The sequence below is a fragment of the Diabrotica undecimpunctata genome, chromosome 4 (assembly GCF_040954645.1).
Source record: "Diabrotica undecimpunctata isolate CICGRU chromosome 4, icDiaUnde3, whole genome shotgun sequence".
NCBI classification, from domain to species: Eukaryota; Metazoa; Arthropoda; class Insecta; order Coleoptera; family Chrysomelidae; genus Diabrotica; species Diabrotica undecimpunctata.
Window position 1 is genome coordinate 133,323,125 of NC_092806.1, and position 482,851 is coordinate 133,805,975.

General features: G+C 32.9%; 5 protein-coding genes and 1 long non-coding RNA gene across 10 annotated transcripts; 3 read left to right on the plus strand and 3 right to left on the minus strand.

Annotated features, from left to right (window-relative positions):
* Positions 1-28,718: 28,718 nt before the first annotated feature.
* Positions 28,719-39,750, minus strand: LOC140440057 (uncharacterized). 3 transcript variants are annotated; one of them, XM_072530309.1, is made up of 4 exons: positions 39,499-39,750; positions 39,254-39,379; positions 37,932-38,195; positions 28,719-29,024 (listed from the first exon to the last, which is right to left on the minus strand). In XM_072530309.1, exons 1-4 carry the CDS (start codon positions 39,617-39,619, stop codon positions 28,978-28,980), a joined length of 558 nt encoding a protein of 185 aa, XP_072386410.1. In that variant the 5' UTR covers positions 39,620-39,750; the 3' UTR covers positions 28,719-28,977. The 3 variants fall into 3 exon arrangements, with proteins under 3 accessions (XP_072386410.1, XP_072386408.1, XP_072386409.1); XM_072530307.1 differs by having other exon boundaries at positions 28,719-34,446; XM_072530308.1 differs by lacking the exon at positions 37,932-38,195 and having other exon boundaries at positions 28,719-34,446.
* A 10,387-nt stretch (positions 39,751-50,137) lies between these two features.
* LOC140440058 (uncharacterized) lies at positions 50,138-52,319 on the plus strand. Its single transcript, XM_072530310.1, has 2 exons — positions 50,138-50,274; positions 51,119-52,319. The coding sequence occupies exons 1-2, from the start codon at positions 50,206-50,208 to the stop codon at positions 51,740-51,742; spliced, it is 693 nt and encodes a 230-aa protein (XP_072386411.1). The 5' UTR covers positions 50,138-50,205; the 3' UTR covers positions 51,743-52,319.
* Positions 52,320-54,701: 2,382 nt separating this feature from the next.
* Positions 54,702-77,428, plus strand: LOC140440059 (calpain-7-like). Its single transcript, XM_072530311.1, has 12 exons — positions 54,702-55,102; positions 55,164-55,447; positions 57,446-57,627; positions 57,864-58,104; positions 58,216-58,434; positions 59,282-59,546; positions 60,136-60,363; positions 62,858-63,099; positions 63,708-63,913; positions 69,342-69,550; positions 76,359-76,591; positions 76,729-77,428. Exons 2-12 carry the CDS (start codon positions 55,173-55,175, stop codon positions 76,868-76,870), a joined length of 2,442 nt encoding a protein of 813 aa, XP_072386412.1. The 5' UTR covers positions 54,702-55,102; positions 55,164-55,172; the 3' UTR covers positions 76,871-77,428.
* Positions 77,429-93,896: 16,468 nt separating this feature from the next.
* LOC140440062 (scavenger receptor class B member 1-like) lies at positions 93,897-408,397 on the plus strand. 3 transcript variants are annotated; one of them, XM_072530318.1, is made up of 10 exons: positions 255,378-255,539; positions 261,052-261,330; positions 319,811-319,902; positions 322,037-322,200; positions 322,282-322,426; positions 364,434-364,634; positions 379,301-379,528; positions 385,046-385,330; positions 387,985-388,110; positions 393,929-408,396. In XM_072530318.1, the coding sequence occupies exons 2-10, from the start codon at positions 261,213-261,215 to the stop codon at positions 394,310-394,312; spliced, it is 1,743 nt and encodes a 580-aa protein (XP_072386419.1). In that variant the 5' UTR covers positions 255,378-255,539; positions 261,052-261,212; the 3' UTR covers positions 394,313-408,396. The 3 variants fall into 3 exon arrangements, with proteins under 3 accessions (XP_072386420.1, XP_072386419.1, XP_072386421.1); XM_072530319.1 differs by lacking the exons at positions 255,378-255,539; positions 261,052-261,330 and adding an exon at positions 93,897-94,022 and having other exon boundaries at positions 393,929-408,397; XM_072530320.1 differs by lacking the exons at positions 255,378-255,539; positions 261,052-261,330 and adding an exon at positions 299,181-299,283 and having other exon boundaries at positions 393,929-408,397.
* LOC140438411 (probable citrate synthase 1, mitochondrial) lies at positions 245,770-247,499 on the minus strand. The gene has a single exon (XM_072528093.1). The coding sequence runs from the start codon at positions 247,389-247,391 to the stop codon at positions 246,012-246,014; it is 1,380 nt and encodes a 459-aa protein (XP_072384194.1). The 5' UTR covers positions 247,392-247,499; the 3' UTR covers positions 245,770-246,011.
* Positions 408,398-418,215: 9,818 nt separating the features above from the next.
* Positions 418,216-425,819, minus strand: LOC140438413 (uncharacterized). The gene is made up of 3 exons (XR_011950523.1): positions 425,733-425,819; positions 421,785-421,937; positions 418,216-418,918 (listed from the first exon to the last, which is right to left on the minus strand). It is a non-coding gene; the product is annotated as an uncharacterized lncRNA (long non-coding RNA).
* Positions 425,820-482,851: the final 57,032 nt, after the last annotated feature.

The window sequence follows — 482,851 nt, forward strand, 5'->3', positions numbered from 1 at the left end:
ACATTTTATCGTGGTATTATGTATACGCAAAGTCAAACTGTGCACTTTTTTTTCGTTTCTGTATTTTAATTATCCTCTTCCGAAAAGATTATTCAAAAATGATAACAATTCATGTTGTATACACATCAATCTTCTTGCCGATCGAGGTGTGCCGCATTTAACGATGTAATGATTGCTGAAAAATGTTTTTTTTTTTCGGTTTTGTCAACCATTCTATGTAGGTAAATAAACTTCTTGATTTCATTCGCGCTATATTCTTGAAGAATAAATGATTCATTTCCAAACTGTTACGTGCTTTGAAGCAAGATCAAATCTGCTGCGTTGTAATATGATTTTATGCAAACATTTATTTTATGTCACTAATCAGTTTGAAGCCTCCATTTGAAAGAGTTTTGTGAAACTGCAAACATTGAATACCAGGAAATTCTTGGTTATGGGAAAACTCGCTTTTTGGAAATGTTCACATGCGTGCAATCAATTTTACGAGTTTATGATGGATTAAAGGCGTATTTTCTGGAAACTTCAAACAGTCCAAAATTACTGTAGCAGAAAGATTCCTCGTTAGAGAACTTCAACAAATCAGAGTGACTGAAACAATGAAAGAAAAAGCTAGGAGAAAGTTCGCGGAGATAGGGAACCACTTCAGCCACATACTGCGAGTGATAATGAGGTACGACGCTTTCCACAGATGGAAGCACGAAAGAGAGAAAACACTTCAAAAAACAACAACAACGCACAATGAAGATAGTTCGTAGCTTATAACACTCGTGGACAATCGCAACGTACAGCGTGGACCCAGTTAAGTAAGTAGATAATTTATTATATTAGTATGCACTAATTCTGATTTTATGTTTCAGTCATCCTACAATAAAAATCCAAAAAACAACAAAAAACGGCTTCGGCCACCAAAAAAAAATTAAAAAACTACTAACAAAACCGGCGCAAGCCACAAAAAAAATAATAACAAAAACCATTAAAAACCCGGGCATGTAGGGCTCAACCCCTTAAGCACCAAGTCGCCGAACTGAGCCCAGCTCAGAGCGGAGACTTGAGGCGCAAGTAAGCAATTATAGTTCGCGGATAAGCCACATTAAGATAACAGGAATATAGCGACAATGCGCTGTCCTGAGTTTTGAATTCGGTTAGGAAACTATGTTGGGGTTCTATTACCCAGGATCTCCACACGAAAAGCATTTGGCTGATAGTTGTGCCCCTATCGCGCATCAGAGTGCTATAGGGGGGAAAGGGATGGTCTGGAGCATTGGAGCGCGGTGGAGTGACTCCTGTTTTTACTAGAGTTAATACACCTCGCTCCAGTGACTTGTTACACCCGAACGTAATTCTTAGGGGTGAACATTTCTCACAGGTTGGGTTTAATTAAATTGCTTGCTTGCTTGCCAAAATTATTGAAGGATTTTTTCAAGAACCCATGTTCGAAAGTTTGGTTATTGTTCATTTTTGATCAGGTAAAAGCAGCTTTACATCTTCGAGTCCCATGCTATGCAAGTCTGTCTTGCATGGCATATCTCTTGCCTAGCTTGTTTACATCAGAGCTATTTCTGTGCAATTTTTGATACCACTTTCATTGTTGCCAACAAATAACTGTTGTTAACTTAAGATATTTCATCTGGAAATTTCAGTCCAGCATTAAATATATTAAAATATAAATCACAAATTATTACATTATATAAATAATATTATAAACTTACACAATAATATGTGTTAATGTTTAGTTTTCTTCTAAACTATAAATTTTATGATACTGGCAACATGAATTTTGATAGCAACTTGCAGCAAAATAGTATGAAAAATTGAACACGTTTTAATTTTCCCTATAGCACATGAATTGCATGAAAATAGCGCGTGGGCATGCGCTGTTGTATAATCTGTCTTACTTCGCCCTTGCCCAGCATGAAAATTGCATAATGTAAAACCATCTCAAGAAACGTGTTCAAAAATTACTTTTAATCACTTTATGACTTGAATATTTGAATCTAACCTGAATCGCAACTGTTTTTTTTCTATAGGCTAAGATTTTCAATCGGACAGTCTTAAGAATTGAAGGTGAAGAAGTAGCTGCGATTGAAATGACACAGGCTTTGGACGATATCCTGCAGTCGTTCAAAACAAGAATGGATTCACAGTTCCTGTCGCCAGCTGTATTGAACGAAGTAAACAAAGCAGACGCGGACCTGGGTATTGAAACAGTGTTACAAACAGCCTTCCATTTTATCAAACTTGCATCGATTATCTGGAGCAGTGGAAATCACAGTTTGAAGATGTACTCATATTTGAATGGGCTACACTCGCTACCGAGCCGAAATTTGTGACCAGTGATAAAATTACAGGTTGGAACATCACACAAAAAAAAATTGTTTAATTCACACAAAACCACATCAACGCTGGGTCGAAAGCTTCCAACACTTCAAAAAGAATCACGTTCCGTACAAACGCTTTACACGAGTTATTGAATTCATCTTTTGTTTATCAGCTACTTCTGCGAAAGTCAAGCGTGTTTATTCATTGATTACAAAAATATGGGCAGCCGAAAAATCGCAACTTGGCATTAAAACCTTAAAAAATATATTGTTCGTAGAATTTAATTTGAAATATAAATGTGTTGATTTTTATATGTTTTTAAAAGAGTCGCCGTCATTGTTAAAGGCATCGTAAAGTCGATGTAAAATGTCATCGCAAGACAAATATGACTTTAAAAAATAATAAACTGCAAATAATTGATATATTTTGTTCGTTGAGGTCAATTTAAAATATGAATGGATTGATTTTTAAATGTTTTGAAGCTGTTTTTTTGTAGCATGTTTAACAATTATATTTTTTATGGGATTATGTCACAATTTGTTGTAATGATAATTACATTCTTATGTTAACCTAAGGTTACATTAACATGGAAATCCAACATCAGTTGATTTTCTAATTTTTCCTTTTTTGAGAATGATTTCCGGATTGGAAGTAGAAACGTCAAAAACTAACAAAAATATATATTATAACCAATAATGGCTTAATCCTATGAAAAATATTGTCAACATAAAAATGTTAAAGAATCAATAAAATGATGGTATTACAGTCCTTGTTTAAAAAAATAAAAAATGGTCCGATTTTCATTGAAAAGTCCCGGATTTCAGGTATTTTTTTAGCCTTGTCTCGAATTCGATTAAATTGGAGTTGGTTACACTATGCATAACGCATAATCATGGACCTCATGAACGTATACGACCTTCAAGGTCAACAAAGACGAAAACATAAACAAACCCTGTAGAAAACGAACGAATCAATAAAATTATTAGAAAAAGCTGAAGGAAACTGGATGTCAACAAAATGCCTAGAAATTGAACAACTTTAGGAAAGATACGATACATTTAAGGTTTATAAAAAAGTGAAAGAAATGACAGGTGGGCATAGAAGTAGACAAGAAACAATATTAAGAAATAATAATATTGTCATTTGGATCGTCAACCTTCGAAAGGAGACGGCGTAATAAGAAGAAGATTCTTATTAGCAGGAGAATTATTCCGAATAGCAGAAGATCTTATGCTAGAACAGCTGGAAGTGAAAATAACAAAATACTAGATATACAACATGATCGATAATATTGATCACATGCCTCTGACTGACTAAATGAACTAAATTATTCTTCTTTAGGTATCGTATTTAATGGAATTACCATTTTTATTGGGAACGAACCACAATTTAAGTTTATTTTTTAAGTTTCGATTTCCACTTCGGAAATTGTTCTCAAAATACAAAACATTAATTAATTAAACAAATTTTGTTTATCAACAAAAAACCATCTAAAGCTTTCTGTATTTCCTAAAATCTAAATTTGCGTCACTTTCTTAAAACATAGGTATAATTTAAGCAAACTTAGAGCACGTATTTAATACCTCAGATTAAAGTTAAAATTAAAACTGCCTTAACTTTGGTTCTCGACCACCTAAAGACTTCCTTAAACGCTTAAAATTCAGGTTTTGTTGTCTATTTTAATAGTTTGTTGAGACTTAATATTGCAGAATACTCAAACAGATGAGAGGAATCATTAACGACCTCATGTGTTGGCTTACTTAAGAAAAAAAAGCTCAATTTTTAGGCGGTCAAAAAATAGTTAAAGATCCGAGCCAAGAAATTTAATAATTGAATATTATTATATACCTATACATTTTATCTAAATTTTTATGCAATTTGAGATTATCAGGAAAAAGTACTACTATTAGTTTACGAATGATAAAAAAAAATGAGATTTTCGAAAAACTTACTATTTTTAAACAGCTGTATCTCCGAATCTACTAAATAGATTTTAATTTACTATAAAAAAAACGGTCGTTTGAAAGGTATTTTAAAATTATTTAATTTACCGTTTTTACAGTTTTTTTTCTTATTTGGTTAAATTTTGACAATTAATTGAAAATCTTTAAATTTAGTAAGTTTTCTTTTCGTTCTTCTTGACGTATAAAATAAAATATATTTTTTGCGGTTTTGTAAATTATTTCTTCAAAAATTTGACATTGTAACAAAAAAAAATGGGACTTTGTGAGTTAAAATTGGTCAGCTGGACTCAGAGATATAGCAAATATATGGTAAAAGGGCTCAAGCTCAATTTGTAGGCGATAAAAAAATAGTCGGGGACCCGGGACAAGAAATTCGATAAATAGACATTGTTGTATACATATAGAACTACCATCCCCTAAATTTTTATGCAATTTGAGATTGTCAAGAAAAAGTACTATCAGTTTACAAATAAAAAAAATGCGATTTTCGAAACACTTGCTATGTTTAAAAGGTTGTATCATATCTGCTACATGGATTGTAATTTACCAATGCTCGTTTAAAAGGTATTTAAACGTCCTTTAATTTACCTGTTTCTACAGTTTTTTTCCTTGTTTGGGTATATTTTAACAATTAATTGAAAGTCATAAAATTTTTGCTTTTCGTTCTTCTTGACCTATAAAATAAAACTTATCTTTATTTTTACTTTATTCTTCATGAATAAAAAGAAAGTATACGAAAAGGTAAACATTATTTTTTATATAGTCAGTAATTAGAACGAAATAATAAAAATTGTATAATAGAACCAAAACATTTAGAAAATTAAAAAATATTCAAATTATAGTACATTTTTAAAATCCAGGTAAAATGGTCATTACAATCATGTCTAGAAATCTTTGAATGGCATTTCCGGGAATATTAAGAATAGATAAACGTTCCATTAGTTAATTACATCTTTTGTATTTATAAGCCGTATTGTAAGTATTGTTAGCGAAAGAAAACAATTATGCGGTTAGATTTATATGGGACAATTTTGGAAATTACGATCATTACGGTTTGAAATATAATTTTGTTTTTTAGATTCAGATAACAACTTTCTTTTAAAAAACATTTGTTATCAAGTCCCATTAGTATAAATATCTAGTCATTGAAGAACAGGTAATTACAAAAATAAATTGTGGTACTTGAAGTTAATTTATAAAAACATGATTAACTAATATCTAGACATTATTTTAATATATAAAATAAAAACTAATAAATATTTGTTGAAATAGAAGCCGAAACTTATTCTTTGAAATTCTTTCTATAATGGTTCCATTATGATAAGTTGTGTAGAACGTGTATATTGTACGTGTACGACCTAATTTTTGTATAAAATGTTTGCCGATCTATTTTCATAAAATAATTATACACCAGTCTATCTGGGGAAAATCATTGATTTTACGCAAAAACCTTATAGATATATTTGAAGGTTTTAAAAGGTAGATGGGGGGTAGCTGATAAAAAATCCGCGAAGACGTACAGCTTTTTTGCTTTGTTTTTTGTTTTAAACAATCTTATAAAGTGAAAGTCATTTGTTTGTCTATAAAACGTTTCTTATGTAGTTTACAGAAAAATGGTTCTAATAAAAATTTTAGATCTTAAAATCTTCTTCAATTTGACAGTTTCTAACATAAATTACATAAAGAAGATAGTGGCAAAAAACCTTTAATTTTGCAGTAATTTATAAATCTCAATAAATTTGTTTTTTGCATAATGGCATATATTATAACTTCTTAAGGCCGTTCCTCGCGATTCTGGGCATAGCTAAATTCCAATGTAAAAGTTTATATCAAATAACGCAAAAACTATGGCAGATATTGAGATGATTCTTTTTTTATATGAAAGGTCTTAAAAAGTACTAGTGCATTATTTGGTTGTAAATTATTAAATTATTTAAACAATATTTTTTTTTTCAAATATTTTTGGTTAAAATAAACGTAAAATTTTTTTTTTGAAATAGGGCACTACAGAATTTGACCCACTTTCCGAATCTGTTTTTATTTTTAACATAAAGTGTAACAGAAAGCAGCTATTTGATATAAACTTTTTAAAAAATCTCAAAGTTCTGCTAAATGTTACTCTCTCTCGGTCAGTCTTTGTCGATAGCTTCTGGATTCTCGCCGACAGGTAGGTAAGAAATATACACTCACTCATAAATAATGTTGAATAACATTATTAGGGCTTATTAAAGAGTAATACCCAAATATTTTGCAGTATTTGAATATGGAATTTGATTATTTATAGTTATTGGAATATTTATTTTAAACGTTTTTGTTAGTAAAGTTTACATAATATATGAAGTTTGTTTCGTCACTTGCTTGTCCAGTCATATTAGTCCAGGGTAATAAGGATTTTCTCGTGACACTCAATAATCCAGGTTATTCCAGTTATTGTAGACCTATAAGAAGAAAACCTATCTGTTTCCTGCCTAAAGTTCGGAGCCGTTTTTTAATGATTAACAATTTAATGCAAAAAACGCGATTTTTTCTATTTTTTGCACTCCACTAGAAAGCTAAATAATTGACATAAAATTACAAAATTTTATTTTTTAGAATATTGACAAAGCTTCAAAATGCCGATTTTTGAAAGTTGAAAAGTCAATTTGTTGCTTCACAAACTACAAAAAAAGTGACAATTGATATTTGTTAAAAACTTTTAGTAAACTTAAACTTTAAACTTTAGAGTCCCACCGAAAGTTGGGTATTGGGGTACTTAACAAACCCTTAAAATTTGGGACGGATATATTAATTAGTAAAAGTTATTGTATTTGTTTATCTCAGAGACCTTTTTTTTTACAATAACAACAGAGATAGAAAATAATAAAGATAGGATAATTCTGTGGTTGACAGATGAAAGCAAAAGACTTATACTATCAATATGCATTAAAAAAAATAAAAGAATAATTTATTATAGTCAAAAATCCTGATGTCAAATTTTTGAAATTATGTAGTTTATAAACATTTAGAATAACTTTAAAAACATTGTCCCTAGAAAAAATCTTTTTTTACATTCGAAAAGCTAGTATTTTCACCCAAATTTTCAAATAAAAAAATTTGGCCTAGGTTAATTTGGGCCAAAGTTAGCCATGTTTTTTTGTTAATTCACAGCTAATTTGATTATAATAATTAAGGAACCTTATTGACGCCATGTTAAAGAATGGGATTTGTATTTTTTGTTAAAAAATTTGCACAAACATTGTACCTTTACAGGACCCTCTACGCATTTTCAAAAATGTAGTGACTAGGAAGAACCCACAAATCCATGGCGTTTAAATACCGAACAAACAATTTTAAACTAATAAAATTTTCTATATCTCCGGATCTACTCAATGGATTTTGATCACTCTTTTTTTAATTTGTATGTAATTTCTACGTACATTACAAATATTTAGTATATAAAAATGTCGCTAACATATTTCAAAAAAATATTAATACAAAAATGCTATAATCTAATAAATGGTTCTCTGAAAATTTAATATAATTTTGAAAAAGTTTCTTAACATAAAAACAATTGAATTTATAAATAAATTTGAATAATGACAATTACAATTAAGCCTCAATGTCATAAATACCAACTTAAAATTTTTATTTTTGACAATTATATTTAAAATTTTGTATAAAAATTCTTTTTTGTTTAGTAAAAAAAAAGAAGAAGATTTATTCACCATTGATAGATGCCTGAAAAAATGTAAAAAATACATGGAAAATTAAATCAAAATGTGATAGTTTGCTGGTTTCATATATAAACTACATAGAAATAATATTATAATTATAAATTTTGCTTAGATTTTGAATTTCTGACCTTTTGTTTAAATTATGGAATCTAGTCTTTCACCCATTCTAAGTAGCTATGTCATGGATGATGTTATCAGTGATTGTATCAACAGTTGCACTTTTTTCATTCCTTTTATTAAAAGATATGTAGATGATTTAGTTTTGGCACTTCCTACTTATTCCACTGGAATAAGCTTGACCGTTCAACTGGGCCCGGACTACCTCCTTCTAATTCTTTAAACTCCTGTTTTGAAATTAATAATTTCAAAATAATACTCATTATTTTGTCTAATTACTTATTTAGTTGTCAAAACAGATACATTATTACCTAAAGAAGTGAAAGTGGTTCAATTTAGAAATTATATAGTAAATAATAAATATTTGAAAACTGATGCACATATTCCTCCCGCGATTTGGGCTTCAAGTACTAATTTTATAAATCGCACTATTAATAGACGTAAATCCTTTCATTTTAATTTCATGAATGTTTTTATTCGCCACATCTCAACATTTTCCATTTCAGAATATTTATCATCAAACTGTAATTCTACGTTAAAAGCCAATTTGCCAGTAAAAAAGTAACAAAAAAAAAACAAAAGAAAATATAAGACATAAAAAACGAATTCGGCAATACTGTGACCTAAAAATATCTTGTTATACATACCTGTATGTACCTTTGCTAAGTTGTGAATTAATTATTTAATAAATAATATTACTCTGGTATACTCCTATTATTCTAATTACACCATAACCGCACTGAATAGAAGACCTCCAGCTCGCTTTATTGTATAGACCCAAGACTTTTCACTACAGGGGGTGGGTGTCCGGTTGTAAGTAGGTAAAAAGCCCAACTTTAGTACAAGATGACGTTTAGACTATTCTTCGTGAATAGATTTTGGTTTTGTAAAGAAAGATATTTTTGAAATAGATATCGCACCGAATTTTACCGTTAGGATTTTCAAGGATAAGCCTTAAGATTGTTTTAGTTAATCAGTTATTAAAGTGTGCTAAATTTTAAATGGATCGACCGAATAGTTCTTAAGTTATTCAATTTTGTTTATCCCGGAGAGATATTTTAAACCACTGTTCTTGCTCAGACACTTACTCTAGAGGTATTTTGTAAATCCAAATCGATTTTATTAGGGTACATTTTTAAGGTATATTAAAAAAACTGCAACATTTAATTAAAGTTATTAAAAAACATTTTGAAAAAGGACTGACTTTTTGGGTTATAAACAATTATAATTTATTTTAATTTTTTATTTCACATGCTTGCTAGTAGGCTCAATGAAAAGCCTTTAAAAAAGCACACATTCTATGCCGAATAAGATAGCATTTTTTTTTCTAAAAATCATATTTCCATTATTTATTAACATTAAGAGCTGAATATTGAACAAAATATAAATGAAGATCTAAATTTTATTATCCATTTTATAGATGGTATATACCGAGAAGAAGTAAAAAGTTATAATCCGTTAAAATGATGGTGCTCGTAAAATACCACTACGAAAAGTGGTGAACTACAAAAATATTAGTTAAACTTACGCTTTATCTTTCTTAAATGCACTTTTAATAAAATAAATTATTTTGTTGAAAGAACAAACTAAAAAAAATGTATTTTAATAATTTATAATTATTTTTATATACTTATATAAATAATACAAAGTTATCAATAAAATTTTAATATACGAAATAATAGTTAAGTTTAATAAATTTTTCATGAAAAAATTTAATTAATTTATTTTCCCGTGATTTTCCGAGAGGTGAAAATACTAAAATTCTTATTATTTTGGTGAGCAACTCCAGTTTAAAAGAAGGAGGGTTCTACTTGTGATAGAAACGAAGATATTGCAAATTTTACCAGCGCACTTCAATTTGAGGTTACAATCTAAAAAAACGGAGCTCACCAGTTTTTCCCTTCACTTTTCCTAGGAGAGAAAGTACTTCTTCACTATATATATATATATATATATATATATATATATATATATATATATATATATATATATATATATATATATATATATATATATACCCGGTATTTAGGCGGCACACGCCCTTCCGGTAGGGATCTATGGAGGAGTATCACCAAGCCGCAAGCCCCTATCTCTTGCCGTTCCCTCTCCACCATAGGCCGATCCGATACCAGCATATTCTAGACTAAGCCGTAGATTCATTTAGAATTTTAAACTGCTGCGTTAACCTTTTTTTCTGTACACCGAGCTGGGGATTAAACTGACATCTCTCGCAGTGAAGCGAAGGAGAAGCCAGCCGCCCAGCCCGCTTGGCTATCCGATCGACATCTATACTTCTTCACTATGCCATCTATAATTTGGATTACAAAATTTAGATCTTCATTTCAGCTCGTAATGTTCATAAACAATGGAAGTATGATTTGATATTGGTTTCTATTGGTTATAGAAAGTTCTGTTTTTTTTTTTGGAAAGTGAGTTTTTTTACCAGCTTTTGATTGAGCCTACATATAAGCGTGTGGTATAAACAATATCAAAGTTATTATAAGCGTTTATACGCTAAAAACTTAGCCCTTTGTCAAACTGTTGTTTAATAAAAAATTTAACAGAATGTTTAAGTTAAACCCTAAAACTGAAGCTTCAAAGTATTGATTGCGTTTTATAAAATACCTCTAGAGTGCCTGTTTGGACAAGCACAGTTGTCTAAATAATTGCTCTCCAGTATAAACAAATTGAATAAATATTTGGCTGATCTATTTGAAATTTGGGATACTTGAATAATTCATTAACTGCCACAATTTTAAGTAGTGTGTTTATGCAAAAAGAAAGTTATTAACATTTATAAATGACTACAAAATTAAGTGTGTTTTATAATTATCCCGGTAATTTTTTTATGTATTTTATTTTGTAAACTCTCAAAATAAAGAACTTTTTATGGTCTACAACTGTTATTTAAAAAATATTTCTCTAGAATGTATAGTAAACTTTTTAAAGACAAAAAACTATGTTTTTCACTTTTTAAGATTGAAAAAAAAAACAAAATGAGCTATACTTCTTCACGGATGTTTCATCAGCTATCGTTCATAATCTTTTAGAACCTTCAAATATCTGTATAGAGATTTTGTATTAAGCATATATTATGGTTTCCAGTTAGTCTAGATAGCTTATTTGTTTTTTCTTTGTTGTTCAATAGGTAATGTTTTTATTGTTTTTATAAGCAAGTGTATTTAAACATTTTTCCGATTTGTTCTATATTTATAAATATTAGGAAAGGATATAGGCGTGTGGTATAAACAATATCAAAGTTATTATAAGCGTTTATAAGCTAAAAAGTTAGGCCTTTGTCAAACTGTTTTTTAATAAAAAAAAAATCGGTTGCCTGTAAAGTCGGTTTTACGGGCGAAGATTTTACGTGACAACGTCTTTTTCTCGGTAGAATATTTATTGATATGAATATTATTAAATTGCACAATAGGAACAAGGAATTGAATGAAAATAAGAATTGCACAAATTTTAACTATAGAAATATATTTTGTTTACTAAAACATTGTACATGTAAACTTAAACTTAACTAATTTCTATTTGAGTGATTTTGTTGAGGATAGGACGATGATAGGAGAAATATGAAATGAAAGGAAGTGTTTCTGCTGTAATGTGTCTTGAACGCCAAGAACGCTCGAGAAAGACAGAGACACAAGCACGGAAGCACGCACCGATTCAACGCGCCTAATTCTCTAGTGCTGCGCGCGCAGCGGACCGATCATGTTTGAGTGGGAGAGAGACGCAAGGCATTCGCCGGTCCGGCGGGCCTCTCTCTCGTTCGGTGACTCACTGTAACAGACGTGAGCGGGCGTTACACTTTTTCATGAATGACTCCGAGCCACAACCTAATTTAAGACGTTGTCACGTCAAAATTTAACAAAATGTTAAAGTTAAACCCTAAAATTGAAGCTTCAAAGAATTGATTGCGTTTTATAAAATACCTCTAGAGTGCCTGTTTGGGCAAGCACAGTTGTCTAAATAATTGCTCTCCGGTATAAACAAATTGAATAAATATTTGGCCGATCTATTTGAAATTTGGGATACTTGAATAATTCATTAACTGCCACAATTTTAAGTAGTGTGTTTATGCAAAAAAGAAAGTTATTAACATTTATAAATGACTACAAAATTAAGTGTTTTTTATAATTATCTCGATAAATTTTTTTATGTATTTTATTTTGTAAACTCTCAAAATAAAGAACTTTTTATGTTTATGTTTTTCAGTTTTTAAGATTGTTTAAAAAAAAAACAAAACAAAATCAGCTATACGTTTTCACGGATTTTTCATCAGCTATCATTCATATACCTTTTAGAACCTTCAAATATCTGTATAAGAATATTTCAGCTTTTTTTCTTCATTGGCAGGGGTATTAAGCATATACATATTTTGGTTTTCACTTAATCTAGATAGTTTGTTTTTTCTTTGTTGTACAATAATGTCTTTATTGTTGTCCAAAACAAGTGTATTTACAATTTTTCCAGTTTGTTCTATATTTATAAATAATAGGAAAGGAAAGATCCACTTGGCAGAGTAGTGGGCCCCGAATATATGATACTAATCAGATCGAGCAAGTGATCGTGTGCAATATTCCACGTATTCTGTGGGACTAGAAACCTCTAATTATTTTAGTGGTGACAACTTTAGCATGGTTCTGATTAATATTCGTTCTATAAGATATAAAACAGATGAATTATTTTTGTTTTTAGGGGAATTAGAATTTCCCCCAGTAGTTGCGGTTACAGAGCACTGGCTTGAAAGTAACGAGCCTTTTTTTTGTAGAAAAATATACCACAATTGCTAGGTATAATGGTCCAAGTTCAGCTCATAGTGGCACACTAATTCTTTCTACAAATAATATTTATAACAAAAATCTTAATCTATACATTCTTTGCATTTATAGATCACCTAATTCTTCCACGGAACTATTTTCAAAACCTGCTTAATTTGTTAGACATGCCCAATAAAAGAGAAAAGCATGTTAGACATGCCCAGAAAAATTCTATGCAGTGACTTAAACATTAATTACGCTGTTACTTGTGCTACTCAATTGTCCTTGGTCAATATATTCGAATCGTACGGTTTCACAATGCACGTTAACTTTCGTAAATTCCAAAATTTGTGTTTGACTTCTGGGTGGCATTTTCCCTCTGTGAACGTGGACTATAATTTTAGTGATTTTATAGATAGGCTTGACTGTATTTTCAATAAGGCATTTCCTTTAATTACAATTAAGTCAAAACATCACAAACCCTGGACTCGCAATGGTATCCGCATATCAGCCAAGAATATGTGTTCGCTACTGTACATCAAGTAATTTACTACCAACGTCTGTGTCACTGAATACCTATATTTTCAAGTACATAGGAAGATATCTAAAACTTATTAAAACAGCTAAAAAAATGCACTATCAAAATCGTCTGGGAAGCTCTTAAAATGTTGCAAAACAAACTTGGTCCATAATAAACGATCTTCGCAATAAAACTAACACAGCTCAAACATTTTCTCTTCCAAACCCTGAAAATCTAAATGAATACTTCGTTAATGTGAGTAACAAAAATCAACTATTTTGCCACAACAAGATCCTATTTCCTATATCTCCGATTCAAACAAGTTCTCGAATTCATTTTTTATAAAACCAGTTGATAAATCTGAACTGATCCAAATAATCAGTAGTATCAAAAACAAATCTTCCTGTAGTACTGATGGACTATCCATAAAAATTTTCTTAAATCTCCCAAAAAATGTTTTGGAAGTCCTGGTGTCACTAATTAATGATTCCTGTGAAAAATCTCTATTTTCAGAGTGCCTAAAGACTGCCATTATTATTCCTCTTCATAAGGGTGATGAAAAATCTAATGTCTGCAACTATAGACCTATTGCCTTACTACCGGTCCTATCCAAAATTATTCAGAGACTTATAGAAGCCCGACTTATGTCCTTTCTCGTTGAAAACAACATTTTATCACAAAGTCAGTTCGGCTTTTTATCTAATAAATGTACCAGTGATTTTCTGTACTACATGAGGTCTATCAAGCACTAAACAATAGTCTTTACATTGCCACTGTTTTTGCGACTTTACGTCAAAGCTTTTGATTGTGTAAATCACGACATTTTGATAACAAAACTAAATTTCTAAGGATTTCAAGGTATTTCTTTGTATTGGTTCCAATCTTACTCGAGGAATAGGAAACAACTAGTTTAAAGATGTGACAGATCGAAATTAATAATAGTATCTTATATTATAGGACAGTTTACTCTATTGGGATAAAGGCAAAGAGAATGACATAAAAACAAGTTGGTTCAAGATTCGTTCATTTAATATTTTCAACATTAAATCTGCGACTTACTTTTTATTAATGTCAATTAAGAAATTGCTATATTATTGGTTTTTTTATCTTTGTGTTATATATCGGATGTAAACTAAACAATGAAATCATATTTTTACAGTACGCTATAAACTTATTTTATTAGTTTTCTGTTTAGTTAGTGTTTCCAATACGCAATAAATTACTGTTGAAGGTAATGCATTTGAAATGTGTTTCTTTTTAAAATTGTAATTGAAACCTATTGTTCAATTCCAAACAATATACACACAACCAAACTTATATGGAATCACCCAGTATTTCCGATTTTGTAAAGTATTACTATTTTTTTTTAATGGAAAATGAACTACATTTTATACTAAACCAGTTTACATACTATCAAAAAAAAAACAATCAAAAAATGTTACAAATGCTTGAAATTAACAAAAACGCAAAAAAACACAAAAAAATTAAAACATTGCAATGGTTGACTAAAGAAAGATACAGTCTTGTGGTTTATTTTAATAGTCAGTGTTGCCACCTCTAGCTCTAATACAAGCTTTAATCCGACGGGGAATGCTTCTAATCAAATCATCAACTTGTTCTTGACGTAAGTTTGCCCATTCTTCTAGAGCGGCTTGAATGAACTGATCCGCATTAGCTGGATTTTCCCTTCGGGCTCTAATCCTTCTTTTAATGTGGTTCCACGCATGCTCAATGGAATTAATATCAGGTGAGCATTCAGGTCAGCTCAGAACAGTGACATCTTCAGTTTCCAGACAGTCTGTGACAACTCTGCTGGTATGTGGATGGGCATTATCGTGCATGAAAATGAAAATATTTCCCACTGCACAACTATGGATTCTAGTACCACATCGACAGCTTGTCTGCCTCGACATCTTAAAACCCGAATCCGACGGTCATCTGATCTCAGGTCAATTCTGGTTTCATCTGAAAAAAGGATATTTTGCCAATCTTCATTTGTCCAGTTCTGGTGTTCCAGACACCAATTCATCCGATCAATTTTGTTCTGTCTGGATAACTCGGGAACCCTCAACTGCCTCCTGCTAAATAAATTTTGGGAACGAAGTCTCTTTCGTACTATTTCAACTGAAATGTCAATACCTGTAGTCTGCAAAAGTTGCCCTTGGAGCTCCGGATGAGAAGAGGTTGGATTTCTTCTAGCTATTTGACCTAAAAACCGGTCTTGTCGATCACTAGTTACTCTACGACGACTTTCTCTAGGCCTGTTCTTGAGTGTACCCGATTCTAAAAATCTTGCACATGTTTTTGAAACAACGCTCTGCGAGACGTGTAGCGTAGCTGAAATTTGCCTTTGTGACATTCTCTGCTCAAAAAGAGCAACAATTCTTCCCCTCTGAACATCTGACAAACCTACGTAGGGCATATTACCTTTTTTTAAACACAAACTTAACTTTACTCTGACGTCTCGGTTTTACAACTTGACACAAATAATAAAATTTTTCAATGTGTACTTGATCGAATTTTATCAATTATGAATCGTATTTCCAACAAAAACCTTTATCTCTTATCTGCAAAAAAAGTTGCCACACCTTTCTTATTATTAGTAAGAAATACTGGGTGATTCCATATAAGTTTGGTTGTGTGTATCCTATTTCCTCGTGCAAATATTTGATACATTTTATTAATGTAAATAACATAAAAATAAAATTCTTCTTCTTCTTCTAATGGCGCTACAACCCTTTGTGAGTCTTGGCCTGCTTAACAATGTTCTTCCATTCTGCCCTGTCGGATACTTTCCTTCGCCACTGCCTGATGTTCATGGTTTTAAGATCCCTCTCTACGTCGTCTATCCATCTTTTACGGGGCCTTCCTCTTGTTCTGTTTTCTTGGGGCTTCCATCTCTGGACTACTTTTACAGCTCGATTATCTGGCATTCTTTCTAGGTGACCAAGCCAGTTTAGTCTTTGTGACTTTACAAATCTGACAATATCTGCGCTCTGCATTAGTTCATCCAGCTCGTGGTTCATTTTAATTCTCCACGAACTATCGCTGCATTGGGTTGGTCCAAATATCTTCCTTAGTATTTTGCGCTCAAATATTCTCAGTTGATTTTCATCAGTGGTTGAGAGGGTCCACGTTTCACATCCATATGTGACCACTGGTCTAATTACTGTTTTGTAGATTCTCAGCTTAGACTCACGATTCAGTAACTTACTTTTCATTAAGTCTTTGTATGCATAAAAGCACTTATTACTGCTGAGAATCCGTGCTTGTATTTCTTGACTGATGTTGTTGTTGTCATTTTTTATTGAGCCTAGGTAGGGAAAAGTGGAGTCCATATATTTTGTTTTGCTTTCATTTATATATAGACCAAACGTAGCAGCTTCTCGTTTCAGTTCTATAACTTTTTCGCTTAATACCCTTTTGTTGCGGCTTATTATGGCAACATCATCCGCATATGCGCATATTTGCATAGATCTTGTATTAATACAGCCGTTTATATCCAGTTTTCTAACAAACAGCTTCTAAAGTTAGATTAAAAAGTGTTGTTGATAAGGCATCCCCCTGTCTAACTCCATTTTCAATATCAAAGGCCTGCGTCATATCTCCATCTATTCTAACCATAGCTTTGGAACCCTCCAGAGTCATTCGTATAAGTTTAACCAACTTATTGGGTATCCCTAACATAGATAGTTGCTTTAACATCTTTTGTCGATCTACTCCATCAAACGCCTGTTTGAAATCGATATACAAGTTGTAAATAGGTATGTTATATTCAACACATTTTTCATGGATACCTCTTAACATATGTATTTGGTCTATAGTTGACCTCTTTGGTCTGAAGCCACATTGGTATTCACCAATAATCTCCTCCGAAAACGATTCCAGGCGGCTATATATAATTTCTGATAATATCTTGTAGATGACATTTAAAACTGTTATGCCCCTATAATTTTTGCAGAGTCGTTTGTCTCCCCCTTTGTACATAGGAAGTATGATTCCCACTTTCCAATCTTCTGGGATGACTTCTAGTGTCCATATGCGGTCGATTAGTTTATGGATACGCCTCCATAGCGCATGTCCACCATTCTTTATCAGTTCTGCAGTTATTCCATCTGTGCCAGGTGCTTTGTTATTTTTTAGATGTTTTATGACGTTTATCGTTTCTTCCAATGTTGGTTGCTCAACTAGTTGTTCTGCTGTGTGGTGAATTATCTCTTCATCTTCGTTTTGTTCTTTTTCTGGGTTTAACAGCTCTTGAAAATGCTCCTTCCACCTTTTCATTATTTCCTCTGTCTCGCTGGTAATTGCCTCATTTTTGTCCTTGCAAACTGTTGATCTTGTTATGTATCCTTGGGTGCATTGCTTGATTTCCTTGTAAAATTTTCTAGCCTCTCTTCTGTTATTATAATCTGTAATTTGTTGTATTTTTCTATTCAACATTTCTCTCTTTTTCCTTCTGCATATTTTCTTTGCATCTTTTCTGAGTTCTTCATATGCCTTTCTATTCGATCGGGAATCCCTTTGTAGACATTTCTGTCTAGCTATATTTTTGCTATTTATTACTTGTTGGCAATCTTGGTCAAACCATTCCTCGTTTCTTTGGCTTGAGGTTTCACCTAATGTTTCCTTTGACATATTTGTAATTGTCGTTTTGATGATATTCCATTCTTCTTCAATGTTGTTTTGTTCTCCTCTTTCATTTAATATTACTTTTATTTTCTGCTGGTACTCATTCTTCTTTTTAGGATTTTTAAACATATATGTATTCCATTTTCTTTGTTTGGCGCCTTTCTCTTTTCTTACCATTGATATTCTTTGTTTTATCTTCGATATAACCAAGAAATGGTCCGAATCGCAATCTAACATCTGTTACGGAGGTTGCCCACCGCTTAGATATTAATATGTGATCAATTTGATTAAATTTATTAGTACCAGGTATCATCCAGGTTCCTTTATGAATATTTTTATGAGGAAAACACGTACTAACAACTCTTAGGTTGTTTGCCATTGCCAACTGTGCCACTCTCATACCGTTATTGCTGGTAATATCATGTAAACTATGCTTACCAAAGGATTCTGCATATATTTTCTCTTTTCCCAGCTTCGCGTTCATATCACCCAGAACTATAACTGCATCTCTCTTCTGTGCGTTTTCACATTCTACTTGTAGTTGGTCGAAGAATTGGTCGGTTACTAGTTCATCTGCTGCTTCTGTTGGGGCATGGATATTAATAATTGTAACATTATGAAATTTTCCCCTTAGATGTATTTTGCATAAAAATAAAATAATTAATAAAAAAAAACATCAAATATAACATACTGGTGATTAACGTAGCACAGTTATAGATGGGTGTAACTGTAGTAGTAGATGGATATTGTTACGATAATAAATGTCATGGCCTATAAAACTGTAAATATATTATGACTAATTCTTTTCTGTTCCAGTTGTTTTGGCGCCCAGTTGAAAGACCTGTTCACCTGAATTATGATGAGTCACCCGCGACTCGAAATTTCCAGGCAGGCCGAATAAAACCAGCATGGGTAACTTTCTCGGCGCATCGATTCATCGCCAGAACTTCGAAGAATAACGGCATTTTATATTTAATGAAGGAATTCTGTTGTAAAAGGACAGTTAGTTTTTGAAAATCGCGCCGCGATTTAAAATGTAACGCACGTATTATAAATGTAGATAAATTATATAATTATTAAGTGTAAAATAAATTAGTAGTAATAAAGACTTTAATAAATTGGTGAGTGTTATAAATAGAACCTTTAATAAATAAATAAAAACAATAAATTAGATTAATAAAAACATTACAATATAATTTTGATAATACCGACAGAATACACAGGGTGAGTTTTTAGTACGACATCAATAATTCCATTATGGTACAGAATATTCAAAGAAGTTTTTAAATAGGACATCCTGTATATTTTCTCATATTTACATTTCTCTCATAATCCCTGTTCTTATAATAAGAAGTTTCACACTACTATACAGGGTATTTAACGAGTTATGGCCATTTTTATTTAGAAATAGCTATGAAACAAACACTCTGTATATAAAGAAGAAATACAAGAAATAATCATTTAATTGATATAAGTAATGTACAACTCAATATTTTTTTGTATAAGATTACTTTTTCATTTTTATGCAGCATTTTCTATACCTAAACCTATTACTTTCAGAGATATTTTTAGTTTTCTTTAAATTTCGAAAACACCTTCAATTTGTTTAAGCAGAAATAACCCAGTCTTGTGTAATAATATAACAAAATTAGTAATAGAATAGAAAAGTAATAATAAATAGAAAAGTAAATGTTCAAAATGTGAAGCTCTAACGTCTTAGAGTTGTTACACATGTAAGTTGGATACACGTAAACTAATCACCAGTTAGCATAAATACCCTCGTACATAGTACAAACTCATCACCGCCATAAAACTAGGGATTTTAAAATAGACCCCGAGAGATTGGTAAACCCATCACTGGTCTACTTGCACCCACCCCGTGGCCGGTATACACCATAAACCCATTGCCAGCCGCTAAGATTTGATAATTTGATAGAATAAATCTAAAATAGAAGTTTAAATGCAAACGCAATTCATTGATTTTTATTTTGGAATTCCACAAAATTCTATTGATAGCTACCTAAAACTATGCGAAAAGAAAAATTTCTTTTCATTTGCCGTGGTTCCTTTAACATGGATAGTGAATTGCTCATTGATAAGGTTTTGAGCCAACACGAACGAAAAACAATAGTTATCAATAATTTCAAATTTCAATTGCTAAAGACTCTAAAATGGAATTGCCTTTTGTAGACTTCTGCAACAAAAGGGAGTAAGGCTAAATGTCATACAACTGGTGAGTAGACTTTCTACTGTTTTTTTTTTAGTTGTTTCGCCCTGGTGACGGATCATTTTGATCAAACAGAAAAAGAAATCAGCTTAATTAAGTTCTTTAAGTCAACTGTAAAAGATGTTTTTTGTAGACAAGGCATAATATTACTTTGTTGCTTTAAGTAAATTATCCTTTCAGATACTAAATTTTTAGATTTCTAAGTAAACTGTTAAGGTTACATTGTCACAGTTTTAGACTCATGATACTATAACATAACAAGATAAGTCAACACGCATGTTCTTGCATCTCTCTCGCACACCTGTGACGTAAGCCCGAGACAACTTTAATGATGCCAAGTTAAATCTGTTGCTATCCAGTGTGCTTCAAAACGTAGTGGATGAGATTTTTATTTATTCATTGATATAGTAAAGACTTTGTATATTATATTGTTATATAAATTTTGTGGTGAAAACATTCATTTTACTGTGTTAATATCACCTAATTTATTTATCGTAGGCAACTTCCTCTCGACTACCTGTAGCTACTTTAAAAAGAAGACTAATCATTTGGTTGCCATAATGTATTGTGCAGTGGTGGGTTGTTTAAACAATTAAAATAAAAAAAGTAAATCTTTTTCGAAGTGTCGTTTTTTTTGTGTTTTCTAGAGACAAACAAATGCGTAAAGTATGGGTCTTCAAGTGTTTTCAGCGAGACAAATTTAAGGTAGAAACCGCGAGAATATGATCAAAACATTTTACAGAAGCTGACTATTAGCCCAGGGAAATAAGTATTTTATCATGACACTCGTCGGGCCAGGCAAATGACAAAAGTAGTATGAACCTCTGTAACAAAAACCTATATGTTTCCTGCAGTCGATTTTTTGGACTTAATTAGTTATTAACAAATTAGAAGAAACTTATAAGTCATTTAAAAACCTTTAAAATGGCGTTTTCTAAAAGTTTCTATCCTTATTTGTTTCTTGGAAAGTTGCAAAATAAGTCAAAAATTTCGGATATTTATAAATGTTAATAACTTTTTTGAAAATAAACTTATAACATCTATATTTCATGGAATGCTGTGTCTTGTAGTGCTTAAAATATGGTCAAAATTTCAAAGTGATCGATCTAATAGTTTAAAAGTTATTTTATTCGTTTATCCCAAATTAATTTTTTTTTGCAATAATATAAGTCAGAAAATTACATAGATTTGTAATACTGTAAACTTATAAATAAATATATTTATATAAATTAGAACCGCTCGTTTTATTTAATCTCGCTACAGTGGTGTCCGGTGTAAGATTTAAAAATAAATTCAGCAGTGACTTTTGAAATTTTGAAAAGTATTGTTCGTCGGGAACATCCGCGTAATTCGGTAGAGATCTTTGTAAAAAAAAAGAACATTTAAAAAATACGTGTGTGCCTGACCAAAGATGATGCTAGTACAACTTTCAGTAAAACAGTTGCATGAGAAACTAGAAGAACGCGATGAAGACTGCAGCGAGTCCAAGAAGATCCTCCAAGAACGACTGACGAATGTTCTTAACAAGAATGGAGATGACCCAGAGACATTCCAGTTTCAATCAGCAGAAGAAACAGTTTTAACAAAAATGAATGAGAAATTTGAAAATGTCTCGCAAATGATTGAAGAAATTTCTAGAAAGAATGATGAAAGATTCGATGAAACTCAAATTATTAAAGAAGCAGCTAGACAAAATGACGAGAAATTCGAAAATGTGTTTAGAATATTCGACGAGACTTCTCAAATAATTAAAGAAGTATGATTTCAGAACAATGAGAAATTTGAAGAAGTTTCTAGAACATTCGATAAGATACAGAAAAATGTAAACGACGTAGAAGAGAAGATCAAACAATTAGAGACCATGATAACCAATACAAAAGTACTACCACCAGTTAATGCAATAGTTTTAGATCCGGTAGTGGAAGAAGAATCATCAAGAGATGAAACGACACATCATATGATATTCAAATTGCCACCATTTGATGGAAAGTCTTCTTGGTCCATATACCTAAGACAATTTGAAGCTATTGCGACAGCCAATCATTGGACAGAACAAGAAAAAGTTGTTTCCTTGACTGCTGCTTTACGAGGTGATGCTGCGGATATCCTAAGATCAATTCCAAAGGGTCAAGAAAAATGTTACCAGACCTTGTTCACTCGACTAGACAAACGTTCCGGAGATGCCCATGTACAACAAGTCTACAAGGCGCAACTAAGAAGTAGAATTCAACGAGCAAGTGAAAATTTGCAAGAGTTTGAAGCAGATGTTGCTCGTACCAGACAACATTTTGGAAGAAATTGCTGTAGATATCTTCGTCAAGGAGTTAAAAGACAATGAATTACAGAAAGCTTTACGACTTGCAAGACCGGAAGTTCTAGATGAAGCGCTCGCTATTGCCTTGGAACATGAAACAGCTAGTCAAACTTCACTTAACCATCGAGTAAGAACCATTGCAGAAGGCGACGAACCAAACGATGAACGTCTGGAATAAATCTGGTACGAAAGGTACGAATCTGGTACGAAAAGTAGTTCATAACACGATGCCGAAGAGACGCGAGCCCAGATGTTGGAATTGTGGTGACGTAGGTCACATTCGCCGTAATTGCAAGAAAATGATACAACAGTCGGAACACTAGAACGGGTCGACACCAAAGGGCAACTGCTGACCTCGAGAAACACATAGTAACTGTGTTTACCCCCATAGTAACTGTGAACATTACGTCCTCCGATTGGGATTGGATTTACTATTGAATGTCAAAGGTGGAGTTCTCGAGATCAGTGGTGAAAAGTTGCATATTTATGAAGACAAAGAAGATGTTATCAGCTTAATAACTACTTGTGACGTAACAATATCCGGTAATAGTGAGAAACGTTTGATGACCAGACTTGATGGTTACTGCCGAGAGGGAAGTTTAAGGATGGCCGAAGATGTGAACAATGCCGAGTTCCTAACGGCAAAAGCTTTGGTCAGAATTCGAGATGTTATATCTGTAAGAGTTATGACTTTAAAGGGAACTGCTATTAAGTTAAGTAAAAGAACTTTGATCGGACAGTGTGTTCCCGTGACTTCGACTTGTTCTATAGAAACTAATAAGAAATCATCGAAATCTAAGTGTCCAAAGGAGCTTGTTGATATGGTGATTAAAACTTGCCATGATCTTGATGATGAACGAACTAAAAAAGTGAAGTCTATGCTGATAGATTTTCAAGATGTTTTTGCCATTGATACACCTCAAACCTAGATGACTTCCATTTGCGAAAAGAGATGAAGTCGAAGACATCTTTAAAGGTATGAACAAACAAGGGGTAATTGAACCATCAAACAATCCATGGACATCACCAGTAGTGCTAGTAAAGAAGAAAGATGGTTTAACGCGTTTTTGTATTGACTACCGACAGCTCAATGCGCTAACTAAAAAAGATAGGTATCCTTTGCCCATAATAGACGATACTTTGGATACTCTTTCTGGTTCTCGTTGGTTCCCCACACTCGATCTAAAAAGTGGATATTGGCAAGTGGACATGGAGCCAGCTGATGGGGAAAAAACCGCATTATTGAGAGGATCAGGGCTTTGGCAGTTTACAGTTATGCCCTTTGGTTTATGTAATGCCCCTGCCACATTTGAAAGATTAATGGAGGCAGTTTTAAGAGGTCCAACATGGAAAACATGCCTGGTTTATTTGTATTATGTAATTGTGGTTGGAAGATCCTTCGATGAACATGCCAACAATCTGAAAGAAGTCTTTCAATGATTGCGGGCAGCGAATTTGAAGTTAAGTCCGAAGAAATGTCACATGTTTTGACGGGAAGTGAAGTACTTGGGACATATTGTAGCAAGTAATGGGGTAACAGCTGATCCTGAAAAACTTGTAGCAATTAAGGATTGGCCAGTACCAAGACATAAACACGAAATTAGAAGTTTTCTTGGTCTATGTACATATTACCAACGTCTTGTCAAAGGATTTGCCAACATCTCCAAGCCCTTAACAAAGTTGACAGAAGAAGGCAAAGAATATACATAGGGCGAAGAGTGTCAAAAAGCTTTCGAACAATTACAAATGACTCTGATCAGTGCAGATTTTAAGCTACCCTAGACAGGCAGAAAAATTTGTGTTGGACACCGATGCCAGCAACAGTGCAATAGGAGCTGTTCTCTCCTAAATCCAAGATGGGCGGGAGAAAGTCATCGCTTACTTTAGCAAAGTCTTGTCGAAACCAGAAAGAAACTATTGCGTTACCAGGAGATCATTTCTAGGCATAGTGAAGGCTTGCTAGCATTTACATAAATACTTGTATGGCAGAAAGTTTCTTCTTCGCATGGACCACGCCGCCCTAAAATGGCTCCTACAATTCCGTAATCCAGAGGGCCAGACGGCAAAATGGTTAAAACGATTACAAGAATATGATTACGAGATCGAACACAGGGCTGGAAGAGTTCATGTAAATGCTGATGCCCTCTCGAGACGTCCGTGCAGTGCAAATTGTAATCACTGTCTTAAACTAGAAGAACGACTTTGCCCCGTGAGACGAAGGATCAATGGCAGCCTCAACAGCTACAAGACGCTCAACCAGATGATCCATGTATAAAAAGAGTATTGGATTGGATGCATCGAAGTGAAAGACCTTCTTGGCAAGACATTATTGCATGTAGTCCAGAAGTCAAGTGTTACTGGAGCCAATGGAATTGCCTAGTGCTAAAAGATGATCTTCTGTATAGAACCTTTGAGAACGATGATGGTACATAATCTAAGCTTCAGTTGATTGTACCTAAAAGTAAAGTGTCGAAAGTATTGCGTCAGTTGCATGATGGTGCATCAGGTGGACACTTTGGTATTACGAATATACTCTTCAAAAGGTTCGAGAACGGTTCTATTGGAACCATCAAGAATGATGAAATAAATATATCCTGGTAGCCGTGGATTATTTTACGAAATTTACTGAGGCCTATGCGATACCAAATCAAAAAGCTGCTACCGTTGCAGAGGTACTTGTTAGAGAATTCTTTAGCCGATTTGGTGTTCCCTTGGAGATTCACTCCGAGCAAGGGCGAAACTTAGAGTCAACCCTTTTCCAAAACGTTTGTAAATTGATTGGTGTCAATAAGACCAGAACGACACCCCTGCATCCTCAATCAGATGGAATGGTCGAGAGGATGAACCGAACGATGGGTATACACCTGTCCAAACTTGTATCAGAACATCAAAGAGATTGGGACCAGCACATTCATTTATTCTTAATGGCCAACCGCTCGGCCGTGAATGAAACTACAGACCAGACTCCAACCTGCCTGATGTTAGGTCGTGAAGTTCGTTTGCCCTGCGACCTAGAGTTTGGCTGCAGACCTTCCGAAGAACATGCTGCAAGCCACGATTATGTCGACCGCCTGAAGTTAAGAATAAACAACATTCATGAACTTGCCTCACAACACATCAGGTTAGCCAGTAACAGAATGAAGGTTCAATATGACTCTCGGCGCATGAAGGAAAACTATAAAGTAGGTGATCTGGTTTGGCTTTATAATCCACAACGTCGTCGTGGCTTGTCTCCTAAACTGCTAAGACAATGGGAGGGTCCGTATGAAATTAAAAAGAGAATAAATGACGTAATATAGCTAATTAAGAAGTTGCCGAAAAGTGAACCAAAAGTAGTTCACATAAAAAGTGTTGCACCTTATGCTGGCTCAAATGAAACAGCAACTTCAACATGAGATCACATATGACCGACGACCAAGCTTTAATGAATTTATGTCAAATTACGCAGAGAAAAAGAGTGGTGGATTCGGCGTGACTACAGAAGTTCAGCAGAATCTTTTTAGTGTTCCGCATAACGTCTCTCTAGCCCACTGTGTTGCCCAAAATCTTGAGACGACTAAAGGAATCTCATCCGTATTTTATAAGAAGTTAGGTCGTTTGAACGAGTTAAAAAATCAGCAGCCTAAAGTTGGAAAAGTACTGAGATTAGAAGATGGTCCTCGATCTTTGCTGTATATGGTGACCAGGAAGTCGTATACAGACAGGGCAACCTACAAGGATATATGGCGTGCTCTAATTTGCTTAAACTAATTTAAAGAAAATCGTGTGCAATTATTACATCAGGAATTTGGCCTTACCCAAGATAGGCCATGCACTAGAAAATCTCGATTGGAAGATTGTCGGAAGCATGCTTGAAGTGATCTTCCGAGAAACCGGCGTACGAATTACTGTATGTTGCATTAACCCGAAGAGATCGTGTCCTTCAAAGTCTGTAGACTGTTATTTCTTCTTGAGGGGTTCATGCAGAGCTGGAGAGTTCTGTAGATTCCGCCATCCTGGGCCTACATCTGGAGTTGCTGATCGGGACACTCAGATCTAAGAGGGGAGCAGTGTAACGAAATAGCCCATCTCCGTTGCTGGGTACGTGTCACAATTCTTAGAAAGATGATTCTCGAATATACAATCGATGGTATTTTCAAATAGCGCCTGCCTTCGAGGCGTTTCCAACTGAAGTCTAAAGATGGACTAATCCAGATGAGTCTAGAATAATACTTTTGGTATTAATATGAACACTGTTATGAGTTGAATTAGTTGATAAGATATTTTCGTGCTGTAAACTTATAAATAAATATATTTAAATAAATTAGAACCGCTAGTTTTATTTAATCTCGCTACAATATTTTGCCTTTGTGCTCTCGAAATATGTCATTCATCACTTTAGAAAAAGTACTAGGAGCGTTTTTAAGCCCAAACGGCATTCTAGTAAATTCAAAGTGTCCATTTTCTGTGGCAAAAGCTGTTTTTTCGATATCTTCAGACTTCATGGGAATTTGGTGAAAATCCGATGCTAGATCGATTGTCGAAAAAAAATTTAGATTTATTGAGAAGGTCGAAAACATCACTAATATTCGGGATAGGAAATCTATCGTCAACCGTGGTGAGATTAAGTTTTCTAAAATCAATTACTATCCTCCATTTTTGAACATTATTTCCGTCAAGTTTTTTGGGCACAACAAAAGACGGCGAATTCCAGGGACTGACAGAGTCGCGAATTATTCTCTGCTCTAATAATTTTGTTATTTGTTTATTGACCTCTTTTTTGTGAACGTGAGGGTGCCGATAATTTCGAGTATAAATCGGACTGGCATTTTCAGGGTTAGTACCTGTTGGTTAGAGAATATATTTTGGAACTTCACGAGAATATCTTTTATCTTTGTTTGTAATCTTTTATCGAGACGGTCTAATTTTAGTTTATTACAATAGTAACAATTTTTTCAGTTAAGTCGATAACATTATTACTTCGGACTTGATGTTCGGGTATATTATTTAGACTAAATATATTATGTTCCCGATCAGATCGAAAACATGGGATTTCCTCACGATTAGTAAATAAAGTATTCAAACCAAAGTCAATAACACATTTATTCTTTTCTAAAAAATCATAATTAAGCATTCCATCAAAAGGAGAATTTATGTCTACTATATAGAATTTTTGAACACTCGAAAATAACCTAAAGTTTACGCTCTTTGTAACTTGAATTGGTTCGTTATTAATACCAAATATCTCACAACGAGGAACTTAAAGAAAAATGGACATGATTATGGATTTAAAATTTGGAACCTGGAATGTGCGAACCCTCTTAAAGGTAGGAGCTATGGAGCATATAACTAATATGACATTTTTTCTTCTATATAGATCTAAAAATATACTAACCTCAGCCGTTTTCTCACATTTCTCTGGATGTGTGACTCTTTTTCTACACAAGTACTTTGAAACATATATTCTCCATTTATGAATAATATTGCTAGTTTTTGTAATTTGCACTCATAAATTGTGTTATTTCTTCTGCATACTTCTGCACACAATTTGCGCATTTTTTCTCAGTGCAGCTTCACATCTAGTAAGAATATGTCCTGCATTGGTAATTATCAGTTCTTGCAACAACAGAAGGTAATAATGCTTGTAATGTAAAGCCTAAACATCATTTATTCCCAGAGTATATGTTAAATTCTGAGAATTTGCTAGAATCATCTCGAGGAAATGCATAAAAAGTTTTTAGGCCAGTGAATCTTCTTTCACATAAATAATAAACCATTTGGTACAGTCGACCTGTACCTGCCCTTCACGTAGATTTTACTAGCAGATTTGAAGATGGTTTGACCATGAAAATACCAGTGAATTATCAACCAATATTGTGAAATTTCAGAAATGAATGTTTCATGAATGAATTACAAGAATAACTGATTGTAATTAGCCTAACGAAGAACTATGTTCTTCAGGTGTTCACAATGGGGCATCAACATTTCTGGCTTCAGAAAGCTATACTTTTTTCTTAACCTGCATAGGACTGTCGTAAAAAAATTTTTGATAGCTTGAATTCACAAATTGAAATATTGGCATCGGAGAATTATCCCTCTCATTAGGTAAGAGCGAACATTAATTGTGTATTAATTCATCTTTCTATGAATTTTCAATAAAATACAAATTAAACTTACATATTTTTATTTTTCAATTATTGCTCACATAACAAAGTAAATAAATAAAACATCAGATTGTAAAACAATGTATCATCTAACAAAAATATATTTCGAGGTGGTTATTAAGTTTTTTATTAAATAGAATAGCGCATCGAATAGATTTCAAAAAAATTGCTCTACACTCCACTGCTCTACATGGAAACCCCTTCGTTAAGTTTTATATTGCTGATTACTGTCTCTTAATTTTTATTTTTTTGCCACTAAACTTCACAAAGAGCGTCCAAAAATGTTCCATACAGACAAATCTCTGGCTCCTGTGAATAAGCACATAAGTCAAAAAATTATCAAAACTGGGATATTATGTACTTAACGTTAAAATGTAATTCCCCAGCCTGTGAATAAACAAATAAGTCCAATATTTTTAAATTTAAAGAATTATGAGCATGTGAAAATTCAAACATCTCGAAAATTACAAAACGTAACAGAATAACTAGTGTTATAGGGTTTCAATAAATTTTTGCGAATTGGAAACAAGCCGATAAGTACAGTTATTTGCTTATTCACCACGCGATTTAACGGACTGGGTTCACTTGAAACTTCTATAGTAGGCATTTTATCTATGTTGTAACATGTAAATGTTATTCTTTTTCATTCTTTTCTCACGCCATGCATCGTCACTACCTCTTAGATGTTTATGACGCCGTAAGCCATAAAAATATGGAACTTAGTATCTTTGAAATTTAATCGGTTTAGTTTATGTCTATCTATAACAGTTGGAATAATTATATTGTGTTACTTCGTAAATACCTAAATCAGTTTGTTTTTATAATTATTGGAATAATGAACAATAGAACAGCATTTATTTTGAGCCTGTGTAATAATCAAAACCATCAATTTGGTAAGTAACACTGATAAATATTAATATTTTTGTTTATTTGCAATTAGAACATTTCAGAAAATGAGAAAAATATTATTCATCATCTTTGTTAGTTTTTTAAGCCAAAATTTTTTATTTTGTCATTTGAAATCTTCGTCATGTTGTGTAAAAATTTTTTAAAAAGTTTATTTAAAAATTCTCATAACGTTTCTTTTTAGGAAATATTGATAATGATGAAAACCAATGTATACCTCTACCGAGTTCTTCAGATATAGAGGAAACACCTTTGTCCAGAACCTATTCATGGATTGAGAAGCATAGCCTAGTCCAGATTGGATGTAGCCAGAAAGAGAATGTTCCGTGTCAAAAGGATCTACAAAATATTCAGGTAGTGCATGATTTAGAGCATGATTTAAATGCAGATTTCCAGTTTAATCAGAATGAATTAAGTAGAGACATTTTGTCAGAAAATACTCAATTCCACGTAATGGAAAATTGGTCGGACGTACAGAATAATGGCAATATAACTCATTATTCTGCTGCACAACCAATACAAAATAATGACATTTCGTATCAATCACGGAGCATGCTGGAAGATTATTTTTTAGAAAATACTAAAGAGTTGACAAACCCTGTAACAGATACGGGCGAAAATCACAAACGACAGTTAATAACAATTTTGAAAACAGAGTCGAAAATGAAACCGAATTAAATCTTAGTGATAACAGTATAGATGATCCGAACTTTACCTGCCATTCAGATTTAAATAGCAACGTAGAAAGCGATGGCGAAACAACAGCAGTTCGAAGGAAAAAGAATAAAGACGTTCCTACTCCTTTAGCTAAATGTAGAGGCAATGAAAAAACAAGTCGATCCAAAAAACAGAGAAAACTAGCTAAAGTATTACGAAATACAGGCAAGTCATATTTAACAGAAAAGGGGAAAACAATAGCAGCAAGAACAATGAACCCGTTAAACGACTGCCGCCTTAAGTGTAAAATAAGGTTTTCTGATGACACAAGACGTTCACTTTTTAATGAATACTGGCAACTTGGAGACCGTAATAGAAGAGCAAATTTTATATCCTCTTTAATTTGTATAGTGGATAAAAAAACTGTTCGAGTACGAAGTAATTCTGACAGAGTACGAAAATTTTCATGTAAATATGAAGTTTGTGTTAATGGGAAGCGAGAAAAAATTTGCAAGAAATGTTTAATTGCTACGTTTGGTGAAACAAATGCCTTCATAAACCAAATTATAGTAAACAGACACTCGTCGGTGTCTGCGATAATTATAGACGATCAAAGAGGTCTGATTTCACCGAAAAATAAATGGTCAGAACAAGTTTTAAATGAAGTTGTTGCACATATCGGAAGCTTTCCTGCATACGAGAGTCATTATTGTAGACAAACAACATCTAAATTATACTTACAATCTGATTTGACTATCGCCAAAATGTATCGCCTTTATAAAGAGAACACTGAAATAAAAAATTGTGTTTCAATGACAATCTACTCTGCAAAATTCCATGAACTAGGGCTCAAATTTAAAAAGCCCCAAAAAGATACGTGTTCTAAATGCGATAGTTTAGCAATTAAAATATCATATGCAGAAGAAACTGAAAAGGAAAACTTAATCTTAGAGCAGAAAAAGCATCACGTAGCAGCTCAAGAAGCGTATAACGCAAAGTCAAGTGATAAAACTTAAGCCATAAATGATCCGACAACTGCAGTATTTGCTTTTGATTTGCAACAATGTTTGCCAACTCCGTATTTAAAAACATCCATTTCATTTTACAAACGGCAACTCTGGACCTACAATCTAACTGTCCACAATTTAGTTACTGGTATAGCTACTTGCTATATTTGGAATGAGTCTGTTTCAGCCAGAGGAGGAAATCAAATTGCCTCATGTTTGTACCGACATCTTATGGATCTTCCATCAACCGTAAAAAGAGTATGTTTATATTCGGATACATGCCAGGGCCAGAATAAAAACAGTCACGTGTCAGCAATGTTTATGAGCGTTTTGAAAAACAAAAGTACAATAGAGTATATTGATCACAAGTTTCTTGTAAGTGGTCATACACATATGGAATGTGATGCAGATCATTCTGTTATTGAAAAGGAGAAGAAGAAAACTACAATGAAAATTAAGCATCCGTATGATTAGGTACAACTTATAAGAATCTGTAAACAAAAGAATTCTTTTATAGTAAAAGTAATGGAATCCAACGATTTTCACAATTTTGCAGCATTATTGAAAACTGATTTGATGCAAAAAAAAGTAACTGAGAGTGGGGAAAAGTTTCTTTGGAAAGATCTGCAGTGGGCACGTTATTCTGCAGATAATTTTACAACTCTGTATTTCAAGTCGTCACTTAATAATGAAGAAGAATTTAAGTCTGTCAACTACAGAAGAAGAGGAAAACAATCAACCCAGCTTCAACTACTAAAGCTGCATGATGGGCCAGTTCCGATAAGCAAAGAGAAGAAGAAAAACCTTATGGAACTTTTGCCTTTCATAGATAAACAATTTTGGCCATTTCATCAAGAGTTCTTGGTAGCTGATGTTCCTGACATCGACCCCGATTTAGTGGAAGTCGATCCTGATGATATTTAGATATTTTTTGTGCTACTTTGGTTTATAATAAAATATTTTGATTAAAATTTTGTGTAATTATTTTAGATGTAAGCAAATAAATCACACCTAAATGTGCCTAATACATATAACTATTTAAGATATCTTGAGATACCTCAAATTCACACCTATAGTACAACCGTGAATATACGGATAAGTCATTTAATCTCTTCTAAAACTTAATTTAATGTAACTCGTTATATTTTTATCCAATAATAGTCTCTTGTTCTCGCCAAAAAAGTGCTTTTGAATGTTTAAACGTTATTCTGCGATTTTCCACGATCCCGTAAACATTGTTTCGACTCTCCTGAAAAATTTACCAAAATTGACTTATGTGCTTATTCACAGGAGCCAGAAAAATAGTCCTTGGTTGCCAAACATTCATAGCAATAATACTCTTGAACTCAACGAATTTGTGAAGCAGAATTCGCTAAACTTTGGACTGTTGCTCACATAAAGGGACAGAGTGTGGATTAGACTTTAATGCTCATATAAACAGAAAGTAGAAAAAGCATAGTTGCTATCCTACTGGATGCATAATTGGATTACATCGCCTCCTGGCAATGTTACTCGTAGAACTATAATACATCTTAATTACTGTTGGAGAGGACTGGTGAATCTATATTATTTAACTTATAATGTATCTCTGTTATTAATTACATGCCCCCAATGTTTTCCAATTCAAAACAATTTTAATTAGAACAATAGTATTTATGATAAGAATATTTATGAATTCTAATATCTTAATACCTCACCACACAAGTACAAGAGGAATAGGTGGTTCAAAAATTCTTATTTTTTTTAAACTTTCATTAATTAAAGCTTTTTCCTAGTGTGCACTCTCAAATGTGTTTTCAAATGATGTGCTTGGCGAAACTGCTTAAAACAAATTTCACACTTGTAAGGTTTTTCTTCAGTGTGCACTCTCAAATGTCTTTGCAAATTACTTGTTTCAGAAAACTGCTTACAACAAATTTCACACTTATAAGGTTTTTCTTCAGTGTGCACTCTTAAATGTCTTTGCAAATTACTTTTTTCAGAAAATTGCTTAAAACAGATTTCACACTTGTAAGGTTTTTCTTCAGTGTGCACTCTCGAATGTTTTTTCAAATGACTTGCTTGGCTAAACTGTTTCAAACAAATTTCACACTTATAAGGTTTTTCTTCAGTGTGCACTCTCAAATGTACTTGCAAATTACATTTTTCAGAAAATTGCTTAAAACAAATTTCACACGTGTAAGGTTTTTCTTCAGTGTGCACTTTCAAATGTGTTTTCAAATTACTTGTTTGAGAAAACTGCTTAAAACAAATGTCACACGTGTACGGTTTTTCCTCAGTGTGCACTCTCGAATGTGTTTTCAAATGATTTGCTTGGCTAAACTGTTTCAAACAAATTTTACACTTGTACGGCTTTTCTTCAGTGTGCAACATCAGATGTATTTTCAAAGTGTTTGCGTGAGAAAACTGCTGAAAACAAATTTGACACTTATAAGGTTTTTCCCCAGTGTGCAGTCTCAAATGTGTCTTCAAATGATGTGGTTGGCGAAACTGTTTAAAACAAATTTCACACTTGTAAAGCTTTTCTACAGTGTGCACTCTCAAATGTGTTTTCAAATTAAATGCTTTATTAAATTTTTTAAAACAAATTTCGCACTTGTAAGGTTTTTCTTCAGTGTGCACTCTCAAATGTACTTGCAAATTACTTTTTTCAGAAAATTGCTTAAAACAAATTTCACACTTGTAAGGTTTTTCTTCAGTGTGCACTTTCAAATGTGTTTTCAAATTACTTGTTTGAGAAAAGTGCTTAAAACAAATGTCACACTTGTATGGTTTTTCCCCAGTGTGCAGTCTCAAATGTGTCTTCAAATGATGTGCTTGGCGAAACTGTTTAAAACAAATTTCACACTTGTAAAGCTTTTCTACAGTGTGCACTCTCAAATGTGTTTTCAAATTAAATGCTTTATTAAATTTTTTAAAACAAATTTCACACTCAAAATGTTTTTCTTCAGTGTGTGTTATCAAATGTCTTTTCAAATTACTTTTCCGAGAAAAATGGTTACAACAAATTTCACAATTGTAAGGTCCCTGTCTAATCTGAACTTTTAAATTTTTATTTACAGTTTTCCCTTCAACGTGTTGACTCGTATAGTGTCCTTTATAGGATGAATGTTCAAAAATAGTCTCCATAATTTTCCTTTTGTTTTCCTCCTGAGTAAACCCTAAAATACAAACCATTTTTTACGAGAGAAAAATGAATTCAGACACAAAGTAATAAACGTAAAGTAGAATACACAAAATGCTTTTGCAGGCAGCAAAATTCTACCCAATAATATACTAAATATGTTTTAGGCAACTGCGTTTCCGTCTTGTAAATGCATAAGTCACACCTCTGCTTAAGCAAGTCTTTGGAAATCAGTAAAATATATGATAAGTCAGTCACAGCTATCAAATGACACAAAATACCACATTTAACTTCCATTATCACATCAACATCATTGTTGCTGCGGCAGAAGTTGTACCTTGATATTATTAAGCTAACTCCTCCATTCCATTCTATTCCTTATAGCTTGATGTCAGTTGGTAAAACATTACTTGTAGCATTCTCATCTGCACCAACCTAATGGTCTAGTCCTCTCAGATTTTATCACTAGAGGTACAACTTTTATTAAATCTAGAAAATATTAGCATATACAGATGACATGGATCTTGTAGTATTTTCTTCTTTTTCTTTCTCAGCGTTTCGCTTTTCAGGAGTCACTGTTCCTTACTCTTTCTCGCCTTTCCTTTCTGTCCATCGGGTCTTCTTCGCCTAAATTTTTCCATCTTAAAGTCTCTGCTACACAGTCCTTCCACCTTCTCCTCGGTTTTCGGCTAAAAGTGTCAAGCCAAAGTGGCTAACCTTTGGATTGTTTGCTCGCATACAGGAACAAAGACTGTGTATTTGACTTTTATGCTCAGTTTAAGACGAATCCCTGGTTCAAACATTCTGATTTTTTTTAAACTTTCTTTAATTAAAATTTATGCCTGGTGTGCACTCTCAAATGTGTTTCAAACTATTTCTATGGGAAAATTGCTTAAAACAAATTTTACACTTTAAGGTTTTTTGCCAGTGTGCACTTTTAAATGTGTTTTTAAATTACTTATTTGAGAAAACTGCTTAAAACAAATTTCACACTTAAAAGGTTTTTCTTCAGTGTGCGTTATCAAATGTCTTTTCAAATTACATATTTGAGAAAACTGTGTAAAACAACTTTTACACTTGTAAGATTTTTCCTCAGTGTGCACTGTCAAAGGTTGTTTCTAATTACATATTTGAGAAAACTGCTTAAAACAAATTTTACACTTGTAAGGTTTTTCCTAAGTGTGCACTCCCACATGTATCTTCAATGTACTTGTTTGAGAAAACAGCTTAAAACAAATTTTACACTTATAAGGTTTTTCTTCAGTGTGTTATCAAATGTCTTTTCAAATTACTTATTTGAGAAAACTGCTTAAAACAAATTTTACACTTGTAAGATTTTTCCTCAGTGTGTACTGTCAAATGTCTTTTCAACGTACCAGTTTCAGAAAACTGTTTAAAACATATCGTCGCCTTAAAGTGTTAACCTGTTAAGTCCACATTTTAGGCAAAATGAGTTATTACCATCTTCATAATAGTATTAATTTAGTCTATCGATTAGTTAAACATTCTTGTCACATTTTTATCTAAAACCTAAAATATTGTATGATGTGAATACCAGCTAACTCCGATTGCTCTGATTTTCCCGTGTAAATAGAGCTAAGTCCTTGACAGCCATGTATTTGCATAGTAAAACGTACACGCTTTGCACCGGTGTTAGTTTTTCCTACTGTTTATAATTATTTGAGCGATTTGAACGAATGTGAAGGGGGTCTTGGTTCTGAAGAATTTGCCAGTATTTGGATGTATTTAATAGAACAGAATAAATTTTACCCAGTGTCCCTCATTGTGTTAGAAAGGACTGATGAAAGAAGCACCATTATAATGTATTTAGATGGTTGTGGGTACCAAAATAGAAACGCTGTTATGGCCAATGTTCTGTTGAATCTAGCAATTACTCATAATGTAATAATAAAGCAAAAATATCTTGAACCTGGCCATACGCAGATGGAAGTTGATTCGGTTCAACTCAAAGATAAAGTCATTAACCTACCAGCGGATTACGTACCTATCTGTCTAAAAACAAAAAAAAAGCCTGCTCCCTACCAAGTAAAATATTTAACACATGAATTTTTCAAAAATCTTGATTTAATTCAGCGCTATAAAACAATTAGACCAGGAAGAGGTAAAGGTGATTTAAAAGTTACAGATATTCGTGCTTTGAGGTATACCAGAAGGTGAAATTTATTGTAAAGCCAGCTTTGATGATCAATGGAAACCAATTCCTCGACGTAAGAACAACAAAATTAATTCACATTCCTGGGACCAATTGAAGTGACTATATCTAGACGTAAAATAACCGCCAAAAACTATGAAGACCTTCAGGCAATCAAGAAGACATTGTCGGTAGACTACCACAAATTTTATGAAGATCTTCCCTATGAGTAGCGTTATTATATCCTTTTTGGGCTTAGAATAAAGTTTCGTTGCTTATAGAATACGTGTGTTTGATTGCATTAAACTGTCAAGTCCATTATTAGCGCAATTTGAAAAACTGGCAACCAGCTATCTCCCAAAAAATACTAAAAACGAAAATTATCAGTATAATTTTTTTTAATTTCAATGACACAACAATTATTATACTAATTTTAAGCACTATTTTATTGTTTGTCATTCATTTTTATAAAAAGAAATGCTGCGAAATCGTTTTTTGCCTCTCCTGTAAAATTGGGTAAAATGGATTTAGCAGATTAACACTTTAAGGCGACGATATTTTACACTTTTAAGGCTTTTCCTGAGTGTGCACTCTCAAATGTCTTTTCAGAGTACTGGTTTTAGAAAACTGCTTACAACAAATTTCACACTTATGAGGTTTTTCCCCAGTGTGCATTCTCAAATGTATTTTCAGATTACTTGTTTCAGAAAACTGCTTACAACAAATTTCACACTTATAAGGTTTTTCCCCAGTGTGCACTCTGAAATGTGTTTTCAAAGTACTTGTTTGAGAAAACTGCTTACAACAAATTTCACACTTATAAGGTTTTTCCCCAGTGTGCACTCTCAAATGTCTTTTCAGAGTACTTGTTTTAGAAAACTGCTTACAACAAATTTCACACTTATTAGGTTTTTCCTCAGTGTGCACTCTCAAATGACTTTTCAAATTACCTGTTTGAGAAAACTGCTTAAAACAAATTTCACACTTGTGAGGTTTTTCCCCAGTGTGCACTCTCAAATGTATTTTCAGAGTACTTGTTTCAGAAAACTGCTTACAACAAATTTCACACTTATAAGGTTTTTCCCCAGTGTGCACTCTGAAATGTGTTTTCAAAGTACTTATTTGAGAAAACTGCTTACAACAAATTTTACACTTGTAAGGTTTTTCCTCAGTGTGCACTCTCAAATGTATTTTCAGAGCACTTGTTTTAGAAAACTGCTTACAACAAATTTCACACTTATGAGGTTTTTCCCCAGTGTGGACTCTCAAATGTATTTTCAGAGTACTTGTTTCAGAAAACTGCTTACAACAAATTTCACACTTATAAGGTTTTTCCTCAGTGTGCACTCTCAAATGACTTTTCAAATTACCTGTTTGAGAAAACTGCTTAAAACAAATTTCACACTTAAAAGGTTTTTCTTCAGTGTGTGTTATCAAATGTCTTTTCAAATTACTTTTCCGAGAAAAATGGTTACAACAAATTTCACAATTGTAAGGTCCCTGTGTAGTCTGAACTTTTACATTTTTATTCATGGTTTTCCCTTTAATGTGTTGACTCATATAGTGTCCTTTATAGGATGAATGTTCAAAAAAAGTCTCCATAATTTTCGTTTTGTTCTGCTCCTGAGTAAAACCTAAAATAAAAACCATTCTTTAGAATGGAAAAATGAATTCAGACACGAAGTAAAGCAGAATACATAAAACGTTTTTTGCAGGCAGCTAAATTCTACCCAATAATACACTAAATATGCTTTAGGTACCTGCGTTTCTGTCTTGTAGATGCATAAGTTGCACATTTGTTTTCAACAAGTGTTTAGAAATCCGTAAAAATATGATAAGTCATTTAAAGCTACCAAATGATACAATATACCATATTTAACATCAATATTTACATTAGCATCATTGTTGCTAAGGCAGAAGTTGTACCCGGATATTATTAGGCTTACTCCTCCATTCCATTCTATTCCTTATAGCTTGATGTCAGTTGGTAAAACCTTGTATAATTCTCATCTGCACCAACGATTAGTATAGCTATTGGTCTAGTTCTCTCTAATTTGTAAGTCTTATTGATTTTATCAATAGAGTTACAAGTTGTAATAATAAGTTGGTATCTACCCCAATATTAGCATATGTAGATGACATGGGTCTTGTCACATGTATGACTTATAAATCCAGAGAGATGTGCACTGCACTTTGCAAAGCAGCCGGAGAGATGGGTTTAGTCATTATATAATATGATAATAGCATCCTTATAATTATAATTTAAAAGCTATTATTACAGAAAACACTATTACATGATCATTAAATATTCAGCTTTATACAGAAATATACTAGTGATCCTAGTTTGTGAGGCCAAATTCTAGATTCTCGATCCAGATCCTAGATTGTTTGTGTTATAATCTATTTCTGATAGTTTTTTGGAAATATGTATTTTTAACATTTTATCTGCATCCCTATAATGGGATTTAACCCAATCATTTATTGACATTTCAGGTTCCTAAAACTCATATCCTTGTACTTGTACTGAATATAACCTAAAGTGTCATGAAAGTAACCAATAAACATCATACAGTAGTAAAAGCTTATAAAAGTAGTAAAAGAATATAGACGCTTCTATATTCTTTGGTAAAAGTTCAGTGAATATATTGAATACATGAAAGCTTTACTTTCATACTTTAATCATTTATCTTACCAGAGTTATAGTCATCTGATTCAATCTTCATGTCTTCCAGATCAAGTGATGTAGATAACTGATTCTCTAGATATCTTGGGTCACTTTCAACAAACTCTTGCTTAATGCCAGTTTTTACTGCAACAGCTAATAAAAAATAGGAATTACATCACACTGTTTGGTGAATTAGTGGATTTAGTATTTGCAAAGAATATAGAGAAGCATATACATCTACATTCTTTGGTATTCGTTTTCATTTGACTTACCCCAGTTATTTTCTAGTTCATTCTTTAATTGCTTAAGATCTGTTGATGTGGATAGTTGCCTATGTATATCTCTTTCGTCAGATTCAACAGACTCTTGCTTAATTTCAATATTAAATTCCATTGCAAACAAATTTACCCCCTTATTACACTGATGTGAAAAATATAAATTTATTAAAATTTAGGGTTGAGTCGTTGAGTCATGCTACAGAGGTTGAGTTGAGTTTACCGCATAGTATATACCCCCCCTAGTAAGGTAAGTGCCGGAGAAAAAGTGGGGAGAGAGTTTCTAGCGCCAAATAAGTTCGGAATCGGGAACTAAAAATTTAGCGGCAAATTCAAAATGTAGGTTCTGAATTTAAGGCGGGAAATTCAAAAAGGATATACTAAATTTTAGGCGGGAAATTCAAAAAATAAATTTCTGAATTTTAGGCGGGAAATTCAAAATGTTCCGAATATTATATAGAAAACAAATATAGTCATAAAATAATAAATAAAAACTTATTCTATGCCAAAATATATTCTCTGTCCAAAAATGTATACACTTATGCAATTTTGTACACCATAAATGTATAACATATCAGATAGAGACATATGTTTTGGCACAGGAAAAGTTTTTATTTATTATTTTGTGACTATATCTGTTTTCCATTACATTAAAACATCAACATAAAAAACAGATATTCTTAAAAATTTATTTATTTCTGTAATTTATAAAATTTGAGGAATCACAGAGATATAATAAATTATAAAGATCGTCATCACTGCCATTGTGGTGGTCTTCACCTGTATCCACGAAACTAGGCTCCATTCTGAACTTAACCATCTATTCACTGCAACCTGCAAAATGATATATGGAATTACACACAAGCAGCAACTGAAATAAGTAAGCCCTACCTGCGGAGACTTGCATACCCATATGGACATTCAGGCATACAATTCATTGAGGTGAGAAAGATTGGTCCTAGTAAATTAGGGACCACTCCTTCGAGCCCCAATGCTCCCCAGGCTTTCCTCACCCTCCCCCCCATACCACGCTGATGTGCTATGGGAGGCTAGTTTCATCTATATATTTACTGAATAGTGCAGAGCAGCATGAGGCTCTTTAGTCTTGCTATACTATTTGTATGTTTGTGTATATATATATATATATATATATATATATATATATATATATATATGTGTGTGTGTGTGTGTGTGTGTGTGTGTATATGTTAGAGATTTATTATGTATCTAATGTATTTTACACACAAACATATATAAATAAAAAATAAACTATGTTTATGAGTAAAATATGTGCCCATGTATAAATGTATAATTAAAGTAAAATATGTACCTATGTACTACAATGGCGAGTGAAATATCTCATTCATTTACAATTAAAATGTTTTGAAAACCTTTGTAAACAAAGAGTAAGTAACATTCTTTCCAGAACTTACATCAAAGGAGAATTTTTAAATACACAGTGTTCACAAATTATATGCAATTTCTTTGAATTTCATGAATTTGTAACTAAGTATAATTAAAGTAAAATATGTAACTATGTATAATAAAAGGAAAATATGTGATTATGTATAATTAAAGTAAAATATGTAACTATGTACTACAATGGGGAGCGAGACAAGGACATAGCATTTCTCCCAAACTGTTCACCCTTGTTCTATAAGACAAGGTAGATACAGATGAAAGCAATTGTGAAAGACCTAGATTCAGGAGCAGATGGAAAATGTTTGATGATGAAGATATATGTAAAACAATAAAAAGAATTTTAAAGATTCCATATGAGTCCAGTAAATAGAAAACACAATTTTATTTGTTTACAACAAAATGGAAATATGAAACTGTAAACAAGAATGAATAACATACAAATTGTACAGTTTTATACTGGAAATAATTTAATTACACTTATGACCTGTACTTACAAAATTGTTTTCTCCTACTTTCATATTTTCTGTGAGCTACTAATTTCATAGGATCTATCATAGTGTAGTTTGGTTTATTTTTAAGTAAGTTAATAAACTTCTGGTCTCTGCCATTTACAATTGCATTTACACTTTTACACCACATATACAGAGAAAGTCTAACAATAAATTTACATATATTTATACCTGTATTTGAATGGATTTTACAGTTGAATGGTGAAAAATTTAAACAATTCAATTTCAATGAAATCTGTATCCTCTTTCTTTACTCTAAATAACATATTATATTTACATTGCTCACAGGAAACCTTCAATACTTTCTTTGCTACATATCCTGCAACATAGGTTACAGTACACCTTCCCACCTGAGTTCTCATAACATTTGAAACTGAAAGAGGAAGTGAAACATTCACTTCAGGTGCCAAAGGTTTACAACCTGGTAATACCTCACCTGTTAAAAAAAACCTAATGCATCTAATGCTCCCTCACTAACATCATTTTCACAATTGCTTTCAGGTGAATGAAAAGATATAAAATTATTTATAAGCAAAGCTTTGAAAGTGGTTATAGCATCTGGCACACTTACTGAATGAAAAATGTAAAGACATATTTTTATAATATATTACCAAAGAATATAGAATATTTGATATTACCATGTACGTCAATAAACCTTATAGTTTGAGTTTCTTCTTCTTCAATATCTGCTGCATTCTGAGAGCCTGAAATTTAAATACAATATTTTAACAGAACATAACCAATAAATAAATCTGTTGGACTAATAAATAAACAAGTACAATTTTAGATATCTTGATCTTTATCATCATCAGAAATGAACCCAAATAATATGTTGCCCAGAAGGCCCATCAAAATTTATAATAATTAACTACAATTAATATTCATAATACTTATATTAAAAATCAAAGTCATATTTGCGGAATACAATTAAGTACAATTAGATTTATAAGTTTTGATGATTTTAAAATATATAAGTAAGATTCATATGATAGGATTAACATTAATTTAAACAATAACAGTTTAAACATACAAAATATTATTTAATTTAAGTTTGCTAACAAACATTTGCTATGAGGTACAGTGCTTACCTAAAGCTGGTAAAAATCCACTTTATCTTCGTCTGTAAAATGTCTAGAGCAAACACGAAATTTATTGTAAACAGTAAGAGGTGTATAATTGTTTAATACTCCTCTCTTAATTACTTTCAACCATTCCAACGTGTCCATTTCATTTTTCGGATTTGGAAAACGAAATCTACTGCTTGTGTGGTCCTTACAACCAGGAACACAACATGGTTGGCTTTTTCTTTTCTTTTATTTTGTTCCATTTTAACGATCAACAACGATCAACAATCATCAACAATCAATAAGATGATTACAACAAAGACAAAACAAAACAAAATTCAACTTGCAATATTTCAATGGCGTACAATACAAATAATACAATACCAACAGACCAACACAACACCAACCTTCATTCTTCAACTTCAATTCTTCCACGGCACATGCGTCTCATACCCCCACCTAGAGTGACTGTAGCGCCGCCGCCATTACGTACGACTGGAATCGTCCAAACAAACTTCCCCGCTACCCTATCTCTCTTGCACTACTATTTCTTTTTATGTACTATGGTTTACCGAAAGTATAAGCTGAATATAGCCGCAAATGTCAAAATATTTCGATTTGGCAGTGTTGGCATGTTTTTAAAATGCATATGTTATATGCTTCAAATATAAAGAGATAAAGTTAAAAAAACATTTGATTATACTATTTTATGAATTCTGTAATTCTTAATTTATATAAAGAAATAACGAGTAAATATTTGTCTCTTTCGAGATTAATTGCAAAGATTCTGTTGTAATCTGGCAACTGCTGATTTAACGATTGCCAAATCTATCCCGTAATCTATCAAAGGGTAATTCCAAAAAAAAAATTTCTAACAATTAACTGCAATTAATCTACAAAGAAACAAATATTTACTCATTGTTGTTTTACATAAATCAAAAATTGCAGAATTCATAACAATATAAACAAAATGTACTTTTCTAAAGCTTTATCTTTTTATATTTGAAGCATACAGCATCTACATCTACATTATAGTTCCATGTTTGACATTTGCGGCTATATATCAGAACAGGGAGCACGCAAAATAGAATTCTATTCTAGTGACGTCACGTTGCCTAGCAACCAGTACGCCTCGTTTTGAAACGATAATTTGGTAGCATGCCGTATCGAAATTACCTTTACCGCTCCCCGTAACAACCTTGTAAAATCGTTTCGATTCTTTATGTCAATACCAATAGTTTAAGGTTAAGTAAGACGTTTATTGGATATTTTGTGCTTTGTGCTCCCAATCCCAAACAAACCAAAATATTCATTTTCAATAGACATGAGGGTAAATGCAGACCATTGGGCAATTTTGTTGGATTTTGCTGAAAAAAATCCATCAATTATTACAAATAGATTTCCAGGATGTAACGGCAAAGAAAAGGTGACAGAACTGTGGAAGCAACTTTCAAATAAACTAAATGCACTTGGATATGGTGAAAAAACTACAGCTGAATGGAAAAAGGTAATAATTGCTTTTGAAGAAAACAAAACATTACCAAAAAATATATTTTATTTCAGACGCTAATTGATTGTGTTGTGAATTTATTAAAAGGTTCAATATTTATAACACTTACGGATTTAATTTATTTCTTTATTTATATTAACTTATCTGACAATAATTTATTATATCCGTACGTACAAATTCGCGAGCGCGGGTCTTGAGTATTAACTGTCTCTCCATATAAAAATGTTGTATTTATATACGAAATCCTGATATACTGGAATAGTCGAGAACATCAAGTTGGAGAATTCACCATAATTTGAATCTAGACTTCCACCGAAATTTCTACAATAAAACAGAATAATTAGTCATAAAAGTTAGGCCAGTATATTTATCGTAACATTGCCCCCCTCTTAAAAGATGGTTCCTCCTGGAACCTTGTCGGGACTGGAACCGGAACTGTATGCTGGTATCGGCAACTGGACCCTCTTTTACAACTTCCAGTTGTATAAAAATGACAAGGGACGGTTTTCTCTCCGCACCAGTAACTATGCGGATTGCAACAGACTAACACCTGGACTTCGGTGTCTTTAAAGATCTCCTCCACCATATTTCGGATAACCCTCCAATCTAATTGGCGGCACTCCAACTTTGGCATGGCTAACTTTTGCACGTCGGACTCTAGTACGTGCTCTCTCAATTGAAGTAAGGCTTCCCATACATCTCGGTAGGTAGGTCGGTCACGGGCAGTGTCTTTTGTTACCAGGTAGAAAAGGTAACGTGATGCATCTTGGAGTTTCAAGGTTTTACCGGGAGCTGGCACCTGGCATTGAAGTTCTGCAACTCGACCAAACTTCCTTCGAAAGACGGATGCCAACCCTGGTGCGTCTTTGATACTGGCCGGGATGGTAAGGGCCAGCGAGTAGTCATCGGGGAGCGCGAGTAGATCTTGCTTTTCTTCAGTGGTAACACCATGTCTTGCTTTACCGGTACCTCCATAGGCACCCATGAATTCCTCAAACGTGAGGTCAAACACATCTTGGACTTGGTTTACTTCCACTTCTTCATCTACGTCGTGGTCACCTTCGAAAGATGCCAACCGGTTATGGTGTACTATCATCGGCTTTCCCCTCGGAATCTTGCTTATTCGGTAGATGACATCGTTGATCTTCTCCATGATGAGGTATGGACCTTCCCAAAACTGCTGCAGTTTGGGAGAACAACCTATTCGCTTCTTGGGATTATACAGCCATACTTTGTCGTTCTTCTTAAAGCAACCCTTTTCGGCTTGTGTATCGTACCGTTTCTTCATTCGGTCGCTAGCGATCTGAAGGTGGGAACGGACCAACTCATGTACATCGTCCATTCTTCTTCGTAATTCGATCACATAATCTTCACCTGCTACATCTTCTCCAGGTCGACACCCAAATTCTAGATCACAAGGTAGTCGCATTTCGCGTCCGAATAGGACTTTGGCTGGTGTCTGGCCTGTTGATTCGTTAACAGCAGATCTGTAGGCCATTGTGAAGAACGGAAGGTATTGGTCCCAGTCTCGCTGATGATCGGACACCATCTTTGTCAAATACTTGCCAACTGTCCTATTCATTCGTTCTACCATACCATCCGATTGCGGATGATACGCGGTAGTTCTTGTTTTCTTCATGCCTAGTCTATCACATATTCCTTGGAATAGATCACTTTCGAAGTTCCTGCCTTGATCACTATGGATCTCCAAAGGCACTCCAAATCGGCTGATATATTCTTGGATCAACTTATCTGCAACGGTGGCGGCCTTCTGGTCTGGAAGTGCGTAAATCTCGACCCACTTAGTGAAGTAATCCATTACTACCAACATGTACTTGCCCCCATTTTCACTTTCTGGAAATGGCCCTGCAATGTCCAAAGCTATTCTTTCAAACGGGCTTCCAACATTATATTGTCTCATAGGAGCTCTCCTTTTCCGGTGAGGCCCGTTACTCGTAGCACAAATAGTACATTTCTTACACCAGTCTTTTACGTCGTCGGAACTGTTCATCCAATAAAACCGTTCCCGAATTCGCTGAAGGGTTTTCCTTACACCAAAATGCCCTCCCGATGGACTGTCGTGTAACTGACGAAGTACTTCGGCTATTCTGCTCTTTGGGATCACCAACTGTCTTCTCTTCTCTGAACCGTCATCATTTTCCAGGACTCGTTTAAGCAAGCCATATTCGATGATAAATGAGTCCCACTGGGCCCAATACGTCTTAACTACTGAGCATAGGTTTGATATTTCCTGCCAAGGTGGTCGACGGTTTTCCTCTTTCCATTTTCGGATTTTCTGTATAACTGGATCTCTCTCTTGTTCTTCCCTTATCTTAGTAGGCGTCCAGTCGTCGTTGACAATCGTCGTTCTTAGCACTGCTGCTTCCTTGGATTCCGTTTTGTTGCAGTGGGGACACTCTGCTGGGCATGGCCTTCTGGAAAGAGAATCAGCGTTTCTGTGGCTAACTCCGGCTCGGTGCTCAATCTTAAAATCGTATTCTTGGAGTCGTTCGATCCACCTGGCTATCTGACCCTCTGGATTCTTAAACTGCATCAACCACTTAAGGGCGGCATGGTCGGTTCGGATTAGAAACTTTCTGCCATAGAGGTATTGATAGAAGTGCTCTACTGATTTAACTACTGCTAGAAGTTCTCTCCTCGTGACGCAATAATTCCGCTCAGGTTTTGAAAGAACTTTACTAAAATATCCGAGGACTCGTTCCTGTCCTCCTTGAATCTGAGACAGCACTCCTCCAATTCCCACATTACTTGCATCTGTATCTAAGATGAACTCTCCTTCTGGCAGTGGATACCCTAAAATTGGTGCTGTTATTAAATGCTTTTTCAAGGTCTCAAAGGCATTTTGGCAGTCTGTATCCCAGCGGTAATCTCTTGCTTCCTCCGTAAGTCGCGTTAATGGCTTAGCGATATCTGCAAACTTCTTAATAAACCTCCGGTAGTAAGTACATAGTCCAGCACTTGATGTTTGTCAGTTGGTTTTGGCCATTCCTTAATGGAATCGATTTTTCCTTTATCCTTCTTTACTGACTATATGACCCAGATAATTGACTTTACCTTGAAATAGCTGGCACTTCTTGGGGTTTAGCATCAATTGGGCAGCTTTAAGTCGATTAAAAACGTTTTCTAAATTCCTCAAATGATCTTCGAATGTCTCCCCCAAGACGATTATGTCATCTAAATAAACCAGGCATGTTTTCCAAGATAACCCTCTCAACACATTTTCCATAAGCCTCTCAAATGTCGCAGGAGCATTACAGAGTCCAAATGGCATAACGTTGAATTGCCACAATCCAGATCCTGTGGTGAAGGCTGTCTTTTCTTTATCTACTGGGTCCATTTCTACCTGCCAGTATCCAGACTTCAAATCCAAAGTAGAAAACAATTTACTTCCAGCCAATGTGTCCAATGTGTCATCGATCCGAGGCAGAGGATAACTATCCTTCTTGGTAACGTTGTTCAGCAAACGGTAATCCACACAGAACCTCGTCGTTCCGTCTTTCTTCTTAACCAGGACCACCGGAGAGACCCATGGACTCGTAGAAGGTTCTATCACCCCGTCTTTCTTCATTTCCTGAACAATCGTTTCAGCTTCCTCTCTTTTTGCCTGTGGTAATCGTCGAGCTGTTTGACGAATTGGCTTAGCATTACCAGTATCAATTTTATGCTTAACAACGGTAGTTCTTCCCGTTTTTCCTCCTTTCGGTACGAAAATATCACGATACTGCCGAAGAAATTCCCTTAATTTCCTTTTCTCCATCTGGTTTAGAGACTGTCCTGCAACTGCAACCATTTGGTCGAATTTGTCGTTGGAATTATCAGATGTTGTCGCCTGACGGATTATGGATGTCACAGGTACACAAGTTCCTACTTTTGTCTCTTTCTTTATGGTCACTGGGTAGTCGTTGACATTGATAAGTCTCACAGGAATTTCCTTAGCCGAAGTCACCAATTCCTTTCCAATTATGATTCCACGGCCAACCTCATCGTCGTGGTTCCAAGGCTCCATCATAACAGGTCTCCCTTCGTCCACAAGTCCCTGTAGCCGCGCTACTATGATCGTTTCGCTTCTCGCAGGCACGACTGTATCTTCTGTAATGGCTGCTTGCACAGTGTTGTCATTATGTGGATGGAGAAATACCTCCTCGTTGCCAACTTTGATTACCTTATTCTTAAAATCCAATTGGAATCCATGCATATTCATTACGTCCATTCCTAATATAACATCCTCTTCGATGTCAGCAACTATAACAGTATGGACGAACTTTTCTGCTCCAATTCCCAATTGTACCTGGATTTCTCCATGAATGTTGGCATTTTCACCTGTAGCGGTCCGAAGTCGCAACCTCGTTGGTAACAGTTTCTTTCGGCTGTTTAGAACTGTCGGGCGTATAATGGTTCTGGTCGCTCCGGTATCCACCAACAACGTATGCTTTTTACCATTTATGTCTCCATCTACATATACACTATCTTCACGACATTTCAAAGAAGCTATTAGTATAAGAGGGTCTTTGGAAGAGTTCCGGGTCGAAGCTGCCTCCCTAGGGTTGACTCGTTCTGGTTTTCCTGATGGTGAGTTTCTTGATTTTATGGTCTTCTTTTTCTTGCATGTCATGCTTTTCATCAAATTAAAGAGCTGGTCAAGTTTATCTTCATCTCCTTCCTCTTTTACAGTCCTAACTTTACTGTACCCGCCAGAGGCCTGCGTAGCTGACTCGTATTCGAGGGCGGCGGATAAGACATCAACCAGCGTCTTGTGACGAGCTAATCGTAGTGTTCTCTGCATTTCATGATCACGAAGACCATCAATAAACGTTTGAACGGCCAATTTTTCCATCATGTCTTCGGGAGCTGTTGGATAAGCATATCGTACTAATCTGGCAATATCTACCTCATATTCTTGAAGAGCCTCATCTTTCTTCTGTCTACGATTTTTAAGCTGTGACTGATATACATGCTCCAAATGTTCGTGGCCATATCGCATATTTAACCTCTTCTTCAGTTGTTCGAAATCATCGGTCTCCTCTACGGCTATGGTCTGAAGCACATCTAAGGCATCTCCTCGAAGAGCGATAGTCAGGTTTACAGCCTTTTCTTTTTCAGACCATCCATTTGCTCTTGCGGCTGATTCGAACTGTTTCATGTAGTTGTTCCATGATGATTTTCCGTCGAAAGTTGGGACTTTAACATGAATAGAACCTCCACTTCCTTCAAATTTCGGCCGTGTCTCCAACTTAAATTTCGTCTCGTCTTCTTTTATCTCCACTGTAATCGGATTGTTACCTCTCTCTGCTGTCCCTGTTTCTTCCATCTTCCTTTCCATCTCTTTAATCTTTTCTTCGAAGGCTAACATATCGGCAGCAACTTGGTTTTTTAACGAAGATATTCTATCGTCCAGGGCAGACATCTCAGAAGTGACTTTGCTTTCTAAAGAAGCGATGTCGCCGGAAACTTTCGAAATATCGCCAGAGACTTTGTTCTCTAATTTCGAAATCGACGAGATGACAGCATCATGTTTGTCTTCAAATATATAAGTCTCTGGATCTAGTCCTTCTTCTAGCAAAGCGTTCTTTAGTCGTTGGACTAACTCAGCCTTTTTTCCGGTAGAAGCTAATTCTCTGTCTTCTAGATGTCTTCTTAAAGTAGTCACTGTCAGCTCATAAATCGTCGTCATTTTCACAATTTATTTTATATTCACTTGTATTATTATTATAAGTCTAATTTATGTTCGATCCCACTTCTGACACCATTTGTTGTGAATTTATTAAAAGGTTCAATATTTATAACACTTACGGATTTAATTTATTTCTTTATTTATATTAACTTATCTGACAATAATTTATTATATCCGTACGTACAAATTCGCGAGCGCGGGTCTTGAGTATTAACTGTCTCTCCATATAAAAATGTTGTATTTATATACGAAATCCTGATATACTGGAATAGTCGAGAACATCAAGTTGGAGAATTCACCATAATTTGAATCTAGACTTCCACCGAAATTTCTACAATAAAACAGAATAATTAGTCATAAAAGTTAGGCCAGTATATTTATCGTAACAATTGGAAGTCCAAAGTAAAAGGAAAAGCTGCTGGTATAAAAACGTATGAAAGCAAGACTGGAGGTGGACCATCATGTAGTCAACAGTTGTCCTCATATGAACTTAGATTGCTAAGCATAATGGGAAATTCTTCATATGAGGGGAATCCTAAAAATGAGGAAGTGGGTTTGAAAAAAAGAAAATTGTATGTAAGTAGGAATGTTAAAAATACAGTATACTCCCTCTATAACGAACACGGTTATTACGAGGTTTCGCTTATAACGAGGTACATTAGATGTCCCGTAAAATTTCTATTGACCTATAACCCTCTATAGCGAGGGAGCTAAATTTGGTTATAACGAGAGAAAATAAAATTGAAAAACGTGTTTTTTTACGTTTTTGGCCCGGACGTAGCTATAAATAAATACCTTTTTAAACGGCCCCGCAGTACATATAACTGCCGCCCGCAATAAACTTCTTTACAATAAATACAACTGTTTCACATATTTAGAAAATATGATAGAATAATACTGAACAATTTAAAGCAGGCAAAAATGACAGAATTCTTCCAATTGCAGAAGCAATAGTTTATGTTATCCGTGAAAATGGGCTTTATACATTATGTAGTTGGGAAAAATGCAAGTACAGATTTTTTGTTTTAACCTATATCTTTATTTATTTTTATTTCTTTATTTATTATATTATTTATTATATTTATATTATTTATTATATTTATATCATTGACAATAAAAAAAACTCTTTTTTGTTTTAATGCCATTTCAGTTCTCGTTATAGAGGGAGTCTACTGTAGTTTAGTAAAAGTATTTAAGTAAATACAAAATGCAAATACATTGTTACTTTATTATTTAAAATAGAACTACAAAATAATTTTTAACAAAAGTATTTACATATACTTAAGATGCAAAATACATATTTTCAAAATAGGTTTTCCAAATAAAATACCTTATTACTTATTTAACTCATTTTAATACTAGTATTTGTTTTATGTAAGTAAGCTTTATTTCTGTAATAAGTGTAGATATTTTGTTTTAGGAAGATGTAAGCCTTGGACACAATACAAATACTAAACCTAAGTTGATCCTTCTTGATCCTAATAAAACCAAGCCGTATATTCCTTCAACTCATCTCCCTGCTACCATTGTCCCCCCTTCAACTCATCTCCCTGCTACCATTGTCTCCCCTTCAACTCATTTCCCTGATACCATTGTTCGCCCTCCAACTCATCTCCCTGCTACCCTTGTTCACCCTATTAATTCTGAATCTTTTGATACTGTACCCCAATTACCCAAGGATTTACATTCAATAGCCAGTGTGAGCCGTCCTTCTCTGGGCAATCAAATACTGAAAAGTATTAATTTTCCAGTTACTGAACTTCCCAGTATAATATCCTCTAACTCTACACCAGATACCTTTCTCCCATCTAAATTAAAAACCCAGCAATGTTTTCCAAACCCGACTAATTCCAATGTTCCAAAAGAAAATCAAATAGCTGAACAATCTACTTCACGGCCATCCACAACCAAACAGAAAAGGATACAAAATAACACAATGATTAATATGCATAAAGAACTTTTAGAAGTGCTTAAGGATATAAACACCAACATAAGTTCCTTAGCTTCAAGTGGTAGTCAAATAGTTGAGGTGTTGAAAAAGTAATGTTTATTATTGTAAATAAATGTATCTATCTATCTAAACAGCCCTAAACATCCATCCTTCGATATAGGCCTCCTCCTCCTCCTTCCATGCCTCTCTCTCTTGGGCAATTTGTATCCATTTTGACCCGGCGTGTTTCTTTAGATCATCTGATCATCGCATTTGTTTTCGTTTTTGATTCGTCTTGTGATTCCACAGTCTCTAATGTATAATTGTCTTAGTCCATCTTTCTGCCTTAGGGTGTGTCCAACAAACTTTCATTTAAGCTTTGCTACTTGGGTTTCTTTTTCTGTCTGATAGTTTAATGTTCAGCATTTGTCTTTCCATGGATCTTTCTGTCTTTTCTTTATTTAATTTAATGATTTGTCCTACAGATATATATACTCTTTTACTTTCTATTCTTGTTTGTGCCACTGTAATTATTAGTTCTTCTTGTTGATTGGTTATGGTTTTTGTTTTACTGTAATTCATATTCAGTCCAATTTTTTCCCACCATTTTTTAGCATTTATACAGTTATCTCGTTCTTACTGATTTCTGGTTGTAAGTCGAAATTAACATTTTTTATTTTTATTTGTAGTTACTTAAGGATTTATTGTGTTGGTTTCTGTTTGGTATTGTAAATAAATGTATACATATTATTTTTTGTAATTATTTGTCCTGTTTAATAATTATGAAATAAAGTGATTGGACATTGTATGTATTTCTAAAAATACTTTTCTCATATGAAATTTCATAATTATCTCTTTTTGCCATGTTCAAAACTTTAACACAAATTTAATTTTTAATGGATGATGGATAGTGTAATTTATTCATACAAAAATATAAGCAACCCACATGTATTTTATTATGTCATTTAAAAATCAAAAGAGGTCAAAACTTATCTCACGAGGTGCAAAAATTTAAATATACAAAACCATAATAAGACCAGAGATTGTATATGGAAGGGAAACATGGACGCTGACAAAAAAAGAAGTAAATACATTGCAGATGTGGGAACGTAGAATCCTTCGAATAATATATGGTCTCTGCAGAGATAATGTGACAAACACATGGAGGCACAGACACAACGAGTTAGATTCTCTTCGGAAAGGAAAATTTAGTGAGATATATAAAGGCCAGTAGATTAAGATGGACGTGTTACGAAACAACGACAATGGCCTTATAAACAGCGTGTTTTGGGAAAGACTAGATGGGAGATCAATGGGTCGGTCTAGAAAAAGGTGGAAAGATGCAGTCAGAAATGAACTGGAGAAAATGGGAAATAGTAGCACAGGACAGATATAACGCCATCGATGATGATTTAAACTTTGGTGATTAAATATAAAAAACTCAAGCAGATCTATTTATGAACAAACTGTATTGATTTTGATCTTGACTAATTTTGTATTCATTTCAATCAATAATAATAAAAATAAAAAAAAACAAAACTTTAACTAATCACTATGATACTTCTAACAGTTCTAATTGAAATATCTTTCTATTAAAAGTTGTCTGGTTCTTGTGCCCGAGTCTTCTTCATTTACCCTAATTTCAATTTCCTCAGGTCCCTGGTTATCGGGAAAATCTTCATGGAGATCATTTTCATCCAATCTTCCTTTGACGCAAATATTGTGTAAAACACAACAAGCTACAACAATGGTTCCTACTTTTTCTGGATCATATCTTAACTTCCGTTCACCCAATAAACAACGGAATCTATTTTTCAGAACCCCATTACATCGTTCAATAACATTCCTTGCAGATGCATGGCGGAAGTTGTATCTTCTTTCTGGAGTTCCATCTGCAGCATTTTGAACAGGTGTCATGAGCCAAGGCTCTAAGGGATAACCAGAATCACCCAATAACCAGGAATTAGTGTCACCAGCCTCATAACAGTTTTGTAGCTCTTGTCGGATTGCAGACCTCCTCCAAATATATGCATCATGAGTGGCTCCAGCATATCTCGGGTTTACATTCAAAATAACCAACTTACTGTTGCATATCTAAAAAATATTTTAAATCAAATTCTATGTCATTAATTTATTTTAAAGTCTTACCAGCTGGACATTCTTTGAATGATATCCTTTACGGTTAAGATAATTATGTTCCTCTATTCGAGGAGCTACTATTGCTACATGTGTGCAATCGATTGCCCCAATTACACCAGGAAATTGTCTTGTCTCCATGAAACCTGTTTTGATTGCAAGCTTTGCTTCTGGTGTGACGGGAAATTCAATCCAGGTATTTGACAGATTATGTACAATTAAGTCAGAAACTTCCTTGATACATTTGCTTACGGTAGTCTGTCCCATACATACTGCATGACTATGACCAATAACCCGTTGATATGACCCATTGGCAAAAAAAAATAAGGCGGCAAATATTCTTATGCTGGGGTCAACTGCAATGGGGTGTAATGAATTATTCATATGGGGCAACAGCTGTTCTATTAAATAGTGAACCATATCTTTAGTTAAGCGATACAAGGATATGAAATGATTATCGCTAAAAGAAAATGGGTCACTTTCGTTACGCATTATCCTTCTTTCTATATTCTGTTCTAGAATTTCATGCTGTCTATTTTCCTCCTCGATTTCCGCAAACATAAGTTGGTATAATGGAAGCATCTGGTAAATAAAACCTATATAATATAATAACTATACTTAATTATTTATATACCTTTGCTTTGAATCCCGCAGTTTTAGTTTAGAAAATAAAAATATTTTCAGTTTTCCTGTCACTGTCAATTTATTTTAATAATCTTGGATAGAACATCAACATTTCCTACAATATTTTCAAGATGAATAGTATATTCACGATGTTTACCGAATGACGGTTTCTACTATCGTATTCTATTTTTGGCGTGCTTCAAAAATGATTTCCACAACGAAACTTTTACGTGACGTCACTAAAATAGAATTCTATTTTGCATGCTCCCACTACAGCTTTTACTTTCGGTAAACTCAACCAAGGTAAAGGTAAAGGTAAGGTGGGATCCTAGATCCTTGTTCTAGAAGTGCAGAAGTCCACTGTCCACTCAAATTTTAATAATTTTAGACGATCCCACGCGCAGATATTTTCAAGGTCACTTGACACATGTCAAAAAATTAAAACAGGGTTAGTTGTATTGTCAAAAATAACAGGTTCTAAACACCAAACACCACACCTTTTAAATAATACATTAATAAACAAAACAATATTTAATCAGGTGAAATAATAATTCGATCATGAAATACAGAAGAGAAATATTATCCCAATAAATGTGCATGGTTAATAGATCATTGTTTTAATTTCTTTCTACCTACCATAAAGCTGTGATAATTGAATGTATCTATTATACTTTTTTATATTAAATATTGAACTATACTTCTTGAATTAATGTGGTAAGTTATTTACATGGCAATAAAATGTAAAAAAGTGTTACCAATGTAATTAAATTTTTAGTGTGGCAAAATGGATAATAGTGATGCCTTGCTAGATAATGCTATAGAAGCCGCCAAGAAAGCTGTGCAATTTGACCAAGAAGGTGAGCAAAGAATTGCTGCATACTATTATGAAGCAGCAGCACGTTTTTTGGGACAACTTGTGGTTTCAATAGCCACAGATGATCCTGAAAAAGCACAATCACTGCAAGAAAAATCCAACCAGTATAAATCAAGGGCAAATGAATTAAGAAATAATGTACCTCAGGAACATAAAACAATAGATGAAGATGGGAGTAAGTCACGGTTAGTGATAAATATCTTTCTTTTTAGGAAATGTTTTTAGAAATATTTAAATTTGTTTTAAAATATCTTCAAATCCAGCTATTCAAAGTCTAAAGGATAATTTCAGCTGCTAACCTGATAATATTCCTTCTCATTTTCTCATAATATGTGGTTATACTTTGATTAAACCGCTTTGCATGTTGTTTAATCAGAACACATAAAAAACAGTTTTATCACACCAGTACATGATGGTGTACTGGTGTACAGTACATATAGGTATATTGCGATCAAAGCTATTCTTTTCTTTTCTATAAGCTTTTCTCCTACGCAATTTGTACTGCAGCCAATCAGCTTCTTTTACATATTTCATTAATTAGTATGTAAGTCCTTGAGTTAATTACTATTTAAATGGGAATAAGCCACAATTAAAGGTTAAAATAGGTTTATTGACGTTTCAATTTCCACTTCGGAAATCGTTCTCAAAATACAAACATTAGTAAATTAAACAAATTTTGTATTTTGTTACTTAGTGAAAAAATTCTTCTAACAATTTAATTTTATCTGACTCATCTATATTGACAATTCAGACATACCTTATACATTTTAAAGTAGACAACTTTAAAATGATATTGCCAATATTGTTGAGTTGCGTTCCTGGGACGACTTTACTTATAAGATAGTTCATTCGATTACATGAAATCAACTTTAACTTGAGAATATCCGTCAGAAAAGATCATAACATGTAATTCGTCTTTAAAAAGACAAATACATGCCATGATGACAGTAAAATTCTCCTGTTAGTGATTCCATAGTAAATTCCATATAAATAAAATAAAATATTAAGTCCTTGAGATTTTGGCAGATCTGCTGTATATAGCTTGATTGCTTTAGAGGAGATATTGGTGGATACCAACATATAAGGGATATTTTAGGCTCTAGGCTAACAGTCTACTGGTATGCATAACAGTCAATTCTGCAAATGCTGCCTTACGTGATGAAAGTTCAACTTTGTGACCTTGATGGGGGCATTCAAACTTATTTACATCCGTCATATTGTGATAAATATACATAAGAATTTCCCTATTCGTCATTGGGATGCCCACTGTCAGGGATAAGAACTTCTTCCAGTCTTCCTGCATGGAGTCATACTCAGTTTAGTGCTCTCCCACACAGTCCCAGACTGGAGCAGAAGTTGTTGGGGTGTGTAGGCAAACAATGTCCCAGGATCATGACTTCATTATTCCATTGTAAAGACATTTTCTTCTTGGCTCAACAACTCTAAATGCGTCTTGTCCACATTTACTATTTTTCTTCACTCTTGCTGGTCTTGTGCAGCCATCTCTCATTGTTGCACCCCATCTTATGTAGATCACTTGTTACTGCCTATTTACATTTTTTTCTTAGGCGACCAACTGATTTTCTGCCATCAGGCTTTTCCCAGAAGGTATTATTTTCATCATTGGATCTCAGTACATGTCCTGCCCATCTTATCTGATTTGTTTTCTTATCTGTAAAGTGCTTGGGAGTTCCTGGTTATGTTTTCATCTCCACTCTCCTGTTATCTTGTCTCTACAAGATAACAGGATCTCTACAAGATTGTCCAGAGGATCTTCTGTTGTATAACTAATAATTTTGTTGTTTCATGCTGATTCAGTGTATAAGTCTCAACTCCATACATTATTTTGGGGTGAATTACAGTTTTATATAACTTTTTTGATTTATGTAGCGTCACTAGGGAATAATATGCTCTATTTCCTGCCATGATTCTAGCTGCTACATTTATTTTCATAACTATTTTTGACCCTTATCACTGCTCCCAGTATTTGAATGCTTTGGCAACTTCAAAATTGTATTCATGTATTGAAAAAAGATATATTTATTTTTTTATCTGGATGGGTGTTACAAATTTTAGTTTCCATAAGCCATACAAAACCTTGTATAATATGTACTTTAGCTACTATTTAATAGCTACTGTTACTAGTTAAGTACCTACTGTTTACCTTCTTGTTTTTTCATCAGGTTAAAAGAATGTTACTTTTTATTAAACCAAGCCATAGATGAAGATGAAGGGGGAGATAAAGAAGATGCAGTGGAGCTATATGCCAAAGCTATTGAATATATTACTCAATATCCTGATTTAATGCAGGGAGAATTAAAAGCTCTTATTATGCAGGCTTTGGAAAGAGCTGAAGAACTAAAAGGTAATTATTGAAGATTTGTTATTTTACTGATGCTTCTTTTGTATTTAAATCTACTATTTACTTTTCAACTCCTTGTAGTAAACAAAGATACACTCTTATCTCTGTCATTTGATACTTAAAATCTAGACTAGAACAAAAGTCTAAAAGGTACATGGCGAAGAATCTTGTTCAGGAATGCAGTAAACAGTATACTTAATATTGTTTTTATTATTCACTGTTTGATCTGTTTGCTTTAGGAATAAAAAGAGAATCTCCACCTACTTCAAGTACAGAACCATCCCCTACTAATAGTAAACCATTTAATCCTGTTCAGCAAAGGCCAGTTATTACTCCCAAATCTCAACCAAGAGCTGTTAGGCCAGTGACAGCTTCTGATGGTAGTGGATATACAGAAGAAGAAAAAAGGGTACTCTTGCATACCTCAAATATTAATGGAAGGAATTATGTTCCTTTTATGAACATAGATTTGTCAGAAAGGTAATGTTGATATGTCTCATTCTTTTATATATGAGTTACTACCATAATTATAGCCTACTAAAGGACAATTTCATGTAAGACTATATAAAAAAACTTATTTTTTATAAACAGGTTTCAATATTCAATACCTTTCTCGGATAAAGATGGCCATTTACAGTTGTCCCCCAAGCAAAGAAGAGATTTTTACAAATTTGTAAGGCCAGAGGAAATATGCTCAGATCCTTGCATTGTCTATGGGTCAGCTCCAAATTATTTAAGTATAAAACAAACTGTGATATCTGATTGTTCGTTTGTGGCCAGTTTGGCAGTTAGTGCTTTGTATGAAAAAAGGTAAGACCTATTTAGATCTCAATGTTAGTATTTAAATAAAATGTGTAATGTGTGAATAAAATATTTATCAAAATAACTTCTAAAGTATGGCTTAACTTTCATTTTTTCATCACATTCTATTGAAAATATTGCCTGTTTCTTAAATTATAATATAGACATTTTTATTCTTCTTCTTTTTCTTCTTTATAAGCAATTCTGCTTGTTAATTGGCAGATTAATACCTCTATGGAAGGTTGTCACTCCATCTTTTGTGTGGTTATCCAATACTTCTTCTGCCAATTGGTGACTTATCTCTTGCTATTTTTACGACATGGGTCTCCTCATTTCTGCTCGTGGTTATTCCATTCTTTTTTTTTCTATTTTGTGTCCATTCATTTACACACTGTACTCTCACTCTGCAGTTTCTAGTAGCCTTTGCGTTGGGTCTTATTTCTGAGGCATATGTCATTATTGTTCTTAAACTGGCTTTATAAATTCTTGACTTCATCTCAGTGTTAATGTGCCTGTTTCACCATTTAGTGTTATTAAGGCATCCTGCCAATCTATTTGCTTTTTGTACTTGATTTTTATTTTTTATTAGTTCTTGCAAAATGAATATTGGGACAATTGTGTCCCTTACTTTTAAATATTTTAATCTATTCTATGTAACATATAATGTTGAATATAAAATATGTGGCATAATATATTGCATCATTACCTGTTGCCACAGACAATCTGTGGCTTTGTGGCATGGTGTTTAAAAAAAATGTAAACATTATGTATTTATTGTATATATAAAAACATTTTTTCACAAATAAACATTAAGTATACCATTTTTAAACCATCTACACAATAGTTTACTCTTTAGGTTTGGTCGAAAACTAGTTACAGCTATTATCTACCCCCAAACGAAAGATAATAAACCCATATATAATCCATTTGGAAAGTATATGATCAAATTACATATCAATGGAATCCCAAGGAAGGTGATAATAGATGACAGTTTACCTATAGATAGATATGGCAGGTTGTTATGTTCATATTCAGCAAATAAAAATGAATTTTGGATATCACTTTTAGAGAAAGCTTATATGAAAGTTATGGGAGGATATGATTTTCCAGGAAGCAACAGTGTAAGTATTTTACTTTATTTACATACTAAAGAAAGAAACAAGTATTGAAACAAAGGTAAAGAAGAATCTATACACCTATATAATAAAGGAATCTATAAATTTTAGTTTTACATTTAATTTAGTTAGACAAATAGACGCAGCACACTGGCAACAGTTGGCAATGGATAGAACTGACTGGCGTAATAGACTTGGGAAGGTCGAGGCTCTTTTATAGGGCTGTAGCACCAATGATGATGATGATAAATTTTAGTAAATATGGACCATATTCTATGTTTGTGCATTAACGAGGAGTGAAATAGTTATGTATCAGCTCCTCTGCACTACATCCTAACATTTTTTATGCATAACTCATTTATGTCTTGGTTAGGCTGTGTGTTAGGTAAATACATTGTTGCTATGTAAAGTTGGTTTCATTGTGTATACATAGTTACTTGCTGTATGGCAGATTATACATTTTTCAATTAACTGAAGAATTCATGTTTTTCTAATTCTAATTTTACTTTGTTTAAATATGTTGACACCTGATTTTCCATTTGAAGCCTAGCTTATAGTGTTTGTTTTCTTTTTTTGTAGTTGTTATTATTTCCAGAACATTGACCTTCATGCTTTAACTGGCTGGATCCCAGAGAGAGCTGCAATAAAGAACTGTCCAGATTTTAACAAGGATGCAGTGTTTCAGAAAATCGAATCACGCATGGCAAAAGGGGATGTTTTGGTGTCTGTAGCTACAGGAGAACTTTCTGATGCGCAAGCTGAAAGAACTGGGCTTGTTGCTACTCATGCTTATGCTGTAATGGATGTGCAGACTGTTAATGGGGTAAGTCTTTGGTTATTATGTTAATAATTTATAAAGTTGAGTTGCTTTCCTTATAGTTAATATACCATTTTCTTGTATATTTGTAATGTTTTCCAGCCACTACTGCTAGACCTTTATTGGTACATTTACATCTATCTTTCTCAGCAATTTTAATTGATTGTGTTATTGTTTCATTAAGCTTATAGTATTGTCAGAATCTAATATGAAGGTGGTTTAAAATTAATCTAGTTTAAGTAAGGAAACATTCCACTTGCTTCATTTTTTCATTTTATTTTTCAATGTAGATTACTTTTCTCTTAATACAGTTTCCGCAGATAAGTCGCTTTTTGTAACTTTCTATGCGTATCCACCGGATTGGATTATATATAATTGGATTGGATATAATTCTCATTACAATTATATGAAGTTTAAACCCATATAAAATAATATATAACTTAAACATGCCACAGGAAACCAGTTTCAGAATATTTTTACTTATTTTTGCTACCAAAAATATACCCCTAACCAAACTTTATATTGACAATATCAAATTATAATTCAGCACATTGAATTTGTCTGATGGTTGATAGAATTAGTGGTAGATCTATGTGTTTTTCACAACGTTTCTTTAGTAGGATTCAATGATATCTGTATTTCGAAGGTAAACCCTTTTAAGGCTGTAGCAGTTAAACCTGTTTACTTTCTTGTGTATGGGGCATATTATTACTGAATTCAATTTTCAGGTAAAGTGCGTCCGTTGCATGGCTGTGTCAGTAGCTTACGAAAGAGTTACAAATGTTTGACCATTTAAATATTTCCGCTGATAGGTTGCCTGGTAAAAGTGCCTTTTTTTGTCTAGAAACTATTTTATTTATTTATTTCTTCCATGGTTGGTAGTTCAGTTTACTTTAATTTTTCTTATCTTTACCTCCATATTCTCCATTAATTAGCATACTCATGTGTTTCTGCCACATTTTTAATACTTCTACTCTCTCAGTCAAAACAGCTCTATTTTGAGCCTTACCCTGGTTTGTGTGTGTCTTGAACGCTTTCTTTTGTGTGTCGTTTGAAAAACTTTCTGGTCTTGTATTCTGTTTAATTTCTTCAAAATCTTTATTGATTTGGATGGTACATATGTTGGTCGATTGTTTACTGAACCAGTGAACTTGAATTTATCATCCAAACTGCTAATAGTTCTCTTGATAGGACTATTGTGACGAACATTGTCCGAACAGAATACTCATTTTGATAAAACAGTTTTATCATTTTCACGTTTTGTACTGACTGAATAAAGCTTCAAAAATATAGCTGCTATACTTTATTTCATGTTAGGATTAGGAACGGAACGTTTGCCTTATGCAGATCACTGCTGCCAAAACTCTCAGGCACGTGTTCTACTAGACACGAGTGATTCTAATTAGAGTCGTATTCAACACTGTGTAGATGTAGATAACTTAATTTCTCTAATAAGCGGATATGTATAGTTGGATACAGAATAATGTATTATAAATACTTGTTTCTTTAAGACAGATATAGGTATGTATTTATTATAGGTCTGATAAAAATAGTTTAATTTTACTATTGTAAAAAGCTATTCATCGCATCCTAAGCTATTCACCGCTTTGTTGCAGAGTGCTACGAGAAACAGTAATTGGGAGAATATTGGAGTCAACATAAATGGAGAATTTCTGAACAACTTGAGATTTGCAGACGACATAGTTCTTATTGCAGACCGGGTAGATCATGCCTGCCAGCTTCTTCAAATCCTTCAGAGCTCGTGTACACGAGTTGGACTTAAAATTAATTCCTCCATAGCACAATATATGACCAACCTAGTACTAGCTAAAAACATCTCAACTAACGATATTGATCAATGTGTACTCCCAGTTCTAACGTATGGAGCAGAAACATTGACTCTTACCAGAAAAGTAATCAATAAAATACAAGTGGCACAGAGAGCGATGGAGAGGTCAATGCTGAATATATCCCTCAGAGACAGAGTATCAAATACAATAATTAGGAGAAAAACTGGTGTTACTGACGCAGTTCAAAGGATTACAACATTGAAATGGAACTGGGCGGGGCATGTTGCCAGATTAAAAGATGGAAGGTGGACGAAGAAAATTCTGGAATGGAGACCTAGACACGATGCTTATCGTAATCGAGGACGTCCTCCAACAAGGTGGTCAGATGACATCAAGCACATTCAGCACAACTGGATTCAGGGTGCTCAAGATAGAATGCATTGGAATTATTTACGGGAGGCCTATGTCCAACAGTGGGCTCAAAACGTCAAAAATGAGAACAATTCGTTTTCACATAATGCCATATATTGAATGCTAAATTAATGTCAAATCAACCACGTGTTTATGTATGGTTCTTTTCAAACCCTTCTTTTAGTCACAAAGAAATGGTTCTTTCTAATACATGGGCTGTGTCTTTCTAAAATGTGGGAAACAAACTTATCTCAAACATTTTTAATGTTATCAACTATATATTGTGTTTGAATTTTTAGGTGCGATTATTTAAGCTCAAAAATCCCTGGTCCCATCTTAGATGGCGAGGAAACTACTCCGAACTGGATACTAGACGTTGGACACCCGAGTTACAGAGGATACTCAATTTTGATCCGAACAGTGCAGCTCAGTTCGACAACGGTGTATTTTGGATAGATTATGACAGCCTTTGCAATTTCTTTGATGTATTCTATATGAACTGGAACCCAGAACTGTTTAAGCATACATACTGCATCCATCAGTAAGTATAATCTGTCCGTTAAATCTTTGCAGAAGTGTGACACTATTACTGAAGTATTTTTTACTCACAAAACATCTTTCGAGTGCCTTGTCCTCTAAAAATATTAGCGACCAATCGCATTATCTTTACTTTGACAGCAGCGGTATGGCTTTGGTCAATTATAACGAATTAAACTAACGAGGAGAAAAGTTTGACTGCTTGAAAACCTCCTCTAGGGCCAATGTGAATAACTTCGGAGAAATCGTACACCTTATTTCACTCCCTCTGAATTTGTATTTTGTTAGGTTTTGTGTTTGTATCAATTTTTATTTTTAATGTAGCATTTTCGTATATATGTTTTAGCAGGTTCTTAAATCTCGAATCTATCCGCGCGTTATCTATTGTTTCAAATACGGCACATAGTTCCACAATAAAATTGAAACAAAATTAGTGGAAATCTGCATGTTTTGGAGGTTGATAGCTGTCGAATTTATTAGATAGCCTGTTAGTAATAATTTTTGTGACAACTTTGTATGATATTTGCATGTATATTTCCGTTATTACTATAAATATTTAAATAATTGAGCACTTTTGGCATTTTACATATGTAAACATTTACGATTTTGTAGATCTTGGAATGCCGGAACTGGTCCTGTTAAAGATCTTTACACCATCTCCGCAAATCCTCAGTTTTCGTTGGACGTACAAGGAGACTCGTCAGGCGCTGTATGGCTTCTACTTTCCAGACATATTACAGATATCGAAGATTTCAGGGACAACAAGGAGTACATTACTCTTTTCGTTTACCAAGGAGGAAGAAAAATTTACTATCCCTGTAAGTTAGATTTTTATCACTAATAGTATAAAATCAGTATGATAATTAAAATAATACAATAAACAAGGCCATAAGCAACATACAGCTGTCAGTAAATGAGATTACCGTTATCCTTAATATGCAGGGCAGACAGATATTAAACTATTTTCTTTTCCTCTTTACTCTTGTCTTCTCACCCTATACAATAATTTTCTTTTCTCTCTCCCTCTCCCTCTTTCTTTCTCTCCCTCTCTCTCCCCCTCTTTCTCTCTTTCTCTCTCCCTCTCTCTCCCTATCTCTCTCTCTTAAGGAAGTACAAGACTGAGATACTTATGTCAAGGGATAAGAGGGATTAGGTGAGAAGAAAACCAAGCAGAGACTCGAAGTGGAGGTTTTCGCTTACAGAAGGCACAATGAAAAGAAAACTCAGTAACGGAGATGGAACAGTAAACCAGAATTTTAACGACAAAGATTGAACGTGTTACAGCAAAGATCCAGCCAAGTTGCGCTGATTTCTATAGATCGTGGAACAAAGATCAGTCATAGCAGCAACAACGCTTCGGAGATTCAAATGCTTGAAAAATCACTTGAAAGTTTTGCCAAATTCAGTTCCAGACAGGAACAACAACAGCTCTGAGTGAACTCTGATTCACTTCAGTTTCAGATTTTAGATTATGGGACTTCAATCGATCACCGCAATCACACTTGATTCTACACTCCACTATTAATAATACATATTAGTTTTAATACTTTACTTTACTTAATCAGTAGACCCATTTGTACCTTTCGGTGTTGGGCCGTTTAAAATACAATTCATTACATTACACTATTTGACGGTCTTCTGAGGTGTCCTAGCTCTTAACGAACTTTCTCCATTCCTTCCTATTGGATGCCATCTGTGTTGCTTCCTGCCAAGTCTTACCCTTACTCTGTAGTATCTGCGAGATGTCACTGTTCCATTCTTTAATGGGTCTTCCTCTTCTGTTCTTCCCTATTGGTTTGGCGTCCCACACTCTTTTAACTTGTCTATTATTGTCCATCCGGGTTAGATGTCCGAACCATGCCAATTTTTTCTCTTTGATTGACTCGAGTATCGGTTTGATTTTGAGTCTTTCTCTTATTTCTTCATTTCTGATTCTATCAGTTCTTTTTACTCCTATCGTTCTTCTGAGGTATTTCATCTCTGCTGCCTGAATTCTGCTCTGATGTCTTTTGTTTAATATCAAATTTTCTGCTCCATATGTCACTGTAGGTCTATATATTGTTTTGTATATTGTCATCTTGGTCTTTGTTGATATTTCTTTGTTATTAAGGAATCCTCTATTTAGTGCTTGGAATAGTTTTCCTGTGTTTTCCATTCTGTTGTTAAGATCATCCTCGATGTCTCCTTTGTTGTTGATTACTGTTCCTAAGTATTTGTATGAATTTGTCTGTATTATTTTTTGTTGGTCTATCATTACTTCTATTTGATCTTCCGTCCCTTGTTTCCTTGATATTTTCATTATTTGAGTCTTCTCTTTGTTTACGTTTAAGTTGTATTTGCTTGCTTCTAGGTTTCATTTCTCTAAGTTGTATTTCAGTTTTTCTGCAGTTTCCGCAATTAATACTATGTCGTCTGCAAATATACACATCTCAGCATTTATCATTTGCATTCTGTTCCAACCGATGCAGTATTTCTTGAATGTTTTCTTACATTCTTTCACTATCTCTATCTATTACTTATAAATAACGGTTACGGATCTCGACAAGCGCCGCGCCTACCTCTACAGTTAAATCTTAGCAATTATTCTCGATCCTAATCAGTTTCGACTTCTACCACTTGTAAATACAAAAATACAATAAATATCAAAACAGCAAATAAATTCAGCCTTTATAATTCTGTATAGTTTTACCGAAACCTGAATAACAGACCTATTGTTTTTGTTGATAATTATTATTGTTTATCGTTCTTAATCACCCGTCCAGCGTAAAAAGCTCAACTCGTTTCGACCACTCAGAAGTTTCACTTTTATCCGTAGGGCAATTAAAACTAACTATCAATTTAATACAGTTCAAAATCAGATAACTGATTATTTACTTACATAAAGGTCCCTTTCAAACACACTTTACACTAACTTGCATGCAGATTACACTCGAAACCACCCAAAATTGGAATTTAATTTCGGAGCGACACTACACACGTCCTACTAGTCTGACCGCCAATCAATCAATCTAGTTTTAATAAAGATCCCCTAAATAAATCGCCAAACGTACTACAAAGTATTAACAACTTGACAACCAAGGCCACACAGGTATCTCTTCTGACAAATCCGAGAACGCAATTTCTCAAGAAGTTGGAAAGAAACGCAGTTATTGAAACGAAACCTGATGATTTTGTGCTATCCAGTCTACCAGGAGCTACAAACAGCCTTTTAAGGAGTAAACAAAGAACATCTCTGGAGAAGTCGCTACCTCTTTCGAAGAATATAATAGCGATAAGAAAATTATTAAGATAATTGTGGGTAGCGGGTAGGAACTCCTTTGCAGTCCTTTGGATTCTATTGGATAGTCATATCAGGGAAAGTGAATCAATCCCTGCCCTCAGATTCCAGTAGCTTCTTGACCCGGGAAGCTAGCACCTGCTAAGGGTCCCTTGTCCAGGGTCACGGATGAAGTCCAGAAAGGCATCCAAGGCGTCGAAGAATATTTTCGGTATGGCGGAGTTGGCAACCCTTGATTTTAGGGATAGTATAAGATCACAACCCGCGGGGTCTGATCCAGAGTGGGCGGCCGTAAACAGCGTCGGACCCAGAATAGGCGGCTGAAACAAACACTCACCGACACGTCTAGCCAGCGTGGTGTCTAAAAGCTAAATACCCCTCACGAAAATGTCAGTTGAAAACACGCAAATACCACACGTAAGTAGGAAATTATTTCCAGAATCTTGCACTGATAAATTATCAGTCTGTCCTATGGATTTTGGAGGGAACAAAAAATTGACAAAGATAGGAAAAAGTTACCCGAATAAGACGACACTTTATATAGGAACATATAATGCCCGTTCCCTACTATCTGATGAAAGATTTACTGAACTTAAGTGCGAACTAGAAAACATAAAGTGGGGCATAGTCGGTCTCAGCGAAGTCAGAAGACCTGGCGAACACTTAAACTAAAATCAGGACATAGTTTTTACCACGTAGGTGACGACAATAATTCCTTGGGAAGAACCGGCTTCATTATATACAAGCGTCTCCAAACAAGTATAGTATCACTAAAGAAATTTTCCACAAGAGTGATTTGTCTTACTCTCAAATTGAATACAAGGTATAATATGAAAATAATACAGGTTTATGCACCAACAACAGACCATGATGAAGAAGAAGTGGATCATTTTACTTTTATATGTGGTGATTTTAACGCCAAAAAGCCAACACAAAGCAAATACCAGAGAAGATCAAGTACCAGAAATATTAACAAAGAAATAGGGCATTGTCAACCAAGGATCAGAACTACTACCGGAAATCACTAAAACTAGCCCTAAGAAAAGCTAAGAATAACAAATCTCCAGGCGAAGATTGTGTAGTTACTGATGCAATCAAAATCGGAGACACCTGCCTACTTAAGCAAATAAAGAACCTTTTTAACATTAACCTTTTGGACAGTAATATACCCGACAAACGGCACAATGCTGAGATAATTCTATTGTACAAAAAAGGAGATCCCCATGAATGAGAAAACTACAGACCTATGTCTTCTTAGTCACACATACAAACTCCTTACAAGAATAGTAACGAATCGCCTTGAGAAAAAACTTGATTTTTACCAGCCAATAGAACAAGCGGGATTTCATACCGGATTTGGAACAAATGATCACCTACAGAGCATTAAAACGGTAATAGAAAAGACTATCGCATACAAACGACCACTCGTTCTAGCTTTTGTAGATTTACATAACACCTTTGGCACGGTAGAATTTGACAAAATCCTGAAAGCACTACAAGCATGCAGCATTGACTTCTGATATACAAGGTTAATTTACAATACATACAAGAACGCAACTATGTCGGTAAAACTACATGAAAACACGGATTATATCCCAATCGGCAGAGGAGTCCGACAGGGTGATACTTTATCGCCAAAACTGTTTACCGCAGTACTAGAATACGCTTGTAAAAAACTTAACTGGGAAGAGAAAAGCCTGAACATTGACGGTAGAAGATTAACAAATTTGAAATTCGCAGACGACATAGTTTTGTTCTCGGACAACTTCAAGGATATATGTACAATGCTACATGAACTTCAGTTAGTGTGTGCCAGTGTGGGTCTTAAAATAAACATCCCCTAAACAAAATTCATGGCAAACCTAGTACCTAGCGGAAATATCAATATTGGAGACAACGAAGTAGAGCTGGTGGAAAAATACATATATCTTGGACACGAATTAAAGATCACAAGAGACGACCAAACATGCGAACTACGAAGAAGAATAAATCTAGCATTGGTAGCCTATGGAAAACTCAAAGACATCTTTTTTTGTCTATAATTTCTTTAAAATATAAAACATTTGACCAATGTGTGTTGCTTAGGATGACCTATGGTGCCGCAACTTTGACATTGACAGCTACAAGTTCTAAAACGCTGCAATTAGCTCAGAGGAAAATGGAAAGGTCATATCCTTCGTGACCAAGTTAAAAATGAAGACTTAACACGAAGAACAGGAGTTGCGGATGTAATTTCCCGAATTGCCACACTGAAATAGAACTGGGCCGGATACGTCGCCCGAATCGGTGATAAAAGGTGGACGAAGAGATTGCTTGAAAAGAGGCCGAGGTTAGACAAAAGAAGTAAAGGAAGACTCCCTACTCGTTGGACTGACGATCTCAAGAAAATGTCAAGAAATTGAATGAAAAGGGCTCAAGATAGAGCACAATGGACAAAAATGAGGGAGGCCTGTGTCCAGTAGTGGACGCAAAGAGCTGGGTGATGAAGAAAATTATTGTGTAGGATGAGACAAGAGTAAAAAGGAAAATAAAATATTTTAATATATGTCTGCCCTGCATATTAAAGGATAACGGTAATCCCATTTACTGACATCTGTATGTTGCTTATGGTCTTGTTTATTATATTAGATTTTTATATTTTACATAGAATTTCTCTGTGTATAGTCATGTGCTTGTTTTGTGCTTGCGAAAGACAATTTTTAAGTTTTGTCATTTCAAACAGTAGTCAAATTACTTAGTATTTATTTTTCTGATGTTTATGCAAAATGTTCTATTCAATTTATGCCATTTTCAGTCATAGAGTAGCTTTTTTTATCGCTAGTTTTTTTTTGCCATATATCATTTTTCTTCATTCATTTATTGACCAAAAACTTTATTTTATTTCATTCATTTATTAATTACTGTGGACCGATTAACAACTTTTTATCAATCTACTAACTGTTTTAATAAAATCGATATTTAATTTCTAGTTGATCCTCCACCTTACATTGATGGAGTTAAAATCAACAGTCCGCACTATCTTTGCAAAATATTGTTGAGTCCTGGATCTAGTAGGAAGTTTACAGTTGTTGTTTCCCAATATGAGAAGTCTACAACCATTTACTATACGTTAAGAGCGTATGCCACTTTACCATTTACGTTGACGAAAATAGTTGATCCGTACAAATACGAAGATCAAGTAAGTAAATAACAGGGGTATTACATGGATTTTTTAATATAATCCTTGAATCTGGAATATCGGTATTTATTTATTGAGATTCAATACACGCTAGAGCACCAGAATGTAGCGCTGTAAAATTTATGTGTATTTATGAGTCCTTAAATGTGGATATAGGTTAAGTATTAAAAACTAAGTTTAATGTGGATTATAATTAAAGACTTATTTACAAAAACAACATAACCCACATTTTTACTAAATTTGAGCTAATGCTCAAACCAACTCTTGTTTTTTAAGGTACATCGGATAGTGTAAAAGATATTTTACAAAATCGACACTGGCCGCTAAAAATAAACGACGAAAATATCGACATTTTACAAAAACTACGTATCTGTTTTTAGCAAAAACTGCATATCTTTGAACAGTTTTTGTGAAAACTGTATTGGCGAGGAACCGCAAAGTGGGCGACGCCTGGTGGTAGATTTCAAAAGCATCCAGTTCGGGAAAACATTGAAATTGTCATTAATTTGTATACATATTAGCGACCGGTTTATATTGTAATTAACAATGACTTTGACTTCAAAAAACTATTGCAGTGTTCCTCAATGTGCATCCTATTATAATTCACAAAATAATTCCACACATAAGTTTCCGCTGGACGAGAATATGAGAAAAAATTGGCAATGCATTTTGCGAATTGGCAGACCTATAACCAAGTATATAACTGTGCAGTTTACATTTTACTGAGAACGATTACTTTCCAAATAAGTAATGATTAAAATGTTATATGTATATATTTTGATATATTTAGTTCTAATTTACTTTATAGTAACACCTGAAACTAAATTGAGAAGACTGAAAAATGCTGTTCCATCAGCTAAATTGCCAGAAAGGTCTCATGAAGTTATTAGTAGAAAACGTAAGGCGTAGTTTACAAAATATAACGTGGCCAGCTCCAAAAACTGCCTCACCCTCAACTAAAGATCTCTGCCGATCTTGCAACCACAAAAATAATTGAGATAATGTAAATTTTACTTTCCGTGTTTCAGACATACTGTAACAAAACAAACATTTTTTTTATTTTTATTCAGGTTTGGGAGTCAATTACCGCATGTATAAACTCGAATCACAAACAAATAAACTTTGAAGAACGTACTCCAACTTTTACTTTGGCAAAACACACGTGTAAATGATTTATATTAAACGTTTTATAGCTTCGAGATCAAATGACAAAATGATTTGTTTTCCCGAAGTTATCGTCCATCTTTGAAATCTTGAGAGCCCCCTGTCGGAATCGGCTATCGCGAATCTACAGTCGGTGTCAAGCTGTCAAGTAATATAACCTAACTCCAAAATTCAGTATAAGTTTATAACTTTATACATTTATATGTTTTTGATTAAATAAGTGACTCCGGACTAAATAAAAAACGAAAATATAAAGAGAAAAGGGAGCAGCTTTGCAGCTCGCAAAGTAGGACTAGATTGTAGGTAAGTACCTATAGGTATCTGTTACTAATACTAGTGTTGGTTTTTTAAACTACCTTTTCTCCTTTAACTACATACAATATATTGTTTCAGATGCAAGCTATATAAATGTTATGAAACAATTTCCTTGAAACAACGTCAAAATATATTGACACATTTCAATGATTTGGGAGTAAAAAACGACCAGGATGCCTATTTAATGAGCTTTATTTCGTCATCCTACCCAAAAAGACGTTCAACAAAAACAAATAAAAAATTTCAAATGGTCACTTATTCCTATAAGATTTGTATAGATGTAAATGAACAGCTTGTATGCCTTACTGGCTTTTGTAATATACATGGTTTTGTCAAAGATCGCGTTAGAAGTCTTGAAGATCTCATTTCTTGTAATATATTGACCCCTAAAGACAAGAAAGGCAGTCACAAGACAAACCGCTACAAGAAAACACCTTTTGAAGTTAATCCGCTGTCATATTGAGCCTTTTAATACAAGACATTCACATTATTCTTAAAAAAAACCCCAACTGTAGAAATTTTTCTGAGGATTCTTCAGTAAATAAAATGTGTAAGTTATTTTTACAAATGTATCAAATACAGGTTTCGTATATAGTGTATTGGTCAGTTTACAAGAATGAGTACAATCGTACAATCTCAAGTTTGGTCTCCTACGAACTGTTACAAAATGTGCCATATGTGATAGTTATAAACTAAAAATTCAGTTGACAAATTTAGAAGAAGCAAACGTAATTAAAACTGAGCACAAACTACACTTGATGAAGATCGAAAAGTTTACTGAAATTAAAAGAAAACTAAAGCAAGATGCCCAACAAACGTAAGATGTTCCTCACATTTGATTATATGCAAAACATACCTTTGCCACACATACGTACATGTTTTTTATTGTCGCCAGCTGTGGATGTTTGGATTCATGATGTTGAGAAAAATAATGTCGTTTTAAACAGTTATTTAGAAACAGGGCAAGAAAGGCCAAAATTATGCCACAACATTATTACTCAGATATCTAAATCACAATGAAATATATTCTAGAAATTTAGTATTGATAAGAGACAGATGCTCAGGACAAAACAAAAATTATGTTATGGTTTTTTTTCTGTACTGCTTGGTACATTCTATCAGTCTGTTTGACTACATTAAATATGTGTTTCCTATTAGGGGTCATACCTATTTACCCTATGACCAAGATTTTAGTCTAATTGGTACCAAGAAAAATAAGTGTTCCGCAGACATTCCAGAAGATTGGAACACTATAATAAAAACTGTTCGGGTACACCCCTCTCCATACAAAGTTGTCAAAATTACACATGATGTCTTCTTAAATATAAAGGAAGACTTTGAGAAGTATTTTTTACGTCAAAGTAAACCAGCAATGAAATTAAAAGAAGTTAGAATGATTAAAATGAGTAAAGAATTTACATATGTATTAGTTAGATATACATTTACATGTCCATGGTACAGGATCAACGTACGAAACCAACGGAAGTTGCCCAAAAAATTGGAACTAAAACAACTACCTATATGAGTCCTCATTGGCACTAAATCCTTCTAAAGCTTAGTATTTGCAGAAGTTAAAGAAGTATGTATCAAATCTAGTTAGTCAGGAATTTTACGATTCTTTGAATTCAAATTCAGCAGTCCAAGAAATAATAATCTGTTAATGATATCGACAGCGAGGACAACAGTAGTGACACAGAAGATTAAATTTTAATAACTTTACTTTAATTACTTTAATTAATTGTACATTTCATGAAGAAATATATTTTAAATTTATTAATAACGTTTTGTTTGAGATTTTTCACAAAAACAACACACTACTCAACAATTGAAGTGGATAATTTTAAAATTCCTAAAATTAACATATAAAACTATTTTTAAAATAATTGCCTGTACTATACTCTATATGCTATCTTTATTGCCAATATTTTTTGCATGTGGTTTTTTCTCCCTATTCTTATCGGCCCTTATCTCGTACAAAGAGAGACATGTTGTTCCAAACCAATATATCATTCGTATAAAAGTGCTTGTATTGGCTTTACCAGTTGTCAAGAAGTCAAGAAATCTATTTATCACAAAAACATTATGCCGCAAAAACGTTTAGAACTAGTGCAGCTCGAGCAATTAGTTCGTTGGATCCAACAAGGCATAACTCAACAAGAGGTTGCTATGAGACTAAATGTGTCGCAAAGTGTGATAAGTCGTGCATGGAATCGATATGTAGCAACTGGATCTGCAACCTACAGGCATGGAGGAGGAAGAGAACGATCTACAACTCGTCGGCAAGACCGTTTTGTAGTTCAACATCAAGAAGAAACCCAACATTCACGGCTTCCAGAATTAACAGTATCTTCAGTCATGCTACTGGACGAGCGATTTCCAGTCAAACTGTCAGAAGCTACCCATCCACGACTAAATAGGAAGCAGCGTGCATGCAGATATCGCTGGATATCATGGACGATGGAACACTATCAGTGGAATTTCGAAAATTGGAGGAATTGTCTCTTTACTGACGAGTCCAGATTTCGTTTGTATACGAATGATGGCCGAATATTGGTGTGGAGGGAAAGAGGACAGCGTTACAATGAAAATCTCAGAGTCCCAACCACTCTTTTTGGAGGTGGATCTGTTTGCGTGTGGGGAGGCATATGTTTTGACGGTCGCACGGACTTAGTCGTCTTAATTAATGAGACAATGACTGCTACACGATATCGAGACAGAGTCATAGTACCAATAGTTGTTCCATTTTTTGGTGCAATAGGCGAACAATTTGTTCTGATTGATGATAATGCTCGCCCTCACCGTGCGAGAATTGTCAACGAGTGTATAGAAGCTCATGGCATTACAAGAATGGAGTGGCCACCGTGTTCACCTGATATGAATTGCGTTAAACATGTTTGGGCCGAAATGTCTAGGCAACAAAACAGGCTCCTTCAACCGCCCCAAACCTTAAATCAGTTGGCCAATACATTACGCGCGATTTGGGAACGTATACCGCAGCAGTTCATCAATAATTTAATAAGAGGTCTTTCAAATAGAGTTAGAGCACTAAGGCGACACAGAGGTGGACCCACACACTATTAATTTTTCTTTTCGGGATAATAGAAAATTTTCTATTTTTTTTTCTTAAAGAATTTCTTTCTTTCGGTTCATCTGTATGAAAATACGAAGTAAAAATAAATCTTTATTTATATCACTCCATTTTTCTATTTGACCTTATGAACAAAAAATAAAATACACATTTTCATAATATCCACTTCAATTGTTGAGAAGTGTATATCCTCTTACACAACCTATTAGTTTAGCACAAAAACTACATAAATGTCAATATAAGATTTCTGTTTATTTTTCTAAAAACAATGGAAATTAACCTACACATTCAAACAAATGCACATTATTCTAGAATATCTATAAATAATATCATTAAAATTTAAAATTTGATGTGAAATGAAAAAAAAAAAATGTGTAGCAAACCCATCAGCAGAATGTAGCAGGCTTGCAGAATGTAGCAGGCTTTGGTTGCCAATACTTAAAGAAGTTAACAACAAGAATATACCAACAATAGCGGATTAAGAAACTCTGAGACACTCGTCTTCAATCATACACAATACATATGCAACATACAACACACATACACAATACACGAACAATTCCATAGAGCAAAAATACACCCTCATATCTTTTCAAACAAAGCATGGCTGTTGTCTATAACACCGTGGCCAAGTGTGTCAATCTTAAATTTTGTTAAATGACATAAACCTTTAAACAACTTTGGCGATTATACATTTTTTTCAGCAAAATGCTAAACACTCTTTTTTGAAAACGAGATTCGGAGTGCAAATCGAAACGTCAAATTTTTGTAGTTAAAAATGTAACTATCATTACAATCAATTGTGGCTTCATCCCATATAAATACAATATTTAATTTAGACATGCCACAAGAAAACATTGACATAACCTTATTATTTTATAGAAAAGACAGTTACAATTTGATTTCATGTATAGTGCCTCTACCATTTTCTTATACGTATTTCTTCTTAGTCAGACTCATCAGAGCGACTGGTGTAGAAGCCGTAAGGGTTTCTCTCAGAGGAACTTCCAACACAGCTGGTTCGATGATCCTTTGTGTTGCTCTAACCTATTGGCTGATAACTCTGTAAGTGTAATGGTCTCCATTCCACGGATCGTCATCATCATGCGACCTCTTCTGTCCACTGCTGGACATAGGTCTCCCCCATTTTTCGCCACTCTTCACGGTTCTGTGCTTCTTGTTGCCATTTCTTGGATATTCGTCTAATGTCGTCACAGCGATCAGCACATGTCGTTTCTGCTCCGTATGTCATAATAGGAAGAACGCACGGATCGTACCTGGTAGCATATAACTATTGAATACTCTTTTTAGTATATTTTTGTTTTCAACATAACACTCTGTGTTCCTACCGCTTTTCACATCGTTCGGATTCTTCTAGTGATCTCTACCGTTCGATTCTGTTTTCCCAGTTTGATCGTATGACCTAAGTATATTTATTCTTCAACACTTTCGATATCACTTCTATCTAATTCTATTGTGATATTTTGATTTGTCATCACTTTTGTATTACTTAAATTCATTTTTAAGCCGATTTTCCCAGATTTTCGTTGAAGTTCCTTTAGCATGTAGAGTAATTCCTCCTTATTGTTGCTGTGCCATCGACAAATCTTGAATGACTTAAAAATCTGCATAAATATGTGCAGTAGCAGTCAAAAATCCGAAGCGTCGCAAATCCGGATCGTGGCCAGAACAAAATATTTTCATTTTTTGTGTACACTTTCTTGAGAGGGATGATGAAAGTGTAGTGAAATTTGTAAAAAACCTTAATCTGAAGGACTCGATTTACATGCTAGCTGATGCATGGGAGACTCTTACTGAAAACGCGTGAAAAAAAGTTGTGACCGAACCCTTCTTGTTACTTCGTATAGATGCCTCTGCTAGCGTACCAGTCTGTTATTTTAATTATAATGTCCAAATACTAGACTGCATTTCATTTCAGTTTGAACTTCCACAAGTGTTCCTGATGATGAGTTGAATAACTCGAAACACGTGTAGAGCAATGGTGGAGTTCCAATTGAAATGTAATAATCTTTTACTCAAATATATATATATATATATATATATATATATATATATATATATATATATATATATATAATGTATGTCGAATACATCCAAAGCTAGCAATCTAGTAAAAATTAGGAAGAAGTCGATATTTTACGGGATTTTAATGTTACCGATGTTAATATCATTGCTATATACAAAAATGAAAAAATGTTACAATCCATTTATTTATTCTAGATGACTGGCGAATGGCGAGGAATCACCGCAGGAGGCTGTCCAAATCATCAAGCATCTTATCCAAATAATCCACGATTTATATTAGACCTTGATTCAATTTCAGATAACAACCATATTTTAATAGAATTAAAAGGACCTAAACAATACCAATTGGGATTTGAAGTAATGATACAGCAGATTAAAAATGAATCTACTACTGCACCGTTTAGAGCAAAATCTTCTGGATCATACAGGTATGATTCACTGAGAAGAACAACATTTACACTTTGAATGTCCTAACACGAGGAAGTTATACTTATAAATACAAGAATGGAGAACTGAAATGTTGCTCTCCTTTTAGAAAATTATAGTAATCCATTTTATTTTTTAGGTCTGGATACGTCGTTATGGATTTACCAGGTATCCCAGCTGGTACACTGCGTATAACTCCATCAACATTTTATCCAAATCAAGAAGGCCCCTTCATCATTAACGTGAAATCATCTGCACCGTTTAAACTTCTTAAAGCTTAAAGCTTTTTTATTATGTTTTACTTAAAATTGATTAAAAATAACACATTGACGAAAAATGGATAATATACGAAATAAAGTAAGCGAGAAACACTGTTATGTCACTGACAATTGAATGGTGACCAATTAAGAGAATAGCTTAAAAGCAAGCTTGGAACAACCTTGATTTGACATGGATTTAACAGTGTTTATGTCATAAGCATACTGCTATAAAATAATGATATAGTAAATATCGTTAATAGATGTGATAACTGTTTTCTAATTTCTGATTATCGGTGATCTCGTATGAGTTCTCACTGGTATTTGGCTGTATTATAATTTTTGTACCACGCAGATGATAGATGGCAATTTTAGTTAAATCTCATGTTGATAAACTTACCTTTCGTCAGTGTGTTCAATAAAAATAAACATAAATTGCTCTCAATGCAAAAGTAACTTTATTTACACTGCTTATGTAAGTTTGTTGAATTTTATGAGTCTATTAGTATACGAGTACTGTTTTTATATATTTAAAATGCTATTTTCTTATTGTAAAAAACATGAATAAAACTCTTTGAATTTTGTGAAGAATTATTAAAGTTTGATATGTTATATCCTTACTTTTATTTACTACATTTCTGTCAACAAAACGTAAAGAATAAAAAAATTGGTAACATGACTAGTGAGGTCTATCTGGTATGACTTAAAATAAACTAAATGTTAACAATGCTTTACAAGAAAACAAAACCTGATACGCAAACCAAGAATAAGATTAGTCTTGAAACGATCTTCATCACATAGGTAACTATTATAACCATTGAAGGACTTAAAGAAAAATAAAAAACATAAATAAAAATATAGAAATCTTCAGTTAAAATAGATCCAAGTGCAGTTGGCTCATTTATTCCAAGATAACTTCAATATACTGTAACTTGTATATCGCATATAATAGCTATTGCTGTGGTGGGCAGAATCAAAATAAAAGTATTGCAAAACTGTTTATGTTATTGGTTAAATGTACTCATATTTAAGTTACCAGACGTTTTTGGAACCAGGCCATACATTTATGGAATGCGACAGAGATTTTGACAATCGAAAAAGTTAAGCTTAATAATCCACAGGTATTTGTTCCAGAGCACTAGACCAACTCAATCAACTTGTAAAAAGTTTAATGTAGACCGAAAAAGTCAAGAAAATTTTTACAGTTTTGACAATATATAGTGTGACAAGTGACCCTAAAATAGAGAAAAAACGTATTCTTTTTGAATGCAGACAAATATGGTACTTTTTTTAGATGAAAAATCATCGGAAACATTTTCTTTTTGTTTTAAGAAAACAATAAATGATGAGTTTTTATTTTTTACATGTATATGTGATGTGTACAAGGAGGAGCTGGATTTCCTACTGTTACCAAGGAAAACATTAAACAAATCGTTAAGTTCAGCTGATGATAAAGTTGAAATGAGATAATACTCAAAAACTTCTTGATTTTATTACACCGTTTTACCAGAACTACAAGAATTTCTACAAGAACCTTCGACATGAACACAAAAATAAATACGGTCAACTAAAGACATATTAAAAAATTTTTGAACAGGTGGGAACAATACTAAACCTTATCGCAGTCGTGACCAAATTAACAAAATGATTAAGTTGCTTAAAATGCTAGCAAAACATGCAATAGAAGTAAAAACCTTTATTATAAACCATAATATGGATATCCTGCGTGTTTCTGAAGCTCATTTTTCACATCGAAGCTATTTTAAACTTTCGAATTACACAAGCTACTACAGAAATCATCTAGATAGCGCGGCACAAGGAGGAACCGCAATTATTAGATCGACAAGTCTTCTTAAAGTTCCATCTCCTATCGGAGATTGGATATCATAACGGCTATGGTCACTTTGTTGGCTGCTGCTCTGAAAAGTTGTAGTGAACTACAGTTAAACCATTCTCTAAGGTTCCTCAGCCAGGAGATGCGTCTTCTTCCTATGCTTCTTCTTCCTTGGATCCTTCCTTGCATAATAATTCTCAGCAGCTCATATTTTTCTCCTCTGGTTATGTGACCCAAATACTCTAGTTTTCTTCTTTTTATGCTGTTCATAATTTCTAACTCCTTATTTAGACGTCGTAGTACCTCAGCATTGGTAATCCTTTGAACCCACTGAATTTTTAATATTCTTCTGTAACACCACATTTCGAACGCTTCTATTTTTCTTATGTGTTGTTTCTTCAATGTCCAAGCTTCCATTCCGTATAGTAATATAGAAAATATGTAACATCTTAGAGCCCTCAATCTGAGATGCAACTGAAGGTCTCTGTTGGTAAGCATTGTCTTCATTTTCACAAATGCTTGCCTTGCAGTTTCAATTCGGACTTTGATTTCTTTGCTTTGGTCATTTTTGTATCAACCCAGGTTCCCAGATATTTGTATGTCTCTACTTTTTCTATTTGGGTTTGCTCTATCATTAATATTTTATTTCCATGTTGCGTTTTTGAGACAATCATAAATTTAGTTTCTCTCTTATTTATTTTTAGTCCGTATCTAATGCAATAATCTGACAGCTGTTCGTTAACACGTACTTTTGCTCGCTGTTTATAGTATAAATTTGATATGATCCTGAGGTCGTTGTAGTCGAACAGCTGTCAGAAGAAATTGAAATTAGATGTGGAGTAAGACAGGGATGCGTATTGTCGCCAATTCTTTTCAACGCCTACTCCGAAGAGGTCCTGAAAAAAGCTCTTGAGGGTGAAACAGCTGGAATAAAGGTAAATGGAGTTCCCATTAACAACATTAGATATGCGGACGACACTGTGATTTTAGCCGAAAACATTGAAGATCTTCAGAGACTGGTGACCAGAATAGCAGAGTATAGAAAAGAGTATGGTCTAACAATGAATGTCAAGAAGACGAAATTTATGAGAATATCGAAAACTCAAAGAAATAACGAGAATCTTCTAATAAACGAAACAAACGTTGAACAAGTGGACAAATATGCATACCTGGGAACAATGATTAACTCCACAAATGATTACAATCAGGAGATAAAAATAAGAATAGAAAAGGCTAGAGCAAATTTCAACAAAATGAGAAGAGTTCTATGTACCAGGGATTTAAAACTGGAACTAAGAGTTAGGTTGGCGAGGTGCTATGTTTTTTCGACCTTATTTTATGGAATGGAATCTTGGACCTTGAATGCTACATAAATGAAAAAACTGGAATCATTTGAGCTGTGGGTGTACAGAAGAATTCTGAAAATATCATGGACAGAACACGTCACAAACAAAGAGGTTCTGAGAAGGATGAACAAAGAAATGGAAATTTTAAATTCAATAAAAACAAAAAAATTGGAATATCTCGGACATATTACACGTGGAGAGAAATACACCTTGCTCCAACTGATCATGCAGGGAAAGATCCAAGGAAAGAGAAGCATAGGGAGGCGTAGAATGTCATGGCTGCGCAACCTGAGAGAGTGGTACGGATGTACATCAAATGAACTTTTCAGAGCAGCCGTCTCAAAAGTTCGAATAGCTATGATGATTGCCGACCTCCGCCGCGGAGATGGCACTTGAAGAAGAATGCAATAATCGTTAATTCTATTTACCAATTCTTGTAGCGCTTCAAGGGTGTCTAACGATGTCATGGTCAACGATGGTTTAAGAAAACCTCAACGGAGGTTTTCTTGGTTTTCTCAAACCATGTCAACGATGGTTTAAGAAAACCTCAACGGAGCTGTTTCGAGCCGCAGCGAGCAAGGTCATGATTGCCAATATGATTTCCAACATCCGAAACGGATAGGAACCAGAAGAAGAAGAAGAACGATGTCATCAGCGAATCTTATGTTATTTACTATTCTTCCGTTTACAGAGATTCCATCACCCAGATCCGCTATCGCTTCCTGGAATATGGCTTCACTGTACACGTTAAACAGTAATGGTGACAGAACACAGCCCTGTCTTACTCCTCTCTTTATATCTATATTTTCGGAATTTTTTTCTTCTATCTTTATATTGGCCTTTTGATTCCAATACAGATTGATAATGATTCGTAAGTCTCGTCTGTCTCTATCTTTGTTTCTCAGTACTTCTATTAGTTTTTCATGTCGGACCCTGTCGAATGCCTTCTCGAAGTCGATGAAACAGGAATAAATATCTAGGTTCATATCTAAGCATCTTTGAGAGAGGACATTAAAAGCAAACAATGCCTCTCTCGTTCTCAGTCCCTTGCGGAACCCAAACTGATTATCATCCATATCATCTTCTAGTTTTCTATATAATCTTCCATGAATCACCTTTAGAAATATTTTGAGGGTATGGCTTATTAGTGATATTGTCCTATAGTCTGAACAATCTTTGGCATATACTGTTTTTGGTATTGCTACAAAGGTGGACACCAACCATTCCTGTGGGATTTTTCCAGTTTTATATACTTCACTAAATAGGTCCAGAAGTACAGGTAGAGTTTCGTCGTCTAGACATTTCAGTAGTTCCGCAGGTATTTCGTCTGGACCTACAGTTTTTCCGTTTTTTGCGTTTCGTATTGCTTGTTCGATTTCCTCTATTATGATCTCTGGCCCCGTTTCACTGTCGATTTCTTCCGGTTCTTTTCGATTACCCCTTAAACAGATCTGTTATGTATGTCTTCCATTTTTTTAATATTTCTCTTTAATTTCTATAATGATTTTTACATTTGCGTCTTTCAGAAGGGCATCTTTCTTTTTTCTCAGTGTATTTGTCATTTCCTTTATTTTCTTATGCATGTGAAAGCTATCATACTGTTTAGCATATGCCTCTATTTCACTGCATTGATTAGCAAGGCAGGTGGATTTGGCCTCTTTTATTTTCTTTCCTATCAATCTCGGTAGTTCCTTGTATCTCCTGTTCCTAGACAATCAAGTATCAATATTCAAAAGATCACATACAAGCATTCAAAATAAGCATAAAGGACCGACATGGCAGCAGTATCTGCCAGATATATGTAGTAACTGTCTGTTCGCTAGTTATTGAGTGCTAAGGCACTGATAAGAAGTCAGCAATCTTAGACTTTTGGCCAAGAAACACATAAGCGCCCAATACTCCACAAGGAGGCATCGAACTAGAGAGAGAAAAAAAACTCCAAGGAGGATGAACTAGCTGAACTTAAATTCACAACTTGTCATATTATTCTGGAAAATGGTCACTTTCAAGTTTATTTACCGTTGAAGTCCTCTTCCGAGAATCTTAATCTAGGCAATTCATTTTATGTAGCAAAGTCATAAACATGTACCTTTGTCTCTACACAACTCTCACTCTCTTAATAAATACATCTTACCCTATCACTGCGTTCTAAAGGATTTTTCTATTACCAAACTCCGCGTAGTTTTCGAAGGCACCGCTAAATCTACTTCAAGGCCTCTACTCCTAATGACATTTTACTCACTGTATATTAAGTACAACCTGATTTGATATTATTTGTAGTTTTCGACAATTCAAATTTGTTTTTATCGCAGATATCGAGAAAATGTACCGACAAATTAATGTCAACTCCGAACAAACATTTCTCCAAAATATTCTCTGGAGAGACAACCGAAATGAATTAAAATGCATCGAACTTACTTCTGTTACTCATCCAGTTTCTTAGCAACTGGTTGTTTAAACGAGATTGAAAATTTATATAAAGGGACATACCCACTCGGTGCTGACGCTCACTTTTCAAACCTATGTTGATAATGTTGTCCATGAATGATTTTTTTACTCTAAAAACCGCACACCATGGACTTAATGAAATGTTAAATCGTCATATCATAGCGTCATGTTATAGCGTCACTTAAGGGACGCTATATATGCAACGGTGTGAAAGAGGTCATTGGTGACTACGAGCGAAAAAAGAAGAACGAATGGATGACAGATGAAATATTACACCTTATGGACAGAAGGAGGGAAAATAAGAATAATCCCGAACAATATAAAGAACTGGATAGAACTGTCAGCAGAAAGATAAAAGAATCCAAAGAGAAATGGTTACAAGAAAAATGTCAAGAGATAGAAGAGCTAGAACGAAGACACGATAGTTTTAATATGCATAAAAAAATCAAGGAGTTTACTTATATTTACAAGAAAAAACAGTTTGGTAGGTTAATAGACGAGAACAACAATCTTATTGTAGATAAAGAAGAACAGTTGCAGACTTGGACAAATTACATAAAAGATTTGTTTACGGATTATCGTCATATTTCTACGAACACTCTTGATCTGAATGGACCAAAAATATTGAGTGAGGTGACAAAATATTGAATAATAAGTGAGGTGATAAAAGCTATAGATCAAACGAAAGATGAGAAAGCAACAGGATGCGATGAAATACCAGTCGAATTTTTAAAAGTTTTTATCGAGAACTACCTGAATGTAGTATTGGAACTGTTAGAGGAAATAAGATATACGATACTGGTCAAATTCCATCGGACTGGTTGAAATCTACATTTGTACCTCTTCCCAAGAAATCGAATTCTAAGACGTGTAGTGAATATCGCCTTATAAGTTTATTGAGTCACACCCTTAAAGTATTCTTGCGTATTATCCATTCCAGAATACGAGCAAAATCAGAATACAGCATAAGTAAAACACAGTTCGGTTTTAGATGCGGTTTTGGAACTCGAGAGCCGCTCCTTGCAATACAAGTCTTGATTCAAAAATGTCTGGATCAACAGAAAGATGTTTACGAATGTTTTATCGACTATGAGAAAGCATTCGAAACTATCCAACATGACAAACTCATAGAACTATTACATCTTACAGGACTTGAGACTAAGGACATCCAGATTATCCAGATTATCTATATTGGAATCAAACAGCCCACATGAAGAATGGACATATGGTGAGTGAAAACGTAACCATTTCGAGAGGGGTTAGACAGGACTGTATTCTTTCGCCACTGCTTTTCAACCTGTACACGGAACAAACATTTCTAGAGGCACTGGAAGAGTACAATGAGGGCATCAAGATTAATGGCGTACCGATAAGTAATTTTCGATATGCAGATGATACTGTTATACTGGCCGATAACATCGAAGATTTACAGATGATGCTAAATAGAGTAAATATAACTGGCAACCAATTTGGACTGAAGATCAATAGAAAGAAAACTAAATTTATGGTGATCAGTAAAAAGAACATTCAACATATCGACCTGAATATTGAAGCCGAACGTAATGAAAGAGTACACCGATTTAAATATCTGGGATATACAGTAAATGATAAGTGGGACACAGACGTAGAGATTAAGATCCGAATTGAAATAGCAAGATCCAAATTCATCAAAATGAAAAAGCTCTTAAGCAACCGCCACCTAAGCGTTAACCTCCGATGGCGCGCCACGAAATGCTACGTACTCTCTACGCTACTTTACGAAGTTGAAGGGTGGACGTTAACAGTAGCAACTATAAAGAAGTTAGCGGCTCTAGAAATGTGGCTGTATCGACGCATACTGAAAATACCTTGGACAGACAAAATGACCAACACAGAGGTATTAAGACGAATGGGTAAAGAGGTGGAATTGTTAACAACTGTTAAAGGAGGAAAGCGTCATACCTGGGCCATGTGTTCCGTAATGATAAGTACAGTGTGCTACAGCTTACCGTGGAAGGCAAGATTGAAGGTAGAAGAGGTTTGGGCAGAAAGAAGAAATCCTGGCTGAGAAACTTGAGAAAATAGTTTCAAATACCAGAAGCTGCGAACATAATACATGCGGCACAAAACAGAGAAACCTATCGTTTGATGGTCGCCAACCTTCGGTAGAAGACGGCACATAAAGAAGAAGAAATCGTCATGGAATTCATCTCCACAAAAGGGTCTGCAACTCTTCAGAATTTTCAGCAAAATATATAAGTTACCCGTCGCCAAACTACAAGCTTAATCATTTCTGTCTCTATTTCTTCAGAACACAATACTCTATACACTAAAGGAACGGCTCTATCATTTTTGTCGAAAATGTTTGACCTCATTGGCCTACGTGGCGCATTTAAAATCACTGACAAATATTTATACAAAAATTATGGCTCCAAAAACTCAATTGGGACGATTCTTTACCCATAACCCTCAATAATGAATAGAAAAATTTCGACTCTGATATTACATTAACAATTTCTTGCAAAATACCCCGTTATTTACTTCAAAATAAAAAAATCACAACAATATAAATCCACGGGTTCTCTGATGCTTCATTCAGAGTCCAGCCGCCGTGTTATACTTTCGTACTGCATACGAAGATAACACTGTACGTTGTACATTTATTACTTCAAAATCTCACTCCCTTAAAAACTATATCCGATCCTAAGTTGGAATTATCTACAATGCTATTGTCTATGTTAACTTAGAAAATAGTTTCTGTATATGAAAATCTGTAAATTTACTTTTCTCTGTTTTCATTTGTAAATTTATGAACTGATTCTCGGATTGCCATATGATGGATTAATTCCTGCTTGCTCCTTGAGTTTTGAAAATACCTTTCGCACGTCTTTTGTAAAATAAACCAGTGTTGCCTTGTAAGACAGAATTAAATAGCAACGGTGACAAGGTGTCTTGTTGTCTGAGTCCTGATGCTGTACTAAATGGCGCTGATGTTCTATTTCCTATATTTTACGGAACTTTTACTTTTTACGGAACCATATGCTTGATGGATATCGACAAAGATTTGGGGTACATCCTGGTTGAATTCACAGTTTTTTACGAATATTTACCGGAACGTAAATATTTGATCTCTCGTTGCCTTATTGGTCAACGAGAACCGTACTGGTAGCCATCTGTCATATATTTCACATAAAGGGTGGGCCTCTTTAGCAAGATAACTGCTAGGACTTTAGATACGGTGCTAATAGGTCTCTATAGTATGATGCTTCCATTCCACTCCCTAGGAAATTTGGGTTGCGATGGTGTGTTTAACCCGCTACACCCTTACATTTTATTAATGATAGAATAAATAAAACTTGAACATATGAGACTGTAAATATTATTTCAAATTATAAATCGACGGAGTGGAATTTTTTCGCATGAGTAGAAACAGTGGCTAGAGTTGGTGACCATGATACTATAATATCCTTTTATTATTTATTATTATTATTTTATAAATTCTTAACAAATTCATTGTAACAAATATCAAAATTCGAATATGTTGATAAACAACTTTACAAAATAGTGGGCGGGCCAGACTCACTTTGGTTGACAGCACAAAATTCTTCCTTTTGATTGGCCAGACGCAACAAGTAACGCACTGTAAAAGATGAAAGTTGGTCAACTCTTCCGTTGCAGTTCGTTTCACTTATGTCCCGTCATGTGTTTACGTTCATTTATAAATAAGAGTACACAAAATTCTATGTTGATCTTTTTCCAGTGCGTCTACGTTTACAGTGCGTCAAACTATAAATCCAGCTTAACGTGACCGGAAGTGGAACCGGAAGTCGATATTTGAACTCTTCGTGGAACTTTGCGCCCCGGAAGTATATATTTGTTCTCGTCTTGCTATGGTGTATCAAATAAAATGTCGCTTGTACTATTTCTGCGACTTTAAAACAGTACTTTCGATTGCAACTCTGGAGCCGAAAGTTTGAGGTTAAATTTTCCATCTTTAATACCATTTTTGGTTCTAAACTCTCATTTGTTACTTCATTTGTCATTATATCTATTTTAATAACGGAGGAGTTGTGTTCACGGACGGACATACAGACGGACGGACAGACATGGATGATTCAATGTTTTCAAAGTTGTAAAATGGGTCAATACAATATTTAGAGACAAATTTTATTCAATTAAATATTACAGATTTAGAAGTTAAGAATAATGTTATTGTATGCATGTTTCACCCGGACAGAGACGGGGGGAGATTGGTTTTTTGCGGTTTCCTAATCTCACTACTCAATGATACCGGTCCGTCCCTGAAAAAATAGCCGTAACTATTTTCTCACCTTAGCCGGCAAACGCTGGAACCGTCTATAGAACTTCGACGAGCCCCGACCGTTAGCGAAAGCGACCAATAACAAGAATGATAGTGCAATACACTAGTTCTGAAGTTGGTCGCAAACGCATAAACGGATTGCAGTAACAATGGTCACTAGAGAACACGGTTTTTTGCCTTTGCCGACTCAGACTCGCACACATTCACACTCAAACATATTCACACAATTCACACTTACACCAACCCTACAGTGAAAGGGGTCCTATTTCTGCTACTGAAGCATCCTCGTAACCGGGACCCCCGGCCGACCGCAGACCCCGTTACTTAACACGGAGTCTGGGGTCGGACGGGAAAAATATAGGTGACTGACGGAGCCAAGTAACATCGAAATGGTAGCGTCCATCACTGTTGGGTTAACACACATACACACACATACACACACACATTCACACTGGGAAAACTACGACAAGTCGCCCCTCTAAAATTGAGGGCCTGGCCGTTGGCGAACACACCCGGCGACAAAATTACAGTGCAATACACTGGTCTTGAAGTCGGCTGTGGACACAAAAACGGCTCATTAACAATAGCATCTAGAGACTCGACTCCGTCGCATCTAGCTCGAAAAACATACACATTCTTTCTGGAAAGAACACCTCATCCAGAGAAGCCTTTCGCCTCTGATTCGAATAGTGACTCCATCTCGACAGATTCCTTGATGCTCTACCAGAAGAACACCACTACCCCAGCGGGTTTTCGGACTGTTTTTACTTTTCGTACCACCACAAAACATTCAACTCTAGCCTGAAGAGGATCCAATGATCCTAAACGGGTACTTTAAGTTAATTTCTTTTCGAAATAAAGCATTACCTAACTCTTTTCTTCAAATGAACATTGAAGAAGATGCATGTTTCAAGTTATTTTATTTGCGGCTGTTATGCTGCCTAACGTTAGAGCCACCTTTGTTATCTGGTATTCTGTATATTCTAGATGGATATAGCAGAAATGTAATTGCACCAAGTTAACAACAAAAACATTACGTATCAGTCATTGATTTTGTAAAAGAATATTTTAATATTGAGTAATAAGGCTAAGTTATCATGTCAAGTGTACATTATCTATATTTTAAAACGTAACTTAAACTTTTATTTAAAATTTTGATACAAACAAATCACAATGAGGTCAACAATGAAGATACCATTTCTTGAGAATATTATTAAACTTAAAAGATATGCTTAACTGTTATACATATGTTGCCATTAGCCAATATCCATATGCTGTCACTAATTGCAGATTTATACTATAGGGCTAATGGACCTTAATGATAGTTCTCTGCCTACGCTTTATTATCCAAATGTTTAGGTATTGCTAGAGTTTAGGTATTGGTTAATTAATACCAGTACTAGTATAAACATAGATTAGGAAACATTATTGGAAAAACCCGCAACGTGAATGCACAAGAAAATAGATAAAATAAAATGTGGAAGGCAACCGTAACAGTGCATTGCAGTCAAGTTGGAATAAAAGAAAAATTACATTGGGAAAGGATCACTAAAGGAGCAATGGAACCATTATGTGATAAAAATGTCAGAAGTGACAGATTTCCAGATAAAAACTAACACATCCATGAAGGAAGCAGTTACCTGGGAAAAGGAAGGCCGAAGAAAATTTATAATAAAAAGAAAAAGGTCAATTACTGCGAGTAAATAGTACAAAAAGAGGCAATGAGTAATAGCACAGCTAGCAGCAACAATACAAAAAAAAACGAAAAAGGCATAAAAAGTAGAAGGTAACTGTAAATAAGTATTTCCAGCACATTACGGAAATTTTCGAGAACGAATTCCGAAGTGGAAATCAAAACTTCAAAATAAACTTATTTTAAATTAAAATTAAGGCTTATTCTCAGTAAAAATAGTAAATCCTAATTTTATTTCAGAATTTTTGAAAACGATTTCCTGATTGGAAATAGAACTGTCAAAGCAAATATAAAATGCAATTCTTATTAAAATTAATTGTGGCTTAATCTCATATAAAAATACCCATGCGAAAATTTAATCTATAGATATTATAAACTTTTTGACTTTTTGTAAAATTCTAGAATAATTGTCACAAAACACTTTTGTTGTGAATATGTCGGCTAAGATACTATATACTCATCAAAAAGCTTAATACCATTAATTTTATTACTCATAATCAAATGAATGAACGATATGACCTTCTTTGACTTTAACCGTTGTGACGGTTTTGTTCAGATTATTCTGCTTAGACACAATTTAAGGGTTATCTACAAAAATTTTTAAAAATAAATGTAAAGCTCAGCCATCGTGTAAAATATACCGAGTGATTGCTATTATCAAGTTTATTTGAACACCACTAAATGCAACGTGAAATGTGTATAAAACAAATTAATGTATGTCTTGAGCATAAAACTAATAAAAATGATATTACTGCTGATTAGCATTATTACTAAGGACTCGACAGGTCCTATGGTGTATCAAATAAAATATCGCTTGTACTATTTCTGCGACTTTAAAACAGTACTTTCGATTGCAACTTTGGAGCCGAAAGTTTGAGGTTAAATTTTCCATCTTTAATACCATTTTTGGTTATAAACTCTCATTTGTTACTTCATTTGTCATTATATCTATTTTAATAACGGGAGTTATGTTCACGGACGGATATACAGACGGACGGACAGACATGGATAATTCAATGTTTTTAAAGTTGTCAAATGGGTCAATACAATATTTAGAGTCCTTTTTGAAATCGTGTCGTTGGCTATCTGTTGGTCTGTACGATAAATCTTAAAGGAACAATCTTAAAGTCTTGAAACTTTGTACATAAGGTTTTCTTGATTTACGGAAGAATGCTATTAAATTAGGTAGGTCAATAGGTCTTCTTTTTAGTCTTTCCATGATTTTTGTAAACATTCCAAGTATCTTGACACTTAATACACTGATTTTTCTTGGTGTTAAGAATTGTATTAAATTTAAAGTCACTATTTTTTTCTTTTTGCCATATTCTTATGCATTTTGTATTATTTGCAGTAAAACTTGATGTTATTTTCGCGGTCATCTATTACATGTAGTGCCTCAGTATACTGGTTGTTGAAGCTTTTTCGTAATGTCTGCCCATTGCTGTGGAGATCTCCCGCATTGGCGTTGATTCTGAGACTTTCCTTGAATCACCAACCGCTCCATTTTGTAATAACTTCATTGGATATGATCAGAGAACTTTAAAATTTTAGAGTAAAAAGTACTAGAGAGACGTTTATTGGGTTTAATTTTATCTAGAACCACGACATTCTTAAGTCAAGCCCTCCATGGAATTTCAAGCAATCATCACCTTGTCCACATTTCAATGATCTGATTCTGTCCATGTCTCGCACGCATAGTAAAATATAGAAAAGACCAGAGTTGCAACGAGTCTCTTCTTTTTTGTCACAGTAATGTGACGATCACGCCATACCCCGTTTAGTTCGGCCATTGCTGCTCTTGCTAGTTGTATGTGTCTTCCAATTTCGGGTTCACAACTGCCTGTGTTGTTAACCAGAGCTCCAAAATATATTATAGAGGAGACCACCTCGCGTCCCGCAATAGTTCGTGTTTCAGGCAACTGTTGTTGGCGATAAACAACCATGATTTTGGTTTTATTGTAGTAAACCATGAGTCCAAACTTAGCATTTTCTAACTCGAGTATTTTTAATAAGTTACTAATTTCTTCAGGAGTAGAGGCTAGAAGGTTAGTTCGTCTGACACTACCCTTAGATATCTAGGTTAGATATCGAACTCGCTAGGCCTAACCCAACCCTCTTATCTACGCTAGAGTCGACTGAAGCGAAGCAAAAGCAAGATACTATGATTAACCTATTGGTTATAGTATCATGGACAAGAAAGAAGCGAATAAATAGAGTGTAGGTTGACTGGCGTGGGCAGTAATGAAGGTGGGACAGGAAGGGGAGGTGCGCTCTTTATGTGTATCAGCCACTGAATCAAACTCTACTATTAATTAAGAGGCATGCCATATAAGTGGAATTTGTGTCCTGAGGCCATTGTGGCAGTAAAACGTCATACTTACTGACCGCTTTGCTTATTTTGCTAAGATGTTACTTAAGAATCACTTAAGAAATAGTCTGAAGTCCATTTTATGACCTTCTTTTGTTTATTCCTAGACCAATTCACATTTATAGGTATTTTTATCAATTTAATTGGTCTATCCCGATATTGTGTCATAGTTCAAACATACTAATTTTGTTTGGATTTAAGATGATTTTGACGAATAAATTAAATAAATACTAAAATTCTAGTTTGGCATTTAGTTAATAAAAATTCTAACGTCCACCTTGTCAATTTTCTAGTTAAATTTTTAGTTTGCAAAAGCGTTTATAGCTCAAAATTTAGTTTCTGTTTCTGCTTAGTTTGGTCAATTCTCTAGTTTTTTTAGTTTGAAAATTATACCTGAATATTTAGTTTCCATTTCTGCTTAGTTTAGTCAATTCAAGTTTAGTCAAGTTGTTTTTAATTAGTTGTATTTAGTTAATATTTAGTGGTACGTAATGTAGCCGACAAAGTAGCAGCTGTGTTAATAATTGGTGAATGTGGAAATAATTTCCATGCAGCGGAACGTCTTTTTAATGAGAGGTACCCCGATCGCCCTACATCGAGAGCTTATGTGGGAAAGCTTCTTCGAAAGCTTAAACAAACAGGTAGTCTTGAAGATGTCAAACAATCTGGTCGACCAACAATTAGTAATGACAAAAAAATTAAGATAATTTCAGAAATGGTAGTGACCCCTACTTCTTCTACAGCCCAAGTTGCATCTATCTATGGAATTAGTCAAAAGACAGTACACTGAGTGTTGGATGAAAACAAATTTCATCCATACAAATTAAAAATTGTACACCAACTTTCAGATGATGACCCCGACCGAAGACTATAATTCTGTGAAAAATTAACCAACAGCCCGATTACATAAAAACAATTTGTTTTAGTGACCAAAGTACTTTTTCTCTCAATGGAAATCTTAACACACACAATGTGAGGTATTGGAGTGACACAAATCCTCACTTCTTTCGTGAAACACACACTCAATTTCCAAAAAAAAAATAAATGTTTGGGCAGGTATTTTGGAAAACCACATAGTTGGGCCTGTTTTTCTCGATACTAATTTAAGCCATAAAGTGTATCTGAAGATGTTACAAAATGCAATTGAACCGTTAATACTTGAAATTCTGGAGGATAATCCAGATGAATTCGGCAACTTGGAAATAACATTTCAATAAGATGGTGCTCCTGTACACCATTACGGTGCATTAAGACGTTACCTAGATGAGGAATATCGTGGTGGATGGATTGGACGACGAGGTACGATAGAATGGCCAGCTCGGTGACCGGACTTCACACTATTAGATTTTTTTCTTTGGGGATACTTGAAATTTAAAGTTTACGCTACAGCGCCCGACAATATTGACATTTTGAAACAACGAATTGTTGAAGAACATAGGGCAATTTCCCCCGACACATTTGAACGAGTACGGCAAGAGTTTAGAAATAGGATGCATTACTGTCAGGAGGTAGATGGAGCATATTTTGTACACTGACTATAAGAACTGGTTGTTAAATATTTATTAATTAAATGAGAAGCTACAATTTTAGTATTTATTTAATTTATTCATCAAAATGAGCTTAAACTCAAACAAAATTATTATGACCAAATAGGATTTTTAATACCTTTCAATCGAGGTATCACATCTATTCATAAAAGGTTTACTAGTCCAATAATCATTGACATTCGATTTTTTCGTCTGATGCATCAACAGATTGATTGCTAAAAAGCTGTACATTTAATTTATATTAACTGATTTCCATCGTTGTAGACGTGAATTCGCATCAAACTGTTGTCTACTTTCCTGTACATAGTATCGGTTTGTCTCATCTGCAATTTTCTTCATTATTTCAGGCGTTTCAAAAAAATCTACAGCCTATGGCGTATCTGATAAACTATCAATTTTACATCCAGAATTAGTATTATCAAAAAGGTGTATGACCGGTAAAAACGTTTCATCTTTCCAAACAAATGCCACAGCTTCCATAGTTGTTGTTAATCGTTCGGCTTGTGTGTTGTTCAATTCATCTCCAGTTTCATTTTCTGCATCATCTTCAGCCTCGTTTTCAGCAACATTTTGTAATTTTTCCACGAGCATTGATGCTAGAATGAAAGAAATATCATATCATAGCTTATATAAAATCAACACAAACACAAAAATATACAATACACGTTTTGAGATCAATGTGCAGTACAAAAAGCTTAATAAATATATATTTAGTTTACCTCTGCATCTTCTTCATCACTTTTTGGCCATCTATCGTCACTCTCATAATCGTTCATAAAATCATCTTCAAAATCACTTTCTTCTAGCATACGCGCGAGATCTGCATCAGTAAGATATTTCCGACTTTTTGTATAGTACCTTATGCGAGTTAACTCGTCTAGAGCAGTCTGAGCGTATGTACTGTCGGTGTGCGCGGACAGAGACGGAACGCAAGATTCGACATCTATGAGTAGGTGACGTCATATATCGAATAACAAAGCTCTACTGGATATTGAAACAGTTCTTATGATTTACGCGAGTTTACTCGTCAAGAGCAGTGAAAGGGTTAATGGCGTTTGCCAACAATTATCTTAGAGTTACAGATATTATGTTTTCCGCTTTCTCTCCATTTTCGCAGGATCTGCATGTTGGTGTATCCACTTTGTTTTTTCTAAACAGGGGATTTCTGAGAGGACAGTGTCCACTACAAAGAACCTTGATTAGTCTGAGTTAAGTTTTCTTAAAGTCTTAAAGTATTTTTGTGTTCATTACTAATGTACCTACTTTCGTTATATGAGATATTTTACATGTATCGCTGAAGTAACTTTCTTTTAATATGTTTTAGCATTTTCGCACTGAACTGAAATAAAAGATATGGTTGTGAACAAGTTTAAGCTTCATCACTCTGTATAAAACCATAGAAATGAAATAGGATTAACAATATTTTTCAACACAAAATCTATTCTTAAACATAGATAACAGTTTTTGAAGCCGTGTTGATTCTGCAAAGCTTAATAAATATAGCTTTTCATATTTTACTCGGAACATTGATTTTTGAACGTTTTTTTAAAAAATGTTATATTCTAAACATTTTATTATAGTTTGTAGTGCTTTTGTGTCTACTTCTGTTAAAGCTTTAGAGGGATTGATAAAGTTTAGGGGTAAGTAGGATACGCATGATTTGTTCAGAATATTGGACGAGATCGAAAGGTGTTACCTAAACAGTTCTAAACAAGAAAGTTACAATATTTAATTTCGATTTTCAACTTAAAAATTATTATTAATAACATCCTAAAACCAATGTAAGAACATTTATGCTGCTTTAAAAAATTTGTAAAACATGAAACACACAGTTTTGTGTTTATATAAACAATTTCCTAAACTGTAAACTTTTAAACTCACTCATTTATGTTTAAAGCAATTTTTATTATTTATTCCAGATAAATTAGACATTTTCAATGCTCTAGTACAGTGTTTTCCACCTTTTTATTATACCATGCCCCACCTTAGGCTTTCTAAAATTCTTATGCCCTCCTATGTAACATATAATATATTTTGTAATATTAAAAAATTGAATTGGTTATTTAAGCAACTTAAATTTTAGGACGAAATCACTAGGATTTTGTTAACGAAATACAATCGGTAAATGTTCAAAACTTATAATGAAAAATTGAAATTTAAATTCAAAATTATTTTAATAAAGATTTTTCGATATTAATTTATTATTTTAATGTAGCGAGATCCTTGCGCTTGAAGTTTGCTGTACAGAGATTTTATAGTAGATTTCAATTTGATTAGCTTCATTCTCAAGTCTCCACGTTGTGTTATATCCAGCCGATTTGTTTTTGAAGCGAAGCTTTTATACTGGCGTTATATTACTTTTTTTTCTCTAGAGCAAAATGCTTAGGCGAGCGTCACGGATCCAGCGCCACGAGAAGGCGTCCTCACGGGCAGCGTAAAGTAATAGCGGTTCTTGACATCGATTCACTACTCTCGATCAATTCGTTTCTTGTCGTCATATATATATATATATATATATATATATATATATATATATATATATATATATATATATATATATACAGCTATATATACGATAAAAAATTAAAATTATTTCAAATGTATGTTTGAATGTATATTTGAATATTTATAAATTTTGTTCAATATGTTACAATATATGTTACTTAACTGTCCAGTGTCCGTTTTATAATTTAAAGTGTTTTTATTTTTGTTATTGTAATACATCTCAAGAAATAATCTACTTTTGTAGTTATGAGTCTGTGCCAAAATGTGCGTCTAGCATATGACCAGTGTTTTCATAGTGCTCAACCACTGCGCAAGTATTTTTTCCCAAGCGGCAATCACTTTGATGTTGTGTGATGCGTTGTTTTAGCCATTGTGATGTTTGACCAATGTAGCTATTTTGACATCCTAAACACAGTATTTCATAAACGACATTACTTTTATATAAGGTTGGTACTGGGTCTTTGATTTTTGAAAATAGTTGTTTGCTGTTCATGGTATTATATTTAGCTATACTAATATTAGGAACATTTTTGAGTTTTATTAATATTTTAGGATAATGTCCATTGTTGATGACAACTTTTTACAAAAAAATCTGGATATAATATACAAAATTTTTCGTAACAACGGATATCCTAAACAAATTAAAAAAAAAACTGATTTACAGCACTATTTTCAATGACGGTCCCGTCTATGATTCTAACAACAAATCAATCAAATATAAAAAACTTCCCTTTATTAATGGTCTAACTCATTCTGTCATATCCATATTCAAAAATGTTCCTAATATCAGTATAGCTAAATATAATACCAAGAACAGCAAACAACTATTTTCAAAAATCAAAGACCCAGTACCAACCTTATATAAAAGTAATGTCGTTTATGAAATACCGTGTTTAGGATGTCAAAATAGCTACATTGGTTTCAAGTGAGTTAACGTATAGATGGTCATTAATAGATGCTATAGTCACCCGTATCTTAATAAAAAAAAATGGATAAGACCAGTTTTGGAACGTAGCCCCTCATTTGTTAATTTCAGAGACATTATCTCGTAATACGACCTTTAGAAAATTCATTGCAAAAAATTTATAAATACTAAGGTAGTATTTTTTATCAATTACAATTGTTTTGTTTATACATAAAAATTAAAATCTACGTTCGAGTTAAATTATTATGGAAATTTATTACACAAAAAATTAAATTACTACTGTTCTGTTTAGATATTCTACAATATATTTGAGTAAGGTCATTTAATTAAAACAACAAACATTGTCTACTACTGATAATTTCTCAATGTGGTTGTTATTATTCTTGATCTACGACGTATTACCACATACAGGATAGTACTGTTCTAAACAACGATTAAAACTAAGACAACCTTTTTACAATGATTTTCGATAAGGTGTAGAATATATTAAATAACAGAGATGTAATCACTTAGCGATTTAGGGATATAGCTATGTGATTAAGTCATTTTAAGCATTAGTTATATGACTGTAATTTGAAACTTGTCAAGCAACGCCAACGGTCCATTGCATGTCTATATGCGCTCTCCTATTATGTGAGAGTTCCGATCATTTTTTCCGTCTAATTACCAGTCGTTTGTGTGTTCTAGATTACACATCCTTACCAGAGACCCCTCTTACAGCATCTGTTTCACTTCCATTTGGTACGAACGTCAAGATCAGAGAGAGAGAGAGAGAGAGAGAGAGAGTTTTTCTGTTTGCTAAATATTTTAAAATTATCTGTATAGGGGTGGGGTTAAATTGAGAGTAGGAAATATTACTAAGGCTTGGACTAGGGTAATGGACGGAGGCATATATGATAGGCGTATGACTCTGTACCAAGGCCAGAACTATGGGAGGCAATGTACAAATTAGAAATACAGACGGAACTCATATAAGCTACAAAAGCTCTGTATAAATAAAATAAAGTGTCCATTAAAATGGGAACAAGAATCATAGGAGACTTCTTCTTCTTCTTCTTCTTCAGTGCCTTATCCGGTCCGGATGTTGGCGATCATCAAGGCTATCATGGTTTTGTTGACTGCTCTGCGAAACAGCTCCGCTGATATTTTTCTTCGTTCCGCATCACGTAGCCGAGGTACTCAAGCTTACGTTGTTTAATTAAATTAAGCACTTCTTTTTCTTTTGTCATGCGCTGTAGGACCTCAACGTTGGTGACATGGTCCACATAAGATATTTTTAGTATCCTTCTGTATATCCACATCTCGAAGGCTTCGATTCGTTTTTCAGTGGCTTGCGTCAGTGTCCAGGCTTCAACTCCATATAGTAATACTGGAAGAACGTAGCACCTCACTATCCGCATCTTGGTTCCCAAACTGAGATCACTGCAGCACAGCAAGGATCTCAACTTAATAAATAAATGTAGACTAGGAGACTTCACTACAACAAAAAGGCTCCTGCAGGGTTGTTCCACATCTCCAACCCTATTTAACATATACTTAGAGAAAGTCTTGACTACATGGAAAAGAAAATGCGAAGGCATGGGAGTACCAGTACGAAACGAATACCTATATACGTTAAGCTTTGCAGACGATTAAGTAGTGATTGCACAAAACCAAGAAGACCTCAGTTACATGATGAAGACACTACAAGAAGAATATACCAAGGCTGGCCTAGATATTAACCTTAATACCCTAGGTATTAAAACAGAGTACCTATCTACAAAAGTGAAGAAGACATAGAAGATCTACAGATTAACGACAACGTAACAATCAAAGGAGAGGATAAATTCAAATACTTGGGGTTTATAATCACGAAAAAGGCAACAACAGAGGAAGAAATTAAGCAAAGATTAGGACAAACAAGTACAGTAATCCGACAACCTAACTCAGTGTGGTGGGATAGACACCTAAATATGAAGAGAAAAACACAGGTTTATAAAACATTAGTGCAAAGTATTATGGCATATGGGGTTAAAAATTAGATTATAAACAAGAAAAACAAAAGTAAGATAGTAGCAACAGAGATGGAATGCCTGCGAAGATGCTGCAAAGTAACAAGAATGGATAGGAGAAGTAATGACGAAATAAAGCAAAGAACATCAATAGAAATAGACATACTAACATATATAGAACAAAAAAGACTAAAGTGGTATGGACATGTAAGAAGAACTAGCGACAGCAGATGGATAAAGAAAATAACCTAACGGAGCCCCATAGGAAGAAGGAAAAGACGACGACCCCGAAGATCCTGGAGGAACGAAGCAGACGACGCTATGAGTAAGAGAGGCCTAAATGATGGACAATGGGACAGAGAGAGATGGAAGCGGTTGAGCGAGGGGAATTACTACAGCGAACAATATAACATGGTTTTCACATGTGAAAAATTGAACACTCAATGTCCCCAACTTCAGAGTCATTAGGCATAAAACTGTGTCCTGATACTAGAAAGCGCATTGTTTTATATTTTTAAGAAGATACAAGCTCAAGCGCATATTTTAAAAGAATCATAATTTTGATATTGCAGTTTTGCCTCCGCAACTGTCAGACCATAATGTCAATTTAGTTATTTCAGGTGTTAAGTTCTTTTGCAAATATTTTAATGAAATTGAACCTACCTCTTATGCTCCTTTTGCTGATGTGCAGTTACAAAGCCACAGCTGCTTTTTGTAAAATACAATGTTGATTGGAATGCGTGGTAGGGGCAGGGTTTTTACATTAGTAGGTAATCGAAAGTCAGTACATCCAGATTTTCTTTACTTTTTGCTTTTTGGAGATCTGAATTCATGCGACTTCTAGCCGCTTTTGCTTCATCTTGGTGAGTATCTCTCAGTCTTTCAAATTCTTCTCTTGCTCAGATGTAGAACTTTGGATTTTAACTGCAAAGTTAACGCATAAATTGCAAGTCTCCTTTTTTTTTGAAAATTAAAATTGTCATAAAATATGTGTTTTTAGGAAAAAAAATAAACAAAAACAAACATTATCCTGATGTTATTTTTTATACAAGATAAACATTATGACTACGGTTTCAAAAAAATCGTTCACTTTAGTTTCTACAGTAATGCGACCTTTATTTTGTAAATTTGCCGATGTGATCAATAATTCTTTGTTTTTGATTTTCAGGCATTGTTTGATGGGTAGCTGTCTTTTCTCCTCTATAATCTTTAATAACCTCTCCTAAACTGATTTTTTTAAATAAACATTTTTGAACATACCACCAGCTAGGTAGTATATTCTCGTGTGGGTTATTTTAGTCGATATTTTAACTCTTCTTTTTATAGGCACAAGCATAACTGAAGATGATACACAAAGGCATTTAGCTTGATACTTACTTATTCTCAAAAATCTGTTAAATGCTTGTTACCTTTCTTCTAAACTTATTTTATCGCAACATATGTCTTTGCAGCGATAATCTCTAAACTTTCTACCTTCTATGGATTTGCTCTTTTGACTTACATATCGTTTATTGGTTTCACATAAAAGTTTTCCAGATTACCGAGATTGAGTTTCGACTTGTCTCTTGCGACCATTTCTTAGTTTTCATTTTCTAGATCCTTCCATTTTTTTTGTTCCTAATATATTGGCATTGTCTTTATTTTCATGTTCCTCCAAATTTTGATGCTCTCTAGCAGATTCTGTATGACCTTCCCCATTAGATTCTTCTGAGGATTCTTCATTATTTTCGTGTGTTGTTAAATGGTCTTTTTTTAACCCAAAGGCATTCTCATTTGTTAGTCCGGTATTTCTTGCTTTTGCTGAAGACTTATGCCATTATCATATTTACTACTTTTCACATTTTGTTGTAAGTTGAACTGGAAATTTTCGGCTATAGCTTGCTCGGACCTGGTAACGTTTTTGCTATTTTTCATATCAATACTCAAACTTCTGTCTCCATGCAACACATCAAACTAATGCGGACTTATTAATGTTTTGAGACATACAGGCTCGAGGAGGGGATACTCACGTTCTTCTTCTTTAACTTCCATCTTCTATCGAAGATTGGAAATCATCATGGCTATGCGGACTCTGTTGACTGCTACTCTAAAAAGTTCTGCACTACTGCATTCAAACCATTTCCTTAAGTTCTTAAGCCAGGATATTCTTCGTCTTTCCACTTTTCGCTTTCCTCGGATTTTGCCTTGCATAATAAGTTGCAATACTCACGTTAGAATAAGATATTTCTAATAATACTTCTTCAGGTAATTTCTACTTTCCCGTAAGACTGACTTCAAGAGGGCAGGTACTGTCATTTAGTGACGAGTTTATTGATGTGCTCATTAGAAACTCACTTGTCTCGTATGCTTTTTGCCACTAAAAAATACCTAAAGCACCTAAACTGACAGTTTACGAAGGTAATATTAAATGGACCCACTGTATATAAATGTTATTATATACAATACCTACCTCCGGCTCTGGTAATAGATTTTCATTCTTTTCTAAGGAAAAAGAGATTGCACTTTTTTCTACAGCTGTACGTATAACTTTGTAACTACTAGAACTTTTATTTATTAGGTTTAGATCATTTATTTTGATGAAATAAAAAATAAATCTGACCTAATTTTATTATGCAGGTGTAACTTGACAAAAAATGACAGCACTCTGATCGCTTGTTGCTTGATGGTCCATTAGAGCTTTGTTTTCAAATAATGAATTACCCGTCAAACGATGCCGTTTAATTTGATCTCTAAAATTTAGAAAACTGTTGTTAGTACGACTATTCGTGGCGCTTAATTCATTATTATTAATGGATTATATACTATTATTGACACTTCATTTGATATTCCAATTTTTGTTGAGTTCTTAATTTTTTAAAATCAACTTGCTCTTAATATTCGATATAACCAATCTTAATGTGAGAGTTTTCTTAATAAAATGACAAATATCATTTAATACTGGTTTTTAAAAACCGCTTTATTTTTGTACTTGTTTACAAAAAAACATATTTTTATAAATAGATTTGCACCCTAGCTGCTAGATGTCACTATTATCTGGATTTTGAATTTTTGGCGCTTAATCCGTTATTACATAACGAGGTCCAAAACATATACTTTAAATCAACTGTTCTCATTTCTCATCAAGACTCATTATGACCACGTAGTGCAAGACCGCATTTTCCGCACAACTTTAAAATATTGATAATTTTTGACAGAACTTAACGGTTTTTGCTATCATTTCGTTATGCATACGAATGTTTTCAGAATATACACTAGTAAAACCAGAAGAGATATTAGTTGTGTCCAATAGTTGAAACCTTACAATATTGTTTATATGTTTTGCCGAAATTTCGTGTTATTTTATCTTTTCGTCCAGATTTTTCAAATCACGTCTTTTGTCCAGTTATCATTTTCACCAAATAACAAACAAAACAAAATGACGCAACGTTTTCTTCATATCCGCACAACTATAACGTCTTGCCGTAGACACTTAAGCTAAACTTCCACGTAAACCACGCTTAATTTTTAAGCTCAAAGAACTAAAGTTGTTTTATTAATTTACTCACCCTCATTGTCAGTGATTAAGATTTACCTTTATCAATACAAAAGTATTATGTGGTATGGATCTAGGCGTAATACTTAACCAATTGAATGTTAAGTTTTATCTCGGGGCTGTTTTCTTAACGCCCATATCATCGCCTTAGCCCGTATCTGTGGAGCGATGTGTTTAGAAAAAAATCATATTTACTGCATGTCGTTTCCATGGTGACCGTATGCCTTTATCGGGCGTTATAAGATCAGCCCCGAATATAGTTAAAACAAATATAAATTATTGTAAAATTTAGTTTGGTTAGGTAAATATATTTAAATGGAATAAAATTTTAACAGAAAAGCGAATAAAGTTACAACAGGAAAGTATGAATATAAATTATACAAATATAAGATACAATTAATTGTTTGTATACAATTTTACGAATAGCTATGATGATTGCCGACCTCCGCCGCGGAGATGGCACTTGAAGAAGAAGATACAATTTTTCTAGCGAAGGCAGTGTTCCGTAGCCCTCTCTCACTAGCCACTACTGGTTTCTAAGCTAGTATGAATAGTTTTTAACGATTATCAAAGATTTCTTTAATGTTTAATTATCTATTGTATTAAATAAATCCCGAAAATATTTTAATTACTTATTGATATTTGATCTAATAGTTCTGTTCCGATTTGCTAGTTTAATATTTAACAGTTGTAGAATTTCGCGCTTAAGATAGATAATAATTGATTAGAAGTAAATAAGGTTACTTCGTATCTTCGTAATCATCAAATAATTACAATCAAATAAATATATCAGCCAAGACACCTTCTCAATATTATTTCGCACGCAGCATAAACAATCTTCTGATATGAAATACCATAATGAGTGAAAGCAGATGCAGTTGTGTGTCAATAACAACCGGAAAATGCCAATAATCAAAAGTTCGTTGACATATTCTGGTCAATGTAAGCAACTTGCACGGACATTTTTTAACCATTACTTTTTGTATTTTACTAGTAAGTTAATTTATTTTGTCTTCCGTGGTTAAGTATTTTTGTTTATTGCAATGTCACAAAACAATCTTATACAAAAAGAATAAGCTAAACATAAATTATCCGATGTTACCTTTTAGCTTTTTCCACTTATCGCATAGCGACAATATACCTTTAAGGTCGAGTGGAAGGTGGTTAAACGCCCAATCAAATTGAACCTAACCACTTATCTCACCTGAGCGAACCTGTCTCGCAAGCGCCCCTAACACGTTTTAATGACCACTCATATTATAGCCAGGACCGATCGGTTTACGGCAAAATAAAAATACTTTGAAGAGAAATGCAAAGAGATCGAAGACCATCAAAATAAATATGATCTGTTTAACCTGCACAAGAAAGTTAAAGAACTGGCAGGACTAAGAAAACAAAATCCAACTGGTGCAATTCTGGATAGACACGGGACTACTATAACACATACGGACGAGAAAATACAAAGATGGGCAGAATACATCGACGAATTGTTCGATGATGAAAAAGGAAATCTGGAGCACATAGAACTTACGTCAGAAGAAATAGGTCATATATTACAAAAGAAGAAATATTACACGAATTAAAAACAATGAAGAGTGGGAAAAGCCCTGGACCTGACATGCTTCCTATAGAAATCCTAAAAGTTCTAGATGAGAAGCACATTGATGTTTTAGTGACACTCTTGAACCAAATTTATAGTTCAGGCGTATTACCCAAAGAGTGGTTAACGTCGATTTTTATTTGTCTCCCCAAAAAGAAAAACGCAAGAGAATGCAGCGATTACCGCACCATTAGCTTTATGTCTCATGTGCTAAAGTTACTACTAAAAATCATCCATAACCGAATATATCATAAACTGGACATAGACGTTAATGAAACACAATTTAGTTTTCGCAAAGGCCTAGGAACGCGTGAAGCTCTTTTTTCACTTAATATAGTGATACAAAGATGCCTGGACGTCAATCAAGATATATACGTATGTTTGATTGACTATAATAAAGCATTCGGTAAAGTACGACATAAACAATTAATGAATGTCCTGAAATCAAAGAAGATTGACTACAACGACCTCAGGATCATATCAAATTTATACTACAAACAGCGAGCAAAAGTACGTGTTAACGAACAGCTGTCAGAAGAAATTGAAATAAAATGTGGAGTGAGACAGGGATGCGTATTGTCGCCAATTCTTTTTAATACCTACTCCGAAGAGATCCTGAAAAACGCTCTTGAGGGTGAAACAGCTGGAATAAAGGTAAATGGAGTTCCCATTAACAACATTAGACATATGACGATACTGTGATCTTAGCCGAAAATATTGAAGATCTTCAGAGACTGGTGACCAGAATAGCGGAGTATGGAAAAGAGTATGGTCTAACAATGAATGCCAAGAAGATGAAATTTATGAGAATATCGAAAACTCAAAGAAATAACGAGAATCTTCTAATAAACGGAACCAACGTCGAACAAGTGGACAAATATGCATATCTGGGAACAATGATTACTCCACAAATGCTTATACTCAGGAGATCATAATCAGAATAGAAAAGGCTAGAGCAAATTTTAACAAAATGAGAATAGTGCTATGTACAAGAGATTTAAAATTAGAACTAAGCGTTAGGTTGGCGAGGTGCTATGCTTTTTCGACTTTATTTTATGGAATGGAATCTTGGACATTGAATGCGACATCAATGAAAAAACTGGAATCATTCGAGCTGTGGGTGTATAGAAGAATTCTGAAAATATCGTGGACAGAACACATCACAAACAAAGAGGTTCTGAGAAGGATGAATAAAGAAATAGAAGTTTTAAATATAATTAAAAGAAGAAAATTGGAATATCTCGAACATATTACACGTGGAGAGAAATACACCTTGCTCCAACTGATTATACAGGGAAAGATCCAAGGAAAGAGAAGCATAGGGAGGCGTAGAATGTCATGGCTGCACAACCTGAGAGAGTGGTACCGATGTACATCAAATGAACTTTTCAGAGCAGCCGTCTCAAAAGTCCGAATAGCTGTGATGATTGCCGACCTCCGCCGCGGAGATGGCACCTGAAGAAGAAGAAGCACGCTTGTGGCACATTTAAATTGTCAGTGCCGGAAATTGAGCCCGCTTGTTAAGCCAGTAACATAGCCACTGAGCTACGGCTGTCACCAAAAATATCGTGTCGTATATATAGATATACAAGACTCAGAATTACCCTAAACTTGTGAAGGTTGTGGAGTCTCCGCTACAGAACAGGATATCTCTCTACAAGGAAGTGTAATCTCTCCAGTTTTATTCAATATATTCTGTGTATACAAATGACCGGACAATAACAAAAATAGACACTACCTATAGGATGACAATGATTACTTTGACCATGACTACTTTATACTCTTCTTTTTTCGTGGGTTGGTAAATATTGAGATATTTTCTCCACTGAGCTAATTATATCTAATTTTAGAATAGATGGATAAGTAACAGCAAAACATTTGCTGTTACTCATCAATCTATTCCAAAATTAGATATAATTAGCTCAGTGAAGAAAATATGTAAATTTGTGAGTGAGTTTAATTTATTTTTGACCGAGATTGATGTTGTTGCTGAGTACGAGGTTGGTCATCATTTTGGTTTTGCTGTCAAAATTAATTTAATAAATTTTCAATCCCATTTTTCCGCAACAAGTTCTTCCAGCATGTCCTTAGCTTCTTTTAAATCATTCCTTATCAACACTATGTCATCCGCAAAGCGAAGATTATTTAAGAGTTCCCCAGTAATGATTATTTATTTGTCCTCCACTAAAGATAAGGCCATAGGCCTAGAGAAAAACAGATGTTGGAATCCAAAGCAACAGGTAGTAAATTACATCATACCCCAAGCGTAGTTAGCCCAGTCGGCAGAAATCGATATTATAAAATAATTCTGTGAATGCAAGCGGCAAAAAATTGAACTGCAAGTCGGACTTCATAAATAAATAAACGAAAAAAGGATCTCTTACAATTAATTAATTAAAAACGAACAGTGAACGACTTACCACAAAATTGTGAGTTTCTCAATCGTTACTAAACTACAAATATGCACGTCTGAATGCATATTGATACAAATAATAACTGGCAACTGAGAACTAGAAGCGGATAGTGGCTTTTTTTAAATTAGGCCTAAGTTAATTTTTGGGAAGGGGATGTGTAGTTTGGTTCGAAATATTTGTTCCCATGAGAAAATAGTTACGCTTTTACTAAAAACCAATAAGGTTTTAACAGACATTAGGCGTGATTAATACTTAAATGAAGTGGTTTAAAAGAAAACATATTCGTTTATGAAATATTATAGCCCCAAACATAATTTATCACGAAAAAGGTCTTTTAAGAACAATAATCTTTTAAACACTTATACGTATTCGAAGCGATAAAAATTAATAATTGTTCAAAAAGGGCTGTACATATGTGAAATTATGAATATAATTTCAGTGTATGAGGACTGTATTACATACAGCTGGTTCAAATAAATTAGGATATGTAGTAAAGGGTTATACAGACAATAGCAAATCAAGTTTATAAAAAGTCTTACCAATACTGCTGCTACACACACACTTGCGGTATTTGTAGGCATTCACTCTCGGTTGTTTTTCGTACAGGGCAGCTGTTTTTACCGGCTTCTCAACACGTATCTCGCGGTACTAACACTGCGATCACGAGATATATCACAATCTGTATAAGATTTAAAAGAGGATTCGCGATATTTTTCGCGTAACTATAAGCGAGAGACAGAGAGAATGTCTGTTGCTAGTTGCAGTCAACAGTATAGAGAATACGTCTGTTGCTAACGATAGTTAACATGCAAGAGAGCGAACGTCTGTTGCTAACGATAGTCAACAGGAGAGAGAGAAGACGTCTGTCGCTAGCGATAGTCAACAGGGAAGAGAGAAGACGTTTGTCGCTAGCGATAGTCAATAGGGAAGAGAGCGTCTTTTTCGTTTGCTAACTTACAACTGTCTGTATTTCTAACGAAGTGGGGTTAAAGTGGGAATAGGAAGGGTTGGAGTAGAGTAATGATTGTAAAATTGTGGTAGAATGATAGTAATTTAATTTTTTTACGCACAGGCGGTACGTTTTTTAACAGGCCGTTAAGGCCTAGGGCATTTTTTTAAAACATAATCCTAATATTAACTAATTATAATTATTTTAAACAAAACTTTAACTTAAATATTTATATACAACATTTTTAACTGCTCTGAAGGACGTGGTGGATAATATTTCTCCATTTGCTTTTGTTTTGTGCTTTTCTTTTCCAGTTCCTCACCTTCACGTGTTTAAGGTCTTCCTCCATTTTACTAATCCACCTCGTTCTGGGTGTACCTCTTCTTTTGGGGCCGATTAGTTTTCTGGTTATTACTAGTTTAGGCATTCTGTTTGCTGCCATTCTTTCCACATGTCCCAACCATCTGATTCTTTGTAACTTGACGAACTTAGTAATGGTAGGTTCTTTGTATAAACCCATTAATTCATTGTTGGTTCTTCTCTTCCAACCATCTTCTGTCTTCCGTCCTCCGAATATGCCACTCAATATTTTCCTTTCCCATCTTTCCAGAGTATTCTCTTCCTTCTTATTTAATGTCCATGTCTCACCGGCATGTTTCTGCGGGTCGAATTACTGTTTTATATATTCTGAGTTTACCTTGTCTAGAAACGTATTTTGAGTTCAGTAGGGCTCTTAAACTACCTAATTTTTTATTCCCTTTTGCTATTCTGGCTTCGAGCTCCCATTTCTCTTTTCCATTTTCATCGAAAACTACAACCAAGTATTCAAATTTGTCCACCCTTTTAAAACTATAGCTTTTACCCCTTACAGATCTCACACTAAAGTCTTCTTTTTTCCCTTCTGTCCCTCCCATGATCATATATTTGGCGTTGTCTTCATTTAGTTCCAATCTGAATTTCTGTGCTTCTTCAATGATTTTCTTCACAACTCGTCTTAATTTTTTCTCGGTTTTTGATAGGATCGTTAGATCGTCAGCAAATGCCAAAAACTGGTGCTCATTTTTCATGATCGTTTCTTCCACCTTCATGCTACATTTTCTGATTACAGTTTCTAACACTAAGTTGAATAATGTAGTAAGTAAAGGATCTCCCTGTCTCAAGCCTTTTGCAACCGTAAATTGATCTGATATGTGACCCTGCCAAGCAATTTCACACGTAGAGTTATTTAGTGTCATTTTAACTAGCCGGATCAGTTTCTGTATTATACCCAAATGTTCCATTGCTCGATACATTTTGACTCTATCGACTCTATCATATGCTTGTCTAAAATCCACAAACAAAACATACAGGGGAACTTTACCTTCATAACAAGTCGTTTGTATCTCCTTTAATGAGAAGATTTGGTCTACAGTAGATCTGTCCTTTCTAAAGCCGACCTGATACTCATGTAGGATTGGTTTCGTATAGCAATTTAGTTTATATCTCAATATTCTTGTCAAGATTTTGTACACCGTGTCTAGTAAGGCTATACCTCTATAGTTGTCACACTTTAGTTTGTCTTCTTTTTTATGCAGAGGGCAGATGCGGGCCTCATACCACTCCGATGGCAGAATGATAGTAATTAATACAGCGAAAAAATGACATGATTTTTGGCATGTTAAAAATTAAACAATAATCTTAAGACATAGTTGAAAAAAATACAGGCACGTAATAAAGAAATTCAACCTGCTACAATATTAGATCGTTTTTTCAGTTAAGGTCCTGAGACATCTCAGGTGATAATTTGTACTATACTCTGAGCGAAATCCTGCCCGTTCTTGAGATTGATAGAAATACTGTAGATGAGTATGCGCCTATATAATTTATAGAGATTATTTAATAAGCTAGTGGGTCGCTACTTCTTAAGGTCAGTTGGGTTTCCCTTTTGAGCAGGATAATTATCACGACGTCATTCAATTTTTCAAGGTTTTCTTTCTAGTTCATCTGTTGTTATGCCAGGAATTATTTCTGATACTTGATTTATTATTTTTGTTGATACACAGTTTTCGTCATTTTCTATCGTACTAATTTGCATATACGTTTTTATAAAATTAGTCAACTAGAAATACTCAATTCTAAATTATTGCTACTCAATTCTTTACTATAACTAACGAATTCTTCCAACTTGGAAACCTTCACTTCTAAATGAGAATTACCCAATATCTTTCTCTCTCCCTCTTTGTCAAACGTTTTCCATCCACTCCTGAATGTAGGTCTCTCCCAATTACTTCCATCTTTCTATATCTTGCGCCAATCTAATCCACTGTTTGCCTGCCACTGCTCTTATGTCATCTACCCATCTTATTTAAGGTCTTGCCATGCTTCTTGTTGTCATCCTTGGTCTCCATTCTAGAATTCTCCGTGTCCACCTGTTGTCATTATATCGGGCTACGTGACCTGCCCAGCGCCATTTCATTTTTGTAATTTCTTCCACAATATCCCTAATCTTCGTTCTACGTCTTATCTCGGTGTTTCTAATCTGTCTCTCAGTGATATTCCAAGCATAATTCGTTCCAGTGCTCTTTGCGTTGTTTCTAATTTTTTAGCAGATTTTTTGGTAAGGGCTACTGTCTCCAAGCCCAAGCGTAGGTACAAACTGGTACTATGCATGTGTTATACACCTTTTTCTTTAAGTTAACAGGAATGGAGGTGTTTTTCAAGATATATGCTAGTTTGCCGAAAGCGCCCCATGCCAGTTGTATTCTTCTTTTAATTTCAGCATCTTTATTTGGTTTTCCTAGTTTGATAACATGACCTAGATATACATAATGTTCAACATTTTCTATGGTATGATTTTGTATTGATATATTTGTCTGGTCTCGGCTTAGTATTTTTGTTTTGATGTAGTTCATTTTTAAGCCTACCGCTCCTGAAACTGCATTAAATTGTTGTAACATATCATTTAGTTCTTGGATATTATCGGCTATTAAAACTATGTCATCTGAGAATTTCAAGTGGTTTATGTATGATCCGTCGACGTTGATACCCTTGTTGTTCCATTCTAGTTTCTTAAAAATGTCTTCTAAAGTAAGGGTAAATAGTTTGGGAGAGATGGTGTCTCCTTGTCTTACTCCCCGTTGTAGTATTATGGGATTAGTTTTTGTACTTTCGTCCAGCTTTATCTGCATGGTGGCATTTTCATATATGTTTTTAATTATGTTAGTGTATCTTGAATCTATACGTGCATTTTCTAGAGATTCAAGCACTGCCCCTAATTCGATGAATTGGAACATTATACTAGGTGCATTTTTCTATCAGTGTTCTTACGGTATGCAAATGGTCTATAAAATGTTTTCTGAATCCAGGCTGCTCGATAGGTTGATAGAAATCGAGCTTATATGTTAGGCGGTTGGTTATGAACCAATATAATATACAGTAATGACAGCCAATTCCTAGGAATAAAGTTATATTATAGGGAGCAAAAATATTATAGGGTAGTATATATACTGAATACAAAACTTCGACATACAGACCTTAAGGCATTTAAATCACGTGTAAATAGTACACGTGATATTACATTGTATAATAACTATTCCGCATAGAGATATGCAAATAATGCGTTAATCGATTTTTCTGCATAATTAATTGAAAGCTTTTAAAATGCAAAGTGATTTTTGGTGTTTCAATATTATTATACAGTATTTAGTCGAATTTCAGTATGAAAATGAGGGTACAAGGATTTCCTCATCGTAAGAAAAAGTAATTGAAGGACTACTTGTGAACCCTATAATAATATTCATTACTCTGTTCTATGTGTTTAGCTGTAAGTGGTCATTAATCATCTATGCATAATCAAATTTGCACTTGGTTAAAAGTCTGCTTTAGTTGCATATAGTCTGTGTTCTTGCGTCATTTGCGTTAAAATTTAAGCTTATATATATTACTATATTTCTTTGCTTCCATTATCTTTGATTCCGAAATAATTTTGTTTTCACCGACAATTGAAGGGGTGGCTGCAATAACCAGGTAGCTCCATATTTTAAAATTTGTGGGAAATCGAAAAAAACCTCCTAAAAATTCAAAATTAGTTTATTTTTAATTTTTTTTTATCCTGCGGTGAAATCATGTAAAGAAAAAGTTTATAAGTAGTTTTTGTAAATATTATAAATATCATATTTTAATAAAATAAAAAAACATTGGATCTGCTTTGCCAAAAATATACAAAAAAAATAGTTTGAAGTATTATGTTATTTGGATACAAAAAGTAAAGAAACTAAATAAAATGTCCTTGTTGGGAATTTATCTTTATAGTACACCCAGCAATTGACGGATTTGTAGCTTACTGTTTTTATTTGCGAAAAAACAACTCAAATTTCTACAATATATAAAATTAACAATATAAAAAACTAATTAATTCCCATTACTTACTGTTCTCTTGCTGTCTGCTAAATTATTTAAATTTTTCCCCAATCGGTGACAGTTTGTTTTCTGACGTTTTGATACTATATTTGACATAGTCTATAGAACAGTAGCAACGGGAAATTTTGGGTAACATGATAGAACTACAAATTAACTAAATACATTGTATACAAATAATACATATTCGTAACAGTCCTTATTACATTATTATCAAAATACAAACTAATTAGTGGAATATAAAAGCATAAAAAACAGGTAATATTCTTCTTAGTTGTTGGTAGTGCCACATTTCAGCCTCGCCAACATACTGTCTGGCCAATTTCATGACATTTAATAGCTTATCCCTTTTCAAAGGCAACGGGGCATTATAAACCTTATTGTGTACTTGTGGAAAAATCGGTACACAAGATTTCTTTAGAAGAACGATATCCTCAGTCACAAAACTATTCGCTGACTCTGAGCACGTAACAGTCTCTCTATGTGTATCACTAAATTCGATAACTATAATATTTCGATAGGGTAAATTTTGCACCAGAACTATTTTTAATATTGCTTTTCTTAAAAAATGGCTCAAGAACTTCTTTATAGTTTAGAATCATATCTTGTTTAACAGTTTTTATAATACACTTCTTACTGGTATTTGCTATCATGGGACTCCATTCCTCTGGCAGATAAACTCTTTCTTTCTTTCTTTTTTCTTTTTCCACCAGAGTAAACGACATATCGCAGGACAAAAAACTATGCCCAGGTTCGAGATAACGATGTCTTATTCTCTTGAATCTTCCATGCAATAGAAGAGATTGCCAAAAGTGAACAAGAACGGAGTTTTCCTCCGTTGTCACTATAAACGTAAAGGGTTTTTTTAACTGCGGATCAATGTAGTTATTAATAAAATCGTGTAAGCAACTTATCACTTCATTTGGAAATTTCCGACCCGTTATTTCATCGAAAACACAAAAGTAGCTCTTCGAAACGCTGCTCTTATGGATGCAAAATGGATAAAACCACAAATGGCGCTTGTAGAACACGTCACTAGAAGGAACATGTGGCAGGGGCATGTTTTGTTCAAAATCAAATGACATGACTTCAACTCTGGGATATTTCTTAGCCAAAGTAGTTTTTTCTGTTAAATCTATATAGAAAGTATCAGCTTTAGTCATGTGCACTTTTTTTCTAACTTCAATGTGTTTTGAGTTTCATTATTTTTTGGCACATTTTATCTTATTGTCAAGGATGTCGCAAGTTTTGTGAGTATCTGTTCTAGAGTGGCCAAAGGTTAAATTAAAATTTTCCACAAATTCACGCCGATAATATTTGTATGAAACTTTTGGCTTAAACTCTGGTGAGTCTAATAGATTGTGCTGTTTTGGTTCATATTTTTTTAAATACAATCTGTGCATAAGCCTTAAATTTAGTTTGGATGAAAGATATCTTCTGTTTGGGTTATCATTTCTGCTATAATGGCTTTTTCTTCTTGAAAAGCTATTTGCATGATCCTCAATGGACTTGATAATATGATCTGGGATTTTATTTGGTCTAGTTTCATGGCGCCCTCGCATGTCCTTCGGACCCACTATCTGTGAAGCCATATGAGTCGCTATATAGAGAGTATAGTCGCCATATAATCTCCAGAAGCTGCCCGGTTCTTGCTACAAACCGAAAGCAAGGTAGCTCCAAATATTGTTGTCAGTTATGTGCCGTTATTAAGAGATACCCGTTTGTTGCAGGGAACGATCGGCCGATTTTTGTTAAGAGTAAGTCACTGAAAATCTCATTTTCGTAAAACAGTGGAGTTGCCTGGTTATTGCAGCAACCCCTTCAATTCTCGGAAATATATTTTTTAAAAACTAATGTACATACATGTGCTTTATGTCTTATATATTACACGAACATAAAGCACATGCGTATTGGTTCTTAAGGAGTTCGCCTATTTCCGTATTAATTTAGCTCTAGATACCAATAATATAGCATCTATATCAGCGTTTCCCAACCATTTTTAGCTTGAAGCACACTAACTTAAAACTCGTTCAGCCACGGCACACTTGGGTAAATAATCTCTATAATGAGTATAATCGTAATGTATTGTCATGTAACTTTTTTACTATGTTACTTTCTTTAAAAATTTAATTTAAAACATAATTGATTGAGTTATTGCTGTGCTCATTATGGAAACTAATTAGGAAAATTAAGAAAACAAAATTTTAATGCCCTTAAAAACCAATATTTTGTGTTAAAAGAGACGAGTTGATAATAAAAACTAATGAAGTATAAAACAGAATGTGCGTCTAATTAAAAATAGTGACACCATATTTAATGCGATATTTGTGCTTAGTGACCCTTCATTACTAAATCCTTTCTAGGACGTATTTTAGACAAGCACACCCTCAATACGTCCTCTAAAGATTTTAGCTGTGAACGATTTTGTTCTTAATGGCGTTCATCGACGAGAAAACAGATTCAGATAGAAGAACTTGACAATGGTAATATTGCATTCATAGCTTTCTTTGTGACTAGTGAATATTCATTGAAAAGGGGAATCCAAAATGATGCAACAATTTTCGTTAACTTTGATTGTCTTCAATTTTGACTGAGCCTCTGCTTTTTCAACTAGTTTACTATGCTTAAGTTTAAGTCCACGATCGTTTGTCCACGATATCTATCAGTTCACCCTCTTCATCAGTAGTGAACAAGACCGTGTCATAAGCCGACTTGATGTATGAATTTCGCATCCAGTCCATTGATGACGTATCGAGGGAGAGAGAATACTTTTTGATATTGTCATTCAGCGTATTGAGACTTTTCAAAAAAAGGTCTGAAAGATTTGGTTCTACATTGCAATTGTTTGTTAACTGAAACATGTTTCACGTGGCTTGATTTTCAACTTTCTTTATCCACAGTAACAGCTTTTGCTGAAAGGAACTGATTTTATCAGTAAAGGTAAGGATGTTTTCTTGCTTTCCCTGCATGACCTTATTTAAACATTCTTTACCAAACATAATTTTAACAATTTCACAGCATGCTGGTAAAATAGTCATTTCGGCAGTTGTATGGGATTTATTATTTTTGCAATTAACTCAGCCACAGCGTAACTGGCTTCTTGTACTTTCTCGGACACAGATGAAAGTTTTTTAAAAGTGGAAGCTTGAGTAGACTGATTTGACAAGAGCCTTTTAAAATATTAAATAGGTTTTTCAGCCGAAAATGAATGCTTGGTGAGTAGATGTCTTTTTAATTTACTCAACATATGACATATAAAGTATCGAAGTTTAGGCTGTTTACTACTAGATGACGTGAAACCGAACGATAAATAGTTTTCATGGTACTGACGAATAATTACCTTTACATTTACACAATCACTAATGGCAATCCCTTTGCGTCTCGCAGGTATACACTCCGAAATGTTTTCATCATCAGTCAGATGTTCATTGCATTCACTTGAACTGGTACTCTCACTAGCACTAGGTAATTCACTTCTTATTAGAAATCGATCCATTTTAAAAGCAAGCAGTAGCCTAACTCTGACTACAACGTGCAAAAAAATTTAATCATACGGGACTTCATAGTTTGACGTTTGACAGACGACTATCTGTGTGAGATGTGAGTAGAGATGAGCATCGTTAGTTTTACAATCAATAGTAGCGATCAACAGTGACAGTGTGCAACAAAAGTTACCTAAACTGCGATCATAACCCTGTATTAGAGAAATTTATAACTAAAGGAATTTTAATAAAGGAATAAATAAACCATTTTATTTGTTTTTGCGAGGTTAGGTCCAAGAAATTTTGACATTGTAAAAATAATAATAGTTTGACATAATTTTAATTCTATTTTCTGTTGTATCAGACAAGCGCAGAACATAAGTTTTATTCAACGAAGAATTTCGGTAAAAGTTATTATCACGGCGAATTGTAAAATTTCGCGGCACATCTACAGGAGGCGTAGTGTAAGAGAACACATTTTACAATTTCCTGTTGAACAGTCGCATTACCGGCGTGAAAAGACCAATAAAAATTATCTAGGGTCACATTTAAATATTTCCAAAATGTATGACCTCACCTATAAAATGTATGAAGCAACAATGTGAGGAACAGAATATATCATTGGCAAATATAGCCAAGCCATGGCTTTATAATAAAATATTTAAAACAGAGTTCAACTATTCCTTTAAATCGCCGATTAATGACACATGCGACACTTGTGACGGTTTCCAAATTAAGCTGCGAGATTTGTCAACTCTAGAAGAAAGGAAAAGTCTACAGGATGAGTATGATAGACATCTGGTAGAGGCATCTTACCGATAAAATCTAAAAAAAGTTGATAAGAAGAGGTCTTCCACAATTCCTAGCCTTAAAGATATAATGGCTGATCTTGAAAAGTGCCTGCCTACTGTCTTAAAAAATGCACAGAGTTTCTATAGTCTAAAACTGTGGACATTTAACTACACCATCCACGATGCAAGTAACAAAAATATATATTGCTGTATGTGGGACGAGTCAATCGCTGGAAGGGAAGTCAACGAAATAGCCTCTTGCTTCCTGAAATGGATATTGTTCTTAAACATATCACCTACTATTCAAGATTTAATAATTTAATTCGATAATTGCCCATCGCAAAATAGAAACCTCGTTTTGGTTATGTGCTACTTTTATATCCTCCAAATTTGTCCCAATTTTAAAAGTATAAGTCATAAAGTTTTATTGAGAGGACATATATATCTAGACATGGATTCATCATGCGCGAATAGAAAAAGAATAAAAAAAAACCAGCCACAGTTTCATATTATGACATCTTGGGATTGGCAACAGATCGCCAGAATGTGTAACAAAAAAAAAACATATGAAGTGGTAGCAAAGGAAACGAATTATTTTAAGAACTTTAAAAGTATGTACACATCTCAACAGTCGCCTTATCTAGCACGTAAGAAATCGACAAATGGAGAACAGTTTTTAATATCTAAGGCCGTTCAATTGCAGGTGAGAGCAGATGTACCTGGTTATTTATTTTATCAAACAGTAATTTTTAAAAGTGACTTTTATGAACTGGATCTCAATAGACTAGGAGAAATTCAAAACTAGGTGACATTAATTTGCCTCTTATCTGTGAAGGACTGAATCCACTACCCTCTACTAAATACCAACATTTGCAGAATTTATTAAAATAGGTTCCCAAGGTGTTCCATAGTTTTTATAATAATTTACCACATTCTAATAATTTATCAAATGAAACTATCGATGACGATTACGATTAAGTATACTGTAAAATGTTTATATTTTTGTATAAGTTACGAAATAAAAATTGGTCAACCACTACTTCTTTACTTCTATTACTTTCACTTACATATAATTTTGATTGTTGGTATACTAAATAGTACGTGAGTCGAAATGTTGGAGAATATTGAAGCTAGGTATTAATGAACATCTGTTTCGCAAAAAAAACCCAAGGAATAGTTGATCTCAAGGAATAGTTGAAAACACCTTTATTACTTCAGTATTAAGTCATATTTTTTTACTTTACTACTTAACAACAATAGTGCTGTAAAGATAGCTAACAACTTCAATCGTCATTTTCTCAATAATTAATTTTTGTGACTTTACCTCTGAGGTGCTCAAATATATATATATATATATATATATATATATATATATATGAGTAAGAAAAAAGAAATATATATAAAAATTTATAAACAAATTTTTGGTAGTCCTATGGGATCTAGTCTTTCACCCATTCTACGTAGCTATGTCATGGATGATGTTATCATTGATTGTATCAACAATTGCACTTTTTCATTCCTTTTATTAAAAGATATGTAAATGATTTAGTTTTGGCACTTCCTAAACACAAAATTCATGAAACAGTCAACATTTTCAACAATCATAATCAACATATACAATTTACAGTTGAGGAAGAGGTAGATAATTCTCTACCATTCCTTGACATGAGAATTGTAAGAAATACAGACAATATGTTGAAAACCAGATGGTTCAGAAAACCCATATGTAGTAATAGATTTATAAGCTATTACTCTCATCATCCAAATAAGATGGAAATAAACCTTATAACAGGATTATAATAACGTTTTTTAAAGCTGTCTCATCCAGATTCTCTACAAGAAGATCTTCAATTGTTAAAAAATATTTTAATTGAAAACTCTTATCCTCCAGATATACTACATAGGATGCTTTTTTCTAATATTGTTAATATAAATAACTTAACACCATTTTTTGCTAAATCTCAAAACATTGTATCTAACAATCAGAATATCTATTATCATTCACTACCTTTTATACCATCATTAACACCTAAATTAATACAAACACTAAAGGTTATTGACAATATAAAAATAGCAACAAAGAACATCAAAACTATTTCATCTTTATATTTCAAAACTAAATATCCTATAGACAAATTTGAAAAACGAATGTAGTATACAGCATTAGTTGTACTCAGTGTGAAGCTGAGTATTTTGCTGAGACCGGAAGAAATCTTTCAAATCACATTATTCGCATTAGTGATTGCAGAATTAAAAAACCATCTTGTGCTTTGGCAGAGTATGTAATCGATAAAGACCATATTATGGATTTTGATAACATTAAAATTTGATGTAGTGAAAGTAATAAATTCAAAAGGACTTTTTTGGAAATGGTTTGTATTAGCAAAAGTGATCATAATTTAAACAAAAGATCAGAAATTCAAAATCTAAGCAAAATTTATAATTATATTATTTTTTTATAATTTATATATGAAACTTGTAAAATATCACATTTTGATTTATTTTCCATATATCTGTTACATTTTTTTAGACATCTATCAATGGTGAATAAATCTTCTTATTTTTTGTTACTAAACAAAAAGGAATTTTTAAATAAAATTTTATTTTTGGCAATATAATTGCCAAAAATAAAAATTTTAAGTTGGCATTTATGACATTGAGGCTTATTTGTAATTGGTCGCTATTTTAACTTATTTACAAATTCAATTGTTTTTGTATTAAGAAAATGTTTTCAAAATTATATTAAAATTTCAGAGAAGCATTTATTAGATAAGGACATTTTTGTATTGATTCTTTTTGAGATGTATTAGCAGCAATTTTATTAACCAAACTAATTTTACTTGGTGAGTTAACAAAAAATTTTTTTCTTTCTAGTTCAACTTTGTAAGATATTTTGTCTTTTTTAGCAGCTCTTGATAATAATTGTAAACACAATTGAAAGCTCGAGATAATAAATAGTTAACCAATAGCCCCTTTTATTGACTCCAACCCATCCAAAACATATATATATATATATATATATATATATATATATATATATATCCGTATCAGTTTATTACAGGGTATAGTGTTAAACATTTCTTTCGTAATACAAATGGTTAAAGTTTTATAAATATAAAATGACCATGTTCTTATAATAACAGCGTTTCAGCCCTTGATCTTATATTATATTGATTTTATATTATGTAAATTATAAAAATGTTTACTATTTTTAGCACTGATTATTATTTTTCCTGAACGTTTGTTTATAAACAAATTGTAAGAGATAAAAATACTTATCACTAATTATTATAATAATAGTATCAATAAAAATTTCGTAAAGTAAATCTGTTCTTTTTTTTAAAAATTATTTTTTTAAAAGAACTTTGATCTACTTATTACTGGAAAACGCAATATTTTTATTAATTTTTATTACCTACTGAGATTTATTACTAATTTAAAAGACAAAAGAGGGAAATGACATACTTGCAGTTAAACAAATATCCGTGTGATATTTATTTAATATGATTTAGGATGATATTATGATGCTATATGATTATGTGGTATATTTTTATACGAATTAAAAACATCAAATTTCTTGGTATACAATTAAAATTGTGAAATTGGATATTTGAGTAATATTCGAATTTTGCCAAACATAAAAAAAAACAATATGAATCAACGTAAATAAACCTGAAATGGTAAATCCCCTAAAAAATAAATATATTTGCATGTAGTGATGAGGATTATAACTCATTTTGTTTCTCTAAACAAATAAGTAGTAATAGAATAACAATTAATTTTATGTTAAGAATGTTCACAAATATAGTGTCTTCATTATCCTAACGACCTATTAAAAATGATGTACTTCTTCTTCTTCTTTTTATGTAGGCATCTTACAACAGTAAAAGACGTACTATTATCTTCTTCATTAAAATACCACCAAGAGCACTGTTTCCTGACAGTATACCAAATCGTCACATGCACACTACAACACTGGACGATAACGTATGGCTTCTCTAAACCAGCAAAGTGAGTTGTTTGGCATTTCAGTACGTTTAGAAAGAAATATGGATCCTCTAGCTAGACTGTGGCTAAATATCTTCTTCTTTTTATATAGACATAACTCTGTCTGTTTTTCAATGTGCCTCTAGTAAGTTGTCGTTCCATCGTTTTCGTGGTCTTCCTAATGATCGTTTTCCTATTGGGGAACCGTCTCTTGCCGTCTTTACTACTCTATTTGTTGTCATTCGGCTTATATGATCGTTCCATTCTACTCTTCTATTTCTTACAAATCTCTTCAATGTAACCAACATATCACAAAACATGATCTTGCAGGATGTTTTAAACGTAATAATCACCAGTCATCCGTCCAATCACTTCCACAAGTGCGATACGTATCTCCCAACTAATACCTTCCCAAAGAATTATGCTATCAACTCCAAAACTAACGGTCTGGGCGAGACTGCAGCTGGCGAATCGTTCTCCAACTCTTCTGTAGACGTAGTTTTGACCATTTGGTTTCCATAATAGGATTCTGGTCTCATCAGTGAAAAGAACGTTTTTCCAGCTGTCGATATTCCACTAAATATGTGTTCTTGCTAATTCCAAATGACGATCTTAATGATTTTGCAGAGGACGTGGAACTTTGGCGGGGCGTCTGGGCTTTAAGTTTGCTTCTTTTGATCTTCGTCTAACTGTTTGTGAACTCACATTAACTTGTCTAACATATAATAGCTCATTTCTGAGGTGCATCGATGTCAATTAACGATTTCGTGTAGAATTAAGAACCAAAAAACGATCATCAATTGCGGTTATGCACCTTGGGCGTCCTTGACCAGGCCTTCGTTCAAAATTTCCTGCTTCGCGGTACCTTTTTAGAGTATTTGAAACTATAGATTCAGTTCTGCTGAGACGTCGTGCGATACCTTTTTGTGCATATCCTTCCTTGTACAACATTACAATATGTGTTACTTGGACTTCATCTCAGTGCCGAATTGGTGGGATACTTGTTTTAAACTTAGTTAAATCAAAACAATGTTTAATTAAACTTAATAAATTAAACTAAAAATAATCGAATTAGTATGATTTTTCCTTTACGTAAAGAAGGATTTATATGATAAAATGTACGAATGACACTAACCACTGAAAAAACGTCAAAATAAACATCAAAATATTTCAGACCATTTGAGTACATCAGCCTACTATATGAGTATTATCAGTAATCTAAAATTATTTTGAAATAATAGTGACTACAAAAAAAAATTCGAATATTCCAAAATATTCGATATTTTTGTCCATGAGTGTATATTGATGGCACGCTACATACATTATATGTATTATACGTCTCACGTCGTTTGATTTGACGTATTATATGCTAGTATTAGGCTAGTTGTTGTTTATTTTGTAATCAGACATAGGCACTTTTCACTTTCACTTTCACTTTGTATATAAAGCAAATAGGTCTATTATCATCCATTGTGTCATATAATTAATCGCTGTACGTTCAATAATAACGTAGACGATGTATAGTGCCCTGTTAGTAGTCTATTTGTTTTTTTTTTAACTAAATATATTAGTTATATCCTCCCCTTTTATTTGCTACGTCGCATGTTAGGATTCGATCAGTGGTCTACTTGGTACTTAGCCTGAGGCCTTCCGTAAGTCAATAAATTAAAATATGTCTTATGGTAAATCTATTTTTACCTATGGTGCCCTATGATATCTCCTATGTCGCTATATATTCATTATTAATAAAGATACTGTGTAGTACCCTTTTAGTAGTTGCCTTGTTCGTTTTTTGCCATGTTAGGATTCGATTATTTGTTTATTTTGTATACAGCCAGAGGCCTTCTTTAAGTCACTAAATCAAAATTTGTCTTAAAGTAAATCTATTTTTATCTATAATGCCCTATGATATCTCGTATGTTGCTATACATTCATCAATAATAAAGATACTGTCTAGTGCCATTTTGGTAGTCGCTTTGTTTATTTTTTCTATCTCAATATATTCGTTATATCCTCCCCTTTCATTTGCTATGTTGAATGTTAGGATTTGTTCAGTTGTTTATTTTGTACGCAGCCAGAGGCCTTCTTTAAGTCAATAAATCAAAATTTGTCTTTTAGTTAAACTATTTTTATGCATGGTGCCCTATAACATCTCGTATGTAACTATACGTTCCTTAACAATGAAGACACTGTGTAGTGCCCTTTTAATAGTCGCTTTGTTTGTATTTTCTATCTTAATATATTTGTGATATACTTTCCTTTCATTTAACGTATTACACGCTATAATCGGACCAAACACAAAGGAGATATGATATAATGCCCTCTTAGCAATGCCGTAGTGTATGTTTTTTCTGTCTCAACATATTCACTACCGCCTCCCATTTCCAATGATGTATCATACGTCACGATCCAACGAACTATTGTACCCCCACCACAAAACTCTCAAAAAATTAGTTAATTCTACATAATTTTGTTTAACTTAATTAAATTTTATTTAATTATATTTACCTTTATTTAATTTTATTTAATCTTTAGTTTTTATTTTATTTTGGTAGCGTTGACGTTTTGTAAACCTTATTTTATTTTTATAGTAAGTGTATGTTTATCTTACCCAGTGGCATATAATAAATATAATAAATATTATACGTCATTGCTCTTACCTTACAATTACAGTAACCTATACTTTTAGCAATTTTCGAAAAAAATTAATTAATTCAGATTCTTTGTTCAGATGGCGTTAGGATTTTATATCTAAACTAACACAAAGTTTTGAAATGTTTTTTATTAATTTTTACCTTAAAAATTTTATTAAAATTAATTATTAATTATATTAATATGTTATTAATACAGGACTACTAATTAAACGTATCGTTTCAAGAACAAAATGTGATTGAAATATTGTAGTTCATATTTCTTTTCTAGACGGCGTTGTTAGTTTACTGGAAAATGGTGTGACCTGCCATCATAGTCTTTTATATAGATAGATATTTCATAATATTTGATTATTTCTATGTGGTTTTTCATTTCATAAAAAATGTACTTACTTGGACTGTGATTGAGGTGAAAAGTATTATTTTTATCTACCATATATTTATAAATCTCTGATATTTTAAATTCTATAATTTATTTTTTTATGATATTGACGTCATTGATGGAATTTTTGAAGAAATACTGTTCTGCTGGAGAATATAACGATCGACGGCAAACAATGATTAATGATTCTTTGCCTGAGCAATAACAATTATTTACCGTTCGATTATATTTCAACAAACGTATTAGCAAACTGTAGGTAGCAGACTTATTTAAAATGCACCAGGATCAAACTACATTGTATTAAAATGAATGACTAGCAGCTTGATACATTGCTGATTGAAGTGAAACAAAGTACATTTTCATATGCAAATGTAAAATATCTCTTGTCGGTCGATAAGCAATTTTAGTTTTAAATGGATCCTAAAAAGTTATGTTTTATATTAAATATGATCGATATAAGAGAATTAATAATAGCCTTTCATGCCCCTGGCTTACATCACCGATGATTTCTTACAACATAATAAGAAAGAGACTAAATGCTGCTAATTTTCGATCCAGAAGAGCTTTAAGAGTACCTTAATAGACATAAAGTACATCCGACACTTGCAAAGAACATATAAACACTGAAAATGGCATCTTTTTTTAGTGGCAAATTTACTTTTTTCAGCCACACTGTTTGGTGTCGCTGATTTCGCGCGCCTAACTGACATTTAAAATAGCCGGTCGCTTCAAGCGTTATTTCTAAGCGAATGGTTCGTTCTACAGACAAAGTACCAACAGACAGAGATTCTTGGTAAATCGATGTATTCCGTTTTCCTACCATACGCGGAGGGAAAGCCCGAAGAAAGTCCCAAAATTGACATATTCAGAAAAATTCAGCTGGTTTGTTTCAGATTTAGAGATCAAATCTCTGATGACTGGACAGAGATATTTTATTCTTCTGTATATTTATTATACTATCCTTAGACTCCATCCATTTGCTATGTTAAACAAAAAATAAATTTTTTCAATCACAAAAATTAAATAATTATATTCCTTTTTAAAATAACCTGTTTTAATTAGGTATATCGATATCCAGTTTGGGAAATATCATTAAGCATTGATACGTCTTAGCAGTTAATGGTTTTCTTCACGTAGTTGTAGAATTCCACGTCTATTTTTAATGCGAAGGAACATCTGCCATTTTAAATAGCATTATGATAAATTTCGTCATTTTTAACATATTACTACAAAAATTGTAAATGAAGCGGATCTTTCAACTTACTTTAAATAAATAAATAAAATAAATAAATGAATAATTTATTTTCTTTTAGACAAACGTAGTTTGTGTAGAATTGGTCAGTTAATGAAATTAAACAAACAAGTAAACAAACACATTTTTAACAAACTAACAGCAAAAAGAGAATATTTAAAATAAAAGATATTCTTCAATTAAATAGAAAATGTGTGCAGTCAAATATTCCTTTAAATTTTGTCATGCTCTTACACGTCGCATTGTCTCGATGGTCGTTGCTGTGGGTTGGTTTTCCTTGTTTCACGATTTCTTGTCCTGGTATAGGTTTTGCACCTCTTCAGGACGTGGTCTGTTTGTTTCTTTGGTTGATGGGTTTCTTTTTCTGGCTGTGTTGGTTGGCTTTGTGGACTTGTCGGCGGAGGAGCGTCCTGGACAATCAGAGGTGAAAGGGTTGTTGAATTAAACGGTCCTTTTCAGAAATATTGACGTGACAACGTCTTAAATTAGGTTGTGGCTCGGAATCATTTAAGAAAAAGTGTAACGCCCGCTCACGTCATGATCGGTCCGCTGCGCGTGCAGCACTAGAGAATTAGGCGCGTTGAATCGGTGCGTGCTTGTGTCTCTGTCTTTCTCGAGCGTGCAATTTAATAATATTCATATCAATAAATATTCTACCGAGAAAAAGACGTTGTCACGTAAAATCTTCGCCCGTAAAACCGACTTTACAGGCAACCGATTTTTTTGCTACAAAATATGTTTATGAATTGAATAAATTTATATGCATACAATTTATTAATTAGTGAATGTAGTGAATCGGGTGATCGCGGCAGCTGTGGCTGTATCCTCTAGAATAGACAGGTATCATTGTGTAATGGGATCGGAAACCACAGAAAACCGATCTCCCCCTGTCTAGGCAAGCTCGAAGTGATCATTTACTGATTGATGCGACGGTAGTAGAAGGGCGTTGCCTCCAGGATGTCAATGTATTCATCAGGGAGTTCGTTGCTGGCAAGGGCCAGTAATATTGTGGGTGGGAAGCGGAGTTTGGGTTTAGGTTTTCTTTTGAATACATTGTCGATGGATGAGCAGGTAGTTTTTAGTATATTTTGGGCTCTGAACTTTTGGCCACGGATTGTGTAACTCCTACTCAGAGAGGAGAGCCTCTCATTGATGGGCTGGATATTCGACAGGTGATGAATAAGGGCGGAGGGGTAGTCGCGTCGTTTGTTGTTTTTTTTGTGTGGGGTGGCGGCGCATCACAATATAGATGTTGGTCTATACTCGATCACCTTCCTAATAAATGTTTTGTATGCGTGTATAAGTGTACTTGCGTGTGTCCTTCCGAACTTACCACAAAGAGCATTGAGTAGACCGACTCTGCTCCTAGCCTTATTACAGGCTATGTCCATATTAGACTTCCAGTTTAGTGTTTGTGTAAACACCACACCAAGGTACTCAATCTGGTCGCGGAGCTGTAGGCGGTCTCCCCAGAGTCTAAGGTCGTTTCTTCCGGCTATGATGGGTGTGATGAATCTGCTGCAACTGGGGTATCTGAAGGAAGAGAATCATTTGTGTTTTACTTGGGTTAAGTGTTATTCTCCATCTCCTGCGCCACCTGTCGACCAGGTCAAGGTGATTTTGAGCACACCTAAGTACTGTGTTTACGTCTCATTGATGTTGTTACTAGAACGGTATCGTCTGCGTAAAGCAAAGTGGTTGTTTTGGTGTATCGTGAGTTGGGAAGTCACTGTTGTATATTGTGTATAATATGGGTGCCAACACTGAACCTTGTGGTACTCCTGTTGTGGGAGTCGCTCTTACACAATTTTATATGTATTGGTAGTCTTTGTCCCATTATACTAGGAGATCTGAAATATATATTTCCCCTGCATATTGGTACACGGAAGGTATCTTTGTATCTAGTATTTAAGTTATGATCTTGCGCATTGGTTTTAAAATTTTCGAGGTTATTAAATACAAATATACAAGTCTCCAGGATATATAGACAGGCCACGGACAGCATTTTGAATTTTTGAAAATATTGTCTGCAACTAGTATTATTATACCAGCCATAGACCGTCTTATTCTTTTTTGTGCAATAAAGATTTCATTAATATGGCTACTTGTTCGACAAAAACAAATCCCGTATCTTAGATGGGATTCGGCCTGGGCATAATAAAGCACTATTAATTGTTTCTTCCTTAAAACTTGTTTTAAATTTCGAAACAAAAAAGTAACTGAGTTTAATTTTACGGCAAGTGCATTACAATGTTTTCTCCAATTAAGACATTCATCTATTTAAAGTCCTAGAAACTTTACTGATGCAACAAAATTCTGAATATTTACTAGCACAAAACTCTTGAACATTGATTTCGTTTGATTTGATTCCATCTCTAATCCATATTTCTACGCCTATGCGTATTAAAGAATGGCACGTTGATCAGATGTGTATTTTCCTTTTCGTGTATTCAATATAGCAGGGGTCACCAATTATATTCCCGGAGGGTCCATTTAAAAAAAACTACTACACTTCCGCGGTCCGGACACTCAGCACTAAACCAGTCAGTCGCGTAACCGGAGGGGAGGGTTACCCAAAACCCTCCAGTACTTGTAACCCCCCTCAGATCATCCTGGTTACATAGTTAAAACCAGGCAACTAGGCCACCTCGTTTAGGGAGGGGTATAATATAAACTCAAGGAAAAAGATTATTATAAAACTATTATATTGTTTTTTCTCCCGTCTTCGTTTAATACATTTTTGCAGCGTAATTTGAAATATTTGCAGCGTTTGTTTACTTTACTGTACCAGCTTCGATGGTCCGTACACCATTAGGCTTGAGTGAAATACTGTTGCTTAACAGTTCATTAATAAAACGTGAGAACTAAGTAACATCAATATCTTTATTACTATCACAAACGGATTGAGAGGAAAGTTCAAAAGTTCTACCTTAATATCCTCAGAAAAAAGTTCAACCTTTTTAGAAAATCTTCTAATATCCGACAAAAGTTCACAAACAAGTTTTCCTTTGCATTGTAGTTTTAAACTCAAGAAGTTCAGATGTCGAAGATATCCGCTAAAAATGCGATAGTTGCAACGTTTTCTGTGTCCAAGAGGAAGTCCAAATGGTCATTTGCAGCTTCATTATTAATAGCGGACAGACAATCTTTTATGTTGTCAAGTATTGCAAAGAATCTTTCAAGCACTAAACCTTGAATTGACGATGTCTCAAAGATGATTTTGCACGTAAAAAGTTCACTATCTTCATGACGGTTTGCATTTTACTGTGAAGAATTAGATTTTTATTGCACATAGAATCGCTACTTAGTTGCTGAACCAAAACTTTTCTACATCCAACCATCGCTGCGTCGCCGTCCGTAGTAATCGAAATAACTTTTTTTAAATCCAAACCATCCTTGCCAAAATAGTCCACCACAGCCTTGCGTAAATCCTCTCCTGTAGTAGTTCCTGATATTGGCAAAATAGTCAAAAGTTCTTCAACAAACTCTTCACTGGTTCTGTCCAGATACCCCCCAAAAAATTACAAGCTGTGCTGTATTTGTAATGGCGCATGACTCATTTAATGCCAAAGCAAAAATATTTAGTGACAGCCAAGATTTGTTTTAACGTTTTGTATGTTTCATCTGCCAATACTTGTGTATTCCTTGTGCTTGAAGTAGTAGATATTGGAATACGCTGAATAGTATCGACAACATCCTTTTTATTTTCATATAATGAATTTCCTGATTCCAGAAAACACTCTTTTACGATAGCCGCTTCAATAAATGGAATATGTTTGCGCCATTAAGCGCCCTGGAAATGCGTAAAGAAGCCTCAGAACATTTTTCTTGATCGGTCATTGATCGCTTAATAATTCCGTAGATGTAGCGTAATTTGAAAGTAAACTCTCAAGTTTACCTCTACGAATTAGAGTTCCTATTCTGTATTTTTCGTCAAATATTTTATGTTTTGTTTCGTAATGCCGTTTAATTGGAACTTTTAATTATTAACACAGTCCGATGGCATATCAAACAAACAGGTACAACTCGGTTTAGCAAAGTGAAACAATATAAAGCTGTCCATTCAGGTTGAAACTGCATGTTTTCTGATTCAATTTTTCTTTTCTTATTAATATTAATATCAATGTAAAATGTAAACAACGCTAGAATTATACACTAATACACTGTGTGTCAGCTAAATGGAATAAATTGGCTAATAAATAAATTAGGGAGTATTCGAAAAAACGGTCGAACACGTCGATTAGTATTTATAGTTGCGCATTTTTTTCCATAATAACTTTTTATACGGGCTGTATCAGATAACGGTGGCCAATACCAACTTGCTTATTTTAAATAGAACACCCTGTATATTAATTAATTTTTAGATTCCTCAAATCATTTTAGACATTTTTTGAATGCAATGTATATATATATCCTAGAAACAGGATAAAAATAATAAAAATGTAAGCAACACTCAGAATGACGGCTGATCCAAGACTGCTATGCGAGTGATGCGACAAGCCAAACTGAGACTGAGACTAGGTGAATGAGCTGTAAATTCTATAAGAAAAACACTCACTCATCTTCTTCTTCTACGGCACTACAGCCCAAAATGAGCCTTGGCCTCCTTTATTTTTTGCCTGCACCCTTGTCTGTCTGTGGCTGCTCTTCTCCATACACGGACTCCTAAAAGTGCTTGTGCGTCGCTGCTTACTGTGTCTTCCCAGCGCTTTCTTGGCTTTCCAACTGGTCTCTTTCCCTGCATTCTGGCGTTCAGTGCTCGTTTTGGTAGCCTATCCTCTCCCATTCGTATCACATGTCCGGCCCATTGCAATCTTTGTATTCTAATGAAGTCTGACAGGGGTGTTTCCTTATACAGTTGATAGAGCTCGTTGTTATATCGAATTCTGAAGATTCCGTTTTCCCTCACAGGTCCTAGTATTCTCCTCAGTACTTTTCTTTCGAATGTGTCGAGTTTGTTTTTGGATGTTTCTTTCAGGACCCATGCTTCGCTGCCATAACATGCTATTGGCCGAATTAAAGTTTTATAGATTCTCATCTTTGTATTTCGGTGGACACTTTTGGACCGAAATATATGGGAGAGGGCAAAATAAGCTTTGTTTGCCTGTGTTATCCTTTTTCGTATTTCTCCATCCTCTGCTCCATCGGCATATATTTCTACTCCCAGGTATGTAAACTTTCCAACCGTTTCAATGTCATCTTCATGCATAATGTTTTGTGGGATTATATTTCTTCTCGTCTGTACCATTATTTTTGTTTTTTCTGTGTTAATTTCCAGACCTAGCCTTTTCGTTTGTGTTTTTAACTCTGCGTATGCTTCCTGTGCTCCTGTTGATGTTCTACTCATAATATTAATATCATCGGCGTAGGCAGCCAGTTGAACCGTTTTATTGGTCAGTAGGTTTTCTCGTCCAGTTTGCATTTGCCTAACCGCATACTCCAGTGCCAGGTTAAACAATGTTGGTGCCAGCCCATCTCCCTGCTTTAGTCCCTGCGAGATTTTGAAAAAGTCTGTCCTCACTCACTCATAATATTGTTTATTTAGGTGCTGGCATAATTTTAATATGAAAATAAGTTATATGTAAATTTATCAATTAATATAAATACTGTGTGTGTATGCAATCAAATTACGGTACCTGTGATGTTGATGTATATTTCTTCTTCTTCCTCAGTGCACTGGGTTGACTCGGGAACAGAATCTTCTCAAAAGGTCACGTGGTCAGGTTACACAAAAAATACTGGAGTGTTTCGCGCGCTGATTTATACAAGACTATGTCTAAACTAAGATTGAAGTGCGTAGCGTGTCGTGGCCCTGCTCCCTGCTCCCTCAAGACTTTAAGGGGCGGACTGTACAGGTCCGTATTAATTCACGATTGACAAGACATACACACACGTTAATTAAAGAATTAAATATAAAAATAAAATAATAAAATTATTAATAAAAAACTAAGAACATATGTGGAGGGACGTAACACTAGGGATGCGCAATATGCATCGATGATTCATAAACATCGTACTCCTTGGCTCAATGGTCGATGTTTTGCCATCGATATTTAGGTATTCGATAACATCGATGCTAAATCGATGTTAAATGAAAATATCATCGAGTTAGAATCTAACTCGATGGAAAATATCCAACATCAACCTCAGTTAGTAATCTTTAGTTTTATTAAATACAATAGAATTATTATAAAATTGTTATAATTATAAAAATGTTATTCTAAAATACAAAAGAATTTCAAAATTTGAAATACAAAAGAAATTCATTTTAATATGGTTCTATTACCTGAAAAATTGGAAAAAACATTTTAGTTTTATTATAGGCTAGTTACTAGGTACGTCATAAATACGCAAATTAAAATAATTTTAGTGTTCAGGCAGCTTCCCTTTATAATTTGCTAAAAGATTATTTTTAGGTAGGTATGTCCTGAAATTTTGAAAAACCCTTTACTTGAAACATATTGTTTAGATTACTAATATGTTTTATACAGTCTTTTTATATACTATTAGTACTGTGCATTTTAAAAATGTAAAGATATTTATATATTTAGATTTTATTATAATTTTAAAATATAATTTTATTACTATATTTTGAATTTAACGGCGGTCCGCAAAAAACAAGCTCACGGTCCGGATGCGGACCGCGGTCCGCCATTTGGTGACCACTGCACTATGTAATATTGTTTGAAAAGTAAAGATAAGACAACACGAAGCAGTTTAAAACATATTTAACTAAATTGATCAAAATGCGTAAAAATACGAAGAAAAATATTACCACCAATTTTGATATTAAACCACTTTTTAAAATTTTCAAAAGTTAGTATATATCAAAATATTCCTTTTTTAAAGGTTCTATTGTTTACCAATGTTCAAAAAAAGTAATATGAGTTTTTGATCTATAATAAATTTTTAATTGCCACTTTAAACTTTTAACATCCTGTATCTCAATAACGACAAAACTTATAGACGATACATATTTATAATAATTTTTAGTCTTATAATTAAATGACTAATCACCCACAAATATATTTAATATAACTTTGGAAGCCCCTAATATATTGGTGATTGTAACGTGACTATAAAATACAAGAATGACAGAGAAGGCTCATTTAATAAGAGAAGAATCCGATATGTTTATATTGGAAAAATAATCTTTGATAACAATCTCTAGGAGGACACTTTAACGTATTTAATTTACTGTGATTTATTGTATTGTACTTCTTACTTTAGTCGATACAATATGCGTCTTTGGCAAGATTCTTACATCTTTAGTACCAAGATTTATAGTTTTTTATTATATTTTAATTAAAATGTGTTGTAATTAAATAAGGCCATAAATTTAACTAATTAATTAGCCATACAAAATTATTGACAAAATCAATTTTTTATTTTTATATTTAGCTGATAATTAATTTGAGAAATGAATTAATTGTTTGAATTCAAGGTGAACATAAAGTTCATGTATAATAATTACATAATAGCGCAGATATTAGTTTAACTATGGTAAATACAAATTGACTAGAATAATATGAAGCTTTTAGATGAAACTTTTAAAAGGATATCATGACTGATTCTATGCAGAATCCACATTAATTGTCCACATTCCATAAAAAATTCAAACAAACACTTCTTCTTCTAGTGCCTATCCGTTTCGGATGTTGGCGACCACCAACGACGGGGTCGGTATATGATGTCTTAAGAATTCGACGATAAAACCACATTTCAAAAGACTTAATTTTATTGCAGGTAGCATCTGTGAGAGTCCACGACTCAACTCCGTACAACAGTATATTAAAGATGTAACATCGTATTAACTTGAATTTTATGGGTACTGATAAATCATGGCATTTGTATAGCTTAGCCATTTTTTGAAATGCAAATCTTGCTTTCTCTATCCTACATTTTATTTCTAGGAAAAGGTCCCCATTTTCATTGACTTACAAAGGTAAGTGTATATTTTTACTCTTTCTATTGTTTGACCATCCACACTGATTCTTTTAATTTGCTGTTCCATTCTGGAGATCATAGTTCATTTTGTTTTCTTAACATTCAGTGAAAGTCCATATCTCTGACTCACTTCTGTGATTCTATTCATTAACTCCTAGAGGGCTTTATAACTGTCACCGAATACCACCGTGTCATCCGCGTATCTGATGTTATTGCTACATTCTCCGTTAATTCGAATTCCGGCTTTAACATCTTCTACTGCTTCTTGAAAGATTTCCTTAGAGTATATGTTGAACAAAAATCACAAATGACAACAAATTAGAGCGAGAAGTTGAAACGAGAATAATGGCAGGAAACAGATCTTTCTTTGAAATGCAACATCTAATGAACTCAAAACTTCTTTCACAAGGTACAAAAATCCGGATATATAAGACCATAATATGACCAGCAGTCGCGTATGGAAGCGAAACAGGGACGCTAACTGTAAGGGTAAATCGCTTGTTTTGATACCTCGCTTGCGTAAAACTGATACACTAGTAGACTTTATTTTTATTAAAAGAAACTTACAAAAATCTCATTACAAAACTTATTTTTACGCTCAAAATTAAATCTATTTCTAACTTCATGGTCTTCTTCTTTTTTCATCTGCTGTCACTTCTCAACTAAAGATGTGGACAACTGCACCCACTCTCACCGCAACTGCACTTATGTTTTAATTCTCCGTAACACTAACAAAAAGAGAAATAAATAAATTGCTGGTGTGGCAACGTAAAATTCTTCGAATGATATATGGCCCTTGCAGAGACAGCGTGACAAACGAATGGAGGGGCAGATACAATAACGAGCTAGAGTCTCTATTCGGAAAAAAAAATCTAGTCAGATATATAAAGGCCAATAGACTCAGATGGGCAGGGCATGTACAATCGCCTTATAAACAATGTGTTCTGGGAAAGGCCAGAGGGAAAAAGGTCTGTAGGGCGGCCTAGAAAAAGGTGGAAAGATGCAGTTAAAGAAGATCTAGAGAAAATGGGAGTGCGACAATGGGAATTACTGGCACAGGACCGACAAACATGGAAGGCAATAGTAAACGCGGCAAAGACTCGCGAAGAGTTGTAGCGCCATTGATGATGATGATATATGTTGAACATCAAGGGTGATAGTATACATCCCTGTCGGACCCCCCGTTTGATCTTGATATCGTCGGATTCTCCTGCCTCTGTACGGATAGACGATGTTTCATTCCAGTAAATCCAGTAAAGATTGCTAATAATTCTTAGACCACAGGTGTTTATTGCAATATTTGTTAATATCTCCATCAGCTTGTCGTGCTTTACTGTATCGAACGCTTTATAGTAATCAATGAAGCATGCATAAATATTGCAATTCACATCTCTATATTGTTAAAATAGCACTTGTATGCTGCAACTAAGGAGAGCCACTCTCGTACCCACTGCGTACGGCTGATTTTTTCTTCTATATATCCTTTGATGTACGATTTTTAGAAATAACTTTAAAATGTGGTTTATTAAGCTGATGGTCCGAAAATCATTGCAGGATACTGATTTTATTTTTTTTGGTAGAGAAATAAACGTTGACTTCAGCCATGATCTTGGTATTACTCCGTTTAAATATATGTTATTGAATATGTTTGCTAGTAGTTAAGCACCGTCGGTATTAAATAGCTTTATAAGTTCAGCATGTGCATGGCCAGGTCCAAGAACCAGAAACAAACACTAAACAAATAAAGAAAACTCTTTACTAATTAATATTCTAAGCACAACGGGATTATACAACAAACATATCTAATTTCACTTTGACACTCACTGTACTTTGCACAGAATACACGCGGCACAAGTTAGCGTGTACAGAAAATTCAGTCACAGCGCACGCTAAATAATGACGTCATTGGCTTGATGATGTTCCGTTCGCGTGTACCTATTCTTCCGATTTGCGTACAAGTTAGCGTGTACCCAGACACAGCGTTTAAAAAATCGTCGATTACGTCATTAGGCCAACACTGATGACGTAATATCCTACACATATATCTGTCGTTCATTGTAATAGTGGTGTAACTTCCTATTTTGTTATTTACTGTTTTATTTTATCATTCAACTACATTTAGTTAGTTTTGATCGAGAGCTTAAACTGTAAATATGTCATTATAAATGTGAAGTAAGTCATAAGTCGCAATAATAATGAAGTACGTCCAAGTTACTTTTGGGTCAGGCGGCCGACGCTCATTCGCTTCACTTTCGAATGGTTAAGTGGATGTGCGTTCAAACCCTGGCTCGGTGTATAGAAAAATAAAAAAAGCAGCAGTTTAAAATTCTAAAACGAATCTGCGGCTTAGACTAGAATATGCTGGTGTCTCGTCGGCCTATGGTGGAGCAGTACGGCAAGAGATAAGGGCTTGCGGCTCGGTGATACTCTTCCATAGATCCCTACCGGAAGGGCGTGGCGCCTAATATACCGGCGTATATATATATATATATATATATATATATATATATATATATATATATATATATATATATATATATATATATATACAATATTGAAAACACTGTGTAGTGCCCTTTTGGTAAACGCCTTGTTTTTTTTTTATTTTAATATATTCGTGATATCCTTCCCTTTCATTTAAGGTATCACACGCTCCAATCGGTCCAATAAGTCGGAGATGTGGGGTAATGAAATTTCATATCTGCTTAGTACTGAATTGTTAATATTTTTTGGTCTATTATAATAATACCACACATTTAAGTTTTTTAAAGTTTGAAAAATCCTAATTTTTCCTTTGAAAATTTTGTTTAATGATTTTAGTAATTTTTAAAATTTGTTAAATATAAATTAAATATAAAATAGAATTTATTCATCATTTACATTTTCATTATTATTTTGTATTTATGTTTAATTACTTCATTTTGATTATTATTATATTTTATTAAATTGGTTTTAAAAAATCCAAAAGTGATATATGTTGTATTTCTGGGAGAAAAAGCATCGCTTTCTTATTGTCTATTTTATTTTATTATATTTTATACAGATATTTATACAAATATTTTTAAATCAAAATTACCCAAGTCAATCCGGTATTTCTCGAGTTGTTATAAAAAGTTTAAAAAAAATTAAACGACGTCTTATGAAATCGCTATAAGTACAAAAACCAGCATGTACCTTCTTGCATATACACCAAATAAATATAAACTAACATAAAGCCTTCAATTATTTTGCAAAATACATTTTATCTTTAAATTAGAGCAACCAAAATTTTTGTCAATTTTGCGAAAAAAAATATCCGTATTATTAATTATATTTGTAATTAATATTGTTAGTATTATTAATTAGGTTGCTAGGTTTTAAATCTAAACTAACATAAAGCTTTAAATTATTTTGTATTAAATTTTACCATAAAAATATTATTAAAATTAATTATTAATTATATTAATATATAATTAATACAGTATTATTAATTAAACGTATGGTTTCAAGAACAAAATATGATTGAAATATGGTAGTTCATATTTCTTTCCTAGATGGCGCTGTTACTCTACTGGACAAACGGTGTGACCTGTTATCATATTTTTTATGTAGATAGATATTTGGCAAACCAGATTAAGATAGATTGGAGCTATCAAAAATGTAAATTGTACTTCAATATTTTATTGTAAACTTTTTCTGAATATTATAAAAATTTCCTTTCGTGCCTAATCAAAATATATCATGTTTGATTTATATTTTATAAACTTATTCGTACACTGTCTATGCTGGTTAAAAACAAATTACAAACTCTCAATTCGTGTACATACGAAGGATATAATTTTTCAAGAATACCAACCCATTTATTCAGATTTACCCGTAGTATTATTCTTGTTAATTGTAGAGTAGAGGACGGTCTTCAACCCGCAAAATAAAGGAAATGCACTAAATTACTGCTCTACTTACTTGCAAACACAGTTTATTATTTTGAATATAAAAGTGGTCGACCCTCAGATTACATTGAACTTTACAATAACAGCCATAGGCGCTTCTGTCCGCTTCGGCCAGGGTTAAATTTCACAACACTTGTATTTATACAATGCACAATATGTTGTAATAAATTTAAGATGCCCAAAATCTATTTTAATTAAAAACATTTTTTATTTGTTTTTAGCTTTGACTATTATGTAAATTGTTGTGTGTCATTATTGTGTGTGTTGTGTGTGTTTTTCAGTGTCATTATTTTCATATAATCCATATACTTTAACTTATTATTAAAGTTTTTCCAATGACTGGGCACTACCAAGATATTAAATAAATGGAGAAAATGCCAATCTCAAAAAAAAAATGGTTAGGGAGATCTTTTAAAGCCGCCATGTTGGTGTCATCGATATTTTGAGTAAAGTTATGAAGTTTTTTAAAAGCTGTATTTTACAAATAAATAACAGGATGTTTGTAGCAAGTTACATCCACAAAGATAGTGCCTTGACTTATGCGTACTTTTGGTAAATAAGTGGTAAACCCACCAATAAACACAGAGGAGGCTTAAGAAGAAAATACTGTAAAAAGGGCCGTACTAAGCCCATGGAACTCGCGAAGCATTATTTGCCTTTAACATCTTGACACAGAGGTGTTTGGATGTGAATCAAGATGTATTTGCTTGTTTCATTGATTACAACAAGGCATTTGATAACGTCAAGCATGAGCAACTTTTAGAGATCTTGGAAGCTAAACAGTTAGACACTCGCGATATAAGAATAATATGTACTCTGTATTATAATCAGAAGGCAGTCGCACGCATCGAAAATAGCACAACAAATGAAATTTAAATTAAAAAAGAGTTAGACAAGGATGTGTGCTGTCACCAATACTATTTAATCTCTATTCGGAAGAAATTATGAAGAAAGCATTGGAGGAAGAAGAGATTGGGATAAAAATTAACGGCCAACCAATTAATAATATTAGATACGCAGATGATACGGTTTTAATGGCGGAGACAGTAGAAGACCTGCAAGCCATTTTAAACAAGGTAGTCACAGCTAGTGAAGAAAAAGGGTTAACAATGAACGCCAAGAAGACGAAATTCATAATTATTTCAAAAAAACAAAGATTGAATGCAAACCTGTACATTCACAATAACGAAATCGAACGGGTGCACAAATATAAATATTTGGGAACAAGCGTTAATAACAACAATGAGATCACAGAAGAAATAAAAACTAGAATTGGAAAGGCTCGAGCTGCTTTTGTTAATATGAAGGACATTCTGAGACATCATGACATTAACTTAAACCTGAAAATGAGATTGGTTAGATGCTACATCTTCTCGATACTGCTGTACGGAGTAAAGACTTGGCCTTTAAACAAGAGCAATACCGATAAACTAGAGGCCTTCGAAATGTGGATATACAGAAGAATTTTGAAAATACCTTGGACAGACAAAGTAACAAATAGTGTAGTTCTTCGAAGAATAAACAAAGAACGGGAGCTGTTGATCACCATCAAGAGAAGAAAGTTAGGGATAAAGTACCGATTGCTCCAGTTAATTAGGAATATGCTCCATAAGGAAACTAAGTTCCTGTAGCTGGCTGTATACCATGTATCACAAAAAATTTATTAAAATCCTTTATAAAAGGTATATAATTAAAAAACCCAATCGGGTTATATCATAAAGACAAAACGTTTTCGGAATCCATATTCCATCATCAGTGTCCTAAAAAGTATATAACCACTTTAGGTAAAAAGAACGTGAAATTTATATTTTGACCAAGATTAATACAAAATGTGGTTAATACTTACTAGGTATACATGTTTAAAGCCACTAAATATCTGGGTAAAAACCCGTTAAAAGTTCTAGGTTAAAATTAAGTTTACATTATTTGATCTTATGTATTAAGATTTTAAAGTTACCAGTGGATTTGATAACATGGCAACGTACGACTATACATACTGTTGCTGGTCCTGAGACAAAGTGTCTACGAGGACTTGATGATAGAAAATTAGAGTTTTAACAGGTTAAGTACCATGAAAGGCCAACACAAACTCACAAATAAAAGTTATATACGGGCCGCGTGATGCCGACGTGGACTCACGCGCTAGGTCGTCAGAAAATGGTGTGTAGCTTTGTAATGTACCTACCTACTCACATGTAAGATAATTAAAGTATCTATGTATTTCTATATAGTTTTTAGTCACCTGGTATATGTTATTTACAATTATGAAAAGTTCTCATGTATAATCACTAATAATTATTTGCTGTTAGAAATCAGAATCAATACTCTTCATAAATATTTTCCTATTTAGAATAAATAAGTTTCGCTAGTTTATTCACCTAATACTTCGTATCTATGGAATAATAATAATTTATTTCTCTTATTTCTTTGTTCGATAAGCTATCCGTATTTGCTATTTTAATATTAATATTTGAGTCCAATCTCTTGTACTCAAATCCATCCAGAAACATCGTTAAATAATTGTAGATAACAGAACTTATATATTCATAGTTTTAAGAAATAACAAGGAGAGTGTAATTTTCATCCTCTAATATAATAAATTTATACATGTCAATATATTCTGTTTAATTCCAAAACAAAGAGTTAGTCCGGAGAAGAAATAAACGCATAGTATTCCATAACAAAATTTGGTGTCAGAACGTGGGATATTAGTAGCAGAGTTCCTCTGATTGCTGATAGAAGGAGAGCTGAGGAATTTTTTGAATTGACTTGTTTCCTTCGAGGAATCATTCAAAAAAAAACTGTCAGTGTGGAAAAATCGCCACTACAACTAATTACATTGGGGTCCAGTACATCCAGTTCGAAATCCAGTTCCAGTCATAACCCAATTGTAGTTCCATCGGAAGTAGAGGTGAACCCGTGGAATAATAGACTATGCGACCAACAACAATATTCTACTTGTAAGTACATTCTATCTTAAATTCTGTCTCATATTTTAAAAATCTTGTAAACGTATGTCTACTTTATATCCTGATATAAGTAACTTATTTGACGAACAAATACCTTCTCCCGACTCAAATTCTCTTTCAAATTCTTCTACTTCTAATTCAAATAAAATGTCAGTATCAATTGAAATAGCTGAAAAACTTCTCATTCGATTTGATGGTACAAAATCAAAATTATACGAATTCATAGACAATTGTGATAAAGCATACAATTTAGTAAATCCGCAATCCAAACCCATCTTATTAGCCATTATAGAAACTAAATTAACCGATAAAGCTAGGGCCATAACTAGAAACAGAACATTTGACGAATGGAAAGATTTAAAAGACTTCTTATTAGATGCTTATTCTGAACGCCGAACTGAAGGTCAGTGGCAATTGGAATTACATTCCTTACGTCAGATGCCCAGTGAAAATGTAATGTCATTTGCAAATAAAGTTGAAAATTGCTATATAAAATTAATAAATACACTTGATCCAGACTTATCTCCAGATGCAAGAAATGCATGTACTAAACTCTTAAAAACTCAAGCACTAAATGTCTTTATTAGAGGATTAAACAAAGACCTCTCTATTTTAATCAAAGCCCGAAATCCAGATTCCTTAGAAAGAGCTGTTGCTATAGCAATTGCCGAAGAACAAGAACAGTTATCAAGACAAGAAATTTTCAGACCATTCTGTAATATTTGCAAACGAAATAACCATTCCTCAAATAACTGTCGATATAAAAACAATTCAGATAGAAATGTTAGACATCTTCAAAATTCTAGTTTTCAAAACCCAAAATATCCTAATTCAAATCTTCAAAGGTCAAATTCTCAAAATCAAAATTATAAACCTTCAAATTCAAATTCCAATTCTGATTTTCCTCCAAACTTAAGAAAAGAAAATACCAACACTTCCCAACGTTTTTGCAGATACTGCAAAAAACCAGGTCACGTTATAGAAGAATGTAGAAAACGCGAATTTAACAATAAAAACAAAAATCCAACAAATTCTTTAAACTTCCAGAATCCTCGACAACCAACGGTCGATTCTCGAGGAGTTCGTTCAGTTCAGGCCGTATCACAACCATCAACTTCTCAGTCACTTCCTATGTAGATTTACCCTTAGTAAATAATTCTAATCCATCCTCTTGCAAGTTTCTAATCGATACAGGCGCAGATATTTCTTTAATTAAATATTCAAAAATACTAAACATTCCAAAAATTTATTCTAAGTCTATTACTCTACGAGGCATTGATAAAAATGTCTTAAATCCAAATAAAACTATATGTAGTTGTAACGTAAATTTCAAGATAAAAGATTTTGTCCAAACTCATGTTTTCTATGTCGTAGAAGACGATTTTCCTCTTCATTTCGACGGTATATTAGGTAGCGATTTTTTTGAAATAAATAAATGCCAAATTGATTATAAAGAAAATAAATTAAACTTTAAAAATTGTTCTATTTCAATCGAATATATAAAATCTCCATTAAACAATGACAATGACGAATTTCTGAGAGATCAAAATATCGAGACAAGTTCTAATATCGATGAAATATTTCCTTATGATGCTAAATCCATAGAGGATCATTCTTATTTAGAAACCAATGATATCCAAATAACCTTAAGTAGTGAAGAACTACTATCCAATCCAATTCAATCTAAATCTAACTCTAAATCCAAAGAAAATTCAAGTCCAAAATGTGTAAAATCCACTGAGATATGCACAAATAAAACTTGTAACTCTTCACGAAATCATAAATCAAAATCCTGTTCAGAAGAAAAATCCTGTTCAGACGATCTTATACTAAATCAAAACTCTAATTCTAACTCAAGAAGTAATAAAACTATTCTATCCGCAAGAACTGAAACAATTGTTCAAATTAAAGTAATAAATAATGAATTAAGCGAAGGATTATGTCCCGAACGCGAAATCTTTAAAGGTGTATTTTTATGTCCTAGTGTTGTTAAAGTAAAAAATGATTTCTTTTTAACCTCAATCGTAAACACTACTGAAACGGATGTTGAATTAAACGATATTCAAGTAGCAATAGAAAAAATTCCAAATTTACAAAACAATGCAAATATACGAAAAATGTCTTCTTATAAAGATAATACGAATTCTAACAGAATTGCTAAATTAAAAAATGCCTTGAGAACAGATCATTTAAATAGTGAAGAAAAATCATCTTTAATTTCTATTTGCAAGGAGTACAATCATATCTTTTATCTGGAAGGAGATCAACTTACCAGTACAAATGCCATAACTTGCAAAATTCCTTTAAATTCTAATGTACCTATTAGCACTAAATCATACAGGTATCCTGAAGTACACAAACATGAAGTCGAAACTCAAATAAAAGGTATGCTAGATCAAGGTATTATCGAAGAATCAACTTCGCCATGGAATTCGCCCCTTTGGGTTGTGCCAAAAAAGGCCGATGCTTCAGCAAAGAAGAAATGGCGAATTGTTATAGACTATCGACGACTAAATGATATTACTATAGGAGATTCATTTCCACTTCCGAATATAGTCGATATATTAGACCAATTGGGTCATTCAAAATATTTTTCAACAATAGATTTAACATCAGGATTTCACCAGATCAAAATGGATCCTGAGGATTCTCCAAAGACTGCTTTCTCAACTCCGTCTGGACATTATCAATATTCACGAATGCCATTTGGATTAAAAAATGCTCCCAGTATTTTTCAAAGGCTAATGAATACTGTCCTCTCAGGAATACAAAATTACAGATGTTTTGTCTATCTCGACGATATAGTCATTCATGCCGATACATTAGAAAATCATAATAAAAGATTAAAAGAAGTATTCGAAAAATTGTCTACATTCAACTTAAAAATACAACCAGATAAGTGCGAATTTTTTCGTCGCGAAGTAATGTATTTAGGACATTTAATAACTGAATTTGGTGTCAAACCGGACGAAAAAAAGGTATGTGCTGTTACAGATTTTCCTATACCCAGAACACAAAAAGATATTAAGAGCTTTTTGGGTCTCACTGGTTATTATAGACGCTTTATAAAAAATTTCAGTGCTTTAACACAACCTTTAACAAAACTGCTGAGGAAAAATGTTGAATTTAATTGGACAAGCATTCAACAACAGTCATTTGAGAACCTGAAATCAATACTTTGTTCAGAACCAATACTTCAGTATCCAGATTTTACCAAACCCTTTGTCTTAACAACGGATGCTAGTAATTATGCAATAGGGTCCATACTTTCTCAAGGTAAAGTACCAGATGATTTACCTATTGCTTATGCTAGTCGTACCTTGAACAAAGCGGAATCAAACTATAGCACAACAGAAAAAGAATTACTTGCAATTGTATGGAGTGTTAAACACTTTAGACCATATTTGTACGGAAATAAATTTTTCATTTATACGGATCATAAACCACTCACATGGCTATTTAATGTAAAAGATCCCGGATCAAGACTCGTTAGGTGGAGATTAGCATTAGAAGAATATAGCTATGAAATTATTTATAAACCAGGTAAATTAAATCAAAATGCTGATTGTTTAAGTCGTCCTCCTTTAACCATATCTGAAACAAATATTTGCGAAGAAAACAAAAACCCGGCAACAATCACCTTACAAATAAACAAAATGAGTAAAGAAAATAATGACACTTATTCACAGTTCTTATCTAAATCCGAAACTATATTAATAACAAATGATAATATAAAAGAAACAAATGAAAAGATTACATCATTTTCACAAAATTTAGCATTGTTTGTTTCCGTAGATTTAAATTTTAATGAGATCGTTCAGAAACAAATAAATAAACAATTCAGTCATATAGAAAAATTGAAAGCCAAAAATCCAAGACTAAATGACATTATATATATTTCTGATCAAAATAAAAACTTTTATTACATATTTATAAAAAATAATTATTGGGACAATACCTCTTATGAAGATATATTTAATTCCCTAATAAAATTAAGAGACTGGTTATTAAACGATAAAATATTAAAAATTTGCCTACCCAGAATAACTTTTAGCTACGATAAATTAAGTTGGGGAAAAATTAGATCTATGATTAGATTTATTTTTAGAAAAACTGATATATCTATTATCATTTATCATGATATACTAACAAATCCTGAACCTGAGGAAATAACTACAATATTACAAGAGAATCACACTAGTCCTACGGCTGGACACTCTGGTTTTCATCGGACATACAATCGTATAAAAAAACATTTCAAATGGAATAATATGAAAAATGATATTAAAAACTTTATAAAAACCTGTGAATCTTGTCAGAAAAATAAACTCGTTAGAAAAAAATTCGTAAAGCCCATGGAGATAACAACAACAAACTCAAATCCAAAAGAAAGTAATTTTCAGTCTATCATTCCAGATTTATCCCTTCCAGAAGTCTGTTGTGATGATATTAAGATAAATAATGAATCCAAATTACACCTTGTTCCCTTACAATTAAATAATCTCGATCGAGATGCATTAAATTTAGCAAGCCATAAACTAGATAATTTAGAGAAAATGACCTCAGAAACAAATATTAATTTTTCAGACACAATAAAAAATAGTTCTTATTTCACTTATGCAATCTTATTTTTGATAAAATGTATGTTACTTTATATTTTATACAGGATAATTAAATATTTTTACCGACGATTTCGTAGAAATCCGTCACATAGTTGTCAACAAATTACAAATTGTTTAACACTAAATATATGTCAAAGTAAACGAAAACATGTACATGAGACAGATTTAAGTATAGATTGTAAACATAATAAAGACAATAATTATAGTGAATCCAAAAAGTGTGAAGAGACTAGTTTCACAGAGACTACACCGATAAGACGAAGTGAAAGACTATCGAGACTAAAAGAAACTATTTAAATGTGTTAAAATAAAATAATAATGTATACAAATGTTTTATACCATTTAAATGAAAATTCATTTTACAATTATTTTCATTCTTACAAAAGGAGGTGTAATGTACCTACCTACTCACATGTAAGATAATTAAAGTATCTATGTATTTCTATATAGTTTTTAGTCACCTGGTATATGTTATTTACAATTATGAAAAGTTCTCATGTATAATCACTAATAATTATTTGCTGTTAGAAATCAGAATCAATACTCTTCATAAATATTTTCCTATTTAGAATAAATAAGTTTCGCTAGTTTATTCACCTAATACTTCGTATCTATGGAATAATAATAATTTATTTCTCTTATTTCTTTGTTCGATAAGCTATCCGTATTTGCTATTTTAATATTAATATTTGAGTCCAATCTCTTGTACTCAAATCCATCCAGAAACATCGTTAAATAATTGTAGATAACAGAACTTATATATTCATAGTTTTAAGAAATAACAAGGAGAGTGTAATTTTCATCCTCTAATATAATAAATTTATACATGTCAATATATTCTGTTTAATTCCAAAACAAAGAGTTAGTCCGGAGAAGAAATAAACGCATAGTATTCCATAACAGCTTAAAGATGCATCCACATTATGCCATGCCTTGCCGATCGGCAAAGCCACATGTAGTACGGACGCAATTGCGGCTTGGGTTCGGGGCCGAAAGCCGAACCGATTCCAAACCCGATTGATGGCGGTCTCGATGAAAGAGAACCGTACCAACCGTACCGATCAGTGTAGTGTGTACGTTTGTATGTAGGCAATCCTCGTCGGCATTCAATGAGGAATCAGTGCTATTGAGCTCAATCACGAAGACATCTCGTGGCCTGTCGATTCACAATAATTGCGTACTTTATTGTTATTCGGGAAATGGAGTGGAATAAAGAAAATACACAAAACCTACTTGAAATAAATCATGAGCGCCCCGTTCTGTGGAACAGCCGATTGGCAGATTATAAAGACCGGAACAAACGTCGCGATGCATTGTTGGAATCTTTTGGAGTGGAGAAAGAGGAAATTAAAAAAAGATTAGATATCTCTTAAGTCATTTTGCACGAAAAGTAAAAAAAGAGAAAGATTCAGAAAAAAGTGGTAATGGAACCGAAGAAACTTACAAAAGTAAATGGTTTGCGTATAAGTTGATGAAATTTCTGAAGGATAAGAATAAACCTATTGTAACGCAAGATTCAGAGGTATGTATATCATATTTACACTGTAGTAGATACTTTATTCATTCTTAATAATTGAATTCATATTTATACATAAATTTGAAAATATTGATGTAATCATATTGGTATATCGTATTTCATTTATCATATTGAAAAGGCAATGCTCCTTCTTGAGAAATGAAGAATTCGGCCAATTTGTTTCTCACATTTTGTGCCGCAACTCCACTCCTTCTTGCTCTTCTGTGAAATTAAGCAATTCATTAGAGGAAGCATTTCGTTTTCAAAGCCCAGGATTAACTGCTCCAGTATCCCAACATTCTACATCAATCATTCCAGGTGGAGTGTAAAGATTTCTTGAAGTGTTTTTTCGCAAGAAATTGTGTAGGTGAAGTAAGGCCAAAACTACGTTCGTTGCAGTTTCTGGTTCCAACAACATGGGCATACGAAGCACTCGGAAAACAGCACTTAAAATGCCAAAAGCATTTTCTGACACTCTTCGTGCGCGTCTCAATCGATAGTTGAATATTCTATTATTTTAACCTTTTTCCTGATGTCCTGCGAATGGCTTCATTATGTTTGTTGATAGTGGGAATGCGTGATCCGCCACAAAAACAAATGGAACATTAGTGCTTCGTCCTAGTTATGAACAAGCAGGTGGAAGGTTTAAAGTATTTTCTTCAAGGCACTCTTTGAAATATGAATCGTTGAATACGCCCCCGTCCGATATTCGTCCTTGACATACCACGTTTGCATATAAAAAATTATAATTTGCGTCTACAACAGCGAACAACACAATGCTAAAGAAGCTCTTGTAGTTGAAAAAATCGGTTCCTGAATTTATAGGAGCTTGTAGGGATATATGTTTGCCGTCCATAGCTTCGACACAATTTGGAAAATTCCATTTGTCGTTGAACTGCTTGGCTACAAAGTACCAACTTTCGTTAGTTTTAGTCATCTGAAAATAAAAATTACATACCATAAACAGACGAACGAACTATAAATTGCAAAGCAAAAAAGTGGATTAATTTAGAAATTAATATTTTGTTTCAGGGTAAACGAAAACGAAAGGAAGAAGACTCACAAGAAGTAGAATCAGACGATGGAGAAGAGTCGCTACAAGTACTGGAACAGAGCATTAATGGTTCCGAAAATGAGGTTGGAACAACAGCTCAATCACAATCTAAATCAAACTCAATTAACATTGTGGAGTCGCCAAAAAAGCCCGTGGTCGAAAAAGTATGTCTACTAATTTACCAATTGTAAACGAGGTAGTGAATCTTATGCGATCCATTACTACTGAAAGGGCTAAAAAGGAGGAATTTTCATTGTTTGGTGAACAAGTTGCAATGAAGCTTCGAAAAATTGTGTCGCCATTTGCTAGATTTTCCGTTCAGAATATAATTAATAATGTTCTATTTGAAGCAAAAATGGGCAAATACGATAATCCTCATTTCATAACTCATTCTCATCCATCTATTCCACATGCATATCCACTGCAATCATTCAATGTTGCACATAATTTAATACCCTCTCCAGGACATTACCCCAATACATTAAGTGGTCGGAGTTCGACATCAACTTCTACTATTAATCAAGATGAGGACATTCAAACTCTCTTATTGGAATGTAATTTCTTATATTTTTAAATATATAACAAACTACGATGAATAGTTATTTTTTCTTACCTTTACATAATCTTGAAGAGCATCTATGAACGCTTTGCACACTTCTGCAACACATTTTGAAATAGTTTGCTATTTTGAAGATATACATGAGAGAATTGTAGGAATCTCCACTGGCAAAAAAAGTAGCTTAACTGCAAGTCATTCAGAGGCAGGAATTGCTGTTCTAAATAACGTTTTTTTTTTTTTGAAATAACAGGTCCAATCAAATCTAGCAATGTTTGGTAATCTGTTTTGGTCATTAAAAAAAAATTTCTGAATCCTGCGTCACATCTATATTCCAAATTTAATTTATCTGCGTCGTCAGAAATCAAATTTTTCATAAGATCTGTGGCTCTGTACCTATTACGACTTCTGATGCTTGGGCGAACCCAAAATCTCTTGGGACATTTATATAAAGTAGAGGCAATTATTACAACAGCTGCAGACGCAAGAATCATATCATCCTCTTCTGAACTCATTATTGACACGCAACATTGTACAACTGCTACGTACACACTACAAATATTGTGTGGACACCAGCGACAACAATCAGTTTTGCCGGTCGGCACGGCATGGCATAATGTGGGATGCACCTTAGCATCTAGATGCAGCTAGATGGTCTAGAAAGCATACTTGGCCTGTGTTCCTGAGATGTCAACGAGGACTCACATTGCTTAGAATATTTATAAGTAACAATTGCGTAAATATATATATTTTAGGTATATATTCATAGTAAGAACACATTTTAGGCAAAATAAGCTTAATTTTCATAAAACAATGTATGACAAAAAAACAGCCAAGACAATAGAATTTTTTACGGCCATCACATGTCAATGAGGTGTTGATTGCTTTCCTTTGTGCTACTTGCCTTCCTTCCTCTTCTATTGCGTAACACGTACATAATGAGTGGTGTGACAATAAAATCTCTTAATAGGCCCCGAATTACCTCTTCCTTGAATTTGGTAATAGTCATGCTTTCATTGGCAATGCTTTGACACACGTTTTTTTTATTATGTTCCGGAGTAGTCGATTCATTTTCACTGTCACTATAATCAGTTGGTTGGTACTCGTCCGAAAGATACGTGTCGCGCCAAACTCATCCGATTCTTCATCTGACAGAATTTCATGCCAATATTTTTCAAGTTTTTGTTGCTCTTTCTCGTACGACTGCATTTTACCACTGTAATCTAAGTACTGACAAGAAAAACGCAAGCCACGGCGCCGGTTAGATTTGCTGACACGTAATCAACAAGAATAGACAAGTCAAGGCGTGATGCCACGTTGGACTCTCATAGGTATTTGGTGATAAAAATGTTGCTGATGGCCGCGAAACATCAACGTGGACTCACATTTTGAAAAATGAAATTTTAAACAAAATTCGCGTTTTAGAGTGTTAGATTTTGATTTGAAACTTAAAGAAAGTAATAGAAATACTTTTAAAAAAAGTGAAAAAAGAATAAAATGATGAATAAATTCCATAATATATTCAACAAATATTAAACAAAATTTTTGAAGAAAAACAAATTCCAAAACCAAGTAAATCTCAGTTTATTTTGTTTGATGATAAATGGTGTTAAAAGGAGCTGTTAAGTCAATATAAGTTCTATAGTTTCTGCAGTCTGTACATAGATGACCTGACATAATGGTCACAGAGTAATTAAAAATATAATAGAAGGAGAAACAACAACATAGAATAGAAGGAGTTTATTAATTTGGCTTAGAATTGTTTCAAACTCGAAAAATCCGTACTTTTATTAAAAATGTTTTTTAAATTTTAAAAATAACAAACGACAAACAAAGATATTAATCAGTAGACTTCAAAATCACAACATATTTCTACTTTTAATGTCCCACGTATATTAAGCTTCAATACCAAAATTATTTATGATATTATTATACAGTAGGAGAGCTGGTAGACATTTTTGGGTAGCTATTTTAGACATTCTGAAAATTTTTTTAGATAATATTCCAACACAGAAATGCAGATTTAGCTGGAGTGTAGTGGTCATTTAACAACCCCTAAATTAAAATATATGCAAAAATTTTTATCAAAAAAAAATATCCTTAACAGGTTGACTGCCAGCCTCTTTTTCGTTGCATTGCCAAATAGTCATTTGAGTACCACAATATGGTACTCAAGTTCAAATATTGTGCGCCATATATGGTACTCAGTATAACTTACAAAGCCGCATGCCACGTACCTAAGCAGTCACTCGGTTTGTACATTTTATATGGAGAAATTAAAGTTTTGGCCTCAGAAATCCGTTCCATGATTTTAGCCCGTAGCTAAATGGTATTATACTTTTTTTTACAAAGACCGTTTATCAAAGTGTATTAAAAACGCTTTTTTAGGTTAAATATTTATTTAACAGGTAGCGTAACTCTAAAAAATAGTCGACAACTTAACAGAAATGCTAATAAAGAAAAATTACTGTAGTTTGGCAGCATGCACTTTAAACAAGCAGTCAAAACACAAATATTTCGCGCAAGTAAAACACTTTGTCCACACACTTGGTGTCTCTTTTTGTGCTGTTTGTCTTCCATGCTTGGTAGCAATATCCCTATAGCATTGTCTGCAGCAGTTTTTTAGACATTTTACTAAATTGTGTAAATTATTAGCAGGCATTACACAATCGCGTTTAATAAGCAATGTTTGATAATTTCCTCTCTAAATTGTGTTATTTTTATTGATTTATTTCTCACTTTAGAATAAAGTGACAAGGCATTTACAACGGCAACATTTAGTAAAATATCAAAGGCAACTTTTCGCTGTTTAAGTTTGTCTTCTCTCCTTAGTATCGCATTTACCACAGAAGGCATATGCTTGTAACTTATTGCAAGCACATCTCGCCGATCCTTCTACTTTAAAACCATTACACCATTATCATTTAGCCTTGCAACAATATCACCTTTATTAGTTTTATTTTAGTAATATCAATTGAATTGCGTTTCCTATTGGCTCGAAGTGTCCCTACTAAAAAGGTTTGTCTATCCAGTAATTTTTCTGTCAAAGTGACACTATTATACCAGTTGTCCGCATATAGTGTTCTACCAAGATCTAAATATGGCTCCATTAATTCCATAACCACTTTGGAGGATACAGATATACCAGGCTGAGGTTCCTTTCCTGCATACACTTTATATTGCAAAGTGTAAAAAGGGCACAACCTAAAAAGGTTTAACCCCATACCGATGCCTTTTGTTTTGCAGGTACTGCCTAAAACTTAGCCTACCTTGAAATGGCACCATCGACTCACCTATACACAGTGACATTTCGGGAATTACACTGTGATTAAACTTATCCATTAGTAAGTCAATAAGGGGCTGAACCTTGTGAAGCCGATCTCCGGGAATCTGTGTTGAGTTGTCCAAAATATAAAACATGTTGAAAATAAATATATGTTTTAGTAATTAAAACCCAATATAAGATGTTGTAATAGTACCTTAAAATCAACTCAAATCGGTCTCTGGCCATGTAGTCTGTCAGTTTGCTATTATATAACTGTGTGTTTTTCCAATAATGAGCCAGAGAGGGCATATATACTAAACTCATCCACATAAGTATGCCTAAAAATGTATGCATTTATTGTCGATTTGCTTTTTATTCTTACACTTTTCTTTATATTGAATCCTCTAGGACCTTGTTGAGCATAATTGTTTGTTTGATTTACTAACAGGGATACTACTTCTTTATCAGAAAACAAACAAAAGAAATCAAAAGGGCTGGCATCTTGCATTGTATCTATTAGATCGGAGTTTAGGCCTACTTTTTCGGAATTCATATTATAATTTATATTTTTAATCCTTTGCTGATCAGGTATTTGCCAATCCTCAGATATGGGAACATTTTCAAGTGCTGGTTATTGGTCATTATTTAACTCTTCATTTCTCAAAACTCCATTTTCACTAATTTCATCACTGTCAAAATCTTCACTGTATAGTGCATACTCTGGGTCCGCTGGGTCACTGTCATGAAACTCCGAAATCGGTGATGAAGATGGTAATGGTGATGGTGACGATGATCTGCTTCGTATTTCTACAGTCTCAAACAAATGCAGTAATCTCTTCTCTTCTTTGGAATCCATTATTACAATTTACAATCGCGACTGTATCGGAAAGCAACAACAGACAACTAAACTACCTGCTAGAGCTTACAAAAAGCTGTTTCTATATTTGCCACTACTAATAGGATAGACATCTATCGTTAGCAATCTCTAATATTCTCAATTTTAGTTTACAGAAATCTGCAGGTCGATAAATACTAGAATAAAGTATTCTATTTTGAGTGCCAGAGGTGGCGCTCTTGGCCTCCTGATTAAAACATCACTAGTGGGGACATAAGCACTAACATAGGTACTCAGGACACTCAGGTTAAAAATGGCGTGAAATACTTAAAAATACATTAATTAATCCTTAAAAGATTTTTAGAAAAGCCTAAATTAAATAAATAAAAATAAAAATCGTCGTGGCCTCATGTGTCAACAAACATACTCTAGAAGAGCTGTAGCATAAATGGCAAGTTAACTGAGTACCACATGTGGTACTTATAGCTGTCAACCTGTTAAGGACCTACTTGCCAGCCAGGCGATTTGCGGGGGATTTTAACTCTGCAAGATGCTTGCAAAACAATTTTGCAAATAAATACAAAAAATATGGTTAAGGCAAGTTGCTAATTTGATAGGATAGTTTTTTAATATTAAAAATAAATATTAAAAAAAAAACAGAGGTCGTTTTGGTGAGATTTTCTACCTACCAGGTGTTCAAAAAATTACGCGTGCGCTTGAGGTAATATGTAGTGTAAGAGAGAGCGTACATCGACAGCTGTTTGCGTGCTCGATCGGATAGATTTCATTGGATCGAGAAAAATCACGTGACCTAACGATACTCACGCTGTTGTGGCCCAGAATTTTTGAGTAATCTCAGATGTAAAATACTGCCATTAATTTGTCCTACGTTTTATGAAAAAAAAAGCTTATAGTGTCGTTTAATAAAGGAGTGTGTGTTATTGCTGTTAAACATGATATAAAAATATTTATTTTGTTAAAAAACTTTGATAAAAAGCCATGAAGTGTTGCGAATACGAAAAAAACATGGAAAGATATTGTATTAACTGGATGTAAAGATTTTTAACAAAATAAATATTTTTTCCACCGTGTTTTGCATAAATAACACACACCTTGATTAAAGGACATTATAAGTTTTTTTTCCATAAAACGTGGGACAATGGCACAACAGCATGGGTATCGCCAGGTTTCGTGATTTTGCTTAAGCCAATGGAATCGCTGCGATCGCGGACGCAAACATCTGTCGATATACGCTCTCTCTCACACTGCAGTTTACCTATAGCGCTTTTCACTCACACGAACAGGTAATTTTTTTTATCACCTGGCAGGTAGAAAATCTCACCAAATTAACCTATCTTTTTTTTGAATATTTATTTTTAACATTAAAAAATACCCTGTCAAAATAGCAACTCGCCTCAAAAATATTTTTTTTATTTCAAAATAGTTTGGCAAGCATCTTGCAGAGTCAAAATCGCTCGCCTATTTTTTTTTTGAACATTTAAATTAGCTTTAAAAAAAAAATAAAAGTTGTCTCAAAGATATTTTTTGTAATAAAATTTTTTAATAAGTGGTAAATTTTTAATTAAGGGGTTGTTAAATGATTGCTACCCTCCAGCCAGGTCTGCATTTCTGTATTAGGATATTATTGAAGAGCTATCTGAAAAAATTTCAGAATGCCTCAAATACCTATCCAAAAATGTCTACCAGCTCTCGGACTAATACAGTTTTTAAAAAATTTTGAAATATGTATTCAAATTAATATCGAATGTCTGTCACAAAAAGGTTCTCTAATGCCATCTGTTCTTTTGAACAGACAAACACGCACATTAAATTTAAGTATCAAAGTTATTGGCTACGTCGCTGTCGTTGCTTTTTATTTTATAATAATTTTACAAAATGCAAAAAAAATAAATAAATTTATTTCTTCTTCTTTTGATGTAAACCGTTGGTCATGGGGCAACAATCACAAATAAAATAAAAACCAAACAGACAAAACTAGGTCATTAGCTTCTCGTCTATGTGCCCGTCAGAAGATTTCTTACCAGTGGCGCACCCAGAATTTGTCTTAGGGGGGGGGGGGTTTTGAAATTTTTTTATGCTACCTCTATTTTGAGTCCCTAAAATTTGGGTTTTAGTTTAATTTAAAGTAGTAAAGATAGCGGTGCCAAAGATTCAGGTATCTATTATCCTGCCTACCAACTAAAACCACCCTCTCTTACTTGTGATCAGTTGACTGTCGCACGTACCGTACTCCGAAAGTGGGGTGGTCACTGTAAGGCTGACGACATTTTTGGAACACTCCCTTCTCGTATCTAGATCTTATCTATTGTTCTGAAGCTATTTTCTTGTGGCATTTTAAAGTAATCACTATTTTAATGGGAATAAGCCACAATTAAAGGTTAAAATCAGGTTATTGACGTTTGACATTAATCCAACTTATAAATACAATACATTTTGGAGACAGCTATCGCCGTTTCTCCTCCGCCAATCCTCCCGGTCCAAGGCATGCTTCTCCTCCAAACCTCTCGATTCCATCGCTCTTCTAATTCTTTCATTCCATGAGCGTCGAGGTCTACCTCTTTTTCTTCTTCCAGGGGGCTTCCATTTGTGAAGTTTTTGGGGCCAACGTTCGTCAGGCATTCTCAATAGATGTCCAAACCATTTTGAACCTCTTCTTTCTATTCCGCCTATGACCGTTTCTGTAGCATTCATGTTATTTCTTATAGATTCTTTGGTCTTCCTTTTCTGCCTTTATTTTCTAGAACTTCTTCTCAAATCATCCATTTCAACTGCCAACAATCTTCTCTTCAGGTCTGCATTAATTGTCCATACTTCAGAGCCGTAACAAAGAACTGATTTAACTATGGTTTGTCCTATTCTTTTTTTGTTCCTTTTGGAAATGTTGTGATCCCACCATAAGGAGTTCAGACATCGTAGAATTTTACGTCCCTGATTAATTCGTGTTTAATTTCGGTTTCTTCCAAGCCGTTCTTAGCAATGAGTGGACCTAAATATTTAAAATTTTTCACTTGTTTGATTGCCACGTCCTCGTCTATCAACACTTCAAACCTTGCATCTAAATTGATAACTAAGTAAATATTCTGTTTTCTTCATGCTGACTTGTAACTCCCATTTTAAATATTCTCTCTATAGACGCTTTATCATAAATTCTAGATCATAAGAATCTTGAGCTAGGATGTCTTGGTCATACGCAAAGTTCAGGGAGAACAGCACGTCATTTTCTATGGGGATTCCCATTCCCTGGCAGGGGCTTTTCCAATTTTGGAGGGCTGCCTCAATATCTAAATTAAACAGTAAGGGTGACATACTGCATCCTTGTTTTAGTCCTTTAGTTACTTTTATTGAGTCTATATCCGATTTTTAGGTAAGTAGTGTTATCCCTGTATACTTCTGTGATTATTCCTAAAAGGTATGGATTAATCTTGAGTTGTTGTTAAGCTTGCCACAACTTAAGTCTTGGAACTGTATCATACGCCTTTTCTAGGTCGATAAAGGCTAGATGTACTTCGGTACCAGCCGCTATTCTTTTTTCTATTAATTGTTGGAGTATAAACAAATTATCAGTGCAAGATCAAAGATCAAAAATTCAAACAAACAATTCAAATCAAACTTAACAGTCAATAAACTTATTTTAACCTTCAATTGCGACTTATTCCGATTAAAATAGTAATTGGATCTTATCTCTGTCATTAGCTCGGTTGGTGTTTCTCTTCTTCTTCTTTCTTTTTAATGACTGCTCGAATGTAATTGTGAACACTATTCCATTCCTCCGTATTTCCCGTCATCTTCACGATCATCTCTCTTACAGTCACAGGGTTCATACCTATTTCTTTATACATTCTGTTTCTCTCTACTATTACACTCCAGCATTGTGTGAGTAACAATGTCGGAATATTCGCAGTATAGGCATTTATCTGTATCTGTCTTTCTGAACCTATGAAGATACGCCCTAAAACAAACAACCTACCCAGTCCCTTAGGCTCGGGATCAGCATCTTTGTCCACTGAGCAGCATCTTCCTTGTTGTTCCATTCTTCTTGCCATCTTTCCATTGATCTTTCCCTTTCTTTTTTTTATAGCTGTTGTCAAATGCTTCCTTCTCCCATAGAGATGTCTCTTTTCTACTGCTAACACATGCAGAGGAACACAACCCGTGATAGTCCACAAGGCCGCCGCAAATACAGTCCTGTAGGCGCATGCTACTCGCAACAGACTCGTTCTGTTTACTTTTTAATAATTATTGTGTATTTATACAATGATACAAAAATTATTGTGTTCTACATATTTAAAGTGGTAATTCAATTATTCAATCAGCGTTTTGGATTTTTTTGTATTATGTGTGAAAGACAAGTTACGTTTTCCTACTATTCTTTATATATTGTTTACTTTATATGCCCTCCGGGGGGGAGGGTTTAACCCCCAAAACCCTCTCCTGGGTGCGCCACAGTTTCTTACACAACAAACAAAAATTAGGTAAAAAATAGGAAGCCTATTTAATAAATATCTGTCTTTACTTGAATTTTTTTTACTGTTTTTACAATATTATATTTTTGTTAATATTGAAGTCGAATCCACTTTGAAACAATATTTTAACATTATCACCGTCCATATAAAAAGATTATTATAATATTTTACACGCCCTTGCTTCCAACTATATAATAATAAATAACACACACAATAAAAATTGTAAAGAGCGGCATCTTAAGCAATAAACACCTTTTATAAATTATTTCTTTTGATATCTCCTTACGATATGTAGATTAAAGTGTTGATAATGTTAAACTTCAAGTACTTGCGATATGTTATTAACAATAAATACAAAACGAGTTTTACTTTAGACATTTTTAGACAGTATTTTAATGAAATGAGTAAGTAATCATTATTTATATATTTTTTTATTATAACTAGAGAATCGATTATATATGCAAAATGCATACGCATAAATATGCTGCATATTTCTCATGCTTTTCATAAATGTACATGTCTAGCAATATTTGGATATTTAAATTGCTTATTTTCATATACAGGGTGTTTCACGACGAGCTTACACTATCTACATATGTATATATGAGAAACCAGTAGCGGCCGGCCAGGGTCGGCAAGGTCGGCAGTGCCGACCCACACATTTATAGATATTATAAATTTTTTTATCGTCGATCGGATAGCCAAGCGGGCTGGGCGGCTGGCTTCTCCTTCGCTTCACTGCGAGAGATGTCAGTTCAATCCCCAGCTCGGTGTACAAACAACAAAAAGGCTAACGCAGCAGTTTAAAATTCTAAATGAATCTGCGGCTTAGTCTAGAATATGCTGGTATCTGATCGGCCTATGGTGGAGCAGTACGGCAAGAGATAAGGGCTTGCGGCTTGGTGATACTCCTCCATAGATCCCTACCGAAAGGGTGTGTGCCGCCTAAATACCGGGTATATATATATATATATATATAAATTTTTTTATTAAATAATTTAATCAGTATTTTAATAATTAATTATCGCGGGTTATACGTTGATGTCATTTGTTTCTTTGAAATAAAAAAAATATCTGTGAGATAATACAGACTAAATTTTATTCATGGTTTTTAAAAGAATTCGATCAATTCTGCGCATCAAGACACTTGTCTCAAATTAATGACCGAGATCCGAGTCATGTATCCGACTGGTGAATTCTTATACAGACCCGTTTCGGTAAGTCGATCCCAAGCTTGACGATTTACTTGTAAAAATCAAGGGAATATTAGTCGATAGGCAACCAAATATACATTTCTCTCTGTACGCATTTAAACGGTAGGTACGGCAGAATTGAATTTGCCAATGCTTCATTGGTATTCACCGCAAATGAAATGTTATTTCGGGATAAGTACATTATAGTGCACTGACTGGCTTTCCTGAGAGCGAATCGATCTATTCATTTTTTATTGATTTGTTTTAATGTTTTACTACTTTATTTTTATAAGTAATACTGTGATAAGTTATCGTTTCCGTAAACAATTTAAGGGTCTTTTGATATATTTGAAGTTTTTTCTTTTTTAAAATTAAAGTGTAAACAATTTCAGGTAAATTAACCTTAAAATGCAAGATATAGGAGAAACTGTAGGCACTGATAAATCTGATATTGTAAATTATATGTTGCAAAATGTATTTTCATCGATTTCATAAAAAGAACAAATTGATATTAAAACTAAGGGGCATCCTTTGTCTACAATGTTCCGGCTTATAAATATTAGTGCGGGGGTAAGGAAAGTAATAGATCATTTTCGGATAATTGGTACAGCAAGTACTCATGGCTTACCGGGAGTGAAATAAAAAAAAAACTTTTCTGTTGGCCCTGCACCTTATTTTCAACAAATAGGGCAAATATCAAAATTCGTGGTGGGAATCTTGTTACGATAATTTAAAGGAATTATTTAGGACTTTACACAAACATAATATTTCGAAAGGTCATACATATAACCAGATTAAATTAGATTTATTTGGAAAACAACGTGACGTGAGTAATAGCCATAAGGCAGAATATATTTTTGATATCAAAAATAAATTGACAGGGCAAACTTATGATGGGGCTACCGTGTTGTACGGTGAATTGAATGGTCTTTAGGCAAAAGTTAAAACTATTGCACAGCAAGCTTTATTTACCCATTGTCATGCGCATATAATAGTTTAGTTTTACCGGATACGTGTAAAAACATTAATTTTCGTAATGATAGTAATTTTCAATATATATGAAGTGACGTTTTGCATTCACTTGATATTTCCGAATACCACAAAAAAAAACAAAGGCATGACATAGACACAGATCTCGAAAAACGAATGCATTTTGAAATTTTGGATACTATTATTATGCAAATAGATACAAATTTTTGATCTCTTTAACGATTCAAAATTTAAAAGTTACGCCAAAGAATTTCCAAGATATATATTAGGAAAGTTAATTAAAAATTATCATTTTTTAATAAAATAAAATTAGAAAATGAATTAAAAGTTTTATATGTTGATGCAAATATTTTAGAAAGGTGGGATAAGTTACAAGATATGTATAATTTTATATACTGCAATTCATCATAACAAACTGTTATCGAAATCAATAAATTATTTTCATTAATTCTCTCATTATCATCAACTTGTGCTTTAAATGAAGGGGATTCCTTTAGTTTGTTTAGGTCTAAATGTTTAGGTTCTAAATTTATAGGAAAAAAAACAAAAAAAAACAAAAACTCTCGTATGATGATTGAGCCTTTTTATTAGACGGCATACCTATCTTAAGAGACAAAAAAACCTTGCAGACCCTGTCTCTAAAGCCACGAGATGCCACTGTCAGAAACTACTACTAACACGATGATCAAAAGGTGGTAGATGTGAGCACATATTCATGAATGTTAGGGAAAAAGGTCTTATAGTCAAACAGGTATTTATTAAGACAAAGCTTGGGAGACCGGTTTCGCTGTGGACAAGTTTTACAGCTTCATCAGGCCCTCAAGAAACTAAAGGCTAAAATAGATGGTATACAGATTGAACCAATTTAAAACGGAACATACAATTTAATATATGTCTGTTTGAACTGCATTTGAAATAGTGGACCAATATAAAACTTGGACAAAAATAAATCCACACCCGGTGATAGACATTGTATAAAATATCGTTCAACTATCTGTCTCCTTTAAAGGAAAGAGGAGCTTGCCTAATAGTCGGAGAGATAGAGCCGAAATTTTGAACTGATCAGTAATATGACATTTCTCTATTGGAATATATTCATTGTAACTGGGTTAAGACTTTGCCTTACAGGCGGACGCCCCTCGTGGTACAGGGTGTGGCTATACAGGGATGAAGTTGTCATTTTTTTCGGAAAAATTAACGATCGATAATATGGCTGAACATTTGCCCAGAGTAAGATCTTGGTATAACTAGACGAAATCCCAAAGGGCGGACGCGAGAGTGGATATATAAGGTGTGGCGGACAGGGGTGAGGTTGCAATTTTTTGGGGAAAAATTAACGATAAGTAATATGTCCGCCATTTTCATGGCTCATTATTTAGCCCCTAAAAACTCTAAATATAAAAGGGCGGACAGCTGGGTTGGTACAGAGAGCCATAAAACGGGGTCAAATGTACCACTTGCCTGCGCATTTTAGGTCTCGGTAACAATTTTCAAACTGATTTTATTATGATATTTTTCCGATAAGAAAAAAAAATTTAGAAAAACTTTAAAAATTTCGTCATTTTTCTCACTCTCATTGATGTCATCACATTCATCATCTTCGTCACTTTCACTTTCAATAATATGACATTCATTATCTGCTTCATTTTCAATCACTACTTCTCGAACTGATTCTGGCATCTGAGGTCCACTAAATCATTTGAATTTATATGTTTAATCTTCAAACTCCCAACCATGTTCTTCAACAATCAATTCTGTTGGTACTTTTTTATGAGCATTTGTCCAAATATTTGAAATATAATGAGCTCGCAGTAGATGTTGGTGTAATTCATCTTGACATGGTGGTAAGTTTGAAGCATCGAAATTTTTTTTTAAGGCTCGTTCACATCATGCAACTTATACTGCCGGTTAAATAGTGAAACTCTGACATCGTTTACTTTTCTTTTTGGAATTGTTCTCGTCAGTCCTGTTCCATATAAGTGACATATGAAAGTTTCTAAGGTTTCAAAAACTTCATTACAATCGAAGTCAGTTTCACCAAGTTGAATAAAAGCATCTTGATACTTATTACATTTAGCGCATGCGTCTAGAATTACTGATCTAAATGAACGCGCATCATTATTATTTTAATATTTTAAAATAATAATGATGCAAAATTAATGTCCAAACAGAATTTGTAAAATTATAATTAACTAATGAAAAAAAATTCAATCAATTTGAAAGTTAGAAAAAATATTGAAAATATCTACAAAGTAAATTTCAAAACTTAAAAAATTGATAATTCCACTATTAAATTGATTTTTATTAATAATTATTTGTAAAATGTTAAAGGAATTCTACAAATTGAATTTTACCTATTGATAAATAGAAATAATATATTTTGTTATTGATTATTAATGTAATAATAAATCAAATTTTTCTTATATCTGAACAATCATTATTTATGCAATATAAATTTTAAAACCTTTTTATTGTAATAAAAAATAAGTAAAATTACTATTTGTTATACCAAAAATACTTAATAGTTAACATTATAAAATTACTTTAATTTAATAAAATATCAAATATCAAGCATTTATTCAATTAAAAATTAATTCGTAAAATATTTATATTTAAGAAAAAAATGTGATTTGTAAAGTAAATATGAAAATTTTGAGGAAAACTCTACTTGACGCTTCTCAGAATAGTAACAGAAGTGAGCATACAAATTTTCAAATCAATCGGTATAAAAATATCATAATAAAATCAGTTTGAAAATTGTTACCGAGACCTAAAATGCGCAGGCAAGTGGTACATTTGACCCCGTTTTGTGGCTCTCTGTACCAATCCAGCTATCCGCCCTTTTGGATTTAAAGTTTTTAGGGGTTAAATAATGAGCCATGAAAATGGCGAACATATTACTTATCGTTAATTTTTCCCCAAAAAATTGCAATTTCACCCTTGTCCGCCACACCTTATGTATCCACTCTCGCGTCCGCCCTTTGGGATTTCGTCTAGTTATACCAAGATCTTACTCTGGGCAAATTTTCAGCCATATTATTGACCGTTAATTTTTCCGAAAAAAATGACAACTTCATCCCTGTATAGCCACCCCCTATACCACGAGGGGCGTCCGCCTGTAAGGCAAAGTCTTAACCCAGTTACAATGAATATATTCCAATAGAGAAATGTCATATTACTGATCAGTTCAAAATTTCGGCTCTATCTCTTGGACTATAAGCAAGCGATAAGTGGTTTGACAGCATAATAACTGCTTGTTTAGTCTAGTTCTTTCAGTGATTCTAGGCAACCTATTTGGGTGGAGTTTTGACTTGTTCTTGAATGAGTTCCGAATCCAGCAGCCCGCTGAAGTATTGGATTTTTATAATATAATTATTTGACAACCTTTTGTTGGCCAACCACCTAGAGCGGAGTTGAGCCGAAATACATTGATTTCGTATGTTCCGTTTTAAATTCGTTCAATCTGTATGTAAGCCAATATGTATACATCTAAAAATTCATTTAAAGTGGTACAAAGAATATAATAGGACGTAGTTAATAGTTAGTTATATAAAAGTATAGAAATATAAAAATATAAAAGGTAGTCAGCAATATACAATATCAATTGACACAAAGGGACTATAAAAGTGTAAAAATAGTAAAAAATTAATACAACAGTAGTTAGCTATATAACGTGAAGTACGTTTAAAGAACCAGCTTCAGTCTGCTGTGAACTGGTGTATATGTTGCATAGTTGTTTTATGTGTAATACAAAACATATATAATGGCACTTACATACCTTCTTCTTTTTCTTTTTATGTAGACATTACTCTGCCTATTTTTCAATGTGCCTCCAGTAAGTAGTCGTTCCATCGATTTCGTGGACTTCCTACTGATCGTCTTCCTATTGGGGAACCGTCTCTTGCCGTCTTTACTACTCTATTTGTTGTGATTGGGCTTATACGATCGCTCCATTCTACTCTTTCTTTTCCTTACCCAGATCTTGATGTTCTCCGCCTTGCATCGTCGTATATCTGTACTTCTAGCTCTGCCCCATAGTGTCTTACCATCAATTTTTCATCTCTGCTGTTTCTAACATCCTTTTTGTTCTCTCTGTGTCAGGTCGTGTTTTTGCCTCGTATGGTCATCATTATTTTGTAAATTCTGAATTTTTTTCCCGATATTTTTATTTCTCCATATTGTTTCATTCAGGCAACGTGCGGCTCTGTTCTCTATTCACTTAATCTTCTACTTCAGTTTAGAGCTTTAAGTAGCTAGATAATGTAATGCCTAGATATTTAAACTCCATAACTTGTTCACATTTTGTCTTTTTTGGAGAGATTATCATGTTTAATTTTCTGGCGGTTATATTGAATTGGTGCAGCATACGTTGTAAATCATCTTCACTTTGGGTAGAATAGTCTTGCATCATCTGAATAACAGATTATTTTAAGCTGTTTTTCTCCCATTTGGTATCCTTTATTAGTTCTTACTTTTTTTATTATTTCATCCATAATCAGGTTGAACAATAGAGAACTAAGGGAAACTTCCTGTCTTATTACATTACCAGCTTTACTAGGGTCGGTTAGTTCTTCTTTTACTTTTACTCTTATTGTGTTGTTTTGGTAGATATTTTCGACCGCTTTGATTATTCCTAGAGATATCTTTCTTGCGGACAGTGTGGATAACGTTCTTTAATTTAACCAGGTCAAATGCCTTCTTAATGTCCATGAAACATAGATATGCCGGTTTGTTACATTCTAATGATTTTTTTGCATTTGACTCATTGATTTGCACTTGATCTCCATTCACGAGGAATTCAGTTTTGTTCTATTATTTTTTGGATTAGTTTTAATAGTTGTTTGGACAGATCTGGTCCTCTGGAGGACCACTTAGATATCAGTACAGGAAATTATTTCAGTGTGTCATCAGTTGGATAACATTTATATTTATTTCACAGCACACCTATGAGTTCAGGCTACTTGGACTGAGCTAATGTAATTAACGTCAGCTGTTTGTTGGTTATTAGCATAGTCCAAGTAGCCTAAACGAATGGGTGCGCTCCGAAATAAATTAAAATATCCAACTGATCAAACACTGAGATAATTCCTTGTACTGATATGTAAGTGGAATTATATATTTTTGTATTACAATTATGCAACATGTACACCAGTTAACACTAGAGTGAACCTGGTTCTTTTGAAACACACTTCAGGTTATATAGCTAACTACTGTTGTATCAATTTTATACTATTTTTAGACTTTTATACTATAGACCAGGGAAATAAGCGATAAAAGTACCCTGTTTCTGATACTGAACCGGCCAGGCAAACGACAGTTGTTTTAAGTAGTATGAATCTCTGTAACAAAAATCTATATGTTTCCTGCAGTCGATTTTTTGGACTTAATTAATTACTGACCAGTTAAGTTAAAAAAAAACGGTAAATCTTCGCTTTTTTAGCCAATCACCAAAAAGTAAAGCATTTATAACCAATTTGAGAATAAGAAACCTATAAGTCATATAAAAACCTTTAAAATGGGGTTCTTAAATTTTCCTATCCTTATTTGTTGCTTACAAAGTTGCAAAATAATTCAAAAATTTTGGTTTCTTATAAATGTTAATATTTTTTTTTTTTTAATTAAACTTATAACCTAAATATTACATAAAATGTTGGGTCTTGTGGTACTTAAAATATGATCAAAATTTAAACTCTATTGGCCAAACAGTTTAAAAGTTATTTAATTTGTTTTTCAAATTTTTTTTTATTGCAAGAATACAAATCAGAAAATTATGAAGTTATATTAATTATACAGGTAGCTTCTAAACGAAGAAGATTTATTCTATTATTATTATTAAAAAAAAATTAGGAAAAATAATTTTAAATATTGCAAAATAATTTTGCAAAAACATGTCGATTTTTTTGCTTATAACTTTTGCTTCGAATAACTTTTTAACCATTAACTACAAAAAACTGATTTTTTCATATTTAGACAGCTTGAATTTTTGTACAAATTTAAAAGAAAAAAAAAGTTGACCTAGAACACTTTGGACCAAATTAAGTGCCTTTTTTTATAAATCGATAGTAGCATTGTGTCCAAAGTGTCCTAGGTCTACTTTTTGTCTTTTAAATTTGTAAAAATATTCAGGTTGTCTAAATATGAAAAAATCAGTTTTTTGTAGTCAATGGTTAAAAAGTAATTCTAATCATAAGCAAAGTTTATAAGCAAAAAATCGACATGTTTTTGCCAAATTATTTTGCAATATTTAAAACTATTTTTTATAATTTTTTTTGAATAATAATAATATAATAATTCTTCTTTCAGAAGCTACTCGTATAATTAATATAACTATACACGGTTCACAATTTGTCGATAGCTCACTACAAGTTTAACCCTAATTAGAGAGCTGAAATACAGAGAGGATAGGTAATACGTTATAATAGTAAAAACCAACCTGAAACTGACGGTTTAAGATGTTTTCGACTAACCCACCTTGTATCTGAAGGAATACAATACCTTATAATCCTATGACGAGGGTATTTTGAATGGTTACATATGTGTTACACCAGTGTCGTAGAGTATATGATTGAAACATTTTTTTGAACTAAATAAATATATTTTTTAAATTGTACTTATGTAAATTGTATTTTTTAATAAAACTTCTTTATTTTATTCAAAAATAAAAAGTTTCTTGCCATTTGTAAAAGATACATTTATCTAATTAAGGGGAAAGGCGCCAAATGTCGGCTGGCATAATTTCCAATGTGTTTTAAATGTATCCATTATTTTCGAACCGTAGAAAACTAATAAATATTTTTGAAAAATTTAAACGCAGAATGAAAGATTACATTATTACTGAGGGCAGAAAATATTTTATTCTGCCTTTAAATTTTTCAAAAATGCTGTTTAGTTTTCTCAGGATATAAAAAAAAAATGGATACATTTAAAACACATTGAACATTTTGACAGGCGACATTTTGCGCCTTTTCCCTTTAATACCTTACGATTACAACTATTATTACTTACCTTATATAATTACGATTAGAAAACTATTCAAATTCAAAATAAATAGGATCAACTTCGGAATCCGAGTCATATTGAGGGTTAATAATTAGCGGTTGTGTCTCTACGGTCGCATCAATTATGTTATCAAGATCCCACATTTTTTGTTCTTCTTCTATTACATGCCTTACTGCATCTTTCCAGTTTTGTTCTGTAATATGTTGTAAAGACTCGTATAACAATTCACGTACAGCTTGTATTTTATATAACGTATTTTTTCTAGGCACATAACTTTTCATTTGTGCCGAAATGAGTTCAATTGGATTTATTTCGAAGTGGTAGGGTGGAAGTCTAAGGACTGTAATGTTTCGCCTTTGCGCCATTTTGTCAACTACGTATTCCTTGAACTTAGATTTTTGTTGCCGGGCAATTTTTAGAAGTTCTGCTTTTACCATTCCATCTTCGTAAGGCAGATACTTTTTCCGCAGCCAGTCAAGAATATCCTGTTTCTTCCACACAGTCGTTGGAAGTCTTTCTACTAGTCGTGAATGATAAGGTGCATTATCTAATACTATAATTGAATTTGGTGGTATGTGTTCAATCATCTGCTCAAAATACTCTTCGAAAACATCAGCTGTCATCTCCTCGTGATAGTCTTTTGTGCTTTTGGACTGAAATTCCAACAAACCATGCTTAACAAATCCTTTTTCACTGCCAATGTGAGAAATTATTAATCTACTGCCTTTACCAGAAGGTGGGGAGATACCAGTAGACCAACCTTCCATAAAGGCTTGCCTGGAGCTTATTATATTTTTATCTGACCAAATTTTTTTTAGAGTATGACCTGAGTTTACCCACGTTTCATCCTGGTAGAAGATGGGCCTTCCTTCAGCCCGGAATTTTCGTATGGATCTTAGATAATTTCTTCTCCAATATATTATCTCCTCCCGGTCAATCAAAAGTGATTTTCGGTCTGATTTCTCCCACCGGAAATTTAATTCTTTTAAAACTTGCCACAATTTAGTTCGTCCGATATGAAGCAAATCCGGGTCGTCTCTAACTTCTTGTAAAATTTTGTTTAGGTTTGGTATTTCTTTTTTGAAAAAAAATCCATGAATTTTCCTTCGAATACCATTTTTGGCAAATTCATCAATTTCAATAGGCTTTTTCGCTCTCTTTAAGTGTTCGTTTGTGTTTGGGTTAGCTATACCGTGTTTTTTTCTTTCTGATAGGAACCTATATATATATATATATATATCATCATCATCATGTGCAGCTTTATCAACCGTTTCCAATTACGGTGCAGCCTCCCTTATTTCAATGATTCATAAGGGGTCGCGAGGCATACCTTACCACGCTGCCTCAGGTCGGGTTGGTAAGGGGCAAGTGTTGTCGTACAATGGCTTTTGCCAGTAACCATTGAGTTATATTATATTAATTAAATTTATAGTTCCATCGTTGATTAAAATCAGTTTCCCAGACATCGAGGGGAGCATTATCTAAAAAATTGAATGTTTCACATTTTTCATCAAAATTATCATCATTGTTGTTGTATTTTGGATCAAAAGTCGTATTATTCATAAAAACTGCAACAAAATGAGATTTTCTGTTGCTATTTTATCCATTTACTTAACCAAATTTCAAATTTTAATATATATGAGATCTTAACGGAATTTTTCATATATTGTCATTTTGACAGTTTTGTTATATAAATAATTAACTGGATGCATTTTCATAAAAAAGGTACTTTAGGGTACCGTAAACAAACCCACAAACTGACACATATACAAAACGTGATTAAAATGTTCATAAGTAATTGTCAAAAACACTATAATCCCGGTTCTTATCTTACCGTTGATAATGAGTGTCATTGTGTGATATGTTTTCGACGTGGGAATAATTTCGTCTTCATTTAAATCAGTTGTATTGGAAATAAATTATTTAAACAGATTAGCAATAAAGTTTGTTGCACTACTAATTTCTACATCTGACTGCATCCAATTATGTGGTAACATCTTTTTGTAAATCTTTACAGAAATATCCAATTTATTCAGATCTTCTTCAGCTTGCTATTATTCATGATCTATTAAATAATGAAAAGTGATTTTCTGTTGCTATTTTGTTCATTTTTACCTTAAAATTTGGATATTTATAAGATCTTAACGGAAAATTTTGATATACAAACTAAATGTCACAATGACATATATATATATATATATATATATATATATATATATATATATATATATATATATATATATATATATATATATATATATATATATATATATATATATATATATATAGTTGACTCTCCTACGCCAGTCATGTTGGCACAACTTTCGACTATGTTGCGAACAGTGTTTGTGGGATTCTGAGAAACCAGAGATCGTGAACATTCAGGACAATAGTCTTCTCTCTTGGTGAATAGACAGACTTACTGACTCTATGCTGCAACAGTACCGGTGTAAAACTTGATGATGTTGATGATGAAGCCATCACAAACAATCCAACAAAATGAGCACGAGCGAAAGGTACGTATATGTTCGTAGGTATATGGAATAAAAAATCACTCATGCACTGCATATAATTCGCAACAGAAATATTCGAGACGCTAATTACTGTCGTAGACGCGGACACACCGACGAGCCGTAAATTACATGCGATCAAAAACTTACTAAACAAAAAAATAGTTTTCGTTCGTGATAACTTCACCCTTTTAAGTTAAGTTTCGAATACAAGTTGAACAAACGAGGCACGTGGCCAAAGCATACCCATTATATTATTAAAAATCTGGGGAATTCCATCCTTATTATCTCCTCTATAACATTAGCCGTGAAAGTTTTAATTGTTTTTTTGCTAAATATATTAGTATTAATATATTATTATTATTATTATATATATAACAGTATTAAAAAATATTATATTATTATTTAATGAATAAACACCTCAGGAACGCCTATGGTTTACGACCGTTTTATGAGTTTGAGGCACATTTCGTGCTCTCAACAATTTATGAACGGAGAATACATAATTTTCTGACTATATTTGGCCAAATTTAATTTGGGATAAACAAATAAAATAACTTTTAAACTATTTGGCCGATCAACATGAAATGTCGATCATATTTTAAGCACCCCAAGACGCCACATTCTGTGTAATATAAAGGTTATACGTTTATTTTAAAAATAGTTAATAACATTTATAAAAAACCGGAATTTTTTACTTATTTTGCAACTTTCTAAGCAACAAATAAGGATAGGAACATTTAGAGAACGCCATTTCAAAGGTTTTTGTATAACTTATAAGTTTCTTATTCTCAAATTTGTTCCAAATGAAAAAGACAGCAAATTTAGGAATTTAGGAATTTAGGAATAAAATGACTTCGTTATGGACGCAATAGCGACATCTGATAGAAAAATCGGTAAGATAGTTTCGAAACAAATTCAGATTTCTGCTTTAATCTGAACCTTCTATAAATGCAAGGTATAACAGACGTCAATAAAGATGTTAATAGAGACATGGGGAATCTAAAATTTGCATTCCACGACATGTCTATCAACTAAGCAGAAATCCATAACGAATTTGTTTCTTGTACTTATACAGAGTAGATCCGAATAAAATGAAAAAGACAGCAAAGATTTGATTTCACGTTCAAAGCGTCTATGTATCTGTTGATACGTATTTCGACTTAATAAGTCCCATCAGAACAGTTATTCATAGCCGTTCTTAACGTGAAAAATAATCTTCTCTGTCTTTTAGGAAGCAACAATAAAATGGCTTCGTTATGGACGCAATAGCGACATCTGATAGAAAAATCGGTAAGAGAGTTTCGAAACAAATTCAGATTTCAGCTTTAATCTGAACCTTCTATAAATGCAAGGTATAACAGACGTCGATAAAGATGTTAATAGAAACATGGGGAATCTAAAATTTGCATTCCACGACATGTCTATCAACTAAGCAGAAATCCATAACGAATTTGTTTCTTGTACTCATACAGAGTAGATCCGAATAAAATGAAAAAGACAGCAAAGATTTGATTTCACGTTCAAAGCGTCTATGTATCTGTTGATACGTATTTCGACTTAATAAGTCTCATCAGAACAGTTATTCATAGCCGTTCTTAACGTGAAAAATAATCTTCTCTGTCTTTTAGGAAGCAACAATAAAATGGCTTCGTTATGGACGCAATAGCGACATCTGATAGAAAAATCGGTAAGATAGTTTCGAAACAAATTCAGATTTCTGCTTTAATCTGAACCTTCTATAAATGCAAGGTATAACAGACGTTGATAAAGATGTTAATAGAGATATGGGGAATCTAAAATTTGCATTCCACGACATGTCTATCAACTAAGCAGAAATCCATAACGAATTTGTTTCTTGTATTCATACAGAGTAGATCCGAATAAAATGAAAAAGACAGCAAAGATTTGATTTCACGTTCAAAGCGTCTATGTATCTGTTGATACGTATTTCGACTTAATAAGTCTCATCAGAACAGTTATTCATAGCCGTTCTTAACGTGAAAAATAATCTTCTCTGTCTTTTAGGAAGTAACAATAAAATGGCTCAGATTAAAACAGAAATCTGAATTTGTTTCGAAACTATCTTACCGATTTTTCTATCAGATGTCGGTATTGCGTCCACAACGAAGCCATTTTATTGTTGCTTCCTAAAAGACAGAGAAGATTATTTTTCACGTTAAGAACGGCTATGAATAACTGTTCTGATGAGACTTATTAAGTCGAAATACGTATCAACAGATACATAGACGCTTTGAACGTGAAATCAAATCTTTGCTGTCTTTTTTATTTTATTCGGATCTACTCTGTATGAGTACAAGAAACAAATTCGTTATAGATTTCTGCTTAGTTGATAGACATGTCGTGGAATGCAAATTTTAGATTCCCCATGTCTCTATTAACATCTTTATCAACGTCTGTTATACCTTGCATTTATAGAAGGTTCAGATTAAAGCAGAAATCTGAATTTGTTTCGACACTATCTTACCGATTTTTTGTTCCAAATGCTTTATTTCTTGCTGATTGACTAAAAAAGCAAAAAAAATCGGATTATTTTAAGGTCCCAAAATGGACATTGCTTGCTGACATTGACATTGCTTATTGTACGATTTTTAGAGGATGAGTGACATTTTCGTCTCTGACGACTGGACTACATGTGGTCAGTATTCAATAGTTATAACACTGTGAATTCTGCGTTTTAAAACTTTCCGATTTTTCTGTTTTAATTACTGTATGTACCGTCAATTCTTTTGTTTTTTTTTTGTTTTACATTTAAAACTCAATAAATACATGTTTTATTGCATTATAATTACATGGTGTATACACTAATTACTATTATTAAATCCATTTAGAAAAAATTTAGACAAAATTTACGTTTTATGTGAATTAGTCAAATATATTGCTTATAACGTTTATGCGTAAAAATGTATTTTTTTCATTAATTGGACAATATTGTCAAGTCTGGATGACAATATGTTATTATAATTTTATAGCACAATCATCCATTTTTTAATTATAATGTTTATTCTTTATGCAACATGTTTTCTTGTCAGCTAAAAAACACCAGTAACAAAATAAGTATATGGTTGTAAAAACATGTCACTTTTTTTAACATAATATATAACTAGGTGAATCTATATCAATTAGATTATTTGATTGTTGTTATTTTTCCAAACATGCATATGGCAGATGTACCCATAAAAAAATTTGCAAAATAGAAATACTTGAAAACTTGGATTTCAAAAAATAACAATTTTTTTACCAAAAATATTGACTTATATTAACCCATGAAGGACGAAGTTTTCGAAAATCTTTATTTTACATAAATAATACAAATAACTCTTATGAATGAACAAAACTTACTTAGAAAAAGACAAAAATAATTATTTAATATATTAAAACCTAAAAATATTGCCTGTTGCCAAATGGCAACGCTAGGTTCCTATGGCTACATTAACCGAATAAAATAAAAGTAAAAAATATTCTATGAAATTGGGAGATAATCGGCAAAAAACTTTCTATAGCTGTGTATGAAATTTAACATTACACTTTGTGCACAAACCTACCTATTTGGCGCATCTTGTTCTCATGATCGACCTGCATTCTTCACCTGCACACCTAATTTTCTTTTTATTTGGTACTGGTTCCAGTAAATGCCCAACTCCATCGTATCTAATATCATCAGATACTCTATGAAAGGAACGACTTGAGAGTGAACTAGACGGTCGGCCACCTTGTTTTGCAGGCACTCCGTATTTGGTCAGATAGGCTTGCACAATTTCACGCCTAAACTCTAACTGTGTCAACTTGTTGCCGGATTTTTTATGTAGCACCCACGCATTTTGTATAGTCGCATCTAGCATCCAGGTAATCAAGCTCCAGTACCATTTTTTTTGCCCTCATTCCTATTCTAAAGCGGTTTATATTTTCGTCCATTAGGTCGGTGCCCCCCATTGCATTATTATATTTACCAATCAGGCATGGACTTTGAACCTGGATGATTTTCTTTTCAGCTTGTGAATATCTTTTCACGAGCGATTGTGGTTCCACCCCATAACATGTTGACGCTACACTTACGACGCTGTTATCCAACCATCTTACAATTATAATACCAGTTTCTCTCTCGAGAATCGACTCTACATCACCCCTTTTGCGTTTCTGCATATTAGCTTTCGATTCTATAGGGCAGTTTTTGGGAATGCGATTTTCTTGTATTGTTCCGGTAAGGCTATAGCCACGATCCTTTATATGTTTCAAAAGGTGGAGGCTCGTAAATAAATTGTCGCAGAAAAATTTGTAGGGTAATCTTGATTTATCATTGGGCAGTTCATCGAGCATTGTGACGAATGGAGCCGCACATGCTCCAAAAACTTTATAATAATGATTATTTGCTTTGGGATCGGTTCCTTGGTACATGTTGAAGCTTACAAGAGACCCACTTTTAGTGTTGAGGCACCAAACTTTGTATCCGAAACGAATCGGCTTTCCTTTTATGAACTGTTTACATGAGTGGCATCCAAAGTATTTCACCATAGATTCGTCGTAATTTAATTCGCCTTCAGGGACGTAATATTCTTTATATTTTTTCTGTAAATAGTCAGCTTAGGGTCTGATCTTGTAATATTTGTCCCTCTCATCGATGGCTTCATTATTTGCAAGGTGGAAAAAACGCCAAATTGTAAGGAACCGATCTCTTCGCATAGCGTTCATGACCATTGCATTACCCATATCGCCTTTCGTATCCCAGTAAAATTTTTTTCCCGGGAGCCAATTATACCCCGATAGAATCAAAATGGCAAAGAAACACCTCATTTCTTCTGCGGAAATTTTGGGGTCGGGAAAGTTCTTCTGTAGTGCATAACTCGTGCATTGGTTGAGAATGTAACTAATTATATCCTCGTCGAAAAATAATTCGAACATCTCGACAGGTGTCAACGTATTGAATGGTTCGTAGCTATATTCTGGGAAACTAGCGGCATTGTCGACCAAATCACCCGTTATCCAATTTAGGGACTCGTATTCAATTTTCTTCACTTGAGAGGTAGTTTGTGGGATGAAACTTCCGCTGCTTTCCTGGGAAATATCCATCGCTTGAACTGCATCTTCTTCGATGTCGTCATCCTCCTTGTCTGCTTCTTCGCCATACATTTGCACCTCAACATTTGCTTCCAGCTGTTTTCTAGACAGATTGTCGATGAATCCTCCCCCATCCTCCTCGCCAGAATCTTCATCAGTGAGGTCTCCAATATTTGGGGGCTCAACATAAATATTTCTAACGTTGACGTCATCTTCGTAAACCATGTTCAAAGCTTCTTGTAGAGAGAAACCCCGCCCGAAAAAACAAGATGCCTGTAGATACTAGCGTTGCCATATGGCAACGCGATGAATAAAAACAAAATATTGTAAAAGATCGCTTTTTTTCAAGGGTTGTCAAATATTCACAGAGGGAAAATGACCTATTAGAGCTATGCTCTATTAGAGCATAATTGTTACTTTAGCCACTAAAGGGTGGCTATTATAATAGTTATTCTATAATTATATAGATATAATAGTTATTCAAAAGTAATTGACAAATTGAGCTACTTACACAAATCTTATATCCATTCTTAAAACTATCAAAAACGGTGACTATAAAATTTCACAAACACCAACGAATTAAGTTTTTGTTAGGTGTATATCTTCAAATCTTTTATTTTCTGCAGACCGGCACGTTCTTGGAAACAAAACAAACTAACATAACCTCAAAATAATAAGATTCGTACGTCAATACCAGTGTTGCCATATGGCAACTCCAGTCCTTCATGGGTTAAATGTCCACCGAAAATAAAAAAACATAATTGAATATTCGTATGACTTAAGTTAAACGGCCACACAAAATATAACAACATAACTGTGTACTGCTTATGGATAAAAGAAGGAAGCTGAACGAAGAAGGCAAAAGAAAATCTATAGAATATGTAAAAATCAATAAAACAATAAGCAGATTGATAAAAGAAAATAAGAGAAAAAAATAAGAAATAAAAATAGAAAAAGAAATACAGAACAACAAAAATATGAAATGCTTAAGACCGAAATTAGGTAAGTGTGAAATAAACAAAATAAAAGATGTAAACGGAGTAGAAACAAACATTAAAGATGACATCATAAATATAATCCACCATTTCTACTCAGAATTATATAAAACAAAAAAGTTATATAAACCAACTTAAGGCTAAAATAAAAAATGTCAACTCAGAGCTACAGCCAGAAATAAGCAAATCAGAAATAAAGAAGGCATTGAAAGAAATGAAAAATAACAAATCGCCTGTACTGGAATATATGGAATAACTGCAGAGATGCTGAAATATGGTGGAAAAGTGGTAATTAATAATCTAAATTCCCTTTTTAACAAGATGTCAAAAGAAAAAAGACTCCCAAACAACTGGAAGGAATCCGTAATCATTATCCTACACAAGAAAGGGGATAACGCAGATATAAAAAACTACTGTCCTATAACAACTCTCAATGTAATTTATAAACTCCTAACAAAAATTTTAACCAATAGATTGACGACAAAATTCGACGGATACCAGTCAAAAGAACAAGCTTGTTTTAGAAAGGGATTCGGCACAAGTGACCATTTACTAAGTATGAAAATACTTATAGAACGAGCAAATGAATACCACATTCCTCTATATATAGCGTTCATAGATTTCGAAAAGGCTTTCGACAATGTCGAACATTGGGCAGTGAAAAGTTCTTTAATTAACAGCAGAATTGACCACATATATACGGAACTAATAGCCAATATATATGAGGAAGCCAAAACGACAATTAAAGTATATGAAGTTACAAAATCAATACAAGTAAATAAAGACGTGAGACAGGGTGACATAATATCACCGAAACTTTTCAATCAGACTCTGGAAGATATTTTTAAAAGATTAGAATGGGAAGAAAAAGGTATAAAAATTTGTGGACAACGCTTGAACCATCTAAGGTACGCTGATGACATCGCGTTGATAACCGATAAAAAAAAAAAATTATTTGAAATGATGAAAGAACTGGACGTAGAAGCTGGAAAGATAGGTCTTAATATGAATTACAGCAAGACCAAAATCATAACAAATACAGATGAAGACATCACAATGAGGATCGGACAAGATAAAATAGAACAAGTTCAGGATTATATATATATATATATATATATATATATATATATATATATATATATATATATATATATATATATATATATATATATATATCTAGGTCAAACTATAAAACTTAACAAAGAAAACCAAACAGCAGAGATAAAAAGATGAGTTAGGCTGGCATGGGTGGCATTTGGCAAACTAAACTACATTCTTAAAAACAAAAGATATCCACAGTATCTTAAGACCAAAGCATACAATCAATTATGGTTCCCAAACGTGGACATTTACAAAAGTAAACATGCACAAAATCATAAAAACTCAAAGAGCATTTTAAAGGCAAATGTTGCACATAAGACTAATGGATAAAAATAGAAATGAGTGGATAAGAGAGAAAACAAAAGTGAGGGATGTTAGACAAGAAGTTGCAAAATTGAAATAAAGATTTGCCGGACACAATATAAGACAAAAAGAAGATCAATGGAACAAAATTCTTATAAGTTGGAGACCATGGGAATATAAACGAACCAGAGGAAGGCCCCAAATGAGATGGGCATATGATATCAGGAAGCACGTTGGCTCTAGGTGGATAACTGTAGCGACAGACAGAGGAGAATGGAAAAGGATCGGGGAGGCCTATATCCAAAGATGGACCGAAGAAGGCTAATTAGATAGATAGAACTGTGTACATATTATTTAATCGATATCTTCAGCATCTATTAATTCTGATTCGTTCTTTTGCTGATGCAGCTTTCGTTTGATTTATTGTTGGCACGTTTCTGTAGAATGAGTGATAATGCGGTGGAATAAATTTTATGAGATCAAACATGTGCTTCTTTTTGATTAGCTTCAGTGGTCTACGCTCACAAGGATCCTGAACTACATTAAACAAAATTTGAGTTCTTCCCTTTGATGCTGGTTTTTAAATATCAATTTCATCGAATTCAAATACAGATTCCTGTAATGTTTGTTTATAAAATATAGAGTTTGGTTTATGTTTGCGGTACTGTAACTATTTTATTTGTAACAGTTTACTTTGGGCCATTTACATTAATTTTTTTATTGGTAATACAATCCCCCAATTTTTTTGTTTATCAAAACTTTTCTCTCTTTATTTCAATGACCACAAACGGACTTTGTTTTTAGCATTTTTTACAATATTAACCCAGTCATGTGGACCTTAAATATATTCTTTCTTTTTAAATTTTTTTCCACTAACATCAAAATCAGCATTATTTGGAAGATAGCTATGTTCTGAAGGAAGAAATTTGTGATCAATATAATCAACTTTCATATCAAGGTCTTGTACAATTTTCTGTAGAGCTAAGGATAACTTTATATTTCCATTCTGCCCTGAACAACAATCGGAATACCTGATTATGTATTAATGTTTAAAAGCATGTTGCTTAAGGTGCTTTACACGGCATGCAGATATTTCCTGGGACCTTCTAGAGCCATCAGCTTTATTCCACAAGTACGTAAGACCCCCATTGTCATTCAAACAAAATTTTCGTTGATTTCGCGCACGTAACCGACATGCAAAATCGACGGTCGCTTCAAGCGTTGTTTCTAAGAAAACGGCTCCTTCTACACAAAAAATGCTAATAAACATTTTTGTTTAAAATTATCTCATTTAAATTTTTTATTTAAAACATCTTTTCTACGGTGTACAGATTCTGGATAAATCGATTTTTTTGCGTTTTTACTCCCCTCCGAGGGGGTATTAGAGCCAAGCCCTGAAGTAAAGGTGATAAACTTTTTTGCTTTTTTTTATTGGAGTTCTAAAACTAATATTCTCTGCAAAATTCAGCTTGTTCGTATGATTTTTAGGGGTCAACTCACTGACGACTGGACTACAATATTATTGCGTCTGTTTATTGAGTTAATTGTTTATAAACTTAACATAACAGTACTTGTGCAAACTTATTTTACAATTTTTAACAAACGTTTTAATCATTAAAATTTATTTTGATAAAATAAGCCTTTTCTTTAATCTGGTGCTTTCAGAATTCATGTAGAACTAATAGTTTACGTATAATAACGTTGTGAATAAAAGCTTTTTGGGTTAAACATTTTAAATTTTACAATAACCATTACCTGAAACTTTTTTTAAAGCTAAATCTTCTTCTTCTTCTAATGCCGCTACAACCCTTTGTGAGTCTTGGCCTGCTTAACAATGTTCTTCCATTCTGCCCTGTCGGATACTTTCCTTCGCCACTGCCTGATGTTCAAGGTTTTAAGATCCCTCTCTACGTCTTCTATCCATCTTTTACGGGGCCTTCCTCTTGTTCTGTTTCCTTGGGGCTTCCATCTCTGAACTACTTTTACAGCTCGATTATCTAGCATTCTTTCTAGGTGACCAAGCCAGTTAGTTTAGTCTTTGTGACTTTACAAATCTGACAATATCTGCGCTCTGCATTAGTTCATCCAGCTCGTAGTTCATTTTAATTCTCCACGAACCATCGCTGCATTGGGTTGGTCCAAATATCTTCCTTAGTATTTTGCGCTCAAATATTCTCAGTTGATTTTTATCAGTGGTTGAGAGGGTCCACGTTTCACATCCATATGTGACCACTGGTCTAATTACTGTTTTGTAGATTCTCAGCTTAGACTCACGATTCAGTACCTTACTTTTCATTAAGTCTTTGTATGCATAAAAGCACTTATTACCGCTAGGAATCCGTCGTTGTATTTCTTGACTGATGTATGCTGATGTTGTTGTTGTCATTTATTATTGAGCCTAGGTAGGGAAAAGTGGAGGCATATTTGTAGGTATGGTTGTCTACCTTCAGATTCTCATGTTCATTCGATTTTTGTGCACTCCATATATTTTGTTTTCCTTTCATTTATATATAGACCAAACATAGCAGCTTCTCGTTTCAGTTCTATAACTTTTTCGCTTAATACCCTTTTGTTGCGGCTTATTATGGCAACATCATCTGCATATGCGCATATTTGCATAGATCTTGTATTAATACAGCCATTTATATCCAGTTTTCTAACAACAGCTTCTAAAGTTAGATTAAAAAGTGTTGTTGATAAGGCATCCTCTTGTTTAACTCCATTTTTAATATCAAAGGCCTGCGGCATATCTCCATCTATTCTCACCATAGCTTTGGAACCCTCCAGAGTCATTCGTATAAGTTTAACCAACTTATTGGGTATCCCTAACATAGATAGTTGCTTTAACATCTTTTGTCGATCTACTTCATCAAACGCCTGTTTGAAATCGATATACAAGTTGTAAATAGGTATGTTATATTCAACACATTTTTCATGTAAACCTCTTAACATGTGTATTTGGTCTATAGTTGTCCTCTTTGGTCTGAAGCCACATTGGTATTCGCCAATAATCTCCTCCGAAAACGATTCCAGGCGGCTGTATATAATTCCTGATAATATCCTGTAGATGACATTTAAAACTGTTATGCCCCTATAATTTTTGCAGAGTCGTTTGTCTCCCCCTTTATATATAGGAAGTATGATTCCTACTTTCCAATCTTCTGGGATGACTTCTAGTGTCCATATGCGGTCGATTAGTTTATGGATACGCCTCCATAGCGCATGTCCACTATTCTTTATCAGTTCTGCAGTTATTCCATTTGTGCCAGGTGCTGTGTTATTTTTTAGATGTTTTATGATGTTTATCGTTTCTTCCAATGTTGGTTGCTCAACTAGTTTTTCTGCTGTGTGGTGAATTATCCCTTCATCTTCTTTTTGTTCTTTTTCTGAGTTTAACAGCTTTTGAAAATGCTCCTTCCACCTTTTCATTATTTCCTCTTTCTCGCTGATAATTGCCCCATTTTTGTCATTGCAAACTGTTGATCTTGTCATGTATCCTTGGGTGCATTGCTTGGTTTGCTTGTACAATTTTCTAGTCTCTCTTCTGTTATTATAATCTGTAATTTGTTGTATTTTTCTATTTAACATTTCTCTCTTTTTCCTTCTGCAAATTTTCTTTGCATCTTTTCTAAGTTCTTCATATGCCTTTCTATTCGATCGAGAATCCCTTTGTAGACATTTCTGTCTAGCTATATTTTTGCTATTTATTACTTGTTGGCAATCTTGGTCAAACCATTCCTCGTTTCTTTTGCTTGAGGTTTCACCTAATGTTTCCTTTGCCATATTTGTAATTGTCGTTTAGATGATATTCCATTCTTCTTCAATGTTGTTTTGTTCTCCTCTTTCATTTAATATTACTTTTATTTTCTGCTGGTACTCATTCTTCTTTTTAGGATTTTTAAACATATATGTATTCCATTTTATTTATTTGGCGCCTTTCTCTTTTCTTACCATTGATATTCTTTGTTTTATCTTCGATATAACCAAGAAATGGTCCGGATCGCAATTTGCGCCTCTATAAGTTCTAACATCTGTTACGGAGGTTGCCCACCGCTTAGATATTAATATGTGATCAATTTTATTAAATTTATTAGTACCAGGTATCATCCAGGTTCCTTTATAAATATTTTATGAGGAAAACACGTACTAACAACTCTTAGTTTGTTTGCCATTGCCAACTGTGCCACTCTCATACCGTTGTTGCTGGTAATATCATGTAAACTATGCTTACCAAAGGATTCTGCAAGTTTTTTATGTATTAAAAGTTTTTATTGATTTTCAAAAAATCAACTTTTAAGGCCATTTTTGCAATAATTTAACAACGAATTAACAAAAATAACTTAAGAATCCCTCGTCTTAAAGGATTTTTTATGCCTTTTCAGTAAAAATATGTCACTATTCCATATATTGTAACGGGCTTCACCTTTATTGTTTAAAATCAAATAGCGATATTACATTGATTTTATATTGTTTATAAGTAAAAAATGATGTTTGTTTCGCATAATATTATTTTGTTTATTACATATTGTTATGACCAAATTTATTAAAAGCAGTTGTTAGATACCTGTATCAACGCATGTCACGAGAAAATCCTTAGTTCTTTGGTCTGTCATGCCAAGCAAGAATATCCCTATAGCCGGGATATTCTAATATAGGCCAGTCTGGTTATACAAAAATCATCGATTTCACGGCAAAATGTTTCGCAGATATCTGAAGCTTTTAAGACATATTTGGGGGTTACTAGATGACGAATAGATAAAAAGATACTCCTATTTTTACCTTGCGTTTTTTTTTAAACAATAATTTATGGTCAGAATTTGATTTTTTATCCATAAGTTTTTTCCCTTATAATTTAAATAAACAATATTTATACCATTTTTTTATATCAAGAATATCTTTATTCTCCCGTTTTTTCAATTAAAATTGATAAATAATTTACGGAGATATTTGGAAAAAAGCAGTTTTTTTGCACTAATATATAAATTTAATTAATTTTTTTATTAACAAAATAAAATGATATTAATATATTTTAACATTAAGGAATTACAGTCCTTTAAATTTGTGCGAAATTTCCCCCTGATCGGTCAAACAGTTTAAAAGTTATTCAATTTGTTTATCCCTGGGACTAATTATTTAAACCATTGATCTTGCCCTATGAATGATGCTAGACACATTTAACAAATTTTATAGGATTCTTTAAGACTTATACTATATCAGAAGTTTTTATGAGTATTGAGTTTTCATCGAAATTATTTACAAAATAAACGTTTGAAAAAAGGGTATGTTTTTTACTTATAAACAATTGTAATAACTTCTATATTTTTCAAGCTACAGATTTGTACGTACAACCATTAGATAGCTGGTAAAAAAACTCACATTTCACAAAAAAATAAACCTTTTATGAACAATAGGAACGAAGTTAGCGACAATTTCTTTGTTAATTATATCTCCATTGTTTATAAACATTAAGAAGTAGAATTTGCAAAAATTTTGAATGAAAATCTAACCTTTATATTGAATTTTATAGCTATAAAATTCATCCAATTTTTCGAAACTTAAAACCTTTCGAAACGAAGTTACTTTCGAAAGATCGACATAGGAAAGTGGAGGGGAAACTGTTTTAGCTCCTCGCTGCAAAATTTAATATTATAGTTACGGATTTATCATTTAAAAGCTTCAACAGTTCTGTAGGAATTTCATCAGATCCATTTGCTTTTCCATTTTTAGCGTTTCTTATTGCGTATTCTACTTCTTCTTTCAATATTTCTGGCCCAGTTGCATTGATTATCTGAGTTAAGTTGTTTCTATCGTCTTCAAATAATTCATTCAGGTATTCTGTCCATCTTCGTATTTTATTCTCTAGATCTACAATAAGATTTCCATCTTTGTCTTTAAGTTTACCTATTTGGCATTTATTTATGCTTTCTGTTATCTCTTTTACTTTTTTGTGCATATTTAACGCATTGTACTTTTTCTCATAGGTTTCCATTTCTTCACATTGTTCTTTAATCCACTCCTCTTTGGCTTCTTTTATTCTCTTTTTTATGTGTTTATTTATTTCTTTGTATTTGTCTGGGTAATTCTTCATCTTTCTTCTTTGTTCCATCAAGTCTAGTATATCTTGTATCATCCACCCCTTATTCTTTGTTGTTGTTTTTGTAAGATGTTTCTTTCCTGCTGTTTGTATAGCTGTATTTATGTACTTTAATTTTTGGTTAACGTTGTTTGTATCGTTAATTTGTTGCTGCACTGAACGAAGGTTTTGATTTATTTCTTCTCCTGTTTCTTGTCGTATATTTTTGTTTCTAAGTTTATTTAAATCTAGTGCCTTTCTGTGTGGTCTTCTAATCTTTTTTGGTCTCGCCTCTATCACAGTAACTACCGGGTTATCATCTGAGCCTATATCAGCTCCTGGGTACGTCTTAGTACATTTAACAGCATTATGATACCTCCTTGCTATCATAGTGTAGTCTATTTGATTTCTCACTATTTTTTCTTTGGTATGTTGTGGAGATGTCCACGACATAGATGTGGAGGAATATAATAATATAATGTGTAAAATATTACCTGAAATTTAATTTATAAAATATATAAGTATTATTACATCATTGATATAAAATGAAAAAACATATGTTGATTTTCCGGGATTTTCCGAGATTTATGGGGGGTGAAAATTATGTCATCATTATTAATACTGCGACAGACTATTCGAGCAAATTAAAAAAAGTAAGTATTTATGGTGAGTTTCAAATGGACTCAATTTTTCCGAGTTTTCCCATATTTTCCGGCCAGTGAAAACTATGTAGTTATTCATATTTCGACGAGCTACCCCGGAATAAAAAAAAGAGGCTTGCAGCTACAAAGGAAGCCGAGATAATGTAAATTTTTCCTACGTGTTGCAATCTGAAGTTCCGATGCCGAAAAAAAAACGGAGCTGAAACAGATATCCTCTCCACTTTCCTATGTCGAACTTTTGAAAGTACCGTCGTTTCGAAAAATTAGATAAATTTTATAGCTATAAGTTTCAATATAAAGTTTAGATTTTTATTCAAATTTTGTGCAAATTTTACTTCTTAATGTTTATAAACAATGGAGATATGATTTTTTAAAAATAGTCACTAACTTCGTTTATATTGGTCATAGAAGGTTTTTTATTTTTTAATGTGAGCTTTTTTACCAGCTATCCAATGGTTGTACGTACAAGTCTGTAGCTTAAAAAATATAGAAGTTATTACAATTGTTTATAAGTAAAAAACATACCCTTTTTTCAAACGTTTATTTTGTAAATAATTTCGATGAAAACTCAATATGCATTTAACTTCTGAGATAGTCTAAGTCTTAAAGAATCCTATGAAATTTGCTGAATGTGTCTAGCATCATGCATAGGGCAAGCTCAGTAGTTTAAATAATTAGCCTCAGGGTAAAACAAATTAAATAACTTATAAAATATTTGACTGATCTGGGAGAAATTTCGCACAAATCTAAAAGATGGTAATTCCTTGATGTTTAAATGTATTAATACCATTTTATTTTGTTAATAAAAAAATTAATAAAATTTATAAATTAGTGCAAAAAAACTGCTTTTTTACAAATATCTCTGTAAATTATTTATCAATTTTAATTAAAAAAACGGGGAAATGAAGATATTCTTGACATAAAAAAATGACATAAATATTGTTTATTTAAAATATAAGGGAAAAAATTTATAGACAAAAAATCAAATTTTGACCATAAATTATTGCTTAAAAAAACGCAAGGTAAAACTAGGAGTATCTTTTCATCTATTCATCATCTAGTATCCCCCACCTATGTCTTAAAAGCTTCAGATATCTGCGAAACATTTTTCCACCTTTTTTTTAACCAGACTGGGCTAATAACCGATCGTTGGTGACTAGTAGAAATAAGTGTACCGAATATACATAATAATATTATATATACCTACGTATATGTATATGATTGTATGTGTTTTATGCCAATAATACGGTAGTGTTATCATTTTATTGGTCATTGTGTAATTATTTTATTAAAAACCCAAATTACATTATCTGTGCATGTGTATACTAATAAGCATGAATTGTATGCAATATGTAGTTATGTACATATTTTCTTATTAAAATACATACAACAGAATTAGTTATTTTGTCTAGAAAAATAATCGATAATTTTATCTTGTTTGTTTTTGTTACATAAAATATTAGTCTATTATTGCTCTTAACTGTGATAATTAAAAAAAAAATGACATTGGATTGGTCCTACAGAAAACCCCTTATAATATTACAAGCGGTTGGGACTTGCCGATTGGATGAAATTTCTACTGAACCAGAAAAATCTTTGTCTCATCTGTGGATTGAATATTAAGTTTTCTAAAACATAATGACGGCATTAGATTTTTGTTTTGATACAGGGCAGCGACAGCCGCTTATACGTATTTCGACCTCTTTAGGTCTCCCCAGAGCGGTATAGCCACTACTCTGAACCAAAACAAAAATCTTTCCCGTCCTAGACAATAGTTATCAAAATAACTATATACGGACGTTACTACGCCATCTAAAAACAAAAAGAGAAATCAAACGATTTCTACCTGGCGAAACCGAATTCAAATTTTTACCACTGTGCTTCCTAAAACTTGCGAAGCAAACAGCTTGATGAATTATTCCGTTCATCATGGTCAAAATTTGTAGTGAATTCAGTTTCTGGTACTCCAACCGAAGTAAAGTTTTTTTTTATTAAGTTTTCTATTTATAAAATAGTTGGCTATAAATTTTATTTTATTTTATTTATTTAGACACCTTACAAACACTATAGACTAATAGTAATTACTTCTAAAGTGTTTAAGACAAAAAAATACAATAAATGAATGAAAGAAACGAACTTAAGTTCACAGCTTTTTACATTAGATATATCCACATGAGTCAGTCTATTAAATACTTCATTACAAATTTTTAACATATTGTTTATTGGTTATATGTTTCTATGGTAATTTGTAAAGAGTAGATCTAGGTTAGTTATCCTTAACCTACTCTTGGGTACTCTAAAGTAAATAAATTCAATTAAACCACAGTTTGTGTACTTAATACTGTTAACAACCAAGTATATGAACATAATGGCCTGACTGTTTCTTCTAGTGGCCAGTGACTGCAACTGAAATGAGTCTAACATTACCTTGTATGAAACCACATATGAATATTTCATATTTTTCCTTACGTATAGAAATCTTAAAAATCGTTTTTGCACTTTTTTAGTCATTTCTGAGTAAGAAAATGCAGTAGGAGACCAGATGATTAAAGCATATTCCATATGTGGTCTCACCAGGGCATTATAGAGTTTTATAATTGTGCTTATTCTGAAATTTTTGCTATTTCTACTGACAAAACCCAAAGCACGATAAGCTCTGTTAGTTATTTCATAAAGGTGTATATTGAACTTCATGTTGATTTGGAATTTAACTCCCAAGATCCTTCATAGCACTCTCTCTCTCTCTCAACTCGATCATTATTAATATAATAATCTTCAATAAAAAGCTGTTTAAAATAAAATTAACATGTGGCTAGAAATTATGCACCGTTTTGCTGAAAAATCGAAAAAACTAGACCATTGGATTTTTATCAAATTTCGTTAATCGGCTATGTTGGCGTCAATTTTGGTCCGAGAGTCAAGCGAATGGATATTTCCTACATAAAATTGGCCGCTCGTTCTTCCGCCGTACTCAGAATTTTCCTACATCTAACTGTTCGTGAGAAAAATTTCCACTGAGATGTATGTATTCGCTGAAAATTTTGAGAAAATAAAAAGTGTATATTTTGTTTGAAATTTGAATTATATCGATTAAGGGTGACTTGCTAATTAAAAAAATCTAAACGCGTGGCCAGAAATTATGAACCGTTTTGCCGGAAAATCGAAAAAAACTGTAGATTTTTTATTTCGATTTTTCCTCTTTTCCGGCAAACTGGGGTTAAGGGATCAGAAAAAAACACATGTTTGGAATAAGCTGGACCAAGTGCATGTACCAAAACAATAAACAAAATTTTTTTTTTGGGAAATTTGGAAAAAAATTTCCAAGGGGATACCCTTGGATTTTTATCAAATTTGGTTAATCGGCTATATTGGCGTCAATTTTTGGTCCGAGAGTCAAGCGAATACACATTTCCGACATAAAATTCATACTTAGAATTTTCCTACATCTAACTGTTCGTGAGAAAAATTTCCACTGGTATGTATGTATTAGCTGAAAATTTCGAGAAAATTAAAAGTGTATATTTTGTTTAAAATTTGAATTATTTCAATTAAGGGTGACTTGCTAATTAAAAAAAACTAAACGCGTTGTCAGAAATTATGCACCGTTTTGCCGGAAAATCGAAAAAACTGTAGACCATTAGATTTTTATCAAATTTCGTTAATCGGCTATATTGGCGTCAATTTTGGTCCGAGAGTCAAGCGTAAATTAAAAGTGTATATTTTGTTTGAAATTTGAATTATTTCGATTAAGGGTGACTTGCTGATTAAAAGAATCTAAACGCGTGGCCAGAAATTATGCACCGTTTTGCCGGAAAATAAAAAAAACTGTAGATTTTTTAATTCGATTTTTCCTCTTTTCCGGCAAACTGGGGTTAAGGGATCAGAAAAAAATTTCCACTTGGATGTCTGTATTTGCAGAAAATTTCGTGAAAATTAAAAGTGAATATTTTTTTTTTAAATTTGAATTATTTCGATTAAGGGCGACTTGCTGATTAAAAAAATCTAAACACGTTGCCAGAAATGATGCACTGTTTTGCAGGAAAATCGAAAAAACTGTAGATTTTCTAATTCGATTTTTCCTCTTTTCCGGCAAACTGTGGATAAGGGATCAGAACAAAAACACATGTTTGGAATAAGCTGGACCAAGTGCATGTACCAAAATATTAAACAAAATTTTTTTTTTGGAAAATTTGGAAAAAAATTTCCAAGGGGGTATACCCTTGGATTTTTATCAAATTTGGTTAATCGTCGGTTAATTTTGGTCCGAGAGTCAAGCGAATACTTATTTCCTACATAAAATTGGCCGCTCGTTCTTCTGCTATACTCAGAATTTTCCTACATCTAACGGTTCGTGAGAAAAATTTCCACTTGTATATCTGTATTTGCTGAAAATTTCGTGAAAATTAAAAGTGAATATTTTGTTTTAAATTGGAATTATTTCGATTAATGGTTACTTGCTGTTTAAAAAGAAATTAACATGTGGCTAGAAATTATGCACCGTTTTGCCAGAAAATCGAAAAAACTAGACCATTGGATTTTTATCAAATTTCGTTACTATTGAGGTTTCGCGTATATGAAACTACTGCATACTTTTTAACATTTAGAGTCATTTTTGAATTATTAAACCATTGAATAACTGATCTTAGATCATCTTGTAATTTGACTGCATCTTTCTTATTAGAGATTGTTTTAAAAAGTTTAAAAATCATTGGCATACATTAAGCTGTTACAAGGTTTAATACAGTCTGGCAAGTCGTTAATAAATAAAATAAAGAGCAATGGTCCTAGTTTGCTTTTCTGTGGGACTCCTGACCATGAAACATATTGGTGAGAAAAGCGATTACCTACTTTTACTGTATTCTTTCTATCTGACAAATAAGATTTTAATAAATTAAAAGCTTTTCTTGAGAAACCAAACTGTACCAGTTTATTGAAAAGGATACAGTGATTTACTTTATCAAATGCTTTTTTGCAATCAGTATACAGTACGTCTAACTTACTGTAAACATAAGCAAAACAGAATATTTAAAAATTGGAGGAAATACCACAGATCTGAGGCTTGAAAACGCAGTCATAAAAGGCTGCAACCAGTATAAATATCTAGGAAGCATCATATCAGCAGATGGCAGAGTTAAGATAGATGTACAAAACCGAATAACCCAAGGGAAAAAATGCATCCGAATACTGAATTCATTACTGTGGTCTAATAAAATAAAGATGCATACCAAACTTCGCGTATACAGAGCAATTGTAGAACCAATTACCACATATGGTGCCGAATGTTGGACGATGACAAAGAATGAACGAGATAAAGTAGACGTTGTGGAAATGGATTATCTTGTCGAGTATCGAGAATGGAAAGAATCAGGAATGAGGAAATACGAAACCGTGCAGGAATTAGAGATACTCTTTCAGATAGAATACAAGGAAGGCAATTACAATGGTATGGTCACGTGATGAGAATGGAGGAGGAGCGGTGGCCAAAGAAAGCCTTAATGTATGTTCCGCCAGAAAGAAGGAAAAGGGGAAGACCACCAAATTCCTGGAGAAGAGAAATTACAAAAACAATGCAATCTAGAGGCTTAGAAGAGGGAGATTGGAGAGATAGGAAAAGATGGAGGCTGAAATGCGGGAAGCGGCAATCGCCGTAGGACCCCCGTTATATGATGATGATACAGTACGTCTAACTGTTCCCCTGCCTCAATAGCCTTAGCAATATGTTCAGAGAGAACACAGAGATTGGTTACTCTTGATTTGTCTCTTACAAAAACCATGCTGGAATTTACTGATTTTACTTTTAACATGCTCATATAAATAATCATAAAGAATACTTTCAAAAATCTTAGCAACACTATTTAACAGGCTAATAGGCCTGTAGTTTTAAATGTCATTTTTTTTATCTTTTTTATGTACTGGAGAAATTGTTGCCACTTTTAAAAGATCTGGAAAATATTCCTGTTCGATCGACATATTAAACAAAAACGCCAGAGATTTAGCCAAGGGTTTGGCCATTTCCTTATAGATATAGGGTGGTATTTCATCAAGGCCTGTAGATTTTTTGGGTTCAATTTTTTTAATACTATTTACAACATCTAATTCTGTGATATATTTAAAGGTAAAAGAGCCCCACTCAGTACTTTGAGAATAACAATATGTGCAGTCAGATGTATCATACACTGATGCAAAATATTTAGCAAAGGCACTCGTAATATCAAAAGGTGTATTAAACTTGGAGTTGTTTAATGTCATTTTTGTGGGAATTCCACCATTCTTATATTTTGACTTAAATGAAGTCAAGAATTTGTTTGGGTCAGCAAGTAGATGGTTTTCAAGTGAACGTTTGTATACGTTATGCTCATATTCGGTTTGGTTTTTAATATCAGTTCTTAAAAGCTGAAATTCGACACTCTTTGGGCTCCCTGAGGCTTTATTTAAACACAAACGATGCAGACTATTTTTTTAATTTTATGGATCAAATCTTGAGAAAACCAGTTTGGAAACCTGGAAGTAAAGTTGCTGGCCCTTTTTTGGCTTTAGGAATAGAACAATTTAAAAAGGTATACATTTGACTATAAAAAATATTAGAAGCATTTTTAATATCCTTATATAAAAATAATGAGGACCAGTTAAACTGAAAAATTAAATGATAAGGATGCCAGTAGTTACCTTGTGCATAGTTGTATGTATATACCTTTTTGTTGCCTGGTAAATCAGCTCTTTCACTTACTCTGATACTGAAGATGAGAGCGGGGTGATACGAATCTTGAGCCACTAATGGACAGTCAGACCTTGCCACAGTACAAACATCTATATTAGTCAGAACAAAATCTAAAAATCTATTCATACAATTAGGAATTTGTTGCAAGTTGTTAATATTAAGAAACTGCTGCATCAGCACATTTTTATCACAATCCATAAAGATGTTATCAGTAGTAATATCCCTAGAACATTAATAACAGACGAGATAATTTCATGACAATCGAAAGCTCGTTCCTTGGTAACAGCACGAAGCCGAAGGCTGAGCCAAGCAACGAGCTTGAGAAATTTGTCATGAAATTATGAGGCATTCATCAATGTCCGAGGGATATTCGGCGGATAATTTTTCGAAAAAAAAAAAAATCATAACGAAACATTTATTTATTAAAAGTACAGTTAGTGAAAGTACAATTATTAAAATTTAAGTTAACATTAGATTCGTTGCTGTTCTCTACTATAGAAGATCTATTACCACGCATAATATTTATAATCTTGTTGTGGTGTTCTTGATCGAGATTCAAGTATGGTTTTATAGAATTCTGATTGCCATGACCAGTAATTTTTAGCAATTGTTGTTCTTCTACACCACTTTTTGCTAATTCGCTAACAGCTTGATCTATTCGAGTGATTTGTTATCTTTTCTCCTTTACATTCAAGCCAATTGCTTCAGCAGAAGATTTAGTCCATCCATTCATTGTATTTCTTCCAACAGGTACATTATCGTACCATTTGTCAGTTTCATTTTTCCAGTGTCGATTTGGTTTTAAGAACAGTCGTGGTGAGGTAATATTGTCGCCTCGTTTTGATATCAGTTTATGAAAAAGAAGTACAGGGCATCTTTGTCTCTCACTATTGATAACCAACCATTTACTACTTGCACAGCTTTTAGAACCACCTTGGCACGTTTTACTGAATACCGGATTGTATTCAATGCGATTTGTTAGAGTGTCATCGTTATTTTTCTCGATTTGAAAAAAATCCACCAGACAAGCAACTGCCTCTCCTCCTCGCCACGCTAATTCTACAGCAGTAATATGGTAAAATTTACGCATAAGACCTTCAGGGGTATCTTCATCCCAAAGCAATATTATTTTGTTAATTTTAGACCAATTTAACGAAACTGTACTGGCCTTACGTTTACATGGATTGCTTGTAGTTTCTTCCTGATTGCATCTCGGGCTGGTTTAAATACTATATTGTTAAACGGGTCAATCATAATATTATAGTCATTATAGTACTTTTCTTGCAATAGTTTGCACGAAACGTTCCACATTGTCTTCACCGTTGCCTCTTTGAATTCGTCCCCGTTTTTCTTTCTCATATTGACGGCCCAATCTTTTAGTATCAACGCCAATTCTTCTAAGCTTCTATGTTCATTCAACTCATATTCTCGTCCGCAGCAAAATTCCACGAATATTCCCCAAATATATTTGTGACTGTAGGTTGTATTTCTGGGAATTTTTTCTTTGATTAGCGCATTTATACTTTGAACATTCTCATTGCCGAAACGTGACATTTTGAAATTTATTTGGATGAAGTTGTCAAACTCGATCGTGTTGTTATAGGGATTGAAAATTGCACTGAATGCAATTATCAGTCTAATGTTGACATGATTGGGTGAAATTGTTCCACATGACACAAAATGACGAAATTTGAATGGTTGTTAGAACAGTCGAAAAATTATCATTAAAATGGGATACATTGAAATCTCCTAATAACATCACATTTGTTAAACAAATTAAAATAATTTTCATACATCACAACATCAGTTTTAGGTATAAAATACACAACGGAAACATAAAGGGTAAAGCTTTTTAAATTTATCTTAAGTATTAAACAATCACTACCACGGATAACATTAATAAGTTCATAAGGTAGTTCATTTTTGATTGTTAAAAGTACTCCTTTATCTCGCAGTCTATGGTCTGACCTATCTTTCCTAAACACTCTGTACCTATTGTCGAAAAGTTCAGAATCAAAAATACCTTCATTCAGCCATGAGTTGACCCGCACTCATCACAAATTGGGTATTCTTTTTTAAACAAATGTTCATGAGAACACTGGGTATGTCTAAGTCGTAAACGGCAAATAATTATTTGCTTTCGTCTGGATACCTTGGGTGGTTGTCATGGCTCAATCTCTGTTTTTATTTCTTGAAGCTTTGATGATGTGGATTACCATTTTATTGTTCCAGTTTTGTCTGAACAGGTTCTATATGAAGTAGCTTTTTAGATCCATAGTTACGATTGAGTACTGTTATCGTTTATAACGTCTTTATTATCTGCTATTCCAACATGTGATGAAACCCAGAGAAACTTCATGCTTATATCTTTAATCTGTAATTTATGTAGTTCGTCCTTTATTAGTAAAGTTAATGAATGCTGCTTGTATATTTTCCTGATTATGTTTAATGATGAGAGAGAATCTATTATTATTAATATTTTCTCTTGTTTGCATTTTCGTGCAGTATCGCTTGGTAAATTGCATAAAGTTTTGTTGTAAATATAGTTATAGTATCTGGAATTCTTTATTTAAGATTCTCTATGTTGTTAATTATTACCACTCCGACTCCATTTTTAGTTTTAGACACGTGTCTGTATAGTATACTGTGTAATCGGAATGGGAGTTAATTAGATCTCTGGAGTGTTGTATGATAAGATTAGGGTTGGTACTATTTTTTTTTAAATTGTAATAGGCCTTAATTTATTATTGTCTTCATCATCAGTGGCGCTACAACTCTTCGTGAGTCTTTGCCGCGTTTACTATTGCCTTCCATGTTTCTCGGTCCTGTGCCAGTAATTCCCATTGTCGCACTCCCATTTTCTCTAGATCTTCTTTGACTGCATCTTTCCACCTTTTTCTAGGCCGCCCTACAGACCTTCTTCCCTCTGGCCTTTCCCAGAACACATTGTTTATAAGGCGATTGTCGTTACTGCGTATCACATGCCCTGCCCATCTGAGTCTATTGGCCTTTATATCTGACTAGATTTTCTTTTCCGAATAGAGACTCTAGCTCGTTATTGTATCTGCTCCTCCATTCGTTTGTTACACTCTCTGCAAGGGGCCATATAACACTCGAAGAATTTTACGTTCCCACAACAGCAATTTATTTATTTCTCTTTTTGTTAGCGTCCATGTTTCGCTTCCATACGCAACTGCTGGTCGTATTATGCTCTTATGGTCGGATTTTTGTATCTCGTGAAAGAAGTTTTGACTTCATTACATGTTGCATTACAAAGAAACATCTTTCCTGCCATTACTCTCGTTTCAACTTCTCGCTCTAATTTGTTGTCATTTGCGATTGTTGCTCCTAGATATTTAAATTCTTTAACCACTTCGAAGTTGTGATCATTTATAGTAATGTTTTGCCTTATTCGCCGTCGTTCTTGTTTTGAGACGACCATGTATTTTGTTTTGTCTTCATTTATTTTTAGACCGATGTTTAATACAGCTTCTTCAAAGCTCGAGAAAATATCCTTAATTTCTAATGTTGATTGTGCTACTGCATCTACGTCATCGGCAAAGGCGAGTATGATTTTTGCTCCCCGAGCAGTTATGTCTGGTCTGATTTTGGGATATATTTTTCGCATGACATATTCTAAGGCCAGGTTAAACAACAATGGGGACAACGGATCTCCCTGTCTCAGTCCAGAAGTTACGCAGAAAGCATTTGATATTTCCCCCCCTATTCTAACTTGTACAAAAGAGTAACTTACACACATTTGTGTTACCGCAGCTAGTTTCTTGGGTACGCCGAGCTCGATCATTGCCTTCCATAATGTTGCACGATTAATTGAATCATAAGCCTGTTTGAAGTCTATAAAAATCTGATGCACGTCGTCATTATATTCCCAATACTTTTTAAGCATTTGTGTTATTGTAAATATTTGATCAATAGTCGACCTACCAGGCCTGAAACCACATTGGTAGTCACCAGCTATTTCTTCGGCGTATGGTACTAATCTTTTTAATAATATCGAAGCCAATATTTTATATGTAGTGTTGATTAGTGAGATTCCTCTGTAATTCATGCATGATTCCTTTTTTTCTTTCTTGTGTATTGGTACAATAATACTACCACACCATTTTTTCGGCATTATTTCTTGTTGCCAGGCCATTTCTAGTAATTGAAGAATTTTACTTATGAGTTCATGACCGCCTGTTTTAATAAGCTCGGCATCAATATTGTCCAGACCAGGGGATTTATCGTTTTTAAGCGTTTTTATGGCATGCGTAATTTCTTCCATGCTTGGTGGGGGTATTGCTAATTCGACCGTTTGATACTTATGTTCTCCATTGTTTCCAACATTTTCATTGTTTCATCAGTGAAATTTTGGATATTCAGAAGCTCTTCAAAATATTCAGCCCATCTTTCTATTATTTTGTTTTTGGCAGCCAGCATTTCTCCATTTTTATCTCTTACGAAGTTGGGTGTGCTTATGTACGAGCCTCGCTTATGTTGTCTTACTTTTACTTTAGAAATGTTTATTATTGCTATTTTATGGTATTTTTTTGGTTAATTATTTGGTAATTTATTATTTGTATTTTTGCAATCCAAGGTGGAGATAAAGATATATTTTTGTATTGATATAAGTGTGGAAATTGCTTCCACTTAAATAGTTTCATATGCAAAAGTTTTAACGTTGTTTTGCTGGTAAATCCTTATGGTACACATCCGTAATCACTCTTGGAACAAATTAAAGATCTATATTACTTGAGCAGTGTTTTTCCATCTAATGGTTAAGACCATTTTGAGATTAAAGAACTAACTGGTGAATAGGATTTTTCCAATTTAACCGTTGATCAAATATTATTTTTGTTATTATATTTTAGATTATTTTAAATTTAGTTTTCTTCCTTGCGATGATTTTCAAATAAATTGCACTTTATCTGGACTAGACTATGTCCATTTTATATTATAATAATTTAAAACGTTCATAGTTCGATAATATTCGACCTATGTAATATTGTTTTTATGCAAATATATGATTTTGCATTTGTGATGGTTGTTAATTACCAAATTATTGCTTTTACAAATTGATGATAAACGGTGATGTAGACAGTTGGATAGATCTTTATTTAAATAGAAAAACCTAATATACATTCAATATAAAGAAAGTGCACTATAAATTTTTGTTATACTGTTTAAGTAACATTTTGAAATTATTGAGACTAGTACATTTTTTTACAGATGTAGGTAACTGATTAAATTTAAGGAAGCTTTTAAAAAAGAGCGAATTCATCGTACTTTTATACATAGTTCCAGGTACATATATGTCATCTAAACTTCGGGTATTATAAGAATGAATACTTTTGTTGAAAGAAATGAATTCTTTGAAATATTGCGGTGATAGGCCATTTACTATTTTGAAGACCAAAATCATGGTGTAATAAAACAGTCTATAATTCAACAGAGAACCAATTTAGAGTATTTAACATCTTCCCAATTGGGGTACGGAGATTTGTTTTAAAAATTATTCTCATTCCACGGTTCTGTAAATTTTGTAGCATGTTAAGTTTTTAAGGTTAAATAAATATAAGATTGATGAGCAGTAGTCAAGATGAGGTTGAATAATTGTTTTATATACTGTTATTTTTGACTCCATTGACAACTTTTGAGATATTCTACTCAGAAAATAAAGTTTTTTTAATATTTTTTTATGATACGAGAAGACAAAATGAGAGAAAGAAAAATAAGAAGATCGCTTGAAAATTATAGACAAAATATAAGACAATAAACAGGAGATAAAGGACAACACTTTAGGAGATATTACACTAAAAGAGAATTTATTCCCAGAAGAGAAAAAGAAAATAGAGACAACGGACTAGGAAATTATGAACAAAGAAATCGGCAATGGAACGAGGACAGATATCGAGAAAACCAGAATATAAATAACACTCGCACATATTATCAAGAAAACAGAAATGAACAGTAGACGAAATGAACAGGAAAATCGTGGAAACCGATACGGGTCCAATAGACCAAGAGAAAATAGAAGAGAGATACACAACAAGCAAATAGAAGAATATGAGGACGAAAGACAGAGCGACGGAAGAAGAAGCACAGAACAACAGCAAGCGTTTTTTCACGAAGACGCTCACTAAATACAAAAAAACAAACAGGAATTTTTTTTAGGAAATAATGATAAAAGAATTACGTTACGATAAAATGATAACAAGAGAAAATTTTTTGTTGTCGAGACAAATATTTTTTTTGTTGCACTTAACGTAAAAAAAATCTATCGTAAAACAATGCGGGGATTTTGTTGTGTTTCATTTTATCAATCAAAGATAGAAAAAAAAGTTTATTTTGTTATAGAACGCGAGCACATAAATTTGCAACTCCCTGTACATCGATTTGTAAATATTTGTTATAAGTTAGTTTTAAGCAGTGGATTTATGCATAATGAGTTTTACCCTGAAGGACTGAAAAACATTAGTAAATACTTAAATGTGAATAGACAATTGTTTCCCGGTATTTGTAGATGTTATATCTTAAAAGCCACTGGTTTTGTTTCGCTGGAAAGGCCAAAGCCACCAGGTAGTTATTGTATTTAGAAAGTATAAGATAAAACCGTTATCATTTTCAAGGAAATTTATTTAGAAGCGATGCTTGGGTTTTTCTGATATAAAATAAGAGGAGGGATATAGAAATTTTCTGATTGGTTAGCGAGTTTGTAATGGGGATGAAAGATAGTGAATGTTTTGAAAGATTTGAGTAGAAAAGATGATTATGTGATGGTCATCCGAAAGAGGCAGTTGAAGTTTTGTATAGTCAGTCAAGAAGCAAGTGCCAGTGGTGTTAATAATTAGAAGTGGGTGGCTAAAAGTTGGAACGAGAGATAGGTCAAAGTTGAGAAGTCGAATACCTCCTTGATTCTATATAGTCCAAGTGAGTAAGTCACAAGAACTATACCTATTAAAAATATTTGCGACACCAAGTAAAAAAATTACTTGGGCCGTAGGAGATTGTTAGTATATGAAAGATAGGAGAGAATTTTGGAGTTTGTTAAACGAGTACTGGTAAAAGAGGCGTGCTCGTGTTTTGGAGAAAGAGTTGCTGGTATGCTGATAGGTTGATACTTAGAACAGAGAAGGCTTTGATTGGTAGATTAACATAATCAACAAGGGGGTGCTCTTTTGGTCGAAAGGAGACATCGTCGTGTAGATATCATCTACTGTAATAATAATAATATCCTATGGCATTTTTGTCGAGAGATCCTTTCGGGCAGGTTCCGGCGCCAATTGCACATTTAACCCTGTATCAAGTAGCTAATGTAAATGCACTAGCCTAGGGGAACCGACGGCTTTACGTGACCTCCTAAGGACGATGAACGGCTTGTCGTGATCATTTTTAGAAATTAAAAAGTCGTTGTTCAGCAGTTCTTACTTTGCCGTAGTAAAAATAAACTCAGAATAATCCTTTGTTTAATTCCCCTTTTTCCTACTTCAACTTTCACTCATTCACCCATTTTTATTTTACTTTCTTCTATTTTAACGATGTTTTGTAGATATATAAAAATGGCTGTGTAATGTCTTATCTCTTATTTTTAAATTTGGGATACTCAACATGTTAATGATGTCATTTCATCATTTACAAAGTCGTGGGTTACAATGTTGCCAGTAATAAAATTTCATTTTCAGTATATAATCAAAATTCTGTAAAAATTAGTATATCTAAAGTTAATTGGTGATTTTACTAAAACTTGCTACAATATTTATTTTGTTTAATGAAAACATAGTTACAAGAACCCAATACAATCATTACTTGGACTAAATATGCAAAACCAGTGAAACAAAATAATATACACTTTAGTAAAGAAACTTGGCATTACGAATAATATTATACATAAATGTAAAGATCAGCAGCTGGCATCCAAAGACGTCCATTGGGGCCCCAGATACCTTGACTCAAAATAATTAAGTCGGAGGTATAAATATTATTTGATACAGTTTTAATAAAAACATAACAATTTGTAATCCATCTGTTAATATACCTAAAACTATATTAGAGAAAATAAAATATACATTGATTTGATGTGATTTCTCTTAAAATGTACCTTTGTAAGAGGAAAAATATTCCAAATTAGTTACATGTGGGGTAAAATGTACCCAAGAATAAAAATCTGTAGAAAATTAGGTCTTTTAGGTAGATACACTGTTGAATCGTTTGAGTTGGTATCGTCGTACACAGTCCAGTACGACTAATAGCTCCATAACTTAAATCTGCAGTGCATGATACTCTCCCTACTTTATCTTACGTGTCCTATCCCTACATTGCTTCCTATGTTATATGCTATAAGGGCTGGTCGGTAATCTAGCGTGTGACTAAGTTGTTATTAGGATATGGTTGTTTCAGCTCATACTTAAACCTACTGGCAAAGAGACGACTGGTATGTATGTAAATTGCCAAGGAGAATAAGAAAATATTAAAGCGCATGCTTTGTATGCGACATGGAGCCTAAATGAGAGAAAAAAACCAGATTATGAGGGGGGCAAAATGTATCTATCTTCTAAAAAATGTTAAAACATTGCGATTAATAGCTTAATAAGGCAAAACTGTTGAAAATATATAAAAAATAGTTTATTCAAAATTTTATATGATTCGTAACATTCCAGCAAGTTTGCACAGCTTGTTTATGTAAAAAAAATATACAAGAAATAGCAATTTAGGTTTAATTTTGAAATATGATTGAATAGCACGCACATATATTCTTAATTCCGGTAATAAAACAGACGTCAGTAGAAAAATTTTCCCACAAAATGTAAATGTTTGTCACCTCATGCCCAATACATTACAATTATTGACAATTATTTCAACGATTTTCTAAATGTAGGTAACTTATAGTTAATAAATATATAAGCAATTTGCGAAATTTACTACCATAATAATATCATAATTAATGATGCAATTGATGTTTTTTTACTACATATTTATAAATTAGTCGTATTTACGGCTACAATTTTCTAACAATTTTTCAATTATGTAGATTAGGTTCATTTTTGAATAATTGTCTATTTTTTGGTTCCTGAGTATAAAAATAGAAAGTGACTACTTTAAGAAGTTTTAGCATATTTTCTATTCTTTATTTCGTGGTGTGTAGAAGTGTGGATTAAAAGAGAAATTCCAGGATCAAGTATGTTCACCTTGCAAACCGGGGCTAAGGAAATTTGAAGGACACAACGGCGAGATTTGGAACGTGGTCTATAGATCTAGTATGGGGTATATTTGGCTTAATATAAATTGATTAAAACGTACCGAAGGAAGTAGAACCAAATGTGGTATAAAAAGAAACGAAAAAATAAAGAGCACCACCTTGACCTTTTTTGAGAGATAAGGAATACTTGACACTTGAAATATGAGAAGATTGCTTTAAGAGAGATTAAAAAAATAACTAATAAATTTGACTCCTCTTTAAAACCAATATGGATATAAAGTCAAAAAAAAACCAAACACACTTACCGTATACGTAGCTCTATATTCCTGTTAGAATTATTTTATTATTTTCCAAAAAATAAGGAAGATTATGACAGATCTATCTAAATAATTGCTACTAATTAACAACTCTTATTTCTAATATGGAAGAAAGTTTAGCCAAGTAAAAGTTTATATAGCAACCTCAAGATAGACATAAACCAAGCATGTAATAGCAATATTAAACATGGAAATTAAAACAAAACAGGTTTTAAACAAATATTTTAGAGTCATATGGAATACCTTTATAACTGGGAAAAGTAGAAGTATGATTTTTGTTTTAAGTTAAATGATATTCAAATTAAATAGTGAAAATAGACAAAATGTTAAGACATTATCTCAGTTATGAGCATATCATAATGTTTAGGTATGATAAGTTAAAATGTAGTAAAATATACCTACAATACTGGAAATATAGCTGAACGTACAAAATTTAAACATGATGGCAAATTGTACTAAATAATTTTTAACACTTCCATTTAACACTGACAAGTTTTTATTTTTATTGTATAAGGGCGACAGCTATAGCATCCACCCCCATAATTATGGTTTGAAGCTCTTGTCGTTTTCTCTGCTTACCACCAACTTATGCAAATTATTTTTATTCAATCCATAAAGGCTATAAATAGAACAGATAATATTGAGAACCCAAAACTAAATTTCATTTTTATTTTATGGCATACTCATAATTCACCGGTATTATCTCTTGCTGCAGGTTCTGCTTAGGTAGCACCTTATTCTTCCACCCTTCTGCTTGAAGTTCAGTACCAAGGCGCTCGGCCACCGGCAACCGGCCGCTCACCATCTCTCTTGGTGCTGTCTGAACTAGAAGTCCTTTACCTAGTTCACAAATTTAGGGTCGTTAACTGTTCTGTTTTGATAATGCTTAGTTTAAAACAAAAACTTTGTCAATCTCTATTCAAAAACTTAGGTAATATTTTTAAATTCTCTGTAATTATAACAAAGAAAAAATAGACAGTAAATAGTTCTCCCTCTCGAAAACAACCTATTCAGCTAAAGATAATAAAATGTTCTATTCGGCTAAAGTAAACAAAACCTTGTAGTTGTTTAAACTACTATTTTAAAACGCAAAAAAATAAACTATAGTTCGTCCCAAACCCTTCTTTCAGTGCGTCATAGTTGATCGAATTCTGTCTAACACCTTAAGCTAGAAGTGACAGAAAAAAACGTGCGTCTGTGATTATTATACATAGAACTTAGTAATTATTATATAATATATTATACATAGATAATATTAATACATAGAAAATTATTTATCATAAGCTAATTCTACTTACGGATGTATAATTGGTTGGGGTTTCTTCTTCTTCTTCAGGTTCCTTTTCCTATCGGAGGTTGGAAATCATCATCGCTATCTTACTTTTATTGGCAGCGCTTCTGAATAATTCTAATGAGCTGCAACCGAACCACTCTCTCAAATTTCTTAGCCAGGATATTTTGCGTCGTCCTGGGTTTCTCTTCCCTTGTATCTTCCCTTGCATAATTAATCTAAGTAATAAGTACTTCTCGCCCCTCATTATATGACCCAGATATTGAATCTTTCTAATTTTAACAGTTTTTATGACTTCACATTCTTTCTTCATTCTTTGTAACACCTCTATGTTAGTTACTTTTTCAGTCCACGATATTCTGTGGATTCTCCTGTAGCACCACATCTCAAAGGAGTTTAATTTTTTGATTTCAGACTGATTTATTGTCCACGCTTCCATGCCGTATAGTAAAGTAGAAAAAACGTAACAACGTAGTATTCTTGTGCGGATCTCTAGATTAAGTTTACGGTTGCAAAGTAAGTTCTTCAATTTTATGAACGCGTTTCTTGCCATTTCTATTCTAGATCTGATTTCTTTTGTTTGATCTCCATTTCTGGTTAGCCACGTTCCTAAATATTTATATGTTGTTACTCTTTCGATCGTTATATTATTGATGATCAGATTATCTACATTTTGTGGATTTTTTGAGAATATCATTGATTTCGTTTTCTTGAGATTCATTTGTACCTTTCACATGCATTGTATACGTGTTGTATTATGTTCTGTAGATCTTCCATGACACTTGCAAATATGCAAATATGACCGTATCGTCCGCATATCTAATATTATTAATGCTATTTCCGTTGACCAAAATACCTTCCACAATATCCAATAAAGCTTCTTGAAATATCACTTCACTGTAGACGTTGAATAAAAGTGGTGAAAGTATGCACCCTTGTCGAACTCCTCTAAGTATACTTACTACCTCTGTCAGTTCTCCTTCGACCCTTATTCTTGCTTTCTGATTTTGATACAGATTCGATATAATTTGTAGATCTCTACTATCTATGTTTTTGGTCTTAAGAATACTTAAAAGCTTTTCATGTTGAACTCTGTCAAAAGCTTTTTTAAAGTCTATAAAGCAAGCATATATGTCCTTAGTGGTTGAGGTTTAGAATACTCTAAATAGATATCCAATCAATGAAGCGCATAAATATAATTTGATGCAGATTGTCTTGATCGTGACAGTACTTTCACAATGTCATCTGATAAAATGATAATTGTCATTCCAGGTTAGTATTTTCAGACATTTTACAGTGAAAATTTAATTTTGTATTTATTTATTGTGTAATAAAAATATTTTAAATATACTGAGATATATCGAGAAAAAACAAAGACTAATATTAAAATTACTAAATTATTTTCAATTAGAAAAAGACAGATTACGATCCTGCAACTGTCAAATTTAACTAAAATGTCATGCAATAATTCTCGACATTCTTAAAATCCTATATGACGTCAAAATTAGTGACGCACTGAAAGAAGGGTTTGGGACAGACTTTATATCGATTTTTGTGATCTACTTTGTGAAAAAGAAAATTCTACAATACTTAAGCTTGAATTACACGCGTCCTGAAATGTAACATAAGAACAACATTGTGAATTTATGACTCGACGTTTCGGCACCCATTTACAGCCATTATCAAGAGGGATATGGTTCCTTTCGAGTTCTGGGTTTCAATCTGCCTACTACCCTCACTAGTGACGTAACAGTACCGTTACAGTACTGTATAAATACAGATTGGGACCCCGAACTCAAACGGAACCGTATTTTCCTTAATAATGGCCCAGAAATGGGTGTCGAAACGTCAAGTATTAAATTCTCAACGCGGTTCTTCCCGAGAACTTAGTAGTTTTTACGTATATATATATATATATATATATATATATATATATATATATATATATATATATATATATATATATATATATATTACCATCAAAGAAAACATTATTAAAACGTTACCAGAGTGTCAAAATTCGAAAAAGTAAGGAGAGCTTACCGGTTACTTTTGTGCAATTTAGTAACGTTGTGATATCATTATCATCATTCAGCTAATCGCGTCTACCTCTGGACATAGGCTTCCCTTAGTTTCTTTCAATGTTCTCTACACTGGGCCGCTTCTAGCCAGTTTTCCGCTACTCTTTTTACGTCGTCAGCCCATCTAGTCGGTGGTCGTCTTCGACTTTTTTTATAGTTTGTGGGTCTAATTTGAAATAGAAAGTTCGTCAGCATTTTGCCTCTTTCGTTTGTTACTCCGATTCTAAAATCTCCGAAGACCCCTTCTTGTTTGTCCTTTTTCTTTCCGAATTTACCGTTAAAATCTCCCATTATCAGATTGAAATAGACAGGTTCCTGCTTTTTCTGCTCTTTCGATTTCCTTATAAACAACAAAAAATTCAACAAATTCATATTCAAAAAATTTATTTAAAAATTCCTTTATAAAAGTTATATAAAACACCCTATCGGGCTACATCACAGAACGTTTTCGGAATTAATATTCCATTATCTCAGCTGCTATCAACAAGTCCTCGTAGACACTTTGTCTCAGGACTAGCAACTTCCAGTGTAGTCTTATGTTGCCATGTTGTCTATTCCTATTGTAACTTAAACATCCTAGTATATAAAATCAAATAATGTAACTCAAATTTAATTTTACAACATTTAACCTAAGTATCTAGTGGCTCAAAACATGTACATCCAGATAGCACTGATGATAGAATATTAATTCCGAAGACGTTCTGTGATGTAGCCCGATAGGGTGCTTTAATATATACCTTTTATAAAGGAATTTTTAAATAAATTTTTTGTGATACATGGTATACAGCCAGTTACAGGAATTTAGTTTCCTTTTAAATTCATATTCGTAATCGCAGATGTGGGCGTATACCTGGATTCTTTTGAGATTCTATCTATTCAATCTTAGATTTATGTACATCACTCTTGCGGAGATGTAATCGATACTCTGTATATTTTCTGTGTATTAATTAAATATACCTATTCCTCCATTCCTAAATCTAGACACAATGAGACGACTTAACGCCTTTGAAATGTGGACCTATAGAATAATTATGAGGGTTTCCTGGGTATAAAGAGTTACGAACAATGAAGTACTGAGAAGAAAGTTGAACTAACAATTAAAGAAAGAAAGCTACAGTATCTCGGACATGTGATGCGGGGCGAGAAGTATGGCATCCTGCGACTCATAATGCAAGGAAAGATAGATGGCAGAAGTAGCATAGGAAGAAGACGAATTTCATGGCTCAAGAACCTGAGAGAATGGTTTGGATGCAGCTCAAAACAACTTTTTAGAGCTACTGCCTCAAAAATTAAAATAGCTATGATGATTGCCAACCTCCGTAGCGGAGATGGTACCTGAGAAGAAGATTCCTCGAGTAGTCGATTTTTATTCCTCTTTATAAGATGATTCCAGAAAAGGGTGCTCCTTTTTTTTCTGTGGAGCGAGGGGGTGTGGTAAACGTAAGGGTGATATACGTGCAGAGTTGTAGTGGTGGAGTACTAGAAAGCTAGAGTTCAGAAGGTGGCGTATTGTGATAAGGAGAGCACAAGAGGAATTATTGGTAAGCGAAACAAGCCAAAGGGAGGTACGTCAAGGTATTACCAGCCATACTAGGAATGGCTTTTAATTAGCGTTTTTGGCTTGCAGTTGCTAGTTGCGGAATTTTATGAGGATTGGTTTGAGTGAGGAACTGGCTTTTAGGAACCCTGGTAAGTATTTGCCCTCGGCGATGGCAAGGAGTTTTAAGTGTTTTTTTGGCTCGGGTGTTTGAGCCAGCTATAGTGCAAAGGACATACCTCCTGCTGAGGGTCAGAATTTCGTCCTTGATTGATGTTATAATGGCTACTTGATGTATGAGTGCTGACGGGTAGTCTCTGCAAATCCTTGTGCAGAATCTTGGAATTTTCCTTTCAGTGGCCATGATGGTGTTTATTTGGCGGGTGTTAAGTGATGCGTAGACGCATGCCTTGTATTCGATTATCGGTCTTATGTAGGTTTTATATGTGTGCAATATTGTTTTATTTGACGTATTGCCCATTTTACTGGACAGCGCTGCCAGGAGTTTAGTCCTCTTTTTTACCCTGTCTAGGGTGTTTTGTATGTCGGTTTTCCAGTTAAGAGTTCTACTAAAATGAACTCTCAAGTAGGAAACCGATTTTATGCCTCTTTATAGTGAAATATCCCATATATATTATCTCGTTTGACATGTTTGAGTTCTTCCTCCATTTCGATACGGATAAGATCGGATAGAATCTGTAGCAGGATATTCAAGGAATGGGGATGTCATCTCAAGCCTCTTGGCTGGCCTGATTTTCTATTGCAGTAATTTAGTATATTACTCTTTTTCGTCTGTTTCATAACGTACATCCATTGTAAGACATGCACCTATTTCCTTGTAAAAAAATCATGAAATTTATAAATTGAAGTAATAGATCATATGAAAACGAATTCATTTCATATAATTTGATGACAAAATTGGTATTAGATAAATAAAAAGTTTCCAGCTAACACAAAATTAGCAATAAAAAACTAATTCCTAATCAAAATACACGTTGAAAACACCAATTTTAATACATGAACTTTGATTATTGTTTAATACCCATGTTTTCAGAGAATTTTACACTATCCAGTAGCCGTTATTACAATTCTTAACAAAAACACCATATTTATATCGAAAAACATTTCACCATTGGCCCCTAAATCTTGTAACTGACTAATTATAGTCATTCCAGTATATTCCAATATCGTTTAGCACGTGCATCATAATAGCATTAACTTGTAGTTTCGCAAATTAACTTATAATTTGGCAATTAATTACTACGAAATGGCTTTGTATAACAGGTGGTAATTTTAAAATATTTATAATTTTTGCTATAATTCATTACATGGTTATAAAAAATTTCCTGGTGGATGGCAGCAGCGATCATCAATACCAAAGGCAGACAAAATGATCCTGGATCGGGTTGAAACTGGATTACCCCAAGCATGGCTGAAGCAGTTTTAATGACTGTAGTACTATAATTGTAAATGCAACGTACACACCCCATAAGGGTGTATACCAAAAGATTACTGATTACGGTGATCGGAGCTCAGCAGACACACAACCAAATAGTAGGGCCATGCAGGACGTCAGCCAGTAAAATTCCTACGGCCTAAAAAGGGAAACAAGTCTTCAACACCCAAGGATCGGAACTTAAAGTATGTACGAGAGCGGTAAAACACACAACATTCTAAGAGAAATAACAAAATTAAAAATAGACATATTGGGAATTAGTAAAACTCAGCACAGATTGCAACACATCAGAAATATGGCACCGTAATAATAGTTGCTCCACATATTAATCTGGTAGTGAAATCTTTTATTATCTATTCAGATAGACTGATGCTTTTACAAATTTAAGCAACACTGGGGATATTTACATAGAAATTCTACGAACAACTGAAAAGCCTGATAAAAATGTCAAAAAACATGAAGTAACATTGGTGATGGGGAATTTCAATGCAAAGGTTGGTAGAGGTAAGGTGAATTAGGGAAACTTCGACCCATGAAAAAAAAAACGATAAATTCGATACAATTATTATATGCTTCAGGCAGGAATATAAATTGACTGCTGCTAAGTAATACACTCCTAAAGCTCCCCAATCGTCGAATATACACATGGAAATTTTGCGACGACTCACCTGAGATTTTATAAGAAATTAGATAGATTATACAGGGTGGTCCTTAAGTAATTGTACAAACAGAAACCGTAGATCCTACACTTTAAAATATTACGATTTAAGCCAACTTGATTTAATAAAATGTTGATATTAAGAAAGATACAGGGTGTTAAAGTGGAAATTTAAAATTTTATTTTTCGCTATAACTTATACGTTTGTGAATATTTTTGGACAACAATTTAAAGTTAGATGCTTTTGAGTAGGATAAATTATAATTTTATACATTCTTTAATGTAACTAATAGAGGGCGCCACATATGTCACATGTGTGGCATAAATTTGCGCTTAACTTTTTGCTGTTTAAGTTGGCTCTATTTGTGTTAAAAAATATTAAAGATAAATTATTTTCACAAAGAAAGAATATACTTGTTAGTAACCTGAAAATTAGACCATTTTCGAGATAATCGCATTTAATAAGTCAGCTGCACAATAATTCTTAGTTTGATATTTGTGCGGTCAAGCACTGAATACCTGTAGATAAGCATAATTCATAGTTTATTCTTATTAAAACAACTCAAAGATGATAATGTATTATCACAAAATGCTTTGTTATGGGTGCTAAATGTCTTATTGGAGAAAAGATTCTTCTTCTTCTTCTTTAGGTGCCGTGTCCGTATTCAGACGGTGGCCGTCATTATGTTTACAATTTCCCTTTTCTTTCGCTTCTTAAGTTTCTATAATCAATATCAATACAAAATATGTGGTTTACGCAAGATGGTACACCACCACATTCTAGAGAGAAGGAAGTTAGAACATACTTAAATACAACTTTTCTGAAAGTTGGATTGGTTGTGGTAGTCATACTCCTTGGCAGTGTGATGAGCTTTTAATATAATTATTTAATTATTTAAAAATCCGAAAAGAATACTTCTACTAGAATTCTAGAATACTAGAATTATTCATTACGTAAATTGTTTACCCATTTTTATTAGGACAAATAGAAATTAGAGCACAGGTATTGAATATCACATATGTGTCTTGTTTCATAATACTTTTGCTCAAATCTAACCTTAAAGACTCAGCATTTTTACAAAAACATCATCGTTGGCCTAATCACCGATATTGTTATAAATATAGTAAACACACAGGCAATTTAGTTCAGCATAATATTAGTTCGTTAGTAAATCATAATAGTCCATTTGTTCGAGATGTAATTATAGTTACTCGTAAGCTGCAACGTAATCATATAAATAAGTAATGTCATCGATATGTTATTCCGTGTGTATATAAGTAACCAATGAACGAAATAAATCACAGTTTATTACATTATTAAACCTCTGCGACAAATAAGATGTAGTTCCATAATATACCATAAGATTTGGATATGTATCCAAAAGAATATATTCATCCATTATACATTATAGCCACCACGTAGTCCAGAATTTAATACGCTAGATTTTGATGTATGGGGCGCATTAAAACAACGTGTCTATAAGAATCACATAAACATTTGCAACCAACTATGGAAAGAAATAAATACTGGAGCAGTTTCTTTAGAACCGATGATGCTGTTTAATATGAGACCATCTTTTATGGAATATATTGACAAATGAATTAAAGAAAATGGTGGACATATCGAACACTTACTTTGACAAAAAGTTATGTTATTTAGTTTAACTATTTCTTAATTTGGTTTGTAAACAAAATGTTTTGATTATGACTTTAATTTAACATAAAACGTAAAATGTTTTATGTAAAATCCTATTATTCTGTTATTTTGTCAAATCCTTTTATCAATTATCCTGCTGATATATTTATTTTATTTAATATTTCGTTAACTATTAACTTTAGTTAAAGGTATTTTATACCAAAATTCAGAAGCATTAATGTTTTTGTCTAGTTTTTCTTCGTTGCCTGGAGTAATTGCCTTAAATCAGAATTATGCAGCTGATTTGTAAAATGCGATTATCTCGAAAACTGTTGAATTTTGAAGTTATTAATAGGTATACCTTTTTTTTGTTAAAATAATGTATCTTTAATATTTTTTGTCCCAAATGCAGGTAACTTAAAGAGCAAAAAAGTTAAGTGCAAATTTATACCACATATGTAGCATATGTGGCGCCTTCTATCAGTTACATCAAAGTGTGCATCCAATTATAATTTCTCATATTTAAAAGTACCCAGTTCTAAATTTTTATACATATATGTTTACAAACATGCATGTTATAGCGAAAAATAAAATTTTAAATTTGCACTTTAACACCCTGTATCTTTCTTAATATCAACATTTTATTAAAGCAATTTGGCTTAAATCGTAATATTTTAAAGTGTAGAATCTACTGTTTCTTTTTGTACAATTACTTAAGGACCACCCTGTATATAGCAGTATTGACAAGATATAAAAACATGATAAAAGCATCAAAAACGTACCCTTGCGTCGATCTCCTTACGGACCACAGCCTGTTGGTATGCAGAACGGTTATGAGAGTAAACCTCTTCGAGAACAAATTTAATTTCAACACAATAAAGAAACACATTTAAAAAACTAGCTAATCCAGAAATCTAAAATAAGTAGGAAAACAACTAAAAAATAAAATAAAGAAAATTAATGGAAAATGTCGGACCTAATAGAGAGATCGGACAAATTGAGGAGAGCAATAAAAAGAACATGCGTCTCTCTATTATAGCATGACAGACAAAAGAATAAAGGATGGATGTCTGTTGAAAGAGTAGATGTAATGGATGAAACACATATGAAGTCCTCTTTTCCTTCTTCTTTCTCTTTATAAGCAAGTCTGCTTGTTCATTGGTAAATTGGAATAACTTTTGCGCGGCCGTCCGATACTTCTTCTACCGATTGGGGATTTATCTCTTACTATTTTGATCAGGTCGTCAGTCTTCCCAATTCTGCTAATGTGAGTATTCCATTGTATTTTTCTGTATATTTTCTGTTTAGTGTCAATTTAGTGTCGTTTATACATTGTACGTTACATTTTCTTCTAATGGTCCTCACTTATCTTTCGATCTTTCAGCGTATTTCATGTAATTCTTCGGTGCCCTGTCCGTTGCAAACGTTGGCTATTAATATGGCAATTTTGATCTTGTTTGCGACACTTCTGAATAGTTCGACCGATGTGAGCCCGAACCAGTTCCTCAGATTTTGGAGCCATGAGTGTCTTCTCCTGCCTGGCCCTCGCCTACTGTCTATTTTTCCCTGGACAATCAATTGCAGTAGACGGTACTTATCGTGTCTCAATATGTGGCCTAGATATTCAAGCTTTCTTTGTTTAATTGTATTCACGATTTCTTTCTCCTTTCCGATTCTTTGGATTACCTTTATGTTGGTGACATGTTCGGTCCAGGATATACGAAGAATGCGTCGGTAAGATCGGAAAAATGTAGCATTTAACTAGAAGTAGTTTTAGGGGAAGAGACAAATCCCTGCTTATGAGGAGCTTTTTCATATTGCTAAATGCTGCTCTAGCTCGTTCTATTCTCGCCTTAATTTCTGTGGCCTGTTAACATTTTGCATTTACGTTGGTGCCAAGGTATACATAAGATTCTACATGGTCAATTAGTATGTTACTTATTCGTAACTGTCGAGCAGGCTGTTGCTTCCTGCTTATCAGCATACACTTTGTTTTCTTGAAGTTGAGGCTCAGGCCGTATTCCTATTTTATGCCCTCATTTGCATTTTCCATACATTTGTTAAATATTTCTTCGGAATAAATATTGAATAGGAGTCGGGATAATATACACCCCTGACGGGCACCTCTTTTGATCTGCACACTTTCAGTGAGTTCGTTGCCAATTTTTGCTCTTGCTGTTTGACCCCAGTATAGGTTTGCCACAATTCGAATGTCCTTGTCGTCAATACCTGTCTTTCGCAGAATATCTATCAATTGTTTATGATTGACATTGTCAAATGCTTTTCTAAAATCCATAAAGCACAAATACACGTCCTTATCAACGTCTCTACACCGCTGTATAAGCACCTGGAGAGCGAAAATTGCTTCTCTAGTTCCAAGTGCTTTCCGAAAGCCAAACTGCGATCTATCAATATTTGACTCACATTTATGATATATTTTTCTATGAATGATCTTAGTGAACGCTTTAGTGACATGATTGATCAAGCTTATAAGCCGGTAGTCATCACAGATCTGGGCATTTGGTTTCTTCGGGATTGTAATAAATGTTGACTGCAGCCAGTTCTCCGGGATTTTACCGCTATTATATATGTTGTTAAAAAGTTCAACTAGATTATCAAGAAACTGTTTGTCTGATTTACATAGGCTCTTTAATATTTTGCAGGGTACATCGTGCGGACCTGCTGACTTATTGTTTTTTAGTGCTGCAATGGCATCTTCTATCTCCGATTCAAGGATTGAAGGTCCTGTTTCTCCTTCTCCATATAGGTGATCATCAGTCCTGCCAGATGCAAATAATTTTTCTATGTATGATTTCCATGTTTCTAAGATCGTCGATGGCTCCGAGATAAGATTAGTATCGCCATCTTTTATGCTGTTGGGTGACTTATTGAATTTCCTCTTGTTTGTCATTGATTTTATTTTTTTGTGCATATTGTAACTATCGTATTTTCGTTCGTATTGTTCTATTTCCCTGCATTCGTTGGAAAACCATTTTTTTGGCTTCTTAAATTTTCGTTCTTATGATTTTGTGGATCTGCTGGTATTTTTCTGCATTTTTATTCTTGAATTTACGTCTTTCATCCATCATATCCATTATCTCATCAGACATCCATTCTTTCTTCTTCCGTCTGTCACGCTTTAATAAAGTCACGCTTTAATAGAATTATTAGTCTTGGCTTTATAAATTCTTGACTTCAACTTTGTCGGTTTCGCCAATATGTTATTAAAGCATCTTGCCAGTCGATTTGTATTGTCTACTTGATCTCTCACTTCTTTGTCCAGATATCCAAAGGTGGACAGTGTAATTCCAAGGTTTTTTATTTCCGATATTTATTTAATACTAATGCCATCGATATCTATTTTACATCTGATGAGTTCTTTGCTGAATACTACTGTTTTAGTTTTGAGACACACCGTTAGAAAGAGTGAAAAAAATATGCTATTTGGGCTACAATAGTAAGGATATTTGAGATCACAGCTACGAAGTAAAAACTCATATTGAAAAAGCCAGAATCTTTTCAACAGCCTTATGAAGATTCTCTGCAACTTTTTTTTAAGTATTAATATACGCATAAGAATTCTTAGATGTTACGTCTTACGACGTCATACGACGTATGTTGAGGGTCTCATATATACACCACATAAGTAACATAACTATTCTCCAAAGTCTACGAAAAGACAAAGAAATTATTAACACCGTAAAGAACAGAAAATTGGCTTACTTCGGCTACATAAATGCGTAATAATAAATATCGACTTCTATAGTTAATTCTATAAGGCAAGATTGAGAGTAAGAGAGGCCCTGGACGTAGACGTATATCCTGGCTAGCCAATCTTAGAAAATGGACTGGTCTAAAGTCAACTGATCTATTTTAAGCTGCTGTGAATAAAATAAGATGGGTCAATGTGATCACCAACATCTCTAAAAGATAGGCATATTTAGAAGAAATTTTGAGACTGTCATATTAAATATTTCTACTCATATATGTTAAATCTGTGAAATAGTTTTTGCAGGCTATCAATATTGCGTCGTCTGCATAACAGAGTAATTTTACTTTTTTGTTTCCCATTCTGTATCCCTTTTCTTTGATGACTTTTTTGAGGATTTTATCCATGATTAAATTGCAGAGCATAAGGTTCAATGAGTTCTCTTGTCTTATTCCGCTGCCAATGTCTACAGGTTCTGTAAGTTGTTCATCTATTATGACTTACATTTTGTTGTTTTGGTAGATGTTTTTAATAGTTTTTATGATATCTAGTGAAACCTCTCTATTATACAGAAGATGAAGACTACTGATAGATTTTGAACCCATACAGCTCATAGAAATAGGATTATGCGTCGGAACATGAATGATTTTATTACGATGACCAACACTAGAAAGAGAGCAATGAAGAAGAACCGGAAATAAATAGAAGGTTTATGCTGGCAAATAAAGCCTATTTCGCGATGGGCCACATATTCAAATCGCGAGACGTACACCGGAAAACAAAACTCCGGGCCTATAAAACAATAATCAGGCCCATAGTAAGTTATGATTGTGAAACATGGGTGGTGACACAGAAATCTGCCAATGCATTAGATGTGTTTGAAAGAAAAATATTACATAGGATACTGAGCCCAATAAGTGAAAACAACAACTGGCGAATTAGGTATAATGGAGAAATATACGAGCAATATAGCAAACCATCTCTAGCACAATACACCAAACTGCAGAGATTACGGTGGGCAGGGCACGTGGTCCGCATGCATGAGAATAGAATCCCCAAAAAATTAGTAAATGTAAGAATGCAGGGAAAAATACCTGTTGGAAGACCTAAAAAGAGATGGGAAGACGAAGTCGATGAGGATGCCAGGAACTGCCTGGGAACGCGTTCATGGAAAAGAACAGCGGTAAATCGAAATGATTGGAGAAGCCTGTTGAAAAAGGCCAAGGCCCGATTTGGGCTGTAGTGCCATTGGATGGATGGATGGAGAAATATAACTTGAATCGGTACTTGGAACGTGAAGTTTTTAAACACAAGAAAATAAAAAATTCTAAAATAAACTGTAGAAAAAAATATAGACATATGTGTACTACAAAAGATAAGGAAAAAAGAAAAGGGTGAAATTATGCTGGATGACTTTCTAATGATTTACAGTGGTGTTGCAAAAGAAAATAGAGCTAAAGATCGCCCTGTAGCAAAGAAAATGTTTACACCAAGTACAAAAATGTAAATATATCTTTGAATGAATATTTAGTGTATAAGTCAAACTTTATGTCAAACCTTGAAATTTGACAGCAATCTATGCATTGACAACAATAAATTGATACTACAACAAGAGAAAACTTCTATTAACACTTTCAGACTGTAAATGACTGTAATAAACGAGGCACAAAATGACGAATTTACAATCATTATGGATGATTTTAACGCTCGTGTTGGCAATAATATAGTTTCAGGAATAAAACAGCGATATAATAAAACTACCAGAAATGAAAACGGAGCCTTCTGACGAACCTCTGTAGCATAAACGAGGACTGCTTCTTTCACACCAAATTTGCAGTTTCGAATATTCTCGTACGCATTCATCGTCGTTTTGGTCTTTATTTGTAACCCTAGACCCTACAGGGTGTAATCAGCCGAGCCAGCTGAATTCTGGATTTTGTAGAGATGTTACTTCTCTATCTCTATTCTTTTATCTGGGCTTGGGACCAGCACTGAGTTTGAGAAAAGAATTTCTCTCCAGTCCTTCGCCTTCTTCCGTAAAACACGTATTCTCATATTTCGCATATCTTCATCGATGTTATTAAGGAACCTTGGTTTGGATCTTCTTATTCTTTGACCAATGGGTCTACCAAAGAGCGTTTTACTAGCTGGGTCATTTTGTTCCATCCGCATTACATGCTTTACCCATCTCAGACGTTCTTAATCTTAATATATTTTATCTTATCTTAATATATTTAACGATATCTTGTTCCTCTTATATTCTATAAAGTTCAAAGTTGTAGCGTCTTTCCCACACTCCATTGTCATTCATCCTCCAAAAATTTGCCTTAGTACTTTTCTTTCTAAACATTCTAACATGTTTTTATTACTTTTTGTTCTAGATCTCTAAACCATATGTGAGGACTGGACGTATTTAAGAAGAAGATTAAGCCCCTAAATAGCACCTCTCGGTCGTGAAACTTCGGCGGTTTATTTCTGCGGTAGTATTATTTTCAATGTTAACGAGCACTCCCGATGACGTAGTTTTCTATTATAAGTGGTTATAAGATTTGTGGTTGCGTGCTTATTTTTATGTTCTCTGTTTTGTTGATATATATTATTGTAGCCGATTCTCTTAGTGCTACATACGTCTCTCGTACAGGGTTTTCCGTTCTACCAACAATATTGATGACATCAGCATATGCAAGGATTTGTACGTATTACTTTTTCCAAGGTCAAATTGAAGAACATACAGGAGAAAGGATCTACTTCGCGCAGCCCGTTATTTGTTTAAAAAGGTTCAGACACTTCTCCCTGAATTCGTACTCCTCTACATTCAAAATTTTCAAGAGTTAATTTTGTTAAATTTACCCACTGATTTGCTACTGCTGGCTCTTTCATTACTTTAATACAGTGGCATAGTATAGTAGAGAATATTTTATACGCTATTTTTAGAAGAGTTATTCCTCTGTGGTTAGAGCATTCAAAGATATCTTCTTTTTTTTGCATAGGGTGCAAAGTATTCCAATACTCCAATCACATGCACATTGTGCATATTTCATAATCACGTGCACATTTCTGTGCACATATTTCTGTAATGAGCGGCTTTAGTGCTATTGTGGTATGGTGGCCACCTTCTTTATACAGTTCAGTTGTGAGATCCTCTATTTCGGGTGATTTATTTCTGGCTAGTCTCTAAAGTGCGTCTTTAACTTCAAGAATAGTTGTTGGTTCCAATTCCCTCTCGTTTGTTTCGCTTACCTAATCTCTTTCGTCTTCCAGATGTTCTTATTGTTCCTCTTTATTAAGTACTCAGTTAAAGTTTTCCCACATTGATTCAATAGATCTTTTCTGGTTAACAATAGATCACCATTCTCACTTCTGCATTTGTTTGTAATTGCCGTGAATTATTCTCTGTGAATGCTAATTTTCTTATAGAATGCTTTTAATTCTTTCTTTCTGTTAAGGTTTTCTATATATTTATGTTCCTTATTTAAGTGTCATAGGAATAGGATGCAAGAGGCACAAGATCGAAATAGATGGAAAATTATGAGGGAGATCTATGTCCAGCAGTAGATAAGCGAAGATTGAATGATGATTTAAGTGGCTTCGTATTTTTCTTTCGTGTGTCCTCTTTTCTTTTCTTCTCTTTATCTGGTAATTCTCTACAGTTGTTCTAGTTCGTCAGGAAAGCATTTTTCTGTAGGCTTCATTTTCTTCTTTTGTTGCATTCTTCCATTCATCGTCAAACCAATGATTTTGACCGACACAAGTTTGTGTTCCTATTTCATCTTTTGTTCCGCTTAATTACTTTCCTTTAATAAATCTAATGTAAACCAACAAAAACATCCTCACTCGCAAATCCAAATGGAGGCTCAGTTTGGTTTCTGAATATTTGAATCCAAAATATCAGGAGATGCCATCATTTTAGTGTAGCTTTGTTATATTAGGGAAGGTCCTTTGACTAATATGGTACCAAAAATATTTTTTGGCATTTGATACGTAAATGCCTTTTACTTTCAGCAGTAGTTAACGCTCTCTTTTACACCCAGATATATTTCTCCGTACAGTTCCGAATCCCTATTGTAAGAACTGCGTTGTAAGTCAGTTTATTGTTATACTAAGTGACATAGAACTCCGAAAACCCAGTTTAAATGATTTTATTTCAATAAAATTTGGTGTAATTTATTTATCTTATTGAAAAAAACAAGGGATTAAGTTTTTAGCCTTATCAGTTGGAGATTCCGGTTTTTATACTTTTTGTTTTTAAATTCACTAACAATCTAAAAATGAATATTTCAGCCGCAGTAAAAATCCAAATTTGGCGGATTATGGTTCTTGACATTCTTTACGATTGGTTACGATGCCTAGAGTACGGAGACCTGTACGATTTCGTCAACTTAGTGAGTTTGATAGGGGCCGTATAATGGGACTTCGGGAAGCTGGACTTTCTTTTCGGGAAGTTGCAGTTAGAGTGCAAAGAAGTGTAGACACCGTGGTTAGGTGTTACCAGGTATTGCTTCAAGAAGGCCGTACGCAAAGAGCAAGGGACATTGGACGCCGTCGTAGAACAACAGACCGTGAAGATCGCCGCCTAAGAATATTGGTCTTAAGAGACCGTTTCTCCACTACCAGCTCCATTGCAAATGAATGGTTTGCAGAACACGGAAGACCTATTGGCATGCGAAGTGTTTACCGACAAATGAGAAGTTTTGGCCTGTTTTCATACCGACCACACTGGGTCCTCCCTTTAACTGCAGAACACCGCCGTAATCGCCTTCAGTGGTGCAGAGAACGGTCACTCTGGAATCAGGAATGGAACAGTATTGTCTTTAGTGACGAGTCTCAATTTTGTTTAGGCATGCACGATGGTCGAGCGAGGGTTAGAAGGCGACGTGGTGAAAGGAGGAATCCACAGTTTTTTGTTGAAAGACATGTTCATCACACTGTTGGAGTTATGGTTTGGGGTGCTATAGCTTATGGTTCTAGGTCACCCTTAATCTTCATCAGAGGTAAAATGAACGCGCAGCGTTATATCCAAGAAGTTCTAGAACCCCACCTTTTACCCTATCTTGACACCCTGGCAAATCCAACTTTCCAACAAGAAAGTTGCCTAATGCCTGACCACATGTTGCAAGAGTTACAATAGACTTCTTTCAACATAATGATGTCACATTGTTAGCGTGGCTACCAAGATCTCCCGACTTATCCCCAATTGAGCATGTGTGGGATATGATGGGAGGAGATTGCTCAATTTGCAACGTCCTCCTCAGACTCTACAAGCACTTCGAGAGAAGTTGGTGGTTGCCTGGAATGAGATACCACAAGAGGACATTGACCACCTGATCAGAAGCATGCCTAGGCGCGTTGGAGAATGGCACACCTTATTAAAGATAAAAGGGCTTTAAAGCAATGCAATCATTTTGAAATTTTAATCGTTTACTTATTATGCTTCATTAAGTACTTATACAAAGTTTTATTAAAATAAAATCATTTAAACTGGATGTTCGGATTTCTTTGTCACTTAGTATATTTGTATTCCGTCACAAGGAGCCACATACCTACTTTTACATACCCAGTTGGAATTACTTAGTCCTTGTATTATTTCATAATTTACTAAACGAAACGAGCTTTATCGGAAAAATCGCAAAGGAAATAATGTGGAAAAATTAGATCGTTTAATTGAAGCGGAAAAAACCAGTGTTTTTATGGGTATTATGTTTGAGTTAAAACAATAATTATCTAGATTATGATATTTCTAATAAAAAAAATGACTACAACTGCTTACTACCTTTAAATTTTAAAAAAACCTGTTACGTTTACGGTCTTTGCGATAAAAATGGGGCCTTTCACTGGGTAACCTTTGGACGATAGATTATTTTAATGTAGTGTTGTTACTTTAGATCTAATTAATCCAGTTAAATATGACTTAAAATTTCATTATCCTTAATATGTTGCTACTAATATATAATAAATTCATTTATTTGTCTCGTAAATGATGACTACATTATATAAATATATTATTCTGCACATAAATTTTCTGTACAACTTTCATAATAATCGGCAAAATCGGGAAGATTACGCAAGCTTTACGATAGATAAAACATGGATAGACCACTTTTGCATATTACAAAAAAAAGATACGTGTATGTTTTATTTGAAATATACTTGAAAAACTCAATTGATGGTATGCACACCCTCAATTATAATATCTTATATTATATATATATATTTATATATATATATATATATATATATATATATATATATATATATATATATATATATATATATATATATATATATATATGAGGCGGAGAAGCATGTCTTGACGCGCCCGATATTACGCTCCGAACGAAGTGAGGCGCGTAATAGAGGGCAAGTCAAGAAAAGTCGCTTCTTTGCCGAATAAAGTATACTATTTTTTCTTCAAACGTAGCAATTTTCAACCATAAATAGTACAATTCATACGCTATTTTTACTCGAAATTAACTGTGTCAACTATCAAAGTCATCTAGATGTTAGAAATTAAAATAATTAAGTCGTCGGTGGGATTTGCGTCTCCCTGGTTACAGTTGTTTGCAATTATTAAAGACAGCTTATTGTTGTTGCAACCGCAAGCGCAAATTTAGTGCGAAAATGGAAAACCTAAACGAAATTGAGTCCGCAGCTAATGATGCAGTAGCACGTTTGGGGCCCTCCAAGTCCGGAATAAAGTATCGGTTAGCGTACAAGCACTTCCAAGAGTGGTGCGATACAAGAGGAGTACGGCAAGTTACCGAAGACGTTTTACTGGCATATTTTAATATAATGGAAAATGAAAATAAATGGAAATTTTCTACAATGTGGTCACGATACTCTATGATAAAATCCGAGTTAGTTATTAGAAAAAATGTGGATATAAGCAAATTTTTAAAGTTACGTGCCTTTCTGAAAAAAACAAGCGAAGGATATACTGCAAAGATGTCTAAAGTTTTCACTAAAGACGAGTTTGATAAATTTTTGTTTGAAGCGCCAGATAAGTTGTATTTAGGATTAAAGGTAAAAAAAATTATATTGCAAAGCATGTAGTATACTCTACTAAATTATAAAAATATTTCAGATTGTTTTGTTAATTGGGGTTACCGGCGCCTGTCGATGCGACGAAATGGTAAAAATGAAGACTGTGGACATTGAGGATAAAGAAAATGTAATATTTATCAAAATCCCAGACAGTAAAACACGACAAATTAGATCTTTTACGATAATTGGTCAAAACTACATTAAACTGTATAAAAAGTTTGCATCACTGCGGCCTGAAAATTTCACAGGAAACCGATTTTTTTATCAAGTACCAAAATGGAAAGTGTTACTCAAGCGTCATGGGAATACATTCGATCAGCGCAGTAGCCCAAAAAGTAGCTAGTTATTTAAATTTAAACGATGCAAGCGCATACACGGGTCACTCTTTACGACGAACTTCAGCAACACTTTTAATTGATGGAGGCGGAAATCTAGAATGCCTCAAACGACATGGGGGCTGAAAATCAAGCACGGTTGCCGAAGGATATATAGAGGATTCAATAAGAAATAAGAACGATAATGCTCAAAAAATTTTGAACCCTCATGATTCGCCAACATCGGGAATGATTGCTGAAAGTTGTTCTCGACCATCAGTATCATCAACAATTACCAATGCGTATCAAGAGTCGGGAACATTTTTGCACGGTTTCAATTTTGAAAATGCCTCATTAACTAATTGTACTTTTAATATTACTATAAATAAAAATGATGTTTAATTGTTGTTAATGACATTTGTATTGTTGCTTTGTGATATGTTTCATATTGTTGCCATGACAACATTTTTCCCTCCGCCGTAAAGAAATGGGAAAAAAAAACTGCTGCCGGCGGAGACATCAAACTTTGACAGGATCAAGTTAGATAAGTAATGTCATCATTATTTGACGTTTGAAGAAAAAATTGTTTTTGTCCTTATTTTAGAAAATAATAAAAAACGTTGAGATACTTTTAAATTTAAATGTGCGCTTTTTAAACATAAATTTGAATGTACAGCGTGATCCACGCAAGTCTGTCATATTCCATAATCTGTATTTTAAATGAAACACTCTGTATATTTTTATGTTTGTAAAAGCTCCTTAACAACCGGATTTCAACGAACTCTATCATGTAGGGTCTATTATAAATAATACAAGGTGAAATTTTGAAATTAAGTATAATTTTCTTCAAGACAATTAATTCATAGAATACCCGAGGTAATTGATTGGATTAAATTAAAATAAATGCTTAAAATGTTCGCCACGTTATTGTTGGCAATAACACAGTCTCCTATAAAACTCGTGCCGAACTTTGTTTAAAGTTTGAGGTGAAATATTCCGTATTTCTGTAGTTATCCTTTCTTTGAGATCTTCAATGCTAGTTGGTTGTGTTGCATATACTTTGTTCTTGAGATAACCTCACAGAAAAAAATCCAAAGGCGTAAGATCGGGCGACCTAGCAGGCCACTCAATAGTACCCCTCCGTCCAATCCATTTATTAAAGAAGATTTCATTCAAGTAATGTCTCACCATTAAAGCATAATGGGGTGTTGCACCCTTCTACTGGAGCCAGACAGTTTCATGCGGTAGGGTCGGATCTATTGGATTGGGATATAAGTTAGCCAACTGAGGAAGAACATCGTCTCTTACCTGCCCAAACGTTAAACTTTTGAGGATACTGAGTGTACTTATGTCTCACGCATCCAATGAGAATTATTCGCTGACTTAATATTTACAGTTTTGTCGGTTTACCTCTCCGTTCAAAGTAAATGTTGATTCATCAGAAAAAAGAATTGTGCCAAGAGCTATTTCATTTTTGTTAATTTTATCCATCATTCTTTCGCAGAAATCCATTCTACGATCTGGATCGTCTTCTGTTAGTTCCTGCAGAAAAGTCAATTTATGTGGATGAAGAGAGACTTCGTGGAGACACCTTAGGACAGTTGTGTGACTCACATTATTTTAACGTGCAATTTAACGTGAACTTGACGTTGGATTCTCTGCAACACTTAACAAAATATCCACTTGTGGAATATTAGGCAACTGAGGATACCTCTGATTAAATAAGTTTGCTACTTCAACTTGACTTCTACAATTCTCCTCGTAACTGATCATCATTAAAATCTCAATTCGGTGGGTCTCAGTTAAATATTTCATTTTTATTTCTGCAAGAAATTGGCTTTTAATTAGGAATTTATTATTTTAATCTAAAATGTCAACACACCAACAAGTGATTGATAACAATCGGCATTATTTACCGATTTAGTTTAATTAGCAGAATATTTAGACAGTTTTACGTATTCATGACAAAAAATATTAACACGGTTACTAAACAGAAATTTTCCCCAATATACTGACACTTAGAGAAGAAGTGTATTGTCTGTATTTAGCTAATTTAAAATAATACCACAACACGTGATAAATCATTAATTTCAAAATTTCACCTTGTATTATTCATTATAGACCCTATATGATAGTTGGTTGAAATCAGGTTGTTAAGAATCTTTTAAAAACTCTTTTAAAAATATACAGGGCGTTTCAATAAAAATAAGGATTATGGACTATGCCAGACTTGCGTGGATCGCCCTGTACATTTAAATTTATGTTTAAAAAGCGCACATTTAAATTTAAAAGTTAACGTGTCCCAGAGTTTTTTATTATTTTCTATAATAAGGAGACAAACAATTTTATTCCATAAGTGGTTTCCACACTATATACACATATGTCCAAAAGTTTGGAATATTGAAATATTTCATCTTTTTATTGATTTTTATATATAAACTGTTTTCAATAATTAAACATCATTTTGTTTCAATTCTCAACAATACTAAATAAATCTCAAAACCAGATAAACGATATGCAAAAAAATTATTTATTCTCTTGAATTGAAAAACTTACAATGTACAACTTACATTTAAAAGTAAATTAGTATAGAAAAAAATAATTTTTAATAAAACTAATAATTAGTAAGTCCTCAATTGGCCTGTATGCATGCCTGTAGGCGATTTGGCATGCTGCCGATTAACTGGTCGAGCTGGGCTTGCGGAATTCTCTCCTATTCTTCACGGACAGCATCTTTTAGTTCTCGAAGTGTAATAGGGGGATTGTTTTGCTTCTTGATGCGTGTTTTGAGAATGTCCCAAGCATGTTCAATAACATTCATGCCGGGTGAATTCAAGGGCCACTGTAATGTAGATATTTCTTCTTCTTCCAGAAAATTTTGTACTGCTGCTGTTCGATGAGGAGGTGCGTTGTCATGCATAAACACAAATTCATCACCTACTGCCCCTCGCAATAGAAGTACGATAGGATTTAAAATTTCCTCGATGTACACAGCACCAGTGACTCTTCTCTATAGAACCAGCAGTGGCGTCCGTGTACCACACATAATACCACCCCAAACCATAATATTGCCACCTTCAAATGGGACACGCGGTTGGGCTGTTTCTAGTCGGGTTTGTCGTCATGGGGCCCTCCAAACCAGTGTTGTTCGCTAATCAAATACCAAGCCAATTTTTGACTCATCAGAGAACATCACGTTATTCCAGTTAGGACCATGATGCACCATTTCTCTAGCCCATTGCAACCTCACTATTTTGTGTTGGTAGGTTAGTTTAGGAACACGTAGCGGTCTTCTACGATATAAATTTACTGCATTTAATCTGCGTGTTATTGTTTGCCATGAAATATTCAGTCCTTGAAGCCTAGAAATTTCTCTGGATATACCACTTGTAGATTCCAGACGATTTCTACGAGCTACAGTGGTATTTGCCGGCCTTCTGCTGCTATTGTACATCGCCTTCTACCACTTCTGGGACGATCCTTAACGTCATTTGTATCTTGGAATTTTTTTTTAATTTTCGATACAGCACTCTGAGTAGCACCAACAATATTCGCGTTAAAACTTTGACTAAAGCCCTGTTGTAACAAAGAAATTACTCTAGGTATGTCACGTTTCTAGGCATTTTTAAACGGCTCAATTCAAATTTAAACAAAAACTAAAAAAATGTGTAAATACGCTAATCAGCGTATGTGTATCAGAATGTGATCAAAATCATACAAAAACGATTCAAATTTTTTATCATTTTCATTTAAAAACGCTTTAGAATGAATATTAATAACAATTTTAAAACCACCATAGGCGTAGATATATTATTTGTACATATTCCAAACTTTTGGACATGTATATATATATATATATATATATATATATATATATATATATATATATATATATATATATATATATATATATATATATATATATATATATATCGATGTTTAGGTGGGTTGTTGTAACAAAATCGTGTTAAGTTATTTATGTAAACAGTATTAGAAAAAAGCATCCTATGTAGCATATTTGGAGGTTCTCAATTAAAATAGTTTTCAACAATTGAAGATTTTTCTGTAGGAAATCTGGATAATAAAGCCTTAAAACACGTTCTTTAGATTCTGATGTAAGGTTCATTTTCAGCTTGTTTGGATAATGTGAGTAATAGCTTAAAATCTATTGCTTCACATTGGTTTTCTGAACCATCCGGCTTTCAACTTCAACTATTTATATTCAACTTCATTACCTTACTAGTAATACACACAAACAACAACAAAATTAACAAAATTTGGTGAATAGTGTTATTATAACAGTTTTTTGTTATTATCTAACAAATTTCATTTTATCATTTGCAATGTTTTTCCGGCAGGTCTTCAATTATACACCACTGTTATTTATAGACGCTATTTTGAAGAAATTCCCCACGGTTACGTTTTTTCTGTTTTATTTAATCTTACAATAAAAAGTAATATCTTAAAAAATAAGGTGCTAATATTTACGTCATAGAAATTCCAATTAAATCTTATTAGTCTATGTCAGCTAAATCTGGTACCAGAATAATATGTGTGAATAGCATAAGCGTAGCTGGCCGAAATTTTTCGGAGGACCCTCTCCAAAAAAGGAGTCTATATATGGGATTCATATATGACTGCAACTATACAACGTGCGAATCAGGGTATCATGTGAGATATTTTAAATAAAATTGTTCACTCAAGAACTCATAGATTTTTGATTTAATTGGTCACAATTACATATTAACAGATCTGATAGATCATTATACAATAGGTGTGTTTATTTTCACATCAAGGGTTTTCATAGTTTGTCTGTCAAAAGATTTGAAGTACATTTTTTTTAGGTGAATATTCGCGATTGAAACTGAATGTAGAGGACAGGTCGATTGCAGTGTCATGGCCGATATAAATGGTATAAACAAACATATCAGTCTAATGTTTACCATTGCTTTTGCATGTTTAGTTTGGTTTAAGACAAGTTATTTTTATCATTTAAAAATGGAAATTGACCTTATGATATCTTTGAGTATTGTGGTGAAGCAAAGAGACCATTGGTTGAAGGGGAAACAGTTTTTAAGTGATGAATTCTTAAATTTTAACTTTAATGTTTGGCAGAGTATAATGTTCTGTGTAATGTTTGTCATAATAATACATGCATTATTTTATATTATGCCTTATGTTTTTAATGTTTATTTTTATTTTATACTATTTTTTGACATATGTAAGTACTTTATTGTATATTAACATAAATAAATAACTTGAACTTGACTTTATTGTAAGATAGTTCATTTAATTACATGAAATCAACCTTAACTTGAGATCATCTGTTAGAAAAGATCATAGCACATGATTTGTCTTTAAAATATTCCATAATAAATCTTGAGGAAAAAACCTCACGATACTATCCCAACATGGTAAGTATTTGTATTTCTGTTATTTAAGAAAATAAATTATGTATTCTCAATATGTTAATGACTTAATGATAGTGGAATTTTTTTTATTGATTGCCTCAAGTTTTCCAGTTTTGGAAAAAGAAATAGGGAAATATCTTTCCCTATTTCTCAATAGGGGAGGAACAAAACAATATCGATTTGATTTAAAATACTTTAACGCAGTCATAATGCTGAAATTTAGTAAAAAAATTTAATAATTCTATTCAAATCAGCAGCTGTCTGGTTTGTTTATACCACTTTTAGTAGTTTAAATTTATTCCGCCAGAGGTCAGATACTTTGTTTTCAATCGGGAATTGCACCACATTATTTAGGCGGATATGTATAATGAATAGAAATCACAAACTCTATAAAATACATTTTTCTCTTTTATAACAGTTGGAACAAATGCCAAAAATATCAAAATTAAAATCAAAATAAACTTAATAAATTTTCAACCTATACTGTCGATTCAAAATTAAGTAGACAGCTACCGAAGAGTTTGCTGTGGATCTCTGAGGACCTAAGTGTCTGTTTTATATATAAATAAAAAAGCACCTAATATATAGAAAATAATTATAAACAAATTAACAAAAAAAAAATAAATAAAAAAAAACGAGACCATATATTAGAGATCAATACTAGTATTAGATTTAGAATAAGATTGTATACGAAACAATGATTAATGAGTAAATGATTAATGAGTAAAATTAATAAAATTGGATTCAGTGTTCGTAGTCATATAAACCCAAACAAACAACAACAATATCTACTGAAAATTATTTATTTCCTAGCAATTTTTCACATTTTTTTCATATCAATTGAATGATGTTCGCCAAAAAGATGAAAACTACCAAACTATCAAAAACATAAGCAGAATGAGTAGAAACATAACGAAACAAGCCCAAGTACTATCACAATGTTATCACTTCAGTGAAATCCTTTCCTTCATCGCAGGTAAAAACTCCACTACTTTCAAACTATCTATTATGATGCATTAGTGTTTGACGTGTGGCATGACATATGACACATCATATGCATTTTCAATATACTGTTACATTAAAACATTAAAAAACTTCAAAATATTAAAAGTCACTACAACTAATAAAAAATATATCTATTACAGATTCAATATCATTCATCCAGCCATTCATTATTCCACGTCCAGATTCTGTAGCCATGTTTGCAGGATATTGTTTCCAAATTTTTAATTTGTAGCCAGAGCTGTTTATTAAAGGAGACAGTGTAATCCATTGTCAGGCTCTGCTGGTTTGGATATGAATTAAAAGGTAACATTGAGCCATCTAGCGATATCTGTAGGTTATGTTGGCAAGCCTGTTATTCTAGTGGAAGCATAAGGTGTTTATTTTAAGAATGCTTGGGGTAAGTCGTCATTTCCTGAAGTATTATGCCATCTATGGTCTAAAGTGGGGGTTTGTTCTAGTGCGTTCGTGTTCGTGTGTTGGGTTACGAGGGCAATGTCATCAGCTTACACGAATTTTCTGGATGTGGGTCAGCCATATGGAGGTTGAACAAAACAGGCGCGAGCAGTGATCCATGGGGAAGGCCTGTGCTTAGTGGTTTTATTTAAATTAATGATCCTCGCATTAATACTTAGAAGACCCTGTTAGATAGCATATTTTCTAGCATACAGGTCATCCTTTTGCATTAGGTAGCTATTAGAAACTTGAATTTTATGCCCCCTCTCCATGGTCAGTTGTTAGATCTATGAAGATTGCGACTGTATTTATACGTTGTTTGTCGTTCCGCTTGATAAATGTTGTTAGTGCAAGAACCTAGCCCTCGCTATTTTGGTTTGGTCTGAAGCCTGCCTCATCTGTTTGTAGAGATTTAATTATAATTAGATTTAGCTTGTTGTAAAGTAGGCATTCAAAAAATTTATCAGCTATGCTTAAGAGGGCACTAGGACTGTAGCTTTCGGGTTTCTTGTCTGCTTTGTTTAAGGATGGCAATATTGTTGGTTTTCATAAATTACTTAGGCAAGATCTTTGATGCGTTCATCAATTGTTATAGTCAGAACGGAGTGTCATAAGTGGCGCTACCAGTCTTAGCGCAGAATAGTAGGTAATAAGTTATTAACATCGCTTGGTTAAACTGAACCTAAAGACAAAGCGATCGTAACCCTATATCTCAAACTAAAAAAAGGCATAAAAGTACATAAACATTAGATATATTAAATACGTCTGACATAAACGTTGTTAAAATGGAAAAACTTATGAAGTACTTTTGTGTTTCGGAACGTAGAGTCCATAGAAGTTGTAGGCATCCTGTTTTTTAAAATCAAAAAGTGAAATAGTTGCTTTATGTAAATAAGTGTATTTAGAGATAAATTAATCAACGTTTTACCCAGAATCTCTCCTTAATCCTGATCCCCCGGAAGGAGTATAGTGGTCATCGTGATTTCGTGTATTCTCTGTGTCTAAATATCGCTGTCTCTGGTCATTTATTTTAACTCATGCATATGTCTTTTGCATATTCCTGTAATTTAATCGATCCATCTTGTTGGGGGATTTCCTCGTGATCTTTGGCTTTTCTATGTTTTTTGTGTCTGCTTTCATAACATGTTCAATTTTAGCTTATTTAAGATTGACTGATATTTGTCCTGTGGTCGGTCCACTTAATTCATAACGTTCTTCTCCAACAGAAAATTTGAGTGACGTCTATCTTTCTTTCTTCCGCTTGTCGTAGGCTCCAAGATTCACTCGTCAGTATTGGAAATATTAACCAGTTGATCAACCTTATTTTTAGAGTTCGTGACATTTGAGTCCTTTTATATTTTGACCATCTTTCCTACGGAGACTTGTGCTAGATCACATTTACGTTTTATTTCTTCCTGTAGTGACCCTGTGTCTATTATTCATGATCCCAGACAAAAATATGAGATCACAACCTCAAACCTCTATCATAATCTTTTTCTTTCATATTTTTAACTGCAGATCAAATATTTGACTTTCGGTTTCAACAAATCTTATAAGATCAATTAACTCTTCTTGACTACTTGCAAGAGGTGTCGTCTGCAAAGATTCAGTTTGAATTTTTTTCGGCCATTTATTGGAATGCCCTTGTCCCATCCTTCAAGCTCTCTTCTTATAATATGCTCTTCATAGATATTACATTATTGTGGAGACAGTGTACATCCTTGTCTGACCCCTTGTTCTAAATGGCATTTGTTTGAGAGTGTGTCAAGAACTTTAACTGATTCAGTAGTCTGTTCTTATAGTTCAGTTCTTTTAGTATAAGCGAAATTAAGTGTTGTGGCTACTTCTTTTAGTATCTGCCATAGGTGTCGCCATTTGACCCTGTCGAACGCTTTGCAATAATCTATTAAACAAATATATAGTAGGATATTTATGTCCCTTGACTTTTCAATTATTTGTCTTATATTTAGAAAATGTTCTCAAGTACCTACCCCTACCAGAATATATGTACACAACAACAAAATTCCTTAAAATACAGTAAAAAAAATAATTAAAGTTTTAATCAAACAATAACATAACCTTAAAACATTAATAATAAGAATAAATATCTTATAAATAATTTGATATTCTTACCTTACAAATTCAAGAAATATCAAATAATACCAATCGCACAGCATGGATGTTCATAACCAAAAGTCCTTATTTGCTACTCAAACGATTAAAAAAAAAACAATATTTCTAACTTTTTATGGAACAAATGCACACTAATTAGATATATTTGGAAATGTTTTCTAAGCCCCGCCTATTGTGACGTCAGGCTTAGGTAGTCCAGTCTGTTGGATAAAGGGGCTGTAGAGATTTTGGGGAAGGTAACATTCCCGCAAGACTACATAGATACGCTCATGGTGAGTACGGGTAAACATTTTTACCTAAATTTTTATACCATCTTTATAACTAAAAACGATCAGTTTTTATAGCATTTTCTGATTAATTATGAGTCGACATTATTCATTAATAAACAAGTAAAAAATTGTCATACATATACAGGTACGTCTTAAATTAATGTTATACTATTTAAAAAGATAATTTGGCTTCTAAAAGTATTTTGTTATTATAGAGAATGTATTAATCTCCGAAATAAGATCTTCTGTATTTATCTGTCCAATTTATTGATTATAAAATCTATATATTCGTTTGATTAATTATTTATCAAAGTTTAAAAAGTAAACGGTATTTCTATTTTTTAAAATGTTTATTGTAGATCACGTATAAAAATAAATATTAAAAAGTCGATGGTTGTACCCTGTGGGATACCCTCGGTTAGAGGGACTTCCATAAAGTAATGTACAGTTTGTTTTATCATTGCTACTATTTCATCAATCGTCGGAATTCCAAACATCCCTTAAGTGTATTCATTAGTTTCTGTTGGTGGTTCTCTGCATTCATTCGTGACCAGCAATTCTTTGATATCGTCGGTCTATCTGGTTGTCAAAATTGGCTTTGACCACCGCTTGTCTTATGTTCTTCCTATACGTTCAGCATAGTAGATGCCTTGCATTTGATCTTTATCTTATTTCCATATTAGGAGTATGATCTTCTTGTAGTTTATTGTTAAGCATTTTAAGTTGCATGCCAGCTGAGTCAATTTCAGTGTAACTGAAGTGTGTGAATCATGATATTGTGCTCATATTTTGGCTCCACCTGTTCTGTATATTCTGATTGTTTAGTATAATTTTCTCATAGCCAGCTAGCAAATGATTTATGGGATAATTCAATTTTTCTGATTTCTTTTGACTTTATATTTAAGTCTAACAGTATTTCTGAAAATTCTTATCTGGAATTTGCTGTTAAGGTAATACAATCTGCATATATTATGTGGCCCAATTTTTCGCCATCTATTTCCAATCATTACCTAAGCGCAGATTAATATATTAATCTACTCTTAGTAGATTAATATATTAATCTACAAGTTCCTGTTGATTTCTCTTACACCATTGCATAGAAGATTGCATAAATTTAAAATTTAAAAGTAACACAAAGTGCAATAAAATAATATGCTTAAGCCTCACTAAACAACAAGATTACAAACACCAAAATACGAAGAACAACAAAAGTCAGGGACATTGTTGGGGTGGTGATAAAAATATAATTCTTACGGGTCGTTCATATAACTAAATACAATGATAACATTTGAGCACGGAGAATACTGCAGTGAAGACCAAAAGAGACGAGAAGAACTACAGGTATACCCTAAAGGAAATAGGATGTAAAAAAACAATGGCGGGTAAACAGTGGGTGAGAAGGGCACAGAACGGAGAAAGATATAAGCAATTGAGAAATATTTATATTCAGGTGTTAGATTAGATTAGATTTAGAGAGGTGGCCTTTTGGCCTATTCCACTGTAACCTTTTCAGATATATTGTGGTCCTCTAGTTCTAGATAACATTCTCTAGTCTGACCCTTTTTATAAAATTTTTTATTTCAAATCCCAAGTAAAAGGTATATAATAAAATACCCAAACGGTCTATATCACAAATACATTACAGAACGTTTCCGGAATGTAAATTCCATCATCAGTATAACCTGAAAGTATATAACCACTTTAATTAAAACCAACGTAAAATTTAAAATGTTGACTAAGGTTATACAAAATGTGGTTAATACTTACAAATTATACATGCAATGAGCCGCCACTAAAATATATGGGTGAAAACCCTTTAAATGTTATTAACTTATAGCTATGTAACATTATATGTTATTATAAATTAGGATGTTTAAGTTACCGTTGGAATTGGTAACATGGCAACGTATGGCTCTACATCGGTTACACGGTCCTGAGACAAAGTGTCTTCAAAGACCTGTTGATAACAACTGATAAAAATGACAATATTGATATGTTAGGACAGATGTCGCAACAAAGCAGTCAGTGCAACTTACGGTAGTTGTCTAAAAATGACAGAAGGCAGCATTATTTAAAATTGAATAAATTAAAATTATAATAATATAACAGTATCAATCATCAATGTTGTAGTCTGTAATGTGAATATGTCCTATATTTATGTTGAAAAACATTGAAAAAATTTGTTTTATAAATTGATTTAGGTAGACTGGAGTACATGAAATTTTGTAGGTATCGATAGGCAATACCTGGAGCTTCATGTGCTCATGGAGCACATGTATAGTTGGTTGTTGGTAATGTTGAGCTTTGAATCCTTTTTCTGATTAATCCTAGCCTGTCTATTGGATATAAAAGCATATGCTTCTTGAATAAAAAATAGTTCAACAAAGGCGATTTTTACGAAGGCGAAGTTTTACTGCAAAAAATAACATACCACTCTAAAATTTAATTAATAGACTCTCCAGCATTACCGAAAAGTAAAACAATAAATAAACTTATCTCCTTACTACGTTAAACATTTCATAACATAGTCGAAAGTGTTAAACAATAAAATTGTTAAACAAAATTTCCTAGTCAAAGAACTGGTTGTTAAAATGAGAAATATTATTACTTTTTTTTTCAATCGTGCATCTGACATTTGAATTATTGCCGTTTAAAATGTTTATTGACTATGTGCGTTGAAATAGTAATATAATGTATTATATATAGTATAATACTAATATAACTTTTAAATCAACTGATAAATATTTAAATTACTTGTTTCCATCTAAAATTATTTGCACGACAGTGTTTCTACCTGTTTACGACAGTGTTTCCATAAGTTAAGTACACGCAAAAACTATGGTTCTAAAACTATTTTCAGAAAGTATTTTTATGTTATCTATTATAATTAATAGGAAAAAAACAACAATTTTATTTGTAAATACTTGAGTTCCGCTTCGAAAATCGGTCTCAAAATAAGTGGAAATCAAAACGTCAAATATAACGCATTATCAAATAAATTTGTGACTAATGTATGTTAAACAGAGTAGACAATAACGCAAAAACTGTTAACCAATATCCTGACTGCAATTATTTAGGAATAATAAAATATATCGTTCAAAATTAAAAGTCTAAAAGTAAAAGTAGAAGAAGAACTAACTGCTGAGCTATAAGGAGGCAATATGATAAGACATATTCCATGAGTCTTGTTTTGTTCTGATCATGAATGAATAAGAAATGCAATACTACTCTTGTATTGTGTAAATACGATTTACAACGTATGCTGCACCAATTTAATATAACCGCAAAAAAAATTAAAGTGTTAATTTCCTTGAAAAAGAAAAAATGCATAGTTATAACAGCAAATCTACTAAGATGTTAATGGGAGCTAAAAGGTCAGGATAATATAACTAGTTATAGAGTTTAAATATATAGGCATCACACTATATAGCTACGGAAAGTATGAAACAGGAGTGAAAGATCCAGTGAAAAGAGCAAATAGAGACGCAGGTTGCCTTAATGAAGCAATATGGAGAAATAAAAATATAGTATAATGTACTATATAATATAATAATGATATAGGTACGCGGTAGAATTACGACCTGACACGGAGGACAAAAAGAATATTAGAAATAGCAGAGATGCTCTATGGGATAGAGCTAGAAGTACAGATATACGATGTAGATGCAAGGTGGAGAATATCAAGGACTGGATAAGAAATAGAAGAGTAGAATGGAATAATCATATAAGCTGAATGACAACAAATACATGGTGATTGATTAGCGTGAGGAAGCTCAGTAGATCTGTTATAGTAAAAATTACAAAAAAAAGTTATTAACAAAAATTGTAGGCAGATTTAAAATCAAAATTTTAAAATTAGTTACAATCTTACAGGGTATTCCATAAGATGGTGGCAGACCAAATTTAGGTTTTTTTTTAAACGGAACACCCTGTATTTTATTTTAAATTTGAAATCTGCTTCACTTCCACATCACAACAATCATCATCATCACTGGGGCCCATTTACAAAATACTATTCGTTTCTGAAAATCATCATTATTTAATTCTTTATCTCATCATTCTATCTTTAAAATTAGTTTCAAATGTTCCTTTTTTTGAATTAACATTTTTTGCGTATGAGCACTGCACTCTAATAAATTAGAGGGAGAAGCAAAATTTTTTGTTGCACTATTCATCATTAGGAGTAGTTGTATAATTGTTAACCAGTCAAAGAAAATTGTTTAAAACTATTTAATTTGCCCACGCTCTTGAAAGGGTTACGTTCTATGATTTTTACATTTTTTAGCGTTGTTTTTCTTAAGGATTGCGATGAAACCATTATCGAGACCATTATGATTGGTGCGCTGTCTGGTTATTTTGATATTGTCCGGACCGAGTCTGTTAGTTATATTGTTCTAAAACTATTTTATTCTTAGCTATGCTTGTTCTGAAGCTATTCTTATTAGTATTCTTATTGGGAATAAACCACAATTTAAATTTAAAATAATTTTATTTTTAACGTTTCAATTTTCACTACGTAAATCAAAAGTCTTTCATCTTGAAAGAAGCCTTTTATTTATATTTTTTCCATGTTCGTATTTTTGTTCCATAGTCTGCGGCTTTTGTGAAATAAAAAAAAAGCTTGTTTACTATTAAATGTAAAAACTGAAAAAACTACTATGCATAGTGTAATAATAAACAATAGTAATTTTCCAAAAAAGAAAAAATTGGTTTACGCAAATCGTTGTACGTCAAATCAATTAGTTAAAGATATTTTATGGAGTCGTAAAAGAAGTAAATTTTTTTAGTAGTGTTATATAACTGGATAGTTTGGTTTCTGGTTATATATATATATATATATATATATATATATATATATATATATATATATATATATATATATATCTGATTAAAATTTTTAAATTTAATTATTTAAAATGGTTAATCTTGGTTTTTTACTTATTTATGATTCAAATAAAGCAAATATAATACTGCAAAAGTCTTACATTTAAATGGTAAACATCATTTATCCAACATATTGCAATTATGCTAGTCAAAAAACACGAGTGAACAATAATACACTTAGATATTATGAAAAATTTTATTGATCCCACAACTCTAAATAAACTTATATATATATATATATATATATATATATATATATATATATATATATATATATATATTGGGTACAAATTAGTTACAATACATTTTTTATAATACATTTTGTTTTATATTAAAGTGTATAACTTTGTGTTTTTTAAAAAGTTTTATACATTTTCATAGTTGCTGCTGTTTGAGATAAGTATGTCTTTTAGGTCGTTACCAAGATTGTATTTTCTTCTGGCCGCTAGGTAATGTTGACAGTCAAGACGTACACGTACAGTACTGGCACAAAATCTGATTACTGGAATTCATTAGGTCCATGTGTAAGGCGTGTGTGCCCTATTCTCAATCTTCGAATGATAGATTTGTCCTTTCTTTTCATTGGTGGGAGCTGGTGGTAGAAAATGTTTGGTTGTAGAACGCTTAACTTGGTATTGCTTCTTTTCCAATGATCATTCCAAAGGTCCATTATTTTATGTTTGATTATTCTTTTTAAATCTGATGATGTTTGAATGTCTGTTGTTACGTTAAGAGAACATGCTTATTTTGCTGCTTGATCGGCTTTTTCGTTACCTGGAATACCAACGTGTGATGGAACCCACAATATTGTTACTGTAATTCCATTAGTTTGAAGGCGATTACATATACTCTGGATTTCTTAAACTATTGGGTGGATAGAATGTACGTTTCTTATGGACTGCATGGAGGACAGAGAGTCCGTACAGATTGCTATAGTTTTATCATCGTTGAGTGGAGTTTTCGCCGCTTGTAGTATTCCATATAGTTCAGCAGTATAAATACTGCAATTGCTGGAGAGTCGAAACAACTTGACGGTGGTTGTAGTCGTTGTAACAGCACAGCCAACACCTTCTTCAGTCTTAGATGCATCTGAGTAAAGGATCCTATCGAAGTTGCATTGATGTAGTATTTCGTAGAATCTTTGTTTGATAACGGAAGGTGATGTTTCATTCTTATTATATTTGGATAATTCGATATTGAAATTTGGAAGTTAACATATCCATTGAGGAGTTTGAGGGACCGTGAAAGGGCTGGTCGACAATAGATTGATATCTAAATAAGGAATTAATATCTGTATAGTGGACGGTACCATTCTAGGATTATTAGTAACTGGTAATTGTCTATTACAAATGAGGTTTCTTGTGGGATTTGTGGGATTTGCTGAAACTCTAGCGAAATAGAGTAGTAGAAGTTGTTGTCGTCTTAGATGAAGCGAGGGTTCGAAACATTCTACATGAATGCTTTCCACCGGACTGGATCGGAATGCTCCTAAACAGAGTCGAAGGGAAGTATTTTGGACTACATTTAGTGAACGTAGTAGTGAGTTACTTGATGACATGTAGAGAACACTACCATAGTCAAGTTTGGAGCGAATAAGAGCTCGATATATTTTTAGTAGTGTTTCCTCATCGGCTCCCCAACTATAATGAGCTAGTGATTTAAGAAGATTCATTCTTTGAAGGCAGCTACCCTTAAGTTCTCGAATGTGTGGTCTCCAGGAAAGTTTTTTATCGAAAATAATGCCAAGAAGCTTTATTTGATTTACTACTTGGAGAAAATTTCCATTCAGAGTAATGGTTGGAGATTGCGTGTTTTGTCTTCTGGTAAAATGAATAACTTTGGATTTGGATGGGGAGAAGTTAAGGCCGGATTGACTGGCCCAGTTGTTTATTTTACTTAGAGTGTTTTGTAGTAAAGTATTTGTGCTGGATGTGACCTTTCCATGACAGAATAATATTATGTTGTCAGCATATATTCCGTATTGTACAGGGTCGTTTATGAATGAACTAATATCGTTAATACTAAGGAAAAATAGTGTGCTGCTTAGGACAGACCCTTGTGGGACACCGTTTGTGGTTGTGTACTGTGAGGAAGTTTTGCCATTAGTAATTACTTTAAAGGATCGCTCTGTGAGAAATTTTTTTATAAACGAATATATATTACCGGATAACTTGTTCTGGTTTAGTTTGTTTATTTGAGTCAAAAGCGCTTTCGATGTCAAGGGAGATTGCAATGACTTCATTTTTGTTAGATAGCGCAGTCGCAATTGTTGATTGCAGAAGTATAAGATTGTCCATGGTGCATCGATTTGGTCTGAAGCCTGATTGAAATTGGTCGAGGATTTTATTTTGTTCAAGGTACCAAAGTAATCTTTTATTAACCATTTTTTCTAAAAGTTTACATAATGTACAGGTGAGAGAGATTGGCCTGTATGAGTTTAGCGTGTCTAGGGATTGATCGCCTTTTTTAATAGGAATCGTTATGGATTGTTTCCATAGTGATGGAAATTTTTGGGAAGACCAAATGTTGTTGAACAGTTGGAGTATTTTCTCGTATGTATTTTGGTGAAGGTTTTTTAAAAAGATAGAGGGAATATCGTCAGGGCCTGCAGCTGAGCTTTTTGTCGAAAAAATGGCATCATTTAGTTCTTGGAAACTGAAAGGTATATTAATGGGATGATTAGTATTGCAAGTTTTGTGAGTAGCATCAATTTCGTTATGTGGATTAGTAGGATTATTTGATTTACTCAGAAAGTGTTGGGAAAGCATATCACTGATTTGTTGGTCATCTGTAATTATTTTGTCTTGAATGGTGAGAGCTGGAATTTTGTATGATGTGTAATGTCCTTTCATTCTCTTTATTTTTGACCATACTTGAGTCGGTGGGGTATCTTTTGTAATAGATCTGGTAAAATGATTCCATGAATTTTGTTTACTGTTTTTTATTATGCGTTTTGTTTTTGCTCTGAGCCTTTTAAAATCTATTAGGTCAGCTAGAGTGCGCGATTTTCGGAATCTGTTTGAAGCTCTTTTGCTTTCTTGAATTGCTGTTTTGCATGAGTCATTCCACCAGGGAACGTGTTTTTTTATTGGGTTAATTTTGTATTTGCCGATACACTCCTCTGCAGAGGAAACTATGCAATAGTTTAGTTGTTTTATGTCTTCGTCTATGTTATTTTGATTTTATTTTGATTTGAGATTTTCCATCTCGCTTTTGTATATTCCGATTTGACTGAATTATTAGTAATGATAATGGGAAAATGATTGCTATCGAATAAGCTATCTAGAGTATGCCAAGTTAGTAACGGGTGTATTTTGGGATCACATAAGCTTAAGTCTATTGATGAGAAGCTTCCTGACTGAATATGAAAGTATGTACTATTTCCTGTATTTAATAAGTTAATATCAGTATTATTAATGACATTTTCGATTATTTTACCTCTACCATATGTATTTTTGGAGCCTCACATAGTGTTGTGTGCATTAAAATCTCCAACCATAATAAATGGGCCAGAAATTTGAGATATTAGGTTTTCTAATTCAGTGCTTGTCAATGTATAATTAGGAGGAATATATAAGCTACATATTGTGATTTGTTCTGGACACCATGCTGTTATAGCAACAGCTTCTAATGTAGTGTTTAGGTGAAGTTTACGGTGAAAAATTTCAGTTGATACGAAAATTGATGTCCCTCCGCTAGCGCGTCGGTGTGTAGTTCTGATATGGTGATAACTAACAAAATTTTTTAGATGAGGGTTGTGTGTTTCTGTAAAGTTTGTTTCTTGTAAACAAATAAAGTCAGGATTGGTTTCGGAAATAAGTTGTTGTATGCATGTCAGGCGAATTCTACAAACTAAAGAAGAAAATGTTCGCCAAAATACATTAAAAAATAAAAAAGTTACGACTCGTCAAAATTGTCGCAATCTGAACACATATTATTGTGTGTTTCAAACAAATTGGAGTATCACATCGCATGCATATGTAAAAAGTCTTCCTATCTTTATTTCTTGGACAAACAGAACATCTACTGCTTATCCTACGTCGCTTAGGTCCCAACAGATGTACCTCTGGTTGCTGATTATCACGTAGTGGTCGACGCAAGGAAGGGTTTTGTCTTTGTTGGTTTCGAAACTTCGAAACTTTTATATATAACTTAAGCATTCACTCCAGCTTTATTCAAAAACGAAAAAAATAGTGTCAACGTCCAACGACGACTATTTCTTGGTACGCTGTAATTAGCAGATAGCTCATCCAATGTGTCTACACCGCCTTTGGTGGAATTGTAAAAGTCGATAATTTCAGGTAATTTCTTTTCACCAGTTTCTTCAATTATAGTATCATCATGATGCAATGTAGAAAAGAGGATTACATTTTTTTACTTTTTTGGCACATATGAGACAGCCGTTATATCTTCTTTGAAGACAAATTTTGAACTGTGAATTTCTCTTCCTCGTTTGTTCAGAAGTGCTGTTGGAATTTGCCTTTTGTTCTTCCTAACTGTCCCAACCGATGTAAGATAATGAGTTTAAAGTAGATTGATCATGAGCGGATAACTGGTAAACCAGTTATCGAAAGTAATATTACCTTTAGTACCAGAAACTGGCCCAATCACTTTCTTCTTCAGAATCCTCCCTTTTGTGTGCTGTCTCTCCTTGAGCCCTTTCCTCCAATATGATTGTCTCTTGACTTTCTAATGCAGTTTGTTCTTCCTCAGATTCACTATCAATGAACGATTTATCATCGTCAGAAATACTGCCAAACTCCGCCTATAAACGTTTTAACCTTTCCTGCTCTTGTTCCTAAGACATAATTATTCTATAATTCAGTATCGGGGTATCACACACCCCAACTGTCTTTGAGCAACTCCTAATTCAAACTGAAATTGTATGTACATCTGGTAACAAGGTCATCGTGAGAAAACATGTATAAACTACAGCTACTAGGCGCTAGAAGACGCTCTTTCATCTACTTTCGATTTTATAGAAATAAAAGGAGTACCTGGGATATGGTATACCCCCGATCACTAACCGAGGGTTAATTATTCTTTCTACTGGTTGGTTGAGTAGTTCTTTTAGATCAGGGGTTTCAAACTCAAAAGCTAACTTGGGCCAAATAAACAATGTTTATCTTAAGTGAACAGAAAAAAAAATCAATGTTCGAATGTTCGTAGAAACAAATATATTTTTTTCGAATAGTACATTGTAATAAACATACATAAAGTTAAATTATTGTTTACGTCCTGATACCTGACACCTTTTGTCTCATACTATCCTTCCTATTTCGGGAGAAATTTTATTGGCCAAATCTTATTTCAAAATTGGCCCCAAAATTGGCCCCAAAATATAAGTGTTATTAATACAGTTTCTGACAGAAGATTTATTTTCATTTATAACTAAAATAATTGCTCGTACTGAAAAGTACTACTATACATGGAAATAATTTCAAATGCGAATTTTTAAGTATTTTCAAATCTTAATGGTAAATATTTGTAAATTTCAGGTACACCCACTTCAGTAAATTTTGCCTTCAAATTTTAGTCGTAGTGAATCTCAATCACTTCCATCGTCATATTACTTGGTATTACTGACTATATTTATCGAAGAAGAAAAAGAAAATCGAAAAAAACAAACAAACTTTGTCTTGCAAAGAATTAAAATCTTTAAGTTTTGCTTCAAATTCTGTTCTAAGATATGAAATGTATTCTGCGTATTTTTGGTATGATTCAGTATCATCTGAACTAGATTTGTTCTTATTGCACGTTGGCAAGTGCGTTAAATCTTCATTTTCAGTTAATTGTTCCAAAGAAATAGTTTACATTTAAATGCTTTAAAAAGCTGATCTTTGTCTTGTAACAATAAATTTTAATCGGATAAGAGTTATATCATTCATAAAATATAAATATTGTAACCATATTTGACCAAAAACCAAGCTTGATTTGTTCTTGATATTTTTTTGTAAAAACTTACATTATCTCTTTCAAATACCAGAAGTGTTTAAAGACCTTGGAACAAGATAACCAATGTACCTTTTTATAGTAGGATAAACTTCAATATGTTCTATCTAATTCACTTAATAATATAATGAATTGTCGTTGACTTAAGCCTCGATATCTTATAAAATTTATTTTTTTATATACGGCAAAACATTCTCCATGTTGATCACCTTCGTGCTTAGTACTTCTTGATATATAATGCGATGCATATGATGAGTTTTTGAAACATAAATTTCACTAACTTCTGTTGTAATAATGCTACAAAGCCGTTGTTTCTTCCGTCATTGACGTAGCTTCAGAATTTTATTTTATCAGAGACAGATTGTATTTTTCCCATCAGCCAGCCCAGACCTTAATCTACTCGAATACTAATTGTGGTTATTTTTAGAGGGCATGGTCTGTACAAGACGTCCCCTTAATCTAGAGTCATTGAAATAGGCTCTGGTAAAAGTTGTGGACAATGTGCCTGTATATGTCGACCGTTTAGCGATCGATGAATGGTCTAACAGACTTTTTTCAGGCAAATAGCGGCTATTTGGAATAATTTTTTTGTAGTTTGTAGTTCATTTTATTATTAATAAATTGTGCAAAAATTTTTCAAATCAACTTAGTAGTTTAAATTTCTTTAGTTAAATACCTTGTATTGATATTTATGGCAAGACTAGGAATTTACGAGAAGCTTTAAAACTCTTAAGCCAAGTAGTTTGTGGAATAACTGGTTGTAAAGTGGTGTATCTTGTATGGCTTGTAAGGCAATAAAAGTTCCATTCATCTTTCTATGTCAATAGCTGTTTTTTAAAATCGTAATGGCATCTGATATACTCTACTCTTCTTTACAGAACTTCACGTTTAGTGAAGAACAACAGCTCACAATTACAAACACGTTCTATCAACATCATCCACTGAGATTATACACATGGCGCAGCACAGATGGATGAACAAAGTCTCCAAAAGAAGACCCCTAAGAAAAGTCATGTCTCTAAGTCCATCAAAAATCAATGACTTCCAACAAAACCTTGAAAAAGCTCTTTCTTTGTACCAAGTAGATAGATCCTGAGAGCACTTGGATCTGTCTCAAAGATAAGGTAATAGAGGCTGCAAAAGACTGTTAGGTAGTGGTTTACACGGGCGGTGAACCATAGATATCCGATAGTACGTGGACTGCGATTTAACGCAGAAAAGAACATAAAACTAGATACGAAACAAACGATGAATACAGAGCATGAACAAAAGAAATTAGAAAACAGTGCCGCAAAGAACAAGCTGATTATATCTGACAAGATACTGACGAAATATTGGAAACATGGCGAAAGTACTGTGGCGAGCTATATAAAAATAACGAGGTACCAGCAGAAAATCAGTGGCCCTCTAACTACCCTAGAGAACCTACCGCCTTACTCGCTGAAGTCAAATATGCAATTAAATCGTTAAAGAGAAATAAATCCCCAAATATTAATTCAATACGAATAGACCAACAAAAATCGAAAGAAATACCTATAAATCATGGAGTAAGACAAGGATGTGTGCTTTCCCCTTTACTTTTTAATATGTATTCAGAAGAATTGTTTAAAGAGACATTAGAAGACGTAAATGAAGGCATATTTATTAACGGAGCACTTCTGAATAATCTTAGATACGCAGATGACACAATACTCCAAGCGGGCAGCAGAGAAGGACTACAGATCTTGGTTGATCGCATTACCCAATACTGCGAAAGGTATGGAATGGCACTGAATACAAATAAAACAAAATTCATAGTGGTAAGCAAGAACAAGATTGAGGAAGACAGTGTTTATGCTAAAGGAAAACTTTTAGGCAGGATGCACAGATATCAGTACTTAGGTTGCGAACTAAATGAAGAATGGGATAAAAATACGGAAATAAAACGGCGTATTGAGATAGATAGTAACGGTGATAACTGTGAAGCTGAAGTTCGGAGTCGTATTGGTATGGCAAAAAATGGCCTAACTAAAGTTTGGAAGGACAGATCTATCTATCAAAATATCAAGAAGAGACTAGTGAATGCCCTTGTATTTTCAATATTTCTATACAGGGCAGAGACTTGGACTCTTTGCGGACGCCAGCGCCAAAAAATCGATGCTTTTGAGATGTGGTGCTGAAGATGAATGCTGCGCATACCTTGGACAGCTCATAAGACAAACGATGAGAGATTAATTATTTCTGGAAACGTTTCGGCAGAAGATCAAGAGGACGATCACCAACTAGTTGGTCCGACCAAAATAAGAATTTAGCTGGAAACTCATTCTGCGAAGCTTTTGGAGCAGCTAAAGATAGAGACCAATGAAGAAAAATTGTTAGGAATATTGGAAAAAATCACGATTATCAGTAATGGGGAAACGACAAATGACGGAGATCTGATATACATAAACAATATGGCAATAAGGTGCCTGATGTAACACTGGTCTTAGCTAAATAGTCTACATATTCATTATCTTTGAGTTTAATATTTGCCTTAACCAAATAAATTTTATATTGAAGCCAGATTCAAAGGTGTGAGCCCTCTTTTATTGTCACAGCTGCTCGCTTTTCTTGTGTGGTGGACACAGTGAATCAATGGTCCATTCCTCAGGCATTTGCTCTTATATTGCTGAGATAGTTATTGTTTAGCTTCATAATATGTAAAGTGTTATTTCCTTGTCTATATAACTACAGTCTGACAAAAAATTATTCAAAATCTTCAACCTTTTTTATACGAAATAATAATTATATATATATAACATTTTTCAGAAAAATCATGCGTCAGCCGATTTAATGTGTTTGTGGTTCGTCCTACATGTATTTTCGTCTTAATTATTTTGTGTTCGACTGGTGAGATTAGCATGAAAAATTTTTACAAAACAAAAATTTTTAATTATCATTTAATGATGCAAAGGTAATGTCATGTTTACTATTTTGAAACTATTCACTTAATTGGTAAAGTGCTGGGAATTTTTATTACTTTTCGCTAATAAATTTGGATATTAAATAACAATTTTTGTATTTCGTAAATTTAGATCTGATTTTAGTATTATTTCTTATTTATAAATATGTTTGTACGTGCAGCAATAAATAAAAGTTAATCGCTACATCTTTTTTACAAGAGATGAAGTATTTCGTGTATCTAGGTTTCTTTTAGGAAAATTATGGTCAATAAATTCTACTTTGGCCTAAGTAGACAAATGAAACTTCCAAGGTTTTACGCCCAAAGCAATTAAACTTTTTGCTCATCAAAAAGAAGGAGAAGTTTAAAACTGCGAATATGACACACACTCAAAAATGTTTTGCATAATGTAATATTTTCAAAATTATCCACGAAATTATCTGGTGAAATCTATTTTTTTTAACAAAATACTTTATTATATTATATAAAATTGTATGTTTTGAAGAAAACAATAAACAAAATTTAAAGGATTAACAATTTTTATTATTATTTATAATATGTATTATAAATATATTTTTTTAAATTTGTACAGATATAGGAACTAATACTTAATATGCCATATTTCCACCTCTTGCATCAATGCAAGACTGAATGCGATGTCCCATGCTTCTTATAAGTGTATTAATGTAGTTCTGGCCCATGGTGCCCCGATCTTCAATCTATTCTAAGGTCTTGTAGTGTTCTTGGGGTGGCTGCCGGGACTGAATTTTTCTTTTCAGCATATCCCATCCGTGCTCACTGGGATTGAGGTCAGGTGAGCAAGGTGGCCATTGTAATCTGACGATATCTTCTGTCTCTAAAAAATCTGCCACATGTATCGTACGATGGAGAGGCGCATTGTCGTCCATAAAAATAAATTCTGGACCAACAGCTCCTCGCCACAAGCGTAAAACAGGCCTAAGAATGGTATCAATATAAATCTGTCCATTCATGTTACCAAAAATAGGAATTAAAGGAGTTTTATTATTTAGCATGATGCTGCCCCAAAACATTAGGTTGGGTTCCTCCAAATCTTAATTCGGCAATTATCCGACATATCTGACAAGAGGCTAATTTTGGTTTCATCAGAAAATAACACGTTTCCCCATCTGTTGTCATGCCATTGTAAATGTTCATTGGCCCATTCCAGTCAAGTACTTTTCTGCTCTAACGTAAGCTTTGGTATAAACAATGGTCTTCTTGTAAATAAATTCGCCGAATGTAACCTGTTTCTAATAGTCTGATCGCAAATTACAATATTATCAGCTTGCTGGAGTTCTCTTCTAATAGCTGAGGCAGTCATAGAGGGGTTTCTCCGGGCAGTTAACGTTAAAAAGCGTTCTTGGACATTGGTAGTAATTCTGGGTCTTCCGCTTTTTGGAAGATCGCTAACCGAACTCGTCTCATACTATTCGTCGATACTTTTTCACAATCCGAGACCCGTCACTCTGATTAACTCCAACCCGGACAGCAACGTCGACTTGTGTGTGGCCTTCCTCAATCAAAGTAACGATTCTAGCTCTGTTGAACTCAGATATCACTTGTCTAATCATATTGTTAACTACAAAGTAAATAAAACGCAAATCAATTTTTACAAATATCGGTTTTCGAAAACTGATGAACGCAATATGAATACTGAGAATCTTTGCGACGATTAAGAAACAAAAAACCAGCAATAAAGTACATTATTTTAGTAGACAAAAAAAAATTAGTGCAAAAACTTTCAAATGAGAAACGTTCAGTGGCGTTACAGATAATATGAAAAAAATTTTTGAGTATATATATATATATATATATATACATATATATATATATATATATATATATATATATATATATATATATATATATATATATATATATATATATATTCAGTAAGGTCTTGTTTTGTGCGATGGATACGTTCCACAGAAAAGCACAGATAAAAAAAAGAGATTAATTCCTTAATACCCTTCCAGTTTAAATCATAATGTTTTTCTACCAATTTTTTAATATCAACTGATTTTTCTTGTTTTACTTGTAAAGTAAATCTTTGCCTTTTAAAGCACGTGGTCTAAGAGATTTATTTATTAAGAGCGGTTTTAAAATCCTACCTCTTGATGTATTGCTACAAAGTATGTTGCGCTGATGCTATACAACATTTACACCAACGACCAACCCAAAAACCAACAAACAAGATAGTTTATTTACGCGGATAATACAGCTGTGGCAGCTCAATGATGTACCTTCAATGAAATCGAAGTAAAACTGACAGACCCTAGAAGACTTAGCGAAAACCATCTGAAAACCAAACCTGGGTTTCAGATATACACTGGAGGTGGACTGGTGTGGTCAGATGCTGGAACACAATGAGACCTCAAAATACCTCGGTGTACATCTTAATAGAACTCTGTCTCATCGATATCACTGTCAAGATGTCAAGAAAAAGGTGAGCGCCAGAAATAATATTATCCGCAAACTAACAAATCCAAAATGGGGAGCACAACCATACACTCTCCGTACTTCTGCCTTAGCATTATGTTTTTCTGCCGACGAGTTTGGAGCACCAGTGTAGGAAAACTCTGCTCACGCTAAAAACGTCGATGTTGCGTTAAATGAAACGGTTCGTATAATATCTGGTTCCCTGAAATCGACACCTATCGAATAGGTCTACCCTATAGTTGGAATTGCTCCACCTACTATCAGAAGACGGGTAACGTCAGAGATGGAACGAAAGATCGAAGGCACACCTTGTATGACCACCAAGTTCAGCCAAGTAGACTACGATCTCGGAAAAGCTTTTTGAGAAAATCACGATCCCTCCCCGAAGAGCCAACGACACGCCAAATACACCTGTGGTAAGCGTCAGCTACAACACATTTTGTCCTCTCAGAGGAAATGACCGCTGGGCACAATTTGCCGTATCCCACATGAAAAGCGCTAAACAAACTAAGGACTGGCTTTTCACTTTGTACTAGTAACCTGAAGAAATGGAGATACCAGAAGAACAATACCTGAATAGCGGTTCAGAATAGTCACCATCTACTGTCATGCATAGCAATAAGAGAGATCTGCACAGAAGAAAACCTATTTTTAGCGAATGATAAGGCCATTTATGTAGCCAACCATTAGAAATACAAAATTTAAAAAGGTAAAAGAAATAATAAATTAGACTTACTCACAATCAATTTAATTTAACTAATCGGACGACCGGTTTCGCTTTCTACAATATGCAAAGCATCTTCAGGTCACGATACAAAGTTAAAATGCTGAAAATAATAATCCCATATTAGGGTGTTGTCTAATAAAGATAAAACAAAGATAGGTGATATAAATTATATAAATTACAGTAATTATACCAATATTACATGTCTGTGGTTTTATAAATGAATAAAATGTTTAAGCAGACAAGGTAAGACCCACAAATTGGTAAAATAGTCTATTAAACTGTAATGAATTAATAAATAAACAAATAAATAAAACATTACTTACATGCCGGTACTCTATTAATTGATGGTTGAAAGAATATGGTTCAAACTATCTTGTATTGTTGATTGGAGAACTCAGGTCAACTATTGTAATTGTTTAACAGTAAACGGGGAAGTTCTTGAGGAGACAGATTTTATCCAATGAAGTAGAGATAGGTGAAATGTAATTGTTTGTTTGATGAAAGTAATGTTCTATACCATTAAGTTCTTTAAAGTTATTTATATTTATTCTGGAGATATATTTATGAAATGTGTGTTATTTATTGAGATTTTTATGTTTTGTTTTGGAAGGTGATAGTTGTAATAGCTCTTCTAACGAAGCACCGCTAAGAAAAAAATTATTTAAAAACAATAACAGGTTATTCCTTTCAATGCGAAACTCGCAATGATGTCATAGGGACATCATGTAATAAGGGAATCCCCGAATTGCAAAGGCTTACTTTATTGACATCTGGATCTGAATAGTTAGTATTTAACTATAATAGTTAATAATAGAAATTTTGGATGAAATACAAACCGAACAAATAAAACTAATCCGCATGAGAATGATAGAGAATGATACTCTCTCCTGATGGCACCCAATATGTAGCTTCGTCGTTTTCAATAATTTTTAAACTGTTTGTCCTTGTGTCGTGTTGTGTCAATGAATATTTTAATGCTTATGACATTCTATATATATATTGTTGTTGTAAAAAGAAAAAAAGAAGTGCTTAATTTAGTGAAACAACGTAAGCTTGAGTACCTCGGTCACGTGATGAGGAACGAAGAAAAATATCAAATTCTTCAACTAGTTATGCAGGGTAAAGTATTTGGCAGGAGAGGACCGGGACATCCTCGTATCTCGTGGTTATAAAACCTCCGACAATGGTTTGGTATGACCTCCGCGGAGCTGTTTCGCAGAACAGTCAACAAAACTATCATAGCCTTGATGATTGCCAACAGCTGGACCGGATAAAGCACTGAAGAAGAAGAAGATATATATTGTTGAATAGCTTAATTTGAAAATGCTCCTGAAGATGCTTTAGGAGCGAGAGTACTTGGGCAAGATTTAATAATAAAAACTGTGCTCGATATCTGCCTTTTTTTTATTAAAATTTTCTTTTGGTCGTTATCATTTTTTTTCTGATCATTTTACAATAAAAAGGGTAATATCAGAGCAATATTATAGAGGGTTTTCAAGGAATAATTTTCACTTTAAATGTGTGTAATTTCATTAATTTCTCTGGGTTTTACAGCACTCAGAAGTTGAGCGGGTTCTTGAATACGCCTAAGAATACGATAAAAAAGAATCATTAGGCCGAGAGCCCATGACGCAAGTTTTTTAAATATATAGTCTGAAACCGATTCCATTGGCCATTCGCCCAAGAGGCGATCCACCTGAAACTGGCTTTTAACTAGTTTTCAACCGTTATTTTAAAAGAGTTGCATCATTAGTGCTCGACCTTAGGCTCGCGAGGGTTTTTAACGAATAATTTTCACTAAAAACATGTTTAGTTTTATGAATTTCGTGGTAACGAGCTGCATCTTATGTTGGCGGAAGCAATGATTAAGTTAAATGTAATTTTGGTCACTGTCTTGGCAAATTTGTTGAATTTCATGCTGTTAAAGAATCATCATTATTTCCACAATTTAAAGACACAAAAAAAAAACATTCGCCAACGACAGTGGGCAAAGATTGTTCAGCTTTCTCAATGAAAAGTAATGCTGTTCCACTAGCTAACTCAGGATGTTTCTGCAAAATTTTGATAAACGTAAGTTTGCCGATCTCTTAAGCTGCTGATGTCGCATCCTGAAAAAGCATGGAGAAACAGTAAACCGATGATAATTGCTGCGACCTACACTCTTATGAAGGTGTAAAAAAATTGGGACATACAACATTGGACTGCTCCCTTCCTAATACCGTCAGCAAGACAAGAATGGCAATGCCCCCTGCTACGACAGTCACAGAAAGAAGCTCACAGAGAAATGTCTTGCTTCTAAAAGCAGATTATCAATTTGGTTATTTGTTAAGCTATCGGATAATGTCTAAGTCATCAAATAAAGTTTTTTTGTGAAAAATATGAACTTCCCACTATTATATTCTTCTTCTTCTTCTTCATCTAGCCATTCACGTCCACATCTGAACATAAGCCTCTTCAAGTCTTCCTTTCCATTGTTTTTTATTGTACGCTACTTGTAGCCAATTTTTCCCGGCAGTCCTTTTCAGATCATCTGTCCATCTCATAGGAGGTCTGCCTCTGGGTCTTTTGTGTTGGTATGGTCTCCAGGTTAAAATTGATCTGTGCCGTTTGTTTAGATCGCTCCTAGCTACATGTCCAGCGTATTCCCATTTCAACTTTAATGATTTTTGCACCACATCGGTGACTTTGGTTTTCTGTCTTATCCATGTGTTTGTTTTCTTGTCCTTAAGTGATATACCTAGCATTGCTCTTTCCATCGCGTGTTGAGTGACTCTAAGTATATTCATATTCTTTTTTGTGATTGTCCATGTTTGTGCCGCATAAGTTAATATCGGAATAATGCATGCATCAAAAACTTTAGATCTAAGATGTAATTGAATTTGTTGATTTCTGAGTATATAGTTCAGTTTACCGAATGCTGCCCAAGCTAACTTTATGTTCTTAGCGGTTGCAAAACTGACTACTTGGTTCTCATTCGAATTGGTGATATTGTGGAGAATACACTTACTATTAAAATTATTACAATATGAAAGTTTATTTTTAAACCGTAAAACGTTGGGAAACAATTAGCAAAACTTGACAGAAAGGAGGGATACCAATAGACTAACAATAAGGTAGAATAGTGCTGATTTACAAGAAAAGAGATAACAAAGACTGTACATATTACAGAGCAATTACTTTACTTAGCACTATGACCACATTGTATAAAATAATTATGTGAAAAAACCTTATTCAAGAATAGTACTTAAACGAGAAAAAAAACTTTAGTAATCGAGATACTACAATATATTCAAAAAATTTATTATACAATATAAATATATAAATATATAAAATATACAAAATATGACTTATCTTACCAGAGACAAAAAAAAAATAAAAAATTCATTTAGTATGACCTAAATATACTTGTTTCACATTTGACTGCACTTCTCGATTATATATCAATTTCTTGATAATTTTTTAATTAAAAAAAATATATAAAATATGTTTCAAATTATTATTTAAACTTTTATGATTCCACTAAATATTAGACACTTGATTTATTTTGACTTTCCTTGACGAGCTCTATCAAACAATCTGTAGACATAGATTTTGGTCTTTCGAGGGGCAATCCAAGAGCTCGGTCCCAGACGAGTGATGCCATCGTACCCAAAGCTCTTGATACTCCATACAGAACGGTATAATAACTCATTTCCTTAAGACCGTAATACTGTAAAAGGACACCAGAGTGAGCATCTACATTGGGCCACGGATTACTGACTTTTCCTAGCTGGGTGAGGATATCAGGTACGACTTCGTACATTTTTGAGACCAATTGGAACATTGGATCGTTGGGTAAATATTGCTGCGCGAATTCTCTTTGGGCAATATAACGCGGATCAGTTTTTCTCAATACAGCATGTCCGTATCCAGGTACAATTTGTCCAGCTTTGAGAGTTTTCCATATAAAATCTGCAAGTTGTTCTTTTGTTGCTTTGTCGCCTATTTGTTCTCGAAGCCGATTGAGCCAAATCAGTACCTCTTGATTAGCTAATCCATGGAGTGGACCCGCCAATCCATTTATACCAGCGGCGTACGCTAGGTAAGGATCGCTGAGAGATGAAGCAACTAAATGTACAGTATGAGCACAAACGTTACCGCCTTCATGGTCACTGTGGATAGAGAGGTACAATCTCATGAGTTCTATAAATTCTGGATTGTCGTATCCTAACATTTTAGCTAAGTTGTAACTCCAATCTTTGGAAGAGTCAATTTTACCGACTTTGGCACCACCTTTGAAGGAGTTTTTGTAAATCATGGCGGCTATTATAGGAATTCTGGCGATGAGATCCATGGCATCTTCATAAGCGTACTCCCAATAATCGGCCTTGGCAATTCCGCTGGCGTAGGCTTTTCGAAACTTGCTTTCACTGTTCATAACGGTAACTGCTGCCGAAAGTTGTGACATGGGATGTACAGACTTTGGTATTGTTTTCAATACTTTAATGACATGTGGTGGTAGTTCAGCTCTCTGGGCCCATTCTTTGGAAACTGCATTAGCTTGTGCTTGAGAGGGTACATTTCCAGTAAGCAGAAGCCAGAAGAGACTTTCTGGAATTGGTTCTTTTCCCCCTGCTGTTGTTGGAAGAATTTTTCTACATTTTTGTAACGGAATGCCTCTAAAACTGATACCTTCATTGGGATCTAAAACTGAAGTTTCTGTTACTAATGCTTTCAGTCCCCTCATACCTCCATACATCATGTTAATTGTAACATCTTGGACTTTAAAATTTCCATATTCCTTACGGAACTCTTGAATTCGTTTTCTTTCTTGAGGTATTTTCTTTCTGAGTATTTCTTTAAGATTAAGTGAATCATCACTGTATTGTCTAACGACCCTGGCAATGTCATATTTTACTTTAGACATGTAAAAGATATATCTATGTAGAATTTAAAAATGTAGAATTTATCGGTATATGTTTGACAATTTAGAAAAATATAAATGACAAATAAATATTATTTAAAAAATTGAAAAATATTTAAAGACAAGCATCATTAATAATAATGTCAGGTTGTCATAAATTATCTAAAATTAAAAGTTTTCAACTAGAACAACCTAAATATATGACTATATTCAGACTAATGATTGTTTAATGACATAAAGGTACTAGTAAAATTTCATTGGACTGGTTTACGTTTGTGACACTTGCCGAAAAGCAAGTTCCCAGACGTGCAATCAATATTGAATTACAAATTTATTGAGCTACACCCTTAAAGTATTTTTGCGTTTTTTCTACTGCAGAATAAAAACAAAATTACGATAAAGTATAGCTAATCCACAGTTCAGACTTAAAAGCGGTTTTTTAGCTTTATCGACTATTGATACCATCTAACATGACAATTGTATATAACTATTAAATCTTTCAAAACTCGATACTAAGAACATCTAGATTATCAAAATTCTGCTAATTCTGCTAAGAGATATGGTGGATCATAATATTCACATTACTAAGAAAATTCGACAGAACTGCATTTTTTCGACACTGTTATTCAACTCATATATGGAGCAAATATTTGAAAAAGCACTGGAGAGGTACAAGCAAGCCATCAAGATTATTTATGTACCAATCAGTTATCTTGGATATGTGGATGCTACCGTTGTACTGACAGGTAATATGAAATATTAACTGATTATGCTTAACAAAGTAGATATTACAGGCAACCAATTTGCACTTAAGATCAACAAGATAAACCCAAACTGATCATGATTGGTAAGCAGGACATCCAAAATTCCGACCTAAATATTAAAAAAATATATATATTAAAAGAAAAGTAATTAATAAAAAGAGTGGTATCAGTCTATCAGAATAGATAATACACATGTAGTTATTGCAGAGACTGCTAAATATCTGGAATTTCATTTGGAAAAGAAACTATGTTGAAATGTCCATAAAAAAGTAAAGGCTGTGAAGTGAAATCCGAAGACATAATTTTGGCGGCAGTAGAAAACAATAACAGCTGACTTAAATTGAAATTCAAAGGAGTGAAATAATTGGGTAAACAGTTGGAGACAAAATGTACTCTTTTTACTGTATTGATTATATTTCGCCTATTTTCATACTCATCATCAGTGAAACCTACAATGATCGTCCTTGAGTATATTTTACATACTGGGTGTTTCAAAAAGGTATGTCATAAATTAAGTCACGCATTCTGGGGACAAAAATAATTGATTGAATCCAACTTACCTTAGTACAAAAGGATACACAAAAAAAGTTACAGCCCTTTGAAGTAACATAATAAAAATTGTTTTTTTTTGCATTATCTCCTAAACTACTTGACATTTTATAATAAAAATGGACACGTTACTTCCTTGTTCTGAAAGCATTTTTCATAAAAAAGAAAAAACAAAATCTAAGCCCACAGAAAAATTTTAAGGGGTGTGTGCAGCCCTAAATCCCCCCAAACTTTTGAGTACGTTCAAATCAAATGACTTTTGTGGCATCATTAGTTTAGCACAATATTTTTAAATTTTTTTTGCCCCTTATCACTTTTTTTTCTAAAAACAGTTTTTATTGAGTTACGGCCCTTTTCATTAACCTTTAAAAAATTACGTGCAACTAAATAAATGGCTTAAATGAATTACAAAGTACAAAAAAGTTCTATAACTTCTATAAATATGATATTACAATAAATGTTCAAAATGACCCCCATTTTCTTCAATACATATTCGGTATCGTTTAAATAAGGAAAATCGAATGTGCTGAAAAATCATATTTTTCTGACGAAATTGATTTGGAGCTTCAATTATTCTAACCCTCAATTGTTCTTCGTCCTCTATTATTACAGAATACACTTTTTCTTTCATAAACCCCCAAAAGTAAAAGTCCATGGGGTTAAGACCGGGACTTCTGGGTGGCCAAGAAATAGGTGCTTCACCACCCCTTACAATCCACCGACCAGGAAACTGCCTGCAAAGGTATTCCCGGACTTCATTACTGTAATGCGGTACGCGGTGGAGCGCCATCTTGGAGAAACCACATATTTTGCCTTATTGCAATATTCACTTCTTCCAAATACTCTTGTAAATCGTTTGCCAAGAACTACAAATAATTATCACCATTTAAATTGTTGGGAAGAAATACTGGGCCTATTAGATTGTTATCCACAATTCCTACCCAAACATTAACTTTGAAAGTCCTTTGGTGATGAGTCGTTTTTTTCGCTAGAGGATTTTTGTCGGCTCAAATGTGCTCGTTATGATGGTTTGTTATTCCATTTCTAATGAAGGTAGTCTCGTCGGTAAATAAAATATTTCTAATAAAATTAACATTTCGAGTGTTTTCCATTAACAACCAATCGCAAAACCCAATCCTTTTAGGATAATCTTCAACCAATAACTCTTGAACCGTTGTTAAGTGATAGGGTTTAAGCAGCTGATCCTTCAAACGCCTCCAAACACTTACGTGAGAAACATTTAGTTGAGCAGCTATTACCCTTGTACTTGTTCTAGGGACTGGTTTGTATTTTGAGAACAATTTCCAAAGTGGAAATAGAAACATCAATAAACGTACTTTAACCTTTAATTGTGGCTTATTTCCATTTAATTACTTTAAAATGCCACAAGAAAACACCTTCAGAACAATATAAACTAACATACGTATGATGACGTCATCGCCATTTTTTTAATGAAACCCCAATTTTTTTTCAATTTACAGACTTCCTTTGCTGAACTGATTCCAAAAATACATAACACGTTGCTTTAGATTGGTACAGGGTGGTAAAAATGCAAAAGTTACTTACAAAATAATAAATGAAGAATAAACGTATTACACACATTTATTAAAATTTCATATTGTTATTTAACTACTTTAATAAACTATTAAAAACACCGTGCATTATTTGTAACATAGTCTCTCACAGCTTTTATTAGTGATTTAAGAGCCTGAATGATAAAAATATTTTCTAGCAGCTCATATTAGTAACACAAGCCCCTGAACCATAAAAACCTTTTTAATGTTTTAAAATATTTTTTTTTCATTTGTCCTTAAAAACTGTCAGAAATATTAAAGTACAAATGAGTCCGCTAGATGCAAAACTCTGTATTTGCAAAAATTGTAAAAATTGAGTTTTAGTTATTTGTCAGTTGTTATAGCTATCTGCTGATGTAGAAATTCAGCAGCAAAGTAAGGTATTTACTAAGAAAAAGGCATTAGAAATCTTGAATCAGACGCAAAACTCTGTATTTGTCAGCCTATGCCAGTTGCATAACTGTGTAATTGCAATTGGCCAATCGCTTACATTGTTTGAGTCACATGACACGTCTCATGTGCACATGTCAATTATTCCATCATTCGCCATTACCGGTTTCACTGTTTGTTATTTGAGTACTAAAAACACCAAGTTTATTGCAAATAATTAACATCATGGATCTTCATGTGTATATTAGACCTTGTGAAAAAGGAAAAGGGAGAAAACGAGTTGTACAAACAGAAAAATGGAAACGAAATGTAATGAAACTTAAGAGGTAAGAGGTGTCTAAAACTAACTAGATAGGTTTGAGACTTATTGTCAATCTTTTTAGGCATAAACCTAAGGATTTACCCGGTTTTCCCACCTGTAACCATACAAAGAAAGTGTATTGTTGTATAGATTTAAAGATGCGAGACATTTAGCGTTTCCATAATAATCTGTATTCAACAACTGACAAAATAAAACAAGATATTTTTTTGCTGAAATTTTGTGGTCAAAAACCCAAGAAATCAGGTACAAACCTACATGGAATTTCAATTAAATATTTTGTTCCTACAGTAGAGGGTGGACTTTTAAGAGTATGCAAGACAGCATTTCTTGGAATAACTCATTTAAGTTCTGAAAGAATAGAGCGTGTTGTAAGAACGTTTGTTATCCGGGGTGAAATACCAAAAGAGAGAAGAGGGGGAGATACAACAAAAGGTAGATTTGATCCAATAAAATTATCTATCCAAACATTTATGGGGCGTTTGAACGGTGCAGAGAGTCATTATAATAGAGGACGATCGACTAGATTGTATTTACCATGTGATCTGAATTTTACAAAGCTTTACAGAATGTATTGTCAACGTCATCCACATCATTCCGTAAAGTTATCATATTTCCGAACATACGTTAATGAACACTACAACATATCATTCGGCACTCCCTTAGTAGATGCTTGTTCTGCGTGTCTCAGAGCGAAGGAAATTTTGAGAAAAGAAAATTCAGAAAAAGAAAAGTTAAAGGTTATAACAGAGCAGAGAGTTCATACGTTAAGAGCTAAAGCCTTTTATTCTTTGTTAAAAAATGAATCAAATCATAACATGCAAATATTTTCTTTTGATTGTCAAAAAAATCTTTCTTTGTCAAAGCTTCCCGACCAGGCGGCTTATTTCTCACAGCAAATAAATTTTTATAATTTCACCATCGTGGCTGGAAATTCGAAATCCCATCTTTCTTCTGCAAATGTGACGTCATATGTGTGGCTGGAGTTTGAACATCCAAAAGATTTAAATGCTGTTGCCTCTGCTGTACATGATACTCTCATGAAATTCAACTTTAAAAATCAAATCGAAAAAGTTCACCTATTTGCAGATGGATGTGGTGGACAGAACAAAAATAGCACGATGATGTCTATGATAATCTACTGGTTGGTTTATGAAGCACCTGGTCACATCAAGGAAGTGGAGTTTACGTTTCCTGTTGTTGGTCATTCCTTTTTGCCACCAGATAGGATTTTCGGTATGATAGAAAGGGAGATAAAAAAGAAGAACGTTGTAATAAACAGAAAAGAATATGAAGACATAATTGGAAAACACTCAAAGGTGCTGAGACTTGGTAAAGACTGGCAGATATCACACTGAAGAAAGACGAGTGACGTTGTTGTTAAAAAACCTCTTCAGTGGCATTTTAAATGTAATGCAACGAAACGATTTATATTTTCTAAGGACAAAGATTATATGGCTACGGTAAGGGGGGAAATATTTTATCGTTCTGACATAGGGTTCAGCAAGTCTTTAATACGAAAAGGGAAAAAGATTTCTTTATTGAAACGAAAGTTACAACAGATAGGATGTTCATTGAAAGGAGATAAATCGTCCATAGGTACTCTCCTTAGAAACCATTTTGGTGAAAATTGGAGAGACCAGCCGGATCTCAAATTTTATAAAATTATACAAGCAAATAATAACGAGAGTGCTGCAGAAAATGATCATATTGATGATGAGGACCCAGAGGAACTTAGAGTTTAGGAATTAATATAAATATATACATATTATAATTTGTAATACCTTTTGTACTTTGAATAAAAATAAACTTCACTAAAAGTTTACTTCCACATGCTTTCTTCCTTATTCCTAACACACTGGGTTTAGAAAACAGACTAATATAACAACCACTAATATCGTTAATGGTTGACTATTATCATGTATTTGCAAATGTTAGTTGCATAAATCTGTATTTACATAGTTCACTTGCAAAACTCGGTATTTTCAAATTTTTCTTCCTTTTCTAGCAAACCCAATAACTTTTCTAAGAAAAAAATTATTATATTTTACCTAATAAAGCATTTATCTATCACAAAAAAGTGCCATTTATTATGTCAACAGTTTGACTTATACAGTAAATACAAAGTTTTGCATCTAGCGGACTCAAATATGTATTATTTATCTGTAAATTAAGACAATTTATCATTTTCACCTTTTTTTACAAAATACATTAAACCGAAAGTGATACTATTAAAATATTAATGATGATTGGTATTGGCGATAAGATGCGGACTCAAGAAGAAGTACGCCGATTTTTTCATGAAAGGTACCCAGATCGTGAACCTATTTCACAATCTACGGTAAGCAGAATGGAGCTAAAATACAAAGAATTAGGCCATGAGAGGAATGCAGCAATCAGGGTAGGCCAAAAATTAATGAAAATATTCAACAAGACATAATTTTGGCGGCAGTAAAAAATCCACACTGTACAGTACGAGAATTATCTAGGGATTTTGGTGTTTAAAGTCTTCAGTATAAAGTGTTTTTAAAAAGGTAAAATACCATCCTTATAAAGTATCTTATACATGAATTGGCTAAAGACGACTTTGACGTCTATACCATATGGTTCATAATGATAAACTAACCCTAATAATTTCATTAATAACGTTTTATTTTCGGACAAGGCAACGTTTCATTTGAACGGTAATATTAACCGACAATACACTCGTTATTGGTTTGATTAAAATCTACACTGGATGCAAGTGTCTCATAAGCAAAGTCTACAAACAACTAACGTATGGACTGGTATTGTGATAAATACAATTATTGATACAATTATTGGTCCATTTTTTGATGAAAATTTAACAGGAGCATTACATCTGGATTTCCTACAAAATAAAATAATTCCTGATCTAATCCAGCTTTTTCCTGATATTCGAATACCCCTTAATTTTTTTTTGTGGCATTGACTTTCGTCATTCAGCCAGTCTCGAAAGGTTATAATATATTCCTTAAAAAAGTATACATAGATAAGTACAGATTATTTCTCTCAGACAAATGCACAGCGATATCACTAAAACGAAAAAGACGAATAATTAATAGAAGAACACGTCGAAGGAAATACAAGGACACTCGCTTCTCGTCTAGGGGTCCGTCAAGACATTTATTTTAACAGACAAACAATACTGGACCACGGATAAGGTATTGTTACATATAGGATAAACAAAGGGTACAAGTCTAACCCTATACACGCTCATGAAAATTTTCATGAACGAGTACCAGATTTATAAAGCTATGCATGTGTCTGACAAACCCCTTAATTTAGACCGCAGAATCTGGTTTCTGCGGAATGGCTCCCTAGGTTACCTAATTTGAACCGATTGGAATTCTTCTTATGTCGCACGATCCACGAAGAAAAAATTTAACCATTTACTGTAAATTTTTGTTTGTTTATTTTTGTTAATGTATCATAGTGATTGAATAATAGTAAAGTAGTTGTATAACAATATGTAATTTAATTTAATGTGTTTATTAAGTTTATCGTTACTTTATTATTTTGTAAGTAACTTGGAATTTTTGAATTTTTGTCATCCTGTACAAATTTAAAGCAACGTCTTATACATTTTTGGAATCAGCCCAACAAAGAAAATAACATACATTAAAAAAAGGGGGTTTCTTAAAAAAAATGTAATGATGTCATCATACGAATGTAAATTAGATTATAATTTAAAAAAATAGTAAATAAAAATCAAAATCAACCTGTTTCGGGAATTTCTAATAATTTTGTTTATTTAACTAATTATGCACTTATTAATAATTTTGCATCCTATACCAATTAAAAGTAACTTGTTATACATTTTTGGAATCAGCTCAGCAAGGGAAATCTATAAAGTGAGAAAAAGGTAGTTACATTTAAAAAAAAATGTGATGACGTCATCATACAAATGTGGTTCACCCTGTATATTAAATCATAATTTGAAAAAATAGTAAATTACAATTAAAAATCCACCTATTTCGGGAATTTCAAATACTGTTGTTTATTTAGCTAATAAGGAATTTATGGGTTACTTTATAGACGCACTGTATTAGAACGCTTTAATCACTACCAAACTTGGTATTGGTAAGCATAAAATTCGATAAAATGTGAAGAAACTGCCATCGGAGATAACGCTAACCAATAACATCAAATTATAGACACCTCCTCGTACATATCATTAATTACCATTTACCAATTTTGAACAAATCCCGCCAAGACCACAAATATCAACATTGCACCTGAATCTTACCGGCTTTCAATGTAAACAGCGTGCACGTTTGATTTTCAGCCGAGTGGGGGCACTTTACTAACGAAAATCGCCTGTGATTGGCCAGTGAAAGTACAAGAACGAACTCTATATATTAAACAATCTTTTACACAAAACTTATTAGATGTTAATGTGTCATATGAACAAATTGAAGTGACTTGTTTATTATTTTTCGGAGTTTTTGAATGTTTTCTTTGTTTTAATCGCTTAGTTTATTTATCGGTCAGGTTGAGTGAATTTAGTGACTGATTTTTTTATTGTTCTGTTTACGTGAGTTTCTTTTTGGTTTTTTGAATTGTTTTTGCCTTTTTTAATAAGGTACTGGATAAGGCTTATTACCACATATACAATGTTTTCCAAATCAATAAAAATAAAAATTTTAAAACAGAAAAATATGTATTTTTGGTTTTAAAAATGATTTCGTCAATCTCAACGCTTTAAAATATACATAATTAACTTTTATTAGAGAATTAACTATTCCTTTTACTGAAAGAGCTAATGATTTTTTTTTCTTTTTTCACTATGCCCAGCAATTTTTTTTAAATTTACCCTTTCTGCTCAAATTTTTATACAAGTTTTGTTTTGTATCATCTTTACTGACTAGAATTATTAATTAATTTAACATATTTACATTTTTCCATTTTAATTTTATAGATAAATTTAACTTAATTTAATAAATATTTATCTAAACTTTTTTTAATTCTTCTTCGACCATTTTTGTACGTTATTCGTTAATATTATTTCACATTATTGTTGTTTACTTAAGAATTTTTCATTGTATCTAAACTTATTTTGACCAAAATTAATTTTCACCACGATTACCTGATATTTTTCCGACGATTCTGATAATTTTTACCACAAGTGTGGTAAAATATATGAAGTGCAATATTTTCTCTCCACTAATATGCAAATAAAACAAAATCAAAAAAGATATTTGTAATATTTTAAATGAAAAACAAAATTTAAATTCATTTAATTGGAAATTGTAAAAAAATCTTAGGAAAAATGAAAAGTTATATTTTTGTTCTGCTTTGCATTTTTGATAAATTGTTAATTGAATAATATGAATTTTGCATTCAAATATGTTTAAAAACAGCTATTTTATGCAGAAAGAATTCTTTCGTTTTTATAAAATAGGTACATAAATAATTACCAGAAAATATTAAAAATCAAAATAATTTTTTAAAAGACTATTATGAAAATACCAAAAACATTTCCAAAAAAAAGGAAAATAATAAATTTAAATCTTAGTAGGAAATCACTGAAACATCGAATGTGTGGTGCATATATCAGACACAAATACATACTATATATTTATATATACAGGATGTGCCACGACGGGCCTACACTATCTCTATATCGGAAACTGTTTCGCGATATTTATAAAAATTGGTTTATGGGGATAACAAGTTATGACAATCTTAACGAAAATATTTTTACAGATATGCCACTTCCGGTTATACCGGAAGTGAACACAAACTTTATTATTTTAAATAGAACATATTATTTTCTTATTATTAGTTTTTTTTTTTTCAAAAAATTTGACAGATAGAGACAAACTTTTTAAAATGTCTTGAAATTTTGTGCACACAAAGAGTACGTAACTTTTTTTCATGAGTTTACATCGAAATCGAATTTATAAATGACAATCTAAAAACATCATAGTGTTCACAATAGATAGGCCATTTCTTTTAAATTTAAACCCCCGTAAGTCAATAGTTTTAAATGAAATACCCTATATATTATAATTTGATTGAAACAATTAATAAATTGTCTTTCAATACTATTGAAGTTTCTGAACTACTGTTTATTCTCTTGAAGATAAACATAGATTTCAAAAGCGGAAGACAAAAGAATATTTTAAGAATTTCAAGACATTTTGATTGTAGATGGATGAGATATTAACTCTGAAAAGTTTGTCTCTCTGTTTCAAAATTTTTTATGATTTAAAATAACAAAGTTGCTGTTCACTTCCGGCATAACCGGAATATATATCAAAATATTTTCTTTAAGTTCGTCATAAGTTGCAATACCCATAAAACGATTTTCATGAATATCCTGTAAGTAGTTTTCGATATATAGATCGTCGTGATACACCCTGTATATATATATATATATATATATATATATATATATATATATATATATATATATATATATATATATATATATATATATATCCAGGGATTTTTGCGCTGGATTTTGTTTTACAATTCTACTTATTTCGGTTTATGTTAGGGGTAATTTAATTTACAATCCGTGGATAAATCTAACTCTTTTTCTGGGAGTAAACCTCTTTTTCTTCTTCTTTCATCTATCAGCAACATTTTTTGCACATTTTTTTGAAAAGTTAAAGATACCAGTGAAATCTTTTTTTAAAGATCTTTCTTCTTTCTGGTTTCTCATGTCAATCCTTGCTTTCGGCGATCATTCATCTTCTCCACTTTCCTTTCACCTTTACCCAACTTCTTCGAATTTATCTCTCAGTAAACTTCGTTGGTATATATATTCAAAGAATTTTCCTCTCTTTTATTAATTGTTCAAAATTCATCATTTGTCTTAATTTTGCTACCCACCCTCGAGATATACAACTACCTTTTTTTTGTTTCCTTTCCCTTTCTTTTCTTCTTTTTACGTCGTTTCCTGACGAGAAAAGAAGCTGTTAATAACAATAAATAAGCCAAAATCGAATTCCTCGGTCACATTATGACCAACGCCGAAAAAATATGGATTGCAGCAACTAATTTTATAAGGAAAAATAGAATGAAAGCAAAGACAGAAAGGCGAAGGATTTCCTGGCTGAATCTACGTACGTGAACACAATAACCACCAATCTCTTCAGAGCCGCAATGTGCGAAGTACAGATTGCCATGATGGCCAACATCCAAAACGTATGGGCACAAGAAGAAGAAGACCTCCTCTTCCCCGTCGGTGACGTTAGTCCTCAAAAAAGTCACATTTGTTTACTTCTTGAATGCGGTTTTCCTTGCTTTCATTTGTTGTTTTTATTCTTTTTATTTCATTTTTGTGTTATTTCATTTTAATTATATCTCGTTTTAATGAACTTAATACTTTGTTCATTGATTAGTTTATATTGATTTCTTAGGTTTCTTTTCAAATGATTTAAAAACTCCCAGCTATTTATTTTATTGTGTCGTGTGATTAAAACTACTTCGTCAGCACAAGCCAGACCCTGACTTCTGACATCATTTTGTTCTTGTATTAATTTTCCTGTATATAATTTCTTTTTACTAAAAAATTAACAACTATTCAAAATGGATTTATGTTACAATTTCTATTGCACTTCAAATTTTTCTGACAAGGCATATTCCATATTTTCTGTTTTCTGGTGTCATTTTTATTAGTTTAATAAACATTTCTGGTATTCCAATGATTGAGATAAAGATTACAGATTTATTGTAAAATTTATAAATTATATTTTTTCTCAAACGTCGTCGTTAAAGGATAACTCTAAAAGTGCTTGCTTTATATCTTGATAGCATAAATTAATAGCTTTAAATGCATTTAATCGTCCTGACCATCGAGTCACATTAACTCTTTTTGGAACAAATGTTTCAAACAAATGTATTTTTACAATTTTCTCAATAGATCAGTGAGTCGTTTCTATCTGTACGTTGAAGCTGAGAAAAAAACATAAATTTCTTCAGCAACTAAAAAACAGAAGTACTTTCCATAGTGCATTCTGCTGCATGTTGCACAATCAAATTTAGGGAATGTGCTGCGCATGGTACGTATTTTGCAAACTATTCCTAGATTTTATTCGGGCTTGGAGACCGCTATAAACGCCAGATATGTTATTCGCATTGTCATGCGATTGTCCTCTGCAGTCATTAATATTTATATTGAGGTTGGACAAAATTTTTACAATACTGGCTTCCATATCTTCGGCTTTGTGGCCAGTGTTGTCTAAAAACTGTATGAATTTCTCGACAGGTGTTCCGATGTCCGAGCAATACCTAATAATGAATGTCAGTTGATTTGTACATGTTATATCAGGCGTACAGTCAACACTGATTGAATAATATTTGCCACAATAAATTTGTTTTACAATTTCTTCTAATATGTGGTCTGAAAGCACTTAACAAAAATTCAAAACAAATCGATTTTAATAAATAAGATACTGAACCACAGCCTTTTGAAGCATAGTTTTCAATATGTTCTTTTAAAAGAGGATCATATTCCGTCAACAACTCTAGTAATCCAAGGTAGTTGCCATTGCTAGTAGAACCAAATTTTTCGTCGGTTCCCCTAAAAGGTATTTCCCTACTAGCTACCACTTTATTGACACTAACGACTCTCATGTTCAATCCTAACATGTTCAATCTGTTGTCGCAGAGAATCATCGATCTTTCTCATACTCAATGAATTTCTTAAAACAAAATTTTTAAGATGTTCTAAATGAACGACTGACCTTTCATGACTGTCACATTTTTCTTTAGCCTTTCCCAGTCGTCAAATCCAGTAAAAAAGGAAAAAGTGCAATTTTCGCTTGGAAAAAGTCGACAATATAAGCCAAATAAAGAGCCTGTGCTTTTGGAATAAACTAACCAGTCACGCCGAATTTGTTCACCATACTTTAAAACCTTATAGTGATTTAGTGCAGTATGTGTTTTGTTTTCTTATTTTTCTTTTTGAAGATTCGAAGTCTAAATAATTAAGATCCTGTGTTTTGAATTCTCTCAGCACTTCATCTATATAATTTCTTGGCCAGAATTTTGGATCTTGTAAATCAACTCGAATAACACCATTTTCGACTAGAATTTAACGTTCAGGAGAACACTTTTCAGGATGTAAGTCGATATCACCAAGTGGGTCTGATTTTGCTGTAGATGAATCCTCGACGTGATGAAGATCCTGCTGCAAATTTTATTTTATTAAAAACGTAACTAAAACAGTCCAATAAACCTACCTTCTAAAACATCTGAAACTGTTGCAATTGGATCGTCCTGAAAAGAAGTGCTCGTTGGTATACTATCTTGCCTGGATTTGGTAAAAAAGCTAAATCTTGGGGTTTTTTTAATACTGTATTTAATTGTTGCTGTTTTTCTAACTTTTGTCATTTCCAAAATGCACCTCCTTTCTTTCCGTTCATTTTTTAGAAACGTCACGAAAACACTTCACTAATCAATAAGTAAAATTTGAAACTAGTCTCGAAAACTGCGCTAACACGACTGACGACTGACAGACTTAGTGGCGCTGGCCGATTTTCCTGTCTGGCCGAAAAATTGGAACGTGTTTTTTTGCGACCTGCTACCGCAGGCACGGATCTTATTGGTGACGAGACGAAGTTTTATTACCATGCTATTTCAGAAAATCAACCCCATAAATTTGAAATATCCACATATAGAATTAAATCGTGATGGGAGCGACGTACCACCTCTCAAAATTTACCGCCGGGGGCTAATATTCCTATAGCTCCCCCCTTAATCCGGCACTGCTAGTAGTCACCAAGATATTCTATTTGTTTATAAGCAAAAATTATTTATAATATTAAAACATTTCCAAGACCGTCCAGATAATTTGATTTCAATTCCATCAAGTATGTTTAAGTTAAAACAAGTCAAATTCTGACAATAAAAATAACTACAATTTCAATTTTAATTTATCTGCAGAACAGAAATTGCTTTTAGAACAGTTTAATTTATTTTGTCTAATTATAATGAAATACTATTTATTTAATAATTATCTAAGTACCTTAGACAAATAGGTTTTCACCTAAAGCGTTAAAACTGCATTATAAAACCTTTTTTTATATCTTCAGGTGTACGAAGTTCACATACGAGTTTCATTAATACAAAAAACTGCGAAGGTGATCTTCTTAGTCACCGAAATCTGCCACCTTGAACTTCAGGACAATTTTTGCGCTTAATATATTGATTTACGAGTAGCGATTTCCGGTAGTGCGTTCTTAAATCCTCCAAAATGAAGGATTTCCTCACCATATGGCACAGTATATTGGGCACTACTTACGATGCAGTTAGTACAAACCAAAACAGAAAGTCTTCCGGTAAAAAAAGGAAACCGTCTTCCAGATATAAAAGTAAGTTGGTAATGGGTTTTGGATGGTAGAGGTTTATGTATTGCAATTTATTATACTTAAAATGTTTAAAGTAAATTAACAGTGTGTCTGCAAACAAATACGCATTGATGATGATTTTCGTTGATAGTATATGGTGCGGAATGCTGCAATATAATGATGTGCAAAAATATTGAATGATGTAAATATTTTTTTAATAAACAACATATGTTTGGATGCCAATTGACATCCTTTTAATTAAATATATTTCATTATTAGTCATTATTTATACTCGTCTACTAAGGGCAACTAGAAATTAAATGAACCACAAAAACAAATGAATTCAATTTAAATAGAGTAATCAAAAGAATCATTTTTAAAAATATTAAACTCTATTTAAAAGTCTTATAATGTTTAAATGTATAATAACACTATCTGTCATGACATACGTTGTCCTGTCTTAGCCACACACATACATACACTCACACAGTGATCAACCCTGCCTCTAAGGAACATATGTATACCATTGTAAAGTAAGATTCACAAGTCCGAAGATTAAACCGGTCACACTTCGCTATTGAAGTGGTCCCTATCTGACCCCCAGGCTTTTCCTCCATCCCTCCTCAGCGTGTGACTTACGTGAGGAGGCTTATGATCTGAATGTTACTTTGGGTGCACTGGATAATGGAACACCCTCTGTTTTCTTGACTGTAGTTAAGCCACCTAACTGTAGGGGTAGCATACACATCGGCTTTTCTCCCTATTTACTTTACTGACTCTATTAAAGGTAATCTAACTTGACATTGGGACTCAAGTCCCTAAAAAAGAAAAAGTGTGTGTTTCAAAACGGAGAGCCACCAACCTAAGTTGATGCCTCTCTGTTCGAAAATTGTGTGTGCTCGGCCACTTAGCCGCCGATTTGGCAAAATAAAGTTTGTTCTCCTCGCCAGCTGAGCATCTGAGTGAAGTCCGGCCACCGAGCCCATGTACGCCGCACATGACCTCGGTGCTTGGAGTTCACGAAAAGGTCTACATATATGATCTGCATGAGGGGTCTAGTCCTCGATTACGGTTGTTATAAAAGACCTGACGAATCTTTTATACGTGTATATATTTAATTTATTTAATTATATTCTAGCGATTTCGCAATGACTTGGACAGAAAGTATTTTTTGTTTTTTGTTTTTTCTTGGTTTTTGTTTTTTTTTACCCAAACTAACTAAAGCTAACTTAATAAGAGTGCGTGGGTTAGGGTGTGCATTACGTGTATAGTGTATTTAAATCTAGTCTAACCTATTGCGTTTTTTTGGTCGCTTTCTGTCTAACTTCACATTTGTTCTTAGGACAGCTGTGTAGCTATCTCATTCTTCGTTACTCATTTTGGTTCTCCCTATATCCTGCTATTTGTTGTTTAGGTTCACTGTGTACCGCTCTTATGTTTTTATTGTAGTTTGTCAACTCTCTTAACATTCTGCTAGGATGATTTCTTAGTCCATTAAATATGTCTCTCAGTGGTTCATATCTAGGTAGTTTTAACGCGTCACTTATAATTTGGTTTTGTGTGGTCTGGATTTTTTTCCTGTTGGTTTTGCAGATGTGTCCCCAAGCAGCGGAGACGTATGTTAGGACTATCAAGATTATGCTATTCGCAACTCTAATTTTAGCTTTAAATCTTAGCTTGCTTCTTCTGCCTCTAAGTGTTGAGAGCTGACTTTTCAGTGCTTTAGCTTTGTATACCGATTGGTTGACGTACTCGGACAATGTAAGCTTTTTGTCGAGTATCACCCCGAGGTACTTTGCTTAATTAGTCCATTCTACGGGGGTGTTTCCTATCGTGGTTTCTCGATTTGGTACACTTCTGCGATGTCTAAACATGATGGCCTGAGTTTTGTCGGGATTTAAGGCAATCTTACATTTTATACACCATCTCTGGAATTTATTCAGTGCTCTTTGCAGATTATTAGCTGCAAGGTTTGGATCTCTAAGGCTGACAGCCATTGCCGTGTAGTCAGCGTATAGACTTAACAGGGATACTGGCTCTGTTGGCGTGTCGGCCTTATATATGGTGTACAGGTACGGAGATAGCAGATCTCCCTGAGGCACACCCGCTTTTAGGACTCAGACTTCGGAACTCTGAACCTTCTGTTGGCAAAGTATGTCACAAGAAGACATGACATCGCCTCACTGTATCCAATGTCACTCATTTTGTAGAGTCCTTGGTACCAGACTCTGTCAAATGCTTTGCTGACGTTCAAAAATGCTGTTGCAGTATACATTTTTTCATTGTATCCTTTAGTTATAAATTCGATTAGTCTTAGTACCTGTAATTTGCAGGAGTGTTCGCTTCTGAATCCGAATTAAGCTTCGGGGATAGAGCATAAGGCCTGTGACTCTTTGTTGAGTCATTTTAGGATTACTCTTTCCGCTATTTTGCTTATTGACGATAATAAGCTGATAAGTCTGTAGTTTTGTGAAAAGGTACTGTTTTTCCATGGTTTTGCTATCATGATAACATTAGCTTCCTTTCGCCTGTCTGGAAAATATCTTAGTTTGAGCGTACTGTTTATTATGTTGGTTATATATACAACAACTTCAATTCCTTGCCTATAGGATATTCTTTTAATTTTTTAATTCTCATTTAATGTCTGTATTTTTTATGCAGTTTTTAATGTTAACCTACTTAGAATAAATATATGATAACTAGAATTGAATTAATCGAGACTAGTGAATCGATGTGAAGAGCCGCTGTTTTGTGATGCTGTCCGTGATGCCTTCTCTTAGCGCTAGTTCCATGACGCTAGTCTTTCACTAGAAAGAAAAAAGTATTAAAACGCCAGTACAGAAGCTTCGCTTCAATAAAACATCTTAGCGCGTATTTTTCATTTCTTTAATTCATTCTCAAGAACTATCTAACATAATAATATTAAACATTAAATGACAAAGTGTCGGTTTCTATTGTTTAAAATCTTGAATTTGAAAACGAATTGCCCTACATGTAGTATACAGCATCTGAATCTCAATAAAAAAGAATATGGGATCTGAAGACAAAGGCAAAGAAACATTAAGAAATGTTATTTCGATATCGTATTGGTGTTTATTGCGATGCATATGCCCTACGTTGAAGGTGTGGGACGGTACGTTTTCAAATTATTGTGATTATTTTGACGTAAAATTGAATAAAAACGGATAGTTTAAAGCTGCATAATTTGTATCTTGGAAAACAAAGCATTTATGCAAATATACAATATTCAAAATGACTAAAAACTGACACTTTGAACTCTGTAACTCAGAAACAAGTGATTTCTAAGTCTTCTGATCTTTAAGAACTTCTGATCAGCATGACCAAAGCTACCTCTGCAAAGTTTCAGTGAATTTAACTGAAACATTTTTACATAAGAAAAGTGCCAGGGTCCTTTGTATTGGACCTTCTTAACTTTCTGTATGAAAGAAAATTAAAAACACAAAAACCTTTAATAAGCTCATTTTTTAAAAATAATTCTCTTTCTCTGTACCAGTCCCATCCACAAAAAGAAGAAGTAATGATAAAGTCTAGAATTTTCAAGATGTCATCAAAAGATCATAAAATGTCTAGTGAAGTTTTGTTTTTGTGAATAAAATATTTATCAGTTTGTTGTTGTGATCAGTGGTGTGATTTTTATATTTTATTTAGTGATTATTTATTATGTTCATAAGTAATAGGATGTCCAAATCAGTGTGAAGTGTTTGGTTGGATGCATACGGAGTATTTTGGATTGGAATGTTTGAAATATCTTCATATTTGATGGTATCTATTCCATATTCCCAAACTGGTATAAGTAAAGCTTCGCACAGGAGCAGTTTAATTTCAAGAGATAACTGAGACCTTTCGTTAAATAACCAGTTCATATTTTTTAGTTTAAGATCTAGTTATTTCCGTTTAATTGTAAAGTGCGTTGTCCATATAAGTTTTTCATTCATATGCAATCCCAAGTATTAGAAAACTGGTTTTATAGGAATGGGAGTATTATTAATATAAACTTGCGGACATGTAGATTTTCTTATCGTTGAAGTAATTTGTACTAATTTGTTAGCATTAACACTGATCTTCCATCGCTTAAGCCAGTTTTGTAATTGGACTAAATGATTTTGTACTTTTTTGTGATGCTATGTGATGATTAGGACTGATATTCACTGCCAATATTCTCGTGTCATTGGCAAAAGTAGCTAAGAAGGTATAATTGCTGGTTGGAACGTCTGCTGTAAATATCAGATACAAAAATGGGCCCAAAACGCTACCCTGAGGTACGCCAAATTGTATGATGTGGTAATTTGAGTAGCTGTCTTCAATTTTGACTTGGAAGTAACGTTCAGTAAGATATGGTTTAAGTATAAAGTATAGTTGGTCTGTTAGGTGTAATTTCAGTTTCTAGAGGAGACCTTTATGCCATACTCTCTCAAATGCTTGTTGTATATCTAGAAACACTCCAGCGCAAAACTTTTTCTCTTTGAGAGTTGTTTTAATTATATTTACTATTCTGTGATATTTTTGGATGGTTGAGTGTTCACGTCTAAATCTAAAATTAGTGTTGTGGTATAATTTCGTATATGGGACCAACTGCTCGATTTTATGTAATAGTAGCTTTTCTAATACTTTCGACATTACTGGGAGTAGGCTTATAGGGCGATATGAATGTGCTTGCGTTGTGGGCTTATCAGGTTTTGGAATCATTGTAACTCGAGCAAATTTCCATTGTATTGAAACGTATCGAAGACGTGTACGCTATTGTATATTATTGTTAATAACACCACTGCTTCATCACTTCAGGTAATTCTCCTGTTATCAAATCATAGCCAGTGGTTTTGTTAGGAATTAGCATTTTTATTTGTTGTCAAATCTCTGTCGGAGTCAATGTTGTCAAAGAAAGTGATAGTTGACATGAAGTTTCAAGTTACCTTCTTATATCATCATCTTATATGGTGGAATACAGTTGTAAGATGCTCTACGAATACTGTTCTTTTTTATGCGTTTGTGCGGGCCAAGGTCATATCTGTTTTTCTTAAAGGTGAATTTGTTATTGTCGGTCGTTTAAATTTTTTAGTAGCTTTCCATATAGAATGGTCTTCATGTGAGAGGTTCGAAACATAAAACTGAAAAGAGTCGTTTTTTTTCTTTATGCAATACTCTATCTAGTCTATTTGTACTAATTTGCTAGCAAATCCTGTTAACGTAAGTTTGATTTAGTGGATTTTGCCGATTTCGGTTTTTGCCGAATGCGTCCAGCTCTTCTTTTTTCTGCTACAAGTTCTCTTATATGAAGAAGGATATTATGGTTTTCTTGCACACTTCTTTGGCGCCGTGGTGTTGCTTCCTATCCTGTTTATAAAACTTTATCCTAATATCTAGTCCAATCTTTGTATTTATAGAATTTTTCTTTAGTTATAAGTTTGGATGGTGGTGTTCTTCATGTTATGTGTGTACTTAAAATTATTATTATTGTTAAAGTTTATAGTTGTCATTAAGCATTAATTATTGTAATATTCTTGCTGTTCCAATAAAGAAGTGTAACATTGGTGACAGAGCTGGAATAAAGAAGATATTAGGAAATTATTAATGGTTAAGAGTAGATCTACTGAAATTAATAAAGAAATGGATACTTCCAGACTCTCGCATGGTTTTTAAAAATAACGACGAAGAGAAACGTAGGCAAGAAGAGAAAATGAAAAAAGTGAAAACTTACATAATTGAAGAAAAGCCTAGACAAAAAGGAAGAGAGCTGTATGAGAAGCAAAGACAAGAAGAAAAACTGAAGGAGAAGCCTAGACAAGAAGAGAAATAGATGAAGGAGAACCGTTGACAAGAAAACGAAGAGAGGCTTACTATTAAAATAGATAAATAAGAACAACAATGAAACGATATTAAAACCGATTTAGAAAATAAATTAATACAAAAACAAGGCAAATTAGAAAATAAAATAACACAACAACAACACGATTTAAAAAAAAATAGGGATTTAGGAAATAAAATAGTCCAACATCAAAACGATTTAAAATTTGATTAAGAAAGACAAATAGTTGAATTAAAAAGAAACATTAATGCCCAAGCTTCATTATCTAATATTGTTTTAGTAACTAATGTCGAATCTAAACAAACTTTCAATAGAGTATTTTGAAGTTTATAATTTAATAAAGTATTGTAATGTTGCTCTTCCAATGTCATTTTAAAGAAATGTAACATCTTAAAAAATCGTTCTATTAGTTGCTGTGGATTTATTAAGTATTATTTTCAAAAGCATCCCTCTTATGCTTATTCGATTGACTTCTATGTTTTTTTTTGTTTGAAAACATTATTAATTATTGTTCAAATTTCATGATTTAAAATTATCTTAACAATTAAGATACATGTACATTATATATTTTAGCATTTAAAACATAACAAAATATCAATACAAATTTTCTCTGACCTTTCTACCTATAAAACTTTTCCTTGTGCTGAAAAACTAAAACATTTCATCCACTTTTGATGCAACTGCATTCGACATTCTTAAGAAATTGCATAAGATATATACTACACTATTAATTGTTAAACCATTTATTATTCTGAACACTTCATTTCGCCGGCAGTTAGATAGCAAACACGTTGCATTTTTATAGGGAAATTACACTTGACTAGATTTTGTTTTGTCATCAAGTTATTAACATGATTTTTGTTCGCAATATTTCTTTAGGTCACATTTTTGCGAAACGAAAGATGCAGCTAGTGAATTGATAATATTAGCGTGTAATATATTTATTTTTTTATTTTGTGCTATCTTTCTCTTTATATCTTTTATTTTGGGACATTAGATCTGTAGATTGTTGGTTGTGAATAAAGAAATCGTTTTGAATAGGCCTGATGTCAAGTTTCTTTTGATTTAAGGCCTTGATTTAACGTATATGCATAACATATATGCATATGCAAGGTAAAAGTTTGGTTATTCAATTTTATATATTTGACTCGCTAGAAATTTAAAATTTAATGTTTCTTGTTTAAAAAATAGCAATAATTGGAAAACCCAGTGGAAAAAATGGAGTTTTTTCTTCAAATTTTTTCGACCTTTTAATCATAACTTACAGCCTTTTGTCCTGCCTAGAAAAACTATATAATACGACTAAAATGGTGTGCTTAATTTCGTTAGAATAGGTTTAATGGATCTTGCATAATAATTTTGCAATTCACTGTCCGCAAAAAAATTGCACATTTGCAAAATTATGCTGGGCCCAAAATAAGCTCATTAAATAGCCAAGATTTTTTTGCATATAAAGAAAGACTTAAGCTTTTAAAATCACATTGCAAAATTAAAATCTTTGAAAGACGGTTCTTTTAAAAAAATTGCTAAATATGTATATTCCGAAAGAGAGTTGCGCGGTTAGTGCAGTTGAACCTATAACTAAGATTAATATTATTACAAGAATTAATATTAAACTCAACAGGCTTCCGGGTTGAACCAAAGCGATTACAATTGCGCCGAGCTTTCGACATCCTCTTCGATGTCGTCTTCACGGCTTCCATAATTTTGAAACCACCAGAACCATAGCCCCCATCCGCTTCTATAAACCAAGAATTATACGAGCAGCCATAGAAATCGAAAAAAGAAAAATATTGTCTGCTTCACCCGCCAATCAACATCCTACTGTTAGAAATGTTCGCGCCAACCCCCGCACTAATTCCCGTGCCAATCCCCGCGCAATTATGCAATGAACACCATGGTCTTTACTTATTGCTATTTTTTAAATAACAAACATTAAATTTTTATTTTGTAGCCCATAAAATGTTATGCAAAATTAAAGAACGAATCTTATACCGAGTATGAATTTTTTGTAGGAGCAATATCTCTCGAGTTATAGGCGAAAATAGAGGCACAAAAAGCAAAAATTTTTGATTATTTTCAGATTTTGTTGAATAAAAATTTAGCATAAAGTTTGTGACTGACGCATATCGTGATTATTGATACAAGGTACATTCTGAAGTGATTTCACAAAAAAAAATAGACGGAAAATGTCCAATTCAGAAGAGATCCCAGCTGGACTATACCAACTTTTTTAAAATGACAAAATTATATGCCATTTTTGATTGATATTAATTATTTATGTGAAACTTATGACCAGTAGGAGTATAACTATGGTTATTATTTGTTATTAACTCTGTCGTAACTATTTAATAAATTAAATAGTTAGTTCATAATAAATTTATATAATGCTTAAAATTATTATTTACAATTTCAAATAGTTATTGATTTAAAGGTTAGTCTCTTGGACGATTAGTGAAAAAATTATTGAAGTATTGAAGTTATTTGTCCTTATATATCCTTATACATCCTTAAGAAGTAGCATAACGGTAAGAGACTTACTGAGAGAAGAGTGCCTTAATATCATATCCTTTTTTAGGACTTTTATTGGGGAAAAAGTCTTATAGCTTCTATTTTAGGCTAAAAATATATTGTAGTAAGCAACAAAACACCATCTATTATCATGGACATATTTCTGTTAGTTTCCGACTGTATTAAAAAATTAAAAAAACATCATTTTTTATTTCAACTGGTATTATTAGGATACCTTACTCAGTTAAACAGAAGTCGCATATGTAATTTATTTATTACTAGAATTAGCACATTCTTTGTATCCCCATTTGTAGCATTAGCAGCATCTTTTCCATTTTTCACCTTTTTATCGTCCGAAGTATAGTCCGAAACAAAATATACAATGTTATTTGCAGCATTAATTTCCCATATCAAAGTCATCATCTACTCCGTATTTTTTTGCTTTTTCTTCAAAAAAATAATTATGTGAAATATTTACGCTTTCAATTCCATTTTATTACGATCACTGTCGCCCTTTTTTCTTCTTATGATGCCCTATCCAATTAGTGGATGTTGGCGACAATTCTGGCATACTCCTCTCGGTTTTGTGTGGCTCTAAAGAGTGCATGGGCATCGAGGTTAGTCCAATCCCTTATGTCCTCTTCTTTAATTCATTATTTCTCTTATTTTTCAGTGGTAGATATTTTTTTTGGGTAGATTTGTCGGCTTCTAGAGATACTTTCTTTTTGCAGCTTTCTTTTTATTTATTATTGCCACACTCTTTTTAAATCATTCTATAAATCGTATAAATATAACCAACATCGAACACAAGAATAAATACCTCTTTTTCTGGAGCTATTAGCAGATACCTCAGTAATAGCAGTATAGTAAACAGAAACAACTGTGCCTGCACTGTTTTTAAGCCAAGTCCAATTTCTTGAGAGTAGTTCATTTTCCGTGGACCCACAAACGTCAAATCTAGTTGCTGCATTTTATGTGTCGAGTAAAGAGAAAGATTTATTGTAGCGAGTTCGATGAGGTTTAAGTTGGTTATATAGGAGGCAGTAAGAACCACCAAGAATCAGTATAACTGAGTCGTTAGCAGATGGCTTCGTATGTTTGATTAAGTGGTTCAATAAATTAGTGAATTATTGCTGCTGAATCCATTTTGATAGATAAGTAGCTCTGGTTTCATATTATTTCTAATAAATACCAAAATCAGTGGAACGAACCTACTAACAGCATTTATGCAAGTTACCATCGTCACTAAAGAATTTTCTGTTATAATATTTTCTTGGATATAACCTTTTACCCCTGCAGAAGAAGTAGCCTGTGGCTTTCTAAATGTTATATTGGGATGTCCTAACAACATATTTGAAGACATTCCTTTCTTTTCTGAGTGAAAATGAATGGGACGAATTATTACTTAAAGCGAGCTGAAATGTGATTCTTTTGTATATCTGAGGACGTCAAACCGTAGAAACGCTCATTTATTTCTGAAAAATAGTTAACTAATTATATTTTTATTCCTTCTGATAATGTCATTTTTCTATCCAATTTCACATTAATAATATCCCTATTTATGAGGTTTTGCTGGAAGATATTGCTACTTATGGTGGCTTTGGTGTCACACAGCTGTTCATCAACAAATAAATATTTTTGGAAAAAAACTGACTGAAAGTTTCTGTTAAGTGCATCAACAATGGGCCAAAGCTTATGTAAACGACCATGATTAGGATTATCTCTTGGTACCATCAATTTATTGTCATTAAAATGTAAATATTGGCGAATTTTTTCAAATAATTTTTGGGTCATAATTTCTTTTATCTGGGAAAGTCCTAAAGCATTAGACCAGTAACTTTTAAGTTTTGGCATTTCTACTAACTACATGTATATAAAGATGCCAACATATTGTTGTGTATTATTAGTAGTAAGTATCACAGTTGCTAAATGTTGCTGAATGCTTATTGATTAGTTGCTACATTCAGCAACTAATAAAATAAAGATAAAAAAGGGGAGTCAGGCAAGGTGATACCATGTCACCAAAGCTGTTTATTACCGTTCTTGAGTATGCATTTAAAAGACTAACATGGCAACAGAAAGGAATATCCATCGATGGAGAGAGATTAAACCATCTTCGTTTTGCGGACGATATCGTGCTTCTGTCAGATAATCTGAGAGAGATCAAATAAATGCTCCAAGAACTGAATGACATACTGCAAGAAACTAGGGTGGAGATAAATTTCGAGAAAACCAAAATGATGACCAATATGGTTCCCAGCGAAGAGATACAGATCAATAACAACAAGGTAGAATTAATCGATAAATACACATACTTGGGTCATGAAATTAGAATAACCAGAGCTAAATAGACGAATCACGTTGGGATGGGCGGCATATAGAAGGATGAGAGACATTTTTAAAACAAATACCCCAATTCACCTGAAAAGGAAGGCATTTAACCAATGCATCTTACCAGTCTTGACCTACGGAGCAGAGACCCTAACTTTAACGAAAGCTACTGCCGAAAAACTGAGGGTAACACAAAGGCGAATGGAGAGATCAATGCTGGGCCTGACCTTGAAAGATCGCGTGAGAAATGAGAAGATACGCCGACGAACTGGCGTAGACGATATTATACTGCGAATCAATAAACAAAAGTCAGGTGGGCTGGACATGTTGCTAGAATGGAAGACGGAAGATGGACGAAGAGATTATTGGAGTGGAGACCAAGAGCCGACAAGCGAAGTCGAGGCAGACCACCCATTTGATGGACCGACGACCTAAGGAGAATAGAAACAAACTGGATTGCAGCAGCTAGAGATAGAGAGAACTGGAGACATTTGAAGGAGGCCTATATCCAACAATGGATGTGAAAATGGGGCTGGATGATGATGATGATGAAGCATCGTAGATTAACTAGGATTAGTTTGTGTTGAATACAAATTAGATTCCGTGGTGATTTTTTCAAAAAGACTCTTATCAAAGAAATACTTGAAGAAGCTATAAGATGCTAGGAGGTTAAGAATATTTTCAGGAAGCTCGCATTTTCCCCTGAAAACTAAAAAGTCTTTGTTTGAAATTAATTTTTTTTACGCCATATTATTTTAGAATACTTTTTTTCTAATTTCTGTGCTTCCTTTTTGGTATCTCGCAATGACACAGAGACAGACATAGGATCATCAGTATTATTCACGGAATTAATTTCACTATCTGAATACTCACTAATGGTTAATTCTTCTGGTTCTATTACAACTCTATCTTCTAGTTCTACTGGCATATGCGATACATCTAGGTAATCACCATCATCCATTAGTTCATTCAATTCACCATCGAACTGGTCCTCACTATCCGACAAATTGAGGATTGCTTCCTTAAGTTTTTTTTTTGGAGAAAGAGGTCTGAAGCAATGACACATGGCTAAAAACCTGCAAAGAAGATATATTTTGTTCAAGCGCAAGCAATTCAAAAATAACACACAAACATTTCAAATGGTTACTCTCATGCACAATGAGAGATATGTAACAACCTATTTCAATTTCGTTCTCAGCGGAAATCTGACTAATATTTCTTTTAAAAATGATAAATTGAAAGAAAACGTACCTACCAAACATATACAAAATACATAAAATTGCAACACAATAACTGATAAATAAAACCCACAAAACTAAATTAGTTGTACAAGCTTCTGTCAATATATGTGAATTTTTACAAAAGTTATAACCAATTAACGATTTTACTCTATTTTGCTGCTTTTAGAGCAACAAATTAATCTAAAAATTTTAGAATACCCTGTTTTAAAGGTTTTTCTATTTCTTAATAGCTAAAATGTATTTATTTAAGTATAAACAAATCCTGTTGCCAAATCTATTAACCTTTTTCCGTCATTGTTTGTATTTTCATGTAGGCTTTTCTTCTGTAGGTTGGTATTGTGTTTCTTTGTCTAATTTAGATTTTGCTCCTAATATTATGTTTATATTATTAGGATTCTTCCTTGGAATTGTTATCAGCATCCTTTGTCAAGGTACATAAAAAATGATCAGGTAAGAAATATTATAAACTAGAATGTACAAAACTAGAGTCTAAAGCTACTCAGACAGTTATGATTAGTTAATAAAAAATTGACAAAAGATTGGTTCCATAATTTTTCTATTAATATTACTATAACACTATTGTTTTACTGCATTTCATTAACAATCTGCTGACAAATCTAAAACAGTTACAAATGACGTTGACAGTTAAATTCCACACCAGACTTACATCTTAATAAGTGCTTAAAAACTAATTTCAATGACAGAAGAATGAACCCAATAAACACAAATCGGTCGAACAAACATTGTAATTTCAACACCTTAAAAGATTTCCACCAAAAAATCCACCAAATTGATTATTTTTAAGGCAATTAAATTACTATATATGTTATATAATTTTCCTATTATCTAAAATCAATTTTAATAAATGTTCATACTTTCCGATGTTTACGATATTTCTGATTACATATTTTAATAATAAACTGAGACATCTACAGACAAATTAGAGCTATTTTGGTAGTGAAAAATAATATACCTGTTAAAAAGTAATTTGGTTCTTAGTAAAATAAATTTCAAAATATTAAGTGTTGCTTAAGAACCAAGATAGTAGAATTATGCATCCTGATTTTTCTTTTGCTTCTTATGACAGGCGAATCATTAGGTGTCTCTGGCAATTATTCGTGGTGTACCCAATCTTTTTTTCTTATACCTTATACTACTACTACTATCGGTTCACAGCGTTCTCCGACGCCTTCCGACTCCTAACCGCTATTCTTCTCTATTTAACCATAGGCCTGGAGGGATTTCTCTTTTTTCTAGTTCTTTTTTAATTCCCTCTCTCCAGCTGCTTCTTGGCCTTCCTCTTTTTCTTCTTCTTTGTGGTGTCCACGTCAAAATCTGTTTCGGAATCCTGTCATCTGGCATTCTCTGTACATGGCCGTACCATATTAACTGTTTTGTTTTTATGTCATCAACTATTGTATGCTTGACTCCTATCATTTCTCGTATTCTCTCATTTGGTATCCGATCTCTTCTTGATTTGCCTGCTGCTCTTCTCCAGAAGTCCATTTCTGTTGCTAGTAACAGTTTCTCTGTTATTTGTTTCATTGGCCAAACTTCACTGCCATATGTGATTACACTTTTAAGTATGGTGTTGTATATGAGTTGTTTGTTCACTTTAGATATTGTTTGGTCCCACAGAATGCCGTTCATCATGGATATGGCTTTTCTACCCTGTATGTTTCTGTCTTTTATAGCAGCATCGAGTATTCCATCTTGAGTTATCTTCATACCCAGGTACTTGTATTCATCACAGTGTCTAATTTCTTATACCTTATACCCTAAAAATTTCGGGTAATGTCTCAAACTTTCGGCTAATACCTCGGCTGGAGGCACTTCACTGTCATCCGTAAGGTAGTTATAGTTTTGTGATTTATATATCTTCGTCGATATTGCTAAAAGAATTTCCATGAAACAACTATGGAGTTTTTTTAGTGCAGATTTGAAAAAGTATTTAGAATATACTAAAGATAGATTCTAATAAACGATGTTAACAACATACTTAACCAACCATTCTTGCGCTAAATCAAATCGGCTGTTAAAAAAAAACGGGTATGGCAGTCTAGTGGGACTGCCGGTAGAAGTTACACTTCTATACACTCATTCACCGTTACAAATTTATTTGGGAGTCAATCTGCACAATCATTACATATGTAATGCTATAGGTAAGACATAGCAGAAGGAGAAACATAATTAATAACAACTTACTAACAATTAATAAACAACATTTGACCTGTAATAGGAGTATAGTAAATGAAGGTTTGAATAAATATTTTGATGAAAATGTATTTTTTTATTTTCATATATGTATGAAAGGAGTTGAATGCAAAAATTTTTTTACACATACTCTGCAGTAAAATTCATTGTTTATTTTGTTATTAATATAAAAATACAATACAATACACTGCAACATAATTCAATATAATAATACAATACAAATTAAAATGCAATATTCATAAGTATTTAAAATTGACAATAATATACATAACTTTTCTACTTACGCAGATGTTTATTTTACCATGTAATAATATTAATAAAAAAGTCCTCCCCGACTGGGAATCGAACCCCGGTCTTCTGCGTGATAGGCGGGGATACTGACTACTATACTACCGAGTACATGACACAAATGTATTTCAAAATTGACAGTTCTGGGTCATACAGTGATTTATTGAGATTATTATTTTGAAATACAAAAGACTAACATAATTATGAACATTTAATAAATAATACAAAACATATCACATAAATAATAATATTAATAAATATTTTATTATATATATAATATTATATTTATATATAATATATATAATATTAAATATATACAAAAGGAACATTTTTATATTCGAGAAAGGAAGAGAGAGAAAATATATCTTCTGTCTCTCTCTTACTCATTATCTTACATATGTAATGATTTCACAGATTCACTCCCATACAAATTTCTAACGTGGAGCGCGCGTATAGAAGTATAACTTCAAAAACATTCTTCACAAAGAAGTGATTACAATTTCCTGACATTATTTTATGCTGATTTCATGTACGTCAACTTACTTAAGTCAACTTATTTAAAAATATTTTTAATATAATTATAGCTCTTTCAGGAGTTGCTATAAAAGTAATAAATAATAAAGAAAGAAATTGGATAAAAAAAAACTTAAATGTGGACACACGGGAGGAAAGTTGTGATATGCCCTTGCAAAAATGGCTTCAAGTATGTTTATATATTTTGTTTTTTTTCTTATTTATTTTTAATTCATACTCTCTAAATTTTTTTTCTAATCTATTAAATACTTTTTTTGATTCAGCAGGTCTTTATTGTGATTAAGACATGCAGATTAAGATTAAGATCATCAGTATGTATTATATATTGAAATCCGTGATAATTTATTAAACCTTTACAGACCAGGGCGGATCTGTTTTGAGGTGGATGTGAGAGGGGGCATTCGGATTTTTACAGAGATAGTTAGGTGGTAACTTCAGTAATAATAATTGACTCTTCCTTCCCCTCAAATAGATCGAGAACATTAATTAAAAAATGGTATGTTTTAATGTTTTTGTGTTTAATGGTAGAAACCGTTTAGGATTTTCAAAGATTGCTATTTTTGCATATCCGTATTTACAACTTGTTATTTGGTTTTTCTCCGTACAAGCATTAAAATCTCCCAACAGTACAATTCCTTTGCGGCTTATTATATTTTAAATAAGTTCTGATAAGAATTCCTAGAATATTTGTTTATCTGTTTTTGATGTACTTTCTGATGGTGCATATATTCCAATGATCTCAAAATCGTGCCCTGTCTACGTAATAGATACTGAAATAATTTTCTCATTAATTTGTTCCCAGCCTTTCTTGTTTTCTTTTAAGTTTTTTTTTATCAATACTGATACCCCTGCTTGTTATCTGTCTTATCTTTCTCTACTCCCCTATAAATATGTATAAACCATCCTAAGTCTTCGCAAATTTAATAAAACATTTTGATAAATGTTTTAATACAGCAACCGTTAAGATCATTATTATGTTATTTTTTCTATTGCGAGGTCAATGACTCATTGAAAAGATTAGTATTTATGTAAAAAATTGCGTCACTTAGATAAATCATATTAATGATGTTAGTTTCCCACTTCATCACATTAAAAGCAACGAATGTACTGACTATAGTTGATATTATTTTAAAAATATCTTTTGACTGAATTTTAATTATTATTGATTGCAGATTCATAGTCAAAATTTTCTTGTTATCAGTTATCATTGTTAGTACTACTACATATACCTAATTTTTATGGATACATAAATTTTGTTTTGATATATTTTTATTTTGTTTGTTTATTCTTTTATTATCTTCTTGTTTTTTTATCGTTTTGTTTTCTTTTTTTATTTTGTTGCATTTTTTTGTTTTTTGCTTTTTTTGTTTTTTTTTGTATTTATTTTTTTGTTTTTTGTTTTATTTCTATTTTCTTAATTCTTTTATGTTTTTTTTATTAATTTGTGGTATAATAACTTCCTTTTTTTGTTTTTTTTTTGTTTTTATTTTTCAAACCATATTAACAGATTATGCCTATATACTATTTACAATTTATATTTACACACTTTAATATGTTTGTAAATGCATTGAAGAATTTCCATATTATTTCAAAATATTAAAAGATTAAGGTTTATTGGAAAACGACACTTAGAATTTATGAATTTCTTATAAAGTTCGTTTATATTATTAAATTGTAAATCACATTCTAATAATATGTGTTAGATCGCCTATTTTACCACAAGTACAATTGGGAGTATTTGATAAGCCGATTCCATGCATGTAAGATGGCGTAAGAGCATGATTTTCTCGCAGCCGATTAAAGGTCTTTATAAAATGTCGATTAGATTCTGTGTAGAACGATCTTCTTGAGGGTATCCTAGTGTTACAATGATACAAGTTTACGCTAGTCTTACATTCTCTGTAATGTAAATGCCAATTATTTTTAAGTTTTTGTCTACTAACGGTGTCAATATCTGTCGCTGGAATTAAATTTCTGTTTACTTTTTCTCCAAGCATAGACGCTGATTTAGCCAAATTGTCAACGACGTCATTGCCTTTTATTCCTGAATGGCCCTTGATCCATGTAATTATTAAATTTAATCCTAATTGTATAGTTTCATAAAAAAATTTAAGAATTTTCAGTTCAATGTGGTTTATGTGTTTGACTGTTTGAATGTTGTTAATTCTGTCGACCACGCTTTTACTGTCAGTAAATATAACACAGTTGCTAGTCGGATTCAGTACTACATATTGAAGAGCAAACATTATTGCCATCATTTTTGCTGTGTATAATGAGCATTTACTGAGTAAGCTATACTGGTGATGGTAATTTTTATTTTCATGGAACATTGCACAGCCCGTTCCATTTTCATCTTTTGACCTATCAGTAAAAATGTACTAATAATTTGTCCATTTTTCTTTAATAATTATATCAAACATATTTGGGAGTAAATATGAGTTTAAGTAACATATCATAACCTTTCTAGAAAATAGTGTTTTTGCCATTTCACCATAGTAGGGCGAAATTTGGCTTTTATAGAGAATGTCGTTATATTTCACCGTACTTAAAAAGCTTTCTACCAAAGGTATAGATATTTTAGTTCTCCAGTACGTATAGGTGAGGTCTAAAACTGATAGTTCATTAAGATCTTGAAGGTATTTACAATTTTTGGACATAATTCGGACTGTAAATTTGTCGCCAAGGAATTGGCGGCATAAATGCAATGGAGGTTCTACCACTTCATTTTCCATTATTTGAACTGGAGTGGATTTTAAATAACCTAGGCATAACCTCAGGTATATATTTTTTTGAACTTCAAGTTTGTTTAGATGTGTATTGGCCGCTGATCCAAATAAATGACAGTTATAGTCGAAAATCGGCCTGATCATGTTGCGGTAAAACATCAAAGCAATATTTGGGTCTGCTTCCAAATTTGTTTTACAGAAAGCTTATAAAATGTTTATTGAGTTTTCTGATTTTTTAACAATTTGATGAATGTGATCTTTCCATAACAATTTCCTGTCTGAAGTGTTGCCCGTCTTCTACCGCATGGAGGTGCAGATTGGGGTTTCCCTTCATTGAGATCAAGACCACAAAGGTATTTCTTGATACTCTCCAGTACTTTTCGAACATATCTTGGCTCTTAAGCAGCAATTAATATTTTGAAATTTATTTTACTAAGAACCAAACTACTTTTTAACAGCTATATTATTTTTCACTACCAAAATAGCTCAAATTTGTCTGTAAATGTCTCATTTTATTATTATATGTAATCGGAAATATCTTAAACATCGGAAACTATGAACGTTTATTAAAATCTATTTTAGACAATAGGAAAATTATATAACATATTTTGTAATTAAATTGCCTTGAAAAGAATTAATTAAGTTTCAGTGGAAATCTTTCAAGGTGTTGAAAAACAATGTTTGTTAGACCGATTGCTGTTTATTGGGTTCAATTTTCTGTCATTGAAATTAGTTTTTAAGCACTTATTATAGTGTAAGTCTGGTGTGGAATTTAACTATCAACGTCATTTGTAACTGTTTTAGATTTGTCAGCAGATTGTTAATAAAATGCATTAAAACAATAGTATTATAGTAATATTAATAGAAAAATTATGGAAAAAATCTTTTGTCAATTTTTTATTAACCAATCATAACTGTCTGAGTAGCTTTAGACTCTAATTTCGTGCATATCTATTTTATAATATTTATTACCTGATCATTTTTCATTATGTGTTTTTCCAAGAAAGAATCCTAATAATATAAACATAGTATTAGGAGCAAAATCTAAATTAGGCAAAGAAACACAATACCAACCTACAGCAGAAAAGCCTCCATGAAAATACAAACAATAACGGAAAAAAGTTAATAGATTTGGCAACAGGATTTGTTTATACTTAAATAAATACATTTTATCTGTTATTAAATCAAAAAACCTTTAAAGCAGGGCATTCTAAATTTTTTAAAATTAATTTGTTGCTCTAAAAGCAGCAATATAATCCAAATCGTTAATTCTTTATAATTTTTTTAAATATATACTTGTACATGTGACTGCTCTTAAAGAGGGGACTTAATAAACTCTCAAAATCTCAACTTGATTCATTAAGTAATTTAAATTGTTTATCGTCATATTGTCATATGCTAAACCAACCCAATGCAGCGATAGTTCGTGGAGAATTAAAATGAACCACGAGCTGGATGAACTAACGCAGAGCGCAGATATTGTCAGATTTGTAAAATCACAAAGACTAAACTGGCTTGGTGACCTAGAAAGAATGCCGAGAAGATAATCGAGCTGTAAAAGTAGGTCAGAGATGGAAGCCCCAAGGAAACAGAACAAGAGGAAGGCCCCGTAAAAGATGGATAGACGACGTAGAGAGGGATCTTAAAACCATGAACATCAGGCAGTGGCGAAGTAAAGTATCCGACAGGTCAGAATGGAAGAACATTGTTACGCAGGCCAAGACTCACAAAGGGTTGTAGCGCCATTAGAAGAAGAAGAAGAAGATGCTAAAAGAACATTACGAGTTTATATAAGAAATATTATCAAAAATGCAGAAGAATTAGTTAATGTGAAATTGGATTGAAAAACGATATTATCAGAAGAAATAATAACATAATTAGTTACCTATTTTTTATAAATAAAGAAGCGTTTCTACGGTTTGACTTTCTCAGATATACAAAGAATCACATTTCAGCTCGCTCTAAGTAATAATTTGTCCCATTCATTATCACCTAGAAGAGAAATGAATGGCTTCGACTATGTTACTAGGACATCCCAATATAAGATACTTTTCTGTAAGGGTAAAAGGATATACCCAAGAAAATATTAAGTTTTTTTATATTTTGCTTGAGCCTGCTTTACAGAAAATTTAGTGACGATGGTAACTTGTACCAATGCCGCTGGTAGGTTCGTTCTACCAATGTCGGTGTTTCTTATAAATAATATGAACCCAGAGCTACTTATTTATCAGGATAGATTCAGCAGCATTAATTAACCAATTGATTGAACGATTTAATTAAACATTCGAAGCCTTTTGGTGACGACCCAGTTGTTCGACTTGATGGTTCTTACTCTCTCCTATATAAGCAACTAAAACCTCATCGAACTCGCTACAATGAATCTTCCTCTTTACTCGATACATAAAATGCAGCAACTAGATTTGACGTTTATGGGTCCACGGAAAATGTACTACTCTCAACAAATTGGAACTTGGTTTAAAATTTGCGTATCCACAGTTGTTTCTGTTTACTATATTGCCATTACTGAGGTATCAGGTACCAACCTATAGATTATATAGCAGTACCAACAAGATAAAAAAACATGATAAGATCATCAAAAACGTACCCAGGTGCCGATGTTCCTACGGACCACAATCTGTTGGTATGCAGAATGGTCATGAGAGTAAAACGGCTCGAGAAAAGATCTAATTTAAACACAATTGATATTAAGAAACTCACTAACCCAAAAACCGAAATAAAAGTACGAGAACAACTAGGAAAGAAAATAAACGACATTAACGAGAACACGTCGGACATAATAGAGAGATGGGATAAATCGAGGAAAGCAATCCAAACAACATGCGCGACTCTATTAAAGCGTGACAGACGGAAGAAGAAAGAATGGATGTCTGATGAGATAATGGATATGATTGATGAAAGACGTAAATTCAAGAATAAAAATGAAAAAAAATACCAGCAGATCCACAAAATCATAAGAACGAAAATTCGAGAAGCCAAAGAAAAATGGTTTTCCAACGAATGCAGGGAAATAGAACAATACGAACGAAAATACGACAGTTACAATATGCACAAGTAAATAAAATCAATGACAAACAAGAGGAAATTCAATAAGTCACCCAACAGCATAAAAGATGGCGATGGAAATCTTATCTCGGAGCCATCAACGATCTTAAAAACATGGAAATCATACATAGAAAAATTATTTGCATCTGACAGGACTGATGATCACCTATATGGAGAAGGAGAAACAGGACCTTCAATCCTTAAATCGGAGATAGAAGATGCCATTGCAGCACTAAAAAACAATAAGTCAGCAGGTCCGGACAATGTACCCTGCGAAATATTAAAGATCCTATGTAAATCAGACAAACAGTTCCTTGATAATCTAGTTGAACTTTTTAACAACATATATAATAGCGGCAAAATCCCGGAGAACTGGCTGCAGTCAACATTTATTACAATCCCGAAGAAACCAAATGCCCAGATCTGTGATGACTACCGGCTTATAAGCTTGATTAATCATGTCACTAAAGCGTTCACTAAGATCATTCATAGAAGAATATATGATAAATGTGAGTCAAATATTGATAGATCGCAGTTTGGCTTTCGGAAAGCACTTGGAACTAGAGAAGCAAGTTTCGCTCTCCAGGTGCTTATACAGCGGTGTAGAGACGTTGATAAGGACGTGTATTTGTGCTTTGTGGATTTTAGAAAAGCATTTGACAATGTCAATCATGAACAATTGATAGATTCTCTGCGAAAGACCGGTATTGACTACAAGGACATTCGAATTGTGGCAAACCTATACTAGGGTCAAACAGCAAGAGCAAAAATTGGCAACGAACTCACTAAAAGTGTGCAGATCAAAAGAGGTGTCTGTCAGGATTGTATATTATCCCCACTCCTATTCAATATTTATTCCGAAGAAATATTTAATAAATGTATGGAAAATGCAAATGAGGGCATAAAAATAAACGAACTTTGATCAGATAAAAGGCATATAACGAGCACAGTTTAATTAAATCTTGCCCAAGTACTTTCGATCCCTAGATCATCTTCAGGGGCATCTGAAATAAGCCAAGAAACGTTTTTTTATAACCAAAGAAATTGATTAACTTCGATAAAAACTCGAAGTTTATGGTTGAAAAAAGGTTTTTTATGTGATTAACGTTTATAGACTTACTTCGTCAATTGTGGCCTATCCGGCAAGAACAAGATGTCATAAACATATAAATGTACATTACACTACACTACAAAGTAATGTACATTTATATGTTTATGACATCTTGTTCTTGCCGGATAGGCCACAATTGACGAAGTAAGTCTATAAACGTTAATCACATAAAAAACCTTTTTTTCAACCATAAACTTCGAGTTTTTATCGAAGTTAATCAATTTCTTTGGTTATAAAAAAACGTTTCTTGGCTTATTTCAGATGCCCCTGAAGATGATCTAGGGATCGAAAGTACTTGGGCAAGATTTAATTAAACTGTGCTCGATATATGCCTTTTATCTGATCAAAGTTCATTTATTCGAGCATTCAACCTTATATTTATTTATAAAAATAAACGGCGAGTTAACGAACAATATAAGATATGCCGACGACACGGTGATCCTTGCCAGTACCATAGACGAATTACAGCAGGTAATGGAAAGATTTTATTCAGTTAGTGAGGAATACGGCCTGAGCCTCAACTTCAAGAAGACAAAGTGGATGCTGATAAGCAGGAAGCAACAGCCTGCTCGACAGTTACGGATAAGTAACATACTAATTGACCATGTAGAATCTTATGTGTACCTTGGCACCAACGTAAATGCAAAATGGGAACAGGCCACAGAAATTAAGGCGAGAATAGAACGAGCTAGAGCAGCATTTAGCAATATGAAAAAGCTCCTCATAAGCAGGGATTTGTCTCTTCCCCTAAAACTACGTCTAGTTAAATGCTACATTTTTCCGATCTTGCTGTATTTTGTGGAGGCCTGGATGCTGACGGAGACGCTCACGAGAAAACTAGACGCATTCGAAATGTGGGTGTACCGACGCATTCTTCGTATATCCTGGACCGAACATGTCACCAACACAGAGGTAATCCAAAGAATCGGAAAGGAGAAAGAAATCGTAAATACAATTAAACAAAGAAAGCTTGAATATCTAGGCCACATATTGAGACACGATAAGTACCGTCTACTGCAATTGATTGTCCAGGGAAAAATAGACAGTAAGCGAGGGGCAGGCAGGAGAAGACACTCGTGGCTCCAAAATCTGAGGAAGTGGTTCGGGCTCACATCGGTCGAACTATTCAGAAGCGCCGCAAATAAGATCAGAATTGCCATGTTAATAGCCAACGTTGGCAACGGACAGGGCACTTGAAGAAGAAGAAGAAGAGGTATCTGCTAAAAACTTCAGAAAAGGCAGTATTCATTCTTACATACGATGTTGCTTGATTTATACGATTTTGATATTCACAGACAATGGGAACGATCACCTCCAACTGAGAACAAGGAGAATTGTTAACTTAAGGAAGATACACTACCTCCTAATGCCAGTCCACGCAAAATCTTTTCGGATACTTATGTAGGTCCAGTGGACATAACGCCGTTTCCATCTTGTACTTGAATACAAAAAATTTTTATAACAACAAAAAAAACATGATTCCATATAAGGATGATTTAAAAAGAGTGTGGAAATAATAAAAAAATAAAGCTGTAAAAAGAATTATCTCTAGGAGCTGACAAACAGCAAAAAAATAAATATCTATCACTGAAAAATAAGAGAAATGATGAAGTAAAAAAAGGCGACAGTGTACGTGATCGTAAGAAAAGGAATTAAAAACGAAAATATTTCATAATAATATTTTCATGAAAATATTTCACTTATATTCATTCATAAAATACTGTAAGATAAAGCACCCAGTATAATTTCACATCATTGGAGAAAGCAACCAACATATGATATGCCTTTAACCTTCTAACGTGAACTTAACCTAAAAGTGACTCGATATATCAATATATCGGATAAATTTTATACAAATTACAAATATGCATACAGTTTATTTTTAGTTACATAACTTTTTCTTCGATTATATTCGTTATCTGTAAAGCTGGTTATTAGTTGCAAGGCAAATATAGTCTTGATTAATTTCGTAAAAAAATTCAAAGTTAGTTAATGATCTATTGGCCTAGATAAAAAATTTAATAAATGCGGTGAGAATGAGACATACAAAAGCATAAGAATAGTCTATTATATAAGATTTTCTTCAAATGGACTTTTAAATTTTAATTTTTTTTATTATTATGAAAAATATTTATGGTTCTTTATATTGAAACGGTTAGTCATTTCTCTATCCTGCAAACTTTCTTAACATCATTTACCAAAAACCGTTGCATACTTTAATTAAGTCCTAAAATTCAAGTGATTTTTTTTATTCTTTTCTAGCCGTTGTGTTTATGATTGGGTGTTCTCGTTTGTCTATCAGTATTATACGATGTAGGTAAAAGTTTATGGTCGGTGTAGTAGAATTTAACAGGATGTCTAACACATATATAAAATCATATTTTCAGCGAATAGTCAAAGATAACAATCATATTTCCCCTTGGTCTTCCCTCCACATTCCTCACGCACGCCTATTAGTGAACGCCAGAGAATTATTTCCGATCCAGCTTATACACAAGAAAAAGCGGCAGGGTTGCCTTATTACATATTTGAATTAAAATATTGAATTTATTAAAAAAATTGGCGATCAGTGGCGCGGTTATATTGCCATTCAAAAATGGATGATGAATGATGATATTAAAAATGAAACACTAATTGATATAAATAATGATATAAAATTTCTGAAATCCATGAGAAATTTACAGATTCGCTATTGACGAAATTGTAACCTAATTTCCAATAAAACAAGATAATTTTGGCAACATCGCCATTCGTCCGTTCTCTTCAATGGTAAACTGCATATGAGACAGACCGAACGCTATGCTATGTATTTCTTTTTAAAGGTAAATCTGATATGCCGACTGTTTATACAATAGAATACAAATAATAAAATGGTACATTAAGGGAAATTCAGTACAAGAAACTATTAATTTATTTATTATGGCTTGTGAAAATAGGTCAATACCTATAGAAAAAACTGTATTTATCATTATTCATCAATTTGTGGCTGTACCAATGGCAGATGTAAAAAATGGTGCCGATCAGATCAATTAGAGAAATTCAAGTTTGTGCATTGGCTGAAGCGACGCCGTGTTCAAGTAAACAAATTGCCGATGAAGTTGATTTGAATGCAAAAACAACTACCATTTACCATTTACCAACCAACCAAATACCATTTACCAACAACTTTAAAACAACTGCCATTGTTATAAAGTAAACAACTTAAGAAATATTTCCTGATGATCATTTAAAACGGATGCAATTTTGTGAAATTGTTATGGAGAGATGCCATGCTAATAATAACTTTTTGAAAAATATTTTGTTTACAGATCAGTCCTCCTTAACTATTTACAAGAAACATAATCCATCCGTTGTACGTTATTGGTCTCAGGAGAATAAGCATTTGAGTGTGTCTGTGAGTATGCAGTATCGACAAAAGTTGAATGTTTGGACTAGAATTTTGGTAGACCATATTATTGGTCTTTTTTTCATTGAAGGCAATTTAAATGCACTCAAATATCTCCAATTACTTCAAAATCAAATTATTTCTGCACTTCAACGTTTTCAAATTAAGTTCAACGAAATTTGGTTTCAACAAGACGGCTGTCCTGCACATATTGCAAAAGCCGTTAGAGACTATTTAGCAGTAATTTTTGCTGAACTTGTTATTCGTACAAACGTTACAATAAAATGACCCCCTCGGTCCCCGACTTAGCTCCTTTAGATTTTTATTTTTGGGGATAATAAAAACGAAATTGTACAGGCAAGAGTTCGAGCGAGAAACCAACTTGGAGAAACTGAAGGAAAAGATAATCCAACTTAGCCTAAACATATCGCCAGATGAACTCAACGCCATGAGAAATGCGCTGTATAATAGATTTGGTTACTGTTCGTTACAATTTGATTGTCTGTTTGAACATTTAATTACCTAAGAATTTTTTTGGTTTAGAATTTCTAATTGTTTGGAATTATTTTTAGTATAAACAGTAGTGTTGAAATTATTTTTTATTTGATTTCATTTTTATAGAATTAATGAATGAAATTTTATACTTTTATACTAATTTTACCTTTTTTTGTTTAATTTCATTTTCACACCTACTGCCTCCAAAAAATCTAAACGAAAATATGGTTTCAAAGATATTATTTGGAAAATACCAAGTAATATCGAAATTTTTACCGTCGAACTAATACAAGGCTATATTTAGAATTGATTTCGCGCGCGTAACTAACATTCAAAATTGCCGGTCGCTTCAAACGCTGTTTTTGAGAGAACGGTTTATTCTAGAGAAAAAGTGCAAATAACATTTGTGTTTAAAATTATCTGAGCTACATCTTTTATTTAAAACATTTTTTCTACGGCGTACAGATTCTTATTAAATCGATATTTTAAGTTTTTTCCCACTCTACGATGGCAGTTTTAGGGGAAAGCCGGTAGAAGAAAATTGATATCATCAATTGATAAACTTGATAAACTTATTTTCCTATAAATAATTCCTTATGTTACTTGCGCTTGGAATATTAATATTTTAAATATCCGTTATATAAGGAAATAATCGGAGCAACATTGAAATTATTCAAACATTTAAATATTACGAAATATATATTGAGAAATATTTTCAAAATAAAACATTGTATTTAACTATTACCAAGAAGGAATAATGTTCTTGAAATTATTTTTATGATTATTTTATTTTTGGGTCATTGTGATAGAAATATTTAGAATAACCATCAAATTTTATATTATAATTATAAATATTATAGCGGTTATAAGAAGCCGCCTATTACACATTAGAATAGTCGTTTACGTTAATCACAAAACCGAAAATTCAATATTATAACGAATAAGAGAATAACTAATGAATTAGTTAATTAATTACTAGTTAAAGAGAAACATATCTTTTCTGGAAGCCGTTTGTTATAACTTCACATCTTCAATTTATTTATGATAGCTTGTATAGGTGTATTGAATAGGTATCATATATTTTTGGAATCACTTGGTGGTCTTCAAAACATTTTTTCAACTGCTATCGACATAATACTACGCAGTCATTTAAAATACAGTTAACTGTTTTAAATCCTCCTTCAGGTTCTTTATATTAAGTCCACATAAAACATTCCCATTATATGAAGGAGAAGTAAAAAATAAAAATGAAGAAGCCTGGTAGCAAATTAAATCTGCCATAGAAGCTAGCGAGAAAATAGTTAAGGACGACTCCAAGCGAATTAAAAACAAAGATTGGTTTGACCGAGAGTGTCAAACGGTAGCAAAGAAAAAGAAGAAGACCAGACCACAATTATTAATATATAATAGAGATTGTAAAAACAAGAATAAAGAATAATTCGAGTGAAATTTAAAGCTTCGTGTGGAAAGAAGAAAAAATATTAAAATAAATTAAAATAAAAAAAAAAAAATAACAGAGAAGTTCAAAAACACAGAGGTGAGGTCGTTCTATCAAAAAAAGATGGGGTTAAAAAGATTGGAAATAGGCCAGGTAAATGAGCAAAAAAGGTACCTGTTTGTGTCACTTAACCCCCCAAGCAAACGACGGTTGTTTTGAGTAGTATGGACCTCTAACAAAAACCTGTATATTTCCTAAAGTCCATTTTTTGGACTTAATTAGTTATTAACAAATTAATTTCAAAAAACGGAAATTTTTTTCTTTTTTCGTCTGCAAAAAGTGCTGCATTTGAAACAAATTTGAGAGTAATAAACTTATAAGTGATATAAAAGCCTTCAAAATAGCATTTTTTTTAAATGTCTTATTTGCTGCTAGAAAGTTGCAAAATAGGTCATAAAAGGTAGATTCTAAAATAAAAAAAATATTAAAATAAAAGCATTTAGAAAAGATGAAGAAAAACAATTTTAAATATTGCAAAATAATTTTGCTAAAACATGTCGATTTTTGGCTTATAAACAACAAGAATAACTTTTTAACCATTGACTACAAGAAAATTATTTTTTTATATTTTAAAACCTGCATTTTTTCACAAATTAAAAAAAATTGTCCTACGACAATTTGGGATAAATATGTTTTATTTTTATTATTTTTTATTTTTTTTTAAATTGATAGATTTGCTTATAATAATTAAGAGATCTTATTAGCATCATTTGAAAGAACATGCTTTAAAATTTTAATGTTTAAAAATCGAAAAACATTGTATTTTAATAAAATAGTTTACAAAGCGTCAAAATCTGGTCTTTAAAACCGGCGAGACTCGCGGAAGTAGTGGAGGGGGAAGAAGCTGATATTTGGATCTATGGTTCTTGTTTATGGATTTCGACGTTTCTTTTTTTAATTGGTTTGTAATTTTTGCGTATATTACAAATATGTATTATTTAAAAAAAATAATTGTTAAATTAACCATCTAATTTGTTTAAAAATTTTTTTTTTCAGTTTTTATTTGTTTTTTTTTAGCATTTGAGGTAATTTTTACTATAAGACATAATTATTTCTGATTAATATATTTTTTAATAAACTTTTTTTATAGTAACTTATTTTTTAATTATCAATACTTATTTAACAATTTTTAAGAAATTATAAAAAAATGTTTTTTGCTTTAAAATTACTTTTTTTTGTTAATTTGAGACAAAATATTCTAAGACAAAAGTTATTCTTGTGTTTTTTGCCTAGAATACTTACTTTAAACGTAAAATGCAAATTAAAAACTAAAAATGCAGAAAAAAGTCGATTTTAAGGTTTTTCTAGGCAATTTTTTAAAGTACATCAAATTAAAAAAAAAAATTAAAAAGAGATAAGAGCTTGAATCAAGTAATGTAAAAATGCGCAATCCTATTGTAATTTTATATTGCAAAAGTCAGTTTAAAATATCCATACAACACATATACAATGGTTTCGGTATGAATATAGACTTGACAAATGCCTAAACTTTAACGTTCGAAACATATTGTTTATTTCGTACCCACAAGCTGGGTTCTATTTTAATCAAAAAAATATGATTTTAAAATTTGCAGTAAAAGGTTTACCCAAAGTTTATCACCTTAACCTGATTGTTATAAACAATGGAGTAAATTAGTTTTAAATAAAATATTTTTTTATTTGCTAAGAAATAAATAAATAAATAAACTGTTATATAAATAAATAATTAAAACAGAAAAATAACTTACAAAATACAGACATTAAATGAAACGTAAAAAGTTAAAAGTATATCTGCTAATAAAAGATAGTAAAACAAACATAAAAGATCGATGCTAAAATTCGATTTGTAACAATTCTCGAACTTCCATATTCATCATAAATGTCAAAAGTCATAAATGTCATCCCATCCAATTATTAACAATATAAAATCGTCTGTTTAGTAACGTCCGATATCATAATTAATTTAAATGTGAACATTAAATAAATTAAAAGTCCACTTAAAGTGTAAATTTCAGTTTTCTTCAAGTTCGAATTAATTGAAATATGAAATTATATGTGTACGCCAAGTTTACAGAGAAAGAATTACAGAGCACATATTAAATTTGGCTTTTTACGAACTTTATGGCTTTTTTGACAAGTAATGATCGTTATACAACATGTTAACTTTATCAATTTTATTAAAATCTATAAAAATAGTAAATAACTAATAAAATTAGTTTATTCAATTTTAAACATATTATTTAAATAAAAAAAAAAGAAAACATCATATGAAGCTTCGCGATAGACTACAATACCGCCTACTTTACCACTTTTTTCTATGATTTTTTTAGTATCTTGATAAAATATTTTTCGCTATTATAACCTGGTCAAAAAATCTCTAATTCTATTTGCATTTTTATTAATGTTTTACTGTTTATTGCGTGATGGTTTATTTGATAGTTAACTATTCATAAAATTTTTAAATATTTTGAAGGAGACATTAAGTCTTTACATGCGGGTGGCCAACTCCCTAGGATCGGCCCGGATCATGAAAGTAGATTATGTGGACTGTCAATGTATATAAAAAAGAAAACACTATCAGAATTTAACCGTGACAGATACAAAGATTATTGTTACGTAGTATAAACAAGAGTAAGCACATAATATAATTCATTTAGTATTTATTAACATTAAATCTTTGTATATACAGTGTGTCCTTAAAGTATGGAATAAATTCGATATTTCCTAAATGAAAAGCCTTTTTAAAAAAATTTAAAACACGTCGATTTTTAAATTTAATGTTCTACATTTTACAATAAAATTTCATTATACAAGGTGATACACATTACAGAGATGACGTCATCGGCCCTTTTTTTAAATGTAACACCCTGTATTTAGGACAATTTTAGATCGATACAAATGAGCCGATTCCAAAAAAGTATGATACTGGGGGTCTAACGGATATAATTTGAAGGATATGCGCTTAGAAAATTAATTTTTATTGATTTATAATATAATTCTATAATAATCTTGACTGTCTTTAATTTTATTTTTATTCGGATCTACTCTGTATGAGTACAAGAAACCAATTCGCTAACGATTTCTGCTTAGCTGAGGAGACATGTCGTGGAATGTAAATTTTAGATTCCCCATGTCTCTATTAACATCTTTATCAGCGTCTGTTATACCTTGCATTTATAGAAGGTTCAGATTAAGGCAGTTATCTGAATTGTGTTTCGAAAGTATTTTACGGATTTAATATTAGATGTCGCTATTGCGTCCGTTTCGAAGCCATTTTATCGTCGCTTCACAAAGACAGGAAAAGATTAATTTTCACGTTGAGAAAGCCTATGAATAACTGTTCTGATGAGCTTTATTAAAGCGAAATACGTATCAACAGATACATAGACTATTTTTGCGTGAAAGGAAATCTTGACTGTCTTTAATTTTATTTTTATTCGGATCTACTCTGTATGAGTACAAGAAACCAATTCGCTAACGATTTCTGCTTAGCTGAGGAGACATGTCGTGGAATGCAAATTTTAGATTCCCCATGTCTCTATTAACATCTTTATCAGCGTCTGTTATACCTTGCATTTATAGAAGGTTCAGATTAAGGCAGTTATCTGAATTGTGTTTCGAAAGTATTTTACGGATTTAATAATAAATAATTTATTTTTTAAGCACATATCTTTCAAATTATATCCATTAAAACCGGGTATTATACTTTTTTGAAATCAGCTCATTTTTATCGATATTAAAATGTCCTAAAATACAGGGTGTTACATTAAAAAAAAAAGGCCCGATGGCGTCATCACTGTAATGTGTATTACCTTGTATAATGAAATTTTATTGTGAAATGTAGAACATTAAATTTAAAAATCGACGTGTTTTAGATTTTTTTAAAAAGGCTTTTCATTTAGGAAATATCGAATTTATTCCATACTTTACGGACACACTGTATTTACTTAATCTTTGCCAAGCAGGAACTTATTTTTATGAGCCAATCTTCTTATAAAATTGTGTAATTAATCTGACAACCTTAAAATTGTCAATGTCGGTCGTGTACGTACTGGTTCTTGTAATAACTTTTTTAGTAGTCGTACTAAAATATAAAAGGTGTCATTAATGATCAATTTTCTGTTATAAAAATCATGCTATAAAATATTGTTCAAGATCTGCGGCCGGCGTTTCATTATCCGGTTCTTTAACCAGTTTGGCTAATCATTGTTTTAAATTTTCGAATGCAGAAATGGAATTGTTCTGGTTAATTACTCTTCCAGGGTCGTAAAAGACTAGATATTTAAGAATATGTTCTTTATAATATATACAAACAAAAGTATTTTCTGTCTTAATTTTTATTTAACAATCCGCTGGACGTATAGTTTTACTTAGTACAAAATTTATGTTCGTTTATTACCCAGACGCTTTTCTACGACATCCTACACCAGTTTATTTGAAATAAAAGAACCTGCTCAGTATATTCTTTGCTTCGCTATGTTTAGCCAATGCCTTGTTTCACATTGGTGGGGATAGTCTGTGATATTCCTCATCCCTGAACGGATGTTTGATATAACATTTGATTTGATAAGCATACTACATCTCTGAATTTAGCCTACAAATAGACTAAAAGTTAATAGGTTTGATTACATAAGAAAACATAGAAGCTAGGAGAGAACTGTCAGCAGAAAAGAGATGCCTGAAAACCATTTGACATTACAGCAAAAGAAGAAAATATAATTCTCTAACTCTAGCCAGAAAATACGTCGGTTTTCTAGACCTCCCTTATCTATTACTAATTCCTCATAAGATGTTCCCAATTTTCGTTTTTTTCAACTTAACATTCTGTACAGAACTTCAGAATTCACCACTCGATTAATCTATGAGATGCGCAGTATTGATCTGTACCATCCCATACCTCGTAAAATCGAGATTGTGTAGCTGATATTTTGTTGTAGAATTAAGATCTACAGTCTAGATCTCACAAAAATAGACATTTGTTCGTCGTCAACAATATTACATGATTCATCAAGTCCTATGGCGTAGCAAGGCGCCTTTTGTAGAAGTTCGAGCAAACCCCTTTTATTGTCTGCAGCCAATATTTAGGTTCTTACTATATCTCTTTTTGTCGACAATAGAATACCTTCAATTGCGGCAACAGCATTATTCTTATCTTCGAAAAGGTGGAACTAAAGTAGTATGGACGTGCTTTTTTTTTGTAAGGAACTAGATAAGTCTTGGCTTTTTTTGGCGATCTTCACTTCCCAGAGGAACCTTTAGCTGAAACTGTTGATGGGTCGTTTCATAATCTCTCTTTAAATTAATACTTTTAATAGGAGCGAGAGTTTTATGGCATATTAGGCAAACTGGAACAGCGCCGGGTTTATCACAAGTCCAAAAGTTAAGTGAAGGATAAGTAGAAACCTGAATCTAAATTTTCAGGTAATTTAATGGTGACAGGGAAAATTACAGGGTTTTTAACCTTCATTTACTAGCCTAAAAGTGTATACATTATGTTAGTGTTTTAATCACTATACACACATATACATACATATACATATACAATATTATTTCTCAAGGGATCCTTACGGAATATTATGTCATTGTTACCTACGCCTATGATAAATTTATAATGAAAATACACTTTTAAATCTACCCAAAGGTAGTGGTAGTTCGTATAAACCAACTAAAGGTATTTTTCCATAAACCTTGAAAATTTAATGCGTTTCTTAAAAAGACAACTTAACTGTCACTGAAAAATTCCGGTAATGACAATGTTTTTAGTTCTATGGTAATAAGATCATTCAGATAATTTTAAACAAGTTGGGTACAAAGAGATGTGTGTGCAGGCATTCATTAATCTTCTTATGGTATGCTGTTTGTAAATTGCTCGTAATTGCAGAATGCATACATGTAAATTTTTTAAATTGTCCAGTTTCTTGAGTATTCTAAAAAATGTTTACAAAACCAAAAATAAAACTGCTTTGGTTTTCATATAAAACGTTAATGGATTTTCTTTTTATTTTATCGCCTACGTTTTTATTATAACTACTTGAATCTTAAATCACAGAAATAATTATTGTACATTACAGGTAACTAGAGTTATTTAATAGTCTAAATCTAATTTTGACAAAAACAGGTTATCTCTGCTAAATTTCTTCGCTCACAAAAGCGCTTTAAACACATGTTTTTGGATGTATGTTGGAGATCAACAAAAACATTCTTCATGGGGTCATATAATTTTGAGTGTAGGCCGCTTCTGTTGTAAACTATCCCATAAATTGTTGTTTGCATGCATGCCTAACGTAGGTCTGGTGACCAAATCTTCTTTGTTCAAGGACAAACAGATTAGTTTTTGTTTAACCCAATCTGCAATTTCCATATTTTACTTTGATCTTGCCGTTTGACGGTTATAATATCAATCGGAATGAAAATTAATGAGTTCAATTTTTATAAAGAATACTAATTGGGAACACAATTATAAAACTTATATATAATATAATAACGGATTTATTACGGCTGTCGCCGCTTCTCCGCCCCCAATTTCCATCTTTTTCTGTCATATGCAGTTGCCTCTTCTAAGTCTCTTGCCGCCATTGCTTCATCAATATCGTTGCGCCAACTTCTCCGTGGTCGTCCTCTCTTTCTTCTTTCAGGAGGGATCCAATCCAGTACTCTCCTAGGCCATCTGTACTCTGGCATTCTTTTAACATGTCCGAACCAGATTAATTGTTTTCTTTCTATGTCATCATTGATATTTCTCTCCATTTTCATTTCGTTTCTTATTTGTTCGTTTCTAACTCTCTCCAGTTTCGATCTACCGCAGCTTCGTCTCAGATAATCCATTTCTGTCGTCATAAGTTTGTTTCTATTAGCTTTGGTGACGTTCCATACTTCCGAACCGTAAAGTGTAATACTTTGGACTATACTACCGTAAATGTGTTTTTTGGTTTCTCGTCGAATTGTTTTTTGCCAAAGAAGAGAGTTTAAGGCACGGGTCGCTGCTCTGCCCTTGTTTATTCTTTCCCTGGTTTCATCTGCGCTATTTCCCTTCTTGTTGAAAATGACCCCCAAATATTTGCAGGATTGCACGCCTTTGATTTTGTCGTCTTCCAAGACTAGGTCACATATTTGATCTGTTCCCACTGAGAGATATTCACATTTTGTCATATTCATGTTTAGACCTGCCACCTCATATTCATCTTGCAGTTTTCTTACCATATAGCTAAGAGTGTAGCTGTCTTCGGCAATTACTACCTGATCATCCGCAAAGAAAAGTGTATATAGCTTGTTTTCTTCCACCGCTATTCCCATGTTTCTACATTTTTTTACCCATTTCACTAAGGATCTGTCCAAATAGATTTTAAATAAGGTGGGTGACAGACAGCAGCCTTGTCTTAGTCCTTTTGTTGTTTGAAAAGGAGAGGTGATTTCTTGTCCCATTTTAATTCTTGCAAAGTTTTGTTCGTAATATTTTTGAGTGGCGTTAATAAGAATTGGGTTTATTTTCAAGTTACCCATTTCTATCCATAGTTGGGAGATCGGTACACTGTCATATGCTTTTTCCAAATCTATTAAAGCTATATGAGTTTCTCTATTTCTCTGCACTCATTTTTCCATTGCAATTTTTAATATGAAGATATTATCCATAGTGGAGCGTCCGGCCCTAAATCCCGCTTGTTCTTCGGGTTGTTTGTCTTTAATATCATTTTCTATCAGGTTTCGTAGTACTTTTGAGTATAGTCGGCCTATAGTAGCAATCACTGCGATCCCTCTATAGTTTTTAGGATCCATCTTTGTGTCTTTCTTGTGTATTGGAGAGATATACGATTGTCTCCATTCTTCTGGAACTTCTTCTCCGTTTAAGCATCTTTCGAATAATTTTCGGATCATCTCAAACAGTTTTGATGATCCATACCTAATCAACTCTGTATGTATTCCGCCTGGGCCTGGAGATTTTTTTAATTTCTAATTTAATTTAATTAATTTAATTAATCTAATTAATAATCTATTAATCTAATAAATAATCTAATTTAATTTCTAATTATGAAACTTAAAGAATTCAAATATTTCTGAAACCCGAAATTATCTTTTAGAGCATAAATATCCTTATGAAATCTTCTGTTGTCTTCCTTTCTCTTTCTCTTTTTTTTTTATTAATTGTTATTAATTTCTCTTAAATATCGCTTTCTCCCCTATATTAGTTATTCTTTCTCCTATTAGCACATATTCTCTATCATGTTTCTCTAAACGAAGATTAGTTCGTACATTTTTCACAATTTGACTCAATTTGTTATGTTCGTCAGTTTCGTCAGTATTGATATCTGCTAAAAGTTTGGCTAAAATAGGTTTCTTATTTTGAAAATAAAATAAATGGACCTTTCTTTTAATTGTTTCTTTTACAATATCATGTATTTGCTGCAGTTTTCTTTATGTTGTTTTTGGTGCTTCTGTAAGAGTTTCTTGCTTACGTTGTTTCAAAAGTATAAAATGTTTACTTCTTTAATTTCGGTTACGGTTGAATAATTAAAAACAGTATATATTAATTATTATTCCACTTCGGTATTCTTTAAGTGAAACTATGCATAGAGGTTAACCTTCTTTAAAAAACAAAAACATGGGTATTTACCAAATGTCAAAAAAAAGCTAGCTGTCAGATGTCAACACTAAATTTTAAAATTGAGAACAATTAATAGACAGCTAAGCTACACCCTAAGATCTACAATTTTAATTATTACAATTTCTTAACTTGTATGAAAGCAATTATTAATAAAAAAATGTCTATTTTTACTTTAAAAGTTCAAACAAAAAAGTTACCTACGTTTCACTATATGTTATTTTTACTCTAAATTTCTGAGGTTGGAACTGGACTTCACTGGAGATTTACTGCCATGCAAAAAACTGCATCTTACACTGCGAATCAGCCTAGAATGACTTTAGACTGTTTAGACAGACAAAATGAGGATAGAAACTGTTCACTGGGACGCTAATTTTAGACTCGGCTTCTTAAAAAACTGGAACAGGTACAACTGGACACAATGGCTACATGTGGTCATCTTACAAAGTTGTTTTAGCCGGCACAAATCTCTTAGATATTTAAAAACATAGAAACAGTAATTATTCTTTCAAAACTGACACATTACATTGAGTATAATTCACTATTTTCAACAAATTTGCACCCACAGCGTGTTCTCTTTTTAAATTCTCTTCCAATCCTTATTAACTGCACATAAAACTTTACACCGCTACACATTTTCCCATAAAAAAAGTCGAAAAACGAAAATCCAATACGAATTTGAAGCTAAATTCGGACTACAACGAAACCACCTGCTCTTGACAGCGGCTTTACGGAGAGTAATGTAATTATCTTTAAAATTCATTCGCCCAACTTGGTATAAACAAAACATATAAACAGAAATATTTATTTAACGCGCAATATTAGGCGGCTTAACGATCAAAGAATAACAAGGAAATATGCATCTGTGATATATAAACAAACTTTAAAAATGTGTTTATTATCAACTCGTCGACGCAAAAAGGGTTGAAAGAATATTTCGGTGTTTTAATACGTACGATAGAAAACAGCAATACATTGAAAATATTCTTCGGTGTTTTAACATATACTAGGGGATTTCAATACATATCAAAGAATTTAAAAATGCTACATACTTACTATGTCATTATAATAATATGAGGTTTTTTCGCCTGGTTTTTTCCTCATGATTTACTAGGGAATCACTAACAGGAGAGTTTTACCGTCATCATTGCATGTGGTTGCCTTTTTAATGACAAATCACATACTATGATTTTTCTAACGGATATTAAGTTAAAGCTGATTTCATATAACCAAATGAACTATCTTACAATAAAGTCATCCCAGGAACGCAACTCAACAACATTGGCAATATCGTTTGAAAGACGTCTACTTTAAAATGTATAATGTATGTCTGAATTGTCAATATAAATGAATCAGATAAAATTAAATTATTAGGAGAAATTTTCACTAAGTAACAAAAAATAAGGCTGCTAAAAATAATGGGCCTGCGTAGCGCAAGCGGTAGGATGCTTGCCTCGCAAGCCGGTGGTCCGGAGTTCGAATCCTACCGCCGGCAAGAACATCTAGACATTTTAAAAATGTCTATAGGCCCCAGGTCGACTCAGCCTGAATAAAAATGAGTACCTTGGGTAAAACCAGGGGTAATAATAGACGGTTGAAGCGTAGCACTGGCCATGTTACCTTCCTTGTATACCGTAGGCCCTAGATATAGCAGACTACCCTGCTATACTCCCAAAGCCGCGACAGCGGTATAAAACGAGAGACTATTATATAACAAAAAATAAAATTTGTTTAATTTATGAATGTTTTTCATTTTGAGAATGATTTCTGAAGTGTAAATCGAAACATCAAAATTAGACTTATTTTAAACTTAAATTGTGGGATATTTCAAATAAAAATAATAATTAATTAAGATACGCCAAGAAAATAGCTTCAGAAAAATTGATCCTTTTAGTTGGATTTTCTTTTTTTTGGGACCGCAATGTTGGGTTTTTTGTATTTTGTTTTACTTATATTAAATTATTTTAATTCTTCTTGTATATATGTATGCCAATTCTCGCCTCTGTTAGAAATAAATAAACAACCAGATAGTATATTGGCAACAATTATCTTCGGGGAAGATTGTAGTTATTAGTTCATAAAACTTAAACGGTGATAACAAGTAATGTAACATAAGCGTAACCTTAATATTAATAATTTATCACAGTATGTTTCTGTTGAAAGTATTAGCCATTACTAGAAGTAAGTTTTATTTATTTTTTATTTCATATTTGTGCGTTTGTCAACAGTTTTGTTTTTGGGACTTGGTTCCGGGATTGGATTATTAGTGTAGTATATTAAGGTTTTTAACTTGGAATTCCATCACCATGCATCGATTTTCTTCAAATTGTAACAGTAACGTAATGAAAAGAGGTGGAATCCTTTTCACACTGTAACTCTTGAAGATCTCGGTCAGGTAAGTAAGAGCTATCAGTAATAATTTAGCTGACTGCGATTTTTAAGAGTAAGACTGTAAAAGGGATTCCACCCTTTTCCGTTATTTTATCACTGCTTATATATAGGGTGTTTCAAAAAGGTATGCCATAAATTAAATCACGCATTCCGGGGATAAAAATAAATTGATTGAATCCAACTTACCTTAGTACAAAAGTGTACACAAAAAAAGTTAAAAAATAAAAATTATTTTTTGCATTGTCTCCTAAACTACTTAACATTTTGTAATAAAAATGATTACGTTACTTTCTTGTTCTGAAAGCATTTTTCATGCAAAGGAAACAACAAAATCTAAGCGCACAAAAAAATTTTAAGAGGGGTGTGCAGCCTTAAATCCCCCCCAAACTTTTGAGTACGTTCAAATCAAATGAATTTTGTGGCATCGTTAGTTTAATACATTATTTTTAAAAATTTTTTGCCTTTTATCACTTTTTTCAAAAAAACAGTTTTTATTGAGTTACGACCCTTTTCATTAACCTTTAAAAAATGACGTGCAACTAACTAAATGGCTTAAATGAATTAACAAGTACAAAAAATGTCTATAACCTCTATAGATATGATATTACAATAAATGTTCAAAATGATCCCCATTTTCTTCAATACACATTCGGTATCGTTTTAAAAAGGAAAACCGAATGCGCTGAAAAATCATATTTTTCTGACGAAATTGATTTGCAGCTTAAACCTTCAATTGTTGTTCGTCCTCTATGACTTTCTCTTTCATAAACCCCCAAAAGCAAAAGTCCATGGGGTTAAAACCTGGACTTCTGGGTGGCCAAGAAATAGGTGTATCACGACCCCTTCCAATCTACCGACCAGGATACTGCTTGCAAAGGTATTCCTGGACTTCATTACTGTAATGCGGTGGAGCGCCATCTTGTAGAAACCACATATTTCACATTCACTTCTTCCAAATACTCTTGTAAATCGTTTGCCAAGAACTGCAAATAATTATCACCATTTAAATTGTTGGGAAGAAATACTGGGCCTATTAGATTGTTATCCACAATTCCTGCCCAAAGATTAACTTTGAAAGTTCTTTGGTGATGAGTCGTTTTTTGGCGTAAGGATTTTCGTCGGCCCAAATGTGCTCGTTATGATGGTTTGTTATTCCATCTCTACTGAAGGTAGTGAACTGCGTTTATTAATCTAATTTATTGACTTTATTTATTATAAAAATGTTCTAACACTTAGTTTATTAAAGTCTTTATTTATACAATATTACACTTATTTATTTTACACTATAATTATATAATTTATTTACAACATTTATTACAATTAATATTCCCGACAATACGCGCGTTACATTTTAAAACTCGACTCGATATTAATTTTTAGACTGACTTCAAAATGAAAAGGTTATCTATATATATCAAATAGCCGTTATTCTGGAATCCCCCCGGCGACCTCTGTTGACCCTTCACGAATACCGTGGAACCCAGACAGGTTTTACCGTAGTAGAACCTACTAGAAAAATACTTCATAATAAACATGTATACTGTTTAGACATGAGTCATATTTATCGTAACAGTAGCCTCGTCGGTAAATAATAGTGTTTTCCATTAACAACCAATCGCAAAATCCAATCCTTTTAGGATAATCTTCAACCAATAACTCGTGAACCGTTGATAAGTGATAGGGTTTAAGCAGCTGATCCTTCAAACGCCTCCAAACCCTTATGTGAGGAACATTTAGTTGAGCAGCTATTACCCTTGTATTTGTTCCAGGGACTTTTTCAATGATTTTTAAAATGTCTTCATCAGTTGCATCCATTATTGGACGACCACTATTGCCAGCCACTTGCGGTTGGAATGTACCCGTTTCCAGTAAACGGCGATCAATGGTCAGAAATAATCGTCTATCGGGTGTATTTCGATTGGGGTATTTTACTGCATAACGCCTTGCAGCTGCTGCACTATTTCCTCGACGTTCACCTACGATATTCCCGATAGTTTATTGAAATTATAATTTAATCTGATCCAACTTACCCAAAGTTAAATGCATATCTGCCATTTCCTGAAATGTGTAGGCCATTGTAATATTAAAATTTTTAAAATTAATCTTATTTACACAATAAATGATAGCTTCAAATTATTGACTATTATTGATGGAACTGTTTATAATTATTATTGTATCCGTGGAAACTAATTTTAATTTTATGGCCAACGAGGAAAAAACTAGTTTTTCGAAAAAGTGATAAGAGGCAAAAAAGTTTTAAAAATAATGTGTTAAACTAATGATGCCACAAAATTTATTTGATTTGAACGTACTCAAAAGTTTGGGGGATTTAGGGCTGCACACCCCCCTTAAAATTTTTCTGTGCGCTTAGAATGAAAAATGCTTTCAGAACAAGAAAGTAACGTGTCCATTTTTATTACAAAATGTCAAGTAGTTTAGGAGACAATGCAAAAAAACCATTTTTGTTTTGTCACTTCAAAAGGCTGTAACTTTTTTTGTGTACACTTTTGTATTAAGGTGAGTTGGAGTTAATCAGTTTATTTTTGTCCCCGGAATGCCTGATTTAATTTATGACATACCTTTTTGAAACACCCTGTATATACGCTTCCACGTAACTGGTGGTCTCATGTTTCTCGCTAATCTCTTCTCTTAATTCTTAGGTGATTTGTCTACACATATGTATACAAAAAATTAAGAAAAACGATGAGGACGTCTTAAGACTTTTGTAACCTTGTTACTATAAAACCATTTCAGGAATAGAGATTTTGATTTTATCTAAATTTATTTGATTGTGCTTTAATCTGTATATGTATAAAATATTTAAATTTTTCATTTGCAACAGAAATAGTTAATAATAAAAGTTTTTAGTGCGTTATTTTATTATTCAAAATGAAATATTGACCTTAAGTCTCAAGATCTGTATACCGAAAATTAAAATAACTAATTATTTAACTTTGTTTTCATATTAACTAGCCATTACATATAAATATAATTTAATTCGGTTTGTGACTAAGATAACAGCTGACCCAATATTTTTCATAAAAATATCCGTTTTCACTGTCATTAGGATAAGACTTGGAATTTCTTAAACTTGTTTATATATTTTCAACGTGCTTCAACGCATGAATAGTGTAGTCAATATTATATTCAAAAAAAGATAAAAGAAAATATTTTTAAGGATACAGATAACAACATTGTTTTGTTGACCATAGGAATTAAGCTTTATTGCAATCCCATCTCTAGAGTATATTTTTATTATAATGCTCTAAAACTAATATTTGGGTTATTTTTAACCTTAATAGCAATACAAATAAATAAGTAAGTAAATAAATAATATGCTTTATTGTCACTGAAAATTGTACAAATTTTATGGACAAAACTTATAACTAGAGGACAAGAAATAAGAAAAAACATCAGAATAAAAATCGTTTGTATTTTTAAATAAAAAAAAAACAATAAAATTCTTCCAAACTTAAACATAAAAATATTACGTAATTAAGAACCTACAAACTTCGTAAAATGTACCTAATAAAAAATCAAAATTAGGAAAGCAAATTTATGAATCAAGGGCTCAAATATTCCATCTCCGTGCTAAACAGTAACCAAAGCTGTCATACAGATTTCTCCTCATATTTTGGAGTAGGGCTGGTGTAATGCTTGCAGAGAAATGAAGTATTTTTGCCCTTAATTCGACTAGGTTTGTGGCATTTTCAAACTGATGCCTATAAATGTTTTCTTTGAGAAAACCCCAAAAAAGGAAATCGTTAGGCGCTAAGTCACAAGATCTAGCGGGTCATTTAATTGTACCACGTGTACTTTTCGATCGATCAGGAAACGTTTGATTGAGGAAGTCAATAGTTGCTCTAGAGTTGTGAGCCGAACACCCATCCGGTTGAAAATAAACCTCCTGAAAATTAACAAGAAGGCGTCGAACTGCCGGAATGATCTCATTCTGTAAAAGTTGTAAATATTTGGGCGCGTTTAGGTTTCTATCGATAAAAAATGGACCGACAATATGGTCGCCTAACATCCCAGTCCAAACAGTTAACTTTTGCGGATGCTGCGTTCGCACTGCAACACTGAGGTGCTTATTTTTCCGAGAATAATACCCTGCAATGGATGAATTGTGTTTTTTATGTAATGAAAATGAAGATTCGTCAGAAAATAAAATATTTTTTAAAAAGTGTACGTTTTCATTCTGCTTATCTAACATAAATTCACAAAACTTCATCCGCTTAAAGTTATCTTCCGGAAACAGTTCTTGTGTTGGTTGTATCTTAAAACAGTGATACCCATTCCTTTTGAGAACTCGCAGGACAGTTCGAGCATTCACGTTAACTACTCTAGCAATTTATACACTATTGCAGAGTTCACTAGCTTCCACAAAAGCACAAATATCAATATCCCTGTTTTGACGCTCCTCATCGACAGGTCGAACACGTGGTTCATTACCTTGATCCTTTTTACAACTGTTTACACATTCCGAAGTTTGAAAATGTTTAATGGTATGTCTTACTGTTGTAACACTTGGTGAGGGTCTATTTTCGAAGGCAACAATAAATAAATCAATTACTTTGCGTATCGACTGACCATGTTGCACTTTTTCTTGGACGGTATATAACGTAATAGGCATTTTATTAATTATTTATTTATTGTTTCAGAACTTCGTTTGAAATTTTTAATGTCAATGTGACAATTACGACAATTTGTACCTACTTAAAATGACTATAGAGGTGGAAACGTGTAACATGTCACAGCGATTGACATTGTGTTGTATGGTCAATAAAATAATGTCGTGATCTGTGTAATAAAAAAAAACTGAAAAGGCAATGCGAGATTTATTTATTAATAACTTTTTGTATAATACATGGTACAAGCTTTTCATGGTTTATCGGCCGTGATATGGAAATATTTCTTAATGAAGTTTTATCCACAAGTGCGTTAAAAATTATCAAAGGCCATCTAACAATAGTTATAATATTTTTACGCTCACTGATGACTCTTTGCAGTTCCAAGCTGTTACGAACTCCCAAGTTGTGGACTTCAAAGTCTTGACTTGGCAGTAGGAGTATTTCCAAGAGCTAAGGACAGTCTTGTATTAGGGCCAGTACAACACATTTCTACTTACTCCTATTGTAAAATGCTGAGGCATGCGTCAATATATATATATATATATATATATATATATATATATATATATATAAATATATATGTATATATATATATATATATATATATATATATATATATATATATATATATATATATATATATATATATATATATATATTGTGGCGTTAGTTCCGTGACGACGCCATCTTGTAGCGCCAGCTCCATGACGCATGCCTCAGCATTTTACAGCATAGAAATCCCTTCAAAATCGCTTCGCTTAAAAAATATAGGAGTAAGTAGAAATGGGTTTTACTGGCCCTAATACAAGACTGTCCCTTGTAAATAATCAGATGCAAAAATGTAACAAAAAATTTTGGTCATATTCAAAGTACTTGAGTTTTTTAATTTTTAGTCCTATTTTGATGATTTTCTTAGCACACTGTATATAAATTTATAAATTTTAATTTAGTATAGTCAGTTTTTTGATAAAATTTTATATTTGACTTAATGTACAAGGTTAATTTAAACGTGGTTTTATTATCCTAACTTTGAAACATCCTGTGGAATAATTTCGTTTGCGAATTTATGTAAAACCCTATTTTTAGGTTGAAACCATGTCTTCTTAGCATTGTGTTTTTTGTTTCATGTCAAAATATGTCTTGGTTCATTTTTTAAAGCCAAATGAATTTGTCACCCTCAAACTAGGAGTTTTCACATCATGACTACTTTGGAGTTTTTTGTAATACGACTACGTGACTTTGGTGATTGTTATCATTATGTCATATTCGAGAGGTTCGAAGAAATAATGTAAATGTATTTACAGTTCGTCGAAGATTACATGAATTTGGTTTGCAAAGTTGCAGACCAGCCACTGGACCCAAATTACTTCCACAGAGTGGCTAGACTACAATTTTCCAGGGAACATTTACACTGGAATTTAGGACAATGCAGGAATGTTCTTTTTATGGATGAGTCGACATACTGTCTTCACTCATCAGATGGGAGAGAACGAGTATGACGTCGAACTGGAGAGAGATTTGTGGAGTGCGCTTTTAGTTACAGCGTAAGCTATGGAGGGGGCGATGATTTTCTATTAATGCAGGATAATGCACGACCCCACTCTGCAATGTGTGTCACGCAATATTTAAAGGAAATTGGCAATAATAAAATGAACTTGCCAGCGTGTTCACTAGATCTGAACCCAATAGAGCACGTTTGGGAAATACTTGGTAAAAATATTAGAGGTCGCTCAGTCGCACCAGCCTTAATTAACGAAATTCGCTTGGCTCTAGAAGAGGAATGGCAAAACATCCAGCAAGATGATATTCGCAACCCCATAGACAGCATGAGCCGACGTGTACAGGCAGTTATAGAGGCTAGGAGAGACAATACAAAGTATTAAGTTATTTTTTAGTAGTTTTTCTTAATTATTTGCGTACTTAGGTTAAGTTACATTTAAGTTGTTTTTTATGTTTTGTTATTGTTATCATTGTTCATTAAAACCAAGATCATGTCGTTGCTTTTAATCATTATTTAAATATAGTGCTTCTGGGATGTCGATATGATATTCCTTCGATATCAGTCACCAATCATAGTCGTATTACAAATTAATACAAAAGATAATGGTAATAATATTAAAAGTCCTAACTTGTGGGTGGCAAAGTCATTTCGCTCCTAAAAATCCATATTTTGACATAAAACAAAAAAAAACATAATACTAAGAAAACATGGTTGCAATCGAAAAACAAGGTTTTACAAAAATCCGCTAACGAAATTATTCCACAGGATGGTTTTAAGTTAGGATAAAAAACCACCTTTCGATTAACCCCGTATAATAAGTCAAATACAAAATTTTATTAAAAAACTCACTATACTAAATTAAAATGTATAAATTTTTACACAGTGTGATAAAAAAATCATCAAAATAGGCCCGCTTGGCTGTCTGACCAAATTATTCATCTATTAATCATTTATCTAATAATATTCGTCGACTATTTATTTATTTTAATACTCAACATAAACACGATATTTGTGGTAACTCCCAAAAATCATCAGGAATGATACAGAAGAGTATCGAAAAAACCCAGAGTGAACAAATTTCTCTTAACCTGCTGAATAATACTAATTGTAATATCGAGCATGTATTTTGGTAGAGTCTATACCTTTTGACCTTAAAATTTGATGCACCATGTTTATGTACTTATATCCTGAAGGAACTGAAAACCAAGTTTTAAGACTGTTTCATTTCTATATGAAGTTATTTAGAACTTTGGTAATCTTCACCTTATTTATCTTAAATTTAACATCATATCTCTTAAAAAATCCTTCATTTTTCCTTCAGCAGTTATCGCACAAAGAGAAAAATAATAACACAATTTTAAAAAGAACCCATTGCATCTTCATAATATGGACAAACTTGAATAATTAAGAATGCTAATAACAGTTATTGGTTCAACCTACTTAAATCTGTAAATATTGTAACAATATTTCAACGGAGTTATATAAATCTTCTTAATTTATATTTACGTTATATAACTTCTACCGATAATTGTTAAAACAGCCTGTAATACCATGAATAGCATGTTTCTTTACGGAATTATAATAACAGCGTTCTAAAGAGTGAATTATATAATCCGTGAGTTCATCAATTCCTAATTACCTCGTCTTAATTTATGCATATTATTATAGCCAAAAATATGTAAAGAAGATTGAACATTTATAAATCAGGTATCATTAGCGTGATAATGAATTTTATATAAAACTGTGAGACATAAGTTAGAGATATAGCTAAAAATTAAATAAACAATAATACAATAAAATTGTGTCCCCCAGCATAAACCATTTAACTTATCTCCATCAACAATTAATACTAGTTTTTTGATTTAAGCTTTTTTTTATTCAAAGAAATAATTAAGATAAAGTATTAACGAATTGTTTAGAATGTTTTAATTTTATTGCAATAAACTAAGCTCCAAGTAATTTACTTATTAGTAACAATATGCCCCGTCTTAACCTAAAATACAATGAAACCAACCGAGCTGTGCGGATATTTCAAAATAGTGCCCTAAAAGTCGAAGATGCCAATAAATTCAATGCTTCGAAGTGTTATTTTTGTAGACTTGAGTCTACATTTCGGAACATCAAAAATATTGCTAAACAACAACGAAGAGGTCGGCGAAGAATTACTACGGCTCGACCGATATATTACATACACTAACTGTGCGAAGGGAGCCGTTTTTACTGCGACAAACACTGTTACAGCGCCTTCAAGATGCCACTGGTACTTTTGTTTCCACTCGATTTATTCGAAGACATTTAAAAACATTTGGTGTGATATCTAGGCGTCCTTTGAGACGTATACCATTGATTTGCTCATAAATTAAATTAAATTGGAGAGACAAATGTGATACAGTATTGTTCCAATTGGCCGATTTTCAGATAGCCGTCAAGTACATGTATGGATAAGAGCAAGGGTACCAAGAAATCAAAGACAGAGTCAGATGGTTTTTCCATTTGGAGATGGTGGTGTTATGGTTGGGCTGGAATCTGTTTTGACGAAAGAATAGATTTCTACCTTTGCCAGGGCACTATGAATGGGGAGATGTACAGACAGGATATTATTAATATTATTGTTAATATTTATGAGTACCAGATTTTTTTTCTCGACGATAATACTCGACCACATAGTCCGCAGTGGAATTAGAAAGTCGGGATTTGCATACAATTCCTCATTTGACATTACCCCCGTACTTTCCAGATCTCTTCTTTCTTATTCAGTACCTTCTCCGGTCCGGATGTTGGCGATCATCAAGGCTATCATGGTTTTGTTGACTGCTCTGCGAAACAGCTCCGCGGAGGTCATCCCAAACCATTGTCGGAGGTTTTTTAACCACAGAGATACGACAGCGTCCCTGTCCCCTCCTGCCAAATAATTTACCCTGCATAACGAGTTGAAGAATTTTATATTTTTCTTCATTCGGCATCACGTGCCCGAGATACTCAAGGTAGAACCTCAACATTGGTAACATGGTCCACATACGATATTTTTCGTATCGTCCTGTAGATCCATATCTCGAGGGCTGCAATCCGCTTTTCTGTGGCTTGTATCAGTATTCAGGCTTCAACTCCATATAGTAACACTGGAATAATGTCACTATCCGCATCTTTATTCCCAAACTGATATCACTGCAGCACAGCAAGAATCTTAACTTGATAAATGTAGACCGTGCCATTTCAATTCTGGATCAAATCTCTTGAGCGTAGTCCCATTGTAATTGAGGGTAGTTCCGAGGCAAGTGAATCTGTCGACTCTCTGTATCTATACGCTACCTGCCATTAGGGCCCCGGGATCTAAATTTTGCACGGCTGGTAACCATGAATTTAGTTTTCTTAATATTAAGGTCTAGTCCGTATGTTACGCTCACAGTTCTCACTCAGTCTAGTAAGGCTTGTAGATTATTTAGGCTGGTTGCTAATAACACAGTGTCATCGGCGTAGCGGATATTATTGATGTATTCACCGTTCACTCGGAGTCCCATCTCAAGGTTTGTGAGTTCTTCAGTAAAAATTTCCTCAGAGTATATATTGGAAAGAGTCGGCGAGAGCACACAGCCTTGCCTTACTCCTCGCATGATCTTCACTTGGTCGGACAGCTGGTCTTCGACCTTGAATTGAGCACGCTGGTTCCAGTATAAATTCATGATGATCCGAATATCCTTCTCATTCAATCCTACTCTTTGTAGGACGGCCAACATCTTCTGGTGCTGACAACCGTCAAATGCCTTGGCGTAGTCAATACAACAAATATAGACATCATAACTGACATCGCGGCATCTCTGAAGTAGGATTTGTAAGGTGAAAATTGCTTCACGTGTACCCATGGAATTGCGGAATACAAATTGCATTTCACCGATATTTTCTTCGCATTTCTTGTAAATTCTGATATGTATGATTTTAAGAAAAATCTTAAGTGCATGACTCATAAGGCTGATAGTTCGGAAATCTTCGCACGTTTTCGCAGATCGTTTTTTTCGTAGTGTTTGAATCGTATATGGCGTTACACAGTTTAGTTAACTTCTTTGTGCTCACTTCACTCATCATCTTAATAAGTTCAACGGGTATTTTATCCGGACCCGTGACCTTACCATTCTTAGACTGTTTTACAGCTGTTTTCACCTCGGTTTATAGTATTGACGGCCTGTCATGTAATTTACTTCTGGAAGTTCGATGTACATTTTCCAGGTCACCAACTTCTCTTTAACTGTCGTCGCCAGGGTTCCGTCTTTGTTTATGAAAGGTGTGTGTTTCTCCTCTTGTATTGACCAGTGGCTTCTCGAATCATTCTCTGGATATTTCAAGATCTCAATATCATAAAACATGCTTGAGGCATACTACAAAGAAGGCTTACAGATCACGTACGCCCTTTGCAGCCCCTTCAGCAACTTCAAGAACTGTTATCATTGTTATGAAGAAAAATTGCTCAGGAATTTCTTGATAATTTAATAGATAGTGTGCTAGGTAGAAGTTAAGCAATAATTGATGACAATGCTGGATATGCGTTTTAGTGTAGCGTGTTTGGACACAATCTCTAATAATGCAAAATTTACTTTTTATTTTTTCTGAATAATTATTCCATTTTATATATGTTTTTTGGAGGGAATCATAGTTTTTGTAAATAATTATAAAATATGTTTAATTTAAAAAATAATAATAATTAAATTTACTCAAGAAACAAAACCCAATTTTCAATGCCATCATCAGACCAGACTACTTTCCGAGTCAATGGAAAATTTCACCGATTATCCTGACACCAAAACCTAGAAAAAAACCAAAAGATCCAAAATCTTATAAACCTATAAGTTTGCTGCCGATTCTATCAAAGGTATTTGAAAAGCTTCTATTGATAAGATTTATTCAAATCTTAGAAAAAACTTAACTTATTCTTGACCACCAATTCGGCTTCAGGTTAAAGCATGGGTCAATGCAAGGCCTACTTTATAAGATGAAAAAATAATTGCCATATCCTTTCTTTCCGCTTTTAAAATCCTACCTATCAGATGGACACTTCCCCGTAAAGCAGCACGATGAATACACTCAGCTTCTTCTTTAAGTTCCATCTTCTTTCGAAGGTTGGAAGTCATCATGGCTATGCGGACTCTGTTGACTGCCGCTCTAAAATGTTCTGCACTACTGCATTCAAACCATTCCCTCAAGTTCTCAAGCCACGATATTTTGCCTCTTCCCACATTTCGCTTTCCTTGGATTTTGCCTTGCATAATAAGTTGTAATAATCCGTATTTTTGCCCTCTCATCACATGTCCTAAGTACTCAAGTTTTCGTCTTTTGATAGTTAATATTATTTCCGCCTCATTTCCTATCCTTCTAGTTACTTCCACGTTTGACATTCTTTGAATCCATGATATTCGTAGGATTCTTCTGTAACACCAAAATTCAAAGGCGGCCAACTTATTCAGATGGACTTGTTTTAGTGTCCATGCTTCCAAGCCATAAAGAAGAGTGGATAACACGTAACATCGAAGCATTCTCAGGCGTAGTTCTAACCTTATATCCCGACAACAAAGAAACTTTTTAAGTTTAATGAATGGTGCACGTGCTATTTCAGCTGGTGGAGTACTCAGCTCCACCCTATCAAAGCAGGTGTTTTACAAGAACGTGTACTAGGACCTATTTTATTTTTGATGTTAACTGCAAAACTCTCATACAGCAGTAACACAGAAGTTGCTACTATTGCAGACGACATTGCAATCCTGACATTGGATTCTAGTCCCACAAACGCATCAGAAAATTTACAAAAAACCTAAATAAAATACAAACTTGGCTAAGAAATGGCGAATTAGATTGACTTAGACTTAATTAAGATTAACTCAACACATGTAATCTTCACAATGAAACGAGGTGAATGCAATTCAGTTACACTTAATGTAAGTATCCATCTTGACAAACGTCTAACGTAGCAGAAGCACATCTTTAACAAAAGAAAACAACTGACCATTGAATTTAGGCATATGTACTCAAAACTCTAAATTAACATGCTTACATTAACATTGTATAGCTGAACTGCTTATATACAAGCTGATTCTCAAGCCCATACAGACATATAATTTAGCTATAGGGCACCACTAGCAGTTCTAATCTTGTAATTTTTCAACGTTTCCAAAACAAAGTGTTAACGTCTATAGGATATGCTTCATGCTATGTTACATCCTTCTCTATAAAAAAGATTTGGAAATGCGTTCGGTAAAAGAAGTTGTAACAAGTTACAGTGTTAAATATAGTGAACGGATAAAAGTGCATCCCAATGCACTCACGAAGCGATTATTGGATGACAATAATGAAGTGCGTAGGCTGAAACATTTTAAACAAAATAATCTATCAAACAGATTTAATGTTCAACTATAACCAATGTATTTTAAATTATACTTTAATTATGTGATTTGTAGTTGGGGTTGTGTTTTATTATTTTATCGCTTTATAAACTATTCATAATAAATTAGTAACATTTACAGTTGCCAAATAAAGAAAAGGAACTCTCCACTGGAACAGGCTTCTATACTCTATATAAACAAACAAGTTACTTATTATTCTTTATTTTGGGATATATTGTAATTTTAATTGGAGTTAATAAACAAGAGAAACAATACCCCTTTTCTATTCTGCTTTTTCATCTTGTCAAATTTGTGGAGCCATGTCATCATAATGTCTGCTGTCCTCTATGGCTTTTTATTGGAAACCCATTCAAGAGGGAACTTAAAACATCGAGTAGTTTTGCTTTTGCCTACGATAGGTGTTTCCTCTTTTTTGCCTTCCATATTTTCATAGACCAAAATTGTATTTTGTTGTTTTGAAGTTTTTATTTCAGAATACTTTTTTAATACGTATTACAGATATTAGATATTAGAAATCCATTTTGTCTGCACTACAAACATTTTCCGGGGCATAATCATTTAAAATAGCAAACAGATTTTCTTTCTAATATTTCAGATTTTCGACATTAACATCAGCTATTTCGTCACGTATTTTCTTGAAAGTACTGGTTTCTAACCAATAATTTGATTCCTTTAAGTCTTCTTCTTCTTATGGTGCCTATCCGCTACGGATGTTGGCTACTAGCATGACAATTCTAACTTTGTTGACCGCAGCTCAAAATAGTCCTGAAGTGGTCAAGGAAAACCATTTTCGTAAGTTCTAGAACCAAGATATTCTTCTTCTTCCAGGTCCCCTCTTTCCGTAGACCTCTCCCTGTAATATAAGTTGCAGCAGGTTATATCTATGATTGTGTCGCATTATATGTCCAAGATATTCTACCTTGCGTTGTTTCACTGTGGATAAAATTTCACATGTTTTATCCATCTGACGTAAAACCTCCGATGTTTGTTATTCGGTCCACCCAGGAGATCCTCAGTTATCCTTATACCTTTAAGTCACTATATTCTTTTTATGCTTAAATGTGGAAAATTATTTCCCAGTATAGTATTTGTACTGTACTATAATGATGAGGCAATCAAGGTACTGGTTGATCCTCACATCCACAGACTCTTTCTAGACCAAACTCATATATTGGATTAGTTCGTCCGCTTGTGGTGGCTTGATGGTGCTACGAATGACTTTAACTACAATAAAAAATCACTTTATATAGGAAATAATGTTTTTTAAATTGTTTTCCGTATGAAAAAGCAAATATATTTATTAAAAATCTCTAGGTACTAATGTAGAAACAATGTGTAAAAGAGTATGGCAACATAATAGGGATAATTAACTGAATAAATAATGTAATATTGTAAAAAAAAATAATTAGCCGCATCGCAAATTAATTGCAACTTTTAGCTATTGGCTAGGATAATGTTAGCTTTTATTTAAGTGATAGTTTAATTATTGTTTTGATAGTTTTTGCTAGTGTTTTCAATTGAAATTTGTAGCATCATTAAACACGCGCGAGATCATACAGAGTGATTTAAGTAATTAATCTAAATTTAAACGAAGTCAAACGGAGAATCACTGGAAAAATAAGAAGACCACTCGAAGACACTTTGTAACAACAAGAAAGTGTGAGTGGCACCCTAAAAGAGCACCACTGTAAAAAAAATAGAAACTGTGAATGTAATGGAATAAGCAATGTAATAAAAATGTGTCAATGTAACAAAATAGGAATATAGAAATATAACAAAATTAAAGATTGGCTAGAAGGCTATGCTCGAGAATGACCAGTTTACACTCAAAAGGAAGGATTCGGTTAATTTGCATGCCCCTCAGATAGTTAAATAAGAATAAATATGGGAAGTAGATAAAAATGGATAAATTGATAAATATGAGTAATGAAAGTATCAAAGTATCAACGATTACTTATTACTTACGATAGTTTAGAAGCATCCCTTGTCTACAGCTGTAAGGAGAAGATATAATGTGACACAGGACATGAAGCCAGGGAATCGGAGTATTTTTTATACATTCGCTGAAGATCCTCTTGATTTTATGGCGTTTGGTACTTACTTACTCTCCGTGTTCGGAACACCAATGCTTTAAATTTTGTGTTTCCAATGGTTGGCCACATAGATGACCCTGTCATTCGCTAAGAATAGGTCTTCTTTTGTGCAGGTCTCTCTCATCTCTGTGCATGATAGTAGATGGTGACTATTCTAAACCGTGCCCCAGTCGCAGGTATCGTCCTCCTGGTATCCCCATTTCTTCAGGTTACTAGCACAACGTGAAACGCTAGTTCTTAATCTGTTTAGCGCTTTCCATGTGGGATACGGCAAATTGTGTCCAGCGGCCATTTCCTCTAAGGGAGCAAAAGGTGTTCTAGCTGACGCTTGCCATAGGTGTATTCGGCGCGTCTTTGGCTCTTTGAGAAGGGATCGTGATTTTTTCAGAAAGCTTTTCCGAGATCTTAATCTACTTGACTTAACTTGGTGGTCATACAAGGGGTGTCTTCGGTCTGTCCCCTGCTTCTTTTGTTCTATCTGTGACGTTACCTGTCTTCTGATAGCAGGTGGAGCGATTCCAAACTATAGGGTAGACCTCTTCGATAGGTGCCGGTTTCAGGCAAGCAGATATTATACGAGCCGTTTCATTTAACGCAACATCGACGTTTTTAGCGTGAGCAGAGTTTTCCCACACTGGTGCTCCAAACTCCAAACTGGTGTGTGGTTGTGCTAAGTAAGTAAGCAAGAAAGTAAGTAAGTAAAGTAAGAGCTTAGTTCTCAGGCTAATACCAGTTGCTCCACAAAATATTCTGCATAATTTATGTATATTATTTTTGGTGTAAGTATTTTCTAGATGGTTTTTGAACGACAGCATTCTAAGCATGATTATGCTTATATCGGTTATGTGTCTTGAGCCTTTTCTTGTATAATAGGGGGTGGCTGCTGCTAGGTTATCAGCACATGCACGTTTTTTGATAGATTGAAGAGGATTGGGAAAAGTACCAATGTTTAAGGATGTCCATTTAAAATTTCCGTACCGTGCTTCTACTGGATATTATTTGGATCGATTAGTTGTAGTACAGCATATTGGTTAGAAAGGTATTAATTCGGCTGTCATGGTATATTCTTGAGAAATTTGAAGATAACTCTATCCCTGTGTATGGTGCTTTACGCACTAGTTAGAACAATGTAGGTACTGAAGTTTTTAAAAATCCTTGGAAGCTAGCTTCTATGTATATGGTGAGACTAGTAGTTGGTCTGTACAGCTGCGATAAAAACAGAAGCTAACCTGTTCTATTACGAGTTTCCTTAGGATTGCTGAGCTGTTCGAGAATTAACGATAGCTTTGCACCACGTTTTTATGTTCGCTTTTTTTAAATCTTCTGGCAGACAGCTCGTTGTAAGGATGTTATAGTAGAATTTACTTCTCCAAATTTTTTACGCCTTTTCCACAATATTTTAGAAATTCTTAAAAGATTCCGTTAAATTCTGGTGGTTGGACTGTTTTGATATCGTTTAACACCTTATTCACCTTTTCCATTCTAAAGACTCAGAAGAATTCAAGGTGATTTCCGATTGTTTAAGGAAAATTCCGTTTTAATTATATTGTAATATTCTGGAACTTTTGGGGATTTACAGAAATTTACCACTGGCTTAGGTATCTGGTTTATTGTAACTTATTGTATTTACTGTAACTTGTTATGATTACTGGCGATTTGTACGCCGAAGTTATTGCATAGTAAGACGGCACTTAGTACTTAAAAAATATGCTTCGGGAACGAAAAACGTGAGGGAAGAGATGCTCGCCAATTATCATAATAGTCAAAACATATATTGTAATAATGCATTATAAAAATATGTCTCTCAGAAAAATATTCATTTAGATAAATTTATAAATTTTTTTGTAGTACTTTATATCTTTCACAGTAATTCATGATACTTCTAAATTATTTCACCTAAAGTTGCTTAATTGTTTTGATTAATTATTGCTGTCAACATTTTATTCAACTTATTTACTAGAACCAAGATTTTAATATAATTTAATTTTTTTTATGAATCCCATTACCTTTTAGTTTGTATCTATTTATACGTTCTTTTTTTCTCTTTGCAATGGGGCTAAAGCTTAAATCAAGCCTTGGTCCGCTTTAAACTATACCTTCAACTTTGTCCTTAACTTTATTTCCCCAAGTTCTTACGCCCAGCAAACTTAGTGTATCCGCTGGAATTTCATCCTCCTATATTTTCGTTTTGGTATTCCTCTTTGCATTTTACTATCTAGAACTCTTTTCGGTAATTTTTTGGCTTTCATTTTCACTACATTAAGAGCACATCGAAGTTTAATTCGAACATCTGCGAATTCCAAAATCGGTGCCTCTTTGAACAGTTGGTAGTTCATGGTTGTACCTTGATCTCCATACTGCATGGATATTTGAGTGATTTGAGTCATAAAGGATCCTAGAGGCAATATTGGTTGCCGATACTCATACTATGATCGAATTACGATTGATGTGCACTCTTTCTAACCCAAGAGTCGGGGGTTTTATAAATAAAACTCAAATTTTGCCTTCAGATCCTTCTTGCACATCCCTAAAGGCTTTTGTCGGAAAATCACTGGGTTTATGGCGTACAAAGGATGTGCATTATGGAGTAGACAAAAGGAGATGAAAGTCGAGTTTCTGCAGCCTGAAAACTGGAACAATATCGGCTAAGGGAACAAACCCTGACAAAAAATGTTGGTCCTTCAGGTTAGGGGTTGGGCAATGGAACGATAATTCGATACCGTAAAAAGTACAAAACCACGAAACATTTAAATTTATATGTTCTTCTTTTGAAAAATGCTTCTCAAATTTTTAGTTATATAATTTAGTTAAACACTCTGTATATTCGATGAAATATATATTAACGCATTATTTTTTGAGCACTACATGCAAATACAGCTAATTATATTTTACATAAAACATTACATGTCACTGATAATAACAAAAAACATACTTAATTTATTTTTGTAGAATTAGCGAAAATATACACAATACATACTATAATTAAATAATGAATTATTTATTGACATAATACCGGTAATGGAAAATATACTGATTAATCAGATACGAAAAATGAAATGGACAAGATAGCAATATTGCAAAATACAAGACGAAAAATTGACGTTGAAAATATATTTAAAGGATAATAAAAATTGGTATTGAGGAACACAAAAGAAATAAACAAGACTTTTTTTTATTTATTTAACATCCCAATATATTTACAATTTGTCATATAATTACAATAAGTAAATTGTCTGACAATATTTAACAATTGTAAGATGATGGGATATGAACTTTGGGAAATGAACTGTTGTTTTAATTTGAAAATGTAATAATTAACAAAATGAGTACATACTTAAATAAAAATACATAGTTAGAAACAAAAGTCGACTAAGCGGTAACAATAAAACACAATAATTCATTTCATCGCCATGACCACACTATTCCAGTCTTCATTTTATAAACGTTAACTGTCGAACTGTCACTTGCTAGTTGAAGGTATGTTCACATATATTCGTCTTGTTATATACTCCCCCTTTGGATCACAAAACCGACCTGGTTGTGATACAATAAAACAAGCAAGAAGAATTTATAGGTCCAAAAAGTGGCGTTTTGGACGGGACACTCGCAAATAACGACGCAGCCAGTAGTTTGGCAAAGTAAATCATTAGTTGGCACTGAGTTCAGATCCTTGACTGTGGATGGAATCTGTCTCGGACGTCCGCGACGTCGAATGGAACGGTCAGCTCTTGGAAAAGGCGCATCAGGATCAGTGGCACTGTATCTGGTTAGAGCAGACACATGGTAAATACCTAAGGGCACAGATGGAGTATTGCCGGGATCACACTATTCTCGTCTTTTTTTTTTACGTTAACTGTCGAACTGTCACTTGATAGTTTAAGGTGTGTTCACATATGTTCTTCTTGTTACACAATACAAATAATATTAAAGGAAAAATGTCTGTAGAAAATTTCCCATTGAAAATTTCTTGTGTATCCTTCGCACTGGAATAGTGTCCCTTAGGGCTTCTACTTCTAGATTATATTAGGCTTCTGGGACTAGTTTATAGTTAACAGATCGACTGAAGTCTTTCATTTAAGCCTTTGTTCAATTAAATGTTGTGTTATTAAATTTTGGGCTAGATTATTGGGGTGGTCAGTTAGTCTCTGATCATATTGTTGGCAGTTGATGACTGCTTAGTTTGATGTCAAACGTTGTCATTTTGACGTCTCGTGCGGTTGTCTTGTTTGGAATGTACCATGGGGCATTAGCTATCATTCGGAGGTCTTTCGATTGGTATCTTTTAAGAATGTCAATACCGGATCTAGCTGCTGTTTCCTACAGCTGAATTCCATAGCTCCAAATGGTTTTTAAAATAACTTTAATTATGTTGTCGATTTCCATTTTTGACTTCCGGCTTATTAACCAACATAGTTTGCTGAATTTGAGACCCAGCTGTTTTTGCTTGGTAAATATGTGTTATCTTTATGTGAGCCTGCGATCCAAATGCAGACCCGTTGACCGTTTAACTATACTGGAGGCCAGTTTCCCTTTCGGTTTGTAAATATTACCTGCGCAGATTTGGTGTCGTTGGCTCGTAGACGCCACATTTTTAGCTAAGTTTGTATTGCACTTAGGTTAGCCTGTACTCCGTGTAATGCTACGGCTAGGTCTAAATCAAAATAAAATCAAATTTATGCTGACTTTTACAAATAATAGAGCTGAAAATGTTGAAGCAGATATCAAAGTTAATGACAAAAACTTTGAAGTGATCAAAGATTTTATATATCTAAGGACATCAGTTAACCCCAATAATAACACGCCAGAGGGAATAAAAAGACGCATCGTAGTTGAAAATAGATAACTAACAAACGTCTGTCTTAAAAGACTTATATAAGACAGTATAAAACACTGATGGTCCTCGTTCTTATTCACTTATCAGAGACTTGGACCCTAACCAAAACCGACGAATTCTGTCTATCGATTTTTCAAAGAAAATACTACGTAAGATATTCGGAGGTATCTGTAAAAATGTAATATGGAGGCGTTGATATACCTTTGAACGGCAGAATATCTAAAAGCATAAGTTTGGTAGAAAAGATACCACTATAATCAAGCGAAAACGTCTGCAATGGGCAGGATATACAGCTGTGGCTATTCAGGGCCGTGAAAGCATAACGCTGGTCAATAAATGTTACTAAGACAGGTGGATTCGAAACTAAGCAGAAAAATTAAAGGGGCCACCTATAAAACATTATAGTTACAACATAAAAATATATTATTATAGAGGAATACAAGAGGAAGGTCTGTGGCACAGGCGTTAAGACTTTCAGCTGTATAGAAGTTTTGAGGAATGGACGAAGGATGGATGGATGGGGCATGTAATTAAGGTGCCACAGTTAGACAAGTTGTTAACTGAAGAGCGCCTATAGTACAACAAGTCAGAGAAAGACCATGACGTAGATATTAAGAAAACGTAGAGGACGATTTAAAATCAGTCTATTGCAGTTAGAACATAAATTTATGGATAGTTGCCATAGGCAGTGGAGAATGGAGAATTGTTCTGAAGAAGGCTTTGGCGCATAACGATCTCTGATTCCACTGATAATGTTGATGAGGAGGAAATTTATACTGAGACGATTGCATTTACTAATTATCTCAATGAAATTAATTCAATCAAATATCTTAAGCAACTTTATTAATTATAACATTTTTTCTTTATTACAGGTGCCATTATCATAGCAATTATAGGAATAATAGGAGTATTATCCGGAACGTGTATCCACATCCTTAATCCATATGATTTGATCTATAAATGGGTAAGTTTAAACATAATTGATCTTTTTAATTGCAAATACAGGTTAAATAAATAAAGTTAAGAGATGTTATAATAAATCCCTAGTCACTTAAGTTAAATAAAAATAAAAAAAGGAAAAAAAATTTAACGAACCAATATTTTTAACACATTTAGAATTTCGTGAAATAATATATTTTGAAAATTGTGTTTTAAAATAAATATAATCTACCTGTAACAGAAAATACAATTTAAGATTGTCCCTTTTAATGTTCCATAAATTTACATATAAAAGGACTAAGGCGATAACCCAGAAATATAGCGCACATGTTTTAATTTTTACATAAAATGAATTAGCATACTTCTTAAACTGTATATGTGGTTATACTTTCTTGTTGTTAGTACCTATATTAAATTATATTGCAAACAATTTAGTCATATAACCAAAAGTATATACAAAAATAGGTATAAAATATGTTTAAAAAGGAGTCTTATAAAAATGCACCACTGTTTAAAATAAAAATTAAAAAATCCCAGTATTAAATCTACTAGACCTAGTAGAAAATATTAAATCCGTGGTGAAATTATTAATAACATCAGATATGTAGTTAATACCGTCATAATGGTAGATATTTTAGAAGCCTTGAAACTCTGTTAAACGCAGTAAACAATGAATGTAATGAAAAGATACTAATGATCAATGCAAAGAAAATGAAATGTATAGTTGTCGGAAAAATTAATATTAATACTTCTGTATTATGCAATAGAAGTCTCTCGTTGAATACTCGTCTAAGAGAGTTAAAGTACTACGTCTGATCCGCTTTACATTATAGATGTGAAACCTGGACAAAAAAGTCAACAATCTAAATAGATTTCAATTAGATATTAAAGTATTTGCAATTAACACCGTTTTATCCGCGTTCCTCAAATAATTAATATTGATGCTGTCATGATAAGATTACCAAAGAGAATTGAAGTACTATTATAAAAATCATACCTCAATCAACCATGGGAGTTTATCGTCTATGCCTTGCCTAGCTCAGTATCTCAAGTGTGAGTTCGTCTTGTCTTAAACTAGGGATTGAACCTGAACTCTTAGCTGATAGCAAATAAGACAAATAATAACTAAACATATTTATTAAAAAGAATAAAAAACAAACAATAATCCACCCAGCCAAAGCTTAAAAATAATTATTGATACTTATGACTTCAATGGGCTGCTTGTGTGTTGTAGATGTTAGGTCCTCCAATGGTCAATAAATTTCCATATTTTGTTACGAATTCAGGTTAGGTCCTACAGTGGTTAATAAATATTCATATTTGATTTATTTGTGTTGGGAAATGGAACTAGAATATTGTTAATAAACCCAATTTTCCCAATAAACTAAAAAATCAGAAACAGCTTGCATTAGAGACACATCAAAAGGGTTTAACTTCCTTGCCATTTTACAAAAATTAGAATGAAACAAATAGCAGATGGCAAGGATAAAATGAAATAGAATTATTATTACACTTAGTTAAATTCTGTTAAGATTTCTACTGCACAAAATTAAGAAAAAATCATAATCAATTCAAGAAGCGTTGTTTCGAAAGAAGTAAGATTATGAATATCGGAAACGTTGTCAGAATTATAGAATAAAGATTATGATGAAAGTACTTACACCAAGAGAATGTTGTAGACCATAAAATGAAGCTTATAATAATGTTTGCCTTTTTTTATAAATTTTAAAAAGAGGCAAAAAATTATATTCACACTACGTTAGAAAACTTGACTGACAGAAACTAAGTGGGAGATTAAAATGAAATTAGCACAGATGACATAGGACGTTTCTATATGATGGAACATGGAATTAGCTTGTCTGTCAACACGGAACAGAGTATTTTAGTCAACCGGACGGAAATAGAGAGGGCGAATATTTATTCTACTGGAAAGAAAGAGAGAATAAATAAAGACAGAGGAAAAAAGAAAAACAGAGGGCGCCAACTACTTTTTAAATAAAAAATAGTAAAAAGAGAAATGAAGTTAAAGAAATTAATAGATTAATAAAGAAATTAAAATGTTATAATTATTTAAATATAAATTAATAGAGATGTGACGTTTATAATGTTACAATGCCGCTAATTTTGATACCACAATGAACATAATTTTTTTGTTGCAGAAATTAATCTTTGAAAAAGGAGGCGAAATTTATGAACTATGGAGAGATCCACCTGTAGAACTCTACCTCAGGGTTTACCTATGGAATATTACGAATAAAGACGCGTACATGAATGGTACTGATGATAAATTAAAAATGGTTGAAGTAGGGCCTTATGTATATAGGTAAAATTAATTTACAAGTTACAATTGGGAAAAATAGGCGTTCTTTCTGGGTTTGGTCATAAATAAATTTTTTTATTTTAGAGAATTTCTGCTCCATGACAATGTCACTTTTAATGATAATGGAACTTTAACAGCAATCCCCAAGCATCCATTAGTGTGGGTACCAGAACTTTCGGAGGGAAGAAAAGAGGATGATCTGCTGATATTGCCTAACATTGCTCTACTGGTAAGTTTTAAACAAATTGATACATTATATGTTTCGGCTTTTTGCTGTGGTAATTTGTAATTAATATACTTCTATTGACAATACACCTTTTTCACAGAAATCTGAGATTTATTTTGTGATATGACATGTTTATTAAATTGATTGTACTAATTTATTTATTCTACTTTATACACCTTTGTTTACTGTATTTGCATACTGTTTTGTTGTAAGTCTTTTTTCTATTTTTATCAACATTTAGAGGTTGTATTAGAAGGTATTGTGTCATATTGTGATATTTATTTATTACCACGTTCTTCTTTATAGCACTCATTATCATGTATATATTCAAATGTATTGATTTAAATAAACACGAAATTATTCAATTTAGAACTCCAAATTTTCCATTTTGCAACATTTTTAAAAATTAAATACAAAGCACTATGCCGGTTGTCCCGAACAAGGTAATATCGATTACTAGTGGCATTGACATTGTGTGAACCGATGTGAAGGTATTGCTGCGGTAATAGTAAAAATTAAACTTCGATATTGGTTAATACTGATTTAATGGGACGGGGTACTTACAGTACCCTATTTTGCAGAATTTAGCTTGGGAATTTCCAAACCAATAACCTTCGTATTAATAACATCACAGATATTTTAGAACAAAAATCACAGGTGTTTAATGCGATTCACATTATTTTTGGTAAAAAAAAATCACATAGAATATATTATATTACTTTAATTAGGTGTACTTTTACTAAAAACTAGCTTTTTAGATTAAGTGGGTTCAGTACAGACGCCTTCTTTGTCTTCAGATAAACATCTAAAAAATAATTGATAATTTTTTATTAATTATTTACTTTATTGCTTTTAATAACATAGTTTTACAGCAAGAGTAGTACAATTAAGCACCAAACGTACACATATTGTAAATATTGTAAATAGAAGAAATACACATGGGGCAGGAAATTGTAAATAAAGACAAGGAATTACGAGATGAAGGTAAAACCGTGAGGATAGGGTACAAAAAACTAACTGTGGATGGCATAAAATGGGAATAAGCCGGAAATGGTACTTTCAAACGAGAAAATTCTAGAAATATGGACCCAAAAAACGACATATCGTCGTCAACACAAGAAAAACTCGTAACTCCATTTTCCTTAATTTTTCAGGAGAGCCTAAAAACAGTAACATTTTCATGGATATGTTTTATTTGATAAAGAAGAACGATTAAACAACTAAATGTTGAGGTTTTAAGTCATATTAAGCTAAATTATACAAGTTTAATTTCAAAAACTAGCGGATATAGTTAAAAATACAGAAAATTTTGAGTTACAAGTTTTTCTTCTTTTGGAATGAGACGTGCCTATGGAGTTACGTGGCTTTCTTTGTAACGCTGGATTTGAAAAAATTAATAAAAAGCATTAGTTATCGATTTATAAAAATACATTATCTGACACACACACAAAATATCCTAATAATGAAATACAGACCAATACTTTTGAAAAACTTTTAAAATAAAATTTAGTGTTATTTTATTACCTACGTTAGAAATGAAAAATAGCCTCACTTTTCAACAACAATAAATAAAATTTTAATCTAAAATAAAATCGCATAAATATGTACAAAAACAAGTTTAGTACAATAGTGATATGATAAGACTTAAAATAACATAGTGTGCTAGATTGTCATAAAATGAGTGGTAATCGAAATCAAGGGTATTTTTTAAATACTGCAAATGTTCGAATTTGTCTTTTTTTAATGGTATTTTATTTGTGTAAAGCTTCGGCAGATCTGCGAAATTCTTGGGTATCAAATTCTGATTTATTCGACAAGGCAGTTCAATCCAATTTTCACCAAATCTCAACTTGTAATGAATCCCTTGTGGTGAATATTTTATAGTTTACTGCTCTCTGGGTGTGCCTTTCTCAAGGTATTTTTGTATAACTGTTACCTTCTGCTTTAAACAAAAGTTTAAAATTGCATTAGCTAGAGTAACATTACGATTTTGGTAAGTACATCCATCGCTAAAAATAATTATTTCACGTATATTTTCCTCAAGACAACTCCCTTGTCAACTAACCTCAATTTTTCTTAACTCAAAACAATTTTTCTCAAATACCTACTTACGATTACACTAGCAAATTCGGCACTGGTAAGATTCCCCTCCTACTCGTCCCAAAGAAAACAATGCCCTTGTTTTGTGTGTAAGTTATAGAATATGAAATTGTGGATTGTCAACTTTTTTCTATAATATAGGGAAGAAACATTGGACTTAGGACATAAAAGGATTGTCTGTAAATTCATTGTCAATACAATGCTTTCACTGTTTTTATCTTTAATTTTCTCAAGTCTCGCTTCTTGTTTTTTCAAATCATGTTCACTAAATGTTTCTTGGTCAAGATTTCCTGTTTTAAAAGAGACACATATTTCATACAAATCTTTTTTGGGTCTATACAAAGCCAACCTCTTTTCCAGAAAAGCGTTTTTAAACGAAGATAAAGAGAGACTGCTGATTCCTTTTCCTGGGCACCATTCGTTTTCGTAAACATATTAAAGTTGACATTTGCTTTGCCATAATGGTTCTAGATATAATTTACTAGTTGATTGCCTGCAATAATGCGATTCCATTTTCGACAGGCTATCTAAAAAACTATAAAGATTGTCTAACTCCTTCTTGTGAAGTCCTTTAGGCTTCATTAACCTTAGTCAAAATTTTAACTTCACGTTCTCTTTAATTAAGTGGTTATATATTTTATAGGACACTGATGATGGAATAATGGATTCCGAAAACCTTTTGTCTATAACAGCCCATTTGGGTTTTTAAAAATATATACCTTTTACAAAGGATTTTTAATAATTTTTTTTAATATATGGTATACAGCCAAATACAGGAACGTAGATTCCTTGTGGATCCTTTAGGCGCTTTTTTTGGTTCATTATCCAAATTTTCTGTAACAGCAGAATCATCTTCTTATTTGCAATTCTTAACAAACCAATCCTTTAAGGTCCAGAGTTGACAAAAACATTTTTTTGCATACCCTTTTACAAAAGATGTAAAATTGGAACTTAAAAACCTCTATTTCACGCCTCCAAAACAATAAATCAAATCAACGGCAATAATCACTTAACTGACTTAACAGAAAATGCGCGGAGTTGCGTGTTTTACAAAAGTCATTTTTTGACAAGGGAGATACATGCTTTTTTAAAATTCTACATTTAAATGACGTATTATTTGTCGGATAACTAGAATAGGCGATTTGCTAATAGATGGCAGTAAAATCTCATTTTAAGTAAAAATTGGAGTAAAAACTGGTTTTCTTGTGTCGACGACGATATAGTAGTGGAAAAAGAAAAAGATGGCCCATTATGCCAACGGACCCTAGCGATGAACAGGAAAATGAGTTTGAACATAAATAGCAAAATAAAAAATAAGAATATGTACCTAAATATTGCGACATAGAATGTGCGCGGAGTATACGAGGAGGGAGCATTAATTAACCTAATAGAAGAACTTAAAAAATATATAAACTCATTTAAATGGAAACAACATTGAAAAAATTAGCCCATACATGTTTTATACAAGTGGAGGCGATAATAAGAAATTTTGAAGTGGGTTTTCTGGTACATGAAGACGTAGAGCAGGTAAAACGATTCGAAGCAAAATCTGACAGAATGTGTGCAATTGGAATTAAAGGAAAAAAGAACATGATAAATATGCATGCTCCAACAGAAGAAAAAGGAGAAGAAGTGAAAGATGAATTTTATGAAAAATTAGAGTCATTGTCTGAAGAAATCCCCAGAAAAGATATTAAAATTATTATAGACGACGCCAATGCAAAGGTCGGAAGAGAAGATATATATGAAATTATAACAGAGGGTGAAAGTAAACATTTGAATACAAATGATAATGGACAAAGATTAATTACATTCGCAATTGAAAACAGGATGAAAATAATGAGTACGACATTCAGGAGAAAATAAATATATAAAAGAACGTGGAGAATTCCGGGATCAAATGAAACTAATCAAATAGACCACATCTTAATTCAAGAGTAGTTCGCCAATTTAATAACAAATGTGAAAACGTGCAGATGGGCTAACGTAGACTAAGATCATTTTTTAGTTAGAATTAATATGAGAGAAGCAATAATTTAAAAGCATAAATGGAAAAAGAAAGTGCAACATAAATTTAATTTTGAAAAACTGCGAAAATTTGAGGTAGCGCAGGATTATCAAAAGAATATACAAGAAACCTACGCCAAACAAGATAGTATTACTTTGAGTAACATACAACAAAAGTCCTTGAAAATGACAAACACTCTAAAGGAAGCAACGTCGAAGAAAATACCAAGAATAAAAAGATTTAGAAAAAGCCAATGGTTCGATGACGAATGTAGAAGAGTTTAAAAAAAGATCAGATTTGAGATTAAAAGGTTTACGATCGCAAAAACAAGACGATCTAGAAAGGACAAACAACGAAAAAAGTAAAGAAAATCCTAAGGGGGCGGACACAAAAATATATGGATGATAAAATAAAGCGTATTGAAAAAAAAAAATTACAAGAAAAATTAAATAAAAAATCTTTACAAAGAGGTAAAATACATTAAAACTGGGTATCAGTGAAGAACGATGAATATAAAAGACAAGCAAGAAAATCTGATAGTGGACGAAGACCAAACATGTGAAAGGTGGAAAGAATATTTCGAAGAGATGGTAAATGACGGAGTGACTGCTAAAGAAAATTACAATGTTCCTAAACTTCAAATAGTAATATAAGAAATACCAAAGCCCACAAGAGAAGAAATTGAAGAAATAATAAAAGATATGAAAAATCAAAAATGCATTTTGGCAGAGAACTTAAAATATGGACAAGAGGCCTTAATAAACCAACTTAGTAAACCAATATTAGAAGTGTGGGATGCCAAAGAAATGCCTTAAGAGTGGAATAAAACGACTATAATTCCTATACACAAAAAGGGAGATAGAACTGAATGCGCAAAGCTTTATTAGATTTAATATATAAAGTGCTCGATATACTAATTAAAAAACGATTAAAAATATATGTAGAGAAGATTCTAGGCGAATACCAGGGAGAATTTCGGAAAGGAAGATCAATAACCGATCAAATTTTTATACTAAAAAAAATCTTGATCAATTGCTATGAATACAACATTTCAGCACAATTGATTTTCATTGATTACAAAGCCGCCTACGATACAATAGACAAAAACAAATTAATAGAAACGCAAAAAGAATTCAAAGAGCCAGGAAAAATAGTAAGATTGGTAAAATTGACAATTAGACAAACCATTTGTGCTGTGAAATGCAACGGTACAGTCTCAGAAGAATTCGAAGTGAAAAAAGTTGCAAGGGTTAATGGGATAAATAGGTCTGGCACTATTTTATATAAGGAGCACCAATGCTTAGCATACACTGGTGATGTGGTTCTCATTGCAAGAAATGGAAAAGAACTATCAAATATAGCAAAAAGACAGATTCGGGAAAACTCTAAAATGGGACTCAAAGTTAATATTAATAAATCGAAGTGCATGGAGATCTCGAGCAATAAAGTTATCTGATTTGCCTAGGAGATTTATGGGCGGAATGTTTCCTGCGAAAAAAATATTCACTTACCTCTATGCCCTTCGGCCACATCTGTGTTTAAAAAAGAATATAAAAAATAATAATATAATATAATAATAATGTACTGCTGGAGACGAATGCTGAGAATACCATGGGTGGCCCGAAGAACGAATGAATCCATATTGGACAAGCTAAACATAAAGAAAAGACTAAGAACACAAATATCAGAACAAATAATAAGCTATTTTGGACATGTGCTTCGAAGGAATGGTCTTGAAAAACTTACCATCCATGGAAAAGTAGAAGGCAAAAGAAATAGAGGTAGATCTCCCACACGATACACGGACCATATTGTTGCTACCATTGGCGCTCCATTGTCAGAATGTGCTAGAATGGCAGAAGATAGAAAAACGTGGAGGAACATTGGGAAATTTAGCTAACAGCTTCATGATATCACGATACTTGCATCAGGTCAACGACTAAGAAGAAGAAGAAGATAATAATAATAATATAAATAAAATATTAAAAATATAAATAAATATAAAATAATAATAATAATATAATAAATAATAATAAAGAATATATAAAATAAGAATATGAAAGAAAACAATTCTACATCTCCCGTAATTCTGAAATAATTGGACCCAAATCTAAAAAATAAAAAGAAAGGGTTTTCTGGTTTTATTTAGAACTTTACAGATTTTTTTACCCCTTTTAACGGTATAGTACACGTAATCATCATCAGAACTGTAGTAGTAATCAACGATTTATGCGGTAAATACCTAGAATTATATAAAATCTTATTTGTCAAAGAAATATATGAACTGCATTTTCTATTGCAATATGCAATTAGTTCCGCTACCATTCACCACATAGTTATTGAAAGAAGTAGTCAGAACATAATTTAAATCCGTGATCAATTATTATTAAAAACTGCAATTTTCGCAAATAAAAATTTACCAAATTTAGAGAATTTTGTTTGCTTTTTCTTCATTTATCATTACTATTTTTCAAAAGAAGTAATAATTTCTCTAAGAATCAGTTATATAAGACAGATAACAGTATCGAAAATATAACGAAATATTGTTTATTTATATGATACTCATGACACCGTGAAAAAAAGTTGGAGAAATCATAACAAAAAGTGTTTAAACTCAGTACCGCCCAATAAAGGAAAGATAATTATAATTTTACACTGCGGTGGAGAAAATGGATGGATCGACGATGCATTATTAAAGACGCGCCTGTTTTCCGTTCAACGATAATAGACATTTCCTATTTATTACAATGACAGTAGTAGGTACTTTATACTTATAATTTTTCAAAAAAGAATATAACTTGAATTGACTATTTCTTGTTGTGTTTTGTACAATAAATAATTTAGACAGCATTGCTAATAATAAGCAACCAATTATTCAGCCGAGTACTACGAGTATTGGATACAAAATTTATTTTTGTAAATTATAATTTTAATCTCGACTAGTTGATAATGATATATTTTTTTCTAATTAAAATAAAAAAAAGGTCGTAGAAAATATAGTATTCTACTCGCATGTAATGGCTATTACTCACTCTGGGGAATTACGACACTCGCCTTGTGTTATCACTTCCGAGAAATATCACAGAAACTGATAACGCCGATATTTTTTATTTAAACTATAGAAAATGAAACTTTTTGTAAAATATTACCCACATAATAAGCCCACATAATTTAAGGACATGCGACGATCCCATTTATACTTGTCTTAAAATCAAATGTTTGCGCAAAATAATACCTTTTATTTAATTTAAAATTAGATATCTGCGCTACTTTTTAGTAGAATATTATCATGGTCATTCTAACAGTGTTGCCAATTTGCTAGTATCTTATCCGCTCTTGTTAGCGTAAATTGACCAACGGAATTACACGCCGACTATACACCTATATATTTATCAAAACGTATTTTTATACCGCCACTGGCCGTATACAAGATCGAGCAAAAACCCACTCGAGGTATTCTTTTTGTGTTGAACAAAGAATACCTAACTACCCTCTACCTATTAGATCAAGTACGCTGAAGGTGTTCTATTCTATCAGTTCGGTAAGTTGAACGAAACTGATAATTCCTCCTCCTATCTATAATTCTATACCGTCTGATGTGTTGAATTAGACATTCCTTCATGTAGCCATTTATTTCGCGCTGAGAAATTAATTTAACTCCTGATTAATTCCCCTATCGTCGACTTAATATTCATTGACGAAATATCGTCACACCATCCTTTTAAGATCTGTGAGAGCCAAACATGTACATATAGAATTTGTATAAAATTGGAATAACGAAATAATTTTTATGTTGTCTACTTAGCTCGAAACAAATGTCTTAAAAACGTATGTTCCCTCCCACTGTCATTTACTAACCGAGATCAACACAGTGGCGCCCGAGCAGGAACCAAGCTGGTTGATGCGACATTTTTCTCTAAATAAAAAGTATTAATAAGAATATTAATTAAAAAAGAATTAACCCGTATATATTTAATTTTTAAATAAAAAATAAATTTTTTGTAAAATTTATTGTTCAAAGGTATTACTTATAACAAAACTACATAAATATTTAATTTGCTTATTATTCCCCAACCTTTTCCACTAATAATAATAGTAAAAAAAATAAAACTTGCAAAATTATTGTCTATTTTAAATAACTAATTGCATTTTCATAATCTATTCTATGAGGCACCCCAAATTAAAAAAAAAAAACGTCAGTTTTTGTTGATTAGAACCGGAGATATGACTACTTTTATAAATTTAAAGTTATAAATTTAGTTTTTTAAATGGTAAAATATCTTCGCTTTTAAACCCTTTATCTTTGGCGCATCATGGACGGCTTATGCTTATTTTTAAAACAATCATTTTGAAATAGATAAGAGCTTTATGGGATAAACAATTTCAATTTTGCAATAACTGTTTCGTGAAACTTCTTGAAATTTGTATAGCTGTATACTTGTGATATTGTTCCTATTCTCATCCGCAACGAAATTGTTTTGTACATTTATAGAAAAGTTATTAACAATTTTCTAAAATCAACTTTTAAAGCTATTGTAAATTTTACATTCCTAGTGGTTAAGAACTAGGTTTAGAAGAAGTCCTTTCTCGGGGAAACCTGTAACCTCTAGATCTCCAGAGAGCGCGTTCCCAGGTGGCGAATAGGTGAATGCCCGACCCGGTTTACCGGTGAGGAAAATAAAATACCTCCCGTGGACCAACAGGTAATTCACCGAATGATTGCCGGTATAAGCAATCCCCCACTTATGACCAACGGCTGTGGGCGGATGAGTCAATAAGTGAAAGGGCACTCTTTTGTCCAAAGGTTGGGAAACTGGTCCTAAAGGCGAATGAATCGAAAAATAGGTAAACGGCGTAAGGATGCTGAAGGCAACGGGGAACCACTGCATTAAAGACTCATAGAGTACTCCTAGTAAAGTCATGAATGGCAAATAACAATTAGAGTAAACAAACTTACTGATTATGGAGCACGGAATCCAAGACCCGGCAGGGGAGGAATAACTGTAGATCACAGGGCCTCCCAGGTCGTAAACCAGAGAAATCCCTGTGCACTTAAGACATTGAAAATAGAAACCGCACTTAAGACATTGAAAATAGAAACTTGGAATGTCAGAAGTCTATACGCAAGTGGTAAATTAGCGAACGTACTGCTTGAAATGGAAAACCTTCAAATTTATGTTTTAGGTATAAGTGACGTACAGTGGCCAGGTTCAGGAAAACAAATTACAAATAATGGAACCATGTATTATTCAGGTAACAACGAGGTCAATCATCGCTATGGTGTTGCTATCTTAGTTGTAAAAAAGGTCAATTACTTTGTGAGAAGTTTTACTCCTTATTCTGATAGTATCTTATCAATACAACTTCAGTCTAAAAAAGGTATAGTAAATTTTATTCAAGTTTATGCTCCTACGGCAGATAAAGATGACGACGATATCGAACTATTTTACCATGATTTGGAACAAGTCTTAAAACTAATGAAGAAACATCACACTTCAATAGTAATGGGCGACTTTAATGCCAAAGTTGGCCAGGGAAGAGTGGATGGATATGTGGGGGAATATGGTCTAGGAAATATAAATGAACGTGGTGACCGTTTGATACAATTTTGCTAGAAGAAAGAATTTGTAATAGCTAATACACTTTTTAAGCTACCAAAAAGAAGATTGTATACATGGAAATCTGTCGATGATACAACGAGTAGAATAATCCGAAATCAAATTGACTTTGTCCTGATTAGACAAAGATTTCGTAATTCTATACTGTCTGCCAAAACATACCCTGGAGCAGACATCGCTCCAGGATAAGTCCATAACCCCAAAATTGAAACTGGATAAAAAACCCACACAAAGTAGAATTGATATTAAGCGATTAAGGGAACCACAAACAAAGGCACAAACTGTAAAAACTCTTACTGAAAATCTACGTAATGCCCAAGAACTGAATAAAAGTAGTTATAACATTGAGCAAAAATGGGAAAATATCAAAGTAGCAATAATTAAAACAGCAAATGAAACCTTAAAACCAAAGAAAAGAAAACATAAAGACTGGATGACTGAAGAAATACTACTATTATTGAATGAAAGAAAATCATTCAAAACAAAAAATCCAATTAAATATAATGAAACTGATCGAATAATTAAAATAAAAATAAAAGAAGATAAGGAGAGAAAGTTACATGATCAGTGCCAAGAACTAGAAGACATTGAGAAAAAATATGACTTATTTAACATGCATAAAAGAATTAGAGAATTAACAGGAACGAGAACTAGACCTGACAATATACGAGAAGAAATTGAATATGCAATGAAACAAGCTAAAGGTGGTAAATCTCCCGGGCCTGATGAAGTTTCTATTTAATTACTCAAAATTGTGAATACTGAATCTATTGATCTTCTTTTGGATCTATTCATCACCATATATAGAACAGTTATAATACCTAAAGAATGGCTCGAATCAACATTCATACTGCTACCCAAAAAAAGCCAATGCAAAGGAGTGTAATGAACATCGCACCATAGCCTTAATGAGTCATGTCTTGAAATTGTTTTTAAAAGTAATTCACAATAGAATACATAAGAAATTAGATGAAAGTAAAAGTAATACACAAATGGGATTTAGGAAAGGAGTGGGAACACAAGATGCACTGTTTGCAGTAAGTATTCTTTCGCAGAGATGCTTAGATATAATTCAGGAAGTATATGCCTGTTTCATTGATTTTGAGAAGGCATGTGACAGAGTGCAGCATAATCGGCTTAAAGAAATTTTAATAAATAAAAACATAGACAGTAGAGACATTAGAATCATATGTAACCTCTATTGGAACCAAACAGTAAAAGTGAAAGTTGAAAATGAACTGACCGAGGATATCCAGATTCGCCGTGGAGTCCGCCAAGGGTGTATTTTATCACCCTTGTTATTCAATTTATACAGTGAAGCCATCTCATAATTAGGGCTTGCCGAAGTCAGTGAGGGCCTTATAATAAACGGTGAGCCACTTAATAAGATAAGATATGCTGACGACACCGTCCTTCTGGCAGAAATACTAGAAGAACTGCAACAACTTGCTGAACAACTAAATATATATTGCAACGATTATGGACTAAAAATAAATTTGAAGTAAACCAAGTTCTTGGTATTTAGAAAAGCACAAAACATCAATAGCTAGTACTAGATAATACAGAAATTGAACAAATATCTTCGTACAAGTACCTTGGAGCATGGATCACAGAAGATACTGATCAGACAAAAGAAATTGCATGGTCAACTTTTAATAGAATGAGAAAACTTTTTTGTAATCGCGATATCAATATATCGCTCCGAATAAGAATGCTTCGATGTTATATTTTCTCTACCGTTTTGTATGGGGTTGAAGCTTGGACACTTAAAAAATCCAACAATAAAAACCTAAAAGCATTCGAAATATGGTGTTACCGACCTATTTTGAAAATATCATGGATGGATCGCAAAAAAAACGAACAAGTTCTCGAACAACTGGGAAAATAATGCGAAGTTTTAAATTCCATAACAATCAGGAAATTGGAATACTTAGGGCACATCATGAGAGGTGAAAAATACGAACTACTAGGGAATATAATGCAGGGTAAAATCAAAGGCAGAAGAAGCGTAGGAAGACGTAAAATCTCGTGGCTACCCAATCTCCGTGAATGGTTTGGATGCAGTTCAATTGAACTATTCAGGCGCGTAACCAAAAAAATTATAATTGCCAGAATGATTTCCAATCTCCGATAGGAGCGGATCTTGAAGAAGAAGAAGTGGTTAAGAAAAAGTTTGATTTTAAAATCAAAATTATACAAAATATATAAAAAATCCATTTTTGAAAATGTTTTCAGTGCTCCTTAATATATACCAAGAATATGCCGAAATGAAATATCATTTCCTTTTTCTTAACTCGTTTGCATTAATATCTATGTCATAATTTGCCAATACCTTACACCAAAACAAATTATTCACAGAAAACCGACAAATCGGAAAGTAAAAGTCGAACGAATTGATTAAAAATATTTCATTTCATGGGCATATATGCAAAAATTTATATTATCTACAACGTACGCGTCTCGATGTAATTAACAAGCACCCAATACTTACATGGATGTTGATATAGCAAAGGTGTGTCGTATATAGATTGAACTTGAAAATCCACTAGTAAAGAAAGTAGGTTAGATTTTCTTGTATTATTTAGCAAGTGTCATTCTTGCAGATATGATGTAATAGCCTCGTTCGGATATACACCGAGTCTCCATTAAGGCTTATTGCTAATCATAGTTTTATGTGATTTAAAAGTTGAAAAGCATAATATTTACTTTATTTTTATATATTTATATTTATCTAAAAATTTATATAATTCGTTCAAACCCATAAAAGAATATATTTTTCTTGTGATTAAATACATTAACACTATTAAAAATATATCGAAACCGATCGTGATGATTCTCTATGAACTATTCATCTAATATTTTTTTATTTAGAAAGAAAACAGCCGCATCCACCATAATGGTTATTGGCAGCAACTACAATACAAAAGTCATCATCATCATCATCCAGCCCCATTTTCACATCCATTGTTGGATATAGGCCTCCTCCAAACGTCTCCAGTTCTCTCGATCTCTAGCTGCTGCAATCCAGTTTGTTTCTATTCTCCTTAGGTCGTCGGTCCATCGGGTGGGTGGTCTGCCTCGACTTCGCTTGTCGGCTCTTGGTCTCCACTCCAATAATCTCTTCGTCCATCTTTCGTCTTCCATTCTAGCAACATTTCCAGCCCACCTCCACTTTTGTTTATTGATTCGCAGTATAATATCGTCTACGCCAGTTCGTTGGCGTATCTCCTCATTTCTTACGCGATCTTTCAAGGTCAGGCCCAGCATTGATCTCTCCATTCGCCTTTGTGTTACCCTCAGTTTTTCGGCAGTAGCTTTCGTTAAAGTTAGGGTCTTTGCTTCGTAGGTCAAGGCAGGTAAGATGCATTGGTTAAAAGCCTTCCTTTTCAGGTGAATTGGGGTATTTGTTTTAAAAATGTCTCTCATCCTTCCATATGCCGCCCATCCCAACGTGATTCGTCTATTTAACTCGCAGGTTTGGTTGTCTCTGGTTATTCTAATTTCATGGCCCAAGTATGTGTATTTATCGAATAATTCTACCTTGTTGTTATTGATCTGTATCTCTTCGCTGGGAACCATATTGGTCATCATTTTGGTTTTCTCGAAATTTATCTCCAGCCCAGTTTCTTGTAGTATGTCATTCAGTTCTTGGAGCATGTCTTTGATCTCTCCCAGATTATCTGACAGAAGCACGATATCGTCCGCAAAACGTAGAAGGTTTAATCTTTCTCCATCGATGGATATTCCTTTCTGTTGCCATGTTAGTTTTTTAAATGCATACTCAAGAACGGTAATGAACAGCTTTGGTGACATGGTATCACCTTGCCTGACTCCCCTTTTTAACTTTATTTTATTAGTTGCTGAATGTAGACTTATGGTTGTTGTGGCATTTTCATATATATTTTTGACTATATAACAATATCTGTGGTCGACCCTGCAATCTTGTAGTGCTCTTAAGATGGACGGTAGTTCCACTGTATCAAACGCCTTTTTAAAGTCTACAAATATCAATGCCAAGGGACGGTTATATTCGTTAGTTTTTTCTATCAGGGTTTTTAGGCACTGCAGGTGATCGTTTGTGCCGTAATTACGGCGGAAACTGGCTTGTTCCCGAGGTTGGTAAAAATCCAGCTTTGTCTCTAATCTGTTCGTTATTATTCGGGTGTATAATTTATAAAGATGGTTAAGGAGACTGATTGGTCTGTATCTTTCCAGGTCTGCTATATCTTCCTTCTTGTGTAAGAGTACAGTTATTGTACCACTTGTACCTATTCCACTTTGTTGGGATATTTTGATTTCATAGGCATAGATTAAAGAGCTTTTGAATTTTGGTTATCATTACTGAGCCTCCTATCTTTATCGCTTCCGTGACGACACCGTCCTTCCCCGGAGCTTTGTTATTCTTCATCTTTTTTAGAGCCTTGTAAATTTCGTCCAAGGAGATTTCTGGGATATCTTCGGAACCCTGATTTTGAACCTTCCTCTGCTGATATTTAACTATATCTAGGGTCGATTGGTTGCTATATAATGTCTCATAGAATGATTCCACAATTTGTAACAAATGTTCTCTGTTTGATGTGATGTTGCCATTTCTATCCTTGAGTTTGACTATTTGTTTATTTCCATTTGTGAGTTTGCGTCTCATTATTTTCATACTCTTATTTTCCTCAATGGTTTTGATGATTTTCTCATCTTTGTATTTTCTTAGGTCTTTTCTGATTTCTCTTGATACTTCCTTGTTCATTTTATTTATATCGTCGTTACTAGAGTTTTCGTCGCTTCTCAGTATTCTTCTTTGTTCCATTTTTTTCTGGGTTTCCAGACTAATTTTTTCTTCCTTCACGCTTTTTGGGCAGCATTTCTTTTGAGCTTCTGTTATTGCTTCTACTATTATGTCATTTAATATGTTAATATCATTTGTTGATGATTTTTCTTGAAGGAATTTACCGATATGATCTTCAAAATTTTGTTCGTTGTTTGGATGTGTCCATATGTTTATTTGCTTCTTTTTTATCATATTGTGTCGTTCATAGTTGGTATTTAACACAATGGTGGCTCTCACTATACGATGGTCGCTTAATTTCGTAAATTTATTTAGCACTGTCACATCTGTAAATATGTATCTTTTATCAGTGATAAAGTAATTGATCTCGTTTGTCGTCTTCCCATCTGGGCTTTTCCACGTCCATCTGCGGTGAGGTTTCTTGTAGTAGTAACTGTTTATTAAGAATAGGTATAATACAAAAGTATATTTTATAAATTATTCCTATAGATTACTATTTTTGTTGGGAATAAGCCACAATTTAATTTTAATACAAGTTTATTTTTCATTTCTTATATTTCCACTTCGAAGATCGTTCTCAAAATACAAAACATTACTTATGAAACAAAGTTTTTTTGTTACTTGGTGAAAAATTCTTCTAATTTTTTTTTGTATACATTTTATTGAACTGAAGAGAGCTACTGGTTTGCTTAAAAAAAACTACACAAATACAAAGATCAAGGCATAAATGAATTTTTTGAAAGTCTCACTGCAACGGATGACACAAATTACTCTATTTGGAAACTCTCTAAGAACCTTAAACGTCAGATTAAGCATGATGGTCCATTAGAAGTGAAGATGGGAATTGGGCCAAGGGCAATGAAGATAAAGCACAAGCATTTGCTAATCATGTTAGCCAAGTTTTTCAACTTAACTCCAGGACGTTGAAATGAGGTTGAAAATCTCAATGGAAGAAGAATCATTTATTCACAAGAACTTAGATGTATCCTACCAGATTTAGGTAAACGTAAAGGAAAAATCTGCAAAAATTTACTCGAAGAAGGATTTCCATTGGTTATGTACATATTTAACGCTATACTAAAGTTATGCTATTTTCCGTTTCGATGGAAAATGGAACAAATTATTCTAATCCCGAAACCAAATAAAGGTTCACACGAACTATCATCCTATCTTCCAATCAGTTTGCTTCTGATTATCTCTAAGATATTCATAAGGATACTTCTTCAAAGAATGAATTCTGTAATCGACATACAAAAGTGAATACCAGATTATCAGTTTAGATTCAGGCAACAACATGGAACAATTGAGCAGGTACATAGAGTTGCCAAAGTAGCAAGAGATGCAGTTAAAAAGAAAGAATACTGCACTGCAGCCTTTTTAAATGTCTCACAAGCATTTGATAAAGTATGGCATGAGGGGCTGCTATATAAAATAAAAACACACCAACTGAAACCAACTTTGTACTTACTCTATACGGCAGATATTTTTTTTTCTCCTTTTCTTCCTTTTCTTTTGCTGTTCTTGTTCTCATTATTACTAGATGATGATCACTGCCAATCTCTGAGCCTCTTTTTACTTTTGTGTCTTGTACTCTTTTCCATTTGTTGCTACTTACCAAAAAGTAATCTAGGATTGATTTTTCATTTCTGCTTTTTTGTACTCTCGTGTATTTGTGTACTTTTTTATGTTTAAATTTTGTATTTGTTATAACAAGTTAATTCTCCATATATATTTCTATTATTCTTTCACTATTTTTGTTTAATATTTCTTCTTCTTCTTTTCCCATGCATTCCTCAATTCCATTGTTATTATTTCCGACTCTACCGTTTAGATCTCCCATTACAATTATATTTTCTTCCCCATTGTCAATTTGCATTTGGAGCTCCTCGAAAAATTTACCCTTCTTTTTCTTTTTTGCATTTTCATTTACTCCGTAGGCTGTTATTATTGTCCATATTTCCTCGTCTATCAGTTTCAATTTCAGCGATAATATAAAAAAGAGCTTTACAAAGTACTGAAAACTGTAGTTTGTTGTTTGGAAAGAAATAGTTTAAAGATTTATGATAAATAGACATTTTAAAGTTAGTTATTATATAAAATATAAATGATGTGTTAAAAATTCTGCTAATATTATGTTCCACTTTAATTTTTGTACTAGACATGAGAGTACAAAGTACCGACATGATCTGTAATTAAAATAGATAATAAACTGGAATATAAGATGGTTCATTACCGATATGATATAATCATTAACTGATTAATCAGGTACTATTAATTGAACTAATACCTACTCACAGAAGTTACTAGATTACATAGAAGTACTACGGTACATTACTGTAGTAAAGTAACGTATGGTCCTAAAGTTTTGGGAAAAATTTCACCTGGTCTTATTGAGAAGCTAAATGCATTTAACAAAGAAGGCCATGGAATTTAAATGTCATCAGTTATTGACATTTAATAAACAAAGCAGAATATTTTGGTTTGTGCTCTGCAAAATGTCTTATAAAATTGATATTCGTCGAAGTGTTTATAATATGCTTGGGCGAATGTCGAAACGAGATATTGTTAATATTTATCGAGATCAAAACATAAGCAAATCGACAATTTATAGCACAATCAGAGAATGTGAAGAAGGGATACCATGTGTTAACTTGCGTAAAAGTGGCCGACCGAGGATTTTGAACCATATAAGAGAGACAAGACTAATTGAAGCAGCTAAGAACAAAATTGGGGTCTCACAGCGAAAACTGGCCAGAAGATTTCATGTTGGAAAGACTACAGTATATAGGACCCTATCGAGTAACAATATTATCTACCGGAAAAGAAGGAAAGCTCCAAAATACACAGAGGATCAATTAGAGAGAATTCCGAGATGTTGCCACGCGTTAAGGCGAGTACATTTCATCAACAAGTTGATCGTGATGGACGATGAAAAATATTTTACTTTGTCCAACTCTGAGACTAACAACATTACCTTTGTACCGAAAGCAGACAATCCCCCAACCTACCTCAGGCTCGTCCAATTGAAGAGTTCTGGGTAATATTAAGTCGGAAAGTCTATAATAACGGATGGGAAGCACAAAATCAGGAACAGTTAAGACGCCGCATATATACAAAAATTAGAGAAATTGACGCCGAGGTCGTCCAAAGGATGATGCAACGTGTCAGGGGAATTATTGGGCAAATCGAAAATAATGGTTCCTTGTCTGTCATTTGAATTTTGATTTATAAAAAGGATAGTTAAGTTAAATTGTTGAATAATTTAATAAAAATATAAGATTATTGTGGTCAGAGTTATATGCTTTTGAAATTTTTCCCAAAACTTTAGGACCATACGTTAGAACCGGTTGCAGATCTGGTTTGTAGTAAGTAATCATCATGATTGCTAAAGTAGATTAGAAATGAATTGTGCAAATGGGTCATTTAAAACTAATCTTAAGGAGTGCAATACAATAAGCTTCATTGATAATAAATCGGGACCAGTTTGTGGTACCAAATGGAGACTGAATGTTAAGAATAAATATAAGTGGAGACGCCGTAGACCCGATAAGGAAGATCCACATTCTTGCACGTATTCGATGTAATTTCCCCAGACTATGCTGTTATAAAGAAAACGAGAAGCCCTTCTACATTTTTAGTAAGTAATTGACTGATACATCAAGTTATATTTATTTGGACTAATAATAAACTCTCAAGAATGGAACTCACGTATTATTTATTATACACTGAATTTTTTAGTCTTACGATAAACATGTGAAAAACTTTTTTTGTGACATACAGAACACTTCGATTAATTTTTAAAGCAACTGTATTAAGCTTTATGATTTTAAGTTTCCATAATAATTGTACTGCGTTTCGACAATCCTTCTTCTTCTTCTTCTTCTTCTTCTGGTTCCTATCCGTTTCGGATGTTGGAAATCATATTGGCAATCATGACCTTGCTCGCTACGACTCGAAACAGCTCCGTTGAGGTTTTCTTAAACCATGTTCTTAAATTCCGCAGCCATGATATTCTCCTTCTACCGGGTCCTCGCTTACCTTTGACTTTACCTTGCAATATAGACTGCAGCAGGGAGTAACGGTGCTGATTTCTCATAACGTGTCCCAGATATTGCAATTTTATGCGTTTGATCGTAAACACAATCTCTGGTTCCTTCTTCATTTTTTCTAGAACTTCCTTGTTCGTGATCCTTGCTGTCCATGATATTCTCAGCATTCTTCTATAAAGCCACATCTCAAATGCTTCAAGTTTTTTAATAGTGGTGTCTGTAAGCGTCCATGCCTCCGCCCCGTACAACAACACAGAGAAAACATAGCATCTCAAATGTCTCATTTTTGTATCTAGGGATATGTTGTGACTTTTGAAGATGGCGCTCATTTTGTTAAAGACCGTTCTTGCCTTTCCTATGCGGCACTTTATTTCCTGTACATTGCTCCACTGTTCGTTTATAATAGTTCCCAGGTAGCAATACTATTTTACTCGCTCTATCTGCGTCCCATTAATGTAAAGATAAGCCCCATTTATATTCTCCTTGCTGATAATCATTTGTTTCGTTTTGTGGGTATTAATGTTTAGTCCGTACTGTTGACTGTACTCGTTTATTCTGTCCATTAGCCTCTGAAGTCCCTCTAAACTATCTGCTATCACCATGGTGTCGTCGGCATATCTAACATTGTTTACTTTTTCACCATTTAGAAGGATGCCTTCGTCTATTCCGTAAAGAGCCTCGTTAAAAATTTTCTCTGAGTACATATTAAATATCAACGGCGATAGGATACATCCCTGTCTAACTCCGCGTAGTATTTTTATGTGATCTGTTTCTTCTCCGTTAATTTTCATGTATGCGGTCTGATTCCAGTATAGTTCCGAAATTATTCTGAGGTCTTTGTCATTCAGGTCTGCTTCTTTTAAAATGTTTATCATCTTTTGATGTTAAACTCTGTCAAATGCCTTTTCATAGTCGATCAAGCACGCGTATACGTCGCAGTTAACGTCCCTGCATCTTTGAATCAGTACCTGTACTCCGAAAAGTGCCTCTCTGGTACCCACTGCGTTAATGAAGCCGAACTGTCTGTCCGATATTTGTTCCTCGCACTTCTTATAAATTCTTCCATGGATGACTCTAAGAAACAGTTTCAACATGTGGCTCATTAGGCTGATTGTTCGATATTCTTCGCACTTTTTAGCCCCCTGTTTTTAGGTATCGCTATGAATTCTGATTCTAGCCATTTATCAGGGATGATTCCTGTATTGTATATTTTATTGAAGACAGCCGTGATCCAATTTATTCCTTCTTCCTCCAAGAGTTTTAAAAATTCAGCTTCGATATTATCAGGCCCTACAGCTTTCCTGCTTTTCATCCGTTTTATTGCTTCTTCTACCTCGGATTTAAGTATGTCCGGGCCCGTCATCCTCTCTGAAAATGGATGCCTATAATCCGTTCTTTGATCTTGAAAAAGTGTCTCCAAATATATTCGACAATCCAGATGATAAAATAGGGATAAATTATAGAATTTCACTGCAGTTATTAGCAGAGCTTGGATTTATAGGGAACAAAAATTGAAGAAAAAGGCACGGCACTTATGTAGATAAAGATTTATTAAAAAAGCAGAAATATTAACACATATTTTATTATTCTAACGAATTTTTTTAGTCTAACGATAAACATGTGCAAAACTTTTTTGCGACATACAGAACATTCTGATAAATTTTTAATGACACCGTTATTTTTTCAGACAGTTTAAACAGTTTACAGCAACTAATAATCAAAGAAAATGAAGTAAGTGAACGATTTAGACTACAAGTAAACATATCAAAAACTAAATTTATGGTCATCAGCAAAAATAAAATTAGAGACGTCCAACTGTTATCAAGAAAACACCAGTGGACCGAGTGAAACAGTTTCCTATCTTGGAACAATAGTAAACAAACAATGGGATCACTCACAAGAAGTAAAATGTAGAATAGAGAAATCTAGGAGTGCATTCAACAACATAGCCAAACTCTTTAAAAGCCACAACCTTAATGTGGAGATAAAAGTAAGGCTCGTACGATGTTATATCTTCTCGATATTACACTACGGAGTTGAATCCTGCCACTCATTGAAGCGATAAAGAAAAAGCTTGAAGCCTTCGAGTTGTGGCTATACAGAAGAATCCAGAGGATGTTATGGACGGACAAGATAACCAACGAGACTGTACTACGAAGAGTGGGGAAAGAAAGAGGAGTGATGTATAAGATTAAAAGGAGAAAGGTAGAATATCTCGGACACACAATGAGAAATGGCACTAAATACAGATTATTGATCTTTCAATGCAAAATATTTGGAAAGCGAGGAATTGTGAGAAGAAGAATCGTTGTTATATCTTCTCGATATTACACTACGCAGTTGAATCCTGCCACTCACTGAAGCGATAGAGAAAAAACTTAAAGCCTTCGAGTTGTGGCTATACAGAAGAATCCTGAGGATGTCATGGACGGACAAGATAACTAGACTGTAGTACGAAGAATATGGAAAGAAGGAGGAGTGATGTATAGGATTAAAAGAAGAAAGGTAGAATATCTCGGAGACACAATGAGAAATGGCACTAAATACAGATTATTGAAAATAGTCTTTCAAGGCAAGATATTCGGAAAGCGAAGAAGTGTGAGAAGAAGAATATTAGGGTTAAAAAACCTGGGGAAATGGTTCTCCACAATAACAACTAATCCATTTAAAGCATCAGTTAATAAAATAATTATAGCCAGAATGATCGCCAATATTCGAAACTAATAGGCACCAAAAAAAGAAGAAGAAGAATTATTGCACTGCGTTTCGACAATTCAGATGATATAATAGGGACATATTATTCCACTGCAATTATTAGCAGAGCTCGTATTTATAGGCAAAAAAATTGAAGAAAAAGACACGACACCTATATAGGTAAATATTTTTATTAAAAACACAGAAATATTAACATATAGGTAACATTTAAGCAATGTAGGCAAATAACAGTAATATTGAGATGACCAGAGTCAGGGATTTCTAAAAAGAATGGTAGTGTACTATATTATTCCAGTAACGGCACAGAAGACATGCATCACAAAAATGATGTAGGTGTATTAATAACATCAGAACTCAGTAAAGATGTAACTAACTTCGTACCAAATAGAATAATATTATTTCAAATAAATACTCAACCATTCAAAACCAATATACTTCAAATATATGCGCCGACTATAGATAGGAAATATGATGATGGAGTCGAAAAGCTCTATGGTCAAATCCTAGATATGTTACGGAAGCTTGAAAACACGAATTTTTATAAATTATGGGTGACTTCAATGCAAAAATTGGGAAAGGTCCATGAAGTCAAACTGTAGGTCCTTAAGGTCTTAGACAGCCTAACAATCAAGAACAAAAAATATATTAATTTTGTAAAGATAACGACATGGTCATTGCAAATACCTGATATTAACTACCCAAGCGAAGACTATATACTTGGAAAGCCTCATTTGATGATGGCAGGAGTCCTGGGTCTTTAAGAAAACAAATAGACTATATAAATGTAAGTAAGTGCTTTCGAAATGCCGTCAGAAAAGTCAATACCTTTCCAGGAGCAGATTTGAATCTGATCTCTAACCTCTTATAGCAGATACTAAACTAAAGTTAATACAAATCGAACGAGAAAAACAAATATAATAATTAACTTTGACAATATAAGCATAAAAACAACATTAAAAATTTAACTATAGCATAAAGACCGGAGAACAACTAGAAGTTCCAGAGGAAATATGGAATGAATTTAAAAACAAAGTTAACGAAATCTCCACAAACAATGATTATAGAAGTATGTTAATACAAAAAAAAATGGATAGCAGAAGACATCTTGGAATTGATGGAACAACGTCGACTTATAAAATTAAATAAAACAGAATATAGACATCTACAGAGAAGAATTAAAAGGGAGATAAAATTAGCCAACGAAAAATGGATGAAAGGTGCGAAGAAATGGAAGATGTGATATCTAGACACAACTTATTAAATATAAACAGAAATAAGCTACATATTAAAAAAAAACGAAGTTGACAATACTGAAAATGGTGTCTCCTTGCCTAAATACCCTTAACCAGGGGAAATGTGTTTGTGTCGCTATAGCACATTCTGACTGCAGCTGTTGCGCTATTACATATATGTTTCGAAGAAAAGTTGAGTATCTATGATCAATACTGCACTCTTATAGTGGTAGAGATCAATAGTGATCTTATCAATGAGCTAAGCTGAACTAAGTCAAATGCTTTCTTAAAGTCTATAAACATTAATACCAATGGCTTGTCGTATTTTATAACTTTTTCTATCAAGGACTTTATTATTTGTAGGTGGTTATTTGTTCCAAAGCCATTTCTAAATTCAGCTTCCTCTAGTGGTTGGTGAAAATCTGGCTTGAGTCACATTCTTTTAGTACTTATTCCCATAAAGAGCTTACATGGATGAGATAACAAGCTGATAACTCGGTAGTTTCCTATTTCTTCTACACGTCCCTTTTTATGCAGTATTATTATAATGCCTTTCCACTTTTCTGGCGTAATTCCTCTAACGAGGACAACCACTAAAAGAGTTTTCTAATTTCTAATGTACACAAATCTTCTTCTTTTTCTTTTTATATAGACATGACTCTGTCTGTTTTTCAATGTGCCTCCAGTAAGTTGTCATTCCATCGTTTTTGTGGTCTTCCTACTGATCGTCTTCCTATTAGGGAACCGACTGTGCAAAATGTGCAGAAATATAATGTGCATAAAAAAGAAAAATATTTTAACAGATTCATAAAAAATATTAAACTAGCAAAACAGTTCCTGGAACGCACTAGTAATAAGTGTATGATTTTCCAAACTTTTTAGTATTCAGAACTTGAAGAACAAGGAGCATATTCTGAATAACTAAATTATAATTTCCTTGAAATCATATCTTATATGATTATAACATTTTCCGTATAGTACTTAAGTGTTGTCTGTAAATTTCCGTTATTATGTATTAATTAAAATAACCGACATCAAGTACTTTATTATATAAAATTAATGGAAGTGAATGAAACGCATGCTGATTACCTTCTCTAGTTCGACAATTCTAGAAGTTAATAAAAGGTAATTAGGTGTAAATACTAATATAATGTCCTAGATTTGTATAAGTTAATATGCTTAAGAACTTTCAGATTATGTGTACAATTAGGAATATAATAGAAAATAACAGGTTACTATTTTTTTGAGAATAAACCACAATTTTACTGTAAAATAAGTTTATTTTTACGTTTCGATCTCCACTTAAGAAATTGTTCTCACAATCCAAAACACTAATAAATTAAACAAATTTTGTTTGTGTTACCAGGTAAAAAAATTCTTCCAGTTATTTAATTTTGTTACTCATTAATACCGACAATTCAGACATATATTATACAAGTGATGGATTCGACCGTTACTTGATGGGAATTTATCTTACCTAACAATAAAATACTGAAAAATTTCACAAAATTTATTATACTTTATTATCACTACAGCGTTTTCGGCAACTTGCTTTTCTCAAGTGATCTATTTTTAGTATGCGTTTACACTTAATAGTCTTCAACTGAATAAGTTGAGGACGGGGGAAAAATTGTTTGTCTCAGTGGGCCATTCATATCTGTATTTTTTAATTTGGTTTTTTCATGGATCCTAATTCTACATACGTTTGTTAAAAGTTCTAACTGTTTGACCGATATAAGTTTTTCGGCAGTCGCCATATTTATGTTTGTATACACCACTGTGTATGTGCTTCTTCGTTTGGCTATTGTTATTCTAAATATATTTGCTTAAGTTATTATTTGTTCTAAGAGCTAGTGTTCTTTCTTTATTTTTTATGTGTTTGGCTATTTTTGTTATCTGGCCAGTATGTGGAATCGAGCGGAAGGTACTGGGTTTTTTCTCTGGTGGTGGAAATAATAGTATAAGTGTAGGGCCGCATTTAGGTCGATGGACGCCCTAGACGATGTTTATATACATTTAACAGAAAAAATTGTCATTCCAGTTTGATCACATGAGAGATTTCTTCCTTGATTTTTTTGGCAAAATTGGCAAATTTGGCAAATTTTTAAGACGTTCTTGCGTCATAATTGATCGGAAATTATTTTTAATTCTTGACATTTTCGGCGGACACGTTGGCAACTGGGATATACAAAGCAATGCCAAAATAAGAGAAAATATCTTTCAATCCACTCTTCTTTAAATATTTAGATATGTCAATTAGTGATTTTATTGTGGTGTCCAAATGACCCTTTAAGTGAATGCATTCATGTATGAATGATGTATCTAGGTCGTCTTTATAAATTTGTATCATATTCTCAGTTTGTTTAATAATTTCTTCATTGTTTAATTTTGGCAAATCTGTTATAACACGAAAACGTTGATAAATAAGTCGATTAGATTCCAGACGTCTTTTCAGATCTCTTATCAGAGTGTCAATTATAATATAAAATGTGTGGATTTTCATCTCATCACTAGCTGAAAAGTTTAGTTCATTATCGACACCTTCGTCAAATTGAATTTTTCTTTTTCCCTTTCTTATTTCTTTATATGTTTTATTTGGGCACAGTGTTTTGGCTTCCTCTTCATAAATGGCAAAATTATTTTTGATTGAGGTAAAGCAATTTGAAAGAGCCTAATTCTCTTTAACGATAGAACCCAGATCCATTGCAGGACTCTGCACATACTTATTGGATAGGTTCACTCTTTCTTAAATATGTTGCCAAATGACTGCTAATAAAGCCATTTCAAAAGTGTCTATTTTTTCAAATACAAAAGGAAATAATTCAAAATAAGCTGAATATGTTATAAGAGAAATAAAAAGCTAATGTATAATTGTAAAATTAGATATATAGAAAATATTTCTTTGTAAAATTAGAGCAGGACTATTATTGTATAGCAAACGAGAAGAAAGCAGGAAGCACTCCTTTAGAGCTTCTGAACAGAAAATACAAAATAATTCCATAAAGGTATAATGGCGAATGGACAGAGAATCCGAAGCCAATAATGCAGAAACACACACACAAACACATTTTTTCAAATTTCACTAGAGATATTAAAAAGCGCATATTTCGTTGAAGCCAGTGTATAACGCTTTAGTTGCGTCCACCCTTGCGGACCACCTAATTTCACTAAGAGATTTCACAATAGGTGATTTTAAGTTGTCAGTCAAAATTTTCCATGTATATGTGAAAGCCGAGAAAAATGTATAAAATTCTTGTAAAAAAATAAAAAAGGAAGTGACGTTTAGATACGATTCTGCTGCCAACGATGCTACCGAATTGAGAGAATATCCAGAGCAAGGTACGTACTCAGCAAGTTTATTGTGATTTTTTATGCTGGTCTGCAACCCTGAATATTTCCCAGACATGTTGAATGCGTTATCATATGACTGGCCGCGACAATCACTTAAATCCATGGTACATTCCTTTAAAGTTAAAATCACTGTCGATCACAAAGCAGCAGATTTGTGACCTTCAAATGGAATATATTTAATAAATCTTTTAGTTGGCGTACCATCACCAGAGACATAACGAACTAAAAATGTTAGCTGATCAACTATGGTACTTCCAAATTTTAGTATAAATCAAATAAAAATCAAGTCTTTAGTTTATGCCTAATGTGCAAAATACATTGACATTGAAGTGTTTAATGCCTAGCCGCCTTTGTGGTACTACCGGCGGCACAATAATCCCTAAATTTACGACTTCTGTTCTTTCTGAATAAATAGTGTTAAGAGAATGCAATTTGTTTTCTGGAAATGAATGCTCACTTCTATTTTATTGATGGATATACTTAAATGCTATTCGATTTTAATTTTTATATACAAATATTTTTTGTACAATATTTTTGCCGCCCTCTCATAATTTGCCGCTCTAGGCAACTGCCTTTATTGCCTAATGGATAAAACGGCCCTGTATAAGGAATTTGTTATGTAGTTTTTGTTTAAAAATGCTTTTTTGTTTTTTGTTTGTTCATTATACATTGTTTTCTACTGCTATTTGTTAATAGTATTTATTCCTGTCTCGAATTTATCATGGAAATTTCTATTAATCCATGGAATATGCTATGATAGGCTGCCAATTTGTGTTGTGTAGGATATGTTAATGAATTGTGTGTAGTCATGTAAGTATGGGAGGTTTATGAAATACGGAGAACTCACAATTGTTTTTAAGTCTGATAATTTTTAAATCTAAAAAATTTATTGATTGATTCTGTTCTGTTCCTATTTAAAAATCAATACGACTATAAAGGGAGTTAATATACGATAAGAATTGTTGAACTTACCTGTTAGTTCCTGTAAAGCTTTTAAAGTTTACAGGAACTAACAGGCAACTTGACCAATTCTATGAAAATTAACAAGTTAAAAAATAGAGCTTTAATTCTGAATGACGAATTTAGGACAAGCAATTGTCCCCTCCTCAACTTATTCAGTTGAAAACTACAAAGTATATACAACTTAACATACCTTGAGAAAGTCATTCTGCCGAAACAGTTGTTGTGATAATAAATTAAAATAAATTATGTTTTAAAAAGTGCTAAAAACAAAAGTTTTCATTTTATTGTTAGATTTTTTGTATATTTTATTGTTAGAGTTATTCTTGTATTGTTCAATATCCAGCACTTCGTTTGCCGCATTGTTTATTTATTCCTTTAGGTATTTATACATTTCTGTTGGGGTCCATTCTACTTAATACATCGTATTTTTAATTTGTGAATCTTCTCATCTTTCAAAATATTGTCTTTTTATGCTTTTCCTGTGTATAAGAATTTTCCTACTACTAATCGGTGGTTACTTGAGTACTCTACTTGTCTGTATAATCTTACATTCTATATTATTGTTTTGCTGGCATTTGCTACTATTATTAAATCAATAATTGATTTTTGGTTTCTACTAGATTCCTCCCATGTGAATCTATGTATTTTTTATGCTAAAATCTTGTGTTGGTTATGACCAAATTGTATATTTGACATAATTATTTCAATTAGCCGACTTCTATTGTCGTTTCTAATTTCGATGATTAAGAAAAAATATATATTTTAACAGTAAACTGAAGTTTTGATAGTAATATTAGGAATTGATGGTCTGGGTATATGCTTTGCATCTGCAATCTCCCAAAGATTTTACTTACGTTTGGGAATATGTTGATGGATCTGTAGGATGTTCCTCCATTGGACTTTTTTCCTGGATTGGGGATCATGACGATGTAAGCAAATTTTCGTATTTTGGAAAGTATAGTAAGTTTAGTATGCAATAGAATATAACAATTTTTTGTTTGAGTAACAGATTTTATTCCAAAAGAGAAGCAAGTATCCAAAGTATATTTAAAACGGCTGAAAAAATACCTAAAAGTTACAGCACACTCAGACCTATTTAATTTAGGTTAAAAGTTATAAGTACATACTAAAATGAGTCATTTTTTAATAACCAAAATCCATAAGCTTTATGTCTATCCATTGTACTACTGAAGCATAAAAGACATTTTTTTTTTGTAAGTATTATTGATATTTTAATAATAATTTAATCCTCGTATAGACACTGTTAAGGATATTTAATAAAGTCGCCTTGTACATAAAAAAAGCAGAGTCAAGGCAGAACATATTTCAGTAAGTCGGAATTCCTGCAGAACTATCTTTAATTGAATAAAATTATTGGGCTTAATTGCAGTAATGATTTAAACATTTGACAGGTCAGAAGCTCGCCTTGAATCATTTTGCAAAAATATAGAGTTATTGACACTACTTGTTCCGTTTCCGATTAGAAAATACGATTATTAATAACTGCTTAGTAAAATAAACGGTTTGTCATTAGCTGTACTTCAGTCTACTACCTACATATGTAAAATTAAATCTAGGGTTTGGGGGATAAATTTCCGCGGTCAGGTAAATGAAAATTACTGACCGATTTTTATTAAATTTGAAGCAAATATCCATCAATTTTTAATCGACTGTCCAACGACAACAGAAAGTTGTGGCACACAAAAAGGTGTTAAACACTTTAACCAGTGCACAAGTGCCGGAAGAGAATTATTTGCTACTACTTGTGAAATAATTTAACCAAATATAACATTTTTACCTCCGGTCATTGTTTTTCCTCGTAAAAAGTTTAATACGATTATGCTAGATGGTGATTCCCCAGGAACATTAGGACCAACTAATCCAAGTGGATGGATGACCGCCCAACTATTCACGCAAGTATTAGATCATTTTATTAAGCAATTTGGTGCGAGAAAAGAAAACCCGTAGTTATTAATATTGACAATCACGAATGCCATATATCTCTGGAAATAGCAGAAAAAGCAAAAGATAATGACATAATAATTTTAACTTTACTCCAACATACAAGCTATAAGATACATCCTTTGGACAAATCAGTTTTTTTTTCATTCAAAATCTATTCCAATAGTTTGTTTAATTCATGGCTTCTTAACCACCAAGGCGTTCCTATAACACTGTACCAAATAGCAGAATGTGCTGATATTGTCCAGTCAAAATCAATGACACCTAAAAATATTATAAAACGGCTTCAAATTTACAGGTATATATCTACCTTTTTAATAATGATATGTGATATATAATGTGATATTGGCGATTTATGTAATAGCAGAAAATTTTAAATTATTATTGATATTTTATTTGACTTTTTGTAAGCTTTGTCCATAAAATTGTACAATTTTCAGTGATGATAAAGCATACTTCTATTCTATTCTAAAAACACGTTTTTAGTGAAACTGATTTTCTATTATCGTTGGTTATCGACAGACATTTTGATCATTTTAAAAACTATGATGGACAAAAAGCTATGGTTATACTAAGAGATTCTACTAATCACAAAGAAAATGCATCTGTATCTTCAACTTCAGCTAATATAGCTTCTACTTCATCCAATACAACCCAAGAATCCAAACCAAACTCAACTCTTGAAGTTGAAAATTCAAACTCAAACACCCAAAAAAAATTCAAATCGTAGGATGAAATTGATTGTCATTTTAACTAGTACACCAGAAATGAAAGTCCTTTTTTATAAATGAGAAAGGTAAGAAAACCCCCACAACAGCAGCAGCCAAGAAAGTGAAACGAAATATTTTTAAAGCTTTATGCAAAAAAGGCTGTAAAAAAGACCCTCCCAGAAAAAAGACCAAGCCAGGTGAAAGTGCTTCAGAAACGGATTCCAGAAGTTTAGAGTTGAGAGACTCTTCAGACGATAAATTAACCCTATGAAGCAGGAACAAAAGGATGATTCAGAATCCTACGCAATTGCTGAAAATACTGAAATTTTAAAAGACTGTTTTGTATTAGTGAAATTTGAAAAGAACATTCATTATGTAGCCAAAATTTCCCATTTTCCACCAAAGTTTCCAATTCAGTTTACTTTCCAGATGTTCCTGATATTCATATGATATTCATATGATATTCATATATTCAGTTGAAATCTGATTTTATTATGGTATTGCCAGCACCTATATATACAGAAAACAAATGACTATCTTGCTATTACAGATTTGGTTTGAAGTTTAACAATTTTATTGTACGGTAACTTGAAGACATAGAAATAATAAATATTTTTTGTATTTAATCATTGTTTTTAACACGTTTCATGTGTACTACCTTATGTTTCAAACTGTATCACCGTTGACACAGATTCAAACAAATTCAGTATTGCTTATTTCTGAAAATTTCTAAATTACTATATTTAACTTACTCATAATAACTATCAAATTTTAAACACAATTGTACAGAGATAACAGAACTTTAAATGGAAATTTTTTCAAAGATTGCATTCCGATGTTAGAGTACGTTTCCTAAAAAATTTGTCATTGTATACCAGTCTCCCCTAACATTACTAAATAAAACAATAAGGAAAGAAAAAATAGCAAAGTTTATATTATTTTTTTTTTTCATATATCGTCGCTGCCGTGGAAATATCTCCTATGTGTTGAAACCTAAAATTTTCAAGAGACAAGGAAAACACGGTTTTGTAAAAATAACTTTTTATACCAAAAACCAAAAATTTAATATTTAAATTAAAACATACACATACGAGTTTTTAATATGCTTGAAAATGACACATAGAAGGTTTAACTAAGTTTAATGTTTATTTTTTTGTTTTCTTATCCGACTAGTAAGGTAGGTTATCGTAAAAACTATGATGACCTCTTTCTAACACGAGTTTAAGGTCTTGTAGGCATTTCCATTTCGATTCGGTTATTGGAATAGGACGTAAATATAGCTGGGTTGGTCTTTGAATAACGTTAACTTTTGGTCTTCGTTGTGGTAGTAGCTTATATGGGTCGGAATGCCGTAGCTTGAATAAAATCTCTCCATCAGGACGATATTCTAGAGCTCGGAGGTTAGTCACGGTTGGATCTCCCGCTTTCTTTCCGGGTTGTAGTGACTGAATATTGCTTGTCAATTGCTCAAAATTAAAAAAAAATCTGTGGTCCAAAACTTTAATACTATTTAATATTATAAGGTTGTTTTGGCCGCGCATTTCTCATTTGAGCTATGTAGTCACTAGGAGAATTTATGCTGTTGAATTAAAATATTTTTCTGAATTGCCCAATCGCTTAAAGCACTAGCTAGTACCTTATTGCGATTTTGATAATTACATCCATCGGATAAAATTGTAAATTTTTTGTATATATCTAATTTTGATGAAAGAAAATCTACAATACATGATGTAAACTCGTTAGAAGATACGTCGCCATTTGATTCATGCCACACATATGATCAAACGTCTTTGTTATTTAATACAAAAATTGTAAAATTGTGAAGCTGAAGTTTTTGTTTATAAACAATCTTCAAGCTTCAGTCTTGCGGCAGAGCAAAACACTTTGCAGATCTATAGTCAAGACTAAATTGCGAATCCTCAGTTTCAGATTTAGCTGCATTTTTCGCCTCTCTTGCTTCATTTTTTATCACGATATGGTTCTGATATACATCTAGAGCAACTGTTTTTACTTCATACCCACAACATACATCGCACTGGTCTTTGCGAGGCTTATGTATTTTAATATTTTTATTTTTTAGTACATCCAAGAAAAACGTTCTTAAAACGCTTTTAATTGTATTTTGTTTGCACCACTCTTAATACACACTGTGCATGTGTGATAAAGACCTACAGGTCGATTCAACGTATGTACAACTACTAGAGCTTCTGCAGTAATGGTTTGAAACCTTAGGAAGTAATTCGAGCCACCTTGAAACATTTTCCGTTATTTCTTTATGAGTATTCTCCTTTCTTCCTTCTAGTCTGGGCTTTTTCTTCTACTACTTTTTTCTGAATCCTCACTAGCTGCAGTATTAACTTCGCTTCTTCGCACCCATCTTCTGAATGTGTCCTAAATTTAATGTATTGATGAAGAACAGCCTACAAACCTTCACTTTTTCTCCATTAGATCTTGGCAAAAATATGTCATGACCTACATTTTTCTTTAGCTCTTTCGCATTATTTTCTGTTTTTTTTCGTCTTCTGCGGATATGTCTGGTACTTACTAAACCTTTCACAAACACTTTCTTTTCGGACCAAGTACTGAAATTCCAGAATGTCTTAAGAGCTGACTTCTTTTCATTTTCAGATATTAGATTACAAAGAAATGATCTATCTGATTTTTTTCTAGTGGTAGTGTGGCCACAACGCTGCTTAACCGATCTGGAATTTTTTTGCAGTCTTGTACTATTTTGCCATTTTCTACCTTTTTGTAGCCAGTGTAAGATAAACCAGAAACTCGTCTCTTTTTGGCTTTAAGTCGTTTCTTACCGATGCGTGAAATGGGTTTATCAAAAAAACTTCATCACTGTCAGAGCTGGTGACAGATTTACGGTCACCAATTTTTGTCCCTTCTTCTTGCGACAATTTATCTTGTATGACTTGTTTTTCCAAACCAATTTCCTCGCCTCCATTCTCTATTTTAATCTCCTGGGTGAAAACAGATATATCGTTTGCAACTTCTAGCTCATTATTTGCTGCTTACATTTCTTTTCCTTCCGATTTCTCATCTTCATGTTCCACTATTTCTAATTCTTTTGCAATGTCCATTTCCATTTCTTCATTTTCTGCAACCTCCATTTCAATTACTTCATTTTCTTCAACCACCATTTTCACTACTTTGTTTTCTGCAACCTCCATTCGTTTTGTAGAAACAAATTCCTTTTCGAACCCCTGGTCCCTTGTTAACCTCATTTCAGTATTAGAAACTGGGAATAGAATTCCGTGAGTGGTACTAATGACCCATTCCTGCCATTCGCCTTGGTTAAGGGTATTGTTTTCTGATGAAGCAGTATCAGGTCTTAATAAAGTATGATTTTGTGCAAAACCACCTTCAGAAATTGAGGTATTATTTGGTAACATCGTATTTTCAGATAGTAACATCAACGCTGATAAAATTTGGTCAGCGATAATTTCCTGGCCAATCTCGTTAGGTACAGACCTACACCTATGTTCTTTAATATTTATTAAGTCTTTATTATTTATTAACTCTTTTTGATTTCCCATATCTGTACAGGGCTGCATAATATCGTTTTCATTATTTGATTTCGTCCCCAGACTACTTAATGCAGCTTCGACAAGCCTTTTGCTTCGAGCAGACATTCTAATATTCTGCAAGAACAAACAAACCTATTTTAACAAACATGCATATTGTTAATTACAGAGGTTTATTAAAACCATGTTAACATTTAGGTAACTAATATTATTAATGTAATTTTAACACTGAATAAGATAATTATATAAAATATTGTTACATGTAGCCTCAAGCCATAAAGCTTACAAAGTCATAACATAAAATAATATGATAAAATAAAATGTTTTTCACTTACCTTAATAATATTGAGCCGCGCAGGTATAATTACAGTGTCAATATAATCACTAAACTAATCAAAATAACACAACTTTTTACAAACTTCGGGTCAGTGGAGCTAAAGTTTTATTATTTTGACAAACTAACCTAAAAGTACGAATTTCACACCTCAAATGTGCAGCAATTTGACAGATCAGGCCGGGTTAAAATCGCGTATGTGTTCAACGTCGACACATAGCGGGCATTACCGCGGACGCTGTAGTAGCAAAATCTCCCATCTGTAAAATTTCGGTTAAATAAAGCACGTACGAGGTTTTTTCGCAATCATTATTGTAGACGGTGTACATAAGAGATTTTTAATATTAAAAAAAAAACAGATTTCAGATTTAAATAGCACATAGGAGGGTTTGTTACAAGGTACGCGTTGAAGATTCCTATAATATGGCTATAATAACTTATTTTCGAGAAAATGTGCATATAGGAGATTTTTCCACGGCAACGACGATGTATTAATATCGATTAACAATTTCTACCATTATATGCAATTTAAAATTACTCTAGAATAGAATAATTTTGATCGCAAAATATTAAACACACCATATTTAAAAGTCAACGTTTAATAATCTGTATTTAATGACACTGTTTAAACCACCTAATTATTAAATAATTACTACATTAAAATTATTATAACCTTTTCACAGAAATATCCATCAATCAGCGTCATTTTTAAAAGCGAAACTTAAAAAAAAATGTCTACAAACTTGCAGAAAATGGCCTTCAGTAAACTTGTCTTGTCGCTAAAAACAAATTATAAGAAGACTGCGGTAATTTACTTAAAATAGCAACCATAATAATTACAATGATACGTCTTGGATAATATGCACCGCCAATTTAATTATCTTATTTACTGGCCATCGGGAATCAATCTGGTGTTTGAGAGTTATGATATGATCATGTATTTTAAGAAAAGTAAATTAGATTAGTGGTTTTACTTATTTACTATAATAACTTTAATTTCTTATTATTTTTAATAATAATACGAAATCATCAACTTTAAACATAAAAAAAATTTACCTTAGTGTGTAGTATCTTATCCAGTACACTTAGTGTGTAGTATTTACACACAACCAAACTTATATAGAATCATCTGATATTTCTTATCATTTTAATCGAATTTAAAAAAAAAACCAACCCACGAAGTCAAATAATGTTTATTTTAAAGCAATTAAAATTACCAATACATAAAAATTAGAGAAACCCATAAATATTAAATAATAAAATTCAAATTTATTGTTTTAAAGTCAATAGAATACAAAATTTCAATATACAAGGAATGATGTTTAAATTTTTTTATTTATTCATGTTTTTTTAGTGGTCGATGTTACTAACCCCAGGCATTATGCATGCTCCAATTCGCGTGGAAATGCTCCGAAACAAGTTGTCAAGATTTTATTGTGGTAGGTTGTTTTCTTTCTTCAAGAGCAGCTTGTACTAGCTGTATGGTGTTTTGCGAATAATGCCGGCGAGGTCTAATTCTTTTTTAAGCTTATCCCACAAATGCTTTATATAGTTAAGATCGGGTGAGCAAGCAGGCCACTACAGAATTATAGTGATATCTTCTGCTTCAAAGAAGTCTGCAGTGACTCTGCTGGTATGCGGAGGTGCATTATTATGCATGAAAATTCAATTTTTTCCACTTCACTTTTTCAGAGTTCAACTACAGCTTCTAGAACCAAATCAACATACCTGTGAGCTATTTAAGTTGGTTGAATGTAAATTAAAAGTGTTTTCCACCGACCATATTACTTCACCAGAACATAACACTTCCACCTTTATGTCTGTGAACAGATCCGGCTGTTTCCGTTCTTGCGGAAAACATCCTGTGAGCTATTAAAGTTGGTTGAATGTAAATTAAAAGAGTTTTTCACCGACCATATTACTTCACCAGAACATAACACTTCTACCTTTATGTCTATGAACAGATCTGGGTGTTTCCGTTCTTGCTTTTCTTCCTGGTACTTCAAGTACATGAATTCACCGGTTACATGATTTTACACAAATCTTGGTTTCGTCTGAAAATAGCACATTTTGCCAATTTCCAATGTTCCAGTATTGTTATTGAAAACACCAGTTAAGGCGATAAATCTTGTGCTACCTGGTTATTTTTGGACAATTCAAATTATACATATATTGTAGATTTCAGTAGCAAGTTTAAAAAAATGAAAATTGATTATTCCTAGTATTAAAAATATAAATTTATAGCAATACTTTATATGACCAATTAGCAATATGATATAAACGATAAAAATACTTATGTAAAAAGTGATAATCATTGATTGACATGTTGTAATGATTAAAGATGTATTAAAAGAATATTTACTATTATAAAAAAGCATTTATATTACCATATTTAAAAAGGTAATAAATCAGCAATATACAGTGTGAGTTTTTAGTGCGACATTGGTTGATAATTTCATTATGGTACAGAATATTAGTTATTTAGAGAAAAAGACAAAGATATTCTCTAGGCTTGGTTAATATACCGATTTTGACAGGACGATTAATAACTACCTGGTAAAGCAATTTATTGGTAATTGCTTATCACAACTGAAAATATGTTCGCGCCGGTAAATTATTCGATACTGAAGCGAGTACAAGCCAGTCGCCTATAGATTGTCTCAAAGTGACTAGTCTGTACAGGGTAAATGCACAACATCGATGCGATACTTCTTTGCAAACTTGTATTAAAATAAACGTCACTTCTTACTACTTAGCCTAATCCATCTTTTGTGTTGATGGTAGCTTAAGTACTAATGCCCACTAACGACCCTGCCTGGCTTCTTTCTGTCAGTGGTTCTCAAACATAAATAATATTTGCTACAACATACTTGGGTTAAAATAAAAAAAAAATAGAAATTAAGAAATGCCTTTTATTTATGTCACACAAGCAGCTTGTTTTTAATTCTACAGTATGTGCTAGCGATACAAACCATTTATTTATAGATTTAAATAAAATCGAACAAAATAAAACTAAAATATAAAGAAACATTTTATTTATTTATTGTTCCGTTCAAAAGTTAAGGGGGGAAGGACTTTTAAAAACCGCACTGTATATGTTGGCAGTAACAAAACGTAGAAATATCCGAAAATAAAACTAATAAATAAGTTGAAAATAAAAGAAGTCATTGTATTTAATTTCATGTGTAAGTAATCGTAATTGGACACCATTATATTTAGTTCCTTTTTCTGTTAATCGCTGTCACATTTAGTTTCTGCTTCACTATCATCATCATCATTATTATCGTCACTGTCATCAATATCTCCGTTATTTATATTTATAATAATTGGTTCGATATCATCCAACGAATTGTCAATTTTCCACATTTTTTTTCTGTTGCTATTACGTGGTTTACGTAGTTTTTCCATTTCTCTGGCGTAATGACCTGGTACGCTGCTGTAATTAAATTTCGCATTTTAGCTTCTTTAAAATTCGCGTTGCGTCCAGCTATATACCGTTTCACTTCACTTCAAACCATTTCGGGATTGAGTTCACAGTGATAGAGTAGGAGTCTCAGATACTTCACATTGTGCTTTTTGGCAATATCTTCTATTATGTACCTCTTATATTTTGCTTTGAAGGTCTTAACTACATCAAGTAACTCGCATTTTAGGCAGTCTTTTTAAAAAAATAGGTCCTTTGACAGAAGCCATTCTTGAATATCTTTTTTTAGTGTTGAATTGTTGGAAATTTGTTCTGACTTTCTGCTGTGATAGGAGGCATTGTCCATTACCACAACAGTTTTTTCTGGCAAATTTAGCATTAAGTTATTTTCAAACCAATCTTCGAAGGTCGGTCCATCCATTTCCTCCATCCATTTGGCAGATAGTAGAAATTACCGGAATTATTTTAAACTTTGAAAAGTTGATAAGTTACTATTAGAAACAAATAATGTATAGTATGATGTAAAATTATTAGCAAACGATATTTTTTAAATTACATAAAATTGTACGTGAGGACTTATTGGGAACTCCTGGTTTATTCCGTTTATTTTGAAAGATAGACAATAGAGAACTCCATCGCTCATTGCATAAAACTGGCAACGTCTTGGCGAAATTCCCATAAGGTTAGCATTGCATATCTTACCCTGTACAGAATATTCACTTTGAGACAAAATATAGCCCGCTTAGCTATCTGATCGGCTTATATCGATTGATCTTCTTCTTCTTCTTCTAATGGCCCACAACCCTTTGTGGGTTATGGTCTGCTTTAAAACGTTAATCCATTCTGCCCAGTTGGAAACTTTCCATCGACATTGTCTGATGTTCATGGTTCTAAGATCTTCCTCTACATCATATATCAACCTATTACGGGACCTTTCTTTTGTTCTATTTACTTGTCATTTGCATCTCTGAATTGCTTTTATAGCTCGATTATCTGACATTTTTTCTCAGATGCCAAGCCAGTTTAGTCTTTGTGACTTTACACATCTAACGGTATCTGCGCTCTGTACTAATTCATTCAGATCATAGTTCACTTTGTTCTCCAAAAACCGTCACTGCAATGGGGTGGTCCAAATATCTATAGATACCAATAACAATTATTATTCATGCGCATTTGTTTAATCTTTAAAGGGTTTAATTCTTCAGATAAAAGGGTTTTTATCACATGCAAAATTTCACATACATATTTACATACAAAAAGACTAATCCATCTGTTTGGAAATGTGGTATTAAGGTAATTGATTACAATACTGCTATTACTAAAAGGTGCGCCATCTTGTTGTCTTTCCATAACTGCTCTTTCGCGTAAAGAAATATTCTCCAGCCTGATTAAGCCAGACATGCCATGCGGCACGTACACGTGAACTGCTTAGATTATTTGACGCTTGAAGCAGTAGCTTTATTAAATTAAAAACTTAAAATTTAAATTTTTTTTAAACTTTTATTATCATAATAACGTAAACACAAACTAAACAAACTCTTTTAAGTAATCTCTAATAAAACTTAAGTGCTTATCCAAAAAAAAAGAAATAAAAATCAGAAATAAAGAATACACTATTCTTATTACTTTTAATAGTAAAAAGGTAGCTATTATTATTCTATTGTTATTCTTTTGTTCTTGTTGATGTAAGTAAACTGTCAAGTTAAATTAAGTATTAAGTAACACAATTTGAAATTAAGTTGTGTTGATTTAATCTCAAGAATTATGGTTGTAAATCCCGAAACGAAAGTGAGCGATATGCTGCTCAAAAGTATCAAATATCCAATAGAACTGTGGATGGTATTTTTACACGTTTCTTGGCAACCGGAGCTTAGACTAAACGACCTAAAACCGGTCCCCAACGAAGAACTAGTGTCTGTGATGATCGCTTCACCCTCTTACAAAGTCTACGAGATTGTCGTGCCACGGCTGTACAAATCCGAAATGAACTTTAATACGTCCGGAATACTAACGTAAGTAAACGAACAATTAGGCGAAGACTTGGAGAAGCAAATTTAAGCAGTTGCAGACCTGCAACAGGCCTACAACTTCTTGGGCGCCATCGATTTGCGCGGCTTCTGTTTGCCAGAAACTATGATCATTTTTCTGTATATAATTGGAGGCAGTAGTTTTATTTATCGAAAAGTTCAGGTTTACCTTGCGGTCTTCAGATAGCGGTGAGAGAGTACGGCGAGGACCACATGAGCATTTTGCAGAATATACCTTGAGTCCCAGGGTAGGCTATCAAGGGGGCTTAATTATGGTATGGGCTGGAATTTATTTAGAGGCACGTACAGAATTGTACATCGTTTTGAGAGGCTCCATAACAGCTACCAGGTAAATTAACGAAATTCTCCAAGATTTTGTTGTGTCTTATGCTGGTTTTGTTTGAAATGACTTTGTTCTGATGCGTGATAATGCCAAGCCTCACAGTGCGAGAATCACTTAACCATTATTATTACCGAAATAAGGTAAACATTAATGTAATGGATTGGCCAGCATTAAGTCCAGACGAAAATCCAATCGAATATGTTTGGGACAGTCGTGTTCCTGTCCCTTTAACCTTAAATTAGTTACAAAAAGCCCTTTTAGAGGAATGGGAACTTATTCCTCAACAGGACATTCCTCATTTGATTTTAGGTATGCCAAGGAGAAAAAAAAATCATAAGGCAAGGCATGCATAAAAAGATCAAGGAAATAACATTTAAAAAATTAAAACAAGCATCCATAGTAAAGGACAAAAAAGGTAAAATAATTACAGATTTAAACGAAAAACTGGCAAGATGGACAGAATACATTGAAGAACTTTTTGCAGACGAAAGACCAGAAATAGCAGTGGCAGAACCTACAAACGACACAACAGGGCCTGAAATCCTAAAAAGCGAGGTAGAATATGCTATAAGGAACACAAAATGGGGTAAAGCTGCAGGACCAGATGAAATTCCTGTAGAATTGTTGAAACTAATAGACGACGGCGCACTTGAAATAATGGTGAACCTCTTTAACACAATTTATAGAACAGGCATCATACCAAAGAAATGGCTCTCCTCTACTTTTGTCATAATCCCGAAGACGAATAACGCCAGAGAGTGTTCAGACCACAGAACTATAGCATTTATGGGCCACACACTAAAAGTATTTTTAAAAATAATTCACAAAAGAATATTTAATAAATTAGAAGAGGACATAAGCGCCACACAGTTTGGATTCAGAGGTGGACTGGGAACACGGGAAGCTTTGTTTGGTCTGAGTGTGTTAATGCAAAGATGTTTGGATGTAAACCAAGACCTCTACGTAGGTTTCATAGATTTTGAGAAGGCCTTCGATAAAGTCAGACACCAAAAGCTGTATGAAATCCTAAGAAGCAAAAACATCGACAGTCGCGACATTAACATCATATCCAGGTTGTACTGGGAACAAACAGCAAAAATCAAAGTTGATAATGAGTTAACCGAAGAAATTGAGATTAGTCGAGGTGTGCGTCAGGGTTGTGTGCTTTCTCCACTATTATTTGCTCCTAGAGCAAAACATTGGTATGAACATTAACGGAGAGTTAATTAACAATATACGATACGCTGATGACACGCTAATAGTAACAGATAACCTAGCAAATTTACAGTTTTTGATGGAAAACATAAACACCCATACCAATAAGTATGGTCTAAAACTAAACATCAAAAAGACTAAATTCATGATTGTAACAAGGAATCTATATACCAATGTGAATTTAACCATAAATAATCAGCCAGTTGAAAGAGTTACGTCCTACAAATATTTAGGGATTTGCTTCACTGATACTAATGACCAGACAAGAGAAATCAAGAGGCGAATAGAGATAGCGAGACAATCGTTTGTCAAAATGAAAAAGTTCCTATGCAGCCGGGACATAAATATAAACTTAAGAACGAGGATGTTAAGGTGCTATGTTTTCTCCGTTCTGCTGTACGGCATGGAAGCCTGGACACTAAAATAGATAAACATCAAAAACATTGAGGCATTCGAGATGTGGTGTTACAGGAGAATGTGGAAAATACCATGGACAGAAAGAGTAACAAATCAGGATGTTCTGCTGAAGATAAGGAAGGAATGCGAAGTCATAAAACCATACAAACGAAAAAACTGGAATATCTGGGCCACATAATGAGAGGAGAAAAGTACTCTCTGCTTAGACTTATAATCCAAGGAAAAATCTCGGGAAAGAGAAATGTGGGACGTAGGAGGATTTCCTGGTTGCGAAATTTAAGGGAGTGGTATGGGTGCAGTTGTTCAGAGCTGCAGCCAACAAAGTAAAGATTGCTGTGATGGTAGCCAACCTCCGATAGGAGACGGTACTGCAAGAAGAAGAAGGAGAATTCAACCAATAATTTGAGCACGTGGAGGAAACATTCATTATTAAAATCAGTTTGTTTGGATACATGATTTAAGTTTTCATTAATTGAGCGTCATTTTGTTACAACATTTACTTAGGTTTTTTGCATTAATTTTTAAATTGTTATTTACTGAAAGAGTTCTTTGTTCAAAAGTTAAATTTTCATTAGAAATTACTTAAAACAGTTCGTTTCCTTTGTGTTCACGTTATTATAATAATAAAAATTAAAAAAAAAATTAAAATTTTAAGTTTTTATTTTAAAAATACAAGTAGTCCGTTTTTCGTGTATTATTCTGTAATACACTGTTGACTTTGGATTAAAAATACTTTCATCTTAATAAACCTACACTCCCCTGATCTAATTAATATTTTCCATTGTAATCACGTCACAGCGCCTGTGATGGCGTCACCGATCTCATGATCAATTGATAGCATTGTAAACCCAATTGACATTTCCTAATTTTTAAATAAAAATATTTATAACTTCTTAAATTTATAAATATTTAAATTTAAATAGGATGTTTAAAACATCTTGGAACACCCTGTATTCTTTTGACCGAAAAATTTTCGATTGTGGCATTGTGGGGGAAAAAACTTAGATTAGTTTTCCAAAATATTTGCTCAAAGCACATTTCTTCAAAAAAAATTTTTAGCATATTCTATTATTATCCTATTATTATTATTATCTTCTAAATATAAATATATTAGAACACAATTACTTTATAGTTTTATTTTAACATACTTGTTTGGTACCAATGAATTATTATTAACGGTTTTGCAGGACTTCATTATTTTATTAATATAGTTTTGTTTTTTTTAGAGTATAGCTGATGTAGTTTCTGACAGATCATATTTTACAAGAATTGGACTAAACGTGATCATAAGGCAGACAGAGAGCTTACCTTTAGTACAAATGACGGCGAAGGAATTCATGTTTGGTTATTCCAGCAGTCTGATGACTTTAGGAAACAACTTTTTGCCCAACTGGATAAACTTTGATAAATTGGGTTTAATTGATAGGGTGAGTAACATTAAAAATATGTAACTAGACTGCTAAATTGTTTAGGAATTTAATAAACAAATAATCATCAGTACGATGACCAGGTAGATTCCTTTAAAAAAAAAACAAATTTTATTGTTTGATTTTTATATTTGAAATATTTATTATTAACGCATACATTGATCCATTTAATTATGAGCAGACGACAATACCAACAACACACCTTCTCATAGGCGATTAACAACTAAAACAAACATTTAAATATCTTGGAGTTAAGCAAGTAGGATAATAACAAGGAAATGAAAATATTCTGATTGGCTCAAGTAGCTTTTGTTAAATATGAGAAATATCTTATTCGGTTAGAGAAAAGAGAACTAAATTTTATAATTCATGTGGCTAAAAATAACGTGTGGCCGTAAATTTTATCAGGTGAAAACAATGCCATCCATTTTTTTTTGAAACCAAAGAACCAAGCGACGTGACACTTTATTTAAAAAGTTGTCAACAGTGTAAGTAAAAAAATATGAATTGCAAATGGTTAACGGACTACTCGAAGATGATCTAGCGCAGAGTTTCCCAAACTTATCTAAACCGCGACCCATTTTTGCTAAAAAATTTGTTCGCGACCCCCCAATTTCCCCCCACTCATTTATTCAATATTATTTGACGGAAATAGCGAGCCTAATTTACAATTATCTGATGGTTTCTCAAATTTAAATTTGATTTAAAATTTAAATCAAAAACAATTATTTTAATGATTGCGATCTGTCCCACTAGTAATTAGTAGTAGGTACTTCTGCCAGAATAGCATTTACAATAAAAATAAATAATAAGAAGTCGACTGCATATTGTACACCGCGACATATTAGCTTGTATCTACATCTCAAAACTCTTCCATGATAATCGCGAAAGCGCTCGCTACTAGATGGCACTCTGGAACGTTCTCGTAGCCTTGTTTTGGCTTTATATAAGCGGCGATGCTCAGTTCGAATCCAAACAGCCTATGGTGGCGAACGCGGTGTTGAGGAGTAAATATTTTACGACTTACGTATTCCCGTTTACGTATTTACGTCTAGGATAAATTATAAATTATGGATAAGTTTTTAAAAAGAAGTGCAGAACCATCTACGTCTGAAAGTAGCAGTAGCAGCAATAAAAAGAAAAACAGATTCTACATTGATGAATATCTTAAATATGGTTTTACCGTTATTTCCAATAAACCACAATGTGTTATTTGTGGTTTTGTGGACAAGTCTTGTCAAAAGAAAGCATGAAGCAATCAAAGTTACTTCGACATTTAAATAGCAAACATCCAGATAAAAAAGACAAGCCCGTAGAATTCTTTGAAAGAAAGCTGAACGTCCTTCACAAACAGCAAGGCAGTTTTCCTTTGGCAACCACTACTAATGAAAAAGCATTATTTGCAAGTTATAAAGTTGCTTATCGTGTTGCCAAAACTAGTAATCCGCACACAATTGCTGAAAATCTGATTTTTCCAGCAGCTGTTGAAATGGTACATATAATGTGTGGGGAAAGAGAGGCTGCAAAATTAAATACAATACCTATCAAATAATACTATCCAAAGAAGAATTAGTGATATGGCAGAAGATATTCAAGCGCAAGTTGTGGAAAATCTTAATAAATGCACGTACTTCTCTCTTCAAATTGACGAATCCACAGATATATCTAACTGTGCCCAATTCATTACGTTTGTAAGATATGATAAAAATAATGGCATTCAAGAAGATATTTTATTTTGTTCCCCATTGGAGACCAATACCACTGGAAAATGTTTACTCGACACTTTTGTGAAACGTACAAGTAAATATGATATTGACTGGGGTAAATGTATTGCTATATGCACAGATGGCGCTAAAGCTATGAGAGGACATAAATCTGGTCTTGTCGTCAAATTACAAGAAATAATGCGTAATGCCAAATGGAGACATTGTTTTTTACATCAAGAAGCTCTTGCGTCCAAAGCTTTACCTCCTGAAATGGACTGTGTTATGAAAACCATCATTAAAGTTGTAAATTCCATTAAAATAAAACCTTTGCAGACCCGTATTTTTAGAAAAATTTGCGAAGACATGGGTGCTTTATTTGAAAATCTTCTCTATCACACCGAAGTAAGGTGGTTTTCAAGGGGCAACGTCTTAAAAAGAGTATTTCACTTAAAAGCAGAGCTTTTAATGTATTTGAAAGATGAGAAGTCCCCATATGAAAATCAATTTTCCGATCCTATTTGGCTTCTGAAACTAGGTTTCCTTGCTGATATTTTCGTGCAATTAAATATTTTGAACAGTAATTTACAAGGTTGCGACATTAATATAATTACAGCCACAGATAACTATAAGGCATTTCTAAAAAAAAAAAACGATTTATGGTCGACCTCACTTGGCAAAAAACAACTCGATTCATTCCAGTGCCTTCAGGAAATTATGGAAAATGTCCAGTGCTACAAATTTTGAACAAGTTTTTGCTGACATGCATGTTACTTTGCTCAATATAAAACAACAGCTCTGTGATTATTTCCCCGAAGAAATTCATAACAGTTACGACAGTTGCAGATGGATACTAAATCCGTTTTTAGCCGATTCCTTTCAGCATGTTGAAATACCAATAAACATGAAAGAAAAACTTATTGAAATATCAAGTGATGGAATGTTGAAGCTCCAATTTTTTGCCCAGAACTCGGACCAATTTTGGACCGAAAAGATGCAGGAATACCCCCAGTTGGCGAGTGAAGCTGTAAAATGTTTGGTTCCATTTTTAACATAATATTTGTGTGAGTTAAGTTTCTCGTCTATGACTGCCATTAAAACAAGAGTTAGAAATCGTCTTGTACTTGAAAATGATATAATTGTGTGTGTCTCAAATACACAGCCTAGATTTGAAAGATTAGTTTCACAGAAACAGGCGCATAGCTCTCATTAAGATTATAATATTTGACTTTGTTTTACTCTTTTATTTTTACGGACTTTAATATTTAGTTTTATATTTCGTCTGATAATTAATTGCTAATTTCGGCGTTGTTAAAATCAAAATACATGATCTAACAAAGTGGTGCTTTTGTCTTATTTTGGAAATGTTCGGCGACCCCCACTTTGGGAAACACTGATCTAGAGGAACAAAATTTTGTGAAATTATGACCACCACTCTTGAAAGAAAATCCAATTATTTGAAGCGTTTTTGATTTAGTGATAAAGCTACATTTTATTTAAATGATAAATTTCACCGTGACTGGTCTGATACAAATCCTCGTTTGTTCGTGAACGTCCTTCACAATTTTTAGAAAAGTTAAATATATGGGCAGGTATACGGAGTAATTGCCCCAGTCTTGTAGCCTCATTTTGTGGGCCTAGTAAACATTGCTGGATATATAAATGGCGAAAAGTACCTCAGTAATAATCACAAATAATTCACAATATTTTTACCAGATAATAATTGTCTCTTGAATATGGAGCTTCTTCCCATTATCTACACAGGGTCCGAAATTATTTAAACAAAGTCCTCTTCAGATAATGGATTAGACGACGTGGAACCACAGAATGGCCACCAAGATTACCAGATATAACCCTATTAGATTTTCTTTGTAAGGTACCTAAAGATCCATGTATTCCAAACGAATCAACAAAATCTTGGTGATCTGCATTAGACAGATACACAATAATATAACAACATAACTAGAGAAATGTTAAATAATCTTGAAGAAGAAACAAAAATAGGTTACACTACTGTCAAAACGTGAATTGTTAACATTCTGAACACCTAATAAACAAAATTAATTAATATTTAAATGGGAATAAGCCACAATTAAAGGTTAAAATACATTTATTGACGTTTCAATTTCCACTTCGGAAATCGTTCTCAAAATACAAACTAATGTTTGTATTTTGAGAACGATTTCCGAAGTGGAAATTGAAACGTCAATAAATGTATTTTAACCTTTAATTGTGGCTTATTCCCATTTAAATATTAATTAATTTAAAATGCCACAAGAAAATAGCTTCAGAACAATAATAAACAAAAATTTTGAGTTTTTATGATTAAAATATATTAAAGTCATAATTGTCAACGTCAACGTGTCCGAGCGATCTTGGTTTATCTCTAACGTAAATGAGTCGACAAAGAGGATGTCTTTATCCTCTCACGGTATCTTCTTCTTAAGGTGCCTTCTCCATTACTGAAGGTTGGCTATAACTACAGCAAATTGCTCTCTATCTTGAACTGTTCTTAGTATCGAATGTGTGTCTGAATGCCTGTCCAGTCTCTTACATTCTTCAACCAGGAGCATTTTCTTCTTCCTGGACCTCTATTTCCTTCCATTATAAGTCGTAGGAAGTTGTATTTTTCTCCTCTGTAAATATGTCCTAGATAACTCGTTTTTCTGTTTTTTACAATATTTAGGAGTTCTCTCTCAGTACCCATTCTTCTTAGCACCTCGTTGTTGGTCACGTGCTCTGTCCAAGAGATCTTGAGCATCCTTCGAAAAACCCACATCTCAAAGGCTTCTATACGCCTCATACTTGTAATTCCGAGAGTACATGTTTCCACTCCGTATAGCAATATGGAACAAATAAACGTTTTTACAAATTGGTATCGGATAGGAGTTTATTAGGAATTTTTTCATTCGTTGAAATGCGGACCTAGCATATTCTATACGAGCACGTATTTCGACCTCGTGGTCAAGGTCGTTTGTTATCCAGCAACCAAGATACTGGAATCTTTGTACTGGTTCTATATGTTTGTTATAGATACAAATATTAATGTCGACATTTGGTGCACGTGTAACAGCCATTACTTTTGTTTTGTTTGTGTTTATGTTTAGTCCCAAACTATCTCCCTCTCTGGTTATGACATTCAAAAGTCGTTGTAAACCCTCAGCACTGTCCGCAATAATGACGGTGTCGTCTGCGTATCTTAAGTTGTTTACGTATTCTCCGTTGATTTTTATTCCTTCTTTAATATTTTCGAGGGCATTTTGAAAGATATTTTCGGAATATATATTAAATAACAGTGGAGAAAGTACACAGCCCTGACGAACTCCTCTTTTTATTGGCAATTCTGCTGTCAGATGATTGTCTATTATGATCGACGTCATTTGATCCCAATATAGGGGAAACACAATATAAATCGACGTCATTTGATCCCAATATAGTTTTTTACAGCAATGTACAGGAAATAAAGTGCCGCATAGGAAAGGCAAGAACGGTCTTTAACAAAATGAGCGCCATCTTCAAAAGTCACAACATATCCCTAGATACAAAAATGAGACATTTGAGATGCTATGTTTTCTCTGTGTTGTTGTACGGGGCGGAGGCATGGACGCTTACAGACACCACTATTAAAAAACTTGAAGCATTTGAGATGTGGCTTTATAGAAGAATGCTGAGAATATCATGGACAGCAAGGATCACGAACAAGGAAGTTCTAGAAAAAATGAAGAAGGAACCAGAGATTGTGTTTACGATCAAACGCATAAAATTGCAATATCTGGGACACGTTATGAGAAATCAGCACCGTTACTCCCTGCTGCAGTCTATATTGCAAGGTAAAGTCAAAGGTAAGCGAGGACCCGGTAGAAGGAGAATATCATGGCTGCGGAATTTAAGAACATGGTTTAAGAAAACCTCAACGGAGCTGTTTCGAGCCGCAGCGAGCAAGGTCATGATTGCCAATATGATTTCCAACATCCGAAACGGATAGGAACCAGAAGAAGAAGAAGAATAGTTTTTTAATAAGTGCTACAGTGTTATGGTCTATACCATGTTGTGTTAGGGTTTCTATGAGTTCTGTCTGTTTTACTCGATCAAACGCTTTTTCGTAGTCGATAAAACAGAGGTATATATATATATATATATATATATATATATATATATATATATATATATATATATATATATATATATATATATATTGTTATGATGTGTTTTTTGTTTGAATGATGAGCAATGAGTATTTTTAATAATATAATATATAGGGTTTTTATCGCGGTTCTCAAAGAATTAGCTTGTAAGTACTTTTTTAAATTATCTTTATTATAACTATTATGAAACACACATATATATCTAACCTAGTCAATGTAAATTTAAAATAAACTATCTTTAAACTGATATTCTTATAAAACTAATTAAATTCTATAGACAATCTAAAATTTAAACAAACTATCTTCAAAATTGAAATTGTTATGACACTAACTAAATTATATTAACAAAATTTTGTACCTTTCTTTCACTGAATGCCTAAATGAACTGTTTTCCACTATATATATTCTAGTCACCACTGAAAGTCTTCGTACTTCGGTTATCCTTGTTTTTGTGAAATTTCTTTTTCCAATTATCAGCTTCTACCAATTTAAGATATAGTTTTCTTCACCAGCATGTATACACCACCAACCAAACCAGCAAACAGCATTTATATTTATTCTTCTTTTCAATATACCAATATCCAATTATTATAAGTTGATTTATACTAATCTCCAACCATAATATAATTTAATTTCTTCCAATATACCTTTTTTTATCTTCAATAATTATTTGTGTATAATTATAAATGTGCATTAAATTATATGCATAATTTTTAATCTTCATTCAACTCACTATATTAAACATTTTGACTATTTGTACTTGATTCACTGACTCCAACTAACTTTCATAATAAACTGCTTGACTTCTGACTAAAAACTTCCAAAACTGCTTGACTTTAGACTAAAAACTTAAAAACTTCCATCTTGAATCCAAATCACGGGTATTTATATCTTTCGGATATTCCAGAACCATCTCGTAATAGATCATGTTCCAATTTAGTTCTATTTAATACATGTCTGAATTTTCTGGAACAAACCATTTCGCAAACATGGCCATCTCCGGAGATCCAGAGAATTCCATTCTTTTCTATTAATAATTTTGTTTACATTTAGGCTTTTCAGATCAGAATATATAATTAAATTAGTAACTTAACATTCTAATTTAATAAAATACACATTTCAAACAATATATTATTATAACCCACTTATATTCGTAAATATTCTTAAACGTCACTTCAGAGTATAAATATCTGTCAAATTTCGAGAGTATTTTTGGTTGCCTAGGCACATGGCTCACTTAAATCTATCTACCACATTATAATTACTAAAATACAACTTTTTACACTTAATTATATGCTAATTTATTAAAAATACCCTCACATAAATATATTTTTATTAAATTCTCTAGTATATAACTTATTTAAAACAACCAAATATCTAATATTATGTAGTATATAACTTATAAATTATTTTCTATAAACCGTAATCGTATCAATACCCCAAAATAATATTTAAAATAAATAATTTACTTATTATTTTTTTAAATATTAATTTTCTCATACCTTATTAAATTTAATAAATCAATTTTTTTTTTTTATTTAAAATGTGTTAAATACATCCCTGTTCGCTGTCTATGTCAAAACAGAGAACAACGGAGCACAGTTCGGCTATTCTATGGTCAAACTGTCATGTCAAATGGAGCAATGGATGCGATATCAGAGAATAAAATATAACCTTAATTAAAAATATAATAGATATGGTGTTCTGTTTATTTATAGACAAAATCTAGGAATTATTTCCATTCAAAATAACTTCATCAATATAAATTGGTAAGTTTTTCCACTTTATTATATTAGAAAGACATTTTTATAGCAATTTTAGTATCTAACCCCAAATTATGATTTTTAGGGTACCAAACAATTTCCATATGTACAAAATTCAACAAGTATGATGTCAAATTTATTCACAACAAAGAAATCTACCATCTATCTATGAAATGGATCTATCAGTAAGTTATTAGTGTTATTATATTTGTGTTAAAGGTATAGAAATCATTATTCAATCTCTTCATGATATTGAAAAATGTCGTTGATATGAAATATGCCTCTTAGTCTGTTCTCTGCATCTATTAACACATAACTATTTAGTCCATTCTGATTTTCAATTGTATATGGACCTTCAAACATTGGTTGTAATTTCTTACAACGGTTTTCTTTAACATTACTTTTTCTAAGTGAACGAATTAACACTAGGTCTCCTTTTTGAAATGTGATTGGTTTTTTTATATTTCGATTTTGTCTTCTGATATATTTTTCAGCTTTCCTCCTAATTCGGTTATTCACTTTCTGCATTACTTGTTCTAACATATCCTGATTATATTCACTAATCCATTTTCTGTTTCCTATATGGCCAAACATTAAATATTCTGGTACTTCCTCTGTATTCAAATTATGTGTATTATTTAAAAAATACTCTACTTGTGGTATATGTTGCTGCCAAGTTTCGTGTTGATTTTGGCACAGTATCCTTAAATATTTTATAACTTCTTTAATATATCTTTCTGCAGGATTTGCCTGAGGATGTCTGATACTTGTAAAATGAATGTTGATTCCCTTTTTCTCACAAAATGCCCGAAATTTTTGGTTGTTAAAATATGTAGCATTATCTATTATGCAATTTCTAAATGGTCCTATTTCTTCGAAAAATTGATTAATATATAATTTTAATGTTTTAACATTTGTTCTGGAGCAGGGATATAGTTTAATAAATTTTGTATATAAATCAACTATCACTAGTATATGCTTTTTTCCTGTTGGACTGAGAACTAAATTTGAAATAAAATCCATGGAAACTGTATTTAATTTTTCATATACAACATTAGATTTATATGTGTTCTGGTTTTTGAAATTCTTTTCTTTGTTTAGTTGACATATTGGGCATTGGTTAGTAATTTCTTTTGCTATACTTATGTCATTCTTTGCAAAATAATTGTCCCTAAATAGCATCCATAGCTTTCTTGAACCAATATGCATATAATTGTTATGTAAATTTTTCAATATTTTCTTTGCTAAAGTTCTAGTTATTACATATACTTCTATGCCATTTATTATTTTATAATATACCCCATCTTTCCTAAGGACTTTTTGTTTTTCACTCAAATTGATCTGATCTCTTATAATTTCTTCTTTAGAATATAATCCAGTACTTTCTACTAATTGATTTAATCCAATTTTTATTGTTCGCTGCCCTTTTTGTGATGTATTTTCTAATCTTGATAAAGCATCTGCCACTATATTGGATTTTCCAGAAATGTATTTGATTTCAAAGCAGTATTCACTAAGTATTAGACTCCACCGATGTATTCTACTGTTTCCATATTTGTTATTTAATATAGACGTTAAAGCTTGGTGATCTGTTTCTATAGTAAATTCATTACCCAACAAATAAAATCTTAATTTTGTGACACAGTGTATTATACTTGCTAGTTCTAATTCTGAAACTGAGTAACCCTTTTCATGTGGCTTTGTAATTCTTGAAATGAATTGTATTGGGTATTCGACCCCATCATGTATTTGCAATAATACCCCTGATAATCTCTCTATTGATGCATCTGTTCTTAATATGAATGGCTGTGTGTAGTCAGGATAGTATATTTTCAAATTTGACAGAAAAATGTTTTTAATTTCTTGGAATGCTAGTTCTCTTCTCTGATCCCATCTCCATTTTACACCTTTTCTCAGTAGTTCAAGTAATGGAATTTCTTTTATACTTAGATCTGGTATCATCCTTTTATAATAATTAATTATTCCAATAAATCCTCTTAAAGTTCTTAAATTGTGTGGTGTTTTATATTCCTGAATGACTTGTGTCCGTTCTGGATCCATTTCGATTCCCTTAGTGTTAAGTTTATAACCTATATATATGACTTCTTTTTGAAAAAATGTACATTTTTCTTGATTTATTTTTAGTCCCACTTTGTCTAATCTATTTATTATAATTTTTAGGTGTTTCTCATGATCTTCAGCCGTTTTAGAAAAAATTAATATATCATCAATGTAGTGAATTACAAAATGTTCATATTGATCCAAAATATCATGAAGACATCTACATAGAGCACTGCAAGATGATTGAAGTCCAAATGGTACTACTTTGAATTGATATACTACTCCATCTATCTGAAATCCTGTATACTGTCTACTTTTTCTTTCTAGAGGTATTAACCAGAAACTATGCTGTAAATCGATTTTAGTGAAAAATGACATTCCTGTAATTCTTCCTAATATTCCATCTATACTCATTGGTGCTTCAAATTGCTTTTCCGTAATCTTGTTAATATTCCTTGCATCCAAACATAACCTGATTTCACCTGATCTTTTTCGTACTACTACTATGGGGTTGATAAAACGTGTATCTGCCTTCTCAATGATTCCATCTTCTAACATATTATTAATTGTTTTGTTTACTTCTTCTCTGTATTTATATGGTATTGGGTATGATTTTGTTTTAAAATCTTTTTCTTCTTTAACTTTTATACTATGGATATAATTTTGTGCAATTCTATTTTCTTTATTGACAAGTCCCTTGTGTTGCTGCAATATGGAAATGACTATTGATTTATATTCTTCAGGGCAATTTAAAACTTTTATCATATCTTCTTCTTTACAAATAAAATTATTCTTCATTATGTACTCATTATTCCTTGCTTCCAATTTTACGCACTCCGCCTCGTAGGCATCCATCTGCTTAAAATTTCCATTCCTTAAATATTCACTACAATAATTATTCTTTACATTCTTTTGGGACATTTCCCTATCATCAAAATACATTTCTTCTTCATAAACATCATTATTTTCTTTTAATAATATCCTATCAATTCTTATTCCTTCTTCTACCTCATCTTTCTGCATAAATTTAATTATTTGCCCTTCCAAAGTTACCATTTTTTCTTCAAAATCTATCTTTACTTTCTTCTTTTCCAATTCATCATTTCCCATTAATATATCAACACATAAATCCTTGACAATAAATCCTTGCATATTAATTTCTTTATTAAGAATATTAATTTTAAAATTGGCTAGTTTATCAATTTCACCCAACTTCTTATTATTTGCACCAATAATTTTAATTTTTGGAATCTTTATTATATCTGATAGTTTTAATGTATTAAAAATAAAATTCTCCGAGACTAAAGTACTTTCTGAACCAGTATCTATCATAATTTTAATCATTTTATTTTTGGCCAAAGCATTTATATAAATTAAATTAATAGAGTCAATAATTTTATCCTCATCTAAAGAAATAAATTCAGAAGGTTTTTCATAATAGCAATGGCCTAACTTGTAATTCAGAAAGTTTACTGCACAAAATTTTGATTATTAGAATTGTCAGATTGTATCTGACCACTTGGATCTGATGTACTATGTCTTTCCCTACTATGACTTCTACTCACATTTTCTTGCCTTGTATTATTTCGTTCCCTGTCTTCGCAGCTTCTATTCCTTCGAACACAATTTACCTGTCTGTTATAGTTAGGTCGCTCTGTATTTCTTCTATTATTAAATTCTTGTCTATTATTATTAGTACTGTTATTAAAATGTTGTCTATTATAATTAGTATTATTATTAAAATTTTGTCTATTATAACTAGTATTATTATTAAAGTTCTGTCTATTTGGATTACTGTTATTATTATTAAAATTTTGTAAATTATCACCATATCTATTATATGATTGTCTATATTGTTGATTATCATTATTATATTGAAAGTTATTATTGTTTTTTCTGTTGTTATTATTACTTGTCATATTGCCTCTTTGTATTCTTTGAATAAAATTAATAAAACTATCTATTGTTTGAATATTTTGTACAGTTACGGTTTGCACAACATCAGCATCAAAATGTCTAGATACATTTAAGACTGTTTCATCCTCTCTAAGTGGTGGTTCTAAATATTTTGCAACTGTTATCAATTTCAATGCATAATCTACCATATTTGATTTTAAATTTTGATTATACTTTCCAAAATATAAAATTTCTCTAAACTTGGCTTGCTCTAATTCACCCCAATAATAATTTAAAAATTTATTTTCAAATGTTTGAAAATTATCTAAATCATTCTCAATACTAGCAAACCAAGTTGCTGCATTGTCATTTAATGTCACTCTAATATAATCTTTAATATCATTAATATTATTCACAAATCTTAATTTATGTTTTAAACTATTTATGTATACTCTAGGATGCAAATTTTTTATATTACCAGAGAATTTAATCCCAGTCTCATTTGTTAAATTTAAGTAAGGTCTCCCTATGTCTCTCATTTGTGAAATATCATCTATTCTCTGTTCCACATTTCTTATTTGATTACAATTTATTTGGATATTTTGTTGTATATCGTCTAATTTTTCTTCTGTGTTTCTCCTGTCTTCGTTAATTTTTACTTCTAAGTTACATTTCTGTAACTCTATTTTCTGTTCTATATCTATCTTATTATCTTGAATAATCCTCTTTACTTCTGTCCTCTCATTGTCTATCCTTTTCTTGTAGTCATTCCGTATACTTTTTATTTCATTTGCTACTTTTTTCTCTGCAGCTTCAAGTTTTTTATCCATTTGTTTTACAATTTTATTATTATTATCTTCTATTTTCTTTTCTAATTTTCTATAATTCTCTTCCAATTTCTGTTCCATTTTTTTTATGTCTTCTTTGACTTCTTTTGAATTCTCTTCCAATTTTTTTATGTCTTCTTTGATTTCTTTTGAATTCTCTTCCATTTTCTGTTCCATTTTTTTCATGTCTTCTTTGACTTCTTGTGAATTCTGTTCCATTTTGTGTTCTATTTTTTTCGTATTCTCTTCCATTGTCTTGTTCATCTGCATCAATAATGACATCAAAGCTGCCATATTGACATTTTCCTCTCTTTCTGGATTCATTTCTGCAGTATCTTGTGGAGCTTGAACTAAACTCTCCTCTTGTATAGGTTGTGTTTCTACTTCCACATCTTCTTCATTCTTTTTGCTTCTTGTACCTTTCTTTCCTTGAGACATTTTGAGACTTTACTTGTTCAAATATAATTAAAAATAAAATCTATAATTTTTTCTTTCTACTGATAATTAATTTAATTATATGAGAGCACTTATCTTCCCAAACTAATTCTTTTAAATAGAGAGCCACTGCGTTGGGTGCCAAATTGTTATGATGTGTTTTTTGTTTGAATGATGAGCAATGAGTATTTTTAATAATATAATATATAGGGTTTTTATCGCGGTTCTCAAAGAATTAGCTTGTAAGTACTTTTTTAAATTATCTTTATTATAACTATTATGAAACACACATATATATCTAACCTAGTCAATGTAAATTTAAAATAAACTATCTTTAAACTGATATTCTTATAAAACTAATTAAATTCTATAGACAATCTAAAATTTAAACAAACTATCTTCAAAATTGAAATTGTTATGACACTAACTAAATTATATTAACAAAATTTTGTACCTTTCTTTCACTGAATGCCTAAATGAACTGTTTTCCACTATATATATTCTAGTCACCACTGAAAGTCTTCGTACTTCGGTTATCCTTGTTTTTGTGAAATTTCTTTTTCCAATTATCAGCTTCTACCAATTTAAGATATAGTTTTCTTCACCAGCATGTATACACCACCAACCAAACCAGCAAACAGCATTTATATTTATTCTTCTTTTCAATATACCAATATCCAATTATTATAAGTTGATTTATACTAATCTCCAACCATAATATAATTTAATTTCTTCCAATATACCTTTTTTTATCTTCAATAATTATTTGTGTATAATTATAAATGTGCATTAAATTATATGCATAATTTTTAATCTTCATTCAACTCACTATATTAAACATTTTGACTATTTGTACTTGATTCACTGACTCCAACTAACTTTCATAATAAACTGCTTGACTTCTGACTAAAAACTTCCAAAACTGCTTGACTTTAGACTAAAAACTTAAAAACTTCCATCTTGAATCCAAATCACGGGTATTTATATCTTTCGGATATTCCAGAACCATCTCGTAATAGATCATGTTCCAATTTAGTTCTATTTAATACATGTCTGAATTTTCTGGAACAAACCATTTCGCAAACATGGCCATCTCCGGAGATCCAGAGAATTCCATTCTTTTCTATTAATAATTTTGTTTACATTTAGGCTTTTCAGATCAGAATATATAATTAAATTAGTAACTTAACATTCTAATTTAATAAAATACACATTTCAAACAATATATTATTATAACCCACTTATATTCGTAAATATTCTTAAACGTCACTTCAGAGTATAAATATCTGTCAAATTTCGAGAGTATTTTTGGTTGCCTAGGCACATGGCTCACTTAAATCTATCTACCACATTATAATTACTAAAATACAACTTTTTACACTTAATTATATGCTAATTTATTAAAAATACCCTCACATAAATATATTTTTATTAAATTCTCTAGTATATAACTTATTTAAAACAACCAAATATCTAATATTATGTAGTATATAACTTATAAATTATTTTCTATAAACCGTAATCGTATCAATATATATATAGAACAGCTTATGAAAATACTAACTGAAACGTTGTGAATACGAAGCGTGTGGCATAGGATAAATCAGAAGGCACAAATTCGTGTATTAATAATTTTTCGTACTGAAATGTTAGGGCCATATACCAGTGGTGTATTTTATTACAGTAACCAGGCTCTGAAAAAATGCTATTAAGAAATCCTCCAAAAAACGGATATTAAATTTATGTTTTATACAGATGTTTATTATCGCCGAATACTAATTATAACTTATTTGTTATTAAGTCAGTTAATAATTTATTTAAATATATTGTTTTTAGATGTACAATTTCGAAGGAGATTATGAAACAGTATACAACGGGCAAAAGCTTGGCCTTGAGAATATAGGTTTAATCGAAAAATATAGAGGAGAAACTAAATTACCTCAATGGGACAGCCCATGCGGTGATATCACTGGCGCTTCGGACGGCACCAAATTTAAAGGATACACACAACCCAACGATACGCACCTGTTTTTCAGAAAGAGTATGTGCAGAGCTAAGAAATTGGTAAGTTTAATTTTTTTCTACTTATATTTGCATTTGCAAAGTATTTTTTTTCTTTTTTACCTTTCTTTGGATCATAGACATCAATGTATGTATGTATGTACAGCGTTAACAGGCCTTTTAGGCCCATTGCTGGATGGATAATTTTCATCGTTTTCTGTTCTTAGCTATCAGCTTCCAATCTCTGATTCCCATCTCTCTGACATCTTCCATCACTACATCTCTCCATTTCTTTCTTGGTCTTCCTCTCCTTTTTTTGCCCTCAGGTACTCTTCAAGCAATATTCTTGACTAGTCTATTACCTTGCATTCTTTCTAGGTGACCGAGCCATTCTAGTCTACGTTTTTTTACCACGTTAGTCTACGTTTTGTTATTGTAGGGTTAGCATACAAATGGTACACTTCTGCATTAGTTCGTCTTCTCCATTCTCCCTCTACTACTTTTCCACCAAACATTCTGCGAAGTATCTTTCTTTCCCATGCTTTCAATGTATTCTGTATGATTTTGTTCATAGTCCATATCTCGGCAGCGTATAGCATTGTGGGTCTAATTATAGTTTGGTATACTCTAATTTTTGTATTACGAGATATATCTTTGGCCTTAATTACTTTGCTAATGGCTCCAGCACACCTGTTGCTCTTGGTAAGTCTCAGGTTTATTTCAGTTTCTTCCTTACATGTCTGATCAATAAGAGTACCTAAGTACATATATTTATCTACCTTCTCGATTTCTACAACTGATCCATCCTGCATTTTCAATTTAAAGGATCCCCTGGTGTTTATTCCTTTTTTGCTCGAGATCTCCATGTACTTCGATTTATTAATACTAACTTTCAGTCCCATTTTAGAACTTTCCCGAATCAGTCTTTTTGCTATATTTGATAGTTCTTTTACATTTCTTGCAATGAGAACCACATCATCAGCGTATGCTAACCATTGGTGCTCCTTATATAATAGTTCCGGACCTATTTATCCCACTAACCATTACAATTTTTTCTAGAACTATATTAAATAGCAATGTAGACACCTTTTTTTACTTCTAATTCTTCTGAGACTGTACCGTTGCATCTCACATCACAAATGGTTTGTCTAATTGTCATTTTTACCAATCTTATTATTTTTTCTGGCACTTAGAATCCTTTTTGCGTTTCTATTAATTTGTTTCGGTCTATTCTATCGTAGGTGGCTTTGTAATCAATGAAAAGTACTTGTGCTGAAATGTTGTATTCATAGCAATTGATCAGGATTTGTTTTAGCATAAAAATTTGATCGGTTGTTGATTTTCCTTTCCGAAATCCTCCCTGGTATTCTCCTAGATTCTTCTCTATATATATTTCTAATTGTTTTTTAATTAATATGGCGAGTACTTTATATATTACCTCTAATAAGGATATTTTTCTATAGTTTGCGCATTCAGTTCTATCTCCCTTTTTGTGTATAGGAATTATAATGGACTTATTACATTCTTGAGGCATTTCTTCGGCATTCCATACTTCTAGTATTAGCTCACCAAATTGGTTTATTAAGGCCTCTCCTCCATATTTTATGTTCTCTGCCACAATGCCGCTCTCCCCGGGGCTTTTTTGATTTTTTATATCTTTTATTTTTTCTTCAATTTCTTCTCTTGTATTATTTGGTATTTTTTGTAACTTTGTTTTGTATTTGGATATGGTAACATGGCGCCATGTTACCATATCCACTGGTAACTCTAACATCATAAAATATAATACCAAATAATGTAAACCAAATTGTAACAGAAAAATTTTAACGGGTTTTTACCCTGATATTTAGTGGCTCAAAACATGTACACCTAGACACTGATGATGGAACATGGTTTCCGAAAACGTTTTGTTTTCATGACAGCCTGTTTGGGTTTTTAATTTATATATACCTTTTATAAAGGATTCTTACTTAAATTTTTTGTGATACATGGTATACAGCCAGCTACAGGAACTTACTTTCCTTGTGGATTTTGTTGTATGTTACTCACAATAGTACTATCTTGTTTGGCATAGGTTTCTTGTATATTCTTTTGATAAATCTGCGCTACCTTAAATTTTCGCAGTTTTTCAAAATTAAATTTACGTTGCACTTTCTTTTTCCATTTATGCTTTTTAATTATTGTTTCTCTTGTATTAATTCTAACCAAAAAATGATCTGAGTCTACGTTAGGCCCGTCTGCACGTTTTTACATTTGTTATTATATTGGCGAACTTCTCTTGTATTAAGATATAGTCTATTAGTTTCATTTGATTCCGGAATTTCCACGTTTCTTTATATCTATTTTTTCTCCTGAAGTGCGTGCTCGTTATTTTCACAGTCTGTTTTCAATTGCGAATGTAATCAATCTTTGTCCATTATCATTTGTATTCAAATGTTTACTTTCACCCTCTGTTATGTTTTTATATATATCTTCTCTTCCGACCTTTGCGTTGGCGTCGCCTATAATAATTTTAATATCTTGTCTGGGCATTTTTTCAGACTGACAGACTTCAGAATGACTCTAATTTTTAATAAAATTCATCTTTAACTTCTTCTTCTTTTTCTTTTGTTGCGGCATGTATATTTATCAGCGATATCATGTTCCCTTTTCCTTTAATTCTAATTGCACACATTCTGTCAGATTTTACTACGAATCGTTTTACCTGCCCCACGTCTTCATGTACCAGAAAACCCACTCCAAAATTCCTATTATCGCCTCCACTTGTATAAAACGTGTATGGGCTAATCTTTTTGATGTTGTTTCCAGTTAAATGTGTTTATATATTTTTTAAGTTCTTCTATTAGGTTAATTAATGCTCCCTCCTCATATACTCCTCGTACATTTTATGTTGCAATATTTAGGTACATATTCTTATTTTGCTATTTATGTTCAAACTCATTTTCCTGTTCATCGCTAGTGTCGTAGTATTTACGATTTCCTGCCTCATGTGTCTTTCTTTTTCGGTCAGGTCATCGTTGCTAAAGATCTTTTCTCCAGCAAGAAATCTGAGTTTGCTTTTTCTTTCTTTTTTACCTTTTTTTTGGATCATCGACATCAATAGTGATATCAAATGGCTTCTATCAAATTTTAGACTTATGTTATTGCCCGCTATTTAGCCTATGCATAAGTTGCTTTGTATTCTAAGTGTATACCTCTTTTCTATTATTATAGTCCTTCTCCTCATTCCTTAAGCCCTTGTCAGAGAGTGGTGATACTCGAAATATTGTTAGCTTGCTGTTTCCATTGGCTGTGTTCCATGGAGTGCTTTATGTAAGGTTTTTCGTATCAAAGTCGAATCAGAGGGAACGTTTTAATACATTTCGCGAAAGACGGTTTCGATACGCCTTTCTGTTTGCTATTTAATTTTTTCCTCCGTTTTTTAATTAGGTACTTCTTTGCTAGACAGGTAATTTACGCAATTTCATTGTTTAATTCTAAACGAGCAATTTCTCTTGCTTTGTAAAAATAATGACAATTAATTATGACATCTTCATACACTACGGCCTACTAAAATAAAACAATAAAAATCTTACCTTTAACATTAAACCACAATTATCATCAAAATTATTAATTTTAGCTATAGGAAACTCTGATATAGAAAACTCTTAGGTATACTATTTAAAAGACAGTCCATTTTGTTTTATTCAAAGTATAAAATTGAAGCTGTTTTATTTAAAATTACTGCCCCATCCAAGTTTAAATAAATGGTGTATCATGTATAAACACCCTGTAATAAAAATTCGATTTCGATATACACTGACCGGCAAAAAATGTGGCCACCCTATAAATTTCCGAGAATAAAAATTCATTGGAAGTTTTATGCACTTTTTCATATTGTGTCAGCATCTTTCATTTTTAAAACAAAATATGGCCATTACTGCTTGATTTCTTAGCATAATTAGAAGGATACAAAAAAAATAGCATAATATCAAAACGAATTATTAACAATATGAAAATTACGAGTGAACTTTAACAACATTGTCTAATATCGGGTATTATGCTTTAAAACATCAATAACCGTTTGCATACGATTTGAAAGGGAAAGGAACACATTTTAAATAAAAACTTGAGGAATACGTTCACATTTTTTTTCACAAACTTTTGCAAGACTTTCTGACTGGCCTGGTTAACTTCTAAACATACGATGAAGTTAATCCCAAAGATGTTCAATGATATTCAGATCAGGGCTGCAGGCTGGCCATTCTAGATTTTTAATTTCTTCTTCCCCCAAGTAACTTGCCACGATTCTTGCAGTATGCAGCCGTGCATTATCATGCATAAAGACGAAATTGTCCTCAATAAATGGACCAAATGGAACTACTACTTCTGAAAAAACATCCTTTATATACCGGTGAGCATTCAGCGGATCAATGATGAAAATAAGTTCAGTTTGAGCTTCAAATGAGATTCCAACCCAAGTTCAAGCAATGACATCACCACCGCCAAATTTTCTTCTCTGGGACTTACAAGCTTGGGCATATTGCTTATATTGCTGTATATCCTAGTTTTGATGTTGTCGAGCAAAAATTAATCGATTTCTACAGTGTCTGGGTTGTAATTCGGGAACAATAGCCGGCATTCTTTCCATTAGTCCTCTTTTATTGAGGCGTCTTCTTACCGTTCTCTTACTTAAATTTACATTTCAAACCTCCTGCAGACGGTTTCTTGCAGCAATTGCAGTGGAAAGGCGATTTCTTAAAAGTTCCATCACAATAAAACGATCATCTCTTTGCGAGGTAACTCTTCTACGACCGGAACCAGGTCGACGTGAGTATGTACAGTCTCTATAAAGCATTGAAAAGCTCTCCGTACTGTAGTTATCGAAATACCTAAACTTTCGGATGCATAAACTTGACTTCTGTCATCTTGTAGCAACGCAATAATTCGAGCAACATCTACTGTAGGTAACACCATATCTTAATTATTTACTTAGTCGAAATCTACGTTTAAAAAGCTAAATTACTGTTTAATTAGATGTTTTCAACTTAGAAGATAAGCAGTGACTACAGAAAACAACAGCATAAACATCAAAACTGTAAAAAACAAGCATACCTGATCGCAATAAATATTTAAATTGAGACGCAATATGAAAGAGTGCATAAAACTTTCAATGAATTTTTATTTTATAGGGTGGCCAATTTTTTGCCGTTTAGTATATTTCCTGAAAGAACTTTACCTACTCTTTGTGTGGAAAGGTTTGCAAAACATTATATTTGTTAATGGATGAGATATTAACTTCGAAGATATTGCTTCTATCGTCAAAATTTTTGAAAACATATCAATAACTCAAAAAATAGTTTTGTCCTATGATATCTCATGCAAATTTTGTCTAGAATTTTACTAGAATGTCTTATTTAAAATTACAAAGTTGTTAACTTTCGGTATTTCTAGAATTAGTAGCATGTCTGTATATTTTCTTTAAGTTCGTCATAAATTGCAATCCTCATAAACCAATTTTCATAAATATGTATCATGTAAATAGTTTCCGACATATACAGAATAAACATTCAGTATTACATTAGTAATTTTTTGTTTTAGATAAAAGTCAATGAAACAGTAACTAACGGTTTAAGAGCTTATGTTTACCACTTAGATCCAGAAGCTGATGATAATGGAAGAGTCCACGAATACAACAAATGTTTCTGTAAAGATCCAGAAAACTGCAAGCCAAAGGGTCTTTTAGACGTTCGTGGTTGTTATTATGGATTCCCGATAGCTCTAAGTTATCCACACTTCTTGGATGGAAATGAAAGCTTATCAAATAATGTTATTGGAATGAAACCGGATCCTAAAATACATAAATCATATTTCATTATTCAACCAGTAAGTTAAATTATATTTCTGCATTATTTTATGCTTATAGATTAAAATAGTAATAAAATAAAATTCAAAAAATAATATAAATTGTCTAAAACTTGGATTCAAATTGTGATTGATTATTTATCTGCTTTTAAGTATAATTATCATTTCGCCTTGAAATCAGATAAGTTCATTTAATGTCAACATTCACCCCATTTGGTAACGAAATATAGGTATACAAAAGAAATATATAACTAAAATGTATGTTTTCACGTATAAAGTTGTGTAATGATACATGTTTTCCGATTTTATTGGCACTGGTCTGGCATTATTTCCATCTGACGTTTCTTCGACAATTAAAAAAAATATCAAAGGTAGTACGGAAATGATCGTAACTCTCCCTTGCTAATTCAGTATCGCCTAATATGTAGATAAAACTACAGAAGGAAATAGTTACAGACACCAATCGGAAAACAACTCCTTATCTCTCTTTCTCTCTCTCTCTATCTCTTGTAGTTTCCTCATTAACGAGGATCTTGATTTACTCCAAGATTTCTAACAAATTTTTTCCATTGGTCTCTATCTTCAGCTGCTCTAAGAGTTACGCGAAATGATTGGTTTCTTGAATTCTGAATTTGGTCGGACCATCTGCTGCGTGACAGTTGTTTTTCTCTTCTCCCCCAAAACGTTTCAGAAATAATTAATCTCTTTAAGTTGTGACCAAAGAACTGTATAATTTACTGCAGATAGGTTGACCACAACATTTTTTTAATGTAAAATTGGTTAAGAAATAGGAATGAAAACGTTTGTCCGATGAGCTGTCCAAGATATGTGCAGCATTCTTCTTCAACACCACATCTCAAAGGCAAGAATTTTTTGCAAAAATGTATTACCCAGTCTTTTTTCATGATTTGAGAGATATATTGTCTTTCCAAACTTTACTTAGGCGACTCCTGGTAGTTGTTGTCATACCAATGTGTTTTCCAACTTCTGTTTCGCAGTTGCTATCGTTAGGTACACTAGATCAGAGTAAGCTTAGGCTATCTACTATCTAGTAAGTCTGCAAGTTGTTAGTGAGCTGAATAGTATTGAATCTGTCTACCATCAGTATTTTTGTATTGCCTGTATTAATTTTAAGACCAGCTTCTCTCAATTCTTCGCAGAAAATCCAACATTTCTTGTTAATTTGGTGCTATAAGTATAGTATCATCAGGAAATCTTAAATTAGAGATTTTTTTACTTGTCACCGTTAATGCACAAACTCTTCTAAAGCCACCATCACGACATGTTTTCCATAAATATTGCATAAGCCAGGTGATAAAATGCATCCGTGTCTAACACGTCTCTCTATCTAATCTGAATTTACAATTTCTGATCTAGTCGTAATGTTGCCATATTGGAGTGGTATAGATTTTTAACAAATTTCACCGGGTGTATCGGTGTAGAGACGAAGCATATTATGATAGGTACTTTTCTCGACTTTTCAATGAGTTGTTTTCGGTTCAGGATTTGCTCACGTTTTTCCATCTGCCTTAAATAAACCAAAGAAGTTTGGTGAACTAATGTAACTAGAAAGACAAAAAAATATCTCACCTGGAAAAAGAAATGGGATAAGGGCATAATATTATCGTTACGTTTATGTCAAAATATGGTTAATCGAATATTTCCCCAAATCAGATTATCTTCTTCTTTCTCTGAAGTACCCGATTATCGTGTGTTGGCTATTAAATTGGCTATACTAATATTGTTGACTGCAGATCAAATAAAGAGCACTGATAATCTGCTAAGGCATTATCTCAGGTTTCTAAGCCATGCTGTTCGTCTTCGTGCTAGCTCACTGTTTTCATCTACCTTGCATTTTGTCATTAAATGGAGTGTTTTATACCTATCTGCTTGATGCAAGTATTGGCAAAAATATTCCAGTTTGAGATTTTTGACTCTTCTGATCACTTCCGTAACTCTTCCAATCCATAGCAAAATAACCTCGTTACAAACTCTATCTACTAAATTTATCAGTTAGGAGTTTCCGATACACCCAGACTTCAAAGGCTTTCAGTTTTCTGAAAAGTGTGTCTGTCGAGGTCGAGCCTTTGATACTTCTTATTAATATATTTTTAAATCTCAAAGTGATATCGTTTCCACATTTCCAGATTCCACAAGATTTTTCTCATCTTAAAAATGCAGCTCTGGCCTTCTCTACATATATTCTAATTTCAGTTTTTATTTAGATTAAAACCAAAATAAGTGATACTGTTAGTTTTCTCAAGTTGTTCTCTATAAGTTGGTTACAATTCTGGTTATCCATATTTGTCACAGACTGTGGTAATCCTATGAATTATATGTGGTATTCGTAAATCTTTGCAATTAAGACCGTGTCATACGCGTACCTCAGTTATTAACGCAACTAATAATTTTGATACCACATTGAACATTATACAATGCTTTATTAATAATGAAGTCAGAATAGATAACAAATATTAGTGGGGACCAATTACAGCCCTGTCTTCAGTAAAATGCAGTCCATTAGTAAAACGTACACAATATTTTCACTTAAAATACAAAAACTATGAAGATATTTAAAGAGCTTTAGTTTCTTTATTTTTAAATAAGATTATTTATTTTTCACAAACCTATGTGTACCAGTTATTGCTTCTTCTAATACATCTCCTTCTTTTTAGGATTCTGGCCTTCCACTTGAGCTGGCAGTAAGATTCCAAATAAACATGCATTTGGGAAATATTAGAACTATTGCCAACTGTGAGAGATTTGACAATATGGTGCTTCCCCTTTTGTGGACAGAGAATGTAAGTAATTTAAATTGTTTTAACTAAAATTTTAGAATTGCCATTGATGTTAATATTCGTTTTAAATTTAAATAAGACTTAAATTATTTTAAAATTTAACTGCATACAAGTATGCAACCAATGTTGCAACAAGTATAATAAATAGTATAGATTTGGAAAAAGTATTTACATAAAAACCTTTAATCACAAAGAAAACACGTAAATAATTCGTTTTTAATCTGTAATGCCCAAAAACTTGTTTCACTTCGTTTATCAGTATTATAATTTGCTTATTATGTTTGTCTTTCGGTAACGAATACCCCCATTTATAATGTTCAGTATTTAGCCCCGTCTTTTGCAATATAATTGTGTTTCTATAAAAAATTAAATAAATTATTAAATATTGGAAATAATGAAAAAATTGAGGATCATTTGGAGATATGGTTTGAATGTATTGACTGTGTTAATATATAATATATTATTAAATAAAAATGAGTGTTTTATGCATCAATATATTATATAATTTGCTTATTTTGTCTGTTTGCCTGTGCGTAATGAAAACTGCAGCATCGACATTACATCATATCTCCATTGTCATTGGTTCGATTAAAGCGTGTGACGCGTGAAATGAAAGGGGAGGGGATAGCAATTATACTAAGATAAAAAAAACAAGGCAACTACTAAAAGGGCACTACAGCTTATCTTCGTTATTACTGAACGTATAGCGACATACGAGATATTACACGAAAGTATAAATGTATATATATATATATACTCGTATATATATACTCGTATATATATATATATATATATATATATATATATATATATATATATATATATAGATATGTACACATGTATGTATATAAATTACTAACTTCTCGGGACGAACCGTGTTGAGAATTTAAAACTCGACATTTCGACACCCATTTTGGAGTCATTATCAAGAGGGATACAGTTCCGTTCGAGTTCAGGGTCTCAATCTGCCTACTCCCCTCACTCGTGACGTACCAGTATCGCGTTCTGTAGAAATACAAGAATTGTCAAACGGCACTGAGCTCTCAATATGTCTACTCCTCAATGTCTAGTGATGACCGCTTGTATCCCGTGTAGCTACTTTTATACTCTCAATATGAGCGGGCTAGGTTAGGGCGGAGGTTGCTGAAGCAGCGGTTGCCATTTTGTTGGCAGAATTGAGTTGGGCGGGGTGACGATGTATTGAGATGACAGTTTGTATGAGTGGGTTTCGGGTACACAGAATAGAAAAAACTGTGAGATAAGTTTTTCTGAATAAGAACATCAAGTAATGGCAAAGATGCTTCAGACTTAACTTTCATCGTGAATTTAATACTGGGATGTATTCCATTCAGGTGGGAGAGGAAGAGAACTAATGTGTTTTTACCACGAGACCAAATTACAAAGGTGTTATCAACGTACCGTAACCAGATGGTGGATTTAAGGTTTAATATAGACAGGGCTGTTGTTTCGAAATATTCCATGTAGATATTAGCTCCAGAATTAGATCCAGACCAAGAGATCAGGATACGAATAGAAATGGCAAGGGCAGCGTTCTTAACATTCAAGCAATTGTTCTGTGACAAAAATCTATATACTGCGCTGAGACTGAGGTTTGTTGAATGTTACGTCTGGTCGCAACTATTGTACGGGGTAGAAACATGGACATTAAAAGCGCAAATAATTAAGAAGCTTGAAGCCTTTGAACTTTGGATATACAGGAGAATGTTGAGAATTCCATGGACTGCCAGGGTCACCAATGAGAAAGTACTGAGAAGGATGGGTCGAAAAAAAAAAAAATTGTTGAGAACAATAAAAGTACGCAAGACTGCATACCTTGGACACATACTAAGAAATGATAAATATAGTCTTCTGCAGGTCATCATGCAGGGTAGAGTCGATGGCAAAAAGGGAATAGATGGAAAGAGGAGGTCATGGCTGCGAAATATTCGAGACTGGACAAACATGACTGTAGACGAATTATTCCACGTTGCAAAATACAGAGAAACTTTTAAAAATGTAGTCGCCAACCTCCCTTAATGGGGACGGCATAGAAAGAAGAAGAAGATATTAGCTATTACGAGAGAGAGGAGGGATCCCATTGGGGAACCTTTAATTTGATGATAGCAATGATTTTGGAGTATGTATTAGACATGCAGTGTTTTATTAAAGATAATGTATATCACCCTAGATATATTAGTTAGTTTTGACATTGTTTTTTTATTTACCAACTTTCCTATCGATGAAACCATTTCCATCTTGGACTCTAAACATCAAATCCCCCAAAACATAAATTTTTTTAGAAAATAGGGGAAAATTTTTCCATGCTCCTGGTACCAATATTTCTTTACGGTATTATTTCACAAATCATTATTTTTATATTACCTACCTAAGTTTATTAATGCCGTACATAAATGTTTGGCCAAAGAAACTTACCCGCTTGAGTGGTAAGTTTTTATCACCTGTGATTCACATTAACCGATAAAAATTGACAGCATAGTTTCCAAAGCTATTACATATTGTAGTATTGTTTTATATGTGATTAGTTCTGGGTAAAATGATCCATTAAAAATCTCTTATGGGCTTGTAGATTATAACATCATTATCCAACTTTGTCGTTCATGTAACATAATGGAGATGGCCAATTTCGTAACACCCTAATTAACTAAAATACTTGTTTTATTGGATGATCATAAATTTTTAATATATTTTCAATAATTCTGAATTATATTTTATAGACTATATTTAAGGGACCATACCTTTATAGTTTTCGCAATGATTACGGTTGCCTTTATTGCCAACATTGATTTACCAGATACCTACAGGATTCTTAAATATAACAAGGTTCACTTATGGAATTGTTGGACCTCTGCTCCATAGTGCTTATTGTCTTAACCTTTACTCGACAATACGTCTTATCGATCGATTGTTAATTGTCACTCATTCTCTGGGTCAATATAAAATTATTACTTACCTGGAGATCCACGTTACTCTTAACCTTTGGGTCAATATAGAATGTTACTAACCTGAAGATCCACCCTTTTATATTTTAAAAATCCAGTTTCCTTACAACCTTCTGAAGATCCATGTAGAAGGAACACGGTTTTACTGCTTCATTCAAACTAAAACGGCTACAGCGACAAAGGGCTCTAACTCAGTGATTCCCAACCTGGGGGCGATCGCCCCCCGGGGGGCGATTTGAGATATTCAGGGGGGCGATAGAGCGAAGGGGCGATATGGGGGGCGACAAAGAAAAGGGACGATAAGGGGGGCATTTAGCATCCGGAAAACGAGAAATGGGTAAATGAGAAAAATAATAAAAGAGAAAAAAAATACAATACTTTCGATCGGATATCCATAGGATAATAAAAAGTAAATATATGTATACCAATGCAGGTAATAATAACACAAACATCTCGTCTAGTCACAGAGAGCTATGAATCATAATACAATTTAATTCTATACATTATCGTTATAATTATACATTATAACGAATTCTGCATTTTCCTTTGATCGAGCTTTCGTATTGTGCGATCATCCGCACAAAAGAGAAAGAGAGAGAAGTGGGATAAGAACTATGAGAAGTAGGTACCGCTCCTGCCGATCTGACTCGAACAAAAAGCGAACGGCCGAGGTTGTCGTCGCTTCAAATGCGGAGTCTTTCGTTCCAGAGTTTTGTATTGTGGTATATAAAGTTGTTTTGTTTCAACTGACAGTCATTGTGTTCAGTGAGTCAAAAAGTGCCAAGCCGCACACAATTGGAGAATAACTCATCCTCCCAGCTGTCAAAGAGATAGTTGATACTATGTTGGGACCCAGTCAGGCCGGCCAAGTAACAGATACAGTTCCTCTCAGCAATAATACTGTCTCCAGAAGGATTGATGAAATGGGGCGAATGTCGAAGACGTTCTCTGCAACAAATTGAAAAGCAGAGAGTTTACTGTGCAACTTGACGAGAGTACCCTGAGTGACAGTACAGCTTTGCTGCTGTCATATGTCCGATTCATTGACGACAATGGAGAAATGGCCAAGGAAATGCTGTTTGTTAGAAGTCTGATTACTGATACAAAAGGATCTTCCATATTTGAGGTCGTTAAGAGATTTTTTGAGGAAAAAGAGATTCCCTTATTAAATATGATCGCCTGTGCTACTGACGGTGCAGAAGCAATGACAGGACGCCATCGGGGATTTATTGCACATCTGAAACAAGCAGTACCTGGAATTTTGTGTGTTTACTGCGTCATTCACAGAGAGCATTTGGCTGCCAAGAATTTGAGTGGGAGGTCGCACGATTCTCTTCCACTTGTCATAGATGCGGTAAATAAAATGAATAACCAAAGAATGATCAAATATTTCGTACACTTTGTGAAAAAAATGATGAGATATTTAATACATTGCTACTACATATGGAAGTCCGCTGGCTTTCTAAAGGCAATTGCTTAAGGCGGTTCTTCAGCCTCATGGATACTGTTATTGAATTTCTTAATACTACTGACCCCACACTGAGTACAGAACTACAAGAGAAGCGAAATGACATCGCTTACTTATCAGATATTTTTCAAAAATTAAATGAAATGAACCTGCAACTACAGGGGAAGAACATAGATATGGCCAAAGCGAAGGGAGTAGTCGGAGCATTCATTGACAAACTATCTATTTTTGAAGAAAATATGCAGAGAAGAGATCTGACCAAATTCCCCAACTTGAAATGTTCTTGTGTTGATTCTGAGGATCTTGAAACATACTGCCTTCACCTTCAAACACTGAAAGAAGATCTTTAGTCCCCATTCCAAGATTTGACTAGTCTGAAAGTGCCAACCTGGTTTATCAATCCTTTCAGCGTGGAAGTTTCAACGGTATGTCCTTCTCTTCAAGAAAACTTGATTGATTTGAGACATGATGTTGAAATTTAAAGTTTGTTTTGGAAGTGTGGTACGAAAGATTTTGGCCGCGGATAAAACAAGTGTATCCAATCTTGTGGAATGCAATCAAATTATTATTATTGGCATTCCCCACAACATATCTAGTGGAGAAAGGTTTTAGTTCTATGTGTATATTGAAAAACAGACAAAGAAATAGGCTCGACATAATAGAGAGAGGGGATTCGAGGTTGTTATTAACCAACATTGAGCCAGACATAAAGAAATTATGTGAGGGACACCAGGCCCAAGGAAGCCATTAACAATTCTTTTACACACATATAACCATTTATCATTTTACGAAATGTAAAAATAAATAAATATGGATACTTACCTTTTGTATAGATTCATTAATTGTTTCAATTTAATTGGGTGGGGGAGGGGGCGATTGTAGTATTCATAACTGGTGAAACCTGTCTAAGGGGGCGATCATGGGAAAAGGTTGGGAACCACTGCTCTAACTCATATTCGATACTATAATCCTTAGATCGATCCACATTCTGGTCCACAAAATAATCTTCACCACAATTAATTCTCAAAAGAATCCAAATAATTATAATTTTCAAACAATATTGTCGATCGGTCTGTAACCAGTATTTGCCCCCTTCGAGAGGCCAAATAAGACAGAAGGACCAAAATTAATTACCTCGATTTGAAACAGTGACCTTGACTCTTCCAAAATAAATTCTGCGGTTAGCGAAATTTAGTATCAGGTTTTATTTACTAGTTAACTCATTATACATTGTAGACATTTTTAAAGTAACAATCTGCCAAAAATAACACTATAACGTGTTATTATATTGTTAATTTAAGAAATTTATTTAAATAATATTCTATAATCACCTCCTTTTATTTATGATTCATATTAGTTTAGATATTTAATAATTATGATAATTCCATTACAGAGACTATACAAGTTACCGGAGTCCCTAGCAGTTCGCTTCAGATTGTACCTAAACGTCCTTCCTCTCGTAGAAAAATGTATGATGATAATCCTTCTTGGAGGTGGAGTGTTATTCTTTTTAATTTCCTTATATAAATTCGTCAGAATAACAAAAGGAAGGTCCAAGTACCAAGAACCGTGGATCGAAGACGAACTAGTCTACAACATTGATAGAAAACTAAGCAGTTACATTCCCGAGAAATCTTCATCGCTAACAGCAAAGGAATTAGAAGTTTACATGGATAGTATGGTTCCTCTAACAGATGATATTCACAAAGAACATGAACACAGTCAGGAGGACGAACATCATATAACTCATGATCAGAGTGCTCTAGTATACAAATAGAAGAAATCAAGATTCTGATTTTACAGGTGTAAGTTTGTTCACTACACGCATTGTGATAAAGGCCTCCTTAGTTTTGAGTATGTTTCATATACACTAATTATAATATTTAAGGGGCTAAAATGTAATAATCTTGCAAAATGATGATTGTGCGATTAAGATTGTTACAACGTAGGTTGAGAACTTTTTTTATTAATGTGCTGTTTCTCAATAGTCAACAATAGGTTAATTTATAGTTAAAATAAATATTTTAGCATTAAATATCTAATTATTAAGTTAGTGAAAATCTGTAGTAAATTATTATGAAACTGAAAATTGTTAAGGGGGTTAGGTATTTTTTATTAATTATTGTTTTTAATTATAGGGATTGGAATTTTAAATCATGTTCAAGTACTTTAGTTATTTATATACAGCCTGAAGGTATTATGCAGGGCATTTTCTCAACACTAGGGATCATAAATCACTTTTTATAAAGCACTAACTCTTTTTTAATATTCCGATATTGGCTTGGTAATTAAAATAACTAGTATAGTTACCAAAGGACAATGTACTAAAATGCTATATTCAGTCCTAGCATAAATATAGGAATAAATAATTTAAAGGCTGAGTAAAATTATTACCTCAGGTCTAACGACGAACCACACTAATTAGTTAAATTATACATTCTTCATATACGACAGGCACTATCTATATTTTTTTGAGTACAATAGTATTAATTATAAAAAAACAGTTGTCTGTGGTTTAAAATACTTTTGTGTTCCAAATATTTTCTTTTATTATTTGTTTACTTTTGCATGCGCTGGAACCACTTGCAAAAAAATATTTTTTGTTGTGTTTGAGGTATATCTAAAACATTTAATATGAACTCATATATTTTTTTTGTCGAATAAAATCAATATCCAAGCAGTTTCTAAACGTCGCTTTTCTACTACTAATCGCTATAAAAAGGTGTGGTAAAATGCTAGTTTTTTTTAAACAAATTTCATTCAAATTTTCAAAATTCAAATTTTCAATTTAAAAAATGGTTGAATTATTTTAAATAACTGAATCTGCGTTTTTGTTTGATTTCGACTAATTATTTTACCTATACGAGGTGTATTCACTGAACCGTACTAAATTACTAATTTCGACTGCTACTAATCAACTGCTTTGAAATGACTGTAAGGACTTATTATCATTAACAATATTAAGTTGTCCAGAATATGTGTCTAGAATAACAAGGAGAACAAAACAAAAAAGGTTTGCAGATGATGGTGAATAAAGCAAATGGTAAAATCTGCACTCAACGAGATTCTTCTTTTAGATTAGGCACTCGAAAGTATATATTCAGAAACCCCTTTAACAAAAATTTAAGCTCCCTAGGAGGTCCCAGGGGTCCCATATCGCAAAAAATGTGTTTTTTCGAAAAAAACTTTAAAATGTCTGAAAAAAATTATGAATATACTCTTTAAGACCCAAAACTTTCTGATTTTTTTCAGATTTTTTAAATCAAAATTTGTAAAGAGTAAAAACACATTTCTTGGGTTTTTACCCCATGTTTTTGGTACATAAACTCAACTCTATGTCAATAAATAAAAGTTTTTGATACATTTTTTTGTTATTTCTACTAACGCGATCAAGTTTGCCATTACCAGACTAGAACATGCTCAAAATATGACAAATGTTCTTTTTTGATATTCTTTCCCATGTTACATATCTTTAACTGCATGTGAATGAAGGAGGATTTTTAATGTATTTTTTTCTTATTTGCACTTGCATTTGCTGATTTTCATTTAAATAATATAATTTATTGATTAAATTAGTAAAATAGTATAAAATATTCAATTTTATATTAGAACATTTTTTAATTTCTATTAATAATAATGAAATTTTATAAAACTGCAACTGTTTAATATCACATTACAATAATACTTTTAGTCTTTTCGTGGTCTTCATACTGAGCGTCTTCCTATTGAAGAACCGTCTCTTTTTAGACCGTTTACTAGTCTATATGTTGTGATTCGGATTATGATCATTCCAATCTACTCTTCTATTTCTTACCCAGTTCTTGATGTTCTCCACCTTGCATCTACGTCGTATATCTTTACTTCTGGCTCTGTCCCATAGTGTCTTACTATCCATTTTTCATCTTTGCTGTTTCTAACATACATTTTGTCCTCTTTGTGTCAGGTCGTGTTTTTGCCACGTATGTCATTATTGGACTGATAACTGTTTTGTAAATTCTGCCTTTCATTTACTGCCCAATATTTTTATTCCTCATATTGTTTCATTCTGGCAGCCTGTTTCATCTAATCACTTGATCTTCCACTTCAGTTTCGAGCTTTTCATAGATAGATAAAGTGATGCCTAGATATCTTAGTACATTTGCTGTTATATCCATTCATTTTGTCTTTTTTGGGGAAATTAACATTTTATATTTTCTGGCGGTTATATTAAATTGGAGCAGCATACGTTGTAGCTTCTTTACTTTGAGAGAGTACCTGTTTGGTATCCATTTTTAGTTCTTAGTTTTTTTATTATTTAATGCATAATCAGGTTGAACAATAAAGGACTCAGGGAATCTTCCTGTCTTATCCCATTGCCAGCTTTAATAGGGTCACTTAGTTCTTCTTCCACTTTTACCTTTATTGTGTTGTTTTGGTAGATATTTTTAATTATTTTGATTATTCCTACAGGTATCTTACTTGCGTACAATAAGTTAATGACGTTCTTTAATTTGATCTGGTCAAATACCTTCTTAAGATCCACGAAACATAGATATGCCGGTTCGTTGTGTTCTAACGATTTCTCTTGCACTTACCTCATTATAAATAAAGCGTCGGTGCATGATCTTCTCGACCTAAAACTTTGTTATTCTTCTGCCGGTGTTAAGTTTCATTCAGTTTATTTGTTATCACTTTAGTTGTTAATTTTAGTGTTGTGTTTAATAAATTAATTCCTCTGTATTTTTCCGGGTCCGATTTGTCTCACTTTTGGAAGAGAGTATTAGGATGCTTGATCTCCATTCTTGAGGAATTCTATTTTGTTCTATTATTTTTTGGATTAGTTTTAATAGCTGATTGGTCAGATCTGGTCCTCCGTACTTTAGGAGTTCGTTCAGTATTCTGTCCTCTTTCAGTAATTTTTTATTTTTTAATTTCCTTAATGCTTCCGTTACCTCTTCCTCCTCAATATTTATTTCTTCGTTTGTCGTCACCTCTGATGTTGGTGGTTATTTATCGTCACCTTTAGCAATTAGGGATCAAAAGTAGTCTACCCATGCTTCCTTCTCTATGTGTTTCGTTTTTATTAGTTTGGTCATCTCTTTTCTTTGGCCTCTGATCATTCTCCATATTTCTTTTTTTGTTTCGTAGAAGTCGTGTTCCATCTGTTTTATGAAGCTCTGCCAGTGTTCCCTTTTATTTGTCTAACTAAAGTATTCGTTTAATTTCTGATTCGTTTATAGTGATTATATGCCTCTTGTGTTTGTTGTGTTCTGTATTGTGGGGTCAGTATCTAATAAGATAAATATGTCTAGTCTAATAATTTTTGACTTATATCTTGCATTACGTAGATAATACATAATTGCGGCAATGTGAGAATAGCCCTACAGTTCTTAATCCATTGGAACAGTCACAAGCACCGCGCAAAATATTGCTGGACACAAATTAGGTTTTTATTTGATATAACATTTGCAGTTCTTACTGTTTATTTGTCTTGACCCAATTAAAATCCTAATCATTTTATTAAACTTGAAAATAAATGGATGCATTAAGTACAAATATATGCATGTTGTGCCACTTATATATAAAATTAAAGCTTTGTGCTGTGAAAATTCTCTCAATATAAGTATACGTCATGAAATTAGCGACACGAAACAGTTCTGAGTGTATTTACTCGACGAGGGGAGTCAGTTATACAACATGTAAACTTTTTATTTAATTAGGGATAAGAAATAACCATTTAATTACCTTAACTTAATTTATAAATACGAAATGTGTGATATAAAAATGCCTATTTCGACTAAGAAATCAGAAGACATAAGTAGGATGAAGATCTTACGAAAAATGAGAAAATTTTAAAAAAGACGGATTGTCGTATTTTAAATATGTGGGCTGAAAATGGCAAACGTAATCCGGCTATTAGAAATACCGAAAAAATATATTAAAAATTGTTATTTATTTACATGCAGTAGAGTTTATGTGGTAAAATATGTAGAAAAATACCAAAAATGGATTTTTTTAATTTTAAGCACGTTCCGCAGAGAAAATGGCAAATTTACGAAACATAATTATTTAGAACAAAAAAAGACAGTTAAGATTTGATTATACGTATTTCGTCCTTTTCACATCAGAGCGCCTCAGTAGGAAGCCCTAAACATGAAATCAAATCACGTGGATTAGATTCTGTTAAAGTTACTGTTCTGCTGGCTATTTGATCTGGTAATATCTAGGGGTTTACTTGGTCTGCTAGCTCTATGATTTTTTTCTAGATATTCGGAAATTTATTTCCTATCTTGATTCTATTCATTCGAGTATTTTATCTAGTGCTGTTACAAGGTCGCTGACTATGTCTGGATTATTGTTTTCTATATAGTTGTTATAGAATTCTTCAGCACCTGCAAATCTAGCATCATTTTTAGGTATTGCCGAGATCTTTCTTTCAACTTTGTCTAATTCAAGAGAGAATTTTGTTCAGTTTGTATTTTAAAAGTTTCATCTCTATCTGGATAAGTATCGGATTATTGGGATCTGAGTGCTTATTTCATATATTATAACTGGGCAGTGCTAGATGTGTCAAAAAGACTTTATAGGTTAAAAGCACTGGTTGATTCTGGGAATTTTGGGTTTAGAAGCACAACTCCAAGTTGTAGTCTCTGTTCCACGCTGAGGAACTAAAGGTACCCCTGTAGGGAAATAACTATAGGTAAATTAAAGATCAACTGTTTATAAGTTTCAAGTAGTTATAACCAACATATAAGCAGATGCTTAGAATTACTGAGCATTTAGTTATACTGTGGCCACTGTTGAATATGATCGATGACGTGCATAGGAATTACAAAAAAATAGAGTATATAATGTTTGTTTGATCCCTAGTAGGCATTGTAAAAGAAATTTATATATAGTTATAGTAAGTACAATTAGTTTGAAAAGCTGGGTATTTATGTGAATAAAGTTTTAAGATATGTTAAAGTCTTGTTAATCTGATATTCCACGATGTACTTAAAAGCATTGTTAGCAAGTTAAAATATACCAAATATTTATTCAAAAACACACATATTTTAAGATGCCGAAACTTGCTTTTTTTTGGTCATTAGGTACTATTTCATTGTAAGGTTCCAACCCGAATATCCTTGATTGCCAATGAAAAATTCACTTAATTACCGAGGCTTGACTTTTAAAATATTTTAGTAAATTAGAAAATAGAAAGAAACATGTAGTGCATATATACCCAGCTATTAGCAATAATTTTTAGTTTCCATATTTATTGTGAGCCATCATAATTCTAGTTGCCATTTTTATGTTGTAGACACCCATTTGGTGTTTAATGTTAGTTAATATTTTTGAATATTCATTCTAAATATTTAAATTTAAGTATATATTTGAAATATTTTACTTAAAGTGTACAAAATTTTTTTGAATCCTCTCGTATTAGTATGTCGACAATGTGACAAATTGACACGATATTGTTATCTGAGTCAACTACTTTTTTATCTACTACTGATAGCCCGGTGTAACGTTAACTTTGTATTCCGTTATATTTTTACTCTAGAGTAAAATTTTAACGTTAAATTCCTACTGTGTGTTAAAATTTTATTCTCTTTATCCCGTATTGATAAATGGCTAATTCTGGTTACTAATAAACGTAATCAACTTATACTACCGGGACGTTTATGGAATGCAGCAATATTTTTAAACACCACATTGCAGGAATAAAATGCTTCAAAGAAGACATTATAAAAAGAAGCATTATAAAAGAGTTCCTTTCATATACTCTATGACGAATTAAATTAGCTAAGAACATCTTCATTAAATATTTATTTGTTAATTACCAGATTAATTACATAATCTCTCAGGTGCCTCCCTAACCCGAGATACGATAAACACCGTGATACGTAGGTGCTATATAAAGTACTAAATTATTGGGTTCCCCCCGTCATTTGCATAGAAAAACAACGTGCATGGAGGTTAAATACTAATCATCATTTTTTTCACAGTAGGCTATGTATTATACAGAGTTATACAGAGTTTTGAATTTCATTGATAAGGAAAATAGGTGGAGGTGCCCCAATAAAGCCCCAAGAAATTGTTCCACTATTAGTCATTGTTACAAATCAGGGGAGAACTAAACAAGCTTTTAAATATCTTTTTTCAACGTATCATCAACTTATCCATGAACTTAATCCATCAAGATCGTTCAACTTCTCCAATGTGGTACTCCGAAAAGTAGTAAAAATTTAACGTTATACCGGTCAAGATACAGAAATTCAAGGTTACAAAAATTCGCATGGAGCTAAAAATTGGTATGAATGTCTCAGGGCATCAATATAAATGAAATGTGAAAGTACCCGTCAATTCCACATCTGAAAGAAAAGTTATTCAAGGGCATAGGTCGCAAACATGTTTTTTTGCATTTTCAGCCAAACTGTAGGTTTTATCATAAAAATACGTCAGAGAAAAATTTTAAATCATGCAATTATCTATACAAATTGTCTTTATTCTTTTTCTCCTAGGAGCCCCTCTTCCAGAGATATTGTTATTTTCTGCACATACGATGGCCTATAAAGAGGCCATCAGAAAGGGAGGATGAATATATATATATATATATATATATATATATATATATATATATATATATATATATATATATATACAGCTTGTCTCCCTTTCACTTTGGTGTGTGTATTACCATAGAAAAATAGAAGCAAGAGGACTATATGAAACGTTTTATTTTAAAAAATAAAATCAATACAAAAATAACATACAGAAGATTCTTCTTCTTTACGTGACGAAGGTTGGTAATCATCACTGCTAGTCTAACTTTTGACACTACAGCCCAAAAGAGTTATATTAATTAAAATATTTTTAATAAACACACAACGAAGTAACGTTCGAAACTACAATAATATGTCGTTTATGAGGCCTTTGAAAATCTCACACGCCTTTTTACGCGGATAATTGAATAGCAGACATATGTTCGTCAAGGTTACACATTTTAATGGTTATATCTCCAAAAAGGTGACCCTTAGAAGAAAAAAAAACAGATGCTATAGGTAATTGCATGATCCGCAATTTTTGTCTAATATACATATCTTTATGATAAAATTTACAGTTTAGGTTAAAAACACAAAAACTCAAAACACTGTACCTTGAATAACTTTTTCTGCAAATGTCAGATTAATGAGAGCTTTTCACATTTTATTTATAATGGTGTCCTAATAATTCGTCCAATTTTTAGCTATATGTAACCTTGTATCTGTTTTTGGGCACAAGTTGACCGAGCTATGAAAAAAGTAACGATGTGGTAAGCTCTATATCCTTTTCGTGATTTAGCTCTGATGTTTTTCTTGTACTTTCGTTGCCTTTGCCTTCATTTTCCGCCATAGAAAGTATTTGCCATACAAATACCAATGTAGAAAAATTACAATACCAATAATCAATTAGTTGAGTAATTCGTTCATCCAATCATATTTAATTCAAAATTAGAGCTTGCTAAAGCTTATGAAAGTTCTGAGGCTACTTATGGTAATCGTAACAAATAATTTTTGATTACAATATTTCTACATCATTGATTGTAACAATATTACTTAATTGTAAATATAATTACGAATAACCAAAAATGTTATAACAACAAAAAACACCCTGATTTTAGTTTAGGAATAATCTTATATTTTATTAATTTTTGTGATAATATTTAACCTCTGAGAATTATCTTGAGATAATAATATAGATAAATTATGTTTTGTAATTCTGCTTAAGCTGTTGAGCAACCTGCAGTATACTATCATTGCAGATTTTAGTAGCTTATCTGTAAAAGTATATGCACATACTACTAAATTATGAAACATAAGTTTTATTTGTTTTTTAAACTCTTTAGATACAAATACGTATCCATTTTAATGCTTCCTATAATGATAGTTTAGGTCAAGTAGATGGTCAGGTCATTTTTATTATAGAGGGTTGTCAACTCAAAAAGAGTCTACCCTGATATTTGGCAATACAAACAGGTTGATATCCAAAGGGCTACTTCTGCCGCTTCAGTTCTAACAGGTTTCTCATACTTTCTGTTTTATCAGCTACTGATCCCGTTTCATGAAATTTTTAAGCTAGTTTTGATACGTAGGAGTGATGAAGTTGCTTCTTATTTTAATTACTAGTTTAATAATTTTGCTGTTCATCTTTTACACTTTTACTTTTCACTTTCAAAACTTGGCACTACCACTCGACAAATATAGGCACTACACTCAGTTTTTAAGAGCTTTAACACTTTTAATAAATTAATTTTTTTCACCAGAACAGAGTTATAATAAAAAGAAAAATCATGGATGCTTGAATTCTTCAGCAAAATACTTGTCTAAAGATGTAAAATTAATGATTTATTTAAAAATAAGGGTTGGTGTTGCTGGTAGGGAGTTGATTGATATGGGTCAGATGTCTATATTCTTAAAAGATGACCCCTTTAAATTAAAAATTGGCCTGTTTCAGCAGTTTAACCAAATCCAATGAATATTACCAAATATCAGAGTGCACTCTTGTGTCGTCCTCTTAGTAACCAGCTCTTGGCTAATGGCTAATAAAGCTTTGGAATGTTGATAATTATCAAAATTCTACTATGACATTTTAAATTTAAATTTTAATACATTTGCAATTATATTTTTTATTTTTTTAATAGAAAAAACAAATTACAAAAAGCAACCTAGCTTTCTTAAACTTATTAAGATTTTTAATTATAGCCTTTAAATATAATTTTAATAATTATCATAACCATATATTTAAGACACAAATTTTTGAAATTTTTTAATTTTAAAAAGTTTTTTTTTGACTGTTTCCCCCAATTCCTAATTGCAATTAATTGTTTCAATAAACTGATCAGCTAAGTACACTTTTGCAAATTTTTTAGAAGAATAAGCGAGAGAAGAAATTTATGAACTTTAAATTCAGTGGATGAAATTTTTGACAACAAACCATCGTGATATATCAAACTATATTATTATAGGACTTACTTAAAAATTATATTCAGTATATAAAATTGGTAATAATATTTAACCTTTGTTTCAGTTTTTTTTTTAAATAGAACTGCATACAGCTTGAACAAAGGAGATTTTTGAGGGACCTATAAAAGCTATATGTCACTAGAGGGTTTTTTAAATCCAAGTTTTTGCCCGTATAATGGGACCAAATCTGACGTTATTTCGAAATCTAAATGATTTAAGTTAATTTGTAGCAAATCTTATTCTTTTTATCAAAAAAAAAATAAATAAAAATTTGGCCGTAAACAATTATTTAAAATCAAAATTTGTTATCGTTTTAAAGCAGCCATTCTAATGCACCTGTGTGTACTTACTATATATCAGAACTTATAATAAGGTTTTATCTCTACTCCATCATCACAAGAGAATTGGTCAGGTTTAATATAATATTTTTATTAGAGAGTTGCTAATTATGGGCGAAACTCTGCAGAAAGGATCCAACCAACACTTTGTTAACACTGAGAAATTTGCCAAAAACTTTACGAAAAAATTTAAAATTCTCTATGAAAACTAATCATAGTTTGACATTATCATCGTTAACATATACATTAAATTTGATTTAAGAGTGATACCAATTGATTCGAGAAAACAGTTGTTTTAAAAAAAGCCTGTTTTAAACCTTTTTTTGTAAAGTTCTTTTAAAGCTATCTTAATCATATTCCAAGTTTGTATCCCCTTGCAATTTTTATAAAAAGGCTGACATTCTTCGTTAAAAAAATGAACTATAGACGTGATGTCTTGTAGTTCTGGATTGGAGATTTTCTTGCTATTGGGTCACATAAGAGGCAGATCGTCTCTATTTACAAAGTTTCCTGTTGGCCTACTAATCTGCGTCTTACGGATATTCACTTCAGTATAAGCACAAACATCAAAATATGTTTTCATAATAATTAAAAATGGCTTGGCTTTATTTAACATAATTTCCTTAGTTTGCATCGAAATAAACATTTTCTTTGTCGATATCAGTTTTTCTATTTGTTATATTTTCTTTCTAGTTTTTCTGCTATGCGAAATCTGTAGACTTCATACGTATAACGACGAACTTATTATTTTTTTACATCCTTCTTTAACATTTCTTTTATGTAGTCTTCAGGAGTGTATGATCATGTTAATGCTTTAATGCAAATTCAAGATCAGTGTGCATTAAAGTCTAAATTATTTGGTAAAAAGCTATGACCAGAGCTTTTTTTAAGAGATACATGTAATTGAAGAAAACTTTGCCTTAAAAAAGTTAACTTTATATTGTGGTTTTGTCCGCCCCATGAATCAGATCACATCACAAGCTCTGTAATAGTCGATGAGACATTTTTGTCAATACATTTCATCAAGTAAGATCCAATTTTTTAAGAGCCCTGACATGCTTTATATTTCATCCAAATATTGAAGATTCCCTTATTAGTTTTTTCCTCTTCTTCTTCTTCTTCTTCGGCTTTTCCCAATATGAGTTCGCCGTTTTCGTCCTCCACAGCACTCTATTCTCCCAGTCACCTTCTCTGAGATCTCTATCTATCATAGCATTTCCGACGTATGTTTTCCATCTTGTAGCAGGTCTTCCTCTCCGTCTTCTTCCCGGCAGGTCCCAGTTTAATATTCTTTTCGGCCACCTATGCTCTGGCATTCTTTGTACATGCCCGTACCACTGCAGGGCTCTGTTTTCCAACTTTTTTGTAATTGAGCATTTTACTTCCATTCTGCTCCATATTTCCTCCGTTCTTATTCTATCCGCTCTTGTGATTTGTATACATCTTCTCATAAAGTCCAGTTCAACTGTTCTTATTTTATTTCGTATTGTTGTTGTCATTGGCCATACTTCCGCTCCATATAGGGTAATATTCATCACTATGCTTTGAAAGATCCTCTTTTTGTTTTTTTTTTGGTTAGAGTGTTGTTCCATATCACTCCATGAAGTGCTCTTGTGGCTTGTGTTCCCTGTGCTATTTTCATTTCTATATCTTTCATACAAGTACCATCTCGGCTAATCATTGACCCTAAATACTTAAAAGCCTTACAACTCTTAATAGTCTCTTCTTATAGTTTTTTCCGAAGATCAAAACTTAGACATTCCAACCAATTGCATTCTGCTGCTTTGCTAATGCCATTTTTACTTTTTATCTAGCCTGTGCCATATGTGAATATGCTTGTTTTGCTCTTCACGTAAGCTACTCCTCTCCTCTTCATTTGGAGAACAATTAATTTTGGCTTGATACGTATCTTAGGCCTTACAAGTGTCTTTCTTTATTGATTTAAATTTTAGATTATATTGTGAATAAAATATTCGCTTTTATGAAACAAAACTAACAGGATTTATCGCTGTTTGTCTATTGTTGTTAAGGATTTCAGTTTTTAAGTGCTGTATCAACTCTTTTTATATATTTTCATGAAAAATCTCTTTTTCGATTCCATACTCCGTAAATTCTTTTTTTCTTTTCTTCACGCACAAATGCACAAAGACAAGCTGCCTGAGTATCATAGCTAGCTAATTTCCAATATTTAAAGTACATTCTACACACATTCAACTCAAAATTTTACTAACAAATAACCAAACTTTTCATGTGCAACAATTACTATACACTAAAACCATAGATGTATGTATTAACATAGACCGAGCATACTTGCCGCATGTGCTGACGATAAGATCACTTGCGGTTGTTCGATTTGTCTCTCTCTAGCGTATTGAATTTCCTCACTCTCCCACTCCCCACCAAAAAGAGATGCTGCTATATTTACTTCAAATAAGACAGAGCTACAATGAACAACGAAAAGAAAAGATGGTGTCGTCACTTCGCTCTGCAGAATGCTTAGTCTATGGTAATATTAGTATGTTAAATTTTAGATTAAACTCTGTTGGTAATTTATCGCTGTTTTCGTCAATTTATTTCTATCACCTTGCAGTATTCCTCATTTGTCCATTGTTGTTGAGGATCTCAGTTTTTAAGTGTTGTATCAACTCTTTTTATAGCTTAAAGTTTTTACCAATGTTTTACGATATAAAGCACGTGGCGTTCGTGTGTATTAAGGTATAAAAAATGCTTATTAAAAGCTTAAAATTTTTATTTTAAAGAAGATCTTTTCGGAATTGAATAATTCCATCATCAGTGTACTAAAAGAGAGAGTAAAAATACCAATATTAAAAAACAATAAGTTAAAATTTAAATATATAGAAAGAACACGTTGGTTTTTTACTACTTACATAAAAAGTTGTTAAAAACATTGTGTGGCCACATAAAAACATTGGAATACAATGTTTTTAACAACTGGAATTGGAATGGAATGGCCATACAATGTTTTTAACAACTTTTTATGTAAGTAGTAAAAAACCAACGTGTTCTTTCTATATATTTAAATTTTAACTTACTTGTTTTTTAAATAATGGTATTTTTACTCTCTCTTTTAGTGAACTGATGATGGAATGATTCAATTACGAAAAGATCTTCTTGAAAATAAAAATTTTAAGCTTTTAATAAGCATTTTTTATACCTTGATACACACGAACGCCACTTGCTTTGTATTCAACAGGTATACTAGCCACTCCTGGATATCTCCACATGGATTGTTCCAGTTTCACTTTTAATTTTTACGATATACGTTAATATTGTTGGTATAATATTTTTTTAAAAAATCTCTTTTTCAATTTCTTACTCCGTAAATTATCTTTTTCTTTTCTTCACGCACAAAGTCACAAAGTCAAGCTACCTGAGCATCATGAATAGCTAATTCCCAATATTTAAGGTACATTCTACACACATTCAACTTATAATTCTACTAACAAATAACCAAACTTTTCATGTGCAACAATTACTACACACTAAAACCATAGACGTATGTATTAACATATACCGAGCATACCTGCCGCATGTGCTGACGATAAGATCACTTGCGGTTGTTCGATTTGTCTCTCTCTAGCGTATTGAATTTCCTTACTCTCCCACTCCCCACCAAAAAAAGATGATGCTATATTTACTTCAAATAAGACAGAGCTACAGCTACAATGAACAACGAAAAGAAAAGATGGTGTCGTCACTTTGCTCTACAGAATGCTCAGTCTATGTTAATATATACGTCTATGCCTAAAACATGCATTAAGAGTTTTGCATAGAATCAACCCACATGGATCTGTACTGCAGAACGTTGACATGCTGCAACTAAAATATTGGTTGGTTCTTTCGCCCATAGAGGACGGTGTATATCCTATGTGGCTTGTTTCTTTTCTGTACAAGCATCTACGGGGTATTTTACAACTTGAGATTGTCAATCGGTAATATATATATTTGTGATTTGGATTTTTTCTGCAGAATCCCGTCCCTTAATGTTCTTTCTGATATAAAACTAACATTGCTTTAACTTACATAAATTTAATTAATTAAGTTTTCTCATATATGGATTTCAAATTTTACTGAACAAGAAGTGTCTTTCATCATTTACATTTTTAATTTCATAAAACAATTTCGATGATATCCAGGTGAACACTTACATTTATTTTCTAATGAAAATTTCTTACAAATTTTATTGGAAAATGTACAATAATCATTACGTAAATATCTTAAGAATCTGTATGCTCAAGATACTTCCATTTTTAGCATTCCTCTTATTTATAAAACCCCAAAATAGTTTTGACGCGTTCTAGTATAAGTCAATATCTATTTTTAATTGTGATATTATTAATAAGGTAATAATTTTTATTATTCATTTTTTGCAATACTAAATCAACTTTCTTTGTAGCTGTTCAGGTTTTATTGTAAAAATCATTTTAATAAAATAATTAAACTGAAACTGTTTTATTTCATTGTTAGTGGCGGCCAAGCGTTCATAACGACGTCGCTTTTTGATCCTTCCATGTCGGCTCTTCCTATCATTGCGAAGCAGAATTCGCCAAGAGGTGGATTGTTCACCCATAGACAGGGAACGTGAGCTGGGATTAGACCATCGTGAGACACGTAAGTTTTACTCTACTGATAACTCGTCGTTGCGATAGTAATCCTGCTCAGTACGAGAGGAACCAAAGGTTTGGACATTTGGTTGAGGTACTTACTCAATCGAGCGGGTAATGGTGCGAAGCTATCATCCGTGGAATTATGCCCGAAATCCTCTAAGGCCGTATCCTTTCTAGTCAAAGGTGGCAACGATATCTCTTGAAGTTTCAATAGTCGAAAGGCTCAAAACAATGTGACTTTACTAGGCAATCGTAGTTCGCTACGACTGTTGTACGAGCCCTTATTTCCATTAAGATTATTAGTTTACGATGGGATTGATGCTTGCCAGTAGACCAGATCTTTAGACAAACTAACATGGGTATTATAATATTTTTTATGTTAGAACTCAAAACTGTCTGTATTTTTGCATTCCTTATAAAATCAATTGTTTTTCTACTATTTGGGTACCTCACCCAACACATAATCTGCGGTATTTTGCAGCGTGGTATTTATAAACTCATAATTTGTGGTAAATTCAGTGGAATCTACTTTACTTCTGGGATGTTCTGATAGTTTACGATCTAAGAATATTTGAAAATGTCTGACGACGTCAGTCGTATTACGTTTACTAGTTCTGCTTCTACAGTCTTGATCCATGTCTTGAATCAATTAGTACGTGGTCTACTTGATTTTGGGTCTGTTAATCTGAGGATTTCCACGTCACTTTATGTATGCGCCTATCTTGCAAGTATCTACTACTGATCGTCAGGTTTGGAGATGCTGCGAAATTTACAAATCTCGTCCCATTATCATTACATTCTTCGTGTATGCTATGAGATCCTATGGTTGGTATGTACATCTCTTTTTATCCTACCTTGGCGTTTATGTCCGCAATAATCAACTTAATGCCGTTATTGGGACATTGTCTATATGTTTGTTCTAATTTCTCATAGAATTCTTCTTTTTCTGTGTCTGTTTTATTCTTGGCGGGAGCATGTGTATTTATGAGACTGTAGTTAAAAAATGTTTCACGTATTTCTAAAAGACATATTCTATGATTTATAGTGTTAAAACATATTATAAGGTTACTAATTTTTTTGCTACCTGCAAAGCCTACACCAAAGATATGCTGCATTTGATGGCAGTTAAAGTATATTGTATTCAAATTCTTCTGGATAGTACTAGTCCGTTGCCATCGTACCGCCTGTAAGCTGCAAAATACTGCAGATGTATTGGGTGAGGTACCCAAATGCCAGAGGAATGCAAAAATACAGACAATTCCGAGTTTCAACATAAAAAAGATTGTAATACCCATGTTTGTTTGTCTGAAGATCTGGTCTACTGGCAAGCATCAATCCCATAGTAAACCGATAATCTTAATGGAAATAAGGGCTCGTACAACAATCGTAGCGAACTACGATTGCCTAGTAAAGTCACATTGTTTTGAGCCTTTCGACTCTTGAAACTTCAAGAGATATCGTTGCCACCTTTGACTATAAAGGATACGGCCTTAGAGGCATTCAGGCATAATTCCACGGATAGTAGCTTCGCACCATTACTCGCTCGCTTGAGTAAATACGTCAACCAAATGTCGAAACCTGCGGTTCCTCTCGTACTGAGCAGGATTACTATCATAACGACGAGTTATCAGTAGGGTAAAACTTACCTGTCTCACGATGGTCTAATTCCCGCTCACGTTCTCTGTCTATCAAAAAGCGACGTCGTTATGAACGCTTGACCGCCACAAGCCAGTTATCCCTGTGATAACTTTTCTGACACCTTTTGCTGAAAACTATTTAAGCCAAAAGGATAGATAGGCCATGCTTTCGCAGTGCCTATGCATACTGAACATTAGGTTCAAGCCAGATTTGCTCTATTCTTTGACAAATTTACCGCCCCTGTCAAACTCCCCGCCTGACAGTGTCCTCGAATCAAATCAGACTGGAGGTAAGTTGGCGCTCGAAACGAAGCACACGAACGCTAGTCGTTTATCCGAAAGGAGAGCCTTATCGCAACGAAACGTCACTTCGTGCCCTTGGTTCAAGAATACCCTGACAGTCGCTGCCTTGTGAGCGAACGACGCACGCGTTTCGTTTTACCGAGTAAATAAAGAAACGACGAAAGAGAAGAATTACGCGTATCTGAAAAGGATCAACAGAAGGACTAGGGGCAATATTGAAAACTATCGAGTAAAGAGAAGAGCAGAAAAACAAAGCACAAGCAGGACCTAACCACTTATTTAAAAGCCACTCACATGGTATAACTGCAGCTCACAGGAGGACCTAACCGTCAAATTGGCAGGAAACACACGCAGCCTATTGATGCCATCGTTGCCTTAAGTATCATCCTTACTATATTTATTGTTAAGCATTGGCAGGTTTGATTGTTTCCTGTTTTTAATAAATATGATTACTTAAAATTTGTTTTATTTGCTATCAGCTGGGGGCTCAGGTTTGATTCCTAGTTTAAGACAAGACAAACTCACACTTGAGATACTGAGCTAGGCAAAGCATAGACGATAAGCTCCCATGGTTGATTGAGGTATTATTTTGATAACAGTATTTCAATTCTCTTTAGCAGTCTTATCGGTACACCACTTTTACGTAAAAAAGCTATGGGGCCCTTAGACACATTAAACAGAGTTATGAAAAATGTAGACGTTTTTGTTTCTTTCATTTTCAAGTTTAAAACCCGGTATTTTGTAAACGAGCAACATTTTACTAACATATTTTTTATTGACAGAGAAAATGAATATAATATTGATTATATTTAAAGACAATCCTTTTTCAAATAAAGTGCTTTTAATAAACAATTTCACTTTGAACTTCTTATTAATTTATATTTATTATAACATTAAATATATTAATTAAGGATAAAAAATTAATTAGTAAAAGGATAAATTAAGATAAAAGTTTATCATATATATTAACAATGACAGCCAATATTGTATATACCATTTTAACTCCCTAAAAATAAAAAATATATTAATACTTAGAAATATATTTTTATAGATAATCATTTATATTTATATAATTGAACATAGTTTTAAAAATGTCAATAATATTATATAGGTTCATTTGTTATCTAATAATATTCTTATTGATTGAGATAAATTATATTAAATAATCATAATAATAATAGTTTTAAAAAAGGGAAGTAATGAGGAAGGAGGAACTCAAATGAGAGCTGACGAAATGATCCTAAACAGTCAACTATTAATTTTTTTTTTAATCAAATAGAAGGCAGATATCGAGCTCAGTTTTTTTATTAATCTTGCCCAAGTGCTTTCACTATACGAGCATCTTCAGGAGCATCTGTAATAAGCCCTAGAAACGTTTTCTTTTTTTAAGTGAAGGAAGATTAATTAACTTCCTTGACTTAACCCTTATCCGGGCAAGGTGGGTCCAATGGGCCCTAGACGCCAATTCTTCTATCATATGCCAACTGATAAAAAATGTTTTATTGAATTTTATGCATCACTAAATTTGTTTAGAAGTATGTTTCCTTTAACATCGTCATGAGCTATTCAAAATATTCATTATCATTTTTGAAATTATTGCGTCGAAACAATTTTGTCACGTAAAGGTGCAACACGGGCCCGTCTCCTATTTGTATTCATAACTAAAGTCTAAATCTTTGTTACAGAAGTTAATCTGGCAGTCAGGTAATGTTTTTGGGGATTATCTAAACGACTTCTATGATTCTGGAAATCCAATCATAAAGTCTAAACGTGTAAAAAACAATGTAAACATCTGGTGCAACACGGGCCCGTCCCCGATTTGTATTCATACCGAAAATCTAAATCTTTGTTACAGAAGTTAATCTTCTTCTTCTTCCTATGCCGTCCCCATTAACGGAAGTTGGCGACCACATTTTTAAAAGCTTCTCTGTCTTTTGCAACGTAGAATAATTCGTCTACAGTCATGTTTGTCCAGTCTCGAATATTTCGCAGCCATGACTTCCTCTTTCTACCTATTCCCTTTTTGCCATCGACTCTACCCTGCATGATGACCTGCAGAAGACTATATTTATTATTTCTTAGTATGTGTCCAAGGTATGCAGTCTTGCGTACTTTTATCGTTCTCAACAATTTTTTGTCTCGAGTTAATCTGGTAGTCAGGTAATGTTTTTGTGGATTATCTTAACGACTTGATTCTGGATGAATATGATTCTGGAAATCCAATAATAAAGTCTAAACGTGTAACAAACAATGTAAACATCTCTTTGATATGAACATCAAGGAGATGCTTACAATAGGTGTTATATCTAGTCTAAATGAATTTTAAAAACTAATAATCACTGTTGGAATGCGATAATATTGTTAGGTAGTTACCTATACATATTTTGAAATAAATAATGCATCTGCTATCAGTCGTATCATCATCGATATCAATGGTAATGTCGACAACTAAGCTCCTAAAGTTGAATTGAATTACAGTCAAAGTAGATGCGAATAGTAGTAGTGGGAATAAAATGTCTCGAAAACTATTATTAGCTGCAAAACTGGAAGATATTGCTAATAATTTATGGGATTCTCATAATGAAGAATCTCCTAAAGTACGTGGCATTGAAAGTGACTCTGAAATTGAAGATCATCTTTCGGAAGCAAGTGAAGAGGATGATCAGCAAGTAGTATTGAGTTGATAATGAAGAAGAATGTGTAGCTACAAGTTCCCAGATTTCAGAGTATGTTATTTTTTAAACTAAAAATGGAATTAATTAAAGGAGTCAACCACAACTGACAGGACGTATGCAATCCCGCGACATAATAGCTATATGCCTTTATTGGACTACTACTAACTGCAGGGCATCTGAGTGCCAACATCCGTAATGTAGATATACTTTGGAGTAAGTTTTATGGACCTACTAATTTAAAGCTACCATGGGGTAAAACGATTCAAAAATTTAATAAGATTTGTTCGATTTGACGATAAGGACACGAGGTCTGAACGAAGAAGGAACATGCGAGGTTCCGTAAACTACTTTCTTATGGCATGGTTAAGTCAAATATTATTTTATGTGACTAAGCCACAATTATTGGTCGTTATTGAGATGAAAATTACATTTTTAATTAACTAAGATTCAACGATTCGATTTCCACTATTTAGCCTTGTTTATTGTACAAATTATGTATGAATGTGTATACACATTTTGTACAAAAAACGTTTTTTGAGAACGATTTCCGGAATTGAAATCAAAACGTCAAACATTAATTAACTAAAAATGCGATTCTTATCAAAATCACAACCAATAATTTTGACTTAATCTCATAAAACATAATATTTATCTTAAACTATTTACTGATAGCTTCGATTAAACAGCTTGTAAATTGAAATATGTAAAATATTCTCCTACATAATTCTCTGGGAAAAATATCTAGATTAGTCTTAAATCTCCAACAGTGGGTACGTGCCGAAATCCTACGCCCTTAATGAAGAAAGGATCACAGCTCTTTCATCCTCATTTTGGTTATGTGGAATGAGAGTAAAGTTGTCTCAAGAGAGACTCATCTTACATACTTTTGCTGCTAACAGCAATTGTATTCTGTCTTTTTGAGCTTTACGAAATGTATAAAAGATTTACAGATTTCAGCATGAACTTTTATATAAAGGGAAAAGAAGAAATTTTACAAAAAGAACTTTAGTTGAAACGGGTCACATGAAGAATAATAGTCACAAGAAAAGAGTAAAAAATAAAACAAATAATCTAATTTAAGATCACAAAAAACATACTAGGAAAACTTTTCGGTTAGAATGCAACACGATATATACATAGAGATCGTAAGTTCTGGAACACGATCAGAAAGAGGAAGAATCCCATCAAACAAAAAGTAGTGATAAATGCTTTAAATACGGAAACATTGGCAAAATACCTTGACAATCTATTTGGTAATAACATCGAAAATTGTTACGTTTATTGTTATCTTTTTTAAGTTTTTAAATTCAGGAAAAAATTCATTTTAAAACTAATTATAAAAATAAAATAGTTTACTTTACAATAAAAGGGTAGATTTTCCAAGGTTTGGTATTATCAAAGTATTAATCCTATTAACTGTTATCAAAATATTAAGGACATTTCTGTATATCGGAAGCAAACTGTCCTAAGTCCAATTTATCGATTTTACAGGAGAACGAATTAACGGTTTTCGGTGAATATTTGGAATTATTACAGATATAAATAAATAATGAATAACCAGTTTTTTCTAAGCAATTAATAGTACAGGTAGAGTATTATAATCCACCAATTTCAAATTTTAGCAATATTCTAATTTTACAAAAAAAAAATGGACTTAGGACAATATGCTTCTGTATGACAGTAAGTTGTATTTTTTTTTCCCGAAAACATTTTTATAATAAGTCACCTGTCCTTATTGACAATAAGTAAAACGAATATAGAAATAATAATTTCAATTTATTAAGATTAAACAAAGTTAAAACAGAAAGTAAAATAAACATGACCTAAAAATTTTAAAGTACGTATTAGCTTAAATAAATTTTATTGATCAGCATCTCCTTCTGGATAATCGTTCCGATTTAGAGCATGTGGTAAGCTTCGATACTATTCGTGAAACTCCGATGGTACAAAGGGCAATAAATCCATGAGGTCATTATATTTTGCTGTTGAAATAGGCACTAGCCTTTGATTTATTTGGTCCAGATCCATCGGTAAGGTAAGTTCGGTTCTTGTGTTTCTTCTTAAATCTACTTCCTCGAAATTCGTTGCTTAAAATGATGTTTTGTAGTACAGTATTCCTAACTGGTCTTTTTTATACTGCAAGTGAACTACTTTAGACAATAAGAACGGCTGTTTATTACGATTAATTTTTCGAGCAACGAAAGGTGCAGCATTTGAAGAACTCCTTGCAACGGTATACATTGGATCAAAAGATTTAAAGTCGGCCAATTCTAACTTTATTACTTTAAATTTTGAGGAACAGTGACGGATAAGTTGCTGCCAATCTCACTGAGTTACAACTGTCATTGTAGGGGTTTTTTTTCCCTGTTTTTCTATTTGTGCATGAACGGTGTCAGATTCCATGTGACTATGTCCTTTTAAAAGAAATTTTTGATCAATGGTTTTAAGCTGTGGATATTTATTTAGAATGAAATAAAAGCCCATTACGATGCTGCTGTTCTTATTTTGGCCAAAGCAATTATCAGACCAAAGCGTTATGTGCTCTATATTAGATCCAGGTAAGTTTAGATCTGCCCATTTTACCAAAGCTGATGCCAACTCATTCCCAACTCTCTTACCTTTTGATTCATCCCACATCATACACCAGGCTGAATTATTTGAGGAATCAAAAATTGTACAATTTAAAGTCCAAAGCTTTCTTTTATAAAAATTAAGCGAATTGGTCAACAACGGTGTAGGTAAACATTTTTGAAGATCTGCTGTGAGTACCTTATGTTTGCAATTTTCTTTAGTTTCATTTGTGTCTGAGGATTTAAGATTATACCTACGTTCTGCATCTTTTAGATGTAAATTTCTTTCATTGTTTTTACGTTCTGCATCAGTGTCGTGTACTGCTGTCTTTAACTGTGCTAAAAATAAATCACACGTATCACAAGTGTCCACTTCTGGTGGTTTAAAAGTGAGATTATATTTTTTATTAAAAATATCCCTATACAACCATAGTTTTGCTACATCGTCTAAATGAACGTGTTGTTCAAAGCAATATTCTTTATAGAGCGTATACATTTGCTGCACTGACAACTGAGGACCTAAATATCCTGTCTTTGATCTTTCTCGATTGTAGTGGCTTTCATATTTAGGAAATGAGGAAATATGTGATACAACGTAATCAATTACATGCTGCTGAGTTGTATTACTAGGTGTACGCTTACCTCTCTTGTCAGCCATAACTATGCCTCCTTCTTGCCCAATAATAATTAAAAATCTCATCTCTCTTTTCTTCAGTTATTTTGGAATAACATTTCATACGACACGAACAAGCAGCTTTTTTCTTTCTTTCAGGCATCTCTTTTCCGCTTTTACTGAGATAGGATCTACCGGCAGCATACTCCCGTTTTCGCTTATTTACAATCCACTCGGAAACATGCCTTAAACGTTTCTTTGCAACTTGTTTTGTAACAGATTTTCTGGAAACTTTTCTTTTATTAACTTGCTTATTTTCTACAAGAACGTCTGGTTATTCAACGTTATTTTCTGAATCATAATCAACATTATTAATAGGATTATAATCTTTATCTGCTATAGAATCATCAGAGTCGCTCAACAAAAAGTCATTTTCTAAGAGAGAAAACTGTTTTTCATACGTCTTCATTTTGGATGACATAGTATCTACATCTTAACCGATCTCAGTTACTGGCGAGGTACTAGGTTGGTTTTCTTTTGACGTATCTGAAAAAAAAAATATATTAACCATAAAATATATTTCTAAATCAGTTTTAAATGAAGAAAATTTTTTTTAATTCCTTATTTTATTCTAAGAACTATAATATTAGTAAACGAATTACTTACCATCCATTAAAGATAATAAACGATGTCCTCGGCCACTCATATTTACAAATTATAAAAACTATTCACGAAATTATAAAAACTATTCTCGTCAATAACTACAAATTTTCAGAGTTTTTAAGATATAACCAAAAACAATAACCACGTGTTTTTCACTCAAAGCGCAACGAAACAATGAACGGAATTTAATGTTTGATTATGAGAGCGACGTTAATGTTCGGGGCTGTTCGTTTTACACGGACTTAAACTACTACTGTCGGTTTACATAGATAGAGGAATACTGTCCTAAGTCCAACTTAGGATTATATGCCTCTAAGGAGGTACGGACTTAAGACGATGTTATTTTAACTATTTTCTTTTTATATTTAAAATGGACTTAGTATTATATACCACTAAATAGATTGTAAAAATGTAAACAAACCTACATAAATAAGTCCAATACGTAAAAATTGGACTTAGGACAGTATGCTTCCGACATACATTTTTACAAACCCGCCACCTTAAGCTACGGCTGTCCACCTATCATTCTTTCTCATTGATCGCCTCTTACGATCGGCTAGAATTATGGCCCTAATAGTATTCGTATCTCCGCTAGCCGAACATAGTACGTCTTTAGACAGTGAGGTAAATACAAACTCATACATGGAAAGCCAGCGAATGCGTTCTGCTATTTTCACTTCTTAAGTGGTTGTATTCTGCAAGCAGCTGCTATCAAAATACAATTGCTGCTAGCAGCAATTGTATTCTGTCTTTTTGAGCTTTACGAAATGTATAAAAGATTTACAGATTTCAGCAAGAACTTTATATTATATAAAGGGAAAAGAAGAAATTTTACAAAAAGTACTTTAATTGAAACGGGTCACATGAAGAATAAATTTAAGATCACAAAAAACATACTAGGAAAACTTTTCGGTTAGAATGGAACACGATATACATAGAGATTAGAATTTCTGGAAAACGATCAGAAAGAGGAAGAATCCCATCAAACCAAAAGTAGTGATAAATGCTTTAAATACGGAAAAATTGGCAAAATACTTTGACAGTCTATATGGTAATAACATCGAAAATTGTTATGTTTATTGTTATCTTTTTTAAGTTTTTAAATTCAGGAAAAAATTAATTTTAAAACTAATTATAAAATAAAATAGTTTACTTTACAATAAAAGGGTAGATTTTCCTAGGTTTGGTATTTTCAAAGTATTAATCCTATTAACTATTATCAAAATATTCAGGACATTTGTGTCTCGGTATTAAAGAAACAAAAATAAGCAATAAGGTATTTATTCATAAGATCAATCACAAGTTAAAAAAAAAAATTAAAATTAAGGTAGATTTTCTATAAATATACACAATACGACTTTTGCAAATTCCTTTAATCCATCTATTACAAGGAACTGTACATATTAAATTAATGTGTAGTATAGTTGATATTGCTAGTTACTAATTAGATCTAATTAGAATAATCTAGGCGATAAAAAAACGCAGGTTGGAATTTTAGCCACTTGCACGACATACAAAATCCTTAAATTATTGTTTACAGTTATTTCAATAAAAGAATTTAAATTTATTTGTTTATAAACGACGTTTATACTAACCAAGATAATGACATAAATATCACACACCTTCCCATATTATTATTAATTTGTAAAAGGGCTAAAATACCAACTATCGCATTTAAGTAAGAAATCTACGAATAACTTAAATTACAATTTTTTTCAGTACCTCTATATAATATCTGAAATACAAATACTTCTACCTCATTTTTCCACAAACGAGCTTTAAATTAAAATATTGTATATTTTGAGATTTCCATCTACTTATATTATAAAACTTTCCAAACCGTCGAACAAAATGTTCCATTTCTTTGTTGCTAAATCCAATAAAAATGGCTAAGGTTGGACACAGTTGTGTATTAATAAAATATTAAGAGAATATAAATTATTTAAATTTAACAGCAACAGCTACTAATGTGTGGACCAATTTAATACCCTAAAAAATAGTGTTTGTTAAGCAAATTATTCATCTATATATAAATATAAAGGTACATATGCAGACAATTCATTATTTTTTGCAGTATGCCGAAAAAAATAGACAGTAAACTAAATAGTCCGTTTTAGTGGTGTAATAATGGGTCTGTTGAATAAAAATAAGTGTTACCTTAAAAGTAGTAACTTTTAAACACAAGCTAATACTTATAACGATAAGATATTACTTATTTTTATTTGAATAAAAGTAAGTGTTTTCTTATAAGGTAATACTGGAAAAATATTCTGAAATTTAAGTATATACTTATAAGTATTAACTTATGCTTGTAAGTATTTACTTTTAAAATTGTCTTGTGATGTTTTTATAGTAGCAAGACAAGTTTTAACAAGTTTGTAAACGTCGCGTGCGTCGTTGAGATTTCTGTGTAGTAGGTACATCCACGTCAGTTAAATTTTAGCTCTATAAATAGTCATGTCGTCGTCAAGTGAGGAAGAATTACCTGTCGAGAGTGGCTGTCAAAGGCTTATATTTGTAAAAATATTGAAAAATCATACGGTTCTTCTGAACAAATCAATGGTTCCGGCAATTGTTAAAAGTAAAGAGAAGGCATGGAGCGGGATAAGAGATCAATTTATTAAGGCTTCTGGTACAAGTACTATTGACAAATTAAAAAAAATTCTCAATAACATGAAAACAGATGTAAAGAAGAAAACGGATAAAAATATGACTGGTAACAAAAAAATTCAATTGCGCGAGTGGAAAAAAGAATTTCTGGATATATTGAATTTTGAAAAAATCCAGTATTCACGAAAATTCCTGGAGGATGTTCCATTGGAACTAACAATGGAGAAGCGAACAATCTAGAAAATACTGGATCAGCTAGTACCAATTCACAAATACCCTCATCTATAGGAACACTGAAAAAACGCCCAAAGAACAAGAAATTTAAGTTAGAGACCGATGAAACGGAAAGTTTATCAACACAAGAGTTGCAACGACTTGTTCTTCTTGAACAATTAAATGTTGCTAGACTTCAAGCGCAAAGGGAAAAACTTCTGATAGAAAAATTGACAAATGTTTTGCCATATCGAATTCCTGAAGATAGTTTTGGAGCAGAAGTGGTTAATAATCGCATCGTATCAGAACTACGAGAATACATAGACTTGTAATGTATTTGTAATTTCCAAATATGTATTGCCATTTTTAATGTATTTGTAATTTCCATATATGTACTGCAATTTTTAGTTTCACATTTTTTGTTTTCCTAATTTTGTATTAAAAGTTTCAGTGTATTACATAGGTATCAAAACAAAAAATACTTGTTTTATATTGTAGTATCTATGGCACAAAAATTGACAATGATATTTAAGTAAACAAATTAAAAACAACGTTAGAAAATTACAAAATCAAGTAAAATATTGTTTTAAATATTATTGTTAAATATTGTTTCCACTATTAATTGGCGTTTTGCAGCTCCTCTTTGACGAATGATATCTACTTCCGCTTCATTGTAATGTACATCATGGAGGTCCTGTGGGTTTTCCCGTTCATTTTCGGATAACTTAAAATCATCTTGTAGATATTTGCAAATATTATGCAAAACAGCACAACAAACAATGATCTTTGGAACTTTTGCCAAAGATACTCTTACTTTAGACCCTAATATAGGAAATCTCTGCTTTAGCTGCCCAAATACTCTTTCAACTATCACCCTTCCTCTGGAATAAGTGATATTAAATAATTCCTCACTTCTGTTTTGGGGGTTTTTGAATGGGCATAATAACCATGGAGAAATTCCATATCCACTATCTCGAAGGAGGCAAAAATTGCCTCTAAAGCTATGTATAACTTGATAAATCGAACTTTGTTTCTAAATCCTCGAATCGTGAACACTTCCAGGCCACTGAGTGTCCACACTTGTAATCACTTCATTTCCATCACACGTTATTTGTATATTTATGCTAGGAAAACCTTTTCTATTAATAAGTTTGTCACCAAATTCTGAAGGTTTTTTAATTTGAACATGGGTACAATCCAGTGCGAGAATAACGGTAGGTATTTGGAATCGATTTGCTCACTTTGTCCTTGCTTCTTCCATACCTTCCAGGTCAGACGGAAACTTGATCCACTGATGTGATTTCTCAAAAATTCTGTCAGCAACATTATTTATGGTTTTACATACAGTCGTAAGGTGAACGCCGAAATCTTCAGCAATACCTGGTTGAAATCCAGTATCACTAACGTATCGCAGAAAAATCTCCATCCTTTGTCGAGAGCTAAGGGCACCTCCTCTGGTTTCATCTAGCTGTGGCAAAAAATAATCTGATAGAAAGTCTATACTTTCGCTTTCAAAACGCAATAGAACCTTAGACTTGCTGGGACTTACGTTTTTTCTTTTCATGTAGTGTTTATGTTTACGAACATATATAAAGTCAGCCATAATTATAATAATCGAAAAATGTTTAGAACTACCACTCTACTAGTGTAAGTATGCATAAACTACTGGCGTAAGTATTCATTTGAGATTACTTAACAAATATTAAGGTATTACTTACTAATCGTAGAATATCCTTCTTTTTATTCAACTAAAAAGAAGTAATTACTGGAAAAAATTTTGTGTAACCTTATACATTCAGTAACTACTTGAAAATAAAAGAGATTACTTATTGCTCTAAGTAAACTCTTTTACATAAAGCAATTACTGTTCTTTTATTTAATTAATATTAAGTAAATACTTAAATACGAGGAAGTAAAAGCAAATACTTATTTTTATTCAATAGACCCAATAATGAGAAAATTATGAGAAAAGTTTTGTTTATGCAGTTGGCCAAGTAACTATTTGCATGATATTATAACTACTTATGCTTACTTGTGTAAGAATTTGATGATTGACATTTACTAAATTATAGAACGAAACATCGAATTGTTTAGTACAAAGTAGTATCGTTATAAGCATTCTCCTATTTTTATTGTTCCAGTATATCCAGGGGCAATTATATAATACATCGTTTAATTTCATTGACTAAAATTCAAATAGAAAAAAATAGATTTAATAAAATGTAAGCTCTGAATTAATTAGAAGATACGTGCTTTAATACAAGTTTAAATACTATCATTGGTAGTTATGATAATTATATATTATACGTAAATACTACGAAGCTTCGTACTGCGGTGGATCTCCGATGGGGTTCGATGGCCACACCCTCAATTTTTTTAAACAGCAAATTTTAAATTCTGATTCCAAAAATATATTACACAAATAATCTTTATTTATTAACGGACTAAATGGTAAAAATGTTCTAGATTAGATAAGATTAGGTCATAAGATGTCGTTAAAGCTATTTAGCCTAACCTTAAGTTATAGCTTTCGATCCAGTAAGTCCAAGGATATGTAGAATCCGAATTGAAGACAGATTCTTTAATTACAGCATTATTAATATCCATGCTTCCACTGAAGATAAAGAAGACGAGGAGAAGGAAATATTTTACTAGAAACTGGAAAGCACTTACAGACAATGTCAGAACAATGACATAAAAATTATTATTGGTGATTTTAACGCTTAAGTCGACCAAGAGATTATTTACCGACCCACGATCAGCGAGCATAGTCTTCATACTGTCAGCAACCACAATTATTTACGCCTGAATTCACACGCCGCATCATTGGGAATGGTGGTAATAAGTAGATGTTTTCCTCACAAAAATATCCACAAAGCCACTTGGCAATCACGAGACGGTCAAACAAAAAACCAAATTAACGATGTACTAATTGATAGTCGACATTTCTCGGACGTACTAGATGTAAAAGCATGTAGAGGTGCTAATATAGACTCTGACCACTACCTTGTAGGAACAAAACTCAGGGCTCGTATATCAAAAGCTAAGAAAGGTCAGAGCACAAAATCTACGAAATATAATACTGATGTGCTAAAATTTGAAAACGCTAGGGATAACTACAGAAAAATTTTAAATGAAGAGCTGACAAGCATTGACGAAAATTTAAGTATAAAAGAACATTAGACCAAATGCAAGGAAGCTATCCATACAGCAGCTAAAGTTTTTTAAAACTTAACCAAGCTAAAATAAATGAAAATTGGTTTGACGAAGAATGTAGATCCATTATCCAACAGAAAAATAAAGCATATAAAAAAAGGACGTTTAGAAGAAAAAAGAAGGAGCCATACGAAAACGCTCAGAGATGGTTCCATAATTAGTGACAAAGAACAGATACTAAACAGATGATCAAGTCATTTTGAAGAACTGCTTAGCGACAGTCATGAAGAAGACCAAATAGAAATTCCTTTGCCTTAAATGGATGAAAACGCTCAAGATCCGCCCCCCACCAAAGAAGAAATTAGAAAAGCCAGTTCAAAACTGAAAAATAACAAAGCCTCCGGGTTGGACAATCTTCCTGCCGAACTCTTTAAAAATGGTGGTGACACCCTTTTTAAACACATGCATAAATTAGTAACCGAAATCTGGCAACGGAAGGAAACGCCCGCGAACTGGAAATTAGGTGTAATGCACCCTCTTTACAAAAACAAAGATATGATAGTGTGTGATAATTATAGAGGCATCACCCTACTTAACGTGGCATATAAAGTATTGTCCAACATATTGTACAGAAGATCGATCCCCTATGCTGAACAAATAGTTGGGAGCTACCAGTGCGGTTTCCGACCCAATAAATCAACAACGGATCAAATCTTCACAGTCATTCAGATTCTTGAAAAAACGCTTGAGTTTGGAGTCGACATCCACTACATATTCGTGGATTTCAAAGCCGCATACGACTCAGTTAACAGACAAAAACTTCTACAGGCTATGATGGAATTTCAAATGCCGTTTTATTTTGTTTAACTAACGGAACTTACACTCACAGGCGTAGAGAGTGTAGTCGGAATCCAAAACTTAAGACCCTTCCATTGTAAAAATGGACTGAGACAGGGAGATGGACTGTCGTGCCCATTATTTAAACTTGCACTAGAAAGAATAATTCGAGAGTGCCATATTAATACGAATGGCATCATCTTTAATAAATCTGTACAAGTGGTCGGATCTGCAGATGATATAGACATTATTGCTAGGTACACAGAATTTCTGATCAAAGCATTTCGATCATTAAGGGCGTCTGCACTGAGAACAGGATTAAAAATAAACGCACAGAAAATCAAGTATATGTATTGTACTAGATCAGGCAACCAGATATCTAGACTATTAATTGATGATCTGGAACTACAAGGTGTGGACACCTTCGTCTACCTGGGCTCGCTGCTGACCAAAGCCAACAATGTTAGCAAAAAAATTAAAAGAAGAATAGTGCTTGCGAATAAGTGTTATTATGACTTGAGGAAACAGATGGCCCCAAAACTACCCAGAAAAATTTAAGTAACCATATATAAAACACTAATAGTGTTAACATACGGGTCAGAAACGTGGTCATTTACATAGAACAACCAGAAATTGCTTAAACGTTTCGAGAGAAAAATTCTAAGGAAAATATATGGAGGAGTCCAAGAACAGGGTTTGTGGCGTAGGCGCTACAACTTTGAGTTATACCGAAGTTTTGGGAAACCTGACGTTGTAAAATGTATTTGATGGATAGGACATGTAATTAGGCGAGATGAAGATGCAACGACCAGCAAAATTTTCGACCAAAGAAGACCAGTGGGAAGACGAGCCAGAGGAAGACCAAAACTTAAACAAAAGGTATCAAGATAACATAGAGGATGATCTAAAATCCATCGGAGATAAAGCATGGAGAAGAGTTGCCAGAGACAGGGGCGAATGTAAGATTGTTCTGAAGAAGGCTTTGGTTCATAACGAGCTGTAATGCCACTGATGATGATGATGATATATATATAAATACCATGTCAGAGGGCGCTAGACTGACCCCTCCTAGGAATTTTAGTTGTTTGCAGAACAGTGCTACGCAGTTGCCTAATATATGTTCTGCCGTTTCTTTTTTGTTATCACAGAAACAACAGTTCTACCTATCTGATTTGCCAATTTTTTTTGAGGTGATATCTCAGAAGGCAGTGACCAGTAAGAGGGCCAGTTACAATTTTTATATAACACTTTTGCTTGCCTATATCCTGGTCTGTTAGACCAGTGTAATCTTAGTTAATTGTGTTCCCACTTCCAGAGTTTCTCACTTATGTTACTTTTTAATAGCCCATAGAAGTTCAAACTAACATCAAAACATCTATCTTATTTTACCCAATAACAGTGATGTCTGGTCAAGATAAATAATTTAAATAAATAACACACATTTTAAAATATGTTTGTGCAATTAGTATAAATAACTTTTAAATAATAAAATATAACATTTAATTTTTAACAACCAATTTACATCAATAACTACGTTTCTATTCTAGTTGTTAATATCACTCTTGCCTTCAATAACATTCCTGATAGTCGTCCAGCTAACCATAACGAAGTTTTACACTGTATTTCAACAGACAATTAATAATAATCCTTGCATCGGCATGTAAGTCAGATTTTTTAAATTTGTTTCATTGAATTATTTACTTTAATAATTTAACACCAAAAAACTGCACACATATAATATTTTCATAATTGCTATATATTTTGTACCAGACATCACATGGTATAGAATACGGGTGCTGTCCTACACTCCATTATAATTTCAGCATTTAGTATGCCATGTACCGTTGACCTGAGAAGGCATAGATAATTATAGTAGGAGAAACTTAGTAGTAAGTCTTATTCTTACTTCTCTTTACCTAAATTGAAATGGACCCACACAGGAAACATATTCAAGATTTTAATTTTTAAATCTATGTACAATACAAACCTCATCAGATATAGTTTGTCCATAAGCGCTCAGTCCAGATATTAATACAATGATTTGAAAAATGCCAAATAATAATCTGTAGTTAGCATCTGGACGAATGTCCTAAAAAAAAGCAAAATTTTTGGGTTGGATCAGTAATTAAGTGGATAAGTTACTTTATGTTAAGGTTCCATACATTTAAATATTATCAACTCGCCCTAAAACTTCGTAGTAGTATCACCTAAGGCCATAACAGACTTTGTTAAAAATACTGTACTGAAAGTACAACTTTATCCTAGAGACGAGCTACTATAAGCCTCTTAGGTTGAGTGGAAGGGTGGTTAAGGTTAAACTGACGCAAGGCAGTCCCTGCATCTTTTTATAATGGGCCAGGTTTATCGACCACGTGACCTTTCCATTGGTCATTTAGGTCACGTGACCAAAAAATCTGGCCCATTTGAAAAAAAAATGCAGGGATTGCTTAAGACGCTTATCGCTTCACTGTAACCAATATTTATGCATTTTGTACAGCAGTTCTTTATGTCAAACTCGGTCAAAAGCCTTATTGACGTTAAAAAAGGCGGCTCCTGTGTACATTAACTCTTTCATTGTGTGTTTGGGTAACTGCAAAACCTCGCATGAGTGGTCTGTTCTAAACCCAAACTGCACTTCCGGAATAGTCTTTTAGCAATTTTACTTATTGCCGAAAGCGGGCTTATTGGTGCATAATTTTGTAAAAAGGTTCCATTTTTTTTGGTTTGCCAATCATAATTACATCTCTTTTCATCTGTCGGGAAGTATCTTAGTCTCCTCATGATGTTTATTATATTTGTTATATAGAGAGTCTAATACATTGAAGCCATTTGTTTTCAAATAATTGTGAAATGCAAAAATATGCGAATAATCAACATTTTTATATCTCGGCGTTAACAATAGGAAGTATTTTATCAATATAATACGCATCATTGTCAATTTTTAATAAATAAAATTTCCACATTTAGATTTAAAAAAAAACTAAGTGAAAGTGGCCCAAGCTACAACATTACTTTAATTTGTTGTTTGCGTTGTACCTTAAACCAGGGTGTAATGTACCTTGGGTCATAGACAGATAAAGCAAAGATGAACATAAATAAGGGTTTATTTTACAATCTAATTTTATAAAACATGTTAACTGAACTATTTAACCTTGTAGGACGAAAAATCAATTTCAAAAGTTAACATATTCTTTTGTCTTTCTAACAAGCCTTGGTGGATTGGCTGGGGTAAAACCAAAATAATGAGTTCTCCATTAATAGAAAATATTTCGTTACTTTCCTTTAAGAATTTGTTTGTGAAGTAGAACCTTTTTGAATATTTTACATATAATTCCTCACTTCTGAGATGTATTATCTCCGCTACATAAAAATGCGGTGTTTTCTTCCCAGCTATTTTCACTAACACATAATATTCCTGTGCGCTGATATCAAACCTGTGTTTCCCTGGCTGAAAAATCTCATCAGATATCTCTGAACTATTTGAACTAGACTAATAGATGTCATCTTCATCAGACGTTTCTACTTCAGCTTAAGCTTTTTTTTAACACTCAAGACATAGTTTGTTTGCTTTTTTGCAGCTCTTCTTTTCGTAGTCTTTCATTAAAAATTCGTTCAATTTCGTCCTTCTCCGGAGTGTCCGTCAAAATTCGACTTTTAGTTTTCTTACGATTGATGACTTTTAAGGCACGTTTTTGCGATTTTGGGTATGGTCGTATTTCTTCAGGGGATGTAAATATTGAAGCGTCTTTACTTGCGGAATCGATTGAGGAATTGATTGTTTCGCTGATACGTTGAGGTCTCTTACAGGAGACAACTGCAACACTGGGATCCTCTCGATCGGTTACTGATGAGGAAAGATATTTATCATCTCCAACAATGTGTTCATTTAGAGGCCAAATTCCTGACACCCTAAATCCAAATAGGATATTTTTTGGCGTAAATGCCAGTAGATATACGTTTCCTGTCAATTCAGCGACATTATATATAGTTATTGTTTGCTCTGGGTAGTTTAAAAGCCATTCATCACAAGCAGTATTATAGTATTGTTTGTAAGACCAAAAACAATGCGGTCCAAGGGTTGGAGTTTGTGACTCGTATGGGGTGGCAATGTTAGCGACATTATCCCAATATTTTTATCTAATGTTACTGCTTCAATAGAACTATGACTTCGTGGTTATCCAATATCAGTAGCTTTTTGTTCTCAGCGCTTGGTCTTTCTTTATCAATAAAATGTTGCAACCACAAAACAAATTTTTCAGAATTTGACCATCCAGTTATATGAGCTGATCCGATTGAATCTGCTGGAGCACCACTTATCATGTACGGTTTAAAGTTGACCCTAGGAAATATAAACATGCGCGGTACACTATTTCCCAAAGCGTTAATGTAGTCTATCATTGTAACGTTTGAGCTCCTTTCGCCAGATGTAGCAGCGCCTACTTGTTTTTGGCCCTTAGGTGCAATTATCTTTGTAGTGTTTTAAAGGGTGCAATTTCCAGTTTCGCCTATGTTGAAAACGTCTGCTGCAGTAAATTGGTATTTCATAATAACCTTCTTCAAATTTGTAAAAAAAAATTCCAACATTATGTCTGTTGAAGCTCGTAGCCCTAGAAAGGCTAGTTGCCTCAGATTTCCTAAGACTACGTTCCTGATGTCGTTTCATAAACTTACGGAACCACTGCTTTCCAACTTTTTTATTTATACTCCAAGAGTAAGGAATATTTTTGTTATCTGATTTGGTAAAAGCATAAGCTAAAGATCCAAGCTGAGTTCTATAAAGACCATAATGCATTTTTGATGAAACAATGAAATATTTTACAAGACTTGCTTCTGCTGTCGGAGTAAAGATTGCTTTTATCGCACAATTTTTCTAGGGCTTATAATTTTGAAGTTCATTTTCATCCAAGTTTAATAGTCTTTGAAGGGTTGCCTTCGAAACATCAAAATCAATGCTCGCTTTCCGCTGACTCATTACTTTTTAAACTACAGCTTCAGCTAGTGTAATTTGGTCTTTACTGGGTCCTATTTTTTTACTTTATTTTTACTTCTAGGCATCTGTAAATTCAAAAAAATGTTGTACATATTTGCTTAAGATTGTATCCGGTAGTTTTTTATATTTTCAACAGCTTTCAGTCTTTCAATTAAAAAATACAACTAGCAAATTAAGTTAGATATGTCATGTACCTTGGGCCACGGCTCAAGGTACGTGCCCCAACCTGGCTCAAGGTACATGATCATGCATAAAAGAGTAGACAAAATCGCATATCCCCAAAATAATGGATAAAATCAACAAAAAGTGTATTAGATATATTAGGTATAAGTATAGTATTCCATGCAATAAATAGCTTCTATACTAACTTTTGTTTATCCTACATAAAACAACAATTTCTTCAACATAAAACAACGCTCTTTTGGTGATGTTATGCGGTCCTGGAGCTTTCTTTGCGTTTGTCATTTTTATCAGCTGCGTCGAAATGAACTCACATGTGACAGACTCATCATTTGTTGCTAAAATTTTTTTTTTAGCTTAACCCTTTCAGTTGCGTTAATTATTGCCGTTCTCACTACCCGTATTAGTTTTTTTGTAACGCCTAACTACAGCATGAGTAATTCTAACTTTTGTTTATATTCATGTTTTATTATTTTAAAATAAATTTTATCTAACAAATTGTTGTATTAGTTGGGCTTTATGTATATTTAATCCCCCTCCTTTCAATATTTACGCTAACGCTTTCATTATTTTTGATCATGTTACTGTTTTCCTTTACTACCAGCAGATCTCTTTATTTTTGGATAATTTCTTTTATTCGTTTCTATTGTTGGTATTGGTTACAAGTACTTGTTCCACCGGGTTATTTTATCTGATAAACCTCACAAAACATCCCTTTGTTATTTCTACAAAAAAAAATATTTAAGTGTCTGTATTTATACGTCCACGTTCTCTTATCTCTTTTGATTGTGATTTATTTCCATCTTTAAACCCAAAATCCAAAATCTTGGATATATATGATAATTTTAAAGAATATATAAAAATTTAAAAAAAAAAAAAAAAATTGTACTTCCCTGTCTGCATTATGGGGGAAAATTCGTCAACTATCTGGAAAACTGCAAAACTCCCAAATTAGTTTCTTAAAACATAATGATCAATTAATTACCTCAACAGAAGAAATCACAGAAAATTTTGCAGACCTTTACGAACAAAATTTCAGCACCAGCAACTACTCTTCAAATTTTCTTCAATTTAAATTTTTAAAAGAAGAGAAGGAGATAATGATCACAGAGAACATGGATGACTACATGAACTCTCCAATATCACTAAAACAAATGGACGATGCATGGTTTGGCATAAAAAATTCTTCTCGGGGTAAAGATACCAATAATTTTTCTCCAAAAACTAAGCACAAACGCTAGAATATACCTTCTTAATGTTTTGAACCAAATGTGGATGCAGCACTACTTTCCAAAGTCTTGGTCAGAATCATATATTATCCCAATCCCTAAACCGCAAAAACCGAAAACAGATCCCCAGTCCTATAGACCAATATTCCCAATATCCCTAACCTCATCAACCTGTGAGCTATTTGAAAAGATTATAAACCGTTGTCTTACATGGTTTCTGGAAGATAAAAAATTACTTATCCCGGAGAAAAACGGCTTTCGTCAAAATAGATCAACATCGAATAACCTAGTTGATCTCCAAGTTCACGAAGCACTCATTAACAAACAACACTGTCTAGCTATTTTCTGCGATATAACAAAAGGCTACGATTGCACATGGAGATATGGTATAATAAAAAAGCTTCACTCCTGAGATATTAGTGGACAATTTCTAAAATTTATTTAAAATTTTCTTTAACTCAGAACATTTAAGGTACGAGCAAATGGAACACTATCATCAACTCGAATCCAGGAAAATCTAGTCCCCCAAGGATCGGTGTTAAGTGTAACTTTATTTCTTGTTGCAATTAACAATAACTTGGTAGTATCTTAACCAGTTAAAGAAAGACTATACGCAGACGATGTGGTTCTCCTTCTAAGAGGAACAAATCTAGAATCCACCCAAAGAATCCTTCAAAGCGCATTAAATAATCTCTAGAAATGGTCTGACAAAACAGGACTCGCGAAACAGGACAAAAAAGCGAAAAAAAGATAATCTTATTTTAACATTGAATGGTAAGAATCTGATCTTTGTAAAAGAAATAAAGTTCCTCGGTCTTACATTTGACAAAACATTGATTTGGAAAAGTCACATTAAAAATCTAAAAGGTACTTGCCAGCAAAGCATTAATGTTTTAAAGATACTGTCAAAAAGCAGCAATACGGCAACTCGTCTAAGAATCTTTTCATCCTTAGTTCGATCAAAAATTGACTACGGCTCAGTGGTATATAACTCAGCTAAGGAATCTGTTCTTAAAGAACTATATGTAATCCTAAATGCGGGACTGCGAGTCGCTTTGGGTGCCATTCGAACAAGACCCATACCAAGTATATGTAGTGAGTCAGGGTAAATCCCTCTAGAATTTAGAAGAGATTTTTTAAGGTTGTCGTTTTCTTGTAAAGTTCTATCCTCTCCAGACAACCCAGTCTATCATAACGTTCATACCAATCGTTTCAGCCACTATTTCTCATCTCATTCTCAATGCAATCCGCCTTTCTATAAACGAATTAACTGATTACTTCCTAAATATAGTATAATATTCCCGACAATATACCACCCTTCCGAAAACCCTCCTTCTCCATGGACTGTAAATAAACCACCAGTTATCACTGATTTATCAAAATTTAATAAACATGAATCCCCATCAGCCATATTAATAAACCACTTCAAAGATATTATGGATAGATTTAGCGACTACCGCCAGATCTACACAGATGAATTAAAAACAACGGACGGAGTGGACACAGCCATTTTCTCTAATACTCATAATGCTAAATTTAAGTAGCATAACAACTGGACTATCTCTAACGCAGAACTATATGCAACGTACAAAGAACTTTACAATGCTGCAAAGGAAAATAAACACGTGGTATTAATCTGGGTTCCATCTCATATTGGAGTACACATTAACGAGGTTGTGGACCGTCTAGCTCACGAAGCAGCGACAAGTGATGGTCAAGTTCAACTAAATAAAATAGTGTTTAAGTGATCTTAAATTGTGCTTAAAAACCATAGTTAGTTGTGCGTGGCAAAACAAATGGTCGCGGTGTTCCGAAAAACTAAGTCAAGGTAAAGACAATGCTTTACAAAAACAAGCCTTTGTGTTACCTAGAAAAAAACAATTCATCTTTACTCGACTCCGACTTGGTCACACCCGCCATACACATCTTTACCGAATCACAAGAGATAACCCCCCATACTGCAACCATTGTCAAACCAACAGTACAGTAAATCATATTTTAACCAAATGTCAAATTTTCCAGGAAACGAGAAGTAAATTTAGCCTTCCCAGCGACATAGGCGAGCTTCTTAGAGACAATAATCTTCTACCACAACATTATAAAGTTTTTAACGACTATAGGCATAAAAGATATTTAAATTAAAATCTAGTTCTGAAGCTATTTTCTTGTGGAATTTTAAAGTAATTACTATTTAAATGGGAATAAGCCACAATTAAAGGTTAAAGTACGTTTATTGACGTTTCAATTTTCACTTCGGAAATCTTTCTCAAAAGACAAACATTAGACTAAAATCTAGTTTGTATAATAAGTTACATATATCAATCTTCTTTCATGTTAGTATGTAATTAAAATTCGTTTCTTTGTTCTAATATGTATTTTCCATTGTTGTCGTCTATAACCTCAGTGGTTCGGACGACATTAAATAAATAAAAAAAATAGATATTGGAAGAATGACGTACATGAACAATGGGACATGAAACACTTTGTATTTTATAACTATCTGGTTTTGATTGTGAAAATTAAAATTGTAACTTTTTAATAATACTTACTGTTATAATAAAGTATAATGATGCCACACTAGCCATAACAGCAGATATTGCTAATAATAATATAGCAAAGTTCTGAACTTCCTTTGTAACATTAAATGACCTATAAGTAATATATGTTTACACAACATTTAATAAACGTTTAAAAAGGAGTTAATTCACGCGCCAACAAAACAACAATTAGCTAAATGGGTTGCACTCTTGTCAAATATTTTCATTAAAGGTTTTTGTGATAGAATATATTTTTCGTTGTGTTGCCAGGCGCGGGAATGAACAAAAGTGAAAACGCGATTCTCTTATTTGTAAAAATTGACAGAGACTATCAATGTCTTTGTAATTTTGCAAAGTGATGTGGTCTTCTAACGTTTCCTTAAAATGTCTGGCAATCAATTCTACTAATTGCTCCGATGAATAATTGTATTCCAAATGTTTGGCGTTGTTGTAGACCTGTAATGCATAGGTTGTTTCTGACATCCTTTCATTGTATCTCCCGTTCTGCAGTTCTTTGTTGATTTCTAGTTGCTGGATTTTGCCCCAGAAATAATTAAAAAATCTTGTTTCAAAGTTTTCCCAATTAGTAATTTCATCTTCTTTACTGTTAAACCATAGGCTCGCTTCATCCTTGAGATGGTTTCTGATATTTTCCTTACAATCTTCGAAATTTTGAACGTACTGTAGTTTTTTCTTTAAATTTTTGATGAAAACAACCGGATGCAATTTTCTCACATCACCGCCAAATTGGATTTTCACGTCGCCTGTACTTTGGATAAGTATTTCTCTTCTTTCTCCGAACTTTTGTTGATTCTTGATTTCCGCAATTTGTTTTTCGTTTTTCTTAAATTTTTCATCTATTTCTCGCTTGTCTTCTTGTAATGCGTTTTCAAATTATATTTCTAAATTCTCTAGTTCCTTTTTCTGGCAATTTTCTATCTCCTTATTCTCTCCATTTTAAAATTCTTTAAAATTTAGGTAAAAATAGTAAAAATTTTGTTGTCATCTTTTACTGGTGTGTTTTAACTCTGGCACATAACAGTCGATCGGATTAGCCGAGCGGGCTGGGCGGCTGGCTTCTCCTTCGCTTCAATGCGAGAGATGTCAGTTCGATCCCCGGCTCGGTGTGCAGAAAACAAAAAGGCTAACGCAGCAGTTTAAAATTCTAAAATGAATCTGCGGCTTAGTCTAGAATATGCTGGTATCTGATCGGCCTATGGTGGAGCAGTACGGCAAGAGATAAGGGCTTGCGGCTAGGTGATACTCCTCATAGATCCCTACCGGAACGGCGTCGAACGCCTAAAATACCGGGTATATATATATATATATATATATATATATATATATATATATCAATTTAATCATAGGATTTTTTCTTTTTGTTCTCTATATATATATATATATATATATATATATATATATATATATATATATATATATATATATAGAGAACAAAAAGAAAAAATCCTATGATTAAAAAGTAATTAGGTGTACTTAATATCATATTTCTTTTTAAGAAATACTAGAGGCCCATCTTAGGTGATTTTAATTTTTAAACCTGTCTTAATGGTATGCACCATGTTATGCATATAACTGTAATTTGTGTGGGTACGGGTACAGGTAGAAATTAATTTTATTTTGGATGTTTTTCCAGTAAGTAACAATAAATGTTGCTCAGTTTATCTATGTCTGACTTTTTATTGATGCAAGATGTACTCGATTTTATGGAACACATTTCCAAGAAAACACGTTTTGAATGGTTCTTTTCCTTTGCCAAAATACAGGAATCCTCGAAATTAAATTCATGTTTTAACGTTAATGCATGTTCTGTCAATGCACATGCATTTATTTTTTTGGTTTTTATATCGCTACGATGTGAGATCGCCCTACTGTGAAAATTACGAGATGATTCTCCTATATATATTTTGTTACACTTATTACACGGTATAGAATAAACAACATTCGATGACTCCTGTATTGTAAAAGGATCTTTTGTTTTTGTGTATAACTTCGATACCGTTTTCACATTTTTGGTTGTAATTTTTAAATCACTAACATTTTTGAAGATGTTCATTAGCTTCGGTGTCAAAACTGGAATGTAGGGTAGGCAACCATAAGTTATTTTAGATGGTATCACTGATGTGTTCTGTGTCAATGTCAATTGTCGGACCTCATTGTTATAAAAATTTTGGTTGTCAGAAAAATTCGAAGGGAAAGGAGAACCGAAAATGAGTTTATTTAACAGCCCTATAGGATAGGAGTTCTCTTGTAATATAGATCTCAGCTTTTTTAGTCCCTTGTCTCTGAACTCGATGTGTGACAAGTTAATAACCCTAGTTTTCAGGGCTAAAACCAAATTTGTTTTCATCTTGGATGGATGTTGAGAATGAAAGTTTATAAAACGGTTACTAAAACAAGGTTTACGATACCACTCCGTCCTTAGCATGCCATCATTGCCACGATGGATTAGCATGTCTAAAAAAGGAATCATATTAGGGAGTTTTTGTAACTACCCAACGTAACGTATCTCCTTATACGTAAAGATCTAACGTATCGAAGAAGATGAACGTTAAATTGAGAGTTGACAGCGTCAGCAGTCTATAGTGTCAGTCTTGTCCTTGTCACTTATTACTATCACAGAATACTCCAGTTGGATATTAACAAATATTTTTTTGAACAATTTTTAATTTTGGATATGGACGCGATATTAAATGTAGGTGCCTTTATTGATGATGAAGAAGACGAAGACTTCGAAGATGAGCTTCTTCTCCACATCTTGCACGATGAAGAGCAATTAGGATATAGAGCAATTCTATATGGCCGCTTCAGTTTAAATAATATGTCTGATATAGAATGTAAATATCTTTTTCGCTTTGCCAAAAATGATATACCTCGACTTGCTAGGGCTCTCGATTTACCAGATATTTTACAAATTGAAAATGTCACGTCTGTATCAGGTAAGTTTCACTGCTGCAGTCTCTACACAATTTTTTAAGTGATGAGTCAAATCAGTGTAATTTGTTTTAGGAATCGATGGATTATGTATGCTGTTGCGACGATTTACGTACCCTAACAGACTTTCAGATCTAGAGCCTCTTTTTGGATTTTCCGGATCTATTTTATCACAAGTGTGTACATACACATTAAACATAATTTCCGAAAATAAAGGTCACATATTAGTGGATTTAGGGAATGTTCTACATTTAAATTATGAAAAATTAAGTGAATATTCTCATGTTAGTATAAAAACGTTTTTATAAACAATGGAAATTTTTAATGTAATTACCTTTTAGGCTATAAGGAACATGGGATGTCCACTTGATAATTGTTGGGGGTTTATAGATGGTACAGTCAGACCAATTTGCAGACCTAGCATTAACCAACAACTTTATTACTCTGGACATAAAAGGCTCCATTGCCTTAAGTTTCAATCTGTCCTCTGTCCAGATGGAATTATTATTAGTTTAAAAGGTGCATTTGAAGGCAGGCGGCATGATGCAGGTATCCTTAGAGAATCTGGATTATATGAAGAACTGGAGCAAAATGTCACATTTCCAAACCATAGGTTTTTTTTATATGGAGATCAGGCATATGGTTTGAGAGAGTTATTACTCAGACCATATGCTGAACATGAAATTAGAGGAAATCAGCAGAGGCAGCAGTTTAGCACATCCATGAGGGGGCTTCGTGTAGCAGTAGAATGGGGTTTTGGTAAAGTGATACAGAACTTTGCATTTCTAGATTTTAAGAAAAACCAGAAAATTCTTCTTCAAGAAATAGGGAAGATGTATAGTATAGGAGTGCTATTATCAAATTGTCACACATGTCTTTATGGTGGAGAAATACCATCATATTTTGGCATAGATCCTCCATCCTTGGAAGAGTATTTGGGTGCAAATAATTAAAGTATGTATTGTCAATATGTATTTTTGAATAATTAAACAAAATATTTTTTATAAATTAAAACCAGATTTATTTAAAATTGCCTCAATTAATTTTCTTTTGGTTACTAAACAAATCTAGCTGCACTTGCATCTTTTTCCTCCATCCTCTTTCCCATTTCTCAATTGAAATTATTGCCCCTGTAACATTTTTTTCCTCACTTGAAGTGCCAATTATTGTGAGAAGTGATCACTAGTTCGTAAAGGCCACAGTAATGTTCAGTATCCTAAAGTAGAAAAATCATTGTATAAAAGATCTTACCTATGATAAGACAAAGCTCAAAGTCAAAGAAATGAAAGAAAAATATATAACAAAAATTGAAAATCAACTAAAGATATATAAAAGAACTAGCTGTGGAAAATATGGATTCACAAGATAAAAATAGTAGGAGTAAACAGCCAAACATCAGAAGTATTTGAAATGAAGAAAGTTGTAAGACAGGTGGACCCTCTGTCAACTACTCTCTATAACATAGTATTGGAAAATGTACTAAGAGATAGTAACATTCATAGAAAATGAACAATATACCATTTAAGACATTAGTTCTTGACATATGCTGACGATTTGGCTACAGTAACGAGAAAAAAGAAAAAAGGTAAAGAGGTAATAATAAAATTCATAAATACCATAAAGAGGTATGGTTTAGAAATAAATGAAGAAAAAACTACATGGTGATGAGAAATGGCAAAGAAGCAGTAGAAAACCTTGAAATTAGTAGCAGTGCTGAACAAAAAAATTTACAAATTTGAGAACAAAGATAATTTAATTTATCTAGGAGTGAACATAAACAATAAAAATATAGAAAGCAGAGAAAACATTGACAGAATTAAAATCCAAGATACTATCAAGAAAAACAAAAGAAAGGCTCTACAGAACTGGCATGAGACCAGTTATGCTTTATTAGTGCAAACTATGAACACTAAATAAGAACTACTAATGCCAGAGGTATCAGAACGAAAAATGTTTCTCAAAATATACACAATAAAAAAAACGAGACATGAGTTAGAAAAAATAGCTCAAATTAAATCCCAAAGAATAAGAAAGCTGGGGCATGTAAAAAGATTTCCTGAACAAATAGAAACAAAACAATCGCTGAGAAGAGACCAAACAGGAAAAAAAAGGAAAGGGGGGCCTAGAAAAAATGGATGAGTAGAAGACAATTTAAAAGAATTTAAGATAGGACACTGGGAAACTAACACAATGAATAGAAGAGTCTGGAGTGGAATTGCCAACCAAGCCTTGGGCGTTCACAGCCTGTGAGCTGCGAAGACCCATGAAGGAATAGGAAAGATTTATAGTGTAGGAGTGTTATTAACAAATTGTCAGAAATATCTTTATGGTAGAGAAATACTATCACATTTTGGCATAGATTCATCATAGGAAGAATATTTGGGTATAAATAATGAAAGTAATAAATATTTTTTAGTATGACCTTTTTAATTATTAAAAAAATATTTTTTATAAATTAAAACTAGATTTATTTAGTATTGCCTCTAGTAATTTTTGCTGGTTACTAAATAAAACTAGTTGAACTTTCATTTTTGTCTCTTCCATTTCAATACGTTTCTCCCTTTCCCATTTTTCTAATTTAAATTGTTGTTCTTGCAAAGTTTTCTCCCTCTCTTGGAGTGCCAGCTCCGGATTTCATACCACCGATCATTTTTTTTTTGTAAATATTCTAGGGTTGATTGCTTTAAATCAACATTCCGTTGTTTTCTTGTGGGAGCTACAAATAAATTTATGAAGACATATTTCAACTAGTGAATATGAAAAATAACATACTTAAAATACTCCTTTTTTTCCCTGGTGTATCTTCAATTTTCTGCATCCGACTTGTTCCCGGCTCTTCATTATTTATTGGAGCCTCACAATCAATGATTTCCTCATTATCTGTAATATAAAAAATGTTTAAAACAACTTTGTTTAATTTATAGACAGTCTCTAACTTACCATCAGTTGTAGATGTGTCATTAAATATATTTATTAATGCATTTTCCCTTGTTGCTATTCCTTGTTGGTGGCTGTTTGTCTGACTTTTACCCTTGACAGAGAGTAAAAGTACAAATTCCCTTGATAATCAAACTATATGGTTTAATAGATTATAGTTTCATTTCTGAAACTTCTTCTTCAACTCCTGATCTATAAAAACAAGGACAACTTCAGTGCTTGTATTTAATTTTGTTTATTTAAATGTTTATACAAGAGTACATTAAAAAATACAACAATGTTTACACAATATACAATTAATTATATTTAAAAAACATAAATAAAAATGATGATATTGAATTGTTTTAATTGCTTTTATTTAAATATAAAAATGTGCTTTTATCTTAGTTTTGATTTTTTTTTATTTTGTTTATTGTGTTCATTGTGTTTATTGTTCACCTTTTAATTGTGAAGGTAAATTATTGTACATCATAATTTAAATAGTTTTCTCCATATTTATTTGAAAATTTTACTGAAATTAAGTCATTGTCTAGTAAAATGATTGTGGTTATCTCTATATTTCTTAAATACAAGATTTGTTTTTTTTATTTTTATAATAGATAATAAGCTAATTTTAAAAATAAAATATGAAGTTCCAATAACAAAGAATAATTACTTAAATTATCCAAAGAGTCAAACAAAATATATACTTACTTAATTTGAAGTTTCTGATCCCTCTGGTTAAACTTAGTAACTAAGTTCTTTACACGATCTTTTATAGCTCGTAGGCTTGCATGTTTCCCAGTTATTTGGAGCATATTCATTTGAATCAAACTCCACCTTTCTGGATGCTCATAAGGGTTCTGACCTACGACTTCCTTCAACAAGAACAAATCATCTTCATTGCTGAAGTGAAGTCGTTTCCTACTACATTCCATTATTAATCAAAACAAATATAATTACAATTAACCACAAATGTGAAAAAAAAAAACGTGCCACATGTACTGATGAAAAGTGAATGTTGATATTTTGCCTATTTTCTATTTTGATAATCGGGTTCGGGTAAGATCCCCTTGTGCATTCGATAATTTTCGGCTCGATAGGGATGCGTATGAACGTACGTACCAGCCCGTTACGTTAGGTAATACGTATCTAGATACGTTAGTTCAATCATTAATGCGCATGCTTATATGTCAAAAAGATACGTTACGTATACGTATTTGCTTGCACAAAAACTCCCTATTATCAGCCTCTCTCTCAACCGTAAACTTTAGGTGTTCACATTGGACGTTAAAGGTGTTTAACACATCAGTTACTTTGTTTTCAGGGACCGATAAAATCAAATCATCAACATATCGTTTAATACAAGGTATGTGAAAAGGTACCTTTTCTTTACACGTTGTTATAAGTTCATCCAAAACAAAGTTACATAGTATGGGGGATATTTTGCTGCCCATTGAAGTGCCAAAGATTTGTTTAAAGAAATTGCCATTGAATAAAAAGATGTTAGAGTCAAATATAAATGTTAAAACTCTTATGAAATCATCTAAGCTAATCTTGGTATGCGGAGAGATGCTGTTCCAGTTATTTTTGATGCTGTTAAGAATAGCATCTAGTAGTAAGTTTGTAAACAGTGACACAACATCTAGACTAATCAATATATAATTATTCGGAACTTTAACATTGTTAATGAAATTACTAAAAGTGAAAGAATCTCTAATATAGAATTCATTGGATTCGTTATAGGCAATTGTGAGGATATCTGTAAGGTGTTTAGTAAGTTTACTATTAGGAGAATCAATGGAAGAGACAATAGGTCTCATTGAAATAGTGGGTTTGTGAGTTTGTAAATTTTCAAGGATTTGGCAACTTGTGTTGTTATGGATTTGGAAGAAGCTAAATCTGACACCAGCTTGTTTGCTTTTTGTTGGAGGGTGCACACCGGACTGTCCTTAAGTTTGATGTAACTTTTTGTGTCATTTAATAAACTACTACTTTTTTCAATGTAATCATTCTTACAAATTGCCACTGTTACATTTCCCTTGTCACTCCTAACAATGTAAATTTCTGGATGTGATTTTAAAAAATGTTTACACTCATTGTATATTATGTTCAAAAAATGTCCTTCTTTACTTGTTTTGTGTAAAAAGTTAGTGATAACATTAGTGCTTTGAGATCTCACAATGTCCTCTTGAAGTTCTAGACCAGAAATAAGAAACTTAATATCTGAGAGAAGGAACATGAATTTAATTTCGAGGATTCCTGTATTTTGGCAAAGGAAAAGAACCATTCAAAACGTGTTTTCTTGGAAATGTGTTCCATAAAATCGAGTACATCTTGCATTAATAAAAAGTCAGACATAGATAAACTGAGCAACATTTATTGTTACTTATTGGAAAAACATCCAAAATAAAATTAATTTCTACCTGTACCCGTACCCACACAAATTACAGTTATATGCATAACATGTTGCATACCATTAAGACAGGTTTAAAAATTAAAATCACCTAAGATGGGCCTCTAGTATTTCTTAAAAAGAAATATGATATTAAGTACACCTAATTGCTTTTTAATCATAGGATTTTTTCTTTTTGTTCTCTATGTCATTGTTTAAATAGGACTAGTTAGACAATCCTTATGGAACAAACGTTTGACTCTTATTCTGCCGTCACATGGCGGCCTCTAGTCATAAATTTAAAAAACTATTAACAGAAACTTAATTCTCCGCAGGATTCTATTCGAGTATATATTTGCCTGTCTCCTAACTAAGGCAAACCTGTACACGGATGCCAGATTGTGAAGAAAATATAAAACTTTAATAAAATGCTTATTGTTATTATCGTTGTATGCGTCTAGTGAAAGATAACTTGACTATTTCGAGCGAATATTTCAAACTGTTTTTATACTTTGAGACTTGCTAAATCTAAATCGGTTAGTAATCTATTTATATGAAGTAGGTAAATGCTACCTTTTTTAAATTTTTATTAGTTTACCAGATATTTAATTTGGTTATATGATTTGCTAGAAAAGGATTAAATATTTAATTGAAATATACTCGATTGCTATCGTCTTAGAACACTAATGCAGAGGTTTATTTTTTAGTCAAGACTTAAGTTTTATCATTGTTTAAAAAAGAAAATCTTTTTAAACAATGGTTTTATGTATGTTTTGAGAAAATTAAATTTTCAATCTTTTAATCTTTAAAATGACGTTTGAAAATATAGTAAATTTATAGGTATGGTTTTTTGATAATGTTTTTGAAACAAATAAACACATCGATATGCCACAACAAGAGGCAACACATATTTAGGGAAAAATTAATCTATGTGTTGGGATAAAAGGAATAATAAAACAACACTTTAATAAATAGTATCCTTTATTTTATTTATTTATGTATTTTATGATATAAACACCATTTTTGTATTTCTGTTTACATAAATGAGAATGTTTTTTTCAATCAACTCGCCCGATTTGAGCTGTTTATTAATGAAATAATTTTAAATTACAAAGTGATAGATATTGCAAAAATTAAATTCGCATTATTTTAATAGTTATATACCACTTATCAAAATTCTAATATCTACACATAGACAATATTAACGAAATAATAATTCAAGATAAAGAAAAACAAAACAAAATTGTTTACATTAATAGATATAGAAATTGATTGTAACATTGTTTTCATGACCTAAAATAAGCAATGTATGTATTGCGAAACACTATTGGCACTGGTTGAGGTTGTTTTGCTATCGAATACGTATAAAAAACGCGTGGTGTCGTTAACAAACCTTCCTCTTCTACCTTACTATATTTTTTTGGTTTGCATTTAGATATTTTTGGACAAAATGCTTACTGCGAGGAATTTTTTTTTTAAATCGGGTAGCTCCAGACTTTCCAATGCAGCATTACCTACAACAATATTATTATTAACACAACTTAAAAAAAGCAAGTTTCTGCACAATAAAGTAAAAAACAATTTAAGTTCTGTATTCAAAATATAAATAACTTCGCAGTTGTGCCAATATATGTTTATATATATATATATATATATATATATATAAGAGTAAGAAAAAAGAAATTTTTTAGATAGGAAAAAAAAGATCCCATAGGACTATCAGAAACTAGTCCTATGGGATCTAGTCTTTCACCCATTCTAAGTAGCTATGTCATGGATGATGTTATCAGTGATTGTGATTGTATCAACAATTGCACATTTTTCATTCCTTTTTTTTAAAGATATGTAGATGATTTAGTTTTGGCACTTCCTAAACAGGCACTTCCTAAACACAAAATTATTGAAATAGTCAACATTTTCAAGTATCATAATCAACATATACAATTTACAGTTGAGGAAGAGATAGACAATTCTCTAGTTCCTTAGAGTAGGTTTCAAGTCCAGTGCTTTATACAGGCTGGTGAATTGTTTGCAGTTGGTAAGTTTGGTATGGTTGATTCGTAGTCTTGTAATAGTCGATGCTTCTCTTATAGTTATGAAGTCTGGGGAGAGATGACCAATAAAAGATTGAAGTTTATGAAAAGTTGTTTTGCTCTTTTGTTTTGTCAAGTATCCTCTACCGACTTTTTTAAAACGAATTTCGAGATTCGTTAGCTAGTTGAATTGGCATGGTTGGTAGCTTCTTTGGCACAATGATCTGCTGTTTTATTACCAGTAATTCCGGTGTGAGAAGGCAGCCATATGACAGAGACTGTTACATCGTAAGCAGAGAGATTTTGGTATTAGGTCATGAATGTTTTGAACTAATAGGTGCTCAGTGAAAATTGTATTGACTAAATGGATATATGAAAGTTAATCTGAACAAATAGTTTAGAACAAAGGTTAGAAGATTCAAGTTTGTTAAAAATAGTGAGTGAGGTATATATTGAAGGGAGATCTTTAGTCCAGAGGGGAAGTAAAAGTAGAGGAAATGAACTAGTCAGAAAAAGGTCAATATTTTTAAGTAGTGGACAAATTAATTGAGGTATAGGTTTTATGATAAGGTGTTGGTTATTGTTAGTGGAAGAAGACGGCACTGTGGCAATTAGGGAATGAACGGGATTAAATGGATTTGCGGATGTTGATGCAGCATACGAAAGTAGAAGTGATTATCGTCTTGGGTAGGAGAAAGTTCATTAGATTCACGGTATACACTCTCAATAGGACTAAAGCGAAAAGCGCTCAGAAGTAGTTTTATTGGCACCCCATTGAAGATGACTGAGGGTTTTAAAAATGTTCAACCTTTTAAAACAATTGATTTTAAGTTCAGAGATTTGATGTTTTCAATTTAATCTGGAGTCAAACATAAAACCGAGAATTTTACAATAATTAACAACAGAAAGTAGAGAATTGGTAAATAAAATTTGGGGTAAGGGAGTGGAAATCCCTATGGAAAATTTTATTAATTTGGTTTTGCTCTCAGAGAGTGATAATCTTAGTTCGTTAGATTTACTACACTTTGTATAAGTTTATATGAGGTTGAGACAGATTTAACATGGCAGTAAATGATTAGGTCATCAGCGTATTGAACATATTTGATGGGAGGCAAATTTCGTTGATGGCAAGAATGAATAAAGTTAAACTTAATACAGATTCTAAAGGGACACCTTAATTTTGAGGAAGAGATTGAAAAAGTTTACCCTTGGCAAGGACTTTAAAGATTCTTTCAATTAGATATTTTTTTACAAATGAGAAAATATTACCATTTAAATTATAGTTGGAGATTTTGTCAATGATTGCTTTTCTGGAGATTAAATAAAATGCCCCTTCAATGTTAAGTACAGTTGCTACGACATCTTGTTGATTATAGATTGCTTAAGAAATGTGTGTGTACTAAAAGGGTGTACATATGTGAAATTATGAATATAATTTCGGTGTATGAGGACTGTATTACATAGGGCTGGTTCAAATAAATTAGGATATGTGGCAAAAGGTTATACAGACTATATCAAATTAATTTTATATAAAGTCTTACTAATTCTTCTGGTGCACATATACACACTCGCGGTATTTAGAGGCTTTCAGTCGCGGTTGTTCTTCATACGGGGAAACTGTCCGGTTACCGGTTTCTGAAGACGTGTTTCGCGGTACTAACACTTAGATCACGATATAGAGCACATTTTTCGTCTGTACACGATTAAAATAGTATTTTCGGTATTTTTCGCGTAACTACATGCGAGAGAGTTAGAGTGGAGAAAAATCGCGGTAAGTCTGTACCAAGCGATAGATAGCGATAGAGAGATTATACGTCTGCCTAATAAGACTCAGCAGACGAAAGAGAGGACGACTGTTTCTAGCAACAGTCAGCAGTCAAGTGTACAACTGTCTGTATTTCTAATGGAGTGGGGTTAAAATGTGAGTAGGAAGGGTTGGAGAACGGGAAATAATTGTAAAATTGTGGTAGAATGGTAGCTAGTAATACAGCGAAAAAATGACATGTCATGACGACAAAAACGATTTGTTTTCATGACATAACCCGTTTGTGTTCGTTTGTTCTTTGTAATGATCTTTTTTTTATCTTAGTATAGATTAGGGCAAGATCTTTCATTAACGATTGTCAGCGGTATGTCAGTGGTAAATTTACTGGCTTCATTTAGAGGGTCGTTGGTGCCTAAGGAATTTTAAAGAAATTTTTCAAGATTATTCTAGAAAACCCTAATTTTTGTGTTTTTATAGGATTTGAGTGCAGCTTTTAGTTCGAAATAGTTTATACGAGAGTTCGGATAATTGGTATCTTGTGAAACTGAGGATGAATAATGAAAGGGCGAAGGAAGAAAAGAGTATATATGGTTAGGTTCAGATTTGTTGCAAAACTTTTCTTTTAAATTTTCTGCCAGAATCTTGGCTGTCTCTTAATTGTCAAGGATAACCTTTCGATTAAAAAAGAGATTGGAGATTTTAAGGTTATTTTTTATTAACAATTTTTTTTCCACACTGGGCTAGTATTTGAAGTACATAAAGTTTTCTTACTTAATTAAATATCGTGTCTAAATTTGGCAAAAGATGAAGTAAAAATATACAAAGAGCAGAAAAAATGAATAAATGCGAGAGAAATAGAGAAATTCTATTCATCATGTATGCTGTGATTAGATTTGACATCAGATTTATCAGAGGATGCACTTATATATACTCTTGTAAGTCGGAGGTAGGCTGTTTTTTTACTTTTTTAAGATTCTAGTAATACGGTTTTTATTGATCTTTTCCTTGTACCTATGTAGAGCTGCAATAAGTCCTTTTGAATACCATCTATGTTGGAGGATTTTTAAGCTTCTTGTAGTGGGGTGATACATACAAAAGAGTTCTCAAGAAATGTAATAAGTTGCATGGAATTGAGTGTAAAATTAGTCGGATTATCTTTGTAAATCATTTTTATAGCGGAAATATAATATCCGACTATATATAATTTCGATACCACCACTTTGGGTGGTATCGAAAATGCCGAAGGAGGAAAAGAACTTAATAGAGCAAGAATACCGGATGAAGATAGAATGGTAGGAGTATCAGGGGGACTGTCATTGAAGTGTCCCCTTTTTTTGTCCTACTGCCAACATGGGCTTTGAATTAGTACGACGAGGGATGGATAAATCCATAATGGCAGCCAGGATGGGTATGTAGTTAACGGAGATGGACTCAATTTCCGAAGATAGAAATTCTTTTGATGAAGTTAAGGATTTAGGATTAAGGACTCCTTAGAGTCAGCTGAAAATGAAAAAGAGGGAGGAGCATTAGCTGCAATGAGTGTGTGATCTGGTCAACTGGAGACTTTGCAATCATACCCCACGGTACGACCCGTAAGCTTACAAAGAAAACACTACGGTCTGTCAGAAAATAAAAATATTTTAAAGGATGTATTTTCATGGTTAATTAACAGAGAAGATTGCACTTCGAAGTTCACCTTGTCAGGGATTACAAATGTTACCCTAGGAAAACTCCTGATAATATGCCTATCTGATGTTCCGTATTTTTTAGGGACGTCTCGATTAGTGAATGCGGAATGGAAGGAGATACATTTGAAATAAGGATTCTTTTGGTCGCAGAAAGAAGCCTGCAGATAAAGATGACGGTGAAATTAATTATGACTTTCGGTGTATTAGTTGATCAACGATGTCGGTAGAAGTGAGGAAAATGCGGATTCGATTATTCGAAATGCGAGATGTAAAAGTAATATTTTTTGGATAAACCATTTCACCAATTTCTATAATATATTTAAATAAAACAGTATTCAAAATGGAGTGCATGACAATAACTTGTTCCCTTTTAGGAAACGAACGGGGAGGAGGTCTAGAGACTGCGGCAACGACATATGATTTTGGGTTGGAATTGAAGCTGTTTTGTGTAAATGTAAATATTTAATTGCTGTTCATGATGTGTTGTCCTGGTTACCCAGACCGTAACACAATACCTAAATGTGAGTACCTAATGGACCCTCTCCCAAACTGGAAAGAAAGAAAAAAGGATCTCACCTATTTCTTGGGATTTTCACTGGTTTTCTTTAATTACACCAATATAGCCGCAATTAAATTCGACTATTGAAATATAAAACCAAATTTGATACTTGTTTTCTTATCACATTGTGATTAAAGAACTTCGCTTCGTATTGTTAACTCGTCGTTGAATTACTTTATCTGTTTAACACTGTTTAAATCTTTAAAATCCGTGAGGAACTTTAAAAAGGGTGTTTAACCTTTGACAGTTATTTGACGTTTTTTGAATCGATTATTTGAAGCTTTATTTGTAAACTTCAACATTTTATTAAAAAAACAGTTTGAAAAAGTGCTTTTTAGCTTCTAAACATTTATACTACTTTTAATATTTTTCATGTCATACGGCTGTACGTAGGCTCAATGAAAAGCTGGTGTAAAAGCACAATTAAAAAAAAAACAGAAATTTCCATAACCAATAACAAGAAACAAGCTGAGATATTGCAGCGGACAGATCTCCCTTGCATTTTTCTGTGGCGATATTTTACGATTACCATTATTTTAATGTTTCAAAACTAATTTACTTTTTCACTGTGTATGCCATTTATAAATCGAATTATAAAATTTAGATATTCTTTTACAATGTGTTCAATTTTCAGCCTTAATGTTAATAAACAATGAAAATATTTGCAATTTCTTAAACAAGAAAAAAAAATGCTATTTGATTTCCTCTGGGCAATAGAAGGTTTTGGTTTTTTTTAAATGTTTAGCTTTATATTGAGCCTAGATACAAGTGTAACACATAAAAAAGTCAAAGTTATTAGAAATTTTTATATGCTAAAAATTTGTTATTCTTCAAACTGATATTTAAACACAAATTTAATATAATCTTGATGTTTGTTTTTAATAATTTAAAACGAAGCCATAAAAATCGATTTCTATTTACAAAATAACCCTAGAGTGACTGTTTGGATAAGTACAGTTTTTTAAATAATCGGACTCCTGGATAAACAAGTTGAATAACTCATAAACTGTATGGCCGTTCTGTATGATATTTAGCACCCTTTAAAAACTCATTAACTGCCATAATTTTAAATAGTTGTATTACATATCGTTATGCAAAAAAGAAAGTTATTTATATGTATATTATTTATATTTATATTAACATTTATAAATTTTACAAAAATAAGGGTTTTTAAATTATCTCGGTCAATTCTTTATGTATTTTAATTATAAAAATCTCAATATTAGAGAACATTTTATGATCTATAACTTTTATTTTAATCATATATCTCTAACATGAATAAGAAACGTTTTATGCGCATACACTTTTTTCACTTTTTACGATTGTTTAATAAAAAATCAAAGCAAAATTAGCTGTAGTCTTCACATAATTGTCATCAGCTACCCCTCATATACCTTTTAGAGACTTTAAATATCTGTTTAAGATTTTTTCACCTTTTATTAGAGTTGTAGATCATAAAAAGTTATGTAATTTTTGAGAGTATCCAAATTAAAATACATGAAACTATTAACACAAATAGTTGCAAAAAAAACCTTATTTTTGCAGTTATTTATAAATTATAATAACTCCTTTTTTGCGCAAAGACATGTAACATAGCTCCTGGAAATTGTGGAAATGAATAAGTTATTAAAGTGCGCTAAATATCAATCAGAGCAAATAGTTTATAGGTTATTTATTCTGTTTATAAACATTTAAAATAACGTTGATATCGTTTATGCCACAAACTTATTTAGATGCTTATGAAAAACTGGTGAAAAACACACTTTCTAAAAAAAAATAGAATCTTCTATGACCATTACTAGGCAAGAGAGCATTTTATATTTAAAACCAAAGCATTTTATTCTTAAAATCATACTTCCATTGTCTATCAACAGTAAGAGCTGAAAATTGAAGGGACACTAAATGAAGATCTGAATTGTGCGTTCCAACTTACAATATGGCATATGCGGTAAAGAAGTAAAAATTTATAACCCGTTAAAATGATGGTATTCTTAAAATACCGCTTATGTAGAAAGTAGAATGGAGAACCATTTGAGCTCGGTTTTTTTTAGATTTGAACTTTTTCAAAATGAAGGGCGATTGCAAAATTTGCAATATCGTGGCTTCTGTGGCACGTAAAACATAATTTTTTTTTCAAACTGGGATAGCTCAACAAAAAGTTGTTTACATAATCGCTTTCTACGATAAACAAATCGTCACTATTTTTATTAGTTACATTACATACCATTATGCAAAAACAAAGTTATTAAAATTTATAAATTTCTGCAAAATCAAGGGTTTTTTGCAACTATTTTGGTGAATTCTTTATATATTTTAATTTAGAAACTCACAAATGAAAGAACTTTTTGAATCTACAATTTTTATTTTAACTATTTTTCTCTAAACTGGATAAAAAACGTTTATAGCCAAAATCACCTGTATGTCTTTACAGATTTATTATTAACTAACCCTCATATATCTTTTAGAATCTTCAAATATCAGTATAAAATTTTTAAGTGAAACCAATAATTTTTTCCCAGATGGACCTTTGTATAAATTAGTTCTCCGATAAAGATGAACTTATTTCTACTTTTCAATACAATAACTAAAAATAGCTACAGAAATACATATTTTAATATCTAATACTTTGTTTATGTTTATTAATTTGATATTTATTCACTAATTTGTTTTTCCGAAGTTTATTATATCATAATTATAATACCAACGAAAACGTAAAATTCAAATTAATGCATCTCGAATATGACGCGTGCACCCTGGCGATAATAAAAAATGATGAATGAAAAAAAATAAACATTTTTTCAAGTTAATTGCGTAACGGAAACGGTGTAAAATAAAAGAATATAAAAACAGTTTCTATTTACTTACCAGAGTGTAATATCCATGTTTGACAAGCCGAAGGATTTTTTGTCGGAAATCTGAACATTCTTAATCTATGAATTTTGTATGGTGATAAACCACATTTGTAATAACAACAAATATTTCCAGCCATCTGTAAAAAACCATTTATTTATTATGGAAGTAACATTACTTTAATTTAAAATCACTTTTTTCAAATATTATCGAATGTATGTATTATCCGGTAAAATTTATTTCTAAATACCTAATTTGTTCATTTCTCATACAAATGTTTTTTGTTTTAAACACATAGAATTAAAATGTTCTACTTACCTCGGACCAAATTTTTGTAATACACTTCCAAATAAAATAAAATATTTAAATTCTTTAAACTTATTTAGATATAGGAAAATTTAGAAGTCACAGCACGTTTATGTAGGTACAATTTTAGTTGACACGATATTTACTATGTAGTTGATAGTAATATCTCTATCTTAAATGAATACCTGTGATTCATGTTCTGTTTTTGTAACATTTTTATATGTAAATAAACCTGTCGCTACTATGTCAGTGAAATATTGCAACGCTGGTGAATTTAATTCAGTGGATCAAAAATGGACGTTTAGTTTATTCCTTAACTTTTTCACATAACACCATCTAGTATAATGTATATCAAACAAACAATGGTATATTAAAATCTATTGAGACAGAAAGAGTGGTGACATCTAGTGACTGTCTCAATTAGAATCAAACAAATTTATACATTGCGTTGGCTAACTAGTCCTATTTAAACAATGTCTATGTGCCAGAGTTAAAACACACCAGTAAAAGATGACAACAAAATTTTTACTATTTTTACCTAAATTTTAAAGAATTTTAAAATGTATTTTGTCCACTATTTTATATTTTATGTGTGTGTTATTAATGTTGAGTGTCTATGCTTTTATAAATAATCTCAACGACTAGTAAGTTGCACTGAAGATTTGTGATATTTTATAAATATTTACACTTTTTCTTATTACAGTGTTTTGAAAAAGGAATAAAACCATTCCGAAAGCTAGACAAAAAGTCATAAGAGTGTTTCATTAACATCCCAGCCAATTTTCTGACTGCAACCCTAATAAACTGTGTTGTTTGTTTATATTGACAGTCACTAATATCCAGTAATTCTTATATATATATATATATATATATATATATATACGTAACACACGTAATAAGACAGTATACATATTTAATTTAAAATATTTGTAACTGATGTACTACATTACTTTAATCGGGAGGAACTGGCTTAGAAATTGATATATGAAATATTTTTTAGTCTGAATAAGATACTTGAAAGGCAAATCTGACATCGCCAATGTAATTTGAATTTGATCAAATATCTATATAAATGTAAGTGGAGTTAGACATATTTTTTCTTTCTACACGTAATTTGGCAGGATGCGTTATTATAAAGTTTATCATCAGTTCTCCATTTTCGTTTTTAACATCCTCAATATGTTTTTCCTTAATTCCGGGTATTAATTGATTGCCTATTCGAGCGTTAAAATCCTGACTTGATCTACTACTTGTTGTAATTGGTCATAAAACGTGTCCCTTGTTGTTTGAAGCCTGTTATTTTCTGGGCCTTATACTTTATGTTTTGTACTGATAGTTTCTTTTACGCAGTTAGTTGTTAAACGTTCTGGACTCTTTAGAAGGTCGCCAGAAATCCATTTCGGTTATGTTAAGTATTTTCTCTGTTTGGAACTATGCTTTTAATTATTTCCTCTTTTGTTACTCTTGGATATCATTAAGTCTCATAGATTACTATTTAGTTTTGAGATAGCTCTCTTCAGCTAATCATTCCTGTGCATAATAGCTTCGTATAATGTACTGTTGTTTGTAATTGCAAACCTCGGTAATTATATTTTTTAAATTGTTTAATTCGCTATCCTGCTTCTAGTTGTAGGTCCTGTGGTTCTTCTCCAATACACATGTATTGAATTTTCTCAATATTCACTTCTAAATAACATTTTTTATTCTCAAATAAGTATTTATGTTGCTGATTGAAAAGTACTATTTATTCTAAACTCGTTTGTGGAGCAGAAGATTCTTCTTCTTCTTATGGTGCCCTATCCAATTAGTGGATGTTGGCGACAATTCTGGCATACTCTTCTCGGTCTTGTGTGGCTCTAAAGAGTGCATGGGCATCGAGGTTTGTCCAATCTCTTATGTTTTTAAGCCATGAGTATTTCTTTCTTCCGATGCCTCCTTTTCCTTCTATCTTTCCTTCCATAATAAGCTTTAAGAACTGGTACTTGGAATTTCGAAATATATGACCCAGATAAGCAGTTTTTCCTCTTTTTATTATTGGCAGCAATTCTCGTTCTCTGTCAATTTGTTGTGTGATCTGTCCAGGAAATTTTAAGTAGTCTTTTAAATACCCACATTCCAAAGGCCTCCAATCGGTTCATCACATTGGCCTTTATGGTCCAGGTTTCTACACCATATAGAAGTATGGAGTAAATGTAACATTTTACAAAGCGATATAGAAGCGTTAAGTTAAGGTTGCTGTTGCTTAGCAGGGTTCTATTATTAGTAAATGCTGTTCTGGCTTGCTCAATCCTGCTACGTATCTTTATGTCTGGATCTAGATCTTCAGTTATCCAACTATCCAGATATCTGAACTTGGGGACCTTTTGGATGTTCTTATTGTTTACTCTTATATTTAATTGCATATTTCGTGTTCTGCTAAGCACCATTACTTTCGTCTTATCTATATTAATCTGCAAGCCCCGTCATTCTCCTTCAGTATTCTGTCTATTAGTCGTTGTAGCGCTTCTTGGTTATCAGCTATTATGAATGTATCATCAGCATAGAGAAGATTACTAATAGCCTGTCTGTTGATTTTGATTCCATCTTCAGTATCACTTAAGGCTCTATCAAAAATCGTTTTAGAGTAAAGATTAAAAAGGAGGGGTGACAGAACACAACCCTATCGTGCACCTTTTTCGATTCAGAATTATGATGTAGATTCCAGTCCTACTCTCACAGATGCCACTTGATTCATATAAAGGTTCTTTATGATTTTAAGGTCATTCTTATCTATCGAACGTTCCTGGAGCAATCTTACTAATTCTGAATGATTAACATAATTGAACGCTTTCTGGTAATCATAGCATATAAAGCATAGGAAGACATCTTTTTGATGATCTCTGCATTTCTGAAGTAGGACAGTTAAGCTATAAATTGTGTGGGGCTAATGTCTCTTTCACATCTGTTGTATATTCTTCTGTCAATTATCTTTAAGAACAGTTTTAGGACCTGGCTCAATAAGTTGATCATTCGGAATTGGTCGCAACTATTAGCGTTTGGCTTTTTTGGATTAATATAAAGGTTGATTGAAGCCAAAACTGTGGTATTTGACCAAACCAATAAATGTCATTAAAAAGATCTACCAAGGCGTCTATATTGTCTTCAACATTGTTAGAACCTCTATGGATATGTCGTATGGACCTGGTGCTTTTCCCTATTTGCTTTGTTTGATTGCCCTTACAACAATTTTTTGGGGAGGGTTCACTTTTATATTCACTTTCATGGTTTCTTCTAGTGTTGTATAAGTATAGTTGCTGCGTGTAGTTTCTCCAATGTTGAAATAGATCCTTGGGATCAATAATTAATTTATTGTCCCTCACAATACTGTTAAAACTGCAAGGTTTTGTATGACCTGTCACTTCTTTAACGAGTTTATGTATGTTAAAGTGGTCATGTTTTCTTCCAATTCCTCCATTTCTGCACACGTGCCTAGCAGCCACTGTTCTTTAGCTTTGCGACACAATTTTCGTATTTGTCGGTTAACCTGCTGTTGTTTGGTTCAGTTTTTCTTTTTACATGATCTGCGGTCGTCCATCATTGATATTATTTCGTCAGTTATCCAATTCTTCTTTTTGTACTTTTGGGAAGTGATCAGAGACTTGGTGGTGTTTATGACAGCTTTTTTAATACAATTTCATTTGTCTTCTATACTGGCCGGTTATTTAGATCTTGCCGTGATATCCGCTATTGCCTCATTTAATTTTTCTGTGACTTTTAGTTTAACGTAAGGTTGTTTTATGCTGTTTATATCAATTTTCTTTATGGATTTTCTTTCAATTTTCTTAAGCTTAATTTTCAATTTTCCTACTACGGGATTGTGATCAGATCCGATATCTGTTCCAGGGTACGTTTTTAGCAGAAGATTACTGTTCGTTTTCTCTTGCAATTAATATTACGAGATATCTCCTTAACTGCTATAACTACTACTCTTTCCTACTCTATAAAATAGTATAAAATTAGATATAGAAACATCCCAGGTTATAAAAGTCTTCTAAATAAATGTAGAACCTAAATTACGGTTCTTAAAATATACGAAATATCTATTATAATTATCAATTAATACTTTCCTTTTGAGATTTATATAATATTCAACAGTTGCTTTCAATTCGGTATATATCATTTCCTGGTATTCAGAATTTTGTACATAAGTGTCGTGATTTGATCTGATATCGAAATTGTGTTCCAGATAATGGGCCAAATACCGAAATTTATGGCAAACATGAAATTTCAAATATCCAACAAACATCAGTGGATAAACAGTTGCAAAGGACTCTAAAAAATATAACACATTTTTCTTTTTATGTCTAAAAGTAACATTTAAAACAAAATAGATTTATTAGCAACGGCTTCGGGCGTAGGAGTTGGTAAGTGGTAGGGCACCTTTTTGTCCTGGGGTTGAGAAATCGACCCTGAAGGCGGATGAACCAAAATTTGGCCAACGGCATAAAGATGACCACTACATTAAAGTTCCCTACGGATATCCCTGGAATAATTATCTTATATGTCGGACAAAATTGAAGCAAAGGCCCTCAGTCCCGGCCAAACCTTAAATGGTCCGAGGGTGCTAAAAATCCTCCGGGTTCGACTTCAAGATGTTATTCATAAAGTAGCGACACGGAACGTCAATAGTTTGTGCATCCCAGGAAAGTTACATAACCTGCTTAAAGAAATGCGGCGCCTAGAAGTGAAAACAATGGGTGTAAGTGAATTGAAGTTGTCTGGCTCAGGTATTTCTCACAAAGACAACTTTACAGTGTACTATTCCGGTAGCGATGCCACAGATAATTACCACAGGCATGGAGTTACAATAGTGTTTGATAATAGAATTGCGATGTCTGTTATATATGACATACCCGTTTTAAACAGAGTAATCATCGTGAAGTTAGCCGGTCAAGTGCAGTTTTAGATTTCTATAAAAACATGAAGGAAGCATTTAAGATCACAAAGAAAAACGATATCATCATCATAATGGGCGATTTTAATGCCAAAGTCGGTAGGGGTAGATGTGGTAATGCGGTCAGTAATTTCGGTGTAGGTAACAAAAATGAGCGAGGAGAGATACTAATTGAATTTTACAAGTGCTAATAAATCAGAGGATAAAGTTTAGCAGATAAACAAAAGGGTTTTCGTAGCGGAAGATCGCGTACAGATGCAATATTTATTATAAAGCAAATTACTGAGAAATCACTAGAGTATAATAGACCAGCATTTTTGTGTCTGATTAACCTAAAGAAAGCGTTTGACAGAGTAAGACTCAAAGATGTAATCTATCTTCTGTATAAATAAAGAAGTTTCCCTAAATATTATAAAAACTATCGAAAACATCTACCAAAACAACAAAATGGAAGTCAAAATAGATGGACAACTTACAGAACCCATAGAAATAGGCAGAGGAATAAGACAAGGGAATTCATTGAGCCCTATGATCTTCAATTTGATCATGGATGAAATTATCAAAAGCGTTAACAATGGAAGAGGATACAGAATGGGATACAAATAAATAAAAATATTCTGTTACGCAGACGACGCAATATTGATAGTCCAAGATGAATATAGTCTGCAAAGAGTGGTCCACAGATTTAAGATAAAAGCCAAAGAATTTAACATGTCAATCTCATCTCAGAAAACTAAAACAATAGTAGTCAGTAAAGAATCAACCAAGTATTGAACAAGTAATGGAAATAAAATACCTAGAAATTACACTGTCTATCTATAAAGACCTGGACAAAGAAGTGAGAGATCAAGTACAAAAAGCAAATAGATTACCAGGATGCCTTAATAACCCTATATGACGAAGCAGACATATTAACACTAAAGTGAAGTCAAGAATTTAAGTGTAAGTCCAATAATAACATATGACTTAGAAACAAGACCCGACACAGCCACAGCGCAAAGGCTACTGGAAACTGCACAGATGAGAGTACTGAGAAGAATTACAGCAAATACGCTGAGAGATTGCTGAGAGATTGAAAGAGAAGTAAAGGCATTGGAAGAAAATGAAACGTACAGTGTATAAATGAATGGACAGAAAAAAGAATGGAATAACCACATAAGCAGAATGAAGAAGACCCGTGTCGTCAAAATAGCAAGAGATAAGTTACCAATCGGCAGCAGAAGTATCGGACGACCGCGCAAAAGATGGAGTGGCAACCTTCCATAGAGGTATTAATCCGCCAATGAACAAGCAGAGTTGCTTATAAAGAGGAAGAAGAAGAATAAGGTGGATGCAATAGAAGAAAAGGAGTGGTATAACTTCTTCTTCTTCAAGTGCCATCTCCGCGGCGGAGGTCGGCAATCATCATAGCTATTCGGACTTTTGAGACGGTTGCTCTGAAAAGTTCATTTAATGTACATCCGTACCACTCTCTCAGGTTGCGCAACCATGACATTCTACGCCTCCCTATGCTTCTCTTTCCTTGGATCTTTCCCTGCATAATCAGTTGGAGCAAGGTGTATTTCTCTCCACGTGTAATATGTCGGAGATATTCCAATTTTCTTGTTTTTATTGAATTTAAAATTTCCATTTCTTTGTTCATCCTTCCCAGAACCTCTTTGTTTGTGACGTGTTCTGTCCATGATATTTTCAGAATTCTTCTGTACACCCACAGCTCAAATGATTCCAGTTTTTTCATTGATATCGCATTCAAGGTCCAGGATTCCATTCCATAAAATAAAGTCGAAAAAACATAGCACCTCGCCAACCTAACTCTTAGTTCCAGTTTTAAATCCCTGGTACATAGAACTCTTCTCATTTTGTTGAAATTTGCTCTAGCCTTTTCTATTCTTATTTTTATCTCCTGATTGTAATCATTTGTGGAGTTAATCATTGTTCCCAGGTATGCATATTTGTCCACTTGTTCGATGTTGGTTTCGTTTATTAGAAGATTCTTGTTATTTCCTTGAGTTTTCGATATTCTCATAAATTTCGTCTTCTTGACATTCATTGTGAGACCATACTCTTTTCCATACTCTGCTATTCTGGTCACCAGTCTCTGAAGATCTTCAATGTTTTTGGCTAAGATCACAGTGTCGTCCGCATATCTAATGTTGTTAATGGAAACTCCATTTACCTTTATTCCAGCTGTTTCACCCTCAAGAGTTTTTTCAGGACCTCTTCGAAGTAGGCATTGAAAAGAATTGGCGACAATACGCATCCCTGTCTTACTCCACATCTAATTTCAATTTCTTCTGACAGCTGTTCGTTAACACGTACTTTTGTTCGCTGTTTATAGTATAAATTTGATATGATCCTGAGGTCGTTGTAGTCAATCTTCTTTGATTTCAGGACATTTATTAAATGTTTATGTCGTGGTATAACAGAAAGATTCAAATGGGAAAGAAAAATTTGTATAAAACTACCATAAGACCAGCTATGATATACGAAGCTAAATGTTGTAGATTTAAAAAGAAAGAGAAACAAAGAATTCATGTGGCGAAAATTAAAATGCTTAGGTAGATTGGCGGACTGATATAAAGGATACAATCAAGAATAAGTATATTAGGAGACACCTCCTAATACACTCATTCGGCAAGGTTAAGGGCGGCACCAATTAATTCCAAAATGAAATAGTATCGGTTGAGATAAGTTTTCCTGTTCAACATCGAGACTTTTATCACCCAATACAAAAATTGTTGTTTTGCAAGCTCCTGTGAGAAATGAGAGAGCAAAAATTAAAAAATTCCTAGAAGAGGCGGTTAGGCAGGACACCTCGGTAAAATTTATAGAGAAATATATGGGAAGCCTACTTCGCATACTATTAAAAATAAAAAGAAAAAGAAGATCAACGAGTAGATAGCGGACATTTATTTTCTACTATTATCTCCTTTTATGAAAATTTTAAAATAAGTCACCCGATATAATAAAAAATATAATGATCGTTAACTGTAACAACTATTCAATAAGTTACCTATGATTATAGCTATACAAAATATCCATAGCGTCATTTCTCCATAAGGTGGTACATAGTATTCTGTAATAAGCCAATATAAAATATTTATATCATAATCTTTAAAGACTGACGGTAAAGCAAATAGCAAGTGTATAAAAAAACTTAAAGTCAGCAGTTGAAAAGTTATAATTTTTGTATTCCTGGCTTCTCTGATACAATTTTTCTCAAATAATATGTCTTTCTGTGGAGGTATCTTGGTATTTTCCCATACTGTATTGTAATTTGTTGATATAGTATCAAAAATCTCGCTACGAATGCTAAGAAATTTTGTCAATATAATTAAACCAGCACAGCCCTAAAAGCAATCATAAACACATTAAATTCATCCATTAAATTAATCCTAGAATACTCTCGTACGTAAACACGTAAAATTTACGTATATTGAATTAACAAATCTAAGAACAATGATAAATTAACAAAATATTTGTTGCAAACAGAAATACACAAAAAAAACTCTTACTAATAACATATTTAATAAAAAAAAAGAACATATTCAATAACAGATTTGACACTGCTTATACGACATTGATATGCTACACGACTTTGATACTATCTTCTTCTTCCAAAACCTCAGAAATAATTTTTTTTTAATTCACGGTGCACTTTTTTATTTTCTAAGCGGCTTGTCTAGTGAGGTTCTGTAAGTTTATTATGAAGCTCCATCATAAACTGCTGTCTTTGTAAAGGTTTTCCACCTTGAATAGAAACGTATATATATAATAACGGATTTATTACGGCTGTCGCCGCTTCTCCGCCCCCAATTTCCATCTTTTTCTGTCATATGCAGTTGCCTCTTCTAAGTCTCTTGCCGCCATTGCTTCATCAATATCGTTGCGCAAACTTCTCCGTGGCCGTCCTCTCTTTCTTCTTTCAGGAGAGATCCATTCCAGTACTCTCCTAGGCCATCTGTACTCTGGCATTCTTTTAACATGTCCGAACCAGATTAATTGTTTTCTTTCTATGTCATCATTGATATTTCTCTCCATTTTCATTTCGTTTCTTATTTGTTCGTTTCTAACTCTCTCCAGTTTCGATCTACCGTAGCTTCGTCTCAGATAATCCATTTCTGTCGTCATAAGTTTGTTTCTATTAGCTTTGGTGACGTCCCATACTTCCGAACCGTAAAGTGTAATACTTTGGACTATACTACCGTAAATGTGTTTTTTGGTTTCTCGTCGAATTGCTTTTTGCCAGAGAAGAGAGTTTAAGGCACGGGTCGCTGCTCTGCCCTTGTTTATTCTTTCCCTGATTTCATCTGCGCTATTTCTGTTCTTGTTGAAAATGACCCCCAAATATTTGCAGGATTGCACGCCTTTGATTTTGTCGTCTTCCAAGACTAGGTCACATATTTCATCTGTTCACACTGAGAGATATTAACATTTTGTCATATTCATTGAAAAGGAGAGGTGATTTCTTGTCCCATTTTAATTCTTGCAAAGTTTTGTTCGTAATATTTTTGAGTGGCGTTAATAAGAATTGGGTTTATTTTCAAGTTACCCATTTCTATCCATAGTTGGGAGATCGGTACACTGTCATATACTTTTTCCAAATCTATTAAAGCTATATGAGTTTCTCTATTTCTCTGCACTCGTTTTTCCATTGCAATTTTTAATGTGAAGATATTATCCATAGTGGAGCGTCCGGCCCTAAATCCCGCTTGTTCTTCGAGTTGTTTGTCTTTAATATCATTTTCTATCAGGTTTCGTAGTACTTTTGAGTATAGTCGGCCTATAGTAGCAATCACTGCGATCCCTCTATAGTTTTTAGGATCCATCTTTGTGCCTTTCTTGTGTATTGGAGAGATATACGATTGTCTCCATTCTTCTGGAACTTCTTCTCCGTTTAAGCATCTTTCGAATAATTTTCGGATCATCTCAAACAGTTTTGATGATCCATACCTAATCAACTCTGGATGTATTTCGCCTGGGCCTGGGGATTTTTTTAATTTCATTCCCTTAACTGCTTCATTCACTTGTTCTATTGATATTTCGATTCTTTCTTCTACTTCCACTTGTTCATTTGTCTGTTTAAACCTTTCTCTTCTCTCTGTTAATAAGTTCTCAAAATGCTCTACCCATGTGTTCTCTGGTATTCTATTTATTATGACTTGGTTTTTTGTCGTTGTTCTCATCATTTTTATAGTTCTCCAGGCTTCAGAGCTCTTTGTCCCTCCTATATGGTTGTCTAGGTAATGGCATTTTTGTTCCCATGTACTATTTTTCTTTTTAACCACTTCTCGTTTGACTTCTTTATTCAAGTTTTTATATTGTTGTTTTGTATGTTCGTCTCCCTGTTGTAATAACTGTAGATATACTTCCTTCTTTCTTTTTATCTTTTCTTCCACTTCTTTATCCCACCAATATGGTTTATCTACTCTTTGTACCTGTGGCCCTAAGGCTTCTAGCGCTGCGTCTTTCATGCAGTTTTTTATATGTTCGTATTCATCCGTCGTTGATCTGTGTGATTCCTGTAGTTTTTGTGTTAGTCTCCAGGAGTAAAGTAACTGTGTGCTCTAGTTATCTAAATTATCTAAGGTGTACGTAGTTTTCTCTATTTTTTCTCTGTGTTCTTTGTTGATGTCTGTGTGGTTCCTGTCTACGAATGGTGTATATATTTTTCCTATTATCAGGCAGTGGTCCGAGCCGCACTCTGCTCCTCTATTCACCTTTACGTCCTGTACTCTTAACTTAGTTTGTTGTCTTGTTATGAAATAATCTATTATCGATTTTAGACCTCTTGTGTGCTGATACCAGGTGTATTTATGTATGTTCTTGTGGGCGAAAAAAACATTCAAAATCTTTAACTCATATTGTTGGCATATATTTATGAGTCTTTCTCCGTTGTTGTTAACAGTTTCTTCTCCATGCATGCCTACCACTTTACTTTGAACTTGTTTTCCTACTCTGGCATTCAGGTCTCCTCCGAATAGAAACGTTATGCGACTAAATAACCTAAGTATTGATGCAAGCCATATTGATCATATTATAAAATATGCACATCGGCCATCTTTTGTTCTTGCGATTCGCACACATATTTTGACACATTTGGTCAAACGTATCGACTGCTCCTTTCATGGAATTATACGACATTATCATTTCGGGTTTTTTTGAATTTTAGTTAACCGTTTCCTTTTTATGCGTTGTTGATAGTAGAGTCATTATTTTAATATTTTTAGGTTTATAGGACACCAAGGAGCAAGTTTTACTATATTCGTACATAGACATGTTGATCAGACGTTGCTTATTATTTTTCAATAATTCTGTTCCAGTTCTTTCAGATTGGTTTCAGATGTTCTTTGGGCAGCGTTATGGTAATTTTTGTTTTTTCGGTTTATTTCTTGATTTGTATATGTCTATTGTATATGTCTATTTCTATATGTGCTATTTTAATTAGAATAGAATCGGTGAAAAATATTTCGAATGCACGCAAAGGTTCTAGAATACCCCTGACTTCAGCAGAAGTCTTAAGCAGACTCTTAAGCAGACTTAGGACCAGAACATTGCAGGTGTTTAACCAATTGCTTGTGGCGTGGTTTCCCAAAGATATCCATTTTTCCCATAAGAGTATCTCCATCTGGAATTATAATGTGTTCGAGATCAATAGCGGCACCATAGAAATTATTGAGATTGGTTTAACAATTGGCACAAATCAAATTAATAAATAAATAGCTCCAGAAGAAGATTACGGGTTTTTAATTTTACTAAAGCAAAAACGACTATAATGATGTGTGCTTCAGCTTCAAGATTGCTGTTACCACCATATATAATTTATAAAGCAGAAAAAATGTGGTTACAATGGACTAAAAATCGTCCAAAATGATTTTCCTGTATTTTCCGCGAACGAAGAAAAAAACACTAAACAGAGTGCTGCAATATGCAAGAAGTGATGCTATGTTGTTAAAATTCAGATTCAGAAAGACGTTTAAACTGGCCGAACATGATAAATTTTCGGTTGAAGTGAGTGATATTATTACCATTTTGCCCTATCCTGAATTCCTTTATTTAACAGAAACAGCTTGTATATAGTCCGTATCTGTTGCTGACTTCTGTTATGCGATTTGTTAATATCTGTAAGTCATTCAGATTATCGGCAAAAACTATAGTGTCATCTGCATATCTAATGTTATTCAACCATTCACCGTTTATTAGTATTCCTTTCGCACAACCGTCTAAAGCTTCCTTAAATACCCATTCAGAATAAATATTGAACAACAATGGAGACAAAATATAGCCCTGTCGTACTTCACGTTCTATTGCAATTTTAGTCTTAGAGTTAACTGGTCTTCTATTTTGATTTTGGCCGTTTGATTGTAGTAAATGTTTCTGATAATTCTAAGATCTTTGTTCTCAATTCCAATTTCTTGCATTAGAGTCATTAATTTGTCATGTTTTGCTCTGTCAAATGCCTTCTGGTAATCTATAAAGCATACGTATATGTCACAATTCACATCCCTGCATCTCTGAAATAGCACCTGTACAGCAAAAAGGGGCCTCCCGTGTTCCCAGAGCATCACGAAATCCGAATTGTGTTCTTGTTAGTTGTTCCTCACATTTTGTATATATTCTTTTGTGAATGACCTTTAGAAATGTTTTAAGTAAATGGCTCATAAGGCTTATAATTCTATAGTCTTCGCACTTTCTCGCATTGGGTTTTTTTGGAAGATTTATAAAAGTTGACACTAACCATTTTTGGGGAATTATGCCTGTATCATATATATTGTTAAATATATTTGTCAACCATTTTATGCCATCATAGTCCATAAGTTGTAAGAATTCTGAGTGAAAATTATCAGGGCCTACTGCTTTACCATCTTTGGTGCTTTTGATGGCATATTTTACTTCTTCGACTGTAAATGGTGGTCCAGATTCGCAATTGGTGTTTGTTGTAATACCAGTGTTACTTCGTATATCTTCAAAAGTGTTTTCCACGTATTTAATGCAAATATCCCGTTTATGCTCTATTTCCAGTACTATGTTTCCCTGATTATCTGTCAGGAATCCAGTGTTCTTGTGTTTATATAAGCCTGCCGCTTCTTTAATCTTTTTATGGAGGTTAAATGAATCTTGTTTTTGTTGTAATGACTCAATCTCTGTACACTTCGAGCTAAACCCATTTTCTTTTGCTATTTTAATAGCCCTTTTTATTTCGTTATTTATGTTGTTGTAGTAGTTCATATTATCTTTAGCGTTTTTTCTGTCTTTCATCATACATAGAATCTCCTCCGTCATCCATTTATTTTTATTTGTTCTTTCAGGTTTTAAGTATTTCTCTGTTATTTCTTGACTTACTTCGTGCAAATTTTCTAGTTCTACATCTGTATTATCTGTTTCTGTACGAGCCCATGGTTTTTCTGTACGAGCCCACGTTTTTTCTTTTAGGCGTTTTTGTACCTTTTCCTTTACTGTTTTATTTTTCAGTTGGTTATATCGTACTTCATAATTTTTGGTCTTTGAACTTTCTTTAAACTAAGTTTCATTTTGGCGATAAGTGGATTGTGGTCTGAATTTATGTCGGATCCCGGGTACGCTTTAACACTAGAAGCACCAGCATTTGTGCATACCTAGAAGCACCACCGGCGGTCAAAATGACGGATATTAGAATTTTGTATTGCCAGCCGTTTTTGTTTTCTTTTTTATTTGATAAAAACCTATATTGAGTTAATAACTAATAATAAAAGACATATTTAATATATTTAAATAAATTATTTAATTATTTAAGTACAATTTATGCAGTAGCAAAATTTTTCAATTTTGCTTGTACATGACCCACACACAATTTTTTTACATATATGACAATATTGTTCTGAAGCTATTTTCTTGTGGCATTTTAAATTAATTCCTATTTAAATGGGAATAAGCCACAATTAAAGGTTAAAATACGTTTATTGGTGTTTCAATTTCCACTTCGGAAATCGTTCTAAAAATACAAACTAATGTTTGTATTTTGAGAACGATTTCCGAAGTGGAAATTGAAACGTCAATAAACGTATTTTTACCTTTAATTGTGGCTTATTCCCATTTAAATAGTGATTAATATATGACAAATTTCAAATGTTTTATTTTTGTTGCAATTCCCTGTTTGACACTGCTTACGTTTATTATTTGGTGGTTTTTTTGTACCTCTTGAATTTGTATCCGTTGATGTTGTCCTGCCCTTAGTCATATGATCTTCTCGCAATTATTCTGCTAACTGAAGTAGGAAATCCTGCCTAGATATTTGACTGCCCGTAACTTTCTTATACAGACCAAAACAGTTATTCCTGCTATATCTAAAATATTAAAAAAGACTTGCAACCGCCATCTTCTTGAAGAAGATTTGGTTGAATACAGTCTAGCCATCTGATCTACAACGTCTACACTGTATTTTGTCTGGTTGTAGAAGATGATGGTTTCCGGTTTTTTCTTTTTATCTGTGCCCATTTTAATATCATTTGAGTGTAAAGAACTCAGCACTAGAACATTTTTGTTGACTTTTCCCTGGTACGCCGTTAGCGTCAAGTCTTCGTGTTTGAAAATTTTTGTTTTGTACAATTCCATCTTTTCATTTTTTACTGACGATGGAATATCCTTTCTTGTTCGGTTGATTGTTCCAACAATGCTGGTAGCCTTCTTTCGTAATTCTTTTGCCAACTTTATGGACGTAAAGAAATTATCCGTCGTGACATTTCTTCCTTTATTTATAAATGGTTCCATTAGACGGCTAACAACATGTTCCCCCAGAAGTTGATTGGCTGGTCGTTGTTCATCTTTCCCTAGGTAAGGAAATCCGTTCAACAAATATTTGAACTCGACATCAGCTGCAAGCCAGAATTGAATTCCAAACTTATATGGTTTATTCGACATGTACTGGGTAAAGCGACATCTTGCCTTCGTGGAAAAAAGCTGTTCGTCGATAGTTATATTTTCGCCAGGTGTATAACATAACATACAATTCTCTATAAATGGGTTCCATATTCCCGACGCAAGTGCAAATTTATCTGTTGATAATCGCTGAGACCTGGTATTTCTCATATCAAAACGAATAAAACTCATTATTTGTGTAAATTTGTTTCTAGACATCGTCTCTTGAAAAAATTTTGGACCCCATGTACCAGACCACAGCATCTTTATGCTAACATTTCGTGCCATATAAGCTCCCCTAGCATACAGTAAGGATATAAATAAATGCTTCGATTTCTTTAATAGAAATTTGCCAATTTTCATCTTTAAGTTTTCTTATACCTTCAGCAACAGTACATGATTTTATGTTACGGAGTATGAATTCATCAATCAACAGCCGCCATGCACTAGCTGCAGAATCTCTAATAACGCTTCTCTTAGTATGAGGGGTTGGTCCAGCAGCTTCCTTTAGAACATTTTGACTGGTACGCCTTCCTAAAATAAACGAGATAAATTAGTATGCAGGTATATACTCATTTATTTATTTATTTAAATAAATGGCACCGTAATAAATAAAGAATGGAACAACAACCAAGAAATAAGAGCGCACATCGGAAAAGCTAGATCCACCTTCAACCAGATGGGGGCCTTCTTCAAGAGCCATAACCTCTCTCTTGGTATAAAAGTAAGGATGCTGCGATGCTACGTCTTCTCTGTTCTTTTTTATGGTGTTGAATAGTTGACCTTGACGAAGATATATGCAGAAAATTGGAAGCATTCGAGCTGTGGCTAAATCGGAGAACACTTCAAATCCCGTGGACTACCTGCAGATAAGGTAAATATTGCCATGCTTATCGCCAATATTCGTGACATTAAGAAGAATATGCTCAAAAATATTATACACCTAAGTAAATACATAAATAGAAGCTACTAATATAATATAGTTGCTTACCTGGTGTACTATCATTGTTGTCAAGTAACTCCCATCCTATGGTATCTATGGAGGAATTCTCTAAATTGCTTCTGCGAATTCCTCTTACCTGGTTGGTAATCATTTCTGAAGATGTATTGAAGTCTGCATTCGAAGTTGAAGCAGAAGTACTGGGCATCACCTCAATCTCAACTTCACCTTCAGAATCACTGCCCGATAAATGTCCTTGATCAACTGTATTAGGCACATACTCGTCAACTTCATTATCGGATACATCTTCATCAGATAACTTTGCTACAGATTCATCTTCTGACAAATTCTGTAGACACTCTAATAGCTCCTGCTGAGTAAAAATATCGGCGAGACATGATAACAACAGAAATAATAAAAATCACAATGTAAAATTAATCAAAATACAGATTGAACATGCAATTGCAAAGAGTATACTCAAACTACATCATAACAAATATTTTCAATGTATTTTATACATAAAATAAGTAAAAACTTCCCAGAAAAGTAGAACAAAAATTAGACTACCTCGTCATTAGGACCGCATTTTTCTAGGTAGACATCAACATAAATATATTCAAAATGTAATTATACTAAGTACCTGTAAAAGAGAAATTATAATCCTCAAGTAAATATTAAAGTCCCAAATCATAAATTTTGTAAAATAAATATGAATGAGTAATACTCTAGACTAATGAGGGTCGAAAATAGAAAGCAGTCAAAATGACTGCTATATGGTAGTTCTAGGTATACGTTACCATATCTTAAAAAGTAATTATGCTAAGAACCTGTAAAAGAGAAATTATAATCTTCAAATAGATCTAGGAAAAGTCATAAATTATCAAGTTTCTAAAACATTTATGAATAGGTAATACAGAGTGTCAAAAATGAAAAGCAGTCAAAATGACCGCCCTGGTGCTTCTAGTGTTAACATATGTTATAGAGTTTCTAAATCGTTTGTTAATAAGAATAGAGTTTATTTGATTTCGTACTTGGTTACATGTTACAAAACAAAAGCCTATATTTTAAAAATTCTTGTTAGAATAGCAAATTTGCGTTTTGTGCTGGTCATATGGTTTATGGAGAAGTATGTAAAATAAATCATGCAAAAAAAATTATACAAATATAATAAAAAAACATTCAACGACCAAATGGTTTACAAAACAAAACCAAATGAGAAAGTGAAATATATTATTTAATCGAACTCAAATATCTTGTCAGCAAATTGTAATTACCGGTTGTGCAATCGCACTTGTTGTTAAATAAGGTATTAAAGTTTTCCAAGTACCACTTTTATTGTACAATATAATTAATCCCACAATCACGTGACCCTCTATAAATGCTAATATGGATATTAAACAAATGCCAAGTAACCAATCATATTGCTTGTTGGGAACAATTTTTAGAATTTTCTTGACAATTTCCACTTTATCACCTTAAAAGTTAAAAAAAAAATTTAATTTAAAAAGTTGACAATAGAATTATTGTGAAAAGAATAATACTAAACGACTTTAACTAAAACCACTAGAGTGCCGCCTCTAGCTTTTAACCCTCCGTTAGTCGCTAGGTACAGCTTATTTCAAATCGGGTGGCGAGCTCTTCCACGAAATAGTTAATCGCGCAGACAATAGAATATCTATGATCAGACCCACGCAGTGACGTTGCAATATTAAACAAATTAAATTATTTGAATTCGTACTAATTACAAAATTATTACTCACTTTAATAATAAATGGAGTTTGATTGTATACAGATTGTTTTATAGATACCAAACTTTTTTCTTTGTTATAATACCATCTTTAATAATTAATACTCTATAAAGTTTGGTAAAAAACAATTTCTCATTTAGTATCAGTTACCTTAAAACCGTAATTATAAAGTCATTATTAATAACTCTTTAACGACTCGTTAAGGATATACAAAGAACTAATAAGAATTATTTCCGAGAATTTCTAGTCACTAGATTTCAAACGAGTTCGTAATTTAGTCTCATTATGTTGTCAGTCTCAACAAGAAAGGTATTAAAACTATTTTCTAGAATGGAGATGGTTAAGTGTAGTACGAGTAAATAGATCAGATTGACACCATAATTCAAAGGAATAGTTTACAATGTATTTAAATATATGCAAATACTATTTCCTGAAGATAATCGAACCAGTATTAAACAACGTATGAGTGAAGCTGCTGGAGTATCTTTGGGTATAGTAGAAAGGATCATTCAACAAGCGAGTATGTAAACCAACGCAGAGTCAAATAATGCACTAAAATTTCCAGCTAGAACACTTGCCAAAAGTAAAGCAACCGTGACAGACTTGAGGGAATATGACAAACAGTTCATTAGAAATACCATTCATCGTTTTCATAAGACAACGTTGTCGTGTATGGTTGAAGCTTTTGCAGAAAAGACTTGAAAAGGAGTGGCAATTTGCATTCCATGGACAAAAATAAATTGATTAAATCCAACTTGGGTACCTTAGTAAAAAAGTGTACACAAAAAAAGTTACAGCCCTTTGAAGTTACAAAATAAAAATTGTTTTTTTGCATTATCTCCTAAACTTCTTGACATTTTGTAATAAAAATGGACACGTTACTTTCTTGTTCTGAAAGCATTTTTGATACAAAAGCAACAACAAAATCACAGACAAATTTTAAGGGGGGTGTACAGCCTTAAATCCTCCCAAACTTTTGAGTACATTCAAATCAAATGAATTTTGTAGCATCATTAGTTGAACACATTATTTTTAAAACTTTTTTGAATCTTATCACTTTTTCGAAAAACTAGTTTTTTTCTAGTTGGCCATAAAATTACAATTAGTTTTTACGGATACAATAATTACAAACAGTTCCATCAATAATAGTCAATAATTTGAAGCTATCATATATTACGTGAATAAGAATAATATTAAAAATTTTGATATTACAATGGCCTACATATTTTAGGAAATGGCAGATATGCATTTAACTTTGGGTAAGTTGGATCAAATTAAATTATTATTTCAATAAACTATCGGGAATATCGTAGGTGAATGTCAAGGAAATAGTGCAGCAGCCGCAAGGCGTTACAGAGATTTATTATAGAGATTTTTTGTACTTGTTAATTCATTTAAACCATTTATTTTGTTGCACGTAATTTTTTAAAGGTTAATAAAAAGGGCCGTAACTTAATAAAAACTGTTTTTTGAAAAAAGTTATAAAAAATAAAAATGTTTTAAAAATAATGTGTTAAACTAATGATGCCATAAAATTCATTTAATTTGAACGTACTCAAAAGTTTGGGGGGATTTAGGGCTGCACACCCTCCTTAAAATTTTTCTGTGCGCTTAGATTGTGTTGTTTCTTTTGTATCAAAAATGCTTTCACGACAAGAAAGTAACGTGTCCATTTTTATTACAAAATGTCCAGACGTTTAGGAGATAATGCAAAAAAATCAATTTTTATTTTGTAACTTCAAAGGGCTGTAACTTTTTTTGTGTACACTTTGTACTAAGGTAAGTTGGATTCAATCAATTTATTTTTGTCTTCGGAATTCGTGATTAAATTTATGACATACCTTTTTGAAACGCCCAGTGTACTTTAAATAATAGACAATATGGAAATTTTTTTAATAAAAACTTGAAGATCACTCAAAAAAATTGAAAATTAAATGAATCTTTGACTACAATCTCAACGAAAATTACTTGTTCCGTTTTACTTAAACTATCCTTATAAAATTATGTTACATAATTTAGTAACATACTCAAAAAATAAATTAAAAATAAACTACAAAAAAATTATAAAAGTTACTGTCGCTAACAAAAAAGTATTATCCTTATAAAATATTCACTCATTATGTTTGTTAAACTGTGCTGCTAGGGAGGTAGACCTGGAGATAAACATATGGTACTCTAGATGTTAAAATATGATATATTTACCTCTTCGACAAAAATATTACTAAGGGTATTTGGCCTCGACGTGACAACATGAGTTTGCGAGTGAATAGTTTCGGCAACAAGTGAATTGCCAGAGGGACTCACAAAATTGTGAGTTTCTGAATCGGAACTAAACAACTAATATGTACGTCTGAATGCATATTAATATTTAAATATTAACTGGCAACTGAAAACTAAAATGGAATTTTGGTTTTCTATAAATTAGGCCACTCCCTCTCTATCTCTCGAATGGCGCTACACCCCAAATCGGGCCTTGGCCTCCTCCAAACTATGCCTCCAACCTTGTCGGTCCGCGCCGATCTTCTCCAGGTTCTTATGTCTAGCAAATTTTGCGCGTCCGCTGCCACTTCATCCTCCCATCTTTTCCGTGGCCTTCCTTTTGGTCTTGCCACCTGCATTTTACTATCTAGGGCTCTTTTCGGCAATCTTTCTGTCTCCATTCTTACTACATGACCAGCCCAGCGAAGTTTCTGAAGTTTAACGAATTCTGAGATCGGTGTCTCTTTGAACAGTTGGTAGAGTTCATGGTTGTACCTGAATCTCCATATTCCGTTTTCGTTAAAAGGTCCAAATATCTTTCTTAGGACTTTTCTTTCGAAGACTTCCAGTTTTCTTTTTGTCTCTTCTGTCTTCACCCATGTCTCGTATGCAAAGCTTACTATTGATCTGATAATAGTTTTTTAGACCCTGATTTTCGATCTCCAGTGTGTGTTTTTGGAGAGGAACACATAATTGAGTGAAAAATAAGCTTTGTTTTACTTTATTATTCTTCTTTGGATTTCTGTTTCTTCTGTTCCATCCGTGTTTAATGCTCTTTTAACTCCTAAATATGTGAAACTTTCTAAATTAGGCCTAAGCTTATTAATTTTTGGGAAAGGGATGTGTACTTTAGTTCGAAATATTTGTTCCCATGAGGGATTATGTTCACTAATACTTAAATATATATTCATATATATTTAAGAGGGATTATATATAATTAGTACTTGAGTGGAATGGTTTAAAAGAAAACGTATTCGTTTGTGGAATATTATACTCTCAAACAGAATTTATTACTTAAAAGTTCTTTTAAGAACAATGGTCTTCTAAAACTCATACGTACTCAAAGCGATACAAATTAATTATCCCAAGACATAGTTAAATAAAAATTCAAACTAGTTATAGAAAAATTTAGCATGTCACAAAATGAATTCAATTAGAAGTAACTAACCAAATAAATTAATAAGTATAGGCTATGATAACGTATAAAGTAATGTCGGAAAATCCAAGAAACTATTATTTTAGAAGTTATTATAGAAATAACTTTGTTCTTACCTGGACATTCTCTTTTTTTAACAGGCTTATTTTTCATGGTAAAGACTTCAGAAATCCCATGCAAAACTAAAAGTGTATAAAATTTATTAACTTAGACTTGCACAGTAAAAATATATAAATCTATTATCGTAATGATAGTTTAAAGAAAATGGTTACATTTAATTATCTATATATGTATTGGATTATAATCAAACAAACTAATGAACTAGAAATATTTAAATATTTATAAATCCGTACCTCGGAGGTAAAGGACACTATGTCCATTTTCTTACTTTTTTAGGAGAGCAGTTTTAAAATTTTTTAAATTTGTAATCAGTAAATACTCCAATGTTTCTTATATTTAACAAAGATTATTACATTATTATTGTGGTATGTATAATCGTTTTTTATTCCATGAAGTGTTATATATCTGAAGTTTACCGTTCATTATTTAAAATTTTTTTAAAAATGTGTAGTTGGACATAGTGTTGTTTACCTCTAACAACTTTTTTAAATAAAGTGGCATTGCATGTTAGGGTATCTACGAAATAAACAATACAAACACATTAAACAGCCTATACTATTATTTTATTAAAGGTAAATATTATAATGTTATAATAATTAAGTAAAATTATAGACGACAAGTTTCAAAATTGTTAAAGATGCTCCATTTCATCTTCTTGTGGGTAATCGTTTGTGGCTACATCGCTATGTGTTAAATTTTGATAAAACGCATGACAAACTGACGGAACAAAAGGCAGTAGTGCAATTAAGTCATTGTACTTTTGTTTTGTGATTGGTAATGGGATTACTGAGACTTGATCTAATTGGACTGGAAACGTAACTTGCTGTCTTCGATACCTCATGAAGTCCACTTCATACATATTTTGATTATTGAAATCGGTCTTATAAAAGAGCTTTCCAATGTGTTCTTGTTGGACCTGTACCAAAACACATGTTGACAGTAGAACAGGGTCTTTATTAAGATTCTTTTTTCTACTTACGAAAGGAGGATTAGATGACAATTTTTTATCGAACAGCGTTTTGAAGTTTTTGAAATCTGCAAGTTCCATATTGTGCACTGTGTATTTACCTGATGTTTGCCTAACTAGTCGTTGCCAGTCCCATGGTGTTAAAATGGCCAAATCGGAGAGTTTCTTTCTTTTTCTTTCGATTAAACCATGAACACTGTCTGCTTCCATATGTGTGTGCCCTTTCAGTAAAAAGTTTTGAGTGATCGTCATTATTTGAGGGTAGGTATGCAGTATCCAAAAATAGCACATTATAATACTTATATTTTTATTTTGTCAATAGCAGTTATCGGTCCAAAGAGTGATGTCCTCTACTTGACTACCTGGAATTGTATTGTATAGCCCATTTCAAAATTGACGAGGGAATTTCATTTGCACCTCGGGACTCTTTCGATTCGTCCCACATCATACATTGTACAGAAGAATCACTGGCATCATATAATGTAAAATTTAATGTCCAAAGCTTCCTTTTTTAGATACTAATACAAATGTTTGTTGGTGGTGAATTCAAACATTTTTGGACTTTTAGATTTAATTAGGTGAGCATCATGATTAGCCTGTACACTGCTTAGTTCATCTGCACTAAGATTATTTTTTGAGCGGTGAATATACTGCATGTATCGCAAATGTCCCTTTCGGGTGATTTAAACGACAACTTGAAGTCTTTATTAAAAATATCTGAGTACAACCACTTTTTTGCTCTGAGCTTTGGATCTACATGTCTTTCATTGCATTCATCAAGGTATAGTTGATACATCTTTTCTATTGTAAGTTCTGTGCGCAGATAATCTCTCTTACTGCTTTCTCTGGAATAATGACTCTCGTACTTTGGGAATGATTTAATATGTTGATGTATACTATTTATGGTTTCGGTAGGAGTTTTATTGATTCGCGTGTGTCTACCTCTTTGATCAGCTTTTATTAAACCTCCTGGCTCAATTTTTTTCAACATATTTACTACTACTAAATTAGATACACAAAATGTGTTTAAAAACATAACCTTGCACACCTTCAATCGCTGATTGTTCACTGTAAAATGGTAGTGTAGTGTATTATTTTTAGATTTAGTAGAATTTAGGTCTTTTTTTCTTGATCGAAGAGTAGGTTGGATGTCGACACATGAGAAGATAAATTGCTTTTTAACATCTGAAATGTTTGTCTCACTCCAGTATGAGTTGAAAATTTTTTGTCTTTCGTATTCTGGCAATCTTTCAGAGCATTTCATGCGACACATGCAAGGAGGCTTTAACATTTTTGCAGGCATGTTTTTGCCTCTTTTACTGAGATACTCCTTCCCACCTGCTATTTTTCGTTTGCAAACATTACAGGCCCAATTTAGTTGATTTACTACACGTTTTTTACCTTTTTGTTTGCACTTAGTTATATTTTGTACCTTTCTTTTAACACTTTTCTCTTCTAAAATAACTTCATTATGTTGATTGAAATTGCCTGCATCACTGCTTAGGAATAAATCGTCCTGAAGAAGATTTTTTGTTATGCCCCACTAGTCGTAAAAGTAATAATAGCTTTCTCTTTTACCTTTGTTTTCGCTGGTGTACTTATACGCTTTCACCACTTAGAGGCTCATAGATTTTATCAATATCCGAATTTTCATCTCCAAACAAATTATCATTTTCGTCCACTTCCTTACCATTACCTTGGAAGTTACTGCAGTGTCCAGGTGGTTCTGAAACAAATCCAGCCTTGTAATAATAATTATAGGCTAATTTTATAGGCCTATAATTGGCCAACACAAAAATAATACTTATAACCAAAGACCGGAATTTACTGAGCAATTTCCGTTACTCCCATTAAAAAAATATAGATCTGGCAACATCTGTTTACCCTAATCTGTTGGTATCAACAACAACAATAATTATTGTGATACCGGTTACGCCTAACGGTAAATAAATTTTACTCAATCTATTGTAGTATTTTGTTCATACGAGTATATATTGATAATTTCTTGGTAAATTCCTGTCTCTGTTTAAAACACAATAACATAAATAGCAATGCATGTTACTTAAATAACTAACAACAATCATACCATATTATGGCCATTTAAAAAAAACAGACAAAATTCTTTACTAGTAACAAAAACATTCTAACTGATACTTCTATTTTAACGATAGATACAAAAAATGTACGTATAGTTTGATATTCTGAGCCCTATACAAAAGAATATACAATACTAAATATTTGAAGTTAAAAAATACAAAATCAGTGTTATTATTAAACAATAGCTTACCTGTAGGTGTTGTTTTATTTGGAATATTACATGACAGTAATTGTAATATTCTTTTTCCACGAGAGTTCGGATCCATTTTGCAATTATTAAACAACGAATTTATTGTACAACTTTTATCAATCTAACACACTTGCAATGTAAATAAAAAGGTTGCAATGATTTTAGTTCATGACAATTCCACCAGGTACAATCGTGTTTTTTAAGCTGTGTAAGTTGATCTTGTCACATGTCATTCTAATTTCTAGGGCAACGTTGGTAGAATAACGAATACATTATATCAAACCAGCTAAAAGTAGGACTTGAACCGTGTTTTATTATAATTTATGAAAATATTTTAATTCAAAAATAATGTTAAATAATAAAAAATTTAGACATGACTTTAAATTATTATGTTTAATTTCAAATCGAGAGGTGTCATTCGTTTCTCGTAAAGTGCAGCACAAAACTGTATTGAGTTGTCGCATACTAGAATAAATAAAACACACTGGAAAAATTAAAAATTTAATTTGAAATTAATACAAAATTAATAACTTTTATATTACAATAAAGTGTGGAATTTAAATATATGTATTATAATTCGAAACTGCTGAGATAATAGTATTTTGTCATATCTTCATTATTAAAAAATTCTTTAAACATTTTGGACATTAACTCACCGTCTCTCTGGTTATTAAATTTTTTAGATACCGTTTTTTGTTGTTAATGATAAAAATAATATTTATCTGAATACATTTTTGAACGTTATTTTTTTATTTAGATTTAGTGCAATTCCGTTATCTGTGATGGCAACAATGAATTGTTTCACGAACCATTGTGTCCAGTCTGAACACTGGTTTACATTGGGAAAAAAAGTGTACCAGTTTTATTTCCCAGATGGGAAGTGTACGTGTACAAGGGTACATAATACTATGTCCCGATGGTAAATGATGGTGCACACATATAGTAGAGGTAAACAACACCAAGTCCACATGGTGTTATTTACCTCTGACTGGAAGTGGACTTGGTGTGTATTAAAAAGTCGGTAACTTGCCGTAAAATTGTTTCTGGACATAGTATGGTTTACCCATGTGTAGAGCCAGAAAAGTTATATTCAAAAGTGCAATAATCTAAATTTCGATAAAAATGGACATAGTGTCCTTTACCTCCGAGGTACACAAATATTGATTACATTTCTTATAGTCTACAAGAATCTTGAAGCATCATGTATATGTAATCAGTGTAGATATACTTTGGAGAAAGTTTTTTGGACCTACTACACTTAGAGCTACCATGGGGTAAAAACGATTCAAAAATTTTTTAAGATTTGTTCGATTTGTCCAAAACTTTCAGAAACCAAAACTTTCAGAAATAATATTTACCAGAAAAAATCATAGCGGCAGATGAGCAACTTTTTCCGTATCGAGATAGCACCTTTTTTTAAACCTAGATAATTTTAATTTAACTTTAATAAACCATCAAAAAAGAATAATAGAAATATATGAGTAAATATGAATAGTACATTCATGAACAGTGGTGGGCCTAACGGACCCGAGTTACTCGGTTACGTAAGTAAAATATGTTGCCCGGATAAGGGTTAAACAAGATGTAAAAGATAGATATCTCGTAAAAGTTTCATGAGTTTCACGACTTAATTAAAACCAATGCTGAACAGTGTCGCTTTCAGCATTAGAGAAAAGGTTTATCCATTGTCACTTTACATCCTAAAAAAGAACTGACTGCAAATTACCGAGTACCTACACCCCATTAAGTTTCATTAATAGCTCAGAACCAGTACGTTAGCAATAAGTAAAATTTACTTTAAAAAAGTAAAAATGACAAACGTGATTGTGGTGAAAAACATAATCCTAAAAACCTATAGAGTTGTAAGTACTTAAGACAGGAATGCATTATGTTTGACTTAATGGCACCTAACAATAAGGCTAGCCAAGGTCAACAAAGTCAGCAATGTTGGGAAATTTGAGTAACTATACTATAAATCCTCAATTTAGAAGAGTGATTTCATAGTTTAAATGCCGAATATCCTCAAATTTTAATGTACACAGCGGCCCTCGAAAACTACCCGTTTTTTCAATTGCAATTTGCGTTTTCTCATAAGAAATTACAGAATATATAAAGTAGTATACTTATTTGTGCTTCTCTATAGAAGACTGACCAGAAGTTGTCGTACAGTGCAGCCAATTCTTGTTCACAAGTAGTTTTTATGGTCATAAAAAACCTGTATTCTTCCACGCAGCGATTATTACCGTCATAAAAATATCGAAAAACATGATTTTTTTATGATAGTAAACATGATAGTAAAAATTAAGCACACAATTGTAATGAAATAAATTTTATTTATATGTTCCGTTTCGTTAGATATTTAAATTTATAAAATAAAAATCGATATTTTAAAACGTTATTTTTCAATCGTTTGGCAACTTTGGAATTAACGAGGAAACTTCTATTTACAATTCCGACCCAGACATAGCCGTAAAACTGGTTTTTATAATTTTATGGCCAAAGAAATGCCAAACAAGAAATCAACGATGGTTGATTTACATTGGCGTTTCTGAGGGTAGTGCATGTGTTGCATTTTGTGTGTATATTTTATGTGATAAGTTTGTAAACTTACTGTTGTCAATACTGTTTTAGCAATACTGTATTGTAGTATTGATAAAACTTGTTATTGACAATAAGAGTGTTATAGTTTGTCGTTTTATAGTAAATTTTTAGTTATATTCTGTGATTATTTGGTTTGAGTTTTATTGGATTTTTGGTTTATAGTGAATTTTTATTTATATTCTGTAATTATTTGATTTGATTTTTATTGGAGTTTTGGTTTATAGTGAATTTTAAGTTATATTCTGTGATTATTGAAATACAATGGAGGAAAAACCGTGTTGTTCCAAAAGAAGACAGCAAAATTCTGATATTGATTCCAAAAAGTAAAAGCTGCAAAAGAGACGAAGAATGTTAACGTCCGAAGAGAAGGTTATGATACGAAATGTTTATGAAGGAATTGTCGGCAGATAAATGGCATTAAATTTTAGCCAAGCGGTCGACATTTATAGCAAATTAACAAAAGTATCCGTTAGCTGTATTTATCGTGTACTTAAAAATACATCGGAAAATAAAAAGCAAGAAAAAGGTAAAACTAGAGGTAGGAGAAGCATTGTTTTGGATGACTAGACAAGGAATATTATACGTCGAAAAATTAATTCATTTTATTTTTGGAGTGAAATTCCAACACTGAAAAAAATTTCTCAAGAGGTCGAAAACGATGACTCATAACCCAAGATATCTCGTAGAGTCTTAATCAGGACCATGCGCGAAATGAACTTTCGATATGTAAAACGCACCAAAAAAAAGTATGCTATTAGAAAAAAATGAAATTATTCTGTGGAGAAGAAAATATTTAGAAGAAATACGCAAAATTCGCAAAAGCATTTATAGAAAGTGATACAGGGTTCCTTGATGATGGTTTGCTTCAATTAAAGTCGAAAAAAACAGGTGATTATCATGAAGAAATGACTTCCAAAGTACTTGAGCGCTAGTTTAAGAGAATCTTACCAAAACTGGAACCTGGGTCTGTGGTTTTTATGGGCAATGCGCCATATCATAGCCGCAGACTAGAACAATTACCGACGATGGCATTGCGGAAAGGGAGAATTCAAGAATGGCTTACAGAAAGGGGGATTGCATAAGAAGAATCAATGCTCAAAATTCAGCTACTTGACATTGCAGGGTTAAGGAAAAGTGAATATCTTAAATATGCTGTGGATGAAACTGCAAAAGATTATGGTGTCAAAGTTCTACGTCTACCACCTTATCATTGTGAACTTAATCCCATTGAACTTATCTGGGCGCAAGTGAAAGGAGAAGTAGCACGCAATAACAAAACGTTCAAATTAAACGAAGTTAAGGAACTTTCGATTCAAGCAATCCTCCATGTAACTCCAGAGAAATGGGCTAAATGTATAGGCCACATAATTAAAGAAGAACATCGTATGTGAGAACTTGACACTCATGTCGAAGTTTTACTAGAGCCAATTACAATTACACCAGGTGAAGGTAATGACAGCGATAGCAGCACTGCATCTTCAGATTTAGACAGCGAATAATATTTTCTAATAGTTTAGTAGGAACATCAGCATAAAAAACCAAAAACAAAAAAATAAAACGAGAAGAACATAGTAAGTGTGTATAGTGTTTGTGTTTAAATATAATAGTACAATGTTTTGTTACATCAAAAATTATTTTTATTTTGTTTTTATAGAATTGTATTTTGTTTTATAGGATTTTATTTTGTTTTGTTTTATACTGTTTAAGTGTTTTGTTCATTTTATTTAATGGGACAATATGGCTCTTGGCGAACACCCATTTAAAAAAAGTAACGCGCTACAAGACATACCTCTGGGGTGGTGTGGAAACTGTCTTAAAATTTGTTTAAAAAAAAATTTATTGTGTAACTCTTTAAGGACGGGTCACGTCAAAAGACGTTTTAGCGTAACTTCCGCGACAGCCGGGTGGCATCAGTAAGCTACAAAATTACTTATTCTTTCTAGCTTTCTGCTTGTGGCATTCTGCAGATTTACGGAAAATGTTGGAAATAAGCCACAATACATCCATTTACATGTTTAATTTACTGACATTTCGATCTCTATTCCAGAGACCGTTTTAAAGTTAAGAAAAAAAAAAGAAAATAAATAATATAAGATTATATAAATATATAATAATAAACAAATTAAATAAATATAACTATAATTTATATCTTTGAAAACGGTCTTTGGATATAGAGATGGAAACTTCAGTAAAAACCTGCAGATAAATATATTGTGGCCTACTTCGAACAATAATATTTAAACAATATAATATAATTAACGTTGAAATAAAAGTGAGTGTACACCACTGGATTTTCATACGTCTTTCTCCACTTTTCCGCCTTCAAACGATGAATCACTTTTCCAAATAGTGGAGTTATAGTAAGTAGTCTTCTTATAAGAAAAATTAGACAAATATAACATATTAACAAATTGACTTTGTTCTTACCACTAAATTCTCTTTCATATACATTTTTCATGGTAAAAATTTCAGAAAAGCTATGCAACCCTAAAAATATGTAAAATATTCACTTAGACTTGCTCACTAAAATGTTATTAAATTATTATCATAACGATAATTTAAAGTAAATGGTTTTATTTAGTTATCTATATATTGGATAAACAAATACATAATGATGTAGAAATGTTTAAACATTTATGAAAATGGATTATATCTAATGTTGTCACATTTCTACTCCAAGCTGATGAGTAAAAATGGCGTCTTAATATTTATTTTTTATTTATAAATACGACAGATATTTAATTTACAGATCAGCAGACAGCAAAAATGTGGCTCTTATTATACAATGTGTCCAGAACTGCTCGTCAATAAAGAAACCTACAAAATCTAGAAAATTAATATAAAAAAAATTATGTCAATTTTAGTAATAATGCTTTCTAAGGGAGCTCTTTAAAGATGCCGCCCAAACATTGCTTTAATTTAAATTAAGCAAGCAAACAATTGATTTAAACCCAGCTTGTGAGACATGTTCAGGCCTTAGAGTTACGTTCGGGTGTAACAATTTATTGTCACTCCACCCCGCTCCAATGCTCCAGACCACCCCTTTCCCCCTATAGCACTCTGATGCGCGATAGGGGCACAACTATCAGTTAAATGCTCTTTATGTGGGAGTCCCGGGTAATTGAACTCCAACATAGTTCCCTAACCGATTCAAATTCAGGACAGAGTGACGCGTTTTATTCCTGCAATCAGAACCTGTACATACAGATTACAACTTCAATAATTTCAATAAGAATGATGGAGTAGCGGTGTTTATAAAAAAGGATATTGTATACTCTCACTACTTAGTAATGATCGAACATTGTCACGTAATCCAAGTATTTATTACGCTCAAAAATAACAAACGATGCTTAGTCACTTGTGTTTATCGTTCTCCTTCTACTAATGTAGAAGAGTTTCTTCAGCATTTAGAACAATATCTAGAACAAGCAAAAACTGAACAGATCGACAACCATATAGTACTTGAAGATATTAATATTAATATTAAAGACAACTCTGATGAGAACGTCTTTGTATATCTTAACTTAATGTACTACTACAATTTTGAGTCTATGATCAACAAATACACTAGAATACAAGGTAAATCCAAAACTTGTTGGATCATATATTTGTTAAAATAATAAAACAGTGTAATCAGTAATCACGAATCTAAAGCAGCCATTATAGAAACTTATATAACCGATCATAAAGCAACCGTTATATGCATGCCGCTCGATCTAAAGCAAAATTTTAATAAAGTACCTAAGGAATATCAAGTAATAGACTACAAAAAATTAAATAATGATCTAGAAAACTATCACTGGAAAGAATATAATGATTTGAAAAATGTGAATACCAAATGTAACTTATTGTGTAAAATTTTTAGTGAATTTATAGAGGGGAACAGCTATATTAGAAAATGCAAAAAACGCGAATTAAAGCGTCAATCTTGGATAACAACTGAATTGGTGAAATCTATAAATACCAAAAACTTACTCTATCACAAATACGTCAAAGATCCAGATAATATAGATAAAAACTAACTATCTTAATTACCGAAATCAGCTCAATAACTTGTTAAAAAGCGCCAAAAGAGATTATTTCTGAACTTAAATTTTGAAAAACAAAAATATCTAAAAATTTATGGAATATAATAAAACATTTACAAAATACAAAAAAAAAGAAATATTCCAGAAATAATTACAGAAAATGAAACTATTATTAAAGACAATACAGACAATACATTTATGTCAAATACGTTTGTTCGTTATTTCACAGAAATTGGAGAAACATATGCTGAAAAATAATACCAATTACACCAAATGCATTAATTTCTGATATATTTAATAAATCAAAGAACACGGTGAGTGACTAACGCCAGGAGTTTCGGGAAACATAATATTCTGCACACAACTGGTCAACCAGATCCACACCGAATTTTGTTTTGTTGTAATCCGTTATTATTTCGTGTTTGTTCTTGTTTTCTGTTTCAGGATCAACACTGACATCATGATCCATGGTTGAACCAGCTAATACGACCTTATTTTTTTTGGAACGTACGTTACCAAGGTCCATTTTTCTTGAAGGAATCCGAATAGTGAAAAATGTATGTCTCTGTTTTTAGACGTTATAAATTCTTGTGGTAGCCTACCTTTTATTTTTACGAATTGTACCAACAATAGTTAATCGGTTTTGAAGCAAGTCGATAGCCAAAGGTATACTGGTAAACCAGTATATACCTGTTTAATTAACCATTCTTTTAACAACCTCTGCATTACTCCAATCAGTTTCAAAAAGACTCGTTGATTGTGTTTCACAGTAAATCTCCATATTATAGGTATATGCATATTTGCTACGTATCTACTAACGCAAATATTTTTATCCCATATTTTGATGGTTTACTGGGGATGTATTGACAGAATTAATATTTTCTCCTAAAAGCAAGTAATTGCTCGTCAACTGGTAAATAATTTGCAGGTGTAAAATTTTTTTGAAAATTTTTAATTAAAAGTCCAAAAATGTCTCGTCTAGGAGCAAACTTATCTAGCTATCTCCTTTGTTGTCTAGAATTAAAGTCGTCAAACCTCAAAACATCTCAATAGAAATTGGAAACGATTTAAAGACATTGGTAAGTAAATAGCTTCAACACCAGTACCTTTCTTATTATCCTACATTTGCAAAACATTTAGTCTTCCAGATTTTAGAACACCTGCTAAAAAGGGTATACCAATAAGTCCCCAAATCTCTTCGATGTCGGTCATTTTAGCATCTCTGTAGCGTTGGAAATGTGCTCTTACCTTCTCAATATAGATGTTGGAACAACGCGTAATTTCTTTGACGATATTATCATCTAGCATACATTTAAAGCGTTTTGGATTTCTAGCTTCTCTTATTGGTCCTGGTAACTTTAAAACAATATTTATTGCACGAGTTCTTGAAGCAGGCGCAGGACACATCTTACGCTACTTTGTTTTCTTGTATTTGCCAAGATAGTATTTTGAAATTATTTTTTCTTCATCTTCTTCCCCTTGAACCTCTTCATCGCAGTCTTGTTCCGATTCTTGTTCAGACATGGTACATTCTTGTCCTAGAACATCATCAGATACATATTGCTCAACATTATAATCATCTGAGCAGCTGTCGTCGTCACTACCATCTATATTCGGCTACCATCTATGTTCTTTCTCTACTTCAATATTCCATTCCATCAGCATTTTTTCAAAATTATAGTAGCCGAATCTTACTTTTTTGGTCGGGACCTTGCTCATAACTAAAACAAAAATAAAAAATCAATATTTATTACTCTTTTTCACACAGAAAAC

Coding starts and splice junctions, on each gene's coding strand:
- LOC140440057 (XM_072530307.1), bottom strand. CDS start 39,619: ATGGAATTTAATATTGAAATTAAGCAAGAGTCTGTTGAATCTGACGAA. Junction 39,380..39,498: donor TGAACTAGAAAATAACTGGG/GTAAGTCAAATG, acceptor ATTTTTTATTAG/CTGTTGCAGTAAAAACTGGC. Junction 38,196..39,253: donor ATCAGATGACTATAACTCTG/GTAAGATAAATG, acceptor TTTTTATTTTAG/GTTTTACTCAGGAGCAGAAC.
- LOC140440058 (XM_072530310.1), top strand. CDS start 50,206: ATGGGAAATTCTTCATATGAGGGGAATCCTAAAAATGAGGAAGTGGGT. Junction 50,275..51,118: donor TGAAAAAAAGAAAATTGTAT/GTAAGTAGGAAT, acceptor ATTTTGTTTTAG/GAAGATGTAAGCCTTGGACA.
- LOC140440059 (XM_072530311.1), top strand. CDS start 55,173: ATGGATAATAGTGATGCCTTGCTAGATAATGCTATAGAAGCCGCCAAG. Junction 63,100..63,707: donor CATACATACTGCATCCATCA/GTAAGTATAATC, acceptor ACGATTTTGTAG/ATCTTGGAATGCCGGAACTG. Junction 63,914..69,341: donor AAGAAAAATTTACTATCCCT/GTAAGTTAGATT, acceptor TTTAATTTCTAG/TTGATCCTCCACCTTACATT.
- LOC140438411 (XM_072528093.1), bottom strand. CDS start 247,391: ATGTCTAAAGTAAAATATGACATTGCCAGGGTCGTTAGACAATACAGT.
- LOC140440062 (XM_072530318.1), top strand. CDS start 261,213: ATGAAGGATTTCCTCACCATATGGCACAGTATATTGGGCACTACTTAC. Junction 322,427..364,433: donor TGCCTAACATTGCTCTACTG/GTAAGTTTTAAA, acceptor TGTTTTTTTTAG/AGTATAGCTGATGTAGTTTC. Junction 385,331..387,984: donor CATATTTCATTATTCAACCA/GTAAGTTAAATT, acceptor CCTTCTTTTTAG/GATTCTGGCCTTCCACTTGA.